The sequence below is a fragment of the Rhinatrema bivittatum genome, chromosome 9 (assembly GCF_901001135.1).
Source record: "Rhinatrema bivittatum chromosome 9, aRhiBiv1.1, whole genome shotgun sequence".
In the NCBI taxonomy this organism is placed as follows: Eukaryota; Metazoa; Chordata; class Amphibia; order Gymnophiona; family Rhinatrematidae; genus Rhinatrema; species Rhinatrema bivittatum.
In genome coordinates this window covers 168623570-169156677 of record NC_042623.1, presented here as the reverse complement: position 1 = coordinate 169156677, position 533108 = coordinate 168623570, and the positions used below count along the sequence as shown (strand labels likewise).

Sequence of the window (533108 nt, the reverse complement as noted above, 5' to 3'; positions counted from 1 at the left end):
AAGGAGAGGGAAGTTGAAGGAAATGATGCACAGTAAACGGATCCATGGAAATTTAAATTGGGACAACAACCCTACTGTTGCTTTCAGTGTCTCTCATCTCGCTGGCAGTATTGAGGAATCTTTAGTAGCCCAGCCAGTCTGAATTGAGTCAGTCTCTGTCTTGTGAGGAGAAAGATAGCACTCAAAGGCTGCAGAGCAAAGGCTACAATTCCTGTGATGTTTGCTGGTGTCAGCGGGTTCAGTGGTGTGTGGATGCTGTCTCCTTTTTTTCACCTCTTTTAAAGGTCTCAATTTATATTTCTCAGTTCATTAATGCAAATTAATGAGCTGCAAGATAAGCAGCATTACTGGTCCAGTCCATGCAGTTTTTTCACTCACTGTTGGGTCAGCACCTGGGCAAGTGGACAATAACCACAAAGCTGTAAGAGACATCTTCATGGTAAGTCTCTTGGTTTTCATAGGCTGGTTTGTTTGTGAAAGTCACAAAACTGAGACCTGTTGGCACCAAGCTAGTTTGGTGTGTGGCAAAACTAGTCTTTCTTTGTTCTTAAAATGATCAAGTATCCTTTGCTGCTTTCTGAGATGACTCCATCTTGTCAGTATACAAACTGTTTTCTGAGGTAGGCCATACCTTACACCGTAACTTCTAGTTCACTGATCCTTTGTGTTTCAGAACTCAGCACTTCTGTTATGACCATCTGTGAGTCAATGACTTCACTATCCTATTCATTTTTCTTTAATTCACTCGGGATTTCTGGTTCCATTATAGCTTGGTTTACATATTTTCTTTTGCATCATATTCAACAGGTTAAGGCATTCTATTCCCATAGGTGTACTCCAAGGTTCAGCCTTATTCATGATCCTTTTTAATATTTATTTAACTCCATTGTGCTGCCTTTTAGCTAACCCTGTGGTCCACTACAAATTATATGAGGATGAGATCCAGTTTTTCTTCCCTTTAAAATCCTCTTGGACCTCAACCACCCAATTTGCATCTTTACGCCGACCCGAGCCCCCCGGCCTCAACCCGGCCCGACCTCCACGGCAGGACCAGGAACAAACAGGCCAACAAACCCTGCAGCCCACACCCGGACCGAACCCCGGACACCACTCAGGCTGCCGACGACTGACCCACCTCCAAGGTGAGCCTCCTGCTACCACGGCACATCACCGGCGCATCGGATCTAAGCCCTCTCCAACTATGACCCCGCCCACCGACGCTCCCCAGGCGGCAACGTGGGACCTGATTGGGGCATTTTTTAAATCCCCCAAAAGCGTGCCTCTGGGGCATTTAAAACCCCCTAAAGTGCGCCCCTCAACCCTTTTGAGTGGCTCCCTCCATCGGCGCTGACCCCCGTCCAGACTCCCAACCCCTGGACCCACGGTACAGTGAAATGCTGACCCGAGCCCCCCCGGCCTCGACTTGGCAGGACCACAGCAGGACCAGGAACAAACAGGCCGACAAACCCTGTAGCCCACACCTGGACCCGAACCCCGGACACCACTCAGGCTGCCGACGACTGACCCACCTCCAAGGGGAGCCTCCTGCTACCGCGGCACATCACCGGCGCATCAGATCTAGGCCCTCTCCAACTATGACCCGACTAGACCCTGCCCACCGACGCTCCCCAGGCGGCAACGTGGGACCTGATTGGGGCATTTTTTAAATCCCCAAAAGTGCGCCTCTGGTGCCGCACACCAAAGGAGCGCGACAAAGGGGCCTGCCCCTTGTCGTGCCCTTTAGCGTGCACCACATCCCCGACAAAGAACCGTGAATCTTGAAACTCACAAACCCACCATCCCCCAACGACCAATCTTAGTAACTCTACCGACTATCAACATCACGGTCAGACCAAGAGAACCTCACAGCCCGGAAACCAGATAACAGCACAGCCCTGAAATCAACCACCAGCCTCCTGATCACATCACCGCTCTCACCAACAATCCGAGAACTCACCGTCACACAGAACATCACGCAAACCAAAATTCTTCCAAACCCCAATAACAACTTTTATCACCCCCTCACTATTCGCATTCAGCAGCCCAAGATGCAGACCACATCCACAAATATCCCAAAACAAAGGCAACGACATCTAATAAAGATTCCACTCACTGAGCCTATAAAAAGCTTCTTCTACCTAACCTTCCTCCTCATAAATGCACAAGCCCTCACAAAGAAATTCATACTTATCTCAGACATCCTTCATGACCAAAACCCAGACTTCATTGCAGTGACCGAAACATGGTTCAAAAATACCAATCACGTAATAACGAACCAAATAACTAACAACTCATATGATCTATTCTCAATTCCGAGGAAAACCCGAAGAGGAGGTGGTTTACTACTAATCATCAAAAAACACTTCCACATGAAACTAATCCCTCACCCTCTCCCCCAACAATTTGAACTAGCCCTCTTCGACTCAGACATCCTCCAGATATGCCTAGTCTTCTGCCCCCCCAAACATCTCGACAAAGACATATCACCTCTCATTGAATTCTTCATATCGAAGATCAACAACAAAAAACCTACAATCATCCTAGGAGACTTCAACCTCCACACCAACGTCACCCCTCACCTCCAAGCGTGCCAAGCCCTGTTGGACGAACTAACCACCCTCCAATTTACTCAACTCGTCAACAACCCAACTCATAAAGCAGGGCACACCCTGGACCTGATCTTCACAAATGACAACTTCTTTTCAAATTCAACCATAACCTACTCACAAGTCCCATGGTCGGACCACTTTCTCCTACAATACAAGACCAACACCAACTCTACCACAAGATCGATGCCAAAAAAAACCACACTCCTTTAAATACAGACCACCTTTCACTCCCGACATACTTCAACATGAACTTGGAAAACAACTGTCAAACATAGATCTCTCCAATATAACCAATGCTACCCAATCCTGGCACCAAATAACAACTACAACGGCCAACAACATAAATCCGGAAAGAACAAAACTAATCAAAACAAAAAGGCAAAACTGCAACCCCTGGTTCAATCCACAACTAAAGGAAACCAAAACCTCCCTAAGATGAAAAGAAAAAGACTGGAGGAAAAACAAATATCAACTAACACTTGAAAGATATCGTACTCACCTTGCCCACTATAAAAACTTGATAAACAAATCAAAGAAGGAATACTACAGTAAAAAAATCCTAAATTCCTCAAATAACCCGAAATCCCTCTTCAACATAGTAAACAACCTAATTGCAGTGAACAACAACAATATCATACTCCAAAATAAAAATCTTAGCCAAGATCTCGCAATCTTCTTCAAAAACAAAATCAGCAAAATATCAGACAAAATAACCAAGACTACAAGCAATAACTCAACTGAATCGCAAAGACATCACACCTTGGGCCAACTTTGAACCTATATCAACTACTGAAACGGAGAAGCTAATCAAATCACTGAACCCAGCCCGCCACGAACTTGACACCATACCAACACACTCACTAAAAGAAATCTCCCAAACCATCACACCAACCATCACAGCAATTATAAACAAATCGCTAGAGGAAGGAGAACTACCGGACAAACTAAAAATCGCCACCATAAAACCCATCTTAAAAAAAAAGAACCTCGACCCCCAACGACCTAAGCAACTATCGACCTATTTCAAACCTTTCATTCCTCGCCAAGTTTACCGAAAAGGCCACGCTTAAACAACTGAACGATCATCTAGACGCAAACAACATCTTACACCCCACCCAACATGGCTTCAGAAAAAATCGCAGCATCGAAACACTACTCATCAATCTATCAAATACTATCCTAAGAGGATTTGACAACGGACAACGATACATCCTCATCCTACTCGATCTATCGGCGGCATTTGACACAGTCGAACACAATAGCCTAATCTCCAGACTATCTGAAATAGGTCTAACAGGAAAAACCCTAGACTGGTTCACATCTTTCCTCCAACACAGATCCTACAAGGTAAATTTAAACAACCACACCTCTGAAGCCATCCCACTCAAAACCAGAGTCCCCCAAGGCTCCTCTCTATCGGCCATCCTATTCAACATCTACCTATTACCACTCTGCCAACTTCTTTCAAGTCTCTGCATCACCTACTTCCTGTACGCCGACGACATACAGCTAATCATCCCAGTAACAAGCTCCATAGAGGACACACTAAAAATCGCAGCCACGACCAACAACAAAATCAAACTCCTATTAAACCAACTGAAACTATGCATCCACACTGACAAAACTGAATGTATGCTGATAGAAAGAAACAACTCCGGTGATCAACTGAACCACTACCTAGTCATTGACAACAACCCCATCAAACTAAAAGAATACGTCAAAGATCTGGGAATCTGGATCGACCCATAGCTTAACCTTAAAAAACACGTCACCATGAAAATAAAAGAAGGTTTCCACAAACTAACAATTCTCAAACACTTCAAACCTTTACTAAACCAGACTTCAGAACTATCCTCCAAGCATTGATCTTCTCAATCATCGACTACTGCAACTCTCTCATGATAGGACTTCCCAAATTCACCCTACACCCTCTACAAATACTACAAAACGCCACTGCACGAATTCTCACTAGACACAAAAAAACAGACCATATCTCACCTGTCTTAAAAGATCTACACTGGCTCCCTGTAGAAAAAAGAATAGAGTACAAAACACTTTCAATCATCCACAACTCAATTCACCACAATAACTACGACTGCCTCAACAACCTAATTCAACTTCATCACACTCAACGCAACACCATAGCAACCAACAAAGCTCGACTAGAGATCCCTTCAGTCGCTACAGCCAAACTGACCACTACCAGAAAAAGAGCATTCTCAATAGCCGGTCCGCATCTCTGGAACACCCTACCTTCCAGTCTAAGACTTCAAAACAATACCAAAATGTTCAAAAAACCGCTCAAAACCTGGCTCTTTAAACAAGCCTCCAAGGATGGGATAGGCTAAACCAACAAAAAGGACAGCACCCCGCAGTCTCACACCACCCCTCCACCCCCTCCACCTATCACCATAACCCCCGCCTCATTCTTTAGCTCCCTCCCCACCCCCATTGATCAACATTAAAATCTGTTTAAGCACCATCAATATCACCCGTCGAATATCCTACAATCTATGATTCTAAAGATACTTCTAGCACTCTATTACCTGTTATATTATTAATATATTATACTATATCTTGTTATCATCCCAAAGTTCCTCTGTTAATCCCTGTTACAGTTGATCCTCTGAGTTTACTGTACATCCTCTGAGTTTACTGTATATCGTTGTTATAAATGTAAACCGGAGTGAAGGCCAACACCAATACTTTGGTATATAAAAACATAAAAATAAATAAATAAAATAAATAAATTTGTTGTTGGTGTTGCCACAAACAGATTCACTTTGAATGTTGATAAATCAGAAATTATCTTTTCTTGTTTTCCCACTGAAAACATTCCACCCACATTAGTATTTGATGGTCATCATATCCCAATTCTCAGTGAGGTACGCAACTAGGGTGTAGTCCTAGATTCTTCCCTTACGATGAAATCTCATATCAAATCAGTGATCAGTACATCATTTGTCAAACTACGACTACTGTGACATTTAAAACAGTTTCTCAATGGAACTGATTTTCACAATGTCCTCCAGTCACTCATATTATCCAGATTAGATTAAAGTAATTCTCTTTTTATTGGCCTCCTTATGTACACTTTGAGATCCACTGCACAACTGTTAACAGATTCAAGAATACATGATTACATAACTTCTGTTCTGCAATCATTACATTGGCTTTCAGTTTATTGATATATCAAATATAAAATGGTCGTCATCATCCATATTTTCCTGAATAATGTATCTTCTCCTTGTATTGCCACCACCTTGAAAATCTATATTCTATCACGTAACCTTCGATCATCTACTCAACACTTTTTGGAAGTCCTGTCTATCAAAGTAGCGCATTTAAAAGAAACAAGAGAAAGGCATTTAGAAGAAACAAGAGAAAGGGCACTCTTGACAGAGGGTCCTGAATTATGGAACTCTCTGCCTCCAACCTTACGTAATATCAGAGAGCCTAAAGCTTTTAAGAAAGCTCTCAAAACCTACATTTTTAAGGAGGTATTTGAATCTCCCACCTAGAGTCCATCTCTAATTCTTTTTTAGGTGATTTGTGTGTTATTCAGAGCGCTTCCCAGCAGCTGCTTCTGTTTGCCTGTTTTTATCTTCTTTTGGCTTGTCATTGAATGCACTTTATATATGTAATATTGGAACATGCCCTAAACTTTGGACATGCAGGTGAAAAATATTAAAATAAATAAATAAAATGGTTTGTTGAGCGTGCTTAGTTGGGCCTTCCACCTACCATTCCTAGAGGAATGGAGAAGAAAGATGTGGTGGTATTGATGGCAGAAGTGGAAGGGCATGTATACCAACTGTTCCTTCCTCGCCCCCAACTCCATCCTGCCCCTTGCCCTGCCCACTTTTTTGGTTCCTAAATTTAGATACCTAATGAAAATGGGCACCTTAATTTAGGCACTCAGCTCCATTCAGTTTTCTAAAGATGCCAAATTAGGTGCCTGACTTCCACAGTTAGGCATCTAAACTGTTTGAAAATTGACCCCATAGTAACATAGTGTAAGCTTACAATAGTAAATGACAGCAGAAAGACCAAATTGGCCCATTCAGTCTGCCTAGTCACAATTTTTTATCTTTCGATAAAAACATAAGATCATGCCATACTGGGTCAGACCAAGGGTCCATCAAGCCCAGTATCCTGTCTCCAACAGCGGCCGATTCAAGTCACAAGTACCTCGGCATACAAAGTTCATACTCAACCCAACACCAGATCCTCACTCCCATGTCTTTTACCTCAACTTTCAACCTCTTTTTTACCAGTGCCCTCTATATTGGTCCCAAGTGTGCACAGAATTTGTTAAAGCACTGGTAGGCCATGTCATCTTCCTTTATGACTCTCAGAAGACCAATACTAAATCCAACAGGGGTTATCTTCCATGTCTTATTACAAAGTTTTCTAATAATTCACCAGCTTCCCCCCCCCCAAAAAAAAACAAAAACAGAGAAAGCTTTGTCCAACACATCTGCCCCTTCAATCTCATTGAAGTTTGAGTTTTAACCATAGTCACTCAATATAGGTTATCCCAGCACCTTCTTGGAAACCTGATACTGTCTTACCACTGCTGTTTGGGTTATAACCATGACTCTGTTCAGGTTACCCCGATGCCTTCTTGGAAACCAGATAGTCATACCACTATTGTTAGGGTCATAATCACAGTTCTGTGCTGGCTACTCCTATGGTGTGTGGTGCCATAATGTCATGCTCTCACTACCCCCTCATTTTTGCATTAAGGATTTAGGTCAAGTCTCACCAATGACCTGCACAATGAGATAATTACTTGTTTTTTTCTCAACTAGTTACACCTCTCCCTATGCCTCTAGCATCCTTCTGGCTCTGGCACCATCTTATTGCACTTTTTGCTACTTTGAAATCTTTATTTAATCACCCTGAGGTCTCTCTCCTGTTTTGTGGCCATAAGTATCTCACCTCCTATTGTGTATCACTTTTTTTTTTTATTTCTGGACCTCAAATGCATAATTCTGCATTTTTTTAATGTTGAAATTTAGCTGCCAAGCAGCCAACCATTCCAAGCTTTCATAGATTTCTTCTCATACTGTCTGCTTCCTCAGGCATGTTCATTCTGTTTCAGATCTTATTGTCATCTGCATAAAGATAAACTTCTCCTACTATCACCTCTGCAATATTGCTTATGAAGATATTGACTAGAACTGGCCCCAGGGCTGATCCGTAAGGAACTCTGCTCATCTAGTGACAGATTTCTGCTTTTGCACTGCCTCTGCCCGACTTCACATCCAATCCTGTAATCCCCTCCAGCCTATCTCCAGTTCTATTCTCTTCCGGTCCCTTAACCTGTCCCCTCAGAACTCAGATTTCTTCTTCCCCTTCCATTCTCTTTTGCTGACCCCCTGGATCTTTGATCCAATACCTTGACTCTGCCCTCCACAGACCTGCAATTCAATTCTCCCCCAATTCCATTCTATCCCACCCTCTCCAGAGTTCTGATCCAATCCCTTACTTCCCCCACATCACCTCAGATTTCATGTTGTCCTCTCTTCATGTTCTCTTCCCATACTCCCTGTATACTTTTGGTCCAGCATAGCAGGAGCCACAAGGGAAAGGAACAGTATTTGAGATGAAATTCTTCTAAGCACAAAGGAAGAGCAGGGTCTGGGGGGTAATTGTATCTGATGATCTTAAGGTGGCCAAACAGATGGATAAAGCGACGGTGAAAGCCAGAAGGATACTTGGCTGCATAGGGAGATGAATGGTCAGCAGAAAAAGGGAGGTGATATTGCCCTTGTACAGGTCCCTGGTAAGGGCGAACAAAGAGATCTGAATCTGTGTCAGGATAAACAAAGTATTTATTAGGAGTATCAGACTGTGCCCGACTCAGGCCAAGTTTCGCCCATCAACATGGGCTGCTTCAGGGGCTAGATTGTTCCAATGGTCTTTAGAGTCACCTAGCAATAAAAGCCAATGATAAACTCCCAATGGTGTGTCTGGCACAGCTTCAGTTCAGTTTTAACACATGTAGGAGTTTGTTGGTATTTGTATACTAGGTATACCACCGAGGCAGGGCTCTGTTTCAAAATGCTAGTCTGACACTTGGCTTAGACCTGCAAATGTTTTTACACACAATGAATAATATCGAAATCAGTAGCGACAGAGTGTTTGCTGTCACTGCCATAAACCTGACACTCTCTTTGTTTGCACTTCTGCTATATTGGATCGGCTTCTGTGCTGTTTTTTAGGTCCCTGGTAAGACCTTACGTGGAATATTGTGTACAATTCTAGAGTCTGTACCTTCAAAAGGAAATAAACAGGATGGAGTCAGTCCCGATGGGTGGCTACTAAAATGGGTCAGTAGTCTTTTTTCTAAAGCATATGGGGATAGACTTAAAGATCTAAACATGTATACCCTCGAGGAAAAGCAAGATAGGGGAGATATGATAGAGACATTCAAATATCTCAAAGGTTTCCATGCATAGGAGGGGAGCCTTTTTCAATTGAAAGGAGACTCTAGAATGAGGGGTAACAAGATGAGGTTGAAAAGGGGTAGACTCAGGAGTAATCTTAGGAAATATTTATTTACAGTGAGGGTGGTGGATGTGTGGAACACCATCCCAGTGGAAGCGGTGGAGAAAAAAAGGATCTGAATTCAAGAAAGCATAGGATAATTACAGGAGATCTCTAAGGAAGTGATGAGAATTATAATGTTAAATTAATTGGATGGATGGGCAGACTGGATGGACCATCATGTTTCTAAGGGGCAGCAGATGTAGGAGCAGGAGCCTTTTAGCCCCGTGGGATGCATGGAGAGATGCTGATCGTGGCTCTTCAGGCCCACATCACAGGCACAGCAGCAGCAGCGTTTCCTTCTTTGGCTCCCATGGGGGTGCTGGCTTTCTTCAGCCCTATGGACCATATCAGAGGGAGGGTATGGTGGCTATCCTATGATCTCAGGGGAGCCACGTGGCAGGGATAATTCCACAGCCTGGGAAAGGGGGGCTGCAATGGCAGCACCCGGAGGGAGCCATTTTTCCCTGTGTGGTCCCTGGGCTGCCAAGAGCAGGGTGAGGGGACTGAAGGTGGCGAAATCTTTTGCTCTGCATGCCATCCCCAGATCTTTTGCCACCCTAGACTCGGGCCTAACTTGCCTATGCATAAATCTAGGCCTGCATAAGAGCACTGGAGAGGCTGACTGCTGAATCTTGTGAGTAACAGAGACATGCGCTTTGCTATTTGAGCCACTGAGGCAGAAGAGGTGTTCATCGGTGAAGGACATGGATAAAGGGTAAAGAGTGAGTGAAGACATGGATAACGTAGGTTTCCTTGTTTGTTTGTTTTTTAATTGAAGTTGCCCATCCATGAAAAAGATTTTAATGCTTTGTACCTTCGTAAGGCATTACAGATTTGGTTTTTCATGCTAAGAGCTTTTCTAATGTATTGCTTCCACTTTTATCTCCGTTGTTTCATATGGAACAGAAGTGCATAAGCATTTGAGAGCACATTTAAAGAGATAAGACTGAAATATGGGCAAGTGTTTTTGACTTCTTCTTCTTAGATCTTGCTGATATCATGCCACAAGAATGCTTTGTGTTCTTCTGCTGCTCTGTTCCAGAGGCTAACATCTGCTGAGGGACTCTTCACATCCAGAAATCAGTAATGAGGGTCATGCATATTGCAATGAAACAGATTACTGATGATGATGATGATGATCTATGATGACAATGGGAGAAAAAAAATGCTAGTCTATCCAGTCTGCCCAGTGATTCCTGTCCCCACTGCAAGGATATTTCCCACTTATCAGTTGTAGCGTGTGACCGTTGGAACTACCTCTCTCCTAAATCCGGGACAGTTTTTTGTTGTCTTCCTCATTTTTACGCTAGCATCTTAGACAGAGGGGGCATACAAGATCCCCCGCTGAGCACTCAGCACCTCTCCCTTCCCATGTCTATCCACAAAGCTTTGTAATAACCTACATGGCTACCAATAGCAATCGGGCCTGGATTCCTCAGTAGGCACACTGGGCCTGGGCCTAGGGCAGCGGAAACTTTGGGGGGCAGCAGGGTGGCTGAAGATTTGCTGCCTTTCACTGGTGCAGAGAACAGCCCCCTCCTTCTTGATTCAACGCCTCGCTTCCAGGCAGCAGGCAGGGAACAGGAGAGCCTGCAGCAGACAGAGCAAAGGGGGATCGTTTTGGGGAGACTAGGAGTGGCTGAATATAGATCATTGGAGGGTGGGAAAAGAGGCTAGGGGGGGCGTAGGTCTGTGCATGAGGGAGAAGAGATTGTATGTGTGCGTGTGTGTGTGTGTGTGTGTGTGTGTGTGTGTCATATTGGGAAGGGGGGATGTTAGAGAGGGAGATTCAAGGAGGAACAGGATTGGTAGGGAAACTTCCTTCCACTCCTCCCCACCCACTACAATTCAAATCCTCCTTCCCTTGATCTTGGATTCTATCCCCCAGATCCTGGAGCCTCCCTTCCTACCTCTCCCTTCCCTCCAGATCTTAAAATCCACTCCCCAACCCTTCCTAATCCTTTCTCCCCTTCCTCAATCCAAGATCCTTCCTCTCTCTCTCTCTTTCTCCTCTCACCCCTCACAGCTTCCTATTCTTCCACATCCCTGCTCCTTGTTCCTTCTCACCCTCCCCTCCCCTTTCTCCTCACCTCATTCCTGATCCCCTCCCTTCCCTTCCCCTCCCTGTACTGATGCTTGAGATCACTTTTCCTCACCCAGACAAATGAGATAAAATCAAGCTAATCATGGCGTAAAATGACTTTATTGTTATAATATAATATAAAAGATGGAAATGTTTGCCAATTTGCTTCTGAATGTTTACATTTTTTTGCCACAACAGACTCTCCCCCTGAGCTGCCACAGGAAACTGGGGGACCATGCCTTAGACCTTCTGCTCCCTATCGTCCAACCTCGAGAAGGAGGAGTGATGGGGGGGGGGGGGGGGGCGACAGCATCAACAGTGCCTGGGGGGAAGGGGGGGGGGGGCGCAAAAATCCTAAATCTGTTACGGATCAGTGGTGACTGAGGGTCCCAGACTATGCAAGTTTACTACCAACCTCGCCCCGACTTTGTATATCCTGAATCTGTTTCCACTCTCAAGTGTTTTTTTTCTTTTTTCTTTTTTGTGATTCTTGCTTTCTGAAGAGGGGGGGACTGGACAGAGCATTGTTTTGTACTACAGGAAATAAAGGTTAATAAATAAAAAAATGAAAAAAAAAAATATATAAGGTGATACCTTTTTATTAGACTATGGGGCGGATTTTAAGAGCCCTGCTCGCGTAAATCCGCCCGGATTTACGCGAGCAGGGCCCTGCGCGCCGGTGCGCCTATGTTCAATAGGCCTACCGGCACGCGCAGAGCCCCGGGACTCGCGTAAGTCCCGGGGTTTTCCGAGGGGGGGCGTGTCGGGGGCGGGGCCGAGCGGCGCGCCGTTTTCGGGGCGGGATGTGGCATTCTGGGGGCGGGCCCGGGGGCGTGGTTTCGGCCTGGGGTGGTCCGGGGGCATGGCCGCGCCCTCCGGAACCGCCCCCGGGTTGCGTCTAGGCGCGCCAGCGGCCCTCTGGCGCGGGGGGATTTACTTCTCCCTCTGGGTGGGGGGGGGGTTTAGACAGGGCCGAGGGGGTGGGTTAGGTAGAGGAAGGGAGGGGAAGGTGAGGGGAGGGCGTTAGCGAATTCCCTCCGAGGCCGCTCCGATTTCGGAGCGGCCTTGGAGGGAATGGAGGTAGGCTGCGCGGCTCGGCGAGCACCGGCTACACGAAATCGGTAGCCTTGCGCGCGCCGATCCAGGATCCTGATGCGCCTACAAAAGTACGCGAGGGCGCCCTTTTTGTAAATCTACCCCTATTTTTGTTGTTGGTTTTTTTTATTGGTTGATCTTTATTTCCGTGCATTCAAATGGGACAAACACGGGCAACCAACCTACTTTATCCTTTCGTACTGGAATGATACCAAAGTATTGGTGTATTCGGGTCAGCTGCTATCTTCACTGGGTTTCTCTGTTACCCTCCAATTCGTCTGCCGGAATTATAATGCCTTGTGTGGCGCATATCAGATGTACACAGCACTGTACGGCAGGACTGACCTCAGGAGGGTGTGGGGCTCAGGGGGTCCTGGGAAGCTATGGGGAGTGGAGCCACCAAGGCAATGTGGGCGCCCCCCCTCACAGACCCACACATCATGGAGATCCGGCAAAGCTGGAATGACTGACCCCTCCCTCCCCTCCAGCCTTCAGAGCTGAGCTTTGCAGCACTCGCTACAAAGTGGAGTCCCTGAGCATCGTGGGCCTGCCCACAGTAGTTTAGCTTTACCATTTAATTATTTTTCCTCTTAAACATTCATGCCAGTGGCCTGGATAATGAAGATACGCCTGTGTAATCATGTCCTTTCGACATTAGTCAGATTGCTCCTCGCGCCAGGAAATTTCCTTCACATTACCTAATCCAAGGAGCAGTCTCTTCATCCGCTCACAGATTGGAATTCATACGTAACCTAATTACCACAGCAAACGAGGGGCGTGTAGGAAGGCAAATTCAAAAAGAGACCACACCTGTTTATTTTCGTCTGCTTTTCTTCCTGTCATCCTTCCATCTATCTATTGAGTAGAACCACCTTTAGTTTCAGTAAAGTGTTTCTACTCTTGGCTGAGTTGCACAACAACTCCCTTCAGGCCCAATGTAATAAGACAGGAGTAAGAAAAGGGACCTGAAGTTCAGTACACAGTTTCTTAATGTGCTCACTAAAAAAAAAAAAAAAAAAAAAAGTAAAAGTAAAAAGTTAACTCCTGATGCAGTAATCTAAAAATAAATGAATGCACGGGGAAATTAAAAAAAAGAAAAAACAACCAACATAAAAATGGGTGCCCAAAAAACAAACAAAATAGAATCATGTTTAATGCGCATAAACCATGGTTTACGCTTAGAAAATGTGATGTGCACAGACTAGGATTTAGTGGCACAACTTGATTTTTGTGCGCAAACCATGATTGGCGTGCATAAATCATGGGTTGTGCATATAGGGACGGTAACTTTAAATCAAGCGCACATGTGGACCCATGTGTCTATGGGCGCACGAGTGGACAAATGCTGGAATTTTAAATTATGCGCACACTTGTGCATACTACTCTGCATAAGTGTGCTCCTAATTTTAAGCCTTTACTCAAGCAAACGTTCTTCGTGTGTCTTCCTTAGAGCTTTGTTGGGTTGTAACGCGCGCAGGTAAGTGGATTTTAAAGCATGCTCCTGCGAAGATCATTCCCATCTTCACCAAGTAGTCCACCAGTTTAGCCAGTCTATCTCGAGGTTCTTCAGCCTGCACTCCCTCCAGTTGACCCAGACCCCTCTCCCTGTCATGTTAGGCCTGAAACGCAATTTCTGCACACTTGCGCCTCATCAGTAAATATATGCAGCTAATAAGCTGCTGTGTGCTGCAGCCGCCGGTTTTAAAATACGGGTTTAGGCATGTAACTGTTGTCCCCCGCCCCAGTCTGTGAAAGTGGATATGGGAGGTATTGAAAGAGGCTGAGAGGCTGGGGGAGCAGGAGTTGTGAAATTCCAGGGAATAAGGTGTGCGTGACAGAGGGGATGGGGTGCGAAATGGGGGGAGGGTTTAAGGGGAAGTGGGTGGGCATATATTTGCCCTTGGGATGTACGGGATGAGAGATGGTATCTGGGATGGGGAGAGAAAGGACCCTAGTGGGGATGTAAGAGGGGAGCAGAGCTGGAGCAGATTTGCTTGCCGTAAACAGATAGGATGAATTAGCCATGATACGTGGGTAATGTTATCTAAGGACTCCTAACAGAGCCTTCTCTCCTAGCTCATAGAGCTTTTGCTCTGAGCTTGCACTGCCTCATGAGCCCTAGCTGATTCGAGAGCTTAGTTTTAGCTCAGTAGTCGACTCTCCAGGGAAGTGGGCAGGTATTAGATTTTTAAGATTTATTGGCCAACCTGTACTTTGAGGTCTGCATTCCAAAGTTTATTGGAGATACCTTCTATCTTGCAGATTCATTTGATTGAGTCTAGAGATAGACTGTTTGGTGTAGCTGGGCCAATCTTATGGAACATCTTGCCACTGGAATTAAATGCTGAGTTATGGCTGTTTTGATTTAGAGAACTGCTAAAGACATTTATTTGAATAAGCTTTTGATGTCCTCAGGTAGTTAAGCTGCTAGCATCTAATATAATGGATTTTTTAAATTTAGTTATATTTTTATATTCCACTTTTCACAGCACTTCAAAGTGGATTACATGCAGGTACTTCCCTATACCCAGAGGGCTTAAATCTAACGGGCTGATACAGTACAGAGTGCTCTGACAGAGCGCACTGTTAACCCGCCATTGGACGCACGTTTTCGATGCGCTAGCGTTACCCCTTATTCAGTAAGGGGCCGAAAATGCGTGTCCAACCCCCACGAACCTAATAGAGCCAGCAAAATGCAAATGCGAAGCCGCACATTTTGCTTTCAGAAATTAGCGCCTACCCAAAGGAAGGCGCTAATTTCTTCGGGCACCAGGAAAGTGCACAGAAAAGCAATAAAAACTGCTTTTCTGTGCACCCTCCAACTTAACATCATGGCGATATTAAGTTGGAGGTCCCGAAAATTTCGAAAAGTAGAAAAAAATAAAATTTTGAAGTCAGCAGCAGCTGTCAGCGGGCTCGAGAACCGACGCCGGCAAAATTGAGCATCGGCTATCAAACCCGCTGACAGCCGCGCTCCAGTCCAAAAAGGCGCCAGGGACGCGCTAGTGTCCCTAGCTAAATGCTAAACTGTCATGAGCCTAGTAGAGCTGTAAAGGACAGTGGCAAACACAAAAATTAGATGCCTAAGAATGTCCGTTGAAAAGCTTTATTAAGGAGACTTCTAGGTCCAATTCATTAGATGCCCGACTCAGGCCGAGTTTCGCCCCCCTCATGGGGGCTGCCTCAGGGGCTGTGTGAAATGAACTGCTATGCGTGTATTAAAGGTCTTATTACCATGGGGTTTCTTTCTTGAACATTAGGATTGAGGTGTAGAAATAATTAATATAAAGTTGACTTCTACACCGAGTGTAATGTCACCCGAGAATATCCCTTCGCTTGTTGTGAGCTTCCAAGCTGACAAGCACTTTTGCACGTAATGTCTGGCAGCGCGTCAGTGGCAAATACAGAGATTGAGCGGTCCCCTGGTTGCAAGGGTGACCCAGTGGCATATCTGGAGCCAGAGCGGTTCCCCTTGAGCAAGGGGACCCCAGCAGAAGATCCGGAGACAGAGTCAGGTCCCCCAGGAGGGTGCGGACCCCAGTGGCAGTCTGGGAGGCAGAGTTGGGTCCCCCAGGAGGGCATGGACCCCAGCAGGAGTCCGAGAGGCTGAGTTGGGTCTCCCAGGAGGGCATGGACCCCAGTGACAGACCGGGAGGCGGAGTCAGGTCCCCCAGGAGGGCAGGGACCCCAGCATTGGCACAGACCTTTCAGCAGAGCAATGTACATAGTTGTGTAGAAATGGATATGCTTATATAGTCTAATAAATCTGTATATATTTGTACATACTACCAGCCTTGTTCACTGTCCCATTTGTTTCCTGGAGTGAGGGGAGGGAAATCCCACCCCCAAATCCTTCTTCCCCAGGTGGAGGCACCTGGCGCCAAGAACGTGAGGACCGTCGGAGTCTGCCCTAGGGGGGTTCCCGCCAGTTCGGTCCTAGATTCAGGAAAGACCCCGCGAGGTTAGCGGTCAAGGGGACATTACATTAGAATGTCTGATTCCTCAATTCAGTGGATTACATCTTTCCTTGTCTTTATTGGCTAATTCCTGCTTTCTTAATTTCTTTGATTACCTTTTTGGCTGATTCTTTGAATCCATTGATTGATTCAGTCCTTGATTCCTGTTATGGACTCCTTGACTCTAATCATCACTGTTTTCTTGGGTTCTCAATAGATTTAAACTATCATTATACCCTGCACATAGTAGGTAGCAGCCCTCCCTTTAATTGCTACTGTGCCTCTCATTCCCTTTTTGGGCTTTTTTTTTTTTTGCCTTTTCCCATCTTGTTGCTTCAAGGTTTCTTTATTTCTTATCTCAAAAAGGTGTATTAGTATGATTCAGCTTATTGCAGAGAGCTGGAGAGGAAAAGAGAAGAGATAACTACTTATCTCCCCAGGCTAACAGTATGAAAGCACATGATATCGCAGGGTGCAGCTTTCTCTCTCTCTGTGCCAGTGTTGTGTTAGGACAGGCCCTTCCTCAATCTGTGCTAATAGCAATTTCATTGTACTGTCTCTGTATAGAAAGTATCCGAGCTTCTGGGTGCTTCCAGCGTGTTATCTGACATTTCCCTAATACCATGCTAAGTGCGTGACCCCAGTGGTCGGCGTCCAATTTCTTAAGAGGTACAAGTGGTGTTCAGCCACATAAGATCGAGCAATAGCAGGTCTGTTTTGCCCTTAGATGTCTAGGGTTGTACACACGCTATACCCTTCAGCAGGTATGGGTAACCTGCTGAACTATGTTCATGCTAGGGATTGGGAATTGCAATTATTTATTTCCCATGAGTGAGGAATTCCCAGTAAGTGCGTGTCATAAGCTCACCTTGATTAAGTCCCTGCCCTTTGTACCTACTGCCCGTCACTACCTGTTTTTTTTAATTCCTCTTCCAAGGAGAAGTTGTTGTCTACATAGTGACTTCTGGTCAGTTTTTATTTACGTCCACTGCTGTGCTTTAATGCTCTGAGATAAAGATCTTCTGATTTATTTGACTGCCAGATATCATTCTTCCTATAAAATACTTGGGCCTGAGATCTGTGAAAACTCAGGACAATTTTTCACCTCCATGTGATGATGTCCTCTCTTCACTGTGGGGCAGATTTTAAAAAAGTACGCCCGCACATGCTTTTGTTTGCACGACTGGCGCAAGCAACAGTACGCCGGATTTTAATAGATACGCGCGTATCCGGGGTCGGCGCGTGCAAGGCTGCGCAAAATCGGCAGCCTGCGCGCGCCGAGCTGCGCAGCCTGCCTCGGAGGGAACTTTCCTTCCACCGCACCTTCCCCTCCCTTCCCCTACCTAACCCCCCCCCAGCCCTATCTAAACCCCCCCCTACCTTTGAAAAGTTACGCCTGCCCGGCTGCCGGCGTGCGATTCCCCAGTCCGAGAGCAGTTTCGGAGACCTCGGCCACGCCCCCAAAACGCCCCCGGGCCGGAACCATACCCGCGACCCCGCCCCCGGATGATGTGCCGCCCCGACACGCCCCCCCCAGGAAAGCCCCGGGACTTACGCTCCTACCCCTTTGAAAATCTGCCCCTGTATGTTTTGCAGTCTGGGGTACCACAGGGATCTGTTTTATCCCCAACATTAATTAATATTTATATGCATCCTCTTTGTGCCATGTGAAGATGATATATAGCTATGATCCCTGTTTCTACAAATTTAGTGAATCAATCAACTAAGGTGGGCCACTGTTTCTGTGTGCATAGGTAGAAACAGATTGATTTTCTATCCAATAAAGACAGAAGCGTTTTGGTTTTCCAGAAAATCCCATACAAGTACATTTTGCCCATTATTGAATGAAGTTTGTGTTTTATTCAAAGTTTCAGTAAAGAATTTAGGAATTTTATTTGGATGAATCCCTATCTTTTAAAACGCAAATAGGTAATGTTCATAGAGTTAGGTTTTTTAAGTTACGATTATTGAGGCATGTTAAATATATTTTGCAAAGAGATGATTTTCACACCCGCAGTACAAGTATGTTTAACAACAACTCTGGTTTACTGTAATTGTTTATATGGTAGGGTACCTAAGACATTTATAAAGGCGCTCCAAGTGTTTCAAAATTTGGTAACTAAGCTGATTTTTGGAAAACCACATTGGGAACAAGCTACTATATTATTGAAAGAGCTGCACTGGTTACCACTTGAACAAAGATTTACTGTAAATTCAAATTTAAATAATTTGGCCCCTTCTTACATGGTTAATTTATTAACTAATTATGAGTTGTTAGCTTTGTTACGTTCTGTAAATAAGGGGCTGCTAAAAATCCCATCTCTGAAAGAAGAACAATTAAAGGTAGCCAGGTGTAGAGCTCTCTCTATAATAGGGACAACATTATGGAATTCTTTGCCATTAAAGCTAAGGTTGATTACTAATCTGATAATTTTTCGATAGCAGTTAAAGGCTTATCTCTTTTGTGAAGCATTTAATTCATATTTTAAGTGCACAGTGTTTATAGCAGCAGGATAATCGAAATCTGAATAGTTAAACATTTTATGTCATGTTTGTTTTTAAACTGTATGATTTATGTTCCTTATTATGAATGTTTTAATTGTAATCGGCCCAGCATGGATGGATTCTGTTATGGGCGGAAGAAAGGATTGCCAAAGATATAAAGAGAGGTGAAAATGTTGTGGGAGTCTCAGTTTAGTGGACCCTTGGGCCGACCTGCTGGAGACTAGGAAGAGATGGACAATGTCTCTGATGAACAGCGGGCCGGGAGGCAGATGTTCAGGCGGGACATAGATACTCTTCACCCTGGAAGCTGGTGCTCCCCCGGGAGGAGCCCGTAGGAGCCCAACCGCTGGGACTTAGGTGGCTTCACCCTTGGAAGCCGAAGCCCCCTCTGGGAGGAGCCCGTAGGGGCCCGGCCGCTGGGACTTAGGCGGGTTGTGGTTCAGGACAGGTAACTGGAACCAGACTAGGACAGTAGTGATACTGTAACTGGGTACGGGTTCTGGAACCAGGCAGAAACTGTAGCAGGACTCGGGTACTGGAACCAGGCAGGAACTGTAGCAGGACTCAGGTACAGGAACCAGGTAGGAACTGTAGCAAGAGGGCAGGAACCAAGCAGGTACTGTAGCAAGCAGGCAGGAACCAAGCAAGTACTGTAGCAGGAACAGAGCGATGTAGCCAAGCGGGTCACTTCGGGGCGCAACGCAACAGGAAACCAGGAAGCTAACCCGTTGCAAGGCAAAGGCTGGATGGCCGCGGCCGGCTTATCAAGGCCATGGCGTCTGACGTCAGGTATTGGGTGGAGTCAGCACTGGCGGGAAACGGCGCGTGCGTGCGCCTAGAAGCAGGGCGTCCACTGGCACCTTCACGACGGGCGCTGCCCCAGTGGGGACGCCACCAAACAGGCCGCAAGCCAGAACTCCGGAGGCGGGAGCAGGTCCGGGAATCAAGAGGTAAGGGCCTGGCTGCGGTACTCGCAGCCAGGACCGCAACAGAAATAACATTTTTCAGATATATAATAGAAAGAAGGAAAGCCCGAAGTGGTATAGTGAAATTAAAAGGTGACGAGCAATGTGTTGAGACAGACAAAGAAATGGCAGAAATATTAAACAAATACTTCAGTTCTGTGTTCATTAAAGAAGACCCTGAAGAACATAAGAACATAAGAACATGCCATACTGGGTCAGACCAAGGGTCCATCAAGCCCAGCATCCTGTTTCTAACAGTGGCCAATCCAGGCCATAAGAACCTGGCAAGTACCCAAAAACTAAGTCTATTCCATGCTAGTAATAGCATTGCTGGTTGACAAGACCATAGAAGGGAATGGGCTAGACACAACTCCTTTTACAGAAAAGTATGTATGGGTGGGAAAACTGAATGTGGACAAGTCCATGGGGCCGGATGAGGTACATCCCAGGATACTACGAGAACTCAGAGATGTCCTGGCGGGTCCACTAAATGACTCCTGGAAACAGGAGTGGTGCTGCGAGATTGGAGAAGAGTGGTTGTGGTCTCGCTTCACAAGAGTGGGAGCAGAGAGGAGGCTGGAAACTACAGGATGGTTAGCCTCACCTCGGTGGTGGGAAAATTAATGGAGTCTCTGCTGAAAGAAAAAATAGTGAACTATCTACAATACAGTAAGTTGCTGGACTTGAGACAGCATGAATTCACCAGAGTAAGGTCTTGTCAGACAAATTTGATTGATTTTTTTGATTGGGTGACTAGAGAATTGAATTGAGGAAGAGCACTTGATATCATCTACTTGGGAAGCCTTTCTTATCCATGCCGCAGAGGGTAAGAGTTTTCTCTGGCCTGATACTGAGAGACCCTTGCACAGATGGCAAAAAAAGATTGGAGACCTGTGATTTCCCTCTGTTGTTTCAAGATCTGATGTGGAAAGTGCCAGGTTTGCCTCTTACAAACTTATTCAGTAAAGATTTTACTCTGGACACTCTACCCGAGCCTCCAGTGTACTTGATTGGCCCTCACATCCATTAGTGGTGAAAGTGCCCTGCTGCCTCCCCAGGGCAACGAATTGAAGGTCTCGCCTGCCATGTTGGGCCTTGGAGGATCTATTCCTCCCCGTCATGGGAAAAGAATCCTGTCCCAGGGCCCCTGGACTGTAGAAGAGAAGTTGAGGCCCAGTCCTGGGACTCTTGTATGCCCCTAAACCACAACAGGGGTTGCATAAACAAAAGCTCTGAGTCCTTGTGGCTGTGAAACTCAAAGTGCAATAGTTTTGTGCTCAGCCGGTGCTCCCCTAAGCCAGACCCAAGCTCCTGGAATCCGGACTTCAAAGACTCCTAATGGGATGAAAGGATTACATAAACCACCACCGCAGATCCACCCCACAGCTAAGGCTCATTCAGGTGCAATTAGAAGGGTGGAGTAAGGGCGCCAGCAGTTTTAAAAAGATAAGGCAGGGCTTCCTTGTACCAGTTCAGGGATTCCAGCAAAACCGTGTACACAGACTGCTCCTGCGACATTACACCAGCTCAGGGACAGCAAAGCGCTTGCAGCTTAAGGAATCCAAATAATGCCAAATGTCAAGCTGAACCCAGATGGGAGATAGCTAACTTTCGATCCATATTTATGTACTTATTTACTTATTTAAAGTGGCTTCTATTCTGTTGCTGTATAAATCGTAGCGGTTTACAAATATCAAATACACATAATAAAATATCACATACATACATAATAAAATAAGCTTATGTATTTACAGGGGTCAATTAAATAAAACATAAATAAGAAAAAGAAAACAATACAAAGCTGCTGGTGTTAGCTCTGCGCCATAATTCTTTATCCAGCTGCACTGTCGGTTGCAAATTCCTCTTTTATACAGCCGATGCCATGTTTGCCTCTTTGCCAGCAGGTCACAGCTGAAGAAGAGACCCATGTGTTCTTGAAAGCTCCTGTAATCACGCTGGTCCAATGAAAGATGCTTTGGAGAAGCTTTTGGAGAGCTGCCGCTCGTGCTGTACCCGGCCCGTGACGCAGCCGCGTATTTGCGCAATGGGGACACTTGAATCGCTGCTCCTGCTGTCTCTGCTCAGTGGAGGGACAACACGTGCGAGAGAAAATGTCGTACCTGCTGCTGGTTGTGCTGTACCTTATTCCGCGGCGGCGCTGCCCCACTGGGGACGCCGCCAAACAGGCCGCCGCTCCTGTCAAAAAGGAGGCGCTAGGGACCGCTCTCCCGCAGACTTTACTGAATCGGCCTGTAATAGGCTGTGGGGGAAAAAGGAGGATGCACCTGCAAAACTGGGCATTTAGTGTCCGGTCGGTACCGGTACCTCTGACTGGACACTGTACATAATGCCTGAAAACCTGGCTGTCCGGTCCAAAACTGGACAGTTGGCAACCTTAGACCACGGACATAGCTGTAAAGCTAGGCAGAACTTCAGCCGTTTTGCCTAGCGAAGAATCAGCGAGGCCAGTGCTTTCTGAAAGAAAATCATAGACTCTGTACAGAAAACCTCTGCCCCAAGCTGGAAGATAGAGAGGTAAGCCAATCAGGACTGGCTCTTTACACTCTTTGGATTCTCTTTAAAACCGTTTCTTGGTGCCAGAATTCAGTAACAGTTACAGGGGAAGTAGAAGCAGGCAGAGCTGGAGCTGGTGGGCAATTGCATCACTGCATCACGAGGAGACAGAGTGGAACAGGGGAACCACAAATGATTGGAGAAAGAGGCATGCTGGACATCAGAGCCAGGGGCGGCTTAAGAGAATCTGCTGCCTGAGGCGACTTCACTCCGCCATGGAACGGCACAGGTCAAATCATCAAGAGGGGAGTCTCTATGCAGTCTGGCCCTTTTAGTGATTTGAAATGTTGCAGAAGGGGAAAGAAGGGGTTAGATTTCCCAGAGGAGTGGCAGAGTGATAATGTTTCTAAGCAGCTGGAAAACCCACCATACTCCCAGGAACCCTAAGATCTGCCTCTCACCTTTCTTATTTATTTATTTGTTTGTTTGTTTGTTTGTTTTATATACTGTCAATCTGAAACAATCTTATCGGTGTACACAATTATATAAAAACCTATATAATATTACAATAAAACACCTGGAGAAGTGGGAGATGAGTGAATGGTGGTGGTCTGTGTGTGGCGTACTCTCTCTCAGCTGTTGCAAAGGCTTAAAGCAGACTAGGCTCTGTACAGCCTTGTGCCCACACCCCCTTGCCCTCACCACCCACAATTACAAATTCTGCATTTATAATAACTAATTTTACATGAAAAAGGACATTCAAAATACAGTCTTCTGAGGTAAGGATATCACAACATATATATTATTTTTACACCCGTTGCTGTGTGCCAATCAGAAAACCCTGCAAAAAATCAAACACACGCTTGGAATACATATGCATGTTGGGTGTGGCTTTGTCCTCAGAAAGCCATGAGTAAACTGAATTATAGTTACAATATAGTAAGCCTTCCATACTAAAAAACAGCATTATTTCAGAAAGTAAAAACCTTATCTATGAAAAGGCAACACTGCAAATATTACAGCAGGTCCTAAACACCATACACTTCCCATTAGGAAAACAGAACAATCCAGGCTACTATAGATCCCTACACACTAGTAGTCACACATTTATTTGTTTATTTATTTATTTATTTATTTTGAATTCTTATATACCAACATTCTTGTACGATTTACAAATCATATTGGTTTACAATACAACAGAACAATCGCATCTAAGGCGTTACATTAAAACATAGCGTCAAAAGAATAAGATAAAATAACAGAGCAATCGTGGCTAGGGTGTAACATTAGAACATAATGTCTAGTAGAATATATAAATATGAATACATAAGAATAAATAAATTTAAATAAATAAATAAATAAATTTATTTATTTACTTAGAAACTTTGCAGTCCGCTACTCTGAAAATCTTAGTAGATAAACGCACATAACAAAATCAGCAAAATGCAAAACAATCAACAAAATATCTAAAAGTACAGAACACCAATTAAATGTTACTGTTGAGAACGGTGTTTTTCGTGTGCCCATGGGCCTCAGCCCGACCCAGACCTTCAGGGCCGAGCCAAGGGTTGATGATGGCTCCGCGTGGCCGGACAATCGTGCCCTCGGCCAGGCCGGCAAGCTCCCATGGCCAACATCCGAGGATGATGGAAGTTGAATGGTCCAACCATTCCGGGCCCTTTCAGACCTGCTGTGAGCAGCATGGAGCAGCAGGCCTGGCCTGAGGTTGAGGGCAGACGGACCTTGAGATGTAGACATAAAGATTGATGCGACTGCATCACATGGCACGAAGACTCGGGTTGATGCAACGGCATCACATGGCACGAAGACTCGGGTTGATGCAACGGCATCCATGGCGGAGACACATGGCTGATGCAACGGCATCCATGGCGAAGACTTGGGTTGATGCGACGGCATCACATGGCACGAAGACTCTTGACATCCACAAAGGCAACGCAAGGCATGGACATTGGCACTGTCTCTCAGGGCGCCCTACTCAGGCCACCCGCAGGACTGAGTCGCGGATCACCCTGTCCCCGTACGCACCCTACACAGCCCCAGGAGGCTGGTCACGGACCACGACGGGAGTGGGACAGCACAGGAACACACAACCGGGACTTGACAGCTCAGGAGCACAGGACAACCATCCACCAGCAGGCTAGTCCACTCAGGAGTACTGCATCTGAGGGACCCCCCGGCCTACCGGACCAGAAGGCTCGAGAGCATTGAAGGCGAGACGAAGGAAGGAACATCACGGAAGGCAGGAACACCAGGACGTAGAGGATCAAGACACCTGGACGAGGACCTCAGGCATGAAGACATAACATGGCGTGACGAGAAGACAGCACGATGAGGAGCTCCACGAGACAAGAAGACCTTACACAGGCTCTGGCAGGCAGGAGCCTCCAGAGCGAAGACTCCACGACGATGCAAGGCCAGGAACAACTGACGGGGCAGCCCTAAATAGGGCTGAGGCAGGAAACAGTCAGCAAGGTGGGGCCAAGACACTTCCTGTGTCTGGCCCTTTAAATCCTGAAGAATGGTGCACGCCGGCGCCTAAGGAGAGTGCAGGAGCTGTGCAGGACCGCAGACAGCGGCCTGCACCGACAAAGTGCGTCAGGATGTAGGGCAGGGCCTGAGGAGCAGGCCCCGACGTCAGCAGTGGCTCCAGCCGCCGGCCAGCCCGGGGATGCGGCCTAAAAGCAGCGAAGACAAAAGACAGCGTCGGGGGCACTCCCAACCCTGAAGAGAGAAGCAGGAGGGCCGCGGCTCCGACCGCGGAGCAGAAGAGGATCCAGGGCGGCCTCCAGGCCACGTGGGCAGGCAGACCGCGGCTCCAGCCGCGCGAAGCCCGACGGCGGCATCCTGCCGCGTCAGGAGAAAAACAGCACAGCGTGGTAAGCGAGCAGAGCCTGCTCGCGAGGGAAACCCGCGGGCAGAGTTCATAACAGTTACCAAAAATTACAAAGGCAGATTCCATATAATCTGCAATGAATTTACCAAACACACACATGCAGGCCATAAGAACTTGCCAGGTTCTTATGGCCTGGATTGGCCACTGTTTGAAACAGGATGCTGGGCTTGATGGACCCTTGATCTGACCCAGTATGGCATGTTCTTATGTAACACAGACAGATCCTCGCCTAATACAGAATAAAGAGATCATAAAGCATAAACAAACATATAGACAAAAACTGAACTAGAAAGCACAAGCCAGACTAAATGCAGTGCAACAATGGAAAAATAGAAAAACCATTCCTCACTAAACAAACAAAAATAAAAAAATATAAAACAATCATAATAGTAAAACCATATTAATAAAAAGAATAAATGTTTCAAAACAGCTGACTAGAATATCCAGTAATTAAATATCATAAAAATTATAAAAAAATAATTCCCAAATACCAATAAAATATTTAAAACTAGGAAATACATTGCATAGTACCCCATAATTAAAACTAGTAAGAATAGAAAAATTCCTGCTTTCCTTACCTGGACACTTTTGATTTCCGGTCACCCTGAGATTTCTGTGGATTAGTGTGGAGGGAACAGGGGAGAGCAAGGGAACCTTTGCCTTCCTCTCTCTCACACAAGTTATTTCATGCTCATATATGTTTCATCAGATTAGGAGCCTAAGTACATTTGGTGAACGACATCCTTTGGAGTCATATGGAAGGTAACCCCGTGGGCTTCCTTGATGTTTACCAGTCTCTAAAACCAAGACACTGTTCCTCTCATTTGTGAGTTAATGAGTCCCACCAATGTTTGGGTATCTAGACAAGTACAAGACTTCACTCTTACAGGTCAATTTGAAAAGGAACGCGCATGCGCACATAAACGCACATTTCAGCGTGCGAGCAAAAAGGTGCTGCAATGTTAAAGTGCACTCGCAAGTACACGCATACCATTTAAAAAGTACCCCTCCCGTGCGTATTTTGGCTAGGACTTTAGCAGCTTTTATGCACATATGCAGGTGGATTTTAAAACATGCTTATGTGAGGGGAAAAAACAGTTTTTTCCAGGTAGTCCACCTGTTTGCCCAGTTCATATCGAGGTCTTCAACACCCCTCTGCTTCTTCATCCTGCAAGCCCTCCATTTGACTCCAAACCCTCACACTGTGCTAAATGCCCTATAACGCGAGATCTCCAGACTTTTTCCTTATCAGGACCAGAAGTAAATTTACGCGGATAACAAGCCGACACATGCCATGGTCACCTTTTTTTAAAATGCGGATTTATGCGCATAAATCTTGGCCCTGCATCGGAATGCCCATGCCCCCACCCCCATGGCCTGCCCTCTTTTCTGTCCCCTTCTTCTCGGCACGCACACGAGTATGTACACACTTACTTCGTGGCTTCTTAAAATGTGCGTTGCTTGCACGAAGCTCGCTTAAATGCGTTTGTGGCTGTTTTTGCATAAGTAATGCTTTTAAAATTGACTCGTTAGAATTCAAAGGGCAAAAATGTTGGACCCATTGGCTTTCTTTACCCCTAACTCTCAGTTTGATGAGTTAGGTTTGTCTGTGTATGTCACACCCTATGTGGCGGAAACTGGCACCGCTTTGCACCTGTTACTCACAAATACACAACCACAGGAAGCAACTATAACCAGAGATGAATCTATTGGGTTTTTGTTTGGAGAAACATTCCCTGACCTGGAGTTGAATAAACCAGTCATTTTTATTTATTTATTTAACTTCTTTTACTATACTATACCGACACTCAAGACCAGGTCTTATCGTACCGGTTTACATTAGAACAAGGGGAAAAATCAATTAACGTATAAGTGGAAAAGAGAAGTTACATTAAAACAGGGAGAGTAAAAACATGGATGTCGGAAGATAGGACAGAATTAAGTAATTGAACAATAAGTTAACAAAATTACAAACTATAAATTAACATAAAACAATAAATTAATAATACAAAAAACATGGATTATAATCAGCGGAAATATACATGGAAATATATATATATGGAATATATACAGCTGGAATATACATGTTATGTCAGATGGGAGGAGTGGCGGGGGTGAGGGAAAAGGGTGGGTTGAGGTTGCGAGTGGAAAAGGGAAAAAAGAGAAAAAAGTTTGGGAGTGCGGGGAGGGAGAAGGGTGGGTTGGAGGGTGAGAGAGAGTTGGTTAATATGGAATCCTTCAACGATAGGCTTGTGTGAACAGCCAGGTTTTAAGTTTTTTTCTGAAGGTTAAATGGCATTGTTCCTGGCGTAAGTCTTGAGGAAGCGAATTCCAATGTAGGGGACCTGCTGTTGAAAAAGCTCGCTTGTGGATGGAGTTGTGAACTGATGATTTGTTGGGAGGGGCCTTGAGCTTACTTTTGTAGGCAGTTCTTATTGGTCTTGAAGATGTAAGTAGTTCCAGAGGGAAGGTGAGTTGGAGAGAGGATTGTTGGTAGACCGATTTGTGGATGATAGTGAGAGCTTTGAACAGTATTCTATGTTGAATAGGAAGCCAATGTAAGATTTTTAGGATAGGTGTGATGTGGTCCTTGCGCCGTGTGTTTGTAAGGATCCTGGCTGCTGCGTTTTGCAGCATCTGTAGAGGTTTGGTCGAAGAGGCGGGGAGACCGAGTAGAAGAGCGTTGCAATAGTCAATCTTTGAAAACAGTATTGCTTGAAGCACAGAACGGAAATCCTGGAAGTGTAAGAGCGGTCTTAGATGCTTCAGGACCTGTAGCTTGAAGAAACATTCTTTAGTTGTAGCGTTAATGAATTTTTTGAAATTCATTCTGGAGTCAAGGGTGGCCCCAAGGTCTCTGACATGGCTTGCTAGTGGGGTTATTGTGTTATTAGTGAAGGGGTGGTTATCGCTAGGGGAGATAACCAGGAGTTCCGTTTTGGACGTATTTAGGACCAGGTTGAGATTCGTGAGAAGCTGGTTGATGGCATGTAGGCAGTCGTTCCAGAAATTTAGAGTTGAGGAGATGGGGTCCGAGATGGGGATTATGATTTGCACATCGTCTGCGTATATAAAATGGATGAGGTTGAGGCTATTGAGCAGCTGGCATAAAGGAAGTAGGTATATGTTAAACAGGGTAGGGGACAGAGAAGAGCCCTGTGGTACTCCTTGTTTTGATGGGACGGGGTGGGATTCTTTGTCGTTTATTTTAACTTTGTAGTGCCTGTTGTTCAGAAAGGATTTAAACCAGAGCAGTGCAGAGCCAGAGATGCCTATTTCCATTAGACGGCTGATGAGGATGTCGTGATTTACCGTGTCAAACGCCGCAGAAATATCGAGTAGGGCTAGGAGGTAAGATTGTCCCTTGTCAAGGCCCATCAGGATGGTGTCCGTTAAAGAAAGAAGGAGGGATTCTGTGTTTAGGCGTTTCCTGAAACCGAATTGAGAAGGGTATAAGATATTGTGGGAGTCCAAGTAGTCGGTGAGACGGAAGTTGACAAGTTTTTCCATTATTTTTGCTATAAAAGGTAGGTTTGCGATGGGGCGGAAATTTGCTGGGTTGGCTGGGTCCAGATTGGGTTTTTTTAGTAAGGGTTTCAGCGAAGCAATTTTTAAGGAGTCAGGGACAGATCCTTGATTGAGGGAACAATTTATGATGTCTGCCAGAGATCTGGCAATGGTGTTGGGAATGGTGAGGAGAAGTTTGGTTGGTATTTGGTCTAGAGGGTGAGATGAGGGTTTCATTTTCTTGATAATCGATTCTATTTCCAGGGATGATGTAGGTTCAAGAGATACTAGCGTCTGTTTAAGAATAGTAGAGGATGGATTTTGGCTAGGAGTTTGGCTGGGGGGTTGTAAGGCTATTGAAGATTTGTTGGATGTTGCCAGTGGGCCAAGTAGGTTTTTGACTTTGTTGTCAAAGAAAATCGCCAACTCTGTAGATTTGTTTTGGGCTTCTTCTTCTGAGAAGGTAGGGGAAGTGGGAGTGGTGAGGGCTGCCACATATGAGAAGAGCGTTTTCGGGTCGTATAGGAAACCGTGTATTTTTTTGGCATAAAAATCTCGTTTGGTGCGGGTGATCGATGTTCTGTAGAAGCTCATTGCTGTTTTGTAAGTAGCCAATGATGTGGGGGAGGGGTCTTTCCGCCAGCGTAGTTCCTTGTGTTGTAGGTCTTGTTTGAGTTTTCTTAATTCCGTAGAGAACCAGGGTTTTTTGTTCGAGCGTGCTGGGTTGATAATTTTTGAGGATAATGGGCAAATTGAGTTTGCTACTGCGTGTGTGATTGTTTGCCAGGAATTAATTGCGGTATCAGCATCTGTGAAGTCCAGTTTGGATAGGTCTTTGGCAAGGCTGTTGTTGAGTGCGTCCATTGAACAAGGTTTCCTGAATTGGATGGAGGATTTGGAAGCAACAGGGGTCTGTTTTTGATTAATGGCTAGTTTTGTAACTATCAACGAGTGGTCTGACCAGGGGATGGGGGAGCAGGAAGGTGGGGAGATGGGCGAGATGGTTTCATTAGTGAATATAAGGTCAAGCGTGTGGCCTGCCTTGTGGGTGGGATTATTTATGATTTGATTGAATCCCATAGCCTGGAAGGAGGAAAGTAGGGCTTCGCAATTGGAAGATGGGGAGGGAGAATCAACATGGATGTTGAAATCTCCTAAAATGATAGCGGGTAAGATGGAGTCGATATGTTTGGCTATAATTTCGATGAGTAGAGAGGGGTCGGCTTCTAGGAGCCCTGGGGGGGCGTAAATAAGGCAGATTTGGAGTTGGGAGGATTTGAATAATCCGATTTCTAATTTAGTCGTAGTCATAAGCTTGTGTCCTGTCAACGCAAACTCATTCAGATGAGGAGATGCCTGAATGGGTCAGAACTTCTCCTACAGGCCATGTCATACCACAGTTCATCTGGCTTTATGAGGACAAATCTTCCAAGGTCCAAGTAGAAAAGGACTATCTGGAGTCAAAACCCTAGCAGAAGTTGTTGAAGCCCTTAACAAGGCAGGCCATCTGCCTAACATCACGGCACCAAAGAAACCCTCCAGGAATACACGGATGGATGACCACCCAAAATGGCGCAGGGTAGGAAAAGGTGGGAGCCGGCTGCGCCGCCACTCTGAGGACTCTTGGTCGGCGCTATCTGATCAAGGCTGACCTTTTTCATCTTGGGACTTTGTTGACTTGGCTATTGACTATACCAGCAGGACATTTTATTGAAGCAAGTTTCTGCTTCTCTCTGTTTATCTACGTAGATCATCTCCCGTGACAGTATCCATGCTGGATGGACTGCAGCCCACATTCATTCATGTAGTGAGCCAGCTTTTTGTTACAAGTTCAACGATTTACCAATTGGGTTCTCTCAAGTTATTATTTCAGTGATCCGGGAGAGGGGGGAGAGGGGGGGTGATTCATGCCGATAAAGGGTGACTCCCGAGAGAGGAGTTCCATCACCCACATGTGTTGGAGGGGTGATACAAGTTTATGGGGTATTATGGGGTTATCCTTTCCAGAGAACGCAGGTTATTTTTACTGTATTCTTTGTTATAGTAGATGTCATTTTGCTATGAAAATCACAATATGACTAGATTGACTGCATTTACCCAGAGACCGAACCCAGGGGAGTGTATTCTATCACTTAATGTAAAAGGCTTCAACCATTACCGTAAACGGTTTCTCCTCAATCAAGAGCTTCAAACAAATCATGTTTCTATTGCAATGATACAAAAGACACATTTACGGAAGCACCATGAAAGGGTTCTTTCATTTAAACAATACCCACATACATATCTTGCTGCTAGTACAAAGAACTCCAAATATGCAGGTATGGGTATCTTGATAAATAAGGACTTCATTCATGAGATTTGGAGATTATGCGTGACCCCTTAGGGTGATATATTTTATTAAAGCTTAGGGTGGGGAAGCAAGTAGTTACTCTGGTCAGCATTTATGCCCCTAATACTAGTCAAGATGTTTTCTTTGCTAAATTAGATGAGATATTACTTAAACACGCTGAAGGTGCAATTATTATGGGTGGGGACTTTAATGTGACGCACAGCCCCACTATGGATAATTCCGCTCAGACTTCTACCATCCCCAGGGTTGTTCGGAAGTGATTAGCGACTTTGGTCTCAAACTGTCAATTAGGGGATGTGTGGCGACAGAGAAACATGCACTCTCGCAGTTATATTTACTTTTCTCATGCCCACCAATCCTATTCTAGATAGAGATGTGCTTCGTGTTTAGGTATCGGGTCTGGCTTCGGTCGACCGATTCGTTTAAAAATTTAGTTTTTCGCGTGTGTTTTGTTTTTTTTATACGAACGGAGTTAGTGCGCACTAACGGGGTTAGTGCGCTCACTGTTACCGTTAGTGCGCACTACCTAAAGTTAGTGCGCACAGCCAAAAAATTGCAACTTTTAAGTAAAACGTATCAATTTTTAAGGAGTCCGTTAGCTAAATGTACGGTTCCCAGCTCCCACTGGTTCGCACCACCTGGAAAACAGGCAATGGGAATGTAGAACCAGTATTTTAAATCATCCGTAGTTAGTGCGCACTAACGGGGTTAGTGCGCTCACTGTTACCGTTAGTGCGCACTACCTAAAGTTAGTGCGCACAGCCAAAAAATTGCAACTTTTAAGTAAAACGTATCAATTTTTAAGGAGTCCGTTAGCTAAATGTACGGTTCCCAGCTCCCACTGGTTCGCACCACCTGGAAAACAGGCAATGGGAATGTAGAACCAGTATTTTAAATCATCCGTAGTTAGTGCGCACTAACGGGGTTAGTGCGCTCACTGTTACCGTTAGTGCGCACTACCTAAAGTTAGTGCGCACAGCCAAAAAATTGCAACTTTTAAGTAAAACGTATCAATTTTTAAGGAGTCCGTTAGCTAAATGTACGGTTCCCAGCTCCCACTGGTTCGCACCACCTGGAAAACAGGCAATGGGAATGTAGAACCAGTATTTTAAATCATCCGTAGGTAGTGCGCACTATCGCTGGCTAGTGCGCACTATCGCGGATTAGTGCGCACTACCTTGAGCATGCTCTGTGAGGTCCCCGGAGGCCATTTTGCTTAAAATACACGCACTAATAATTATTTTCTTACTACGTGCAGTCTCTGAGACAGAGCAGTGAGCTGAGCAGCACGCGCAGTGAGCTGACTCTGAGTCTCTGAGCACTGTGAGCAGCAGTACAGACACCAGTCCAGTAATAAAATCATCAATTCAACAGACGTTGATTCACACATTATCATCAACTCTACCACTGTAAGTGTATAATATAATAAATTAAATATATAAGATTTTGTTTTAGTTTTTATACAACAGTATTACTTTACTAGTAGTTACTTAGTTGGTTAAGAAATAGTTAATGCACTTTTTTTCGGTGAAGTAGCATAAAATAATATAAAAATAATATTAAATGAAGTTACTTACATTAGGGGAAATTAAAAGTTTAACACACAAAAGTACTTCATTTAATTTTATGCTAATTTAGTGAAAAAAAAAGTTTAACAGAAATTGTCAGTGTCAGACAGCTCCCTCTCTGCATGAGAGGCTGGCTGGCTTCACAGACAGGGGGGGGGGAGCTCAGCTGCCTGACCCTCACTCCTCCCCTCCCCCCATGTCCCTGCCACTGAACTGAATAGTGTACTGTCACTGTGAGGGTGAGGGCTGAGACAGCTCCCTCCCTCCCTGTCTCAGCCCTCACCCTCACAGTGACAGTACACTATTCAGTTCAGTGGCAGGGACATGGGGGGAGGGGAGGAGTGAGGGTCAGGCAGCTGAGCTCCCCCCCCCCCCCTGTCTGTGAAGCCAGCAAGCCTCTCACTACGTAATGCAGGCAGGGAGGGAGCTGTCTCAGCCCTCACCCTCACAGTGAGGGCTGAGACAGCTCCCTCCCTGCCTGCATTACGTAGGGGGGGGGGGGGAGCTCAGCTGCCTGACCCTCACTCCTCCCCTCCCCCCATGTCCCTGCCACTGAACTGAATAGTGTACTGTCACTGTGAGGGTGAGGGCTGAGACAGCTCCTGTCTCAGCCCTCACCCTCACAGTGACAGTACACTATTCAGGTGAGGGCTGAGACAGGGCTGAGACAGCTCCTGTCTCAGCCCTCACCCTCACAGTGACAGTACACTATTCAGTTCAGTGGCAGGGACATGGGGGGAGGGGAGGAGTGAGGGTCAGGCAGCTGAGCTCCCCCCCCCCCCCTACGTAATGCAGGCAGGGAGGGAGCTGTCTCAGCCCTCACTGTGAGGGTGAGGGCTGAGACAGCTCCCTCCCTGCCTGCATTACGTAGTGAGAGGCTTGCTGGCTTCACAGACAGGGGGGGGGGGGGCTCAGCTGCCTGACCCTCACTCCTCCCCCCCCCCCATGTCCCTGCCACTGAACTGAATAGTGTACTGTCACTGTGAGGGTGAGGGCTGAGACAGGAGCTGTCTCAGCCCTGTCTCAGCCCTCACCTGAATAGTGTACTGTCACTGTGAGGGTGAGGGCTGAGACAGGAGCTGTCTCAGCCCTCACCCTCACAGTGACAGTACACTATTCAGTTCAGTGGCAGGGACATGGGGGGAGGGGAGGAGTGAGGGTCAGGCAGCTGAGCTCCCCCCCCCCCCTACGTAATGCAGGCAGGGAGGGAGCTGTCTCAGCCCTCACTGTGAGGGTGAGGGCTGAGACAGCTCCCTCCCTGCCTGCATTACGTAGTGAGAGGCTTGCTGGCTTCACAGACAGGGGGGGGGGGGGGGGGGAGCTCAGCTGCCTGACCCTCACTCCTCCCCTCCCCCCATGTCCCTGCCACTGAACTGAATAGTGTACTGTCACTGTGAGGGTGAGGGCTGAGGGCTGGCTTCACAGACAGGGGGGAGCTGCCTAGCCCCTCCCTGCATTAGTGTGTGAGCTTCTGAACAAACAGCTGTCCTATAGCACATACTTTTTTTCATCTTCTTTTTTATTTTCTCATGGTAGGATGGAACGTGAAAGGGAGTCAGATGACAGGGGGAGGGAGTCAGACTCCTCCCCACCGTCCTCCTCCAAGGTGGCAGCAAGGTCCAGGAAGCCCCGCTTTACCCAGGCCGACGTGGACCTCCTGGCCCGGCTGATGCTCCTGGATGAGGGGAACCTTTACACCCCCCCAGGCAGCAGGCCTAACCTGCAAAGGGAGACTGCTGCCTGGGCCTCTCTCCAGGAGGAGTTTTGCCGGCGGGCCTCCTACCCTCGTGAGGTGGAAGACCTGAAAAAGAAAGGTGAAAATAATAATGTTGATCATAATATTCAATTATAAATTATGTATATTATTTTGTCATTGAAAATTAAATAGAGTATGATAGTAATACTAGCTACAGTAGCTACTAGTAGCATACATTGAGTTATATAATTATAATGTAATAATTAACTACTATAAGTAATAAAAGTTATAATGTTAAGTAAATATATTTTAAAAAAAACAGAAATACTAGTAGCTAGCTACTAGCTAGCTAGCTACTAGTGTACCACCCTTACCCTATACTATACTAGTATTAATACTTAATAACTAGACTACACAGGAAATAAAATTATCTGTGGTATATTATTGATATTTATATATTAATCGTTTTGAAATGGTGGTATTTGGGATTTTTTTGAAAGCCACATTGAAATATAAATAAAATAGTATTTATGTATAACTAACTTTTGTATGTTGCATAAAAAATAATCTAGTAGGTCAAGGCAAAACATGGGCATGTTGTAAAAATTAATGAATGTTATTCTTTTTCCTGTATATCCCTCTAATTTTCAGGTCGCCATCTGCGATTGCACGAGGGTAGGTGGCTCGAGGAGGTCCGCCAAACCGTGGCCCGTTCCGTGCCTGGTAAGTTGTTTTCAGAATACTACACAAGAACAACACACATTACACAAGTATTCAATTAATTGTAATGGAATTTGTGTTTAAAAATGTTTCTTTACTATAACAGTGAATGAATCATTGTGTCTGATCTCATTCTTGTTTTTAAAATTCTAACTGTTCTCTGAATTTTGATTTGTCTTGTACAGAACAACACCCAGGCAGGGACGAGGCGGGGCTTCCTGGGCCTAGTGGGAGGCAGAGCTGTCACCAGAGGAGGACGGAGGCAGCAACCAGTAGTGGTCTAGGTAGGAAATAATATATCTCTTGGCACGGCCAGTAAAGTAGTATATATTATCTGAGGCTGAAAAACAAAATCTTTTTTTTTTTTATATCAATCAGTTTTAGTGGCTGGGGATTGGGAATGGGGGGAAGTGTGTATTTATTTATTTGTATATATTAAATGACACTGAGTGGCTATGATAGTAAACTAAAGAATTGAAGGTGAAAAAAAAGAAGAGGTTTGTAGTGTATCTCCTACCATCATATTCTGTGTAACCTGAGATTGACTATTATTTCTCCTTCCAATCCTTCAAATTATGTATTCTCTCTAATCTATGTTGATAGATTTGATATCCCTCCACTCTCCCCCTCACTCCTTCTCCCCTGCAATGGACTCCTCATTTTTCTATAATCCTCAAGGTCAATAAACTAAATAAGGGGTAGATTATTTTATAAACTTGCTCGCACGCATCCAGTATTTGCTTTTTTATTTGTCATATCTGACTATGTGTAATGTATGTATAATGTATAGTTCTGTGTCTCATGTTGAATTATTATTTTTTTTTAATTTCTTTACAGGCCAAGATAAAGCTGCCACCAGCCAGCGGCCCACCACTTCCACCAGCACCACCACCAGCGCCAGCGCCAGTGCCAGCACCAGCACCAGCACTGCCGTACTTCCTCCAGGATCTCCTCCAACCTGTAAGTGCTGCTGTGCACAATATTCAAAGTTGGAGGAGATCCTGCAGGAAGTACGGCAGTTCAAGGCGAAATATGATGCCGACTTCATGATGTTGCAGCAGAGGGTCGGAGAGGTGCAGGCCAGTGTCAGCAATGTGGAGAGGAGGTTGTTAGCCCTGGAGGAGGCCCCTCAGGAGCAGAGGGAAATGGCTTCTCCTCCTCATGAGATGCCTCATGAGGAGGAGGTGCCAGTTCCCTCTGCTTCAGAGCAGGTTTCTCCAGTGGCGGCACCCTCCTCTCCACATGAGCCTGACCCTGCTGCAACATCATGAAGTCAAGGCATCATATTTCGCCTTGACCTGGGCTGCTGGGCTGGTTTTTTTTTATTTTAATTTATTTTTTTTGACAAAAATGTTTGTCTATTGTAATTTGTTAATGTCTTCTAATAGTTAAATATTTGTAAAAAAAAATAAATGTTAACATTGTTAAAAATGTTTGTTTGTTCTTTTTTATATATTATTTTATTAGTCATTTAACTAATAATAATTATTCATAAATAATATAGTATGGTACTACTAAATTACAAAGAGCAGACATGTACGGATGTATGTCTATTATAATCCAACATATTTCATTGTTTTAGTAGTAACTAAGTTAGTCATACACTTCCATACAACATTCAGTCTGGCTGAATTAGCACAAGTTGTATACTTGTGAGCAGTAGCGCCAACGTCAAGGCTTCAACCGTGGCTACTGACCATTCACACATCTTTCAACCTGGCCAATACAATATTGTGCACTGTGTGCAGTGTGTGCAGCACTCAAGCTACTGCAATGACTCACACGTCAATGCCAAAAATTGCTCCATGACCAAGACAGCCATTTGAAGCAAAAACTTTAATGCTTGTGATACTAAAGTAGGAGTAAGGACTAGGAGAAAGCAGACTCATGAACAAAAAATCCTTCAGAAATGTACAACTTCTGGGTGCTCAGTTTTCTCTTTTTATTACACTCAAGGGTGTTTGTATATATTTGGTTAATCAATATATTGTTACAGTAGTGGATATAACAGTAACAGTTTATATCCAACTAGTAGCTAGTAGTAGTAGCTACTAGTTGGATATAAACTGGATATCCAAGTAGTAGCTAGTAGTAGTAGCTAGCTAGTAGCTAGCTACTACTAGTACAACCACTAGCTACTTTGTTAGAGTATCAACCTCTCTGTGCACTGTAAGTGCAATTTTATATTGTATTGGCCTGAAATTCTTTCATACTTCATTCACACAATCATGCTGTCGGAGATGGACGCTGAGGCAGAAGAACCCAGCGAGGACTTGCCTGCCTCAGAGGTGGACACTGGGGGAAAGGAGCCTGGGAGTGAGAAGCCTGTGTTGGAGACGCAGCAGGACAGAGTGTTCATGTCTTGTGACTCCCAGACTGGCTTCTCCTGTGGGCCACAAGAGGCAGCAGCGGCAGTGTTGTGGCCGCTGCTGCCTCTTGTGGCCGGGCACCCCAGCAAGCGATGCGGGGAGCACAGCTGCATAGAGCCAAGCCTCTCTTCCACCCCTTGACCTTGGATCTCGGCCCTCGACAAGAGGCTCACTCCTCCCAGTCACAGGGAAAGTTCGGATACCCAAGCTGTGGAAAGTTCGTTTTGATAAAAACCAATTGCTCGACTAAGTCTGGAGACAAACGTGCACGGTGTGGACTCACTATGTTCCCTGTCATTGAAAATACTCTTTCACTTTGCACACTTGTTGGCGGGCAGGAAAGAAAGTGCTGTGCTAGTATTGCAAGATCAGGCCACATTGAAGCTTTCTGTGCCCAATATCTCAAGGGATCTGAGTCCATGCTCTGAATTGGCTCAGACAGAAAACTCTTAACATGCAGTTCTGAAACATTCTCCTGCAGGTAGGACTCAGTAGTAGTAACTCTTCTGCCAACAGCTGATGCGATTGCTTGTGACATGGCAGGCAGTTCATTAAATGTGGAATGACTCATATTTTGATGTGTTATGGAAGGGGTAGGGGAGCAGCTGATCATACTAGTACTTGAGCAGGATGGAGTTGGAGACTGAGAGGATAATACTAATTCTTTTTCATCGTTACCAGTGGAACAGACCCTGTTAGACATTATGTTTTCAACCATTGTAATCAACTTTTTTTTCCAATGTGTAAGAGCATTGTTCTTGAGAGCAATACTGCCTTTCACACGTGGGTCACACATCGTGGCTAACATATAGCAATCCCTTTGCATGAGAGGTTTCAATCTTTTTTCAACTTGCTCTTTTAAGCATTTAACAAGCATTAACACTTCCTTAGAGAAATCTGGATGATGCAGAAATTCCTGTAATACCTCCTCCAGATAGTTTACTACAGGGATGACACCACCCAAAGTGGCATTAGCTGAACTCAATGCATCAGTATATACTTTGAAAGGCTTGAGGACATGCACCATGTGTGCAATGTTTGTCCAGTCCTGACATCCAAGAGGATTTTCCAATCCAATTTCAGTTGCCATTGCCAAATCATGAAGAGGTGTCTGCTGTTCAGACAACCTCTCCAACATAAGATAGGTGGAATTCCATCTGGTAGGCACATCCTGAAGAAGGTTGTGCAAAGGTGCGCCAACTGCTATTTGCCTCTTTCTGAGTTGCTTCCCACTTTTTACACTACGATTGAAATGCCCAGCTATTTTGCGACACTTTTCAATCAACCGCTTCAGGAGTTGACTACTACAACTAGTAGTAGTACCACCTTCCTTGCCACTAAGCCCCAAAGCATCCCTCACTATCAGATGCAGGGTATGTGCAAAGCATCGGATGCCGCTGAATCTGCCATCAGCCAGAGCCTTAATAATATTGGAACCATTGTCAGTAATGAAAAATCCATTTAAGCATTCCATATCACTGCTTCTAAGGAGCCCATTCCATTTTTCCATCATCCCCTGAATTGCGTGTAAGATATTTTCTGAAGTATGTCTCTTGTCTAGCACTTGAGCATGCAGTAAAGCCCAATGGTATCCTGGCGAAACCTTTTTGGAGCTGCTGCCACTGCCACTGCCAATGCTGCTAGTGCTTACAGGTATTAATGCCTCATCCAGCTGCCACCAATGTGCTGTTAGAGACAAATATGCATGCATTGCATTCATACTAGTCCAAACATCAGTGGTGAGATGGATGCTCCTCCCCTTTGCCCTTGCCATCATAATCTGCATTTCAGCACGACATTTTCTGTATAGGGAAGGAAGCACCTGACGGCTAAATGTACTTCTTGAAGGAAGTTTGTAGTAAGGGGCGAAATAATGGAGCATCCGCTTAAATCCCTCATTTTCTACAATCTGCAGTGGCTGATCATCCAAAGCAATCATTAGAGCAATATGTCGTGTACCCACTTTAGACATTGCCTGCTTCCTGCTCTGTGACATTGCAGAAGAACACCACCCCATCTGCTCCATGGTAGCTTGCCGCTGCTGCTGGGGATGAGGAAGAGGAGACTGCTGCTTCTGCAGATGCACACAATCTGTATCTTCTTTAGTACTACTACTTTCCTTCTGTGGCTGCTTCCCTGTTGCTTTACTTGAAGCCTGGGCAAGCACGGTGGGACCAGCTTCTTCTGCAAGCAACAGTGCTCTATGTTCTCTTTCAAGGTGATATTTCATGTTGCTGTTAGTAAGATGTCCAATAATTCTTCCACGGCTCACCATCTTTTTACAATGGATACATTGTCCAAATCTCTGGTCAGCCACAACATGATAATGATTCCAAATCTTTGATGTCCTTGTACTGTTCCTTACTCTAGGCTGGATACTTGTCATTTTCATACTAGTAGTAGAAATAGTAGTAGTAGTAGTAGTAGTCACACGTGGATGTTCAAATGGTGTAGGGGACAGGGTACCAGCAATACTGCTGGCACTGGCAGTAGTTGTTTGTTTTGCAATCTGACTAACATTGTCATTGCTTCTGTTCTCCTCCTCCTCCTTCTCCTCTGAATGTTTACTAGCCAAAAACTCCTGATCATCATCCTCCTCCTCCTCCTCCTCCTCCTCCTCAATATCTGATTCTTCATCATCATCAAATATTTTCTGTAGCACCATTCTTTCATCTAATCTTTTCACCTTTCCCTCAAATTCTGCTCGTTCCTTCCCTTGCAACAAGTTTCCTTGCACTTCTACATCCTCTTTCTTCTCAAAAAATCGCAGTTTTTTCCTAGGGACTGGCAGACAGCTCTTTCCAGTAGCACTATCACTAGCAACACGTTTTTTTCCAGAGGGTACTGGTAGGGGCATTATGATCCTGTGGTCAAAGAAATATATAATAAATATAGTACATTAAACAAGTTAATAAATTAGTTTGGTATTCATTTTTAAAACTTTATTGAGCTAATAGCATTAGCTAGCTAGCTAGCTATTGCTAAGGCTACCCCCAGACCACAGGACAAAGAAGGATATAGTGATTATTTTTTATTAGTCAGTGAGTGACACTGACAATTGATAATTTGATATAGTATACTTACTAATATATTATATTGCAATTTATACCATGCATTGGCCAGAACATCAAACTGCAGCAGACTGAGACTGAAACTAGGCTGCAATACTTCAGTTCACTCATTACATTAGCCTCCTGGCAGGACTGGCTAGGCTTTTCTGTTAATACTACATGCAAGCCAAGCATTGAGGTTAGAGAAGTCCTATTCTTATTTTTTCATATCCTTTTCAGGCCTATTCTGTTCTTTGGACTAAAATAACTTCTCCCTCCCACTTCAAGTCTTACCCACAAATCTCACACACAGGAGCAGAAGCCTTAAGCCAAGCACAAGAAACATAATATAGGATATTGGACAGACTATTGGCCAATTATAGGTTTAGTAGTAGAATTGATTTGATAGTAGTGACTCACTGGCTTTAATAGCTAGTAGCCAGTGACACTAGGCTAATAGCCAAGCTAGCTATTAGCCTAGTGTCACTGGCTATGGCTAGCTAGCTATAAACACTATTAGTGATAAATCTAGTAGATTACACATACATCTATATAATATTGATAAATATAATATTATATAATTTTATATATTTATAAATCTATTAAAACTCTACTGCTACAATGTTCAGAAAGCAGTCAAAGCACCTACCTTGTCCTTTATAAGCAAGCACTGCTGCTGGACTGGAGTGCTGGTGCCTGCCTATGCCTAGGCTAGGAATGCTGCGAACGAAGAGCTCACTCAAGAAACAGAAAAAAAGAGTAGAGCTCAGCTCAGCTCACTGGTTGTGGCTATTGGCTATTTTGGCTAGTGGTACTTGGCTGCTAGCAGTAGCTATATGCTACTGTGGCTAGTGGCAATGGCTACTGGCTGGCTGGCTAGTATCATAGGCTGATACTAGTATCAGCTAGCTAAGCCAGCTAGCAGCTACCCCTTATTAATAACAATAAAGGCTGTATAATATTAGCTATCAATCAACAGCTGCAGCTAGCTATAATGACTGATTGACTGATGTTTTCTCCTCAAACCCACAAAACAAAAGCAACACATAAGCAGAGCACCCCTTATTATATAGCTATTATAGCTACCTATTGACTAAAAGTAGGAGGGAAAATAAACCTATTAATTTAAGTGGCCAATTCAAAAATGATGCAAATGAATATTATGCATAATATATCAAACAAATTCTAGTCACATGATTGATGACTTAATCACAATATCCACAGACACACTACTACAGTAGGATTAGAACTTCAAGCTAAAAGCTAATAGCTCTATCCCCCATTCCCATTCCCCATCCCCCATATAAAACAATCTGTAAAAAACAGCACCTTGGCTGTTGGTAACCTTGGTAATGAATAAAAAACAAGAAGACACCCAATAGGAATACATATTCAACCTTCAATTTAAAAAAAAGTGTCAATTTAGTATCAATTTACGTTAGTGCGCACTAACATATATCAACGCGCACTGCCATGTACTGAGCGCGCACTAATAATCCGTTAGTGCGCAGTATGGTGAGGCGCCATGTACTGCGCACTACGTCCAGCGACTGCGCGCTAACGGATAGTCCATGCGCACTAACATCCGTTAGTGCGCAGTAATAAAAAACCGACTTTAACCCGAAAATTCGTGGAATTTTGATTCTTTTTCCCAACTTCCCCAACAATGACGATTTAGACAATGTCGTTGGCATTGACTAAATCGTGAAAAACGATTGCACATCTCTAATTCTAGACTGGATTACTTTCTGGTTGATAAGCAAACACAAAATTGGGTAACTGACACTGGAATTGAACCCATTGTATGGTCGGATCACTCTCTGGTCTGGATAAAGGTAAACTTCCATAATCAGGATGGGGGACAAAAGTTCTGGCGAATGAATGAAGGGCTTCTTAAAGAAACCTCATTTGTCCAGTCCTTGGGTGCTAAATTATCAGAGTACTTCCATAATCATGTTAATGATCCGACTCCTAAGCCCACTATCTGGGAATGTTCCAAGGCAGTCGCCCGGGTTAATCTTATCTCTCATGCCTCTTTTCGCAAATACGAGAAAGAGAAATGGCGAAAATCACTTACGAAGAAACTTGCCCAGCTATCCCAGCAACATATGCAATCACAGGGCCCTATCCTACTTCAGAAAATGAATAGGATTAGGGATGCTCTCAAGACGCTTGATGCGGAGATACTTGCTTTTCAAATGGATATAATTAAACAGCAATATTTTGAGGGGGGAAATAAAGCGGGTCGTTTACTAGCTAGATGCTTAAAAGCGGTTCTCGCGCAGAATAATATTACTAAGATAAAGGATGGGGGGAGGGGGGCGGAAATCGTGTAACTTCCTCAGAGGGGATCAGGTAATGTTTTACTGATTTCTATGCACGGTTATATAGGTGAGATTCTGACATTGTGGATATAGACATTGAACACTATTTAAAGGATTTGCCATTGAACACAATTATGAATGACCAACAGCAGTATCTAGATGCCCCAATTTTACTCGATGAGGTACAAAGGGCGATTAAAGCTTTGAAACCAGGAAAATCCCCAGACTAGATGGCCTTACCGGAAGTTATTACAAAAAACTAATACATATTATAGCTGAACCTTTAACTGAGATGCTGAACTCCTTAAGGGGCACAGACACCTTAGCAACACACGCGAATATAGTGGGAATTACAATTCTCGCAAAACCAGGCCGAGACCCAATCCACTGTGGGTCGTATCGACAGATATCGCTTATCAATTTAGATCTAAAGTTCCTGGCTCAGATTTTGGCAGAACGTCTAAAAGGCATTATCCCCTCCTTAGTGCACAATGATCAAGTGGGCTTTATCCCTTCTCGAATGGCTAGTGATAATATTAGGAAAGTCGTAGACCTGATTGATTGGGTCCACCAGCATAAGACTCCGGCTGCACTCTTAGCTATAGATGCTGAAAAGGCTTTCGACCTTGTACATTGGTCTTTCTTGTTCTAAGTTCTTAATAAGATGAATTTTGGTGAACCCTTCCAAAAATGGATTAAAAAGTTATATGAATTACCTCAAGTTACAGTAAAAGTTAATGGAGGATATGGCCCACTACTGGACATTTAAAGGGGAACCAGACAAGGTTGCCCCCTGTCACCTATGCTTTTTGCCCTCTTTCTAGAACCCTTTGCTGAGACGATAAGACAGATGGAGAATATTTCTGGGGTCCAGCTTGATCATTTACACTTTAAATTATCCCTATTTGTGGATGACATCCTTTTTATGCTCACTGACCCCGAGGTATCCCTTCAGGGAGTTACGGCTGCCTTGGAACAATTCCATAGGGTGTCTGGTTTTACAGTGAATTTGGAAAAGCCGGAGCTTTTGAACCTTAATTTGCCCAATCAGGTGGTTTTGAACATCACTAAAACATTTCCATTTAGTTGGGCACGTACATCTATCAAATATTTAGGGGTGCAAATTGGTGGGCATAATTCTCAATTGTTCTCACTTAACTATAACCCATTATGGAAAAAATAGATAAAGATTTGTTGAAATGGTATAGGGAATATCACTCTTGGTTGGGGAGACTGGCAATTATTAAAATGGTAATTCTACCCCGATTATTATATTTTTTTCTACTATTTCCATTTTCATCTCAACCGCTCTCCTAAAGCAATGGCGGACTAAAATATATGGTTTCATCTGGCGAAAGCGGCCACCTAGGGTAGCCAGAACGACCTTGTTTTTACCAAAACAGGCAGGGGGTTTAGGGGTGCCAGATATCATTTGGTACTATGTAGCTGCCCAATTACGGTATCTAGTGGATTTATACAACAGAGCCGACCCTAAACAATGGGTTCAATTGGAGCAAGCCCAGGTGGGGGCTATGCCTAATCAGGCTTTACCGTGGCAACCTAAATCTACAAGGATGTTACGACTGTTGCTGCCCGACGTCTCCATTCCGCCCTCCTTACCTCTTTGGTGACTCCTCCCGCGGTTGATGGACGTCTGGCTGCCGTGGTGTCTGCCTGCCGCCCTCTCCGGCGTCCCAGGTCCGACTTGGGCGCTGCATCCCGCCATGTTGTTCAGCTACCATAGGGTGCGCGCGCCGCGCAGCCCTGTTTCTTATTCCTTCTTTGGCGTGAACCTCAGGGGCGTCCCCCTGTGATGACGTCATGCATCCCGGATACAAAAGCCTACTCTGCTAGCTTATCGAGTTAGCAAGGGACTCTTTACAGATGAGATTCACTTTCCGTACCTAGCTACTCTGCCTCTCCTTATTGGACTTACTCTATCGGGGTACCCGCTCCTCGGGGGCCTCTCTCTTTTCTTTCAGGTCGCTGTCTGGAACCGGTACTCGCTCCTCGAAGGCCCAAGTTCCCGGGCTCGCCGCCTGAACTCACTTCTGCTTGGAAGAACCCGCTGCCTACAACATCAGTGAGTTACCATCTATATTCTCTCAGAGCTGTTCCCTGGAACCAGGTACTCGTTCCTCGAGGGCCTGCCTCTATTCCAGCTTCTGTGTTACCCTCCGGGAGAAACCGCTGTGTGAGTAATCAACCAACGAGGCGCTATAACAGAACCCTGTGTATGCTCCACTGTACTCACTATCTCAGTTTCTCTCTACTACAGCACAGCTATTGAGGGATCGCTGTTCCAGTGTCCTGAGGGACTATAAGCCCAGCCGGGCTTCATCTCTACTCGCTACTGCCACCTCTGGTGGCTTCTCAACTCTGTTTAATAAAAGATAATTCTGTGTTGTGTGTCCTAAGCTGAGCCCCGTGGGCGTGGTCATCTGCCACAGTGTCAAAGGGTCCACCCAAAACCTTATAAACAATAACAATGGAGACCATTGTTTCATGTACCACCTGCTTTGGGTACCAGTCTCCGTATCTGGAAGTCATGGAAAGCTAAATTGGTGGGGCCCTCTGATTATCATCAGCTATCTCATTTGTTTCACAACACTCTTTTTTCAAGGAGGGTTGGGAGAATTCCCGCTTTAGGGAATGGGAAAGAACAGGGATCGTATCTTTTGGACATCTTCTTACAGGTACCAGCATACAGCCCTATGACACCTTGCCAATGCTGGACCCACCTGGCCTCTCTCAGGTGTTTGAATTTGCACAGATACGACACTTTTTAATGTCACTGACACACGCTAATAAGGTGCACCGACCAAAACCCTTTTTGAAACCTACTGTGAGCATTCAGGCCGAATAGCCACTGCTATTAATTGCATCAGTAGCATGGGTTTTTCTTAGTGTTTGGGTAATTGCCAGGTTCTTGTGGCCTGGTTTTTGGCCTCTGTTGGAAACAGGATGCTGGGCTTGATGGACCCTTGGTCTGTCCCAGCATGGCAATTTCTTATGTTCTTATGTTCTTAAGGGATATTCTCTCCAAAACCTATAATCACTCAACATACTCTGCAGCTCACATCCAGGCCTGGCACAGGGACTTGGAGGAAGATATTGAACAGGAAGTTTGGGATATAGTGTTTTCTCAGTTATCTAAAGTATCGGTTGCTGCCACTGTACAAGAGCAATGCTATAAAGTTCTTTATCGATGGCACTTGACCCCGGAGAAACTACATAGAATGATGCCTGCAATTTCTAATGTTTGTTGGAGAGGGTGTGGCCAAGTGGCTACTTATATTCATATATGGTGGCAATGTCCAAAAGTGATGTTATTTTGGAAAAAGGTCCTTGAGTGGCTAATTGGTGTAATTCCAGGCATCGCGGATTTAAATCCTAAGGGGTAGATTTTAAAACCCCTGCGCGCCGGCGCGCCTATTTTGCATAGGCCACCGGCGCGCGCAAAGCCCCGGGACACGCGTAAGTCCCGGGGCTTCTTAAAGGGGTGGGAGGGGGCGTGTCTGGGGGCATGTCCCGGGGCAGGGGGCGGTCTGGGGCGGGTCCGGGGGTGTGGCGACGGTTCGGGGGCGGGCCGGGAGGGCGGTCCCGAGTCCCCCGGCACTGCGGCCTGTGCCAGGGGATGCCGGGGCGGCGCGCGCAAGTTTCGCCTGCTTCAAGCAGGCGTAACTTGCCCAACAAAGGTAGGGAGGAGATTTAGGTAGGGCTGGGGGGTGGGGTAGATAGGGGAAGGGAGGGGAAGGGAGGGGAAGGTGGGGGGACGCGGAAGGAAAGTTCCCTCCAAGGCTGCTCCGATTTCGGAGCGGCCTCGGAGGAAACGGAGGCAGGCTGCGTGGCTCGGCGTGCGCAGGCTGCCGATTTTATGCAGCCGCGCGCGCGCCGACCCCGGATTTTATAAGATACGCGCAGCTACGCACGTATCTTATAAAATCTGGTGTACTTTTGTTCGCGCCAGTGGCGCGAACAAAAGTACACGTGCACGTATGTTTTGAAGATCTACCTCAACATGTGCTTTATGTAATATCCTTCTGGAAGGTCTTCCGTCCCAGACCAATAAATTTTGTAATCAAGTCTTTATAGCAGCTAGAGCTGAATTGGCTAAGGCTTGGAAATAGTAGTTCTGCATAGATTACATGATCAACACCATATGTCCCATCTCACTGCTGTGAAAAACGATACTATGAAGTCTTTTAAAGCCATCTGGCACCCTATGATCACCTGGCTACATACCCAGGGAACACCCACCTTGGAGATCGGTAGTTAGACAATAGAGGCATAGTAAGTACTGCATACCATAATGACTTGCTATTCTTCCATCACTAGTAGACAAAGAATACAGAGCCAGACAAAAGTAATTTTCAGCTTTTATTTTCACAACATTTTACATAAGAACATAAGATTATTAATCTTTACTCTGGCATCTCCATTACACATGTTATATAACTTAAGCGGACAACTGGAAAGGTAGGGAGGGGGGAATGGGGAGTTGCGCATTATATAGAAAATAAATACTTATGATGGTTTCGAACCAATTTCTGACATAGCATTATACATTAGCAATGTAGTATTTTCTACTGAGGAGCACTTATGTATTAGCTTTGTATTTCATTTACCTGTTATTATCGCCTTGTTTGTACTCAGCTGTGAAAGCTCCCTTATTTTGCATTGTTATTCTTGTTTTACCTTATTTGAATGGTATGATTTGTTAAATAAAGTTTGTGTATTACAAATAAAAAAAAAAAAGAAAAGGACTATCTGATGCTATCAAGGGAGCATGACAAAATAGAGATTCCACTTGTTGAAACAGGTGAATCCCACAAAGTTATCAAAGCTATAGGCATGACAGATATCTCAGAGAAGATAGAAAATGCCGTTGAGAGTCCTCAGAACCATCCCTTTCCTGGGTTTGAGGAAATGGCAAATGACAAGCTTGCATAACCTTATGCTTGTGTAAACGAGTCCAAGAAGGCTCAGCTAAAAGAATTGTTATGTTAGTACCAAGACTGAACCTGGTCCTTCCTGAGGAACTGTGATGCAGGACACCCCTGGGTTCCTAATTACCCAATCACAGATAGTTATACAGAGTATCCCTGTACGATCTGGAACCTGATCCTGTCCCCTCCGAAATAGAAATCCTGGATGTGTTTCAGGGACATGCTCTCAACTTTAGTGAAGAGTTAGGTTATTTGTTAGACTTTAAAGACTTTCATACCATTGAACTGTCTGTGGCCCAAGATGCCATGCAGATCACAGATTATCGTGATTCTTGTGATACAGGCATTTTGCAGACTGATTATGCTTTGACATGTGTCCTTCCTGTCTTTTGCATTCTTTTGTTTAGACAGTACATTCTTTTGTTCTTTCTGGAGAAAGATTAGGGCTATTGCTCTCTCTGGGGCTAAACTGTTTTGCTTCTGTCCCACAACATTTGCAGGATTTAGTGAAAACCAAGCTCACTGAGTTGTATTTTTACATGATGCCTTAAGTTCTCATAGATTTAAGTTACCTGAAGCAAGTGAGCTTGCTCATATGATATAACACACTCTTGCTAAACATTTTTTTTTTTATTTTTCACACAGTCACATGTTAAATGAAATACATCTACTCACGTTTTCATTCATGCACGATGATTTTATGATATGATATTTTTGAGTATGTTCATGGATTTCAGTAAGGCCTCTGACACAGTTCCACACAGGAGACTTATAAATAAATCAGGTACCTTTGGAATGGATCCTAGAGTGACTGACTGACTGGATTAGAAACTGACCGAGTGGGAGGCAACAAAGGGTAGTGATAAAAGGAGTTTACTCTGAGGAGGGGGGATGGCACTAGCGGGCCTCAGGAATCATTCCTTGGACCAGTTCTTTTCAACATTTTCATGAGTGACATAGCAGAAGGATTGTTGGGCATGATTTGTCTTTTTGTCAATGATACCAAAATCTGCAACAGGGTGGACAGCCAGGAAGGTATGGAAAACATAGGAAGGGATCTAGTGAAGTTCAAGGAATGGTCTAGGGTCAAGCAACTAAGATTTAATTCTAATAAATGCAGAGTAATGCACATAAGATGCAAAAACCCAAGGGAGAGGTACAGTATTGGAGGTGAAATTTTCTAAGCATGAAAGAAGGGCGGGATACGGGGGTGATTGTACCTGATGATCTTAAGCTTTCCAAACAGGTGGATAAAGCAATGGCAAAATCCAGAAAGGGAGAGAAATGGTCAGCACAAAAAGAGAGGTGATATTGCCCCTGTGTAGGTTCCTGGTGAGACCTCACTTAGAATACTGTGTACAATTTTAAAAATCACACCTTCAAAAGGATATAAACAGGATGGAGTCGGTCCAGAGGGTGACTACTAAAATGGTCAGTAATCTTCATTCTAAAGTATATGGGGATAGAATAAAAGATCTAAACATGTATACCTTAAGAGGAATGACGAGAAAGGGGAGATATGATAGACCAATGGTTCTCAACCTTTTTCCCATCGTGACACACCTGACAGACCACGCTCACATGTGTGACACACTGCTCATTACAATTTATGGTCTGGATTGGCCACTGTTGGAAACAGGATGCTGGGCTTGATGGACCCTTGGTCTGACCCAGTATGGCATGTTCTTATGTTCTTAGTATTATTTTTATTGTTAAGAATAACACAAAGGAAAGATACATATACTGTCTGAACAGAAATTGCATAAATAGTAAACATCCCACACCAAAACAGCACCAATTTCCAGTACTCAAACAGTAAACATCTTCCTTAAGAAAAGGCAACACTGAAAATATTATACCAGGCCTTAAGACATCAACCTCCCCCACTTCCAACCCTAAAGGCAGCAGCAACCTCCTTCACTTTCAGCCCTTGCGGAGAAGGAGTCCCATCGGCCGCGGGGGTTGACGTTGTTCTTCATTTTTCTCCGAGCCGTGCTGCTCATTCCTCAGGCCACGGCTCTCTTCTCTTCTTTGGGCCGACGCTGCCCGCACTAGCATGGTCTCTTCTTCTCACACACGCACCCGCTGCTCACCGGTACCTCTTCCAGGCCACGGGGGAGGGAGGGGCAGGAAGAAGAGAGCATGCCGGTACTGCTGACTCCAGCTCTCCTGTTGCGTTCCACCCGGGCGGAGAACCTATTTTGCGCAGGTAGGGGGAGCAGCTGGGTCAGTGGGGGACCGGGAAGTGTGGCGTCACACCTGCGTGTGCTTGGCGACAGACCAGTTGAGAACCACTGTGATAGACAATTAAATATCTCAAAAGTTTCCATGCACAGGAGGCTGACTTCTTTCAACAGAAAGGAAGTTCTAGAACAAGGGGGTCATAGGATGAGAGTGAAAGGGGATAGGAGTAATAGGAAACATTTATTTACAGAGAGGGTGATGGATGCATGGAATAACCTCCCAGAGGAAGTGATGGAGACAGAAGTGTATCCGAATTCAGGAAAGCATGGTATAAATACAGGGAGCCTATGGGGATTACAACATAAAGGTGAATCGGTTGAGTGGATGGGCAGACTGGATGGGCTATACAGTCTTTTTCCGCCATCATGTTTCAAGGAGGGAAAGAGTGGCATGGCAGAAGATTTGGATTGAAGTTTATGCACCTAGAAGGATTTGGCACCGGAGGCAGCTGCCTAGGTCGCCTATGTCTAAATCAGGGCCTGAACAAGGCAGAAGACAAAGTGTGACTAGCCAAAGAGCAAGAAAAGGGGAAGTACAGGAATAGAGTGCCACTCTCCTTCTTCCTACCCCATCCTAACCCCAGCTGCAGAGCAGCCACAGTGCAGCTGTTTATGAGCCACTGCAGCAGGGATCGAGCTGAGTTCAGTGGAAAAACTCACGCACGGAGGCGTAATGAAAAACCTAAGACATAAAGTGGGATAAAGGCAAGGGAGAAGGCATGGAAAGAAAGGCAGCAGAGTTTGCAAGTAAGTGTGACCTTTGTGGGGAAACAATCATTACATAAAATGACTGTTTTGTAGACTTCTTTCTGCCTACAGCTAAGCCGAACAGGAATTTGCTGGAGGAAGGCAGCTGGAATGGAGAATAGTTGCATCATGCCAGGATACAGCTACTGAAACTATGCTACCACCTGCTGGTCAGAAACCTCATCTGAATCCAGCCAACTTTAATGCAAAACAACAAGGGGATCGTACCTAATGTACTACACTGTAGACTCGACATAATGCAGGTGATGAGATCCAAAACGTTGGTCTGCATTACAAGTGAGCCAGCATTATATCAAGTTTATATTCAGTGCCACTTAGCCAGATAGGTCTGGAGTTATCCAGCTAAATGGCGCTGAAGATCTCTCATATTTGAAAGATGTGAAATTGAGATCCAACCTTTGACGCATGCATCGGTTGATCATGCATTGTGTCTAGCTGCGTTACATCAGGTCTACAGTGTATATATTATTCAATACGAAATAAACATGAAGGGGTATCTACATTGATAAAACAGGCCAGGAATTAAGAAAACAATTTAACTTAACTTACACAGATATACGACCAGACACCTAAGAAAAGAGCAAGGCAATACCTTCAGAGGTAAAGAGGTCAGGACCAGAAACTGCATCAATAGCCTTGTAATCAGTATACTAAAAAGGAAATGCAAAACAACCAAGGAATGTAAGACTATTACAGTTAAAATGATCAGACACTTCAGAATTGGCAAAAAAAAGGACTAAATACAGATTTGGGCTTTTTAACACACTATGAACCTCATTTACTAAGCATTTTTCCCATAGACACAAAATGGGAGAAAAGCCTTAGTAAGAATATAAGACTTGACATATTGGGTCAGACCAAAGATCCATCAAGCCCAGTATCCTGCTTCCAACAGTGGCCAATCCAGGTCATAAGTACCTGGCAGGATCCCAAGGGGTAGATAGATTCCATACTGCTTATCCCAAGAATAAGCAGTGGATTTCTGCAACTCTAATAATGGTTAATGGATTTTTCCTCCAGGAACCTTTCCAAACCTGTTTTAAACACAGCTATACTAATAGTTTTCACCACATCCACTGGCAACGAATTCCAGAGCTTAATTATTTGTTGAGTAAAAAAACATTTTCTCTTATTAGTTTTAAATGTATTACCTAATAACTTCATTGTGTGTCTCCTGGACTTTGTACTTTTCGAAAGATTAACGTTTACTTGTTCCATTGCACACATTATTTTATAGACCTCTATCATATCTCTCCTGAAGTACCTCTTCTCCATGCTGAAGAGTTCTAACCTATTTAACCTTTCTTCATAAGGGAATTGTTCCATCGCCTTTATCATTTTGGTCGCCTTTCTCTGAGCCTTTTCTAATGCTGCTTTGTCCTTTCTGAGATGTGGTGACCAGAACTGCACACAATATTCAAGGTGAGGTCGCACCATGGACAGATACAGAAGCATTAAGATATTCTCTGTTTTATTCTGCATTCCTTTCCTAATAATCACAAGCATTCTATTTGCTTTCTTGGCTTGTTGCCATGAGAGCAGAGCCCAGGTGCTGGCCTGGATCTGAGCATCAGGCAGTGGTGACTTTTCCTTGGCACACTGGAGGTGGGCAAACACTGCACTACACTGAGAGCCTGAAAGAGCAAGATGACTGGGAATTGGCAGCATGCGGAAGGACCTGGAGCAATACAACTACAGCACAAAATCTGCCTCTTGCATCATGCCAAAATTCCACTGCCTAGTCCCAGTGATCCGGGAGGGGCATGACAGTGTTTCAGAAGATTTGGATCTTTTTGTGGTGCCTCCACCCAGGATACTAAGTACTTAGTACAACTAGCATATTGTTGTACTACCAGCTATGTACAATGTTAACACTGACACAATGCGCCCATGAAATAAAATATAGCACGCCCAAGCACAGTCAGGCCAAGATAAACAGAGACTTGATTACCGAGGGCTGTAAACAACTTCAGATTAAACAGCAGTGAGCAATGTCACCAAGCAAGTGGCGCACTCAATTGTCACACCCTCCCTGTGTGAGCCCTTACGACCACAGCTTTATTAAAGTGCTGAGAAGGTTTCTGGCAGCTGAGTCCCACTATGGAGGCAGAAAGGTTAGTGCGATGATCCATTCCAGGACAACTGCTACTACCTGACACAGGGAGAGCTGCAGAAACCAATTTATAATAGATTAGAAATTCTGCTAGTTGTGGGTCATATGATATCATAGGTATGAATGACCATCATATATGTCTTGTTGTGTCAATGGCTATGTAAATAGAGCCTATTTTGGCACAGAGACCTGGTATTTATGGTGCAACAGGCTGAAATGATATAGCCTTAGAGCACAATATACAGATTAATCATCGGTCATTCCATACCGCTGTCCTTATAGTGGCTATCAATGACTGTAATTATAAATAACATAAGATAGTGCACATTTGAACGACGTATAATGTGCACTTATCTTGATTGTTGTAGTCCTGAAGTTGATCCTCCGACTCTCCAGGGTTTCGGAGTAGAATACACTCCTTCTTCAGGGAGCTTCAGGATGACTCAAGTGGATTGTATCAGCTTCAAATAGCCTATAACTCTTTTAAGAAAGATAAAAATGAGCCTGTAAATGCTTCCAAACGATAGCGATGAAAAGACTGGCTGAGAAATAGAATGACACTTACTAGCTCTTTGAGAGATGGTCAGCATGACGTGCTGCAAATGCGGGTTATTTGATAATGACTGTAACAACAACAGTAGAAATATGTTTTTAATCTAAAACGTCCGTCTTCCAAAGCTATGTACATAAGAACATAAGAAAATGCCATACTGGGTCAGACCAAGGGTCCATCAAGCCCAGTATCCTGTTTCCAACAGTGGCCAATCCAGGCCATAAGAACCTGGCAAGTACCCAAAAACTAAGTCTATTCCATGTTACCATTGCTAATGGCAGTGGCTATTCTCTAAGTGAACTTAATAGCAGGTAATGGACTTCTCCTCCAAGAACTTATCCAGTCCTTTTTTAAACACAGCTATACTAACTGCACTAACCACATCCTCTGGCAACAAATTCCAGAGTTTAATTGTGCGTGGAGTAAAAAAGAACTTTCTTCGATTAGTTTTAAATGTGCCCCATGCTAACTTCATGGAGTGCCCCCTAGTCTTTCTACTATCCGAAAGAGTAAATAATCGATTCACATCTACCCGTTCTAGACCTCTCATGATTTTAAACATCTCTATCATATCCCCCCTCAGTCGTCTCTTCTCCAAGCTGAAAAGCCCTAACCTCTTTAGTCTTTCCTCATAGGGGAGATGTTCCATTCCCCTTATCATTTTGGTAGCTCTTCTCTGTACCTTCTCCATCGCAATTATATCTTTTTTGAGATGCGGCGACCAGAATTGTACACAGTATTCAAGGTGCGGTCTCACCATGGAGCTATACAGAAGCATTATGACATTTTCCGTTTTATTCACCATTCCCTTTCTAATAATTCCCAACATTTTGTTTGCTTTTTTGAATGCCGCAGCACACTGAACCGACGATTTTAATGTGTTATCCACTATGACCCCTAGATCTCTTTCTTGGGTTGTAGCACCTAATATATAATAGCACCTAATGTATATATCTCCGAGGGAAGGACATCAACCTGATGCCTAAGGTCAGATTTTTTTGAAGTAACTTACGTGCTCCTAGCAGTCTGTGACCTGCTATGGCTTCCTTTACCGCGTCTTTGACAGTCTGACCGCTGCCAGAACGCTGTTTTTAAAGGAAATCCATCGATTGAACAATGCCTTAAGGAAGTGACGTATTGTTTCCAAAAATGGTGAAAACCAAAAATGGGCAGTGACGTCGATGCTTGGTGGCCACCTTGTTGTAAGTCCTTATTAGGGCATTGATGTCACTGGGGATATCCGTCGGCCATTTTTCATCATTAGTTGAAAAATTTATATATGCTTTGAAAATGCATAGACCTCGGAATTCGCATCTTTGACAGCCTGACCACTGCCAGAACGCTGTTTTTAAAGGAATTCCATCGACTGAACGATGCCTTGAGGAAGTGACGTATTGTTTCCAAAGATGGTGAGAACCAAAAATGGGCAGTGATGTCGATGCTAGGCGGCCATCTTGATATGTATCCTTATTAGAGCATTGACGTCACTGGGAATGTCAGTCGGCCATTTTTCATCATGAATTGAAAAATTTGTATATGCTTTGGAACTGCATAGACCTCGGAGTTTCTGCCACAATCTTGGATCCTTCATATTTTGAATGGGAAGGATTCCAAAGAGATAGAAAACAGATGTAGAAAAATGCATACAGATTTAGGGAAGAAAATAAGCATGCAGGATATTATGAAAAAAGTCTTATATCAGGGAGAACCATTCAACTCTCTCATTTAGCCCGACTGGTTCTGATGATTTTAAATGAAAAATCCATTGATTCTCTTTGTGATTAAGGAGTGAGATTCTATCTCCTCCTCTCCCATGGGCTGGTACATGTTCCAAAATCGCCCATATGAACTCATCGAAGATATGTCCTGACGCTATGCAGTGGGCTACTGTGGGTGCTTTGATGTCCTGTTTATTAATTCTACTGCGGTGTTCAGTGAGACGAGTGCGTATTTTCCGTTTGGTGCGACCAACTGTTTCCATCACTCTCTGAAAACATCTTCATTCTGTCCTCTTCCCCCAGCTCACCATGCGGAACAGCTGTACATCAGAGGCTCAGAACTTGTGCAGCTAAGGACCTATCAGTTGCACAAACAGAGCAATACGTCAGAGACAGATAGGGGTGGCAGGGCTGGGTGGCAGTGTTGTTTTTTCCAGTGTTTATCCAATAAATATCTAATCTAAAAAAAAAAAAAGGAGGGAATGCAGAGGTCCTGATCCCGTCTGTCGTGCTTTTGCTGTCTGCTCATATGCAATGTCTCTGTCGTTGCATTGGCTAATAAGAAACCGATCTGGTTCTCAACGGAGGTGGTTGACATAATAAAAGCAGAAAAAGCAGCATTCGGAAATTATAAAGGATCCCAAAAAGAGGAACACAGGGAAGAATATCTGGTAAAACTGAGGGAGATGAAGAAAGTAATCAAGAAAGCAAAAAGTCTGGCAGAAGAAAGGATTGCCAAAGAGGTAAAGCGAGGTGACAAAACATTTTTCAGATACATCAGAGAAAGGAGAAAAGTCCAAAGAGGTATAGTGAAATTGAAAGGTGACAAGGATCAATGTGTGGAGAGAAACAAAGAAATGGTGGAAATATTAAACAAATACTTCAGTTTGGTGTTCATTAAAGAAGACCCTGGAGAAAGACCATCGGTAGTTAACAAGACTGTGGATTCGGGGTGGAGTAGACGAAAACTCTACTTACAGAAAATATGGGAAGAGCTAAGAAATTAAAAGTGGACAAAGCCTTGGGACCTGATGTGTTTCATCCCAGGATACTGAGGGAGCTCAGAGATGTACTGGCAGGTCTGCTGTGTGACCTGTTCAATAGATCCCTGGAAACAGGAGTGGTGCTGCGAGACTGGAGAAGAGCGGTTGTGGTCTTGCTTCACAAGAGTGGGAGCAGAGAGGAGGCTGGTATCTACAGGCAGGTTAGCTTTACCTCGGTGGTGGGAAAAATAATGTAGTCACTGCTGAAGGAAAGGATAGTGAACTATCTACAATCTGATGGGTTGCTCGATCTGAGGCATCATGGATTCAGCAGGGGAAGGTCCTGTCAGACATAAGAACATAAGAACATAAGAAATTACCATGCTGGGTCAGACCAATCTGATTGATTTTTTTGATTGGGTGACTAGAGAATTGGATCAGGAAAGAGCGCTCGATATGATTGTCTTGGATTTTAGTAAAGCTTTTGATACAGTACCACATAGAAGACTCGTGAATAAAATGAGAAGCTTGGGAGTGAGCGCCAAGGTGGTGGTGTGGATTACAAACTGGTTGACAGATAGAAGACAGCATGTAATGATAAATGGAACCTGCTCTGAAGAGAAAAAGGTGTTAAGTGGCGTGCCACAGGGATCGGTGTTGGAACTGGTTCTGTTCAATATCTTTGTGAGCGACATTGTGGAAGGGATAGAAGGTAAAGTTTGTCTATTTGCGGATGATACTAAGATCTGCAACAGAGTGGATATGCCGGAAGGACTAGAGAGAATGAGATGTGATTTAAGGAAGCTTGAACAATGGGCAAAGATATGGTAGGTGGGATTCAATGCCAAGAAGTGCAGAGTCATGCATTTAGGGTGGGGTAATCCATAAGAGCTGTCTGTGATGGGGGATGAAGGGCTGTTGTGCACGGAACAAGAGAGAGAGACCTTGGGGTGATAGAGAAGCAATGTGACAAGGCAATAGCAAAAGCCAGAAGAATGCTGGGCTGCATTGAGAGAGGAATAACCAGTAAGAAAAAGGATGTGATAATTCCCTTGTACAGTTCCTTGGTGAGGCCTCACCTGGAGTACTGTGCTCAGTTCTGAAGACCGTATCTCAAAAGGGACAGAGACAGAATGGAGGCGGTCCAGAGAAGGGCGACCAAAATGGTGGTGGGTCTCCATCAAATGACTTATGAGGAGAGGTTGAAGGTCTTAAATATGTATACCCTGGAGGTGCAGGAGAGATATGATACAAACTTTATTATTTACATAGTACCTTCGGTACCAACAAGGGCCCTGACTTTGACGGTTTGGGAAACTAAGTAAGGGGTGACTTGTATGGCACAGCAGATGCTATCATAAGCTTGCTGGGCAGACTGGATGGACTGTTTGGTCCTTTTCTGCCGTCATTTTTTATGTTTCCAGTAGGGCTTAGGGGCTACCTTGGTGGTGCTGAGGCCATGTTGTGACCCCTTGCTCCCAGGTTCTTTCCTAATGGTAAGAATAACACACTATCACACAGTCTGGTGTTCAAAATAAATCCTTTAGTGGCATATTGTTGCAGATGAATAACAATCAGTGGCATGCACTCTGGACAATGGTGCAATTCATACAGCAAAACAACACAGTCCAAATAGTTACAATCATTGCAAATCTTCATAGGTCATTTCTTCACCAACCACTCCCTAGCAAGTAGGTACTCTGGAGATGGGATCCTTCTCGGGTTCTTGCCTCTTCTTTGGCACCTGCTTTCAGGTGTGCAGATCCCTGCAATGCAGAAACAAGAACTGGAACCCTCTCCTGAAGGGATGAGTTTCTACTGACTCCTTCCAAGTACGAATTCTGAAAAATAGATCTCCCAGTCCTTATTCAGACTCCAGCCACTCTGCAAACCTTATGTCAAATCTTCAGTTAAATTCCAGGCATATGGGATTAACTTCCCTTTCACAATTCTTCACCTCATTTGGTTCTCTAAAAATCTCAGGATCTTCCTTGGACCTAGGGCTGGTGCTTCCATTAGGAAACTAGGCAATCACATAGAGTGCCAAAATTTTTTGGGGGCAGCAAAATCCTACCAGCATGAGGCCCAGAAGAGTGCTGTACTAGAGCGAATACCGTCAAAGATGAGAGCACTATTCAGGAGCCACTGCTGTTGATAGGAGGGAGCGCTGTTCTAGAGTTAAGTTAGGGGAGGGAGGTACATAACCAAAGGTTCACCTAGGGCACCAAATGCTATTGCACTGGCCCTGTATTCCTCCAGCTGGGCTTCGACTTTGAGACTCAGACACCTATCCAGGATAGAAAGCTGGATAAATGAACATAAGCCAAAGGAGGCTTGTGAGTTTTGTGAAATCCACTAGCATCTGTGAAGGCTCCGATGCGTATGGTAAGGGGCACTTTAGTGACACTTTTGTGACACTTTTACACATACAGACATAGGAAGAGAGCTAAGATGTGGCTTCCCACTGTATTCGGAAAGCAACAGGATGCTATTGGCATTACAGGGGAGAGAGGTGGCTGACTCCAGAGGGAAAGGTAATGGAGCTTCCCACTCCCCAGTGATTCTATAAGTAAAATCCCCAGCAGCAAGTCACACATTCTCAATCTGAGCACCACCAAAAGGAAGCCTTCTCTTTGGGGTTCTCCCTCACACCCTCAAAGCAATATACCAAATCCCCTTAATAAACATCTGCCACAATGACTCATTACAATAATTCACAAGTCAAGGTTAAGTGACATCCCTGAACATTACTTCCAGGAACAAAGCTCTAGTCACCAGGACTATTTTAGGGTTCTCCTGCCATATTTATCAAAAACAGAAATCCTGTCTACAACCAATTAAGCTCATTGGTGGCCCTAAAACAGAAGAAGCATTACTTGCATACTGCGGAAAGAGTGGGAGAGGAGCCCGACTGATGACGAGAATCTGCTAGGAAGTATTAGGCCACAGAGATGGGCTTCAGTGTTGTAGAAACAGATTAGGCAGAGATTTGCAGTGGTTTACTAAAGAACGTTTGATGTGTGAGAAGGTGCAGAAGAGTTTTCACAGTTATTACTGTGTAATGTTATATAGGTTGCACAATGCGGTGAAATGTCCATGTGGGTGTGAGCTGTTGCTAATGTGGAGAGAGAGAGAGAGAACAAGTCCCTGATTACGGTATAGAAGAAGATGCAGCCAGCATGGCATTAGATTAGTGGGACAGTAAAATAATGCCATTTTTTTTTTAAATTTATATTCCACTTTTAATGACACTTCAAAGTGGACTACATTCAGGTATTGTAGGGATTTCCCTGCTGTGGGTAGTTGTTTACAAGTTATGGATCCAATTACGATATTGTTTGTTATGATGGAGTCTCTCTCACATTGTGCCCGTGTCACAAGGCAAGCGGCAGAATTTACAGGAATTTAGCAAGCTGCACTGGCTCCTGGAACTGGACTGAGGTTAATGTTTAAAGGTATTTTGAGCTTAGCTAAGGAATGGTTGTAAAGCACCCCTAGGGGATACTGAATTAGTAGAGTCTTTGAGGGAGGAGGGACTCTGAAAAGTTTCTGGAGTTGGCATTTGGAGTTGGAAGATGGAGAAAGGTTGGGTTGGAGAGTCCGGGCCTGCTGAGCTGGAGACCTAAAGGAAAGTACTTTCCAGGTGTGCTGAAGATTAGAGAAGAGATAAGTTGAAGTTGCTTGAAAGAGTAGAGTTAGCACAAAATCTGAACTTGTAAATAGTATACTCTGTTCACATGTGGATCAAATTGAATATAGAAAGCTAAGTAACCAGAACTACTTTACCATCATCTTTGTTTATTGTTTATTGTTTGTTTATTGTTTATTGGAGAATAAAGTACCAGTCAGTGTAGATGATGACAAAAAATAAGCCACGGACCCATCCCAGTTATTCTGTCCATACTGCCAAGGCAAGCAATGAAGAACTCTGGATGAAGGAGAGTTTTAGCGTAGTTGTACAAAGCAAGAGTCAGGGCACGAAGAAGGCAGGTATAGTCAGTCCAAGCAATAGTCACGATATGGAGCAGGCAAATGTGGTCAGGCAAGGCAGTGGTCAGGGCGCAGAGAAGGCAGGCGTGGTTAGGCAATGCAGAGGTCCGGGGCTTGAGAAGCAGAAGAGTAGTCAGGCGTAGCAGAGGTCCGGGGCTGGAGAGAAATGGAAGAGTAGTGTTATGGTAACGTGTGTTTTATGGATCCTTGGGTGCTGTGGAAATGAGCACTCCCACGGGGAGGAGCCCCGTGAGGAGCCACAGCACTGGGCTAGACTCGTACTACACAAAACACAAGACAGTAACAAGATAATAACAAGACTCTATCTAGGACGTACTACCGTCACTGTTTCAGGTTTAATCTCCTAGTAAGAATTTAATAAAGTGTAAAGTTACAATGTTAAATAAAAGTTAATTACAATGTTAAATAAGAATTATTTACAATGTTAAATAAGAATATATTGATGTTATAATGTAAAACAGGAAGTCCCTACTTCTTGAACACAGTTACAATGTAAACCGATGTGATATTCCAAATTGAACACTGGTATATAAAAACTAATAAATAAATATTAGACAGCTTGAAGTGAACCACCAGAGGTGGCAGTAGTGAGGCAGTCTGTAGTTGCAGTCTCAGGGACCACGGCAGAGGGAGCCCTTCTCTCTTTGATGACGTCAGGAGGTTCCGCAGCAGGTGTCCCAGAGAGGAGATACTGTGGATGAGATAGACTGAGAGAGTACTCACTAGATGTTGGCTGTTGATATGCAATTTCACCAGGTATGTTGTAGAAGGTACAAGCACCGAGGCACGGAGAGCAGGCCCTCGAGGAGTGAGTACCTGTTCCCTATAAGGCACCTGAAATAAAGCAGAGGGCCCCCGAGGAGCGGGTACCCAGGTTAGCAGTTACCCCAAAGGGCAGAGAGAGAGCTTCCTGCGGCAGTACGGAAGCGGCAGAGTAGCGTAGACAGGAACGGATTTGAGTCCTTGCTAACTCAACGAGCTAGCAAATCTGTGAAGGTAATATACCTGGATGGCATGATGTCAGCATGAGGGAACGCCCTCGAGGTTCGCGCCAAGGGTGGTACAAAAACGTGGGCTGCATGCCCACACCCTAGTAGGTACCTGGGAGGAGCAATGGTGGGGGGCTGCACCATAGCCGTTCCGGGGACGCCAGAGAGGTCGGCTTGTAGACGCGGCGGTAGCCATCTTTCCCAGGTAAGTGGAAGGAGCCGTGAATAAGGTGAGGCAAATGGGGCGAAGCCATCTAGGACCGACGGACGCAACAGTACCCCCCTTCAAAGGGCATCCACGCTGTTTCCTACCAGGTCTTGGTTTTTGAGGATGCAAGTGATGGAAGTCATGTAGCATCTCTTTATCTAGGATATTGGACATTGGTGTCCAAGAGTTTTCTTCAGGGCCATATCCTTCCCATGACAGGAGGTATTCCCATACTCTGACTCGTCTTCTCACATCGAGAACTGCGTCTACTTTGTATTCAATGTCTTCTTCTGCATCTATAGGTGTAGCTTCTGGTATCTTGTTGGAGAACTCACTAAGGATCAATGGCTTCAATAGTGAGATGCGGAATGCATTGTGGATCTTTAAAGTAGATGGTAGCTTCAGACTGTAAGTGAGATTGCCCAGTCGTCGGAGAATGGGAAATGGCCAACAAAGCAAGGAGCGAAGCGAGCTGAAGGAAGTTTAATTCTTAAATGCTTCGTGGAAAGCCAGACTTTATCACCAGGCTTGAAGCCTGGAGCCTTGCAGTGCTGAGCATCGTATCCTTTCTTTGCTCGAAGTCCTGCTTTAATAAGCATCTCTTTTGTCTGAGTCCAAAGTTGTTGGATATCTTTGGCAGTAGATTGAGCTGCCAGGGACGACACTGATAACGGAAGTGGCAGTGGTAGTTGTTCGTAGACCACTTCGAATGGTGTTGATCCAGTAGATGTTGCTGGATGAGAATTAATGGCAAATTCTGTCCAGGACAACAGTTCACTCCAATCATTCTGGTGAGTGTTCATGTAGGCATGAATGAACTGCTTGAGCGTCCTGTTCATCCTCTCTGTTTCTCCGTTGGATTGTGGATAGTATGCGGAGGTGAAGTCGAGAGAAATATCTAACTTCTTACATAGTGCCTTCCAGAAGTTAGCTGTGAATTGGGCTCCTCGATCGGAGACTATGTGCTTAGGCATGCCATGCAGGTGGAAGATGTGCATAATGAATAGCTTGTCGAGCTCCATGGCGGTGGGTAAGCCTGGGAGAGCCACAAAATGAGCCATCTTTGAGAACCAATCTACGGTTACCCAAATGGTATTGTTTCCTCCTGAAGATGGTAAATCTACCACGAAGTCTGTGGTAATATGTGTCCATGGTTCTTCTGGCACTGGTAAACCCCTTGGACGACCTGGCGGTGTCTTCTGTTTAGCGCAGTTTGCGCAGGAAACGATGTAGGAGAATGTGTCTTCCTTCATGGTAGGCCACCAGTAATAGGTTTGAAGTTTAGACAGGGTTCTACGTTGACCAGGATGTCCTGAAAGTTTATAGTCGTGGGTCCAAGCCAATAACTTCTTTCTAAGGTTCTTGGGTATGATAGTCTTTCCTGCAGGTACAGAGTGGGTAGCTGCCAATATGACTTTCTCAGGGTCAATGATGTGTTGCAGTTCTTCAGGTATGTCCTCGGAGAGGAATGAGCGAGATAGAGCATCAGCTCTGATATTCTTATCTCCAGGGCAGTACTTGAGCACAAAGTTGAATCTATTGAAAAACAGAGACCATCTTGCTTGTCTATGGTTCAGGCGCTGTGCGTGGTGGAGGTACTCCAGATTCTTATGGTCTGTGAAGACCGTTACTTGATGTTGCGCTCCTTCGAGCCAAGGCCGCCATTCTTCGAATGCCATCTTTATAGCCAGAAGCTCCTTATCACCTATTCCATAATTTTTCTCTGCAGGAGAGAAGCGACGGGAGAAGAATGAGCATGGTTGTGGAACTTTTGAATCACCAGCCTGGCTTAATACGGCCCCCATGCCAACATCTGAGGCATCGACTTCCATGATGAAAAGCTTGGAGGGGTCTGGGTGTCAAAGACATGGTTTGCTGGAAAAGGCATCATTTAGTTTCTGGAATGCAGCTATAGCCTCTGGAGACCAATTAGCAACTTTGGCACCTTTCTTCGTCATAGCTGTAAGCAGCACTGTAAGTGAAGAGTAATTCTTGATGAAGGTCCTGTAATAGTTGGTGAAACCTAAGAAGCGTCTGAGAGCTTTTAACCCAGTGGTGTTGGCTGAAGCCAGCCGGAATGTGGACTCTATACAGAGGTGAGATGGGCTATCAGATGATGCCCCACGAACCCTCACCGATGGAAGGCAGAATCAGTAGTGAAAAGGAAACCCCCTCACCTGACTGGGTGGAATCCGGGTGTGGACTGGAGTCAGCAACTGGCAGAAGGAAGACAGAGTCCCATGTAGTCCAGCTCAGGGCAGGAAGCTGGCCAATAGGCAAAGTCCAAAAGGTAATCCGGATCAGGGCAGGCAGCAGAAAAGCAGGCAAAGTCCAAAAGGTAATCCGGATCAGGGCAGGCAGCAGACAAGCAGGCAAAGTCCAAAGGGTAATCCGAATCAGGGCAGGCAGCAGACAAGCAGGCAAAGTCCAAAGGGTAATCTGAATCAGGGCAGGCAGCAGACAAACAGGCAAAGTCCAAAAGGTAATCCAAATCAGGGCAGGCAGCAGACAAGTAGGCAGGCAGAGTCAGGCAGTCCAAATCACAACCAAGGCGGAGACACAGCTAGGCAGGAAGACCTGTTGCAAGGCAAAGACCAGCAGGCAGGTCCCAGGCTTTAAAGGGAGCTGATACTGATGTCACTTCCTGGTCCCTGACCCTTTAAGAGGCAGGGTGAGTGTCTGGTGGGTTGTTCATGTCTGCATTCAGTGAAGTCGGAGATCGTGCTGGAGGGGATGTCCCGGATACTTCGTTGCTCGACCGCAGATCCGCCCACGCTGGTAAGCTGAGCTGGTCATGCGGCTGCACGGCCGCGCAGTGCAACAAGTGGGTTGTGCCCATTTCTTGATACTCTCCAGCTTCTGTGGGTCCATTTGGAAGCCTTGATTGGAAACGATGTAGCCTAAGAAAGGCACTGACTCCTTGTGAAATTCACATTTGGATAGCTTGGCGTAGAGATGGTTTTCTCAGAGTGTAGTAACATCCTCCTGATGAGTGGTCATGTCTTGCGAGAATATCAATATGTCGTCCAAGTAAATAACAACACACTTATAGAGGAGATCCCAAAAAATGTCATTCATTAAATTTTGAAAGACAGCCGGGGCATTGCACAGGCCAAAGGGCATCACTAGATATTCAAAGTGGACGTCCCAAGTGTTGAAGGTCGTCTTCCACTCATCGCCAGCTCGAATGTGAAGTAAATTGTAGGCTCCTTTCAGATCTAGTTTGGAAAAGATTTGAGCTCCTTGTAGCCTGTCAAATAGCTCTGAAATCAGAGGCAGGGGGTAACGATCTTTTATTATTATTTCGTTGAGGCCCCTGTAATCTATACATGGACGTAATGTACCATCCTTTTTGCCCACAAAGAAAAAACCTGCGCCAACAGGGGCCTTGGATGGTCTTATGAAGCCTTTTTGGAGATTTTCCTGAATATATTCGGACATGGCTTTATTTTCTGCCACAGACAGGGGGTACACCTTACTCTTGGGTGGCTCTGTATTAGGCTTCAGATTAATAGCGCAGTCATAAGGTCTGTGAGGCGGAAATACATCTGCAGCTTCTTTTGAAAAGACATCTTGGAAAGATGCAAATTGAGGCGGCAACCCCGGCATCACTGGGGTAGTAGGCATATAGGGTAACGGAGCTACCTCCATCAAGCATTTATCATGGCAGTCTGGACCCCATCTTGACAGTTCCAGTGTAGCCCAATTGAATTGAGGCATATGCTGCTGCAGCCAAGGTAATCCCAGTACTATAGGGTGCATGGCCTTCTCTAAAACAAAGAAGGGGATGGTCTCTGAATGGAGGGCACCGGTCTGTAGACACACTGGTTCAGTGCATAGTGTTACTTCACCCGGTAAGGGCTCTCCATGGATGGATGAAAGAAGTAGTGGAGACTTCATAGTGGAAGTGGGGATCCGTAGGTGCTCCACTAATAGTTGTAGAATGAAACTGCCTCCTGTCCCGGAGTCCACTAGGGCAAGAGTCTGGTACTCTAAAGGTCTGCAGATCAAGGATACAGGAAGTGAGAGCAGAGGAGAAGGAGTGGTGAGACCTAAGAAGTGTCCTCCCGCAGGACTTAGGTCTGCCAGTTTCCCGGACATATAGGGCAAGTTTGGACAGCATGATCGGCTTATCCACAGTACATACACAGCCCCAATTTCTTCTGCATTCTTCTCTCTTTTGAAGTCAGATGGCTGCGGCCTAACTGCATAGGTTCTTCTTCGCTGGCTGCTGGGACCGGAGGAACAGGCCTGGGAGTGGACTTGACTCGAACCTCACTCAGAAAGGGTCTCCTGGGAGTCTTGGTCTCTTGAACCTTGTCGTGAAGTCAGCAATCGATCCTTGTTGCCAATTTCACTAGTTCAGCCAAGGTCTCAGGCATCTCAAGAGCGGCGAGTTCGTCTTTCAGACGGGAGTTCAGTCCTTCAAAGAAGAGGGTCTTCATGCATCTCGGGTCCCAGGATAATTCAGACGCCAGTGTCTTGAATTTGATAGCGAAGTCAGCTAGTGGTTTGTTCCCTTGCTTCAGGTGAACCAAAGAAGATCCTGCAATGGTATCATCGAAAACTGACAAACAGTTCGAGAAATCCTTCAAGGTCATGAAGAATCTGATCTTCACGCTCCCACAGCGAAGTGGCCCAAGACAATGCTCGTCCATCTAGATTATCTGTCTTGGCATAGGCTGTGGGAAAGTGGCCAGGTTGTAATGCAAAGTGCATTCAGTACTGGTTAATGAAGTCTCTGCATCTCCAGGCTTCTCCCGAGAAGTGGGTGGGAGCTGCTAGAGGCACAGTAGTCTTGACTGTCACCTCAGATGGTTTAGCTTCTTTACCTGAGGTGGAAGGCGAGTTCATCTGTGTGTGCAGTAGATTAAATGCAGCGGTCAGTCCCTCCAGCAAGGTCTGCTGTTCAGAGATCCGCTGGGCCAGGCCTGGAATGGCCTGCAATGCAGTGAGCTGAGCCGGATCCATGAAGTTAGCAATTTGTTATCTTAACGTGTGTTTTATGGATCCTTGGGTGCTGTGGAGATGACCACGCTCACGGGGAGAAACCCCGTGAGGAGCCACAGCACTGGGCTAAATTCGTACTACACAAAACACAAGATAGTTCTTTATTAGACAGCTTGAAGAGAACCACCAGAGGTGGCAGTAGTGAGGTAGTCTGTAGTTGCAGTCTCAGGGACCTCGGCAGAGGGAGCCCTTCTCTCCTTGATGACGTCAGGAGGTTCCGCAGCAGGTCTCCCAGCGAGGAGATACTGTGGATGAGATAGACTGAGAGAGTACTCACTAGGTGTTGGCTGTTGATATGCGATCCCACCAGGTATGTTGTAGAAGGTACTGGCACTGAGGCAGAGAGAGCAGGCCCTCGAGGAGCGAGTACCTGTTCCCTGTAAGGCACCTGAAATAAAGCAGAAGGCCCTCGAGGAGCGAGTACCCAGGTTAGCAGTTACCCCGAAGGGCAGAGAGAGAGTTTCCTGTGGCAGCACGGAACAGCAGAGTAGCGTAGACAGGAACGGATTTGAGTCCTTGCTAACTCAACGAGCTAGCAAATCTGTGATGGTAATATACCCAGGATGGCGTGACGTCAGCATGAGGGAACGCCCTCAAGGTTCGCGCCAAGGGTGGTACAAAAACGTGGGCTGCGTGCGCGCACCCTAGTAGGTACCTGGGAGGAGCAATGGCAGGGGGCTGCACCATAGCCGTTCCGGGGACGCCAGAGAGGTCGGCTTGTAGATGCGGCGGTAGCCATCTTTTCCAGGTAAGCAGGAGGAGCCGTGAATAAGGTGAGGCAAACAGGGCATAGCGGAGGTCCAGGGCTGGAGAGAAGCAGAAGAGTAGTCAGGGGTAGCAGAGGTCCGGGGCTGGAGAGAAGCTGAAGAGTAGTCAGGTGTAGCAAAGGTCAAGTCCAGGGAGTCAATCCAAACAGGAACTAGGAGAACAGGAACCGGGAACCACAGGAAGACTGGAACACACAATGAGACAATCCAAGGGATAGCAACGGGTACTCGGAGTATGAGGAGACTTGTTGCAAAGGCAACGCTATGGAGCGAGGCCTGAGCTTTTATACGCTGAAGAGTCTGACGTCAGCATCTGAGTCCACGGCCAGGTTCCTGCCGCAGGCCCTTTAAAAGAATCACTGATGCGAGCTTCTAGGAAGGGGCACTGTGCTGGTGGCGGCGTCTCTCCACGGGCCACATGGAGAGGCCCGATGAGCAGGGACATCCTTGTCGGCAACACTGGGCAACGTGGCAGGGCCGGAGGTACTGGAGGGAACCCGAGGTCGGAGCTGGCAGCCCATCGCCGCCAGCGAAGAGGAGCCAGCAGCTTGAGTCCGTTTGAAGAAGTGAGAGAGCTGTGCTGCGGGTTGCCGCGGGTGGCACGCGTAACAGTTTCATTGGCCATCCTCAAAACTTCAGGTACCGTAGTTGATGTTAATGTTAGTTTACAGATTACTAACAGTAGGTCTCCAATTTCATTTTTCAGTTCTTTCAGCACACTAGAATGTATACCAGCCATCCAAGTAATTTGCTACTCTTTAGTTTGTCAATTTGCCCTATTACATCCTCCAAGTTCACTGAAATTTGTATCAGTTCCTCTGAATCATTACCTTTAAATATCATTTCTGGCATGGGTATCTACCTTATATCTTCCTCAATAAAGACCTAAGCAAAGAATTCATTTAATCACTCTGCCTTGTCCTCCCTTAGTGCCCTTTTATCCCTTGCTCATCTAATGATCCAACTGACTCCCTCACAGGGCTTTTGCTTTGAATACATCTGAAAATGTTATTATGAGTTTTTGCTTCTATGGCAAACTTATTTTCAAATTTTGTTTTTGCCTTTCTTATCAATTCTTTGCAACCAACTTGCCAGTGCTTATCCTATTTTCTTCATTCAGATCCCTTTTTCATTTTTTGAAAGATGTTCTTTTAGCTAGAATAGCCTCTTTCACCTCAGCTTTTAACCATAAGGGCAGTCATTTGGCCTTCCTTCCCCAGTTTTTAATGCATAGAATACACCTGGTCTGGGCTTCTAAAATGGTATTTTTAAACAATGTCCATGCCTGATGTGAACTCAACCTTTGCAGTTGCTCCTTTCAGTTCCTAACCATTGACATGGTATCTATTCCCCTTTACCTTTAAAAAATGAAAATCAATAAACACTGGTCTATTCAGAATTATTTTAAATTGTTTTGAATCATTTTTTATCTAAAAATGACCAGTGCACAAGTTGTCTCTAAATGTGAAGCAGGCTCTAGTTTAAAAGACAACATTTTTTTTTCTTCAGTTGTCAAGTCTGGGAAACCAGCCAGTGCTTTAGGAGTGATTTATGTCCCAGGCATGGCAGAGCTCCCAGAATCTGTAGCACAGATTTACCAGAGTCTGTGTCTTTAATTAACAGTGGACTCTGGATAAAAAAATTATGATGTCTTTTAACCATTTATATTTATGATAAACATACCAAGCTAGTCAGATTAGTGTTAAACGCACAAAATGCTTTTTCACAAACACCATTGCTTTTACATAAAAATGTATCAACAGAAAAACAAAAAAAATATTCAATAAAATTTGCAAATGAGAGTGGGAGGGAGGTAGGTTTATGATTACAATCGAACAACTGCTGTAGCAAGGCTGTGGAGGCATGCAACAGATAAAGTATGAAACCTACCTCATCCCATATTAAAAATGTATTATATTAATAGTGGGTGGAGTATTGTGGAGTAATTTATTGGAAACATATACCTATTGCATGCATTTATTACAATATATTTAAACAGAAGTATTAGAATCTTCACACATATAAATATCTATATATTAACAATTAGAGAAATAAAATCACATGTTTCTTTTGTTAATTAGATGGAATTTCTATACTAGATCAAAGCACACAGATGTCTTGACGCAGTGTATTTGATTTTATAAGCAACAAGCTGTTAAGCCCATCACAACGGGCTACATTACATTTTTGTTTTCGGTCCATTTTCGCAGCACCCTCCTACACTTTTTCTCCCTCATTCCCCCTTCCCCTCAGTCACTCACCCCCTTCCCACCCCTCAGTCTTACTCACTCTCTGTCTCCCACTGCCTCCTTTCCCTTCCCTCAGTCACTCCCACCTCTCTTCCCTTCCCTCAGTCACTCCCCACCCTCTCTCAATCCTATCCCCTCTCCCTCAGCCCTCCTCCACTCCCTTTTTCTCTGCTCCAAAACTTCTTGCCCTTCCACTTACTCACATCCCTCTCACCTCTCCCTCATTCTCCCTCTCCCCTCACTCTTCCCCACCCCCACCCCCTCCCCCTCCCTCACTCAGTCCCTCCCTCCCTCCCACTCAGTCCCTCCCCCTCACTCAATCCCTCCCTCCCACTCAGTCCTTCCCTCCCACTCAGTCCCTCCCTTTCACTCCCTCCCTCCCTCTCACTCAATCCCTCCCTCCCTCCCTCTCTCTCTCCTCCCTCCCTCGCTACTGGCCGCCGCTGCCGCCGCTCCTCGTCATTCGCTGCCGCCGCCGCACGCCGCCGCTGCCACCTGACACTGCCACCCGACGACGCCGCCGCCACCCGCCGCCGCCACCTGCCGCTGCCGCCCGACGCCGCCATGTTTTTTTTTTTTTTTGACGCTGGCTAAGACCGACGTCCTTGCCCGCACATGCGCAGTAGAGCTGTGCTCTACTGTGCATTTGCGGGCCGTCGGTCATGGCCCATTTATAAGGTAGATATTTTCCTGCACATTTAGAAGTTTAGTAACTCATGAGGATAAAGGATTGCTATGTTAGCCAATTACATGCTAATTGTAAATTGTTATAAGTATACAGCAAAGAAGGTATATTTACCGTACATTCAAGATACTCGGGGCTGCTGCTGCCTATTCTGATCATGGCACCCCCGAGGCTTTCGCAAAGAATTTAAACTCTTGGTAACCAATTACTTTGTCATTTTTTTTTTGTATCAAATGACTTGATCTGAATTAATTTGATTTAAACAGACTTAGTCTGAATTGATCTGAATTGATCTGACCTAATCAATTAAATTTATCAATTGAATTTAATTGTATTATTGCTTCATGTAAAATAAAAATATATTCTTCTTTTGAGAATATGTCTTTGACTGAGTTCTGATTTTATAATCAGAACGTTTATAACGTTATATATTTTATAAACGTTATATATTTTATAATCAGAACGTTTATATACCGACGAACGTTGGGAACGAGATGTTCCCAACGTTCGTCGGTATATAAAAGTTACTAAATAAATAATAATTAACTGAGCTCAATAAATGCATTAACGCTTAGGAGCTGTAATGTGTTAACTTATATGACCTGATGTTTCTAATGCCAGGAGAGTAACTTTCAACGGGTAATCTGTTAATAACGATTCTCCCCTTAGAAATATCTATTGGAACAAGGACCGAGACTCCATTTTACTCATTTTATCATAGTCTCCCTTTTGAAAGTTAAATGCTATCACACTTGATTTCCTTAGTGTCCTCCCTCCAGTTATCAAGTCACATTTGATCATGTTATGATCACTATTGTCAAGGGGCCTCAATGCCATTACCTCTTGCACCAAAATCATGTGTTCCACTAAGAATTACGTCCAAAATAGCTACACTTCTTGTTGGTTCTTGTACCAGCTGCTCCATGAAACAAGTCGTTTATTTAATCTAGAAACTTTATCTCCTTAGCATGTCCGGATGGGACATTTACTCAGTCAATATTGGAGTAATTGAAATCCAACTTAATCAAAAAAGAGAGTCGTTGGTGTACCACACAGATATAATCAGCAAAAAATTAGTGGAAACCAAAATTAGTTTATGTTATAGCCTAAAAGGTATCAGCAAGCCTGTCGTTGTGACACTTGAAAAGTGACCAACCGGTCTATACATCACCCACCTTCAAAAGTCCTTTTTAATGAATTAGATTTTTTTAATTTTTTGATTTTTATAAAATATCTTCAAATATGTATTAGTGAAAGACTCTTCGCATTCTATTTGACCAGACACCTTTTAGGCTATAACATAAACTTATTTTGGTTTCCACATATTTTTTGCTGGTAATTGAAATCCCCCATTATCAGTGCGCTGCTAATTTTGTTAGCTTCCCTAATTTCTGTTGGCATTGTATCATCTGTCTGCTTATTCTGGCCAGGTGGATAGAAATAGTACCCCACTACTACTCTATTCCCCATGGAATTTCTCTCCATAAAAATTCTACAGTATATTGTTTCCTGCAAAACTTTTATCCTGTTTGGCTCTATGCCCTCTTTAACATAGAGCACCACCCTCCACCAATTTGATCCATCCTATCATTACGATATATACTGGCATCACAGTGTCTCATTGGCTATTCTCCTTTCACCAATTATATCCCCCTCTTCATTAAGTGCTTTACATTCTAACTCTCCTATCTTATTTTTTAAACTTCTATCATTTGCATAAAGACTTCTGAAAGTATGTTTTTTATTTGTATTAACAAGCTGCTTATCATTTGACAGGGATAATTTGGAATCTTTCTGCTCTGTCTCTTTATTTAAAGGCACACGGGCTGCTTTAGCATTTATTGCAACCTCTGTATCGGGATGCCCTAACTTTCCTGTTGTGTTAATATCCTTCAAAAATACATCATTCCGAACCATGTACTCCGGAGTGACACTCTGCTCTCCTTCATCATCTATTTTAAAAACTGCTTTCTCTCCTTTCTAAAGGTTAGTGCCAGCAACCTGGTTCAAACAACCAAAAAATGTTAATAGAAAATGTTTTCCAGATTTTTCATAGTCCCAGTCCAAGAATGCAAGGGGATGACCTTTGAAAGAGGTGTTTAATAGAGAAAATGTATGAAGGAGAATTTTGCACACACTTTGGGAATGCCCATAGATCAAACCATTTTGGGAAAGAAGCATTAAAGACATTAGCAGAATACTAAACAAAATAATAGTGTTGGATCCTTATATTACTCTGAATTGATAAAGGATGAAAATTTTATGGAACCTGTTACAAATTTTAGTCCTTATGGCTAAGAAACACAATCTCATGATGGGTACAGCATGAGGTCACTATTCTAACTCAATGTGAGAAAAGAAAGTAAGAGGTAAGAAAATCACTTAGACCTTAAAAGAAATCAAACACATGCTTACAATAGTAGATGACAGGCACACAGTCTCCATGGAGGTAGAAATATGGGATAAAAAATGCCAATATGTTAATGGATGGATATCTAGGTCTGTTTGTGACTTAGGAAAGCCACTAATTATCCCTGGGAAATATACTTTTTGGGATCTCCTGGGTACTTGTGACCCGGACTGGCCACTGTCAGACAGGATGCTGGGCTTGACTGACTTTAGTCTTTCTTATGTTGCTAATTGAAGTGGTTAAGACAGTTGGCTGGGTTTAAAAAAGGTTTGGACAAGTTCCTGGAGGAGAAGGCCATAAACTTCTATCAGTCAAGCTGACTTAAGGAATAACTACTGCTTATTACTGGTATTAGTAGCATGGGATCTATTTAATGCTTGGGATCCTGACAGGCACTTGTCACCTGGACTGGTCACTATTGGAAACAGGATGTTGGGCTTGAAGGTTCTCAGTTTGACCCAGTATGGCAAGTTCTTATGTTTTAAGTGTTTAATACATTTGAAGTACATGCATGTTACATGGTGAGCTCACAAACTGAACATATAGATGTCATGAAGATCAAAATGTACAAAGTTGATCCAAATGCTGTACCTGTAAAAATGAGGATGCACATCTGGAAAAAAAAAGTAAAAAAAATAAAGAGTAACCACAAAGGCTGTTTTGTGAAATGACCCCATTTTACAAAATATATGGTTCTACTTTTGTTAGGAACTGAGCAAATGTCTGTAGGATCTCAGATCTCCCTCCTCGTCTGTCTCTCTCCATTTTATAATTCTCCTGATCTCCAATGAAGTCCCACTTCAAAGGCACGCAGCTGGGAGCCGTGCTGTTGCCACATGACTCAAGGCAGCCCAAGGAGGCTTGTCCAGTCCTGGCTTTACTTTCTTTGCATGCATGGATTTGTACTTCCGACTACATTTCCATGCAGAGCTGGCTCATTCTTTGGGTTGACCAGGATCAGATGGTAATCTGCCATGAACACAGTGAGATGGGAGGAAGGAGGAGCCAGAAATGCTGTTTTCTCAGTTGCCAGTTAATTTTATAGTTTCATATTCATAGTGCGTTAATTTGAAAGAAGACCTAAGCTCTATCAAATACAGCCTTCTTGTTGCCTAATAATTCTCTACCTGATAATCCAGGGAAAGGTGAAAAATCCATAGTGCATCTATAGTTAAACCATGAACATTTACCTAAAGCAAGAGCTTTATAAAAGGCTTCTCTTCCCATGTATAGCACAGCAGAGTTCTGTAGGGAGCAGTCAGTGATTTCACAAGTAAAGCAAAAACACAGCACTCTTTTCTTTAAGGAAAGTTAAGCATCACTTTGTTTAGCTTATAATTAAAACAGTGCAACTATATGGTTCTGACTTGTGGAAACAGTTCCACCCCAAAGTGATTTTACATGTACAGCACGGTGTCCCCTGAGGAACATGCTATGTTCCGGGTTTATAGCAGGTAGAACAAAAGAGCTGCATGCAAGTCCACCAGAAATCAGAAAGAAGCAGGCCATCTCAGTAATGTCCCTAGGCTGATTACCCACAAAAGATGTCCCTATCAAGCTTATGAAGACAGAGTGTAACAGTGCAATTTATAGTATGAAACTATTTTGCACCATGAGTATATGACTGATAGATCTGTATAAGAAATACGTAAGGAGCCAGATCTTCCACTTCCCAGACTGGCTTTCCCTTCCACTTACCACCTAATTGCCCATCTATCCTTAAGCTTTCTAGTAGAAAAAAAAAAGTGAAATAGAAAGGAAAAAACCAATAAAGCTCGTTTGATTTTACCTAGAAATCTTTGTTTCTTTAAACTAGGAGACTGTTTCAAGATCATGTAGTAGGCGGCACCAGCAACATACATGAAAAAAGGGCAATGCTAACCCTTCCCTAGCTTTTTTTTTTTTTTCACAATACACAATTCCAAACACTAAGCACACTAGGGATGTACACTGAGAAATTACTACTTACCTGATAACTTCCTTTTCTTTAGGACAGTCAGATGAATCCAGAACAAGTGGATTATGCACTTCTACCAGCAAATGGAGACAGAGCAAGCTGACATCACAGTACAAATACCCCTGCAGTGACATCAGCCCACCAGTATTCTCTTCAAAAGCAACTGTGGACAGACTAGCAAAAAACTTGATTAAAAACAGATAACCATGTCAATACTCAGCCAACAGGCAACACTAAGCTCAGATAAGGAGTAATAACACTAGGCTAAGGACTATTGTAACTGTCGTGCCCAGTCGCAGATGGCTGCGACCTTTGTTACTTACCTCCTTTCTTCCTTCAGCACAGAGTCTAGGGAGGATGGCCGCCTCCGCTTCCACATGCCGACCTCCATGGTGTGCCCGGGACGGTGTGGGCGCTCCCGGCATCCATCTTACATCCGGGGTAACCTAGAGTACGCGCACCTGCCCCCTTCTTGTACGCAGGAACCTCGGGGGCGTCCCCACCGCATGATGTCATCCGCCTACAATACTTAAGCTCAGCTGACTATCCAAGCTATGAGTTAGCAAGGATTCCTGTCCTGCTTAATTCCGCCATTCGGGGACTTCGCTTTGCTGTTCCTGTCTGGGTGATCTTGGTACCCGCTCCTCAGGGGCCTTGTCGCACCTAGGGCTATCTGCTCCTCTGAGAGCCATCTCTACCTGTCTCACCTTCCTTCCAGTGAGCTTCATCACCGTTCCTCGGACAACTCTCCAGTGCTTCTGTTCTGAGTCTCCTCGGTGCATACTCTACAACTGGCTTCCTCTGACTCTTGAGTGAGTACTAGACCTACTCTTCCTTCATCGTGTGGATTCTCGGGTTATCCTGCTCTGCGGACCACTACTGGATCCATTCTGTCTTGTTCAACCATTACCATCGGCGTCCGGCCTACCCCGCGTTGCAGACCACTACCGGAGATCACCTGCACAAAGCTTCAAGAGAAGGTATTCCCTGGGTTACCCCACGCTGTGGGCCACTACCGGATCTGTAGTGCCTTGTGCAACTTCCAGCTTCAGCCTTTGGCCTATCCCGCACTGCGGGCCACTACCGGAGATCATCAGCACAAGTCTCATCTAACGGACGTATTTCCCGGGTTACCCTGCTCTGCAGACCACTACCAGAAAAGCCTGCTTGCAGGCTATATACTTGGACTGAGTCTATTAACCCGCTCCTTGGGTTATTCTTGCTGCATAATAAAGCTATTGCCTCTGTTGTCTATCACTGCTGAGATCCTGCCTGTCATGGCTCCTCCCTGTGGGTGGAGTCATCTCTTTCCATGACCCAAGGGCCCACTGCCTAGTTTAACACACAGAATGTAACAGTAACACTTACCAGTAAGTCCTGTAAAAGTCAGCACACAGGAGGATTGATAGGCAACCATCCGGCAGCCGAGGGAGGGAAGCTGGATTCATTTAACTGTCCTAAAGAAAAGGAAATTATCAGGTAAGCAGTAATTTCTCATTTCTGGCATCCAGTCAGAGGAATCCAGAACAAGTGGGATGTGCCCAAGCTACTCCCAAATAGGGTGGGAAGCTGCCAGCAGTTCAGTCAAAACCGCAAGTGCAAAGGCTGCATCCTCCTGGACCCGCACATTCAGACAATAATACCTGGAAAAGGTGTGCAAGGAGGACCACGAACCAGTTTGGCAAATGTCGACGGGAGACAACAATCTAACTTCTGCCCATGACACTGCCTGAGCCCAAGTGGAATGAGCCCTAACCTGACTAGATAACGGCTTCCCAGCATCCATGGATGTAGCCATGACTACCTCCTTAATCCAGCAAGCTATGGAGGCCCGCAAGGCTGGCTCGCCCTGTCTAGTACTGCTGGGAAGGACAAACAAGTGATGCAACTTCTGCAGAGGCTCAGTAACCTCCAGATACCGGACAATATGTCTCTTGACATCCAAGGGTTGCAACAGACGATACTTCTCTGCATCTCTTTCTCTGACCAGAGATGGCAGGGACATGGACTGGTTCAAGTGAAACTCAGTGACCACCTTCACAGCTATGCCGCCCCTGGAGTCACTTGGAGAAATGGCTCCCGGCGAGACAAGATCTGCAGTTCGGAAACCCTATGTGCAGAACAAATTGTCACAAGGAAAACCGTTTTCAATGTCAGCAACTGCAAGGACAGAGTATGAAGCAGTATAAACTTAGGGCCTGCCAAAAACTCCAAAAACAAATTAAGACTCCATAGGGGCATTGGAAACCGCAAAGGAGGTTGAAGATGTTTCAAGACTCCTGAAACAGGTGATAGCCACTACTTGTACCTTTAAGGAATTAAGAGCCAAGCCTTTATTCAAGCCATTCTGCAAAAATTCCAAATTGAGCAGAATCTTGACCAAGGAAGGGAGACTACATCGATCCTCACATCAGGCCTCAAACATTCTCCAAACTTACACATAGGCCAAAGTGGAAAACTTTATAGTTCTTAGCAAGGTGGAAATCACTGCCGTAGAGTATCCACATTTCAGTAAGTGAGCCCTTTCAAGGGCCATAATCATAAGACAAAATCAAGTCGGATCTTCGTGAAGAACAGGTCTCTGCTGCAACAGGTCCCTGTGTGCTGGAAGTCGAAGAAGCAAATCCACCAGGAGCCTCTGCAGATCTGCATACCATGGTCTCCTGGGCTAATCTGGAGCGACCAAGAGCACTAACTCTTTGTGGCATTTGATCCTTCGAATCAATCTGCCCAACATGGGTCATGGAGGAAAGGCATACAGCAATTTGTTTTCCTGCCACTCCTGCACTAGGTAATCGATCCCTAATGATTTCGGATCTCTTCTACGGGTGAAGAATCGCTGAACATTCGCATTGCACAAGGTTGCCAACAGGTCTAGGAACGGGAGACCCCAGCGATCCTGATCAGCTAAAACGCCTCATCTGACAACGCCCACTCTCCTGGGTCTAGACTCTCCCTGCTGAGAAAGTCTGCTCTTACGTTGTCTTTGCCTGCAATATGCGAGGCTGAGATCATCTGGAGATGCACCTCTGCCCATTCCGTAAGTTAATCTATTTTGCGACACTTGCTGGCTCTTGGTACCTCCCAGGCGATTGATGTAGGCCACAGTTGTTGCATTGTCTGACATTGCTCAGATCGGTTGACCCTGCAGCCTGTCACTGAATTGTAAACATGCTGTTACGTTCTGTGTGTGTTAGAACTAGTTAGTGGGCCCTTGGGCCGTGGCAAGAGCTGACTCCACCCACAGGGAGGAGCCCTGTGGGGACTCACCATGACAGGCGGGGTCTCAGCAGAGATGGACTTCAGAGGGAGTAGTTTATTATACAGCAAGATAACCCGAAGAGCGGGTTAATAGACTCAGTCCAAAGCAGATGACCTGAAAGCTGGTCTCTCCGGTAGTGGCCTGCAGCGCGGGGTAGCCAGGGAATACTTCCTCTAGATGAAGCTCGTGTAGGTTGTCCCGCTAGTGGTCCGCAGCGCGGGGTAAACCGGGAATACCTTCTCTCGTAGAGACTTGTGCAGGTTGCCTCCGGTAGTGATCCGCAGAGTGGGGTAGGCTGGAGGCTGGTAGTAGACTTTTGCTCAAGACAGTGTGGATCCGGCAGTGATCTGCAGAGCGGGGAAACCTGAGAATCCACAGAAAGGAGGAGGAAATTGTAGAGCAGATCCAGTACTCACTTTGAACAGAGTAGCCAGCTGTAGAGGTAGTGTTATTGTTTCTAAGGTTTTGGGTGGACCCTTGGACTCTGAGGCTGCTGACCACGCCCATGGGGGGAAGTCCCGTGAGGGGCCACAGGTCAGGTTCAGCTTTAGGACACACAACACAGATAGATCTTTTATTAACAGTATTGAGGAACCACCAGAGGTGGCAGTAGTGAGTAGAGATGAAGCCCAGCTGGACTTGTAGTCCCTCAGGGCTCTGGAACAGTGATCCCACAATGGCTGTGCTGTAGTGAAGAGAAACTGAGATAGTGAATACAAAGAAGTATATGCAGGGTTCTGGAATAGAGCCTCGTTGGTTGAGTACTCATACAGCAGTTTCTCTCGGTAGGAATCACATGAGCTGGAGTAGAGGCAGGCCCTCGAGGAGCGAGTACCTGGTTCCAGGGAACAGCTCTGAGAGAGAAGTAGATAGTAACTCACTGATGGTGTAGGCAGCGGTATCTTCCAGGCAGAAGTGAAGTCCAGGCAGCGAGTCCAGGAACATGGGCCCTCGAGGAGCGAGTACTGGTTCCAGACAGCGACCTGAAGGAGAAGAGAGAGGCCCCCGAGGAGCGGGTACCCCAAATAGAGTAAGTCCAATAATGGAGAGGCAGAGTAGCTAGGTACGGAGAGCGAATCCCATCCATAAAGAGTTCACCAGTATGAATACCTGTTGCTAACTCGATTAGCTAGCAGTAGTGTAGGCTTTTTGTATCCGGGATGTGTGACATCATCACAGGGGGACACCCCTGAGGTTCGCGCCAAAGAAAGTATTTGAAGCAGGGCCGCGCGGCACGTGCACCCTAAGGCAGCTGGATAGCATGGCGGGAGGCAGCGCCCAAGCCGGACCGGGGACGCCGGAGAGGACGGCGGGCAGACGCCGCGGCAGCCAAACATCCATCAACCACGGGAGGAGTCGCCAAAGAGGTAAGGAGGGCGGAGTGGAGACTTCAGGCAGTGACAGTCGTAACAGTACCCCCCTTCAAAGGGTGGTCTCCTCTGCGGGTACCAGGTTTAGGTTTTGAAGGATGCGCGAGATGAAATTGACGGAGCATCTCTTTATCAAGGATGTTAGCCTGAGGCTCCCAAGAGTTTTCTTCGGGGCCGAAACCCTCCCAAGAAAGGAGGTATTCAAGTGTCTTGCCTCATCTTTGGACATCAAGAATCTCTTCGACCTTGAATTCTAGGTCATCTTCTGCGTTGATGGCAGGTGGTTCCTGAGTTTTGAAAGAGAATTCACCGAGTATGTGAGGTTTCAAGAGTGAAACGTGAAAAGCGTTGTGGATGTTTAGTCCGGGGTGGTAACTTCAGACTGTAGGTGATGTTGCCAAGACGTCAGAGGATTGGAAATGGTCCAACGTAGCGAGGAGCGAATTGAGTGGAGGGTAATTTCAGTCTGAGATGTTTGGTAGATAATCAGACTGTCACCAGGCTTGAAGACAGGCACTTGAGAATGGTGAGTGTCATAGAACTTCTTAGCGCGGTCACTCACTTTAACTAGCATATCTTTTGTCTGAGTCCACAGGTTATGGATTTCATCAGCAGTAGATTGAGCTGCTGCGGACGTCACTGAGAGCTTCAGTGGAAGTGGCGGTGTTGGAGAACATCCATATACCACTTCAAAAGGTGTTGATTTGGTTGATGTTGCTGGAAGAGAGTTGATGGTGAATTCAGCCCAAGGTAACAGTTCGGCCCAGTTATTCTGACGGCAACTCACGTAGGCTCGAATGAACTGTTTTAAGGTTCTATTCATCCGTTCTGTTTGGCCATTTGATTGCGGATGATAGGCTGAAGTGTAGTCTAGAGAGATGTCAAATAACTTGCACAAGGCCCTCCAGAATCTTGCCGTGAACTGAGATCCTCGGTCTGAGACAATGTGTCTTGGTAAGCCGTGAAGGTGAAAAATGTGCGATATGAAGAGCTTCGCAAGCTCCAAGGCTTAAGGTAAGCCAGGCAGCACCACGAAATGGGCCATCTTACTGAAGCCATCGACTGTTACCCAGATGGTATTCATTCTTCCAGAAGGGGGTAAATTGACTACAAAATCAGTAGCGATGTGTGACCAGGGCTGTTCCGGAACTGGCAGTGGTTGCAGCAATCCCCACAGTTGGCCAGAAGCAGGTTTGTAATTGGCACAGTTGGTACAGGATGCCACATAGGATAGGGCAGGGGTCGGGAACCTATGGCTCACAAGCCAGATGTGGCTCTTTTGATGGCTGCATCTGGCTCACAGACAAATCTTTAATAAAAAAGTAAAAATCTTAACAAAACCCCCCACCCTCCTGACGCCCCCCAAGACCTCCAAAATTAATTTACTACAACCCCCCACCCTCCTGACACCCCCCCACCCAAAACCTGCCAAAAGTCCCTGGAGGTCCAGGAGCGATCTCCTGGACTTGGGCTGTCGGCTGCCAGTAGTCAAAATGGCGCCGATGGCCCTTTGCCCTCACTATGTCACTAGGGTCGACCAATGGCGGCGGTAGCCCCTGTGACATAGTGAGGGCAAAGGGCCGTCGGCTGCCAGTAATCAAAATGGCGTCGACGGCCCTTTGCACTCACTATGTCATAGGGGCTACCGCCGCCATTGGTCGACCCCAGTGACATAGTGAGGGCAAAGGGCCGTCGGCGCCATTTTGACTACTGGCAGCCGACAGCCCAAGTCCAGGAGATCGTTCCCGGACCACTCCTGGACCCCCGCTGGACCACCAGGGACTTTTGGCAGGTCTTGGGGGGGGGGGGGTTAGGAGGGTGGGTGGTTGTAGTAAATTATTTTTGGAGGTCTTGGGGGGCATCAGGAGGGTGGGGGGTATTGTTAGATTTTTACTTTTTTATTAAAGATTTGTCTGCGAGCCCTGGACCCCCACTGGACCACCAGGGACTTTTGGCAGGTCTTGGGGGGGTCAGGAGGGTGGGGGATTGTAGTAAATTAATTTTGGAGGTCTTGGGGGGTGTTAGGAGGGTGGGGGTTTTTGTTAGATTTTTACTTTTTTATTAAAGATTTGTCTGCGAGCCCTGGACCCCCGCTGGACCACCAGGGACTTTTGGCAGGTCTTGGAGGGCGTCAGGAGAGTAGGGGGTTGTAGTAAATTAATTTGGTAGGTCTTGTATGGCTCTCACGGAATTACATTTTAAAATATGTGGTGTTCATGGTTCTCTCAGCCAAAAAGGTTCCCGAACCCTGGGATAGGGTATCCTTCTTGATAGTAGGCCACCAATAAAACTTCTGGATCTTGAGCAGGGTACGGCGTTGACCAGGATGGCCAGCCAGCTTGGAATCGTGCGCCCAAAAGAGCACTTTCTTCCTGAGGTGTTTAGGCACGATGGTGTTACCAGCGGGCACAGAATGTGTAGTCGCCAAGATGACTTTCTTCAGGTCAATTATGCGTTGAGGTTCTTCAGGCACATCCTCCGAGAGAAAAGAGCGTGACAAGGCATCAGCTCTGGTATTTCTGTCTCCGGGGCGATATTTAAGCACAAAGTCGAAACGATTGAAAAATAAGGACCATCTAGCTTGTCTGTGGTTAAGACATTGCACATGGCGGAAATACTCAAGATTTTTGTGGTCCGTGAATACAGTTATTTGATGTTGAGCGCCTTCGAGCCAAGGCTCCATTCCTCGAATGCAAGCTTTATTGCCAAGAGCTCTTTATCGCTGATCCCATAGTTCTTCTCTGCCAGGGAGAAGCGTCGTGAGAAGAAAGAGCAGGGGCATAAGGCTTTAGAGTCTCCAGTCTGGCTCAATACAGCTCCCTCGCCGACATCTGAAGCGTCAACTTCTACGATAAAAGGCTTGTTGGGGTCAGAATGCCGCAAGCATGGTTCCGTGGAAAAGGCAGTCTTTCGTTTTTCAAACGCGGAAATGGCCTCCGCAAAACATTTTGAAGCATTGGCACCCTTGCGGGTCATTGCGGTTGTTAAAGAAGAGTAGTTCTTTATAAAGCTTCTATAATAGTTGGTGAACCACAGGAATTGTCTCGGGGCCTTCAGGCTGGTAGGTTGGGACTAATTTTGATACTCTCAAGCTTTTGAGGGTCCATCTGGAAGCCATCTTTAGACACGATATAGCCAAGAAAAGGCACTGAGTCTTTATGAAATTTGCACTTGGAGAGTTTGGCATAGAGCCCATGTTCACGGAGTCGGCATAGAACTTGCTTGACATCCTCTAGATGAGTGGGCAAATCCTGGGAAAATAATCAGGATATCATGAATACCTGTTGCTAACTCGATTAGCTAGCAGTAGTGTAGGCTTTTTGTATCCGGGATGCGTGATGTCATCATAGGGGGACGCCCCTGAGGTTCGCGCCAAAGAAAGTATTTGAAGCAAGGCTGCGCGGCGCACACGCCCTAAGGCAACTGGACAGCATGGCAGGAGGCAGCGCCCAAGCCGGACAGGGGACGCCGGAGAGGACAGCAGGCAGACGCCGCTGCAGCCAAACGTCCGTCAACCGCGGAGGAGTCGCCAAAGAGGTAAGGAGGACAGAGCGGAGACGTCGGGCAGCGACAGTCTTAATATGTAGGCACCGAGGAGACCCGAGGTAGAGGAGCACTGAAGGGTCGTCTGTGGAAATAGGAAGAGACTCACTGGGTTAGAGAAGTGAGGCAAGTAGAGATGGCCCTCTGAGGAGCATATAGCCCTGAGTGTGGCTAGGCCCCCGAGGAGCGGGTACCTAGATCACTCAGACAGGAGTGCAGGAACAGTGAAGCGAAGTCCCAGAATGGCAGAATAGAGCAGGACAGGAATCTTTGCTAACTCAATGGTATGCTGGCCCGATGAGATTATATATATGTAGGCAGTGACATCATGCGGTGGGGACGCCCCCGAGATTCTCGCCATGACGTGGTTAAGACGGGGGCAGGCGAGCATGCGCATGCCCTAGGTCACCCCAGAATTAAGATGGCTGCCGGGAGCGCCAGCGCTGTCCTGAGAACGCCATGGAGGGCGGTGTGCAGAAGCCGAGGTGGCCTTCCTCCGTAGACTTGTAGCTGCAGGTTAAAAAGAGGTGAGCAGCAAAGGTCGCAGTCGTCTGCGACCGACGGCCACAACACATGCCAGCCAGACTGCCCTGGTTTCCAGTCGATTGATGTTCCAGAGAGGCTCTTCCGCAATCCAGTGCCCTGGCGTTGTCAGTTCCTGACAGTGAGTTCCCCATCCCAGGAGACTCCCATCCGTTGTCAGTACTAACCAGTCCGGTAGGGACAGGGAAATTCCCTTTTGTAGATGTTCTGCCTGCAGCCACCACTGCAGGTGGGAGGAGACCTCCATCGGCAAGTGGAGCCGAACTGAATAATCCTGGGACTGCGGATTCCACTGAGACAGCAAGGAGTGCTGAAGCAGACGCATATGTGCCCACGCCCATGGGATTACTTCCAGGGTCACTGCCATTAAGCCAAGGACCTGCAGGAAAGACCACATTGTTGGGTGCAGCGTGTTCAACAACAGATGGAGATGAACTAACTTCCGGCAGGCACACTTGCTCTGCTTCGTGTTGAACTGAGCCCCCAGGTATTCCAGCGACGGAGTAGGCTGGACTGCTCTTGGCAAGGTTCACCACCCAGCCAAGCTCCCGCAATAGGGAAATCACCATGAAAGTCACCAGGTGGCTCTCTTCCAGCAACTTGGCGCAAATCAGCAAATCATCAAAATACAGATGTACTAATACTCCATCCTATCATCACCATAACCTTGGAAATGGTTCTGGGAGTGATGGCCAGACCAAAGGGCAGTGCCTGAAACTGAAAGTGGCGTCCCAGAACGTCGAACTGAAAGAAGCGTTGATGTTCTAGTCAAATAGGAATGTAAAGATATGCCTTAGAGAGATCCAGAGAGGTCAGAAATTCCCCTGACTGTACAACCATTATCACAGAGTGCAAGATTTTCATTCAGAAATGCTTCACTCACAGATGACAGTTAACGCCTTAGAGGTCCAGGATGGGACAAAAAGAGCCCTCCTTCTTTGGCACAATCAAATAAACAGGAATATCACCCCCATATTTTCTTGAGACGTGGGCACTGGGACCACAGCCTTCAGACTGAGGAGCCTTGCCAACGTACCCTCCACTGCCTGCTTCTTCTGCGGGAAATGGCAGGGAGACTTCACGAACATATCACGAGAAAAACTACAAAACTCTATTGCATATCTTTCTTGTATCACCTCCAGGACCCACTGATCCGATGTGATTTTGACCCACCTCCGATGAGAGAGAGGCGTTGCTATGCCCATCGGTCGCAGATGGCTGCGATCTCTCATGCTCACCTCTTTTTCTTGCTACTTCACTGATTCTTGGAAGAGTGGCGGCCTCTGCCAGCGAACGCCGACCTCCCTGGCATCCCTGGGACGGCATGGGAGATGCTGACCGCCATCTTGTTCCTGGAGTCACCTAGCACGCGCGCACTGGCCGTCTTTAGTACACGTCATGGCGGGAACCTGGGGGGCGTCCCCTCCGCATGACATCACCGCCTTGCTGTATTTAAGCTGACTGGCCCTACACTCAGACGAGTTAGCAAGGAGTTCTCCTCGTTGCTGAATCCACTTCTCCTTGAAGTTCCGGTTCCTACTTCCTGTCTTGCTGGGTGAACGCTCCGAGTACCCACTCCTTCGGGGCTCTTCTGCATTCATAGGCTATCCGCTCCTCGGAGGGCCATCCTGCTTGAACTCTTGGAACCAACCCTTGTGAGTACTACTTCATCTCTCTTCAAGCTTGCTGGGATTCCCTGCGGCATACCCCGGGACCTCAGGCCACTAACGCATCTTCACCAGCAGGATTCGCTACACCCTACCCTGCAGAATACTGCTTCATCGTTCTCAAACACCATCTGAGCTCCAGAACCTCAGACTACCTCAGCATCATCATCACCGTGCAAGTCATCTCCGGCATACCCTGCTCTATGGGCCACTACTGGATCGTCACATCTGAAGTACTACTCTGGGTATACCCTTAGTTCAAGAACTGTACCTTGACAGCATTTCCTGCTCCACAGGTTCTGCTCAGAACTGCACCTTTACTGCATTACCCGCTCCTCAGGTTATGCTTCCTTTCTCTCTCACTCATAATAAAGTCTGACTTACAGCTGTGTCCTGATACTGAGACCACACCTACCAATGGTGAGACCCACAGGGTTCCTCTCTGTGGGTGGAGTCATCTCTCACCTCGGCCCAGGGTTCACATCCATACCAAAAACATAACAGGCGTCCCCCTATCTCCTGTACCTGGGGGAGGGGTTGCAAAGCTTCGTAGGGAGGTTCCACCACCCGAGCCAGCACCTCTTCTGGGTTGTCAGGGACGAAAGGACTGAGACCTACTGAAGGGTCGAGTCCTTTTAACGGATGCTCTTCCTTAAAGCCGAAAACGCCTGGCTCCTTTAGCACGACCTCTCATGTACAGAGAGCACTGTGCCTGCTTCTTATCTTCTGGCAAATGAGGAACCAGAGATTTGCCCCACTTACTGGCCAGTTTCCTCAACTCGCTGCCAAACAAAAGCGAGCCATGAAAGTGCAACTTGGTGAGATGAGCCTTGGAGGTCACATCGGCCGACCAGTTTCTCAACCATAATTGATGTCTGTCCACTACTGTTGAAGCCATCCCTCTGGCTGAAGTGCGAACCAAATCACAGCCCACATCTACCAAGAAGGCAGCAGCTGGTTCCATAACTGCCCTGGAATTTACCCCGGAATCATTGACCTCCTGGGAGAGAAGCAAACAAGAGTGAACCACCAAGGAACAACAAGAAGCGATCTGCAGGGTCACTGCCACAGCTTCAAATGCTTGCTTAAGGATAGATTCAATCTTTTTATCATGTGCATCCTTCAAGGCCTCTCCTCCTTCCATAGTAATAGTGGTCCACCTGGAAACTGCACACAAAAGTGCATCTACCTTAGAAAAACGTAAGTGCTCTCTTACCACTGGATCTAGAGGGTATAGGCCTTCCAAAATCCGACCCGCTTTGAAATCATCCTCTGGGGTGCCCCACTCAAGATCAATCAATTCTGGAATGGCCTCCATCATGAAGTAAAATCAAGAGGGTTTATGCAAGGAAACCAAAATGGGATTTCTCTTTGGCTCAAACACTGAATCTGCCCCAGAGACTCCAAGCACTATCAAGGTCTGGGAGATCAGAGCTGGCAGTTCATCTCTAGGAAAGAACCGTGACATAGATCTATATGGTTCTAACCCGGGGGGGGGGGGGGGGGGATTTCACCATCCTCAAGAAAGGCAGGATTGGTGTCATCTGTGCAAGCTGGATTTCTATCCAGAGGTTCCGCTGCCACTATAGTTGTGCTCTGGCACTTAACCAAAGGTCCAGGCAAGGTTCCTACCTGCGCCTCTCTGCCCAAGGAGCACTGGACTGTGCCTGAAGAAAGGACTGCAACACCTGGAAAATTCTACCCATGAAAAGGTAGAGGAATCCAGACCAGGAGGAGCCTGAGGAGTAGTCACTGAGCTACCTTCTCCTGCTGAGGAACAAGTTAGGGGAGTTCCAACTTCAGGTGCCCCCACCTGAGTTGTCTTTACCCAGATCCATTTACGGCTGGGAAGAACCAGGCTTAGTGAAATCAGAGGAAGACAAGTCTCCCTGAGCCTCCAAACAATGCTGGCACAAATCAGCGGGCACTCCTGGCTGAGATGCCTAAACATAATAAGCAGTGCAAAGAGAAAGACGCTTAAGCTTCTTAGGTACAGGTGCCATTACGGCCAACAATGCGCTGAGCAGCGGCCGGAGGTGTGTCCAGCTGTTTTCTTTTTTTGGTTTTACGCGCTCAACTAGGCGTGCAAAAATTATGTGTCCAACACTTAAGTGCATACACCTAGGCGGCCAAAAAATTAAGCACACAAAAAACTTAAGCGCACAATAACACTTGAGCGCAGAGCGAAACGACAGTTAATATGGACACACAGACTACAAGGCCCGACTGTGCGCCCAAAAACGGAGCGCACAACTGGATGCACAGCTAGACGCACATGCTGGACCAACCAATCTATAGAGGGCAGCCTTAGTAAGCACACGAAAAGCCGCTGCAGCCTACCACGCGGCACGTAGAGAAAAGTCTCGGAGCGGGGCCTAGCCTCAGGCAGCTGCTCAACCTGCCAGGCTGTCCACATCCCTAGACCTCCCACAGAGCGGGATGTCAGACTGGCGCGCCAAGCACAGACACCGGGGTAGGAAGAAACCCTTCCTTCTAAGTCCCTGGAAGTTTCTGCATAATTAATTTTTTTTTAAACTTACCAGAGCTCAGCCTTATCTGGCTGAGTACAGAGACTGTTTCCAGCTGCAGGAGGCGAGGGCATCTGCCGTCACTGTCGTGCTCGGCTTCCTACACCCACCGCCTTTCAGCTGCTCCAGCAGCTAAATCCACACCTGCTGAAAAATCAGCTAACGGACTAAGGCACCCATCTGAGGGACCACGGAAATCACCTCAGGAATTCTCAACTATGGGAGGGTCCATTTGTTATCATTGAAGGAGAGTGGGGCGAATTTATTTCTTGAATTCCCCTTTTCTTTAAAATGAAGCAATCCCCAGTAGGGAGATTCACGTTCACCATCTGCTGGAGATGGAGAATACTGGCTGGCTATCACTGCAGGGGTGTATGTACTGTGACGTCAGCTTGCTCCGACTCCATCTACTGGTAGAGATACATAACCCACTTGTTCTGGACTCATCTGACTGGACGCTAAGAAATCATTGTTTCATTTTAGTGCATACTAAATCAAAATGAAATGAATAAAAAACATTTTTTTTGACTGCACAAACCCTAAAGTACACTGCTCCCATTTTCTGTATTCCCTACTGCTTATTTGTCTTGTCTGTATATCTTGACTCCATAGTGCTTGCTCCACACACTATCTTTTATGCGTATTTGTACAGTGATGTGTAGAAACATAGAAATGACGGCAGAAGAAGACCAAACGGCCCATCCAGTCTGCCCAGCAAGCTTCACATTTTTTTCTCATACTTATCTGTTTCTCTTAGCTCTTTGGTTCTATTTCCCTTCCACCCCCACCATTAATGTAGAGAGCAGTGATGGAGCTGCAAGCAAGTGAAATATCAAGCTTGATTAGTTAGGGGTAGTAGGGGTAGTAACCGCCGCAATAAGCAAGCTACACCCATGTTTATTTGTTTTACCCAGACTGTGTTATTCAGCCCTTATTGGTTGTTTTTCTTCTCCCCTGCCGTTGAAGCAGGGAGCTATGCTGGATATGCGTGTAGTATCAGTTTTTCTTCTCCCCTGCCGTTGAAGTATAGAGCTATGCTGGATATGCGTGAAGTATTAGTTTTTCTTCTCCCCTGCGGTTGAAGCAGGATATGCATTGAAAGTGAAGTATCAGGCTTATTTGGTTTGGGGTAGTAACCGCCGTAACAAGCCAGCTACTCCCCGCTTTGTGAGTGCGAATCCTTTTTTCTTCTCCCCTGCCGTTGAAGCAGAGAGCTATGCTGGATATGCGTGAAGTATCAGTTTTTCTTCTCCCCTGCCGTTGAAGCAGAGAGCTATGCGTGAAGTATCAGTTTTTCTTCTCCCCTGCCGTTGAAGCAGAGAGCTATGCTGGATATGTATTGAAAGTGAAGTATCAGGCTTATTTGGTTTGGGGTAGTAACCGCCGTAACAAGCCAGCTACTCCCCGCTTTGTGAGTGCGAATCCTTTTTTCTTCTCCCCTGCCGTTGAAGCAGAGAGCTATGCTGGATATGCGTGAAGTATCAGTTTTTCTTCTCCCCTGCCGTTGAAGCAGAGAGCTATGCGTGAAGTATCAGTTTTTCTTCTCCCCTGCCGTTGAAGCAGAGAGCTATGCTGGATATGTATTGAAAGTGAAGTATCAGGCTTATTTGGTTTGGGGTAGTAACCGCCGTAACAAGCCAGCTACTCCCCACTTTGTGAGTGCGAATCCTTTTTTCCACATTTCCTCTTGCTGTTGTAGCTTAGAGTGATGTTGGAGTCACAGTAACCATGTGTATGTTTATTGAATAAGGGTATTATCTCCAGGCAGTAGCCGTCATTCTGGCGAGCCACCCACTCTTTATTGACGGCCTCTTGATTTTATGGATCCACAGTGTTTATCCCACGCCCCTTTGAAGTCCTTCACAGTTCTGGTCTTCACCACTTCCTTCGGAAGGGCATTCCAGGCATCCACCACCCTCTCCGTGAAGAAATACTTCCTGACATTGGTTCTGAATCTTCCTCCCTGGAGCTTCAAATCGTGACCCCTGGTTCTGCTGATTTTTTTCCTATGGAAAAGGTTTGTCGTTGTCATTGGATCATTAAAACCTTTCAAGTATCTGAAAGTCTGTATCATATCACCTCTGCTCCTCCTTTCCTCCAGGGTGTACATATTTAGATTCTTCAATCTCTCCTCATAAGTCATTTGATGAAGACCTTCCACCTTTTTGGTCACCCTTCTCTGGACCGCCTCCATCTTGTCTCTGTCTCTTCGGAGATACGGTCTCCAGAACTGAACACAATACTCCAGGTGAGGTCTCACCAAGGACCTGTACAAGGGGATAATCACTTCCCTTTTCTTACTCGATATTCCTCTCTCTATGCAGCCCAGCATTCTTCTGGCTTTAGCTATCGCCTTGTCACATTGTTTCGCCGACTTCAGATCATTAGACACCATCACCCCAAGGTCTCTCTCCTGCTCCGTGCACATCAGCCTTTCTCCCCCCATCGAATACAGTTCATTCGGATTTCCACTCCCCATATGCATGACTTTGCACTTCTTGGCATTGAATGTCAGCTGCCATGTCTTCGACCACTCTTCCATCTTCCTTAAATCCCGTCTCATTCTCTCCACTCCTTCCGACGTGTCCACTCTGTTGCAGATCTTAGTGTCATCCGCAAAAAGACATACCTTACCTTCTATCCCTTCCGCAATGTCGCTCACAAAGATATTGAAAAGGACCGGTCCCAACACCGATCCCTGCGGTACACCGCTTAAAACCGCTCTCTCTTCAGAGAGAGTTCCATTTACCATCACACATTGTCTTCTGTCCGTCAACCAGTTTGCAATCCAGGCCACCACCTCGGCACTCACTCCTAAGCTTCTCATTTTATTCACCAGTCTCCTGGTGAATAAAATGAGTGCTACAGAAATGATTGGTAATAGCACACACTTTAACACATATTTTTCATAAATTGTCATATTTATAGTAGATTCCCGGGATTAGAATAAAAATATATCCTATTATAACGCCCATGATATTCCATGCAATCGAGGGAAATCGCAGCACAGATGAAACATTCATGCATCAAAAAGTCATCCTGCGCTTTGCACTCACTGATGCATGGGCATGAGCCTACCAAAACAAGTACAGCCCGCAATCTGCGTCAGAAGTACGCGAACAGCATCCTGGGACTTGCAGTTAAACAATTTGTTTCCTCATGACGCCTGCTCTGAACTTCAGAGCCAACACTGGCTCAAGCCCTCCTAAGGGTCTTGCCCTGATGTCTGCTCTCTATAGCTGGCAGCCTTCAGCAACCGCTCTCATTGGTTCCAGAGGGAGCGATAATTTGCCTTTAGCAATTCCTGAGTGGAAACTGAAGTCTGGCTCCCCTGGTTCAGGGCCCATTGCTCTGACCACTTGACTTTTACCTCTCCAAAAGGTTATTCACTGCAGGCTTCAGCGACTGTCACGTATTTATAAAAAAAAAAACCAAAAACAAAAACCAAACACCTATAATCCCCAGAAGTCAGCGCTCTGCTTATAGCGTTCCCCAGAGTCTGCTGGGTATTGTAGTGCAGGGAAGTCTATCGGTGATTTTTTTTCTTTAAAAAGAAACATTGGCTTTAAATCAAGGATTCAGAACTATTCGCCCCAGCACGGACTGCGGCTGCGCCTTGAGCAATGACGTCACTCCGCCCCCCCCCTTTTACGCTGGTTACTGCTCTCTGCCTCCTTGCGCTATTAGCACGATTCATCCTACAAGAAACAAAAAAGCTGCAGAAATAGGCGATACATATTTTTCTTATAGATCCACTTTAACAATCTGCTGCAGCAGTACAGAAAAGCTTAAGTATAAAGTAGCTTAGCTGCCTTCTAGTTTAACTTCCTGGTTGCCTGCAGCCAATCTGCTGAGCCTGAATCTTTCACCCGGTTTCCTGCAATCGTGCTAGTAGAGAACTGGGCGGGAGTGAAGCCGAGGCGGAGTTTATACCCCTCCCCCCTCCTCCTTCTTCTAGTTCCTGCTCCTTCTTGCAGCCAATCAGCTGAGTCCTGCCTTGAGATACATGGGGATGGGGTGGGGTGGGGTGGAGCTTAGTCTCCTTCTGCCCAGTGCCCAAGTTAGCTTGCAGTTCCTTCCTGCTTTGTAGCCAATCAGCTGAGTCCTCTCTCTGCTGCGAGCCCCCTACCTACCTGGAGGTACTACTGGGGAGTGAAGCTTGCTGCTTGAATTTGATCTTAGTGCTTCTCACTAGAGCTGCTACTGCCTCCAGGTATTGGGGAGGGAGGAACTGCGTGGTGGCGTGCGTGTTAACGGTTGGGCTTTGATTTTATAACTTCTGAGATCAAACATGCTTTCAGATTTGTTGTTTACAAAACATTTTTGATGTATTTTTCCATCTTGTATGATCGTGATGCAAATGTTTCCATTTTAATAGCATATGATTTTTTTTGTAAATATAATTTTGTGTTTCAGATCGGGTAACTGGCTTTTGGCTATAGTGTCGCAGAGGTGATTTTCAGTCGTGAATGACCTGAACTCGCCCAGTGCTGACCTGGACTTCAGGAATTGTCTTACCGCTGACCTACTCCTAATTAAAAGGCAATGAAGAAGCCTCTAGATAGATGGGATCTGCAGGTGTGTTTTAGGGCTTGGGATGGCTGGCTGAAGCCAGTGCAGTAAGGGGCACTTTTGGATCTTGAGGGGGAGCTAGTGACGTGAGGGACGCTGCTGGGTCCCTTGGAGGAGTTAGTACAGTGAGAGACACTGCTGAGTCCTCAGCGGGAGTCAGCGCAGTAAGGAATCACTGCTAGGTCCTGAGGGGGATCCAGTGCAGTGAGAGAAACTACCCATTCCTGGAGGTTGGAGGGAAACACTGTAGTGAGGAGGACTCTGGGATCAACAAGTGGCAACAGTAGAGGCGCCTTTGCTGTGCCAGTTACACATGGCACAGCAGTCTGCATGAAAAGCTAAATGGATATGGGAAGGCATACTGGGAACTGGAGAGAGTGAGTATTTTGACTGGTGTAGTAATGACTTGGGGAAGGTAGGAGAAAGATTATCAGAGAGGGTTAGCTTCATTGCTTTTGGGCAAGATCTGGCAGGGTAGGAGTGAACTGTTAAAACTGATGCTGAGGAGGTAACCCTAGTAGTCCAGTCTTGGGGCTTGCCTTTTCAGACTAGTGTGGTTCCTTTAAGAGACGTGAAATAATCAGAAGTTAATGGACTCCCTTGGCTAAAGGGCATATTTTGCTAGTGTAGAAGATCCCTAGAGGTGGTACCACCATCAGCTCAGCTAAATCTGATCAGCTCCTGAGGAGGGCAGTGGCTGTGGACTAGCTTGTTAAAATCCTGATTTCTGCTGATCTGTGGAATTGGAGAAAGACTTTTGCCTTGCACACCTGACAACTTGGGATATAGATTGCACAAATAAACCAAAGTGACTTGACGTTGGATAGATGTTGTCGCTGCGGGACATGGCACATCTCAGAGACTTCCCTGTCCAGGTAAGCCAAGGCACACACCACTTACCTTTTAAAAGAGAAACTATACATCTGATGTGATGCCAAGTAATACAGGTTTTGTACAGAGAGTTTTTGAAGTAGAATGGTTCAGTTTTACTGAGACTAACCTCACAGTTGGCAGTGGGCAGACTGTTCTATCTTCTAAGGTGAGCTAAAATAAGAAACATGCTTCAGGAATGTTTACAACGGGGCGGATACATACAGTATTGTTTGTACAACCACATAGAAATGGTTTGTTCAGGAACAGTGTACGCTGTTGAGCTATGTGATTGTACGAACTGTAGGACTTGGCCCCACTGGTTCTGTAGTGAGACTTGGGAAGCATTCCATGATTTTTGTCAAAGTTGGTTTAGGAGGAGTAGACCAGCATTAAAGTAGAGTAGTTCTGGGCAACACAAAGCCAAGTTGCTATTCTGCCGTACATCAAACTTTTATTAGATGAAAAATCAGTAGCTTCTAAAGCAAATGATCATAATAAAAACACTATTAAAAACAAACTGTAATCATGTAAGACAGAGTTCTGAAGAAAACAGGAGCTTTGCAGGCTGTATTACCTCTTTATTGGGCCTATAGAAGATTTATCTACCAATGATGAATATACATGAGCTTTTCAGGCCACATACTGTAGGTCCTTTCTTCAGATGTCATCTGTCTACAGAGGTGAGGAGATCATGGTTTAATAACGTTGCCAAGTTTAGTGCTGTACCAGCTTAACCTGAGTAGTGCCTTTTCCTGAGCCATCAAACCCCCATCTTTTAATACCCAGTGTTTCTTGAAAGTTTCCCATTCGATTATTAGCCAGGCTAGTTAATCACACTCTGGGGTCAGAACTCTTCCTTATGGAACCTCTGGGAATGTTCTTAAACATTTTAAGGCAACAGCTGTATAGGGTAAAGTGAAACATCTATGAATGGAGAGGACTAATCCAAACTCTCAGTACTTGTAAAAGCTGGTGATATACTGTAATGTCACAGCAGCTCAGTTGGCTTCGTTGTAGTGGATGCACCTTTTTAAAACTTAGTTTTCTTTTGCGTTGCTTGTTTTATGGAGCTTGACAGGGTTAAAGTTTCAGCAAAAACAGAGAGGGCTCAGCTAGGGTTGTGCTAGATTGTGCAGGTGCTCTGACCTTTGGAATACTAAGGCAGTCTATTTATCCTCCCCTGAAGGGCCCTCTGAACTTGTCACTTCTGACATGGATATCAAACCAAATGGGTAGGGCCAGGCAGGTAGTTCAGATTTAAAGAAAGTGAGACTCAGGTGAACCTCCAGCTTATGATGCCAGATGTATTCACCTAGCCCTTCCCAACAGGTGCTGTGAATGTGCTTCTTATAGTGTAAGTCACTTTTTACTAGGGGGGGCGCTGAACAGTGCTGCTTGCTCTTCTTAGCATAAGATACCTCCTTTACCATAAGTACCTTGTGGTTTTGCCTGTGCACAAGAGATGTGAAACATAGAATATGGTTAAGGCCCATCTAGTATGCCTTAGATTCCAGTGGATTTCTGACTTATCTTTCACCTCTTCACAACTAGAAATCCTCTTGCTTATTGCAAGCTTTCTTAAAACCTGCCCCTGCTTTTGCTTTCTCAGCCAGAAGGCCATTCCATACATTCAGCGTTTTTGATGTTACCCTGAGCCTATTCCCTAGAAGCCTCGACCTGTGACCTCTTCGTTTAGAACCTCGTTTCCGCTCCAGGATGACCATGGTTGCAATGCTTGCTAGTGCTCCTGTTCTATGTTCCCTTTTGGGTGCTTTTTGTGGCTTTTTTTTTTTTGGCATGGGTAAACCTCCATATTTATCTTTCCTTGGATGTGACACTTTCCGGGAAGTATAGAACGTTTCCTGGTTCGTGGCACTGCAGTTGGGAACTTGCCGGAGGTTTCGGTGCTGGGTAGCGCAGTGAAAGTGGTTGGGCTCGGTGAGCTCCCTTAATCCAGACTTGCTGCAGCTGAGCAAACGTTCACGCTTGATCCCAGCCTCCTGCAGTCCCACAGTAACCGACCTGATTGGGGCCTCTTGGCGTTTCTTCCCAGGACCTGGTGACACTGGAGTGCTTGCTATGTTGGAGCAGAAGGTGGTGATGGCCTGTGGGAGAGGACTCAAGGGCTCTTATCATGGCGGTGAGCTGCTTGGGCTTTGGTACCTTTAAATTAATGAATGCACAGGAGGAATCCATGATTAAGAAGGGAGAGTGTCTGGTTCTCTTCTGCAGAAAATCTGCAAACTCTGTCAAGGTTAAAAAAAAAAAAAAAAATTTCATGCTCAACTCCCCCCCCCCCTTTTCTTTTTTTTTTTTTAACCTTGGTGCTTTTTAAAGAATCCTTTTTGGGTCAAAAGGATTTGGAAAGTCTTGTCCCACCAAGAGAGATTATTCTTGAAACTTTATGGCTAGATATTTTACATTGGGAATCTGTGGTTACTTGGGGGTTGGGCCCGATATAGCAAGAAGTGGCTATGTTTGAAAATAAAATTAGTCCGCAAGAAAATGTAGTAAAACATTCCACCTTTCATGACACTTGAAAGTGGATTACATTCAGGTACTGTAGGTATTTCTTCATCCCAGAGGGTTCACATGCCTATTTACTAAACATTTGTCCTGTAGACATAAAATGGGAGAAAACCTTTAGTAAGTGAGCCCTTAAGTTTGTACCTGAGAGAGTGAAGGATGAATTGATTTGCCCAAGGTCACAAGGCGTGGCAGCGGGATTTGAATCTTGGCTTACCTGGTTCACAGCCTGCTGCGCTAACCGCTAGGCCAAGGATTCTCAACCCTGTCCTTAGGACATGCATAGCCATCAAGTTTTCAAGATACCCAGAATGAATTTGCATGCATTGCCTCCGTTGTATGCAGATCTATCTTATGCATATGAATTCTGGATATCTGAACACCTGACGGGCTAGGTGTGTCCTGAGGAATGGGTTAGAACCCGGCCCCAGGCTACTACTCCACTTCCATTATTCCTGCTATGGTAAGGGTTGTTGAGATGGAGAATTAATTGATAAATTGCCACTCTTTAATGAAGGATAATAGGATTATGAGGGCACTGAGGGTTTGGAAAACAGATTTAAGATTACAAATCTAGATTGATTAACTTTGTTAGAGACCATTAGTGCAGGGCTGCCTGAACCTGTCCTGGGGACCCTACAGCCAGTCAGGATATCCACCGTGAATATGCATGAGATAAATTTGTATACCATGGAGACTCAGTATATGCAGATTTATCTTCTGCATATTCACGGTGGACATCCTGAAAACCCGACTGGCTGTGGGGTCCCCAGGACAGGTTTGGGAAGCCCTGCATTAGTGGGGCGAATTTATTGAGATTATATATGCTGTAAATTCTGATGGCTCTCTTTCCCCTGTTGCAAGGGCCAATTTATATTCCACTGTGGAATGCTAAAATGCTGGTGAAAGCCAGCTCGGATGGAGCAGGGCCTTTACCCAATGGATCCCTGGCAGATCTTGATCTGAATCTTTCTAACATTTCAAATAAATCTTTCAAAAGCCTCTTGATTGGTTGGGTTTGTTTTCCAATCTGATAAAGACTGGATTATGAAAACTTCTTTGGTTTTTTTTTTTGGTTATAAAGAAAAATCTTGTTTAGGTTTAAAGTGTGCAGATGTTTCTGATATATGCACATTCACATTAGTTCACATGAAGGAATTTCTTTATTCTGTCCCAGTAGGTTGCTGATTATAGGGGCATCGATGCTGCCTCAATCTGATTTTTGTCAGAGCTTCTGCAAGGACGTGTGACCTTCTCTCTCTTATTTATTTTTATAGACTGACATTCGAACTAGTATATCACATTGATTTACAAAAGATAAACAGTTACTTACAATGAAATTGACATTTTTACAGCGTTTGTTAAGAAAGGGCTTAAGATACATTAGTTGAAGATTAAGGTGAACTCAGTTGGTGTTACAGACATTCTTATGTGGAGTAATCTTAAGGAGGAGACAGTTAACATGTTAACTTCATAAATATGGTCGCGTGTTATTCAAAACGGATTATATCACATAATATAAACTTCGTTAGTGTAGGTAAGCGTCGTGTAAAGAGAGACGTAGAATGTTTTTAACATGCATGGAGTTTGTGGATAGGGCAGTTGTTGTATGGGAGATGGTGCTTGTTGCAAAGAGAGTAAGATTCAAACGAATGCTTTTTGGAATAGCCATGTCTTTAGGTTTTTCTTAGGTTTGTATTTGGGGTTTCATTCTTAGCTCGGTTGGTAGGTTTGGGTCCTGCCAAAGAAAAGGCGTGTTCCCTGACTGCGTTAAGGTGTGTTGATTCTGGAGAGGGGGTTGGAAGAAGTCCAGTGTTTGAAGAACGTAAGCTCCTTTTAGGTGTCTGAAAATGCAATGCAGCATTGAACCAGTCTATATTCTGGTTATAAAGTGTTTTGTGGATGAGAGTCAATGCTTTGTATTGGATTCTGTATGGGATGGGTAGCCAGTGTAATTCTTTAAGGATTGGGGTAATATGATCTGTTCTTTGGCAGTTTGTGAGCACTCTGGCTGCTGCCTTCTGAAGCAGTTGCATTGGTTTTATGGTGGATGCCGGAAGGCCCAATAGGACTGCTTGGCAGTAATCTAGTTTTGGGAAGAGCATTGATTGGAGTACAGTACGATAATCCTGATTGTAGAGGAGTGGTTTTAGCTTTTTTAGTACTTGAAGTTTGTAGTAGCCGTCCTTTAATATGGTGTTTATGTAGTTCTTGTTTTTGTCTTTCATATTTTTGCTGTCTTGTTGCAGTTAGAAATATTTTGTGCTCATGTTGTAATTCGCTTGATGCACCCTTGATGTAGCAGGGAAAAATAAGTATAATGATAAATAAATGAGGTCACCCTCCCAACATGTGTGGTACTGTAATTTAACAATAGCGTTTTATACTTTCGGATTCAAGCCACCTACACTCAGCTGGATTCCTTTTTATAGTAAAACAAAAAGCGAGCCCTGGTCCGGTGAAGGTGTTTGACTTACTCGCAGACCTCGGACAACACGTTCACCTCCAGTAGAAACCGAGCACTGGTTAACCAGAGCTGGGGAAAACGCCTTCCAGTTAACCAGAATCGCAGCCCGAGTGGCACTCGACAGTTTTTTGAGTAACAAAGATATATCCCCAGAAGGGAGACCAAACATATTTGGCCCGACAACCCTCGGTTGTATAATCTTCATTTCTCAGTTTGCCTTTACTGCAGAAAGTCTGTCTAACTGGAAGCTAGAAAATAATGGGGTAGATTTTAAAACCCCTGCGCGCGTAAATCCTCCTGGATTTACGCGCGCAGGGCACTCGCACGCTGGTGCGCCTATTTTGCATAGGCCGCCGGCACGCGCAAAGCCCCGGGACGCGTGTAAGTCCCGGGGCTTCCTAAAAGGGGCGGGAGGGGGCGTGTCCAGGGGCATGGCAGGGGGCGGGTCCGGGGGGGCATGGCAATGGTTCGGGGGCGGGCCGGAGGGCGGTCCCGAGTCCCCCGGCACTGCGGCCTGTGCTGGGGCGGCGCGCGCAAGTTACGCCTGCTTCAAGCAGGCGTAACTTGCCCAACAAAGGTAGGGGGGGGGATTTAGGTAGGGCTGGGGGGTGGGGTAGATAAGGGAAGGTGGGGGGACGAGGAAGGAAAGTTCCCTTCGAGGCCGCTGCCGATTTTGCGCAGCCTTGCGCGCGCCGACCCCGGATTTTATAATATACGCGCGGCTATGCGCGTATCTTATAAAATCTGGTGTTCTTTTGTTAGTGCGCGGGTATTTTTTGAAGATCTACCTCAGCGTGAGCCGGAGCTCCTTTAGCTGACAGAACATTTGGAATAGAGAGCTTGCACCCTCCTGGGAATTGTTAATTGGATATTGCTGCAGAGATGGAGCAATACTTATTAAAGTGCTGTCCCACTCTTTTTGGATCCATCTTAGATCTTGTTTTGTACATTGGAGACTTTTTTTTTTTTTTTTCATGGGAGATAAAGGATTGATTTCTTAATATTTGTCAGAAAGCTGTGTGAGCTGAAAGTTTGGGCTCAGCGGGCGTTTTTGAGTGTCCCCCCCCCTCCCCCCCCGACTGCTGTTAAATCCAAAAGGAGCAGCCTGCGTATGTGGTAGTGCGGAATCGATTACATCTCTTAAAGATCCTCTCTCGGCGGCTTTACTCGGCAAAACGGGAGGATACAAATCCATGCAAAGCCTGCTTTTATTAAGCCCAGATGAGGGCGTGAGCTCCGTAAAAGCTGCCACTTCTCCAGAGAGTCCAGGCTGCCAGAGTGCAGCTGTCAAGGGAGCCCGCCAATCTGCAGCCAGAGGAGCTGACCAAAGATGACGCTGCCACGATTGCGCGGGGATGACGGGTCCTGCCGCACTGTGGCAGGCGGTGCGTCGAAAGGTACTGGCGGAGGAGCTGTGCCACCAGAGGGCAAGCGCGGCCGAGGAGCTCATGATTCTGCTGCACAGGACGCTGAAGAGTGGCCCGGCCTGCGCGGAAAGGGATGGAGCACCCTGGGAATGCCTGGGGAGCCCGCCCCCCATAGGGATAAGAGAACATCTCCTGCAGTGACCGGGATCTGATGCAGCTGCAGTACACGATCTGTTACATGCCTCTTCCTCTGAACAGATGTCGGCATGTGAAACCTTTTTTTGTTTTTGTTTTTTTCTCTACACTTCTGGGGAATGAAATTTGAAGAGTAGAATCCTGTACAAGTCAGCTGGACTTTTGTGTTCCCAAACTGTCCAGATGTGCTTTGTAAGGTATTTCATGTCTTGCCATCCGATGCGCTAACTCTGAACAAGTTGCTGCAGTGCCATGGAAGTGACTTTCCTTAGCAGGGAGCGAGGAGCTGGGCTTTAAGAACGTTGGCAGACAGCAGCAGGCTCTGGTTGGCTGAGGGAGAAAGAGGCAATGCAAAACCCTGCCCTGTTCTTTCTCTTCCTCTTAAAAAAAAAAAAAAAATGTTCTTCTCATCTTGATGCCATGCAGGACTTCCTTTGATGCACCTAGGCGAGTTGGGACCGCAGGCGGTACTTATTTGTATGTAGCAGGGTTTTAAGAGGCTATATTCAGTATGTTAGTGGAAGAATATATGTTTTGTTACTTAATGCAGCCTAATCGTCTTTTTCAGTTGGGGGAGTTGGTGGGGCAGAGCCGCTGGATGCTTGCAGCTGTGTAAGTGGGGGCGAAGAGTTTGTGTGAGCGTTGGGGCATGTGATGGAGAGCAGAGAGAGAGAGTATGTTGTCAGGTACGTAGGCAATGTGGGTCGAACCTTGGATGTGTGCTGTGAGAAGAGAGATGTCTTCTCGCTCCCTGGGTGGCATTCATGGAGTGCCTTTGCAGGATAGGCATTTTGATTGTTGCCCACTCTTCCCTAGACCCTGGATGGAATCTGGGGGTTCTGTATACCTTTCTTGCATCATATGATATTTATAGAGCAAGTTTTTTGTTCTTGGAATGTTAAATGATTGAATAATTCTGTTAAGAGGAAAAAAAAATACCCTTAGTCTTTAAATGAATAAATAATATGGAAGTTCTGTCGTATGCGAAACATTGCAAGCATAGGACAAGATGGGGTGGGAGAATCTTTCTTGGTGTCTTTTGAGAGGAACAAAGAAGAGAGAGGCGGCCATTATAATATCTGAATGGATTAACTTCCTGTGACAGAAAAAGATGGATTCTGAAGGCAGCGTCAGAGTGGTTCAGAGCCTCTTAAATTTGTATGGGCCAAATGCTATTGCTGAGCTCTGTCATATTAGAATCGACTCTTCTGGAAGAAAGGATGTTAATAGAAGGGGATTATAATATAATTGCAGACCATCAGTTGGCTAGAGTGGGTCAAAATCCAGAACATATTTGGGGCAAGGGACTAGGTTCCTGATGAAGAGCATGGTGGAACCTGAGTTGGTGGTTGTGTGGAGGTAACTTATCTTTCTTCTTAACCTTCACACAATTCATATTTCCAGCTTGACATGGTTGAAAGATGCCCGATAGAGAGGTGTGACGTAGTCGGCGTTAGGTTTGACCGTGGCCTGGATTTTCTCAATATATCTTTGTCAGAGTCTGTGTCACTGTAACTGTTTGAGACTTAAATGTATCCATACAGAGTGAGCCCTGGTGGGTCAGAGATTGACTGCCGATTGGCAGGAATTCCTCCTCTTCAATGACCAAAAAGGGATGAACATACGGCAATGGGATGTTGGAAGGCAATCATGAGGAGGTCCTTCAATAGCGTTCACTGCCAAGGAAGAAAGCGTTAGGGAATATACAGTTTCTCAGCTGGAAAAAGTAAACAGCTCGAACATTATTCATTTATAAGTAAAGGGGAGCAAGCAGGGGTGGAAAAATATATTTTGAAAACAAATGCCAGCCAGAATTTTTAGGTGCCAAGGTAAAAATATTTTCTCTTGTCATTCTTTTTTGCTTTTTATTTTGTTCATTTTATTTGGAGGGGGATTGTTTGCTTTTTTACTTATTTTCTTGTGGGTTTTTTTTTTTTTGTTTTGCAAATTTTTCATTTTTTGCTCCTTTTTCTGCCTGTTTTCTGTTAGTGCCCTGGGGTAGAAACCAGGTAGCCCTAATTTTCCATGGAAGGAGAACATTTTATACTTTGCTCCTAGGCTTGCTGCCATAATTTACCATATAGACCATATTACCACTGAAAACAATGCAGCTCTTTACCTCCTGTGGATAGAAATGAGTTATAGAGTTAAGTGGCGAAAATATGGAAAAGAATTAGGAGCTGGGCCACATTCATTTTCTTTTTTTCTGTTTTTGCTTTTTTTTTTGTTTGACAGTGTGCGGCTTTTTCTTCTGCTGAAATTTTTAGCCGAGGGGATTCCTCCTTCCTGATTACATTGGGTTGGCTATTTATGATGGGAGGCAGGATCACGGGGCCGTGGTCGTCGTCATCTGTACCCGGGCCCAGATGAAGTTGCAGGGCTTTCCATGGTTTGCTCTCCTCTGGCTGCACGCTTTCTCTTTTGCATGGCATTCGACTGCAGCCGTCCAGGCCTCAACAGTGGTCCAGGTGGTGGTTTTTAAGCTCTCCAGATCCCAAGGAGTAGTTGGGGCTGTGCACAGTATATGTCTGACAATTAAGGTATTTAGGGAGGAGGCTAAACCCAGGAGACGTTTGATAGCTGGGATATAGAACCGGCACAAAGACACCAGAAGAAGAGTGGAGGTTTTATCTCCTGCTTTGTTTGGTGGGGCAGTTTTCTTCTCTGGGTCTTTGCTCTTCGAAGCCTTCCTGCCTTCTTTAGTTTCTCCTGATGCTTTTTGGAATACCAACCTTCTTGCTCTTATCATTTCTGCTTCCTCCTTAGGGTTACCATCTTTTTCCTTTTCCCTTTGTTAACTGGCTAAACACAGAGGTTTGTTGCTTTCTTAATGTTCCCTTTTCTTGGTGATCCAACTTCTCCATAGCTTTCAGCACTCAGATTCCAGATAGGAACTGTCCTCTTGCAGTCCCGATTCCTGCTCTTACTGGAAGTCATTTTCAGAGCATTACGCAGTGGATACAGATGGAAGTAGCATGTACCCATCATTTGGCTATTTTGGAAACCTCATGAGTAAGGGTGTCCTCGAGGTATTGCGTGTAGATGTTAACATGGAGGAAAAGGGGACTATTCCAGGGTGGATTTTGGAAGTAAGCGTACAAGTTACTATTTCGTAAGCAGTTTATGCCCATGTATTGCTAAACTTGTCTGTATATAAGAACATGCCATACTGGGTCAGACCAAGGGTCTATCAAGCCCAGCATCCTGTTTCCAACAGTGGCCAACCCAGGCCATAAGAACCTGGCAAGAACCCAAAAACTAAGTCTATTCCATGTTACTGTTGCACCTGCTAATTAAGTCACGGAAGTGAAATTGCCCTGGTCTCTTGTCTGCAGTTTTTAGGTGGGAGGTCGGGGTGATGTGCTGAAAGGTGAATTGGTGATTGAAAGTACAAGCACAGCTAAGTATTTTCAGAAGCAGAGTACACGCAGTCTTTATAAAATACATGCCTCTGCATGTAACAGGGTGGTTATGCATATATATTACAGTTGTTATGTGCATAAAATATATGTACGCAATTTTGTCTGAATAGGTCTAGATTCAGTCGCTGTCTGGATAGCAAAGTTAGCCGGATAAACTTATCTGGCTAATTTTAGGAGAGCTCTTTGACCCAACCAGAATTAGCCAGCTAATTTAACTCTTCTCAGTTACACCCCCGGAACGCCCCTAACTTAATTGTCTAAATTCTAGCTGGCTAACTTATTATCCGGCTAAGTGCCCAAGTCTGTATTTAGCCAGATAACGTCTGCACTATCCAGCTAAATACTTTTGACTATGGACTTCTGTGTTTCCTGCATTGCAAATATTAATGCATATTTTTGGGCTAGAATACACATTTATTAAACTGAGCAGCTTCTGCATAGTTTGTAAAATACGAACATAAATCTCCTCAGACCCATGTATGCTGCATTTGGTGACTTCCACAGATTGGGCTCACTGTGGTTTAGTTCAGGTAAGAGTTGAATATTGGACCACACAGTGCAATGATCACTAGACCCTACATTTTTCCTTGTCCTGAGGTGAGTGATGGTGGCTCCAGTTGTCAGAAGCAGATCTTTGAAGAGGCTCTTCCACTAATTGTGCCATTTTGAATTCTATTACCATTCTTGCCTTCACCTCTTCCCACGCTTCCACCACCTTTTCCTTGAAGAAATATTTCCTGACATTGTGCCAGAGTCTTTTCCCTTGGAGGTTCATATCGTGACCCCCTAGTTTTACAGCTTCCTTTCCATCCATTTTTGTGCAGTATTAATTCCTTTCAGGTATGTGAAGGTCTGTATTCCAGGTCCTTCACTCTCCTCTCATATGGCTTTCCACACCAGTTTGGACCACTTCCATTCTGTCCTTATCTTTTTTGAGATGTGGTCTCCAGAACTGAACCCAGTATTCCAGGTGAGGCCTCCTCATGAATCTGTACAGGGGCATTGTCACTTCTTTTTTCCTGCTGGTTTTGCCTCTTTTTGATGCATCTCTCTAGCCTTAGCCACTGCCTTGACACATAGCTTCGCCACCTTCAGATCATCAGACTCTCCTAGTTTGTGCCACCAACACATACAATTCTTTGGATTGCTGTACCCCCAAATGCATGACTCTGCAGTTCTTGGCATTGACTCCCACCTGCCAAACCTTTGACTACTTCTTGAGTTTTGCTAGGCCACTTCTCATTCTCTCTGCTCCTGCAGGGGTATCCACTCTGTTGCAGGTCTTATCTTCTAATCCCTCTGCAATATAACTCACAATGATATTGAACAGAACTGGTCCCAGACCTGAGAACTTCATTTATCGCTCTTCTTTCTTCAGAATAGGTTTCATTTACCACTACTCGCTGACGTCTTATCAGTCAGCCAATTTGTAATCCATTCCACCACCTTAGGAACTGCTCCCAGGCTTTTCATTTTATTTACGAGCCTCCTATGTGGGACCGTATCAAAAGCCTTAATGAAATCCAAGTAAATCACATCAGGCTCTCTTCCTTGATCCAATTCTCTAGACATCCAATCAAAAAAAATCAAACAGATTTGTTTGACAGTTTTACCAGAGGAAGGTCCTATGTTATCTCGGATCCTGTAACTCATTGACTTGAAGATAATTCATTATCCTTTCTTTAAGCAGTCTCTTCATTAATTTTCCCACCACCGAAATAAGGCTAACCAGCCTTTAGTTTCCAGCCTCTTCCCTGTGCCACTATTGTGAAGCCTTTTAAGGTAGTAAATGGTCTTTTTCTGCCCTCAGTTGGCCCATCCAGACTGCCCAGTTATTCTCTCCACAGTGTTGAGGATTCAAGCCAGCTGCCAGTCAGAGTGTGACCACTGCAAGATATTTCTCCTTATCTCAGATGGTTTTTTTTAAAATTTATTTTTTGCCTTTTGCCTTGGTACCTCTCCATCTTGGACAGACGAGTACACAAGATCCCCAGCTGACTCTTCTCATGTCCAGCCACAAAGCTCAGTAATAAACTAAACAGCCAGCAGTACTAACATGGGCAATGCCCAACATTTGGCCTGCTAGGTACCTTGTGTAGCCTGCCAGATAGTCCCACCTACATAACTGCCTGTATTTCCAGGAGTTTCGGCTTTTCCAGAACTCGGCTGCCTTCTTATTCTTAGGTTGTGACTGGGGAATTATATTTCCCCTCTGCTAAAAGAGCTCCATAGGCTGCCTGTTGCATCTAGACTGAATCTTAAGGCTTTGACAATGGCCTTTAAGGGTCGGCAAGGCAGAGCTCCTGTACATTTATCTAGCTGTCTGAAAGAGTATACCAGGCAGATTCTTTGGTTCTTGGAACAAACACATTTTATGTAGCCCCTCACAGAGATCTATAGGTTTAGCGTCAGCTCAAAATCAGTCTCTCACTAGCAGTTTCATTGCAATGGACTAAGCTTCCTAGAGAACTCCATCAATCAGGAACTCTGCCATTATTTAGGTGGCTCTTTAAAAATGTGGAGCATATCTTGGTGATTGCAGCTATGTCCAAGATCTGCTGGTACAGTGGTGGTCAGCTGATGGAGTAACATTGCAAACTATCAACCATAGTTAATGTCTGATCTTGGAAACCCTTGCTGCTGTTTCATACCTGACTCTGAGGTTTTCAATTTAAAATATAGTTTCAAAAATCCTTATTCCAAATCAGAAGGCAACATGCTGATAGTATTATTTTTGTAGTTCATAATCCTTATTCTTACTATGCTTAGATCAATAAATGTGAAGGCTGTACTGAGACTGTGTGCATAATACAATATGCGTATATTACTGGGCACTTGACGGCAGCTGGAACCCGAGTAGTTTGAGTGCGTCTGAGTACCTGGTGCCAAACTGAGGGAGAGGCCTTGCCCCAGTCCTTTAGTAAGTGGTAGGTGTAGGGGAAAAGAAAGTTTGTTCCTTCTTGGACACGTCCTTTGATTCTGGAGAAGGAAACCCAGCTGTAGGACCCATGGATTGCTTCATGGCCAGCATTAAAGCCCATCCTGAGAAGAACGCAGGACTGTCTGAAGAGGCTTCACAAAGCGTCGAGAGCTGGAAGATGAATTTCAGTTTGAGCCTCCTCCATTTTCTTCTCCTATTGTTACTTTTGTACGTTTCTGTCTCCGGCAGTCGATCTCTGCAGCAGACAGGTATCGCAGGGAGAGTGAGTGTCTGGGATTCCCAGTCCTTGCAGGGTTGCTTCCTCCATCTAGCTCTTATTTCCATGCTAATCCCTAAGCCATGTCGTCATGAGATGAATCTGGGTCTGATTTTCAGGCTTCCAGCTCTGTGGATTCTGCAGGATAACAAGCACCAGACCGCAGGGGTGGGAGTTAGAAATGATTGGGGGATAGAGGGGAAAAATTAGGCACAGGTCTTGCATTGTATGCCACTTTTTGAGCACTAGCACATACAAAATGTAGCCATCTTGTAAAATCGTTGGCATGCGAATATTGGCTAAACAGCGCAAGAGAGCAAGTCGCACCGGGGTTAGTGGTGAGATTTCCAGCAGCAGTCGTAAGACAGAGCTGGAACATTGCTGCTGTGTTCTGCCGCACGTGATTGGCAGGTAGAGGCTATGGAAAAACTTGGGCAAATGATACAGGTTCTGCAGAGATATTATAGGGTCTGCTTTGTTTGGGGGTTTTCTTTCATACTGCCACCAGCTCTCTCTTTTTTTGTGTGTGTGTTTTTATGTATAAAGTTGGTTTCACAGTATCTGGTGAATGCTATAGAAAGTAGCTGCCCTCTCTTTGTATCCTTTTACTGGGCAGCACTCTGGAACAGAGCCTCCCGGAGCAGGTATAGGGCTGTGGGCCCCGTTATGCAGGCAGCTCTCTCTCACCAGGGTGGGGGTATTTCCCAGGCACTACTAATCAGTTACAGAACGCAGAACCCTCTTATCCTGCAAGTCTCAGCTGCACTTGATAAAGCCGCAGACGGACGGCTCTCTGTTTACTCCCTTGCGACTTGCTCCACTTCTTCCCAAAAGGGCAGGGAATAACAAAAGGAAAGATGGCTTGGGTCCTAATGTCTGTGAACCGAGGGGGGAGTAGGTTTATAGGTTTCCAGACACTGAGCTGGGCCGGATTGCGATGAGTTACTCTAGCAAAAGGAGAAGCCTAGAAAGTTTCCCACAACTCCAGCAAAGGCTTTCATAAAAGTTCCGGTGCAGATCCCCTCTCTGTTTACCGTCCTCTCGGGAAGGAATCGTGCACGGCCTTTCCCATCTTCTCTACTTTCTTCCATGTGGTGGAGTCGCCTGCAGGCCTGAGCACCTTTTCTAGTTGCGGCCTAGAAAGTGCCATTGCCATATTCTCTTTTGGTAGATAATCCACTTGGCAGTTGAAACAAACAAACGGCAAGTTTCTGCTGACTTCTGTTTCTGCTCGGAAGTGGCTAGTGTTAAGTTTCTGAAATCTCCTCAAACTTTCAGCACTATAAATGTCAGTAAATCGTGATGTTCACTGGCTGTGCCCATGCAGCTGTCATGCTGATACATGGAAAGCATGAATATAGCACAGACAGCTGAAAAGAAGTCTCAAGGAAGGAGATTTCCAACAAGTTTGGCAAGGTTTACTCCCTTTTTTTGGAAGTACTATGGACGGCCAAACGTGTTATTCCTCTCCAGTCTGGATCCTGGATCCACGCGTGAGGCACCCTGTCCAGGTATGTCAGTTGGCAGAGCATAGTTTTGGAGAAATCGGGATTCTCTGCAGGCTGTGTTACCTGTGGACCAGCATAAGAATTATCCAGAGGTGCTGTTTGTATATGAACGCTCAAGGCCATGGCTCCAAAAGTATAGTCACTAGGTCACCAATGCTGGGAAAAAAAACCTCTTGAGCTGGCAAGCATGGGTAGCAGAATGCAGGACATCAGCACGCACCTTAAGGATGTTGACAAAGCCCAAGCCTGCACACTTGCCATCCCACAGCAGATCTGATGCTTGCAGTACCGGCATCTAAAACAAGTTCATTGTAGGCTAATAATGTTACCACAGTTTCATTACCAGTGTGATTTAGGGACGTTTTCCCCTTTAGCTGAAAACATTCTCCAGCATACCTTTGTCACCATGGGCAATGTTACTATACAAGTCATGCACACTAAATCCACTTTTATTCATAACTTATAACACAGAATGATAGGGCGTACAGTATTTAGATGTGAGAGACCCCTGGTTTGATCTGTCTGTTTCCCATGTAGATACTAGGACAAGCATCTGGAACATGGTTAAATTCTTTGTGTGTTACCCAACCACGAGAGAATTACCAGATCCCCCAATTATTTCAGTAACACACCAATAATGGGAATCAAATCAGCTAATCCATATGGCCCCTATACCAATTAATTCATCAGTTAGTGTACAATATATATATTTTTTAATTTTTATACACACAATACAAATGTTTTAAAAAATATCATTTAATTTATTGCATTTCATCCTTTTATAAATAACACAATATTTTTTACAAAAACATCTTCAAAAGTATACAGTACATACCACTTTCAACATGAGTAGACATATCAATATAATAAACCCATTACACATCTCACAAACATGAAAACGCAGACATGTCATAACCCATCACCCCTATAATAACACATACATCCCACAACCATACTGCATTCAATCCTCATAAAAAACTTTTACCCCATAAAATCTACACATACATATCAAATGCTCGCACTGTGTATTAAACCTACCATATAATAAACTATTCTAACTAAATATTTCCACTACTTCATTGGGTATCATCCACCCCCTTATTTTCTTCATTCAACGATGTTATTCCCCTTCCTTCAACGATGTTCACCCCAACAAGGTGCCTTGTTTCACCCGACCAGAGCTTCCTCAGGGGAAATCTGTAACAAACTCTTAAATTCCACGAATAATGATGCCACTCACAAGTGAGTTCCTAAACAATACATATGTAACGTTCACACCCACCAATTGGATATCACATTATTTACATTACCATTAAAACCACTTACTTAATTTGAAGATATCCAATGCATGTCTGAGATCTCCCCCCCCCCCCCCAATAAACTCCCAGTGTCCACTATAAAGAGATAAAAGATATATATTAACACATCCACTCACTCTATAAGAGATATACAAAGATCCTCATTATACCACTAACTCTTACTAACAAACACAGAATATAGATGGATAATGAACTACACACCTCACATAAAACGGCACCAGTCACCCCAAGCGCCACATACAAGCCCCTGGAATGCAAACCAACCATTACACAAAATATTTGCCCAACACCATAATGAAAAAATGATTCACAACTTTAAGGTGCTAAATCAATGTTTCCACAAATGGCGAACACCGGACAAAATCTGCCTTTCCACCGTCTCACTCCACGAATCAGTTTTCTCACCGACCACAAATTTCTCCAAAACCTGTAAACCCCCGGGGCTGATCCACTGAATGACTCCCCCCCCCCCCTCAACATCGACTGGTTTCTTAAGGGATCTCAGAACCAATCATCATACTCCACCTTCATTAAATCACACACATCTCACCTGATATATACCATGACCACACACACTAATCACCGCTCACCTGCGTCTCCTCCGTTACCAAAGACTTCTCCCACCAAACATACTGAAAAAGTCATCATGCTCACAGACACACAAAACAACCAATCGCCATCCAACAAAAACCCACATCACAACGCCACCATCTCACGCCCCTCCCACTATGCCAGTTAACCATGCCACAAAACACCCATCTGACTCATCATGATCATTATACAAACAAACACTCCAAACCACCACGGACCATACAACTACACTACAGACCCATTTCACACCAGTCCTACCAGACCAATCAACCATAAAACATAAAAAATCCGACCAGACACCCGTTTCTTATATCACTCAATTCTTAAAATAATGAGCCATAATTCTCTCCTTATATCATTACCATACACACCATAACAACCATACAATTCAACAGACAATTAAACCCAACCTCATCCAATCTTCCATCACCTCACACTTGTAAATCCAAATACCAACATTTATATCAGTCCACATGATCCCTTAATCAAACCTTCACATCACAACAAATAATAAGCTTGATATAACTACAACAGGGATCAATAAAATACCTCCTATTCAATCCCAATGTTCAGTCCCCACGGTTGACAGGTACGCCACCAAAAAATAAATTTCTGTTCCAATCACCAAAGTGCCCACGTCACATCCAAACATTCCAAGTTTTTTACTCCTTGTTAAATGTAACTTTGCCTTATTCACCTCTATTGTTAATTACTTTTATTTATTGCTTCAGTTATACCCTTGTTCTATGTAAACCGATCCGATATGGTTATTACTATGAAGGTCTGTATAAAAAAGTGTTAAATAAAATAAATAAAATCCCCTCAAACAAGTGATAACAAAAAATCTCACATCAACCTAATGGTTGGCTTCTCTCCAGTGTCCAACCAAAGGAGCTCCCTCCTTACCAATGCGCAGGTTGCTCTTGTGTTCGATTAATCCTTTTCTGTATTCTACGTTTGGTATGTCCAATGTAGATAAATTTACATGGACATATCACAGCGTAAATGACTTTGTCCGATATACAAGAAAAGGTACCCCTAATCTCCAACGGAGTCTTCACCTCTGAGTTATTGAAATTGCCGAATATCCAACCTATTATCATATACAGAGCACCCCTGACAACTACATACCCCATCAGCATATTGAAGAGAGTAATGACGCCCTGACACTAACGACCGTAAATTCTTTCCTTTTTTATATGCGAACACATAGCCTGGGACCTTACTCAACATGGGCCATACAAAGAGGGTGTCCTAGGTGGGAGTATGGAAGTATGTACACATTTTCCATGTTTTTTATAAATGGAGTACATGTATACATCCTCAAACGTGTGCATGATTTTACACCTGCTATCAAGTCACACATTAAATCTGGCTTCTTTTGCCTGCGGTTTTTGGGTGGTAGGGGTTGTAAGGCTTGGATAAATTGTTGAAGGTCTCGGCGAGTTGGTACTTAGCACATACACATCAGTATTTTCATAAGCAAGGTACACACGTTCGTCAGGCTGCTTTATAAAATGCCTGCCTCTGCGCATAATGGGCCTGATTTTCAAAAGCATTTACATGCTTAAAATTGGGTTTTACATACGTAAATGCACTTTTATGCGAGTAAGCAAGCTTTTGAAAATTGCTAAAATGTGTGCCATTGAATTGTCCATAGGACTTACTCATGCAGGTGCACGTTACACGCATAAATGGCTTTGAAAATTGCAACAACAGTATGTTACATTTAAACATGTAACTTCTTTTAAAATTATCTTCAAAGGAGTTACATGCTAAATACGTAACATACTATATTGTACCAATTTAAAAAAGCTATTTACCTGCATAAAGTACACTTACACACGCGTAACCTTAAACTATGCAGCTCCCTGCATTAAAACTGTGCATGTACTAAACGTGCACAGGGTACTTTTGGGGTGGCGATACATGGTATCTTCTAAACCATGCGGTTCCCGCTTTAGGTGTACCTCTGCATGCATGCGTGTGCTGAGCTGTACACACTATTGAAAATAAATTTCTTGATGTCTGGTGGTAGTTAGAATATGTAACACTTTGTACTATTAGACTCTCTAGGATTTTTAATTGTTTGAAATTATGAGGGCAAGTTTCAGAAGGATCTAACTGGGTAATTTAAATTAGCTGGTTAGTTCAGTGAGGCTGAAAAGTATTCTCCACTAACCCACTAAATGCAGCCTCCTGGCTTTACTGTGTTTAGCTGCTCAAAAAATGAGAGGCCTGGCAGGTGAGGTTAGGTTGAGGAAGACCCTGTGTGCTTACGTTTTGATCTTTAAAATATTTGTGCATGGTGCATCTTTTGAGCTGGTGCACAACTATGCTTGTGCTTTCGCCACCTCGAGCCCTGATCACCTCTCTGATGCACTGATCCTCCCGATCAACTCTTAGCCCCCCCCCCACCCCGATCCCCTATCTTCCAGTCCGTTGGCATCCCTGCTTCCCTGCAGCAAGGAGGTGGTACACTTACTGTCTCCTGCTTCTATGGGGGATGGCAGTGGATGGGTTGGGGAGATGTCAGATGGATGGTTGGGGCTCTGGGGTTGAAGGGGTGGTGTGTCGGAGAAGTCATTGGGGTTTGGGGGTTGGAAGGCTGTGGTGGCTAGCTGATTAGAAACTTAGTGGCCCATGTTCTAGCCGGCTAGACTTGAGCTAAATTTCAGCCATAATCTAGCTGACTAGGACATGTGCGGATAAGTCGGGGGCCCTCTACACATATAATAACTATTGTAGCTGGCAATTAGAAAACCTTGCTGGCTACTAATTTCTTGAAAGTTTTGGAGTCCTGTTCCCAGGTAGCTGCAGTAAACAGATGAGACATCCTATTTTTGACGATTCTTATGTTGGGCCAATGAAAGGTCAAAACATGCAACGTGTCCCTAGCCGAAGGCTTCCCTGTTGATAGCTTAGAAATCTTTCAGATACGAGCCGGGTTAAAATCCATAAAGTTAGCCTGCTGAAATCAAAAGGAAAGGACGGGACAGAGGGGAGCGGTAAGGATCAGTAGGAGACTGCCTTCTCCAGCCGGTCATGCTGCACCTTAGTTTTATTTGCATTTTAGACATGTAACTGACCTAAAATGTGTTCATTAGCGAAGTTGTGTTGCTTGCGTAAACGGAAATAGCGAGTTTGCTAACTTATCTTAAGTTCACACAAGAAATGTTATCGGAGCCTGTAAGTTTTTACCATCCCAAGGTCAAATGACGTATTAAAGTAGCAACACAGTTTGTCTGCACACTTGTAATCTGAGGCAGACTGGTCGGAGTATGGTGAAATTTGTACTTTGCTCACATCTGACTAATTAAAAAAACAAGGAAAAGAAGAAAGTTATACATGCCAGCTGAAAAAACACCAAAGTAAAATCACCTTCCCCCTTCTTCACAATGCTTCAGTTTCAGGAAGGGATCTTTTTTTATTCCTCCCCTTTCTCCTTACCGTACTTTTACCACCAGCGAAGTGAGGTAATCCTCGGCACTGATGATTAAAAATTGGAACCCTACAATGACTGTTCCGTGGCTTCTAGGAGACAAATTGGTGCTCTCGGGTCAGTTCCCAGGGGACCAGTGTCCACATAACTCTAAAAATTCATGTTTTGTTTGCCACTTTGCTGGTAGAGAGGCCTGGAGAACCATGAAATAATTCCTCGTACCCAGGAGGTGATCTGGAGGGCTTCTGATTTTAGGTCTGGCTCGCTGCCTGATTAGGCCAAACATTATGGTAACAAACCCATCCTGTTGGACTTGGTTGAGGAAAGAATGGCAAAGAGAGAGGGAGACGGGACGGTGGCAGAAAGTTTGTACTCCAGGCAGAGATTAGATGCTGCAGATTCTCGAGAGAGGTAAAACTGTGCTTAAATAGTAGTCATTTTTCCAAGGTGAAAATAAATCCATTCAGCTAACTGTTGCATACTTTTAGCACTATCATAGCTCAAGTCCTCCACCCAACCTTTCCCCCTTTTTAAAGTTGATCCTTCTGACGCTGAGATCTTTGGATATCAGTGAACCAGTGGAAAGATGGCTGTGATGCCTGATCTCTCGGAGACTGCGCAGATCCTTTCTTGAGATGGGGCTAAAAAACTCATGCATTACAGCAGAGGTGCACGACCAGATAGCAAACGGGCCTCCTTTTCTGAGTTACCAAGCTGGGCAGATTAACCTGGTGTGTGTAAAAGTGCCAGACGAATATTCCTCTGCATATCCTGGGAAAACCAGGCCTGTTTGTGGCTCTAGAATAGGACCAGGCATCGCCTCCTACAAAGATTCCCGCTGTCTCCAGGGTCAGCACAGTTACAACAGCTCTGCACTACTTTCTAAAACAGGGTTCCAGTTTCCATTTTACTTAACGCGAGGTTGAGTTGAGTGTTTAGAGTAAGAAGTGACTAGCTCTGGTTTTCAAGGGTCACATTCTGGCCTGGTTAACAGTGAATATTTATCAGATTGATTTGCATACATTTGGTTTACTCACCTAACTGATTAGCACCGTGAAAACTAGGGATGTTACATATCAAACGGTAAGTGGAGTTTTATCGTTTAGTCTCCATTTAACCACTTAATAAAATCTGACCCTATCAGCTGTGGGAACAGGCGGGGAATGAGTTGAGCCTGGATGGACATGGCGTTTCCTGTTTGTGGGTTCCAAGTCTCGGGCCAGGTCTGTGTGTCGTCATACCTGTCGTCACACCACCTTTCTGTGTGGGGCTCCCTGCCATCATAAAGTGCCACTGCCCCTTGCCTCCCTGTGAACTTTTACATTTTAATCCTCTAAGCAGTTACATTTTTTATCACAATATTTACATCCTTATTGAAAACATACCCTGCGTGCTGCATTGGCAGAGTGGAAGTTGGCAGGCTGGCTGTTTCGGTGGCCGTGCCCTGCTCTTGCTCTTCCTCTCTGGCAGAAGTGGTCTCTGCTGGTGGCTCTCCACTTACTGGGGCCCCACCAAAACTCCTTGAGGTCCATATTCAAAAGCCATTTAGATGGATAACTCGGAAGTTATCTGTCTAAATGGCAAAACCGGCATATTAAGACTTATGCTCCTAAATTCTAGCCGGATAACGAGTTATGCGGCTAGAGTTTAGGTGCATAAGTTGGGGGCATTCTGGTGGCAGGCAGGAGGCATTTCAGGGAGGAGTGGAGTTATTGGCATAAGTTAAGCGGCTAACTCTGATATTTGGAGTTAGCTGCTTAACTTATGCAGCTAATTCTGGTCATGCAGCTGACCTGTCCTAAAGTTAGTCACATAAACATATGTGGCTAATTTTAAGATAGCTGGATTTATTCAGTGGTGAGACTGCAGTGCTGAATATACCGGGCTAGTTATTTGGATATGTTTATCTGGCTAACCAGCCAAGCCACTCAGCGGCTGAATATTGCCCCTTGTATTTTTAGCCAAGAGAAGCAGATTCCACCAAAAAACCCTTATAATGCAGAAGTAGTGGTATCAGCCACCATTGAGAAAGTGTTTGCTTTTTAGGAGAGAAGCACAAACATGGTAAAAAAAAAAAATAAAAAAATTAGGAAATTGTGCAAAAATGAAAATTGCCTCTCTTGAAGCGTGCTATATTTCAATATGCTTTGTTCTTTATAAAAAAAATACTAGCAGTGCCTTTGCACAATATGCGGGTACAACCAGCCGAAGTAGGTACCAGGGTCCCAGCTATAAATCTGAAAATGAAATGGATGAAGAAAGGAGTCTAATGTTTGCATTGCAGCAGGTCCCGGTGTGAAATTTCATATTGCAATAAACAAACTTGACTCCAGTATTCATCTTGGAATGCCTCCCTATTTCTTTTATCAAAAAGGAAATAGATGTTTCTTTGTTTGTAATAAATGCAATACATTCTAGCACCGTATTCAGCTGCATAAGAACTGCTTGGCAATCTAACTTGCAGAAAAATGTTAAAAAGGTGCCTGTGTGGATTTTGTGCCCTTCCCATGTCACCTGCTGCATTCCCTTCATTTCCTTGTTCCTTCTATCCACTGCTTTCGTGCCTGCATGTCTCTCTCTTCATTCAAATGTTTTAAGCAGTAGCATTGATTGCAAAATTAGTAACCGGCCTGCTTGTGTCTACTGGCCTTATTCCTACCTTCCCTTTCATTTATGCCCTAATCGATTCTATTTATTGCATGTTATATTTTGTTTTCAAGGGATCTCTGAGGGAGTGGTATGGAGGGATTGTAGAGCTGATGGCACACAAGATAGGCCATGTGGTCTTTTTCTACCATCAAGTTTCTATGTTTTAATAAAAGAATTGAGCCTTTTACCTTAAACAACCATGGCCCCCATTAGTTTTCAATAGCACCCCTTTCCTGAGTTCTCACTTCATCTGTCTGCTCCTCGTCTCTCTCTTGGCCAGCAGTCTTCCCCTAATCACTAGTCTCCCTGGCTCTCCTCTCAATTGGGGTTCTCTCTTACTCTTTCCTGATTACGGATCTTCCTTGCTCCCCTCTCGCTTGCTTTGGAATCTCCCTCACTCTCCTCTCTCCCAGTCCATGTGCTTCCTTTATCCCCTCTTTCCTGCTCGGGGATCTCCCTTGCACCTCTCCTCTCTGGTGAAATGTTTGTATACTAATGCCAGAAGTCTAAGAAGTAAGATGGGAGAATTAGAGTGTATAGCAGTGAATGATGACATAGACTTAATTGGCATCTCAGAAACATGGTGGAAGGAGGATAACCAATGGATAGTGCTATACTGGGGTACAACTTATATCATAATGACAGAGCGGAGCATCTTGGTGGCGGGGTTGGCATAGAGTCCAACAGGATAAAGATCCTGCATGAGACTAAATGTTCAATCTGTTATACTTGAACTTGGTTAGTGGGCCCTTGGGTCGTGGAGAGAGCTGACTCCACCCACAGGGAGGAGCCCTGAGGGGACTCTCCATGGCAGGCGGGGTTTCAGCAATGATGGACACAGGAGTCAGAGAGATATATATTGTACAGCAAAGAGAAACTCAAGGAGCGGGTTTGCAAACTCAGTCCTGGAGTAGGTAGTGGTCCGCAGAGTGGGATAACCCAGGAAATACTTGCTTCTTGGTAGTTCTTGTGCAAGGTAGCTCCGGTAGTGGTCCGCAGTGTGGGTTAGGCCGGAGATAAATGGCAGCAGACACAAGGCAGCGTGGATCCGGTAGTGGTCTGCAGAATGGGGTAACCCGAGGATCCGCACAGCAAGAGTGAAGCAGAGTTGTAGATCAGGTCTAGTACTCACTCCATAGTGTTGCGGTAGATGTATAGTGGTAGCAGCAGTGGTGACACAGAGCAGAAACACTGAAGGGTCATCTGTGGAAGTAGCGAGAGGTACTCACTGAGCTGGTGAAGGTGAGACTTGCAGAGAAGGCTCTCCGAGGAGCGGATAGCCCTGAGTGCAGCAAGGCCCCTAAGGAGTGGGTACCTGAGTTTACTCAATCTGGAACGCAGGAACAGCGAGGCGAAATGTCTCAGCAAAAGGAATTGAGCAAGATGGAATCTTTGCTAACTCATTGGTAGTAAGGTCCAGTAGGCTTAAGTACGCATAGGCAGTGACGTCATGCGGAGGGAACGCCCCCGAGGTTCCCGCCATGACGTGGATAAGACGAAGGCAGGCGCGTGCCCTAATTTACACCAGATTCAAGATGGCGACCGAGTTCGTCCACGCCGTTCCGGGAACGCCAGGAAGGTTGGCGTGTAGAGGCAGAGGTGGCCATCTTAGCCAGAATCGAAGCTATAGGGTAAAATGAGGTGAGCAGCAGAGGTTGCAGCCGTCTGCGACCAGGTGCAACACAATCGAATCTGTATGGGTAGAACTCCCTTGTGTGTTGGAGAAGAGTATAGTGATAGGAGTATACTACCCTCCAACTGGCCAAAATGGTGAAACGGACAGTGAAATCTAAGAGAAATTAGGGAAGTTAACCAAACTGGTAGTGCTGTATTTATGGGATATTTCAATTACCCCAATATTGACTGGGTAAGTGAAACATCAGGGCATGCTAGAGAGATAAATGGAATGGAATAAAAGACAATGTTATGGAGCAATTGGTTCAGGAACTAATGAGAGAGGGAGCAATTTTAGATCTAATTCTCAGTGGAATACAGGTTTGAGGCAGAAGAGCAGGGGGTTGGTGACCCTTCTGATAGCGGTCTGGCTCTTTTTTGATCTGCCATGCAGCCTGTGTTCCTGTAACCGGAGCCTCTGCACCAAAAGAAAGTATTAGTTTCTATGTATATTTATTTGTACTCAGAGAGTAAAAAAAAAAAAAAAGAACTAGGAACTAGTTAGAGGAATCTGTGCAGCATTGGGGTTCCAGCAGGGTAGGTACCTTTGCAACTCTGGGAGCTCAGTGATGGGGTTTTTCAGCAGCATCTCTGCCTGTAGAGGAGACTGGGTGTTGGCACTGTGGAGCTGCAGGACTGTTCCCCTGCTTGCCATTCAGGTGCTGGGAAGAATGGGAGGAACAGCATGCGCGTGTGGCAAAAGCGGCATGGCGATGGGGGTAGTTTGCATCGAGCATGGCTGCACCGGTAGAATGAGCCTCTCAGGTGACTGGATCTAGCGCTGAGGCTTTCCCCATCAGCAAGGAAATGGCGGCCATTTTGCTTCCTTAGCAGTGTCGGCAGGAGAGACAGGGGAATCCCCTCTAACTATCGCTGGTGGTTCCCTGTCCTGTGGAGGTGCTCCAAGGAGGAGCCTCTAGTTCTTGTAGAGGTCTTCTGCCGGGTTTAATTTGATTATGCGCAAAGCTTGTTTAGCGGCACAAGTAGTAGGGGATGCTGGCTCTTGGCCCTAGTCTTCATGGATTTTTGGCCAGTCAAAAGCCTGAGCTCTGGAGAAGCTCTTTAGGCCTTTGATGATTTTCGTTACCGGTTATTGAAAGGATCTGGGCATAAACACGCTGAGAGTGCAAGCAGGCTTTGCTTAGCTGCATGGTACACCGCGGTAGCCTTCTTTTCTTGCATGTGTAGGCATGTGCACGCATTCTTGCTGCATGGCAGTTGCATGTGCAGGGACCTGTGTGCATACGGCTATGGCTTAGATTTGAGGGTGTACATCTGTGACCTAGACTTGAGCGCGTATTTGCATAGGTACTTGTGCGTGTAAGGCCGCGACCTAAACTTGAGTGCGTATTTGCGTGTGTGCGTCCTGAAGGAGTGTATATGTACGCCCGGGTGGCATTGGTGTACATGGAGAAGGCCACCTAGAACCGACGTTCAGGAGAGCTAAGCACCAGGGACGAATAGGTCCAAGCACCTTGCTATCTGTGAGGCTTGCCATTTGATAGCAATTCAGTCTTCGCTCTCTCTGTTTGTGACAGTGCTATTTAGATGCTCAAAGTAATTTGACTACTACAGCTTTTGTCCAGGTTGGGACATCCCCTCTGCCTATGGTGTCTCTGGAGGGGAGTGGAGTGGGAGGCGAGGCAATGGTAGTTTGCCTTCTCCCTTGTTCCCTTGTTCCCAAGGTTAGAAGCTTCCCTGAGAGAGTAAGGTTGGGCCTATGGGCTCCGGTATATTTCCATCCTCTTCTTCCTGGGTGGAATGTTTCCAGGGCCTGCAGAACTTTCTGTAGGGGTGCCCAGTGAAGGTGAAGCAATTTACTATGTAGGGATCGCATGCCTAGGCCTCCCATTTGTCACTCACAGCAGGCAAATGCTGCAGGCAAGGGGATGTGATCATGAGTTATTGGAGGGAGAAATCGCATATGATTGAGAGCCGCTTCAGATTCTGTTAAGTTTTGGTTTTTTTTTTTCTTTTTTCACAGAGATGTCTTGCTGAGTTTGTTGGCTCAGACCCTGAACACTCTCAGTGTGGCTGGAGATCAATTTAAAGTTAGGTGTCCTGTTTCTCGCACCCCCCCCACCCCCCCGGTATCCAATTCAAGAGGTGTTGAATTTAAAGAAGGTAAATGTGGCTCTCAAGGTTCCCTGTTTTCCGCATGGAAACTCTGAGGTACAACTCTAAGGTCAGTCAGAGCAGCAGTATGCAAGGGGGAGAGTTCTTGGCATCTCTTGCCTTGACAGAGGTGTATCTGAACATAGTCATCAGGCCGGAACATCAGAAATTCCTGAAGTTCATGGTCCTAAGGAAACACTTCCATTTTCGAGCCCTTCCCTTTGGCTGGCGACGGCTGCACATGCCTTCACCAAGGTGATGGTGGTGGGGGCGGCTGCATTGCAGAAGGAGGGTGTGTTGGTGCATCTGTGTCTGGATGACTGGTTCATTCATGTGAAATCAGAGGACCTCTGTCAACAATCGGTACAAAAGGTACCAATGTGCTTGAAGTCTCTAGGATGGGTGGTGAATCTAGCACCTAGCCATTTAGTCCTCTTTCAGACTCCAGGAGCTCAGTTCAGCACACGGCGAGAGTGTTTCTCACAGAGAGAGATTGCAGAGTCGGATTAGGCTTCTGCTAGAGCTTTTGGGGCCAGGGTCTGGGACTATTTACAGATCCTGGGTTCTATGGCATTGAAATTGGAATTAATGCATTGGGCATTCACGCATATGCGGCCTTTGCAGGGGCTCTTCTCTCCCGCTGGAATCCATTATTGGAAGAGTTTCATCTTCCTCTTCTGTTAGAGGGGGAAGCCAGGGATAGTCTTTCTTTGTGGCGTACTCGCACCAGTCTCGTGTGGTGCAGAATTGGAGGTTCTGAATTGGATAATAGTCACCACCAATGCAAGCCTTTCCGGATGGGAGGGTAGTGTGGCAAGATCAGTTGGCGCAGGCCGTGGTCAAAACAGGAGGCTTCATGGTCTACCAATCTGTTAGAGATGCGCGCAGTGCATTTTGCATTGCTTGCCTGTCTGCCGAGGATATGCGGCCATCCAGTGTGGATCCTATCAGACAGTGCAACAACAGTGGCCTCCAAGGCAGAACCAAGAATCAGGCAGTGACTCAAGAGGCCCGGGAGTTGATTCTCTTGGCAGAGCAGCACTTGGAGCAACTGGCAGTGTCTCACATCACCAGAATGAGCAACATTCAGGCTGACTTTCTCAGTCAGAGAAAGTTAGACCCTGGGGAATGGGAGCTGTTGGAGGCAATGATGTGTCTCATTCATGGAAGATGGGAGTATTCTGACCAAAGAGAACACAAGGCATCGCAGTTTTACAGCTGCTGAACAGAACATAGTATGGAAGGAATCAGCTCTGGTGCTGCCATGGACTTGAGGGATTCTTCTTTGTCTTCCCTCTGTGACCTCTGGTGGCCAAGGAATTATGGCGAATAGAGAAACATCCAGGCAACATGATCCTGGTAGTTCCAGAGTGGCCACATTGACCATGCTTCCCAGATCTGTTCAACATGGCCATAGACTGGCCCCTGAGGTTTGGACTTCGGTCAACTCTTTTCCACCAGGGCCCAATTTTTTGGGTCAGGCGGCTCACTTATGTCTCACGGCTTCACTTCTGAGAGGAGACAACTGCGATGGAGGGGTTATTCTGAAGTGGTTATTTCCAACTTATTGCAGGCTAAGCGACTTTCTACATCCGTGATGTATGTGTGAATTTGGAGGATCTTCAATTCCTGGTCTGCTGTTGATGGAGTAGAATACAGCCTCAGCCTGTTTTGGCTATGGTGTCACATATTTTGGCTTTTCTACAGAAAAGATCTGGTCAAGGGACTGGCCTTTAACTCTCTGAGAGTTCAAGTAGTGACATTGTGTTGTCTCCTGGGTAAAGTACAAAAGTATCCTCTGTCAGCATATCTGGATGTTAATCGGTTCCTTTGGGGAGCTAAGAACTTGCGTCCTCAGGTGCGGAAATTTGTCCGTCTTGGAATCTGAATCTAGTCCTTAGAGGATTGTCTGAGGCTCGGGTTGAACCGCTAAAGAGAGCTATGATTAATGACTTGTCTCTTAAATGGTTTTCTTAGTGGCTATTTGTTCAGCCAGGAGAATTTTGGAGCTCCAGGCACTGTCACGTTGAGATCCCTTTCTACAGATGTTGGATTCGGGGGTATCGTTATGCATGGTGCCTTTCTTTCTGCCTTTGGTAGTCTCTGCATTCCATCTTAGACTGTGAAGCTTCTAGCTTTTCCAAATTTAGATTCCTCTACGTCTCAAGCAGGGAAGCTTAGGCTCTTAGATGGGAGGTGTGCATTATTTAGGTATATAAAAGTCATTTATGATTTCCATAGATTGGATCACCTCTTTTTACTGTGGAGTGGCCCAAAGAAGGGAAGTAAGGCGTCTAAGGCTATAATTGTGTGGTGGCTAAAGGAAGCGATAGAGTCGACTTACATTTCTAAAGGATGCCTGCTGCTGGGGGGTTTAGGGGCACACTTGATGCGTTCTCAGGTGACTTCCTGGTCTGAAATTATCCTTACTCAGAAAAGTGCTACACGGGCTGAACTACACTGCGACACTTGTAGAATATTGCCAAGTTAGAGGCATCCCTCGTGGCCTTCGCATCTGGAAGGAACCTTGTCTCCACGCAGAAGATTCCGAATTTGTGAAGAGGTGGAACCAGATCCTGAACAAGTGCTCTTTCGACCTGATGATGCTCATTGTAGAGACTTCTAAATGCTCAGCCTTTTCTTGTCAGGATAAACTTCAAATTTCAGCAGGCTGTCTGGGCTCCCCCTGGAACTGCAGCCGCAGCCCCCAACAACCGAAGGCGTTCAGGTTTCTGCCTTGCGTTCCCTTAGAGGCAAATTGCCGGGGAGGTCTGTGGCCTCTCATACTGATGTGGCTCGATTCCTGAAGAGGGTCAAGCATTTGTGACCGCCAGTTCAGAAGTTGTGCCTGGATTGGAAACTCAATTTGGTTCTGTGAGTGCTCTGTGGTGCCCCCTTTGAGACAGTTGACCCTGAAAGACCTCACATTGAAGACAGTGTTTCTGGTGGCCATATGTTCCGCCCAGCGGATTTTAGAATTGCAGGCTCTGTCGTGTAGGGAACCTTTTTTGCACATTTCTAATGGTGGGGTCACATTGCGAACGGTCCCCTCCTTTTTTTGCTGAAGGTGGTGTCTTCTTTCCATGTTAATCAGACGGTGGATCTTCCGGCTTTTCTGGAATGGTCTAAAGATTCTCCATAGGAGAGGGAACTGCATCTTTTGGATGTGTGTTGGATTTTGTTGCGCTACCTGGATGTCACTGATTTCCTTTTGGCGGTCTGATCACTTTTTTGTGCTGTTTGGGGGTGCAAAGAAAGCTGATAACGCTTCAAAGGCCACAATTTCACAATGGCTAAAGGAGGCCATTTGCTCTGCGTATATTTTGTAAGGGTTGCAAGATTCCAGTGGGGCACAGGCGGCTTCTTGGGCAGAATGTCAGTTACTATCTCCCCAGGAGATTTGTAGAGCAGCGGTGTGGTCTTCGCTTCACACTTTCACCAGACATTACCGTTTAGATGTGCAGGCACAGGAGCACGCGTCCTTTGGTGAGAGTGTCCTGCATGTGGGTCTTTCGGGTTCCCGCCCAGTTTAGGGGTACTTGGGTACATCCACTTGTCTGGACTGATCTGGGTATGAACAGGAAAGGAAAATTTTGGTTCTTACCTGCTAATTTTCATTTTTGTAATACCACAGATCAGGCCAGAGACCCTCCCTGTCTCTGCCGAAAGACTGTGTTTTCCTGTTAGTCGATCTCAATTTTCAGAGAGTTCTGTTCAGTTGTACATATGTCTGGAGGTGACATAGGCTCCAGCGCAGGGGGTTCCAGCCCTTCCTTTACCTGGTCAATACTGAGGGACTGCAAGTGGCAATCTTGGTTATGTAGCAGTGCCTCAAAAGTTTTGTTCTCTGCCTCCATCTACTGGTAGGGATGCATAAACCCACTTGTCTGGACAGATCTGTGGTATTACAGGAACGAAAATTAGCAGGTAAGAACCAATTTTCCTATTTCATTCAATATACCGAGCAGATCAGACCCATATGTACAACAGTTTTTGCTAATTTAGTTTTAAATGAATGGTACCATTCTCGGAGGAACAGTAATAAAGGAGACAGATCAGCTCTGGGGAAGAGGGGTGGTGGTGGGGGAAGAAACAGTGAGATTTGTCGCTTTATTGGACATATCAGCTTCTGTACGATAATCGTGACAAGTCCTCTCTTACGCTCCCCAAGGCTGAATGACTTCTTTCTCTCTCCCCTCCTCTTCGGCGATCCTGCTGCAGACATCACAGATGGACCCCGAGCTGCTGTTCACCAAGCAGGAGCGGATTGGCAAGGGCTCGTTCGGTGAAGTGTACAAGGGCCTCGATAACCGCACCAAGGAGGTGGTGGCCATCAAAATCATTGATCTGGAGGAGGCAGAAGATGAGATTGAGGACATCCAGCAGGAGATCACGGTGCTCAGCCAGTGCGACAGCCCCTATATTACCCGCTATTTTGGTTCTTATCTAAAGGTAACTCCTTCCTATCCCTGTAACAGTGCCTGCATATCCCACTGTTTTGCATCCTATCTAAAGGTAGCTCTGGCTGATGCCCCCCACTGTAACATCCCCTATATAACCCACTATTTCAGCTTCTGCAACTCTATAGGTATTCACTCAGAATCTTCCAGTGCAATTTTTTCTGTCTTTTATTTAAATTTTATTAATCACCTAAAAAAAAACCTAGGCGATATAAAGCATAAAACATACATAAAATAATAATTATAAATTACATGTATGTATCAGCAAATATACTTGAACATGGACAGACAGTGGCCAAATCAGGAGATGCTTGCAATAGTGCCATAGCTTAATAAAAAGCCTGCTTAAACAGCCATGTTTTTAATTTGGATTTGAAATTTTTTAAACTGTCTGCGAAGCGCAGTTCCACTGGAAATGTGTTCCACAAAATAGGTGCCGCAACAGAAAAAGCACTGTCCCTGGTTGTACACAGCCTGGCGTGGGAGGGTGAAGGCACATCAAGAAGGCCTCTTTATGAAGAGCGAAGTTGTAGGCTGGGGCAGTATAAATGTAGTAAAGCATTGCCCCATGAAGAAACCAAGTCAGAAATCAATTTATAAGTATTGATTGCAATTTTGTACTTAATATGTTCACTGATGGGTAACCAATGTAAATCCATCAGGACAGGAGTGATATGATCTCGGCTTTTGGTTCCCGAAATGAGACGTGCGGTGCATTGAGCAATAGTTGTAAGAGTTTTAGGAGTTATTGCAGGTAGACCTATTAGAACAGAGTTACAATAATCTACTATAGGGAGAATCGAAGCTTGAACTATAGTTTGAAAATCAGCTTTTTCCAAAAGATGTTTGACCACACAAGATCCTTAGTTTGAAGAAACCAGACTTTATTATATTCAATATAAGCTACAACTTCAACTCCATTCTAAAGTTGTTCCCCCATCCTCTGCTTACATAAACTATTATGTTGACTTCCATCTAAAGAAATTTCCCCATCTCAACACCCCCTCCCCCCTCCCTCCCTCCCAGCAGCAGCCCACTCCTCAGTTGCCTTTACATTGGCCCATGCCTAAGGCTATTTTCTTTTGCTCCTGGTTGCACAGCTGCTTTGTCAGCTGCTGTTCTCCATCCTGCCTTCTAGAATGATGCAGATGTGCCCTGCTGTGGGGGGCTTTCCTCTCAGCAGCTGCTAAAAGCGGAGGAGCACGTGTACCCTGGATCCTATGAGCTACCGTTAGAGCAGGCAGCACGGCTTGTAGCATGGCTCCATTTTATTGGTTTTAAATTAATACTCTCGCTCTTGCTTTTTTTCTCCCTTTCGTTTGCAGGGCACCAAGCTATGGATTATAATGGAGTACCTGGGCGGGGGCTCTGCACTGGACCTAGTAAGTTATTTGACCAATCGCAGCTTTCCACAGCGGCCAGTCGGAGCCTTCCGTTCAGAAAATAAGTTTTGAAACAAATCTGTTAAGTGATTTACATGGAACTGTGGTTTAGTTACAAGGCATTCATTATAGCATGTGGTGCAGATATAGTACAGTTCTCATTTAAATTTGACCTGCGTTCAAGCTGGCTTTCATTTAGTGCTGCACTGAAACAGGAGTCCACAGCACAAGGCCCTAAGTGAGAGAAAATTCAATCATGACAGCTTCATCCCAAGGACAAACCTGTATTCTGTTATTTATTAAGGTAGGAGTTTTGGTTGCAGTTGTCTTAGCCCAGAGAGGGTGCAAATGGACAGTGCTGTTCTCAAGTTTTCTGTACATTTTTTTCAGATGAGGTAGTGGTAAAAACTCTTCCAAGTTTTGCTCTCAAGGTTAATTCTTCTATTTTACATTACAAAGAAATTCTTACTCATTTAGTATCCAAAGCCCAAGAATCCTCAAGAGGCAAAACTTCACTGACTGATGGCAGTAAAGTAATTTGAAAAAGATGAAGTTTGCAGAAGATCAGAACAATTATTCAATTTGGATGATGTTGTGAAGACAAGATTACTCGTTCTTAAGATTGCTTTGATTTATGATGTAAAGGTGGTCTGTTAAGACAATAAACCAATACTATGCGTTTCATCTCAAAATGGATTGGATCTTGAACTGCTGACTCATACACGATGGTCCATAAGACTCCCCTGAGTTTCCTCCCTGAGTACAAATACTAAAGCAGTGTCTGCCTCGTACATGGAGAAGACTGATGCAAAGCAGCTTTACCAGCTCTGCTTGGCCCTTCACCAAACACTACAGCTTGGAGAAGTGGGCAGCAGCAGCCTTGACAGTGGGAGATGAGTTCACCAGGCCGCTGGAAATCCCATCCTGTTCTCTACATCTACAGGTCCTGACTGCTGGGGACTGTGACAGAATGCAAATTTGATTTATTTAGTTAGTTATACTTGATTTTTCCCCCTTTCCTTGGAGATCAAGGCAGATTACAATTCGGATCAATTAAAACACAGATGATATACATTTCCAATCCCTAAGTCTTCCACTCTATCCTTTACCCACCCATCCATTTCTTGATGTCAGTTTCTGCTGTTTTGATTCTTATTGCCAGTAGGACCTGCCCTCCTGCTCTTGGAGTGCGCTGCTTGCCCATGCAGGATCTGTAGGTCCGGTTGTAGATAGACTAATATATGGTACTAAAGGTCACTTTAAATCCGCGTTTCAGATCCCGACTTACTGGAGATGTGAGCAGGCTGGGCAGGAAGGACCACTGCAGGAGGAGGAGCCAGTGCAGGAAGTAATTTGATGTAACTTCTGGTGTAACTACAGTTTCCGAGCAGTAGTAACCCAGAGGTCCTGCCTGCTGTACAAGCTCATACAACAGGAATTAACGATTAAAAAAAAAAAAAAAAATACTCCTCATGGCCCAACAATCCCCCAGAGCTTTCTAGGAGCTGAAGAGACAGAACATTGCATGAAGGACAAAAGTACAATCCAATCTAATGAGCAAATGGTACACGTTCCAGTAATTTAACAGGAGATGTCCATGGATTTTGTAGGTTTTTCTTTTTTTAATATTTCTTTTATTGAAACCAGAGAGAACACTGAACATTAAACAAGAGCAAGTAATAAACATAAGTACAGGAATCACCATTAAAGTCATGGCAGGGTATACAAATGACATTTGTATACCCTGCCATGGGTTTCATTTTCAAATGGTTTTCACCCCTCCCCCCATGCACATCATTCACACACTCCTTCCCTCTGAGCTGAGATAGTATAACATCCTACGATAAGGTGGCGACTTTCTTCCACAAAAGAAAATAGTTTTTCAGTCATAGCAGGTGCTTCAGGTGCGGTATTGACTTTTTTTTTCTTAACAATTCCAGCTGGGTTTGTTGTTGCATTAACACTCGCCAGTCACCTGGAGATAATACCAATGACGGCTATTACCTGGAGATAATACCCTTATTCAATAAACATACACACAGTTAATGCAACTCCAATTGCTCTATGCTTCAACGGCAAGAGATAATGTGGGAAAACAAAAATTAGTACTTTAACCAGCTGTATTCTGAATATAGCCGGTTAAGTATATTTAACAAAAAAAATCTCCAGGTCTTCCAGGCCTGATTCCCCAGTCCTCCCAAAATGCCTAAAGGCAACGTGGGCTAGCGCCCAGTCCCTCTCTCAATCCTTCTAACCACCAAAAGATTTTTTAAAAGGTGTTGGTTAAAGTGGTCTGGGGCCAGCTCCCCTGCCTCCACGATCTTGCGTTCAAATTCACCGCTCCACACCCCCTGCAATCTACATTCCACGCTCTCCACCCTCCTGGACCCCAAACCTAACATTCCCGGCTGCTTCCAGCATTGCTCCGTTAGCAGCATTGGATGCTGCCAGCATTGCTTTCAGAGTAATGCTAGAAAGAGCTGGGAACAGGTCAGACTGTAAATCACCTGGACCAGATGGTATAATTACCAGCGTTCTGAAGGAACTAAAAAATGAAATTTCAGACCTATTAGCAAAAATTTGTAACCTATCATTAAAATCATCCATTGTACCTGAAGACTGGAGGATAGCAAATGTAACCCCAATATTTAAAAAGGGCTCCAGGGGCGATCCGGGAAACTACAGACCGGTTAGCCTGACTTCAGTGCCAGGAAAAATAGTGGAAAGTGTTCTAAACATCAAAATCACAGAACATATAGAAAGACATGGTTTAATGGAACAAAGTCAGCATGGCTTTACCCAAGGGAAGTCTTGCCTCACAAATCTGCTTCACTTTTTTGAGGGAGTTAATAAACATGTGGATAAAGGTGAACCGGTAGATGTAGTATACTTGGATTTTCAAAAGGCATTTGATAAAGTTACTCATGAGAGGCTTCTAGGAAAAGTAAAAAGTCATGGGATAGGTGGCGATGTCCTTTCGTGGATTGCAAACTGGCTAAAAGACAGGAAACAGAGTAGGATTAAATGGACAATTTTCTCAGTGGAAGGGAGTGGACAGTGGAGTGCCTCAGGGATCTGTATTGGGACCCTTACTTTTCAATGTATTTATAAATGATCTGGAAAGAAATCGATGAGTGAGATAATCAAATTTGCAGATGATACAAAATTGTTCAGAGTAGTTAAATCACAAGCAGATTGTGGTAAATTGCAGGAAGACCTTGTGAGACTGGAAAATTGGGCATCAAAATGGCAGATGAAATTTAATGTGGATAAGTGCAAAGTGATGCATATAGGGAAAAATAACCCATGCTATAGTTACACAATGTTAGGTTCCATATTAGGTGCTACTACCCAAGAAAGAGATCTAGGTGTCATAGTGGATAACACATTGAAATCGTCGGTTCAGTGTGCTGCGGCAGTCAAAAAAGCAAACAGAATGTTGGGAATTATTAGAAAGGGAATGGTGAATAAAACAGAAAATGTCATAATGCCTCTGTATCGCTCCATGGTGAGACCGCACCTTGAATACTGTGTACAGTTCTGGTCGCCGCATCTCAAAAAAGATATAATTGCGATGGAGAAGGTACAGAGAAGGGCTACCAAAATGATAAGGGGAATGGAACAGCTCCCCTATGAGGAAAGACTAAAGAGGTTAGGACTTTTCAGCTTGGTAAAGAGACGGCTGAGGGGGGATATGATAGAGGTGTTTAAAATCATGAGAGGTCTAGAATGGGTAGATGTGAATCGGTTATTTAGTCTTTTGGATAATAGAAGGACTAGGGGGCACTCCATGAAATTAGCATGTGGCACACTTAAAACTAATCGGAGAAAGTTCTTTTTTACTCAACGCACAATTAAACTCTGGAATTTGTTGCCAGGGGATGTGGTTAGTGCAGTTAGTATAGCTGGGTTTAAAAAAGGATTGGAATAGACTTAGTTTTTGGGTACTTGCCAGGTTCTTATGGCCTGGTTTGGCCTCTGTTGGAAACAGGATGCTGGGGTTGATGGACCCTTGGTCTGACCCAGTATGGCATGTTCTTATGTTCTTACCTCTCTCTCTGTGGGAGGGAGAGAGTGGAGTTGAGGCTGCAGTTAGGTGGAGGCAGGAGGGGGCTTGGTGAATTTTCATGCAGCATCATGGAGGTGGAGGAGAGCGGTGTTGGCCTGGGGTCGCTATGACCCCCCATTCCTTTTTTTTTTTTGGTGGTTAGTGGGGATAGGGATTGGGTGCTATCCCAACGTATCTTCAAGTATTTTGGACAGCTGGGGGATTGGGTCTGAAGATCTAGAAGGGTTTTTTTGTGTTTAGATATCTGGTTATGTTGTAAATGTAGCTGGGTAGGATTAAACTTATTTGTGTAAACTTAGCAGGCTCTCTCTTTAGGTTTAAAGTTAATTGGATACATCTAGGAGTGTATCTGCAGTGGGAGCCTGGCACTTCTGCGTATCTGTGACCAGGTTTGGCTGCAGACGTTGTCCGCTCGCTGGCTTACTGAATGTGAACCTGATTAACAAGTGCACGATTTACGAATGCACACACATCCAGCTGTTTTTGCCTGTGTTAATGATAGCGCGCCATAGTTGATCAGTCCCTAACTGTGTGCCAAACAGCACAGCCACGCTTTGACATAAAACCATCAGTTTCCAGGGCTTGTCTTTTCAAAGCATAGGACTGTAAAAGCAAATTGAAAATTCCCCCTAAAGTAGTTTTGGGGCCTGACAGCGTCCTGTCACATGGCAGGTGCAGACCTTCCTCAGAGGTTCCTCTGGAAGTTAGAATATTCCATGTATCCAAATCTAAAAGTCGTCTTCTGTTTTATTTTCATGTCTAAACACAGATAACATGAGATCATTAAAAAAATATATATATATTTATTGCAAGTTAGTTACATTCACCCTTTTGTTGTGGCAAGTAAATCTGCCTCCAGACTTGAGTTAAAAGAAAGTCCCGCTTCAAATGAGTGTGCTTTTTTAACTCTCGCTTCGTCATCTTCTCTGTTCCTTGTGTAGCTGAGGCCTGGACCATTGGAGGAGACTTACATTGCCACAATCCTGCGGGAGATCCTGAAGGGTTTAGATTATCTGCACTGTGAGAGGAAGATCCACCGCGACATCAAAGGTGAGACCGCGCAGTTTGACTTGTCTGTACAGCATCTCCCGCAGGGCCCAGCACCCACGGGGAGGCTGCTCTAGTTTAACCTGTCTGCGGTGTACACTCGCTCAGCCATGTGTGGTTGTACAGTAGCCCCCCTGTGATGGGAGTAGCCATGGCCAGCTGGTGTCCTGTGTATCGGCTGCCTGAAAATGAGGATGTCGAGACCGGCATTGAAGTCCATGACCTTTTTCTGCTCTGAGCACAGAGCTTAGCTGATCCTCCCCTTATCTCATGTAAGGTTGCTGGTATTGAGTGGTCCCTAGTCTGCCTCTCTAGCCTCACTTTCCATCTCTAGCCAGATGAATCTGCAGAGAGACTCCTAACAGTAGGAGTTGGGGTGAGAACCCAGTTTACTGTAACCCTGAAAGTGTTGTGTTTGGGTCAACTGGGGCTGAAAATGTTAGAGCAGAGGGTCTGTGTGCTCACTATTATTTATTAACGTGATGAAATGCAATGTCTGACAAAAGTAAATCAATGCGATGAACCAAGAATAAAACATATTTGGATGCTTGGGTTGTATCCCTCTCTGTCTGCTTTCAGCCCCATGGATTAGCCTGGGAAAGGCTTACTAAGGACAGGCAGGAGCAGATTCAGGGGCTTGATTGCTGATTTGGATCTTTGTTTGTTTTCTTTACCTTGAGTAGCTGCAAATGTGCTACTGTCAGAACAAGGAGAAGTGAAACTGGCTGATTTTGGAGTGGCAGGGCAACTGACAGACACCCAGATCAAGAGGAACACATTCGTGGGGACACCGTTTTGGATGGCACCAGAGGTCATTAAACAGTCTGCATACGACTTTAAGGTGTGTTTGTTCGCTCACGTAAAATATAAATTATAAATAAAATACATACATACATTCTGAGAGACCTTGTTAGAGCTGCAGACCCTAAATCTGTTCTGCCTTTAAGAGCTCTCCTAGACTTGTTCTTCTAGAACATCTGCAAGATCTCTCCCCAGATTCACTCTTCACCTGTCCGTGCTGTATTCCTTCTTCACACACATCAGTGTGACACTAGCATGGTCTTCTGATGAAGATCTACTCTTTGGCCATTTGTGCAGAATTCATGCTTTACATAGATCAGTGTGATACTTGTGTGGGACTTGGAAGGGGATAAGCACAACCGTTCTGCACTGTTTTTCCAATATTTTCTCAGAGCAGTTTACAAACAGACAAAAGATAAAATACAATAAACTCAAGTTACAAATAATACCAGAGAAAACCCAAACCAAATCTATATTATTTTTAGCAAACAGAGCTTACAGAAACATAGCAGTATCAGCGTTGAAAGAGAAGTCAATGACTACAGCTTTAAAAGCCCAAAACCCTTCTAGAAAATTAGAACTTTGACTCTTCAGGAATGAACAAAGTGTAATTTAATGGTTTTGTTTTTTTAAATTAAGAGTCAACTGAATTTTGAAAAATAAATTAAAGTGGTCTCTCTCACTGCCAGGAATCCTGAGCTGCTGTTGCGACGCTGCTGCCCTTGAGGAGAGCAGCAGCCTGACCTGGTGTGGTCTGAAGGGGGCATCATTTAGGCCTGGTCAAACGAAGCAGCTCTGCTCATCTCGTGTTCCAGTACATGGGATAGAGCAAGGGATTATTTGTTCTGCCCCCAGCATCACTTCAACCCCTTCTCAAAATCTCCTCCTCCCATCCCACATGGCTATGGGAATCGTCACTGGCCTCAAGGGCTAGATGGACGTCTCTGAGAAAATCTTTAGGTGTTGTGCTTTGTGGCTGATGGGGGCCATCACAGTAGCAACATCTGCCTTCTCTGTTGTCGTACATGGTACCTCTGTGGCATACCAGACCCCATCTGGACAGCAGTGTCAAACCGATGTGGCCAGCTAGCCTCTTCCTGCTTGTAAAAATCATTGTGCTGACTAATATGTGAAATTTGTTATATTTAAGAACATAAGAAATTGCCATGCTGGGTTAGACCAAGGGTCCATCAAGCCCAGCATCCTGTTTCCAATCCAGGCCACAAGAACCTGGCAATTACCCAAACACCAAGAAGATTCCATGCTACTGATGCAATTAATAGCAGTGGCTATTCCCTAAGTGAACTTGATTAATAGCCGTTAATGGACTTCTCCTCCAAGAACTTATCCAAACCTTTTTTGAACCCAACTACACTAACCACATCCTCTGGCAACAAATTCCAGAGATTTATTGTGCATTGAGTGAAAAAGAATTTTCTCCGATTAGTCTTGAATGTACTACTTGCTAACTTCATGGAATGCCCCTTAGTCCTTCTATTATTCGAAAGTGTAAATAACTGATTCACATCTTCCTACTTCAGGCCATATGTCCTAGACCTTTAGTGCAATAACATGCATTAGACCATCTCACTTGATAGTCATAAGCAGGCATTCACAACTTTTACATTTGTAACCCTACGTTACGTTCTAATTTGATTTATGAATGTTATTTTTGTAAACTGTTGTGATCGTTACATGGAATGGCGGTATATAACATGTCTAGAAAGGGAATGGTGAATAAAATGGAAAATGTCATAATGCCTCTGTATCGCTCCATGGTGAGACCGCACCTTGAATACTGTGTACAATTCTGGTCGCCGCATCTCAAAAAAGATATAATTGCGATGGAGAAGGTACAGAGAAGGGCTACCAAAATGATAAAGAGAATGGAACAGCTCCCCTATGAGGAAAGACTAAAGAGGTTAGGACTTTTCAGCTTGGAGAAGAGACGACTGAGGGGGGGGATATGATAGAGATGTTTAAAATTATGAGAGGTCTAGAACGGGATAATGTGAATCGGTTATTTACTCTTTCGGATAATAGAAAGACTAGGGGGCACTCCATGAAGTTAGCATGGGGCACATTTAAAACTAATCGGAGAAAGTTCTTTTTTACTCAACGCACAATTAAACTCTGGAATTTGTTGCCAGAGGATGTGGTTAGTGCAGTTGGTATAGCTGTGTTTAAAAAAGGATTGGATAAGTTTTTGGAGGAGAAGTCCATTACCTGCTATTAAGTTCACTTAGAGAATAGCCACTGCCATTAGCAATGGTAACATGGAATTAGCTTTTGGGTACTTGCCAGGTTCTTATGGCCTGGATTGGCCACTGTTGGAAACAGGATGCTGGGCTTGATGGACCCTTGGTCTGACCCAGTATGGCATTTTCTTATGTTCTTAATAAATACATTTGAAACACTGGCCTAGCCGCCCAAATGCCCCTGCGTGTATCTGAAGCTATGCGCTGTTGGAGCAGCTACACAGGAGGCTCAGCCAGATGTAGCAGGCAGCTGACAGTGTCTGAAGCTCTGGTGGTGAGAACAAGTCATGGCTTTTGTCATCTTGCAGGCATATGCCCAGAGCGAGAACTGCATGCTATTTGAGTTGAGTAGTTTGAAATGCCTGTCTAAGGAGCTGCAGCTACAAAGCACTTATTTAATTTTTATTCAGAGGGAACATTTAGATACCAAATCTAAGGTCACATAACAGGTGAACTGAGCATTTCTTTAATGATGACATTTAAAATGTTTGTGGGATGCCATCAATGTACACAGGTCTGTCCAAGATTAGGGAGATCAGAGAATACAAGGCATAGACACACATGAACAACAAACACTACAGGGGCGGAGGCTACTCCCTACTCTCGTGCTTACAATCCAGGTGATCTAATAATGGGGAAATGTTTTCTTGAGTGTGTGTTTGCTCATTGATTTTATAATAGTGGCTTTCTAGGAGCATAGCACGCTGGTGTAACAACACACACCAGCGTGGTCAGAGCTCACTTTTTAACCACCTACCATAGGGCTTAGGAGTAAATCTCTTCTGCGCTCATACAAAGTATTTCTTTTAGGGGTAGCCAGGTTTAATTGGGAGGGTATAACTAACATTACACATATTAGAAAAGCTGTTTAGCTTCCAAGCAGAGCAGAGTTCTGTAGTGACTATGAGAGAGTGTGTCTTCTGCGTCACAGCTGGTCAGTGAAGACCTTCATCCAGCCTGAGGCCAAGGATTAGCATGTGTACTATGACAGGCATCTTCCAAAGCTCATAACAAGCTCCTACTAATTCTGGAGCATCCTGCTCTCTGTTTCTGATTTGGTTGAGAGGCTCCACTTTGCACGTTCTGTCTTGCATTATGTCTTTGGCTCTCTTTTAGGCGGATATCTGGTCCTTGGGGATAACAGCCATTGAGCTAGCCAAAGGGGAACCTCCAAACTCTGACCTCCATCCCATGAGAGTTCTTTTCCTTATTCCCAAAAACAACCCACCCACCCTGGAGGGACACAACAGCAAACCCTTTAAAGAGTTTGTGGATGCCTGCCTCAACAAGGACCCACGATTTGTAAGTAGAACACAGCCTTCCTCTAGCAGGTAGAAAAATCATTCCCAGAACAAAATCTGTAACATTCTGAGAGCCATAAGCAATGGACAAGTTTCAAGTTAACAGTCTTTCTACTAACATTCTTATCCCTCTTCCCTTTCTTCTCCCTCTCCTAGTGGTTTGTTTTTTTTTTACTTCATTTGTCCATGTTCTACTTTCCCTTCTTTCATTATTTATTATAATTTCTCCCTTGACAAGCAGGGCTGAGTTAGCCATGACATCATCAGACAGCGCTGAACAGACCCTTCTCTCTAAGCTCACAGAGCTTTTGCTCTACTGAGCATGTGTGGGAATTCCCATGTGGGCATTGCCTTGTGAGATCCCTCAGTCATTTTTTTCTAAGCCTCAGCACAGATGTGTACACTCTGTCCAAGAAATGTTTTCTCCTATTTTTATTTTCATACCTTTTTTTCAATTATTTTGTTGGCTTGCTGCTTTAGCAGCCCTTCAAACTCTCCTTTTCTTAGCATCCAGTCAGATGAATCCAGAACCAGTGGGTTATGCACCTCTACCAGCAGGTGGAGTCGGAGCAAACGGACATCATAGTATATATATACCCCTCCACTGACATTAGCCTGCCAGTATTCTCTGTCTCCAGCAGATGGTGGATGTGCATCTCCTTACTGGGGATTGCTTCAAGCTTTAGGAGGAGAAATAAAAGGAAATTTAATTAGCCCTGGTCTCCTGCGGTGATAAATGGTCCCTCCCCCAGCTGGGAATTCCTGAGGTGATTTCCGTGGTCCCTTGGTCTGGTAGCTGGCTTTCGCAGCTGGCATGGACTTAGCTGTTAAAACAGCTGAAAGGCAGCGGGTGCAGGAAGCTGAGTGTGGCGGTGATGGTATATGCCCTCTCCCCCCCACATCCAGAGACCATCTCTGTACTCAGCTGCAAAGAGCTGAGCTCAGGTAAGGCTTAAAAAAAAAAAAAAAAAAAAAAAAAAAAAAGGCAGAGTAGAAGGGTTGTTTGTAAGGCCTTTGTGCTCGCACTGTTCTGATGTTCATTCCCGCCCCTGAGGGAGGTTAAAGGATGTTGGCAGCCTGGCGAGTTGAGCAGCCTGTATGGACTAGGTCCCGCTGTTAGGCTTTTCTGTTTGTGGCATTTTCGCGCGCCGTTTCCTGTGCATTAGGCTGCCCTCTTCAAGACTGTTGGGTACGTACAAGCACGTCTGGCTGTGAGTCCAGGCGTGCGCCCAGTTTTTGCATGCTTAGTCAGATGCCTACTTGGGCATCCAGGTGATAGTGGCTTCCAAGTCCTTGCCTGTGTGCACAATTTGGGCACATTATTGTGCACTTGGGATGTCTTGCTTTGCAACCCCTAAATTTCTGGCACCTAAATTTCAGATGCCTCAAGTTTGGACGCATATATTTTACAGTGTGAATTCAGCTGGACACACATCTTCAGTCGCCTGTTAAGCGTACTGACAAGACTGATGGTGCCTGTCGGTAAGAAACCTAAGAGCGTTTCCCCCTGTACCACCTGTCACATTCAAGCACCTTAGCCTGGCGTGCCCTCTAACTTGTGCCAGCAGTGCTTGGAGGCAGGGTTAAAAAGTGAGGTGAAAGAAGCTATTTTAGCCAAAAGATCTTGATTCAAAAATTAGAAGAAGGATCCATCAGAAGAAAATAAGATAGCATAAGCTTTGGCAAGTTAAATGCAAGACATTGATAAGACAGGCTAAGAGAGAATTTGAAAAGAAGTTGGCTGTAGAGGTAAAAACTCAAAATAAAAACCTTTTAAAATATATCCGAAGCAGAAAGCCTGTGAGGGAGTTGGTTGCACTGATAGATGCTAGAGGGGTTAAAGGGGCACTCTAGGAAGATAAGGCCATTATGGAAAGACTAAGCAAATTCTTTGCTTCTGTGTTTACTGAAGAGGATGTTGGGGAGATACCTACTCCGGAGACAGTTTTAAAGGGTGATGTTTTCAGATGAACTGAACCAAATCACAGTAAGCCTGGAAGATGTAGTAGGCCAGATTGATAAACTGAAGGGTAGTATATTACCTGGACCAGATGGTATACATCCCAGGGTTCTGAAAGAACTAAAACATGAAATTTCAGACCTATTACAATTAATTTGTAACCTATTATTTAAAATCATCCATTGTACCTGAAGACAAGACGGTGGCCAATGTAACTCTGATATTTAAAAAAGTTCCAGCAGCGATCCAGGAAAATATGGACCAGTGTGCCTGAATTCTGTACCAGGAAAAATTGTGGAAACTGTTATAAAAAATAAAAATCACAGAACAGTTCGATAGACATGGTTTAATGGGACACAGCCAGCATAGATTTACCCAAGGGCCCAATTTCAGTCCTTGATATCAGTAGACATCTTGCAAGGCATGACCTTCATCCTCTAACAGGGGGTGCCACTTTGACTTCTTCATTACCAAGTTATATTGGTAATGAATGCTTCCCATGAAAGGAATGGGGCACATACAGGCCTGTACTAAACTCAAGGGACTTGGTCATTAATAGAAAGACAATTTCAGATCAACCTCCTAGAACTGAGAACAATCAGATATACTTTGACAATCTTCCTCCAGAGGAAGAGCATTCTCATTCAAACTGTCAGGTAGCCATGTTGTATGTATGTGAACAAACAGGGTGGCATGTAGCCCTTCTGCCAAGAGGCGATAAAGATATGGACATGGAAATATCAACCGTCCTTCAAGCAGCCTACCTTCCAAGAATTTCCAACATGTTAGTCGATTGCCTCAGCAGAGTGTTTCACCCACACAAGTGGACCCTGCAACAATCAACTGCCAACAGATGGTTCAGTTTATGGGGACTTCCAGCAATCAACCTCTTCATGTTAGAGGAAAACAAACGTAGTAAGGTTTTGTTCCAGTCTGCCCAGTGAACTCAGATCGACTTAGAATGCTTTTCAGCTCAATTGACATGCAGATCTTATGTACAATTTCCTTCTGATTCCACTGATTGCCAGGACATTGCAAAAATGTATCATGCACTAGGCCCAACTGATTTTTATTTCCCCAATATAGTACAGATAGGTATGATTTGCATATCAGCTACTGTTGTGCATCACCCCTCTGATCCATATCTGGGCAGATCCATTCTTAGTAACTCAAGAGGAATGATGTCTATAATCATCTGAACCTTCTCTCCCTCAACCTGACAGTATGGATGTTGAATGCTTGCTGGTTGCACTTTTCCTTGCCCAAGGAGGTTGAAGATAGAGTAGTGTTTGGGTCTACTAGAAGAGCTTACAAATTCAAATGGAAACAGTTCTCATCTTGGTGTCCATAGACTTCCTTAGACCCATTCATATGTGACCCAGAAGCCCTACTTAAGTACTTTCTCTCTGTCTTCCTCAGTTCTCAGTACTTCATTAGTGAGAGTTAATCTCGGAGCCATAGTGGCTTACCACTTTCAAATTGAGGGTAGAATAATCTGAACTCATGTGCTGCTGTCCAAGATCATGAAAGCTCCAGTTGTCAAACTTTGTTTCATAGGACCTAAATGTGGTTCTGGCACAATAAAGCTTCTCTTTGACCCATTTCCTTTGAAAAATTTTGTGAAGCATGTGTGCTAAAGGTGCCCATATAATTTGCAACCACATGGGCTATATGGAAATTCACCCTACAAATGCCATAAAGATCATGGCGAGGGAGGCGACCTTGACTTTTATTTTATCTTATTTAATTAAGTTTTATCCTAATTTGATTTATCTTTTTCATAATGTTTTTACCTTTGATTTCTTGTTTTATATTGATGTTATTTATTTGTATTTCCTAATTTTATATACCTGCCATTGTGTTTTATTTATTTTATATTGTAAACCATTGTGATTGATTACAGAACAGTGGTATAAAACACAACAAATAAAATTGAAGACTGCTCCTATCAAATTTCTCATATGGAAAGTAGTATTCCTTGTCATAATTGTCAGCCAGAAGAGTCTGTGAACTCCAGCCTTTAGTTCATTACTCCTTATATGCGATTCTTTCATGATACAGTGCACGCACCCAGAGTTTCTACCAAAGGTGGTATCAGCTTTTCATATAGATCAAGCCATTGTCCTACCTACTTTCTTTCGAAGGCCTCATGCACATAAAGGTGAAAAAGCCCTTCATTCCTTAGACTGTGAAAGAGCCTTGGCTTATTACAGAAAAATAACCCAACCACATTGTCAGTCCTTACAGCTATTTGTCTCTTGTGATGCTGACTGATTGGGCATAGCAGTAGCCAAACAAACATTGTCCAACTGGCTAGCAGACTGTATTGCACATTGTTATGCTGTAGCAGGCATCCAAATCAGTCTCTATCAAGGCTCATCAAGTGAGAGCCATGGCTCCATCAGTGACTCATCTGAGTGCAGTTCCTAGTGAACTTATCTGCAAAGCTGCAACTTAGTCATTAGCGCACACCTTCACGTTCCATTCCTGTCTGTACAATTTATCAAAAAGTGACAGTAAATCTGAACAAGCAGTTTTGCATAATCTATTTACGCAGTAGTCCACACTCCATGGTGTGGTCCAGATTGTTTTTTCGATAAACACTCTGTTGCAACATTCAGCTTGTGACTCCACACGTGTCATGGCTAATTCAGTCCTGCTTGTCGATGGAGAAAGCAAGTTTGCTTACTGTAAACTATTTTCTGTAGACAGCAGGATGAATTAGCCATGCTGGACCTCCCTGGAGAGTCGACTACTTTCCTAGACTTAGTTCTGATATGAACTGAGGGATCTCAAGAGGTAACGCCCATGCAGGAATTCTCGCACATGCTCAGTAGAGCAAAAGCTCAATGAGCGTAGAAAGAAGGTTTGTTCAGCACTGTCAGATGATGTCATCATGTGTCATGTTGTCTATGGGGGGGGGGGGGGGGGGTAACAGCAAGCTTGCTTTATATATTTGCTAACTCGCCCTTTTTACATTCTGTTCTCAGAGCAACATATATAAAAATAATAAATATATAAAAAATAACATACAAAATATATAAACAATACTATGACCATCAGGTTAAATAACATCCATAAAGAATCCTAATAATAATAACATCCACTCTTACTCTCCCCTCTTTTCTTTCTCTTATTTTTCTGCACTCTTTGACTTTCTATATGTCCCATTTTTCACGTCACCCCTACTTTCTCTCTGCCCCAGAGACCAACAGCGAAGGAACTGCTGAAGCACAAATTTATCAGCCGGTACACCAAGAAAACCTCCTTCCTGATGGAGCTGGTAGACCGGTACAAGCGCTGGAAATCTGAGGGACACGGCCAGGACTCGAGCTCGGATGATTCTGAAATGTATGTATGCTTTCTGTGCCTTTCTTTGGGCTGCCTGTGTACTGTTCTCTCGTGTCGGTAATAGTTCCCTTACTGCCGGCCCCAGTTCTGATTCCTCATGCAAGACCCTCGCTGGCTAATGCTACTTGTCTTTCAGTCATAGAGAAGAACACGAGATCTGCCTTCGTTCCTTATGTGATTCATTGCGTATATCCTTAGGAAGGCGTCACGTTCTTTAGGAGCTGAAGCTTGCATAAGAGTGAACAAGTATTCTTACTGCTCACAACTGGTCCTTATGTTCTGTATCTCAGAAGGCTGGAAGATGGCGTCAGCCATGCGTGAATGTTAATTATAGGATTATCCAGATGTTACAGATTTATTGGCTCTGCTGGCAGAGCCCTTTCCACAGCCTGTTATGGTATGAGTGTCTCTTCACAGGTTCTTTCATTCCCAAGAAAGCTCTTACTTCTATATCTTTTTTGTTTTTCCTATCTCCTCAGCCAGCATGCCCTCCCTAGTTGAGGAGTGGAGGGGGACGTCTCCTCCAAGTCGTCATCTTTGAGTGCTGCTCTTCCGCCAATAAGTGTTGCCACAGTAGAGGCAACTGCTTTGCCTTGCTCCTCAGAGCTTGAATGCATCCCTTCCATGAGCCAAACCAGACCTGTCAGGCTTGATCGCAGTTCTCCTGTGATACAGCGCTGTGGCCCAGCTATGGAGCCAGCGCCATCAGTTTTTCAAATGACATTATCATAAGTTTGTTTTTTTTTTTTTTTGGCATGGTTTTCTTTCCTTTCTCTGGATCATCACAGATAATTACTGAGACATGGGTAATTTAAAAACAGAACTGTTTAGATGAATGTCTTTTTCTCAGCTAGCATATGCCGTTTAATAAACAGTTTGCATGACACCCACTGCGACTGTCAGCTGACCTAAAACTAGACACGGGGGAGGAGAGATGAGACCTAGCATAAACTTCCGACTGGTGGTAGGCAGTGTTGGTAGTATGGGGATGGTCTGCCAGAGAGGTAAACTACTTTTGGATTTTGTGCTGCTAGTATGATGATGATGATGGTGCAATGAACCATCAGAAAATGCAGTAAAGCTTAGAATGATGCCTGCAAATTATTATGGCTGTGGGTTTCTGGCCTTCTTGAAGCTCTGCCGGAAACTCTTGCAGACATGCCATGCAATGGTGAAAATCTCTTTGGAGATAACAGTTCGAGAAGTGGTGGATCTTATGAAAGATCCCTACACAATGCATCATCAGACCCTGGCTACTCTTACCTCTGAAACCACATTCAACATCTGAAAGATTTCACAATAGACAACATCGAAAGTGTGTTTTTCCTCAAAAGAAATGCTTTCCAGGGTCTACTTATCTCAGGCAGGAGAGCTTGAAGGTCATGCCAGTGTAATCATAGACACTTCAGTGCCACCCACTGAAAACCAGAATCAAGATTTTGACTGAATCCAGGGGAGTTTGCCAGAATCCCAGTCTCCTTTTCTGGAAGACCTTCCTGCTTCCTGTAGGGGAGAGGTTGTGGTGTGAAAAGTAGCAGATAGGTCAAGGAGGATAAGGACTGAGCAAAGGCCTTTGGTTTTAGCCATAAATAGGTCATTAGAGGATTTGGAAAGGGCTGTTTCAGTTGAATGTAGAGGGTGAAAACCAGACTGGGATGGATCAAGAATGCTTGAGATGCAAGAAAGTGATGAAAGTGGTGCTGAACAGCACATTCAAGTAGTTTGGAAGCAAAATGGAGGAGGATGCTGGGATGAAAAAATTGCAGGACAAGTAGGGTCCTGTGAGGGTTTTTTTTGAGGAGTGGTTTAATCATAGCATGTTTTGAAGGCAGCAGGAGCAGTAGCAGTGGAGAGTGATAGATGGAAAAGATGACTGCAGTGGAGATGGAGCTGAGGAACTGAGTGGGGACAGGGTCAGAGGAACAAGTAGTGAGTTTGGAAGAAGAGAGAAGATGGACAGTTTCTTCCTCTATGACTTCAAGAAAGGAGGTGATAGTGGAGGAGGCTAGGGGAAGGGTAGAGGAAAGAAGGGAGGGAGAGGGAGGTAAATGTAATCTGGTTGAGAACTGAAGACTAATTTTGTGAACCTTAACATGGAAGTAGTCCGTCATAGTCGGGGCAGAGAGCGAAGGGGAGGAGGAGGTAACAGCGTGTAGAAAAGAGATGGCAAGGGTTGGATGCGAGAGATGGACATAGTAGTCTTGTTTGGAAAGTGCAACAGCAAACTGGAAGGAGGTCAGCACAAATGAAAAATGTATGAAATCTGCATAGGCCCGGGATTTTAGCCACACAAATGCTGCAGCGTGGACGCAGGAATGTAGGTAGCGAATTCTAGGAGTGAGCCAAGGCTGGGGCTTGGTGCACCTTATGGGATGGGTAAAGAAAGGGGCAAGAGTATCTAGGGCCTCTATTAATCCCATCAAATCCTGAGCTCATGCTTTCCCACTAAATCTCTGAGGCCGAGTCCCCACCCAATCTCTGAGTTCTCTCTTTCCCTTCCCCCACCCCCAACTTTTGTCTTTCCTCCTGACTCCCAGGGCCTCTCCCTGCTGTAGCCCATTTGACAGGAAAGTGATGCCAGTGGCTCAGAATTTCTAACTCTCTCCTCCTGCTGCTAGCACCACCCTCTCCTGTTCATTTCAAACTATCGGCAGTAGAGTGAACGGTGTGGGGCTCCAAGGAACTCTACCTTACACTGCATATTCCCCTCCCTCACGCCTTAAAAAAAACAAAACCCCTTTCAGCAGTGCACTGAGAAAACGTTATCAGACATGGACCACTTTGTGGCAAAGCTTAATATGAGGATTGCTTTGAGCAGTACCACAAGAAGGAGTACAACTGTGATGACCAAAAAGTGCACATCTTCTAAGCTTGAATGCCATAAGGAATTTGCAGACCGGCAATACGTTTTCCCCCTCTTTTCCCATACACTGCTCAGAGAAAAAAAATGTAAATGGTGACCCCTGATTTTCCTTGCTCAGTATCCTAAATCCAGCAGGGATAGATGCTTACAGGCTCCTTTTTTTTTGCCAAAAGTTATATGTTTGAGCCTTGAGCCTCTTGTGGGCTTTCATACCAGAAAGGCTGCATAAGAAAAGAGGCCTGAGTGGCAGGGGAGCCTGGGGAAGATGGGGCTGTATTGTTTACCATGGTGCGTGTTTGGTAGTGGGGATTTAGCAAATGCTTACTTCTGCTGCTGTTTGGTCAGGGGTATTGGGAGTAGTGACAGCAAACTTCAGTCAGTCTTTTCAATAGTTGAGCAATATGTTTGTTTGCTTTTTGACTCTGCAGCTTCCTCGTGCTCCTGTGGGCCTTCAACTCAGGCAAGAGTCATGGCTGTGATCCTGGTGCTATGAGCCTTCATTCACAACTAGCTGGGAATGTTTCCCCCATTTTATTTTTTGTACTACTCTTATTATTAACACAATCACAACAAGGTTACAAAATAATTTTGGACCTACCATTTGCAAAATCCCAAACTTATAAGTACTAGCAGCAGTCAGTCACTCAAGGAAGCAAACGCCATGTCAAACCGCTGCTGGACACATTCTGCATCCTGGCACTGCTCATGCTGGACATACAACAAAACATGCACCGCTCATCTGTATAACACATCTAAGGTACCTAAAATTTCACTCATTTTTGGGCATGCACTGGAAGGGATCCCCAAATGAGTCACCCTTTTCCAGGTTTCATAGGTTGATGTCTTAAATTCCATGTGCAGCAGATCTAACATCCCTGCTTTCCATATTAATAAGTCAGGGCCCACTTTCTCAAGCCATTTCGTCACACTGCAGCATTTTGCTATCAAAAATTCTTCGAGTAAAAATAATTTGTAACATCTTTCAATAAACTGATCCTCCAGTGTATGCCCAAGAAGACAAGACATTGTTCTGCAAAACAACTCCCCAACACTTCTGTATACATGACCATTTCCAGAGACAATGAACGACCATGGCATTATCCATCCCGCATTTTAGACATCCAGCAGATTTTGCAATAGTAGACTTAAAGGCTCTTAAGGGGAAAAAATATCACCCTATGTGTAATCCTCAAGTGGAGCGCATGCAAAGCTATATTCTCATGAGTTTATACACAGGGATGGTAACTTTATTAAACCTGTTCGTGGGCATCTGTGCACGTGGTTCCCAGCGCGTGCACATGGATGCGCCAATTTTACAACATGCGTGTGTAAATGCGCACATTACAAAATCCGCTGCCCTCACACATGAGTAGATGCGTGCGGCGACAGACTAGGCCTTTTCCCCAGTTCCCTAAAAACCCTACCTAACCTGCCTCCCTTTTCCCCTACTAACCCCACTAGCTACCCTACTTTTTTTTTTTTGTTGTTTTTCTACTTACCTGCTCTCCACAGCAGCAGCCACTGGCGCGGGCCGGTCAGCTCCCGGCACGCACTTCAGCGGGATGGTGCCTAACGGCGGCATCCCGACCTGTCTATGGCCCGCCCCTTTTCTCAAAACTACTACCACTTCACATACCGGGAGCTGCACACATGGCTGTGAGCCTATTAGGATCCACGCATGGCCCAGCCACACGCGTATCTTCTGGTTTTCACATGCGCAGGGCTTTTAAAGTTAGCCCTATAATTAAGCATTAACACTATACATCTCTTCTTGAATAATCTCTTCACCCCCCCCCTTCCCCCCCCACTATATCAGCTAATGCAAAGAACATATTATACTATACATTTGTAAAGCCTGGACAGCAAACCTTTACCAGCTTCATATCATTTTATCAGCCTTTGAAATGGTGGTGAGGTACAGTTACAGGTGATTTCAATTTTATAGCAATGTAACTCTTTAGTTGAAGATAAACAAAAAAAAAAATCTTTCCGGAAGCCCAATGTAAACAAGATGCAGATGATTGTGCGTGCATTTTGAATTGTCCTAAGACCTGCCCGATACATATCCCCAGCTGGAAAGAGGCTCAGCAGCCCCCTCAAACTTCCAAGCAGATTAGGAGTCACCTCCACCGCATCCCCACACCCAGTCGACCTAGGAAGCGGAAGGTGCGACATGGAGCTAGAAGCAGGGACCTTCCGCCTGGCAGCGCATCGCAATGCCGCCAGGGCCACCAGGCTGGCTGCTTCTTTATATACTTGAAAGGCTGTTTATTTGTCAAAACTGGAAATGTATGGAGTGATAGTTAAGAACATGCCATACTGGGTCAGACCAAGGGTCCATCAAGCCCAGCATCCTGTTTCCAACCTGGCAAGTACCCAAAAACTAAGTCTATCCCATGCTACTGATGCTAGTAATAGCAGTGGCTATTTTCTAATTCAACTTAATTAATAGCAGATATGGACTTCTCTTCCAAGTTTGGAATTTATGGTTTTTCTCTATGTCCCCCTTTTTCAGTTCTGTCGGAGCAAATGAAAATCTAGAACCCGTGCTCATCTTTTTTGCTCCCTGCCTTTTGGCCGTGTATGACATCAGGGGACTGACCTTCCTTGGGATCATTTTACCTGGTTTGAAAGATGTGGTAACTTGGGACATTCATGAGGCATGATCACTCAGTAATAATAATAATTATTACTACTATTACCCTGTGGGACGGAACACAAATAAGAGGTTATACAGTCCAACCCCGTGTCCTTGGTTATGCACACAGCAGTGGTAATGGCGGGATAAACTATTTACTTTTCTATAGCATTTCCTTTAATTGCTTCTGGTTTTCATAGTAGCATTGTTGTACTATTTGACAAAAGTGGAATAGGCCATTTCAGAGTGTTCATTTTTATATATCTGAGAGAAAGGGCTGTGCTCGCTGTGTTAGGTCCCCTTCAGGGCACAACCTGAAAGGTCACGACACAATCAATGGATGAGCGATGCCTTTTACGGGAGTAACAGAATACATTTCTCACCAGCTGTACTCCCTTCCTCCACAGATTATGTCTGGAAAGCCTGACGTTGGCCCTATAAATATCTACATAAGATTTGGATGTTAGCTTTGGGGCTTACTTTTTCAGTTTTTATTTTATTTTTTCCCAGGGCCCTCTCCGTTTTTATTATAACCTACAAAAATGGGAGGAAGTCAGTGGGGGAAAGAGGCAGCTTTTTTTTTTTTTTTCCCCCTCCATTGCTTTTCTCCCAATTTTGTTCGTTGTCATAAACATTGAGAAATTGCCAGGAAAACTGAAATAAAAACTGAAAACAAAAAGGTCCCCCGCTCTCTAACCCATTTGCCATACAGTTCTCCAAAAATACTTTAGCTGCTTTTCTCATGACTGTTCGGGTAATTACAAGGGCCAAAATATTTAAGGGTAGATATTAAAGGGCCAGCGCGCGTAAAATCCAGGGGTGTACGCGCGTGGCGTGGCGTGGCGTGTGCTGAGTGAATTTTCAAAGAGGCCCGGCCACGCGCGTAAACCCCGGTACGGGCCCAAGGGCTGGGGTCTGGGCAGGGAGGGGTGGAGCGGGGGTGGGGCAGGACAGCGCCATTGAACGCCGTCCCGAAGACTCGCGCGCCAGCCAGCTGGGGGTCTGAAGTAAGTTCTAAAACCAAAAAAAAAAAAAAAAGAAAGACAGGTAGGGTTCAGGGGATGGGGAGGAGAGAGGGAGTTTAGGTGGGGTGAAGGGAATTTCCTCCCACTCCGCTCCTTAATTGGAGCGGACTGGGATGGAACTGGGAAGAAGGCCCAAATGCCTCTCTGCGCGGAGTTTGCATGCGCCACCTGCACATGCGCGTGCACATTTATTATAAAATCGGCTCATCCATGCGTGCGTGCGCCGGGAACCGCGTGCACCTTTTAAAATCTACCCCTTAATTTCTCACTGGATACTTTAAGGTGAATTTTAAAAGTGATACAGGCGGCAAAAGTGGGAGTTAACGCGTTTGGGTATTGGTTAAGCATGCCCGGTGGATTATATAAAGCTGCCACATACACGCACAAGTACCGATGCACGAATATCTCGCATTGGGGGGGGAAAAAAGGAGGGAATGCGGACGGGGAATGGGTGTTTTCGGGTGGGGCCAAGAGATATCTGTGCTTATGTAGCTATGCGCATGGGTGAGTGGCTGGTTCATTTCAGCACAAACATTTACGTCTGCTGTTGATCAGGTGTAAGTCTGAATAAAATATTCTAGCCATATATGAATTGCTTGAGGGGTCTGGGTTAACTGGCGGGGAGTGCAGGTTAAAGAGCCAGGGGGGGTCTAGAGAACATAGCTACAGACTGGGCAGACTGGTTATAAAATTCCCTCACTTGAACAGCTAATTGCTGACGTTTCTCTGCAGAGCACATATACATGCATCAGGCCTGTTTTATAATGTGTACGTGCGCGCAGGATATAAAATTTCAGCGCATCTCGTCGTGTCCATATACGCATATATATGGCTGTTTTAATATGCATCTTATTGCATCGGCCTGTTAGGGCCTGATTTTAAAAAGCATTTACTTGAGTGAAACTGGGTTTTACACGTGTAAATGCACTTTTCTCGAGTACGTGGGCTTTTGAAAATTGCTACAGCATATGCCATTGAATTGTCCATAGGATTTACCTGCGTTAGTACACTTTACTCAAGTAATTGGCTTTTGAAAATTGCTATGATAGCATGTTGCATTTACATGCGTAACTCATTTGAAAATGACCTCTGATGCTCTCAGGCTTTTCTTTCATTCTGTATCTAGTAAATCAGGCCCTATGTGTAGAGCATCTCTGTAGATAAATTCAACACAGAGCTTTCTATCCTGCTGTGGAAAATCAGGGGTTTTTTTATGGAACAAAACTGGAATTTTTCTTTTTTTAAAATTCCACTTCTGTCTATACTTAATGTGCAATAGAGAGTTCAGTTTGTGCTAAAAATAGTTTAAGGGAAACCCGGGAGAGATCTTACAAAATGTGGCTCTTATCGCCCAATTTCTCTTATAAATGTGGATCTCAAGCTCTTAGCTAAAATAATGGCGACGCGTTTAAACACGATAATAGCTAGGCTAATTCACACTGACCAAACTGGATTTATCCCAGGGAGGATGGTGGCGGATAATATCCGCAAAATCATAGATCTGATTGAGCGAGCAGTAACAGTGGGTAGTGACAGAACAATGTTTAATTGGGAGAATGCCTATACTGTCCTTAGTGGGGCAACCTCGTTCATCCTGGCTTCCCATTAACTGTTTACCACAGTCTACTTTGAAGGTATGGGGGCAATGGAGAAAGATTTGGGTGGGTAATCAACGCTATTTCTACAGTTCCCATGCTTATGCCAATTCGTGCTTTCCAGCGGGGAGATATACTAAAGCGTTTCATACATGGGAGGAGCTAGGCTTAACACGTATGTCCCAGTTTGGGGCGGGAGGTGGGCTCTCCTCATTCTCCGTTTTACAGGAGACCTATCACTTATCGGCAGGTGATGTTTTTCCATATTTACAACTTAGGCACTTTTTAGTGGCGGAACAAGTGAGATGTGATCTTGCCCTGAGGAAGACAACTTGAACATTGGTGCGACCAAGCTGCCAACTTCAAAAGGGCGATCTCCCATTTGTACAACTATATAAATAAAGACCCCCAAGAAAAGCCGGCATATATGAAAGCATGGGAGCGGGATTTAAATAGCGAGCTATCTGAGCTTCTGTTTAGGTGGTATTATACACCAGCACGTTTACATAAATTCCAGCAGACGCACGATCCACATTGTTGGAAAGGTTGTGGTCAGCTTGGAACTTATTTCCACATGTGGTGGGCCTGCCCACGAGTAACGAGTATTCAGTCTATCATTGGAGAAGGAGTGTTGCTCACGCCGGAAACGGCATTATTGAAGTTACCCTTAGAGGTCTCCTCAATAAAGGGCAGGACCGCACATTATATTATAATGGCAGCATGTTGTCAACTAGCACTTCTATGGAGGTCTTGTACCATGCCCACAGAGCTGAATGTAAGAGCGAGGCTGTCCAGGCTATGCTATTTTCACGAACGTGTTGCAGTACCTAAACATATGAGTCTCCGCCATAAGCAGATTTGGCACCCTATACGCACCTGGCTGAATCAGGAGACAGGAACTGGATATCGCTTAGTAACATCACCACATGACTGGGCAGCAGACCTGCGTACGTAGTATTATACACTGGGGATATGAGCATTTCTCTTTGGGAAAGGTTTGGCTATTGTTCTTACCTGCGGCTGCCAGCTCTACCCTGGGGGGAGGGAGGGAGGGGAGGTTGGGGAGTAATTAAGACACAAAATTCATGTGAAAGTATATGCCTTTATTGTACTTTTTGTTTGTGTTTCACAATGACAAACATTGTTGTCCATAGATGTTGTTTACTGTTTACACTTTCAATAAAAATTTTAAATTAAAAAAAAAAGTAGTTTAAGATTGTCTGGAAAAAAAATACAAGAAAGGTATATAAATCATGCTTTGGAACTTATACTGCAAAAAGACTCAGGAAATTATAAACACTTTGGCAGTGAAAGGCTTATATATTACTTTGTCACTGCTGAGTGGGAAAAGATTGGAAAGCTCAGACTGTGTTCTCCCTGTACAGTACTTTCTTTGCCTTTAACAGGCTCTTCCTTTTCTAGAGAAGGAGACTCTGATGAACGAGACCAGGTCCCCACGTGGACATTTCCACCAACCATCCGTTCAAATTCTGTGAACAAGCCACACAGAGGAAACAGTGTTCACAACAAGGTGAGCCCGAGCCAGAGCCCCCTCCGCCCTATGATCTGCAGGGAGGAGAGGGCTGCCAGACTGTGAAGTCAGACTTCACATCTCTCTTACTGCTTAACTCTGTTTCCATGTTTTGTTTCTCTGAACCACAGCTTCCCTTTTAATCCTCTGCTAATGTCTTCTTAGTTCATGTACCACACACGTTATTTGCAAACCTTTGGCGCCAGCCAAAATTATTTTACCCCTACATTGTGCATGGCACACTTCTTATTTTACTGTCTTTTTCCCTGCGTTCTCATATTACTCCAGCTTTTTCCTCCCCATAGCTCCAACTATTTTTGTCCCTCCTTTCAGCCAGCCTCTTTCACTTTCCCTCCCTTCCCCCAGCCTGCCTCTTCCTTTCCCCCCATGCATTCTGGCTAGTGTCTTCTCTGCACCCCAGGCCATAGTGCCAGCAGTTCTTGCACCTCCTCTTAGCAGTCCAGAGGCAGCCATTAGGAGCCACATTGTAGGCAGCTCCTGTTACTTGATCTTTTGCTCAAGAGGGTGAAATTTGCAGTGTTGTCCCAAGTAGCCCATATGACACTGCTGGCATGGGTTGCTAGGTGGTTGTGTTTTCGCTTCAAACCTCTGCCTCACGCATGTAACAGCATAAAGATCCTGCAGGAGACCAAATGCACTTTGGAATCTTTGTGGCTAGAAATTCCACATGGGATGGGAAGAGTATAGCAGTGGGGGTATAGAGCCATCTGCCCTGACCAAATTGAACAGATGATGAAATGCTAACAGAAATTAGAGAAGCTAACACATTTTGGCAAGAATTATAATGGGAAATTTCAATTACCCCACTATTGCCTGTGTACATGACACATCTGGACATGCTAGGGCGGTAAAGTTTCTAGATAAAATAAATGACTGCTTCATGGAGTAGCTGGTCCAGGAAGCGATGAGAGAGGGAGTTATTTTAGACCTAATCCTTAGTGAAATGCAGGATCTGGTGCAAGAAGTATCAGTAGTGGGGTCACTTGGCAATAGTGATCATAATGTTATCAAACTTGACTCAACAACGGGAGGGAGAGCAATAAGGAAAAACTATTGTTCTAGCATTTATCTTTTTAAAAGGGAGACTATGATAAATTGAGGAGATTGGTTAGAAAAAGCTAAAAGATGCAGTTGCAAAGGCTAGGGGATAATTTTCAAAAGGAATTTCATGCTTAAAACTGGGTTTTATGTATGTAAATGCACTTTAAGTGCATAAGTGGGCTTTTGAAAATTGCTATAATATGCTATTAAATTGGCAATAGGTTTTATGTGCATAAGTGCACATAAAGCATGTAAATGTTTTTTTGAAAACTGCTGCGATAAACCATTTTTACACACGTAAATCCTTTTGAGAGTTTACAACAGGCAACGACATTGTTTAAAAACACCATCTTGGAAGCACAGACCTGATGTATTCCTGGCATTATAAAAAGCAGAAGGAAGGCCAAATGACTGCTAGCATTGTTAAAAGGTGAGGTGAAAGTGTCTATTATAACTAAAAGAACATCTTTCAAAAATGTAGAAGTTCCAAATGAAGAAAATAGGAAAAAGCATAAACACTGGTAACTGAGATGCAAAACATTAATAAAGCAGGCAAAAAGAGAATTTGAAAAGAAGCTGGCAGGAGAAGCAAAAACTCATAATAAAAACCTTTTTCAAATACATCTGAAGCAGGAGGCCTGTGAGGGAGTTGGTTGGGCCATTAGATGATCGAGGGGTAAAAGGAGCACTTACAGAAGACAAGGCCATGGCGGAAAGACTAAAGGAATTTTTTGCTTCATAGTTTAGCGGGGAGATCCCATGCCAGAAGTGGTATTTAATAGCAATTATTTTGAGGGGCTGAAACAAATCACAGGTGAAACTGAAGATGTAATAGGGTAAATTGGCAAACTAAATAGGATCCTAGACCAGTCAGTATACACCCCAGAGTTCTAAAAATCCACAATGAAATTGCAGACATAATAATAACTTGTAAGCTATCATTAAAATAGACTGCTATACCTGAAGACTGGAGGGTTGCCAATGTAATGCCATGATGATGATGACCCCAGCCCTCTTCTCACACAAGGCCAACGGCAACTGGTTGGGATTTGCTACTATACAAATCCATATTAATGTTAAATTAGAACCGCTTAGCAATTTCCAATCAAAACAGGCTTAAATTAAACGCATAGTTTATTATATTCAAATGTTATCGAACCATGATGGCACATGTTTAATTTGTAATCTATACCAATCATATCTTTCTCTATCGTGCCTCTCTGTAAACCGTTGTGATGGTTACCTAACGTAACGACGGTATAGAAAAGGTTTTAAGTAAATAAATAAAACCGGTTAATAGGTACACTGTTGCCATAGTTTTTGTGACACCAGAATTATACCACGGGTGATCTGGAAACCCATGGATCATTGAGCCTGACGTCAGTGCTGGGGAAGATCATATAAACTGTTCCATTCTAAAGAACAAAATTACTGAACATATACACAGATATGGTTTCATGTGGATTTTCCCAAGGGAAGTGTTGCCGCACCAGTGTGTGATATTTTTTTGAAGTGGTTAATAAACAGTTGGATAATGGTGAGCTGATGGAAATAGTGTATCTGGATTTTCAGACTGCATTTGACAAAATCCCTCATGAGAGACTCTTAAGAAAATTAAAAAGACATGGGATAGGAGGAAATGTCCTATTGTGGATTACAAACTGGTTAAAGATATAAAACAGAGTAAGACTGAATGGTCAGTTTTCTCAATGGAGGAAGTAAATAGCGGCGTGCCCAGGTATCTATACTGGGGCCAGTGCTTTTAATATATTTTTAAATGATCTGAAACAAGAGAACAATGAGTGAGGTGATCACATTTCCATATGTCACAATTATTCCAAGTTGTAAAATCATCAGTGGCTTATGAGAAATTGCAGGAGGACCTTGCGAGCTTAGGCATCCAAATGTCAGATAAAATTCAATGTAGACAATTGCAAAGTAATGCAAACAGGGAAAAATAATCTAAACTGTAGTTCCACTATGTTAGGTTCCATATTAGGAGTCACCAACCGAGGAAAAAAGATCCAGGCATTATCCTAGCTCAATATGCAGCAGCAGTCAAAAAAGCAAACAATGTTAAGAATTACTAGGAAGGGAATGGAGAATAAAATGATGATTATTATAATACCGCTTCCCTGTACGTACACGGATCAGTCCAGACTGCTGGGTTTTGCTACTGTGTGCAATTCTGGTCACCGCATCTCAAAAAAAAAAAGATTGAGTCGAACTAGAAAAGGTACAGAGAAGGGTGAAGAAAATGATAAAGGGATGGACTAGCAATCCTATGAGGAGGACAGAACTCTTCAGCTTGGAGAGGACACAGCTGAGGGCTTATAAAATCACGAGTGAAGTAGAACAGATAAATGTGAGTTGATGATTTACTGTTTCAAAAAAATACGACGACTAGGGGACGCGCCATGAAATGACTAAGTAGCACATGTTAAACAAATTGGAAAAAATATTTTTTCACACAACGCACAATTAAGTTCTGGAATTTATGGCCAGAGGAATGTGGTAAAGGCAACACTGGGCTTAAGAGGTTTGGGCAAGCTCGGGAGGAAAACCCCATAAATAATTATTAATAGGGTAGATTTAGGGAAAGCTGCTGGGATCTGTCTGCTATTTGGGATCCTGACCAGTCCGTGTAAACTGGATTGGCCAGAATTGGAAACAGGATATTGGGCTTGCTGGACCCTCTCTGTCTGACCCAGTATTTTATATTCATTTCTATGTTTTTTTTATGTTCGTGCCAGAATGATGAGGGTGCAGTGGCTTTATAGAAGAGCCCTTCAGGCTATTGGGATATGGGAATTGCATGGAATCATCATGCTGACTGGGGGTGGGACAGAAGCAGGAATCACTTAAGAGCGGACCTGCTAGCCTTTTTAGGTAGTTTGAACCAGGGGTGTAGAGAGACCCCCAAGGTAGGAGGGGGAATTTAAAAGGAAAACACCAAGCCATGGAGGATGCTGGAGCCCTAGGTTTCTGTGTTATTGTCTGAGACACAATGCATTCTGTGGCTCTGCTTCATGCCAGATGGTATAATTCTGGTGTCACAAAAACTCTGGCAACAGTTACCTATTAACCAGTTTCGACTATAGCAGCAAAACCCAACCAGTTGCCATTGGCCTTGTGTGAGAAGAGAGCTGGGGTCATCATCAAAGCATAGGCTACCAACATGTGGCAGACGCCACCACCATCCGCCCTGATATTTCTTTGTTTCAATGCCCAGCAGGCCGAGCCAATCAAACGCCAGCCCAAGTCTCAGTGTCTTTCCACGCTGGTCAGCCCAGTCTTTAGAGAGGTAAGACTCATGCACACCGTGGCTGGAGCCCCAGCCTCTGAAGGTAAGTGAAAGCACACTCGCTCCAGCAGAGGCTGTCATGGAACTGCAGTGGCAGAATCTTCTTCACAGGGAGCTTAAAAAAATACAACTTTTAGAAAGTAGGAAAGTACGTTGCCTTTTTCCTACTTTGATGTCAGTTGACATATTAATAATCTGCACATTGAAACCTTTGTTTAAAAAAAAAAAGAAGAATTTGACGTTCAAGGGGATGAAGGCACCTTTCTCGCCAGCGTAAAGCTTGGTGGCCAGGAGTGCAGAACATTATGGCAGAGCTGTGTGTTAGAGGGAGGAGACATTTCAAAGCAGGAAAATGAAAGGCCAGGTGGAAATGGCAGCAGAGGCAGCCATGGAGATGAGATGGGTAAGAGATATTTTAGAAAGAGATTTTGCTGGAGCTCTGCGGAGCTTAATGGGGAATTTGATAAATTATGGACTTTACAGGGCTGAAAACATCAAACTCTAGCAAAATACAGGAGAGTTGGAAAATGTGATAGAAAAGGTAAGGAAAAAGCCATTTAAACAGACAGAGCACATGAAATTGTCTAGACATTACCTTAAAGTTTGTAAGATATTCTGTTGTGAATAGCAAGTGCTATAAAAGAATATACAAATGTATGCCAGCTATGCTGAGAATAAAAAAATTTGCAGCAATTTTCTGAACTTGGTTGTGCACTATGATCTTGGGTTTGTCTGGCTATTCACTGCTTCTTGTGACAGGAATCTTAAGAGTTTTTTCTCTGCTGTTCCCTCTAGGGGTGTGCATGAAAAAATATTCTGAAAAGTATATGGTGAACTTACTACTTACCTGATAAATTTCCTTTCCTTGAGTCCTGACAAATGGGGGTTATACATGCCAACCAGCAGATGGAGATAGAGAACAGGCTCGCTGCTGTCACTCCTGCTATACCTCTGTGCTGACAGCAGTATTCCTGTATCAAGCCAATGTCAACGTTAATAAAACTATAATAGTTATTAGAATTACATTTTCCCGTCGATAGCAGGGCTGAATTAGCCATGCTGTCATGGGATCTGTCAATCAGGCCCGGGAGGCGGAGCTTGTCAAAGCAGAGAACAGAGCTTTGCTCTCTGCGGCTGCGCGTGTGTTCCCGCGCAGGAAAGTAACAGAATCTCCTCAGTCTGTTTTTTCCGCGAGCGGGATCGCACGCGGAGCTGATTTCTCCTCAGTTTTAAAAACAGAATTTAAATATCAAAATCGGGTTCAAACCCTGTCACTAGGACCGCTATAATAAATGTCTCGGACTGACTCATAATCGAGACAAAGGTAAGTTCGCTCTAAGATATCATCTAGAGCATTAATCAAGCGGCCACCGGCTTCAGGACCTAGTCCGCTAACTGCATCGGCTCCAACGGAAGAAAGAAGCTTTGCCGTCAAATCCTAAGTCCTCCACTCTAGGAGGTAAGGGAAAGGCAAAAAACAAAGGCCAGTGGGTTCTTGAAAATCCCCAGTGCCTATAGAGCCGCAACATACCTCATCGGAGGTGGAAACCTCGGCGCCGATGATTTATGCGCCTACGGCACCGTCCGCGCACAGACGAACATACCGGCGCCGAGGATGGAGTCTGTGCGTAGCTCATAGCTCCAGGCGCGCATGGCGCAGAGAAAACCACCGCGCCGAACAAATACGCGCATGGCGCAGAGAAAACCACCGCGCCAAACAAATACGCGCATGGCGCAGAGGAAACCACCGCGCCGAACAAATACGCGCATGGCGCAGAGAAAACACCGCGCCGAACAGATGCGCATACGGCGCCGGAAGACCCAGCGCGTACGGCGCCGGAAGATCCAGCGCGTACGGCGCCGGAAGTACCTGTGCGTACGGCGCCGGAAGACCTTGCGCGTACGGCGCCGAATACAAACCGGATTATGCGCAAGGCGCCGCCCTCAAAAGGCTTATGTGCATAAAGAGGCTTATGCGCACGGCGCCGAACACATCGGCGCCGATAACCCATGTGCGCGCCACATAAAAAAGATATGCGCATACAACTAAAACTGCGCAGAAATTTAATTCCGCGCACAGATTACAAGTACGCATAAGTTCACCGTCGCGCATACGCGCATACCGCGCATAACTCTACATCCGCGCATAAACATATCTACGCGCATATATCTAACTCAGCGCATAGATCAACATCTGCGCGTGGAATCCATAATTATTCACCTTAAAAAAAAAAAAAAATTAAAGATGAGCTGAAAGCGGAATCAATACCCTTCACACAGCTAAATTTCCAGAGACTGAAGTCACAGATACTGATACATCATCTGATGACTAATATAAGTAATTAAGTCACTCCCACCGTAATAAATTACCAAAGAGGAGTGCATCATGGGAGATAAGTCCCTCGACTTCTATATTATCTCGTAAAGCAAAAAAAAAAAAAAGACAAGGAAGAAATGAAAATTTCTTCCTCGAACACTTCTTCAGATTCGAAAACTTTTAAGTATTACTTCTGATAATAGACTACAAAGAGCCCGTGAAGTTTCCACAACTTCACCTCAAACAGGTATCGCACAAAAACAAGACAGTAGTATGGTTATGCCCTCTCATATAAGAGAAGCATTTTTCCAACTGTCTCAATCTTAACAGTTTTTTACGTGATACTTCCATCATCATTTAAATACCTAATATTGCTACTAAACAGCAGTTGGCACCGACATCTCCCATGTTAAACCAACCAGCCTCACCAACTCATGTCCAGGAGACATCTTTGGATTCTCCTTCAATACAAACATCCCCATCACCATAAGTGGGATGTCTCTCAAATCTGCAAGACCACATTCGGGAGTCGTATTCCCCTCCTGAAGACCTTACATACCCAAAATTGGTCTTCTATAAAATTGATACTCAGGTGGAACCAACATTCTTCCACCACAAGATATCCTGCATTCAATCTTGCAAAATCCTGGAGGCTACCTTATACAATAACAGCCATTTCCAGGAAAACTGACGTAAATTTCCTATGAAGAAAACGTCACTATATACTCTATCACAATTGCATCATACATCACTTGTAGTAGAGTTGGCGATGCAAAGGTACAAGGAAATAAGTTGCATACCACTTCCCCACCGGGGAAAGACAACAAAGATTTAGATGAGTTTGAAAGGAAAATATTCCATAACTCGATATAACCGCAAGAATTATGCAACATCAGTTCAACATGGTGCAATATCCATATGAGTGCATGCAAGCTATAAAAACTACTTATTCCTCTATGACGGAACAGATACCTCAGCTTCTTCATGGCATAGTAGAATGCTCTCGACACCTCTTGAGGTCAATCTAAGAAGCACTTGAAACATCATCCAGGGCATCTGCAACAGTCATTGCAGCCCGCACACTAACATGGTTACGTTCAAGTTCGATATGTGAAGACTTACACGAGACACTATCAAACCTCCCATGTACAGGAAATATCCTGTTCGGAGAGAAATTCCAGGACGCAGTAAGTAAATTAAAGACAAAGATCTAGCAGTACAATCGCTAGCATCGCATCCTATTTATTCGACTACACGTCGTTATGTCGGGTCTATCCGTAGGCAACCATTTGCCAGAAGACCCTATACATTTAAAGTTTTCGTACGCAGCCATGCCTTGCCTACCAACGTCCTGCTCCACATACAATACCTCAAATCAACAAAGGGGTAAACCACGTAACCAAAGACAGCAGCCACTACATACGGCTACTGCAGCAAAACGACTTCGCCTTTTAGTTACTCAGCCGCCACCACAACAACAAGCTCCTCCAGGCAGAAGTCGTGCTTACCTGAGAGTCTGGAAAGAATAACATCAGACCAATGGGTTCTGCAGATAGTACGTCAAGGTTACCAACTCCAATTTGTTACAAAACCAATCTTGCCTCATCTTTCCGCACTCAAGACTCACAGTTCTCATACACAACTGGGGTGGGGGAAATTGCTTTACTTTGCAAACAACATGCAATTCGATAATCCACCCACACCCCAAACTAGCAGCATTTATTTCCCGTACTTTCTCATACCAAAGGAGTCTGGGGGCCTTCGCCCATACTAGATCAAAGGAAATTGAACAAATTTCTCACCAAGGAGAAATTCAAATGGTATCGTTGAAGTCAATTCTTCCTCTCATTCAACCAACGATTCGATGTGCTCCATCGATCTGAAGGATGCATACACACACATTCCAATCCATCCATCCTTGTGGTTTTACATGTGTTTTCGATACAGACATCAACACTACCAGTACAAGTTCTTCCCTTTGGACTAACGGCTGTACCCAGAAATTTCACCAAATACATGATAGTGGTGGTAGTTTATCTCAGGAAACAAGGTATAACCATCTTTCCGTATATGTACGACTGGCTCATAATAGCCTCAACTCCGAACATCTTATAGTATCACCTCACACGGGTGATACATTGCTTACAGCAACTAAGGTTGGTGATAAAATTTCAAAATCACATTACAACCAACACAGCAATGACAGTTCATAGGCGCATGCTTGGACACTATGTGCAACAGAGCATATCTTCCAGACGACATAATATCACATTTCCGTCAACTCCTGCACACCTTGAAACATATTCAGAGGCCGTCAGTAGACAGTCCTGGTAAGTCTGGACCACGTGACAGTGACAAATTTCACGATTCCCAACACCAGGCACACATTAGACTCCTTCAATGGGGTCTAAAGCGCCAATGAAAACAGCACTCACAACCAGTGACGCAGAAGGTTTCACTGACCGCAGAAATGAAAAAAGATATAGCATGGTGACTCCTAGATTCCACCCTATCCAAGGAGCATCCTCACAATGCAGTTCTAACCACACATGCATCTCGCAGGACATAGGGTGCACACCTCGAGATTTACGAAACCCAAGGGTTATGTACGATCTCAGAACTGAATCTACAAATAAATCTATTGGAACTCAGAGCGATTCGCAACGCCTTGTGAGTCTTCCAAGACCACCTGAAAGGACGCAGGGTCATGATCTACACACACAACCAAGTAGCGATGTTTACATCAACAAACAAAGAGAATTCGGTTCATGGCCCCTCTGCAAGGAGACCCTGACAATCTTCGAACACGTTCACAAGAATTGCATACATCTACAAGCAACTTACCTACCGGGAGTTGCGAACACAAGAGCGGACAACATAAGCCGCATCTTGCATCCCTGCGAATGGTCACTCAATACAGAAATAGTCCAGGACATATTTCTGCAGTGCGGGACACCTTCCATAGATCTCTTTACAACAGAGATCAATTCTCAAGTTTCCAACTTCTGCTTGATAAGACCGAGCCATTTCAGGATCGCTCATGAAACCTTCCTCATTCCATGGGAGACAAGCATTCTGTATGCCTTTCCTCCCATACCTCTCATAACAAGAACCATTCAGAAGTGAATAGAGGACAAAACTCAACTGATACTCATAGCCCCGGCATGACCGAGGCAACCATGGTACAGTTTCCTACTTCGACTATCCATCAAGGATCCAATTCTATTACCGAATCGTCAAGATCTTCTAAACCAAGATCAAGGAACACTCCTACACCCGCTACACTCATCTCTGCACTTGACAGCTTGGAGATTGAAAGGCTCCTTCTAATTGAACAAGAAGTTTTCCACTTCAGCACAATTCATCTTGTTACAATTAAGAAAACTCTCAACCAGGAAAACTCATAGTTACACATGGAAACACTACTCTACTTGGGGCACTTCCAACGGTGTACCTCCATTGGACTGCTACCCCGAATTGCTCATTGATTATCTTCATACACTATATGTAGATGGACTAACAACATCATCCATCAGAGTTCACCTCAGCGCCATAGGCGCCTATCATAGACCAATCAATGACATTCCTATATCCAATCACCCATTACTGACTCATTTCATGAAGGGTTTAACTCACATTCGTCCTCCAATATCCAAACCTCCAGTTCCATGGAACCTCAACATAGTTCTGGAACAGCTCATACTTTCTCCATTTGAACCTATGGACTCAGCACATTAAATACCTCACCTGGAAGGTGGTATTCCTGGTTGCAGTAACATCAGCACGAAGACTTAGTGAGTTACAAGCTTTGATCCATTATCCTACGTACTTACAATTTCATCAACAAAGGTAGTTCTACGAACTCACCCATCCTTCCTACCGAAGATAGTTACTCCATTCCATCTCAATCAGACAATGGAATTACCAATATTTTCCCTAAACCTCATGCAAACGAGAGGGAAAAGCTACTGCACACACTGGATTGTAAAGAGCTTAACACATTACAAAGAGAGGACAAACTCGGACACCCGTGTTTCTCAACTCTTTGTTTCCTACGAACCGAAAGCTCCTGGACTGCCAGTAGCTAAACACACCATCTCCAATTGTATAACACAATGCATCAAATTCTGCAACAACAACCAGAATTTAAATTTACAGTCTACTCCTAAAGCTCACCAAATCAGAGCAGTAGCCACATCCTTAGCACACCTGAAGAATGTGCAAACCAGAGACATTTCCAAGGCAGCTAAATGGTCATCACTGAATACCTTCCCATCTCATTACTGTCTTGACCAGCAAGCAACCACGGATGCGAAGATAGGGCAAGCAATACTGCAATCTCTATCCTCCTGTCCACGGTGACTGCCACACTGTCAAAGATCACGTCCACCCATATATGTCATATATGACGTGATCGGGAGCTTTGGACTCCCATGACAGCATGGCTAATTCAGCCCTGCTATCGACGGGAAAAAGCAAGTTTGCTTACCGTAAACGATGTTTCCGTAGATAGCAGGATGAATTAGCCATGCTGACCCACCCTCCTCCCTGGCAGTCACCTAGTCTTCGACTACACTACAGCTTAATCACAGACTGAGGAGATTCTGTTACTTTCCTGCGCGGGAACACACGCGCAGCCGCAGAGAGCAAAGCTCTGTTCTCTGCTTTGACAAGCTCCACCTCCCGGGCCTGATTGACAGATCCCATGACAGCATGGCTAATTCATCCTGCTATCTACGGAAACATCGTTTACGGTAAGCAAACTTGCTTTTATCATTACCTTTAAACTAGTGCACTTCCAGAAAAAACTAAGGAAGAAGCAATGAATGAAGAGTGCCCAGTAGTAGCATAAGTAACCACTTGCTCGTGGCAATGCAAAGGAAGCCATAATGTTTCCAACCCTGCTTATTTACCTGTGAAAAACATTTGCTGCAAAGTATAGAGTGAAGACACTGAAGATAGCAATAGCTGTCTGGACTGGTCTGACTGTATTTAAGGAAAGGAAATTATCAGGCAAGTAGTAATTTCACCTTCCTTTTCATAAAGTCAGACCAGTCCAGACAAGTGGGATGTACCCAAGCTACTCCCTAATAGGGTGGGATACTGTCCAAGGTCATCGCAAAATTGCAGAGGCAACAGATGCTACCTCTGCAACCCTGACAGCCAAATTGCAACATCCAGAAAGGGATGCAGTATAGACCAAAATGCTGCGAGCAGATCTCCAAGAAGAGATCAATTGCAACTACAACCATAAAAAAAAACACCTGAGCCCTTGTGAAATGCCCCTGAATCTAGTTCATCAATGGAGTACCAGACTCCACACAAACCTCTGTAAGCACCTCTTTAAACTAGCCGCCATAAATCTTGTGAGCGCCCTACTTCTAGATAGAAAAAAATTAGATCAGATCTCCTGATAAAAAATCTCAGCATCTCTTTTTTTTTTTTTAAAAGATGTCTCCTTACGTTCAAGGATCGAAGAAGCACATTCCTCCGCATTCTTCGACCTGCTATAAACAAACCTCAGGAACTTGACTGGTTAAAATGGATTCTGAAATTGCTTTTGGGAGAAAGGAAGGAATCATACAAAGTTGGACCCAATCCAATAGAAATTTTATAAACAAACAAATCCTTGAAAACCATAAGAAAGTGTGTATTAGTAGGAAGAGTATCTTCAGAGTAAGATGAGCACCTTACAAAACTCGAGAGACATTCAGATGCAAAAACAGAAGTCTATCTTGCATTTGCTCTTTTTATAGCAATAGAAGGCCAAACATCTCTGTACCAGGGGCACCTTCAGAGCCAATCCCTCAGAAAGGCCTTCTCACAAATATCCCGAATCAAGGGACTAATTTGTCTCCGGGAACACGATGCCCAGAACACCAATCCTCAAAAAAAAAAAAAAAAACACACTTCTCACTATATAAAGAGGCCAAGGAAGCGGAAAATTTTCTGGTTTAGCCACCATGGCCTGAGAATAGCCATTCCTCATTAAATGTGCCCTTTAAGGGACCAAACCGTAAGACAAATCGATCCGGATATTAGCAGACCATCGGACCCTGGAACACCTAGTGATGCGGAAGCCCAGAAGACTGGAAAACCAGCGTGTAAGAGGACTGAAAATTGGTTTTGGAAAGATGGCGGCAATCCATTCCAAAACTAGCAAAAACTGGACTGCACTCTGAAAAGCATAAAGCTCTCCTGAAAAGACTTTGCACTAATCAGTCAATCGTCCAAAGAGGAGTACAGCAAAAAAACCCAAACAACCTTCTTTGTGCAGTATTGCAACCACTACCACAATGACCTTGGAGAAGGTTCTCGGTTGTCACTAACCCAAAGGGTAGCGCCTGAAACTGAAAATGGCAACCTGACTTTACAAATCTGAGGACCCACCGCTGCTGCTATCAGACTGGAAAATGAAAATAAACACCAATTAGATCCAACGTAGTCAGAAACTCCCCGAGTACTGGTCTTAAGGTTTCCATTCCTAAATGGGCTACTTTCAGGAAGTCAGGGACCACATCAGGTCCTGGGTGGGATAAAATGACCCTAGCCCCCTTTAGAACCACCATGGAAATAAAGTAAATGGAGTAGCATCCTCACCCTTCCTCACCTCCTGGAAAGGGAAGCATAGCCTACCCTTCAATTGCAACTCTGACCATAAAGAAACCTGAGCCTTTCAAAGAGCTGCTGCAGAATAGCTTGGTCAAACAACAAGGGAAACCATAAAGGTGGCGGAATTAGAATGGGCAAAATGTGCAAAAAAACCAACCATTTCTCATTAACTCCTGGACCTTCTGAAAGAACAGAGACAAACGGCCACCTCTGTCCGTAATCTGAGATAGGATCCCCAAGCACTCATTGCCTTGCCCTGGAGGAGCCAGGGCCTGCCCTACTATCCTTATCTCCTTTCATAGATGGAAAGGAAAAGGACTCAGGACAGAACCTTAGTTCAATCCTCCGGGAGACCCGGGACCATAGAGTTGCCCCATGGCTTTGCCAACCCCTCCAGTTCTTCACCAAACAAGAGCTGTCCTTGTAAGGGTCTTCATTGTTTAAGGAAGTCTGGAATATATTGTTCATGGGGCAGTTGTGGGATGGGATGGGATGTGTGGATACATGGACCATACAGATTATAAGGCAACAAAGTGAATATTTCAGCAGGGGGTACAGACTTTCTATAGCCCCTCTACTTGCTTTCCAGATGTTCTTTACAGTGTATATACACTCTGTGGCACACCTTATACTCTGCCTGTGTCTGTAGTGAGGGTGTGACAGGCGAGTGATTCTCTCTTCCTCCAGGTCTCTCACTCCTGGCTTTCATTCTCTCCTCATGTGTCACCCTCTCCCCATTTCCCTCTCCCTCCTGCTCTGCCTCTCTTGCACTTTTTCCCTTCCTTGCACCTTCTCCACACCGCTGGCTTTAGTCTTCAGTCTTTGGCAGGCCACCTCGATGGTGATCTGCAGACTTTGGCCTGGAGGCACGGGCTTTGCCTTTCCAATCTTGTTTATCCTATAGCTGAAAAACACAACTGAAGAAGTGCTTTTAAAGTGTTTGTTTATAGTAATATTCTTGATTTAAAATAAAATGCATGGTGCCTCCCTGTAAGGGAAGGGAAGTGTGTGCAAGGCAGGTCTCTCTAACAGGTGGATACATTTCATCTAAACTTTATGCCTGTGCTACCTCTTACAGGGGCAGGCGCATTCACCCCTTTTAAAGGACCAGCAAAAACAGTGATCCCTTTTTCAGATAGCCAAGATCTGGCAAACTCATACCCTACAAGATCTTTAACCCCAACCTACAAACATTTCACTTTTTTTTTTCCAGGACCTACCCAGCTGCTGGAATAGTGCAGTACTCGTAGGAAATGTGACAAAACCAACAATAACACTAATCTTAAGGGAAGGTGGAATTTAAAGCTGAGCTGTGGGGGGTAGACTACAGGGGAGAGAACAAAAGGTCATAGGGGTTTGTTTTTTTTTTCCCCCCTCACATGAATGGCAAAGGAATTAACAAGTTTATTGCAGGGCTGCTGCTCCAGTAGAGGGATATGGTTATATGAGGGATCTGCAATTACACACCTTAGGGAGAGGGAGGAGAATAAACTTCATTTAATGCCTGCAGGAGAGCCTTCGCCCAAGATGGCGGAAGGATTGTTCTTTCCTGGCGAGGATGGTCTGCTGTCCCCCTTCTGGGTTTGCTCCCCTCGAGCGGCAGGTAATGAAGACTTTGCTCTTTTGCAGTTAAAGGATAAGCGCAGACAGAGCGGCGGCAACGTGGGTGCCATGGAGGAACTGGAGAATGCTTTCAGCCTGGCCGAAGAGTCCTGTCCAGGCATTTCTGACAAACTCATAGCACAGATGGTGGAGCGGGTACAGCGGTAAGGCCTAGCTTCACCTAATCATGGAGCACAGTAGACCGGTTACATCTTTAAAACAGGAATTAGGTGTTTAATCCACGGAGACTGGGGAAGAGGTGGCCAGAGAGAGGCAGGGGTAGTGCATGCATTCTTATGGCCCGGTGTGGAAAATTGCTGTGCTGCCCCGCACTTATTTTTTTTTAAACATAAATATTGTGTTGGTTATTTGAGAAAACAACACATATTAGAAACTCTGTCTCACAATCTGTCCCAGGCTCCCTTTTACTGTAAAAAAAACCAAACAAAAAAACCCCCCCCTGCTCCCTCTGGCCTTCCAAACTGTCAAAATTGACAGCTCCCCCTCCCCCCAAAATGATTTTACCCCATCCATGGATCCAAAATTTCTAAATTGTGTAGGAACAATCCGCAGGGGATCCTTCCCCACCTGTTGGTACATAAAGTGGGTGCCAGCTGGGCCCTCTAGCTAACACCAGGTTGTGGCACAGAAAAACAGGCATTGCTATGGTGCCACCCAGAAAACAAACAAACAAAAAAAGCCCCAGTTGGAACCCATGTAGCATTAGGTCTGTTGTAACAGGTGCTAGGTGTGAGCTTAGGATGGAGGAAACTGAATTGACAGCAATATAGTAAAATCCCCACCCCACAACAGTATTAACTGTAAGCACTCAAACAGGAAGAAACCTGTTTATGAAAAGGCAAATATTACACCAGGCCCGAACACCTCCTATTAGGAAAGCCTGCTTTAAATTCCTACCTAGAAACCATCCATGCGAGCAGCTTGCTTACACAGACAGACCCTCACCAAATACAGAATAAAGAGACCATACATTATAAATAAAAATGTGTAGATAGAAACTGAACTGGAAACTTCAACAAGCTAAATGCTATCTGCAATCAAGCAATGGAGAAACAGCAGCAGTCCATAAATCAAACAAAATCAAGAAATATAAATTGATCATAATAAACCACTCATAAAAAGAATATTGTCTAACAAGACAAATAGAATAACCCCCCATAATGAAAAATGTGTATAAAAAGTTTAAACATTTCTTAACAGCAATAAAATATTTCAAAATAGCAGCCACTTCAAACACCCAATAATTAAGGGAAAAATCACCTGCTTCCCATACCTGAAAACTTTTGCTTTCCAGTCACTCTGAGCTGGTCGTGGATTAGGGGGCTGGCATACATTTTTAACACCCCAGGCAGCCACCAACCCACATACACCCCCATATATCCCCCCCAGGTAGGTTCCCATTCTCACACACCCATCCACCCCTAGGCATGCTCCTAGTCACACACATACCCCCCCTTCCCGCAAGGCAGGCTCACATTCACGCATATCTATCCCCCCCCCTGCCAAGCAGGCTCCAATTCACACACACACACACACACACACCCCTATCCACCCCCATGCCCACCCAGCTTCTCATTCACAACAGACACTCACTCAAGGCAGGGAGGGTCTCGTTCTCCTCTTCTACTGCTGCAAGCTGAAGAACAGCATGTGCTGCAGACTGTAAGCATCCTTTCTGTAGCTCCTCCTCGGGCCGCCCGCCCGACCCTGCAGTATTTTAATACTCTTAGTGTTAGCACTTCCTCTATGCTTATTTTGCAATGCATGAGATGAGCCTATAGGAACCGCTAACAGCCGCAGACAGACTCTCTTCTTCAGGCAGAGAGGGCTGTGTGGATCTTTCCATTCTTCTGCTGCAAGTGGGATGGGGTCCACTGGCTGCCCCATGGGCCTCTGCCTGCTCCAAGTGGTGGGTCCTCTCCACCATCGCTGCCACCCTCCCAGATGTAGCACGCCAGGCAATTGCATGGTTTGCACATCTGCTAAGGCCAGGCCTGGAGCAAGGAAGAATCTGGCTTTGCAGTCTGTGTCCCAGCCATTGGCGAATTAGTGCTGCAGTGCCTAAGACGACTCAGGGCAAAACGCCTGAGCTTCAGGTTCCCCCTTCTGCTCTTTTGAATTGAATGAGTGGCTTTTTGTCAGCAAGCAGCACACAGTGGTTCTGCTTGTGCCCAGGCTGACACCTTGGTTTCTTATCTGGGGGCACTGCCACCCCTTCAATTCAATAAACATTGGTGTGTTAGTAAACAGCCTCTCTCTCTCTCTCCTTTTTCTGTGGCAGGTTTTCTTCCAGCAGGAACAGTCTGGCTTCTAGCCGCTGAAGAGGACATGGCCCTCATGGGGTTTTTTTTGTGGGGTAGGGGAAGGGATATTTCTCAGCCTCACAGCAATTCCATACCGATATAGAATGGAAATCACCTTCTTGTGCTGCTAACATGGACTCCTGGAAGTGTCTGCGTTGTAGACTATACATGGATAGTAAAGGGGGTGGGGAGAGTTTTAATTGGTACTGCATGTCTTGTTTTCATGACAAGAGGGAGGTACATGCAAAGAAATAGAAAAGGACATTGTTCATATGTCAACAAAATTCACTGTAGGTTTTTTTTTAAAGTGCCTAGATTTTAAAAAAAAGTGTATATGAACATGTAGTGTGCACAAAACTGCCTCCGTAATGCTCATGGCCCAAAAGGCAGATGATCTTGAAGGACGGGAGATCCTTCTTGCACATCCCCTCCCATGGCGTCAGAGGCAACAAGTCCTGTGCTGAAGTTGTGGCATGTGCATGATGGCTGCCCAGCAAACCGCATGGCGAACGCTCATGAAACACAGATGACAGCGCCAGAACAAAGGCATAGGAGGAAGCAGAAAGTTACAATTCAACATTTCCACTGATTTAACTGTACATGTAAAACAACTGTCAACTAATACAGCTAGAGCTGACATTTTAGAAAACAAATAAATGGCTCTTGCTTTTTACTGACACTTCATCTTGTTACTGCCCCTAGCATAAGCTCATCTGAGGCCTTAGCGGGTACAGGAGCTTGGATTACACTGCAGCAGCTATGCGAGTACACACAAACTTGTCTGGTCAAGGATCCCACGCGACTGGAGCAGAGGTGGCCCTTTTCACCAAGTGCTGAGCCTTGTAAAAAAGCAGCAGCCAACACTTAACCCAAACAATGTTCAGCTTTTCTCTGTGCATGAATCAAATGTTTCCTGCTGCAGAAAGATTTATTGTCACAGTGTCAAATTGGAAAAGCAAAAAGGGTGAGGGGAGGGAAGGGGATCCAGTGTTTTGTTAGGGACTGTATGGCAAAACCAGAACTTGCTGTTTGTGTGAAGAAAGCACTTTGTTATGTATGCCTGATGTGCGATACTGTGACACTTCTGCAGCCCTGTCATTCATAGGATATAACAAAACTCTGAAAGCATTGAATGCCTGTAATTTACTTTGATGTGCTGCAACTGAGGCCGTACACAGGCACTAGCGCAATAATGCCAGCTTCTGAAAGCCCGTTGAAGAAGGGTTGTGGTTTCTTCCAAACTGACTTATGGGCCAGGCCATAATCCCCACTTTAATTCCCACCTTAGCTTTCAGAGTGACCAGGTAAGCAGGGGGCTACTGCAAAAGCAGTATTGCTAGCCCTTGGTGAGGAAGAAGCTTCTGGTCATTGCTTAAGGGTGACACCTAATGGCTGGATTCAGGGCCCACGAAGGTTGGAGGCTAGTTCAAGCCTTGGGGCATGGGCCCTGGCGCAGGACCACTGCTGGGGATGAGTTATAAATGAAAGCTCATTGAGTCTGGTTCTACTTTGACTGGAAATACAAAGAAACAGTACAAAGTGGCCAGGTTAAAAAAAAACAAAAACCCTAAAAGTAACTTATGCTAATGGTTGTACATGCTAGTTCTTTAGCCCTCTAGAGGTCCATTTTCAGCTGCTGAATATACATGACTATCTTAAAGTTATGGCAGCTAACTCCGAATACGGGAGTTAGCTGCGTAACGTATGCAGCCAATTCTGGGTTGCCCAAAATGCCTCCCACCCATCCCTAGACCACCCCCTTATCCAGCTAATTCCTAGTCAGGTAAGGGCTAAATATAGCCAGGTAAGCCATTTGAATGGCTACCTGTTATGTTGTCCTTCCAAATAGCTTTTGAATAGTTATTGTTGCCCCAACTGCTTTGTTTAAGAAAACAAAGATATAGGCGATCTATAATGGCCGTCAGGTAAACAAAAAGGAATAGATGCCTTGATCTTTTTCAATATACTTTATTGGAGCAGAGACGTATTCATAAAAATGCCCGACTCAGTAGTACCCGTAGTAGAGACTGTGTCCTGAATGTCAACTTGCAAGTTGTTTTTTCATTGCTAATGTACAAAAACTGTTCACGGGATGATACTGCACCACTGTATTTTACCCTTGACTTTGGAGTGGTTGAGCCCGAGGCAGCAGCTGTTGAGCTGCGAAACTCGGCCTGAGTCGGGCATTTTTATGAATACGTCTCTGCTCCAATAAAGTATATTGAAAAAGATCAAGGCATCTACCGGTATTCCTTTTTGTTTACCCACTGCTTTCAGTCCATCACTTTTGAATAGTTAGTGCAGTTAGTGTAGCTGTGTTTAAAAAAGGATTGGATAAGTTCTTGGAGGAGAAGTCCATTACCTGCTATTAAGTTCACTGGGCCCAGAAGAGCAGGCATTGATGATGCCTCTGTCCTGGGTGTAGAAGGAGGGAACATCCTCCCACTAGGGGGCTGATGCAATCAATTTTGTGGAAAGCGGGCGCTGAATTTTCAGCGCCCGCTTTCTTAGTGCATGCATGGCGCCCACAAGGGGGAGCGCCATGCAATATGCAAATTTGGAGTCGCGCTAGCAAGGAGGCGCTAGAGTGGCTTGTGCGACCTTAGCACCTCCTTGCTAACACGATCCCACGGCAGCTGCCGGTTATGAAGACCGGCGCCGGTAAACTTGGCATCAGTTTTCATAACCGGCCGTCTGCCAGTAATGAAAACTGACGCCGAATTTACTGGTATTGATCTTCATAACTCGGCAGGCTGCCAAGGTTGGGTTTTTTGGGGGTTTTTTTATTGAAGAACTAGCCACTGCCATTAGCAATGGTTACATGGAATAGACTTAGTTTTTGGGTACTTGCCAGGTTCTTATGGCCTGGATTGGCCACTGTTGGAAACAGGATGCTGGGCTTGATGGACCCTTGGTCTGACCCAGCATGGCATGTTCTTATGACCTCAATAACTACAACCTGGCCTACTTTCAAAGTGCCTTTTTAAGAGGCTAATTGTACAAGCTTAAGTTCTAAAATACCTTCAGAATCAGACTGGGGAAACAAAGACAATGGGCATCTTATATTGTGCTGCAACTAGGCCACAGGTCAACCGATTTGATTAATCCAGCAACCAAGCAGAAAGCTGTGCATGTTTATATGAAACAAACATGATGGGCAAAACCAGGCATTTTTTTCAAATTGCACTAAGCAACGTGGCCCATGAGCTTATGAAGCACAGGAAAAGTTTTGAAATGCAAGATATATTTTATGCTAACAAATCAGAGCATTGGGGATGTGACGGGGGAGGCAGGGGCAGGACTGCTACTAAATACAGAGGGAGACTGGTGCCATTTACTCTTACCTGAGAGAGGAGAGCAACGCTCACAGACAAACTATGGGGCTTATGTTTTAGCCATTTCTAAACAACTTTGTATTTTGTATGATTGCCAGTAACCTGATCATGTTGTGGAAAAGCTCTTTCACCTATTGGATCCATACTGAGAATTTAGGCTTGTAGGGTAGCCCGGTGGTCTTCCTGCTGCTGTTTCAGGGGTTGGGAACTTGCCTGGGCACAGTCCAGAAGAAAGCACAATCTGGGAAAACCAGAGTTCTCCAGTGGCCACATTTAAGGGAAGCCCTTCCAAATTATTAGCCAGTAGTATTTCTTTTTAACAAATCAAGGGGTGAATACATGGGTTGGGTGCTGAGGCAGACGGATGACTAGCACAGTAAGGCTGACGCACATTTAGCTCAGTTTTGCGCACACCTCTGGCACTACTGCTTCCAGGAGCCTTGCACACGAGACTGCAGAACAGTGACACAATCTTAGCCTTGGTTTTCGTTGCATTATTTTATTTTTTAACAGGAAGGGTCTCCTCTCCCATACCGCTGCCCAGAAATGCCTTTCTCCTCTGCTTCCCCTCTTGCAGCCTGCAACTCAAGCCTGGTTGCCCTTCCAGGACCATATTTTTGATAAAGTTAGTAAGGCCAGAAAGTAGCATGAATTCCATGGGCTCCATCCGTTATATTTAGCAGGGTTGCATTGCACAGCGTTATTACATCTAGAATATAAAGCTTTGTCAAGGCAGGCCAGATAATAACTCCTCCCCCAGTAAAGATGACCCCTGAGCACACTGCCCCTTCACAGATTAGACAGACAAAAGGTGACTACATCCAAGGTTGCGATTCAATGAATTCTAGCACAGAGCCGATCTAGCTATCACTAAAGATGCAATCCTTGGGTTTTTCCCCACAGTGAATCAGTACTGCTTTTCCATCCCTTCCTTTCACAAGTATTACAGCAACAACCCACTCCACCCTTAATGAGCACAGTAATTAGCGCTGTATGGCAAGGAGGAGCAGAAGCTCCTTCCACCTTGCTTTTCACCAAGAATAGCAGGCTAATATGTCTCAAAGCATTCGTGTAGCTATTTAACCCCCTCCCTTCCACAAAACACACAAGTCAAGACAAAACGATTGGTGCCGGTGAGCGCCTCCAAGAGGAGCACGAGGGGGGTGCCAGCTTGCCAGCAGCTGAAGAAGAAAACGAGGGTGACGGGCCTGGCCCATCAGGAGAGCAGGAGCCCCAGTCAGCAGGTGCTGCCGTTTCCGCGCAGCTGGAAGCCGCTTCGTCGATTGGTGCCGATGAGCGCCTCCAAGAGGAGCACGAGGGGGGTGCCAGCTTGCCAGCAGCTGAAGAAGAAAACGAGGGTGACGGGCCTGGCCCATCAGGAGAGCAGGAGCCCCAGTCAGCAGGTGCTGCCGTTTCCGCGCAGCTGGAAGCCGCTTCGTCGATTGGTGCCGGTGAGCGCCTCCAAGAGGAGCACGAGGGGGGTGCCAGCTTGGCAGCAGCTGAAGAAGAAAATGAGGGTGACGGGCCTGGCCCATCAGGAGAGCAGGAGCCCCAGTCAGCAGGAGTGGCGTGTGAGCACTTGAAGCAGTTCTTGCCTGTCCTCCGGCAGCCTCAGCGCATGATCCCCCTGAGCGCCGACATCTTGGAGCCGCTGCAGCAGATGTGGGAGGAGACTGAGGCACAGCTGGAGTCCCTGTGCACGGAGATGGGGGGAGAAACGGTGGCCCCTTGCCCCGCTGTACCTGTAGATGCCCCCATCCCGGCTGCTCCTCCTCCCCCTCCTCCCATGGACGCTCCCCAGCAGGAGGTCCCCCTAAGTGCCACGGTGGCGAGGTCGAGCCCAGGACCCATCCGAGCACGGCGCAGCGAGAATTGCACCTCCGCGTCTGCGGGCGTGCATCTCGTGCCCAGGCGCAGCTCCAGGCAGCGACGGCCCTCCCTGCGCTACCCCTACCACTGAGGCGTCACGGCTCTCCCAACTGGGGGGGGGGGGGAGGGGGCAGCTGTGCGGGGCCATTTGTGTGAGCAGCTGGGGCTGTGAGACCTGTGAGAACTTAGAAAACTAAAACAAAGCTTATGAAAGAAGCGATATGGCGTAAAACCCCTTGTGCCAACACCATCTCTTCATACAAATCCACACTACACCAGTACAAGTCTCTCACCTCTAAAGCAAAAAAGGATTACTACGCATCTAAGATCCACAACCTGGTCTCAGACGCAAAAGCCCTCTTCACTTATGTCTCCAGCCTCACTCAAACCATACCCCAAGAAATCCCTAATAACCTAGCACAACCCAAAACTGAAGAACTCGCACTGTTTTTTCAAAACAAAATCACCAACCTTCTAACCCAACTGCCTTCCAATTCCGCCGCCCTCCCGACATATCAGTAACCTCACTACAAAAATATCAGCCTAAACACCTTTGATCCCGTCTCCTCCACTGAGATACAAGCCATCCTGAGAAGAATGAAACCTACTTCTCATCCTGCGGACCACATCCCCACCAAACTGCTTCTATCTATCCCAGATACCATAGCCACATCATTGACAGACATCATCAACTGCTCTCTAACCCAAGGGACCTTCCCAGACAATCTTAAAGTGGCCTCAATCACACCTCTCCTAAAGAAACCTAACCTTGACCCGAAGGACCCCAACAACTTCCGTCCCATAGCTAACCTCCCGTTCATCGCCAAGATCATGGAAAAACTAGTGAACTCTCAACTGTCAGACTTCATTGAAGACAACAATCTTCTCTGCGCTCCACAACACGGTTTCCGTAAAAACCGAGGTACAGAATCCCTCCTTACCTCTTTGACAGACTACATCTTATTGGGTCTCGACAAAGGTAACTCATTCCTTCTGATCCTGTTAGACCTATCCGCAGCGTTCGACACGGTCAACCACGCCATAGCTGTCGTCCATAGGAATCAGCGGCACCGTCCTATCATGGTTCAAAACATTTCTCAACAACAGAGGTTATAAAGTTAAACCACAAAACAAGGAATCTTCAAGATATGACTCTACCATAGGAGTCCCACAAGGTTCATCATTATCCCCAACTCTTTTCAATATTTACCTTCTTCCTCTTTGCCAACTTCTCACCAACCTCAACCTAAAGTATTTTCTATACGCAGATGATATTCAAATTATCATCCCCATCAAGGACACATACTCTAAAACTCTCGAATTCTGGGAATCGTGCCATCAAAAAATCAAACACCTACTCAACAACCTAAACCTCGTCTTAAATTCCTCCAAGACAGAAATCCTACTCATCTCTCCTGAGAACAGCATTCCTAACAATACTCTGCCTACCAACCTACCCACCACACAAGTTAGAGACTTAGGAGTGATCATAGACAATCGGCTTAACTTCAAGGCTCACATCAACAAAACAACCAAAGACTGTTTCTACAAACTCCAAGTACTAAAAAGAATAAGACCCCTTTTCCATGCTCAAGATTTCAGAACGATCATCCAAGCAATCATTTTCTCGAAATTAGACTATTGCAATTCTCTATTGCTAGGTCTTCCTTCATCCTATTCTAAACCGCTCCAGATGGTACAAAATTCAGCAGCCCGACTACTGACAGGCACCAGGAAAAGAGATCATATATCTCCCATACTGAAAGAGCTTCACTGGCTACCTGTACACTTCCGAATCTTGTACAAAGCCATATCCGTCATCTATAAAACAATACATCAACTCACCACCCTTGATCTGCAAATCCCTCTCCAAATTTACAATTCGTCAAGACCAACAAGAGATGCTTATAAAGGCTCACTCCAAGTACCTCCTGCGAAAACTACCAGACACGCCACCCTAAGAGATCGTGCCACCTCAACAGCTGGTCCTCTCATTTGGAACTCCATTCCTACAGATCTCAGACAGGAGCCCTGCCTCCTAACTTTTAGAAATAAACTTAAGACTTGGCTGTTCAAGCAAGCGTTCCCGGACACAACCTAATGACTCCACTATCTCTTTCTCAAAACATTCAGCCCTCAACCATGCTTTTGTATATAGCACTTAATTTGTATATTGTTTGACCGTTACTATTCTATCCTTTCTCTTCCTCCTTCTCCCAGTTCTGCTACCCCTGTTAAATGTAACTGCACCTTCTGTCACCACAGTTCCAGTTTGATGTATATATTGCACTCCTGTTTTATGTAAACCAGCAAGATATGTTTTCATGATTGCCGGTATATAAAAACCTTAAATAAATAAAAAAATAAAAAACTATAGCACTGTTCGTTGGAGCGGCCGGTGCCTCGTTCCAGCGCTCTGTGGCTTGGTTCTAACGTAGGAGAAAGCCATGGGCTGGCAGGTTAGGTTACCCAGTATACACGCCAGAGCAGTACTTACAATTGCTACGGTTACAATAAAGGGGGAAACAGACCTATATTATTACAAAGCACCATTTTCACCTCCCCCTCCTACCCATGAGATTATTATTTCCCCCCCCCCCCAGGGGCGGAGGCAAGTTAGGGGAGAGGAGCAACACTTTTCACAGAAATGCAGTCATACATATTTGTAGTAATAGCTTATCACAAAAATATTTTAGCAGATGCAGTATACACACAGATTTCTACATTAACACAGTAACAAAAGAAAAGAAAAGCCACTAATAAATTAAATATACTTTCTTGAACCTAAGCCGACCTGTCCTCACTAGCCTTAGCAGCTATTGCTCTGCACCCTTGCACCTCTCTCTGGGTGTCTCTACCAACGCTACGACTATGGCACTACATCTTGATACGCTTCACTCCCACCATGGCACGCAGAAGAGCCATCTTCTCACGTCCAAAGGAGGAGGAGGTGGCCTAAGGGAAGTTACCAATAGCTGATGGACATAATACAGATCAGCACATAGTCACTCAATCAAGGGAGAACTCAAGCTCTTCAGTTTAATCCGTACAGTTTGGGCAGAGATTTTTTTTTTTTTAGAAATGAGCTGTGCCTATTTCTAGCAACTAAGAGGACCCAGGTAGTTGCATCAGTGGGTGCCACACTCAGCAGAATGGACATAAGGCTATTTTCAGTTTAATGTTAGGAATTTAGTACATACCGTGGTTTTAGCTCATTTATTGGGCATTAACACGAGCCTCATGCTTTTTATTAAGGATCGAATAGAGCACAGCCTTGCCTCTGTAGTAATGCTTTAGCCAAGCCTCCTCCTGCTAGTGTATGGGTTTTTTTTTTGGGTTTTTTTTTTTAATACAACTGCTTTTTCTACTCTCTATTGTCTGCACTGACTGTTTTTCCTTTAGCACACAAATCTGTAACCATCAACGAGGTCGTCTCATCACAGTGCCATTTCCCTCATGCCACCAACTACTACTTTCCTAGCATTTTTTACCTTCCTGTCTCTTCAGATTACCAACATACCACTATGCCACCTTACTACCTACCATTACAATTCAGACTTCCCCCTCCCATCTCACATTCCCCTCCCACTACCTTCTTTTATTAGTGCTCAGACATTTCAGATAATAGAAGGCCTAGGGGGCACTCCATGAAGTTAACAAGTAGCACATTTAAAGTTAACCAGAGAAAATTCTTTTTCACTCAACACACAATTAAGATCTGGAATTTGTTGCCAGAGGATGTGGTTAGTGCAGTTAGTGTAGCTGGGTTTAAAAAAAAAGTTTGGATAAGTTCTTGGAGGAGAAGTTCATTAACTGTTACTAGTCAAGTTGATTTAGGGAACAGCCAGTGCTATTACGGGCATCAGTAACATTGGATCTACTTAGTGTTTGGGTACTTGCAGACTGGTTTGGCCTCTGTTGGAAACAGGATGCTGGGCTTGATGGACCCTTGGTCTGACCCAGTATGGCATGTTCTTATGTTCTTATTAAAAAACATGTCCCTATGGGATAATGGAAGGACATAAAAAGGTGCAATACCTTCTCAGGGTGACTAATGCAAAGAATGAAGATAAAATACAAAAAAATAACTTTCCAATCTCCCAAAAGGTAACAAAAAGCAGCTGTAGACATACTGAGAGGGTGTTAAGTGTCTGAACTCTTGTTCCTTTGCAGTCTATACCCTGAGCAGGAATAAAATCTGTTCTCCATGTATCCCAGCAGCTGGTGAATATCTCGGTATAAATATGAAACGCTTAGTTGCAGGTTTGCTCACGCTATAGGCTCCTTAGTAAGAGTTTCAAGACAGCAATTCCAGTTGCGTTTTTGCACACTCGTTACTGCTTACTGAGCTTAGCCTACACTCTTCCCTGCTCAGGACATCAGACCATCTGCTGGCAAATGCTTAATGAGCAGTAACGAAGTGTTACCGAGGATTTTTAATTGTTAAACAAACTGAGCTGGACAGCACAGAGCAGGTAAGAGTTCAAAAGTGACCTTATTTTAAGAGAATTTTAGCAAGTTAGAAGTAATGCAAAGCTGCAGCAGCTTTTGTTCTGCGGCAAAGCTAGGGGAGAGGAGACTGAGCTGTGATGCCAGTGACGGGACACACTCGCATGTCCTTTGCACTCGATCATCCCTCAGAGGGTCAGGTCAACATAAGCCCCAAGCTCTTGGCCAGGCACACGGCGCCGTTATAGAGAAGGGATTCTTCGTTTTCAATGATCCTTTAAAACAGTGCCAGCCTGTTTCTTTGCTGTGGTTCCTGCAGACAGCACTAGCTGGTTTCTTTTTCCTCCTGTCCCCCCCCCCCCCCCCCCCATGGCCCTTGAGATGATTCCAGCCCAGAAGCGGAGCTCTGCCCCCCCCCTCTCAGTTTTTGTGCTTCTCCTCATCTTGAATCAGCACGCTGCTCCTTCCTGGAGAACTTGTTGCCCTTTTTATAACCTCCATCCACCTGCAGAGAGAGAGAAAAAAATCCTCAGATTCTAGAGAACCAACTCTTCTGCCTCTCAAAATGTATCTGAAGCACCAACACTAGCCCTGTCACCTCTGCAAAGTGAACTGAATCTGTCTCGGCCTCACTGGAAAGGCCGGCTGATCAGATCACACAATGACAAACTCTCCTTGGAAAACGTAAAACATGGGGGGGGTGGAGTTGCAGTCCAGGGTTGAAGTGCTTAGCACCTCCACAGGTCAGGACTCGGGTGCGCTGGCAGAGCTCTGTGAAGGGAGGAGTCCGTTCTGGCACAGTCAAGCTTGAGCTGCGTGTCAGGGTCTCCGTACTGAAATAGCAGGGGGTATTTTAGGTTAGGAAGGAAATGCACTGGCAGAGCTGGGCGTGGTAATCTCTGCGCGGGAATAGCACGAGGTGCTGCAAAGTCAGAACCGAGGGACGGGTGCGGGGAGGATTATTATGAAATAATCTTTCAATGTCGTCAAAAACAGCTGAGCTCTACCTGACGCACACCTACCCTCTTCTAGCCCAAGGATCAGCCAGCTGGCGCTTCAGCAATGGGAAGATGTTGGCTTCTGCACGAAAAAAAACCAAAAAAAACTTACCGCTCAAAAGTGTACTCGCTCTCAGCCCTAAAGAAATAGACATGAGATTTGAACTGCAGCTTGAAGACATAATCCTTGTGGATCCCATCTGCCTCCACCGGTGTGCTGACAGTGTAACCCAGCAGCGGGAGACTGGCCAGCGGGTAATCATCCTGCAAGACAGCCAAACGGGCAAGCGTCACTGAAAGTAGGGAGAGTGCCTTCCCTTCCTATAGCATGATACAGGCTTCTTCTGAATACTATACCTACCCCCAGCTGAAGGGGGAGCCCTGGCACAAAGCCTCTCCCTTACATTAACATAAGAAATGGCATATTGGGTCAGACTGAGCCTAGCATCTTGCTTCCAAAAGCAACACATCTAGACTGCTTGCAAGAAGTATCAACAGATCCTAATGGGGAGATCCATTCCCTCTCAGTAACATAGTAATAAAGGCAGAAAAAGACCAAATGGTCCATCCAGTCTGCCCAGCCTCCTTAATTTTAATTGTTAAAGTATGTTTTGTGGTGTTAGAGTTTGGGTAAAACCTGGGCATTAGCTCATGGCATGTAGGTGTTCAGCATGGCACCTCGGTGCTTGGAGCAGTTATTCTTACATACATGATGCCAATATGGATCCCGGGATGCTTGTTCTGAACACTTGGGCTCTTGGCCTAGGTCATTTACTTGCAACCGGACACAGCACCATGCTAGAACCCCAAACCCACAGAAACAAAATCCAAATTTTCCAGGTTTTACCCAATCTATGTATCATGATATGTTTCAATAGAAAATATGCAACTATTTAAACTTTTTATTTTTGTAGATGATGAAAAGAGATACATAAAAAAGCACATCACCCTGGGTCACTAACTTGATACACAGAGCCCCCGAAGAAACACGAAATAGAAAAAGTGCTCTGGTCTTGACTGTCCACAATGCCAAAGTCACCAGTAATTCAATTCTAGATACAACAGAGATGCAGGAGGCATGCCACCCATCCAGCCACACACACACAAAATATTTTTTTGGGGTTAATTTTTAAGCAGATGCACCATGAATATAACCAACTATCTTAAAAGATGGATAAGTTTATCCGGCTAACTTTAAGTCTACTCTCACTTTCATCTCCTGGCAGTAAGAGGTGGCATCCCCAGGGCTATCAGTCCGTAACCTTGGAATATTTCTTTAATGCCCCTCTTCTTCTCTATGTGGTTAGTGCAGTTGGTGTAGCTGGGTTCAAAAAAGGTTTGGATAAGTTCTTGGAGGAGAAGTCCATTACCTGCTATTAATTAAGTTGACTTAGGAAATAGCCACTGCTATTACTAGCAACAGTAACATGGAACAGACTTAGTTTTTGGGTACTTGCCAGGTTCTTATGGCCTGAATTGGCCACTGTTGGAAACAGGATGCTGGGCTTGATGGACCCTTGGTCTGACCCAGCATGGCAATTTCTTATGTTCTTAACACATTGCTCAAGTTTGTCATTTCTTCCTCTATAACATCACTAAAATCGAATCCTTCTTTTCTGAGCCTGCTACCGAGACTATCATCCACACTTATCACCTTCCACTTTGACTGACTCGCCACAGCAATCTATTCAAAATTTGACTATATGACTTATCTTTGTTTTTAAGTTACTATGACCAGGTAAATCTTCTCAAGTCACCATATTGGCTCCCTGTCCACGTCTGCATACAATTCAAGCTTCTCTGACTCACCTATAAATACATTCACTCTGCAGCTCCTCCATTACCTATCTTTTCTTCTCTCTCCCTACAAAGTTCTTCGTGTCCTCTATCAATTAAGTTGCTGTTATCTGTATCCTCCTCCTCCACTGCAACTTCCAAGTCCACACTTTCCACCTTGCTGTGCTGTGTATTTGGAAGAGAGTTCCTGAGTTGGTACATCATGTCCCCTCTCTGGCTGTACTCAAATCCGTTTTAAAAACCTTTTCAAAGCTGCTTTTAAATCCTAAGCACTTCTCTACAATAAACACACTTCCCATAGACTCTTATTTGTCGTGTATGTGTGTCTTGACTAGATTGTAAGATCCAAGGAGCAGGGAATGTCTCTCATATTTATCTGTGCAGCACTGCGTATGTCTAGTAGCGCTTTATAAATAAAGTAATAGTACAATGAAGTGACTTAAGACTGAAGACAGACATAATGTAGTAAGTGATATCACTTAAAATGGTTTCCTGCAAATTTTATGTAATTTTAATATATAATTACATTTTTGGAGAACAAGCATAATTATGTTGACATAATTAATTCTGTTTTAGTTTTTCATTTATTTCCATCTGTTTTATTAGACTACGTCTTTTTAGTTCTTGTGATTTTATTCTTTTATTATGAATGTCCTTTATGTCATCTGCTTAGGGAATTATTAAGTGGATTATAAAGAAAGATACCATATGCATTAAAAATATTCTCCTTGAACAAGTACTATAAAATGCCTTTGCCCAAATGAGAAATGTTGGGATCTATTTCCTAAATCAACTACTGGACTTCATCTTTTGTTGCCTTCAGATGACACCAAGGAATCCATGTACATACCATCAAAACACAAACACACACACAAACACAGAAACACAAACACACACACAGAAACACAAACACACACACAGAAACACAAACACACACACAGAAACACAAACACACACACCTCTCCCCCAATACCTGGTGGGTCTTGTAGAAAAAGAGGCAGAAGTTGGTGAAGACCACCCAGAGTTTCTGCCAGCCATTACTATTCTTGAACTTCCGCAGCAGGTATCCTGAAAGTTGGTTCTATTGGATAAAAGAATACAGAAAGAAAGCAGTGTCAGTGGGACGCCTTCCTGTCTCATCACAATCTGCTAGGACTGAGGCACCAACAGCCAGCATTCTTACATATTACTTCCCCTGCCCTTTCTATTGTCACGGCAGTGATCCTCTACCCGAGAGACATGGACCTAACACTTTGAGCCTTGAAGCGTTGCTGTAGAGAGAGATTGAAGGCTCTACAGTACTCTCAGTTTCAGTCAGCCTGAGGAGCAGGAGTGGGGCATGGAAAGGAAACGGTCTAGCTGCATTCAGCACCACACTGGGTGATCAGGGAGACCCACATTTTTTTTTTTAAACATTTCTATCCTCCAAGGACAAGAGACAACTTTCTCACTCTGCGTGACAAAGCTAAGGAGATGAGAGATGTTAAAAAAGATACAAGTAATGTGAAAAATGATGCAGGCACCTCCCAGTTAAGGAAACAAGAGAAGAGCAAGAAATACTCATTACATCACCACAGAACACAAACCCAAGGCTATTAGTTTAGCAATGGAAATGAAGGAGGACTGGCTAAGGAGAAGAGCAGACAGACAGTTGGAGATAATATTTTTGGATGCGCTACAACAAAAGAAATCTCCGGGTAATGGTAACTAACCCTATGGTTTGGAGGCAGCCCGTTACTTTTCATTATTTTACTGAAGGACGGCCGCACAGAAAACTATTAAAATAGTGATTCTTTCTGTTATAAACTATCCAGCTATGGACAAACACACATTTTCTATATTTATTTAAAGATGGATGTTCCGGATATCCTTTCAAAGGGAGGCTCAAGCTGATGAAACAGGACACAAGGACTCTGAGAACAGTGCAGAGGTTTACCTGAATCATGCATAGGTAATCTGACAGGGAGAGGCTCTGGTTCCGATACCAGCACACATGGCTGATGGTATTGGGCCGCTGGCCCTCACCCTGGCTCAGCAGATAGTGAGGGGGAAGCTCTGGAGAGACAGCAAGAGAGCACAAAAAACTGAACTTGGATAAAGAGTGAGAAGGAATGAGAGAACTGGAGATGCAGTTGTAGAAAAAGCATCCACGGCAGAGAAAACAAATAAGCAACATGTTACATTATTAGTATAGGCCCAAGCACAGTGTTTCAGGAGGGGGAGAGAGGGCCTGCAGCTTAAGACTTATGGCTCCACAGATCTGCTAGAATAATTCATGGATGTCGGGGTAGAAATAATTTAATCTACTGGGAGAGAAGGCGGTAGCCCTATTGGCCTGAAGTATCAGGAAAAGCTTCAGCCCCATCCATCGTTCCCAACTCTCCTAGGGTAACAATGGCATTCTCTCACCCAGTTCTGGTCAAAGTCAGGCAAGGTATTCCTGCCCCATGAATAACGTAACACAGCCAATTCATTTACTCCCAGGTTTCTCCTAACAAGTGAGATTTTTAATGTATGGCCACTACTGCATGCATCAGACTTCTAATTTCTCACTCTAATTTTAATATACATTAAAAATAAACAATTTAGAGGAAAATTAGGTTTCATACATGAACATTTTCTTTCCTTCAGTCCAATATCCATGGGTTTAGCACCCCTGCCAACAGATAGAGACAGAAGAATCTGATTTGCTGACGTTACCCCTTCTAGGATACTGCAAAGCCAGCTCCCCCCCCCCCCCCCCCCACCTACAAGCAGGAAAGATTCAACAAGGCTCCTTAAAACTTGGTCCTAAAAGTAACACTTAACAACCGAACAGACATATATAGATACAGCAGGTTGTCAGCTAATAAGGGTGAGACCCTGAACTGGTGTGGTGGGATTAAAGGGAAAAAAAATTCAGGTAAGAAATCAAATCTTCTCTTCTTTACCCACCCAGACCAGTCCAGCGCGCATGAGATGTACCCAAGCCACCCTTAAACAGAGAGGCACCCCTGCCCTGAAGGAGGAAAACTCCCTCTCATAAAGATCCAACCTGTAGTGCTTAGAGATGGATGCAAGGAAGACTCCATGGCTGCCTGCAAATTTCCTCCTCAGGTGACTCAGACCTACGCTCCACCCTTGACGTCACGTGATTTCTTGTGGCGTGAGGTTTAACCTCCTCAGGGTACAACAAACCCTTAGATGTAAGATGAACCAATATCTCTGCTAATCCAACTATCAACAGTCACTTTAGAGGCAGTGGCCCCTTTCTTACGATCACCAAAAATGACAAACAAATGATCCAATCTGAAAGAGCTGGTCACCTTCAGGTATCTGAGCAAAGACCTTTTAATATTCAACACATGCAAATCTTTAAACCCTCCTGTCGACTCGCTCTTCTTGAAAGCAGGGAGATCCACGGATTGTTTTAAGTGAAATGAAGACATCATCTTCGGTAAAAAGGAAGGGAAGGTCTGAATGGACACCCCTGTTTCTGAGAACTTTAAAAATGGGTCTCAGCTAGATAGAGCTTGTAATCTGGAAATGCAGCGAACAGTCAGTAAAAAAAAAAAATAAAAAATCTTAAGTGTTAAATCTTTAATAGACACTCTCTTAATGGGTAAAAAAGGAGCTGAATACAAGGCCCAAACAGCCAAATTAAGATCCCAGAGAGGTATCTTTTTGTGGTGGGCAAAGATGTTTCACTCCTCTAAGAATATGGGAATCATCAGGATGGGCTGCTAAGGACGTGCCTTGGACCTGTCCCCTATAACAGGTAATCGCAGCAATTCAATGCCAAGGAATTCAATGCCAAAAACATTATGGCAAACCATTCTGTAAGAATGACAAAACTATGGGAATTGAAACCTTAAAGAGAGAAACCCCAGTATCCAAATGCCTATGCTCAAAAACTTTCGAGACTGATATAAGCTAATGAAGTGGACTTTTTTCTTCTCTGTAAAAGAGTGGTTACTACTTCATCCATATAACCCTTATTCTCTAACCTTCTCTTCTCAATATCCAGGTCACAAGACAAAAGGGAGTCGAATCCTGCATGACAAACAGCCCTTGATGTAACAGATCCTGAACATGCTCTAACCTCAGAGGCCCCTTCACCCTTAAGCCTGATGAGATATGCACATCCAGGCCCTCTTGGCTGATGTGGAGCTACTAAGAATTATCAGGCTTTGATACTTCTCTATCCTGTGTATAACCTGACCTATCATGGGCCATGGAGGAAAAATATACAGAAGGCTTTAGAAGACCATTTTTGGAGTGAGAGCATCTACTCCTGCAGATACTGCTTTCCTCCTTCAACTGAAGGACACTGTTTGGCATTCTGGCTAGTGGCCTTGAGATTACAACTTAGCTTGCCCCATGTGCCAATTGTTGTGAATGCTGTCGGCTGTTTCCCATTTTCCAGAATGTAGAGTATGACTATTGAGAAAATCTACTTGAATGCTTTCCACTCCTGCAAGGTGTAAGGTTGAGTGCTTAAAGGTGTATCGTCACCCACTTGAACAGGAATTCTGTTTCCATAGCTAGCAGGCAACTCTTTGTGCCTCCTTGGTGATTCACATGAGCAACTGCTGATGCATTGTCTGAGAATACCTTTTCTGATTTGCCCCAAATTAGCTGGACAGAACACCTGTAGAGGCTTCCTTATAGCTGTTTCCAGACAATTTACTGACCATGACACCTCTACCGGATTCCAGAGACCCTGAGCCAATTTGCCCTGACAATGAGATCCCCAACCACTTGGACTGGCATCGCCATCCAGTCTTGGAGCTCCAAAGGCATACCCTTTGGCTAGATTCTGAGCTGTGAGCCACCACCTCAAGATGGCTCTGGCTTCTGATGTTAAGTTCAACCTCACTTTGAAATCTTGAGATTGAACACTCCATGATAAGAGAGATCTCTGCAATGGATGCATATGAGCTCTCACCCAAAGAACTAGATCCACAGCCACTGCCACGGAACCCAGCATTTGCAAATAATCCCATATTCTGGTAGACCTCATCTTTAATAGGCTCTGAACCTGCCCCATAAGCTTGGTCTTCCAGTCTGATGTCAGTAACACTGACTTGTTGAGTGTCAAAGACAGCCTCCAAATGTTCTAGTATCTGAAAGGATTCTAAATTGCTCTTGGCAAAATTTACCACTCATTCCAAATCTTATAAAAACTTAACCACTCTGGAAGTTGAACTTCTGGTCTCATTTTCTAATTTCACTCTTATGAACCATCACTCTCTTCCTTGCGCAAGGCTGCTGCTACCACAACCATTATTTTGGAAAAGGTCCTTGGAGCCATTGCCAATCCAAAGGCAAGCACTTGAAACTGAAAATGACCTCCCAGGATTGCAAATCTTAGATATTGCTGGTGCCAAGAATGAATTGGAATGTGAAGATACACTTTTGTGAAATAAAAAAAAAAAATTAGAAATTCTCCTTTCCTAACTACTACCATCACAAAAAAAAAGTCTCCATTCAAAAATGCAGAACCTTCACGTCGTCAATATATCATTTACTCTTTTGAAATCTAGAATGGGCTTGAATGTACCTTTCTTCTTTGGAACTACAAAATAAATGGAATTAATATGCCCCATCCCATTCTTCCCACAGCTGCCAAGTGGAGAACATATTTTGTCGCTGACCTTACTGCAGTTCTGTTTTCCAGAGTGGAACAAGGAAACTCTATGAAAGCTTCTTTTAAATGATGCTCAAATTCTAAGGTGTAGCCATCTCTCATCACGGAAAGGAACTACCAATTCATTGTTATACACCCACTCCCTGAAAAACTGGGACAAACATCCCTCTATTTGTGGAAGAGAGGAGTGAGCCCCTTAATTATCACTGGTAAATTTGGAGCTCCTAATGTTGGAAGAGCAGTTGTCCCCAGAGACATATTTTAGAATGAAAGGATTGTGATTTGCTGCTAGATTGTCCTTTCTGAAAGGATGACGACCTCCCTGGTTTGTTCTGCCTCAACTCTTTAAATTTGGGTTTATTAGAGCCTCTATTCTGAGACCCCTTAAGTCTATCCTCAGATAATTTAAGTGACTTCTTATTCCCATAATGCTTAGCCAACTTTTCGAGATCACCAAAAAGTAACTTCCCTTTAAAGGGCAATTTACTCAACATCATTAGAAGAGGTATCCGCCGATCAGTTTCATAACCACAGTAAACTGATGAGTTGCTTCTGAAGAAGTTATGCCTCTAGTCGAAGTCTGAGATCATAAAGTGCATCAGCCACATAGGTGACACCAGCCTCTCGTCTTTCTACTTCTCTCAATGAAAAGCCATCAGATTGTTTATCCACTGGAATTTGCTGTACCCAGTGTAAACAAGCCTGAGACATGAAACTACTGCAACTTGCCTGAATAGGAAATGCAGCCACCTCAAAGTGGATGAACTCAATTTTTCTATCCAAGGCATCTTCTAACACAGCACTGCCTTCCACCGGAATAGTTTTCTTCTTGACTGCAGATACCAAAGCATCCATCTTAGGCTATCTTAAAAGATCCAACGCCTCAAAGCAACAAATAAAGATTTGCCATGGTTCTGTCGACACACAAGTCAGCTTCTAGTGACTCCCATTCAGCCATAGTTAAAGCTTTCACGGTCCTGTGGAATAGAAATGTTCTAACTGGTCTGTGAAAACCCTCCAAAATTGGGTCTTTTCCCTCCACAGCTGGCTCCACTGGTATATTTTTAATAATACTGATCGCAATAATTATTTGCGATATTCAAGTTTCACCCTATCAGATTGAAAAATAGGTTACCAATATCCCAATTTTTACGACTACACAGGATATGTTCGACTACGGAAGAGTTTCGGACGCAAGCATCGGGTTTATTTATGAGATTTGCCCAGAAGGGATATCCAAGATCTATATTGAAGAGAGCTTTTAAGAGGGCCCTCTTTGCAAACAATATCAACAACGTCCATTTTCACAACACCTTACATGCACTCTAAAATACTCTGCCCAGATTAATGCAGTAATAAATGTGGTGCGTACCCATTGGCACATTTTGGCGCTTCATGATGTTTTTCAAACTGGACCAAGATTTGCATTTTTTAGGGGGCAAAATTTACGAGATCTGGTGGTCAGAACTACATTTATTTCCACGTTGGGACAATCTGTGAGTGGTGGACATCGTACTTGTGGACACTGTGATATGTGTGCTTTATCTTCAACTGGGGACCGTTGGCAGGCTCCTCATTCGGACATTGTAGTGCATTTACGGACCTTGACCACATGAGACTCAGAAGGCGTGATTTACGTCATACAATGTCCCTGTAGATTGATCTATGTTGGTAGAACGAAGAGACAGATTAGAACGAGATTGATAGAGCATAGGAGTTGTATAAAGACATCTAAGGTGACTGCCCCATTAGTCCAGCATTGCATACAACATCAACATATGTTCACTGACCTATGTTGGTTGATTGTGGAAAAGGTACAATTGAGTCATAGGGGTGGAGATATACAATATCGCCTCAACAGACGGGAACATCATTGGATTTATATGTTGAATTCTATGGATCCTTTTGGGCTGAATGAAAAGATCAATTGGTACTCTCTGATCTGAAAGGTCCGCTTTGGGGTTTTAGTTAATATCAATGCCTGTGAGTCGATTTGTTTGGATATTTGAGACCACCTGTTTGGAAACTGAAGAGATGGGCCGTCGTTTCCGGGATTTTTGTAGTGGTTTGTATTGTTGGGCTGATGTAGTTTATGACTGAGTGCCAGTGTTTTTGAGTACAGTTTCATATAATAAGATATCTACACTTGTCGGATCTTGAAAATAGTTTTTGTGCAAATTAAACAACGTTCGGAGGACGATTTGTCTACAAACCTGGGATGATCGGGTTGGATATTTGAAGGACGTGCCATCATTTCCGGGATTTTAATGATGCTCGACCTGGTAGAAGATTAGTGTATCGAGGGAGTAATGACAATGCACGACCTGGTTGAAAACCAATACGACCTTGTTGGAAACTTAGGTCGCTGTCGTAACTTCCGGTTTTTGGAGTTTAAAGGGTCCAAGTTGGTTGCCGTGTTTCTTTAAGCAGTGCGAGTCTAAGTGTAGACCACGAGAACAGCCTTGGATTAAGGAATAGCTGTTGGTTCTTTCTGAACTGAACATTGATGGATTCTTTGCTGGATGTCACGGATGAATAATCGTGAAGGAGTTACTCCCCTGAGGCAGCACCCCTGTTTTGGTGGTCCGAAACGCGATCGTGTCGGGACTGAGTTTGGATGAGTATCACCATTATAATTTTGTGATTGCAATTGAATGTGTGACATCATTATTACTTGCTCTGTGACTGTGTTTACCAGTTCAGCTGGACAAAAAAAACTTTGGAGTTTCCATCATTTTTTAAGTTTTGGGACTTTATATAAAAAAGTAAAAATAGAAAATTGATAATGATATAAACAAAGTAAAGGGACCCGATACCACAAGAAGAGTCTGGTTTATTCTATTGACTCTGAGTAAGGGTCCTACAAAATCTGTATATTTTCCTTTGAAGTCTGACGGCTTGAATATAATTGTATGAATGAGATACCAGTTTTAACCATACATTGTGATTTAGAATATACCAAGGCCAGTGTTGACACTTCAACCTAGCTGTAAACTCATAGCTAGCATTTGCACACTGAGCGAAAGCGAATTTACATACAACCTCTTGGATTAATTGTTTAAATTAAATAGCCAGTCATAGAAATATTTTGACAATTGTGCAACCAGGTCATTGGTTCAGGCTTGGAGATGTGAAGAAGTGAAAATCCTTTATAATGCATTATCAACAGTAACATCATTTGAGAGAGCGCTCCACACTGGTGTCTTACATGGCACTGTCACTCTCTCTCTCCATAAGGAATACTTTATTATATGTATAGGATTTAATAAAAAAGGATTTTTTCACCTCAGCTGCTGGTTCTAAGCACATATTCAACTTTTACACTCCCTAACTAGGGAGAAGGGACCCTCCTTTTCTCAAGTCTATAAAGTTGCACTACTTTTATTTTTTTCTTTAATAACTTTATAGAAGACAGAAACAGATATACGTTCCTGAAGAGAGGAAGCCTGAAGCAACAACCAAGACTGAAGCATTCTTCATCGACTCAGGTCATCAGATAAGGGGAGGGAAAAACCAGGCATTCAGCCAAGGAAGGAAGGAAATCAGGCAATGAAATCCTACTTAATCCAAAGGATCAAAGCAGTAAGGGAGTCACCAACCCCTCCCTGCTCATTCCTACTCCACCAGAAAGAACTAAAGGACAAAATCTCCCGGGAGCAATTTGTCACCAAATTTCTAGGCTGCAGGATTTAGCACCTTATTATCTGCTGGAGATAGAGAAATACTGAAGAGCTGCAGGCTTCACAGTACCATAGGACGTCAGCAAATCAGATTCATTTGCTGGCAGGGATGCTAAACTCATGCTTACTGGATTGGTCTGGATGGGCAATATGGAAATTTTATATTACATTATACATACACACACACACACACATTATAGGTGAAGGGAAAACATTTTAACTTCCTGGATAGGTCTCTAGAACATACATAGCAATAAAAGATCCTGTTCATGATCGAGATAGACTAGTTTTACCTTTTAATTAATATTTTTATTATTTGGCCTCCTGCCTCTTAGTTACTCAGATAGGATTACCAATCCAGAATAAATGTGGAAGGCGTCAAACATAGCAGGGCCATTCCAACTTTCCCTCCAGATTTATAGGTTAGTTACTTGATAGGATGTAGATATTCATAGAAAGAGGCTGCTTACTGCCTCAACACAATCTTCTTTACACATTTTTTTTCTCTTCATACCGAAGTAATTTCTCCAAGGACCATGTGAATGCCGATTATACTTAAGCCCCAATCAGACTTTGAGACTTCAAAATCACTCCTTTTAAGTAAGTTACAGAAGTGAAGAGAAACAGCAGAATGTGTAGGCAAACTGTGGTATTACTGAGAGAGTGACCAGTGTGACAGAGATGGAGAGACCTGGTAGAAACAAGAGCCAACCCAGACCTTAGTGTGACAAAGAGACACCATGATCAGATAAGAGCAGAGAAAGGCTTGTGTGTGACAGCAATGAAGAGATCCCTATAGAGCTCAGAGAAGCCTCAGTTAAAGAGTAATGGAGAACCCATTGTAGAGATGGAAGCTGGGACACGTGCCCATGTAGCAGAAATGCAGAGATTATATTAGAGATGAAGGAGGAGACAGGTCTACGTGCAATAAAGATGGAGAGCCTCTGGCAGAAAAAAAAAAAAAAGGAATTGAAATGGGCTCCAATGTGACAGAGCTTGGGAGACCATCACAGAAAATCGAGCCAAGACAAACTAGTATGACAGACAGATATGGGTGCAGATTGTGCCTAGCTGGGTACCTCTACTGCCACGTTGTGATCGGTCATGGACACGCTGGTATTGCGGTACCAGCACACATGCATGGTGGTGTTGGCACGATGGTGGCTCTGTCTGTCCAAGGAGCTGCGGGATGAATGGATGTCATCTTCAGATTCCTGCTCCACAGAGACCTCATCAGAGGATCCTGGCAGAAGTGGAGAATTCAGCAACAGTTTACATGTCGCAGTGCAACTGGGATTCCCTGAAGGGAACAGATTTATGTTCTCTCCCACACTTCATGGCCAAAAAGGTCAACACTGACAAAAGTTTCATTCAGTAGAAAAACAACTGAAAGATTTTATATCTACTGTGAAATGTTTTTATTCTAAGACTGTCTAATGCAGTTACTTTTCTACCATTTGTTTAAGACCATGCATTCCAGTGTGCAAAAATGTACAAAAGGCGATTAAGAGCAGGTAACCCTTAAAGGGTAACATAATTCATGCAAACTTAACTACAGTACTTTTTGTCCTATTTGCACAGCACCAGTTTTAAAAATGGCTAATAAAGTTAGAGCAATGTGCAGTAGTGCCTCTGTATATCAAATCTTGGTGATAACATACTGCACTCATCTCCTCAGAAAACATTTGCAGTTTGCTACTGCAATCAAGATTTGTGTAATGCATGCTCTATATAAGATGTTAATTTCCTCCAAGTATGTTTGTTATAGTACTTGGCTATGTATGTGTTCATCTCGCTTTGAGCTCCTGGAGTCCATGTGGCAGCCTGGCTGTGACCGTATGCAGTGCTCTGAAGTACTGAGCGGTAAAGCATGCTGGGATTCTCACGGGATGAAGGCCAATACAGAAATACAAGCTACTAGCACTAGGGGTCACCGTATTATCAAGAATACTTTGTGTTGGATCTCTCTGGAAATACCAATAGAACCCTATGGATATAGCAAATGATTGCTTAGGGAATCCCAAAACTTTAAATCCTGATAAAAAGAGTGCAAAGACTACTGTCCATATAATCACTGCTGTTGAATCATATTCTAAGCTGTTAAGAGCCACTGCACTTTACCAATCCCATTCCGCGACAATCACTCCAGGCTTGGGTTACTCAGGTGTCTGGGGAAGAGACAACCTTAAAACAGTCACCACCAGTGTTACACTGCATAATGATACTGCACAGTCCATAAAAAGATAAACATGTTTGGAGGATGAAGGGACATTACTCTGCAAAGAGCTTATAAACAGTCTTACTATATACATTGCCCTAAGAGATTGCAGAAGTGTTTGCGTGATAGAAATTTGAATGAACATATTGTAATTTGACACCAACAAAGGTCTCACACAAGGGCTTGGGTGTAAGAAGAGGATAGGGGTGACATCACGCTATACAACATCTAACTTACTGTTTGAGCAGTTGTACACTGAGTTCTGCAGGAACAGGTCAATCTTTTCACTGGATTTCTTGGCAATGGTGATTGCCATATTCAGGTCCTCCATCCACTTCCCCATCTCCAGACGGGAGCTGTAGGATAAGACAAACAGACTGAATGCCACCACTTTAGTGGCTAGCTAATGTATTAAGTTAATTCAATAAAACAGAGCTGGAGACGTGCAGGTGACTCTGCAGGCATGGGACCGGCTCTGGCCTGGAATCTGCGAGTGCCAGGTGAAGCGCTGTGGGGGCTGGGGAGGCAGAGACAGTGCCAGAAAAGAAGGAAGAGCAGGGAAGAGATCCAAGCATGCGGAGGAATCAAAGTTTAAGAGGTGAGCTGAGCCTGCCCAATGAAGGGAAGGGGGTGAAGGTATTAGTGAACCACGTCTGCAGATGAGGGTAGGTGGATAAGAAAAGGTGAGGAGGAACATGGCTGGGGAGTGAGGGGATAGGAAGAGCGACCAAGAGAAGAACAGGTCAAGGGGCTAATGGGATGTGGAAAATGGAGTAGGTGGAATGGTATTAAACCCCCTTGCCCCCAAATATAAAAGTCACATTATGCCTAGGTTGGAGGGGAACACAAAGTGCAGAAGCAGTAAAGAGGGGAGGGGAGGAAAAAGTGATTAGAAAATGTGAGAGAAAAAAGGGGTTGAGGGTAGTGGGGACAGGTAAGAGTGGGGGGGGGGGGGGGGAGGGGAGTGACTGTGGTGTGGATGGGCTGCAGGGCAGGGGAGAGGGGAAGAGACTGGCAGGGATGAGCTGGGGTTGAAGAATAACTGGCGGGACTTTGAGTGCTTCCCTGGCTTTTCTTTTGGCCACGCAACTTCCCCATGTCTTCATTACCTGCTTCTCTCTGGACGTTTAAATACAGATTGGTTGGTCACATTCATGAACTACTGTATTATTTTTCTCTTTTGCTGGAAGCCTTGAGATTGATATTCAAAAGCCATTTAGACGGATAAAATAATAGTTATCTGTGTAAATGGCTTACCCGGCTAGAAATTAGCTGGATAGCATGGGGGCGTTCCCTGGGCGGGCAGTAGGCATTTTGGGGAGGAGCGCAGTCAGCTGGTTATATTAACTGGATAACTACGATTTTTGGAGTTAGCTGGCTAAGTCTGATCGGGCTGTGGGGCAGTCCGAAAAATTAGCCTGACAGACATAACCGTCTAACTTTAAAATAACCGGGTAGATTCAGCAGCACCGCAAAGCGGCTGAAAATGGATGGCGCGGGCCATCCATTGCTCCTACCATGTGACAGGGGCTGACCAATGGCACTGGTAGCCCCTGTCACATGGTAAGGGCAAAGAGCCACCTGTGCCATTTTGATTAGTGGTAGCCGACAGCCCGAGAGGGGGAGATCGCTCCCGGAACCCCTGCTGGACCACCAGGTATTTTCAGCAAGTTTTGGGGGGGGGGGGGGGGCTTGTAGGTAATTTTTGAAGGGTTGGGGTGGGTTTGTTTGGGGTTTTTTTGGGGCAGCCAAAAAAAAATTTGGCCTGAACTGCAGGAAAACGAAATTTTCCCGTGGCAGGCTGATAACGAAGGCCGAACCAAAAGGTTCGGCCGAAGCACATCTCTACCATTTAGAATGTTGTTAAGGGGCTTTATGATTGCATTAGGTTGCAAGGTTATTATTATTGGCTATACACATTTTAGCTATGTCTTTAATATGGGTAGCCAGGACTAACTTCTCCCAGCTCCCACCCTTTCACAATAAATACACCAATGAAACAGATCAGGGATTGGGGATCAAACAAGCCGCAGCTTTATTGCATAACAAAACAGGTGCCTGAGCTCAAGTAATAATTTACATAGGCCGCACAGTGCACCTGCCACCACCAGCAATATGAACAGATCCAGGCTAGCCAACCTTGTGTCATTAACATGCTCTATATCCACACCCACAACCCCGCCACCACCCAAGCAAGGAGTTGTGTAAAAAAGCCCCCACCACCACCCAGCAAAGAGCCTCATGCATGACAACTGCACCCAGTTGTCCTGCCCGTAATCCCGACCTGACACCTGTTGGGTCATCGCACCGTTCAACACCACGATGAATCTCGATCAGCTCGGGCAACCCGCCCTCCCCACTGCGACAACACAGCCCCCCCCCCCCCAAACGACCAATCAACATACATGACAGTAATATGAGGGTGGGTGGGAGGGAAGTGGCTTACACCAGTGACTGCAGGCAAGCGGTGCCTGCCGTTGCCCAAGCAACAACCCCCTGCCTGACTCCTCCCACAACCGTCAACCTAGGGCCATGGGAACCAATAGGTTTCCAGCTTCCCCTGAGGTTTGAAATTCAAACCTCGCAAGCTCCTCTGCCAGCCAATGGGCTGGCGCGCTGGGCTCAAGCTCCCTCTTTGAACCTGGCGGCCTGCCAATGGGATCCTGAGCTGACGGTTAAGATTCAGAGGAATCTCAGCATCTCAAGGACTAGCAGGTGGCACCATTACACTAGGATTCAGAATAATTGGGAAAATACTACTGCTAAAGAATGAACTTTGTCCTCTGAGTAGGGCTGACCTTAGGAGGATGCGGGGCCCAGGGTGAATCAACAGACGTGGGGCTCCAGAACAGGGAATTTACAGTGTTGGGGATGCAGTTTCCATGAAAGAGCAGAGCCTAGGGTGGTCACTCCTGTTCTACACCTCCTAAGGACAGCCCTGTTTGTGGGATCCCTCAGGTCAATACTACCCTAAGTTTTATTTAACATTTTTATGACTCCCCCTTGCAGAAATGTTATACTACTATGGGATTAAACTTTACTTCTAGGAGAATGATATGCAGCTCTCGATCAGTTTGTCTCAAATAGCTTATAATGTTGTCCCGCCGTAATACCTGTTTGCTGGAGGTAGCCAAATGGTTAAGGTAACTTGCAGCTTAATTCAAAAAAATCTGAAATGATGTGTTTGAGCCAAATTCATAGAGAGTGGAATAGCCATTTGATGATGTTGAGCTTCTAGTACCAAAAAAAAGGTGGCGCGGAATCCGGGATGGCCAGATTTCTATGGATGCTCACTTTACAGCTGTGGTGAAAACTTCCTTCTTTAATCTTCATGAGATTATGTAACTTCACCACCATTTGTCCAAATCTGATCTGGCATCCATTATACATGCATTAGTAACCAGCAGAATTGATTATTGCAACTATAAAAAGGAGTTCCTTTGCGATTTCTACAGCATTAACAGCTTTACTGAAAATATAACTGCAAGGATTTTAACTGGAATTCATATTAGAGAACACACAAATGTCCTTTTTTAAATTTTTTTTTTTAAAGAATTGTATTAGTTGCCAGTTATTTGGAGAATTAAGATTGCACAGCTTGTCTACAAATGTTTAGACACTGGCTCCACTATCTCCAGCAGTTGCTTTCATCATATGCTCCCAGTTGGTTCTTGCATTCTTCACAGCAGGGTTTCCTCCATTTCATTTATAAAAAAAATTTCATTTATAAAATTTATTAATCGCTTAACACTGTTAGGTCTAAGCGATATACAAAAATTTACATACATAATAAAAAACAACACAAATAAAGACAACTACATATAAATAAATTCATAAGGACTAGCTCATGAAAAATTGTCTAATATTCATTGCAATATACACTGACTTATTTAAATACATTGTTGGCAGTTATAAACACGATTCAGCAAATAATCTTTGAACACAGCTTTGAATTTTTTGACATCCTCGATAGATCGTACATCAAAAGGAATCATGTTCCAGCAGTTAGGAGCCGCTATGGAGAAAGAAGTTTCTCTTGTATAGTATAACGGGCTAATTTTACTGATGGAACTTCAAGTAAATCAAGTTGTGAGGACCTTAGTGCTCTGGCTGGCTTATGAATTCGAAGCAGTGCGTTAAACCAAAAATCAGAGGAGGCCGCACGTAATTTAAAGATGGTCATACCTATCTTAAAAATTATACGTTCTGCCATAGGGAGCCATTGAAGTCGGCTTAATACTGGTGTGATATGATCACGCCGTTTAGAAGATGACACTAACCTGGCTGCTGAATTCATCAAAAGTTGAAGCGAACGAATTGAATTTTTAGGTAAACCAATATAGAGACTATTACAATAGTCGAGATGGGGAAAAATTATGGCCCGTACGACCATCAAAAAATCAGTTTCATACAGAAGATGTCGTAATCCTGCTAACAGTCTCAATTTGAAGAAACCCAATTTCACAACGGATCTAATCTGTGCTCTGAATGAAAGAGTTGAATCGATCAAGATGCCTAAGCTCTTGATTGGTTTAGAAAGAGAAAAAGAGAAGTTCTCAAAAGAGATAGTATCAAAGGCAGGTTGAGAATGAGGACGATGAATCAACAACATAGATGTTTTACTGGTGTTCAATAAAAGTTTATTGTGTTTCAACCACCGAGTAATGGTTTTCATACAAAAAGTTCTTTCCCCTTCACAAATAAAGTTGCAGTGACCAGAATCCAGCATTTAGCTATACAGCTCCTTTCCTGTGGAACTCTTTACTTCAAGAACTACATTTTCAACCATTTTATATGAGTTTTAGGAAGGTCAAAGCTTGGCTATATGTAGGCACATTTATAGCCTGAGGTATTTAATTTGTTTGAATTTCCACTGAAGTACTTTTATTTGATAGGTTTTCTCACTTAGAATTATTGACATATTCATTTAAACATTTTTTTTGTTTAGATTTTGATTGTGTATTTGTTTTTTTGGGTTTTTTTTTACTATTCATTATGATGCAATGGTAATGGGCCGGATTTTAAAAGGTTTACGTGCATAAGGTACGCACGTAACCCTTTTAAAACCCCCCTGCACGCGCCGAGCCTATTTTGCATAGGCTCGACAGCGTGTGCAAGCCCCGGGACGCGCGTAAGTCCCGGGGCTTGCAAAAAGGGTCGGTCGGGGGCGTGGTTTCGGATCGGGGGCATGTGTGCGGTCCAGGGGCGTGGCCTGTGTCGGGGCCTGCTGCGCCGGCGAGCGTAAGTTACTATTGCCCGGAGGCAGTAGTAACTTTTCAGATAAAGGTAAAGGGGGGGGGGGTGTGGAAGTAAAGTTCCCTCCGAGGCCGCTCCAATTTCGGAGCGGCCTCGGAGGGAACAGGCAACGCGCGCAGGGCTCGGCGCTCACAAGTTGCACAAATGTGCACCCCCTTGCGCGCGCCGACCCCGGATTTTATAAGATACGCGTAGCTACGCGCGTATCTTATAAAATCCAGCGTGCTTTTGTTCGCGCCTGATGCGCGAACAAAAGTGCGCACGCTGTCTTTTAAAATTTACCCCAATGTGTATAGCTGTACCCATTTAGAGTATGGCTATGAAGTGGCAATCAATAAATAAATGGAGACCTATAGAAAAGGAATTGGCAAGATAAGAAATATTTCTTTTCTGGATTGTTCATATTGCCTTGCTTTTAAGCATTTTTGCAAATTTTTTTTTTTATCTGCTTTACTTCTGCTCTTATCTTTGACAGGCGCTCTTATTGTCTATCGGATCAAAATCTCTATGTCCAACTTCCCCCTCTCCCCCAAAAGTAGCTGGGATGGAATGATTCCAGCCCTATAACTACAGAATGCCTGGGAAATTCTTCTATTACAAAAAAAAATAAAAAAATTTAAATATATTCAGTTTTTCCCATAATTTGTAGGATACTTTTCTGCAATTTACTATTGAGCTTGAGCCCTCAATCAGCAGCAACTCTGTTGTTGGTTCTCCTGCTGCAGCTGATCAGTTATTTCAGCTTGGCTGATTCACACATGCAAGTACAGCAGAAGTAGTAACAAACCAAATGCAAAGAAATACAGCACTACCAGCAAGCTCTCTGCTAGGATCCTGCTCTAGCTCTGATCACTGGTCCTCAACAACAAAATCTCCTATTAGTGCAACTGTGCCACCAACAACTGTAAAACCCATAGCCTAAAAGAATGCTGAATACTGAATGTAGTCATGATATGGAGATCAGAGTAATCCTGGAGAGCAGTCTTACCTGGCTGCAACTACAATAGTTTTCTGGGCTGAGTAGATGGTAAAACAGTGTGGAACAGACCATTCATTCTCGCTTTCCTCCACCTGCACGGAAGAGACAGCTTTTATCAATGTCTTGGTAAGAGTATTCCTGTAAGGGCTGGACACAATGTTCTATTTAATACAAGTCGATGGCATAAGGTCAAAGAGGTCACTGCATGGAATTGAAAAGCAGTTACATACAATGCTGTACACACCTCCTTCAACTCAGGTGAGATGCAGGATAAACAAATCACAAGGATGACATTTTTTGTGTGGCAGGACAAGAGCTATTGGGCTACTTGTGCGTGTGTGTGTGTGGAGGGGGAGGAGGGAGCATCTGCCATCCAATGTGTTACTCACCGGAGGATCCAGCACTATTAACTGTAAAGGAAAGGCAGAAAGAAGAGAAGGAAAGAATTTTTGTTAGACAGAAACACCAGGAAGGACCGTTGTGCCTGGGATGAAGGAATCAGTGGAGCACACAGGTCAACCCTACAGAATGCCACTTATATTTTTGATTCCAGGTACAAAATGTTCAAGGTTACTGAACATGTGACTGTTCTACATAGCAGTGTTTTTAGAACATGAGTGGGCAAACTAAGGCCCATGTGCCAGAAGTGGATCCTCACCACATTTTTTATGGCCTGCCTACCTGTGTTCTCAGCAACCTCCATCTATGGCCCACTGTGTCAGGCAGATCAAGGAAGGTGTTGGGAACTGGAACCGGAGTGGAAGAAGAGGAACTTTGTATTTGTGCCAGGTAATATAACGAACTCCTCACACCCTCCTAACACCTAATGGCCATGGAGCCTCACTCCTCTTTCCTGGCAGTCAATAGTTGGGGAGCCCCATCACCCTATGGTAACCAATGGCAGAGGAGGCCAAGAATTTACCTCTTCCTCTCCACAGGGCTCCATAGGGATTGCAGTCTGCTTCTCCCCAGCCTTCCACTTGAATCCAGATGCCGTGGCTCCTGCCCGAAATACAATTCCCAATTCCATCCCTTCCCTGCTTTCGTCATCCTCCCACTTCATCATCCTAGATACAGCTCTTGCAGAATCTTGAGCTGTCATGGCATGGAGCAGAAGTGCTACTACAGGAAACCAAGGACAGTACTGAGGCAGCATGAAACTAACTATGACCTGAGCTTCAACTCCATGAGCTGTAGCAGGCACGTGGCAGGTCAGCAGTATGAGGTGAAAGGGAGTGGGGAGAGCTGGGGGAGGAAAGAGTGAGTGGGAGAGAGTGTAGGGGTGCTTTGAAAAGGTAGCTTTTTATGAAGCCAGACTAGTTAAATAAAAGATCATTTATGCACTGTGAAATTGCACTGATCAGACTTGTAAAAATTAAGGTTGCTGAAATGCCAGACTATGCTGAAATGCTAGAATGTATGCCAAAAGTCAAAAAGTACGTCAAGGGTCAGCCTTAAATTTTGTTCCTGCCTTCTGAGCTCAGTTTACAAGAATTCACATGACTTACAGGAATTCAATCCTATGAATATATATGGGATAAAATGCCAACCAATTAGGAAAATGTTATGTAAACAAATGAACTCATTGTTGTGTAAATTAGAGGTGGTAACCTATTTAATCTATTGTATCAACAATGTTCTCTCAATTGCCTTGCTGGTAATCTCACACTTTCCTGGGATATTCCTTTTCCAATAAAGGGGATTATTTTCCAACTCGTGTTATGCACCATAACTCATGGTGTGATGCTAATTTGGAAAAGGGGGAGGTGTTTGGGGTGGGATTTCTGTCCAAGTGGGCTGGCTTCGGGGGGGGAGAGAGAGAGACAGAGACAGAGACAGACAGATAGACTAGCTATAAAGCCCTTCTAGTAGTTAGGTATTTATATCTCTATAGGAGGCCCACCTAGTAACTAGAGGTGAGGTTTAGGTAGTAGTGTAAGGGTTAGGGGCCACTTTGACATGCAGAGTGAGACGTACGAATAGAACAGTACACTCTTGTGAAGATCTGATGTCCTTCGGAGTGAGGTAACTCACACAAAGATTAGATTTGTACAATGTTCTCTCAACCTAGCTTGATGTTACCCAGGTTGATCTCCTGGGCCATTTCCTGCAGGGGCACACAGCCGAAACCTCCTGGGGCCACTCCTGCAGAGGTGGAGAAGGATGTTCATCTGTGATCTCCTTTCCTCCACTTCAGACAGGCTGATTTTCTGCCCCAAAATTTATTCAGAATGTGGCAAATTGCTTCCTTTTCCCCATTGCAGCTGGGATAGAAGGTGGATGCTTCTTTTGGCCCACATATTATTTTAAAAATTTTTAGAAAATTATTACTGTCTATAGGGGTGCACAGCGATCATCTCCTGAGTCTGTTCTACAGGAGTATATAGCAGTCATTCCCTGGTCTCTTTAACAGGGGGTAATCCAAGGTGATTTTTTTGTCTTAATTCTGCAGGAAGGCAAAGGGTGCTCACATGTTATCTCCTGTGTCGCCTCTATAGAGGTGCAAAGGGTGCTCTGAGAGGGATCTCCTTTGTCTCCCTGCAGGATGGGGGTCTTCTTGGGTAGGGATGCAGTGAGGCAGCACTGATCTACAGTCCTGTTTTAGTTTTGAATACCATTTTAAATATTAATGCGGGAATGAGTCACCACGTGATGTGATGGAAGAGTGAGGACATGTTCCTTACTTGCTCTGGGACCCCACTCCCTAAGGTGACTTACAAGTGACCTGCACAGTTTACAATTTTGTCTCCTAAACTATATTTACTTAAGAAAATGACTGTGGACTGCTCTGGCCAAGTTTTTTTTTTTTTTTTTTTTAAACTAATACGCTGTGATTTATGGCAACAAAAGTATAATATATTCCAATTTCTTCCTATTTGTGGTAACAGGGATTTTGCTCTGAGTTTTCAATCTCGAACTTTCCAGAATTGATAGTCTAAAGTGTTATGCATATTAGCCCAGTTATTTGATGAACATGGTGACAAGCTCTTGTTTCAGGATCTCCTGCAGAAATGTGAATTAGATTGTAAGCACTTGTTTGCATATTTGCAGCTTGGCCATTATGTGCAATCTCTTGTTACAGTGGAATTTAAACATAGCAATAGGGAGATAATTGGAGATCTTTTTGATTTAGAGGACCTGGCACACCATACCGTATCTTTTTGGTATAAGTTATTGGTTCAGAGGGATCCACTTCCTAATTATGTCAGAGTGTTGCAGGGCTTGAAGAGAGAATTGGATTTAGCTTTTATCCCAGTACAATACTTAAAGCTTGCTCCCTGTCTAAAAATGGTGAGGTGAGAGAAAACCATTTTAAGTTCCTAATGATATTTTATTTCTCTCAACCACAAGCATGTCACTGGAAATTATGTCAGTCGACCGGTTGTCCTAGATGTCACTATGAGGAGGGCATTTTGGGTCATTTGTTATGGTCTTGTTCTTTTATTCAATTATATTTGGATAAAGTGAAAGGATACATTAATGATTTAATGGGGACCCGCATTCCATTGGAGGTCCAAATTTTTCTTTTTGATGGGCTGCAGTCTATTAACTTTAAGGACAAGTTTACTAAGCTGTGGGGTAGGAAGATGCTGCTTTTAGCAAATAAGGCCATTTTGCAGAAGTGGCTGGTCCAGAAGCACCCAGCTTATTGCAGTTGGGCCTTGCACTACACCACCAATTTGTGATGGATCAGCAAGTTGAGTGATAGATGTGACTCAAACAAAAGTTGTTTTTTTTTTTAAGTCTGGGATCCATATTTACATTCACTATCCCATAGGGCACAAAGTTTAATTATGAACAAGATACACTAATTAATAATAACATTGTAATCATGTCAAGGTTGGCTATTCACTTCCAAATACTACTCATTAGCCGCCAACCGGCTCTTGAAAAGGCAGTCTCGAGGGATCATGCTGCCTTTAGCCTTTAGGGATCATTAGCCTGGGAAAGAATGCTGCAAGAAGGGTGAGTAGCTATCAGCCTGATGTCCTGCATGACTCTTCTTGTCTGCTTGTTTTCTGCCTCTCCAATGCTGCTGGGACCAGGGATGGGGAAACTCTGCCCCACTGATCTCATCTGCTGCCTACTAGCCCTTTAAAGAGCTGCACTAAAGGCATCTACCTAACAAATGGGCCTGCACCAAAGGGCCATGCTCAAGGCTGTGCCCCACCACAGCTTGTATTCACCTAGACTACCTCAGAACATTTACTGCTCCTGAAGGAGCGACAGTGGCTGTTACCAGTGCAAGTATGAATCCAATTCGCAACCCATCCAATTTTAAAGCTAAGACAGCTTTGCCTTCTAACACTATCAAGATGTACCAAACACCTAGGGACCTTCATTTTCATTTTGTTTGGGGGGGGGGGGGGGGATTCATTATAACAAAAATCAGTGAAGAAAGGAGTAGGAGAGCTGCTGGAGAGGGTAAGAAAAGGTGGCTTTAAGTTCATTTTTCTTGATTGACTGCCATTTTAATTACTGGATATTATGTCGTTTGTCTGCTGTTTTGAAATATTTTTTTGCTGTTTTGCAGAATTTTTAATACAGTGGACCCTCTAGTTACAACCGGCTTGACATACAAAAAACTTGGGTTACAACCAAAATTGTAGTTTTGAGTTACAACCAAAGTCTTGAGTTACAACCTGAATGCCAGCCAAGGCCATGTGTATCCGCTCGTGCATGCGGTTGCTTCTAATTGGGCATTTTCTCCTGTCAATCGCGTTTTTTTGGCCTTGGTGGATGGGACTTCTGCTCTGCTGTTGCAGTGATTGGCTGCTGCTACGGCTGATGAGGCCTGTCCATCTCAGGCGCACTCAGAGCTGCAAATGTTCACAGGAGCACATAGGCAGACCCGGCACGGCATTGCAGCAAGCAACAGCATCACTGGTGACCAAGGAAGCTTCTGTCCAGCAGCAGAAAAGGAGTGTAGGACTCAGCTGGCTACAGCAAGGAATCAGGAGGGGAGGAATGAGTATGCTGGGAGGGGGAAATAAGTGTTTGGGGGTCAGAGATGTGCTCTGAGGGGGTGGGGAGGGGGGGAATCCTCCCCCACTTCTCTTCCTGCAAGCCAAAGATATCAACTTAAATGGTGAGTACAGTATGAAATTGTTGTTTCTGGTAAGCTAGGCACATTTTATAACTTTTTGGTGAGTACACTAGGAAAATTATTGGTGTTTCTGGTAATTATGTACATTATACAACCCTTTTTTTTTAATTATGAAAATGTTAGGTAAGGGGTGCTTTGGGAGGTTCAGAACGCATTATGGGTATTTCCATTATTTCTTATGGAAAAAATAGTCATGTCTTACAACCAACCCTCTGGAACGAATTGAGTTCGTAAGTCAAGGGTCCACTGTAATTTCTAAGAGTTTTTGTTAGATGTTCTGTTCATCAGCTTTTTTGAAACATTTATTCATATAGTTTTACAATATGGAACTCTCTTCCTGAAAGTCTCTGACTTATATCAAACCGTAAAGAATTTAAGAAAACGCTAAAAACATATTTATTTAATGACGCGTACAATATAACATAACTTCAATAACTATGCTATAACTGATAGACTTCTACTTTGTTTAAACCTATATTGTGTCAGTTTGTTTTAACCTTATGTATGTATATTTGTAAACTGCCTAGACGGACATGTAAATGTCTTATTGTTTGCAGTATATAAAAACTTTTAAATAAATAAATAAATAATTTCTGTGTGGGAATCTGTAGCGGCTTGGCTTTTTCTGTTTTCCTAATTGGAGGTGTATTTATGTTTAGGACCTGTTTAATATTTGTAGTGTTGCCTTTTTATAGGTAGGGTTGTTCCATTTGAATGCATGCCATAATGCAAATTGCCTAATTTGTCGTGGTTCGGGGGATGCGAACCACGAAACGGATTTTCCCCAAACTTCGGGGAAAATTTGTTTTTCGGGTTTGTGCGAGGGGGGAGGGGCACATTTATTAAAAAAAAAAAAAAAACCAAAACAAAAACCAAACCACCCCAACCCTTCACATTTACTGTATTACAACCCCCCCACCATCCCGATCCCTCCCCAAGACTTGCTAAAAGCCCTGGTGGTCCAGCGGGGTCCCGCGAGCGATCTCTCCCTCTGGGCCGTCGGGCCTGCTACGAATCAAAATGGCGCCGCTGGCCCTTTGCCCTTACGATGTCACAGGGGCTACTGGTGCCATTGGTCGGCCCCCGTCACATGGTAGGAGCAATGGACGGCCGGCGCCATCTTGTGCTCCTACCATGCGACAGGGGCCGACCAATGGCACTGGTAGCCCCTGTGACATAGTAAGGGCAAAGGCTATTGGCACCATTTTGAATACTGGCAGCTGACGGCCCGAGTGCAGGAAATCACTCCAGGACCCCCGCTGGACCACCAGGGACTTTTGGCAAGTCTTGGGGAGGGATCAGGATGGTGGGAGGGTTGTAATACAGTAAATGTGAAGGGTTGGGGTGGTTTTTTTTTCCGATTCGGATTTTTTTTTTTTATTTAATTCGTTTTTCTGGTTCCAGCTTCGTTTTTGCCAAAAAACAATCCGTGGGAAAATGAGTTTTCCCATGAAGCGCCCAAACTGAAACCCGACCCAGAAAAACAAAGTTCATCTCTATAGTTTGTGTGCCTTATTGCAGATCCGGGTACTATGTTAGGTGCTATTTCTGTTTCCATTTCTCCAGTTTTGTACTGCAAACAGAGTGGCTTTTTGGGGTTTCCATTCCAGTTCTGTCTCCATATTTGTAATTTGTGGTCTTTCTGTACTTGGTGAAGGTCGATCTTGTGTGTGTGACCGAGGTGAGATATTTAACTAGCATGTAGGCACATAATATACTTCATGTTATTTGTTGTGTTTTCTCAATTGGACATGCATTGGTGGTGAACTGCTGCCTTTTTATAAGTAGGGCTATTGTGCCTGGTAGTAGAGGGAGTTTGTGGTGCTGTTATTGACATAACACCAGAATATATCTTTTTTGTATGGTGAGTTGTACAGGCAATGTTCTAGTTCTGCTTTATATCCATTACTGAGAGTCGGGGGTGGGTTGGGGTTAGCCTTGTGACTGTTATGTATTTAGTGTGTCACGCATGTGGGAACTATCAGGTGTGCCCCGACAGAAAAAAAGATTGAGAACCACTGGTCTAGAGTACTGTGTTCAGTTGTGGAGAACATATCTCTAAAGGGATAGAAATAGGATGGAAGTGGTCCAGAGAAAGACAACCAAAATGGTGTGAGGTCTGCAACAAACACCATGAGATGAGGGAGACTGAAGGAACTAAACATGTATACCACGAGGGAAAGAAAAATTTGAGGTGATACGATGCAGACTTTTAAATACCTGAAAGATATTAATGATGCACAAGAAGCAAACCTTTTCTGATGGAAAGTAAGCTCTAGACCTAGGGGTCATGCTATGAAGTTCCAAGAGGGTCGACTCGAGAACAATGTTAGGAAATATTTCTTCATGGAAAGGGTGGTGGATCCATAGAATGTCCTCTCATAAAAAGTGGTCAAGACATGTATGGTAATTGAATTCAAAAGGGCACAGGAGCATCCCCAGTGGCTAGAAATGAAGAAATGGGGTAAGCTGTGGTAACTTTTAGTGTAACATTTCTGCGTGGGGATAACCTGTACAGAGTGGCAGTTCTTACCCTTAACAGAAGGCAAGGGGGCAACTCGCACATAGCGGCAGTTACCAACAACTTACTAGGCAGACTGGATGGACTATTTGAAGCTTCATCTGCTCTCAACAGAAAATTTTGTACAACTCCTATGAGTTTGCCACTTGTACATACTTTGCATGCCATCAGCAGAGGCCGATGTGTGTGTTATAGTTATGGCATGCTGCTTGTGACATACAGAATCTCTCAGTATCATGCACTTCCACCCAAAGCACACAATATTATTCTCATTAAACACCAGACAGCTGACGCAGCAGCAGCAGAACAAAACACTGGCAGTTACCACTTACATATTCCAGAGCACAGCAGGAACACAAATGCAACTACCTTGAGGCTGGATGAACACAAAGATGAACACACTGCATTACACCACCCAAAAGGGCAAGGAGAGAAGGAATAAGGTGATTATATTTTTATTTTTATATCCTGCTTTGCTACAAAAGCTTGGATTGCATTCCTGGAGTTTCTGGCTCTATGCCATAACATCTGGACCCCCCCTCCCCCTTTTCTTAATGTTTGCATCTCATACACACTTCCTGAAAGAAAGCGAGTTACCATGTACAAGTACCTGGACGTAAATCTCGGTAGTTGAAGCTTTAGATCCTGATATATCAAAGAGGGCTCAGCACCTAATTTAAGGTGCCTTAATTAGGAGCCTTATTCAGCCTGAATATTTGAACAAAGGCTGAATATAAGCTTCTAAATTTAGGTGAGATATTGACTTACTCAAATTAAGGCACCTAACTAATGCATCCAGTGCTGGAAACATGCACTGAGTGCCTATGCTAATTCCCCCAACCTGGACTCTCTCCTGGTCCCAGCCCCTTTTAAGGAATCTCCATTTTGGCTAACAGAGTAGGCAAATTAAAAATTTAAATTCAAATGTCTCGGTACCTATTCTTAAGGTAGGATCCTAAGTCTTTCAACATTGGGCCCTTAGCATATAAACAGAATTACCTCTCAGGATCTCTAGAAAAATATGCAGGTCTTAAATTCAGCCAGAATTGCCCAGAGCTCATCTCTGGAAAATAATTTTAAATAATGCCAGAACCACAAAGAAGCCTTTGCAGGCCAGTTGTGCTAATCTCTTGATGCACAAGATATGATTCCATTCAAAGGGAGGTGGAAGGCTCCTGGAAATCATTTAGGAAAACACAAGCCCTGGAAATATGGCTACATGTCACGTTAAGCAAATTACTTCTCAGTGACTGGGTTAACTCAGAGACCAAGCACAGCTTCAGAAGCCACCTTGATGTGCAGTTCTGACACGTGGGTAACTGTGGGCACAAGAGTCCCATGGGAGAATCATACTCACCAGCATGCCATGCAGGGGGAGGTGTCCATGGATTTTGAACTGGTTGGTACCTGTCACACCTTTGCTTGTGTACAGCAGCATGTCTGAAAACTGAGAGAGGAAAAGGACATTTTAGCCAGCTTAACTCACGGGCACTGCTTACAGCTCAGGCTCCTGATACCCAGGTAGAGGAGGGGCACAGGGAAGCGCAGCACACAGATTTCAGAGAGCGGTGACAGCCAAATGCGAGTGTGGCAAACATTCAGCACGCGACATGGTGATACGTATATCCTCATTCTTTAAACCCTGAAAATAATGGGGGCAGTCATCCGTACCATGGTTTCCCAGATAGATTCTTTGCATCAGCTGCGATCAGTAGCCTGTACACCTCACATAAAAAAATGGGCAGTACTTATAGTTGGGAAATCAAAATGTAAACTTTGGACTCATCTGTACCAATTAGCAAAGACTTCTGGAAAGACACTATCTCAACTAAAAGTAGTTGGCTGCTGGGGTGAGGGCACTGGAGAGAACAGAGGACAGTTCTGAATAGAAATTAGTTTTGCTTTTTAGAGGCTTTACTGCCCATCTTATTCTGACTCAAAAATGCTTTCTCTGGAATTTTTAGAACAAAAGCTTATATTGTGTGTCATTGTCTTGTCCACAGCCAAGACAAGTAATGATACACAAACTACAGTACCAAAAAAACTCCAAAAAGTGTAAGAAGCTTCAAAACAACACAGTATACACAATCTCATAGTAGGTAGTGATATAGCATGGACTCACGTTATACATTTATGTTGGTGGCCATCATACAGCACAGGGCAGACACAGCTGAGTTCATGTTTCAAAAACCCTTAAACGTGCTTAAAGTTATAATCATAGGTGAAGGAGGAACCTACAAAGTCAAAATTAACAACAAAGAATCTTCCAGTATTAAATCTTCAGTAGGAGTTCCTCAAGGATCCTCCTTATCCCCCACCCTCCTCCCCCTCTGTCAACTGCTTACCAATCTAAGATTAACACATTATCTCTACGCAGATGACATTCAGATATTAATCCCCATAAAAGAGTCACTCTCAAAGACTCTCCTATACTGGGAAAATTGCCTTCAATCCATTAACCAACTCCTCAACAATCTGAATCTAGTCCTAAATACATCCAAGACCGAACTGCTCATCATTTCAACCGAACATTCCGACTCCTTGATTCAGCCCCTTCATTCAACCCAAATCTCTCATGCTAGAGACCTCGGAGTAATCATTGACAATCGCTTAAATTTAAAGAAATCCATTAACCATATGATAAAGGACGGTTTCTACAAACTGCAAGTCCTAAAAAGGCTCAAACCCCTCCTGTTTTTCCATGACTTCAGAACAGTCCTCCAAGCCACGCTCTTTGCCAAGATTGACTACTGCAACTCTCTCCTCCTGGGGCTTCCACTCTCCTCCACAAAACCATTACAGATGCTCCAGAATGCAGCAGCTAGAATCTTGTCTAATACAAACCGCAGAGATCACATCTCCCCCATCTTAAAAAACCTACATTGGCTGCCAATAAACTATAGAATCTTACATAAATCCCTCACCATAATCCACAAAACGATCCACAAACAACACCCGTTGGACCTCCAGTTCCCCCTCAAACTCCATTCCTCATCCAGACCTATCAGAGAATCATACAAAGGATCTCTCCATGTGCCTCCTAACAAAACCTCACGCCACACTGCAACCAAAGAACGAGCATTCTCGATAGCAGGACCCACTATTTGGAATAACTTACCGCCGGACCTAAGACAGGAACCCTGCCTACAAACATTTCGGAAAAAACTAAAAACCTGGCTATTTAGCCAAGCTTTCCCTTAATCTTTTCTCTTTCGGAACTCTACTTCTCAAGCCTTCCGGACAACTTACATAGCAAATCTCTTTAATCACAAGGGTTATCCCTCTGTCCTTCTCTTTCTTCTATTCCCAAGTTTGATCTCCTTGTTATATGTAACTTTTTTACCTCCACTAATTATTTTACTGTTAAACAGTTGATAAGAATGTTTACCCCTTTGTTCCATGTAAACCGATTTGATATGACTCCTGTCATGAAGGTCGGTATATAAAATGAATTAAATAAATAAAATAAAATAAATATTTCAAAACTGTCCACAATAAAAAAAATCTTGAAAAGAATGTCCTGCTGCAATACAGTAGGCAACATTGGGAACCCGCTCATCCCTGGTAGTGATCATACCTCAATCGGCATAAAAACTTCTGGATTTTCAAACTTAACACTGTGGGAATACACAGGATCAAATTGTACTCCCTGTGATATGTTGCTATTTTATATATTTTGTAATTAATAGCTCCGATCGACAGCTGACATTTCACGTGCTTTTTTTCCATTTTAAAATGACGGCAGTTGAGCGCAGATCTGCAACAGTTCGGTTTCATGAGACAGCAGACAGCAACAGCGGTGGTCTAAGCATAATATAACACATCGTGGAAGTAATTGAGGTTGCCCTATTTTTTGATAGAAGTGGTGGCTTTGTTGTGCTTGAAAATGATGGCTTTGGGGATTGTTTCATGAGCTTTATAATTAGGCACTTTTTATGTATTCTTTAGAACCCAGAAATGCATTAATGGGGATGGTGTGATTTGTTATGACCCATGAAGAAGGAAGTCTTTTCCGAAACATTGCAATGTCAGGTAGAAGAAGGTCTTTATAGAAGAAACCTCAGATCATCCACACTTGTGCTCTCGGAAACTGTTTCATTTTCCCAGAAGGTTATTCATGCGGATTTTATTACAACACAATTTGATGCTGCAAAGACTAAGATTTATGTGCAAAAGAAAAAATGCTTTAAAAATGATTTGGAAGGGGCAGAACCAAGATGGCTGCTGCATAGCAGACACATTTCAGCACAGCTCTTGCGAATTCTCGGTATATTTTTACTATTTTCACAGATATTTCTTTTCCTCAATGGGGAAACGGAAAGGAGCTGTTCGGCAGGGTAAGATGGGAAGTTCACTGGTTCCCCTCTGGCAAACATCATTGCTGAAGCGCGATTCACCTGGAGTTCGGTGATCGAAGCCGGCTTGGCCGGACCTGGGGATGCCAGCCAGTCAGCGGCAGATATATCTCTTAGCCCTGATCACCATTCCACTCCGTGCCCTCCCGCTGGACATGCTGCCTCAGTTGAGGCCTCGTTAGGAGCATCCGGGGAGCTAGAAGGCTCCATTTTTTCACCTGGCCCGACTTCTGCCATCTTGCTGGTGCAATTCCAGCATTTGGACGCCGAAGAAGGACCTCAAGGGGCACGGCTTACTGAGGAAAGTTCGGTCTTATTATCTCCCTTGACTAAGGATGCGAAAAAAGCAGGTTTGGCAGATATTGCTATATCTACTGGGACTCCTATAGTTTTTCCTAATCTCCCTGAATGTGCTAAGCCTGATGTTATCACTATGGACAATCTTTGGACTGTCTTAATGTCAGTCAATAAATCTCTCACCCCTTTAGTCTCCCTAACTACAGACCTATATAATAAATCTCAAACCTTTGAAATGCGGCTTGTATCTTTGGAACAGAAGGTGAATGAGGTGAAAACTACTATAGTAGAAATTCAAGATGTACAAGTTAATGTCAAAGTCTTGTCTTCTACCTCTCGTAAAATTGAGAATATTGAAAATTCTCTTAGATCTTCAAATTTGAGGATACTTAATTTGACTCAAATTCCTTTGAATGCACCCTCTGATCTTTTTTCTATGTATTTAAAAGAAGTTCTAAAAATTCCAGAGAAAGCACTTCCTCCTATAGAGAAGATCTTTTGTCTTCCAGCCAATAGAAGATCATTGGATAATAATGCTGTGGATGTTTCTTCTAATCTAACTGATTTTCTTGAAAATTCTGGAGACGAAACTGATTGATTGAGCTACATTACTAGTGTCATTTGTCTTTATGCAAGATCGCAATAATATTCTGTGTTTATATTTTCGTAATAAAGACTGTCTATTTGGAGGCCAGAAGATTTGGATTTTTCCAGATATAACTAAGGCAACACAAGAATGGAGAAAAGTTCTTAGCAATGAATGACTTAGGGCCTTATTTTCTAAATGTATCGCACGCGGTAAGGGACGTTTCGCACGTGAAATGTCCCTTTTCGCGTGCGATACCAAAATGTGGGCGGAGTCGGCCCCGGAAGAGGAGGAGTCGGGGCATCACCGGGGCCGACTCTGCGAAGCTGCCGCGGATGACGAAAAGGTAAGGCCCTTTTCGCGTCCTATTTTGCTCCCAATAGCTACACCTCCTAAGGTGGCGCTATTGGGTGTGAAACCGGCAGCGATCGCACCGCGACGGTGCGATCGCTGCCGGCTAGCGCAGGCCCGCCCCCCGTTTCGGCTCCCCGCCCCTCATTCCCTAAAGTATCGCAGGCCTGCGATACTTTAGAAAATGAGGCCCTTAGTTCTTTCCTTGGGAGCAACCTGTATTATTCGTTATCCCTGTAAATGTGTGATAACTCTTGATTCTACCAAATGTGTTTTCTTTGATCCTATCCAGTTACAATCTTTTTTGAAAGCTCGTTGGGGAATTCAGACCCTTCCTAATACGGATAGAGTAGATATTGTATAAATTGGTTTGTTTTTTCTGCTAAGCAGCTACCTTCCTGTTATTGAGTAAATTGCATATTGTCTTAAAGCCATTCCCCATGGCCCTTTCCTATATGTTCTTCTTCCCACAGATTGTGTCCTAAAGTGGCAATTGAATATTTTTCCTTTGGTTTGATTACTGTATAACATTTTTGTTTTCAATGTGCCAATATTTCCATATTGAATATCTTATGTATATTTGATTTGAAAATTATAAATAAAGAATTAAAAAATAAAAACTATTTGGAATCACATTTGAGAAATATGGCAACTCATTAATTGTTAGATGACCTATGATTTATTTATTTATAGATCACATACTCTAAAGTTTGGGACGGTTTACAAAGATACATCCATAAATGTCAGCATAATAAAAGAATAGTATACAGAAAATATAAAATACATAAATATAAAGTTACAAAGATAATATAAATATAAAATAAAAGACAAAGTAAAAATTACAACAGAAGTAAAATACATAAAAGTCTAAGACTGGAATTTGCATAATTATCTGAAGGCTTTCCTAAAAAAATATTTCAAAGCTTTCTTAAATTCTTTAGGCTTGGAAAGAAGTCTTAGTGAGTGTGGAATATTATTCCAGGTGATAGGGCCTGCAATCGAGAATGCACATTTTTGAGTAATTGCTAGTCTGGTGGATCTCGGAGATGGAACTTGAAGAGGTAATTGATTTTGTGACCTAAGATTGCGTGAAGGAATATATAAATGTAATGTAGAGGAAAGCCAACAATTTTTATTGTTATACATGAGGTTATGTATAATAGTCAGAATTTTATATTGAATGTGCCATTTTATTGGCAACCAATGCAAACTAAAAAGAACTGGAGAGATGTGTTCATGGAGCTTGGTGCTAGAAAGTAAATGGGCAGCTGAATTTTGTACCAGTTGAAGCTGCCAGAGTGTGGATTGCGACAAATCAGAATAAAGAGAACTGCAGTAGTCTAAACCTGCTAATATTAAAGATTGAAGAACTGTACGGAAGGCGGTATGGCCTAAGAGTGACTTGACATGTTTTAAAAGACAGTTTGTAGAATGATATATTAACTACAGATTGAATGTGAGAGTGCATGTTTAGTTTAGATCACAGTAGACTCCTAGATTGCATACATTGTTAGAGATGTTTATGTTATCTAATGAGATATGATTTGGAATATTATCAAAAGGAGGGTTGCCCAAAAACAATTTCAGTTTTAGTTAAATTTATGCAATAAACAAGTTTTAACTGAGGATAAACATAGCGTAATGAATTTGGTGTGGAGTTCCAATCCTGCCATGTGGGAAAGAAAAACTGAATATCGCCTGCGTATATTCGGTAAGAAACTCCTAACGTGGAAAGTAATTGACATATCAGGGAGAGATATATATTGAACAATGCTGCAGACAGAGACGACCCTTGGGGTACACCAGTGTTCAATGGAAACCGGGAGGAGGTAGCAGAATTTATATGAATTTGCTGAGTTCGATTTACCAAGTAGGATTTCAACCAAAGATAAACTGTACCAGATAGACCAATGCTAGAAAGTTGGGATAGAAAAATTTCATGATTAATAGTGTCAAAAGCAGCAGAAAGATCGAGAAAAATAGAAATGTAAGAGGCACCAGAATCAAAACCGCAGTATATGATATCAGTATTGGATAGAAGATGTGTTTTAGTACTGTGGTTAGGTCTGAACCCAAACTGATACTGATCGAGGATGGAATGTTGGTCAAGATAATCAGTAAGTTGTTTTAAGACTACGGGTTCAATGATTTTTGATAAAAATGGTAAGGCGGGGATAGGACGAAAGTTGTTATAGCCAGGATTAGTGTTAGCAGAATTCTTTGGTACTGGAGTGATTATGGCAGTTTTTAAGGAATCAGGAAAAGTCCCTGAGGATAAAGAGGAGTTAACAATAGGAGCAATAGGTAGGGCGATATCATCCTTAATGAGTTTAAGCAAAACAGTGGAACAGGGAGATAGCGGATAGTAGATGACTTCATTTTTTATATAATTTGAATAATTTCTGTGCTAGCTATGCTTTCAAAAGTTTCCCAGATATGAACTGGAGAAACATTGGGTATGTTTGATATAGTAGCAGAAAAAAGTACTAACTATTTTGAATCTTTAATTGAAAATGATTTTTAAAGGAATCACATAGTTCTTGAGAAGTACTAGCTTTGAGGTAATTGCATTTTGGATTGTATTGTCTAGTCATCAATTTAACGGTATTGAAGAGGACTTTGGGATTATTGTTGGTTTGTAAAATACAGTTTGAATAGTAGGATTTCTTTGTGTATTAACAAGTGTGCAATATTTCAACAGTTCGTGATGAAAGATTTAAGTTATTATTGGTTCTTTGCTTTTTCCAAGCATATTCTCGTTTACAGAGTTTTCTTTTTTGCAAAGCCAAGGTGTGGGTATACCAGAGAGCATATGAGGTTCTGATACGAGCAGGGCTGGTGCAAGGGTACTGGGCGCCCTCTGACTGGGTAAGCGCAACTAGGTATTTTGTGGATATGACAGTGGAAAACGTGTTGTTTCCCGAGTTGGATTTGAAGTTCATTCTGCATTCTGATAAGGCTCAGTTACCTTTCAATGTGGCATCTTATGTTTTGGTTAGGGCCAAGAGTGTGGCCTGGAGATTTTTAAGGCTTATTACTGGTGTTTCAGTGTCTGCATCTCCCTTGATTCCAATTTTGGGGAATCCTGCATTTCCGGCGGCATCATTATAACATGGCTATAAAAAAACTGATCAGTAGAGGCATGTTAACTTTGGGAGATTTACTGCTTCCAAACTCAGTAGTCATGGATTCCCTTGAGAACTGTATAAGCACAAAAGGGTTTGATAAGGATTTATTTTAATGTATCTCCTGAACTTAACATTAACCCCTCACACCATCCCAAACTTCTTAGTAAACCTGCAGTTATAAAACTAACATTCAAATAGCTGTTACAAAAGTAATGATCACAAATCAATAAAACAGCAGCCTTCTCTTTTATTTATTTATATTTCGTTTTTCAGCACTTCAAAGCAGATTACATTCAGGTATTTCCCTATCCCCACAGGGCTCACAATCTAAGTTTGTGCCTGAGGTCACAAGGAGCAGCAGTGGGATTTGAACCCCAGTTTCCCTGGTTCGTAGCCCTCTGCTCTATCTACCAGACGACTCCTCCAGATGTTTGGTGAGTCAGAAAAAGCGATCATTTTGTCAAGTTTCGGGGGAACTCACACACAGCAAGTTCAACCCATGACCAGCCAGGTACAGTGCATCATTGGAAGTCCTCAAAATAGTTTGTTAATTTTGATAGCCGCAAACTTCACAGGACTTATCTTATTAAATCACAGAGGTACCATTTCCCCAAAACTTCATAACAGTTTCAAAAGAGCTAGTGGCTTTCCCTTAACTCCACTGTGATCTAGACACACATTCCTTTTTCAATTCCTACTGCTTAACAAGGTAGAGATTACTAATCAGTTGGGTAGGGCAGCTTTCCCCAACCCTTTACAGAGTTGAGAAACATACCTAACTAGTCAGGTTTTGGGGATATCTGTAATGAATATGCATGAGACAGATCTGATTACATCGGAGACCCAGTGTTTGCAAATCTCTCTCATGCATATTCATTGTGGCAATTCTGAGAACCTGATTGGTTAGGTGTGCCTCCAGGAGAGGGTGGGAAACACTGGGGTAGGGTTATGGATCACATCCTTACAGACCTAAGGGTCACACTTCTGTCTGCTTATAGATTATAAATAGTGTTTTTAAATTTTAAAAAAGGTCTCCCAGCTTATGTGCGCTTTTTCACTTTGCCATAGGTGCTGAATTGCCTGGCTATGGCTCTACCTTGTCTTCAGGGGATCTAGAATATATTAAATCTATTACATTTGCTGCACTTTTTCTTTAGTGGCGTTTCCAAAGCTTTGTCTACTACTATCAAACATTTCTATAGCGCTACTTGCCCTATGCAGTACTGTACAAACAAGCCTACAATCTAACCAAGACAAAACACGTAGGTCAAGAGACTTGGGGGAGTTTCATACGGTTAAAAATTAGTTAAAGAGGCTGAAGGCAGACAATCAGTCTTAAGATTTAATAGCAGCCCCCCCAAAAAGCTGGGTTTTTAGATGAGATTTAAGCAAGCTGAGAGCGGGAGCATGACACACTAGCTTAGGAAGTCTATTCCAAGCACCTGGCACAGCCAGGTGGGAAGCACGGAGTCAGGCCTTGGTGGTAGAGGAGAAGGGCAGAGACAGACGTGACTTGTCTGATGAGCGGTGTGCACCTGGAGAAGCGTAGAGAGAGATAAGACAGGGGAGGTAGCGAGGAGCTGCAGAGTGAAGGCACTTGTAAGTTAAATTAACAGGTCTGTAGTTGCCCGGCTTCCTCCTTAGTCCCACTTTTGTGAAACTGGGCTACATCTGCTATCCTCCAGTTCCTCAGAACCCCTCCAGTTTTGAAAGATAAAACTAAACAGATTTGTAGGCAGTGCAGTCAGCACTATGAACTCTTTCAGCATCCCAACCTAGCGGGTATCCCATTGGGTCCCATGGTTACTCTCATTTGTGTAGTACTTTCACCACTGTAAATTGGATTGTGAACTTTTCAAATTCATTTATGCCTCTGTATTTTGTCCCAGCCATGTCATCTTCTCCTTCTTTTGTACAAACTAAGCAAAAGAACTTAATTACAATTTTTTGCCGGTCTCCCCTACTCACTAACCCCATGTTCTCGCTCTGTACCGAAGTGCATATGTCTCATAGCTTTATAGAAATGTAATAGTAGATCTTAACGCTTTGGTTTTTCAGCTCTCGTTTATAAGTCCCCAGAAGACTCTCTCTCCTTTTACTGATTTAGCAGTGTTCTCTTCCATGTCTGTCTTTGTCTAACCATCCTCCCTGCCTCTTTTTATCTTCCTATCCTCCTCTGCTTGTTCTTTATAAATGCTAGGAGAATGAGAAGAGTGGGGAAAAGGATAAACACAGGTGAGAGATGCTATGACAGTAAAAGGAGGAAAGCACTTACCAGAAAAAACATACGCTGCTGGAGGCCCTTCTTCGTCAGTTTGTAGAGACAGCCCTGCCGGATGAATTCCTACGGGACAGAGCAAGGGGCTTTAAACGTCTGGGTACAACGTGAAATGACTCTATTCTTGGAATGGGTGTTCATGTACTTGCCCCTTTACCCATACCACCATGCCATGCCAGGAACATCCCTAATGTACCTGGGCAGCAAAGACATGCATCAAGGTTAACCAAAGCCAAAAGACTGCCAGTTTCACCAGGACCTCAAGAGGTTAAATGGCACCTTTGGGTATTTTATTTATTTATTTATTTTAAAAGATTATTTAAAAAAAGAGTATTACATAGAACAGACCCAGATGGCAACTAAAAAGCATCAAGTGTCTGTGGATTGATCAGCGCCATTTTCGTCCTGCGACTGAATTAAGGGAAGTCCTACTCATCAAAATAATTTTCTTCTAAATAGTTCCAAAATACTAAAGCATATGGCAGGGAATGAATTATACAGCGAGATTACATTTCACTGCTTTCTTCTGCCCTCTCCCCCCTCCCCCCCCCTCCAGCCGAGGTCTCCCCAATAGCAAGAATAATGAGGTGGTTCACGGCAACAGAGGCCTTTATCTAGCATCCTTTTGGCTGATGGGGCATATTCTGCCTTGATCAAAGCAGTTTCTCTTAAAAGGGGCCTACATAACCCACCCGATGAGGAATAGTCAGGTTCTCAATCCCAATCAAGTCTCGCTGGAGCTCTGTCAGCTTCTGGAAGTTCTCCAGGAGGACCAAGCCACCCTGCAGCCGGGAGGCCATCTCTGTCACCTCATTAAGTGCACCTGTTGGGAGGAAACACAAAGCAGACAAGAAGAAGGATAAATGTAGCACTCAGCTACACTTCAGGGATCTGATTAATTAGCACTGGGTGATCATATTTGGCTGCAGAATTTTGACTATTATTTGTATTAGCATAATTAATATTTCAGTATCAGTCTCACTAATTATAACTGTTATAGGCCCTAAAACATCATTCAGAGGCAAATGTCAATTTCACCATCAAATCAGTACCAGTTTGTGCAAAACTCAACATTTCTGGGGACTTGTGAGACAGTCTAAAGCCATGATTGAATTCATTTATAGTTTAGTTGAAGAATTTCTACAATGAAAACTCAGAGCTATGAGAGTTTCAAGGTTACTTAATGGAGAAGCAAGGAGCTGCATGTGCTGGTGTGCACCATAGACAGCCAGATAACATGTGATGGGCAGTCACAAGCTCAACTCCCATGGCAGCAGCTACTCATGCCTTCATATGCCCGCTGCATTTAATCATCAACCATTGCATTTATAACATAGAAAGTAATGAATGTCAGTCTGTAAGGGGCAACTTTACAGAGGTAACACATACTCAACGTGATTTAAAAAATTCTTTATATTGCACTGGATTGTAACTTATTCTTCATCATCTCAGGCATCAGAAACATACTGTACCAGCAGTAAGGATATATGTGGCCATGCATTACTGCAATGGAGTCAATTTGACTTATAGGCTACAATGATTATAATTCTATGTTGCTTAGACAATAAAATCTATGTTTCAAAGAAAAAATCCAAACAGAATTTAAAGCAAACCAAGATCATCAAAATCCACTCTCTCTTTCCAATTCATTCCCAAAGTGAATGAGCATTTCAAGCCATAGGTTCATCCACTTAGAAGAAAAGTGATGACTGCTTCAGCCAAAGCGGTCATAGGTTAGGATTCCCTAAAATATGAGCAAATTATGCCTACAAGGCCCCTCAACCACCAGCCACAATTACAGAAACTCAGATAATCAAATCGCCCTTAGTGTCTTCTACATAATCAAATCCCTCCTGTCTAAAATTTATTAAAGACAAAAACTCTCCACTAGAAGGCATGACTTCAAACAAAATGATAGAAAAAAAAAGAAAAAAAAAAGAACCTCTGAAAACATTCCAAAAAATGGACCAAAATATTAAATAGAAAGGGTTGGTAGGCTGATCACCCCCCCCCCCAGGTCATCAAAACTGGTGTCTCCATATAATAATCTGCCAACCTCCTTCCAAAAATGTACTATTTAAAAAAAAAAATAAAATTTTTTTAAAGAAGTTAAAAACAGTCTATACTGCCTACCACAAAATGTGAGATAAAGCTTTTTTTAGAATGATCTCTTAACAATACTGCCTGTAACTATTATTTTTTATAAATCCACGACATTGAACACCACTTATAAAATTGCCTTACGGCCCTCCCAACGAGGCCACGTTTCAGATCTGGTCTTTCATCAGGGGAAATCTCTCCAGTAGAAAAGTATAGACACATTGTGAATCTCAACCATTTCAACCGGCATTACTCGCTCAGCAGCTCATTAAAAGCAGTTATGTTGCCAGCCTCATTAAGACACTACTAAGCATTCAGAAAGGTGTTCTTATATGAAAAATATGATCACAACATGAATAGCTGGACTGATCTTGGGAGGAGACTTAACTGTAACAGGGAGGCTCCAAAACTAACCCTCCTCACAGCTTTTCCCCCACAGTGGAGGTGCTCATGCTGCTGGCATTGTTCATTATCACTATCTGCCTCACCCACAACCTCTCTCTAACACTGGTATAATCAAGATGGCATCTGTTGAAGACAGTCCTGTCTCAAGTTCTATTTCAATTCTGCATCTGTGCCAATGCCATAACCCACTGCACCCTACTCCAATTCTTCCCACTGCTCCCTCCTACATCATCCCACCACTCCGCAGATATCATACCCCCCACCCTTTGCTGGCTTTTCTTTTTCCCCTACCACTACAAAACCTCTCCTGACCATCCCCTTCAGGTCTTCCCTATTCCTGGCTTAGTTTTGCTCCTGCAACCTCCTGACTCTCTTTCCAGCCTTCCACTCACTCTGGCAGTCACTGAAGTCATGGTGCTCTGGAGTATAGTGTCGGCAAAGTCTGGTCAGGATCAGCTTGTAATGCATCAGCCTCTGGATGGGTTTCAGTAGAAAGGTATTGAGGGGCAGGTAGCAAACCTTCTGCAACTCAAACTCCTTGTAGACTGCCTCCAGCCTCTTTAGCCGTCTTGTAGCTTTTTCCAGCTCCGTCAGCACCTCATTATGTTTCTTCAGGTAACCAGCAAAGTCCTGGGGACAGGAAGTCAGAAGACAGAAAAAAGACTTCAATGCACCAAATCTCATCTGAATGTAACAAAACTAGAGATTCCCATCAAAAAGATCACACTAGGATGGGAATTCAAGATAGTGTTGAGTAGAGAAGAGTGAAGGGGAGGATCTCCTCCCTGAATAATATTTTTCTTCTAAGTTACCAGTGTTATGGGCAAGCGTTAGGGGAGGGTTTACACTTATTTTCCGGCCCAAAACCTGCCTCTTCTATTCAGACAATATTGGATGTATTCCTTCGCCACACTGCAGAGGCATATGCCTCAGGATCTAAGGTTGATAGGGGAGGTGGAAGCCTCATTGAATCTTGAGGCATACAGCAATCTGGCGATCCCTGGAGATATTGCGCTTGTGCAGCAGCTAGTCACTGTAGCAGCTGCTGGTGTCTTTCAGGATGAGCAGAGCAAGCAGGCCTCTTGCAGCACAGAATCATTGTGAGAGGAAGGAATTCCTGTGAAACCCCAGCAACTGCAGTGGAAGTTGAGGCGATGTGGCCACAGCATGGTGGAGAGGAAGTCAGCCCTAATGTAGGAACTGGATCTGAGGTGAGATTCACCCTGACAGAATCACTGGAGAAAATAAGATGACAAACAAATATCCCAGTAGCAGCACCACAGGTTGTAATTCTGGAGACCCTATGGGTGGCCAGATAGTCTATGGTATAGTCATTATCGAAGCGGATGGACAAGGTACTTGAGGTTACCATGGAAATGAAAGAGCAAATCCAATGGCATGAACAGATGCAGACTGACCAGAGAGGCACCAGATCATGGGGATCCAAAACTGCAATGCTGCCCTTATTAAAGGTCAGTCGATGATCCATGATCATAAGTTGGAAGCCCTAGATAACCACGGAAGATGTTTCAATTGATGCTTTAACTTCCCAACGACCCTTTTGACTATCCCTGTAAATATGCTTAGGAGGTATTTTACTGAGGTCCTGAAAATCCCTGCAGAGACCATGCCCCCTTTCACCAGGGCTTTTTATTTAGATAAAGAAGGGTCAACTGAAAGGGGAAGGAGAGAAAGAAAAGGAGCATTTCTCCTTAGACAGTTTAAAATTGAACTGGAAGAAGCTCAGTCCAGTTAGGGCTGTTCAGTTTGGAGAAGAGATGACAGAGAGGATATGACAGAGGTCTACAAAGTCATGAAAGGACTTGACCACGTTAATGTAAATCAGTTATATAATCTCTCAGAAACTAGAAGGACTAGGGAACACTCCATGAAGTTAGCAAGTAGCTCATTTAAAACAAATCAAAGAAAATTCTTTTTCACTCAGCGTATAGTTAAGCTCTGGAATTCATTGCCAGAAGATTTGGTTACAGCAGTAAGTGTAACCGGGTTTAAAAAAGCTTTGAATATGTTCCTAGAGGAAAAATCCATAAACATATTAATTAATAAGCAATATTAGCTTGTGATTTACTTAATGTTTGAGTACTTGCCAGGTACTTTTGCCTGGATTGGCCACTGTTGGAAACTTGATGGACCCTTGGTCTGACCCAGTATGGCATATCTTATGTTCTTATCAAACCCCAAAGGAGTACAAGGAATTTATAGGTCCAGATACATAGTTTCAATTCAAGCAAAAATTTATTTTGAATAATCTCAATGCGGCAACTCCATTGCTCACAAGTCAAGCTGAATAAGTTCTCATTCAGGGTCCCCCGACACGGACCCCGTGTTTCGCCCGAAGGCTGCGTCGGGAGGGACAAGGCAATTTTTAAGAAACTTTAAATGCACAGAGGAATTCTTACAGCTGACACAGCAAGGAGAGCTGAACTGGACTTTGAAGTTCTTCTTTAGATATAAAGAGACTCCCTTTCTTGAGCATAAGATATGGGTTTCCCTGATTTGTGTAAAATGTTGCAGTAGAGACATAAGGAGTTTCTGCCTGTGCAGCAGAGAGCTACTTCTTTGAGAGTTCACTTTCTGCTTTTTGTCTTCCAAGTAAATGGAAATGGATATATATATCTGTCAAATTTACTAGCAAAAACTGCCTGGCATTGCTCGGATTGTCGTTTCCGTAACAGTTTAAATTTTAAAATAAAACAAAGTGAAAATGATAAACAGCAAGCATATATAAACTTAAGAAACTCTCCAAAAACTACTTTGACAATATATTACACCTTTCTTGTTGCTCAGCTCTAGGGAGCGCTAACTAGCAATTGTTATAAAAGATTAAAAAGCATCAGTTCCAATAGAGATCCCTGGGGCACTGCACTATTTATTGTCCTCCTGTGAGAGAACTGACCAATTAGTCTTGCTCTCTCGGCCCACCCATTTAGGAGTGAGGTTCACTCAGTCAGGCCTATGCAAAATTGGCACGTGTTAAACAAGCGCTCATGATTGAGAGCCTGTTCCCTTAACGCGCCCCTATCCACCTCTTCTGGGTGCCTGATTTAATATTTAAAATCGGGTGCTGCGGTAAAAAGGAGGCGCTAGGAGAAATTATGTACCCTTAGTGCCTCCTCGGCAGCGGGCGCCCAGGAGAAGTGGCAGTCAGGGTTAGGAAAAGGGACGCTCAGTTTCATTTACCTAACCTGTCCACACACACCGGTTAGGAAAATGGATGCTCGTTAATTGAGCATTTCCTTTCCTAACCTGACCGCTGGCACACTTTTTTTTTTTTAATTCTCCTATTTCGGTTCCTCTGACTTAATAATGTAATAACATTAAGTCAGAGGAACCAAAAAAAGGAAGAGGAAAGCAGTATTTTCTGCTTTTCTGTAATGTTTTTGGGCTTCTCAAAAATTAATGCCTGCTCCAGGCAAGCGTTAATTTTGCGGGTTAAAATGTGCGTGTCGGGCACACTTTTTTTTTTGGTTTTTTTTTTTTTTTTTTTTTTTAAATCGGGGGGAAATAGGTAACAGCCTTATCAAAATGAATTTACATGTCCATCAAGCCCAGCATCCTGTTTTCAACAGTAGCCAATCCAAGTCACAAGTACCTGGCATGTACCCAAACATTAAATAAACCTAAAGTTCTAGTGCTTATTAATTAATAGCAATTTATGGATTTTTCCTCTAGGAACTTATTCAAACCTTTTTTAAACCCAGTTCCACTAATTTTATTGACAAAAGGTACTTTATCTGGCGATACCTGAAGATGATGCTTTGTGTATATGTGTGTTAGTGGGAGTCTGTATGCATGCAGGCGTATCTGGGAGCCTGTGTGTGACTGGGTGCCTGCATGCCTCCATGTGTATCTGACCAAGCTTTGCAGACAGAGCATAGTCTTTGCACAGTGCTCCTTCCACTGTTCCAGGCGCCACCTGATGGCTAGAGGCACCTCATTGTGACTGACCGACTGACACAAGCCTTTTATATATAGGGATGAACCAAGTCAATTAAAGGGCTTTTTTCTAGAAGCTAAGTTAAAACCAGTGAGTCTGGTGGTAGAAATAGGGCCTGGACAAACACCTGGCTAGTACTCCTCTTGAATTAATTGATTTACTTGTGTGGTGTGAATTGCTTTTGCCTCTTAACTGTGCTCAGCATTTCTTTTCTTTTTAATTCCTATTTTCTTTTATGTTTAATATCAGCTTTCTATCCTTGCTTGGATTCTCTCATGTCAAATGTGGATGTGACAATGTATATACTGTACATATATTTTTCCTTTCCCTTTGCATTTAGATAATTGGTATTTTCTTATTTGATGGATTATCATAATGTTTTTCTTTATTTAAGCTTATTTTCTTGAATGTATATTAATGAAAATGAATGGATACATTTTAAAAAAGGGTTATTTTAAAGTAACATACAGGCTGATACAGAGTACAGAGAGCTCCGGTGGAGCGCACTGTTAACCCGCATTTGGATACGCGTTTGACACGCTAGCTTTACCCCTTATTCAGTAAGGGGTAATAGCGCGCCGAAAACGCACGTCCAACCCCCCTGAAACTAATAGCGCCCGCAACATGAAGGCAGAAAAAGACCAAATGGTCCATCCAGTCTGCCCAGCCTCCTTAATTTTAATTGTTAAAGTGTGTTTTGTGGTGTTAGAGTTTGGGTAAAACCTGGGCATTAGCTCATGGCATGTAGGTGTTCAGCATGGCACCTCGGTGCTTGGAGCAGTTATTCTTACATACATGATGCCAATATGGATCCCGGGATGCTTGTTCTGAACACTTGGGCTCTTGGCCTAGGTCACTTACTTGCAACCAGAACCCCAAACCCACAGAAACAAAATCCAAATTTTCTGCTTCAGGTTTTACCCAATCTATGTATTGTGATATGTTTCAATAGAAAATATGCAACTATTTAAAGTTTTTATGTTTGTAGATGATGAAAAGAGATACATAAAAAAAGCACATCACCCTGGATCACTAATTTGATACACAGAGCCCCCGAAGAAACACAAAATAGAAAATGTGCTCTGGTTTTGACTGTCCACAATGCCAAAGTCACCAGTAATTCAATTCTAGATACAACTGAAATGCAGGCAGCGCAGCATGCTCCTATAAATGAACATGTACCCCCCTTTCATACCACCCCTCCAGCCACACACACACAAAATATTTTAGGGGTTAAATATTTTGTAGGTTTTAAGCAGAAACACCATGAATATAACCAACTATCTTAAAGATAGATGGATAAGTTTATCCGGCTAACATTAAGACTACTCTACAACACGATGCAATTTAGATATAGTTGCAATAGAAAAGGTACAGAGAAGGGCGACCAAAATGATAAAGGGGATAGAACAGTTCTCCTTTGAGGAAAGGCTGAAGAGGTTAGGGCTGCTCAGCTTGAAGAAGAGATGGCTGAGAGGGGATATGATAGAGGTCTTTAAAATCATGAGAGGTCTTGAATGAGTAGATGTGAATAGGAAAATTAGTTCATACCTGTTAATTTTCGTTCCTGTAGTACCACGGATCAGTCCAAACCGTGGGTTGAGCCTCCTGTCCAGCAGATGGAGACAGACCAAAACTGAAAGGATATCCTATATCAGGACAGAGCCTACCCTGCAGCCCTTCAGTATAAACATTGTCAAAGCAGAAAAAAAACACCAATAACAGGATCAAGCAAGTAACTATAAAACTCAATTGAGCAACTCAACAACTTTTTAAGGAACTCTTGCATATATTTGGTCACCAAAACTAAAGCTTCCGGTGTACTGAAGAGAAGAATACAATACTGACTTCTGAAAATCTGCAAGAAAAGAAGCTTCAATGGACGACATGAAAGAATAAACAGGGAAGGGCGTCTGGACTGATCTGTGGTACTACAGGAACGAAAATTAACAGGAAAGAACTAATTTTCCTTTCCCTGTACGTACCCGGATCAGTCCAGACCATGGGATGTACCAAAGCTTCCCTAAACCGGGTGGGACTGAGACAGTCCCACTCGAAGCACTTGCCTACCAAAAGAACCAAAGACTGGTGCTTGCACATCCAGGCGGTAGTGTCAAGCAAACGTATGCAGGGACGTCCAGGTAGCGGCCCTGCAGATTTCTTGCGGAGAAACAGATTGATTCTCCTCCCAGGAAGTAGCTTGAGAATGCAGCGAATGAGCCTTTAGGCCCTCAGGAACCGCCTGAGGGCCTAAAGGACAAAGATAGGCCAAGGAAACTGCCTCCTTTAACCACCGAGCAATGGTAGCCTTAGAGGCCGGTTTGCCCTGATTTGGACCACTCCAGAGGACAAAGAGATGATCCGATACCTGAAGGTCGTTGGTAATCTGGAGGTACCGGAGTAAAACGCGTTTAACCAAGTCGGCGAAGGTCGCCCCCAGCGGTCCCCGCAACCTCCTCTGGAGAGAATGCTGGGAGCTCTACCGACTGGTCGACATAGAAGACGGCAAGAAAGAAAGCACAGTTTTGAGAGAGACTCCGGAATCGGAAAACAGCAAAAAGGGTTCCCGACAAGACAACGTTTGGATCTCCAAAACTTGCCGAGCAGAACAGATAGAGACGAGAAAAACCGCCTTGAGCGTGAGATCTTTCACCGTAGCCCGACGGAGGGGCTCGAACGGAGCAGTACAGAGAGCCCAAAGGACGAGATTAAGACTCCACAACGGACAAGTGGAGCAAATGAATGGCCTCAGGTGCTTGACGCCTTTCAAGAACCGAATCACATCCGGGTGAGCCGCCAAGGGATGACCGTCGACTATGGAGAAGGACTCCGAGAGCGGATACTTGTATGCGCAAAGAACCAAAGGAGAGACCCTTAGAGAGACCCTTCTGGAGGAAAGAAAGTACCAACGAAATCGGAGCGTGCCGGAACACCCGATTCCGCACAGATGGTCTCAAAAACTTTCCAAATGCGTACACATAAGCCAGCGAAGTGGACTGCTTGCGAGCCCGCATAAGAGTGGAGATAACGGAGACGTCTGATCCTCAGACGTCTCCGTTCAAAAGCCAGGCTGCTAGACAAAAGCGATCAGCCTGGTCGAAAAATACAGACCCCTGCTAAAGCAGGCGAGGAAGACGGCCGAGCCGAAGAGGCCTGTCCATTGCCAGGTTGACTTGGTCCGTGAGCCACGGTCTGGGAGGCCATTTGGGTGCTACCAGAACCACTGGCCCTTGGTGGAGTTCTATTCTTCGGAAAACTTTTCCCACCAGAGGCCACGGAGGGAACACGTAGAGAAGGACATCTGTGGGCCAGGGGAGATCTAGAGCATCCACGCCCTCCGAACAGTGTTCCCTCCAGCAGCGGAAGAACCTGTTGGCCTTGGCATTGCGCAAGGTCGCCATGAGGTCCAGGTGAGGGGGACCCCACCTGACGATGATCAAATCCATGGCTTCGTCCGAGAGTTCCCACTCTCCCAGATCGAGAGACTGGTGACTAAGGAAATCGGCCTGTACATTCTCTTTGCCCACTATATGGGAGGCCGCCAGGCAATCCAGATGATGCTCCGCCCAGGCAAAGAGAAAGCTGCCTTCTAGAGCCAACAGGTGACTGCGAGTGCCCCCCTGGCGGTTGATATAAGCAACCGTGGTGGAGTTGTCAGATAGGACCCTCACCGCCTTGTCGCAGATTAAGGGTAGAAACTCCTGTAGCGCCAGATGCACCGCTCGGGCCTCCAGCCGATTGATGTGTCACCAAGCCTGAACCGGAGACCAAATCCCCTGCATGTAACGGGACTGGTAGGTACTGCTCCCCAGCCAGACTGGCATCCGTGGTCACTACTATCCACTGTGGAGTCTGAAGAAGCATTCCCCGGAGAAGATGAGAAAGCGAAAGCCACCCCCTGCAAGGCGGTGATGGTAGAGACCTAAAGCGGGAGAACCATGTGAAACTGCTCAGACACCAGCTGCCAATGGGATAGCAAAGCTCTCTGTAATGGACGCATATGCACAAATGCCCAGGGGACTAGGTCGATGGTGGAGGCCATTGAGCCCAGAACTTGGAGGTAGTCCCACGCTGTTGGGAGAGGGAGCGAGAGAAGGTTCCGCACCTGATCGATAAGTTTGAGAGCTTGAGCGCGAGGCAGGGATACCTTGCTGATCCGAGTATTGAAGCAGGCCCCCAAAAATTCCAACACCTGGGAAGGCTGGAGATTGCTTTTGGGAAAATTGGCTATCCACTCCAGGGAAGAGAGGAGAGCTAGAACCTGATCTACCGCCTGTCGGCAGTGTCTCTCCAACTTGGCTCGCACGAGCCAGTCGTCCAGGTAGAGGTGGACTAGGACTCCTCGGCGGAGGGCAGCCATCACCACCACCATGACCTTGGTGAAGGTGCGTGGTGTGGTGGCGAGGCCAAAGGGCAATGCCCGAAACTGAAAATCCCGGTTGAGGATGTGAAAGCGAAGATACGTCTGGTAATCGTGGCGAATCGGAACGTGGAAGTAGGCCTCCGTCAAATCGAGAGAGGCGAGGAACTCGCCGGGGTGGACCACCGTGATGACCGCCCTCAAGGTCTCCATGCGAAAATGTGGGATCTTGAGGGCCTGGTTGACCATGTCGAGGTCCAAGATCGGACGAAAGGCACCGTCCTTCTTGGGCAACACGAAGTAAATGGAATAATGGCTGGCGCAGAGTTCCTGCTGCAGAACTGGACAATGGCGTCCAGACTCTGGAGCCTGGAAAGTGTTTGGTCCACCACCTCCCGCTTGAGATGGCTGCAAGGAGAGACAACGAAGAGGTCCTGCAGGTCTCAAGCAAATTCTAAAGCGTAACCGTCTCGGACAATCTCGAGAACCCACTGGTCAGACGTGATTTTGACCCACTCCTCTAAGAACAGGGAGAGACGACCACCCAGATAGGGGACCGAGGAATGGGTCAACCGAATTTCATTGTGAAGCGGGCTTTGGGGTGGTGCGCTGAAAGGCCCCCCTCGCAGAAGGGCCTGCGCCCACGAAAAGGCCGGGACCAATAAGACTGGGAAGAATAACCTCTAGAGGAGCCACCGTGCCCACTAGGCGTATATCTCCGTTGACCCCGGAATAGAGGACAGGAGGGCGTAAACGACCTAGATTGTTTCGGACGGTCCTCAGACAGCTTATGAACCTTGTTTTCCCCCAAGGAATTAATAAGCTGCTCAAGGTCCTCTCCAAAAAGCAACTTGCCCTTGAAAGGCAACGTGCCCAAGCGCCTTGGATGACGGGTCCGCTGACCAATTGCGCAACCAGAGGAGCCTTCTGGCGGAAACCGCTGAGACCATCGCTTTCGCCTGGATACGGAGGAGGTCATACAGCACATCTGCCCCATACGCGATGATGCCTTCCAACCATTCAGCCTGCTCCGCCTCTGCAGACGGGAGGTCCTGGGTGTCGAGCAGTTGTTGAACCCACCTAAGACCTGCCCGCTGCATGAGGCTGCTGCAAATCGTCGCACAGACCCCCAAAACCAGAACCTCGAAGATGCGTTTTAAATAGGCTTCAAGCTTACGATCTTGTACGTCCTTCAGGGCCATGGTCTCCACTACTGGAATAGTAGTGTGTTTGGTGACCGCAGAGACAGAAGAATCTACTGTGGGAATTCGCAGCATGTCCAAGCAATCCTCCAGGAGGGGGTAGAGCTTGTCCATAGCCCTCCCAACATGTAGCCCCGCTTCAGGAGCTTCCCATTCCCGAGGAGCAACAATTTGTGCAAAGGATAGAAGGGAAAGGCACTTGCAGGAGCCCTGAGTCCAGCCAGGACCGGGTCCATATCTTTGGGCAGCGAAGCCGTCAGCGTATCCGCAGGGAGCCCCTCAATTCCCAGCTCCTGGAGTACAAAGGGAATGAGGGGTTCCAATTCCTCCCTCTGAAACATGCAGAGGACCCGAGGGTCATCCCCCTCCAGGGGGGGGGGGGGGGGGAGCACCCCTGCTAAATCCATGGTGGGATCCGGATTTGGAGTAACAGAGGCGCCAGAGGGTCAGGGATGGGAGGTATCCCCGGGACCACCCACACCCTAACGGGCCCCTGTGGCTCCGGGGTCGGGAGAATGGGCGGCGGAGTCAGTTGTGGGATTTTCGCTGGAAGGGGACCTGGGGAAGGGTCCTCCTCCTACTGCAAGCTGGCCAAATAAGATTTGTGCAGGAGGAGCACAAATTCCAAAGAAAAACAGGACCTAGCCTTGCTGGAGGGGGGAGGGGGGTCAGGGACCTCATCCCGAGGCAGCATGGGGCTCAAAACGGGGGGAAACTGAAAAATTTGGGTCCTCAGCCCCTGGCAGCCCCAAATCGGGAGCTGCCAAAATTCCCAAGATGGCCACCGTTCCCGCGGTTTGCCGACCCGGGAACGGCCGTGCCATGCAGAGGGAAGTGCGACCGCGGACTAAATTTGGCAGCGCTGCCGAGGAGGGACCCTCCTCACCCGGCAGACATGCTGAACAGAGCCCCTCGCGCGATAGGCATGACGAGGGCTCACCACAAGCAGTGCAGGAGCTAAGACGCGGCATCCCCACTGAAGAGGAGCTGCGATCTGCAAACACAAACAGCTGAGAGAAAAAAAAGCTTTTCGGCTGCCGGTACAAGCGGAGGCAGAAGAGTGAACCCTGCACGCTCCTCTGGGTCTGGCTGCCGGCTTGTGGATTTAAGGTCGCTAAAACTTTTCCCCTTTTAGTAATTCTGTTTTATTTTATTTTTTTTTTTTTAAACTGAGAGGAAGTGAAAACTTCCCAGGACAGAGGGGAAAAAAAGAGAAGCACTGAGCCCTCAAGGCAGCCAGAGGGGGGGGTGGGAGTGGTGAGTGACTGGACCACCAGTATCAATCCCCCACACCGAGGAAGCAAACTCAGACCTAGGCTATGCCATGCACAAGGGGCCAAGCCCCCCTAAGTCCGGCAAGAGCCAGGAGACTGAAGCGTCTCCTGTGAAAAAGGAAGAGTCCGACACAAACAAAATTAAAAGATATATATATATATATATATATATATATATTTTTTTTTTTTTTTTTAAGACTGAAACAATATTAGAAATAAGTTACTACTTGCTTGATCCGAAAGGGAAAGAAAATAACAGGAAAACAAGGGCTGACTAGCCAAGATCAGGAGACCGCAGGGTGAGCTGATCCATCTGCTGGAGACAGACAAATACTGAAGGGCTGCAGGGTAGGCTCTGTCCTGATATAGGATATCCTTTCAGTTTTGGTCTGTCTCCATCTGCTGGACAGGAGGCTCAACCCACAGTCTGGACTGATCTGGGTACGTACAGGGAACGGTTATTTACAGTTTCAGATAATAGAAGGACTAGGGGGCACTCCATGAAGTTACCAAGTAGCACATTTAAGACTAATTGGAGAAAATTATTTCACTCAACGCACAATTAAGCTCTGGAATTTGTTGCCAGAGGAAAGTGGTTAGTGCAGTTAGTGTAGCTGGGTTTAAAAAAGGTTTGGATAAGTTCTTGGAGGAGAAGTCTATTAACTGCTTTTAATCAAGTTGACTTAGGGAATGGTCTCTGCTATTACTGGCATTAGTAGCATGGGATCTTCTAAGTGTTTGGGTACTTGCCAGGCTCTTGTGGCCTAGTTTGGCCTCTGTTGGGCGCAATGGACCCTTGGTCTGACCCAGCATGACAATTTCTTTCGTTCTTATGTTATCCGGCTAACTCTGAATACTGGAGTTAGACAAATAACTTATCTGGCTAACTTTACTCTACCTAGAAATGCCCCCAGAACACCCCTACATTATCTGGCTAAATTTTAGTTGGATAATGATATATCTGGCTATAATGTAGCTGGACAAGTACCCAAAATATTTACAAGTCGGCATTTAGCCAGACAATTCACAAGTTATCCAACTAAATGCCGCTGAATATAGACCCCAGTATATTCTCTGCCAGTTTTCAGAAAGGAAGAGAGAGAATGGAGACTGTATTATTGCCTTTAAATCCAGTTGATCTCTCTTCTGTGTGATATCAGGCAGTTGAGCAAGATGTTACTGCAGCATGCACAGGGCCAGTTTCTGCCCTGTGCATGCTGGAGTAACACTGCCACTGGAACACTGATGTGAGACATTGAATAAGATTCGCCATTCCTCTTAGGCACCAGACCATGTGAGCTAATGAACAATACAGCAACAATACAGCTAATGAACAATACACAATTAAAACCTTGTGTACAAGGTTTTCTACATGCTGTAATGCCATGCAATTAGTACCATGTACTTTGTAAGGCACTTGTTAAATAAAAATGCTAAAAGTTACGACATGCTCAAATAAAGGTGGTACTGACCTGCACTTACAGAATTTCATTTGTTGAGGGTAAAGGTGTTGGCACGGCCTTTTCTAGCCAGAGATAAGCCTCCTCCAGGGACTTCCAAGGGAGTGAAGTCTGACAAGAGGGCTTGGCCTCTCTTATGGAGGTCATAAAGAAGGTGGGCTGGCTAAAAAAAAAACTGCTTTGAGGCAACTCAATCTATGGCACTCCCGAGGCCACATTTGTTCTGCTCATGGACTCACCACATTCCTTCCAGAACATATTTGGAGAGGAACCAAAACACACTGTGCGAAGCTGGCACCCAAAATATTCCTTTTATTATTACAATAGTGTGCAGCTTAAAATTACATGCAAGGAGTATCATTTGACTGGTACATCCCAAAGAAGGTATAGATGGTGAGAATCCCAGAGTTTATAAATTGGATCTCCTACCTTCAGTGTATGCATGTTGTGGAGCATAATATCACCAATCCGCTGGCAATCTCCTTTTATATGGGCGTTGGAGCGTCCTTCCCTGAAACAGACACACAAAGGCACATCTGCAAAAGGCGACAGGAACACTTTTGGTCCTTCAACCATAGCTGCAGCTTTGTACTTCCAAAGGTAACAACTGAGGAAAGAGTCCTGAAGCCTCAAATTATTACCTGGATAGCTACATGTTATAATGTAACACACTAACTCAGTGGTACCCAAACCACTCCTCGAGACCCACTTAGCTACTCTGAGGTCAATATTCAAAGGCATACAGCTGGATAACACAGTGGCGTACAGAGTGTCTCTGGGGCCTGGGAGCCCAATGCATTTGTGTGCCTCTCCAGCACCCCCCCCCCAACCCCCATCCTTCTTGTACTAATGCTTAAGGTCACAGAAAATCAGTGTGTGGGGGCGGGGGCACAAGCCAAAATGATATTTCTTTATATCACACCCACCTCCATAGCTTGGCCCCCCCTGCTTTAAAACTGGCTATAAAAAAGTCTTAATAAGAAAGTCCACAGAGTCTTCTCTCTCACCCTTCTTGACCAGATTTTTCAACTGGTTTGAGTGGCCCCATTTTTCAGGGATGGGCTTCAGAGGGGATTCGTAATCTGGCTCATTTGGTGGATTCTGACTCTTCCTGCCTACATTCCTTTGAGCAGTTGTGGGAGGATCAGGATATACCGAAACACTTTTTTGCCTACCTACAAGCCCATCATTTCTGCCTTAGCCTCTCTAAGAGCAATATCTCCCTTATTGTTCCCACAGATGAGGAAAGCTTTCTGGAGACTCCGCCCAAGTTTAATAAAATTTCTATTTAGTCAAGGCAGCTGATTTCTGCATTACCTACTCCTCACATGACTCGCTTAGCTGAAAAAATGGAGTGTGGACCTTAGCACAGAGGTCTCCTCGGACTTGCTATCACGTACCTTCCTGGTGATTTCTAGGCATTATCTAGCTGCCATCATGAGGGAAATCCAGTTTAAGAACCTACTCAGAGTATTCATTACCAGGGTACGGGGTGTCTAGATGAAACTACGGGATTCTGACACGTGTTTGAAGTGTAAAACAGCCCCAGGAGACTTCTGTCACATGTCTACAGGATATTATAAGCTTCAGCCTTTCTGGAACCAGATTATGGCTTACCTGTTGGGGTTGTCCCGTTTCTTGGTCAAGGATCTCTGTATACGTCTATTTCTGGGATAAAGGGTGCCCAATACCTCAAGAGGGGAAGAAAGTTTCTTGCTGTGGCCACTCTCATGGCTAAAAAGGCTATTTTAATTTGGAAAATGGAGGAGGCACCTTCATATGCTCAGTGGAAAGAACCGATGCACCATACTGCGCAGTTAGAACTACTCCGGAAAAGGAACATAGCTACTCAGAAATTGTCTAGCTTCTTGAAGGTTATTTCTCCCTTTGGGATAAAGTACTTCTGGTTCAGTGATATTTACATCTGGGCCTGGGCATTTTCGTGCTCTGTGTGTTCTAAGAAGTTGTGGGCTGTCCTCAGTGGGTGTGTGATTGTATGTTTTGGGTTTTTTTTGGAACGTGTGCGTTTGTGAGTCTGAATGATAGTTCATATGTAGGGGGTGTCCGCTTTTAGTGGACAGGGGAAAATGTTGAAAAGATAGGTCATTCTATTTGTATTGTTAGTCAAAAGGATTTGTCATGGTTGCTTCTGCTACTGCATTTTGTTTTTTAAATAAATGCCCAATAAAGACGAATTAAAAAAAAAAAGAAGAAAAGCTCCTCTCTCCTCCGATGCTTCCTCAGATGCTTAATCAAAATTACCACACTACTTCTAACCCCCCACCCCCAAGGGGACTTCAGGGATACCATTCAGAGCCAGCCTCAAGAGGAGGTGGTGCTGCCTAGAAATGGTCTCTCCCACTAAGTTGGAAAACTTATGGCAGGGATCTAAGGCCATTAGTGGGCGACCAGAGGATGCCTTCAAGCCCCCCCTCTCCTTTTTTTTTTTTTTTTTTTAACATATTGGCTGGGTGTATGGGAATCGGGCCATAGGCCCACGCGTCATGCTTTTTCTTTAATTGTATACTGTCAGAACTTAACCGGCTATATTCTTTTTAATATAGCCAGTTAAGTCTAAAGTTATCTGGCCACCTTTAGATGTGTAACTTTAAACCTAGTCAGAAGATAGCTTTACTCAGTGGACAGTTTATCTTGCTGAATATCCAGGATAACTTATTCTGCTACATTTTTTAATACTGGCTTCTCTGTTTTCAGGATATCATTAATGACTATGCACGAGATACTTTTGTAGACATCAAACAAAGCATGGAAATACCTCATGCACATTCAAGATGTCCTGAAATTCAGAAAGGGCTCACAGATTCTTGTTCATGACACTTTTGCACCTTGCTCAACCTGAGAACTGGCACCACAGTTCACAGAGGGAGGCCAAGAAGATCCTGATCTGAGAAAATGAACAACTCCAGCTCTTCATCAACCTGCGAAGTTCTTCCATCTTCAAGGCTCTGTTCCTCTGGGACCTCTGTGACATCCAACCACAGTCACAGTTAGGAAAAATAATCCTAAGGATACACTTTGCTAGGTTTCATATTAGAAGTCACCACCCAGGAAAAGGATCTTGGTGTCACTGTGGACAATACATTGAAATCCTCAGCTCTGGGTGCAGTGGTCAAGAAAGTAGAACGTCAGGAATCATTTGTAAAGGAACGGAAAATAAAACTGAGAATATCATTGTCTCTATATCAATCCATGCTGCGACTGCACCTTGAATACCATGTGAAGTTCTGGTTGCCACATCAAAGTGGAACTAGAACATATGCAGAGAAAGGCAACAAAAGTGATAAAGAATGGAATGGCTCCCTTATAAAGAAAAGCTAAATAACTTGAGATTCTTCAGCGTGGAGGTTTATAAAATCATGAGTGGGGTGAAAGTGGTTAATAGAGTATTGGTTCTTTATTCTTTGACAGTCTCAGGGACACTCCATAAAACTAGTAACTAAAAAACTTGAAACAAATTAAAGAAAGCATTTTTGTCACTCCATGCACAATCACGATGTGGAATTTGTTTCCAGAAGACGTGATCAAGGCATCCAGCATAGCTGGGTTTAAAAAGGGTTTGCTTAAGTTTCTTGAGGAAAAGTCCATAAATTATTATTCAGCCAGGTAGATTTGAGAAAACCACCACTTATCCCAGGGAAGTGAGCAACTAGGAATGGATCTAATCTTTGGGATCTGCTGAGTACTTCCTAGTGACCTGGACAAGCCACTGTTGGAAACAGGACATGGGGAAATCAATGGACTCTTGGTCTGACCCAACACAGCACATCCTATGTTCTTAAATTTAGCTCTAGCATGACAAGAGAGTTTTCAAGAGAGTCAGAGCAAAAGACACAGAACTGTAATACCAATAAATAAAATAAATAATTACAGCTGCATAAACTAAGATAGAAGGAGATGGAGTGGACTTGCCATCACCACAGAATCACTGGCACAGCAGGGATTTGAACTCAAGACCTAAGTCTTCTTCATGGCTGGTAACTCAGAGACCTAATCACTCGACTCCTATTCCTCAAGTGCAGGGAAGGACAAAAAGGAAAAGTGTGTTAAATCTATGTCCTTGAACAAGGGGAAGCAGAGATGCCACCACCACAACCTGCCTTCTCATCCAAAATGGTGCAATTTTTCTATGGTCTCTTTTACTCTGTTATGTTAATGCATTTTCAATTTGATAAATATGAGAAATGCTCCCTCTCACCAAATTCCTTGCTTGGGAGCTGGAGCCTGTGTCATCAGGGTCTGATAACATTAACTCTGGAGTATTTAGCAATTGGAATCCTTACCAGAGTGCCAGTCTCTGTTCAATCTGCTTCAGGAAGCCGCGGTGGAATTCATAAATAGGATCAATGTTAGAGAAGAGTAGCGTCTTTAGCCCCTCGGGCATGGCGTTCTCCTTAATCACAGCACTGCGGAACCACTACAACAGAAATTAAAGAAGAATGTAGAGAATCATCCAGGCTGGATCAGTCGTCAAAGAAAGCGCAAAACACTGAAGACTAATTGGGGTAGCAATGCCTGTGACAGACAGAAATGTTAGTAAAGGAGTGGACAGAGACAGGCTCAAGGAAAAACACAGACGAGAAGAAATCCAACTGCACCTAAGAGGACACCTTCCTATTTTGGTACAATACGTGCCTCTCTGAGGTATTCATTTCCTCCTCCTCTTCGGCTTTCCAATCCATAGCGCACTCTTCATAGCAATGCAAACTTCTCTGCAGACCCAATCACCAGTCTCACTGAGACTCTACAGGGTGAGCATTAGATGAAACCCTGACCCAGGCATTTATTATGCCAAAACTGTGGCCTGTGTTAGGAGATATCCTTTTCATTAACCCTCACATTTTATATGGAATGAAACATGGAGGTGTCAGGTTAGGTGCAATTGGCTGTTTGCCGTTTGTATGGTCTGCTGGGGTATAATTTGATTGGGTTGTTAAAGTTTTTCTATGAATTAGTTCAGATTCCAGATTAGTACACATTCCAGATTAATTTCTAAGCATATTTTTAAATCAATTAAATTGTCTTCATCTTTAAAAGATGTGTGTGAAAAATAGGTTTAAGTCAATTTTTGTATCAAGAACATTTTTCCTTAAAGGGTAGGGGATTACAGGATTTTCCTAATGTTTAACCAGTTTTGATAAATGAATCAAGGGGGGTTGTGTTTTGTACAATACCTTATTTTTTAAATATAAATTGTTTTTTAATTCTTCTGAATATTCTGTGGTTGGAGAATGATTTCAATTCTAACAATATTTTTGTTGTGTTTTGATAATTTAATATTTTGGCAAGTGTAAGTCCTGTGCTGCCTTACGCAAATTATACAGCTAAAACCTTTCTTTAAACAAATATGTCCCCTTGTTTATCTTTGCATATGATAACATAGGGGACATTACAGCTTCTCTCGTGCACGCGACATTAGACAAAGAGCAGCTCATGTTAAGGTGATGTCATTAGTAGCAGACACAGCATGCATTTCAAAAACAAACATCAATAAACTGAGTGAATCTGAAGAGGACATGCACACATTTCAGAAGGTGTCTTGGAACACCAACAGTTCAGAGATGCTTTGAGTGCTCTAGAGTAGGGCCTAAGAAAACAAGAGCAGCTCATGGGAGAACTGGCTCTCCTGTTGGAGATCGGAGGGCAGTGAGTGATGGGTAAACAGAAGAATGGAATATGTCCAATATCCTCTCAAAATATTTTCACTTCAATGTAAAACATTTTTCATGGTAAAACATTCAAATCAAACAGAAAATTACTCGAATGAAGGACAAGGAGAGGGGAATTTTCCATTACTCACCACTGTAATAACCTCAAGGTCCTTTACATATGTACGTTCTGTGGTCAGAATCTCCTTTGCTATAAAATAGGCTTTGTCGGTGGGGTAGCGCTGAAAGTGAGAGAACCAATCAGAACCAGGGAATGGACTGCATCATTGCTCCATCTCTTGGTATACAGAACCTATTAAGAGAGTCTAGTGGCTTGATCTTTGTTCTCATGCTGGGCAGACTAGATGAGCCATACAGTCTTTCTGCTGTTATGTTTCTAATCACAAAAACTATCCTACTACCTTACTAACTCAAATGAGAGGATATCCACAAAATTAATCACTGTATAATGCCCCTCACTCTATCGGTATTTTAATACATATTAGGAAACATTTAAATGGAGACCTTCATACTAGGCATCATCAGATGTGCTTTCACACTGCAGATCCATCTGCCTTATATATAATCATTGGTCTTATACTTAGTATGTTCCTCCTTGTTATTTTTTAAAATTTTATATGCAATTTAAAAACAGATTATCTAAATGTTGTCCCTTTCAAAATAATGTTCTCAGTTCTTATATTTTCACAAATTTATTCCTATTAATCAGATGACATCCAGCAAGTGACTATGACTCTACGAATAACATTCCATTATTTGATGTTAAGACAAAGAAAAAATGATCTTTAAGGACAATAGAAATAATTTCCCTATATTTTATTAGTTATGTTCTTTATTGTTTGTACTTTTTTCAGACTATAACAGGTTGACTGTCCATGTTAGAAATAAAGTTAAAAAAAAAAAAAAAAGAATGGCATAAAGCTTATAGTAAAGTCTCAGCCAGCTGGTGCATAAGGAGTGAAAGGATAATTGTTCTGTTTGTGGTGCCGTTGGATCCTCCTTAAAAGCCCGGGACCAGGCATTTAGCCTGGTCCATCTTAAGCCACAGACAGGGATGGAATTGCGCTCTGAGGTGTTCTTCTTAGGAGAAGATAAGTAGCTAGGCTCAGGGAGAAACTGGGGGCCCCAAGGAAGAAAAGGAAACCTAGGGAAGGCCAGTATTGCTGAACTGTGAATTATATTGCTGCCTTTGTTCTGAGAACTGCTAAAGTAAGCAAAGCTACTTCTGTTTGATTTCTTATCATTAATGAAAAGTTTGAGAAAACAGCCAGCATCCAGTCTAAATCTGTTCTCTGGCCAGCCCAAGACTGCTCACGGTGTCACACATGTCACCAGTTTGGGAATTTTTGTGCTAAGCTATGCACAAGTAAAGAACCATGCCAAAAAGAGAAGGAAAAGAAGAGAACAATTTTTCTCTGTCCTGGAGCCTGGCTGCATGTGGCCAGAAATGATTTTACAATAGGCTCTGTTTCATATACCCCTCTCTGCCTGGAGAGAAGGGTATGAGACAGTCAAATAGGCAGTGCTTTCTTACTTTTTGTTTGTTTGTTTTGGTTCCTCCTTGAGGGGAAGTTTTGTTATATCTACTTCTGAACGGGGATGAGCCCTTCGAGAAAGCCTTTTGCGACTGCAGCCAGTTAACTAACATGGAGTGAATTCTACAGATCCTCACAGAAGGGCAGCAGCAGCTCCAGAAGTGGGTTCAAACTCTTTATGAACAGCATGGTCAAGCAGCTGGGGGTGCTGACACAGATGGCCCAAGCAGTACAAACTGCCACAACACAAACAACCCCAGTGCCTTCAGTGTTTAAAATTAAGTCAGGAGAAGACCCAGACATTTTCTTAAGAAATTATGAAAGAACTGCCTGCATGGCTGGCAGAAGCTAGCTGGACCACCTAACTGACAAATGCACTTACTGGCAACAGCCAAGCCATTTTTCAGGCTGCCAATTCAGATGAAAGAGCCAGTTATTTGCATGTTAAAACCACCATCCTGGAAAGAGTAAGCTACATGACGGAAACATACTAGCAATGGTTCTGGAGGAGCAACCTACAGCCTGGGAAAACTCCAAGAATCCTGATCCATTGGCTAAGATGCCAGATGGAAGTGGCTAAGGCTAGAGACAAAGACAGGTCTCGAGGTAGCCAAACAGGTTGTCCTGGAGAAGTGAGAAATTGGGTGTATCAGCACCTGGGTTCATCCTGGAGAAGGCCTTTGAAGTGGCAGATACCTTCTGTTAAACTCATTTGATACCAGAATCGGTGCAGAAGCTAGAAAGACAACCTGATCCCTGTCACAGCAGTGAGAATGCAGGGTCCCAGCAAAAGTCCTCAGAGCAGGACAGCTCAGGTTTCATACTCAGGTCACAGCCCCCAAGCTCCCCAACTTGTTTCAATTGTGGAAGGAGAGGTCATTTGACCAGAGAATGTAGATACCAAGGAAGCAAAGTCATGGATGCCAACCCGGTAACACAGCCAACACTAGAGGCTAAAACATACACTAACAAGGGAGGACTTTCATAGCAAGGACAACCATGGAATTGAAGGAGGAAAGAAATCCGAGGTACGTGCCCCCCCGAGAAACAATGGTCCAGACACTTTTTCCTTTTATTCATTTTGTGCTGGGAATAGACATGAAGAAGAGTATTGCCCCTATGACAAAGAAGAAAATGAAGAACACTTTGCAGGAAGTGTTAAAGTTAAAGTGGAACAAGTCCTGTGGACATACTCCTCCAACTGTGTGGCAGAAGGCCATGCTGTCGAGGATTGCCCATAGTTTTGAGGATCTAGAATAGGAGCGCAAGCTAGTGAAATTCTACATGGAGGAGCGCAGTCAACAAAGGAAGGGAACAAAGAACCCTTTGTAGGAACTGTTGAAATAAAAGTGGCACAAGACCCGCAGGCGTGCTCTCATTGTGGAGCAATAAAAGCATGTTGTCAAGGGCTACCCCCAAATTGAGAATGAAATGTAGGTGCATACTTTTGTGAAGATGTAAAACTAAAATTTGGTGGATGGTCCATGTGGGGGACTTTCAGACTTTATGATCTTAGTTGAGGTAAATGAGGTTCCCACCCAATCCTGATGGATTCAGGATGCAGAGAGACTCATTTGTAAACACCTGGCCCTGAGTGGGTATACTGACTGCGAGGTGGCAACAATGAAGGAGTGGCCCTAAAACCCCTCCTTAACCAGTGCAGGACCAGGCATGATACATAGGTCCACCTTAAATCCTGAAGGAAGAGAGAGTTATGTGGGTGGGGCCGTGCTGGGAGGGGAATAAAGGTTTGAGCCCAGCTGGGATCAGGAGGTCCCACATCTCCAGAAGGCAGCTTCTGTAACATCTCTGATCTAAGCTGACGCTGTGAGTACACTGCTGAAGGTAAGCAGTCTACATACTATGTTGTGAATGCTGTTTAAAGTGCTATAATAAAGCTGGAATCTTGTATGAAAGAGGCTGGAATCAGTGTGGACTATCTCTCCAGCTTGAAGTTGCTCGGTTATCCTACAACACCACTCAGCTCATATATGGTGACCGGTAACAGTACTCAACCAGTCAGGTCTTACTGATGACCTTGGTAGTGCAAGCCTAAGTAGAAGTGGGTATACTTTCTGAGCTTTCATTCCTTGAGATTCTGATGAGATTCTGAGATTCTAATGGGCGAGCTTAGACTGCACAGCAACATCTCCTCTGGAAGCCTGTCCATGGGACGCTGCAAAAGTATACCACATGCAAAGACATCCAGACCTTGAAGGCAGCACCAGAGAAGAAAATCTGAGAGGTTTCAGTGGCTAAAGACTGCCAGGGACTTTACTATTTTAACTTTGCCTGGTGACATGCATCAGAGGGAACCAGGGGTATTCCAAGAACCCTTAGCTGATTCACCATAAAGGGTGAGGGAGAGCAAACTTAGAAAACTTAAGCAAATCCCACTTAAAAGTAATTCCCTTGAGTTGGCTGGAGGCATATACAGATGCAGGAAGGGAAAGCACCCTCTGGCCTAGAGGGCTTCATACCGAGCCTACCCTTGGTATGATCAGTCCCAGTTTAAGATGGGAAAAGAATATAGGAAGGATGAATTATTTTTCTTGGAGTTAACCTGGGTAGTGACAGACACACAACCTGACCAGGTCAAGCTAATGGGGAAAGAAGATGAACAAGTTTGTTAGACTCTTCTTAAAAGCCTGGGACCTGGTCCACCTTAAGACACAGACAGGAAGGGAGTTGCGTTCTGAGGACATTCTCTTTAGAAGGAGATAAGAAGCTAGGCCCAAGGAGATGTTTGATTCCCAATTAAAATAAGGATTCCTCAAGTCCCATTTACTCCTGTAATTAGACTGAAAAAGTGAATGATGCAGCCAGTTTTACTGCAATTTGGAACTTCTTCTTTTAATTGGTAGTGCATACACAAGAGAAGTGGCTTATAAAAATAGGGAAGCAAATTTGACTCAGTATAATTTGGCTCCATTTGGTTCACACCAACCTTGCCATAACTTCAGTCAAATTGGCCATTAGAAGTGAAAGTGCCTTTTGCTTACAAGGGCAACTCCCCGGCCTGCTCTCATTTTCAGCTCTGACCCTCTATGTTGCAAATACCCCTAGAGATTATTACCTTGAGAAAAGTAGGTATCCATGAATTTGGAGGTCAGCTGTGAACTCCATATCCTATATTTATAATAAGCCCCTGTACACAAGATTAGCACACAGACACAAAAACAAAAATCTTTTCTGCACTTTTCCTGTTAATGGGTTCAGAGAGACACCAAGGGGCCATCATCAGAACTCTGAGAAACCAGTGAGGGCTTGCCCCTAGTGGTTTCACAAGACTGGCTCCTTGATAAGCAGGATCATCCAGAATATCCTCGAAGGAGGATCTGGACCTGGAGGGTTCTGTACCATCTCCAAAAATGTTACCGGATATAACGGAGTAGGAGAATACTCAAGTGGGGCAGTGGAAAAGATATCAGAGCTATGACCACACCCAAATTTGGCTTAGGGCTTAAATGTCTGTATGCACAGTTCATTTAATTCTGTTTTGGCATCTATTTTTAGTCTTTTCTAGTATAAAAATTCCATTTCTTAAGGTATTTTACAGAGAAATTGTGATTGTCCGATTTGAGATGGGCCGAGGTATTTGGCGGAGGCACCGTTATAGAACCGCCTCCCACCTTGTAAAAAATCTACTAATCAATTGTGTCTTTTAGCATATCCTTAACAATGAAAAAACCAAACACAAAGCACAAGATGTGTGTGTGTGTGTGAGGAGAGAGGGAGCCTATAACAAAGGTGTGTGTGTGTGAGGCGAGAGGGTGCCTATAACAAAGATGTGTGTGTGTGAGGAGAGAGAGGGTGCCTATAACAAAGATGTGTGTGTGTGAGGCGAGAGGGAGCCTATAACAAAGATGTGTGTGTGTGAGGCGAGAGGGAGCCTATAACAAAGATGTGTGTGTGTGAGGCGAGAGGGAGCCTCTAACAAAGATGTGTGTGTGTGTGTGTGTGTGTGTGTGTGTGTGTGTGTGAGTGAGGAGAGAGGGCGCCTATAACAAAGATGTGTGGGTGTGGAGAGAGGGAGCCTATAAAGAAGGTATGTGTGTGTGTGTGGAGAGAGGGAGCCTATAACAAAGATGTGTGTGTGAGGAAAGAGGGAGCCAGAGGGAGCCTATAACAAAGGTGGGTGTGGGTGTGTGTGTGTGTGAGTGTGTGTGAGAGAGAGAGAGAGAGAGAGAGGAGAGAAAACCTGTAAAAAGGACCAGGGAGCATTCCATGAAGTTAGCAAGTAGCACATTTAAGACTAATCTGAGAAAATTCTTTTTCACTCAATGCACAATTAAGCTCTGGAATTTGTTGCCAGAGGATGTGGTTAGTGTAGCTGGGTTCAAAAAAGGTTTGGATAAGTTCTTGGAGGAGAAATCCATTAACTGCTATTAATCAAGTTTACTTAGGTAATAGCCACTGCTAATAATTGCATCAGTAGCATGGGATCTTCTTGGTGTTTGGGTACTTGCCAGGTTCTTGTGTCCTGGTTTGGCCTCTGTTGAAAACAGGATGCTGGGCTTGATGAACCCTTTGTCTGACCCAGCACAGCAATTTCTTATTTTCGTGTGTGTGTGTGTGTGTGTGAGAGAGAGAGAGAGAGAGAGAGAGAGGAGAGAGAACCTGTAACAAAGATATATGTGTGTGTGTGTGTGAGAGAGAGAGAAAGCGTGCCTGTATGAGGGTGTGTGTGCACGAGAGAGAGAGGGGGAGTCTGTATGAGGGGAGGGGTGTGTGTGTGTGTGTGTGTGTATATGAGAGAGGGAGCCTGTATGAGAGGGTATGTATGTGCACTAAAGACAGGGAGTATGTGTGTGTGTGTGTGAGAGAGAGTCTGTGTGGGGGGCAGTAATGAGAGAGGGGTCAACTCTGGGAGTGGAGCTAAAGTGGAAGGGATTGAGCCTAGAGGGGGAGGGTGGAGAGAGAGTGGCAGGTGGAGGAGTTGGAGCCTGAGACGGCAAAGTGAAAGGAGACTGGCCAGGGGAGCAGGGAGAGAGGGTGAAACATTCTTACTGTGAACTTCTAGGGAAATTCTGCTTGTAATATTTAAAGCACTGTATCTTTAAGTAATAACTTTTTTCTATATTACATTTTAAATTAATGACTTAAAGATGGTCATGTATATTGTGTTATTTTGACCAATATAAAGTATGCAGAACTTTACAGAATTTAAAATTTTTTTTGCGCACAATTTCTCCAGGAGTAATACAAGGCAATTCACAGAAATTAGTAAATAAAATAAGATTCATACCATTATGATTATTCAGTAGGCTAATGAATATTAATAATTACTTGCTAAAGCCTTAATTTATGCAATATAATGGTCTTTTAGGAGAAAGCAGTTTTATTTGGTTTTATCTAGTTTGTTTACAGACCTTATATGCTTTGCCCCTTAGCCCACTTTATCTCTTGTTCCACCTTAACCTATTATTGGAGTCTATAAGGGGATACTAAGTTCTTCTGTATAGCCTCAGTATTGCCAGGCATAATGCATCACCACACTAGGGAATCTAGTAATTCCCATTGGTTTTGACAGAGAACATGGGGGCCTCAGGGAAGAGTAGGAAGCTCAGATAAGGCCAAAACTGCTGAATTGTGAATTATATTGCTGTCTTTGTTTTGAGAACTGCTAAGGTAAGCAGAGCTGCTTCTGTTTTGTTTTCTGCTCATTAATAAAAAGTTTGAGAGAACGGCCGAGTGCAGTCTGAGTCTGTTTTCTGGCCAGATTAAGACCACTTATGTGTCACAGGTGCATGTTAACCACCAAACTCCTTCATTTATTTGTTCAGTACGAAGTGCATGTCTTGTGTATGCACATGTTGGTCATCTTGAAAAGTAACATGCCTACAAGATCTTCATAGAATCCAGAGACATTTATTTTATCTTGCACTTTGCAGTCTATCATAACAGAGCAGGTCTGGAAAGGAGTTCATATGTTTAGCAGTAAAATGAATGGCTGCATACCGTGAATCCTTATCAGATCTTATGTGGCAAGTTATTTTAGATAAATATTGGTCCACTAAAAGATATCACTCTGCAAAGATTCTGATTTACTTCAGACCCAACATGGCTCCTAAAACTCTGCTCTACACAATACAATAAAATGAATACAATTAGTGCCGAGTTGATGCCTCATGAGTATTACTCACACACATCATGTAGCCCTCAGAGCACACAATTTTTCTATTTGAGTTTTCTAGTATATAGTCGGGCACTATGAATATTGAACGTATTCTGTGTGCATAGTTTATACATATTATATACAACAGAAACAAAGTATACTGATAACATAGTAAACACTTAGGGCACAGAAAATTTGTACACAGCCACTCAAGTTATGGTGTACCCCAGGACTGTTTCCTAACCACTAGTGCCTTCAGACCTGATCAGGTGTGCCAAGGAAATGTCACCATTGCCTTATGCTCAGATCCAGACCAGCACCTGGGTTCTGCTCTCAGTATCTCACTAGCGGTGGCTCAAACATGTAGGAGTGCTTTTCTGAGAATATGCATTACCATGCATGCCTCTTCTTCCTAGCTACAGTACGAGTCCCAGAGTGTGGTAATTAATGGGCAGCATGCAGTGCATGGTTATCCGGGCCCCTCTTTGTATAGCATACACAGTGCACGTAGAATCCTCCTCATTTTCCCCCTTCTGAGCTGCCTACTTTGAATCCTTTCAGCCTCTGTCTTAACCCCAAGCCTGAATGAGATGGGAAGGGTGTGCACCGAGCACTGGATGTGACTCACTTGGAGTGTTGGGAGCAGCAGTGGAGCTCTGGCAGCCACGTGTGGCAGGCAAGGTTAACTAATTAAGCCAGCTGCCCGCACCACACTGACGTCTCCTTCTCCTGCACTTATATGCAGAGGGTAGGAACTGGTCCACTGTGATGGGTTCATGTGTGCTCCATCCCCTCTCCCTTTGTTTTAAAATTTGGCAGAGACAGTGGGTTTTCATTGCTTCCCTAGCTCTTCTTTTGACATATGAGCTCTCGTCATGTTTGTCTTGCCTGCTCTACGGAGGATGGTGTGCCTTGGACATGGAAGGTTTGGGAACCACTGCCCTGGCAAACGCACGCACACACTTGGATAATTTGCCCTAGCAAAGTGTAGGCCGCCTTCTTGAGAGGCTGGAGACGAGTATAAACCTACCTTTCGTCTTGCTTCCTCCTCCTCTTCCACCCTGGCAGTACCAATGTCGCTCAGGAGGGGGCTGAGGAGCGGGGATGTCGCTGGGCCAGCTGGGCTCCCACTCATAGGAGCCAACTTCACCCCACTCTTCAAAGTCAAGGGAGAGAGTGAAGGATTGTCCACTATTAGGCCTAAAATTGGAGCAGAGTGGGGTGGGGGACTTAGAAATGAGAATAAAAGCTGATATGATTAGAGTTTTAACACTGCCAAGCACATGAAGCCAGGAACATTAGAGCAGGAACGCTGCATTTTGACCAGCTGGAGAAGCACTGAACAATTTCTCTTCAATAGCAGTTTTCATAGCAATCTGTTTGCTTGGGTACTCAAAACAAGAACAAAAGCTCAACTTCCAGACCCGTCTTGACAACTTATGGCTATTATTTAAATGCACTAACAGTTTAAACAGTAATGACTCACAAAGTTAAATGCCCCTACCCTAAGGCCAGCTTTTGGGGTGTGCGACCCGTGCAGTCGCACAGGGTGCCATGTTCAAGGGGGCACCACTGGCTCTCTCCCAATGCAGCTGTAGAGCTGCTGTCCCCCTCCCAATACAGCTCACAGGGGTGAAGAGCTGCTGCTCCTGCTGACCCTAATCACCTCCCAACATAACCTGCAGGGCCAGGAGTGTCTCCTGCTCGGTCTCCTGACACGGGCTGGAGAGTATAAGAACAGCTACTCCCTGCAGCCTGATTGGCAGGACAGCAGAGCCAGGGGCTCAGTGCATCTTACCTCTTCCTATAGCTGTCTGCTCCACTCTCTCATGCATGGTTTAAAAAGGCTGATCTGTAAACTGAACCACCCAGAAGAGAGAGAGGAGTTGGCAGTAGGTTAGAAGCGACTGTTGCTCGCTCTACTGTATCATTGGGCCACTGAGAAGGGTAGTGGTGGTAGAAAGGCAAGGGGAGGAAAGGGTTGGTTTTAGGGATGTGCAACCTCTACACCCCTCCCAGTCAATGCCATCGTGTCTTCTAGAGCACTAATCTCAAAGCATACAAGTCAGATACTGTCATCAGAATAATGAGAAACACTGAAAATAAAAGATCCAAAATGATATTAAAAAACAATTAGAAAGAGACAGTTCAAGCAATGCCCAAATTAAGTCCAGCAGGAGAAACAGTCTGTAAATTAAAGATTACTTTTTTGTGATCTCTTTAGTTAGTCTGGAGATAGAGTTATTAAATAATATCACTGAGATTAGTGCTCCAGAAGACATGATGGCTTTCATGAAATATGACTCCTGAAGCAGAGAAAATCTGAAAAAAATGGTGCCTTGTTAAGCTCTGTACTGGGCTGAGCACTAAGACTCTAGATAAGAAAAGCACTGGAGAGTGCAATTTTATATGCAAATATTTAAAATAAATAAAAAAAATATATATATATAAAGATGATAATTCAGAACCTACCATAGCTTAAGAATGAGGTTTATTCCTGTCAAAGTATATGCAAAACAAATCAGTTTGGAAATAAAGCCCTTTCATGCCTCTGATATCTACCACCAAGGGGAATGGAAGTCTCCGTTGCGATTATTGGTGAGAGAGCATCTCGATTGCCTAGGGAGGAGGTGCTGGAGCCCTCTAGACATGATCCCTTCCAGTTTGCCTTACTCGGTTGCCCATAGATAACTTCTCTGAGACTTCGGAGGTGGAAGGGGGACAGCTGCAGCAGTAGCCTCTTTTGAAACATCGGCATTGGGAGATCCTAGAGACCTTGGAAGATCTGTTCAGGGACGTTTTTCTTCTTTGCAGCAGATGGACGAGATTGCTTCGGTGGCTGGTGTTGGGGTTGGGGTTGCCACTGCATCTATATCCTTTGATAACTTAGCTGCGAGTGATGAGTCTTTATTTTTGTAAAATAAACCATCAGCAATCAGCTTAGACTCTATTTGGGAACTGATGACTAAATTTGGTAATTTCATTAATAACTGACTCTCTAGCTGCTTCTTTGGAGCCTTTGGACCATCAACATAGGGGCCAGTTGCAGGAGCAAAAGGTGAAGATTAAAACTTTAGAAAAAGATATATCAAGGACCTCAATCCCTCTCTAGTATTGTTTACTTTTGAATTTGTATGTTTTTATTGTATATCGCTTAATCACTAAACACTAAAGGGCCTAACAAATTTTAATAATTGTAAAAAAAATACAATGTAGTCAAGGAGCTTTTTTGTCTTTAATCAGTGGTTGGAATCTCTGGAAAATTATTCCATACATTTAAATATACATATTCTTAATTTTCCCAAAGACATTGGAGAATTGCCATTGGTGACTTTAAGAAAATATTTCTTAAATATCTTAAAATGTGAGCCAGATGCTGTCCCCTTTGGTAAATAAGATTTTTTTTTTTTTTAATCTTTTCACAGTGCTTCTTCAAGTCAGGCACCACACTCCTTTCCTGAATCATTTAATTTGGCAAATTACCTTGAGAACTCTGGTCCTGAGATATTAGAAAGGGGGATAGTGTTGGTAACTTTTCCCTACTGAAACGGATTTAAGTAATGCATCTGTACTTTAGGAATATAAATTCCCTTTTTTGGCAATCTGTTGGAATATTTCCTGACTTAAAAAAGATATACTCAAGAGAGGAGGGGAGCTTTCCTAAGAACATAAGAACATGCCATACTGGGTCAGACCAAGGGTCCATCAAGCCCAGCATCCTGTCTCCAACAGTGGCCAATCCAGGCAATAAGAACCTGGCAAGTACCCAAAAACTAAGTCTATTCCATGCTACTGTTGCTAGTAATAGCAGTGGCTATTTTCTAAGTCAACTTAATTAATAGCAGGTAATGCACTTCTCCAAGAACTTATTCAAACCTTTTTTGAACCCAGCTACACTAACTGCACTAACCACATCCTCTGACAACAAATTCCACAGCTTTATTGTGCGTGGAGTGAAAAATAATTTTCTCCGATTAGTCTTAAATGTGCTACTTGCTAACTTCGTGGAATGCCCCCTAGTCCTTCTATTATTTGAAAGTGTAAATAACTGATTCACATCTACTCGTTCAAGACCTCTCAAGATCTTAAAGACCTCTATCATATCCCCCCTCAGCTGTCTCTTCTCCAAGCTGAACAGCCCTAACCTCTTCAGCCTTTCCTCATAGGGGAGCTGTTCCATCCCCTTTATCATTCTGGTTGCCCTTCTCTGTACCTTATCCATTGCACTATATCTTTTTTGAGATGCGGCGACCAGAATTGTACACAGAATTCAAGGTGCGGTCTCACCATGGAGCGATATAGAGGCATTATGACATTTTCCGTTTTATTAACCATTCCCTTCCTAATAATTCCTAACATTCTGTTTGCTTTTTTTTTTTTTTTTGACTGCTGCAGCACACTGAGCCGACGATTTTAAAGTATTATGAACTATGATGCCTAGATCTTTTTCCTGGGTGGTAGCTCCTAATATGGAACCTAACAGCAAGGGTTATTTTTCCCTATAATGCAACACCTTGCACTTGTCCACATTAAATTTCTTCTGCCATTTGGATGCCCAATCTTCAAGTCTTGCAAGGTCCTCCTGTAATTTATCACAATCTGCTTGTGATTTAACTACTCTGAAAAATTTTGTATCATCTGCAAATTTGATAACCTCACTTGTCGTATTCCTTTCCAGAAAAGCACCTGTCCAAGTACAGATCCCTGAGGCACGCCACTGAGAAAATTGACCATTTAATCCTACTCTGTTTCCTATCTTTTAACCAGTTTGTAATCCACGAAAGGACATCACCTCCTATCCCATGACTTTTTAGTTTTCTTAGAAGCCTCTTATGAGGGACTTTGTCAAACACCTTCTGAAAATCCAAATATACTACATCTATGGGTTCACCTTTATCCACGTTTATTACCTCCTTCAAAAAAATGAAGCAGATTTGTTAGGCAAGACTTCCCTTGGGTAAATCCATGTTGACTCTGTTCCATTAAACCACGTTTTTCTATATACTCTACGATTTTGATCTTGAGAATAGTTTCCACTATTTTTCCCGGCACTGAAGTCAGGCTCACTGGTCTATAGTTACCCGGATTGCCACCCTCCAGGTCTTTAGGTACAATGGATGATTTTAATGATAGTTTACAAATTTTAACTAATAGATCAGAAATTTCATTTTTTAGTTCCTTCAGTACCCTAGGATGCATACCATCCAGTCCAGGTGATTTGCTACTCTTTAGTTTGTCAATCTGGCCTACTACATCTTCCAGGTTCACAGTGATTTTGTTCAGTTCGTCTGACTCATCACCCCTGAAAACCATCTCCTCTCGTTGAGATAAGTTACTCTTATCTATAGAGGTTACATTCACATTAAGGTATCCCTGTAGGGGCATTATAAAGCTTAACAATGATTGTTTCATATTTTTTGTTCCTCAATATCTACAATCTTTGTTAGATTCCAAATTAACATCTTCCCAGGTTTCCACTGAAGGTCTATAATGGGCGAGTTGTGTGTGTTTAGTGGGTACATCATGTTATTTTCTTAAATTGTTTAAACTCTTATTTTCTGTTCTCCTTCTGGTTATTGATATTTTTGGAAAGGAGATAAAATTTCTTATTACTACTTAATTTTTTGTTTAAGGAATTTATTTCCATACCTTGTTGTATACAAAGAGTGTTTTGCTTTGTATTGTAACTGAAATTTGATAAATAAGTTTAAAAAAATTAACATATTTGGGTGAAAAATATTCACCTAAACCAGAGGAAATCTGAAGAAGGGACTTATGTGGTTTCAAAGGCTCATGCACATCATACTTGAATCATACTTATTTTGGTGTAATAAAAGATATAATAACCTGCAAAGAAGTCTGCTAAACCTGTGATTATTCACTTATATGTTAGGGGTCCAGTTATCAGCAATGTGCTACCTGTATACACAGCCATATTCACTTTGGAGAGGAAAAAAAAATCTAATTTTGGTAAGGCCACAGAAATCCATTCTTTCATTCTGGACTTTAAAACACTATTGTACTAATGTAATAAACTTTCATGCAAATGATGTATCATTGCAATGCCAGATATGGTGATATCCTAAAATTCATCTGTGCTGGTCTGAGCTGAGGTTGGCAGGTAGATGAGTAGCTGGGTTTTTTTTTTAATCATATCATTAGGGAGGTGCAGTTGGATGTCTAATTGTTAGATTCATTTCGCTGCCAAGCATGTATCTAATGAATGGATACTAGGCGCACAAAACGTGTGTGCTTATGTCTCTGGGTGCCGACACACGCGCACACCATTCGTTTTGTGTGTCCATTCATTAGATATGCACTTAGCTGCGAAACGCAGCAAAATGAATCTAAAGAATGGATGCATGAATGCACATCCTTAATTATCATTAGGCCAGAACTGAAATAAACATTAAGCTAAGCTCTCAGCATACTTGCTAACTCTATACTGGTCACGGGGTTTGTTGAGGAAGGGGGAATATCAAAGGAGTAACTAGAATCCAGACAGATACTGTAACCTAGAATAGAAAGGCTTCCAAACCTGTCCTGAAGACTAGACAACCAGTCAGATTTTCAGTATATCCATAATGAATTTGCATGAGATAAGTTTGCATATACAGAGTCTTCATTGAATGCAAATTTATCTCATGCATATTCATTGTGGATATCCTGAAAATCCAACTGGCTGGGGATTGCCAAGACAGGTTTAGGAAGCCCTGCTCTTGGGTATACATGTTTATTAGATTTATATTCTCCTTTTTGGTGCTTCAAAGCAGATTATATTCAAGTATTCTAAGTATTTCCCTTTCTTCAGAGGACTTACAATCTGTTTGTACCTGAGGCAATGGAGAGTGAAATGTCTTGCCCAAGGTTACAAGGAGCAACAGCGTGATTTGATCCCTCGTTCATAACCTGTTGCTCTAACCACTAGGCTACTTTAAAGGCTATTCTCATACTGTTGCGACCGTTGCTGCCCGACATCTCCACTCCGCCTACCTTACCTCTTTTGCGACTCCCTCTTTGGTTGATGGAAGTTTGGCTGCCTTCCATTAATCCTGCTACACAAGTCCAGTCCTTACAGTGGAAAGGATCAAAGCCCAACTAATTAGCGAGGAAGTAAGGGCAGACTAAAAAATCTCAGCCCCATAGGCTGTATCCTCTTTAGTCAATACATATAGGGCCGGATTTTAAAAGTTTACATGCATGGCCAGTCGATGTTCAAAGGGGCCGGAGCAGGAGCAAAAGGTAAGATAAGAAATTTGGGGGTATTTAGGATAGGGATAGGGGGAGGGCAGGCTAGGGGAAGGGGAAGAGAGGTTAGGCTAGGGGGTTAGGAAGTTCCTTCCCAGTCTGCTCCTTAGAGAGGACTGGGAGAGGCCCGGGAGAGGCCCCGATGTGTTGCTGCACATAATTGCAATAGTCTACCCACCCTTGCGTGAACTGGCCCGAAATTTTATAAAATCGCACGTCCATTTATGTGTGTCGGGTTGCATGTGCACATGGACGCGTGCATGTAATGTTTGAAAATCTACCCCTAAGCCTCGGTTTCACCAAAGAATGTAAAGATGACCACGCAGCCATCTTACAGATGTCCACTGGTGCAATAGTGATGCTTCCACTCAAGAGAAGACTGCACTCTTCTAGAGTGAGCACGAATAATCTCCAGGGGGCTTTCTACCCTTGAACAAATAGGCCAATCGTATCTTTTATCCAGTGAACTAGCATAGCTTTGGAGGCCACCTCTTCCTTATGTGGCCCTCCAAATAATACAAATAGTCTGTCTGACTTACATAAGTTATTAGCCACCTCCAAATATCAAAGGATAACTACGGACATCCAAATACCTCAAAGACTCATTTTTACCATGACACTCCTCTCTCAAAAAGGCTGGGAGAGAAAGACGTTTATAAGGAATGCCGATACAACCTCCATGAGGAAAGGCAGCACCAGACGAAAGGAAACTGCATTCGAAGAAATGAGCAGAAAGGGTCCCTAAAAAACAAAGCCTGAATCTCAAATACAGCAAGCTGAGCAGATTGTTACCAGAAAGACCACCTTCAGAGAAAGATTCTTAAGAATAACTTGCTTCAAAGACTCAAAGAAAGGTGACACCAAGGCCCTGAGCACAAGATTAAAGTCCTATTGAGGAATTAAAGGCCTCATTTAACTCCCCAAAGAAACCATGATACATTCGGATGGACCGCCACAGAAGCTCCACAATTTGGCCTTTGTAACACGAAGTGGCTGCCACTTGAACTTTCAGGGAATTCAAGGCCAAGCCTTTACCTAACCCTTTATTTTATTTATTTATTTTTAACTAACAATTTTCAGGCATAAAATAAAACTAGTATACGTTTATACATCAAACCCTGGCAAAATGTATAAAACAGTTCCAATTATCAGCACTATAGAATGCTAGTGGTTGTGCGTTAACAAAATGTACAATAGCCATATATTCACTGAACATGCCCCACTTAGTCTGACTCTCCAATATAGTTAAGGTATCTCCCTCAAATCCGATGGTACATGAAATCCTTTATTGCTAAACTGTACCACAATTTTTCAGTATCAGCTATGTTTCTAATTTGTGCCAACCAGTTCTCCATAAACAGATGCGATTCCCAGTGCTTAGCTATTATGAATCTGACAGCAAGAATTAATTGACCTGCCAGCAGCAAAAGTGCCACTAGGATAAATGACTCCTGCCAGACTCCCAACAGGCCTAGGGGCAGGGCAAAAACTGATTAGGATGCTTAAAATATTGGACATCTCCTGTGTGACTTCATGCCAGAACCAACGAATTCCCAGGCACTGCCACCACACATGAATATGAGCCCTGCTCACCACAACCCTTCCAACAGCTCATATCATAAGTGGGGAAACATCTTTGCATAGCATTTAGGGAGTCTGTATGTGCGATTAAGAAGCCTAATAACCAGTTCAATCCATCTACAGCATATAGATATCCTGTGAGCCCCCTTCAATTTCTTTGCATCCAGTTTCCAAACCTAGATCTACGTTCCATTTGTCAATGATGTTAGCAGAGGTTCCTTCCCCAAATTTATGTTGCAGGATATCCTGTTATCCCTTTGGACTTAGCATTCAGAGAACACAGGTACCTTTCTATTTTATTGAGTGAGCGCAGGGGGAATGCAGATCCAGTTTGGCACCTAAAGCTCTTATCTGCAGATAAGCCAGTGAATCATCCTCCAGTTCAAAATCCTAGTGAGTTAAGAATTCATCCTCATCTCACAGCTGCTCCACAAAATACCAATCCCTTCTTCCTCCAGCCTCTAAAGATGGGAGAAAAAGTACACCATAAAACACTGAGGTTTCTGTATATGGGATTTATGGGCAGACACTGTTCAACTTCACTACATGTACTTTGCCACCTTACACTGTATCTGAAAAGTGTGGGCAATAATGGGGCTTCTCCTACAAATTCATCGACTAAGGAGGGAAGATGCTGGCAAGAATGGAAGCACAGCTAGACTAACCTCTTTTGCTTGCTTTTGCTCCAAGGCTAACCATCCCGGATATTTGGTTGTGAGCCACTGTTTAAGACCCACCAATCGAGCTGCCCAGTAACATACTCTGAAATTGGGCAAAGCCATTCTCCCCTGCCTTTTAGGTAGCCAGAGTGTACTCAACTTTATTCTTGCTGGTTTGAAATTCCATATGAATCTACTTACCTGGCTGTGCAAGTCTTGGAACACCTGTGCCAGAAACGTACATGGAATATGTTGGAATAGGAATAATAGTTTTGGAGGTATAGTCATTTTGACCAAATTAATTCAGCCTGCCCAGGACACCAGAATATCCTCCCAGACTTTAAAATGTTGCTGAATATTTGCCAACACTTTATCTAACCCTTCCCGATGAAAGGCAAAATGCAACATTGGAATGCCAGAGAGACACCGAACAATCTTTACAGGACCTCTCAAATATGCACCTAACCTGAATGTAAGCCACAGAGATTGATGTCTTATGAGCCTTCAATAAGATTGAAATCTTATTAGCCTCTTTCTTTACAAGCATGTCCTCTCAAGAGCCAAGATGTAAGATAAAACGGAACTGGATCTTCCATGACAACGGGAACCTATGCTAACAGCTCTGGAACAGCTGACAGACAATCTGGAGTCTCATCAGATCCGCATACTATGGTCTTCAGGGCCAATCTGGAGTCACTAGTATGATAGGATTGCTAATTCAACTCTGTGGAGAACTCTGCCTGTCATGATTAAGACCTAAGAGGAGGTTGTACGACTGATAACCCCACACCTCGTAAAAGGTGCTGCGGTAGTGACCACTACTGAAGTTCATTCTTCATTGAAGCTGGCAGAGGAAGACAAATCTCATAATCCTGAGACTGAGGGTCCATCGTAACAGCAGGGAGAATTGAAGAGGCTAGATATGATCCCTGGCCCATAGCATCAGATCTAAAGCAGTTGCTGTAGTACTGAGTAGCTACAGATAATGCCAAGCTTTTGAAATTTTCAGAGAGATCAACCTCTAACTGCCAGATCAGCTTGTACAATCTGTCTACTATAAGAAACACCAGGTCTAGCTTTGTGTTGAAATATGCCCTGATGTATTCCAGAGATTGAGCAGGTTGAAGCGTGCTCTTTGAAAAATTGATCATCCAGCCCAAGGTTTCCAAAACTCTGACCACTCTGTTGGACACTTGAACTGCCTCTTGAGATGACTTAGTTATGATCAACCACTCATCCAGACAAGGATGTACCATAATACCTTCACGCCTCAAAAATGCCACCACTACTACCAAGATCTTGGAAAAGGTCAGAGGAGCAATTGCCAGATCAAAAGGGAGTGCCCTGAATTGAAACATTCTTGTAGAATACAAAAACAAATATACATCTGATCATCCTGTTTGATGGGAATATGAAAGCAAGCCTCTGACAGATCTAGGGAGCAAAGACATTCCCACTTTTGTACTACCATAAGAATAGAGCAAAGAGTCTCCATCTGGAAATGAGCAGACTGTGGTTCACTCCTTTCAGGTTTAGAATGGGCTTGAAGGATCCATCTTTTTTGGGTACCACAAAGTAAACAAGAGTACTGGCTGAGATCTTGCACCGAGATGGGAACTAGGACTATAGCCTTTAGAAGCCGAAGTTTGACCAGGGTTTTGTGGACTGCCTTTTGTTTGGCTGGTGAAGAACAGGGAAAAACCATAAAGGCTTGAGAAATGGGAGTGACATATTCCAGGGCATAACCGAAACAAACCACAACTAATACCCACTGACTTTATTCGAGCTCACTCCTGGAGAAACTGCTGTAAGCGACTGTATACTGGAGCCACCAGCGTGTGAACCCACTGCAAATCACTGTGAGGACCAATTTGAGCCCAAGGAGGCAGCAGAGTCAGATCTTGATTTTTGAAAGGTTCAAAAAAGGACAGATTCCTGCTCCTTGAATTCTGCGAACCCCAGAAGGATTCCTTACCAGACCAAGAGTCCCGGAATTCACCTTGACCTCTGCTGGGCCTATAAAAGGACAGCACTTTGTCTTCTAGAAGCCTTTGCAGCTTTGACTCCCCCAGATTCCTCAGCAGTTGCTTTTAAACTTCCCCAAAGAGAAGCTTCCCCTTAAACAGTAGCTTCCTTAAGCAGGACATGGACCAAGAGCAAAACCAGTTACAAAGCCAGAGCAGACTCCTGGTGGTCACAGCCAAAGTCACCGATCTGGAAGTATTCCAGAGAAGATTAAAGAGAGCATCAGCCAAAAAAGCCACAGCTGATTCCATTTGAGCTTCATCCTTGCTTTCTAGTAGCTCCTGAATCCATTGCAAAAGCACCCGAACCACTAAAAACACCACAAACAGGAATTTGGACCAATACAGAAGAGGATGAAAACAAATGCTTTAGAGGGAGCTCAATTTTCCTATCTTGAGGATCTTTCAGACAGGTACTCCCTTCAATTGGAATACTGGTAACGCCTAATAATTGCTGTTACCAATGCATCCACTTTAGGAATATGGAAAAGACATTGAACAATTACCAATGGAAGAGGAAATAGCTTCAACTAATTTTTTACTCCCTTGAGACCAGTGCCCAGGGATTTCCACTCAGCTAGGACTATTTCCTCCACCTCAAAAAGGAACAGAAAAGCCTTAGTAGATTTGCAAAACTCTTTAATAAATCGGATCCCAAACAGGAGTACTCTCAACCTTAGAATCCTCTAGCCTAAGGCATGAAACCAATGCCAGTATCTTATCTGAAGGAATCACTCCTTCCTTTAAGGAAGCACAACTGGCAGAGTCCAGATAATTTTCAAGATCATCCCAATTTTCCTCCCAAATAGGGATGGGAGCCTCATCTATTTCCTTGGGATGCTTACAAGGAACCTGAACAGACAGCTAAGACAGACTTGTATCCACAGGGTATATACTCTTATCTCCATGCTTCTGTATTGCATAGAAGGCCTGGCAAAGAAAATGGAAATCTCTAGAGAAAATTCCCAAAACTCTTTGAATGGACCTGAAAGAGTTCGATTCTCAAGGCTCTCCACAGGAACCAAAACAGGAAGGGCTTCAAACCCCCCCCCCCCCCCCCGAGCAAGCTTCAGGCTGCTGCGGGAACTTGAGACAAGATGGCCACAATTCCTGATGATCCCATACTATAGCAATGACAGCAGATAAAGACTAAATGGTCCATCCAGTACGCCCAGCAAGTGGTTTATAATAGTAAATTCCAAGCCATACAAGTTTCCCTCATGCATTCTGTCACGGGTAGTAACTGCCATTCTGTGCAGGTTACTCCCATGCAGAAGTCTTATACCACCTCTTTCAGGACAGCATTCCAAGCATCCACCCCTCTCTCTCTGTGAGCGTGTGAGAACAAGAAAAGTAAATTAATTTAAAAGAGCAAGCAGTGCTGGCAGAATGGTATGCAGCTGATCTAGGTGGTGACATCATCGCCACATCACATGTCTCCCTCAACTTGCGCAGAACATACCTTCACTGCTCCATCTGCAGACGTTATTTCAGCCACGCCCCTGATCCCGCCTCTCCAGCCGCCTCCTGTTTTAAAAATGCCGCCCTCGCATTGAATTGCAGATACCCCTCCCACTTCCAGCACCCTAGGCAACCGCCTAGTTCATCTAATGGTCTCGCCAGCTCTGAGGGCATGGGATAAACATTGCGGAGCCCTAAAGGTTTGGAGGTTGATAATGAAGGAGTAACCTATGTTAAACGTTAGGTATAACATTTCTGCATGGGAGTAATCCCAATGCGGCATGCACGCCTGAACTCTCCTGAACTGAAAGACTTGTCTGTGAAGCAGCTCCCAGGCCCAAGACAGGAGCCACAGCCCAAAAAAGGCAGTGTAGTTTGCTGGGAATTTCCCCTGCATGAGTACAGGTTGAGCCTAGTGGCTCTGCTCTAGTAGAAGCACGTTTGCTACCACATGCACCACAGCAGCCCCTTTTCAGCTTTCTCCATGCAGGAATTGCCGAGGGATGCTGATCGCCCAGAATACTTCCCTTCCCTGCAGGTTCTGCCTCAGGCCTTAAGCTGCAGGCTCTCACTACTTCTCCAGAAACTCCAGTTTTTTTTTGTTTGTTTTTTTTTAAGGTCCCCAAACAGGATCCAAAGGAGAGAGGATAGTGGGGCTGGCAAGAGGATTCTCTCTTCAAAGACAGCTGCTCCATAGAAAAGTTACAAAATTTCACCTTTTTTTTTTAAATGAGTTGATTTCCCTCCTCTACCCCTCTTCCTTCCAGGGCTCTACCTATTCCCCTCTGGGACTGGGAGTGCCTAAACAGCAGGCTCACACTGCTAGCAAATACCAGTGGCCTGGCCCTAAATCTATTCAGTAATAATCCTGTTGCACCATCTGCTAGTAGCAGAGAATAATGGATTTCCTCTGAGCTGCTCCACCTCTAAGTAATGGTGACAATGTCAAGAAGAAAACTGTGTGTGCTCTGCCTCCATCTGCTGGAAGGGGGACAAAACTCACCTGTTTGGACTGGACTGGTGTAGCAAGATGAAATGGAAAACTGATTTTAGCCAGGCAGACTTGGGAAAGCCAGCGTTTTTACCTAGGAGATAAGAAATAGATCAAGTATTGGAGATCTGATGGGTACTTGTGACCTGGACTGTACTGGCCACTGCCGGAGATAGAATGCTGGACAAAATGGACCTTGGTCTGACGCAGCATTGCACTTATGTTCTTAACGTTCTTATCTAGAGACAGCTGGGCAGGTAAAAGCACAGGGAGATGTAATGGCTTGACCAGCATCCCTGAATTAAGTACCAAAGCAGGAATTTGGGCTCACACATTGGGTATGCTCATTAGTACTATATTCTAAGCACCAAAAATCTCCCTCCTCAGGGGCCACCTTATGCTTGGGCAGGGCCTTCCCTATTTTTAAATGCAGTGTCCTGCAGACTTAGGATATGGAAAGCTTGTCAGTGTCTCTGAATGGGCCTGTCCCCAAGCACAGGACAGCTGCCCTGGGCGCTGTGCTCTTCCCATCTGTAAGCTCTAAAAGCAGTACTGTCCTCCTTTCTTTGGAATGGCTGTGTATACTCATGACACTCAACCTATTCAATTATTTTCAAAAATATATATATAAATACTTCGATCAAAACTAGACAGGAAACAGAGTAGGATTAAATGGGCAATTTTCTCAGTGGAAGGGAGTGGGCAGTGGAGTGCCTCAGGGATCTGTATTGGGACCCTTACTTTTCAATATATTTATAAATGATCTGGAAAAAAATACGACGCGTTAGGTAATCAAATTTGCAGATACAAAATTGTTCAGAGTAGTTAAATCACAAGCAGATTGTGATAAATTGCAGGAACACCTTGTGAAACTGGAAAATTGGGCATCAAAATGGCAGATGAAATTTAATGTGGATAAGTGCAAGGTGATGCATATAGTGAAAAATAACCAATGCTATAGCTACACAATGATAGGTTCCATATTAGGTGCTACAACCCAAGAAAGATCTAGGCGTCATAGTGGATAATACATTGAAATCATTGATTCAATGTGCTGCAGCTGTCTAAAAAGCAAACAATGCTGGGAATTATTAGAAAGGGGATGGTGAATAAAACGGAAAATGTCATAATGCCTCTGTATCGCTCCATGGTGAGACCGCACCTTGAATACTGTGTACAATTCTGGTCGCCGCATCTCAAAAAAGATATAATTACAATGGAGAAGGTACAGAGAAGGGCGACCAAAATGATAAAGGGAATGGAACAGCTCCACCTATGAGGAAAGACTAAAGAGGTTAGGACTTTTCAGCTTGGAGAAGAGATGGCTGAGGGGGGATATGATAGAGGTGTTTAAAATCATGAGAGGTCTAGAACAGGTAGATGTGAATCGGTTATTTACTCTTTTAGATAATAGAAAGACTAGGGGGCACTCCATGAAGTTAGCATGTTGCACATTTAAAACTAATCGGAGAAAGTTCTTTTTCACTTAACGCACAATAAAGCTCTGGAATTTGTTGCGAGAGGATGTGGTTAGTTCAGTTAGTATAGCTGTGTTTAAAAAAGGATTGGATAAGTTTTTGGAGGAGAAGTCCATTACCTGCTATTAAGTTGACTTGGAAAATAGCCACTGCTATTACTAGCATCAGTAGCATGGGATAGACTTAGTTTTTGGGTACTTGACAGGTTCTTATGGCCTTGATTGGCCACTGTTGGAAACAGGATGCTGGGTTTGTTGGACCCTTGGTCTGACCCAGTATGGCATGTTCTTATGTTCTTATTTGCTAATCAGTGATAAGGTTTGAGGTGTAGCTTGCTTTTTCCACCATAGTTAAAAAAAAAAAAAAAAAAAGTCAGCTCACCTTCTGCTTCAAAACTAACAGCTCATCTTTCTGTTCTGCCTTGTACTTTCTCCTAGTAGTCCCTGCTTTCAGGAAAGACATGCATCAAGAGTCAATATCAACATTCATACACTGCTCTGACACTTACTCCCATCCCAGGTACACGTCACACTTTGCAGCAGGAACTGAGGTGCTGCATTCTAAGTAAATGGTGACAGGCGGAAGAAGGCTCCAGAACTTTTATTTTCACATTGACAAACTCCAAAAGTGAAGCACAGTCACAGCTAGAAGGAATTCTGCTTATCAGGGCTTCAGGTGAACCAGGAGTGTTTTGTAGTGGCTGTGTCTGGGAAATAAACATTTCCAGCTGCGACTCTAGTTTTTTTTAGACTTGCTCCTTGCCTTTGTATGTGTTAATAGGGGTAAATGCGTCTGTTTAAAGCAGCAATACTACATAGTTTTCGCAATCCAGAAAGAAGCTCATTTCTTGCCTCTCTGGCTCTTGCTGGCCTCATTTATGGTTTTATTATTTGAAATGTTTTTTGTTGTTTTTTTTTTTTTTAATAAAACCATGTGCTTTTACTCCCACAACTTATGTAAATACAAGGTTACACTTTATTTACTTATGATGTACTGATAGTTCAGAATGCTTCCTTGTTTCTGATTAACAGCTCAGCGTCAGCCCAATTTACTTCAGTGATAATGGAGCAACAGTATACACACTTAAAATGCTGGTTTAAGAAGGATGATCGAATATTCCAAATAAGGTATAATGGAAGCTGTTGTAATGTTTTGAGAACAATGCTATCTACCATCTGAGGAACAGACTGTCTGGCTCCTCACGGGTCTAAGCAGAGGCTTTTTAATATGTTTATGTAGCTTGCTGCAGCAAAGATGTTAGAGAAAAGGCAGTTTTTTTGTTTGTGGCCCTGCACTGCTGTTTTTAAGAGTTATACAATAGCACAGAAAGGGACCACAGGAGAAAACTCAGTGAAGCACTTTTTAAAATCACTTTATTAGAATTTGTCATTTACATAAGAAATACTTTTCAGATGATTTAAAAAATACAAAATAAAAATCGTTGCACACAAACCAAAACAATGTGTTTCAAGACCAGCAAAGGTTTCTCAGTCCCCCCTGGGGCTGACACTTCCAGCAGTTGCTGCACTTGCTCCAAAATGTTGTCACATGGGCTAGTACTCTGGGATGGAAGTAGCTCTGGATTGTAAGAATAAAACACTGCAGTGAGACATTCTAAACAGGTTTGTTGGAGGGGCAAGTCATGCTGGGAAAAGAGGAAACCAGACATCTTGATAGACCCCAAGCTCTGCTGCATCAGAAATATAGCGAAAGGGAGCTTTTATTCAATGGGAAGGTCTTGTGTTTTTACTAAATATTAGACTTTCTAGATACATGCAATGATACAACCCCCCCGATTTTGGAAGGCTGGCTGCGAGGGAAAGATTAAGATAAAGGCTTATGTTCTGATCCGGTGATTATACATCTGTGTCACACCAGATGCAGATTCAGGACAAGATCCCAGAATGGGTTTTGTAGTTCTGTTCCAAAACGTGCATCAGAATGACACCAAGGGGTAAGTAAGCATCATCTTCCACTTCCTTCCATTTCCCTTTCGGCAGGTTACTTTCTAGTCTATAAAAGTAGGTGTAGTAACCTCCTTATTTCCTCAATAATGGCCTGCCCTACCCCATGTGTGTCTGTAAACTAATCACTCCCCTATCACCACTGCTGCACAAGCAAGGAACATTCCCTGCAAGGTTAGGGAGCATAGAAAAGGGGCTGTGTGTACAGCCCGTGCTTTCCTTACACAGTCCACCTTAAATATTGAAACCTATCTTTGCATCATCTTACCTGGGACTTCAGATAATGCTGTTTGGGCATTATGAAAGTCCTTTGCAGTTCAGCAGAGAAGGAAAGCTCCATAATTCGCTAGAACTACATCTGCAGCAAGGGGTACTGTGTGACCTTCAGCAATTCACTTCACTCTCCATTACCTCATATGACAGATAAGCTCTCTGGGGCAGGGACCTACCTACTGATCCCGAATCATACCTTGCTTTGAGCACAGGCTTGGAAATCCAAGTAATTAAAATGAAATCCATATAGTGGGAGGTGATGTGGCTCAAGGCACCAGGGTCAAGTATGCTTCTCCTACCCTGAGAACAGAATAATGGCCCTTCTGACTGCCAGTGGACTTTGGGTCCACATTCAAATGTGGAGGCTCCTGCAATGGAGGAGAGAGTATAAGTGAATCCAGAGACTGATGTATACCAGGGAAACACAGATTCCAGGTCTAAAGGTATTCTAGCATTCAGGGGAATGCCCTGGCTGTGTTTTCCCCCCCAAACATTTCTGGTTAAAAAAATTGTAAAGATTTATTATTTTATTTTAATTTTTTTGCAGTTCTAAGTAACCACAAATGCAAGAAGTTTTAAAGTATAATTTGGATTTAAACCACTAACTCCAAAATATATTAAATGGGCACATTTTAGCATATTCTTTGTCTAGGTATTGCTAAACATGCACTCTTGCTATGAAGACTGGAATCAAACTGCTTAACAGTTAACAGGGATTCAGGTGTCGTACAGATGCTGGCAAAGAGAAGTCTAGACATATCCAGTAGATAGATGGGGAAGCAGCATATTATAATGGTTGAAGCAGAGAGCTCAAATCCTGCTCTGTCAAGGACCGTACTGCTTCCCAAAGGATCCCTTTCAGTTTAGAAACTGTCATGCAGATTGGCAGACCTTTCTCTCCACAGACTCTTAATTGTGCAGAGCTCTGGATTGGATAAAGGCTCTATATGAACCTGAACCCAAAGAATTATACATCATAAACTGCCAACAAACAGCAACAACTGAGGGATTGCAATAAAACTTAAGTGACACTAGAGGTTGAGCTGGTTGCACAAAATCAGCAGAACCGATGAGGTACCAGTTCTTAAATTTTCTATTACTCTGTTTACATGTTTTAATATCAGGCTCTAGATGGCAGGGTAATAGTAAAACTAAGCTTTCTTGCTGACCCTGAACAGCCTAACAGCAGTGAAAAATGCATAGATGAACCTTATTAGCCACTTTCACATGAAAGTCTTATTTCTCCAAAAGGCAGCTTTCAGCACAGCCTCATGACCACAGGTATCCAAGATCAAATAGAAAAGGGGCATTTACTTTTTTTTCATCTGTCTTTTAAGTCTTGAAACAACTGGCCTTAGCTTAAAATGATTTTAAGATGATAGTGCAATTTAAATATTAGCCACCAATAAGGGAACAAAAGCTTGCTGCAGTCAGTCAAAAACAAAAAAGGTGAATCTCCGTTTTTAAAGGACCAATAAATTGATGATGCAGTCCATGAGCTGTCAGACCCTCACCAGGCCTGGAAAGTTCATGGACTGCATCATTTCATGCTGGTTCTTTAAAAAGGTATCACAGCTTACATAGACTCCCCTTTCCTCTAGCAACAATAGGGCTGCTCAAACTCTTTTCTATTACAGCACACCTTAAAATGTTCATCGGCTGAACACCTTCCAATTAGCAATGAGCTCACAGTAGGTTAAGTGAGGCGGCTTTGTGTTGCTAGCGGCACAAGATCCCCCAGCTCTTGACGGGCTGAAACTCTCCAGTCACATCAGGTAACTTCCAGCATATGAAGAGGGTTTTGTCTGAAATTTGTTTGTTTGAACAGAGAGATTAATCTTCCTGCTTTAGCAATGGTCGCAACAATATGTCCCCAATGGGGATAGGCAACAAGGCATTGATCTTTACATAAGCCCGAACTTTCAAAGCCCCGTGCACGGTAAAATCGGGGGTTACATGCATGGCAGGCCTTGGGCATGCCAAGCACATTTTAGAACGGGCCTGGCCACGTGCATAACCCCCTGATCCGCACAGAAGTGCCGGGCCAGGACAGCACCATTAGACTCTGTCCCGGGGAAGCGGGCACCGGCAGCTGGCCGGTGCAAGGAGTTCACTTCCGCTCTGGAGGAGCAATATTAAAAAAAAAAAAAAATTGGGGGATAGGTTTAGTTTAGGGGTCAGGGAAGAGAGGGGAAAAGGGAGGAAGGATAGGGTTAGGGGAACTGGGAAAAAGGCCGATCATGTTGCCGCACATAATTGAAAAATCCGCCCCCCCCCCCCCCCCCCGTGCATGCAAACGGGGCACCGCCTTATAATAAAATCGGGCACACATGTATGCACGGATATCCTATTTTATAACATGCACATGGCGACACACGCATGTTATAAAATCGGCGCATCCAGTTGCATACGTGAGAACTGCGCACACATGGACAAGTGTGTGTGGGTCTTAAAATCGACCCCCTATTGTAGATTCTGAATGTCAGCCAAAAACACAAGAATGAGCCATCCTCCACTCACAGCTCACACCCTGATCTTGGACCTTAGCCAAAAAGTAACTGAGAAGGGATCATACCATAAAGTAGGATTTATGTCTTGTTATTTTTACTTTTTTTATTTTTTTAACAGAAGGTTTAATTCTCCTATTTTAGCATAAGGAGGTGAATATTCAAAGCTGGCCGTTTAAGTTACTTAGCTAGATAAGTTGCAAGGTATATTCAGTATATATCCGTGCTTAGCCGTATAAGTTAAAACTTCTTAAGTTTAGATCTGCTCTATGGCGTGTCTAACTCAACTGCATAACTTATGCAGCTAATTTGCTCTGCTCCAATCCGCCCACTACACGCCTTCAAATTATGCAGCTAACTTTTTAGCCATATAAGTGACTTATATGACTAAGCAGCAGCTGTTACTTAGCCACATAAGTTACACTTACCCAGCTAAATAGTGCTGAACACACTTTGAATACTGACCTCAAGATTGCCACACCACTATGTCCCCAACAGGGTCAGGTAGAAGAGAGCGTTAACCCCACCATATTAGACAGGTTCCTAATCTCAGCCAAAATGACCACTCAAGTTTATAGTTCAGATCTTGCAAAACAGAGGCCAAAAATGATATTCCAGTTCTTTGACCTGAAGAGAAACCAAAGTACTAAGACTGCATCACTAATCTTACTCCTTTGATCTGACTCTGCAGAATTCTGGGCAAGAGGAGAAAAGCAAGGAAATTAATATCCCATCTGCTGGATATGCATTCCCATGATTTAAGTCACCAAGCATGGGCCTTACCCTTTCTGCCAATATTACCCAAGTGACAGGAAGGTGCTGCTGTGAGGTAAGAATAGCACCCACCCATTCAGTTACTCCCATGGGAACATGCCAAGAAGCAGACTAGCACAATACAACAAATGCAAGAGAGTGGTGAGCAGGGGAAGGAGAAGATGCTGGCTAAAGAAACGCTGCTAGTACAGCTCGCTAGAGACCTTTGATGGTAACTCCTGCCAATTGCTAGGTTGTCTACAGGAAAAGGCATGGTTTGGCAGCTGCAGGCAGCCCTGCGGATCTGTATACATCTCCCCTCTCTCAGTCACTCACAGATTTCCTGATTTTTCCTTTCCTCCACCCTTCTCCTCTATGGAAATGGGGACACAGCAAGTGCACAGAAATATGTTATTTAACCTAAGATATTTATAGCCCTCACTAATTCCATGGCTCAAGGCAGATTACAGAATCAAACAGAAAATTTTCATAAAGAAAGATTACATAAAGTAATATTCTGAGCTTTCCCATAAGCCATAAAAAACAAAAACAAAACAACCCATACCTGCTACCCTGAATATAAACCATAAAAATATCAACAATCATGCCTGAGTTGCATTAAAAATGTTTACTTGACAAGGCCTTGTTGGAAAAGAAAAGTTTTTAATTGCATCTGGAAAGTATGAATACCAGTAACTTTACATAATTGTTCCAGAAAAGAGTTTTAAAAAACTGGGCTTTTTCCTGCATCTGTGAGATGAGCTTGCTGCAAGGAGGGAACAGGCGGCAGACTAGACTGGGAAGATCTTAATGTATGTAGAGGACTGATTGTATGGAGAACAAAATATTCATTCAAGCAGTACTGCTCAAACCGAGAGGGAAAAGGCAGTACAGCGTTAAAGGCTCTGAGCCTGTTGAATGAGACCAGTAGCTAGCCATGCTCCAGAGAAGGCAGGGCCATGCTGCTCAGTTATCAGTTTTTAAAAACAGGCATTGATTTAAATCATGTGCTTACGATGTCAATTTCGTTTCTTCAGGATAACTGAATTCTGAAGACAACACGGTATAACTTGTGCATGTTTCATATATAAAAAGGAGGGTGAAAGGGTAGGAATTCTTTGAATGGCTTTATTAAAAAAAAAAAAATGTAAAAAGTTACGAGGCAGCTTCAAAGAACATATTCATGATCGTCGTTCACTGAAAAGGAAGCCCCTATCAGAACGCTACTGCCGAAGTCAACAAGCTTCATTCCCCCACCCCGCACTAACACAAAACAGGTATAGGCCCTTCTCTGGAAAAGGCTACAAGGGGAAGTGAGAGAAAATCCCACAGCATGGGTGTCATGGCGATTTTTGCAAATGCAAAATATGTGGGGAAACCACCACACAAGAATTTGAAAATGAAATCCACACACACATTTCTGTCTGCTAGTCAGCCCTAACCCTCGTCCCCACCCTTTACCCCACACAAAAATGGGGGAGAGGCCATTTTCAAAAGGGCCCTCTGGGCGGGTAACTTTGAATATATGCTCCTCTATCCAAAGTGGCACAGAACCACAGAGGAAGGCAACTGGGCAGACTGGATGGACCCAACTGATCTGTCATTTACCATATTACTATGAATGAACGAGGAAGTGTTTCTCTAAAACTTAAAGCCCTAGACTTTTCAACATATACAAATTTGTTTTGTTTCTATTGCTTCTTGAGAAGGTTATATTCCTCACATATCTAGCTATACCTTTGTATTTTGTGTTGTAAGCAATTGTAATTATGGACGCACCAGCTCTTTTTTTAAATTGTATTCCTCAGAATCTGCTGCTCAGCTCAAACAGTGTTTACAATTTTACATGGCATTTTGATGCCGGCATTCCCATCAGGAACAGACCATCACCAATCTGACGACGCTGAAAATCGTGGGCATTGTTAAAAAGGCTTCTCAAACAGTTTGCACGTGAACACCTGCTCAGGAATGAAGAGAGTCAGAACAAATCAAGGGGAATCATAACTCTTTCAACTTCTAACTAAATGAGTTAATAGTTAGTTGTGCTAGTACTGCTGGTTTAATACATTACAGGTTCCCTGAATTCTAATTTTAAAGACTCCCAGCAATGTAATCAGTCACATGGGCAATATTTACTCACTCTTCATCATCCCTCCAAAATCTCAGGCAGGGTAAGCAAACATGGGGTGGCCCGGTACATCTGCAAATTAAACCCACTCTCATTGGATTTCAACCCTCAGTATGCACATTTCTTACAATTTTCCTTGGGCATTCTAAAGGACATACACTGTTCACAGCACCTGAGGTCCTTGATACTTACCTGCAGAACTGATTCCCCAAAGGCTGGTCTCCTATATACATCCTCTCCATGTGCACAAGTCCCGGCAATGGGGAAATTACATAGGAGAGCAGAAACCTGAGATCGAGATTATATCCAGCGTACCCCTAGATTTAAGGGTGAGGTTTATTCCTGGCATGCTAATGTACCCAAGAGACCTACTGGGAGACATTAATCCAAGACTGAAGGAGGCCTGAGGGGATCTACCCATTGGAACCAATCTGTATGAGCCGACCCACAGCCCAAGAACCCATGTATTCTTCTTTTTTGCACACAGACAGCATAAGAAAAAAGAAAAGCTATTGCTCCGTCAGATGTGTTACTTTCCTCAGTTTATTGCATAATAAAGAAAACACTCTCAATTAGTTCAAATTAAGACATAAATCAGCAATTTCAAGAGATACAAAAAAAATGTAAAAAAAAACAAACCAACCCCTATCCATTTACTGATAAAAATATCTACCATAGGAAAAATAAATCAATTTTAACATGAATCAAAATAAAAAAACAAAAAACTCCTGTCCACTACTTTCTACAGTCTCTCTTAAGGCAATGCACTCCTCTGAGATGTGCTTACCTATTCAAGGCAGAGGGTATGGGAGACACTCCTGAAACAAAATCTCATTATTTTTACCCTAATCTCTATGGAATTTATGCAATTTAATTTTTAATGAAAAAATGTCAAATAATCATCATGGGGCCAATTTTCCAGGAGTTTAGGCTCCTAACATTTGGGGTAAGCACCAGTAAATTTTTAAAAGGGCTAATTTAGGTGCCTTAATGCTTAAATTTAGGCTCCTAAAAAGTAGGTGATTACAGGGGAGGAAATAGGGCAGGGAAACAAAGTTAAGAGCTTTGCATTGGGTTTTCAGAACTAGGCCCCTAATTTAGGAGTCCAAATCTAGGAAAATAAATAGCAGGCCTGAATTTAGGGCCTAACTTTTAAGCCATAGATTTATGTGGATTTTCAGATGAAAACCTAGGTACCTAATTTAGAGGCTCAGCTTTTTTAGAATATCTGTCCCCATGAGACTTGGGGATAAAGGTACATTTCATGTGGAAAATTACAGAGAAAAAACACTCAGAAACCATAGACAGCAGCTCATTTGTATTTAACAGTAAAAATGTCTTTAAAAGAAACTTTGAGATTTAGCTCACGCCTTTTCATTGGTAGCTCAAGGCGAGTTACATTCAGGTACTGGAGGTATTTCCCTATCCACAGAGGACTTACAATCTAAGTCTGTACCTGAGGCAATGGAGAATGAAGTAACTTGCTACAGGTCACAAGGAGCATCAGTGGAATTTGAACCCTGGCTTCACTCGTTCTTAGACAAAAACAATCAAGAGCAGAGCTCTGTCGCTATCCAATTAAATAAACTTTTAGAGTGAATAATGTGTACTCTAGTATTTTTGAAATAAAGTCAATACCTACGCTACCAGTGGTAAAAAGTTTTAAATGATATACATGAATTTGAAAATGTTTAGCGGAGTCAGAGAAAGGTTTCATACATAGCGTAGGTGCCCTGCACCTGTGTAAGGTGAACTTATAATCATCAACCTTCCTCCTCCTCCTCAATGATTTTTAAACAATTATTTTTTTTAAGAATTTTATATGTAAACTTGTGTTGTCCCCAACACCTGAAGGACTCTTCCGTGGCGATGTAATATTTGAATGCGTGACCGCAAAGGACTCTTCCGTGGCAATGTGATATTTAAATGCGTGACCGCAAAACTCTATTCCATAGTACTCAATGAGAATGTCAATAAAGGGTATAAAAACAGACTTCCCCGATAGTGGTTGGTGTGTCCATCTTCTTATAAATTATCCCAACATGTTTCAGACCAGGATGCCTTTCCTCAGGGGGTTCGATGTATACCAGAACCAGCTTCACGGAGTCTGCAACCCTCTCCTCGACAATTTCTCAGAGCTCAAAATGTTGTGCCACAAGGCGATCTTCCTCCGTCGATCGCCAGGAAGAAATCGCTAGCGACAGAGCTCTGCTCTTGATTGTTTTTGTCTAATATAGTAGGTCGCTGTACAGGTGTATCTTTTGATATTGATTAGGTCCTTCACTCGTTCTTAGCCTGCTCCTCCAATTACTAGGCTACTCCTCCATCCTACCATGAGTCTCAATAAAATGACTCCCTAAAACAGCTGAAGCTACTTTTTCTTTTTGTGTTGACTGAAAAGGCTCAGAATTTATAGGGCAGATATCAGTAAAAAGATTTTTTTGATCCGCAGCTTCCCTAATAAGATGATCCTATGAAGGTTTAATGTGACAAGTCCTTCCCCTATCCAGAAAAATGTAGTAAACAGTCAAAACAGGCTGCTTTCCATGGGGACGCCCACCCACTGCCTGTCATTTCCAGTAATGTGGCTGCCCTGGGATTGCCTCTTTCAAATATTACTGTTCCTCTTTGTGAACGTATTTGACGACGTACCAAATTATGGGTCTCTGTGGATTTCTACCCCGAGCCTTCACAGGCCGAGAGTATATCTGCAACTTGCAGGTACAATCAGAGCCTACACACTTAACTACATTCACTGGGGGGGGGGGGGGGGGGGAGTTTTTCTTCTTGGTCTTAATTTAAACAAACAACTATTGGCTCTACTTCTAGAAGTGATAGCAGTCATGTGTCTTAATGCCTATACCAGATTATGTAAACACCTGGCAAGAAGGCAAAGTTGTTTATCTTATATAAATGCTGCAATAGATTATTTTGACAGCATTTCCATGTCACATATATTCTTCTCTGTTGGAACAGAAGATGGCAAACAGTGAGGAACACTGAGCGGCAAGTTAAAAATGATCCTACAAAAACTGAGTCTTCAGGCACACATCTTATTTAGACAAAGAAGAGCAATGCTCATCTGTTTAAAGTCATCACATTTACATGGCCTATTCAACTGATAACAGCCAGGATATCCAGCAGTGCAGCCATGCCACTACATATACCCGGATAACAATTAGACAGATACGTTTATCCGGCTAACTTTAGACCTTCTCAATAGCAGAGTTAATTTAGCTGGATAAGTGTGAATATCGCCACTTATCTGGCTAAGTTAGCCAGATAAATAATCACACGCTGGAATGCCATGTCCTGCCCACCACTTAGCTGGATAAATAGTTATACGACTAAATAGTGGCCACTCAATGCGGCCAAATAGTTGGATAAGTGCAAACTTATTTGGCTATGTGACACTGAATATCAGGTGCTATCACTATACCTGAATTATAGGACTTTCATATGACATCTGTGTATAGATGTATTTGCTCAGCTCAGTTTTCGAATCCTATTCTCAGTTCCTCATTAGACACTTTCCAATTCAGTTATAGGTGAATCCAACAATAAGAGGATTAAACTATCACCAGTCTGCCTCCATATTGCTTCTTTCCAACAAGTGTGTGTGCTGATATTCATCTTAAAAATTGTTGCAGTTTTCTTTGCTAGGAACCTTCCCCAGGATGATGATGACAAAATCCACAGTTATTTTGCCCATATACAGGAAACATACCTATAATCAGTACACTGTTTTGTATTAAAAGAGAATGTTTGTGTAGAAAAACTTATCAAAACACCTATTTTTAGCTGGAAAAGAGCCAGCAATATAGGTAACATTTGAAAGAATGGTTTTATAAGGTACCCATTACTCTCTCCCTATTGCATTGCTATCACTTCTAGTCCTTGAGGGCCGCAAAGAGGTTGGATTTTCAGGATATCCCTAATGAATATTCACGAGAGATTTGCACACTGCCTCAACTGCATGTAAATCTCTTTCATGCATACTCTTTAGGGATGTTAGATTTATCCTGAAAACCTATCTTGTGCATATTCATTAGGTATATCCTGAAAATCCTACCAGTTTGTGGCCCTCAAGGGTAAGTGAATACAAGTGCCATGGGGAAAAAGGTGCCTTATGAAACATTACTCTTAGAGCTCACCAAGGACTATAGATCTGGGGGACCTGAAAGATAAAGCCTTAACTCAATTTAAAAACAGGTAAGTAAGCCAGTCAGATGTTTGCACAAGACTAATCCAGTATCCCAGAGATCTGGACTCCAGGTTCACTCATGATTTTAGTGTATTGAGAAGCTACTGATTGTGGAACAGCTTTAGTGTGCACACCTTCCTGAGCAGTATTTAAGTGTATACATGTCTACTCCTACCACCAACTCAAACTGTACTATTAAAGCCACAACAGTGTATATCAATTTATGATAGTGTTATACAGAAAGAATGCACAAGGTTGACCTCAGCCCTCTGTAAAAATGACAATAATGAGAACGTGTTACCAGCAGGTTAGCACCAGTATAAGAATACATTCAGGCGTTCCAATTCATATTTCACTTCTGGACTTGGGTTACAGAACATACGAATACCCTAAAAGAATCAGAGGAGCCAGATGTGGTGGTCCAGCCTGCAAAAACTGAGCTTACTAAAGAATGCAGTGTTCAAGAGGGTTGTCATACTTTAATACCGCTGTCAAATGATCAAGTACAATAAAGAAAGAACAATCTAAAAAAATGACAAAACGTTATATTAATAACTAATGATTAGAATTCAAATAAAAAATATACACTATATACCACAATCAATAACACAAGTGCAGTAAACTGGAAGAGGCTTGGGAGCAGCATGTCAGCACAGCCACTGAAGTATGCTATGATGAAACACCTAGCTATGGGTTCACACTGATATTATCCATCACAGCGCTATGGTACCCAAGTTTCAGGAGATCACATCATGCACTTCAAGGACTACAGTGTGGCTTTTTCACATCAGGATCTTCAATGCAACCCAGGGTAAGACCAAATCAGCCCTCAAAATGTACAGTGCTAGGGAAAACAGGCTTTGATTTTTTGGGGGGGATTGTGGAGGTGTGGGTTGAAGGGGCCGGGGGGGGGGGGGGGGGGGGCGGTGTCAGGGGGTGGAGATAGAGAGAGGTGCAGATCATTCTTTTTCCAATAAAAAGTAAAATCAATGTGATCTACACTTTTCTGTCTAATTATTTCATTCCTGAGGAAACAGTGTTTAAAGTTTCTGAGAACTCTTCCTCCTTTATCTCCCACCATCTATGAACTTAAATGAATTAGGGGAGCAACTGTGCCGATTCTTATCAGAGCCTCATGCGGACGTCATGTTGGCAACATGTAAAGAAGGAATACACTATGAAGAGCTAATCTTCATCAAAACCTTACGCAGGCGTCATACCAATACATGTAAAGCAGGAATATAGCACAAACAGCTAAAGAGTGGACGAAGGCAAGAAGTGTTTTCAAAATCCAGTGTTACAGCCATAATAAAATATAGCTTTTATTCAAAAATGTGCAGCCAAGGTTGATGCCTTGCAGATAGGTTCTACTGCTGAGCAGCATCAGTCCGTGTGGAAGAAAAGGGGAAGAAGGGGAGAAGCCTTGGCCTGTGCAGCTGAAAGTAGGAGAGCACCAAGTGGCAGAGCAACTTTATCAGGAGCAGGAGCAACTGCAACCCACAACCTGAAGAAAGTTGTCTTGCGGGCTGTGGGAGCTGAAGGAGGCTGCTGCTGCCACTTGTGTTATGGTGGGTGGTGGTGAGGGGTCAGGAAGAAGAGAGAGAGCGAGAGAGAGACAGAAGAAAGTTTGTGCGCAACAGGCCCCTATCTTTCCCCTAGCTAATCCACAGCTAACCCTTATTAAATTTCATTTTCGGATATTATTTGATTTGTCTGCTGTTTTGAAATATTTCATGGGTGTTTGGAAAATGTTTAATAATTATGAATTTTTAATTGCTGGATGTTATTATACTCATCAGCTGTATTGAAATATGCATTCTTTATTAGTATGGATGACACAAGTCAGAGGCATCTTATAGACTAACCACTTTATTAAAGATGAGCTTTCGAGGACAGAGTTCACTTTGTCAGATACATGAAGTGATGTACAAGAGATGGTTAAAATATATACAGAACATAGTGAAAGCATTGGATTAGGCAGGACATGGTGTGGAGAGAGAGTGTTAATAGCATTATAAGAACATAAGAACATGTCATGCTGGGTCAGACCAAGGGTCCATCAAGCCCAGCATCCTGTGTCCAACAGAGGCCAATCCAGGCCACAAGAACCCGGCAAGTACCCAAACTGACAACTGAGGTAAGTATGAAAAAACAGAATGATCTGCTAACAGTCAAATTCATAGATAGTTGTAGTGACTTATGAAGCCATTGTCTCTGTTCAGACCTAGGGTGCCAGTGTTAAGTTTTTTTTAATGAGTTCCAATTCAGCAGTTTCATGCTGGAGTGCTCCTTTGAAGTTTCTCTGTAAGAATATGGCAACTAAGGTCAGATAGAGAATGTCCGGGAAGGTTGAAATGTTCTCCTACTTATTTCTGAATGATGCCATGTCTAATGTCAGATTTATGTCCATTTATTCTTTTCCTTATAGATAGACCTGTTTGTCCTATGTAGACAGCAGAGGGACATTGCTAGCATGTGATTGCATATATTACATTGGAAGAAGAGCAGATGAATGAGCCCCGGATGCTGTAGTTGATGTTGGGTCCTGTGATGGTGTTGCCTGGGTTAATGTGTGGAAAGAGTTGGCATTTGGGTTTCTGGCAGAGTCTGGTTCCTGAGTTGGTGTCATTGTTGTACAATTTGTGGTTGCTGGTGAGAATCCATTTGAGGTTCGGGGTACTATTGATAAACCAGGATATAGGCTTGCTACCCACGGCCTGTGAGAGGGTTGTGGTTTCGTCCAGGATGAGTTGCAAATCCTTAATATGTTTTAGTGATTTCAACTGGGAGCTATGAGTAACAACCAGAGGTGTTCTGTTATTTTCTTTTTTGGGATGATCCTTTAGCATGGTATTTGCCCGGGTATTTTTCTGGCTCTATTGATTTTTCTTACCTCATTGGGTAAACACGCTAAATCTAAAAATGTCTATTGCAATTTCTCCAGATAGGAGTCCCTCTCTGAAGGGTCAGAACAGATGCGATTGTACCATAGGGCTTGACTGATTGTAGACAATAGACCTGGTGATGGGGGATGGGTGAATGCTGGAGACAGATATCTATGGTAAGATGTGGTTCTTATGTGTTTTTCGTGTATTTGATCAGTGATGTCCAGAAAGTGGACTTGCTGAGTGGATTGTTCTAGGCTCAGGTTGATGGTGGGGTGGAGTTTTTGAATTCTTGGTGGAATTCCCTAGTCAGTGTCCAGATGAAGGTGCCACTCGACTCCTGTCATTTTTGCTATACCAGACTAACATGGCCAACTCGCCGAAAATTTTTATTAGTATGGTTTTACTACTGATGTTTTATATTTTTTGATTTTAGTGTTTGATGTTTTATTGTATTATGGTTTGTTGCAATTTCCAGTTCAGTTTTTGTTTGCATGTATTTTTTAACCTTTATGGTCTCTCTATTGTGTATTAGGTAAGGGTTGGTCTGTGCGCTAGGTGTGACAGAGGTGAGGTATTCTGTTAGCATGTAGTTTCTGTGGAGGAATCTATAAAAGGTCTATTCTGTTTTCATAATAGAAGGTGTATTGGTTTTTGAGACTTGGTGTAATATTGGCAGTGTTGCTTTAGGAAAGGTAGGGTTGTTACTGTGAGTGCTGGTAGGCAGTTCCGTTCTGATACAGGAGGTTTAATATATTCTATTTGTAATTCACTTTATTCATGGCTTTCCTTTGAGGACATTCGATTTTCAAGCAGATTTTTTTAGTTCAGCTTTGAAATTATCAATTTAGAAAGCTGCCCCTCTTAAACAGTATTTGTTCAGAATTCAGAAGAGTCAGCAGTAGCTCCATTTTGGTTTAATGGTCTTGCAAAGGCATGTAAGACATTTTGAGAGGAAGTGGTACAAAAATCAATCCAATCTAAATAAAGAATGCTGTTGTGAGCAGTTAAATTATAATTTGGAGATTAAAAAGAAAAAAATGTGGCTAAAAGGCTCAGAATAACTGAAAGTTATCCTAAACAACTGTTTAAAATAATTATTCTTGCAGCAAAACAATGTTAGGGAAGATTTCATTTTTACCCTAGCAGAATAATTTGCAGCGCTTTTTGAGAATAAAATCAAACGAATCAGAGTGAAATTTTCTTCCTTCCTGTAATAGAATCACAGGAAAGGGTGTCTAATGTAATAACATGTTTAGGTAAAAGTAAATTCTTGGCTTTTAACCCACTAATGGAATTAAGGGTCCAAAATAGTTTGTTAACTTTCAGGCCGATTCAGTACGGTGCGCTCGGCTAAGCGCACCATTTAGCCGCATGTTTTGACGTGAGTCTATAACCCCTTATACTGTAAGGAGTAATAGCGCCTTGAAAACACGCAGCCAAACTCGCGAAAACTAATAGCGCTCATCACATGCAAATGCATGTTGATGAGCCTATTAGTTAGTCGCCCAGGATACTGAAAGTAAAATGTGCGGCCAAACCGCACATTGTACTCTCAGACATTAACGCCTGCCCAAAGAAGAGGAGCAATTGTACTTATGGCAATTGATATGAGCGCTGCCTTTGATAGGTACATCATACTCTGCTGGTTCATAGACTTTTGGATATTGGAACTGATGGGGCAGTTTAAATCTTTTCTGGGAGATCAATCCTTAAAGGTGACATGGGACGACGAAGTATCAGAACCCAGAATTTTTAAGTGTGGTGTCCCTCAGGGATCAGTTTTGTCACTAACTTTATTTAATGTTTATTTAGCTCCCCTGGCTATTCAGGATTTGGACTACAATAGATTTATTTACGCAGATGATGCCCAAGTATTAGAATATTTTAACTCTTATTCAGAAGAGGTGGAGAAATGTAATCTTCGCCTTAACCATACTTTGGAATAGCTAAAGAAATTTAAAGTAAAGTCCAACCCTGAAAAATCAGAAGCAATATAGTTGGCAAAAAAAAAAAGTTTCCTGAATTTGCACCAAAAAATGGATGGAATCTGTATTTCTTTGAAAACAGTGGTAAGGGTATTGGGAATTAATTTGGATTATAATTTGACAATGGCTAGTCAAGTGGCTGCAGAAACTAAATCCACTTTTTTCTTTGCATTTAATTTGTCAAACCATTTTTAGAAAAAACAGGATTTACAGTGTCCGATTCAAGCTCATCTCATCAACAATAAACTTCCATAATTCATTGTATGTCTGCATTTTGGGAATATCTATGAAACCGTTATAACTGCCTGAGAATCCTGCAGTCAGACTTCTCTGGCACTTCACCTTCTGACCACGTATTTTCTGCGCTGAAGGAGTTTCATTAGCTCCCCATGGCAGTTCATGTTAACTTTAAAATTCTATGCATAGATGCCTTCTATTATACCTGTCTGGTTTGTTGGCTCCATATAGGCCTGCATGCAAGTTAACGTTCCTTGCAACAAGAATTGCTCAAGCTATCTTCCCCTAGCTTCTCATTCCAAGGCCCACTTGCTGCGGAACTCAGCCCTCTCTTTTTATTCGGGTAGAACGTAATCATGAGAAGAAGTTCAGGAAACTTATCAAAGCTCGGATTTTAATCAAGTATTTCATTCTAGAGATTTAACAGTATTTAAATTTGAAGTGACTGTTTTGACAGGGAGGAAGGAACTTAAGGAGTTTTGAAGGAAGGGGAAAAAGGAGGATGGGGGAAGGAACCAAAGGGTAGGGGAAAGAAGGGAAAATAATTTTCTCTTTTACTGGGGGGGGTTAGTTTTGTTGGGGAGGGTAGTGGGGTTGTGGTGTTTTACGACTTACGATTTTATGTGATTTATATTAACTGATTGTATGATTTTATTGTTAATTGCTTAGATGCTATGGTGATATGGCTTTATACCAAATATTAAACATTTGAGGATCAAATCCATATCCAACATGCGTTGCAACAGGCCTAATACCATTTGGATCCAAGTGCCCTATTTTGCTCTTTTGCAGGATTTTCCAGTTAGCACCAGAGTATTACATGCAAATTAACAAGTTGTAAGATTGCACTTAAATGTCCTATATCATTTAAAATCTATTATAAAGGCATAATTTTTGAACCGTGTGGGAAGGTAAAACATGGGTTTACAAGGCTATAATTTACCTACAGCACCTAATACCCTTCTATTTCCTGAAGCTATGCACATAGCTTTGGTCGGAAAAAGTATTTGCAGAAAAATCAGGTACAAATCTCTGCGGGCACTTTTTCCTTAAGCAATTTTTCAAAGTAAAAGTATGAACACACTTTTACTTTGAAAATTGGTATGATGTCTGCAAGTAGTAAGTACCCATGGACATTGCAGAAGTGTGGACAGTTTGAAAATTGCCCCAAAAAACGTGAAAATTATACAGAGTGGTTAGAGCAGCGGGCTACGAACCAGGAGACCAGGGTTAGAGTCCCACTGTCGCTCCTTGTGACTTTGGGCAAGTCACTTTACCCTCCTCAGGTACAAACTTATAGGGTCATTCTCCAACTCACATTATGGCGTTTGATGTTATCCAGGTAGAGAGTCCATCAAGCTAAGTTGAGAGAACATTGTACAAATCTCATCGCTATGTTTTTCCTCACTCCGAAAGACATCAAATCTTCACAAGAGTGCACTGTTCTGTTTGTTCGTCTCACTCTGCATGTCAAAGTGGCCCCTAACCCCTACACTACTACCTAAACCTCACCTCGAGTTACTAGGTGGACTTCCTATAGTAGCATAAATAGCTGACTACTGCAGGGGCCCTATAGATCGTCTCTGTCTCTCTCTCTGTGGTTGCAGGTAGGAAATGCAATAATTGTGGTATTACCACAAAGTGCGAAAAGTTAACACACTTTGCAGTAATACCTATGTGAAGCGCTAATAACACACATTGCGATAAATAGGCTATTACCATAAAACATGCCCCTCTTCCTATTGCATGCAATATTTTGATGAATCTAGCCCTTAGATTGTAAGCCCTCTGGGGGTAGGAAAATACCTACAGGACCTGAATGTAATCCGCTTTGAAGTGCTGAAAAAAGTGCGAAAAGCGGAATATTAAAAAAAAATTATATATAATATAGAGAGATATAGATAGATATAAGGAGAGCTAGAAAGGCCAGTGACGAAAAGCAGTTTGGTTCTGGCAAGTTTGAACATAATACTGGTGTAGTTTTGAAATGAAGGTTATGTGCAATTGATATAGCACTGTATACCCTCTAGTAGAAGAGTATTAACATTTTATTGACAAATTTCCCCTCAAAATTTTAACTTTCCCAGAGTGTGCTTGGGGTTTAAATACAGCACTACCTTCAAACTGAGAAGGCAAGTTTGCTTACTTATAAACAGGACTCTCTGTAGACAGCCAGATGAATTAGTTGTAAGGAATAATAGGTTTCTTACCAAAAGGAGTGCACTAACTTGCTGGGGAGGTTGAGAAAGATTAGTGAGTAGAGGTTCGGGCTTTGGCTTCCCTCAGGTGGGAGGCCAGCAGATGGGGTGCTCTAGCCACCATCTTGGAGTGTGAATTTTTCACTGGACTTTCAGGAAGACAGAATAACTGGTGCTTTTTATTTTTTAACTTTGTAGATTTCTAGTTTAATTTGTTCCTTAAGTTATCTTCTGGGTGTAAAAGCTGTTTGACCACTTTGGATAATTTTTCTATTTAATCCTCTTTTTTGGACTGGTTGTGAGAGAGCCCTGGTACCCCTAGGTTCAGTGAAACTCAGGGAGTCCCTGTTCTAAGTTAGACTAGGAGGTAGGGAAGATTCCATTGCTCCTCTACTTACCTTAAGTGGATGGATCAAGTTGGTGACTGAACACAGAAGAGTTTGTGTTTCTGTGAAGATCTTTACTTGTGTTTAGAGGGGGGAGTTTTCCCATTTTTCCTGCCTGTCCTCTGTTTTCCCCTTGAGTAAGATTTTTATATAATTTACACCTTATCTGGGACTGATTTCCCTTGGTACCAGGGAATCCGTTCTGAAATATCTAGAAGCAGAATGTCTTTCACCTAGAGAGATCCTGAGGAGGATTAGATTCAGTTAGGATAAACAGATTCCCATTCATTGCCAAAGAGGAGGCCCAAAGAAGGTATTTTTCAAGGATATTGTTTCTACTACTGACCCAAGTGTCTGCACTTGAGAGGACAGTGCCTCATCTGTATTGTCAGAAAGATCTAGGAGAATAGTGAGGACTACTGGAGAGATATAATATTTATATTATCTGTAATTACTTTCAACTTATAACTCGTTCTCTGTATGAAGTTGTTTCACTGTAAACCGGGGTGAAGGCACCCAGCTATACTTCGGTATATAAAAGAATATAAATAAATAAATAAATAAATAAATATGAAAAATTGGACTACATGGTTTGAGAAACTTAAGTAATTGGGACTAAATTCTGACATCCCACCAAGGGGAAGCAGTGAGTATTATTTGGGACTGGGGAGGAAGTTCACACTTTCTTAAATCTGATTACCTATAAAGAAGAGAAATTGATTTAAAAAAATATTGGCTTTCATTATATTCTAAGAAGAGCAAGTTTGCTTACCGTAAACTGTGTTTTCCGTAGATAGCAGATGAATTAGCCATGCCGTCTGGGTACGTCTTCCCTGCCACTAGGTGGTGGAGCTCTCTAAGTCTAGCAAAGTCTTTCAGCTAGGTGCTCCCTCATATCTTCTCTGATCCATCTCAGGCTCCTCAGTCAGTAATAAAGCAAGTGCAGTGTATGCTGGAACTGTTCGGGGAGGCGGGTGGGTCAGCATGGCTAATTCATCTGCCATCTACTGAAAACACCGTTTACGGTAAGCAAACTTGCTCTTTTCACGTAGATAAGCAGCTGAATTAGCCATGCTGTCTGGGAGTCCCCAGCTGATGTATTGAGCATGAGAGAGTTAAAGTGTAGCTCAATACCAAAGTTCATGGCGGATAGGTCCTAAGAAGACAGTATGTGAGAGGAACGTGTGCTCTTCTGTAAGATAGTCCAGCCCATTAATACGTCATCCTTTGCCTGTCTATCCAAGCAGTAATGAGATGTGAAAGTGTGTAGCGATGACCATGTTGCCGCTTTACAAATGTCTATGATCGGAACATCATGTAGATGAGCCATCGAGGCTGCTAGTGCACGTACTTGGTGCGCTTTCGGAGTTGTAGGTAGAGTCTGCGAGCGTTGCTGGTAGCAGAATAGAATGCAATTGAAAATCCAGATGGATAAAGTTCTTTTCGTTACTGGATGTCCTTGTGCATTCGGACTGAAGGAAAGAAAAAGTTGAGATGGTCTGGTAGGTGAATGGGTGTGCTGCTTATAGTAGGCAAGCGTACGCTTGCAGTCCAAAGTGTGGAGCTTTTTCTCATTATCATTCGCATTTATTTATTTATTTATTTTTAATTTTTATATACCGGAATTCCTGTATGCAATACAAATCAATCCGGTTTACATGTAACAAAAAGGTTGCCCTGGTTTGGGAGGTTAGACCGGGGTTTTTTACATAGAACATTGAACAATAACAATCAACCAATGAACATTAACATTAACATTATTACAAGGAACAATGAGAGTATCAATAATATTTAACAAATAATAAATAACCTTGTTCGTGTTTTGAATGGTATGTGTGTGTTCCCCTTTTTACAATGGACTTTAGTAGCGTATATCGACTGCAGTAAACGGTTATATAATATGTCCTCTATTAAATGACTGAGGGTTTGGTTGACTGAGGGTTTGGTTGAAAAAATAGGTAAGGTTATGGTTTGGTTGACTGAGGGTTTGGTTGAAAAAATAGGTAAGGTTATGGTTTGGTTGATGTGGAAACTAGAAATCACCTTTGGTAGGAATTTGGGGTGAATTCACAAAGTCACCTTGTCATGGTAAAATTGAAGATAAGGGGGGTAGTGGACTAAGGCTTGTAAATCACTAACCCGTTATGCAGAAATTAAAGCTACTAGAAAAAGTACTTTCCATGATAAGTATCGGAGACGACGGTTCAAAGGGTGGAAGCATTGGTTGTTCAATGACAATATTAACGTCCCACGGTACCGGTGGTTTCTGTAAAGGTGGACGTAGGCATAAGACACCCTTCATGAATCTAGATACTAGCTCATGACATGAGATGGGGTTTCCATTGAGAGGTTTATGGTAAGCTGCTATAGTGCTTAAATGGACTTGAAGGGATGATGTCGCAAGACCTCTCGTGTAGAGCAAATAGGTAGGGTAGAAGTTGTTCAGGTAGGGGGACAAGCGAAGGAGAGAGGAGTTGGCCGTTCGCTTGCTGAGGCCTCCCAGGTATCGCGAACCCGGAATCGACATCTTTCCCCGAGAGAACAGCTGAGTCGCGGCGAGTGACGTCAGCTGGGCGGGCCTACCTCCTATAAGACCGGGGGCAGAGCAGAGCCTCGTTGGGGACAAGCGAAGGAGAGAGGAGTTGGCCGTTCGCTTGCTGAGGCCTCCCAGGTATCGCGAACCCGGAATCGACATCTTTCCCCGAGAGAACAGCTGAGTCGCGGCGAGTGACGTCAGCTGGGCGGGCCTACCTCCTATAAGACCGGGGGCAGAGCAGAGCCTCGTTGGGGACAAGCGAAGGAGAGAGGAGTTGGCCGTTCGCTTGCTGAGGCCTCCCAGGTATCGCGAACCCGGAATCGACATCTTTCCCCGAGAGAACAGCTGAGTCGCGGCGAGTGACGTCAGCTGGGCGGGCCTACCTCCTATAAGACCGGGGGCAGAGCAGAGCCTCGTTGGGGACAAGCGAAGGAGAGAGGAGTTGGCCGTTCGCTTGCTGAGGCCTCCCAGGTATCGCGAACCCGGAATCGACATCTTTCCCCGAGAGAACAGCTGAGTCGCGGCGAGTGACGTCAGCTGGGCGGGCCTACCTCCTATAAGATCCGGGGTAGGGCGGCGCCCCCGCTGCCGAAGGCGCGCGCGGCTTGGTCCGGCTTAGTCCGGGTGAGTCCGGTGACCGGGACATATTTCTTTTATTTGTTACCCCAATGGGCAGGAAAAGGAAAGCGAAAGTTGCAACTTCGTCTCCGCTGCCATATCATCGCACAGGCCCGATGGACCATCACGTGACGAGACGGATGGAAACGCCGAGTAAGGACAATATGGAAGCTTCATCTTTGGCTTCCTTAAGTCCTGGCGAAGGACAGAGATCTCCACCGCAACCAAATCCAGAACTGGTAGGAGCGGTTCATGCAGATTTAAGCTTGGTAACACAAGCAGTAATCGCACGAACTGGAAATAATGATTATGCTATTACTCAGAATGCAGAAATTAAGCTCCCAGTTGAATTTGAAAGTAATATTAGTCTTAATGAAATATCTGACAATATTACACTGTTAGATCTAGGGCGGATGATATCGAGGTTGGATAGTAATGTATTGAAAATGAATAAGTCATTGTCAACGGTAATTAATAGAAATGTTGTAGTAATTGAGGAACAAGGGAGGAAAATATCTAAGTGTGAGAAAGAAGTAGATACCTTGACAACAAATATGCAGTTAATACAGGATTCTGGAAATGTATTTATTAAAGATAGTTTAGTAATGCATAAAGAGATTGAGCATCTTGAAAATTTATATAGATTGAAAAACCTTAGGATATTGAACTTTCCCCAGACCCGTTTGTTATCGCCTTTTGAAATGCTTAAAAAGTATTTGAAAGAAATTTTACTATATGGGGAAGAGGAAATTCCAAAGGTGTCTAAAATTTATTACTTTCCAAGGAAAGTTGTAAGAAATATGGAAGAACAAAGGAATGAAGAACCTACTTCCCACAGCATAGGTATATCAACTTTCCTAGAAGAATCACTAGATGTGATTACTAATAGGGCAACTCTTTTTGTTTCATTATTGGCCGAACAAGACAAAGACACATTATTCAGAAAATTCTTTAGAAATAAAGACATTTTATTTTGTGGTCAAAAAATCCAAATATTCCCTGATGTGGCTCGCGCCACTCAGGCCAGGAGAAAGTATTTCCTTACTTTGAAAAGTCGGGTGCTCGCACTTGGGGCTACCTTCTTTTTAAAGTTTCCATGTATATGCTACGTGACCTATCAAGGGAAGAAATTTGGATTCACTGACCCTACTCATTTGGAAACTTTTTTGATTGATAAAAATCCAACCCAGATATCAGAAGAAAATGTTCAAGAAAAATGAAATAAACTCCCTCTCCCTAAAATGGATTTATCCCAAGAATACCCAGTAATGGGCATAGCTTTGGAAAGTTGATATATGTATTGATTTATTCATACATTGTATTCTTGTTGTCCTTCATTTTATGGGAATGTGATATAAATAATGGAGATATGGTTTGTAATTACTTAATGAGGTGGTGATGATTTGTACCACATTTTTCTTGTATTTTCATGGTTAACTACTGTAGAAAATAATAAAGTTTAAATAAAAAAAAAAAAAAAGAAGTTGTTCAGGTAACAAGATAAAGGGTCAAGATCTCTGGTGGAACACCAGGTAGCATAGCGGTTCCATTTCCTATTGTAATTAAATCTTGTGGACTATTTCCTACAAGTTAGTAAGATATCCTGAAGATCAGGTGAAATGTCTAGGTGTTGGTATGCGATCAGTTCAATCTCCACGCTGTTAAGTGTAGGGACAAGCGAAGTGGGTGAACAAGAGATCCCTTGTCCTCGGTGAGTAGTTGAGGGCTGCAGCCCAGGGGTATGGGGTCGCAAATTGATAGGTGCAATAGGTAGCTGTACCAGGGTTGTCTTGGCCACACTGGTGCTATTAGAATTAAACCCGCTCGGTCTTCTATGCATCTCTGGATCGTGCGGGATATGAGCAGAATCGGAAAGAACGCATAAAGGAGGTTGTGCGACCAACTCATTAGAAAAGTTTCCGGGGCGAGTCGATGAGGGCTCGGGTAGACTGCACAAAAGGCATCCAGTTTCCTGCTATTCTCTATTGCAAAGAGGTCTATAGTAGGGAGACCCCAAACGGAGAAGATTTGTTGAACTATTGCCTGGTCTAGTTCCCATTCATGGGATGAAATATTCTGCTGAGCTTGTCCACTCTGGAGTTTTGGATGCTGGGCAGTTAAGTTACTTGAAGAGAAATGCATCTCTGATGAGCCCATTCCAGGATCAGGACAGTTTCTTTGTAAAGGTTCCATGAACCGGACCCTCCTTCCTTGTTTATGTAGAACATTGTTATCTGGTTGTCTGTGTGAATCATTACAATCTTCCCTCGTAAAGATTCTTCGAAGGCTCAAAGGGCATTCTTCACTGCTTTGAGTTCTAGGAGATTTATGTGTTGTGTCCTTTCATACGCAGTCCATAGACCTTGAGTCGTTAAGTGAGCCAGATGAGCTCCCCAACCTTTGGGGGACGCATCTGTGGTGAGTATTATCTGATGACGAAGGGGGACGAAGAGGTCATAGGGGCGAGCCTGTCCGTAGCATTGACGGAGAAAGCCACTACAGGAGGTCTCTTTTCATACTGTCTGTCAAGGTAATTGGAGTAGAGAGTGGATGAAGGAATTGGATCCATTGTGACTTTAGGCCCCATTGCATAGACGCATGTGAGGGCATGTGTGAGGGACAACATATATGGCTGCTGCCATGAGTCCCAGAACAGTTAGTATCTGGTGAGCTGTCGCGTATGTGCTGTACAGTAGATCTGTAGCCAGAGAGGAGAGGGCTAGAGCTCTCGGATGAGGGAGGAAAGCTTTGTCCTGAATTGTGTCTATGAAGGCGCCTATGAATTATAGAGTCTGAGTGGGCTCCAGGTTCTACTTTTCGTAATTTATGAGAAGACCTAGGTTGTCGAGGCAAGAGATCGTGAGGAGAAGATTGGATCTCAGTAGGTCTCGATTGGGTGCTACTAGAAGCCAATCATCCAAATAAGGGAATATTTGCACCCCCTGACGACGAAGGTGCGCCACCGCCACTGCAAGACATTTGGTAAAAACTCTGGGGGCAGAAGAAAGGCTGAAAGGAAGGACCTTGTATTGAAAGTGCTGGTTGTCCACTTGGAAGCATAGATACTGCCAGGAACTGGGGTGCATTGGAATATGTGCATACGCATCCTTCAGATCTAGCGAACACATCCAATCCCCTGATTGAAGATAGGGAAGGATGGATTTCAGCAAAGTCATTTTGAATTTCTCCCTGTAGAGATGTTTGTTGAGGGATCGCAGATCCAAGATTGGACGCAGACCTCCCGATTTCTTGGGAATTAGGAAATATTGGGAATAGAATCCCTGACAGAATCCTTCGGAAGGTAATTTCTGAATGCAATTGTTGTGCAGAAGCATTTGAAGTTCTTTCAACAGAGGTTCTTTGTGAGATGTTAATTGCTTCTTTGGAATCCAATGAGGAAGGGTTGGGAGGGAGAAAAAGTGAAGGGTATAACCCTGGCATATGATAGTAAGGACCCATTGATCCGTGGTTATTTGATTCTAGGCTGGTAGATACTTGGTTAATCTGCCTCCCACAGGAGAGGGTTGACACAGTGGCGAAGGTAGGTTCAAAAGCTGGATTGAGGCTTTGCGGGTGGAGGATCCGCCTGCTGTCGTGGTAGATGGGCAGCCCTTTCACGTTGACGTGGTGCTTGAGAATGATAGGGAGATTGGTAAGTCTGCTGGTAGGTTTGAGGTTTATAGTATGAAAAGGGCTTAAAAGATTTAAATGGGGCCCTTCTGTAGGTTGTCGAGGACGTAAAGGGCGCCTCAAGGTCGATGGCATGTGAGGAGTTGTCAAGGAAAGGACAGCCGTCTTTTGTTCCTTGAGCTTAGCTACGTTTCGGTAAATTTGTCTCCAAACAAATTTTCGGGGTGACAGGGTAGATTGGCCAATTTTTCATGGACATCGTCCCGTATGGCGCTGGATCGCAACCATGCGAAGCGCCTCGCTGCAACTGCGTTTGCTGAAGATTTTGAGGAAATATCAAATCCCTCAAATTGATCATAATAAGTGACCAAGACCTTCTTCGATATTATGATATTAAGGAGGAAGAGCGACATCCGGTGAAGCTTGTTGCATGGACATTTTCAATGCCTGGAGATTCTCAAACAGGTATTGGGTTATGTAGAATTGATTGTTCTGGATGCGTGCATTCAACATCGCGGACTGAAGTTTTTCTTTGCAAAATCGTCCAGCGACTTTTGGTCCTGGTGTGGTGGGGTATTAGCATGAATTCTTGATTTTCTGGCTTTTTGCATTGCGGATTCAACTACCTGTTATTTAGGAGAGTTGTGGGTGGATCCTTGGGCCGGTGGCAGATGACCATGCCCCCAGGGGAAGATCCCGAGAGGGACCACCGGTCAGGCTCAGAGTTAGGAGACAGACACACACTAGTTCTTTTATTAGACAGTATACTGAACCACCAGAGGTGGCAGTAGTGAGCTGGAATGCCCGGCTCGGCTGTAGTCCCTCAGATACTGGAACAGTGGATCCCTGGAGGCTGAGCTTTAGAGAAAGCTCAGCCTCCAGGGAGTAGGCAGGGTATGCAGATTTCATGGCCAGAACCTGATGGTAACACTCACACAATGTCTCATAGAAGCCCAGGAGCTGGAATGAAGTAGGCCCTCGAGAAGCGAGTACCTGGTTCCAGGGAAAGCTCTGAGAGTGCGATGGTAACTCATAGATGTAGTAGGCAGCGATGACTTCCAAGCAGAAGTGAATTCCGAAGAAGTCCGGAACGAGGGCCCTCGAGGAGCGAGTACCGGTTCCAGACTGCAATCTACAAAGTAAGAGAGAATGAGGCCCCCGAGGAGCGGGTATCCCTGGTTAGTCTGAGGAGGCAGAGTAGTGTAGATAGAACGAATCCTTATCCATATCCTTGCCAACTCGAGTAGCTAGCAATTCAGAGACCTTTAAATATCTGAAGCGGATGTTGTCATCTCAGGGGGGATGCCCCTGAGGCTCGCGCCACTTCTGGTACTTGAGGCAGGGCCACGCTGCGTGCGCGCCCCTAGGCATCAGGTCAACATGGCGGATTGCAGCGGTCGGGCCGGTCCGGGGATGCCGGACGAGGTCGAAAGGGAGACACCGCGGCAGCCAGCCTTCCATCAACCCCAGAGGGAGTCACCAATGCGGTAAGGTGGGCGGAGTGGAGACGTTGGGTAGCGACGGTTGCAACAGTAACACAGAATTATGAGGTAGTTGAACTGACGAATGAAAGGAGGAATCTTTCATCTGGTATTTTTAGTCAATTTTCCTTGATGTAGGAGGACTAGTCTGTGGCGTGTCCCAGGATTTTTCCATCAGAGATGTTAATACCAGGTGCTGTGGGAGGGCCACAGGTTCTGTAGGAGCGTCAAAAATCTTTAAAATGCCAAGCATTTCCTGGCGGAGATCAGGAAGTCGACACGTTTCTATGTTCAAGAGTTGTCCAACTTTTTCAAGTCGTGTGTCGGAGATGGTGGTTCAGTGAAAGGAACCTTTGGTGCTGGTCCTAGAATGACTGGCTCCACTGCAGGTTGTGGTGCATCTGCAGGTAATGAAGGTAGAAGTTGAAATTGTTCTACTGACTATAAAAATTGAGACAGTATGGTTGTGATTTGATTCATGGCCTGTGTAGCCAAGCCTGAAGTGGAAGGTGTTGGCTCAGGTTGATGTGGAGTGGGACGAACCCCCTCTTGTGGTGGCCGCCGTATCTGTGGAGGCGATTTCAGTGGTAGAAGTTGTGGAATATCTAAAGGTTGTTCTGGAGCCAGAGGCACTTCCGATGGAAGGGAAGTAGAAGACATCTTTTCCGGTGAAGAAGGAGAAGTGAAAGGTGAATGAAATGGTGAAATATCCCTGTCCAGGTCTCCCATTGAAGATAGCGATGCTTCCCGAGGCCTCTTATGACTGGAATGGTGCTTTTCATGTTGACCGAGAGGTGTCTGCGTCGGTTGTGCACAACACGCATAGTCTGCATTGGTGGTGCGTCGGTGAGTCGAGGGTGCGACGCAGTGGCGCTCCTGCGTTGAATGCTTCGACGATGCTCCGGCATGATAAAGCTTTGGCGCAGAATTCTCTTTGCGCCAGTGCGCCAACCGCTTGGCCTTGCTTCGATGAGTCGACGCTTCGAAGCAGTTTCAACACATCTGTCCTCCGAGAGTGGATGCGTCTGTGAGACATGTGGCTGCGATGCCGCTGCCGCATCACCCGCTCTGAGCTCCGATCCCAGCTGGGGGGAGCAACTGTGGGAGTCCTGATGAAGGAGGGTCGACAGAAGAAGCCCTCCTAGATGAGGGGGTGGCTCTCTTTGGGCCTGGGGAGGATCGCACTCAGGCCTCAGAAGGGGCATAAGAACCTGAAACAGTTAGTTGTAGGTCCTTCATTTTTGCAGCTCGCTGACGCTGGGCTTGTGGGGACATGCATCCGCAGTCTGCACAATTGAACTGGTCATGGGATGGTCCCAGACAGATATAGCAGTCTGTGGCCATCCATGGCAGACAATTTTGCCACAGGGGCAAAATTTAAAGCCAGGATGTGGCATTCTTTGTTTGCTGAAGATTTTCTGACCAAACCTTTAAGTTTAAGTAGATTTTCTTTTCTTCACAATGGTTCTCACAGGAGAGCAGAGCTCCGCATGCCAACTGCCACGTGGAAAAAAACTGAGGAGCCTGAGGTGGATCAGAGAAGATATAAGAGGGAGCACCTAACTGAAAGACTTTGCTAGACTTAGAGAGCTCCTCCACCTAGTGGCACGGAAGACGTACCCAGACAGCATGGCTAATTCAGCTGCTTATCTACGTGAAAATTACTTCTAAGAGTAAGATCATAAATTTATTGACATTTTTACCAAGTGCACTAATTTAATTTGCCGACATGTGTTTCGCCACGGGAAGCTGCATCAGGAGGGAGAGGGGAGACCAGAAAAGATTTTTACATTTTTATCTGAAAAGACTAGGTAAAAACAAACAAGTTAGATAACAGACCACAAAAAAGCTATCTACAGCAACCGAGAACAAACAAGTGAACATACCTTCTTGGACTGACCACAGGACGTTTTTACATGACTGCAAGGGGGACTCATCCTGGACTTTAACTGGATTGTAACTTCCTTTTGAAAAACATGACAGTCATTTTGAATATTTAAACTACTTTAATTAAGCCTTGGACTATGTTAAATTCACTTGCAGAACCTAAGTTTTAGTGCAACACACTCCTGTTGCTTTGGACATTTATCTATGTATGTTTTGCCCTTTCTCCACCCTCTTACTGGTCATTAATTGAATTTAACACCAAAGAGCTGAGAATAACTATTTTCATTCATTTAATCAATTATCAGTAAAAAGAAGTTGGAAACCATTCAGCCTCCAGGGTGTTTATTGCTATCCTAGACTTTAGAGGTCATCAGTGCTGAGTATTTGTGACCCATGCAAAAGTTCCCCCCCAGGGAACCCTGGGCCTCTCAGAAGTATAAACTATTCTGGAGAGCTGTTGTAAGTAGTGTTTAATCCTTGATTGTGTACCTTTGGGTCTAATATCCAGGTTTTATCCCACCCAGAGGGGTTGCATGGTCACAAAGAGTGGATGATGTCATCCAATGGTGCCAACATGGAACTAGCTCTCAGAGTTCAGTAAAGACTTTGCTGAGTATATGTGGGAGTTCCTGTGTGCACTGCCTTGAGAGCCCCTCAGTGTTTTTTTTTTCAGAGCTTAAACTTAAGCAAAGTAATTAACTCTCCAGGTAGGCTGGTAGGTGTTAAGTATGGCTAATTTATCCTGCTATCTATGAGAAATCCTGTTTAATCTGTAAATAAACTTGCTTTTTCTGTTGACAAGAAGACATGAATTAGCCATAACAAATGGAGAGTCCCAAGCTAATGATTGCATTGAGGAGCAATCACTGAAGTCAATCCAGCCTCATCTGATGGAAAGCAGACCATTGAGTGAATAGGCTGCACAGAACTGTTTATCCAAAGTTAAATAAGCTGTCTATACAGTAGTGGGACTGTAATGGCGTGCACCAACAACTCCCTCATTCTACCTTAAGGAGCTCTTCATTTGTGCCTGCTTTAAGAGCCAGTAGGGCGGCGTGCTAAGCAAGATGGATGGATAATGGCTGCTGCAGGAGTGAGATCACAAAGGTGGTCATCATCCTCTGAGGTGACTTGAAAGGAACTCATATTACCTGGGCTATTGTCCAGGAAAAGCAGAGTGGAAAAAAATTGGTGACAAAATCCTCTCTTACTCCCAATATTTTTTCTCTCTGACTTGAAGAGCCTTATCCTAGGTACCATGCACATTAGTTGCCTTTTAAACTCCAGGGAACCCATTCAGAATATGCTGCCAAAACACTTAGGGCCAGATTTTCTAACCTACACGCGGGCGTAGATTTGTGCATGCAACCCGGCGCGCCCAAATCTACACCCAATTTTATAACATGTGCGCGCAGCCACGCGCATGTTATAAAATCTAGGGTCGGTGCGCGCACAAGGGGATGCACACTTGTGCACCTTGCGCGCACCGAGCCCTAGGGGGGCCCCGATGGCTTTCCCCGTTCCCCCCCCCTGCACCTTCCCTTATCTAACCCTCCGCAACCCTACCTAAATCCCCCCCCCCCCCACACACCTTTATTATTTAAGTTGCACCTGCCTCAGGGCTTAGCAGGCCTTCAGAGGCCTCTGGCCACGCCCCGCTCCTTTTTTCAAGCCCCAGATCATAAGCGCGTCCTGGGGCTTAGGCTCGGCACACGCAGGAGCAGGTTTTCGGGGTTACTCTTTAAAAATCCGCCCCTTAAGGCTTTGCAATGGCTGAGAGGGGGATAATGGAGGAGCTGTCTCAAATCATGGAGAATACAAGTTTGAAAAGATAGTAACTGAGAATGCAGAGCACTACTGATTTGTGCTTTATGCCCTCAAGACAGTATTTTATTTTTGCAAGTGTTTTCAGCTGGGGAATCTCACTGCCTCTGTATACTGTATGTATCCTTGCTTGCTCTAGGGTCATTCCAATCTCATACAGCTCCCTGACCATGCTGATTCTATCAGAGATAGTACTCTGATTCTCATTCTTACAAATACCAACCCTTGAAAGCTAATAAGAGGATTGCTGTATGGGTAAAAGACACACAGACCTTAACTTCCCATAATTTATTTTTCATAACCAAAGTATCTTTCCACATTAGGGTCAACTGAAAGCTGTCTAATGTATGTGAGAAGTCAGAAAAATTAGAAACCATTCGAAAACAGAAAAATAGGAAATCCTGCTAGAAAAAATACTGAATATAAAGTGTTAAAACCTTTCAGATGAATTTTCAATGCAGTTACAAATGTAACTAACATACTATTATAGCAATTTTCAAAAGCCATTTACCTACCTTAAGTGTACTTGGCTCATGTAAAACTTATTGACATTTCAGTGGCATATATTGTAGCATTTTTCAAAAGCCCTACAAGGTAAAACCCAGTTTTACACATTTAAATAGAAAATCAGGCCCTTTGGTTTTATGACAACATTATGTAAATGGGCATTCACTCAGCTCAATGAAAGACAACCAAAATGGTGAATATAAACAGCAATCAATGAGTCACAAATAGGGTATCAGCAAGACAGGATTAATGTTAGACCACTTGTACAAATACAGAGGTAACCCGGACCTCTCAACCATCCATAATCTAATTTTACTTGAAAAGAAAATCTTTTTTTGGAAATTTTGATAATACAGATAAAATTAGTTTTCAAATCAAAGCATATAGCGTATTGCAAAATAAGTCCCCACAAAAACATCAACCATGATGAAATACACAACCAAAAAATCCTGACAACAGCTGTTTTGGGAATCTCTCTGCCTCAGGGGGTACTTATCTTAATGAAGAACCACTCAGCATTGGGACATCACCACTAATATGAAAGATCTTCACTGACATGTGGGGTTTACTTGACTGCAGTAATATAAACTCAGGAACTTGAGTAACAAAACAGCAAAGTACCCACAGGAAGGGTCTGTGATCATGTTAGAAACCACTGTTTTTCATTCCACCTCTTTTCCAAAGCTCCAAACTTCTACAGAAAGTTAGGATGCTCTCTAGTTTAATGATTCCAAAATCCAATCCTCAAGAATGCCTACAAAAATGCTTCTTAACTTTGTCATTAGAAGTTCTTCAGAGAGGAATTTGGGAAGTACCGTTGTAGTCAGGGGCGGATTGCCCTATCGGGGGATCGGGCATCCCCCAGTGGGCCAGTCGCTCTAGTGGTATCTCCTGGGTGGTGAATCCCCAGGCCGGTCGTCATTGGGAATCCGCCCCTGGCTGTAGTCTAAGCTGTGTAACATGCATGTTTGTAAGTGGAGTATGAACTCTATGGGCAGGTTATTTGCTGCTTTACTGCAAATTACTAGGATGCAGTAGGACTTAAAATGAGCCTCACGTGTTGACACCATCACCTCATCTGAGAAAATCCACCTAAAAACTTTACATCCTGTGGCAACTATTTTTCCATCAAGGCAGTGCTTCCCAAATATTTATCCAATACGACTCCATTCTAACATGCAAATTCACAAAAACTCCAGACAATCACCAAAACAAATTGCATGCCTTCTCTCTTCTCCTGCTACCTGACCAATTTACTCAAAGCTGGACAGCAGCAATGGCTATATGAAAGGTGGTGCTGGTGGCCAGAACTGGCGCAGCAATAGCAACAAGAACCAGCACATGCTCACAGGCCCCAACCCTTGTTTCTGGTCTGGACGACCATGCAGAATGAGGAGGCAGAGTTCAGGCACTGACTCAAGCCCCAAGCTGTCTGTTGCAGCTGGGGCACAGGTCTGGAGGGAGTGAAGCAACAGATGTCTTAAAAGGGAAAAAGTGCAGGGGGAGGCTCTGTTTCTCATGACCCCATTTACCGATTGTGATCCCATTTGGAGCTGTGACTCAGTTTGGATAATGCTGCACCAGTGGGCCCCTTATTTCCAGATACACCTCACTGATAAAGTCCTCAACACCTTGCCACAAGATGTATATCAACGAATACATCTCAGCTTTAATGTCTAACCAAAGAGACAAAATTGTAAGAGACAAATACCCTGCCTTCCTAGTACCATAAGTTGATGCCAACTGGTATAAAATATCCAAGTAATTTGTATCTGTTTCTTTTCTGAACCGTGAATGTTTTTTAGATTATGTTTTGTGAGAAATTGGTGTTTACATGAAAGTTATATTTATGATATGCTAGTGATGTGCTGACAGCACGGTATGAGTTTTGATGGGTGGTGGGGGTGGAAAAGCAGGGACAAAGTGGCCAAGCTTGCGCGTTTTTTGATGGGTGGGATTAGGTTGGTAGGCAGGACGTAGATGGTGGTATTCATTTTAGCAACTACAGGCCATGCTGCTCTTTTAAGGATGGAAGAAAGTCAAAGTAGCAGGATTACTCCTGGAGGAATTGTGTTGTGTAAAATTCCACATTTGCCCTATAGTGTAAGGCACAGGAAGCAGCAGCAGCAGCAATAGCAGTGGAGGCCTGCGTGGGTCCGAAGGCAGGAAGGAATAGCGTCTGTCAGCTGGAAAGGAGCAGCGGCAGGCTGACATAAGTGGACTGGAAAAAAAAAGGAGTTGGGAGAGTCAGCAGCAGATCATGCAAGCCGGAAGAGATGAGCTTGCAGCAGCTTTGGCCTGCGTGGTCTGAACAAAGGAGGGAGCAGTGGGGAACTAGTGGACCCTGAGAACAAGTGAGGTTTACAGCAAGGTTGGGGAAGGAAGGAGAGAACTGGGGGTCTTGCTAAAGAGGAGGTAGCAGACAGAGAAAAAACTAGGGGGATCTTGCTGGGATGAAGGGAAAGAACTGGGGAATGGGGCACTTTCTCTCTGCCCCATCCCAAGTGTCAGGCTTGGAAGGGGGCAGACAGAGAGAAAGCTGGGGGTCTTGCTAAAGGGAAAGCAGATAAAGAGAAATCTAGGGGGGGCTTGCTGGGTAAGAACTGGAGGGGGGGAGCAGAGACAAAGAGAGCTGGGGAGGGATTACAGCCTCATGGGGTGCTTGAGCCAGGTAGGTCAAAGATATATCTGGTGGGAGAATGGTATGGGAGAGGGGTCAAACTTAGGGGGAAGTAGAGTTAGTGAGCCTGGGTAATTGACCCAAAGGAGAGAAGAGATCAAGCATGAGGAAGGGGGTTCAAGCTATGAGAGCAATCTGGAGGAGTCAGGCCTTATGATGGGACAAATCTGCACAAAAAACATATTTTGCATCTTTAAGTAATTTATAATTCAATAAAGTTAACTATTACTCAAAGATAATTGTGTTATCTGAACAAATAAAGTCTGCAGAATTTTAAAAGTGTACAAAATTCATAAATTTTTTGCACAGAAATTTTTAATATTTTTCCACAAAATTCTCCCAGGAGTACATGTTGCATGAGATATCAAATCTCCACCATAATCATTCTAACACACATGTTCTCAGTTTTAGTAAAAATCACCAGTCCCTGATAACGTATATAAAAATTACAGCAAGATAGAAGCAAAAAATATTGTAAGAGATCCTGACCATATCAGACCTCTTACTACACTACTGAAAATGTCTAAAAAGTAGAATTGAACAATCCAAATTTAAACACAAGTACCATAAAAACAATACAACATGAACTTGACAATTCATATTACATCTGACCAGCAACACACAAGTGGCTCTGCTATACCTTGCTGAGTATATACTTTACGAGAAATTGCTGAAAATAGCACAAATAAACACCAGTCTGATATCTCAGACACACGCATGCAATCAAAACAAAGTACAAGTTCATCCTGCTACCAAGTCAGTTTCCTTCCTCATGTTCTCCTTCAGTTACTATGGCTACATTTTCACACGGTAGTAAATTCTAATGTTTGCACTTTGGCTCTGTGCATTCTTGACAAATCTGAACATTTCACTCTAGAATAAAGAGCCATGTATCTGGATAAAATAAGAGGTACTTCTGTTTTTTCATTCTTTTTCAAAATTAAGAGTCTTTAAAAAGGTCCTTTCCTGAGATGTCTCAGAATCAAGACATTTTCCTCTAATCAGGCAGTCACTGTATGGTACCATAATCATCTCCTAATGATAGTGAACATATTAAGCAAGTTTGCTTACCGTAAGTGGTGTTTTCCATAGACAGCAGGAAAAATTAGCTATTATGGGTAGGTGCGAAGAACCACTCTGTTGTGATAAACTGTACATATAGTTGACGAGAGCCTGGAGTTTGCTAACTTCTTGCCAAAGTAACTGCAATGAGGAAATGCACCTTCCAAAATCAAGAACTTCAAAGAAGGAGAGTCTAATGGCTCAAAAGTAGGCTTCATGAGTTTAGCGAGTACCACATTGAGATCTCATGGAACAGGTGGTTTCTGTATCAGGGGCTTAACCTGCCAGAGACCTTTCAAAAAGCAAGATAAGAGCAGGTAAGTGGAGACTCGTTTGCCATCCAGCAAAAGGTGATAGGCTGATATGCGCTCAGATGGACTTTTACTGAGGAAGTGGCAAAGCCAGAGTTAAAGGGGTGAAGCAGGTATTGTAAGAGTTGCTGAGGCTTGCATGAAAAAGGGATCTAAATCATGTTGCTGGCACCAAATGAAAAATCTTTTCCATTTCAAGGCACTGTTTTCTTCTGGTGGAAGGAATCCTAGATGAGGTTAATATGTTCTATTTCCGATGATAAATGGAGATACGCAATCACTGTGCACTCAACATCTAAGCTGTGAGGTTGAGGGCTGAGAAATTAGGATGAAAGAGCATACTTTCATCCTGAGTTAGAAGGGAAGGATCTGACCCTAGAGGTACAAGAGGACTGCTGGAAAGCCTGATGAGATATGCATACTAAATTTGTCTGGGCCACACTTGTGCTATAAGGATTAGGTGGGTCAGTCCTGAAGGACTTTCTGCACTCTTTTGGCTGTTAGGGCTATCAGTGGAAAAATGTACACGAGGCTTTGACCCCACTCAATTAGAAAAGTGTCCTGTGCTAGTCTGTGATTGCTTGGTAGAATGGAGTAGAATTTACTTAGTTTTACGTTGTGCTGCGATGCAAACAGGACTACTGCCGGTAGACCCCAAAAGTTGAACACTACATAAGTTCCCTGAAGAACTGCTTTAAGTCATTCTGCCCAGTTCCAGACCTTCAGTGCTTCCTGACAGATAGACCACAGTCCCATTCTCCCCCTCCCCTTGGCTTGTTGACACAGTGCATGGCGACCTGATTGTCTGTTTGAATTAGAATGCTCCTCCCTCAGAGGAGATGCGTGAATGTGGTGAGAGCATGCTATATTGCTCTTAATTCCAAGAAATTGATTTGAAAAAAAGACTTTCACGAGGACACCAGATTCCCTGGGTGTGGAAGGATCCCCACATAGGCTCCCCAACCTCTAGCAGAAGCATTCGTGGTGAGGATGAGATAACATCATGATACAGCAGGTTGCTCTGGTGCCATCAAGAGAAACTGCACTGCCATATTCCATTCTTTATTCTGAGAGATCGTTCCTTAAAGCTTCTCTCCAAAAAGGTGGTCTTCCAAGCAATGTGCAGGCTGCTCACTTCTTGCAGATGTCCTCCTGGCTTGAACTTGCTCATAACCACACCATATGGCCTGCTCCAATGGAAGCTGTCGAGGTACACAAAGCAGAATCGAAAGATTCATATACAGAACAGAGGGAGCGTTGAATGCCTTCTTCTGCACTTAAAGGTTGAGGACAGGTGTTCTGGTTGGAGGAAGGTAAGTATAGCTTCAGCTTCTGAAGACAATCATGGAGAACCATATAGAACTGAAGGATAACAATATGAGCAGAAAGCACTTAAATATTCCTTTGCCAAAGTTGTCCAGAGGTTTGGCGGGAGGGGGGGGGGGGGCGGACTGGAATGAAAGCACAATTTCTTTGCTTTTTTCCTTGCAGATTCCACTACAATTGATTGATGAGGTAGATGAAAACCCCTCAAACCTGGTAACTACTGGGCTCTATACTTGAGATCTAATTTTTGAGCCATAGGGGTACATGAAATTGGCATCTCCCACAATTTCATGAGCAGGAATTTAAAGAATGTTGTGATCTGGTAAGACAGCATGTAGCTAAAACTGAGTTCATAGTTATTCAATGTTCTAATGGCTTTAATGTCCCTTCATAGTACTGGATAACCTCAAATTTCCACTTTTGCCACATACTAAAAAAGTCTTGGTTTATGGATTGATTACAATCCGTCTTTTAGTCATCATATAAAGACCATGGTCAAAAGTAGTTCTTTCAAGCTCAGAGTTCTTTATGGTTTAAAGAATTTACTAGAACCGGATGATTTCAGATTAGTGGTTCAAGCATCAGTGTTGCCTACTTTGGGCTACTGCAATGCCATCTATCTTGGGCTTCTCGACTCTGCACTAAAGCCTCTTCAATTAATTCTCAATTCAACAATTCCACTCTTCAATTAATTCTCAATTCAACAGTTAGGTTGATTACTGGCAAAAAGCACACTGACCACATTACATCAATCCTGTCATCTTCAATGGTTACCTGTCTGCTTTAGAGTACAGTCAAAGATACTGTTGCTAACTCTCAAACTTCTCAGCATTTCTTCTCTGCCTTGGATAAACTTCCTGTTATGGATATATATTAACCTACTAGGTTTAAGATCTCCAGAAAGGGGAATTCTCAAGGTGCCAACAGGACGAGCAGCCAGACTGTCAGCAACAAGAGACTGTGCTTTTTCAGTAGCTGCGCCTGCTATGTGGAACACTATGCCCCCAGCGTTGAGACTAATGGAGTGAACTAAAACATTTAAAACAGCATTAAAATCATGTCTGATGAGTCTAGTGTTTGCATAAAGTCATGCTTTGAGCTTTAAGATTTCAGTTTCCAAGATCATTTCTGGTTATTGATCGTTTTATATTTTGTCTTGAGGTAATTTTGTGCCATATGCAACTGCAATTATGTATGTTTTATTTTGTAAATTCCTCAGGGCTTGTGCGTGAGCGATTAATACATTTTAATAAAATACAAATACAAAATAAATACAGCCAGTGTGTTCAGAATTTTAAAGATCCCAAGCAATTCTGCTCATAGGCCACTGGCTTTACAAATATGAACTCCTAGTGCTGTTCCTAATTTTTCAATAAATTTTGAATAGATGAGATTCTCTGGAAGGGAATAGTTATTTGGAGGGTATGGCAGGGGATTAGACTATTCCAATAGAGTCCTCATCTGAGCCAAGTGGTGTAGGCTCACTTGTCCAGGACTCCTATGAAGAAGGGGGAACCTCCGGTTTAAGTCTTCGAGGAGCAGCCTGGTCTATACACCTCTGACCAACTAGATTCTGCTGCAATCAACTATGTCAATAAAGAGCCCCTAATCTAGGGTTCTTATGATTTCACACCTATTGGTGAGATTGGGACTCCAGTCTGTGGAATTGCTGAGGCGAGATTTGAAAGGAGATGCTGGAATGTTCCATCCGCCTCGTTCAAGACAGACATGATGAAACTCCTTATTAACCCTGCAATCTGGTCAAGCAACTGTCATGTCCTCTGGTCTAGGACAGGTGGAGGTACATCCTCTTCAGATGCCAAGATAGATTCTTGCATTAAAACAGGTGGTCTATTTGGAGGATAGGAGGACTCTAGAACACATAGGATTCACAGTTTCCAAAAAAAGAGCTTCTGCCACCAATCTAGGTGGCATCAGTGCTCTGGTTATTTGAGGGGATAAAGAGTAATCACACGCCTTCCTCTGCAGATTTTGGATGGCTGGTATATCACAGTGTCAAAAACACTAAATGGTCGAAGGAAGTCGAATGGCATAAGTTAGTCAAATAGTTGGACGTTCTAGAGGACCATGAACTCTTAAAAGAATGTTTCTCATTTGTTGCCAGAGCAGAGTGAAGTAAATGTGTCTTAGGGTAAAAGGAATGCATAGGCACTTTGTGTAGAAAAATATGCATCAAGTGCACTGCTGCATTGTGCCAGGAATGCATCACTGTGTCATCGATGGCTTGATGCATCATAGCAATGTGTTTGGGTCTCAGGCTCCTGGATTCATTATGCAGTAGTGTGCCATGCATTTGTACACTGTACGTCGGGTGAGTCTATGAATCATGCATCAGAGAGACTCCATGTGCTGCCAGCGTTGAAGAGCGATGCTCCAATTGCACCAGTGCCAATGCACTGTGCTTAGATTGTTTATGCTTCTTCAATGCATGCTGGGCTGCATCCAAGAAATAATGCTGTTTATTCTTCAACACAGAGTGCCCAACAGATCTTGACCCCGCAATCTTTGCTTGAATGGGCGGTGGAGTTTTAGATATTCTGTTCAAATTTTTTCTGAGGAGATCTACTGCGATTCCCAAGAGACTTACGCAGTTCTACCATGCACAAGGCCCAAGAGCATTGAAAGCGAAGGGACATCCATCCACAGGCCTCACAGTTTTTCTGGTCATGGTCCAGCCCAAGGCAGCAGTAACAATTCTTGACTGTTGGTGAGGGACATGATTTTGCTGCAGGGGCAGCTTTTAAATCAACTCACCATAGAAGATTTTTTCTTCTGGCCAGACATTCCCGTATTTCTCACTCTTATTTTTTTTTGGGGGGGGGGGGGGGGGGAGGTTTTGTAGCATTTAAAATTGCTGTTGTGGAGCTGTAGAAGCTGTGAGACAAGTAGGAAAACGTTTTTTGTATGAAAAATAATATGGTGAGAAAATTATTTGAGGTAGAAACAAAGTACACGTTAATGCTTCAGCTTGGACAAAAAAAATGTCTGAGACGGCTCACGAGGCAACACTCATGTGGGAACTCCCACACATGCTCAGTAGAACTCAAAGCTCTACAAGCTTGCAGACACAAGTCCATTTGGTGCTGCCAGATGACATCACTCACATGTGTTAATTTAGCCTGTTTCATAGAAAAACAATGGAAGACACGACTGGTAATAAATGAGGTACAGAATGTTTTGATCACAAATACAAAATACATGAAAATTCAAACCGTGCTTTATCCATGGTGCCAGCCTGAGTTTCTATATAAAAACATAAAACATAAGTAGGAACTCTACAAGAACATACGAATTGGTACCGTTTATTTAAATTTGTCTCCTTCAGCCTTCTTACAAAAGCTAACCTTAAATGAGACAAGCTGTTTTGGTAGCTGTTATTTTCTCTATGCATGTGAACTACGACTAAGAGTAACAGAGAAACCAGACAAATTCAGGAACTCAGCAAGGAAAAATTTATAAAATGTACTTATTAATGCATTTTGATCTCATAATGAGACTTTCATCAAGTCTAGAAGATATATAAAACTGTGTGCTTATCCCAACCACCACCAAAACGCCTTTTCATAAAAAATGAAAAAATTCCACTATTTTCTAGCATGGAAGAAATTACTTCACATCTGACCTGGCTCTCATTTATCTATTATTTATTATGCAATTTTTATTAAACACACATTAACAAACGTAAGAATTGCCAGGCTGGATCTGATCAAGGTTTATTGAGCCCAGCATCCTTTCTGATAGTGGCCAGTCCGAATCACACGTGAAAATCACTTCTAGAAATAGCAATGGTTTTCCCCGAGTCTATCTGGCTAATAATGTTTTATGGACTTTTCCTCTAGAAAATTTGTCCAAACCTCTTAAAATCCGCTGTGCTAGTCCTCTTGGTACATTTTCTAAATCACAGCTTAGTGATCAGGGTAACAATATGCAGCATAAAAAGAAAAACAAAAAAACCTCCCACAAATCACAATGGGCAATGGGGCTCCATGGGCAGAAGCACAGCTACTAATTTGTGGTGGCTGTTATTCACAAATGCAATACATTACTGCACACAATTAAGAATAAAATGTATAGTAATAGGCAAATCGATTGACAATACATCTCAAAGAAATGACAACTGAAAAACCCTAGTCAAAGAAGGGATTGAAAAATAAAAGTAAAAATTAATGAACCATGTACGAGTGGGCTATGACATGCTATAAAGCTACTACTACAAGCTGTAAGTAAGGAAAGTAAAACTTAGTCAATGAATAACTAAAATGGAAAATGACTAACTGGAAAAGGTATTAAACTATGAAGCAGAAATAAGACCAATACAAATAAGTCCAGACTCATAAGGCTCACACACAGCTGGAGAGAATTATAAACGCAAGTACACATCGGTAATATGTAAATTTGTTTAAGGATTTCTGACTTCACACCTTCTTCTGTTGCTACGGTAACTGTTGTATAAACTTCTTGGAGTGGACATACATCTGACTGAAGACACAATCTATAAATCCAGAACAGTACTGCATGTATCACTTAAGAGAAGGTGGTGTGTGGATGAGAACAACAAATGACGACAGACTATTGCTTAACTTTGATGAAAGTCTCACTGAGAGACCAAAGTACATCAGTGTGTATAGTGATTATATTTTCCTCACTCACTTCCTGAATTTGTGCGCCTGGTCATTCCATTATGTTAGATGAAGTAGAACGGTGCCATGTTAGTCAACTTAGACATAACGTTTGGCTGGTTGCAGGATAGCCCCGCGACCGGCCGCACTCACCCTGACGTCACAAGACACCAACAGCTCCCGGCATGCCATCCTCGCTGCTCCTCAAGCATGCGCACGACCACGCTGATTATCAAGACCCCGGGCAGGAAAGTCTCTGGAGGTACACTGACGACATCAGCTAGGCTGGGTATTTAAACCCCAGCTGCTCTCCTACCGTTGCCATAGCAACAAACCCTCCCTGTCTTGCAGTGCGTGTTGCTTCTCCCTTTCCTCACCCTTGCTGTTCCTGTGCCTCGCTTTTTGTTCCAGTACCTGCCTGTGTTCCTGCTGTTCTGCCTTGCCTAGTTGTGCCCTTGTCCTGCTCTCCGTGCCTTTCCGTTCCTTCCTAGTCTTCCCGGTTCTCATTGCGTTTTGTCAGTCCTGCCTGTCTTATTTCTCGGTGTCTCATCTTTGTCTGTCGTGGCCTGATTTCCCGGTTCTGACCCCTGCTTTGGATTAACACTTCGCTCTGGTTTGCTGTTTGCCTGACCCTTGGTCTGGACCTGGACACAGTCTCACTGCCTGCCTCGACTCTTGGACTAGACCTGGATATTCTCTGTTTGCTGCTTGCCCTGAGCACTATCCATACCAGATTTCTCTCTGACTGCATTTTTTAGGGACTCTCACGTAAACCCTGCTGGCCCCTGGAATGCAAAGGCTCAACTCACAGGGAACAGGGCTGGCACAGGTGAAGCTCCAGCTCCTGTTCCAGCAAGGGCGTGTCTGCCAGCTGTTGGCGTGGGCCTAGGTGGGTTCACCAACTAGGCTGCATCAACCACACCACAGCCAAAGGGCTCACATCCATGACATTAAATATATAGACAAAAGTCAACAATTAAGTTGCAAGGACACTTTTTCGTGTTCTAACTCAATACATTTTGTAACTAGCTTTTAATGCTTTGCAGTTACCCGATAAAGGAAGAATAGCTCTCAAAAACTAGTCATAATTAAGTTAGTCCAACAAAAACATATCACCTAAAACTTGATTATTGACCTTTATTTCTATTATGTTACAATTTAGCTTTTGGGTTTTTTTCTCTTTTGCTACCTTCACATTGCCTATATCTGACGTTAATAGAACACACTGGTGTGCTAGCTGCTCTGTATTATTAATCCAACAAAACTGGCAGACATTGGCCCTCAGAAGCCAACCAAAGGTATAACATTCTAGAGCCCAAAGATGGGAAATCCAAGATTACATTCAATCTTGTAGTAAAGTCAGTTTGCACAATTACAATGCATGAAAGAGTTCTCACAGTTTAAAAGGATCAGGAGCCCAGCCACAAGCTTATTAACATACAAAGTACCCTAGGCAACAACCTCAATATTACATTGAGATGCAAGAACAAAAGGGCTACAGCTTCATTCACCAGGAAAAATACGACACATTACACTTGAATAACCTTCACCTTGCTTGGGAATGCAACAAAGTATAAATCAACCTCTGGAACCAATGCCACGTTCAATTACAGGTAGCAATCCCACCTGCTGAATTAAAATGGAAATTTAACCTAGTTTTTGGCAGCAAAGTTTAAAAAAAACAAAAAAATCTAAAAAGCTAGTTTTATGTTTACATGCTCAAGCTCCCCAAGGTTTAAAGCTCTGTCACAAGAGCCACAGAAAAGGTAATTAATTACTTAGACTATACTGCACAGATGCATGGGGACCAGGTCCCAGGGGCGGACTGCGTGTGCTGGTACTTTCTTTACAATACATATTATGAAGGACTGTCTCCACCTTGGTACACTATCACTTGCTGAAATAGCAGAAGATGCAAGGATGGGTGAAGGCAATCCTTTGAAATAATCAGCAGGTTTTGTTGGGGTAATTCCGGTCATAAGGGCCAATATAGAAGGGAGAAGTCCAAATCTGAACCTATTCATTTTAAATGCAGCTCAACTTTTCAATCCATGATCTTGTCCACCTATTATAAGGTATCAACACTGATTAAATTCAGATGCCAAAATAAAGTATGATGTTTCATGTGCACAAACAAAGATTTGGACTATTTTTTTTTTTTGTTTGGGCATTCCAGCTAAGGAGACAATGATACACATCGCAGGTCCCAGGAACTCCCACAATACTGCCCAATTTTCTTGCAAAGCCATTTTCCTACACTTCTGCTAAACTGCCAGTAATATGAGGTATGCCTTCCAAGCATCTGCACTGCACACATCTGACTAAAAATATCCTTCATAGTATAGACAGCATAGTTCATTAAAAAAAAAAAAGATTTTAAAAAAGCATCAAGGATAAAATGAACATATGCTAGCTGATAGTTAACTGATTGCTGAAAATATACATACATTACACCTCTGGCATAAAAAAAAGGAGCACAAATTCTAAGCTGCAGTTTTGAATCTCATCTACACTTAATGTGGTGTGCAGAAAGTAATATGGCAAATTCACCGAGATAAAAATTAACTCATCGACCCTGCCAAACTTTAGCACTGCATATACTGAGGATTATTAAAAATTCTCCATTTCTGCACAGTTTGTAGCACCACAGTACAAAATCTGGGAGTCCAATATTAATGCCTCTCTGTACTCTACTCTAACTGCATTACCTGCAGAGCTGTTTCCATGTGCCTAGTGAAGAAAGCAACACCTCTGCATTAACACACAATTCTGAAGAGAGACCAATAACTTGGATCAAATTAAAGAATGAGTGAAAAGAAATTATCAAAGATCCATAGGAACCTTCTCATTCCGGTCTTCTTGGGTGAAATTTCTCAAATTATTCTGAAAATCTAAAGTGAAATTCTCCCCAGACACAAAAGGGTTGCTGAAGAAGAGGTTGACATCCAGGGGTGTCCCAGTTTCCGAATCCCAGGAGTCTGTGTCCGTGCTGCTGGAATCTTCTGTCATGGTGGTTGGGTAGCTGAGTTGTTCCAACTGGTCAATGATGTCGCTGAACTGGAAGGCAGAACTGGACTCTGAGCGCACCGAGCATGCTGGAAAGTTCACCATCGAACTGGTTCCAGAGTGGTTGGCAGAGGCTGACAGGTTTAAGGCTGCAACTCCATTGAGGGGCAGGTTATTGAGAGAGCTGCTTTCCGATCGGTTATTGATCAGTGAGCTAGTCTCTGAAGGACTTAAGAGACATTGCATTCGACTGGCTTGTGCTTTCACCTCAAAAAGCTCAGAAGTGTCAGATGGTCGTGTATTCCCATTATAGTCGCTACCTTCTTCAAATCCAAAACCACCACCTACATTCATATACATTGGCTCTGGATAGTACGGGCCAGGGCCTGACAAGAGAGGCCCCAGGCTCTGCTGCAGTACATTGTGGTTGGATAATATAGGCGAGTCTGGAAGACGCCTACACAAACCGGACTCTGTCATGCTTATGTCACCATACTTGTAAGAAAAGGCCTCAGATCCTCCTGCAAAGAATGAGATCTCTGCTGGGTCATCATCAATAAATTCTTCCATCAGCTGCAGCTGGGAGTTTGTCAATGTGAAAACAGGAGCAGCAGCCCTACCACCCTGTGGCTGCCCTGTAATGTGCTCATTACTGGCAACACACACACCTGTGGTAAGGTCATCCTCATCATTGTCATTTTTACAAGAAATCTTGCTCTCCTTGTTACCTCTTTCTATAACTAGCTCTACACCCTGCACACCATGAGAAGCGGGGCTACAGTTCCCCGTAACACTACAAGACTCAACACCTTGGCATGACTGAAGAATGACCGATCCAGGCTGCTCTGTCTGTTTCTGCTCAGCCTCTTCTGCTGCTGCTGTCAGCGATGGCGTGCTGCTGTCACCAGTCTGGTTTCTTGCCACAGACGCTCCCTTCTTGGGAGAATTGCTGTCTGCAAAAACAGACAGGCTGGTAGTGGTCATGGAAGAGGTGTGGACTGACGGGAAGGAGACAGCCGAAGAGAGGGACCCAGGAACTCTTAAGCCCTCAGTGAACGAGACACTCTGAGGAAGGGGAAGAAAAAAAAAACACAGAAGGATAAGCGCATTTCATAATGGGTTGAATTCTGTGCACTCGTGTGGCTTTCTGCAGCACACCCCTTAAACAATGCAATCACAAGAGGGCAGAAAGCAACACTTGGCTGCTCAGCATCTCCTTTAAAACTTTTTATCTATAAATCCTCCAAACCATACATATTACCATTTATAAGGTTGCAAAGTCTGCTGATTTTGTGAAGCGGAGTAGCAGGAAATATGATGAGAAAAAAATACAAATTTTTAAGTCTCTAATTCTACAGGAAAAATGTATTGCAGGATATCATGGCTGTGGTTTTAAATATGACAGCACAAAGGAGATGCTGTGTAACTTGTGTACAGGGAACAGTAAGGGGACCAGGCCTTTTGTCAATATAAAAGTGTCCTTAGTAAAGAGAAAATGATTCATGCTGGGACCTGTAATTGCTGTTTTCATGTAGACAAGTCCCACAGGGCACTGAATGTGGATGAGACAAGCTGCACCGACACACATTTGACCAGCTTGCAAAGAACATCAGATGGAAACATTAAAGGGACTCCTTTGCTAGCCAGAATTTTGTATACAAAGGGATAGGCAGTAGAAGAGAAAACGATTGATTAGTAAGATAAGGAAAATATGAACACACAAGCAAAATTATTAGAGAGACCCCCCCGATTGAGGAATAAGAATGCAGGTGAATTAACAGAATGACAGGATCACCTTTGCCCCCAGGAGAAGAAGACAAGCTGCAATCAGTTTACTGACCGTGATGCTTAAAGTGCCGCAGGACTAACCTGTGTTGGCACGTCTGTGTTCAAAGTGCGAGTAGAGACTCGAGCTTTGCTGTGCCTCCTGCGGAACAGAAAGCATGCTGTGAGGAGTCAAGAACACAACCCAGAGCACCTGGTAATCAAAACCCACACAATAAAGGGGGGAAGGTGCCAAGTCCCCTGCCAGCTAATACAGTACAGCATCTCTATACTACCGTCAGCAGACAGGAAGAGGAACAGGAAGGCAAAAGGTTAGTACTACAACAGGACTGAAAAGCGAAAGGCAACCTTTTTACATGTAAGAGACGCACAGAACAGCAGACGAAGAAATGTGATTTTACAGTGCATATCTGCTAATGCAGTGCTCAGGGATGATTCAATAACCAGACACTCATTTTGTTTCTCGAGTATCCCTTTTAAAAAAGAAAAAAAAAAAAATTATATCCCTCTCAAAACCTAGTCCCTCACCACATGCCTACGTCGTCTCCACTGCAGCTACTGATCTTGCTATATCTTGAAGTTATACTGTTGCAGTTTTGCCCTGTCATGGGCTGTACCGCCCTCCACACAGAGGTTTGGCTACAAGTGTTCTACAGATACCTGAATGATGACAGGAATTAAAGCAAAAGCACCAGTCCAATTCTCTTTAGTCCACTTGTCCATTTTTCAGCTTTGTTGCTCTGTCTTTGGCTCCTGCTCCTTTCGCTTCTTTTTTTTTTTTTTTTAATATGGAGGTGGAAGGGCAATTTTCCAAAAAACATATACCTGTTAAATTGGCTATTTACCTGGGTAAATAGGATACCTGAAAACTGCCCACCTTATATGCAGGTGAAAGCATATCTGCTTACCTGTAAGGAGTGCTCTCTGTGGACAGCAGAACAAATCGGCCACACAAGTGGGTAATGTCAGCCGACAGGGCAAAGGCAGAAAAAAGCTCTGCTTAGCTCTGAAAGACAGAAGTCTTTCTGAATATGCATGGGTTTTCCATGCTGCTACTGATGCTCGAACTTAGGGAATCAGGCGGGATTGTGTGGCCGATGTATTCTGCTGTCCATGGAGAGCACTCTTTCACAGCTAAACAAATATACTATCTCGATGGAGAAGCAGAAATAATTAGCCACACAAGTGGGGATTCCCAAGCCTAAGGGCTGTGTAAAAAAAACTTGCATCAAAGAAAGCAGCCTGCTAGAGAAAAACAGGACGTTGATGCTATTATTGAATCAAAGTTTTGAACAACTTTCTGCCCAAATACAGTATCAAAGAGTTTTGGTCCAAACCGTATTGTTTTGTGAAAGTGTGAATGGATGTTCATGTAGCAGCCTTACAAGTATCTTGAGAGGAGGCTTGTTGCATCTGAGCTGCAGAAGCTGCTGTGACTCTTACTTGGTGAGCTTTCACCTTGTGTGGTAGGGGAATCTCTACTTTTGAAAAAAAGAAAATGGAAATACACTGAAATAGCCATAATGAAAGGGTTTAGGGTTGGGTTTTTTTTTGTTTTGTTTTTTTTACTAGATCTCCTCACTTTATTATATCATAGAAAATAAACAAATGACATGACCTTCTGAAAGGTTCTATTCTTTCCAAATAAAATAGCAATACACTTCTGCAATCCAATGTATTAAGTGCATGTTCTGCCGAAGAAGAATGAGGTTTCAGAAAGAAAGTTGGTAGGTTAATCAACGGGTGTAAATGGAATTGAGAGACCAACTTTTTTTTTAAGAATTAAAGGTGTATCCTCAACATGGTTATTGGGAAAAATGTGTGTATATGGAGCACATACTACTAAAACCTGAAACTCACATATTCTGTATGCTTTTATAGCTATAAGGAACAGAAGCTTCCAAGTTAGCCAATTTAATTCTGCAGAAGCTAAATCACTGAAGAGGTGGTTTAATCAACTGAGAAAGCACTACACCAAGGACCCATTGAGAAAGGGACTACTGACCCAAGGCTTTAGTTTTTATAACCCTTTAATAAATTTAGAAACTATGGGTGTTGTGATCATAGACAGACCTTGTGAATGTTGAGAGGCTGCAACTGCACTCAGATGAACCCTGATTGAATTTGCTTTCAATCCTGAGTTGAGAGGTGTAGGAGATATTGAAATACTGTTGATTCTATACATGTAAAGAGGTCTTCATTGAGAGAAGACCACCACACAGAAAATCTTTTCCATTTTAAATTGTATAAGCATTTGCTGCAAGTATAAAATTTCTCGTTCAGGTATGGCATAGTCATTACCACTCTGCTTTCAATAACCAGGATATGAGGACTAGAGATCGAAGTTTGGGATGGAGAAGATACCCATTGCATTGAGTTAGAGGATTCAGAAAAATAGGAAGGTGGATTGGGTGGAGCTACCACTAATTTTTGATGTCATGGAAACCAAATGTGACAAGGACAGAAAAGAACTACGAAAATCATTTTTTCCTTTCATAACTTTAGAAAATTTTGGGGTATGAGAAGAATCTGTGGAAACACATACATGAAATGCTCTGTTCCATTGAAGAAATGAATCTGATACTATTGCCTCCATTTCTGCTTTTTTGGAACCTTTCGATCCCAAAGAAACGTGAAAAAGTCTGTTAGAGGAGTTCCGTACAGTTGAAACAGTCTCTTTATTAAAGACAGATAAAGGGACCATTCATGAGTTTGAAGGTAACAACTGAGAACACATTGTCCCTGCCTGGAAGACAGACTGCTAAAAGGGTGATATTTCTTGGAACTGCCCAGTTCCAAATTTTGAGGGTTTCCTTGTATAATTTTCCAATCCTGTACCTCCCTGCTTCTTTATTTAAATCAGTGAAATAATCAAATAGTTTCAAAATGGATAGCAATCTGAAGGAACTCTCCAAATATCAAAGCTATGCCAAAGCAAACTTTTTATTTGTATACATTACTTATTTATTAAATCATAAAGAAAATATTTTCACAATATCAATAATCAAAACTATGTAAATTTCAAAGCCACCCAAGTACAAATCACATTGAGACACAAAAAAGATTTTACAAACACACACACACAATTTTAGAACAGAATTATTTTGTAAACTGTTGTGATCTTGATGTGAAACGATGGTAAATAAAATGTCTAAACAAATCGTACAAATCACACTGAGACAAAAAAGATTTTACACACACACACACACACACAATTTTAGAACAGAATTATTTTGTAAATTGTTGTGATCTTGATGTGGAACGATGGTATATAAAATGTCTAAACAAAATATTTGTTTTGTTTAGACATTTTATATACCATCGTTCCACATCAAGATCACAACAGTTTACAAAATAATTCTGTTCTAAAATTATGAACGTTAAGACATACAGAGTGAAATGCTCCAATACAAATTTATTCTGCTAGCTAATACATAAAACTAAACATATAACAGCTAATCCATCATAGCAATCAGTACATTGTAATTCATGTTTCATTGCATCTGTCCTACTTGCTTCCAGTCCAAAGAGCTCTCATTATTCTTAGTATTGAAATTACCTCGCTCACTTCTCACAATTTATTCATGTTTCAAATTAAACCCTCATCCTTCTTGAAATAGTCGTTCTTACACTGTTGATTTTAAGTAAGATTATATGCATTTTTAAGCAGCTATGTTTTCAGCTCACATTTAAATAAATGTCTATCTGGTATCAGACGTAACATCTCGGGCAGTGAATTCCAAAGCGTTGGACCCGCTATAGAAAACACACGGTCTCTTACTTGGGGCAGGTGTGAGTTCTCTATTGTTGGACAAGAAGTCCTCTATTTTGGGATCTTAGTGCTCGCTGAGGTGTGTGTAGTTGTAATTTCACACCTATCAGACCAGAATCACTGGAATGAATTAATTATTTTGAATATTAGCATTAATACTTTGTAATATATTCAAGATTGTATTGATAGCCAGTACAGTGAAATCTGAGTGGGTGTAATGTAATCAAATTTCTTAGCTCCTAATAAGAGTCTAGCTGAGGCGTTTGTAATAATTGTAGGGGTTTTAAAAGACATGCAGGAAGACTCAGTAACAGAGTTTCAGTAGTCTAGGTTTGAAAAAAATAAGAGTTTGCAATACTATATGAAAATCCTCGAAAGTTAATAAAGGTTTCAGTTATAATATATAAAACTTGGCATAACCTATATTGACTAATTTATTGATGTGCTTTTTCATTTTAAGATTTTCATCTAACTGGGTCCCTAAATCACATACTTGATTTGAGGGGGTATTTTGAAAAGCCCCCAATTCCAGAACTGGTGGTTTAACCATAGATGAATTTCTCCTTAGCCAAATTACTTCAGTCTTATTCAGGTTTAATGTTATTTTAAGCTGAGACAGGACTTGCTGAATAGCTTTCATATAGTCTGATAGTGTCGACACTGTATGTTCAAATAATTTGGAAAATGAAATGTAAAACTGTATGTCATCAGCATACAAGAAGAAAGAAATCCCTAGAACCGCCAGTAATTTACACAGGGGAAGTATATATATATATATATATATATATATATATATATATAGACTATGGTTGCTGATAGGAATGAACCTTGAGGGACTCCTGTATCTATATGGAAAGTTTAGATATGGGATTGCCCAGTTTAACTTGAAATGACCTATTAGATAGGAAGGAAGAGAATTTGAGTACACTTCCATCAATCCCAATGTTGATCAACTGATGATATAACAGAGTATGGCCCACAGTATCAAAGGCTGCCGTTAAATCAATTAGGACAAGCAAATAAGATTCACCAGAATCAAATCTTCATAAAATATTGTCCATTAAGGAGAGGAGTAGAGTCTTAGTTGAATGATGTTTCCTAAATCCAAATTGATTTGGAAAAAGAATATCTTGGTCTTTCAAGTAGTTCACTAGTTGGGTTAACATAACTTTTTCAAGTAACTGAGAGAAAAGACAAGTTGGAAATGGGTTGATAGTTATTCCAAACGTCAATTGTACCAAGTTTGCTTTTTTTTGGTATTGGCTTTATCCTGTTTTAATTCAGATGGAATAAGTCCTTCAGAAAGCGAAAGACTAATTAAGGTAGTGATTTTAGGAGCAATAACCCAGTGTACTTCTTTCAGTGAACTAGCTGGGATTGGGTCACGTGGATGAATAGCCGGTTTAATTTTGGCGATAATTTGACTTACTTTACAAGATCGGTTACTCTGTCACATGTAGTCCATTTAACCAGGCCATGGGAGTCATCAGGAGCTCATGTAAGAGAACTGACAGGGAAATGATTTTTCAACTTATTAATTTTATCTAAAATGGATGTGGCATATTCATTACTTGCGGCCTTCAAAAAGTTATAGTTTCTCAAAAAGGATGATGATGGGTCTTTAATTAGATTTTTAATATCAAAGAGTAATTTGGAGTTAAATATTACTCCATGGATCCGTTTAGAGTAGTCATCTTTTTTTGCTTTGTTGGTTAATGTCCGGGTATTAAGTTAGGAGAGACCTATATTTTCTAAGGGATTCTGAAGTAGGCCATTTCCGCCATTGTTTTTCCAATTTTCTAAGGGTCTGTTTAGCATGTTTTAAATTATCATTGTACTATGGATTCTTCAGATTGGATGCATTCTTTTCTTTGCTAATATATATATATATACACAAAATACACACACATATATTCTGATAAGGCCCATTGTTTACCCAGGAAGGAAAACCTGGCCTGGATTACTCAAGGGAGAGCCAGGGACAGATCCAGGCAGCAAAGGCCACAGAGAGACCGGGGGAAGACTATATTTCCCAGGCTCTTTGAGCTAAGGCCAGACCAATAGGAAGAGAGAGGGCTGGTCATACACAGGGAGGCGTGACCCTGGGGGAGGGAACGCACACACCTGAACCCATGACGGAGGGAGGAGGAGATGCAGGAAGAAGCCGAGGAGCTTAAATCAGAAGTCAGCTCTATGATGGGAGGAGAAGACATGGAGGTGGATTATCCAGAGGCTGAAACCGAAAAATAGATAGAAGTAGAGTAAGTGAGGCTATTCTGATTATTTTGTTGCTTCCTTGTTTGTTTGGAGGACTGGGAAGGCTGTTGCCTGCAGCACAATAGTGGGGAGAAGGTGCACGTTGTGCTACTGCCTAACAAGCCTGCACAAGGAGTGCTTGAACAAAGGCTTATTTTGTTTGTTTCTCCTTACTAACTGATGGAACTTATAATTTAGTTTTTGTTGGAGTTATGAGGGGAAAAAGCGCAATATGACCTGGGCAAGTCAGTAAGGAGAACTGCCACTTGGCAGTCCTAGGAATTGTCCTTGAGGAGCCCTAGCAGCTATACCTGAGAAGAAAGAGAGACTCAGGGTATAAATGCAAGAAGAGACATGGTCCCTCAACCAGTAATGGCAAGGAGGTATAACCATTAACACAGTACTTTCCTAATGTAATTATTGTTTGTGGACTTTCTATCCCTCGGAGCTGAGCCCACGCGGAACTGCTACACGGTACACTAAAGCAAGCAGGACTATTTATTTGGTCACACACCTAGCTGCTGCACCTGAGCAAGGAACACATGGTTGGTATAGAGAGTCCTGCAGGGTGGAACTACCTTTGAAAGCGCGCAGTCTGTTGATAGCTAAAAGCCTTGGAATCTTCTCTGGCTAACTACCTCGGGACAATATATAAATACACGAACATACACACACATTTATCTATCTATATCTCTATATCTATTTATCTCTCTATATCCATCTATATACATATATACACACACACTCAAACATTCAGGATAACAATAAAAAACTACCAAAAAAGTGAAATAGTTACTAAAATTCCGGGGCAAAGGAATTTCCTGGGAGGCTTGTTAATAAGGTAGTGAAAATAAACATTCTATAAGTCTAATGTAGTTAGCCATTTTCCTTTCCAAGTGAGGGAGAATCATACTCAAAGAATTAATCTTGAACTTCTTTTTGAGATATGTATTTAAATCCCTGAGGTCTAATATTGGATGTACACCTCCTAACATTTTGGGGATGATAAAGTATGTGGAGTAAACTCCTTTGATTTTGTTGAACCTTTTCTATCGCATAAGCTTGTAGCAGAGATTTTATTTCCCTTTGAAGAACTGGTAACAGTTCTTTTGAATGATGAAGTGGAGGTGGAATTGAAATCAGAGGATGAGACCAAAAAATGAAAAAACAATTCTCAATAATAAATAGAACCCAGTGGTCTGATGTTATGCAGGACCTTTAGGGGTAAAAAATAATGAATCCTTCCCACCAATGGAAGTAATGCTAACCGCTAGTCAAAAACCTTGAGTTTGTTTTTGAGACAGATGGAGTTTGCTTTTGTTGGGATCATTCTCTGTTTTTATATGTAATTGTGGCTGAGATTGAAATTGCTACCAAGGATATTGCTGCTGTTTATAGTAATTATAAGGGGAGTTTCTCCTTCTGGTAGATATAAAAGTCTGAGCATGACAATGCAGGTGGCTGTAGAGAAGCAGCAGCTATCTTAGGGAAATGGGACCATAGCCATTTTCTGCAAAGCCCACATCATGAAGGTAATGGCCATCTTGGGGAAGTCTGTGGCACTTAGGTGGTGGCCAATCTTAAAGAGATCTGCATCACTTATGGGTCGGCTATCTAAGGGAGGTCGGTGTCCCTTATTGATTGGCCATTTTCAGAAGATTTATATAAATTATGGGTTGGTCAATTTCAGATGGTGATGACCTTGCACAGCAGTCCAATTTGGGAATGTGGTTATGCGGGGACTCGGTGAGGCCAAATTTTACCTTTTATTAGTGTGCATGTCAATATTACATGCCAATATTAATGCAGGTGTACCTAATAGCTATATGCAAGCGATAAAAAAAACCCCAAACTTGCTGAGTGTGTTGTGCAATCCCCACCCCTTTTAATCAGGTAAGATAATACAGTACCAAACCCTTTAAAAAATAATTTTTGGTCAACTAAAGGGGTACGGTAATTTGAAAGTATGCTTTAAAGCAAAGATTATTTACGTTGTTTTGTTCCTTTTATGTTTAGTGCTACTTTTCCTAGGGCTGAAATCATGCCTCCCAAGACAGTTGCCAACAAGAAGTAAAGAACCAGGTTACAATGAAGGCAAAGGAGACATCCAAAAAGAATATGAAAAAAAAAGGTATCCTGTAGCCAATGCAGCTGAAAAGGCTTGGCCTGCTGAGCAGCACTCTATATCGCCAGGAGCAGCAGAACAAGAAGAGCTGAACGAGCTTATCACAGAGTTTGAGGATCAAGCCAAATAGCAGGACAGTACCAGCTGGGAGTATTAGCGCCTCTGAGCCAAGGTGGAGGCAGTGCGGTCCGTTCAACATAAAAATTCATGGCAGAGCAAGTGCTTGACAAGAGGTATTCCTCAAAGAAGGTTGGAAAGGTCTCCCTGCTCCTCACCTGAATCTGGTAGGACCAACTCCTCCAAGCTCACCTGTCACCATGCACGCTCTGTTTTGGACTCCTCTACAAACTCACGTGATTATGAATTAGCTCTACCCACGCTAATGAGAAATGCACTTAGAATTCAGTTAGAAAAAAAATCTGCTAAAAAAAAGGCAACGGCCTTAGAAAAGTGTGGGAATTTTGTATTTTGGTTTATCTAAATATAAACTAAAGGCCCTCTAAATGTTGCAGGATACAGCTGCTAGACTGATCTCTGCTCACTCTGACAGATCATATCTCCCCTGTACTAAAAGAGCTACAATGGCTTCTAGTTCATTCCAGAATGTCTTATAAGATTCTAATGCTGGTCCATAAATTGACTGCCTTTGATTAATTTCCATGGGCTAATGCATTGCGTCATCTTCAGAACCCAACAAGGTCACGCACCGTTAGTTAGGCATGCTCAGCTTGCTGAGCCTAGGGACAGGGCTTTCTCAATTGCAGCTCCTACTTTTGGAACACTATTCCGCAGGAATTATATCTAACAAATGCTACTAAAACTTTTAAATCACTATTAAAGACGTATCGGCTTAGGCTGGCTTTTGACTAAGACATTCTGTGGTTTGAACTGTTTATAACTTCTTTTTTTTTGCAGGAGAACTTGCCATGATTTAGACTGGCAGGAGCAATTTGTACTGTTTTTGTTTTAATTTGCATTTATTAGCATTTGCTTTGCATATTGCCTATAGCCTATATATTTGCAGTATGTAAGTGAATGATAAATTATAAACAGAGCGATCAAGGCGGTACAATTCAGGCCAATGCACCTGTAATCTGTGCACATTCCGGCATGCTTGTTCTGTCTGCAGGGTCCCAATCTTACTCGCAGTGAAGGAGTCCAAGAGTCAGGAGGGTACAGGATTGCTCATCCCACTGACCCTCTGAAGTCACTGATGCCATCCCCCAATTAAAGTGGGCATTGGTTCCTGGGCTGGAAAAATACCCAGCGAGAGAAATGGCAAAGTTTATTTATGATGGTTTGCCTTAGGCTTTTTAATCTCTTCTAGAGGCCATTCTACCCTGCCATCAGTGTGCTGCCAAAACTGTATCCCTCTGGCAGGACGAGGCAGTGGCAAGGCAAAAAAAAAAAAAAAAAAATCAATAAAGTCGCCACCTTAGGGAGAGTCCCAGGCCTTTCCCAGATATTTCCTTGTCACATTTGATTTTATCCCCCTCTGGAGACAGCACCAAAAAAGGAAGTGGGCATATGCAGGCTTATCCATCATTTCTCCTATCCCTAAGGTTCATTTGTAAATGATTACATTGATCCTCAGCTATGTTCAAGTCCAGTATGCTTGTTTAGATCAGGCTGTCAATGTCATAAGAAAATGCAATACTGATGCCAGACTGGTGAAAGTAGACACTGAATTAGTCTTTCATTTGCTACGAGTGCATCCAAACTCATTCCACCTGCTTGGCTTTGCATTTGGAAGCAGTTACTGTTTCAACAAGTGAATGCCCATAGGTTGGCTCCACATCTTGTGCATATTTCGAGTGATTCAGTACCTTATTGCACTGGGTTGTGGAGCAAACTTGAGGCAGTCAGAACATTACACACTACCCTAGATGGTTTCTTATTTATCAGTAAGGACTTCTCTGATTATTACTGACTTTCCAGAGCATAGCCGCTTAATTTGGTATGCCGCTAGCGCAAGAAAAATGTTGGTCCTGCTTCTTCCCCGATATTCTTGGGCATTGGATTAAACATTTAGGATAGGTCAGTGATGGCTAACCTTTTAGGCTCAGCATGACAAAAATTCAGAAAATTCTTAACTTGACTGCTGGTTTGTCACCCCCACCTCCCAAACAAGACAGAAAATTCTTTACAAATTTGTTTATTTACAAAAAAATACAGTCCCATCATGTCTGGTGCTATGCATTATATTTAAAAAAAATCAAATTACAGAAATGAAAAACAAGTGAAAAACAAAAAAATAGATTAAAAAAGTTTCATACAGCAATTACCGTATGTAGACACACACATGCTCTCTTGCGCCCACTGACAAATACACACACATGCACACATTCCCCCTTGCACACTCCCACTCTCTCCCCTCTTATGCAGCCTCTAAACATAAAAAAACAACAAAAAAAACCCCAAAAACGTACTTACATTGATGATCAGCAGCGATCAAGCCAGGGCTACCAGCTGGTGTGGGACGAAGTGGGCAGAAAGGCCTGATGCAGGATGAATGGGAGAGAGTTATTTTTTGCCACGGCCCCAACATAAGGGGGTGGGGGGGGGGCCATCCATAGAAATCAGTTAGGAGTCTTCAGCTGTAGTGAGGTAGCAGCAGAGAGGGAGGGAGACGGGGGTGGTGTGAGGGAAGGCCGCCACGGGACTGTTTCCCACCACTGCAGTGGTATGGGGAGGACGGAGCTGTCCCACAACTATCAGTGATGCTGCGGGGAAAAGAAAAAAACCCCAAAAAACAAAAATGCAGATGTGATCACAGCCGTAGGTGGGGCTGAAGAGAAGCAGAAGCCTAAGAAGCTATGGAAAAAGTGAGAGAAATGAGTAGAGAGCCTCGAGGGAGACACCTTTCTACCACAGCTGCTGCAGGGCCTAGTGTTGATCGCAACGGCTTACAGGGGTCCTATAATTTTGTCAGTTGTTGGTGGACGCTGGAGTCACCCAAAACATTGTGGCATGTTACCTTCGACACATGTCATAGGTTTGCCATCACTAGGCTAGGCTGTTTAGGCTCCCTCAAAGAAGCGTCAGGATCTCTCTGCTGGAGCTAAATTGCCTGAGGAGCAGTACAGGACTGTGAGACTGGATGCTGAGCAGGACTAGAGCCAGTCTTCTGCCTAGCCAGCCCCCTCCGCTGCAGGTTGAGCCCTTGGGTTCTGGGGGCCAGGTGGTCTCTGTGGCGGCAGTACATAGTAAGTCTATGCAGGTGGCAGCAAGGCTGCTCAGATGGGAACAAGGCTCGAACAGGCTGGATAGGCTGCAGCAAGGCTTGGACACAAAGTATAGGCACGGCTTGGTACTGGCTGGAATAGGTAAGGCTTGGTACAGGAGTCAGACCCAGAATAAGGATTGAGGCTGCAATGGACAGAGACAAGGCAAGGTAGTGAGCACAGCCAATGAACAATACAAGCAAGGCAAAAATCTGGGCAAGAATAGGGCAGGAGCATGTACTGGATTCTGGAACAGGCAAGACTGGACAGAGTGCGACAAGACCAGACAAGGACAAGACAAGATAGACTAGGGCATGACTTAAACAAGGCAGACAAGGGTAACACAGAACAGAGACATATAAGCCCGAAGGCAACAAGGATAAAGGCCAGAAGACCACTAGGCTATAGGCCTGAAGGGTCCTAGGTACAAAGAGGAATGGAGGCCACAAGGCAAGGTAAGGCCTAGTGTAGAGCAAAGAGCAAGATACTAGGAGTAGGAAGGCTGTAGGCTGCAAAACAAGGCAAGGAGCAGCAGCCAGGTCAAAGAGTCAAGGGTGACTCCATGAGAAGGCAAGGGTAGAATGGCAGAGCTGGGTTACATAGGGCTGCAGTTTGGGTGTGGTGCAAGACGTGAGGAGGAGCTTGGCAAGGCTGGAGGCTAAGTTCACTGAGGACTCCTGGCGGGGCAGAGTTTGCAAGACAGGCTGAGTTAGGCGGCCTTTGAGGAGATAGTTCAGATAGCTCTGAACAGAGCTCATTGAAGGCCTCCTTAGGTGGGGATGGAGGCATAGTAGTCAGAATCAGGGTATAATAAGGCTACACAGCAGACGAAATTGTAACAAAAATTAAAATTACAGGAGGAATTGCTGGGCATGGAGCAAGCCAAAAAGGCAATCCTACGGTAGTTTCAGTCACTTTTGGGGCTCTTAAGTTTTGCTTGAAGAGGCATTACAATGGGCAGTGTGCTCATACGACATCTGGCAGCCACGGGAGTAAGTAAAACATAATTTCATAAACCTGACAAGGGCTCTCAAGGATTTGGAAGTTTGGGCATCATTTTTTAAAGTCATTCAATGGCCTAGCTTTATAGCCTGCACCACCCATGTATAATAGTGAGATCAAACTATTTACCTACTCTTCTGGTAGGGGGTGGGGTTTGGAATTTATTTTCCAAGGTGCATGATGTGCAGAGGCATAGCACCCATGCGGGTTTACCAGGGATATATTTCTGGAGCTCTTTCTGATCGTCATGGCAATGCACATTTGGGTGAGAGACTGCATACAAAAATCGTGGTTTTTAGATCTGATAATATTGGCAGTCATTGAAGTCATTAATAGGTATTGGCCAGGACTCCTGGAATAATTGTTTTGCTTAGAGAACTGATGCTGCAGTGTCTCCTTCACAATATTATTTTAGAGCGTCATGTACTCAGGGAAAGGAATATGATTGCTCACACTCTTTCCAGTTTTAAGTGGTCCCAATTAAGGACCCTGGCACCCTTCACCAATGCAGAAAGAACTCCACCACCTCAAATAATATGGACCCTTGGCCATACAACATATGGCAGATGGTGAGCTCCCTATCCCAAAATGCCAGTAAACCTATGTCAGAACGCTTGTGGACCTTCATGCATTTGCAAAATAGAAGAGCTAAAAGTTCCCAATACTTCTAAGGACTAAATTGATAGTTCAGTTTATCCTATGTAAGACGGAGGAGATGTCTAGATCTGCAGTGGAATCCAAATTAGCTGGGATTGATTTTTTCACAAGGGCATGTAGCAATTACATTCCCACCAATAGCTTTGTGGTACAGAAGATGATGCACGGTTAGGCTAATGAAAGCTATTCCAGATGCGACAAGTGCAAGCCAATTACACGAGTGCCTGAGTAGATTGTTGGGTGCAGGTTCTCTCATACTATAATGCATCACTTTTTAGATGTGCCTTTTCTCTAGGGCTTTCAGAATCAAAGAGTCAGTCAGCTGACTGACTCTTTGATTCTGGTCTGAAAAGAGGATGTCTTTCTAGAGTAGGATAGAGTTGTGATTTTCATTTGCAGGTCTAAAACTGACAGAATAAGGCAGCACCAGAAGATAGTGCTAAGGCACCTCATGAGCCATCACATTTGACCCATACAGCAGTTGCAGGACTACATAGTGCTGAGGTCACAAGGGAGTACTTTTCTTCTGGCGCATGAGAAAGGTCACCCATTGTCTAGGTTCTAATTCACTAGAGTATTGAAGAGATGTTTGGGCAAGCATTAATTTAGATGAGAATTTACAGTACTCATTTCTTCCAAATTGGGGTGGCAGCAGCAACTGATGGCCTGGGTTTGCTCCCTGATCATATCTTGACCATTGGCAAGTAGCACTTGAGGCACTACAGATTATATATTAGACCTTAATGTAATGGGGGACGACATGAAACCATACATCACATGTGGGTTAGAGTTAATAGTGGGCCCCCAATTTTAATGCTTCCCTTTGCTCTACTACAAGTATTGCTCAAGGCCCCTACTGGATTTGCAGGCACTCCTTCAACCACTGGACATACAGCAAAACATCAGCCAAAATGTTAGGTGAATGCTTGGACATGGTGGCCAGTGGAATATCGTTAACTTCAATGGATTGGAGCGAGATGTGCAAGGACCAGTTAATGCTGCTTATGCTCCAAATGAATAAGTTTCCCCCTAGGCTATTATCCCCATTTAGGAGAAAATTACATTATGTCAAATCCAGTGTGGAGCTTTTACAAAAAAATTCAGAGGGACTGCATCTCCATTGCTTGATTATTCCTGGGGACTCACATTGTCTGGTCCATCATCCCAGGGAGGATGTAGTGTGAAGAGAAAAAAAAAAAGTCATACCATGCTGTAGAGCAAACTCACAAAAAGTTGAATAAATGGATGCAAAGGTTCATGATTTCTATTAGGAGTTCTAGTATTAAACTTACCCTACAAGTCCCATCCCTTAAGAGTTATTTATTTATTTATTTCGGATTTTTATATACCGACATTTATATACCGACACGGTCTCTTGTTGAAGTTAGTCTGGCACAAGAGTGCCAGACTAACTTCAACAAGAGACCGTGCCCTCTCAATTGCAGGCCCAACCCAATGGAATGCACTGCCATCAAACCTCCGCCTGGAGTCATGCCCAAATAAATTCCGTAAAATGCTAAAAACCTGGCTTTTCCACCAAGCCTTTCCGGACTAACTTTGTTACAAACCACCCTCACCCTCCGTCCCTGTAAATATTTGCCCCCTCTCCTTCCACCCCATCCTTGTATTTTAGCCCCCCTAATTTTACACCCATCCAACTCCATCTGTGTAAATAGCTCCCCCTTCCTCCCCCCTCCCCCTTTTCTATTTTAACTATTGCCTCGGGCTCCCTGTTAGAGCCCCTCTAACTCTTGTTCCTGCTGGTTCTCCACCCCCATCTCCCCGTTCGATGTACTTTCTACCTGCTGTTATAATGTAAACTGATATGATGTGTATTTTAATGTCGGTATAAAAAAAACTGTTAAATAAATAAATAAATAAAATATGACTTCATCAATGAGAACTCTTCCAGGAATATATCAGCCCGATGGGATTCCTCTATATGATGAAGGTCTCTATCTTTATAAACATACAGAAGGGAAAAAGCTTGAGGTTTTGTTATGGTCTTAGCAACAGCAGCGGGGAGCCCCCAAGCAAGCAAGGTGTTGCTGCCAAGGGCTGTGGTGGTGACAGCATCCGAGACACATCTAAGCAAAGCATTGAAAAATCTGTATTAGCAGAGAAACAAGAGACTGATTTTCCTGTCCCCTTTACTACACTGCATTGGAGAAATTTGAGTCTCCGAATAAGTTTGGCTTTGATAGCCAGGTAAGCATATTCTACATGCAATCACATGCCGCTGGCTTGGCTCTTCTATGGACCGGGGTCAAATCATAGAGCTGCTATAGGGGCAAAGCTTTGATGGCTAAGCATGGCATGATGCATGGTATGGGCTTTAATGGTCAATCCTATGGCAGGTAAAGTTGTTCCTGAATGAGCACAGATGTAAACTTCAGTCAGCATGTGTCCAGGAAAGGGCAAGGCCACTGCCACCTCCAGGGAATAATCATGTGGATAGGTGCAGGTTATAATACTTGTTGAAATGTAGTGATATTTAATTATTGCTGAAATTGGATCTTATTAAAAGTTAATTTGCTGCAGCCTTGTATATCCAGTAAAGTAATCCTATCTCTTGAAATGACCAAGTAAAATAGCATTTTTGAATCGGGGGAAGTGAAGGCCCGGGTGGGGAGGAGTGGTGGGGATGGCTGAGAAGGGAAGGGGGGGGGGGGGAGTGTGGGGGTATTCCTACTTGCTCAAGCTGTGCAAATTCTCACATGGTCCTGAAATCTTTAACTAGACTATCCTTCTAGTAGAAATTGCTAAGGTAGATGCTCTGGAGGAGGTATCAAAAGCATTATATATGGATCTAGCCATATGTTTGGAACACATCTGCTTCATTTAAGAAAAGGTGTTAACTTCTGTATATCTTTTGGAAGAGGAGTCGACATTTCTCTTATCTTTTGTAATGTGTTATATCAATATTGTACCATCTGAAACTAGTGAGATTCTACCCTAGATTGAAGCATAGCTATTTGAAATGTTCTTCCCATAGTATCTATAAATCTGGATTCTTTGGTAGGTGGAACTGCTGAAAAAAACTTTAGGCTTTTTTGCTTTCTTCAGAGCTGACTCAACTACTAGGAAGTCATGTGGAAGTTGAATTTTTTCATGGCCTGGACATTTTTTATCTCTATTTTCTAATAATATTTTTATTCAGAGGAAGAACTGATGGTGAGTTTCAGATTTTGGCTTGAAACTCTTGTAGGGTTTGATGAATGGAATTTTTTATCCACTTAGGAGCTCAGATGAACCTTAGAATACCTTGCAAATCTTCAGAAGGTGGAATATCAATTTCCAGATTAAAGAGAATATTTTCAGTCTTTATTTGCAAGAAGATAGTATAAGCCATATCCCTAGTAGGAATGGAGCTCTTCTGAGGTTCTGAAGTATCCAGTGTTATATGTATAGTGTCTTCCAAGGAATGAAGCGAATCTGACTGACCAGAATAATCCAAATGTTCGTAATCTAAATTATGAAGGGAGAATCTTTTTGTCAGGATTCTTTAGGTGAAGGAGGGTACATGGTCTTGATAGGGTTTGATAGCAGATAATGAAATTAGAAAGGGAATGGTGAATAAAATGGAAAATGTAATAATGCCTCTGTATCGCTCCATGGTGAGACCGCACCTTGAATACTGTGTACAATTCTGGTCGCCACATCTCAAAAAAGATATAGTTGCGATGGAAAAGGTACAGAGAATGGCGACCAAAATGATAAAGGGGATGGAACAGTTCCCCTATGAGGAAAGACTAAAGAGATTAGGACTTTTCAGCTTGGAGAAGAGACTGCTGAGGGGGGATACGATAGAGGTGTTTAAAATCATGAGAGGTCTAGAATGGGTAAATGTGAATCGGTTATTTACTCTTTCGGATAATAGAAAGACTAGGGGGCACTCCATGAAGTTAGCATGTAGCACATTTAAAACTAATCGGAGAAAGTTCTTTTTCACTCAACAAAAATTAAACTCTGGAATTTGTTGCCAGAGGATGTGGTTAGTGCTGTTAGTGTAGCTGTGTTTAAAAAAGGATTGGATAAGTTCTTGGAGAAGTCCATCATCTGCTATTAAGTTGACTTAGAAAATAGCTACTGCTATTACTAGCAGCAGTAACATGGAATAGACTTAGTTTTTGAGTACTTACCAGGTTCTTATGGCCTGGATTGGCCACTGTTGAAAACAGGATGCTGGGCTTGATGGACCCTTGGCCTGACCCAGTATGGCATGTTCTTATGTTCTAAGCAAATATCTCCAAAATGGGTAATGAGTCATTACTCTTTAGATGTAGATTTATTTTCCATGCAGTTTTTATGTAGCCATTCCACATCTTGTGGATAAATGCTTCCAGAAAGGAGGCACTGGAGGAGCTTGAAAAATCTTCATGGAGGTGTCAGATTCAGGTACTAATATTAGAAGGGAGTACTTTTTAGAAGGAAATTTTACGTGTGAATCTTTTGGTACCAATGAGTATGATATCAAGTATTTTTGCAACATCAACACAGATGAGAATGAGCTTGAGGGTTTCTTCACCAATGCCAATGTCAAGGATTTCTGCACCAAAGTTGGGGATATCCACCTCAATGAGGATGGCGAAGACTCATCTCAATTCCTGTTTTGGAAGATGATGTCAAAACCTTCCGCTGCCAATTTGGTGTGGGGCTTATGCATCTGCAGCTCTGATGCCTCATGTTTCTTTTTCTTAGAGTAATGAGATGAGTCAGAATCCCCACTCCTCTGTGACTGATCTGTGAGGTACTAGTCTTTTAGAGGCGGAGACTTCTGTCAGAAGGTGAAGACAATTCATACTTTGTCATGTTCCTGTATTTTATGTTTTGGGTGATATTTTCCCACAAAGCCTAGCAAGGAGAGACATGAGTGGGGCCCAAATATCTGAGGCAGAAATCATGAAGATGACTGCCAGTTTTAGGTCTGCATTTTGAACATAATTTGAATGGTGTTTTTCCCATCTTGGGGAATCTTACCTGAAGTGAAATCAGACATCGGGCAAATTAAAAAAATCTAATTTTTTAGCCTTGAAAAAAATGAAAAACTTAGAAAATAAAGGAATTGTTGCAGCAACAGTGCTTAAGAGAAAGCAGAAAAGTTTCTTTTGGCAGCATGCTTCAGCAAATGAAAGATTGGGATGGCTCAAGTGGTAGTAGCAGTGCAGGAACTCCTGCACATGCTGAGAAACACTTTTCAGTCTTTTGGAGCTAAAGAGCTTTTTTCTGTGTCACCATCATCAGATGACATAACCCACTTGTGTGGCTATTTGTTCTTGCTTTTCAATGGGGAAAGTACTTTTATTTTTGTGGAGGCATCTCAGATGTAGGATTAGGTCAGAGGAGGCAACACAGCTTTATATTTTAAAGTGTGCGCGTATTGTTTTGGCTGGAAAAAGTATCCACAGAAAAACAAGTGCAAATCTCTGCAGGTACTTTTCCTTTGGGCAGTTTTCAAATGGAAAGTACATGTATACTTGCTTTGAAAATTGATGCAAAGTCCCATGGACTTCTTACCTGCTTGTACAGTTTTGAAAATTGCCCTCTACGTTGTCTTAAGCCATTACCTAGTCACTACAGCCAGATCCCTGTTAAATTCTCTTCCCTGGTGGTTCAGTGACAAAGCTATAAACGGCCATCCAGAAAACCCGGATTCTGCTTCTTAGGCTGGACCGACTGAGGATATCATAGAGGCAGGGGAGGGAGTCCCAGTCATTGCTTGGTGGAGACATCTACTAACAAATTAGGGTGCACATGTACCTGGTTCTGGAAGAACAATGGTCTGTGGCTTCCAGTTAAGGACTACCATTACAATGGCTAGGCTAGGAAAGATTACAAAAACAGGAGAAAAATCCCTGGGTAATTGCAAATAAAGGCTCATGGCACCACTGCCCAACAGAGGTCTGTTCCAACCGAGCTGAAAGCCCAAGAAGCAGGAGCAAACTGCAAGGCCAAAGATGCAACAGTATGAATTTTATACTAGTAGTAGTCTGTCTCAGATACCCAAAACAGTGCCTAGCCCCAAGCAGTTCCAGCACTAAAGGCTATTTAGGCTTCCAGACTTAACACACAGATGGGTTTATGGAAATACAAAGTGGAGTGAATGGAATGGTTCTGGGCAATTTTCATCTTTGAATTTCAAAACAACTTCTTGACTCTACAACATGGATGGCCAACTTGGTCCTCAAGATCCACAAACAGGCAAGATTTGCAGGATATTCACAATGAATATACAGGAGATAGATTTGCATACAGTGTAGGCAGTGCATGCAAATCTCTCATGCATACTCGATGTGGGTATATTGAAAACCAGGCCTGTTTGTGGCTCAAGGACTGGAGTTGGCGCTACACTCTATCTGGTCATACAATTGCCTCGCCTTCCCTTTTTTATTCAGAGTTATATTTTAATATTCTTTGAGCTAAAAGAAGAGGGAGAGCTTTTATGGAATGATATCCCATTTAATGCAGGCTGTAAAGATGTGATGACAAAAAGCACAGCAAAACCTTTCATTCAAATACAAATGTAACTGATGAAGTAGTTTCATGAATACAGGGTATGATTTTGTTTGTTTATTTTGGTCATATAAATTGCTTAAAAACTAAGCACAATTGCTTTTAATTTAATTTATAAAGTGAATTTTAGTGCTCATGAAAGGTGCTGAATTTACAGCTCTAGAACAGAAAAAAACTCTTTTTATCCAGAGTGCAGCAGTGCCATCTCTGCTCTGAAGGGGTGAGAGGTTAATAGAGACAGATTGCATATTTGTGCAATTTTTGTCTTCTGTTTAGTAAGGATGTTAATTTTATGTCAGAAGTGGCAGCATGAGCCAGTCCTGGTTTTATCCTATGGCACATGTGGAGATAGAGATCTGATTTCTTTCAGCTCTCCTGCTCCTTTTGGTTTCCAGTGGGCTACATCACCTTGAGCCTTCATTCACAACTACCCCGATTCCCCCACCCCCACCCTGTTTTAAACCCCTCTCAAATCATTCAGTCCAATCATTGCAATAGTCTTCTATCAAGGCCCACACACTGGGTCCCCTCCCCCTGAAATCATGGGCCTTAAATATGGACAATAGGCGACACAGTTATACAAAGGCTGGGATTCACTTCCCTCCTCCACTAGGGGCAATGAACCCTGTCTCCATAACATTCGCAGCTAAGCCTGGGAACAGGAGACCTGAATCAAGCACAGGTCTTCCACCTGGAAGTGTGCAAACACTGCCTCAGACTCAAATTTGGTTTTCTTTAGGAAACGAACCTGAAAGTCTAGGCATGCGGAGAAGTAAAACCAGTATTAGACTGGCCTGTCCCCTTTAATATGGAATCAACAGCAACCCTACTACTGATACTGCCAAGAGATAAATTACAATAGTGGATTTAGGAATGGAGGACATATAACCACCAGGAACTGGACAGACCACCAACTTGTTTTACATGGGGCAAACTGCATTCAGGTAAGTAACCACTTTTAGACACTCCTGACCTGTGCTTGATCTGAAACAGTGACCTAGAGGTTAAAGGCTCTATATCCCTGCTAATTCTCTTGAGCTATCCAAGATCACTAAGAACTACTTATTTTTCTAAAAAAGAATTTTATTTTAATTTGCAATTTTCAAAATACATATAAAAAAACTGAATATATTCTGAGGTATTTAGATTATTATATACCCACAGAAAGCAAAGAACTAATATCTTATGCAAAATTTTAAAGAAAAGTAACAGTGTGTCCGATCATCAGGAAAGGCAATCATTTTGGACTGGGGGTTCCTTTATCTCTGCAATGGAAAATTAAAAACCATCTCTTTACCTTTCATAGGGAGCTTTTCTCATTCCACTGTCCCGAACATAATCCACCAGTTGTTTCTGGGTTCGGCCACTGTAAACACACACAGGAGCAGAAAACATCACATAAGGGAATCCAAACGTTGGTGGGGAGAGGGAGGGAAAATATTAAGGGGTCAGGAAAAGAGCAATGGAATCTGCATAAGGAGAACAAGGACCAGATTCTGGCGTTTATAGGCATCAGTCGTCAGGTGCTTACTAAAAGGCTACAGAGAGACAAAGAGAGAGGTTATGCACAGGCTAAAAAAGACACCACTGCAAGGGCCACAAGCATCTTATGACACTTTGGGGATGTTTAGTAGTTCTCTTCTACACAGTAAAGCCTGATTTCAAGAATACATCTCACTTAGTTTTGCAATATGAGTGCAGCTTCCTCTTTACTCCTTTCAACCGTTTCCAAATCCTGGCAAGTTAACTTCCTCTATGCCCAGTGCAAGTTAAAGAGCATGGAAGCACATAATCTACCCCTTAATCTCACTATGGAGCCCTCACAACTACCTTCCCCAACTACATCCCTTCACTTACCGCATGACTACTCTTAAATGTATTAAATATCATAAAGTCATACAATCCGAACCAGTTAGTGGCTGAACCAGCTGGGAGCTATGAAAATGGGAAATGACGACTGGTAGATAACCTAATCAATATCCAGAAGCTCTGGATCAAACAGTATCTTGATTTGCAAAATGCCAAATTTGCATCAAAATTAAACAATCAACATAAGATTTTGTCAAACTGGCATAATCCCTGGGCACTTTGCACAAAAATGATAAAAGATTCCCTAATGACCTCACAAACAAATGAATAGGAGGAATCGCTGGAAGTAGTGGCAGCAATCAGAAGGCCTCCAGCCATATAACATATTATAAAATGTAAAGAAAAAGAAAAAAAACAAAAAAAATCAAAAACAGACCTTACTACACCAAACAGATCAGATAAACCAAGCTGGAAAGGCAGGCTGCAGCCCCCTACTCCTGTAAGTAGCTCATCTACATTCGGTGTGAGCTGGTGCTGTGCTCACTCCATCAGGTTATGCTGCCGGCAATATTGAAAGCATCCCTTTGCTTCCATATTTTAGAAAAATTATTTCCTGCTGTTTCTTCACAGCAGTTAACTATTAATGGCAATGCTATCCTATTTGCTACTCATTTTTTCAAGCAGCAAAGCACATATCTAAATTTTATTATTTATTTATTAAAGGCTTTTTTATACCGAATTTCTTGATACAAATCAAATCAGCTCGGTTTACATCAAACAATTATGCCAAAAAATTTACATCAAAAAATTTACATCAAAAAAGCTCGGTTTACATCAAAAAATGCCAAAAGGAAAAGAAAACTGTAGTTTTCCAGTTTAAGAGACCCGTGTAATAAAGCATGCTGACCTCAGTGCATTTTTAACACATTTTTTAGTCATTTTCTGCATAAAATTAACTGTGGTATTTAACAGTGTGTTTCTGCACAGAAAAACATATGCTAAAACCCATGCTAGGATTAGCACATGCAAATGCATGCTACAGAGTAATGAGCTTATTAGCTATTATCCTGCAATGCAAGGAATGTGCCAATTTTGCCTGCATATTTTTACTCCTGGAAATTTAACTTCTGGACCACAGCAGGAGATAAACTTCCTGTAGTACTTCCACAGTACCAAAGAGTATAGCTAGAAGAAAACGGAACTTCAAAAACGGAACTTCTACTCATCACACCAGAAAACAGCTCCCTCACACTCACCCATCCTACCGTACCAAATACTACACAAGTAAGAGACCTAGGAGTTCTAATTGACAATCACCTAAACCTGAAAGCCAACATCAACAAAACCACCAGAGACTGCTTTTATAAGTCCAAGTGCTGAAAAGAATACGACCTCTCTTCCACACACATGACTTTAGAACGATTCTACAATCAATCATTTTCGCAAAGCTGGACTATTGTAACACCATCATGCTAGGTCTCCCCTCATCACACACCAAACCATTGCAAATGGTCCAAAATGCCTCCGCCCATATACTCACTAACACCAGGAGAAGAGAACACATAACCCCTATCCTGATGGACCTTCATTGGCTGCCCATACACTTCAGAATAATCTACAAGGCCATTCTCACCATTTTCAAAAACATCCATCAATTAGCTCCAATCGATCTCCATATCCCCCTCCGATTACACCACTCTACAAGACCGACAAGAGATGCTTACAAAGGTTCACTTCAAGTACCTCCAGCCAAAACTACCAGACACATCACGCTTAGAGATCGGGCATTCTCCACAGCCGGTCCAACTTTATGGAACTCCATTCCCCCGGATCTTAGAATGGAACCCAGCATCTCAACATTCAAGAAAAAACTCAAGACGTGGCTGTTCACGCAGGCATTTCCTAACTCCAACATTATTTAATCTCCCATCAATCAACACGCTTCGCTAGTAATAACGTTAATAAATGTTATTTATTCAATGCTATCTATACTTATATATAATTATCTGATCTTCATTTTCCTTCTCACTCCAAGTTAATATGTAACTGCTTTTTCTGCACTATTGTTCAAATTGTAAAGTTTTATTATTATTGCACCCCTGTTTCTTGTGAACCAGCATGATGGGACTATCGTCCTGAATGTTGGTATATAAAAAAACTTAAATAAATAAAATAAATAAATAAAAGATTAAAGAGGTCTGCACAACTCAGAGGAAAGAAAAGGAAAAACCCAAACTGCATGCAGAAAAACAAAGATGTTGGATTAGTAATTTATGGGATTCCAGGCTAGATTTCAGCCTGGATTATTTACCATCACCAGGGCCAGTCTGTGTACCACTGGCTGACAAGCTGAGTCCTGGGTGTGCTGCTTCATAAGAACATTCTTCAGTGCACACCTTTTTTAGGCAGAAAATACATTTTTGGAACTAATTTCTTCAAAATGTTTTTAAGCTACAGACTGTACGGAACCTCAGCCAGAGGAGGAGATGACCTTAACTCCTCTCACAGGGAGGAGCATACAGTATTGTATTGTTAATGATAGTAGCCCTGTGGGAGGAAGTAAGGTCTTCTCCTGCTGGGGCTCACCTGAGGAGTATTGAGTCCTGCCTGCCTCTTTTTTTTTTTTTTTTTTTTTAAACTCATAGGGAATTTGCATGCTATTAGCTTACTGCATCCCATGGGATCGCAAGTTTTTACATGAATAAATAAAACCTACACTAAAATGTTACTCCGATTTTAGTGCAGGTTATATGGAGAAATTACTACTTACCTGATAATTTCCTTTTCTTTAGTATAGACAGGTGAATCCAGAACCAGTGGGTTATGCACCTCTACCAGCAGATGGAGACAGAGCAAAACTGACATGGTATATATACCCCTGTAGTGACATCAGCCTGCCAGTATTCTCTCCAAAAGCCAACTGTGGACAAACTAACAAAACTTGACTATTAACAGATATCATTTCAGCACTCAGCTAACATGAAAACATTGAGCTCAGACAAAGAGTGTAATAACACTAGTCTAGGGACTGGATTGAAACTTATCAGTACTCTCTGGAACATGCAGCACAATCATTGGGCAGCCAAGAGAGGGAAAGGTGGATTCATCTGTCTGTACTAAAGAAAAGGAAATTAACAGGTAAGTAGTAATTTCTCCTCTCTTAGCATTCAGACAGGTGAATCCAGAACCAGTAAGATATACTAAAGCTACTCCCGAACAGGGCGGGAGGCTGCCCAAGGTCCAATCAACACGGCACACGCAAAGGCCGTGTACTCCCAGGCCTGCACATCTAGGTGGTAATGCCTGAAAAAGACGTGTAAAGTGGACCATGTCACAGCTTGGCAAATGTCGACGGGTGACAACAATCTAACCTCCGCCCAAGACACTGCCAGAGCCCTAATGGAATGGAATGTGGATGCTGAGCAATGGCTGCTCAGCATCCACATAAGCGGCCATGACTACCTCCTTAATCCACTGGGCTATTGTGGCCCGCAAAGCCGGCTTGCTCTGCTTACTTCCACCATGGAGAACAGTCTTCCTGAAAGGTGTAGAAACCTCCAAATGCTCTTGAAATCCAAGGGCCATAACAGGCAATATTCCTCCTCATCTCTTTCCCTGTCTAGAGACAGCAAAGAAATTGACAGATTCAAGTGAAAGTCAAGACCACTTTTGTCAAAAAGAAAAACAAAAGTATGCAGCTGTATCATCCTCAGAGTCACCCGTAGAAAGGACTCACGGCAAGTCAAGGCCTGCAGTTCGGAAACCCTATTTGCCGAAAAAATTGCTACAAGAAACACTGTTTTCAAAGTTAGCAATCTCAAAGGCTACACATCAGTTGAAAAGTAGGTTCCGCCAAAAAATCCAAAACTAGATTACGATTCCACAAAGGCACCAGCAACTGCAAGAGGGGACGAAGATGCTTCACTTCTTTTAAGAAACGGGCTACATCTGGATGAGCCGACAAGGGTACACCAATCAATAGACCGTGAAAACAGGCGAGAGCCACCACCTATACCTTAAACAAATTAAGAGCCAACCCTTTACTCAATCCATCCTGCAAAAATTCCAAAATGAGCGGGATCTTAACCAAACAAGGCAGAACCTCTCGATCTTCATACCAAGTCTCAAATACTCACCAAACCCATACATAGGCTAAAGAAGTGGAAAACTCTCTCGCTCGGAGCAAGGTGGCAATCACCGTAGCAGAATATCAACGCTTCAGCAACCAAGCCCTCTCAAGGGCCATACCGTAAAACAAAATAGAGTTGGATCTTCATGAAGAACCAACCCCTGCCAAAGCAAATTTCTGTGAGTTGAAACTGGAGAGGACAGTCCACTAGGAGTCCTCACAAATCTGCATACCTCGGTTTCCTGGGCCAATCTGCTGCACCAGAAGCATCATCCCCTTGTGACTCTCAATCCTCCAAATCATTCTGCCCAACATAGGCCAAGGGGAAAAGGCATATAGTAGCTTGCCCTCCGGCTTCTCCTGCACGAGGGCATCAATGCCCAAGGACTTTTGGTCTCTCCTGTGACTGAAGAAGCGAGAAACCTTTGCATTGTGAGAAGTCACCAGCAGGTCCAGAAACAAAAGGCCCCAGTGATCCACTGCGAGCTGGAATGCCTCATTTGACAACTCCCATTCTCCTGGATCCAGACTGTCAGCTAAGAAAATCGGCTCTTACATTGTCTTTTCCCAATGTGCGAAGCTGAGATCTCCTGAAAATGCACTTCCGCCCATTCCATAAGTTGGGCTATATCCTGTGACATTTGCTGGCTCTTGGTTCCTCCCAGCCAATTGATGTAAGCCACTGTTGCTGCATTGTCCAACATTATCCAGACTGCTCGACCCTGCAATCAGTCACCAAATCGCAAGCATGCCAATTGGACGGCACAGGCTTCTAGCCATCTGATGCTCAAGAGAGACTCTTCTGTACTCCAGTGCCCTTGTGTTGTCAGCTCCTGACAGTCGGCTCTCCAACCCTGGAGGCTTGCATCTGTTGTGAATACTAGCCAGTCAGTGATCTTAGGGAAATCCCCTTCCTTAGATCCACTTGCAACCATCACTGCAGGCGTATGCAGATCTCCATCGGGAGATGGAGCCGAATGAATAGTCCTGAGACTGTGGGCTCCAACAATACAGCAGAGTGCACTGAAGAGGATATATATGCACCCTCGCTCACAGCACCACCTCAGGGTTGCAGCCACCTGTAGTTAAGACCACACTGTCGAATGTATCGTGTTCATCAATAGACGCACCTGCGCCATCAGCTTCTGATTACAGTCCTCCAGCAGAACACCCTGCTTCATGATGAGCTGAACACAAAGATACTCCAGTGACTGTGATGACTAAAGATTGCTCTTGACTATGTTCACCCACCCAACCTTGTTCCTGCAACAAGGAAATCACCTTGCGCAAGATCCAAAGGCTCTTTTCCAGACTTCTGGCCCAAATCAGCCAATCATCTATGTATCTGTGTTCCAGAATCCTATCCTCTTTCAGCTCTGAAAAGTTCTGGGCACAGTGGCCAAACCAAAAAGTAGACTCAAGACTGATAATGATGCCCCAAAACAGCAAAACGCAGAAATCGTTGGTGCTCTAGCCAGATGGGAATATGAAAGTATGCTTCTGACAAGTCTAGAGACATCAGAAACTCCCCCAACTGTACTGACATTATCACCAAATGCAAGGTTTCCATGCGAAAACGAGTCACCTGCAAATGACGGTTGACCCCCTTTGAGATCTAGGATGGGGCAAAAGGAGTCGTCCTTCTTGGGCACAATGAAATAAATGGAATATCGGCCCATATTTTCTTGAGACGTGGGCACTGGAACCACAGCTGCAGGCGGAGGAGGCTTGACAATGTACACTCCACTGCCTGTATCTTCTGCGGAGAGTTGCAGGGAGACTGCCATGAAATCATCTCGAGGAACACTGAATCTCCAGCGCATTGCCATCTCTTATCACCTCCAGTACTTACTGGAGTAACATGATCTCGACTCACCTCCAATTAAAAAAAAAAAAAAAAGAGGTGACCTCATCTCCTGATCCTGGGGGTGGGTTGGCACACCTTCACTGGGAGGCTTGGGGTACTCCACTACCTGAACTTGCACCCCTTCTGGGCTGCCTAGGACGGAAGGACTGAGACCTACCCAAAGGTCGAGTCCTATGAAAGGTCAAGTCCTCTGTAGGGTTAAAAATGACTGAACCCCCCTATTGCAACTTCTCATGCTGGAAGAGCATGGCGCCTGTTTCTTATCCTTTGGTAACCGAGGAACCTGGGACTCACCCAACTTATTGGCCATTTTCTCCAGCTCAAACAAAAGCAAGCATTTAAAGAGCAACTTTGTAAGGATAGACTTAGAGGTTGTATAGGCCGACCAATTTCTCAGCCATAGCGGATGCCTAGCCGTTATTACCGATGCCACCCTTTTGGCCAAAGTGTGGACCAAATCGCAGCACATCTGCCAAAAGGCGGCTGCTGGTTCCATCACTGCCCTGGAATTCACACCAGATTCATCGACCTCCTGAGAGAAAAGTAACCAAGAGAGAGCCACCAGGGAACAACAGGAAGCTATCTGCAAATTCAAAAGCCTGCTTAAGGATAAACTCAGTTCTCCTATCCTGTGCATCCTTCAAGGCCACTCTCTCTTCCATGGAAGAAGACCGCTCCTTCTTCCACAGGAAGTCGTCCACTTGCAATGGCACACACAAGAACATCCACCTTTAGAAAGCGCAATTGCTCTCTCGCAGCTGGATCCAGGGCTACAATAGTAGAATAATGGGTACAATGTCACTCAAAATTGATATCAGCCAATCAGCGTTCATGTCCAGTCTAAGTCCCACCCACTTTCAACCCAAACTCCACCCATGCTCCTCCCACCCCAATGTGAACGGATGTAGCCCCGCCCAAGCCCCACCTACATTCTGCCTATGCCCCTCACACCCCATAGAAGTGCATGGAGTAGCCCTTCCCATGCTCCACCCTAAGCCACATTCTCCCTATGTCACCAGAAATGACCCTTTACCACCTTATGACGACATCACAGGAAGTCCAACCCACCCCCACAATATACACCTCCTAGAACTTCATCAGAAATGGCCCTGTCACTTTTAATGACGACAAAATTAATGGACCCTGTCTGCTTTTTGATGATCTCACCGCGGGTGGTGACACAGCCGGAAACAGGACTTTTTGACTCCGGATTTAAAAGTTCCTAACTGCAATATGTGAAGACATATTTTATAATATAAGACATGTTATATAAAACATAAGCATCTTATTGAAATGAGAATTTTTTTCCTAGAAAAATATTAAGGAATCTTTATGTAGAAATGTTCATGTTGGTCTGAAATATTAACAAAATATACATGTTTAAAGTATTGTTATGAAAAGTTTCCCTATATAAAAACATACAAGTCTGCCTAAACTCCTTTTTATGATAAAGGCACTTCGGATGGAGCAAAAGATCTGATATAAAACTCACCCCTTTGCATTATCATTGTTCTCACCTCTAACTCTTTTCTAACTAAGGCCTGGATTTTCTAAGTTCGCAGAACTTAGAAAATCCGGCGGTAACGGGGGGCAGGCAGGCCTGCGAAAGCTGGCAGTGATCTCACCTCCGTGGTGCTATCACTGCCGACTTTCACACCCAATAGCACCACCGTGAAAGGTGGTGCTATTGGGCGCAATACTGGCGGCGATAAGGAGTCTTACCTTTCGCTGTCAGCGAAGTCATTGCGAAGTCCGCCCAGACTCCTCCCCTTCCGCCCCGATTTAGATATCGCATGGGAAAAGGGACTTTTCGCGTGCGATACTTTTGGAAAATGACCCAAGACACTAAAACTAACTCTCCTCTTTATATTGATTGTTATATCAAACAATATAAATAGTTGCAACTACTATTCCTTTTTTTCCCCTTCTTTTTTGCTATCTGTTAAATGTAAACCGATGTGATGTACAAACATCGGTATATAAAAGCTTTAAATAATAATTATTATTTTGAGAATTCACTTAAATAAAAGTGTTATTCACTCACCCCTTCTGGAAAAAAAAACCCAAAACACAAAAACAATCCTTTTAATCCTATACCCCAATAGGGGCATCTATCACAGTTCTACAAACTCAACCCCCTTTTGCCTTGAATCTAACTGTGGCTATGTTCATTGTTAATGTTGCAACATTCCACCTTATTCTGCAAATGCCAAAATCTCCTCTCCCCCAGCTTCTTCCTATGGTACTGCGAGAACGAGGAGATTAAGATGCTCACAGAGAAAAAATGGGTTTCAAGATAAAGAATAAAACATTTTAAAATTCTCTAGAAAGAAAACTTTGTGCACTGCCATATGGGATACCCAGGTTAGATTCCAGAGTCTGGCTTTGGCTTCCTGCTTCTTTTAGGAGTCCCAGCCAATGTGTAAAGGCAACATTTAAAGGGATTGGTTTAAGTTACATGTGTGCCAGATTCCAGAGAGCCACAGTCTGAGTTCCCCTCAGCCAGAAGGACTGTCATAGATAGCCAAGCAAGATGGGAAGACTTTAAATACAGGAAAGGAAAAACCCTCCAGTAGTTTTACATGAAGACTCATATGATACACACCCACGAATGGGTTTTTTCAAACTTCTTCACAAAGCACCGAACAGTTCCCAAAAACGCCGACACACAATTTTCTCATATACAGTCTTACTACAGGGAACTACCGACCTCCTGCAACCCGTGAATACTTTTTTAACGTGATTAAATTTTTTAAGTGAATAGTGACTTAAACTCTTTCTTAAGATTGTGTCTACCCACGAATGGGTTTTTTCAAACTTCTTCACAAAGCACCGAACAGTTCCCAAAAACGCCGACACACAATTTTCTCATATACAGTCTTACTACAGGGAACTTCCCTGTAAGACTGTATATGAGAAAATTGTTTGTCGGCGTTTTTGGGAACTGTTCGGTGCTTTGTGAAGAAGTTTGAAAAAACCCATTCGTGGGTAGACACAATCTTAAGAAAGAGTTTAAGTCACTATTCACTTAAAAAATTTAATCACGTTAAAAAAGTATTCACGGGTTGCAGGAGGTCTGTTTATGATTAAAAATTGCCATACACGGCTGGATGCGATGATATGAAATTGTATGAAACCTTCCTCTTCTTCCTTTAAAAATTTCTTTTTTGGATGAAAATTTGGATTTTGCAGATTGTTTTTCAATGTTGAGGGATTTTTTCCTTTTGAAAAGTGTTTAGAAAAATCAATAGAGGATTTATTAGAGGTGATATCGTGTTTATATTCTCATGGCATTTATATCCCTCGTAAAGACAGTTGTGCATTGTGTTTGTGGTCTCAATCAATGAGCTATGGCACTGGCAAGACTGCTGGCTCTGAAAGGGAGGAACCAACCAGAGCCCACTGTTACAATGTACAGCTGCATGTAAAGGGCAACGAAGCCTGCATTCTTGCACCATTGGAACATAATATACAAAACAGTTCGTTTAAAAGGCTATTTACCAGAAACATCTTGGTGTCCTTTTTATACATTATTACAGCTCGCTGTACTTTTTCCCCTCGACTTTCAGACCTTCTGGTGAAGTGCAGTTAGTATTTAATAAGAAAGTAAGGCCAGGTTCAAACTAGCCCTTCATTACAAGGTTTCGCCACTACATTTCATTATAAGCAGATCCTAGTTCTACTAGATACTGCCTTAAACACTCAGCCAGCAATATTACCCTTAGCCAAAAATAGGCAAATGGAAAGTAATAGTTTCTCAATATTAAAACACATTTTTATGTTGCATTAAGCTAAATTATGCTATGTGAGCAACAACCATCTATGGGAGACAAAACCCTAAATAAATAATTCGCTTTTCAAAATTTGTCTGTTCCTGGCTGCTGACTAACAAAGCAGGGCACTATATGCAAGCTTCCTGGGGATCCAAATTAGCAGGGAGAAGGATGAAAAGGAAGCTGCCCCAAGACAGATTTATTCTCTGAAGGTTTTAAGATTGAAAATGTGCTCACTAATTAAGTAAATTGTACCAATTAGTAGCAATACGGAATTGAGGCAGCAACTATTATCAGAGACAAACAATGACTGACTCACATTGACCAACCACCTGAAGTTGTGTATTAGTATAGGTAAGCCCTTCGTGTACTGCACCTGTATCTGAAGGAAGATCCCCGGCTGAAGAACACTGGCTTAGTCTTTGGTTTGGGCTGATCTAACAGCCTGAAGAAAGTGTGATACTCCACAGAGATCTTCCAGAAGTTCTTGCACTGATCCCTGCTGCCCAGGAGAAACTCCAGGGTGTCCTGGTATGGACCCTAGGCACAAAGCACAGACTTGGTCAGGAGGCTGCTCGGATATGACATCAATGCACAAAGACCTTCCCCATCACAATCCAGTCTATCGAACATCAATAGGCAAAGAAGGATCCTATTTCTGAATCAAATCAGAGTGCCAAGTCCATGAACGATTTATTTATGCATTAATACAGAGTTTTTAACAGAAGTACGTTTATAAACAATCGCAGAGCAGCCCAATATAAAGGGTAAGCCAAGAGCAAAGACAAGTAATTCAAAAGATAAACTGAGAAAATCCCTCACAATATCTTTGGAACAGTCTACATAAACAGAAAATGAACTGTTAAGAGTTCTCATTTACAGTATTTCTGACTCTGCTCCACTGTGCTAGAAACCAGAAAAGGGAGTAAAGTTTAAACTAAGTAGGAAGCCCTCACAGAAGTATATAATCCACTATTACTTCATAAACTACTCTGCTACAAAAAATGTGTGTGCTTTATGCATGCTAGTTGCATGCTATACAATTTTAAAGGATTTTAACTTTATAATGCAATAAAACGCCTCAATGAGTAGTTTGGCAAGTTTGCGCACTATAAATGGCGTTCTCCATAGACAGATTGAATTAGCCATGACATGTGAAGATCATCATCTATCAGCGCCGAACAGACTTCTCTCTAAGCTCAGAATATTTGCTCTATCGATCATGTGTGGGAATTTCCATGTGGGCGTTGCCTCATGAGCCCCTCCAGTTAATGTTAGAGCTAAATCTAGTTAAATAATTCTCCAGGGATGCGGGGGGGTATTGAGCATGGCTAATTCATCCTGCTTCTACAGAGAACACTGTTTACAGAAAGCAAACTTGCCTTCTCCATTGACATGCAGGCCTGAATTAGCCATGACATGTGGAGAGTCCCAAGAAGAAGGTTGCATGGCAGGGTGAACAGGCTATGTAAAATAGCTTGCCCAAGTTTACTTTTACTTTTTGTTAGATTGTTCAGAAAGGATTGGGCCGTGGAGGAGTGCACCAATGACCAAGCTGCAGCTTTGCAGATATCTTCAATCGGTACTGCTCCCAGATAAGTCATCATTCTACTTGATTAACCTTGAAAGAGTAATCTAGATTCCTAATAAGGGTTAACAATATACAATACAGTCTGCTAGCCAATTTGACAATATGTTCGTTTGGCAACTGCTCTGCCCAGGTGGTTAAAATTGTACGAGATGAATGGCTGTAGGGCCCAACAATGTGGCTAAGTTATTTTCCTATAGTAAGTCAAGGTTCTTTTATAGTTTAAGGCATGAAGGGCCTTTTCACCTTCATATGCATGTGGTCTCAAAGAATGTAGGTAAAATGATGGCTTAATATGAAAAGCAGATACCACCTTTAGCAGAAACTTTGGGTGCATGCAGTGCACTACTCTTTTGTGGAAGAATTGCATAGAAGGAGAGTAATGATCTAACACCTGGAGCTCCCTAACTTCTGGTTGACGTGACTGAGACTAAAACACTTTCCATGTAAGAAATCTGAGAGAAGTTGACTCCAATTATTCAACCGATGACTTCATTAACTATGGCAGAACATGCCAAAACCACATTCAGGTCCCATGGAACAGGATATTTGAGGTTTAAGTATGCTATAAGCCTTTCCTTGAGCTTAGATACCAACAAATTGACCTACCCTTAATTTGAGAGTGGTAGGCCACTATTGCAGTGTTTCCCACTCTTTTAAATCCCAAGGTGTACTTAAAATAAAAATGTTGTGTGGCATGCCAACCTCCACAAGGCAGGCAAGGCAAACATGGAGGAGACTTCTATGGTCCAAAGCAGAGCTAAGGAAGCACTGAAAGCTCCACTAGCGTCTTCCAAATTTTAAAACAAAGGGAGAGATGGGAAATAGATACAAATGAACTCATCATAAAGGGCTAGTTCCCTCTACACAAGTAAGGAGACGAGGAGAAGCCACTATGATGCAGGCAGCCAACTTGGTTAGTTACCTTATCTATCCTATGTAGCTCACGATAGTGGCAGAGTAAGCAGCACACACATATGAAGCAAATGCAACATAGCTGATGCGTGGCAGACGTGCCTGCTTGTTTTCAAACCACAAAAGCAGCTTCCTTTGACTAATGTACACTGTTGATGTGACTGTATTTACAATAAAAGTTTTGCTTATTGAGATGTATTGACCAGTGATTTAAGTCTGCCACGCAGCAGCTTCGTACCATATGTAGCTGCCAGAATTTCTCCCAACACTCAGAATGAGTCACATGCACTGCTCAGTGCACACGCTCCCTGTGTCACTTAGCCTAGAAATAAGGCAGGAAGCTCATGAGGGAGAAGATGGAGTGTTGTATGCACAGTGTGAGCCAAATAAAGCAGGATCTGGCTAGCAATGCTCTACATTCTGCCCATTCCATTACCACACACTGGGACTCATGCTATAGTTAGAAAGAAGAGACAAGCATGATTAAATATGTTCTCAGATAAGTGATTTTACATGTTTAAAAGCCAACATTGTTAACTGGTTGTGAAATGCTGAGAGCAGAGTCCAGTTGCTGGTCTGTATCTGAGCATCATGCTTTGGTGACTTTCCCATGGAACATTCGATCTGGTCTGAAGGCACACTGGTTGTGAAACACTATACTATTGCACCAATATGTGCACTCACTGATGAAGAACTGAAATCGGAGGAAGCCAAGGAGCAAGTACTTATGCTGGTCTTTTGGTTCGTATATGAATGGGTCCAAGAAAGTCTGTAGCAATCAAGAGATAGGCATTCAAAATAGACATCTATTTAAGTTAGGCAGATAAGACTTATACAGCTAACTTACATGGGATATTCAGAAGCACATTTATGCTGCTGAATATCCCTGTGTTTGGCGCTACTTAGCCAGATAAGTTAAAAATTGGCTAAGAAACCTGATCTATGGCAGATCTAATTTATCAAATTAACTTAACTGGGTAAGTCTGAACATCAGCAATTATCCAGCTAAGTTAGCCAGATAAGTAGTGCTGCCTCAGTCTGGCCACTGCCCACTCACTAGATATTCAGCTATTTAGCTGGATAAGTGGCTTATCCAGCTAAGTGGTGATTGCTGAACACAGCCAGATATTCAGCAGTCACAACTTAGCCAGCTAAGTAACACTGAATATTGAGCTAAAATATGAGAACAGTTTCCATTTAAATTCATAAACTTTTCCAGTAGATGACTTCCCAACAGACATACTATATCCTCAACCTCTTTGGATAAGGAAAAGTGGGTGATCAGCAAGAGTTCAACATCCATGCTGAGGAAAGGAAGTCTCGGATGATATAGATGTCCTTCCTCTTAAGTTAGTAAGGATGGATCTGCCCCTGCAATGGATTGGAGTTATGCTGGACAGCTGTACCTGGTATGCAAACCAAACTTGTCTGGGATAGACTTGAACAATAAGAATCAGATGGGCCTGATCCTTTAATACTTTCTGCACTGTCCTGGCAATCAATGAAATTTGTGGAGAAGCATACATGAGAACTGCATTTCAGCTGAGCAGATCAGAGTTCACTACAAAGAATGATACAAAAGCTTTCCATTTTCCTCTTACACAAAAAAGTTCCCCATAGACTGAAGAGTCTATGGGCAGCTGATTGCTGAGAAGACCATTTGTGTGGGTGAAATACTCTGCTGAGGCGATCTGCTAATATGTTGGAAATCCCTGGAAGGTAGGATGCTTTCAGGGCAGCTTGTTTGTTCATGTAGATCTAAGTCTAGCTAAGTAGTCAATTCTCCAAGGAGGCAGGCAGGCAGGCAGGTATTTAGCATGGTTAATTCATCTTGCTGTCTATGGTGAACACCATTTATGGTAGGCAAGCTTGCTTTCTCCATTGATAAGCTGGGCTGAATTAGCCATGACATGTGGGGAGTCTCAAGTTGAGGGTTGCAGCATGCATTTACTGATTACATTAACCCAAACCATTATGAAGAGTAGACTACTGGGTGAACAAAGTATGAAAATATACTGTTACTCTTTGAAAGATTGTTGAGATAGTAATGGGAAGTAAATGTGTGCACTGAGAACCAAGTTGCAACTTTGCAGATGTCTTTGAGAGGTACAGTTCACAGATGAGTCACCAATGTAGTTATGACTCTAACCAGATGAGCTTTGACAGAGTCTGTAACCTGTAGGCTTTGTCATCAAGGGTCGAGTTAATTCATCCGACTGGGCACAGAAGCACTACTGCAGGAGCCATATGTGAAGGTGAGTTAGTGAAACTATATAAATTGCTGTCATGTGGCCAAGAATGACCAGCACTTCCCTGGCCATTGACTGATCTGTGTTCAACAGTCTGTTTACAACATATCTGAGAATGTTTGCCTGTTCCTTCAGAGAATCTATTCATGCTCCAATGAATTTGATTTTCTGGGAGGGAATTAGAATTCATGATTCAAAATTCACTTGGATTCCTAAAGGCTGCAGGAGCTGAATCGTCTTACGTGTGAGTTCAAAACTCTTTCCTGGGAAGATGCCATCACAAGACAGATGTCCAGGTGAAGGAAAACTTGGATGCCCTGTCAAAGATGCGTTATTACAGCCAGACATTTGGTGAAGACTCTCGGTGACACTGATAGGCCAAAGGGAAGTACTTTGTACAGACAGTGAGAGGAGTCTACCACAAAGTGCAGATAATGCCAATGGGAGTGACAGTTGATTATTTGAGCATAAGTGTCCTTTAGATCCAGAGCATACATTCACTTTCTCCTTTGCATAAAGGACAGAATAGTGTGAAGGCAATTCATTTTACATTTCTCCTGTAGTATAAGATTGTTCAGGCTTCTTAAATCCAAGATGGTTTTCTTGTGGATAAAGTAGTTGCAGGATTAGAACCCTCAGCCACAGGAGGAAATGACATCAGCCAAGATGGCAGCCTGATCCATGAGCTCCTTACATCGCTCAGCTAATGTGCCTAAATTGAAGCAATTTATAAACTTGTTCTTATAATTCTGAACTGGGTTTGGGGTTGAGATTACTAAAATGGCCACTAAATGAAAAACTCAATTTTTGCCGCTTCTCTTATCAAAAAGATGAGACCACAGCAGGGGGATGCGGCAACAGCGCGAGAGACAACAAAGATTGCGCTGAAATGCCAAGCCTGGAGGAGGACCCGCCCATCGCAGACATCTCCACTAATCCAGACTCTGAGCTCCCCACCAGAGCTGATTTTCACAAGTGGTTTACTAGCTTGCATAAAGATATTAAAACTTACCGGCAAGAAATATTGGATCGCATGGAAGAAATAGCAACCCTCGGACATCGGGTAGATGACCTAGACATCCAAGCTGAAATATCTAAAAATGTTAAAGATACTTGCGCAGAACTTCAAGAGGATAACCAGCTTCTCAAAGAAAAATTAGCAGATCTAGAAAATCGGGTTCGAAGGAGCAACCTACGCTTTCGGGGTTTCAAAGAGTCCCCTGAAAATGAGGACTGCACTGATTATATGTTTTTTGTACGCCCTTACTTGCTTCCTCTCAATCCGATGCAGGATCTGACATTATATTATACAGAACACAGAGTTCTACGTGCACCTATGGCAAATCACAACAGAGACATTGTAGTATGTTTTCATAATTTTACAGTTAAAGAAATGGTGGCCCTTGCTGCCAAAAAAAACAAAACACCTGGCAATGGGAAGATCAAGAAATTTGCATCTTTGTTGACCTCTCACAAGCCACGCTCCAAAATAGATAGGAATTAAAGGAAATTACAGTGTTTCTGAGAAAAGATATTAGATACAGATGGCTACACCCGTTTGGGCTCTGCTTTTCTTTAGATGGTTCAACACACAAAATGCGCTCCCCGGACGATGCAATTCCCATTTTAACAGCACAGTTTTGCTGGCTCATCGATACCCGCTAAACCTTCTAAACAGCCCAACCCAAGAGCTGCACTTCCAACCTGGCAACACATAGGAAAAATGCAACAGCAGACTTCGCTGCCATTCTGGGGGATCCGTGCCTAATAAAGGCACAACCTGATTCTCTCTTAATTATGTTGAGCAATACCTTTAAGTACTGATAGTCCTCAAGTGTTGTGGAGCGCTAGGAGAGCGATCCCACTCCTGGGTGATGTGTGTCCTTGGGCCACGGCTCGACCCCAGAGAGCTCTGAAGAGGTGCCGCGGGAGGCGTGGCATGCCCGAGCATGGGCTGGATGGGAGCAGGGCTGGAGTGACATGGAAGACAGGCCCTCCTCCGGACCTGCACGCTTCGGAAGACCCAACAACGCAATGTTGGTCTTGTGAACAGTCCTCCGACCGTTCCCAGCCCTTTCGGACCTGCCGCAGAGTACGGCACGAAGCGGCAGGCCAGATGGAGGCCAGGGCAGTGAAGACTGGAACATGGATTCAGACGAGACTCAGGCATAGACGTGGACTCGGGAACGAGATGCAGGATCCATAGACGTGGACTCAGGCATAGATGCAGGATCCTTAGACGTGGACTCAGGCAAAGACGTGGACTCAGGACTGGATGCACAGAGGTGGAATCAGGAACGAGGGCTGAAGGAAGACATGGGCACCGTCCCTCAGGGCGCCCTACTCAGACCACCCGCGGGACTGAGTCGCGGACCACCCTGCCTCATGCGCGCCCTACTCAGCCCTGGAAGGCTGGTCGCGGACCACGCAGAGAGCGGGAGAGCACAGGAAAGAGGAAGCAGGTTCGCTGCACTCCTGGCAGCACAAGGCAAGGATACGCTGCACTCCTGGCAGCACAAGGCAGGTTAAAGCATCAGGATCAGGAACAAGGATAAAGACAGACCTCAGGGCTGGAACAGGGACATCAGGAACAGCAGGAACATCAGGACTGGAACACAGATACTGGAACAGGAGACACACCTCAGGGCTGGAACAGGGACATCTGGAATAGCAGGAACATCAGGACTGGAACACAAGTACTGGATCGAGAGACAGACCTCGGGACTGGAACAGCAGGCAGGCAGACATCAGGACTGGACGAGGAGCTCCGACAGGTAACAAGAAACACAGGACCTTGCAGAAGTGCTGGAACACGGACGACTTCCTGGAGCGAAGGATCTCAGGAGTGACCAACTCCTTGCGAAGGCAAAGACAGACTGAACGTTGAATCCTTTTGTAGAGCTGAGGTGGACAACGCCCAGGGAGGGGTCAGCAGGGGACCACACCTGGCTGGCCCTAGAAGAGAAGCAGAGAGGCGCGCGCTCGCGCCCTAGGAGGCTGGAGCGAAGAACTGGAAGCTGGTGGCGTCCTCAGCCACGTGGAAGGCCCAGAGAAGCAGGGGAGCAGCGCTGGGCTGGAGCTGGGTGAAGGCAGGTCAGTGGAGCAGCTCCCAGCCGCATGGACAGAAGCAGAGAGAGGTAAGGCTGGCTGCAGACACCGGCAGAGAGAACAGAGAGCAGCAAGGATTGAAGCAGGAGAAGGGCTGACTGCAGGAACGGCTCCATGCCGTGAAGACAGCCCCAGGAAGAGAGGTAAGACTGCAGGCAGAGTAGAGAGCTGTAGCCGGCTGCAGGCACTGGCAGGGACGGCTTCCCAGCCAGGCAAGGACCCGGGCTGTAGCAGGCACCAGCAGAGACGGCCTGCTGACTCAAGGGCCCGGGATTGCAGCAGCACGTCGGGAGAAGGCAGGAACAGCTGCGGGGACAGCCCCAGCTGATTCAGGGAGAAAGCAAGCAGCGTCAGCAGCCCGACTGGCTGTGGCTGTGAGAAGGTAAGAGCCTGCTCACGCTCTTTGCGGGCAGGAGCGTAACATCAAGTTGAAATTTATATTGCAAGCACGGTCTGGACTGATCCGGGTACATACAGGGAATTCTTCTTTATATATTGATTTTGATTTACCATTTCCTGGGCAGTGATGGGGCTCCACTCTGCTGATGATGGTAATTCCTCCACTGAAGAAAGTAGTAAAGGCCTGCAAGGAGGTTAGTGCATGCCAGTTTAATATTTTTGGGGGGGGAGGGGGGGGTTGCTGTACTGGGTTGGGCTGCTGCCCTTCATTTGTATTTTCAGATGGAATTTCTTTTTCTTAAACATGAATGTGGTGTCATTGAGTGGACCTATATGAAAATTTGCTTGTACAATCTGGCCCCCAACATGGTTTTGATGTTTTCTGGGTTTTTTTACATGCTCTCTGCAATATTTAGTCACTTTAGGGGAGTGATTGGCTTGGTAATCTGTCAGGGTATTTTCTAGAATGCTATTGTTTCCCTAGATAAATGCCACCCTTCTGCCTAACTTCCATCAATGCCAAAGGACTCAATTCCTCTTATAAAAGAAGTCTTTTGCTCCAAGAGCTGGAACTAACTCAGTCAGATATTATATTTGTCCAAGAAACACACTTAACATGAAGATATGAATATCTACTTCGCTTCCCTAGAGTCTCACAATTACATTTTGCTCCCAGCTGCAAATTTGCGAAATATGCTGGGGTTTGAATACTGTTTTCTAAGAGCTTTATATGTGAATGCACCCTTAGTATTGAAGACTCTCAGGGCAGGTACCTACTTCTACATATAGTAATGAATGGCTTAACTTACACCCTAGTTAATATATATGTCCCTAATAGAGAACAAAGTGCTTTCTTACGGATACTACACCAAATCTTAACATCTCATGCCTGGGTCCTAGAACTAGAGGGTGATTTTATCGTAGCCATCTCCCTCAGCCTAGACACAATGGGTACTTCTTTAGCTAATTCGCATGTTGCCTCCTTGAGAGTCCTTATGGAGGATTTCCATTTGGTGGATGTCTGGCAGTTCTGCTTTCACACTTCTCGTGCATACACTTTCTATTCTGCGGCCTATGACTCTTATTCTAGAATAGACGAACTCCTAGCAGATAAGTCATTGCTCCACAACATCACGGGTGTAGACATGGGAATTATCACATGGTCTGATCATGCCCCCATATCGTTGGACATTATCTTTGACCAATATGACACAGGGAAAAGATTTTAGCGTCTCAATGAATCCCTATTACAGGATTTAGCTTATAACAATTCTACCACCAATGCCATTAAATTATTTTTTTGTAATATTGAAAAATCTGTCTCCTCACCTGTTTTAGTATGGGATTGCAAATAAATTGAAAGATCTCCCTCCAAAATATTATTTTAAAAATTAAAGATGAGGCAGGCTGGATGTTATCCACCAATATAAATATCAGGCAGCGATTTCTTAATTTGTAGAGAGACCTCTATAGTCCTGAATCTTTAATCCCTCAGACTCTACTGAGTCTTACTTACAAAGTGTAACTCTACCCCACCTGACAGAAGAAATGAGGGAGGATTTAGATAGCGAAATCACTAGCCCTGAAATCCTACTAGCTATTAAGAATCTTAAAGCGGGTAAGACACCAGGTCCCGATGGGTTATCTGCCAAATTTTATAAGCAATTTGTCCCTTATTTGGTGGTGCATGTACCAAAAGTTTTTAACTTTCTGAACTCTGGAGGTTCCTTGCTTCCGGACTCCAATTTGGCTAAAATTACTATCATTGCCAAACCCAGCAGTGACCCTGCAATCTGTGGCTCTTATAGGCCTATCTCCTTAATAAACTTAGATTTAAAGCTGTTAGCCAAGATATTGGCCCATTGCCTCAATTGCATCATTGCATGGTTTATTCATCAGGACCAGACACGATTCATCCTGGATGAATGATATGCCCCTACAAGTCACTCTCTGGCAACCACATCACTCTTGGCGGCATTGCCCTGACATGGCTCCAACCACCCGACATACCTTAAATAACTGGGATGTCTGGAAACATCACTTGGTGGGGTCAGCATCCTACTTTCAGTCCTCCTTTCTTTTTCACAATCTTTTGTTCTCTCCCTGTTTGCCTATCCAGTCATTTAAATCATCGAAAGATAAAGGAAGTCTTCCTTATTGAGCTCATATGGAAAGATATTACCTTTTGATACTCTGCAATCTAAAAATCAGCTTCCCCAATCTGAATTTTTTCCTTATCTGCAGGTTAAACATTTTGTGACTGGGATCTCTACTATCCCTTGAGAAATCCTTATTTGAAGGTTATTGTGCCCGTGCACATCTAATGAAGGGGGTGATTTAAAAAATGTATGTGCTGTTAAATGTTAAATTGAAGGAGAAATCTGCCTACATAAGAGCTTGGGAATACGATTTGGGATTTGTTTTTTCTGATAAAGATTGGTCCCTTATTTTTCAAGCGACCAAGAAATCCTTCATTTCTTCCTTGCTACTTGAGAATAGTTATAAAAAGTTATATAGGTGGTATTTTACCCCTGTCAAGCTCCATAGATTTTGCCTTCAAGCAAGTGATTTGTGTTGGTGGGGTTGTTCTTCTCAGGGAACTTTCATTCATATGTGGTGGGATTGTCCACGCATACAGCCACTATGGCAGCAGATGTTTGCCATCCTATCCAAGATCCTCAAGAAATGAATCCAGCTGACAAAGGAGGTGGCGCTCTTAAACTTCCCAGCTCATTATGATGACCTAGCCTCCCAGGCATTGACCAAGCAATTTTGCATTGCCACAAGAATTGAGATTGCATATCTTTGGAAACAAGATTGCACCCCAACACCATGGAGAATGATATCATGCTTGGACACAGTCTGCACTATGAGCAAAATAACTGCACTGAAGCATCACAGACTCAGTAAGTTTAATTCCATTTGGGACCCTTATTTGTGCTGGCGACAACTTGACTCATTTTGAATTTCGTTATGGAGTGTGTACTTCTGGACAGCATCTTTGGGCTTCTAGAATTTCTGGGTCCACTTTGATGACTCCTGTTCTTTCGTTATGTTTTAATTATAGGTTCATGCTTGGTAGTGGCAGCAAGGGAGGGGGACTTTTCCTTTTGATACATAAGAAAAATTTTTATTGTCCTGACGCATGTATGTACTAATTTGCATTCTCTTTGATTTTATTGGTCTTTGACAACAATAAAAATTGCTAATTACAAAAAAAAAAAAACCCAACCCCCAGCCATGATGATGATAATGGGGTGGAATGGGTTCTATTGTCTGCTGATTTAGGAGCAACTCCACTTCTAGGCAGAGTTGCGGCAAGTGAAACAGATCCTGATTGAAGGCTGAGAACTGAGGTAGCATAGGAAGCCACGAGAAATGCAAGCAGTATCCAGACTCCACAATCTTGAGAACACAGCGATCTTTGGTGATCTTACACCATTCATTCCTCCAGGTAGTACTGGATTCTCCTTCCTACTGGAAAAGATGGTTGCTGGGTTTGAATGGATGTCAAAAATATAGACCAGGTTTGGACTAGACCTGTGCCAGTTTTGGTTGTTGGCAGCGCTCACATTGCTGAGTTCGAACTGAAAGCTGTTAAAGAAGTAAAGGCAGGATCCGGTACTGTACTAATTGCCAGAAGGAGCATCTCAGGAAAGAAACTCTTAAAAGCATAGTAAGGCCTCTTCAAAGTACTGTTGCTCCAATCTTGTGGCGAAGGACTGGACTGCTACATGTTCTTTTATCTGAGCTACTGTTTCTCTGAGCTTGTCTCTGAAGAGGTGATCCCCCAGGCAGAGGACATCTGTTAACTTGTTATGGACATCATGCAAGCTATTGGCCCTCAACCAATCCATCCAGCATGCTCTAAAAGAGGCTGATGAGGCAGTCGTATCAAACGCTTTGTAAATGGATTGAATAAGATGGCATATATACTCTTCAGTATCCAAGAGTGACTAAGGGCATGCAGAATCACTTTCACTGGGTGGAAGAAAAAGCTTTAGTTTTTACAAGCAATCAAGTATTAAACCACATAAAACTATTGAGATAGAGCTCTGGAATACCTTTTTACCATAATTGTCCAGTAACCTGTAATCCTTCCCTGGGAAATATTCAAGACTACTGTTTTCTTTGCTCTTTTTACTACAATCGATGACGCAGTTGTATTATCCCATACATTGGGGATTTTTGCACTTTGTATTTGATATCACATTTCCTTGCAACTGGGGCACAGGAAATCAGTTCTCGCGAATTCCTGTTTGTAATTCTTACAGGATATCATGGTGTGGGATGGTTGTTGGTTCTGCTTGTCTCTCCAAAGTCTGCAGAAAACTGAAGACTAAGCACGAGAATCCATGCGCTTATGCACATTGACTCTAAGCACTTTGCCCAACTTGTCCAGAAACCTGGAATAAGAAGTCTTCTGCAGTTTCTGGTAGGCGGTTGGATGGTATTCCCATCAAACCTTCCTCAGAGTTTAGTGGTGAGAGAACACTAATCCAGGACCCCAGTGATGAAGGTGGTGACTGAGATGGAATCCTTGATCACCTCAGAGGGATATACTCCTGGTGCACATCCTCTGACTGGACTCCTCTACAAGTGCCTTGGGCTTCAACAGCCTTCACAGAGGTTCTGTTAGAGTATCTGTGCATATTATGGATACTGGAACTCCTCATGGGAGTAAATCTGATATTTTAGAAAGGAGATGCTGAAAGATACCATCTATATCCTTAACCACTAGAGAGGTAAAGAAATCCTTCAACTCTACCACTTCTGATGTGCTCTTTGGCCTGGTATGCCTGCTGGATCATCATCTTCAGATACTAGGATGGACTCTTGCATATCTTCTGGACTCTGCAAATTTTGTACAGGGGGCCAATTAGAAGGAAGATGTACCAGAGAACAAAAAGAGGTCTGGAATCTCTAGTTGTAGGCCTTGCTCTAGTAATTTCATTGGTGAATGTGTTCTAGAATTTCATGGGGCAAGTAAACCATATTTCCTTGTGCCCCTGAGAAAGTTCCCATGTGCATGGATAGTGAACAGCTGCATCAGAAGCACTGCAGCTTGTTGCATTGATGGAACAGTGCATTCAGATACACTAAACATTAATGGTGTTAAGGATTGATGCAGTTCATGCGCCGATGGCACTGGCACCAATGCACCGTATGCCAATAGCACCATTGCACCATGCGGTCAATGTGCTGGAGAACTGTGCATCAGCTGCATCAACAGCACAGAGACACACTGCTTTTTTGGTGCCAGCAGCACCAGCAGCTCACAAGAGTGGTGCTTCTTTGACATAATTCGTGACAATTTCTGATTACTTGACCCCCAAGGACTGACTGCTCTGCTGAAGTGGGAGATATTTTTGAGGAGGTCCTGTTCAGCTCAACACCCAGAGAGGCAGACGAGGCCACACTCCAGGAAGAGGATAAACTATGGTTTCTCAGGTCCTCCATTTTCTAGGCCCTTGACTTTTGGGAATGCAGGGACATCTTGCCATAGTGGTAACACTTTTACTGGTTGTGGTTTGGTCCAAGGCAGCGGTAATAGATGTCATGGACATTTACCTATTTCAAAGTCTTTAAAGCTGTTGACTGGGGCTTTTTAGGGTTGGACATCTTGTAAAGAAATGTTTGGGTTTTTTAAAAATATATATAGCACTGAAAAGTGCTGTTTGGGGGCTGCTGAGGCAGCAAAGCACCTTTGAGAAAAAAATTAAGAAAGTGCAAAAAATGAAGAAAAAGTGACAGAGACAGGGTACATGTCCATGCTGATACTCAAACAAAAAAAGTCTGAGGGGGCTCACAAGGCAACGCCTGCATGGGAATTCCTACACATACTCAATAGAGAAAAAGCTGTATGAGCTTCATTCAAGTGCCATCAGATGTCACCCACATGTCATGGCTAATTCAACCCTGCTAGTCGATGGAGAAATAAAAATTCTTCTAGCACAGAAAAAACCCTACCTTAACACCCCCACCCCACCTCACCCAATCCCAAAGAAACAGCTCAAAACAAACCTACTTAACATACCCTTCAATTCTCATTCACAATTTGGAGGTGGGGGAAGGGGGTCATTCACAATGATTGAAGAAAATTAAACAAGGGAAAAAATGCATAAACTTACAATATGATCTGATTTAATATAGTGCTCTCTATCAAACAGCATTTTAAGTGAGAGTCCCATTAACGATTAAACCAGAGGTTAAGATGCAAATTCAGGAAGTCTATAGGAGGACAACCTAGTTACTTCACTGTTCTTCACTTAATCAGTAATTTTGTACCTCACCCCAACTACTCCACTCTTCTTTAGCATCCGTTTCGGTATGTCACGTGTCTAAGCTAAGTTCATATATATTATGTATGCATATTATGTACTATGGATGTAAATTATTCGCTAATCCTGAACCCCACTCCGAATACTCCAGTATGAGTCTAACAAGTCAATGTAAAAAAAATTAGAACATATGGTGAAATTTTTGAAAGCTCAAAGTATATTTATACCTTCCCTGTTAAACTATAGTTCTATTGTTATTGGCTAATTTTCTTGCCCATCCAACTCTGATAATTACATCAGGCATGCCAAGCCCTCCACAGATGATTCTGTCACACTGCTAGCTGAGCTATGAGCTGTTGGGCCCCACATGACGCCCTTACATGCACTTCCGGGTGTAGCTTGATCAGGAATCTTCTTCTCTTGAAACTCAGTTTTCTAATCTTTGACCAGTTGAAGGTATTGATTTTTGTATTACCCTATAAAAAGGAAAAACATAAGTGTTACATATGTTGCTAGGAGTTTTGATAGTTCTCTTATGGAATAGTGTCTGTATAGAACTATACTGTAAGAAACCTTACTGCCATACGAACGAGAGGCTCAAAAGCAGAGATGTCGTCCATCTCATTTTTTGGAATCACGTGCTGCAGTATAAACCTTTGGACAGGGCCCAAGCTTAGGACTTCCTTAAGAGCCTTTTGGTCTTGCATACTGTACACAGATTACCATTTCAGAAGCGATACTGATCATATGATATCAATTAAAAATTATCACCAAAATCATTTTCCAGATCCTCTAAACTGTTTCCCCCCAACACTGGCAAACTTTAGGACCATAGCACAACACGGCCGTGTCGGAGCTCTGTCGCTTGTTCACCACTGTTAAATTTATATTAAAATATCTTGCACAAGGTTTTGTGCAAATGTAAAATAAATAACTGGTTGTTGGTTATACTATTATTGTCCAGTTTACTTTATATGCCGCGCAATTGTTTGTTGTGAAACTTTAGGACCAGCCAGGTTAACAAAGAGATACATATGAACTCACTCATACTGGATCTGATTGTTACAATTCCATTACACACCAATTAGGGAAGGGTGTACAGGAAGTTCTTGTGAACATAAGCTCTTTCCAGGTGCAGTTCAGGGAATAGCAAAGAATTTCACCAATAAATTGACAGTTAACACTTAAATGTAACTCAAATGAGTTTTACTTGTTGCCACTTTTGAGTTTACAAGACAGCAAGCAATTCCCAGAATAAATAAACACCCACCCAAGATTCCCTCCCTCATATCCCCACCTTCAATCAAAGACAGCTCCAAGGATTAGGAAAAGCACCCAGGTTATCAACCTGGCAAGCACACTGCTTACTACAAGATCATCAAGCCAAATTTGGGTATGACCTTTTATCAAAACAGATACCATTCGTGCCTACTATTAACACTGCTATAAGCCTGGTTGAAATTCAGGCTCCAAGGCTTATTCAGAATATGAAATGCACGTAAGAAGGAATCTGAAGTGGTAATATGGATGTCAATTTTTATATTATTACAACAAGCAATTGCAACATATTTAGGACATTACTAGTGTGGCAATATAAGAAAACTCAAGTTGTTGTTTATTTGACATTGGCATTGAATTAATTCTAGTCAATATCTCAGAAAACTTTGGGCCTGATTTTAAAAAGCATTTACTCGAGTAAAAACCAGGTTTACTGGAGTAAATTCACTTTACTTGAGTAAGTGGGTTTTTGAAAATTGCTACAATATATGCCATTGACTTGTCTATAGGATTTACTCACATAAGTGCACTTTACTTGAGTAAATGGCTTTTGAAAATTGCTACAATAGTAGCTACATTTACGCATGTAACTCCTTTTGAAAATTACCCCCTTTGTGTTTCACATATGAAAGCTACTGAAAGGCACTCTACAATTCTTGATTTCCCAATGGTGTGTGTATCATCCATTTGGAAAGCAAACGTCTATAGAAAACAACTTTCATGAAAGTGACAGATCATGACTTAACTTACTGAGCCTTGGGGCTTTTTTTTTTTTTGTAAAGAGTGAACTAGGTCTGACTACATTTAACATTACACCAAGCTTGCCAAAGTGGGCTTACCCAGTGGCTTGGCGTCACCACCGCACATTACCATGTAGAGAAACCTAAATTCCCCATTCAGGTCTTCCATTCTCTGGGATGGCTGAAGCCAGAGGAGTCCTATTCATCATGTAATGGCAACTCTCTGATTTAGAGCCCATGATTGCAAGGCTCCCGAAGGAATCCTGGTGCTGCAATAATTGGACTAAAGTAAATTGGAAGGGAACACAAAATTGGTTAAGAAGTTCCTGGTTAGTTGTGAATGAAGGTTCACTGCACCAGATTCAAACCCTGGTTCTGAATGAATTGCAGGCCCAAAGGAGCAAGAGGAAGCTGGTGGGCCAAATAAAAACAAAACAAAACAAAAAAAAAACCCCACTCACCACACTTTCCAAAGACAAGGTGTAACCACCACTTCTACTTTACTCAGAGATGCCCTGGCAGGTCCGCTAAATGACATGTTCAAAAGATCCCTGGAAACGGGAGGGGTGCCACGAGACTGAAGGAGAGCGGTTGTGGTCCCGCTTCACAAGAGTGGTAGCAGAGAGGAGGCTGGAAACAGGCCAGTTAGCCTCACCTCAGTGGTGGGAAAATTAATGGAGATGCTGCTGAAAGAAAGGTTACTGAACTATCTACAATCCAGTAAGCTGCTGAACCAAGGCAGCATGGATTCACCAGAGGAAGTTCCTGTCAGACAAATCTAATTGATTTTTTTTTTATTGGGTGACTAGAGAATTGGATCAAGAAAGAGCACCCAACGTCATCTACTTGGATTTCAGCAAAGCTTTTGATACTGTCCCACACAGGAGGCTTGTGAACAAAATGAGAAGCTTCGGAGTGAGGGCCAAGGTAGTGGTATGGATTACAAACTGGTTGACTGACAGGAGACAGCGTGTAATGGCAAATGGAATCTACTCTGAAGAGAGAGCGGTGTTAAGAGGAGTGCCGCATGGATCAGTATTGGGACCGGTTCCGTTCAATATCTTTGTGAGTGACATTGCGGAAGGGATAGAAGGTAAAGTTTGTCTATTTGCAGATGATACCAAGATCTGCATCAGAGTGGACATGCTTGAAGGAGTAGAGAGAATGAAAAACGATTTACGAAAGTTTGAAGAGTGGTTGAAGAACTGGCAGCTGGGAATCAATGCCAAGAAGTTCAGTCATGCACCTGGGATGTGGTAATCCGAAAGAGCTGTATGTGATTTGGTGGGGGGGGGGGGGGGGGGGGGGGGGGGCAGAGGCTGATGTGCATGGACCAAGAGCAGGATATTGGGGTGATAGTCTCTGGCTATCTGAAGATGGCGAAGTAATGTGACAAGGCGATAGCTAAAGCCAGAAGAATGCTGGGCTGCATAGAAGATTAACCAGTAAGAAAATGGAGGTGGTGATGCCCTTGTGCCCCTTGGTGACACCTCACCTGAAGTACTGTGTTCAGTTCTGGAGCCTATTTCTCAAAAGGGATAGAGACAGGATGGAGGTAGTCCAGAAAAGGGCTACCAAAATGCATTTATTTAAAAAAAAAAAAACTTTTAAATACAGTCATTCTGTATTTTTAATCATGACTGTTTACAGTGAAGGTTAAAATGAAAACAATAAATATAAAATAACTAAAAATATTCAGAGAAGGCCATATAAAATAAGTCTAATCTATAACAATAAAATAGTTAAATCAAAAACTTAAAATTATAAAATCTAAAATTGAGCTTAAAATAAAACACAAAAGTAATTGAAAAAAAAATATAAAAACAGAAGACAATAAAATCAACAAATCAAAAGAAATTAGAAATCCTGACCAGTCATTCAAAAGCCTTTGCAAATAGCCATGTTTTTAGGTTCTGTCTGAAAATCATATAATCTGACTGCGTTCTTAAATCCAATGGTAATGAATTGCATAATTTCGGTCCTGCTATTGAGATGGCTCTCTAACTTCACTGAGATGTGCTGTGCATATAGAGGGTCAGTATCAGAATACCTATGGAGAGAGACTGAAAAATATGAATATGTATACCCTGGAAGAGAGGAGGCACAGGGGTGATATGATACAGACCTTCAGATAACTCAAAAGTTTTTAAATTATGTACAAACGTCAACCTTTTCCATTGGAAAGAAATCAGTAGAACTAGGGTTCATGAAATGAAACTCCAGGGAAAATGTCTCAGAACCAATGTCAGAAAATATTTCTTCATGGAGAGGGTGGTGGATGTCTGGAATGCCTTCTGGAAGAGGTGGGGAAAACCAAAACAGTGAAAGAATTCAAAAGAGCATGGAATAAATATTATGGATCCCTAAAGGATGGAAATGAAGAAAAGAGTGCATGGAGTAACTTGCTGGTGCAGCAGTTACTACCCTTTAACCAAGAAGTCCCGATACAGTTGATGTAACTCTATCATTGCTCTCTGCTTCAATGGCAGGGGGAAAAGGGGAATTGGATTCATACAGTGACCGAGAGCCCAGATTTTTATGGTCTGAGGAAACAAGTATGGGGGTAACCTGCTGATGCGGTGGTTACTTCCCTTAACCAAGAAGCCTTGATACTGTTGATGCAACTCAAACATTACTTTCTGCTTCAACAGCAAGGCATATCAGGGAATTGGATTTAAACAGCAATCAACGAGGGCCCTGACTTTTATAGTGTGGAAAACTGATAAGCATGGGGTAACCTATAAGGCACAGCAGATATTACCATAAGCTTACTGAGCAGACTGGATGGACCATTTGGTTCTTTTCTACCATCATTTCTACGTTTCTATGTTACAATGAACTTTAGGGATGTGCAGAAATTTTTCATTCATTTTATTTATTTTGTTTATTTTTTGTTTCTATTTAGTGCACAGTAAAAAAAAAAAAATTAAAGCTGAATTTTCAAGAGGTGCACACATAAAAATTAGCATATACGTGTGTAACTTGCATATATGTTAATTTTAGAACCCTACAACGTACACAAATAAGTAAGGGTATGCGAGTAAATTTATGCATGTAAAAAACAATCTGTCCAGGGACACTCCCAGGTGTGGCCAATATTTATATGTGTAGGTTGTTGTTTTATAAGAAATTTCCATGAGTAGATCTGGCAGCTTCCTCGCGTGTATTTACACCTGCTCTATATCTGGAATAACTGATCGTATCTTTAAAAGTGAAATAACAACTAGGTGGGGAGTCTGGGTGAAATTGGGGGAGTTGAGGCTGAAGAGCCAGAAAGGAGGCTGCAGAGTCAGAAAGACCTGCAGATGGAGGCTAATTGGCAATACTGGTAATTTCATTGCCACACGCATGCTAGAAAATCTGACTTGCATGCGTAAAACCTGACTTTGGGGGGGGGATAGACACTTGTAAATTATATAGGTAAAATCTCCACACACATTTTTAAAGTTAGAAGTAAAGATTCACAGATATAGTAACTGGGCACCATTTATCTGAACAAGTTCCAACTTATTCAGCTAAGCAGTGGCAAGTCTTACAAGTGATACTTATCCAGCTAAGGGGATCATTTATGAAAGGCTTATCGCACGCTACGGCCATATCGTGTGCGATAAGCCTCTATCGCATGTGAATGCAAATTAGGGGGAGGGGAGGAGTCTGGGCAGGGAGAGGCGGAGTCAGCGGTGTCTTCGCTGCCAGAGATGTTACTAACATTATCGTCGGCAGTAGCACACCAAATAGCACCACCTTTCACGGTGGCACTATTCAGTGCGACAGCTGGCGCACTGCCGTGGTGCGAAGGCTGCAGGCTTTCGCAGGCCCGCCCCCCATTTTCGCAGGATTCATCATTCTGCGAGGAATGATGAATCCAGGCCAAAGTTAGATAGCTAGATAAGTCTCAGACAGAGCTACTTAGTTGACTTAGCCAGATAAGTGGCACTATTTAAGTCTTATCTGGTTTTGCCGGATAAGTAACACTTTTCAGACTTACCCAGCTACTTTAAGTAGCTGCAAAGCCACTACTTAAGTGGAACTTATCCGGTTAAGTGCAATATTTATTTGTGTGTTTGTTTTTACATAAGCGCATAGGTTGCTGGGCATATTTATAACCCACACATATCATAAATGTGCAAGCTGTAAAATACAGGAGTAGATTTCCTCTTTCCCATGAACATGCGTATATGGGCACAAATGTGCATCCCAACTGAATTTTGATTTGACCTACCTGGAAGACCAGTATTCCCATGTGTGACACAGCCAGGTTTATTTTGGTTCCTTCTCGATCTGAGGCCTGATGAAATCGGATCCCATACATCTCCAATTTGCGAGCAATTTCAAGCACCTGAAAATCCGACTCGGCAGGAGTTTGGCTTCTGCGATACATGAAAGAAGTGTTACATAGACACAGTATCCACACAGGAACACAGAAAACAGTACAATAGCAGTACTACTCATCTAGACTTACTTTTATCTCAGTGTTTCCAATTGTAAAGTCAATTACATGGTGCGGACTTAATACCTCATTTACAGGTAACAAAATGGTTTTACGAAAACCTCTCAATTTCATTTGAACAAAGTTTCTACCCTCAATCTATGTAGTTGGTAATTAAGCAATATTAAAGAAAAAAAATTATGATCTTTATTTGTAATAAAGAATATAGAAATATTTTCTAAAAACTTCACAGAAAGCAAACCACAATACTATGTCATTATCAAGATAAGCCTTAATTCTCATTGTAAGCTGACATTACCACCAGGTCATATTATTTATTTATTTAATACTTTTCTATACCGATGTTCATGAAAAGACATATCACATTGGTTTACATCGAACAAGATTAAACTACATCAAACAAGGGTTACATCAAACAGAGGATTGCCACGAACATGAGGTAGTAATGGTCAAGATGGGTAATGACCAGGATGAGATTCCTAGAACAAGTAATAACAAGTGTATAACTGTGATAAAACAAAAGCGAGATACATGAATTCAAGGGCTAAAAACACGTTAACTTAAACCTTAAACAGGGAAGAGAGCAGGGAGAGGGAGCACAGGGTTGGGGGTACCCGGAATGGGGTGCTGGGTGAGGAGTAAGGAAGAGGAACGTGGGGTGGATGGAGAGGGGGGTAGGCAAGGAAAGGTGCCGGGGAGGGGGGTATTAAAGATTAACATGATGCTAAAGACCATTATAACATGGTGCTAAGGAATCTTACAACATTCTGGAAAGGACCAGGCAGTAACGAGATTCAGTGAGTGTCCTGCGGCTCTTTAAGGAAACGCTTGTTTGAAAAGCCAAGTCTTAAGTTTTTTCTTGAAAGTCAGCAGGCAGTGTTCTTGGCGTAAATTTGGGGGTAATGCATTCCATTGGGAGGGTTCAGCTGTAGAGAAGGCGCGTTTCCTTATGGAGGCATGGAAAGAGGACTTGGTGGGAGGAGCATAAAGGGTACCTTTGTACGCTGCTCTAACTGGTCTGATGGATGTGTGAAGACGAAGTGGGATATTTAGCTCAAGTGAGGACTGATTGTGGATGGTCTTGTGTATCATGGTGAGGACTTTGTGAAGGATTCTGAAATTAATGGGAAGCCAATGTAAATTCCTAAGAATGGGCGTAACATGGTCTCCTCGGTTAGAGTTGGTTAGGATCCTTGCGGCGGCATTCTGGAGCATCTGTAGAGGTCTAGTGGTAGTTGCAGGGAGGCCAAGGAGGAGGGAATTGCAATAGTCGATTTTTGAGAATACAGTGGCTTGCAGCACCATGCAGAAATTGTGTAGGTGGAGGAGGGGTCTAAGTTTTTTTTTTTTGTTTTTTGTTTTTTTTTTTAGAGTTTGTAATTTATAGAAACATTCTTTTGTAGTGTTGACAAATTTTTTTAGGTTCAGTTGGTTGTCCAATATAACACCAAGGTCTCTCACATGAGTCATTGAGGTCGTTAGGGTCATGGGGAGGTTGTTGAACGCAAGGTCATTGTCATCCTGCGAGATGAGAAAGAGCTCAGTTTTGGCCATGTTGAGGACTAGATTGAGACTGGAGAGGAGGAGGTTGATAGAGTGCAGGCAGTTGTTCCAGAAGGTGAGGGTTTTGGAGATAGATTCTGTGACCGGAATGAGAATCTGCACGTCATCAGCGTAAATGAAATGAGTTACCTTTAGATTAGCGAGGAGTTGGCAGAGGGGAAGGAGATAAATGTTAAAGAGAGTAGGGGAAAAGGATGATCCTTGAGGTACTCCAAGTGTTGAGCTGACGGGATGGGATTCTTTGTTACTTATTCTAACCTTGTAATTTCTATTACTGAGGAACGACTTGAACCAGCTGAGGGCAGTTCCTGAGATGCCAATGTCCGATAGACGGTTGATGATTCATGGTGTCAAAAGCAGCTGAAATATCAAGCAGTGCCAGAAGAAATGGTTGTCCTTTGTCTAGGCCCATGAGGATGCTGTCCATGAGAGAGATTAGGAGGGATTCAGTGTTTAGCGATTTACGGAATCCAAACTGAACGGAGGCGGGAATCCAAACTGAGTGGGGGCGAGTATCTTGTTATCATCTAGGTGGTCTGAGAGTTGGGTGTTGACAATTTCCTCCATGAGTTTAGCGATAAATGGGAGGTTAGCGATGGGACGGAAGTTGGAGGAGTCAGCTGGATTCAGGTTGGGTTTCTTTAATAAAGGTTTGAGGGTGGCGAGTTTCAGAGAGTCCGGTACTGATCCTTGGGATAGGGAGTAGTTTATAATTTCAGCTAGCGGCTTGGAGATTGTTTTTGGGGTGGTAAGAGGTAGTTTTGTGGGGATAGGGTCCGGCAGGTGAGAAGAGATTCATGTTCTTGAGGATGGCTTCGATTTCGAGGGATGAAGTGGGTTCGAATGACTCAAGGTTTGCTTTCTGGCAATTGGCAGAGGGGGGTGGGGGCTGGATATTTGAGGAGATGAGCGGGGCTATGAGGTTGGAGATTTTTTTCTCAAAGAATGTTGCAAGTTCGGTGGACTTGATTTGGGCTTGGTTGTCAGGGATGAAGGGGGAGGGTTTCGTAAGATCTGTAACGTATGAGAACAAGGCCTTCGCATCAAAGAAGAAGTTGTGGATTTTGTGGGCGTAGAAATCTCTCTTTGTACAGAGGATGATAGTCCTGTAGCTGTGCATGGAAGTTTTGTAAGCTGACAACTAGGCTGTGGTGGGCTCCTTGCGCCATATGTGTTCTTTGTGTCTAAGCTCTTGTTTGAGCTTCTTCAGTTCTGGTGTGAACCAGTGTTTTTTATTCTTAAGGGCGGGGTTTAACTCTTTCGCTGTCCAGGGGCATATTTTGTCTGCTACAGAGATGATAATGTTGAACCAGGAGGCAAGGGCAAAGTCTGCGTCAGAAAGGTCAAGGTTATGAATTCCGTAGACAGGTGGGAGCTGAGGTCGTCCATGGAGCAGGGTTTCCTGAAGTGAATTGTTGTTTTGGGGAGAGGGGGAGCCAGGTTCTCCTTTATCGAGAGGTCTGTGGTGATCATCCAGTGGTCGGACCATGGGACTGGGGAGCAGGAGGGCGGGGAAGTAAGTGTAAGGCCTGAGTTTATGAAGATGAGATCCAGGGTTTGGCCTGCTTTGTGGGTGGGACTATTGATAATTTGTATGAAACCCATGGCCTTGAAGGAAGAAAGCAGAGCTTCGCAATTGGAGGAATGAGGAGTCGACGTGGAGTCGACGTGGAGGTTGAAGTCTCCCATGATGATGGCTGGGGCATCATCATGGGAGAGTAGATTAGACAAATTTGTAGTTGTTTTGATTTGAAGAGTGCGATTTCAAGTCTGGAGGCTGGTTTTATATTCTGAGGGATTAATCTTAACTTTTTTTGCAGCTAAAAGAAGGCCGCCGCCTCTCTTTTTATGTCTAGGCATTGAGAATAGATCATAGAGCTGTAGAGGCAGTTGATTGGTTAAAGCTATGTCTGTGGGTTTCAGCCAGGTTTCCGTAATTGCACAGCTGTCCGGTTTCGAGTCCAGTAGATAGTCATTGAGAATGTGAGTTTTTTTTGTAAGGGATTGGGCATTGAAAAGTGTTAGAGAGAAAAGTGAGAGACCAAGGAATTGTGTGTGTGTGGGGGGGGGGGGGGGGGGGGGGGGGGGAGTCATTATGGGAATCAAGGTCCTCTTTTGCTGAAAGTGTGTGGGGGTAGTTGGTTTTTATTCGGTAATGGTAAAGATGTCTAATGATAGGGATGGGGAATGTTAGCATCTTCGACTGGTTGTAGTTTGAGCGGAGTGAGGAATAGGAAGGGGATGGGGAGGCTGCTGAGCGGGGTATAGGCGGCCAAGTACTAGGGGGCAAAGGGGTGGAGGGCGGAGAGAGATAGAAACTGTCACACTCGGTGGCTGCACGAAGAGTCACACAAAGGGGCCTTGCCCTATGAGGAGCCAGCTGTAGTCATGCAACATGTTAACACACCAAAAAGCAAACAAAAAAATAAAGCACACAAGGCAATTAACAACCTAATTCCACATTAATTAATTGCAAGGAAAGAACAAGAACATCCATGAGACGGCATTTTTGTTGAGATCAGGACTTAAAATTGAATCCTCAATGCTGTGTTACAGCAACACTAGTCACATCGCAGGCTAAATTATAACTGTACAACATGTTCTTTACATCTGATTTGTTGGCTGTAAGATAGCTGGTTTAGGAGAGGGACAAAAATTTTATGGGCAAAATTTTTCAAACCTAGCATTTTGATGCAAAGCCCGTGGGTACTTTTATCTGTGGGCTTTACACCAATTCTCAAAGGAAAAGTATTTATGTACTTTCCCTTAGACCAGTGTTTCCCAGCCCTCTCCTGGAGGCATACCTATCCAGACAGGTTTTCAGCATAACCACAATCAATATGCATGAGACAGAATTGCATACATTGGACATCTAGTATATGCAAATCTATCTTATGCATATTTATTATAAATACCCTGAAAACCCAACTAGCTAGAAGGTTGGGAAATGAGACCTTGGTAAAAGTATCCACAGAAATTTGCGCCTCCTTTTTCTGTGGCTTTTTTTTTTCCAATCAAAATAATACAGTTTTGAAAATGCAAAACTATGCACTTTGTTACCTCCCCCAGCCTAACCCCAGCCAGAGAGACAGACTCAAAAATGCAAATAGAAGTACTGGCATTGTGACAATGTCATACTTTTACCTACATCTAGGATGGGCAATTGTCTAAAAGCCCTTTTGCCTGGGTAGATGGCTTTTGAAAATTGCCTTCCCCATCACCCATGGTAAAGAGGATAGGAAGGAATCTTCCATCTCTTAGCTTAAGTATAAAACACTTGTGCAGAGAGAAAAATGCAGATCAAAGCACCTCACTCCCTTCCAAAACAAAGACATGGAGGAGGTGCTTTCCTTAACTCTTGTGAGTTAAGGAAACAAAACAAAACAAACAAAACAAACAAAAAAAAAACCCACACAATTATGAATGGTAGTTTTATAGGTGTTGTATAATAAGTTAATAGATGTCACTTGTCCGATATAAAGATCATGTCATTCAGGTTAACTGAGAGGAAAAAAAACTTCAGAATAACTCCGGTCCTCAATGGCAGCAAAACAGATCTGGTTTTCAGGATGTCCGAACTGAGTATTCAGATATATCTGCGCACATTTAATCTAAAAACCAGGATAATTTGCATAAGTTTGGCTTTTCTAAAAACCAGATCTGTTAGCAGCCCTCAAGAACAGATTAGAGAATCCCTGGTTTAATTGCCCAGAACACATACAAGAGGGCATTTCTTACATCTTAAGAGGCATCATACAGAGAACCACAAGCGCCAGCATAAATCAAATCTCTGCCTTTGACCCAAGTAAAGTTGCTTACCTATAACTGGTGTTCTCTGAAGACATAAGGACAATCTGCCACACAAGAGGGTAATGTCATCCAATGGGTACATAGATGGAAAAGCTCTCTAAGAGCTCAGGAAAAAAAATCTGATAAGGTTTTACTGAACTTGCATGAACCTTTCCATGCATCCACTGCAGCACAAGTCTCCTCAGTCTTTATAGCAAACTGACCTTCAACTCTAAGGAAGAAGAAGATGGGACTGTGAGACTGATTTGCCCTGATGTCTACAGAGATCACTTACTACAGGTAGGCAAACTTTGCTTTCTCTCTAGACAAACAGGACATGAATCAGCCACACAAATGGGGACTCCCAAGCTGAGTGTTGCATGTGAGCATTTTTCATATTTCTATATTCATAGTGGAACATGCAACCTGTACTGCATTAGGGGATGGAGGTAGAGTTGAAGGAATTAAGCAATATCTTGAGAACTACTTGGCTAAAACTGTCTCGACGGGAAGCATTTCCTAGGCAGTAATGAGCAGCAAAGGTATGGTCAGAAGAACAGGTGGCAACCTTGCACATACAATACCTGCTTTGAAAGTGGAGAAAAAAGATGCAGCAGCCCTGTCTTGATGGGCTTTTACCTGTCTGATCATAACAATAAGAGATGCACATGAAGAGTCCTTTTTGTAACTGAAAAATCCTGATTGACTGGGTTGAATAGCTGTCCAACTTTATTCTCGCCATACAGAGCCATAAAGCTCTTCTGCAATCCAATGTATGAATCACCATTTTGGATGTGTAGTCTTGGAAAAAATGTCAGCAACACAATGGATTGATTTAAGTGGAACAGAGAGACCTCTCTTAGTAGAAATGTATGATGGATTTTCAAAACTACTCTGTTGTGGAAAATTAGGGTATAAGGAGCATGTAAGACCAAAGCTTGCAATTTGCTTATTCTTTGGGCAGAAGTTAACTATAAGTAAGGAATTTTAGTTATGTTGTCACCAAAGGTTTAAACGGTGCTTTCATGAGTTGAGCCATGACCACAAAGATTCCAAGGAGCAGGAGGATCTTTAATTGGATGTTAAGATGGGGTATATCTTTCAATAACTTGATAACTGTAAGTTGATGGGAACTAGAAACTCATCCTGAATTTTCACTATTAGAGTTTGGTTTCCAGAGTTTTGAGAACTAGCTCATTTCAAATACAGCAGATCACCTAAAAGGCTGAAAAAAGCAATTTTACCTTGTTAGTTGATACAGAACATAGCTACCAGTACTTGCTTGTCTGTTTTGATCAACACCACCGTTCTTCAACCAGGGATTGAATAACTTTAGAGCATTGAAGATTGCTCTCTGATCTACATAATTTATGCTGAATAACTTCTCTTACGGAGACCAAGTATCTTGAGAACAAACAGTTCCTCATCCTTAGCTGGAGCATTCATGGTTACCATAATTTAAAATTGAGTTTGGTGAAAACACTGACCTTTCAAATAGATCTGAAGGATTCAGACACCATACCAGAGCACATACATATGTATCTTTACTTAATGGCTTTAGGTGCTGGTTCCATTGAAAGTTCAGATGCCACTGTCATGCTGAGACTGCTGCTACCAAATAACCCAATATTTAATTAAAAAATAATGGGCAGAAACCATCCAGAAGAGACCACCCTAGTCTCCCTGCACCTGGTCTGAAAAGCAACTTGCAGAAACAAAGGGCACAGCAGAGCTGGACCCACACACTAGAGAGCTGAACAACCCGTTGCTTCTGTAACAAAGGTTGTTCTCTCTAGCTCTGAGATAAAGAAATGAGAAGGGCAAGGACTGCCAGAGCAAGGACCCAGAGAGCATGCGTCACTGCAAGTCTTGTGTTGGTGTGAAACTGTGGGCTCCGATCCCGGTTTAATGAGTTATGAAGTTAAAACTATTTAGCTCTTTACATATGCAAGTTCAGTCTAGAGGGATGTGATGCTAGCATTAATTCTGTAATCTGATAAGCACTGGATGTCAAGCATGCTTTTGTAACTTTTCTTATATTTTGTTTCCCTATTAAGTACTGTCCCTGTAATAGTGTCTTTATGGTAGCCCCTGAATAAATTTTACTCAAATGCTCAGGATGTGTATCTCATAGGGACTGCTGAAAAAAGGAAGCAGTGTACAGGCGGGGTAAGATCCAGAAATCCCCCTACAGGGATGAGTATAGTAATAGGAGTATACTACTGTCCACTTGGCCAAAATGATAAGACAGCCAATTAAATGTTAAGAGAAATTAAGGACGCTAACCAATTTGGCAGTGTGGTAATAATGGGAGATTTCAATTACCACAATATTGACTGGGTAAATGTAACATCAGGACATGCTAGAGAGGTAAAGTTCCTGGAAGAAATAAATGACTGATTCATGGAGCAATTGGTTCAGGAACCATTGAGAGGGGGAACTATTTTAGATCTAATTCTTAGTGGAATGCAGGATTTGATGAGTGATGAAGTGGTAAGGCCCTTGGCAATAGTGATCATAATTAAATTTGAATTAATGACTGGAAGGGGGGGACAATAAGTAAATCTACATCTCTAGCACTAAACTTTCAAAAGGGAGACTGACAAAATAAGGAAAATTATTTAGAAAAAAAACCTGAAAGGTGCAGCTACAAAGGGTCATGAGAGTACAACAAGCGGGAACATTGTTTAAAAATACTATCTTAGAAGCACAGACCAGATGTATTCCATGGATTAAGAAAGGTGGAAGGAAGGCCAAACGATTGCCAGCATGGTTAAAAGGCAAGATGAAAGAAGCTATATTAGCCAAAAGAACTTCCTTCAAAAACTGGAAGAATCCATATGAAGAAAATAAGAAAAAGAACATAAGAACATAAGAAAATGCCATACTGGGTCAGACCAAGGGTCCATCAAGCCCAGCATCCTGTTTCCAACAGTGGCCAATCCAGGCCATAAGAACCTGGCAAGTACCCAAAAACTAAGTCTATTCCATGTTACCATTGCTAATGGCATAAGCATTGGCAAGTTAAATGTAAAACACTGATAAGACATGCTAAGAGAATTTGAAAAGAAGTTGGCCGTAGAGACAAACTCCTATTAAAAACATATCCGAAGCAGGAAGCCTGCACATGAGTTGGTTAGACCATTAGATGATCGATGGGTTAAAGGAACACTTAGGGATGATAAGGCCATCACATAAAGACTAAATTAATTCTTTGCTTTGATGTTTACTAATGAGGATGTTGGGAAGATACCCATTCCGAGACGGTTTTCAAGGGTGAAAATTCAGATGAACTGAACCAAATCACAGTGAACCTGGAAGATGTAGAAGGCCAGATTAAACTGAAGAGTAGAAAAATCACCTGGACCAGATGGTATAGACCCCAGGGTTCTGAAAGAACTAAAAAATGAAATTTCAGACCAATTACTAGTCATTTGTAATGTATCATTAAAATCATTCATTGTACTTAAAGACTTGAGGATAGCCAATATAATGCTGATATTTAAAAAGGGCTCCAGGTGTGATCTAGGAAACTACAGACCAGTGAGCCTGACTTCAGTGCCAGGAAAAATTGTGGAAACTATTCTAAAGAATAAAATCACAGAACATATAGATAGACATGATTTAACAGGACACAGCCAGCATGGATTTACCCAAGGGAGGTTTCGCCTCACAAATCTGCTAATTTGAAGGGATTAATAAACATGTGGATAAAAGGTGAACCGGTAGATGTAGTGTATTTGAATATTCAGAAGGCATTTGACAAATTCCCGCATGAGAGGCTTCTAAGAAAATCAGAGAGTCATAGGATAGTGGCAATGCCCTTTTGTGAATTGCAAACTGGTTAAAAGCCAAGAAACAGAGTAGGATTTAAATGGTCAGTTTTCTCAGTGGAAAAAGATAAACAGCGGCATGCCTCCGGGATCTATACTTAGACTAGTGCTTTGTAATTTACTGATAAATGATCTGGAAATGGATGCAACAAGTGAGCTGATCAAATTTGCAGACGACAAAATTATTCAGAGTAGTTAAATTGCAAGCAAATTGTGATAAACTGCAGAATGAACTTGTGAGACTGGAAGATTGGGCATAAAAATGGCAGATGAAATTTAACATGGACAAGTGCAAAGTGATGCCTATAGGGAAAAATAACCCATGTTGTATTACATGTTAGATTTCATATTAGGAGTTACCACCCAGGAAAAAGACGTAGGCGTCTCAGTGGATAATACATTGAAATCATTGGCCAAGAGTGCTGCAGTGGTTAAAAGAGAAAAAAAACAAGCAAACAATGTTGTGAATTATTAGGAAGGAAATGGTGAATAAAAAGTAGAATGTTATGATTTTCATTCTATGATAACACCGTACTGTGAGTACTCTGTGCAATTCTGTGCGCTGCATCCCAAAAAAGATATAGTTGCACTGGAGAATATACTGAGAAGGGCAACCAAAATGATAAAGGGGATGGAATGGCTCCCCTATGAGAAAAGGCTAAAGAGGTTAGGGCTGTTCAGCTTGGAGCAGATACAGCTGAGGGAAGATATGTTATTGGTTTTTAAAATCGTGAAAGGACTTGAACGGGTAAATGTGAATCTGTTATTTACTTTTTCAGATAATACAAGGTCTAGGGGACACTCCATGAAGTTTCAAGTTCCACATTTAAAACAAATCAGAGAAAATTCTGTCTCTCAACACACAATTAAGCTCTGGAATTCATTGCCAGAGGATGTGATTAAGGCAGTTAGTGAAGCTGGATTAAAAAAAAAAAGGTTTGGATAAGTTCCTGGAGAAGAAGTTCATAAACTGCTATTAATCAGGTTGACTTAGGGAATATCCATGGCTTATTACTGGCATTAGTAGCATGACAACTATTTAATGTTTGAGTACTTGCCAGGTGCTTGCATCCTGGATTGGCCACTGTTGGAAACAGGATGCTGGGCTTGATGGACCCTTGGTCTGACCCAGTACAACAATGTCTATTGTTTTGTTTTACTTTCTTTCCAAAGAGATTATCCCCGTTCAAGGAAATTCATCAGGTTTTTTGTGAACATCTTCACAAACATCTGAAGCCCAAAGCCACACTAACCTTCTGGCTCCAATAGATACTGCAGACATCCTGGAAAAAGTATAGTGACCATCATAAACTGATTGAATTAGATGCTTCCTACATTCATCTGCTTCTCGTAGTATATGATTAAAATACATAGAGTCTGAAGGAAGGTGTTGCAACATATCTTGCAATTTCTGTAAGGAGTTATGAACATTTTGTACCATATAAAGTTGATGAACAGCAACCCTAGACGTTGACCTAGTTGACTGAAAAATCTTTCTTGCCACATTATCCAATAACTTGACATCTTTCCCAGAGGGATGTTAGAATGTGTCTTAGAACACTTTGCTTTTTTCAAACTCAATTGTACTACTATGGTTTCATGAGGCAGCTGCACCTTTTGATATCCAGGCCAAGTTTGAACTCTGCATTTGAGATCCAACTTCCTTGCTACTAGACATGGGTATTTGCCACATTCTTGTTTGGAGTTCCTGCGTACTCTATGAAATGAAACTGCGGCTTGTTTTGGGTCTGAATATATAGCACACCTCTCAGATTCCGCTTCTTCCTGTAAAATGAATGGAATTGCTTTCACCAATTTGGGGACAAAGGCAGGATGTGACATATCATCAAGCAGGGATGTACTTTTGGGAGACTGTAGTGAGGTGAGAGTGAGGTGTAGCGTCTAGATTTCTTGGGCCTGGAGGGACATATGGGTACAAGAAGTACAGTTAAGTATGTCATGGGATGATCTAATGCACTGAATGTAGCAGTCACGTTGGTCAAATGAAATTATTTTATAGGACCAACAGGAGCATCTTTTAAACGCCATCTTGTTATCTACCACTGTGAACAGAGTTGAGGCAAGGTAGAAAGCAGTTTTTGAGAGGAAGTAATTACTTTTTTTTTTTTTTGGGAGACTTGTTAAAAGAAAAAACAGAGAAAAAAAGTGAACAAATCTGAAAGCAAAAAATCTGATGATCAGCTGCTGATGGAGACAGACTAAAGGTGCACTTTTGCACCAGCCGAAGAAAAAAAGATTGACAAGATTTGTGCTGTGGCAGATGCACAGTAAGATCCATGCATGCTCTGAAAATCCTTATTATTATTATTTTGAGCACAGAGATTTTTTTCCATCTCGCAGTCCTTGGATGTTGTTACCCGCTTGTGTGGCTAATTCATGTCCTGCTTGTCATGGAGAAAACAATGTACATGCTTGATTTTAATGTCACGAACTGCATTTTTCAGTGCTAAAAACAAATCTGAACATTTATTTGTGAGTGACATTACATAATTTTATACTGGGGGGCAGGGGGGGGGGGGAACCCACACAGGCAAAACCTACACAGTTCCTGCCAATTTCTGAGGCTTTTACATTTCAGAGCTCTCATTCAGCAGCTCCAGAGGGCTTCAAGGAAGCTGCTCATACCGAAAGATCAAAAGATGACGTGGGCCAGCAGAGAAAAAAAAAAAACTATCCAAAAGCCAGAGAAACCGCAAGGGATTGAAAGAAACAAAGCAGGCCACTGGGGAGAAAGAAGATAAGAGGATACAGGATGCCACCACCAGAGCAAATTCTTTACAAAAGGAAGCCAGAGAGCATACCCTGCAGAATGTGAATGGAAAAGGAAAACCCTGACAGATTGAAGCCTGAGGGGCACATCAATTTAAAAGCTAGCTATCTGGGAGAGATAGCAAACTTCATGTCCTTGAAAGAGAATTTATGGGGCCCGATATTCAAAGAGCGTTCAGCCCTGAATAGCTGGATAAGTAGGACTTATTCAACTATTTTGCGGGCCGTTGAATATAACTGGATAAGTCACTTATCTGGTTAATTCTTAGCCAGTCAATTTGTGGGCAGGCAATGGGTGGATTGGGGCAGCGCTACTTAGCCAGATAAGTTAATCCAGCTAACTGGCGATATTCAGCCTTAGCCAGATAGCAGGTCTGACTTAGCCGAATAAGTTAGCGAGCAGGTTTAACTCAGCCGGATATAACTTATCCAGCTAAGCATCAGCTTATACACGGATATTCAGCGGCATAGCCATGCCGCTGAATATCCCTTGTAATTTAGCCGGATAAGTCATACCCAGCTAAGTTACATATCCAAGCAGATTTGAATATCGGGCCCATAGTGTTTCACTAAATAAAATTTAACACAGAAAATGTTAACGTTCTACAAAAGAGGTGCACTATTTCACAGCCTGAAGAACTGACAGCTAATCAGCTGGCTTCAACAGGATTTAAGCTGCAAAAATTTCACCCAACAAAATTGCACCACACTTAAAAATCAGCTTTTGCACAGAGCTAAACCCATTTGGCATTTTGGGATTTTATTTAATAACACACGTTAAGACAAATGTAGGCTGTAAGCACCACAACAATCCGAGTGAACTGCAGTAGTAAAACTGTCTTCAAAGTGATGAACAGCAGAGGTTATGCCACAGGATGTGTACACCAATAAGAAGCATTTACAGATAAGTAATTGCCATTCTCATAAGTTTTCTGTATGCTAATCTGTACAGACTGGTCAGAGAACAAGCTGCTCTAATTTTACTAATCCATTAAGTAGCAAAATCTACTTAGCAGCAGACAGCTAGATAATGAGCAAACTAGCACAGACAGATGGCTACCAACGGATTCTCTCAGTGCTACTTTTCATATCCCTCCACAGAGCAAATGCTGCCGCATTCGGAGAACCTAGATTGGTTTAAAAAAAAAAAAAAAAAAAGCCCACTGACACATAGCAATGAAATCCAAATGTAAACCTAGAAATGTCCATTTCCACATTTAAAACTATAACAGGATTTTAAGCTAACTGCGTTACTTGCTTGGCTGAACATTTTAAATCTAGTTTCACCAATGCCTTGTTCAGTGCTGCGGGTCTTGTTACAGAAGCCCTACATGAAAATGTCCCTGCTCTAGACTCTGTTCTCTCTATGTACACACTTTTACAAAGCCTAAAAATGGGAGCTGGTAAAAAGCAATACTCTCTCTTCTATGGAGGGCTTACAGTGCTGCAAACCTCTCATGTGACCAAGGATTTTAATTTTGGTGAACTGATCTACCACTGGTGGGTGGGATGCAGTCACGCCTCTGGCACTAACTCGGCTTGCCTAAAATAACACAACAGACCATAATGCTGAATATGCTGAAATGTTCAGACATGATGTTATTAATCTTTCAGGATCAAAACTCCTCTAAACTTTTGACAAGGGAAGGGGGAGGGGGTCCTATACTCAATGATACATTGCGTATTCATGTATTAATGTATGTTGGTGAATGACCTGGTGGATGTTTATATGCTATTGTTAGCAAACAAAAGGTTTTTCATTGAAAAAAAAAAAGAGAGATATGAATGAAATACAAAAAAGGTAATGCAGTACAAAATGTCTAAAAAAAAAAAATTATAATAAAATAAACCACTCCTCTGAAATATTATCACTTGTGTAATTTTCTGTATAACCCACTTCAAGACATCCAAGTTTTTTTACATGCTGCTCCTTGACATGACACTACATAAAGGAAAAAGCCCATTTGTAACTTAAAATCCATAAATTTCTCAAACTACAGAGGAACTGCCTTTTTTACTTCCAAAATATTACTACTACATCGCAGCTATACGCCTAGGCCTTTTTGGGGCACAGTTTACTGCATGTCATGTAGTTATCCGAGTCTAACACAAAAGATACCTCTATACAGCTGACAAACAAGTAAAAAAATGCAACAGCCCCCCCGAAACAACTCCCGTCTGCGCTCCTATCCCGATACAGAAGGCATTGCCTGAAGAGCGGTCGAGGCTGAGAACTTACAAGTGCTGCCTATGGAAATTCAGGATCTTCTCCTGCACTCTCTCCTGGTGCGGCAAGTAGCGATTCGTTTTCAGATGCTCCAGATCCGCCGTTTCATCATAATCACCAATTTCGGCTGTTACCAAAAAGATGCAGGAAATAAGTGGGGTAGTCCCAGGGAAACCACAAGTGCGCACGCACACACACGCACACGCGCACACACGCACGCACACACACACACGCACGCACACACGCACGCACACACGCACACCATTAGGGAATTTTAAGAACTTTATCTTGCAATTACCAATAAATTTTAGTAAAATGGAAAGTTTATGATCTATTGGCTGTTTTGGTTTTAAGAAACAGCAAAAACAGGGCTAAAAAAATGTGTTTGTCCAATGTCTTGTCTTTAATAGTTGTCAGTGTTTATGTGGCCACTCAGAAGTATCATCAGATATTTAAATCTTAACAAAGGTTACACAGATCTTGTTTCACACGAAACTGTCTGGTTTAAAGCAGATCATCCATTTAAAACCAGTTTTGTGCACTTGAATTTAAAGAAATTTAGAAAAAAAAAAAAACGTATACTTCCTCACTGACCTTTGATGTCTGGTCCCTCCCGACGCAGTATCCCACAAAACACAGTCCATTTTGGGGGACTGTGTAACCTTTGTTAAGATTTAAATATCTGATGATACATCTGAGTGGCCACATAAACACTGACAACTATTAAAGACAAGAAACTGGACAACAAGAAAGCTTTTTGGCTCTTGCTGTTTCTTACAACCATTGTAAGTCAGGCTTTCACCTTCTTTGTTGTTGTTTTGGTTTTAAGACATTTTAGTATCGTTATAGACTAAGGATGTGAATCGTGTGCCCGATCGTCTTAACGATCGGGTTCGGCTAGAGGGGGAAAAAAATCTGATTGGTGGTGATGTGAATCGGAATAGGTTCCGATTCACATCGTTATTTTTTTTTTAGTAAGGCCCCGACCCTTTAAAATTGACCCCTTACCTTCCCCCACCCTTCCGAACCCCCCCAAAACGTTTTACGAGTACCTGGTGGTCCAGTGGGGGCGCGGGGACCGATCTCTTGCTCTCGGTCCATCGGCGCCATTTTGGCTGCCACTCAAAAATGGCGCCGATGGCCCGATAAAAAAAAACCCACCGACCCTTTAAAAACGACCCCTTAGCTTCCCCACCCTCCCGATCCCCCCAAAACATTTTAAAATTACCTGGTGGTCTAGTGGTGGTCCCGGGAGCGATCTCCCGTTCTCGGGTCGTCGGCTGCCACTCACAAAGATGGCGCTGATGGCCCTTTGCCCTTACCATGTGACAGGGTATCCGTGCCATTGGCCGGCCCCTGTCACATGGTAGGAGCACTGGATGGCTGGGAAGCTAAGGGGTCGTTTTTAAAGGGTCGGGTGGGCTGTATCGCAACTCTTAACGATTTTTGACGATTTAAAAAATATCTGACGATTTTTTTAAATCGTCAAAAAACGATTCACATCCCTATTATAGACTGACCACTCAGATTTAAAGTTTATGATTCTTATTAGTGTTACATATTTGCATTGTGTATGTTGGCTTTTATTGTACATTAAATTGTGATTTATCTTTATGTTTTCATTACACTATGTTAATTGTTCCATGCCCTTGAGCACCTGGAGAGAAAGTGTGACATAAATAGAGATCTGATTGATTTCGATAACCATTTAAAAAACAGAAATAAAGTGCTTGAGATGGGATCACTTATGAGGCAAGCTTTTCCGGCTACAAATTTACAGGGGGGGAAAAAAAAATCTTTAGAAAAAAATTGCCAGGCTGTAATGTAACACACAACAGGACTGCAGAAGTCCCTACAACTTTACTCTGCCATTTTTAAAATACTTTTTTCTCCCTCAGCTACTGTGCAAATGACCAGTTCACTTGCTTTGTGGAATTTAGAAAAAATGCCATGTGCTGAAATGAAAAATAATTTTTTTTTAAAACGGTATTTAACAGCAGTAGTTGTAGGTTCCAGCGGGGGTGGGGGGGGTTTAGGGGGGAGGAGATGAGGTTCTGAAAATCAGAGGGAGGCAATACTCACACTGCATAAGGTGAGAGATAAGGAGTGCTGCCGTATTGTCACCACATGTCAGTCTCTCCTCTGCTAGGTCTCGCTTGATTTGTAAAGCAAACAGATACCTAAAGAAGGGGATAAATGAGCGCAACAAGTTATTTGCACTCCGGCTGCTTAAAGCTCTCATTCTTATAATACTCCAGACATAAGTCTTACAGACTTTCTAGCTTCCTAAAAGGTCAATATAATAAAACCCATGCTAAAATCAGTTATATTTTAGCATAACTTAACATAGTAACGAACGATTGATCCAACAAACAGTTACCCAGCAAGGTGCTCATGGTAGTAACTGCCTCTCCGTGCTGTTTACCCCCCATTCCTTCTGTTAAGGGTAGTAATTGCTGCTCCGTGCATTTACTCCCAAGCACCCCTTTTCTTCATTTCCAACCTCTAGCTGTCAGGGACCCACAATGTTTATTCCATGCCCTTTTGAATTCATTTACTGTTTTCATCCTCACCACCTCTTCTGGGAGGGCATTCCAGGCATCCGCCACCCTCTCTATGAAGACATATTTCCTGATGTTGGTTCTGAGTCATCCCCCTAGAAATTCATTTTATGACCCTTAGTTTTTGTTAAAATGCGTGGTAAAACAACAAGGGCCCACAGAATGCAGTAAGCTGGCATGCAAATATTCTGTGAGTTTTAAAAAAATGCTAAATGGAAATAGCTTTATTTTTTTATTTATTTTTTTTAACTCATGGGCCATTTGCATGCCAGTAAATTGGAAATCTGCGGTTAAGGTGCCTCCACCAAGCAGTGGCCAGGGCACTTGTATTCCCTCCGGACCCCACCCCATCCCCTAAATTTCTTCACAACTCTCCCCACAACCACAGGCTGGCTGAGCAGCAAAACCCCCCCCCCCCCCCCCCCCCCCACCACCTCCTTTCCATCCACCCATTCAAAAAATAAGTGTTGAAGTTTGGAACACGAATTTCCTCTTCCACCAACCCATGAAAGCAGCAGCTGTGGCCAGGAGGGCACCAAAGTTCCCCCTGCAACCCCCAACCCCAGCCAGAGGAGAACAGCTTACCTCCTCCCACCAGCAGCCCACTGCAGTCTCAGCAATACCTGAATTAATATTTATCTGCCTCAGATCGTGGATAAGGAGAAATTACTACTTACCTGATAATTTCTTTTTCTTTAACAAGGACAGGTGGATCCAGAACAAGTGCGTTATACACCTCTAACAGCAGATGGAGACAGAGCAAAACTGACATCAAGGTGTATATATACCCTACAGTGACATCAGCCTGCCACTGTTCTCTGCAAAAGCCAACTGTGGACAAACAAACTTTATTAACAGATAACCATTCCAGCACTCAGCCAATAGGAAAACATTAGCCTAGGGACTGGAATATGTTACCAGTAACCCCTGGAACATGCAGCCACCCAGGGCGACAATAGCACGACCATCTGGCAGCCAAGGGCGGGAAGGTGGATCCACCTGTCCTTATTAAAGAAAAGGAAGTTATCAGATAAGTAGTAGTTTCTCATTTTTTACCATATGGACAGGTGGATCCAGAACAAGTGGGATGTACCAAAGTTACTCCTGAACAGGGGTGGGGAGGCTGCCTGCAGTCTGAACACCGCACGTGAAAAGGTTGTGTCCTTCCAGGCCTTCACATCCAGGCAGTAGTGCCTGGAAAAGGGTGTATAAAGAGGACTACGTTGCAGCTCAGCAAATGTCAACAGGAGACAATCTAATCTCCACCCATGACACTGCTTGAGCCCTAGTGGAATGAGCCCTAACCTGACTAGGCAACGGCTGCTCAGCATCCACATATGCGACCATGACTACCTCCTTAATCCAACGGGTTATTGTAGCCTGCGATGCCAGTTCACCCCCATGAAGTACAAACAGGCAATCTGTCTTCAAAAGGGGTTCAGAAACTTCCAAATACCTCACGATATGCTTCTTGACATCCATGGGCCGTAACAGGCGATATTCCTCTGCATCTCTTTCTCTGTCCAAGATGGCAGGGAAATTGACCTAATCAAGTGAAAATCGAGATCCCGGAATCACCCATAGAAACTGCTCCTGGCAAGGCAAGGCCTGCAATTCGGATAATCCACGTGCCAAACAAATTTCCACAAGAAACACACAGTTTTCAAGGTCAGTAACCAAGCAGAGGCAACACAATGGTTGAAAAGTGGGGACCGCTAAAAATTCCAAAACTAGATTAAGACTGCACAAAGGCACCAGAAACCGCACAGGAGAAAGAAGATGCTTCATTCCTTTTAAGAATCAGGCCACATCTGGATGAGCCAACAAGGGTCCACCATTCACTTGACCTCAGAAACAGGCAAGAGCCGCCACCTGTACCTTTAATGAATTAAGGGCTAACCCTTTAACTCAATTCATCCTACAAAAATTTCAAAATGAGTGGGATCTTAACTGAATGAGGAAGAACCCCTGAATCTTGACACCAAGCCTCAAATACTCGCCAAACCTGCACATAGGCTAAGGAAATGGAGAACTTTCTTGTTCGTAGCAAGGTAGTAATCACCGCAGTAGAATATCCACACTTCAGCAACTGAGCCCTCTCAAGGGCCATACCATACGACAAAATAGAGTCAGATCTTTGTGAAGAACAGGCCCCTGCCATAGAAGACCCCTGTGAGCAGGAAACTAGAGGGTAAGTCCACCAGGAGCCTTCACAAATCTGCATACCACAATCTCCTGGGCCAATCTGGTGCCACCAGAAGCACCACTCTCATATGACTCTTGATCCTTCGAATCATTCTGCCCAACATTGGCCATTCCTGTACAAGAGCAGCCCAAGGACTTTTGATCTCTCATGTAACTGAAGAAGCAAGTAACCTTTGCATTGTGAAAAGTCGCCAGGAGATCTAGAAATGGAAGGCCCCAACAAACCACTACAAGCTGGAACACTCTTCTGGATCCAGACTCTGTCTGCTGAGAAAGTCGGCTTTTACACTGTCTTTTCCCCGCTATGTGTGAGGCTGAGATTTCCTGAAGATGCATTTCCGCCCATTCCATAAGTTGGGTTATTTCCTGTGACACTTGCAGGTTCTTGGTTCCTCCCTGCCGATTGCTGTAAGCCACTGTTGCATTGTCTGACATTATCCAGACCGCTCAACCCTGCATTCGGTTGCCGAATCACAAGCATACCAACCAGGTGGCACGGGCTTCTAGCCAATTGATGCTCCACAGAGATTCTTCTGTACTCCAGCACCCTTGCACAGGTAACTTCTGACAGTGAGCTCCCCAACCTTGGAGGCTCACTCTGTGGTGAGTATAAGCAGGTCCAGTGATCTTAGGGAAACCCCCTTTCTTAGATAAACTGCTAGCAACCACCACTGCAGACGCATGCATATTTCCATCAGGAGATGAAGCCGAATTGAATAATCCAGAGAGACTGTGGGCTCCAAAGAGACAGCAGAGTGTGCTGAAGGGGCTCATATGTGCCCTTGCCTAAGGTACCACATCCAGGGTTGCTGCCATCAATCAGAATATCTGTAGATAAGACAACACTGTCAGGTGTACTGTATTTGTCAATAGACATCCTGTGCCATTAACTTCTGAATAAGACCCTCTGGCAGAAATACCCTGCCCTGCTTTTTGTCGAACCAAACACCGAGATACTCTAGTGAGTGAGATGGCTGAAGATTGATTTTGGTCAGGTTCGCCACCCAGCCTAGCTCCTGAAACAGGGAGATCACCTTGCACGAAAGTAAAAGGCTCTCTACCAGACTCTTGGCCCAAATTAGCCAATTGTGTAAATACAAGTTACCAAAATCCCATCCTCTCTCAACTCTGCCGCCGCCACCACCACCATAACCTTGGAAAAAGTTGTGGGTGTGGTGACCAAGCCAAACAGGCAGCGCCCCAAAACTGATAATGCAACCCCAAAACTGCGAAAAACAGAATTCAGAGCAGATGGGATGTGAAGGTACACCTTCAGAAACTCCTCCGACTGCACTGCCATTATCACTGAGTGCAAGGTTTCCATGCAAAAACGAGTCACCTTCAAATGACCCCCTTGAGATTTAGGATGGGGCAAAAAGATCTCTCCTTTACACAATGAAATAAATGGAATATCGAACCACAGCCCACAGGCTGAGAAGTCTTGACAATGTAAACTCCACTGCCAATCTCTTCTGCGGAGACTTGCAGGGAGACACCATGAAAAACATCCCAAGGAACACTGTGAAACTCCAGTGCATAGCCATTTCCTATCACCTCCAGAACCCACTGGTCTGATGTGATCAAAACAATCTCCAATTAAAAAAAAAGAGAGGAGACACCCTTCCTCTCCTGTTCCCAGGGGTGGGTCGACATCTTCACTGGGGGGGCTCAGGGGGTCCACCACCCGAGCCTGCGCCCCAATGGGATGCCTGGGACGAAAGGACTGAGACCTACCCAAAAATAGAGTCCTCTGAAAGGCCGCTCCTCTGTAGCGTCAAAAATGTTTGAAACCTAGCATGACCTCTCATGCTGCAGGAGCGCAGTGTGTTTCTTATCCTCTGGTAACCGAGGGACTTGAAACTCACCCCACTTATTGGCCATTTTCTCCAGCTCGCTCCCAAACAAGAGCAAGCCCTTAAAGGGCAATTTCATAAGGTTAGACTTTGAGATTGTACTGGCCGACAAATTTCTCTGCCAGAGCTGATGCCTGGCCTAGCCACTTCTCTGGCCGGTGTGGACCAAATCACAGCCCGCACCTGTCAAAAAAGGCAGCTCCTGTAATTCCACTGCCCTGGAATTCACACCAGACTCATCGACCTCTTGAGAGGGAGAAAACAAGAGCGAGCCACCAGGGAACAGGAAGCTATCTGCAAATTCATTGCCATTGCCTCAAAAACCTGCTTAAGGATAGCCTCAATTCTCGTATCTTGTGCATCCTTCAAGGCCACTCCCCCTTCTACGGGGAAAGTCATCCGTTTGGTACGGCACACACAAGCGCATCCACTTTCGGAAAACACAAAAGCTCTCTTGCCGCTGGATCCAGGGGGTACAGCCCTTCCAAGGCCCATCCCCCTTTAAAATTAGCTTCTAGGGCACACCATTTAAGATCAATCAATTCTTGAATGATCTCCATAATAGGAAAGAAACATGAAGCTTTACACAAGGAAATCAAAATGGGATCTTTCTTTGGCTCAGACATGGATTCAACCTCCCGGTACGCCCAGCATCTTTAACGTCCGGGAAATCAGCGCCAGCAACTCATCTCTGCGAAAGAAACCTAGTTCTATACAGCTCCAATCCCAAAGGAATTTCTTCATCTTCCAGGGAGAAAGGATTGGCTTCATCATCCGTGCCATCTGGGTCCCTATCTGGGAACCCTGAAGCAGATCCAGGCATATTCAGACGCTTACCCACAGCACCAGGCGTGCAGGGATCCACTGCCTGAGAATCTGACTTATGAAGATTGGCCAGGGCAGAGGACTGCGCCTGAAGGAAAGACTGCAGTCCTTGAAAAAATTCTACCCAAGAAAAGGCAGTGTGATCCATGCCAAAACCAGGGGGCATCAGTCCTGCGCCCACTGAACTACTTTCCCTCGCTTAAACACCAGTTAGGGGAGCCCCAAAATCAGGCGAGACCTCTGGCAACTCTTTGTCCCATTCCCGAATCAAGCTGGGAAGAACCAGGCTTAGTAAAATCAGATGGAGACAATTCTCCCTCTGTTAGAGGGAGCATTGTCAAGTTAGAGGGAACACCAGGCTGAGATGCCTGACTATGACAAGCAGCATAAAAAGTAAGGCGCTTAGGATTCTTTGATACCAGCTCCATCAGGTTGTCTCTACGCCCTGAAAGATGTCTGATAACAGTGCGCCCAGATGGGTCTGTGCTGCAAAAAGTTAGGAGCCCAAAATTTAGGCGTCCAAAACCTGTGCCTTGATAAGCACACAAAACTGAGCTCATGGCAAGACGCTTCAGATAGCTCGCCCAACAACTGCATATATGCGCACACAACTGGGTGCCCAGGTAGACACCCCTATGCGCCCAACTAGGCGCACAAACTGGATGCACAAGCACGAACTGATGAAACTGAAGAGGGCAGTTTTACGCGCAAGAAAAAACATGCGAAAATGCTGTCACAGCCTACCACGTAGCTCACAAGATAAGCCTGAGAGCGGGGCCTAGCCAAAAAGGCTGCTCAACCTGCCAAGCTGCCCACGTCCCCTAAGCTCCTCCAGATGTGGGAACGAACATCAGATCAGCCCACCAAGCACTGAGATCGGAGGGGAGAGGAATCTCTAATTAATTCTCCTTTTTTTTTTTTTTTTTTTTTTTTACAGCTATGTCCATGCCGGCTGAAAAAGCAGCTACCAGACCAAGGCACTCATCTGAGGGAGGGATCAAAGATATCACCTCAGGAATTCTCAAAGGAGGGAGGGACCATAAGGATTCACCACAAGACAGCGAGGCGAATAAATCTCCTTTTCTCCTTTCAAATATTTAAGCAATCCTCAGTAGGGAGATGCATGTCCACCATCTGCTGGAGAATACTGGCAGGCTGATGTCAGTACAGGGATATATATATAGATAGGTATAGATATAGATATAGTGACATCAGCTTTGCTCCTTCTCCATCTGCTGGTAGAGGTGCATAATCCACTTGTTCTGGTTCCACTTGTCCGTATGGTAAGAAAATAAATATAAGTGTGGTTGCCTTCTGGGCTAAACAGGATGTGCTCCAAGCAATGCAAACTGCTCCCTTCTCTCCAAAGCTGAGCGTGTTCCCTATGTTACTTAAGGTGGCACACCCTAGCAGTTTCCAACCTTCGGCCCCCATGAGTTTAACACATTTCTAAATTACCTTCCTGGTCAAAGTTTGATGTAGGTGGTGTTAAACATATATAAAACAAAACTATTCAGTAAAATCACACTTTGAGCCACAAATTTATAACTAATACATAAAACTCATAGTACTGAAGTCACTGAATAGGCCTTTACCTCTCTCTGAAGTATTCATTTATTCTCTGAAAAGTCAAGTTATTTATTTATTTTTTTTAAATGAAGTCAAATTGAGCTCCAGCCAGAGATCCACAGGTAAACTACTCCACATAGGGGCCACCACCACAGTGAAACTATTTCTGTATCTGGTCTGATGGGCTATATGCACACATAATAGCCCTTGTTGATTTAGATTCAAATTTCTTGGACGTATGCACCACTTCAGACAATTTTTCAAATGAGGACCACCCTTATTTCACAACACTTAAAAAGCTAGTACAAAAAAAAAAACTTACTCCCAAACAAGATAGGTAGCCAATGTAAATTTACTCAATTTAAACTAAGCATTTTGTGCCTCTGCAGCCACTTCAGATTAAAAATCTAGTAATGAGTTCAATCTAAAACCCAGTGTTTTCATTTCAAATACAGGTATAACAGAGAACTTATCAATGGCAATTTTCCAACATGTAGATCCAGTCTTACTACAGTTTAACACCAACCTACTGTCAAACAAGTCATCTCACAATTTCCAAACCTCATTCTACCATACAATGGTTCCATCAGGATCATTCCCTAATGGTACCACAAACTGAATATCATCAACATATAAATGGGTAATCCATATGATGAAATTGATTTACTAAAAGGATGTAAGATGATATTAAAAAGAAGTGGAGATGGGAAAGATTCCTGAAGAACCCCACACCAAATCTTTGGCAACAGAAGTATCACTATCAAATTAAACCGATTGGTTATCTTACCTCTCTAGTTGAGTGCAATCACTCACATCCTCCTTCAGCTTAAGCATCCAACATCAACATCAGGGTCACACAGTTCACTTTTGCATCATGGAGGAAGCTCAGAGGTGCTACACTAAGTCTTTGCATCAACATCAGTGATGTTTCAGTATATAGGAAAGGGGACGAGAAGCCAACACTGCTCACAACAAGGGAGTCTCAAGTTTGAGAACAGCCTACAGCAGGCAACTCCTCTACTTGATAGAACAAATATCAAGAACAGATATCAAAATCTGGGTGAAGGTGTGAGGAAGAGTATTGTTGATCAGTTGGTATTTTTAAAAAATTTTTTTATTTATAATCAAGCATAAAAACAAATAGCAAAGCCACTTATCTTAAAATAATCAACTTTTTGGTTTGCATGTTAACTCTTAAGTGAATATAAACTAGTTTCTAGCATACTGTAGTACTGTCTACTAATATATTTACTTTGAAAAGATTTTACCTTGTATACTCCTCTTGCAGCTGACCAGGATCTGGTGGGAAAAACTTCACGGCTAGCCTCAGTAAAGCATTTTTTGGTTCTGTTGAAGCGGGGTGGAGGGAAAAGAACAGCAATACAATGTCAACACGCAAAACCAAACAGCACATATACAAGAGAAAGAATACACTAATTTGTGTCACAGCCACATGTCAAAAATGGAACGAGTGCCCCCTATGAACACTGCTTCAATTCAAAGGTCACTGCCGTTCACATCAAGGAAGGGGATGGAGAAGGGAGGGAAACTGCACAAAGGCACTCTGCACTTGATGGCTTTTCCTACCTTAAAAGACAGACCCCAGCTAGACAGCCTTATTAGAATCCCACATAGCATATTCACTGTCTGCTGGAAATCCACTCAAGCAGAAAAGCATTGAATATAAGTAACTGGGCTTGTCTGGTGAGCCTTTATATTAGAAAGTGCTTAGTTTTGGTCTAGGAAGATCTTACTGTTACCATCAAGATACACACTTGTTGTTTGGCTGCCATGTTAATCCACTTGAATGAACAGAAATAAAGGTTAACAAGTACAAACAAAACAAATATATAAGAAGATAACTAAGTTAATCCAATAAAAAGGTATCTTAAATATTTTTTTCTGTTTTTACTTGTTAACCTTTATTTCTCAGATACAAATTCTATGAGAGCACTTAGAAAAGTTTTTCTGCCACATTTTATATTTGAAAGCCCCAAGGTTTCTTCAATCTAGAGATCTTGTGCCTTCCCTTTAATCCTTTTGTTTGGCATGCCCTTATTCAGCGCACTATGTGCCTTCTCGCCATATTACTGGGACTCTTTCAACACAGCCTGTTCACATCCTAGAACAGTAGAGCGCCGCAAACAGCTCTAGTTTATCCACAATGAATATAATTGACATATTTGAATACAATGGAGGTAATGCATGCAAAGCAGGTTGCTTTCCTGTAAACAGGGTTCTCCATAGATAGCAGCATGAATTAGCCATAATGCATCAGTAATGTCATCCAACAGCACAGACAGACCAGGCTTTCAGAGCTCAAGACCTTACTGAGCATGCAAGCGAGTGCCTACAAGTGCACATCACCTCACCTGGGTACTTGCCAGGTTCTTATGGCCTGGATTGGCCACTGTTGGAAACAGGATGCTGGGCTTGATGGACCCTTGGTCTGACCCAGTATGGCATTTTCTTATGTTCTTATGTTCATGTTCCCTCCCTTTTACAGCTTAAGCTTTAGCAAGGTAGTCGACTCTCCAAGGAGGCTGGCAAGTATTAAGAATGGCTAATTCATTCTGCTGTCTAAGAACACTGTTTACAGGTAAGCAAACCTATTTTCTGCATCGACAGGCAGGCATGAATTAGCAATTATACGTGCAGAATCCCAAGCTGTGAGTTGCAGAGCAATTACTTAACGACAACCCAGTCCCATCAAATGGAGAGTAGACTACTGGATGAACAGGCTGAGCAGAACTGCTTGCCAAAGTTACTATCTCCTTGGGGCATATCCAGACAGTAGTGGGATGTGAAGGTATGAACAGATGACCAAGTAGCAGCTTTGTAAATGTCTTTAACAGATATGGCCCTGAGATAAGCCACTGAAGTCACCATGGCTCTCACTTGACAGAGTCTGTAATTAGTAAGCAAGCCAGTGTGTAAACAGTGTGCTACTGTGTCCTCCTACCAATTACACAGAGATCATTTGGTAACTGCCTTTCCCAATCTATTGGGAACAAAAAGGACATGAACAGTTGAGATGTTGACTGTGAGGTTGAGTCTTTAGGTAATACGCCAGTCAAAGGAGTGAAGAGCCCATTCTCCTTTGTGGATATGTGGTTTTCAAAAGAATGTAGGTAGTACAATGGCTTTATTAATGTGAAATGCAGAAGTAACCTTTGGAAGGAACTTGGGATGAGTTTTTAGAACCACCCTATTATGAAAAAACTGAAGGTATGGTGAATATGAAACCAGAGCCTGTAGTTCACATACTCTTTGAACTGAAGTGACAGTCTAAAGAAAAAAACTTTCCAGGTGATAAACTTCAAGTCCATTGACTTTAGAGGTCTGAAAGGGTGTTTGAGTTGAGCAACACTGAGGTGCCATGGAACTGGAGGTTTACTGACTGTAGATTTAGAATGCCACAATCCTTTCATGCACTTTAATATTAAAAAGAAGAGAGAGACGAGAGACCAGAGCCACTTCAACCCGAGGGCAATTTACTACAATGGCATCGAGATGAACTTTGACTGAAGAGATGTTAAGGCCAGAGGCAAGTCCCTCAGGCACAGGATATGCAGATGGCTAGTCCTCTTCAGTTTGAAAGCATAGGATCTTCTAGTTGAAGGTTTCCTGGAGAAAATCATAACAACCTTCCCTTCTTTGGGAAGGAGAATATTGTGCATTCAACATTCATGCCATTAGGGCCAGCGATGACAGTTTCAGATGGCAGAGCCCGCCATCCTCCTGTGTGATGAGATTTTGAGTTGTTCCCCATGGAACCAGAGAATGAAATGATAAACAAGATATGGATACCATACTTAATGTGCTAGGGCCGGTGATATAAGGATTATCCTTGCTTTTTCTGGACAGTCTTGGTGATTAGAGGAATCAGTAGGTACACCTACAGTAGATTGACGGCCAAGTCTAGCACAAAAGCGTCAGGAGCTGATCTGCAGCTGCTCAGACGCATGGAGCAGAACTTCAACTTTCTGTTGTCTTCCAAAATGAACAGGTCAATCATTAGCCTTACTCGGCAACTGAAGTCATCTGCAATTTCTTGATTCAAAGACCACTCACACAGTTGTAAAACTCTGTCGAGGTGATCTGCCAACATATTCTGTATTCCCAGAAGATAATGTCCATCTCCTCATGGCCTATGTCATTATGCCGATGACCAGATTTGGAGGGGCTCCTGGCAGAAAGCATAAGAACACGTAGAACATGGCTACTTTGCTTTTTGTCTGCATCAAGATTCTTTTTCTTGAAAGAAGGTGAGAGGAAGCCCATAAAGCACAGCAGATATCTTGCAGTTCCAGGTGCTTGATTTCTAGATGACTTGCCACTGGGGACCACAATTTCCAAGTCCATGCTCCACTGGTATGAGCCTCCCACCCTTGGCGGAGGTGTCAGCAGACTGGAGTCACTTGATACAGTGGCATGTGCAGCGAGAAGTCCACTTTTAGAACTTCTGGATTTATCCACCACTAAAATCATGCTCTCATCCCAAGGGTCAAGGAGATTTGATGGGACAATGATTGATACAGCTAATCCTGCTAGCTTCAGAGGCCCCAGTGAAGGGGCTCTTTTTTTATTCCTTTCAGATCAAGTATAAAGGAGGAAGGCTGAGTTTGGTTGTTATTTGGTACAATCATGTGTGACAGAATGTAATAAATCCACTTCTTTGTTTAAAATAGAGTACAAGTGCTCATGCCAGTACTCTGTGTGTGTGTGTGTGTGTGTGTGTGTGTGTGTGTGTGTGTGTGTGTGTGTGTGTGTGTGTATATATATATATATATATATATATATATATATATATATATATATATATATATATATATATATATATATATATATATATATATATATATATATATATATATATATATATATATATATATATATAAATATATAACTCTGGGGAGAAAAAAAATGACTAATTAGAGGAAAAGGATTTTCTATATTTATTCTCTACAGCTAGACATGCTGTGCAAGTTTTGAATGATTACAGATCTAGTACAATTAAGGGCTCTATAAGAAGTGAGCCATTGAAGGACTTTTCATCAGCAATTTGTATTTTGCTATTTTTGTATCTTTCTATTTTTTGAGATATGCTATCTTATTTGTGTTTAAGATTGATCTTATAATTGCATTTTTGTAATTGTATTTTACTAAGTTAAGGTGTGTGTTACATATTTAAATAAAATTGTTTTTATATTTAAATTGGTGCATTAGTGCTTCACCTGTATATTTGCTTGAGATTATACATATATACATAAAGCTTTTTGTATTTCACTCTGTGTTGTGTCCTGATCATTTCTGGCACTGCAATCTGGCTGTTACAGTACTCTACACTAGTGTCAGCAAATCCTGTTGAACGAGATCTTGATCCATGGATGGCACTGGCAGAGCCTCCTTCCCATGCCATTGTAACCAGAGTGGGACTTTTGGGTTTATGTGCTGAAGTGCTCTGCTCCAACACAATCAATGTCATCTTGGTTTGTAATACAAAGTGTGTTGACTACACCTTAGAATGTGAGCTCTGTACAGATGACATATGGAGCCCTAGTCATTCCTAGGTCTAGAATCAGTGCCATAGGGATCTTCCGAATCATGAAGGATGGGACCTGGTATCGATGAAGGACCCACTCCAGCAGGTCCTTGCATTGATGGCACGAATCTTCAGTTCCAAGAAGGAAGACCCTGAATGGGTTCTTCTTGGTGCCTCATCCAATGCCATGCAGACTGGAGAACTGTGACTGTGGTCCCAGTTCACAAAAGTGGTAACAGGAAAGAGACTGGACACTATAAGCCGGTTAGCCTTATGTTGGTGGTGGGAAAATTAATGGAGATTCTGCTGAAGGAAAGGATAATCAACCATCTACAATCCAATGGGCTGCTGGATCCAAGGCAACATGGTTTTACCAAAGGAAGGTCCTGTCAAACAAATCTTTTTTTTTTTGATTGGATGACTAGAGAATTAGATCTCTGATAAGCACTTGACATGATTTACCTGGATTTCAGTAAAGTTTTTGATACGGTCCCAAGTAGGAGACTCATGAACACAATGAAAAGCCTGGGAATGGATCCCAAGGTAGAGGAATGGATTACAAATTTGTTGACAGATGGCAGAGTAGTGGTAAATGGAACCTGCTCTGAGGAGAGAAGAGTCACAAGTAAAGTGCCTCAAGGCACTTTACTTGTGACTCTTCTCTCCTCTGAGCAGGTTCTGAGGCAGTTGTGTTCAATATTTTTTTGAGTGATATTGCGGAAGGGTTAAAATGAAAAAAATGTTTGCCTTTTTGCAAATGACACGAAGATCTGCAACAAAGTAGATACACCTGAAGGGGTAGAAAGAATGAACATAAGAACATGAGAAATTGCCATGCTGGGTCAGACCAAGGGTCCATCAAGCCCAGCATCCTGTTTCCAACAGAGACCAAACCAGGCCACAAGAACCTAGCAATTACCCAAACACCAAGAAGATCCCATGCTACTGATGCAATCAATAGCAGTGGCTATTCCCTAAGTAAACTTGATTAACAGCAGTTAATGGACTTCTCCAAGAACCGATCCAAACCTTATTTTGAATCCAGCTACACTAACTGCACTAACCACATCCTCTGGCAACAAATTCCTGAGCTTTATTGTGTGTTGAGTGAAAAAAAAAGCAGAACTGCTTGCCTGTAACAGATGTTCTCACAGGACAGCAGGATGTTAGCCCTCACATATGGGCGACATCATCAGGATGGAGCCCAATCATGGAACACTTTTGTCAAAGTTTCCAGAACTTTGACTGGCACCTACTGGGCATGCCCAGCTTAGCACTAATCCTGAAGCCAGCAGGGGTCCCCCTTCAGTCTCATCTTATAGTAAAAAATACAAGCAAAAAATAAAATAATAAATTGTAAGCGAACCCAACTCTGCGGGGTGGCGGGCGGGTTAAGAAAAAAAAGAAAATGCCATACTGGGTCAGACCAAGGGTCCATCAAGCCCAGCATCCTGTTTCCAACAGTGGCCAATCCAGGCCATAAGAACCTGGCAAGTACCCAAAAGCTAAGTCTATTCCATGTTACCAATGCTAATGGCAGTGGCTATTCTCTATGTGAACTTAATAGCAGGTAATGGACTTCTCCTCCAAGAACTTATCCAATCATTTTTTAAACACAGCTATACTAACTGCACTAACCACATCCTCTGGCAACAAATTCCAGAGTTTAATTTTGCGTTGAGTAAAAAAGAACTTTCTCCGATTAGTTTTAAATGTGCCCCATGCTAACTTCATGGAGTGCCCCCTAGTCTATTATCCGAAAGAGTAAATAACCGATTCACATCTATCCGTTCTAGACCTCTCATAATTTTAAACATCTCTATCATATCCCCCCTCCGCCATCTCTTCTCCAAGCTGAAAAGTCCTAACCTCTTTAGTCTTTCCTCATAGGGGAGCTGTTCCATTCCCCTTATCATTTTGGTAGCCCTTCTCTGTACCTTCTCCATCACAATTATATCTTTTTTGAGATGCGGCGACCAGAATTGTACACAGTATTCAAGGTGCGGTCTCACCATGGAGCGATACAGAGGCATTATGACATTTTCCGTTTTATTCACCATTCCCTTTCTAATAATTCCCAACATTCTGTTTGCTTTTTTGACTGCCGCAGCACACTGAATCGACGATTTCAATGTATTATCCACTATGACGCCTAGATCTCTTTCTTGGGTTGTAGCACCTAATATGGAACCCAACATTGTGTAATTATAGCATGGGTTATTTTTCCCTATATGCATCACCTTGCACTTATCCACATTAAATTTCATCTGCCATTTGGATGCCCAATTTTCCAGTCTCACAAGGTCTTCCTGCAATTTATCACAAGCTGCTTGTGATTTAACTACTCTGAACAATTTTGTGTCATCTGCAAATTTGATTATCTCACTCGTATTTCTTTCCAGATCATTTATAAATATATTGAAAAGTTTCGTGAGGACTAACATCTTGCTGGCCTGTGAGAACATTTGTTACATGTAAGCAACTCTGCTTTCTCACAAGACAAGCAGGATGGTAGTCCTCACATATGGGTAAGTACCGAGCTGAGGATGCCCGAGCAATGCACCAAATATATCCAAAGACGTGCAACAGGCACAAGAACTGGGGTGGAATGTGGTAAAGTGCATCCTGAACCCTACCGCGTTGGCAGAAGGATGTTGGTACCTCAGTTCACAAATAAGTTGCGTAGCACAGACTGGCCGAAGATGGAATCTTTCTTGATGTTAATCCTAAGTCTAATCCCTTGGAGCTTCATATTATGTCCCATATTTCTACAGCTTTCTTTCCATTAGAAAAGATTTGATTCCTATGCATCATTAATTCTTTACATGAGTTTATACGGCTGTATCATATCTCCCATTCTCTTCTCTCCTCCAAGGTATACATATTCAGGTCCCTCAGTCATGGTCCAGTGATAATGGATTGAGTGAGCATCTCTGAAGGATATCCGGTGCCCACAGAAACAGGTCTTAAGGCCTGTGGATTTCCTGGCTTTGTCCATACTCAACTACATTTTTAAGAATCTACGTTCCGTTTCAAGGGTTACCAACAACAAAGCAGCAAGACAGAATAAAAGCATAAAGGCAAAAACAGAAAATATCTGCAAGAAAAAGAGACCAGAAATATCCATGCGGAAGCTCAAAGACAGGGGGTTCGCAAATAAGTGTGCATGTGCAGGAACTCTCATGCATGCTCAGAATTTTTACAGTACTCAGAGCTGGGTCTGTTCAGCATTGCTAGATGACATCACCTACATGTTATGGCTAATTCATGCCTACTTGTTGATGAAGAATTCTCTCACACATATTCATTGTGGACATCCTGAAACCAAACCAGTTTGTGGCACTTGAAGACCACAGGTGCCTACCCTGTTCTAGAACATATGAGGTGCCATGTTAGTTCAGATCAAGAGTTCATCGAGCCCATCATCCTGTTTCAGACAGTGGTCAATGCAGATCTCCAGCAAGTACCTGGAAGACTGCACACAGTAGATCCATTTTTTGTTGCCCACTCCCTGGAATAAACCAGCTAATAATTATTTGTGGACTTTTCTTCCAGAACAGTATCCAAACATTTTTAAAAACTTACGCTGACCACATTATTTGGCAACAAATTCCATAGCTTAATTGTACATAGGATAAAATATTTTTTCACTCTATGTGCTTTATATATGCTATCCATTAATTTTATGAAGATTTCCCTTGTCTTTAAACTATCTGAAAAAGTACATAACTGTTCCATTCCACTCCTGATTGTATAAACCTCTATTATATCCCTTCAGTCATCTCTTCTCCAAGCTGAAAAGCCCTAACCTGTTTAGTCTATCATAAAGAAGCCAATCCATCGCCTCTGCTAGATCCATATTTCATGAGCTGATAACTATATGATTTAAACAGATCTATTATAAAATTACTTTTTAAAGTCCCATTTCCATAAGAGCAATACAAAGGTGCTAAAACATCAGTGTTCCATAGTCTTGATTCCAAGGGCCATGCCTACAGGAGAATTAATTTGGACAAAAGATCCAGGCCTCACAATTTGATTCTCTCCCCCTTACCTTTGGCAGGAGGAGAGCAGTGCTTAACTCCATCTGTTTCTCCTTGTCTACCAGCTTCAATCTCTAGACTGAATTTAGGGGGGCAGTAGAGAGACACTAAAGCCCTTAGATATTATGAAAAATCTCCATATAATATCCAATGGACCACGATCAAGAACCTTTAAACTTAATCCTCTGTTTGGTAGCCAGTGTAGATTGTGCAAAATGGGAGCAACATGGGCATGAAAGGGACATCCAGTTACCAACTGGCAGCAGAATGAACAACACATTTCAGTAAACCATTGTAGAGAGTTCAGCAGTGGCATAGAGAGAGATTGCCAGTCTATAAGAACTCTTTTGCAGGTCTGAATACTGTATTTCCTACTATAGGCACTGAAGCCTGCATGGGCTTTGCAGAGGACATGGGGGGAGCCCTGCTGTACTGGTGGAAACCACCCACAGGTCCAAAAAACTGTATTTATGACACCAGGGGCTGCAGGCTGGGACCCACTGAAGATTGCAGTGACAGCCCTTCATCCTGGAAGCAAGGCAGGGGAGGGAAGACTTGCTAGCTGGAGTCCACTCCACGCATAGCCAGGGAAAAGAAACTGCTGCTTTCTGCCAGAACTGCTTTGGAAGCATTACACTTCAGAGAGCATTGCTGGATATTGACTGCATTTACAGTTGTACACTCTTTTGTGCAGGATTGTGCAAAGGGACTTTTATTGTAGTACATAATTTATTTTCCCCTACAGACTAACAACCACAAATGCATACACATGCAAAAAAAAATATATATATATTACAATCAGCCAAGTTTCTACAGCTGGCACATATCCTTAGCAGCATGGACCGGAATAACTGGACAGACTGGATGGGCCAACTATTAAGAGAGTTTGCCCAGCTCAGACCACACCGCCAAGTCCATACGGCAAAACAGGAAACACTGTGCATGCTTCCTTACTCTGTGACAAGTCTTTACAGTCCTATAGCCAGAGCCTCTGTTCCCCGAGACAGATTTTTCAAGATTCTTTGGCAAGAGTTACAAATTCTGCAGCAATTATGTGGCAAATTTACATAATTTTGTATATATGCAATTTAAAACATGTTTGCTTTTTTACTTAATAAAAATAAAGTTTTCTTCTGACATTTCTATGTCCAGTTAATCTGGTTCTTTATTAGAGGAAAAGGGATCTTAGTGATTAGGGTTTGCGAGAAAGAGGGGATGGGATCTGGAATGGGGAGAAAGGAAATCTCAGAAGAGGGAAATGAATAAATCTTAGGCAGGAGGAGGAGAGGGATGAGGGATAAGAGATGGAGGAGAATAGAGGCACAGAGGGAGGAGAGGTCAGAGAAATCAAGGATAAGGAAAGGGAATGAGGGAAGAGGAATCACAAATGGGGAAAAAAGGAAGTATTGTAGATGGGGTGGGAGAAGAAAGCAGAGTTGCTTACTTGTAACAGATGTTCCCCTAAGACAGCAGGATGTTAGTCCTCACACATGGGTGACATCAACAGATGGAGTCCAGCACGAAAAACTTATGTCAAAGTTTCCAGAACTTTAACTAGGCATACTGAGCATGCCCTATACCACACATCCACGCGGGGTCCCTCTTCGGTCTCATAACATAGAATTACGATAAAAATAAAATAATAAAAAATTAGGAGAAACCCAGCTCCGCAGGGTGGTGGGCAGGTTTCATAAGGACTAACATCCTGATATCCTAGAACACCTGTTACAGGTAAGCAACTCCTTCTCCTAGGACAAACAAAATAGTAGTCCTCACACATGGGTGAATCCCTAGCTACAGGCTGCTCCCCAACACAAAAGGGGGAACAATAGACACCAACCAGGTGCCAACGAGCACAACAACCATGCTATTGGTAACAGAGGGGGAGACAGCCTGAACCCAAACAATGGGCCCTAGGTAGGGAGAGTTGGGTTCTACACTTCAAACAGATTCTGGAGGACAGCTGGCCAAACCTACTGTCATGTTGGTCATCCCTATCCAGACAGTAGTGAGATGTGAATGTATGGAGAGAACTCCATGTTGCAGCTTTGCAGATCTCCTCCACGGAGCTGCTCACAAGGGGTCATGTCACAAGGGGTCATGTCAAGGCTCTGACAGAATGAGCCTTGACATGACCCCAACATGCAATCCTGCCTGGGCACAACAGAAGGAGATGCAATCTCCTAGCCAACGGCAACTCCCAGTCTATTATAGAAACATAGAAATGAGGGCAGAAGAAGACCAAACAGCCCATCCAGTCTACCCAGCAAGCTTCACACTTTTTTTCTCATACTTGTCTGTTACTCTTGGCTCTTAGTAACCCTTTGGTTCTATTTCCCTTCCACCCCCACCATTAATGCAAAGAGCAGTGTTGGAGCTGCATCTAATTGAAATATCTAGCTTAATTAGTTAGGGGTGGTAACTGCCGCAAAAGCAAGCTACACCCATGCTTGTTTACCCAGACCATGTGATTCAGTCCTTGTTGGTTGTCTGAATATAGATCCACTTTTCTTCATTCCCCCTGCCGTTGAAGCAGAGAGCTATGCTGGATATGCATGAGTATCAGATTTTCTCCCCTGCCGTTGAAGCAGAGAGCTATGCTGGTTATGCATTGAAAGTGAAGTATCAGACTTATCTGCTTTGGGGTAGTAACCGCCATAACAAGCAAGCTACTCCCCGCTTTTTGTGAATGCAAATCTTTTTCCACATTTCCTCTTGCCGTTGAAGCTTAGAGCAACGTTGGAGTCGCATTAACCGTGTGAATGTTTATTGAATAAGGGTATTATCTCCAGGTAGTAGCCGTCATTCCCGCGAGCCACCCACTCTTCATTCACGTCCTCTAGACTTTATGGATCCACAGTGTTTATCCCATGCCCCTTTGAAGTCCTTCACAGTTCTGGTCTTCACCACTTCCTCCAGAAGGGCATTCCAGGCATCCACCACCCTCTCCGTGAAGAAATACTTCCTGACATTAGTTCTGAGTCTTCCTCCCTGGAGCTTCAAATCGTGACCCTTGGTCCTGCTGATTTTTTCCCGACAGAAAAGGTTTGTCGTTGTGTTTGGATCATTAAAACCTTTCAAGTATCTGAAAGTCTGTATCATATCACCTCTGCTCCTCCTTTCCTCCAGGGTGTACATATTTAGATTCTTCAATCTCTCCTCATAAGTCATTCGATGAAGACCTTCCACCTTTTTGGTCGCCCTTCTCTGGACTGCCTCCATTTTGTCTCTGTCTCTTTGGAGATACAGTCTCCAGAACTGAACACAGTACTCCAGGTGAGGCCTTACCAAGGACCTGTACAAGGGGATAATCACTTCCCTTTTCTTACTCGATATTCCTCTCTATGCAGCCCAGCATTCTTCTGGCTTTAGCTATCGCTTTGTCACATTGTTTCGCTGACTTCAGATCGTTAGACACTATCACCCCAAGGTCTCTCTCTTGCCCCGTGCACATCAGCCCTTCTCCCCCCATCAAATACAGTTCATTCGGTTTTCCATACCCCATATGGATGACTCTGCACTTCTTGGCATTGAATCTCTGCTGCCATATCTTTGACCACTCTTCCAGCTTCCTTAGATCCAGTCTCATTCTCTCCACTCCTTCCGGCATGTCCACTCTATTGCAGATCTTAGTGTCATCTGCAAAAAGACAAACCTTACCTTTTATCCCTTCCGCAATGTCGCTCACAAAGATGTTGAACAGGACCGGTCCCAACACCGACCCCCTGCGGCACTCCGCTCAACACCGCTCTCTCTTCAGAGTAAGTGCCATTTACCATCACACATTATCTTCTGTCAGTCAACCAGTTTGCAATCCAGGTCACCACCTTGGCACTCACTCTCAAGCTTCTTATTTTATTCACCAGTCTCCTGTGCGGGACCATGTCAAAAGCCTTGCTGAAGTCCAAGTAGATGACATCGAGTGATCTTCCTTGATCCAATTCCTTGTTTACCCCAGTCAAAAAAGTCAGATTTGTCTGACAGGATTCTTCCCCTGGTGAATCCATGCTGCCTCTGGTCCAGCAATTCTTCTGACTGTTCACTATTCCTTCTTTTAACAGCGACTCCATTACTTTTCCCACCTCCGAGGTGAGGCTAACTGGTCTGTAGTTTTCAGCCTCCTCTCTGTTTCCACTCTTGTGAAGCGGGATCACCACCGCTCTTCTCCAATCACTCGGCACCATTCCCATTTCTAGGGATCTATTGAACAGGTCACACAGTGGACCTGCCAGCACATCTCTGAGCTCCCTCAGTATCCTGGGATGAACCTCATCAGGCCCCCATGGCTTTGTCCGCTTTCAGTTTCCCCAGCTCTTGCCATACATTCTCTACTGTAAATGGAGTTACATCTACTCCATTCCCCTCTATTTTCTTGTTAACTAGCGACTGTCCTTCTCCAGGGTCTTCTTTAGTGAACACAGAACTGAAGTATTCGTTTAATAATTCTGCCATTTCTTCATCTGTCTCCACCCATTGATCCTTTTCACCTTTCAATTTCAGTATACCACTTTGGACTTTTCTCCTTTCACTGATGTATCTGAAAAATGTTGTGTCACCTTGCTTTACCTCTTTGGCGATCCTTTCTTCCACTTGAATTTTCGCTTTCTTGATTGCTTTCTTTGTCTCCCTCAGTTCCACTAGATATTCTTCCTTGTGTTCTTCTCTTTGGGATTCTTTATATTTCTTGAACGCTGTTCTTTTAGCTTTTATTTTGTCAGCCACCTCCTTTGAGAACCAGATAGGTCTCATTTTTCTCTTGCTTTTCTTTACTTTTCTAACATATAGATTAGTTGCCTTAGTAATTGCTCCTTTTAGTTTGGTCCACTGTTCCACAAATCTCTCATTCTCCCAGCCTTCTAGTTCTTCCTCCAGGTACTTCCCCATTTCATCAAAGTCCGTGTTTTTGAACTGCAAAACTTGAGTCTTCGTGCTACTTCTCCGTATCCTATTTGTGATATGAAACCATACTGTATGATGATCACTGGTGCTGAGGTGGACACCCACCTGGACATTAGAGACGTTATCTCCATTAGTGAGAACTAAGTCGAGTATAGCTCCCTCCCTTGTGGGTTCCATTACCTGTCAAAAGAAATGAAAAGTTGGGTGGACTGTCTATGGGCTTCTGTCCACTCCAGGTAGAAGGCTAAGGCTCTCTTGCAGTCTAAACTGTTCAGTGCTCATTCACCTTCATGTGAATAGGGCCTGGGAAAGAATGTTGGCAGGATGATTGACTGGTTAAGATGGAAGTCCATCACCACATTAGGCAGGAACATAGGGGTGGTCTTGCGTACGCACCCTATCATGATAAAATTTGGTATAAGGTAAATAAGTCACTAAGGCCTGGCGCTCGCTAACCCTGCTCACTGAAGTGACTGCCACCAAAAAATATTACTTTCCAGGTCAGGTACTTTAGGTCACAGGTATGCAGTGCTCAAAAGGAGCTTTCATCAGTTGGGCTAGTACCATGTTGAGGTCCCAAGACACAGTGAGAGGCCTTAGGGGCCTAGCCAAAAAGGCATACAACTATAGGCTGTACAAAGATAGGCTTCCCATCTACACCTTAGTGGTATGCGCCAACTGCACTCAGATGAACTCTAACGGAGTTGGTTTTTAGGCCACCCTCTGATAAGTGCAGAAGATAATCAAGCAGTTTTTGTGGGAGGCAGGAGAAAGGATCTAGGGCCTTTAGCTCACACTAAACGGAAAAACATCCTCCACTTCAGTCAATAGGAAGGCTTTCTAGAAGCTACCAGGACCCAAGACATATATTCGGAAAGATCAAGCGGCTGCAAAATTAACCTCTCAACACCTAGGCTGTGAGCAACAGGGCTTAGAGATTGGGATGCCGCAGCCTGCCTTGATCTTGCATCATGAGGTCTGGGGAAGCCCCCAGACTGATCAGTTTCTGGAAGGACAACTCCCAAAGGAGTGGAAACCAGACCTGTCTCGGCCAATGAGGGGCTATGAGAATCATAGTCCCTCAGTCCTGTCAAAGCTTCGGGAGAGTCTTTGTTACAAGAAGAAATCAAAGGATACGCATACAGAAAGCCCTTGCCCCAATGGCGAACAAAGGCATACGAGGCTGGCTTGCAAAACTGAGTCACCTTCCTGTTGCAGGGGGACATGAACAAATCCACGTCTGGCCATCCCCAGAGATTGAAGATCCGATTCACCAACCCCTGTTCCAGAAACCACTTGTGGGGCTTGAAGGCTCCACCATCCCTTGTGATCTGGACCGCTTCCTGACCCAGGAGGAATGACCCTGTGCTTCCCTGCTTGTTGACATACCACATTATTATTTGGTTGCTTGTCTGAATCAGGACGATTTTGTTGGACATCCAATCTCTGAAAGCCCACAGAGCATACCTGATCACCCGGAGCTCCAGGAAGTTGATTTGATATTGTGCTTCCTGGGCGGACCCACAGACCCTGGATGCGAAGCCAGTCTACTTGAGCACCCCACCCCAGGCTGGACGAATCCATGGCAAGGACAATTTAGGTGGGGAGAATTTGAAAAGGTATTCTCTGCTCCAAATTTGAGAGAACCCGCCACCAGGACAAGGAATCCCGAGAGACAGAGTGATGCAGGTGCAAGCCTGGAGATCCTGTGTTTCCTGGCACCATGGTGCCCTCAAGGTCCATTGGGCTTTGCGCATGTGTAAACATGCCAAGGAAGTAACATAGATGGTGGCGGCCATGAGGCCCAACATCTTAACATGTGCCGAGCTGATACCTGCTGATTCTGTTGAATCACCTCTGCTACAGACACCAAGTTGAACGCCCTGGAGCACGGCAGAAAGGCTTTTGCCTGAGCCGTGTCTAGCAGGGATCCTATGACTACCAATTGAGGTGACGGGCTGAGATGGTCAAATGTATGGACCGTTTTGCCCCTGCCTGAGAGGCGCTCTTGATCAGCCAATTGTCCAGACAGGGGAAACATGCATTCCCAGCCTGCAGAGGTGCGCCCCTGCCATGGCCAGGCACTTTGTAAAGACACGTAAGGCCGACGCTAGCCCGAACAGCAACATTTCATATTGGAAGTGGTGTTTTCCCCACCACAAATCTGAGAAACTTCCTGTGACCTGGGAAGATCACTATGTAGGTGACGTGTCCTTTAAATCTAGGGATGGACCCAAAAAACAAACTGGAAGCCGATCCAATATAGCTGTGTAGTGACCAAGAACAGCAAGATTGGTATATGGAAAAGACCTTTATTCTGACAGTATTCAAAGCCCTTGAACTTTTTCTTTTTGAGAAACCTGTTCAAGGCCCTCAGGTCTAGGATGGGATGGAGTTCCCCTGTTCTCTTTGGAATCAGGAAGTACCTGGAGTAGAATCCCCACCCTTTTCGCCCTGGTAATACAGGCTCAACTGCTCCGTCCATTAAGAGGGAGGAGAGCTCCATTCATAGTACCTCCTGATACACTACTGGCCCCCTGAACAGGCAGGGTGGGGGGGGGGGAATTTGGCGGGACACCTAATAGATTCAGTCGGTACCCTTGACGGACGATGGATATAACCCACTGGTCCGAGGTTATACTGGGCCACTGATTCGCAAAGAACTGTAACCTGCCCCTCCTGCATCTCGGGTAAGAGCAGCTGGCTTATGCTCCCTACAATCCAGTCAAAATCCCATTCCAGGATTTGGCTGAGGCATTTGTTAGGGTTTGGGAACTCGCTGCTGCCTGGGATGGCTGCAAGAGCTCATCCTCTGCGATTGGGAGCAAGGGATCAGAGGATAGTACTTCCTCTGGCGATAGAAAGACCTCCTCTGACCCAGCTTCGCAGACCTCCTGGCTGAGGAGGGCGGATCCGAAGTGCTGGCAGAGAGATGCTGGAGGGTCTCATGGTGATCCCGCAGCTGGGCCATCAGGTCCCTCACTTTGTCTCCAAAGAGATTCTCCCCAGTGCACTGCAGGTCAGTGAGTCTTTCCTGTACCACTGGGTGGAGATCCAAGGTCCGCAGCCATGCCATTCTATGAGCACCGATTCCCACCGTAGATACTCTCGCTGCCATTTTGAAATCACCTTGTGTTTTTCGTACTCCAGGCCCTGATGCACCAGCGACAGAAAAGTGGCTTGCTGCTCGGCCGCCTCCTGCACTTGCTTCCAGAAGTTGCGAGAATATTGGCTCATATATAGAGCTAGTAGGAGGCAATGCGGGCAAAGAGTATAGCTCCCTGAAAGATCTTCCTCCCAAGCAGGGCCGGTGCAAGGGGATTTGGCGCCCTAGGCGAGCCTTCTCCCTTGCGCCCCCCCGGTCTTGGCCCCGACCCTTACCTCATTCTCGATCACGCCCGCTGACTGGGGTTTTCTGGGTCGCAAGCAGGTTGGGCACTGCTTGCGGCCTGCCAAACTCCACTCCTCTTTGCCACCACTTGCGGCTCCATATGGCTCGCACCCAGTGGCGTACCAAGGGTCTCCGGTGCCCGGGGGCCAATGCATGTGTGTGCCTCTCCAGCATCCCCCCTTAATCCTTCTTGTACTAATGCTTAAGGTCACAGAAAATCAGTGGTGTCTCCAGACAGAAGAATTGGGGGGGGGTGCCAAAATGACATTTCTTCATCTCACCCACCTCTATAGCATGGATCCTGCTTTAAAATTGGTTATTAAAAAAAAGTGTTAATAAAAAAGTCCAAAGGGTCCTCTGCGTTATTTTAAAAAGCTGGCCAGTTTCACACTATAAAATTATGTTGATAGCCTCAGTCAACTGATTCTATGTGGCTATGAGAGTGAAGTCAGGAATATATAGGAAGGAACAGAATGTCAATATAAATCCTGTACCTCCAGTTCTGTAACTCTGTGCATCCACTGAAATTCCCCCAAACAATGGAGCTTGGATGTTTCCCTTACAGCTCATCATACTGAAAGATATTTTCAAATTCTGGTGTCACTTCACAGTAACAGCAGCACAAACAGCTTCCACTGCCAGGCACATTGTGAACTAACACAAAACACCACAAAAAAGACACTCAAAATCTATACTGCAATCCCATCATAACATAACAGTAATAACACCAAGGACTCAAACAACAATAACCCTACCTGTGAATAAGCAAGGGTAAATATTACACTGGGTCCTAGAATACCAATACTCCACCTACTGAGGAAACAAAACAAACCCGATTGCTATAGATCCCTATGCTAGCAGAATCTCTCATCATGGTCACACACACAGAGCAGAGACAGACCCTCACCAAATACAGAATACAAAATAAAGGAGCACAAATTAGAAAAAACTGAAATGGAAACCCCAAGAAGCCAGACTCTGTGTATTAACAATGGAAAAACAGAACCACCATTCTTCATAAAACAAATAAAATCAAGAAACATAAAGCATCAGTTATAATAGTAAAACCATACTAATAAAATAATATTTTAAAACTACTGATAAATAGAATTTCTATTAATTAAAATCATATACATTTTTTACAATTTCCTAAAACCAATAAAATATTTCAAAACAGCACATATATCAAATAACACACAATAATTAAAACTAATAAGGATTTTAAAAAGCCCCTGCTGTCCATACATGGGAGCTCTTGATTGAGGTTATCCTCTCTCTCTCACACATACTCACATGTCCATTCTCTCTCACACATACACTGTCACATACATACACATTCATGCTCTTATACCCAACCATAACCTCTCGCTCTCACAGACACTGACACACTCAGGCTCTAAGGCACTCTCTCCCCCTCCACACTCTTACTCCCCTGGATTTTCTCATACACACTCATGCTCTCACTGGCTCCCTCACATACACACAAACACACACTCCCAGGCAAGCTTCCAATCGTTCTCACACAAACACACACACAGGCAAGCTCCCAGTCATTCTCACACTGACCCCCAGGCGGGCTCCCATTCATTTTCACACCACTCCCTCCCCATCCCCCAGGCATGCACACATTCATTCTCACACCCAGACCCCCAGGCAGGCACCAATTTATTCTCACACACACACACACATACAGCACAAACAGGCAGGCATCTATTCTCACACATACAAACCCCAGGAAGACACCCATTCATTCTCATACACAGACACACCCTCAGGCAGGCACCCATGCATTCACACACATACACCGCCAGGCAAACTCCCATTCATACACATGCACACACTAAAGGCAAAGACCCCCCCTCTCTTTCTTTTGCCAGCAACCTCAGAGCCTCTCTCATTCCTCTGCTGCCACTGTCACTGTTGCTGTATGGCTATTGCGGAGGTGCTGATTGCTACTATTGGCACTGAAGCCCATTCTGCTGCCTCCTCTGTGCAGGCCTCATGGTACATTGTGAGATCCGCATAGAGAAAGTGCTACTCTTGCACATTCCCAAAGATTACATGTTCCAATCAGTAAAAAATAATTTATTTTTTTCTACATTTGCTGTCTGATCTTAGTTTTCTAATCAGTTGGTCACAGGCTTTTTTTTTTTTCCACCTTCCCTTTCTTATTTTTTTGCCAATTCCTTTTATAACATATTTCTTTTCTCTCCATCTGTCTTCTTCCCTCAAACACACAGTCAGGTTCTCATTCTCACATGCTTTCTCTCTCTCTCACACACACACACATACACAGGCACTCACTCTCACATGCTCTCTCTCATACAATCATGTATACACCGTCTCTCTCTTGCACATGCTGTCTGACTCTGGCACACAGGCTCTCTCTCACTCCCACATGCTGTCTTGCTCAAGCACAGGCTCTCATTGTCACATGCTCTCTCTCATACAATCATTCATACACACAGTCTCTCACTGGCACATGCTGTCTGACTCTGGCACACAGGCTCTCTCTCACTCCCACATGCTGTCTTGCTCAAGCACAGGCTCTCACTGTCACATGCTGTCTCTCTCACACACACACAGAGGCTCTCACATGCTGTCTCTGCAAACATTCAGGTCCTCACTCCCACACACAGTCTCTCAACTCATCTCATACACGCACACATACACACTGTACAAACCCTCAGTCTCTCTCTCACCTCTGGGCCTCCTCTTCACTGCCGCTGCAGGATGGGCTCTGCAGCGGCCCCGGACTTCTCGAGCTGCGCTGCTCCTCTTCTGTACGCGGCTGATGCTCCTCCTCTTTCCTGCCCGCGCGGCTCCGGCAACATTTTTCTTCCGGGGCCGCGCGGGCAGGAAGGAGGAGAAGCTCCTGCATTGGCTGATGCACCTCCTCCTTCCTGCCCGCGCGGCTCCGGCAACATTTTTCTTCCGGGGCCGCGCGGGCAGGAAGGAGCTGGAGCACCAGCATGTTTAGACGCGATTGTTTTCTTCCGGCCGTGGTGACTTGAGCTCCACCACGGCCCTGCCGATCTTCTTGCTGTGTGTATTCGGCACACAGCACAGCAGTAGTTCACCGCTCAGCCGCTATTGGGATGACGTCCACCGGCGGCCATTGGCCATCAGCGGCTCGGCGCCCCCTAATGCTCAGCACCCTAGGCGATCGCCTAGTTCGCCTAGTGCTTCCGCCGGCCCTGCTCCCAAGAGCGTCCAGGACTCTGATCCTTCCCCGGAGATGCCAAGGCATGGATCCGAGAGCAATTGGCCCTCTTGAGAGAGAATTCGACCACCACTGATAAGAACATTGAGATGTTCCAGTAGCAGTTCTAGCAGGACAGCGTGGGACCGATACCGCCTTTGCCGCTGGCTCGATGCCCTGCAGTGCCCGATCGACCACCAGCTGGGCTCTACGCTCCAACTACTCCTCAAAAGTTACTGATGCCAAAATGGACTGGGAGGCAGGAGGGATGAACAGATCTTCCTCGAATCCCCGGTGGATCGACGATTGACACCAGGACCGGTGGAGACAGTCATGGACCCCTGGCATCGATGGAGGACAGGCACTCCTTGCCATGGAGTCGCTTTGGCAGCATCACAGCAAGTGCTGGCACTAACCCGAGCCCAGCACAGTGCATCGAAGGTGACAGGTGCCGACGCTTCCTCAGCTTCCCTCAGTGCTCAGCCTGGTCTTTCCCTGGTGCTGAGGTCGAAGACGAACCCATTATCCTCCAGCTGGAAGAGATTGACAGGGACCGTCCCCAGCACCCCATCTGCAGACAGCATCAATGCAGTGGACAGCTCCCACTGATGTCGATGGCTCGGTGAGACTCCATGGTCCTTTGCCATCGATGCCACCAATGCTGATGGCTCAGACTCTCACCCCGAACAGCTTCTCCATCTAGTCAAGGCGAGCGCTATGTCCCTTCAGGGTCATTTGGTCACACAGGCAACACCCCCCGAATGACATGTGATGCCCCCAGGCAGAGGATACACATCGTGTGGATCCGTGATGGACATTGTCTTCGGGCACTGAACGATATGAACTGAACAGGGCAAAAATGAAAGCAGAGACAGCTGGGTGATAGACTCTACCAGGCACTAAGGCACCGCCACCATGGTGGGGGGGACAGGAGTGAAAGTCAACTTACCCAACCGCCAAAAAACCTCACAGACAGAGGGAACTGAAGAGGGACCCGCACCCAAAAAAAAAAAAAAAGTGAATAAAAACAAAAACTATTGGTAGAAAAGTTTTCCAAGCAAGTTTTTAGAAAAAAAGCCATGAGCTCAAGTATTCGCTAGATGAAAGCTCTGCAGGGGGGTGGGGGGGAAAGAGACTGAAGAGTAACTCCACGTGGATGCATAGTATAGGGCATGCCTAATCAAAGTTCTGGAAACTTTGACAAGTTTTCCATGCTGGGCTTCATCTGATTATGTCATCCATGTGTGAGGACTACCATCCTGCCTGTTCTAGGAGAAGGGAAGATCAGGATGAAAAGGAAAACTGAGTAAGGGAGTGGAGAAGGAGCAAAGATAGGAAAGAAGTTACAGACCCACAATCACATTTCATCCCATTTTTTGCTTACCCTCCCCTCCAAAGCCCCTTTGATTCTCTCACATCCCAATAGCCCCTAGAATCCTATTACTCATATTTAAAATCACTACCCCACCCCCCTCAAGTTCAGCACAGGTTACAACAATAATATACACATTAGATTAAACATACATGAATCAACATGAAATAAATGCTGCTAAAACGTAATAGGATCTGGCTGTCGAACTAATTCACTATTACACTTGTGAGTGAAAAGCCTGAGTGAATAAATATGTTTTTAATGTTCTCAAATTCCTTAGGATCTGCAATAGAGCATAATTCTACTAAAAGAATTCAAATAGTTGGTCCTGCAATAGAGAAGGCTCTTTGAGTAAATGAGAGACTAGTGTATTTAGCAACTGGTATGTCAAGATGACATCGCCTCGTTCCACTTGCACTCATGCTGATCCTCTCATTCACTATCCACACCCACTCCAATCTCCTCACATTGTCTTCCATTTCCTCTTTCACAATAGCACTTTCTCCCATGCCCCACAATGCTTCTGTCACTTTCTTCTCTCTCTTGCTCTTCCCCCCCCCCTCCTCCATGATCCCTCAGTCACTCTTCCAAGGAACAAGGTCTCTTCACTCACCTTGCCTCATTTATTTGCTCCTACCTCCTCCCTTTCTCCCCTTCCACCATGATCCTTTCACTCTTCCATTTACTGCATCCCTTCAATCTCTCCTTCACTGCTCCCCATCCCCTTGCTCTTCATTTACTGTCCTTTTCCACCATTACCTTACTCTTGTTCACTTCCCTTCCACAACTCCTCACTGTCTGAACAATTTGATTCCCCCCACCAGATCACCTCATCCTCCCTGGCTTTCTTCTCTCCCCCCCCCCCCCCCCCCCAAATCTCCTTATTCTCCCTTGTTCATACTACCTCCCCCATAATCCCTTCACTCACTCCATGTTGCTTTTTCTCACACTCCTTCCCCCTTCTCACTCATTGATTTCCAACCCCCTACTCACCTTTCCTTCATTCCCACTCCCTCACCATCCCCATGATGCAATCATCCTCCTTCCCTCACCCCAACTCACTCATTGACTCCCATTATGAATCCATCTTCCCCCCCCCCCCTCACTCACTCCCCTGATCTCTCAATCACCTTCTATGAATGGCAAAAGGAAAGCTATATCCTCTCTCTCTGCTGCTGGGCCCCAAGTTGTGCTCTGAATCACGTAGCTCAAAGTGCGACATTCAGGCACCAGCAGTAGAGGAGGATGCGGCCTTCCTCCTTCTTCCAGCTATGGAGAGTGAGTGAAGGGATCGAGGTGGTAGCAGCAGGCAATCAAGTGGGTGGGTGGGTAGGTGGGTGCTGGAAGCAATGTGTCATCTCACTGCTACCAATGATGCTCCTCTTCTGGGGTCAAGAAGGCCGGAGAAAGAGGAATGCACAGTGTCATGTCCCACAGCTGCCAATGCTAAGTCTCAGTTGGGTACAACCCAGCCCTGAGCTTCCCACAAACATTTGGACAAAACTGTCCAATTCCACAAGAAGTACTGAATTTTGTAGTCCTAACCATGGCCACACAAATTGCAGGAGACCAAGGACCCTGAAAATAGCACATGCCATGCACAAGTAGGGCTCCCTGGGTACCATGATGTAAAATCCTATTGTGAATGGCAGTGTGAAGAAAAGGACAAATCCAGGAGAGGCTGGCAGAACTCAGACACAATGAAAACAACCTCGGGCACAAGAAAGCTGCAGAAACCTCTATAAAATAAAAAATTGTACTTACTTCGCATTTGTTTATCAACAGACTTCATGGGGTCAAGCCAAGTCTAAAGAGGAAAACAAATGGTAAAAAGATTTTTTTTTTTTTTTTTACAGAAGGGAAAACTTGCATGCTTAAAAACAAAACAAAACAAAAAAAACACACATGATGTGAGTCTTTCCAAAAGTGGCAAACACAAGACACCAGTCTCAAGACATGCACAGCAATGAAAGGTGTAAAAAAATAATGTCCCCTTAAAAATGCTGAGATACCCACGGAAGTTCAAAACACAAGACCTGGGTTGTGCTAAGGTGGTCCACCTAGATTTCTAGCATTATATAAAACTCTACGCCAGGGCTTCCCAAACCTTTGACCAATGAGACCCCATTTTAGCAGTTGAAAATTCAAATAACCCCAAAGGACGACCATGGGTGCAATCCCCCTCAATAACCATTCCTTCTTACAATCCAGCTGATCCCTCTTTCAACCTCCAACCTTTCCAAATCCCCTCCAGCAGATCCCCTCTTTCAACCCTCAACTGATCCCCTGTCATCCTGTCCCTCTCACCCCATCCCCTGACAATGCTGCCAAGTGAGGCGCCAGTGACCCCAGCTGAAGGTTTTGTTACCCCCATCTGGGGTCCCGACGCACAGTTTGGGAAGATGCCCTGCTCTAAGCTGATGCTGAGGCTTGTTTAAGAGCCTATGGCAAGGCACAGTAAGAGTCACTTTCACTGCATCTACCCTTCAATTCATATTCACTAAAAAACGAGATATTTAAATACTTAAAACAGACAGATTGAAACACAACTTACTAACACTGATCAAACGAATTTGGTTTTGTTGCAATAGGAGAGAAATCAGTTTTACATTTCTTTAGCTTTAGAGAGCTATCACTGCGACATTACAAAATTAAGCAGCAGCATACAGAGATCTAAAATGCAGCTTTCCAGCCACCTAATATCTTATAAACATTAAACGATATACCTCAGAAGAAAGTTAGTTCATGAATCAGATACTTTGGCAAACAACCTTTCCAAGCCTGTAAGGTTCACCTTAAAGGTTCAGGCTCCCTATAAGCCCTTTGGAAGAGATAAATGTTGAAATCCTCAATATAAAAGAAATTGAAGTATGATAGAAGCACAAAACAAAGGTGCATTTTCCCTCCTCAGAGCAAGTGAAAAGTTGGCACAGGAAGTTGATAGCAAAGCTGTCAAGCAACTGTAATTCTGCACCAATTCAAACAAAAAAAAAAACCACTATTCGCTCACAACCTTTACTCTTTATCCTCATACGAATTTTCAAGTAGATCCATGTTGAGTTGCAACATGCGAACAGACAGATGCACCATTGACAAATTCTCATCCACTAGTGAAACATGCCTAAAACCATGAGGACTGTCGGCAACAACTTCAATTGTCAGTAGCCTAGTGGTTAGAGCAGTGGGATACGAACCAGGAGACCAGGGTTTGAGTCCCACTGTTGTTCCTTGTGACCTTGGGCAAGTCACTTTCCCCTCCATTGCCTCAGGTACAAGCTTAGATTGTAAGCCCCCTGGGGATAGGGAAATACCTACAGTACCTGAATGTAATCCGCTTTGAAGTGCTGAAAAAAAAAAAAAGTGTAAAAATCTAAATAAACGTACCCAGTGCAACTGGTTGTTCTGGAATTCAACCCCAAAGTAATCCGTCTCGATCAAGTTTAAATGCTTGTACACCTCATTCAGCAACACGTGACCGTAACATTTTGTCTAGAAGAGAAAAACAAAACATTTCAAATTTTAAGATGTCAACCTAAAGTTGCTTAAGTTACAAAGGGGCAACAGGCATCAGCAGTAGAATAAAGACAGTACTTCAACTTGCTGAGCACAACATTACTGAAAAAGTAGAGGAGTTTCTCTTTTACAGAAACCTTGGTGATCGCTGAACCCATGTGCTGCAGGATCAACATTACAATAATTGTACAGCATTAGTGCAGATATTGACTTCCAACCTTTCCCCAAAAAGGAACCAATGTATCTCTGGAATTCTTCTCTCTCTCTGCTTACCTCCTCACCCACAGTAGGGTCCAATTTCTCACCATCACAAAACTGACAAGGGTCTCAGATTAGCAAGAATTGGATCACAGATAAGACAGACCATCATTTTATACTTTTTTACACTTCTTTGAGGATCAGAGAATTAGTTCAAGGGCACGTGTTGGACGTGGTTTATTTTATGGTCTGGGGAACTGATAAGCATGGGGTTTACCCTGCACGGAGCAGCAGTTACTATGCTTAACAGAAAGCATGGGGATTACACCCCTACTAAGAAGCCTTGATGCTTTTCACACAACTGCAACGCTGCCCTCCACTTTGAATGGGGGGGAGGAGGGGGGGGGGAAGTGGAATTGAATTCAGAGGTGCAGAAGGAGATACTTAACTAGTAGAAAAAAGTGTTCATAATGCCTCTGTACACATTATTGTTGAGACATCACCTAACATAATATGCATTTCTGGAGGTCGTATTTCTAAAAGCATATAGAAAATGGGCAGATGGTCTATTCTAGAGCAGCGGTTGCCAAACTGGAGTCTACCAGATCATAACAGGGAGTCCCATGAGCTGTGGAAGGAGATGAGAAAGCCCACGCCAAGAAGAGACCTGACAGGCCACTGCCAGACCTCATCCTGCGGGATCAGAGCTCATCTAGCAAGGATCAGCTCTAACTGGGGTATAGAATGCAAGGAGACGAGAGAGATACTCCAGGGCCTATTTGTTTAAACATTTGAAGACAAAGCAAAGGGACTTTTTTTTTTTTTTTTTAGAAAGTATAAGAGGTTTGACTTTAAACTTTATTTCAATCGATAGTCAATGTAGTTTGTAGAAAATGGGTATTATGTAGTCCTATAGTTTGGTCCCTACCAGGATTCTAGCCACAGTGATTTGCACGAGTTGTAGTTTGAAGCAGGACTAGGAGATACCGTTCACAAAAGAATTACAGTAATATAACCAACTACTGATTAGTACATGAATAACCAATGCCTTGTATGTTTTGCACTAACTCTGGGACAGGATGCACTAAAGAATTCTTCACATTTTGTGTATATGGGAAAAATGCTTAGCACATCTGGCTCTTTGTTAGGGAACAGTTTGAATTAATCAATCAGCTTTTGACCACCACCACCACCTCTCCCACTTTTGAAAAAAATTTTTTTTTTTTTTTTAAAGTAATCATTTTGAAAGATAAGTAAATGGATAATAGCAAGAGTTAAAGCCTTGACTGATGATTGGCTGTTTGCTATTTGTGATGTATTATTTGATTAATTGCTTCACCTGTAAGGCTCAAGGCAATGTATCAAAATACATTGCCTTGAGCCTTACAGATGAAAAGTGTTTTAAAGAAATAAAACTAGGGGAAAGAATGATGTGGAAGGGTGAGTGAAAGCTGAGATGTGGAAAAAGCTACAGAAGACTGAAAAGAGAAAGCTGAAGAGAGAAAGATGGAAAGATTGAGGGAGAAAAAAAAAACAAAAACCTGAGCTCAGGTCCCCAGTGGCGGCGGCGGCAAATGGTGGCACTGTGAACAGAAACCCCGCAAAAGGGAGGTGTTCAAACAGCAGAAGATTTTTTTTTGAGGGGGGGGGGGGGAAGGAATGTACACACTCCCATTCACTTGCAAAACTTACGTACACAAGTGTGCACAAATCCCAGAAAAAAAGTAGAGGAATCATAGTCTTCCTGCACACTAGAATATTTGGTATGTTACAGAAGACCATTTGGTAAGTTTCATAAAGATTTGTAAATCATTCCCAAGGCAAAGCCTACTTGGGAAAAATCAAACATACGAATCAGGCAGACCACAGGTAATTCAGAGATTCTACAGCCAGAAATGACATTATGATCTATTTACTCCCAATCCAGCCTTTGGAAATCTGGCTAGCAGGCGCACAGACAGTTAAATATGGACCAACTCATTTATCAAAATACAAGTGTGGAAAAACAAAACAAGTTCAAACTTTTATGTAAAGTGTGGAAAATAGATGGAAAAAACAAAACACCATGAAAAAAAAAATTATTTAAGAGTCAGGAAATGACAATTTCCATCAAAGCTGCATGAACTCTAAAGTGGTTTTCCTCCTGCTCGTTTCCACTGCTATTTCAGTGCCATAGTTATCAATGTCCTCCGATGCATATCAGCTTGTGTCAGCAGCAAGAGCGCTGGGGGCAGGAGGGGCGTCACAGCCCGGCGTACCCCTCAGCAAGCCCTACGCATCATGGTTTAACTGCAAACGTTTTCCAGCCCAATACCCCGGAGATATTTTTTTACCACTGCAAGGGATGGTGTTTACTGAAACAAGTCAGAATAGGTAATGCTCGCACAGTGCCTTGTTCCCATCTCACGTAAAGAGTGCCGGTAGTACTGCTGGCTTCGACGAGAACCAACACAGGGAGAGGAGGGTGGGGAGATCACACGCAGTTTTCTTCCTGTTACTCACCTATAATCACGCAACAGAAAAACCGTGACACGCTGAAATCAGACAGCATAAAGGTCAGGTACATTTAATATGCATTTTAACACCTCTTCCCCATCCAGATAAAGCCGTCTTAAGTCAAGAGGAATGCCTGCTCTGTGATATTTGAGCATGATATTTGCTTTAGACCTTTGTTCACAATTATAAAAGGAGTACGTGACAGCATAAGAATTACCACCCAGAGCTCGTTAATAAAGATCACAACTGGACTCAGAAGTTTATGGTACCTGTTAATAAATATTCACATTTAAACAGGAAAAAAAAAACCCCTCTGAATACTCGACACCATACGGCGATGGTAACTGTGCCTTGTGGACTGTATGCAAAATTAGGAAAATCTGCTTGCAGGGAACAATTCTTCCATTCTGACTGAAACCATCTACGCCCAACAAATTCTCTGCAGCCCATCCCCCACAGCTTCGGTGATTACTTTTAGTTTGGGGATGGGAGTGAAGAGGTCTTGACGTCATCAGACGGCGCTGATACAGACCCAGATCTCAGAGCTCGGTAAGGGAGTTCCCACGCCCGCACGCTGCCTCACGAGCCCCTCGGTCTCTCCCAGAGCTTCAGCTTCAGCAAGGTGCTCAAGTTCTCCAAAAAGGCAGGCAGGTACTGAGAATGGTTAATTCATCCTGCCTATGCAGTGCCCCACTAACAACCCGCTCATGCATCCTGTCTACAAGAGAACCCTGTTTACAGGTAAGCAAAACTTGTTAATGGAGAAAGCAAGCAGGCATGAATTAGCCATTAAGCATGGAAAGTTGAAAGTTGAGGACTGCACCGTGGATGAACTTAAAGACAACTGAGCCAACAAGTGGAGCGTGGCCAACTGGTGAACACTGAGCAGATCTACTTCTCCAAAGTTACTGGCTCCTCAGGACGTGTGTCCAAGCAATATAATGGGATGTCAAGGTGTGCACGGACGACCAAGTAGCAGCTTTGCATGCATCTTCCATAGAAGTTCTCTCATCCACACAACCTCCCCTGCCCCATACATACAGTTTCCCTCTCACTTTTACCCAGCAATTTTCATGGCTGTCACCCAAAAACACTCTCCTGGATATAGGTGCCAGGAGTCAGAATTTAGGTGTTGGGTTGACCTGGTACCCAGGATTTCTCCAGCCGTGCCCCAGCCCCTCTCCCACATCCCTCCCCAGCTGATCACGTTTCATCCCCCACACTGGAGTTTCCTTTCTGTCATTTATTCACCCGATCCCCTCCACCAGCTGATCTCCCTTCTCCTCAACCCAAACCCCCATCCAACCACACAGTAGTTGAAAATAATAACAGTTATGTAATTCAAAAGGGCATAGGGTAAACACAGAGGATCCTTACTGGATAGAGGATGGAAAATTATAAAATTGGGAGACCTGTGGTTAACTTTTAAGTGTAACATTTCTGAATGAGGGTAACCTGCACAGAGTGGCAGTTACAATCTTAAACAACCTGATGGGTAGACCGGATGGGCCATTAAGTCAACCATTCCTCTCTCTATCCTCTCCCTCTGCACCCAAGCATTTTTCTTTCACCATCATCCTTTCCACTTGTTTGGACTCCTTGAGATCAACAATATGATCACCCCTGGATCTCACTCTTATTTCACGCTTGGAAAATGTACCCTGTACACTAGAAGGTAAAATTGTGTTGCTGCAGCCATGACATTGGTTAGTAGCTCTCGAGGATGGGAGTTGAATATCCCTGTTCTAGGCCATTCCTCAAGCTTTACTACATCTTCTGTGCTTGCCCCATGCTTTCTTGAATTCAGACAGAATGGAGGCTATGCATGCAAATCTATCTCATGCATATTCGTTGTAGATATCCTAAAAAAAAAAACAGGCCTATTTATGGCTCCTGAGGACCGGAATTGGTCACCCCTGCTCTAAGGTATACATATTTAAATCTGTCTGTCTCCATATGGTTTACAACAAAGACTACTGACCATTTTAGCAGTCACCCTCTAACAGATTCCAAAATAGGGAAGCAGCAGCAATAGACCAGAGTCAATGCACATTTACAAGCTTCCAGCTCTCACACTGGAGCAGAGGTGGGGCCTTGTCAATACACTACCAGCTGTAAATCAGAGTGGGTCCATGCAGTGAGGGGCTTTATTCCTGTGACAACCCCCTCTTCACCCTGTCCACTAATTTTACAACACCATTTAGAGTCATGATCCAGTTTGGGAATCATCGTGTTATATACAGAGAAGCCACCATATATGTACTGCAGTCTACCCAAATATCCCTACAACCAGCAGTATTTTCTCGATAACCACAGGAAAAATGGGTACTAATGCACAAACTATAACAGCCAGAATATGCTAAGTAAACAAACAGTGACACTCAGCATGACAGGGAGCCTACCTAATCTCTATATGTGGGCTGAAATAAATAAAACTGCCTCTGCAGTCATTTATTTTTTACAAGTCTAAACTGCTCTATGTTTGCCTAGAGCTTTACATGATACAGGCTGGTCCTACAAGTTCTTCTCTTCCTCATGCCCATAAAAGCAGATCAAAACAGAGTATGTTCTCCCAGCTTCATGCCATTAAAAAAACATTTACAACTCGTTATTAAAATTCACGTGTCTCACTCACACCCACTCAAAGCTCTCTTTGCAGCCAGTCTTTGATCTGTAGATTCCTGGACTCTTCAGCCCATGAGCAGTTTCCCTAAATCAACTCCATATCCTCCCACACAACCACTCACATCATCATCTAATCAGATAAAAAGCACCTCAAATTATTTCAATAGTGCAGACAACCTAGAACGCAGTGAACCATCAGCAATTACAGTGAAAAACACTTAGGGGTAGATTTGAAAAACGTGTGTGCATCATCCAGCGCGCGCTCATAAACTCGTGATTTTATAACACGCGTGCGCCAGCACGCACATGTTATAAAATACAGGCGGCGCACACAAGGGGGGTAGAATTTTGCAAGTTTCGCGTGGCAGTGCATCGCAGCCTTCCCCAGTTCCCTCCCAGTCCGCTCCATTAAGGAGCGGACTGGGAGGGAAGGGACACTATTACAGTGAATTTCTAGGGAGATCCTGCTCAAAATATTTAAAATCCTGCATCTTTAAGTAATAACTTTTTTCTGTATTAATTTAAAATGTAATTACTTAAAGACTGTCATGTAAATTGTGTTATTTTGACCAATGTAAAGTTTGCAGAATTTTAAGTTTTTGTGTGCGGAATTCCCCTAGGAGTAAATGTATTCTGTGACATATGCTCCCTCTCTGGCATCCACACTCAAGCACCCCCCATGAACACACACACCCTCTTCCCCCCCCCCCCCCCCCCACCACCACACACACACACACACACACACCTCTCTACAAATACTCACTCTCACCGGGGCCTTCATCTTTGATGCGAGCAGACCGGTTCCCAATTGTGGCACGCTGGGGCCTTCATCTTCGCCGCAAGCAGGACATACTACCCTCGCAGCATGCCGGGGTCCACTCTGCCATTTTCTATATAGAATTTGGCAATTCTGAGCGGGGGGACGGGGGACGGGACTTCTGCGCAAATTCTGAGCTCCGCAGTAGTGCAGAATTCCCCCAGGACTAAATACATTAGAACACCCACACTGCAGTCAATATCTACACTTTCCAAACTGGGTAAGATCCCAACTTTCAGGCAAAGCAGCCCTCAATGCTTCTTTAGAATTGGGAGTAGATCCAGAGGACTAAAGTAGGGCGAATGTGATTCCTATTTATAGTCAAATCACTGCTAAAACAGAGGATAGTGCAATTTTTGGAATCCAATGGATTGCAAAATCAAAAGTAACACGGTTTTATCAGAGGTAAACCTTGTCAGACAAATCTGATCAATTTCTTGGATTAAGGGAGAGTGCTAGATGCAGTGTACTTGGATTTCAGTAAGGCTTCTGACACAGTTCCATATAGGAGACTTATAAATAAACTGACCAACCTTGGTATGGGACCTAGAGTGACTAACTGGGTTAGAAACTGGTTGAATGGGAGGCACAGGGTAGTGGTAAATGGAGTTTTCACCGAGGAGGGTGGTGTGCCTCAAGGATTGGTCCTTCGACTGGTTATTTTAAACATTTTTGTGAGCAACATAATGGAAGAATTGTCAGGAAAGGTTTGTTTTTTTACCAATGATACCAAAATCTGTAACAGTGCAGACAGTCAGGAAAGTGTGGAAAACATGAGGAGGGATTTAGCAAAGCTCAAGAAATGGTCTAGGATATGGCAGCTAAGATTAAATGATTAAAAAATGTAGAGTAATAGATTTAAGATACAAAATCCCAAGGGAGAGGTACAATATGGGAGGTGAAATTCTTTTAAGCACAAAGGAGGAATGGGATCTGGGAGTGATTATATCTGATCATCTGAAGGTGGCCAAACAGGTAAATAAAGTGACTGCAAAAGCCAGAAAGATGCTTGGCTGCATAGGAAGAGGAATGGTAGCAGAAAAAAAGGATATTGCCCCTGTATAAATCCTTGGCGAGACCTCATTTGGAATACTATGTATAATTCTGGAGACCAAACCTTCAAAAGGATATAAACAGGATGGAGTCAGTCCATAGGGTGACTACTAAAATGGTCAGTGGTGTTCGTTCTAAAACATATTGAGATAGACTTAAAGATGTAAACATGTACACCCTAGAGAAAAGGTAAGATAGGGGAAACACAATAGACATTTAAATATCTCAAAAGGTTTTCATGCACAGGAGGCGAGCCTCTTTCAATGGATAGGAAGACTAGATGTTTATCTGTAGAGAGAGAGATATAGTCTATGCTGATGTACAGATGCTCTGCATCTTACAAACCAGGTCCTCTAGATCTTCCTATCCAGCTCCTCCTCATAACCTTCCAATGTCAACATGGCCTGGAAAGCAGAAAGGGAGGCCACATTTTCCTAGGACACCAGAGGAATGCCTGTGACTGATACCTGGACCCTCAGATTGTTGAATTCCCAGCAATGCATGCAGGATAAGCCCTCTTCCTCAAGGAGATGCTTTGGGGGATTCAAAGCTCCCTGAATATGCAATGCTGGAAGTGGGGACTCCACTAGAGATTGATGCAGATGCTTCTTGGCCTTTACACGATGCACGTCATTGGGGCCCTCCAATGCTAGTACCAAAGAGGTGGAGCCAGTCGATCTCTTCAGGTGAAAGGATCCAATCATGGCCTGTCTCCTTGATCCTGTTGGTTTTCATGTTGAGGGGGACTGATGTCTTCCTGATGTTGAAGCCTCTATCATCAATGGGCTGTACTTACAATAGCAGCGGAGCATTTCCATGATGTCGTGATTAGTCCACAGGCATAGGACACGTCTATTATGTGATAGACATGAGTCTTTCACACAGGGGGCACTGTAAGCTCCTTCTAGGACATCAACTGAAAAGTTAATGAAGCAAAATCAAACTCCTTAATATGGGGGAAAATGCATCAACACCATCTTGATGCACCACAGAGCTTCCAAAAAAATTTAAGGAAACTTAATGCTCGAAAAACCTACTTAAAAGGTGACTAAGGGGGGGGGCGTGGTTAACGCAGCCGATGAAAGCAGACGCATAGCTCTTGAGCTCTGCTCCCCCACGAGCCCGCTATCCGCCCCAAAGGCAGCGAACCGGGTAGATTTTTTGCGAAATTGCCTGGAAGACTTGCACTCAGGGTCCGCGCACCTTTTTTTGATGGCTACCAAGCAAAAACCAGCCGATCTTCGGCAATTTTCTTACAACAAATTACCGCCGGATCCGGAGCAAGATGGCGCCTCGGACGGCGACTTCAGCGCGGGGGAAGGTGAGGAGGCCGAGGAAACGCGCGCGCTGGCGCCCGGCGGGGCTGCTCCCTCGACAGCTGATTATCTCACAAGAACGGAGGTACGGCAATGGTTTATGGACCTTAGAAAAGATATGAAGCAGCATAAACAGGACATTATGGCATCTGTAGCAGATCTAAAAGAAGATTTGGCGGCTATGGGGCACAGGGTCGATGACGTAGAAACCCGGGTGGAATCTCATGGCGAGGCCCTCAACACGCTACAAACTCAGGGCACCCAATATCAGTCTGATATTCTGGAGCTTCAGGAGAAAATAGAGGACCTGGAAAATAGAAACAGGAGGGCTAATCTCCGTATAAGGGGCGTCCCTGAGACTCCTGAATTTTCCGATGCGGCGCTTGTGGCTACCCAAATCTGCCAGCATTTGCTCCTTGGTGGCCCGGATAGTAACGGTGCCTCACCGGCCGACCCCCCAGAGGTGCGCTTGGAGCGGGCACACCGTGCGCTGGGTCAGCGCCGGGATCAGCAGCCCCGTGACTTAGTCATCTGCTTTCATAGCTTTCTGATAAAGGAAAGGGTGTATGCTGCTTCTCGCTCACAGAAGGACATACATTGGCGCAATCTGACCATCTCAGTCTTTCAAGACCTTGCACCCGTCACCCTTCAGAAACGGTATGCCTTGCGAGAGGCCACAGCTGCGTTACGCTCCAAGGATATCAAGTATCGTTGGACTTTCCCTTTTGGCCTGCTTTTTCAGGCTCAAGGAGTTACCTATAGGATTAAAACTTTGGCTGATGCCGCGGAAGCCTTTCAAAAAGCACAAATTCCAGCCACGTTCCAGGTCCCTAAGTTGGCGGTTCCCCTGGGAAAACTGGACGCCACCCCTCGTTGGCAACGAGCAGACAAGGGGGGAAAGAGGCTGAGGAGGCAATCTGATGTTCGCCGCTCCCCACAAAAGGACCTAGGGTGAAATCTTATTTTGAACAGTTTTTTTTCTACACTTGTGGGTTTCACTTCTGTTTTGCTGCTTTATAACAGAGGTGCGGACTTGCTGTTGTTTTTGGACTGACTTTTTCCCAGAGACCCTTTCTTATTACCATACCAGGCTGAATGTGTGGTTTCTTCTGGTACATTACATTTTTAAGCAGCAAGTGGGTTTCTTGTTCAGGTTTTTGTTTTGTGCTTACTTTAGGCTGCGGGCTCGGGGGAGGGAGGGTTTTGGGGGTTTGTAACTGCTGTATATCGGGAGACCACGGCTCCCATTATCTGTGTATCCCTGGGGCGGATGCTGGGATACGGTGTAATTATGGGAACACACACGGGGGCATTTGTTTTTTCTCTGTTATTTTGGATGGAGGGGGTTTGGATGGGGGTATCTCTTTTCTCTTTGGTTGTGCAATGGGTTGGGGAAATCTCACTATCTTTCTTGGTTAGCTGTTTTCCTATGACCAATGGCTACTAAGATTCTCTCACTTAATGTGAAAGGGCTGAACACCCCTCGCAAGCGTTCGTTACTTGCTAGGGAGCTCCAGCGTCAGAAGGTGGGAGTAGCCTTCCTGCAGGAGACTCACGTGCGTAGGCACCATGAGCGGCTGCTGACATTTCCAAATTTTTCTACTGCATGTTGGGCGGCTAGCTCCAAGGCTCACAAGTATGTGGGAGTGGGGATACTGATTTCTAATACCTGTGTGCATGAAGTCCTGCTTACCATTACTGACCCTCAGGGCAGGTATATTTTTCTACAGATTAGGGTGGGTACCAGTGTTATTTCCCTCCTTAACGTTTATTTTCCAAATACGGGTCAGGTGGCGTTTCTTAGTTCACTTGACCATCTTTTACAACAACATTTAGAGGGGGACCTGGTCCTGGGAGGCGATTTTAACGCCACCTTGTCTCCTAAAATGGATCACAGTACTGGCGCGGGGCTAGCCACTAGATTTTGTACTAGATGGTGTCGCTTCCTGACCAAATGGTGCGTTGTTGATATTTGGCGGCAACGCTACCCGCATTCTAGATCCTACACCTTCTACTCTACTCCTCATGGCAGCTATACCAGAATCGACTATTTATTTGTTTCAGTGCAGATTCAGGCCCGAGTACTCCAGACAGGGATAGAACCCATTACCTGGTCTGATCATGCTCCCATTTGGATTGAGGTTGCCCTCCATGATTCAGATCCAGGGTACCGACCATGGCGTCTTAACGAGGGTCTCCTTAAAGATCAGGGCTTTCTCACTAAAATGGAATCCCATATACAACATTACTTCCAGGAGAATACTACTGAGGGCACTAGTCCTTTGCTTATATGGGAGTGTTCTAAGGCTGTCATGAGGGGACACTTTCTATCGCAGGCTGCTTATTGTAACAAAACTAGGGCCCAGTCTAGGCTTACATTACTGTCCGACCTGGAAGCCTTAACTAAACAACACATTGCCACCTCCTCTCAATCAGTCTACCGACGCATATTACAAATTAAGAGTCAACTTAGCTCACTGGACGATGAAGCTATCAGTCATCGTCTCCTTTTATTAAAACAACAGTTTTTTGAAGGGGGTAACAAGGCGGGGCGTTATCTTGCGCATAGACTGCGTGCAGCCAGGGCCATAACAACTATTGAAAAATTGGATTTAGGGACTGGATCTCACATTACCACCTCTGATGGTATCCGGCAAGCTTTCACTAAATTTTATGCCCAGTTGTATGCCCCTGATGGCGTGGTAACTGACACTGCTATCGATGACTATCTCCGTTCGGTCCAGTTACCTAAGCTCACGGATTCGCAGAGGGCATATTTAGACAAACCCATTGACCAGGATGAGGTCCACCAGGCTATCAAACGCTTAAAGCCAGGCAAGGCCCCGGGCCTCGATGGATTCACGGGCTCCTACTACCGCAAATTTGCACATATATTAGTGGGTCCCCTAACGGACGCCTTTAACTCTCTCTTACAGGGTGCCTCTCTCGGTAGTGATTCCAATACCGCAGGGATAACAGTGCTTCCCAAGCCGGGTAGAGATCCCACTAAATGCAGCTCATATAGACCCATTTCGCTAATTAACATAGACCTTAAATTGTTGGCCAGAGTTTTAGCAGTACGGCTTAATGGGGTCTTGCCCACCTTAGTGCACAATGACCAAGTGGGTTTTGTACCAGGTCGTCTGGCGGCGGACAACGTTAGGAGGATAGTGGACATTATTGATTTGGTACACACTCAGCGGCAGCCAGCGGTCCTCCTCTCCTTAGATGCCGAGAAGGCTTTTGATTTGGTTCACTGGCCCTTTTTATTTAAAACCTTGCAGTCCATGGCCTTTGGCTCCTCCTTTATGTCTTGGTTGGCGAAACTATACGACCATCCTTTGGCTCGGGTGAAGGCGAATGGGGGTTATGGTATATCCTTTCCCATTAATCGGGGCACAAGGCAGGGGTGCCCATTGTCCCCTCTCTTGTTCGCTCTGTTCCTAAAACCCTTCACCACGACCGTCCGGGAATCCAAGGATATAGTGGGAGTACAGAAGGGCGGTCGTCATTTTAAAATTTCCCTTTTTGCGGATGACGTGATGCTCCCACTTACCGATCCGGAAACGTCCCTTAGGGGTGTTATGACAGAGCTGGGTCGGTTCACTGCCGTCTCCGGCATGAAAGTGAACTATGATAAATCAGAACTTCTCAATTTAACTCTATTGCCTTCAGAGGCACAACTGATAGAACAAGCCTTTCCGTTTAAATGGGCCCAGCCTGCCCTGAAATATCTGGGGGTTCGCTTGGGATCTTCCAACAGTCAATTATTCTCCCTGAATTATGACCCTCTTATAAAAAAAATACTGCAGGATTTACGTAGTTGGCAGAATCAAATGCATTCCTGGTTGGGCCGCTTGGCTGTCATTAAGATGAATGTCCTCCCCAGATTTTTATATTTTTTTACCACTATTCCCATTTATTTACCCACCAGTGTTCTCAAACAATGGCAACGAATTTTGTGCAGCTATATTTGGCGCAAGCGACCTCCGAGGGTGGCACGGAACACGTTGTATCGTCCAAAACTCAGGGGGGGTGTCAACTTACCAAATTTGTTATGGTATTATTCCGCTGCGCAACTGCGAGCTCTGGTTGCCATCCATCGCTCTCATGACATTCCACAGTGGGTGCATTTAGAACAGTCACTTCTAGGGGATTTCCCCATATCTGCGCTACCCTGGCAACCCAAAGTTACGTGGGGACCACTCCTCTATCTTCCGTTTGCGCTCCGCACGACTCTTCGTGTTTGGCGCACTTGGAAGCTTGCCCTTGTTGGTCCTGAGAAATACTCTACCATGACCCATATGCGGTCTAACACAGTATATTCTACCCAGGATAACTCGGCGACCCTGAGTCAGTGGGCGTCTAGGGGCCTTATTTGTTTGTTCCACGTCCAACAGTTAGGGTCTCTTTTGACTCGCGATCAGCTTTGCTTAATGTACTCCTTGCCTGCGATAGATTTCTTGCATTATGCAAAGCTGTACTATTTTGTTCAGCGGGGCCTTCGTGGACGTGACTTGACATTAAAGGGTACCCTTTTTGAAAACTACTGTAAGAATGCATCCACCATACGAGGCGTTATCTCTAAAGTGTATGGCATTCTTAATGGACTGGCAAGGGATCCCCCCCGTCATCGTGGTCTGTGGGACCGGGACTTTCAGTGTCAGCTGGACGATCAGGATTGGGATGCTATATATATTAATGCTCATAAATGCTCAGTGTCGGTGGGTCTCCAGGAAAACTGTTATAAACTTATCTATAGATGGCACTATACTCCGGTCCAATTACATAAGTATCGCCCATCCCTATCGGATTGCTGTTGGAGGGGGTGCGGGATCACCGGCACCTACTACCATTTATGGTGGGAATGCCAGCAGATTGCTCTTGTTTGGCGGGAGGTGTTCGATTGGTTGTCCACGTTTATCCCGGACCCGATAGCAGCTGAGCCTTGGCATGTGCTCTTAGGCCTTCCAGTTCCCGGACACAATAAACACACTCAGAGGTTCTTGACACATGTTTTTATTGCTGTTCGCTCGGAAATTGCATTACACTGGAAAGGGGCCACAGTGCCGAACATGGCTAAAATACAACATAGGTTACACACCTTTTATCAACTCAGTAGACTTACTGCTGTTCTTAGGGATCGTTTGGGTATTTTTGAGAAAATATGGGTTCATTATGTTCACTGGCTTGGGTCTCAGGCACTCTCAGTTCCCCATGCTCCTTCCTCTTGAGCGTTTATGAGGCTCCCTGGAGCTTACTGATGTTTTTCGGCCTTTGGTTTTTCCCTAGTATGTCTCATGTGCCTCCATGATCCTTCAGTTTGGGGTGCCTCACTCTGGACATATTGGGCGATTTTTCCTCAAGCTGTTGTCCTCCTTACTTTTCCCCTTCTCTAGTCCTTCTACTCTTACTCTTATCTTACCCTCATTTTATCTTTTTTTTGTTTTGCACACCTGTATTTCGATGTCCCGTTGTGTGTGTGTGGGTGGGTGGGGGGTGGGTTTTGGGGATAGGATATACTTATACACTGTATGAAAATTGGTCAATTGAGGTTTTCTCTTTTCGTGCATGGACCTCTACGACTTCATTTGTATGTGAGTTCTGATTCATGTTTTCGGTTCTTGTTCTGTTTTTTTGCTATGTTGTAGCTTTGATTGCCAATAAAAACTTTTATACAAAAAAAAAAAAAAAAAAAAAAAGGTGACTAAGGGGATGAAACAAGAACCCTCCTGGGAAGCAAAATTCCCTGGCAAGGAAAGACAGGTCTGCAACTTGTGGGTTCTGTAGAAAAGAGGAGACTGAAAAAGCTCTTCATGACGGTATAGCACGCTGCATCTGTATGTTTGCATATCTTGAAAAACATACCTGTTTGGGGGCCACAAAGACTAGCTGGTTTCATTTCGTAAGCTAGAAGATACAAACTCCTGTTTTTCTGATCTCATACTATAGCTGCCTTTATGTTTCCACTCCTCTTGTAGCATCCTGTTCTGGTTAGTAAAAGTATCCTCACCATGCTCCACAATTCACTGCCATGAAATTTCACAAGATGTGCATTCTGTTTTTCTGTACTTTTCCAGGGAACTTGTTCATAATATGCTATTCTTTCTGGAAAAGTGGATATGTTTAGAAAACCACTCCTTAAGACAATCCAAGAAATACAATGCATAACCATAGCTTGAATCTTAAAACTATGTTAACAAAACAGAATATTAACAAAAACAATATTAACAAATCAAGTCTTAAATACTCCACGCAAGCATGGAAGGCTTATAGAAAGACTATAGATAGGAGAAAGTAACCCCAACACAGCATCAGATCTGCCTTTTGTTTTTCTTTTTGACCTTTCCCCTACCTACCAAGGACAAACACCTGCATGAAACAGTTTTCCTGTTGCTGGCCAGGAACTAAAGTAGGTTGTCTCTCATGAGATAGAATCTTTCAGCACCACTGCAGGTCTGCAAAAGCACAGCACTGTAGCAGCTGTTCTCCTCTCCTTCCAAGTCACACTCCCAAACCCTGCCAGCCACAATGGACAGAAGTTCAAACTTCAGTGCAATGCGCTGAGCTCCAGACCCAGTTTCATGGAAAACCTGAAAGAAGAGAGTCTCACTTTACTGCCAAAGGCCAGCCAAGGCTTTATATTCCATATTTATTCTCGAAGAGCCAGAGTATTAGCTTTGCTAAGAGCCATAACCTTAATACACCTTGACATTCTTTGCATGTTCCATCAGCTAGCCAACAGAGCTTTGCTTTGTCTTTGAAGTGATAAAGAGGAATGCAAAACAAAAAAAAAACACATCTGAAAGGTTAAATTCTTTTGCCCAAGATTTCTCTCTACAATGGGCAATAAGACCTGAATCTTATAACTGGCACGGAACACCTCCAGACTCAAGCCTTACACAGAAACTTTAAGAACTGAAAATATATTCCCCAGAAGAAACAAGAAAGGGTAAATAAGGTGAAACGAAGGTATCTATAGGCACCTTAGTTTTCAGTTTTCATTTTAATTTTTCTCAGGAATTTATCAGTGTTTGTTACAACAAAAACAGGAGAAATCAGTGAAATAAAAAAATCACTTTTCTGGGTAAATATTTTTCTTGTAAATACTGATAAATTCCCAGGAAAATTTTAAAAAACTGAAAACAAAGGCCACTAGATAACTAGCAAGCTTCAATAAGGAGGAAGAATGTGCTTTTTCAATACAGAAAAAGTTCAAGGACAAAAAGGTCATAATATAAAGCTGAGGACATACTGCTACTGACCTACATTTCCAAGCATAGTGTGAAGCCTCTTCACTTTCTTTAGGACCAATTCTACCACCACAGATTGGTGAGGGAGCTGCCAACTTTCAAAACTGGTGGTAGGCTGGACCAGAGACTGCATCCGTCTTGCGATGAGGCATTCCCAGAGTCGGGCTACCAGCTCCTTAAAGATGTCATGGACTGGGAGAGCCACCACCTCCTTAGCAACATCCATAAATTGCAGGACCTCCAACATCTTGTGCCAAGAATCCTGCTCTGTTAAAAGCTGGAAAGGCACCAACTCCACCATGGCCTTAATGAACCCCGCGAAGGAAAGATCCAGGGAGCGGGGGGGACGGGGACGGGGGGAACTTCTGCCTTTCCTCAGGTGGAGAGGGCTCGAAGGCAAATTCTCTGATTCCTCTGTGGAAGAAAATGATACCTCCCCTTCCCAGGGATCATAGAGGGCCTTCCCTTCGCTTTGAACATCCAGAGACTCAGTGCGCCTTAAGTGTTGAGCCAAGGGGCCGCACAGACCCCGTGGAATTGAAGGCAGAACCGAGGGCACTGGAAGGATGTGGGGCCGCATGGGCGCTGATGGATCTACTGCCTTCAGGAGCACCAGGGCATCAATGATACTGAAGGTATCCCAAGGGCTCCAGGAGAGTTGGAGGTTGTCAGGGTGTCGTGCGCAAGCGAGGTACCATAGACTCCGACGGCCCTTCCTTGTCCAAGGAACCGCTCACTGGAATGGGAACCAGTGGCGGCGGCAGCAACGATACTCTCCTCGATTATGAAGGGCTTGGGGCATCGGAGCTGGCTGCGTCTGCAATACACTGAGCAGCATATCCAGCCACTGGAGTCAGCTATTGTGGCGGTGGCAATCCCGGTGTAACCAGAGGCTCAATGCCCTGCAGGGCCTGGCCAACCGCCAACCGCACGCGCTTCTCTTAACTCCTCCCTCAAAAGCTGCAGAGAATAGAATGGCCTGAGGAGGTGGCGGCGGCAGCAGAATTGGAGTGACCCCCAAGTCACGGGGTGATACCAAACCCTCCACCGGCACCGGTGGAGACCACAGAGTCCTTGAAAGGACCGGTGGGAATTGCTTCCTCTGCACGAGACTACTTCAGGGGAGGAACCATTGCAGTCGATGCTTTCCCATGGTCTGACTTGGAGGAAGATGAGCCTCGAGTTCTCCTGGTGCTCACATCGGTCTTTACCCAAAACAGACAGCAAAGGAGATGAACCTGACCCAGACCAGGAAGACACCAAATGTGTTTGGTCCCCTGCTCCTACCTCAGGATCGAGGAATGGCAGCAGAGACAACACTGAGGGGGTTGATGCTGGGACTTCCCTCCCCTGCAGAGTAGCAGTCCCAATCGCTGACGATGGATCTGATTTCTTAGAGCCGAACAGCATTTCCATCTTGTCTAACTATGCCCGATGACCCTTGGGGGTCATCTAGGCACAAAGATTGCAACCCATGGACATCGTGCGATGCCCCCAGGCAAAGAACACATACCTTGTGGAATCTGTGATGGACAGTCCAAGGGCACTGGGAGTATCGGTGAAAGCTGGTCGGTGCCATGACAAAGAACACTACACGCAGTCGAGGGCTGGTGAGCACTGGGAGGTGACACCATCGGTGATAGACTGTGAGTACCCAAAAAAAACGTACTGAGAAGAGAAAAATTGCAAAAACGCAGAGGGACCTGATGCAAACTGGAAGATGAAAACCTTGAAAATTTCAAGAAACGAGCATGAGCTCCATGACTACGAGGCTTAAGCTTCGTGGAAAGAGAGAGACTGAAGTGGGACCCCGTGGTTAGTGGAATGCTCAGTTTTCCATGCTGGGCTCCATCTGATTAAGTCACCCATGTGGGAAGACTACCATCCTGCTTGTCCTTGGAGAAAGTCAAGATTTATCAGGTCAGAGGATAAATGCTATACTTATTAGCTTAAAAGATACTATGCTTCATGCCAGCTTCATTCTAATCCTATACATAGTGGATGGAAGGAAATGTGGTAAAGCTCCTTTCCACTCAACGAATATGTCAAATTAAGAATATAACGATTCTTCTTTTTACATCAGTTATGTCTAGGTCGATTACTAAGTGATTCTTCAGGGACAATTTCATGGGGTGGTTGGGAGGAAGGGAATTCGGAGATACCATAGAAACATAGAAATGACGGCAGAAGAAGACCAAACGGCCCATCCAGTCTGCCCAGCAAGCAGAGGGGAGTTCCTTCTGGTCTGGTGTTTCCAAACTGTATGATGTCAATTGTATAAGTATACGTTGTTTGTTGAAAAATGAAAATAAAGGTTGAAAAAAAAATTGGAAAAAATTATCCATTTGAAGAAAATAGGAAAAAGCATAAGAACTGGCAAGTTAGATATAAAACACCGATAAGGGCGGCTAAAAGAGTTTGAAAAGAAACTGGTCAGAGGCAAAAACTCCAAAAAGTTTTAAAATATATCCAGAAGAGGAAGCCTATGAGGAAATCTGTTGGACTGTTAGATGATAGAGAGCACTTAGGGAAGATTTGGCCAGTGTGGAAAGAATAAATTAATTTTGTTTTGGTGTTTACTGAAGAGGATTGTTCAGGAGATAACTGTGCCAGAAACTGTATTCAATGGTGTTGATTCAGAAGAACTGTAACAAATCATAATGAAGCTGGAAGATATAAGGCAGATTAACAAATTAAAGAGTAATAAATCGCCCAGACTAGATAGTATACACCCTAGAGTTACGAAAGAAGTGAAAAATGAAAATGCAGCTCTATTACTAGTAATCTGTAACCTATCATTAACATCGTCCATTGTACCCAAAGACTGGAGGCCAATATAACCCCAATCTTTAAAAAGGGCTCTGGGGTGATCAGAAAAACAGACCAATGAGTGACTTCAGTGTGGAGAAAAATTGTAGAAACTATTCTAAAGAACAAAATCACAGCACATATAGACAGATGTGGTTTAATGGGACACAGACAGCACAGATTTACATAAGGGAAATCTGAAACATTTTTTTTGAAGGGGTTAATAAACACGTAGATAATGGTGAGCCGGTGGATATAATGTATATGGATTTTCAGAAGGCATTTGACAAAGCGCCCCATGAGAGACCCCTGAGAAAATTAAAAAGTCATGGGATAAAATGCAATGTCCTATTGAGGATTGCAAACTGGTAAAAAGGTAAAAACAGAATAGGACTAAGTGGTCAGTTTTCTCAGTGGAGAAGGGTCAACAGTGGATTGCCTCAGGGATCTATACTGGGACCGATGCTTTTTCATTTATTTAACTGGAAAGGTAACATTCAGCCATTCTCCAAATCTTCCAGCTTCATTATGATGATCTTAAGATGTCACAACCACGCCAACCTTTATCCCGGACGTGAGCGTCTCCAAAGTGCTTTGATAGGAACGGGACAGAACAAACCTGAAATACCTGCCCTTTAAAAAAGCCCACGCTTTGTATGCGTGATGACGTATAGCGTCCCTCCGTGCTGACGACAGGTTACTATAGTAAGCTATCAACAAATGTAAGGTTTAAACCAAGCACTTGTACTATAATACTGACCAATTTGTGAAACTGTATCTGCGATGTTTTTACAAAAATACTTGTAATTCCAATGCAGAATTTAATCCCATAGGTTCTACAGTGCCGAGTCGATGGATCCAACGCTGTTCTGCGCGTAGTAACTGGGTGTTAAAATCCCCACCTCTCCAATTGGGGGATAATTGTTCCAATATGCAGACTTTTAAGTCATCAAAAGTATGTTGAAAACGGATGCAATGAGATGTTAAAGGAGCTGTCAGATATGGCAGTCAACTTTGATATTGCATTTAAAAGTTCAATTGGTTCTAAATTTCAGGAGCCTCAATTCAAACTTACACATCGCTGATTATATTGACACTGTCAAAACATTCAGGATTGCTAAGGTGAATTCTGAATTGTGTATTAAATGTAATTTCGTAAGGTGTACTTTTGTACATAGGTTTGTTCTAGAACTTCTATGAATCAAACTGTTTAACGTTTGTGAAGTAATTTTGAATACAACTGAAAAAATTATTGCTATTAAAACTCTTTTGTAGCGCTTTTTTTCTTTTAGGATTTATGTAGCAGTCTTATGCATTGTCTAAAGGGTATACTAAATCTGTCTGGATAGCTCTATTAGCCAAATTTTGTATTTTAAAATTTTGGATACATTATATCCCAGCCCCCATTGCTCTGATTTTAGCAAATGGCTGATTGAATGCAATGGAGTTAAGATTACAAAGAGACAGCAAAGCCTTTATAAAAAAATTTAAAAAACTGGCTCTTTAAACAAGCTTTTCAAAAAGAGAAGGGAGAATAGCAGCCAGGGGAGTGCAAGGTACGAACAATTGAACACCCCCACACACTACAGCAATCACTGAGTGTGTAGTTTTTAATTGATAGCTCATCACTAAAGGAAAAGTTACAATTATAAAACTAGTGTTATACTCAAAACTGATATAGAAAGACCTGGACATGAATTACCACATTTATCAATTAACATTGATTACAAACTATGTTACCGAACCTTATGGCACCTATGTAAACGGACAGATTTTAGTATCATTACTTTTATGTGCCTTACATTGTGACAGTACCCACCTTAACGACGGTATAGAAAAGAGTTAAAATAAAATAAATAAAATAAATAAATTAGAATGTTTGGACATCAAGTAATAGCAGCAAACAGCTAAAGAGTATCTGAGAGCATGGAAAGGTTTGTGTTATGTATTACTACATTCTGTCAGTAGCAGGTTGAAAGTGGATGGCTACTCAGTAGATTGGATTTAATGTACTCAGTTACCCAGCAACTGTTCTGGATTATATGGTATGAATGTTGTAAGAAAGGGTTGTCTTGTGTTTAAACTGCCACGGCAGCATTCATATTTTAGTAGGAAACAATTAATCTGATACAGAAGAAATGCAAAGACACTCTGCTTTTGTTAATGTAATATCTCAAAGATCCTTCATTCTTGATGCGATGTTATCCCGGTTTTGCTGAGAATGTACTACAATATCTATAAATAAAATTTAAAAATAAAAAGGTGGTGGTGGTGGGTAGATGCATGGAATAACCTTCTGGGGGCAGATGGTGGAGGCTTAGACCGTAACAGATTAAGAAGGCACGGGATAAACACAGAGGATCTTAAGTTGCAAAAAAAAAAAAAAAAAGAGTGAAGAGACAGCAGAAGTATCTTAGCGGCACGTGTCTAAAGTGTCAGACTAGAACAATTCTCAGCAATGAATGTTGAGGCTAACAGTTGTTGCGGAATTACAAGTAAGCATGCAGCTGAATCTGTCTGGCAGGTAGTAAGTACAATAAAAACTAAAATATCCTAGTGGAAAAACAACGTAGCCAGGACCGTCTGGTTTGCTATGCAGGAGTGAATATTCAGGGCACAGTTATGCTGGAATTGGTAGCTATTTGAATTAAACAGCTTTGTGTTTAAATATAGGAAAGGAAGGGTGCTGGGGTGAACTAAAAAAAAAAAAAAAAGCATTCTTGTATGCTCATCTCCTAAGGTAAGATAGTAAAAACTGTCCTGGATAAAATATTGAATATCTTAGAAGCAATCAAGCTCTACAGCTGGGATATATCCTTGCAGTATGCACAGGAATAACTGGGCAGACTGGCTGGGCTGGTTTTCCTTTTACTGCCATCATCTACTGTGTTATATTCCTATAGGATAAATCAATGAGAATCAAATGCTTGTTAAGAATGTCTTGCCCTTGCATAAAACTGAGGGAGCAATATTCAAAAGGAATTTCCATGGATATACGGATGTTTACCCATAGGGGGGAGAGGGGAAACCTTTGAAACATTGCATACCCCCCTCCCCCCAGCATGGGTAAAAGTACAAATGCTGTTCAAAACATGCATAATTTTATGAATGGGAATAAAAAAGGATCAGGAACAAGCTGAAGTGCGGGTTATTTTGAAATCTCCGTACATACTTTGCACCTGTCTCATGCAAATGCAAAAATACATGGACACCTCTGTATCCACATTGAAAGTCGACCCAGCATGCACAAAGGAAATTCCACGAGGCGTTTCCCTTTGAAACAGAGCTTGCAATTCCACAAGTACAAAATACATGCCAGACTGCGAGTCAAAACTGCCATCTGAAAAAGCAAAGTGGTTTTTGGTGGGGTTTATTTTACCTATTTAGGTACAGTCAGTCAATCTATTCAGAATGTATTTTCTCTACTCTGACTAAAAGATTACCAAGTAGTGATTACTATTCAAAGTCCAGACTGCAGTTTGTACAACTTGCGAGACAGGCACAAATAGGAATTTAATTTTGGACAATTACTTCGAGTGTGTTGCCCTTCCTCAGAACATGCTCCACACACAGCATGTACCTAAAGATCTCTCAATGGCAAACACGGTCCTTTTACCATACACATCTCCATTTTTATGTTTTCTCTCTAAACTTTCCTCATTTTCTCTCCCCCACCCCCCAAATCTCTTCTCCGAATTTTCTGTCTTTTCCCCAATTCTGTTCCAGCCTCTCTCTCTCTCTCATTTCACCCTAATAACTGCTTCTCTTCATGTTTCCCTAAGAGGCCTCCTCGCTTCCCTCCACCACCTTCACAATATTGCATCCTTCTCTCCATGTTCCCTTATTGACTCATTCTACCCTGTTTAAATGCATTTCCCTCCCTTGTTTCTCTTCCTCCCACACCCTTTGTGCCGGCCCTCTCTCTCTCTCCATGCCTATCACGTCTCTTGCGCCACTCGTCTGCATCTCCCCACCCTTCTACATGTTTCACTGCCAATGTGTCTCCCCCCTCCCACCCCAATCTATTCATCTCTCAACCTTTCCTCCCACAGGTTGTCTTAGTTTCCCCAACGCTCCAAAATGCTCCTAGCATAGAAGCTGTTTTTGCAGTGCTAAAACCAATTAACACTGAAAGTACAGCAGGAATGCGTGAAGACAAGGGAAGCTGAAAGCAAGGAAGAATGGCGACTAAGCTGCTCATCACCACTTTGCTGCCTTTGGTTCTGGACCAGCCTAAGGAGCAGAGGACCAGCTATCTCTCCTGCAGCCCTGAAAAATCAAGCCCTGTCACCGCCACCCGCCCCAACAGCTCATCTCCACCTTTAGCAAATGCAGGTAAAAGCTGGAGCAAGTTCAGTGCTCAACATCTGGAGGTGCCCCACCATGCAGCTATGGATTTGGCATGCCTGCTACTGGAGCAGGAAGAAAAATACCCATTCAAAATGGAAAACACAGCAAGTCTAAAGATGCACTCCCACTGGGGCTAAATATGTGGGCATGGAATTTGTTTCTCAAAGTCATTTTGCATCCCACAGACGCCTGCTCTTCCACTTTAGTGCTAATTAGCTTTCTCGTTTAGAGCGACATGTCCAATGGGCGTAAAACCTATTAGTGAACGTAACGGTGGCTTTAGCGCATTCTGTTATCTTTGAAGATGCTATAAATGTATCAGAAGCAAAACAAAACTAAATGCCCCCTCGTCTCTCCCCAAACATTATAAGCCTTCACGTTCAGCTATACTCGGTCCCCAACTGCAAAATCCAGAATTGCACCCAAATATGTTCTGTGGACTGTCTACTAAAATGAAGTCAGACAGGAGTGATCTACTCATTTTACTTTGTAATCGAATGCTTAATAAATTGAGGACTCTAAAGATACTTGGCCTGGCCAACTGTGATCCAAACATTATATGACTTGTTTTAAAATGGCAGTGTTTCCTACACCATAGAAAATTAAAACCCCATGGTGAGCAAGAGACCACCATTAATGCAAGGCAGCAGCAGAACTACTGAGATGACTAAGTAGGCGCCATTTTCATAATACCTGCAGTTTCCTCCAAGTGAATTAGTGCCAATTACACTGTTAAAGTATTAACTTGTTCATTTCTTGGCTCTCTTGCTTCCTGTTTTGATTTTATTTTCAGATTCTTGTTTAGTTTTGTCTCTTGTTACATTTTTTGTGTACACTTCCAAGCTTTCTTTAATACAAGATGTGCAACTCATTATCACATCAGTATGGGTTTGGTGATTATAAATAAAAAAAAAAAATCAGTAGAGTGAAATCATGAAACTTTTCTTTTCAATCTTTTCTAGGCACCTAACTGCTATTAACACCCACTGAAAAGAGAACCTAAAAAGCAAAGTTGATTTTGAAGAGATATGTTTTTTTGCATATTATACAGATAAAGTTAAGCTTCTAGTCCCCCACAACAGATTACTAAAATGACAAAAGTTCTGAACAAACTAAGAAAGAAATAAGGATAGCATTTGAAATCTATACCTTAATACGATACTATAACCACAAAATAAACTTTTAAATGTTTGACTTATCTAACCAATTCTTTTGATCATTATACATTTTTTAAAAAATGCACAATACAAAAAACAAACCAAATCTCTATTATATATACGTGTGGGGGGGGGGGTTCATGAGGGGAACAGCACTATGGCAAAAACCATATCCCAGTTCAGAGCTCCTGTCTGCTGGAGAGAGTTGAGCCTGGGGCAGGAGGGAATACAGCAGCTGTCACTGAGGCAGCACCTGCTCTATGTACCTTGCCAGTGCCACTCCTCTAGCCCTCAGGCCAGTGATGGTCCCCCGAGATGTCCATGTCCGGGCATGCCCAACTTGGGTGAGAGGGAAGGGGAATGGCAGACACAGCTTCAGAAGAAAGGGGAAAGACCAGAAAAGGAAAAAAAAAAGTCACAGAACTTTTCGTTTTCACACTGCAATTAACCTGAAAAACTGCCTGAGAAAAAAACATTATAAATTGCTATGCACTTTCATAAAAATCACACTTCCTGTGATTTTTAAAAACTGTTTTCCTATTTTTTGACAGGTTTGGGGCACTGGGTGGGGAAGGGCGTGCCAGAAGCCACTGGGCTCCTGCCAAGTGATTTCACCCTATTTCAAACACTGTTGGGTTACGAAAGCTCAGGAGTAGTGTCACACAAGCAGGCAACCAATATCACTGCAAGGCTTGCAGCAATCATGTCTATACGATAACAGCCCAGAGAAACATAAAATTGTCCTTAAATGATAATTTTCTTTCCTTGAGTCCTGCCAGACCAATCCATTATACCTGGGATTACTCTGCTCCTCAGCAGCTGAAGGCAAAGGCCACACTCCCTTTTTCCATGACCTCACTTTGACCATTGAAGGGAAGTGGTCCTCGGCCCTTGCCAAAAGAAACCAGACAAGGACCCCTTTCTTTCACTATATATATCCTCAAGGTCATTCCCTTTCTCAGGAGAAGGGAACACAAAGAGGAAGAGAGAGAGCAAGAGAAACCAGTACCTCCGATCTCTTAATTATGGCCCCTGTACTCCTGGGTGGGACCTGGACTGATCTAGCAAGATTCAAGGAAAGAAAATGATCATATCAGGACAATTTTACCTTCCGTTTCACATGCTAGACCAGTCCAATATGCTTGGGAGATACAAAACATAACCTCTAGGCCAGGAAGGAGGAAGACAGGATTGCCTTAAGAACACCAGGCCTGAAGGCTGTTTTCTTCCTTCACCTATATGTTCAGCCTTTAGTGTTTAGAATATGAGTACAGGGATGACCAGGTAGCAGCCCTGCAGATTACTCCTAGAGAGGCCAATTATGTTTCTCCCAGGAAGATGCCTATGCTTTCATAGAATATGCATAGAGCACCCTTGGCACTTGCCTACTGTTAAGAATATATGATGAAGAGATGGTTTCCTTGATCCATCTCACTATTGTGGCTTTGGAACTGCATCTCCTTTTCATGGATCTCCAAACAGTACAAAAACCTGCCCAATATCCTAAAAAGGTTTATCACCTTAAAGTATCATTATCATATGGCACGCATCCAGTAGATGAAGGCTGTCAGACTTCTCCTTATATTCCTTCCTCCTCAATCTGGTAGGGACACCATCGGATTCAGGTGGAATGGAGATTCCACTATCAGAAAAAATAAGGGCACAGGTCTGAAGGTAACTGGGTGAGACAAGATCACCAATTAGAGTTCCCTGCATAAGACAGTCTGCAACTCTAAGATGCACCTATTGAGCAGATCAATTCCAGGAAGGTAGTTTTTAATGTGAGATCCTTGATGCATGCTTGGCTTGAAGGGTGCTCCCATTAAGACTTTGAGGAGCAGGTTAAGGTCGCACTGAGGTAAGATTGGTCTGAAGAGTGGCCAGATTCACTTTCTGCAAGGGGTGAAATCTATCACATCTGGATGTGCTGCTACCTATACCCCTTAATGTGGCCCCTGTAGCAGGATATGGCTTCCACCTGCACCTTCTATGAATTAACTGATAATCTTTTGTCTACTCCTTTCTACAAGAAGCCTAGTACCCGCAAGATGCCTGCCTTCCATGGGGAAATTCTATTCTCCCAAGCATAAGTCTCAAATAATCTCTAGACTCTGATGTAGGTTAATGAGGTTGACTTTTTCTGGACTTTCAGCATAGCTACCACTACTGCCTAAGAATACCCCCCTACTTCGTAGGCATGCCCTTTCAAGAGCCAAGCCATAAGACAGAATGGAGCTGGTTCTTCTATGTGAATTGGGACCTGCCATAGTAGGCCTAGGCTTCTGCAGTGGGGATCCCACCAGGTGCCTTAGCAGGTCTGCATATCACGGCCTTCTTTGCTAATCTGGTGCCACCAATATCACCTCAGAAGGTGAGTTTCTATTCTCTTTATAACCTTGTCTATCAGTGGCCAAGATGAAAGTACGCATAGGAGCTTGTCCTTTGGCCAAAGCTGTATTAGAGCATCTATCACCCTGAAGACTGCCTCTTTTCGCTGCATGAAAAACCTGTCCACCTTGGCAACGACCCTGGTCGCCATCAAGTCTGTTGCAGGTGACCCTCCCCCCACTTTGGTCCACTATATTCTGGAATGCTTCCAGTCTGAGCTTCCATTCTCCTGGGTCCAGCTTGTTCCTGTTGAGACAGTCTGTTTGTGTATTCTCTCTTCCCGCAATATGTGATGCTGACAACTGGAGTGCTTTCTCTTCTGCCCAGCTGAGTATCCTCTTGCTTCTTCTGCAAGCCTGGGGCTGCAGGTACCCTCTTGCTTGTTTACGTATGCCACTGCCATGGCACTGTCTAAAAGGATTCTTACTAACTCCCCCCTAGATAGGAAAACCTAGAGAGCCCATGTGATGGCTCTTAGCTCTAGTCTGTTTATTGGCCAGAGAGTGTTTCCTCCCTGAATCAATTCCCTTAGGCCACCTGGCCCTGATAGGGCACTCCCCAGCCAGCTTTGCTGGCATTTATGAATAGCACTATCCTGTCAGGAAACTCCAGGAAAACTCCTTTGTGAGGTTGACTGGATCAAGTCACCTGTCCAGACTCTTTCTTCTGCGGCCCATGAGACCCATAAGCGCCGGTTGTAATTCTGACAGTGACTGTTGTAGCGGGCACATATGTGCCTCGGCCCAGGGGACTACATCTATGGCTGCCATCATGAGCCCCAGCAACTGGAAGCAGGCCCATTCCCTGGGTGTATCCAGAATCCAAAATACCTTCACCTGTTCTCTGATTTTGGAGACTCTTTTGGGTAACAGAACACATTCCCTTCTCTCATTCGAAGGGAGTGCTTTGGAACCCTCAACAGAGCGTTCAAAGTTGCTTTTTGTGTAATTCATTACTCAGCCTAGTCTTTCCAGAAACCAGATCACCACCACTGAAGCCTGCTTGCTCTCCTGGGAAATTTTGGCTCTGATGAGCTACTAGTTCAAGTAAGGGTGAACCAGTATTCCCTGCTTGCACAGGACTGGGATTTGCTGCAAGTCCAAAGGGTAGCGCCTGAAACGGAAAGTGATGACCTCAAATGCAAAAACTAAGCAGCTTCTGAAAAAAAGGCTTCATGGGAGTGTACAGATAAGCCGCTGCCTGGTCCAATGATGCCAGGAACTCCCCTTTCCTTACCACTGCCATAACCAAGCGATGGGTCTCCATTCTGAAATGCGGTACAGTTTGGTATTTATTTAATCCCCTTTAAATCTGGGACAAGCCTGAAGGTACAGTCTTTTTTGTAAGAAGACAAATGAAACAGACCCCTTGGCCAGTTTTCTGTGCTGGATCTGAAATCTTTGAAGGGTCGTCTTTACAGCCTCTTTTTTGGCATGTGACGCACAGATTAAATGAAACACACTTGGTACTGGGGCAACACACTCTGAAGTGTACCCCCATGAAATTTTGTCCAGGACCCATTGGGTCCTGGTATCTGGGCCCACTGTGCATAATACCTTGTTAACCATCCCCCTATTGGTATTAGGTATGGAGGGATCCACCTGATATTGAGTGGGGCATCCACTGCCTGCAGCTGCCAGAGGCTTTGGCCTTAGCTTCTTGGCCCACAAAATGACTGAAGAATATGTGGCTGCTACAGTTAGTGCCTTAACTTTACACTGGTACATAAATTGCTGCGGCTTAAACCCGCACATGCCCAGTCAGTCAATCTCTAGCCTCTGGAAGCCTTTGGTGATTGATGAAGGACTTGGGGCAGTCCAATTTCTCCAAGTCTTCTCCAAAAAGGAGTCTCCATTTAAAAAGGAGCCTACACAAGCGAGCCTTGGACACCGAGTCCACAGCCCAATTACAAAGACATGGTTGCCATGGATGCACACAAAAAAAAAAAGTCCCACTAGATGCCGCTGCTGTAAGGTCAGCCAAGGTTCTTGCTAAATGTCAATTATTCAGATAAACGCAGCTTTGCTCATCACCATGATCTTTTGCCTGCCTCTGCAAACTTCTCAGGCCATATGCCCAGGCTTGTATTTTTTTGTTTGTTTTTTTTCAGTGGAGCTTTATTGCCCCACAGAAAGAATAGCAATGCTGGAGCCTTTGAGGGGACGGAGGGACCTCGAGTCACTAACCTTAGCCAGGTGATAGTTCCAGGTCCACCGGGAATCTTCTACTCCCCTGGGGTCCTCAGTCAATCGGAAGCAGGAAGCCCACATAACTAGGTGCCTCTGATTTGGGGGGGGGGGGGGGCACCTGGATGGCAGCTAGCCTGGACATATCAATCCCTCAGGATTGCTGATCCAAGGGCTTTGAAGGCTCTATCAGGCTAGGGACGTACCCCGACTCTGGGAGTTGAGTGATCAGTCCCATCACACTTGTCCACAGCTTGCAGAAGACAGACAACTGGCAAAAGCTTACGACACCTCCCTTTTTATGGCCTAAGTGAGATCATGGAAAAAAGGGAACAAAGTGACTCCAGCAGCTGAGGAGCAGAGTAAGCCCAAGTGTAATGTACTGTCTAGCAGATGAAAAAAAATTTAATCGCTTAAATCATGAGCTCTCAAACCAGTGCTTGGGACCAGGGGCGGGTTGGCCTATCGGGGCTTTGGGCATGCCCCGGTGGGCCGGTCCAGTGAATCACGTGGTTAGTGTTGGTCGCAGCAGCCCCCATGCCTGAAAGGCTGCTGTGACTAACAATGGGTCCCCAGTCGCGTTTCTTTTACAAGAGTTTCCCTCAGGGGCATAGTTAGCCCCATCGGTGCCCCGTGTCTCAGCATTAGCTCTCGCGAAGGAGGCGGCGCAATGCTGCTGTGTCGGCGGGGGCTTTCATGGCACAAGGAGAAGAGGCCATAGCTGCATCGGCGGGGTTGTGCAGCCCAGCGTCGAGGAAGAAGCTGCAAGGTCTGAGGAGGCAGGGCTGCAGCTGTGTCAGCTAGGCCCACCCCCCAGCTTCACCATGGAGGCCTGAAACTGTGAAGGCACTCCCCTCGTCAGCTCGGGTTGTCTCTCTCCCCCTTCGGGAGGCAAGCAGTAGGCCTCCCACTGTCGGCTGACAGCTGGCTCCATGCTGCAAGAACTTCTGATCCGCTGCTGCGGGTCCCCCTACTCCTTGGGCCACGACAAAAAAAAAAAAACAAAACACAGTATGGAGGCTTACAGCCTGCCTCCTCCCGCAGCAACAGGCAGTCAGCTCACCAGGAACCTGTTAATCCAGGGCTTTGTTTGTTTGTATCAATAAAGCTCTGGAATTTGTTGCCACAGAAGGTAGTTAGTGCAGTTAGTGTAGCTGGGTTCAAAAAAGGTTTGGATAAGTTCTTAGAGGAGAAGTCCATTAATGGCTATTAATCAATTATACTTAGGGAATAGCCACTGCTATTAATTGCATCAGTAGCATGGGTTCTTCTTAGTGTTTGGGTAATTGCCAGGTTCTTGTGGCCTGGTTTTTGGCCTCTGTTGGAAACAGGATGCTGGGCTTGATGGACCCTTGGTCTGACCCAGCATGGCAATTTCTTATGTTCTTATGTTCTTATCCCCCTAACCACCAATGTGAGTAAAAAAAACCCCAGTTTTTAAAGTTAATAGGCTCCTGCTATTGCTTCGGCATTTTTGGGGGGATGAAGGAGAGACAGTATGTGAGTGTATGAGTAAGCATGTATGACACTGAGAAAATGTGGGAGAGACTGAATATTTGTGTGTCAGCATGTGAGAAAGTGTGTGTGAGACAGGGCATTTGTGTCTGTGAGCATCTGACAAAATGTTTGAGACTGAGTATTTGTATAGGTGAGTATCTGAGAAAGCGTGTGAGACTGAGGATTTGAGTGTGTCAGTATGTGAGAAAGTGTCAGTCAGTGAGTGTATGTGACTGCCTGTGCGTATTAATCAATGAGTGTGTGTCTGAACATGTGTGTGTCAGTGAGTTCCGGAGAGAGTGTGGATGTGTTAAATGTGTGTATATGAGAAAAAGAGGAGAAAGTCTGTGCACATCCCTCACTCCTAACCATCTCTGAGCTTTTGGAATCAGAAGAAAATGTTCTGAAACATGTTATTTATTTAAGAATAGGGGATTTTTAAATCTTTATTAGTTTTAATTGTTGGGTATTGTCTGCTGTTTTGAAATATTTTATTGGTGTTTGGGAAATTTTTTACACATTTTAAATGAAATATTAATTATCTGATAATCTATTTTTTAACTGTTTGAAATGTGTCGTAGGTCCCCCATTCTCTGTGCTTCAGCCTTACCTAGGAGTGCTAGAGGTCCGGGTGGAGTCCAGATGGGGAGGAAGAATAAATCAATAGCTCTTAGATGCATAAGTGCACTGAAAGTACATAAATGAACTTTTGAAAATTGCTAAATTAGTATGTTACATATACACATGTAACTCCTTTGAAAATTACCTCTTAAGTGAGCACATAAGCAGCAGCACAACAGGTTTCTTATTGAATGAAAGTACTTACTGAAATATTTTATAACGGGCCGAGTCAGTAAAGTCTGCGGGAGAGCAGACGAACGCCTGCTCTCCCGGCGCACGCACAGGCCACTCGCCTGTGCGCGCGATTCTGTATTTAAATTAGGTGGTGCGGTAGAAACGGGCAAAAGGAGGTGCTAGGGACACTAGCGTGTCCCTAGCACCTCCTTTTGACCCGGAGCGGAGGCTGTCAGCGGGTTTGACAGCCGACACTCAATTTTGCCGGCATTGGTTCTGGAGCCCGCTGACAGCCATGGGCTTGGAAACCGGACGCTGGCAAAATTGAGCGTCGAGTTTTCAGCCTGACAGCCGCCGGCCCATTTTAAATTTTTTTTTTTTTTAAACTTTTTTTTACCCTTCGGGACCTCCGACTTAATATCGCCATGATATTAAGTCGGAGGGTGCACAGAAAAGCAGTTTTTACTGCTTTTCTGTGCACTTTCCCGGTGCCAGCAGAAACTACCTTTGGGTAGGCACTAATTTCTTAAAGTAAAATGTGCGGCTTGGCTGCACATTTTACTTTCTTTATCGCGCGGGCATACCTATTAGGGCCCTCAACATGCATTTGCATGTTGAGAGCTCTATTAGGTGCCGCGGGTTGGACGCGCGTTTTCCGTCCCTTACTGAATAAGGAGTAAGGGAAAACGTGCGTCCAAGGGCAGGTTAACAGTGCACTCCGTCGGAGCGCACTGTACTGTATCGGCCTGTAAATGATATACGTGGGCACGGCCCATGGATTTTATAACATGTGCATGCTGGGTAGCTTTTTTTTTTTTATGTTTTAAGGGGTGTGTGCATATATATGTAAATTATATATGTAAATCATCTTGTATGTGTAATTGGGTACCCGTGGGCCAGTATGGAGAAAAATCCCCTGGGACACTATTTCCCCACAATCCGCCCCTGCTTGGAACACACTTAGCAAGTCAGGTTTTCATGATATCCACAATGATCGTGCATGAGATAGATCTGCATACAGTGGAGAGACCATGCATGCAGATCTCTCTCATGCACATTCATTATGGATATCATGACAACCTGATTGGTGAGGTTTGTCCTCAGGACAGAGTTAGGAATCACTGACTTGACTGACAGGATCAAACTGCTGATGGTCCTTTTATCCCTATCTAATCCCAGTCCCTAAAACAGCTGTTGGTGGTCATGTAAAGGGAACCTTTCTGGTTTAAATATGAAAGAAAATCTCCTGTGGTAACTGGCTGGCTTTTTTTGATATGGTGCTTTCTTCTCTCTCCTTTGGTCTTCCAGCTCAATAAGAATCAGTCTCTATTGAATTACAGCACTATCTGTCTTTTAAAAATGACTCAGGGTTCCCCCCCCGCCATTTGATAATCCCCTCCCAACTCCATTAACCCAGCCATTATATCAATGGACCTAGGCTGGGGCCAGAAACTGCAGCACCTTCTTGAACACAATAATGCTGATCCTGAATCTCACTCCTAGGCATTCACTGTTGAAGAAAAGCTCCTTTCCCCTTCCTCTGGGGACTGCGAAAGTTGCTTGCCACAGCATCCCCTGCCTTGACAGGCCCAAGGAGCAGAAGCCAAGCCTTCTACACAGCAATGTGCACCATTGCCACTGAGAAACTGAACTAGTCCTGTGGAGGCAGTTCTATCAATACCGATGACATGAATTTTTGTATACACAATAGAATCAGAGTCCATGTTCAAGAAGCTTTTTCCATTTAGGTTTACAGGGGGAATTACACGATCAAGATTCAAAAGGACTTATTCCCATAGAAAGTCAGTGTCCCAAGACTGAACAATAAATTTTAGATTTTAGATGCAAGTAAACTTATATGAGTTTATATTCAGATAAACGTGAGCTTCAGAAGAATTGTTAACTTTATATCAATCAATTTTACTGAGTACAGTATATACAATCCTGTTTTTACCATTTCATTTGGTTTGGATTCATCCTGTTAACATTGTGCTAGGATATCAGTACAGGAAAGAACCTGAGTGACGAGACACTGACCAGAGATTTTTCCTACCTTTTTATAACACAAAATAACACCCTGCCAGTATCAACTTCAAACTTTTATTTAAAAAGAGAAAAAAACCACACAACTACATCTCCAAGAAGTTTGATCTTTCTACATAATGCTCACACTGACAGCACTTTGCTTAAATATTGCAACAGCTGAATTAGTTTCAACAGGTTTACAGTAAGGTAATTTTAAATATTCTTTCACTGTCCTGTTGCTAAGTTCTGCTTTAAACACAACAGTAGTTGCAGCTGAAGTGCCACGGAGGCAAACTGAAATTACTATGCTTCATGTGAACTATACAATTATAGACATATTAAGAAAAATGCTTAGACAAAGGGACTATATCCCAGGACACGCCCTTAACCACAATGGAGTTCCAGCCAAAAGCAAAATGTACTCTTTAGGATTGCTGCCACCACCGCAGAGAATGCTGCTACCACAGCAGCTCTCCTTACACACAAGTTTTGAGGAAAATGATGGGATACTCCCCAAGCCACATCAACAGCTTAGCAAAAATCTGTCCAAGGTTTTTTGCTCAGAACCGGGAAGCTTTTTTTAGTAACCTGATAGCATTACTGCTTCCACAAAAATCACAGAGCAACGTAGCAGTGGTGCACTACTGTTGGAACATTTAATTTTGAGTTCGGCCACTAAAGACAGGAAACTCCCTGGTCCAGATGGCCAGCATGCTACAGAGAGTGAATCAAAGACTGCACCATGGACTACAGAGAAAGCAAAATACTGTGTAGATCCTGAGAGATACACAGGGGCAGCTAGACAGAGCAACAGGCATCCCAAGGCTTCCAGCCTGAGTGAGAACTAGCAAGATGCAGCAGCAAGGGCAACATGAAACCTTTTACATTTGATAAGCAGACCACCCATTTTTCCTGTGGACCAGCAAGTTCAATAGTCTTGCTAGTTCCACAGATCATGAAAAAAATTTGACCAATCCAAATCCTAAAAATAGGTGTGTTTAATGTTACATAGAGCCCAGTGGAAAGAACAGAATTCAAGATGTTCATTAAAGTTTGTTTCTCCCTCACAAAGGGCAGGGTGCACTCAGAGCTCCTGAGGAAGGGAACAATGACAAACTTCCTTCATAAGGCTCCAGCCATAGCATTCTGGGCCATGATCCTGTGAGGACTCTGAAATTAAGTAGAGATGGGTTGTTTGGTATGTATGTAGGAGACTCCCACAGACAGATACTGATGCAGAAAGTGGTGCTAGTGGCTCAGGAGATGACACTTCCCTCTGTCTAAACTAATACTGAATCACACTCTCACTGCTATGTTAGAGGGCACAGTGCTAATGGTGAGGGCATCATCTTTTGGATCAGATATTAACCAGGTCCTGTTTACTATTACTTCATGTGATACAATGCTACTCTTTAAAAAATCTCAATACAATTTTTACATGTTTCTAAAGCAAATACAAAAGAGCAACACCTCACAAAACATGACTCAACTATAACAAACTAAGGGCCTGATTCATCAAGGTATTTTCCCAATAGACACAGAATGGAAGAAATGCCTTAGTGAATCAAGCCCAAACAGCTATAGGGACTCAAAGTCAGCAAACAACTTAAACCATATAATATTAGCCTCTTTCTTGGCTCAGGAGATGACACTTCCCTCTGTCTAAACTAATACTGAATCACACTCTCACTGCTATGTTAGAGGGCACAGTGCTAATGGTGAGGGCATCATCTTTTGGATCAGATATTAACCAGGTCCTGTTTACTATTACTTCATGTGATACAATGCTACTCTTTAAAAAATCTCAATACAATTTTTACATGTTTCTAAAGCAAATACAAAAGAGCAACACCTCACAAAACATGACTCAACTATAACAAACTAAGGGCCTGATTCATCAAGGTATTTTCCCAATAGACACAGAATGGAAGAAATGCCTTAGTGAATCAAGCCCAAACAGCTATAGGGACTCAAAGTCAGCAAACAACTTAAACCATATAATATTAGCCTCTTTCTTTTTTCATTTTTATTTTTTTTATATTTTATCCTATTTTTAAAGGGAGACATGGTACTGGAGAAATAAGTGCAGAGACTTTAATCCACTCTCTTGCCCGCAATGGGCTTCAGGCAGTATCAGTATTAAAGCACCCAAAGTTCACATCATGTACCCAACTATCCATATTACTATATTTTAAAAAACCCTTTCTTATCCAAGTATTAAAAAAAAAAAAAAAATACCCCAAGATTTCTATTAAAGCAAAAAATTGAGAAAAATCTCAAAACCTGCCAATACATTTCTCTCTCTAAAAAAAGCACCACCAAGAAATATTTGACTTGGTTAAATACAATTGACCCAAAATGGCTGCAAAGCAATGCTTAGCTTAGTTAAATGCCAGCTGACCAAAATTCATTTGACTCAACATGGCCCATGTTTCACTGATAAATATCATTACTATAAAAGTAATGATATTTTATCAATAAACTCCTGAGGAAAGCATTTCCATGCCAAAACGGCGATACATCAAACCATATTCCAGTTGATAAAGTTCAGTCATTGAAGCTTTCCACCATTTCTCCCGTAGGGGGGGGCCAGTTCTATCCAACATAACAAAATACATTTTTTGGCAATTAGGCACACTTTAGATAGAAACCAGATGTTATCGGAATTTACACTCCTCCCCAATGTCATTGTTCAAAATACAGAAAGAACAAGACCAAAATATTTCGAAACCAAAGAGAACTGAGAGCTGACTGAACATTTTCCCCAAAACCTTGGATTGCCCCACAATTCCATAAACAATGTATAAATGAAGCTTGTAAGCTTCCACACTTTAAACAAACATCGGACGGGACTATACCCATTTTACAGACCCTTGCTGGAGAGTATATAATTCTATGAAAAACTCTGAGCTGCAACTCTGAGGTTTACATTGTTCGTAATCTTTGGTTTTGAAATATAACAGTCCTTGAGCATGAGAGCATCAATATCTTCGTTATAGTCATGTTGCCATTTTGTGAGCAAGTTGGTATAGATGGGGTATGATTTAGCAATATTGTAAAAAGTATACAAACACGATTACTGTGCCTAGTTTAGACAAGAAGCAATTAAATAATCCAGAGTAAAGTGAGTTATTAATCATACCATCCACTCCCTTTATAAGGGATTGATAGGAAGCCCTCAAATGCCCATAAATTAAGACATGATTAGGCTGAAAACCCAACTTGTCCTGACATTGGGCAAAAGAGTAAAACCTCCCCGTTGAAGGGTCTAGGAAGTCTTAACAGCCATTTAGCCGAAACAGAGAGACTATGCTATTTAGGGAGGATCGGTAAGGAATACTGTGATGTACCCCTGAAAAGAAAATGCAGGGAAACATGTGTAGGTAATTTTAACAATTTACGGGTCAGCACCCAAAAGTGCTGGAGAACTACTACCAGCCCATATTGTAATTGGTGGCTTTGGAGTTCATGGGGGGCCGCATGTAGAACAAAATTAGGGTCCAAGGCAGCATAGATGGCAGCCACCAAGCTACCATCTGTATAATCAGAGGTATTGTGGAACCAGTCGCCAAGAAAACGTAGGTTGCTGCCCAAGAGTACAATTTAAAATTAGGTATGCTGAATCCCCCTTGGGATTTTGGAGTACATAGTGTTGCATAGGAAAGATGGGCTTTTTTACCCTTCCATAAAAAGACCCTTATTGGCTTTCTGCAAGCGATTTTGATCTTTTACGTGAAAAAGAAAAGGAAGCATAAGAAATAAATATATTAGTTTTGGGGCAATCACCATTTTTGGTACTGCTATTCGACCTTGTAGTGACAAGGGAAGCAACTGCCAGCTAATTTCTGCTTTATCTTCTCAATAGTAGGAGAGATATTAAGTATATACCACTGTTGTGGATTCTTATGAATAATACCTAAATATTTTATGGTGTTTCCCACCCACTTTACAGGAAAATCGGGCCATGAATCTTTGAGGGTACCTGTAAGGTCAAGTGCCTCTGTCTTGTCCAAGTTTAACTTAAACCCGGATATTATTTGATAAACCAAAAATATTTTCAATGCTGATGGGAAGGCACTATGGGTGTTGGACCAGAAGTAAAAGAATATCATCAGCAAAGAGAAGGGTTTTATAGAGCAGGCTCCCCACATGTAGTCCCATGACTTCTGGAATACATCTCAGTCTACTAATGAGGGGTTCCACTGACAAAACAAACAATGGAGAGAGAGGACACCCCTCTCTCGTTCCTCTGCCCAACTGAAATTCATCTGAGAGTAGACCATTGACAAAAACTCTTCCTGAAGGGTTAGAATATAATAGAGTGATATATTCATAGATTTTCCCTGTAAAACCAATCTTCCGGAGCACCCCATGTGGGAAAGGCCATGCCACCCTGTCAAAGACCTTCTCCGCGTCACATGTCACTAACAAGGGTTCCCTAACTGCTTTAATATGGCAACTTTCCAGTGCCACCTGAAATTTGTGAATATTAACAGTGGACCTTGTCCCATGGACAAAATCCACTTGATCAGGGGAAATTACCAAGAGCATATCATTTTTAGACGGTTGGCCAATATTTTTGCATAAATCTTAATATCTAGATTGAGGGAAATAGGCCTATATGACGAGGGTTGTAAAGGATCCCTCCCTGGTTTAGGTAAAACAACTATGGTGGCAGCCCTCCTAGTAGGAAGCATAGTTCCTTCATGGCTCATGGTTTCAAACAGACTGCAGAGTGGAAGCAATCTCAAGCAATAATGACTTGTAAAATATGGCAGTCAAGCCATCAGGGCCAGGTGCCTCCATATCTGGAAGGGATTTAATAGCTTCTGAAACCTCTTCTACCTTTATCTCTTGGTTTAGTATAAACCTTAGTTCTTCAGACAGCTCTGGCAGAGAGACTTACTTTAAAAATCTATCTATGGCCCCTTTATCTACAGATTCAGCAGAGTACAAATTATGATAATATTCTGAAAAAATGTGTACTATGTCTGTTGAGGCAGATTTTATCAAACCTTGGGGATTCTTAAGGTTGGCAATGAATTTAGAAGGCAATAAAGCTGGGCGCCAAAAGATGCCCAGCTTTATTGCCAAAATGAAACAACTGAAATTTCATAAAGAGTAGGGAACCAGATGCCCTGTTATGTAAGAGGGTATTGAGAGCCACTTGCACAGCTTTAAACTAATTGACAGACTGTCACCTTTAGCATTTATTTTAAACTTCAATATCCTCATTTGCTTCTCTAAGCAAATAATCTGAGTCCATTTTTTTCCTTTTGTAACTAGCATAGTTTATTATATCACCCCTGAGGACTGTCTTTGCCGTTTCCCCTCAACAGAATGGGCTGATTGCAGTGTTGTGCATTGAATTCTATGTACTCTCGCCATTTCTTTTTTTTTTCTTTTTTTTTAATTCTTTATCATTTTCAAAGTTTAACACAAGAATAAGATAAAGATAGAATCATTACAGTGGATATTTGAAAATAAAATCAATACATTCCTTTTAACCAAGAAAAAATGTTTTTACATTTATCCAAACTGTATATCACATCTATCAAAGAAGGAATAATAAAAAGGAGAAAAAAAAGGAGGTATAATTGTTCTACCTTTATCCAATCTAAATATGACTTGCATACTAATAAGTGAAAATAAAAGAAAAGCAAAAAGATGGGCAAGAGAAAACAATGTGAGAATTATTAGGAAACTTAAATCTCTCACCATTTCTTTTGTAAAAAGGAGGGAAACTCTGGATCTGTAGATAAATTACTTGGTAATCTCCACTGACCCCTCTTCTAAGTATCACTAAAAGACATTAATCCCATAACTGGACAGTGGTTCGAAATAGCCAAAACTTCAATAGTGGCCTTTTGAAAACGCGAGAGCAAGACTTCTGAAACTAGAATAAACCGTATTTTTCGCTCCATAAGACGCACTTTTTTTCCCCCAAAAGTGGGGGGAAAATGTATGTGCGTCTTATGGAGCGAATATAAAAAACAAAAACAAAAAAAACCCAAAAAACTAAAAATCTAACAAACCCCCCCCCCCCCCCCACCCTCCTGACCCCCTCAAGACCTGCCAAAAGTCCCTGTTGGTCCAGCAGGGGTCCGGGAGCGATCTCCTGGGCTTGGGCCGTCGGCTGCCAGTAATCAAAATGGCGCCGATGGCCCTTTGCCCTTACTATGTCACTGGGGCCGACCAATGGCAGCAGTAGTCCCTGTGACATAGTAAGGGCAAAGGGCTGTCGGCTGCCAGTAATCAAAATGGCGCTGACAGCCCTTTGCCCTTACTATGTCACTGGGGCCGACCAATGGCAGCAGTAGTCCCTGTGACATAGTAAGGGCAAAGGGCCATCGGCGCCATTTTGATTACTGGCAGCCGACGGCCCAAGCCCAGGAGATCGCTCCCGGACCCCCGCTGGACCACCAGGGACTTTTGGCAGGTCTTGAAGGGGGGTCAGGAGGGTGGGGGGTTGTTAAAGGGTTGGGATGGGGTTCCCAGAGAAAGAAAAAGTTTTCTGATCTGGGGAGTGGACTGAAATGGCCCTCCCCAGACCCGAAAACAAAATGGGGAGAAAAAACAAAAACGTTATGCACTCTCCTAATTTGCTCCATAAGACGCACAGATGCCCGGGGACAGAGCTGGTTTAGCACAAAAACATTTTTTTTTAAATTTTCCCCCTCTGAATCCTAGGTGCGTCTTATGGCCAGGTGCGTCTTATGGAGCGAAAAATACAGTAATCAATCCAGGAGCAGGTAGAATGAGCTCTCGACAAACGGGTAAAATCCCTCTCCCCCGGGTGTAATGTTCTCCACAGGTCTAGTAGTTTAAGGTGGTTGCAGAGAAAATGGGGACCTTTGTTTTCGCTGATTTGATGTCCTCCACGAGAAAGTTGCCTATCAAGTGTGGGGTCAACAATGCAATTTAGGTCCCCTCCCAATATAAATCGGATAATCTCAGAGTTGTGAAATTTTCAAAAGTAAATTAGCAAAAAAGGAGTGATCATAAGAATTCGGAGCGTATACTGAAGCTAAAATTACTACTGATCCCATCAATTTCCCGAGAAGAATAAAATATCTCCCCTGGGAATCCACCACAGTCTTCTGCACACAGAAAGTAGCAGATCTGTGGATAAGGATTGCAACACTACGTCTCTGAGGAACCTGTGGCAGAAAATATTTGTGTTACCCATTTTTTCTTTAATTTGAGCACCTCCTCTTTAGTTAAGTGGGTTTCCTGAAGGAAAACAATTCTGGCAACGAGTTTGTTTAATCTGGATAGGACTTTTTCCATCTTCACAGGGGTCCCCAAGCCTGCCACATTCCATGTTACGATTTCTAGGGCCATGGCTTACTGTTGTGAGATTCGTGGAGTAAAATATGTAAGGAACACCAAAGGGTACTTGTGAAAATAGGAGATTTCCATACATACAATATAGGTTTTGATCCCATATATAGCTTCTGAACAGTACTAAGCCTAGAGATTATCCCACATAGCCTTTTACATATACAATTTCCAACTTTGGATTTACCCTCCCCTCCCCCTCCCTGCCCCATTACCCCTCCCCTGCAGTTGTCCAAAAAACGTACAGTTTCAACCAACTGTTAGTGTCTACAGGGAGTATAACCCACTTCCCGTCTAAACACTTAGAACTTCCCTAAAAAAGGGATATAGATCATGCTGGTGGTCGATGTGCTCGGCCACCACCCTTTACCTGAAGATTTACCCCCAAGATATAAAATCGACAAATCTTGAGATTTGTAGAGCTGGTATGAATACTTAAAAACATGAACTAATGTCACTAGCCAATAATTTGACAGAGGTCCGCTCTCTCATACCATCAACTGTAAAGTTCGCTCCGGATCCAACCAAATTACAAAACTCGTTCTTTGTATTTCTTTAATAACTCAAATTAAGGAGTTAAAAGCTGTTTATGGTTTCTTTTAGATAGAGAGAAGAACAGAAACACATAGATCACGTGGAGTTAATCTGATCACCAGTTGGTAGCTCCTTAACATAGTCCCGTGCAGCAGCAGCAGAGTCCAAAATCCTTGTTGACCCTTGATGCGAAATCCTCAATTTTGCAGGGTACATCAAAGCAAAACAAATCTTTTTTGATACCAAATCAGAGCACAGTGTAGTAAATTTCTTACATTGCACAGAAACACGGGACGAAAAGTGTTGAAATACTAGAACTTTTTTATTGTTATATTGAAATTCTCATCTTCCGATAGCGTTGCAGGATTAGGGTTTTATGTAAAAAATTAAGGAAGCGAGCAATAACTAGGCAAGGTTTGCGCTCCGCATCTCCTTCCAGTTTGTGGCCCATCCTGTGCGCCCGCCCAATAAGACCTGCTGGGGGAATCGTTAATGAAGGAACAACCACCAGAAGCCAACTTTCAGGAATGCGCAATAGTTTCGATTCGGCAATGTTTTCAGAAAATCCAACGAACCTTAAATTGTTTCACCATGAGTGATTTTCTAGGTAGTCAATTTTTTCTTCCCTTGTTTGAGCAGTTTTTTCAAGTCCAGCTACACGCCATTCCAAGGCCCCCATGTCATCCTCAACCAGTGCCATGCAGCCCTCTACCGTACAATTCTAGAATCAAATTCGCCAAGGGATGCCTTCACCTCCACAATTTGCTCGGAGGTTTGATGCAATCGTATGTCCAGGGCATTCACCACTGCATGAGATTTTCTCTTCCAGCATTTCCTCTGAATGGTTCTGTAGCAGATCGAGGAGTGCAGTGGCCATTTTAGTTTCCGGGGCCTTGACCTTCTCCTTATCTTTTCTCATGATTCGGGAAGCCATATGAACCGATGTTCCACTAATTCGCGCTCGACTGATTCCCAAGAGGTTCCAATTTGACAAGGTTTGGTGGATAGATCGATGGAAGGACGAAAATCAGAAAGGGTGGTGGCCGGAGCTCGGTCAGCGTGCTGCTCACCGGGCCAACCACATCATGTGATCCACTTTTGGTACTTTAATACTGGTACTGCCTGAAGCTCATTGTGATCAAGAGAGTGGATTAATCTCTATGCACCTTTTTCTCAGATACCATACCGCCCTTTAAAAATAGGATGAAATATAAAAAACACACAAAATTAAAATAAAAAAAGAAAGAGGTTAATATCATATGATTTAAGTTGTTTGCTGACTTTGAGCCGCGTTATCACCGTTTGTTATATTTGAGTTACATGAAGTAATGCCACTTGCAGGCCTTACCTAGTCCAGTTCTCATGACAGCTACAATATCCATATTCCTGGACAATGAAACAGTCCCCACTCAGCCTTACTCTTGTTGGGGACACACTCATGAGAAGAGCAAAACCCCCAAATTTCAAAGCAGTATCAGAATATGATTTATCTTTAAACACTTTTTGAAATTTTGTCATTTTTATACCAAGAACATTAAACTACAAATTTTATATAATACCAGAGACATACCAGAGACAGAATTAGCAATCTACTTAAAGTTTAGAAATCAAACTGTAGCCTGAACATCTTCATTTTCTAATGCTAGTTCACATGACATAGTAACATGGCACTGGGTATCTCTGCAGCCAGGGGCATTGCTGCATAATGGCATGGGGCCCAGGCCCCAATTCTATGACTGTGCACTGAATCCCAGGCCATGCATAGGGAAGGTCGAATCAGGGTGATCATCCCCAGACTCTGCACTTATGTTGGCAAGTGTACTCTGCCACTACCCTAATGCTTAACTCCCTTCTCCCCCACAATCCTCTCCTTCAAGACAGCAGCACTTAACCTGCATCTTCTGCTTCCTCTACTGGCTTCAAGCTGAGGTCTGAATCATATAGAGCCTCAGTCTTGCAGGACCCACAAGCATTGTAAATTCAGACTTCATTTTGAACCAGCAGAAGTGGCAGAGAAAAATGAAAGCACTGCTCTCCTCCTGCCAGCAGAAGAGGGTAGAGAGAGTACGAGAGAATTGCCCCAATAGGCAAAGGAGATGGGAGGAAGAAGGGAGAAGAGCCCTGAATTTTTCAGTACCTAGAAATGCCTCTGCCTTGCAGCACATGGCAACATGAAAAAAATTAGTCACAACAATTTTTTTATATACACAATTTTAAAATCACAAAATAAAGAAAATATAGGCCAACAGAAACTTTAAGGAGGTTGTCAGTCTGCCCTTCTAATAGAAATAAATTCAGCTCTTGCATTGGGCCTTAACATCTGCCCCTAAGAAGCATGATTCAGAAAAAGCACGAAAAATTAAATACAGGCCTAAACCTCCATGGAACAAAGTCAAATATCCCATCTGATGACCATATCATCTTTTATGCAACACAAGAAAAAGATGGTGTGTGTATGTATATGTTTACATTTAAAAAAAAAAAAAAAAAGATATACTCTTGTAAAAGGGAGTGGTCAAATTTATGTTAATACCAGACCTAAAGCATCTTTTTCTTGTGTTGCATAAAAGCTGATATGGTCATCGGATGGGATATTTGACTTTGTTCCATGGAAGTTTAGGCCTGTATTTCATTTTTTGCTTAATTTTACACACGTGTAAACAATGGCATACTCTTATAAAAGGGAGTCTAATATTCGTGTTGTATCAGATACAGACATAGCAGTTGGAACTCCTGGCTTTGATGATTGTTTCACCAATGCCAATCTATATGTCAGAGAGCAAGTTGACGTCATAATAACAGTCGCTGCCAGCAGCGCACAAGCAGTTTGGTATCACTCCTGCAGGCTGTGGTGTGGGAAGAGGGCAGAAGAGAATTACAATGCTATGTTGGAGCTGAACTATGGAAACACAGACCTGGGGTGAGGTGGGGAGGGGGAGAACTGAGAGAAATCATTCTCTCGCATCATGTATGATGGGCTTTCATACTAATTATTGTACAAACAAAATATCAAGCCTTATTCTAAAAAGGATTTTTCCCAATCTGTAACTACGAATAAAACCCACAGTATCCAAAAACTTGTGAGTACCAGCACTACAGCAAAATTAGAGATTATCCACCCAAAACTGGTTGCAGTCCTTTGTTCAGCAAAAATGGAAGCTTGTTTCAATCGCTTATAAATTATATTTTACTCACACACACACGCCCCTCAACAAAATGGGTATTTAATATTTTAAACCAAACACAAAGATTCTCTTAATGGAAAATCCCACGATTGAAATGAACTTATATATAAAGACGTGGTATTTGATAATTTTGAACAATCACAACGCTATGTAAATCTTTTTATCAATTTTTACAATGTATATTTAAGGACCATCATACCACCCCCAGTGCTCACAAGTTATACTTGCACTTTCTGCACTTTCACAGGGTCATGTTTAATCAATTGGTCCAAATGACATCAATGTTCAATTTTTTTCATTTTTTACTGTATAATAAAAAGGCAACTTTCCTTATTTCCAGGTTATCGGGGTTGCTTATCCCGGGGCTGTCGGAGGCACTTGTCCGATGCGCACGTTTCGCCAAGGCTGCTTCAGAGACATCCGATTCAAGCTCTCCAGATCCAGCACTTCCCCTTGCTTAGCGGGGTATCTAAACAGCATTTATTTCACGCAGAATGCTGCGGGTCCATAAATTTTTCGGACACCGACGCCGTCTCCCTGCTCAGAAAAATTCAGTAGTCTGACTGCTGGATCTGGAGAGCTTGAATCGGATGTCTCTGAAGCAGCCTTGGCGAAACGCGCGCGTCGGACAAGTGCCTCCGACAGCCCCGGGATAAGCAACCCCGATAACCTGGAAATAAGGAAAGTTGCCTTTTTATTATACAGTAAAAAATGAAAAAAATTGAACATTGATGTCATTTGGACCAATTGATTAAACATGACCCTGTGAAAGTGCAGAAAGTGCAAGTATAACTTGTGAGCACTGGGGGTGGTATGATGGTCCTTAAATATACATTGTAAAAATTGATAAAAAGATTTACATAGCGTTGTGATTGTTCAAAATTATCAAATACCACGTCTTTATATATAAGTATTTAATATTTTACCCATGTCAGAGAAAAAGTTGTACATGATACCAAAAATATTTCATCCAATTTTAAGAAATACTTTTTTTTTTTTTTTTTTAAAGTACTTAAGGAAGAAATAGTAGAGATGTACTTCTCCTGTATGTCATCTATCCTCAGATTCCAAGCACTCAACAAAGAATCCAATTACAGAGTCTTGTTCATCAGGAATGAAGCCCATTCACCTCTCCAAAGACCAAAATTCTAGATGTCAGACAGGCAGCACAACAGCCAAAACATTCATCATAAACCACCAGCCCTCCAACGCATCCAGCAAAGAATTCTTCTATAATGATCTACAGTGGCAGTGGTCAGTGAACATATTTTTTTCACCCATGACATTAAAAGGAATATTTTTTTGTTATATTTCAGCAGTGAAGCTAATATTTTCCTTAATCAGTATAGCATGCTAAATAATAGGCTTTGAGAAGCCTGATGTGTGCCTATCACTTAGTGATTTTCCAAGTGGTGACTGAAAGGATTTTTTTTCCACTCAGATTTTGCACTTTTCAAAAACATATTTGAGATCTTCTTGGAAAGGATGATAAGTTGTCCTTTAGCGAAATGTACCTCTGGATTTTACAATTAACACCTAGCTACGTACTCTTACATAGTCATGTAAGCACAGTGCACTGCCATCTCAGGGGTCAAGGAAAATCACAAAAAAGGCACTGGAGATTAAACGAAAACATTATCCGCTATAAGTTTATACAGAAACCTTTGGAGAGTTATGGCTGAAACAGTGGCATACCATGACAGAGAATTTTGGAAAAAAAAAAACAAAAAACAACTCAGCAGTGCATGATTTGGAGGGAGGGTATCTTCAAAGGATACTGAAACAACAGAGGAGTTAGAGCATCTTGATACATAAATTTCAAATAAAAGCAAACAGCCCATGAGTTTCTAAGTAAAGAACCACCCGAGTTAAATGATTCCAAATTACCCGTCAACTGCTATCCTGGTTAATACAAACAAAACCATAACTTTGAAATGTCTGTATACTAATGCCAGAAGGTTAGAAAGTAAAGTGGAAGAGCTGGAATGTATAGTATTGAATGAAAAAGTAGATTAACTAGCATTTAAGAGACTTAGTGGAAGGAGGATAACCAATGGGGCAGTGCTATACCAGGGTATAGCAGAGTTGCTTGCCTGTAACAGGTGTTCTCACAGGACAGCAGGATGTTAGTCCTCACATATGGGTGACATCATCAGGATGGAGCCCAATCACAGAAAACTTTTGTCAAAGTTTCTAGAACTTTGACTGGCACCTACTGGGCATGCCCAGCATAGCACCAACCCTGCATCCAGCAGGGGTCCCCCTTCAGTCTCGTCTTATAGTAAAAGTACTTGCGAAAAATAAGAAAACGTAATGAACCCAACACCGCGAGGTGGCAGGTGGGTTTCGTGAGGACTAACATCCTGCTGTCCTGTGAGAACACCTGTAACAGGTAAGCAACTCTGCTTTCTCACACGACAAGCAGCAAGGTAGTCCTCACATATGGGTGAGTACTGAGCTAAGGATGCCCGAGCAATGCACCAAATGCCCCCTAAGATGTGCAACAGGCACAACTGGGGTGAAGATTTGGTTAAAAGGGCATCCTGAACCCTGATGGGTCGGTGGAAGGCTGTTGATACATTAATTGACAAATAAGTTGTGTACGACAGATTGGCCGAAGATAGAATCTTGTCTGCCAGCCTTGTCTAAACAATAATGGGCTGCAATGGTATGGGTGAGAGAGAGCTCCAGGTAGCAGCTTTACAAATGTCAGTAAGTGGCACCGAGCGGAGGTGCACTACTGAGGGTCGCCATGGCCCTGATAGAGTGTGCTTTGAAACTGTCTTGGAGCGGAATGCCTGCCTGCTGATAGCAAAAGGAAATACAGTCCGCTAACCAGGAGGAGAGTTTGCTTTCCCACAGGTTTACCCAATTTGATGATATCAAAAGAGACAAACAATTGAGTGGACTTTCTGTGGGCGGCTGTATGGTCTAGGTAGAAGGCTAGAGCATGTTTACAGTCAAGAGTATGCATAGCCCTTTCTCCTGGGTTTGAATGGGGCCTAGGAAAGAAGGTGGGTAGTACAATGAATTGATTAATATGAAACTCCGATACTACCTTAGGCAAAAACTTAGGGTGAGTGCGGAGTACTACCCTGTCATGCAGAAGTTTAGTGTAAAGCGGGTAGGTGACTAATGCCTGTAACTCACTAACTCTGCGAGCAGATCTGATCGCCAGAAGAAAAATCACCTTCCAGGTGAGATAGCGGAGATCACAGGATTGGAGAGGCTCAAACAGCAGTTTCATGAGCCACCCCAAAACCACGTTGAGGTCCCAAGAAGGGGCCGGAGGGCACAATGGAGGTTTTAGGTGCAACAAGCCCCTCAAAAAGCGTGTTACCAGGGGTTGTACCGATATGGAGACATCCCCGACACCTTTATGGAAGGCAGCCACCACACTGACATGCACCCTGATACAGGAAGTTTTGAGGCCTGACTGACAGGTGCTAGAGATAGTCAAGAAACTTTGCTGTGGAACAAGTGAAGGGGGTCGATGGACATGGAAGTACACCATACCGTAAACCTGTTCCATTTATAGCGATAAGACTTTCTTGTGGAAGGCTTTCGAGAAGTTACCAGGACACGGGAAACCGGTTCTGAAAGGTTAAGAGGTTGAAGAATTAACCTTTCAACATCCAGGCAGTCAGAGATAGGGCCTGGAGGTTAGGGTGAACGTAGGCATCCGTCGTTCTGAGTGATCAGAAGAGGATCCTTCCCCAGAGGAATGTGCCGGCGAATTGATAGATCCTGAAGTATTGGAAACCACACCTGGCATGGCCAGTGAGGGGCTATCAGAATCATCGATCCCCTGTCCTTTCGCAACTTCGAGAGTCTTCGAAATGAGTGGAATTGGAGGGTATGCATAAAGGAGACCGCTGGTCCATGAGAGGGAGAAAGCGTCTCTTGGCTGCAAGTGTTGGCTGCAAGTGAGAGAGCAGAAGTTTTCTACTTTGTGGTTGTAGATTGATGCAAAGAGATCTATATGAGGGTAACCCCAGCATTGGAATATGGTGTCCGATATTGTGGGGTTGAGGCACCACTCATGTGGTTGAAAAGTGCGACTCAGCTTGTCTGCCAACACATTGTCCACTCCCGGCAAGTAGGTGGCCCTGAGGCACATCGAGTGGGAAAGGGCCTCCACCCATATCTGTGCAGCTTCCTGACACAGGAGGTAAGAGCCCGTACCCCTTGCTTGTTGATGTACCACATTGCCACCTGGTTGTTGGTTTGAATCAGGGTGACCTTGTTGGTGAGGTAATCCTGAAAGACCCTGAGAGCATATCTGATTGCCCGAAGCTCTAGGAAATTTATCTGGTGTTTGGCTTCCTCTGGAGACCAGATGCCCTGAGTTTGCAACATGTGCACCCCAGCAGAGGTTGGAGGCATCTGTTGCCAAGGTTATTTGAGGTTCTGCAACCTGAAATGGAAGGCCGTGAAGAAGATTGGACTGGTTTATCCACCAAGCCAGCGAAGAGCGGAGCTGGTTGGTGATGTGGACAATGATGGACATTGGCTGAGAAGACTGAATCCACTGCAATTTTAGAGTCCACTGCATTACTCTCATTGCAAAGTGGACCATCGGAGTGACATGCACCGAGGAGACCATATGACCCAGTAAAATCAGAAAGTGACGTGCAGTTGAGTGTTGTCGAGACTTCAGTTGTTTGGCCAGAGAAGCAAGAGTGAGAGCCCAATCCCAGGGTAGGAAGGCTTTTGCTTTTAAAGTGTACAAGTCGGCCCCTATGAATGATAGGGTTTGAGATGGAACTAGCCTGGATTTCGGATAGTTTATGAGGAATGCTAGGGAGATCAGGGTATGCAAAGTGAGACGTAGGGACGTCAGCACAATTTGATGAGTGGGAGCCCTGATCAACCAATCGTCGAGATAGGGGTAGACGTGGACACATTGAGTCCTGAGACAGGCTACCATGACAAGACACTTGGTGAAGACTCGTGGGGCAGATGCTAGGTCGAATGGCAACACTCGATACTGGAAGTGCTTTGGGCCTACTAGGAACCGCAGGAATCTGCGATGTGATGGAGTGATTGAGATGTGCGTGTAAGCGTCCTGGAGGTCTAGAGAGCAGAGCCAGTCTTCCCTTTGCAGAAGAGGAAGCAGAGAACCCAAGGTCACCAACTTGAACTTCTCTCTTTGTAGGTATTTGTTTAAGGGGCGAAGGTCCAGTATTGGGCAAACGCCACCTGACTTTTTTGGGATTAGAAAATACCAGGAATAGAATCCCTGGCCCTCCTGGGAGAAGGGTACTGGTTCTATTGCCCGGAACTAGAGGAGGATGGAAACTTCCTGATCGAGAAGGTGACAATGGTCAGATATTTCCCACATCAGCCGAGGTGGGGAATCCGGTGGAACTGTGAGGAAGCTGACATGGTAACCTTGAGTCACTACAGCTAGTACCCACTGATCTGTCGTGACCTTGTGCCACATGCTGGTGAAGTGGGACAATCGACCTCCTACTGGTACGGAAGAGGCGGCTGGGCACTGCTCTCCAGGAAGGAGTCAAAATCCGGACACTGGGCCCGGCTGAGGGGCTGACAGTCTTTTGGGTCCGAGGTTGTCTGGAATGGCCTTTTTGGTAAAGCCTGGAGGGACGACCTCTAGAAGCCGGAGGGTAATATCTCCTTGGTTTATACGCAGGCCTCTTGAAGTCTCTTCTGAAAGACCTCTTGGAAGAAGAAGAGAAATCAGAAGGTACTAAGGAGAGTTGGCGGAGAGTCATGGTAATCCTTGAGCTCTGCCACTGTTTCTTGAATCTTTTCTCTAAAAAGATTATCCCCAGCACAGGGTAAGTCAGCTAACCTATCCTGTACTTCTGGTCTGAGGTCTTAAGACTTGAACCAGGCCCATCTTCTTGCACTTATTCCTGCTGCAGAGACTATAGAGGCAGTGTCGAAGATGTCCTATGCAGCACAGACCTCATGCTTGCCAGCGTCTAGACCTTTTTGAGCAAGGGTATGGAGCTGGTCTTGAAAGTATTCTGGTAGAGATTCAGAAAAGTCTTGGATCTTTTTGAACAGGTCCCTATTGTACTGTGTCATGTACCAGTGGTAGGAAGCAATGCGAGAAATTAGCATTGAACCATGAAAAACACATCTGCCCAATGCATCCAGAGACTTTTGTTCTTTTCCTGGAGGTATAGAAGAATGAGGTTTGGACAGTCTTGCTCTTTTCTGGGCTGACTCCACAACCACTGAGTGATGATCTAGCTGGGATCGTTGAAAACCAGGAGCAGACTGTACTAAGTAAGTAGCATCTGCCTTGCGATTGACAGGAGGTAAAGAACCTGGATGTTCTCAATTTCTTTTCAATAGATCAATAAGGATCTCATGTACTGGAATAGACATGCTCTACTTAGGAGCATCAATGAACTGGAGTACTTCCAGCATCTTGTGCTTGGAGTCCTCTTCTGACTGAAGCTGAAATGGAATTGTTTCAGACATCTCCTTTATAAAATTAATGAAAGACAAGTCCTCTGAAGGAGAACGTCTTCTTTCATCAGGAAGAGAGGGCTGTGAAGGTAGATCATCGGTGTCCTAGAACGTGTCATCGGTCCAGGGATCATAAGGCTCGTCACCAGCTCCCATAGGATCATCAGATGGAAGAAATGGTGCTAATCCTAAAGGTCCAGGCCTAAGCACCGATGGAATTGACGGAATCTGTGACATCAATGGACGCATCGGTGGCAGCACTCCAGAAGGCGGAATGGAGATCGGTGTTTCTTCATCTGATGAAAAGGGTATCGGTGTGGAAGGAATCGGGGCCACCGGTTCCCTTGGATCCACCAGTGGAAAGGCACAGATTAAAGCGTCCATTCTGGCCAATAGTGGTGCAAGAACCTTAGGTATTGGGTTGGTGACCAGCTCAGGAACCAGCACTAGTATCGATGGAGGTTTGAATACCTGGAGTGCTTTTCCGATGGCCTCTTGGATCATCCGATCCAATTCCTCGCAGAAACCTGGAGTGTGGAGCCCCGGTTCCGGAGTAGGAGGCAGCACTGGCGTAGCCGGAGAGTCCACCAGTGACAGTGGAGTCGCGGCTCCCGGCACCTGTCCAGGTGGGGAACACCTCGGTGACCCAGACACAGAAGAGGATGGGGCCTTTTCTGGACAGGATTTCTTTGTCGGTGGCTCAGACTACGTCTATGCCAAGGGCTTGCCTGTATCGGTGGCCTGAGCTTTTCGATGGCGGTATCAACATTTTTCTTGGTGCTCTACCCGGTCCTTTTCCCATGGAGAGACAGAAGGAGTCGACAACCAAGGAGTCGAAGCCAGTTGGGCAGCAGCAATTTCACGGTGCTGGCGCAAAGTAGACGGCACTGGTTCGGACAACGTCAAAGCTATCGATGGGGTCGGGGTTTTAGACCGAAAGAAGTTCCATCTTCTCCAGCCGAGACTTGCGACCTTTTGGTGTCATTTGGGCACATTTGGTGCAAGTTAGGACATCATGGTTGGACCCCAAAAACATCATGCAGACCGTATGAGGGTCAGTGATGGACATTGTTCGAATGCAGTCGGGGCACCAACGGAAACCAGACGCCATGGTCTCAACAAAATTTAGCCGCGGTGCGGTCGATGGCCAGTAGGACGCAAGGGAAAAACTCAATGGGAATCGACTGCAAGCAGGTAAAAAATTTACTGTTCGACCACGGAGTAAAGTTATCGATATGGGGACCCCTGTGGGGTAAAAACTTTGAAATTTTCTTTAAGACGTTTCGTGAGGAAAATTCCTGTCAGGAATATCTGAAGAGCTCCTTAACCCGCAAGGCTACTGCTGCGCGGAAAAAAAGAAGACTGAAGGGGGACCCCTGCTGGATGTAGGGTTGGTGCTATGCTGGGCACACCTAGTAGGTGCCAGTCAAAGTTCTAGAAACTTTGACAAAAGGTTTTCCGTGATTGGGCTCCATCCTGATGATGTCACCCATATGTGAGGACTACCATCCTGCTTGTCCTGTGAGAACCAGGGGTGATCCGGGAAACTATAGACTGGTGAGCCTGACTTCAGTGCCAGGAAAAATCCTGGAAACTGTTATAAAGAATAAAATCACAAAACATTTAGATAGACATGGTTTGATGGGACACAGCCAAAATGGATTTATCCAAGGCAAGTCTTATCTCACAGATCTCCTACATTTTTTTTGGAAGGGGTGAACAAACATGTGGACAAAGGTGAACTGGTAGATGTGGTGTATTTGGCTTTTCAGAAGACGTTCCACAAAGTCCTGCATGAGAGGCTTCTAAGAAAACTAAAAAGTCATGGGGATAGGTAACAATGTCCTTTTGTGGATTGCAAGTTGGTTAAAAGACAGGAAACAGTAGGATTAAATGGTCTATTTTCACAGTGGAAAAAGGTCAACAGTGGAATTCCTCAGAGATCTGAACTTGTTGGACTAATGCTTTTTAATATATTTATAAATGATCTGGAAAGGGGTCTGATAACCGAGGTGATCACTTTTTGCAGATGACACAAAATTATGCAGAGTGGTTAAATCTCAAGTGGATTGTGATGAATTGCAAGAAGACTTTGCAAGACTGGAAGACTGGGCTTCCAAACAGAAGATGAAATTTAACATGGACAAGTGCAAAGTGATGAATACCTACAGTACCTGAATGTAATCCACTTTGAAGTGCTGAAAAAAGTGCAAAAAGCGGAATTTAAATCTAAATAAAATAAATGTATATAGGGAAAAATAATCCTTGCTGTATTTAAACAATGTTTGGTTCTATCTTAGGAGTTATAACCCAGGAAAGAGATCTAGGCGACATAGTGGATAATACATTGAAATCATCGGCTCAGTGTGCTGTGGCAATCAAAAAAGCAAACAGAATGTTAGGAATTATTAGGACGGGAATGGCAAATAAAAGGATGGATGGATGTCATAATGCCTCTGAATTGGTCCATGGTGAGACTGTACTTTGAGTATTGTGTGCAATTCTGGTCATCACATCTCAAAAAAGATATAGTTGCAATGGAGAAAGTGCAGAGAAGGGCAACCAAAATGATAAGGGGCATGGATCGGCTGCCCTAGGAGGAAAGGCTAAAGAAGTTAGGGTTGTTCAGTCTGGAGAAGAAACGACTGAGGGGGGATATGATAGAGGTCTACAAAATCAGAAAGGACTTGCATAAATTAATGTAAATCGGTTATTTACTCTCAGATAATAGAAGGACCAGGGAGCACTCCATGAAGTTAGAAAGTAGTTAATTTAAAACAAATCAAAGAAAATTCTTTTTTACTCAGTGCATAGTTAAGCTCTGGAATTCATTGCTAGAGGATGTGGTTATAGCAGTTAATGTATCTGGGTTTTAAAAAGATTTGGATAAGCTTCTAGAGGAAAAATCCATAAACTGCTATTAATTAATAAGCAATAGTAGTTTGTGATTTAATGTTTGGGTACTTGCCAGGTACTTGTGATTTGGATTGGCCACTGTTGGAAACAGGATACTGGGCTTGATGGACTCCTGTTCTAACCTAGTATGGCATATCTTATGTTCTTATAATGCCTCTGTATCACTCCATGGTAAGACTGTACTTTGAGTATTGTATGCAATTCTGGTCACAGTATCTTAAAAAAAAAAAAATGTATACGTGCATTGGAGAAGATAAAGAGAAGGGCGAACAACATGATAAAAGGATGGAATGTATCCCCTATGAGGAAAGGCTAGAGGTTAGGGCTGTTCAGCTTGGAGAAGAGATGGAGGTCTACAAAATCATGAGAGGACTAGAATCAGGGGGCATTCTATGAAGTTAGCAAGTAGTACATTTAAAACAAGTAGTTGGAAATTCTTTCATTCAATACACAATTAAGCTCCGGAATTCACTGCCAGAGGATGTGGTTAAGGCAGTTAGCTTAGCTGGGTTTAAAAAAAGGTTTGGACAGGTTCCTGGAGGAGAAGTCCATAAATTGCTACTAGTCAAGTTATCTTAAAGAATAACCACTGCTTATTACCAGCATTAGTAGCATGGGATCTATTTAATGTTTGGGTACTTGATAGGTACTTGTATCCTGGATTGGCCACTGTTGGAAACTGGATGCTGGGCTTGATGGACCCTTGGTCTGACCCAGTCTGGCAACTTATGTTCTTAAAATTAACAGATGAATTATGAAATGCTAAAAGATTAGGAAAGTTAACAAAATTTGGTAGTATAGTAATAATGGGAGATATCAATTACCCCAATATTGACTGGGTAAATATAACATGTGATAACCCTATTAACACTTAAAAACTGATGTTGAAAAGAGCTCTCTCAGATTTAGAACTAAACCAACATTTTTTTTTTTGGTCCTAATTATCAAGGGAGAAATATCTCCAGAAGTAATCACAAGATCCAAGGTGATAGGTATTCCAGTATTCACTTTTTTTGCTTGTCCTGACCATGGTTTGCTTACTTTTTCAGTATCTTGCATGCTAAAGGACTAAATTATAGCTGTTGATTGGGGAATGTAAGCATAACCTCTGAGCGATCAACAAGTCTGTCCTAGCTTATTTTATTTATTTATTGAAATTGATATACATTCTACCATCAGCCATTTCAAAGCAGACTACATTCAGGTACAGGAGGTGTTTCACAGTCCCCAGAGGGCACACAATCTATGTTTGTACCTAAGGCAATGGAGAGTAAAGTGACTTGCCCAAGGTCACAAGGAGCGGCAGTGGGATTTGAACCGTGGTTTCCCTGGTTCACAGCTCACTACTCTAAACATTAGGCTCCTCTTCCACTCATTTTCTGTGAGCCTTGTTGATTAGGATATTCCGATTTGGTGCCCAACTTTTCTTCTGAGTTTTCAGAATTATCCCTAGCCTCACAAGTTGAGGAACGGAACTCTGTTCTGAAAAATAATTTGGAATAGGTTGCACCCCTGAAACAGTTTAAAACTAAAAGACAATCTAATGCTTGCTTTCATGCAGGATTAGTTTTATTTAAGTGTCCGGTTCATTGTTCGGAGAGGAAATGACGAAAAAATAAAACTGAAGTCAATTTTATGGCCTGTAAGACTATCATTGGTTTCTATAAGTCTGAAATTAAGAAGGCTAAGAGGGAGTATTTCAACAAGCAATTGAGAGCAGCAGAAAAAAAAAGACCTAAAGCTGTTTGATACTGTTTGTAAATTGGCTGTCAGTAATATATCAATCTACCATTTCTGCTGAAAAACTAGCAATCTATTTTCAACAGAAGATAATTGACGTCCACCAATTTTTTTTAAACAGAAATTTAAATGATTCAGGTAAACAATTGTCCATTCATGAGAGTAAATTTGGAACAATTAATTTTGCAGATCTCCAAGTAATAGTACTGGTTTACTCCTGAATACTAGTGATAGAGGGTTTGCCAGGGCAGAGTATGTGGAAAGCTTTTAACCCTATCGTGAGCTACTATCAATAGAGTGCACAGTTGACAAATTGTTTTAAAATAATGGATATGGACTTCTATGAATAACTCAACCTTATAGCTTGATCCACCACCATCTACTTTAGTTAAAGATTTAAAAAAATTGGATCTTGCTAAACCTTTAATCATGATAGTCAATGCATTGCTTTCAGAGTGCTCTATTCCTTCATTTGTGAAATTATCTTCAGTACAACCAATCCTTAAGAAAAAGACACGAGAACCATCTGACCCTAATTTGTAACTTGCCTTTTGTTTCAAAGGAGACTGGAAAGGTATTTTTTGCTCAGTTAAGTAACTATGCCGAAAAGGATAATGCATTTCTCACCAACAATCAGGTTTCCGCAAAGATTATAATACAGACTGCTTTATTAGGAGGAGATCTGCCAGCAGCTGAATAAACGGAGACGGTGATCCTTTGCTAACAAGCTCCTGCCTGTGCTGTTTGCTACAGTAGGGAGAAGGGGCATGTAAAGGCAACTTGCTGGTATCAGATCCCCACCGATGGCTATGGAGTTAAACTACAGCTCCTTCAAGCTACTTTTCGAGATAGCTGCTGAGCCAGACTGGAGGGTTAAAGTCCGGATAGCTTCCAGACATTTTAGCCCTCCATCTGGCTTCTGGACACTACCTTCAAATTACATAGTAACATATAGTAACACAATAATGATGGCAAAAGAAAATCAAATTGTCCATCCAGTCTGCCCAGCAAGCTTCTTATAGTACCATATCCCATGCCGAGCAGGTTACCCTCATATTTCTCTTAAGAGTAGCAACTACCACTCTGTACAATTATTCCCAAATCTTATGATAACCCTTAAAAAAAAAAAACCCCACCAGCTAGCAACATTTTTACTGGGTAATGAGCCTTCTTGATAATTCAGACAGTTCTGATGTGTTTTGCATACGAACTTGGCCTTGGAAGCAGTCCTATGTTTTTCCCCCACTTATGACTGCATATCAGTACCCCAGATCGTAACGGTCAGGGCCAGTGTTGGTCGTCGTCTGAAATCAAAACATCTTCCCACCCAAGCGAAGAGTGATGTTTTAGTTGCATCAAAAGCATTAAGGCTTATTGGTTAAGGTTAGTAATCCCTTGCCATCTGTTGCTCCGTGCAGGTTACCCCCATTCTTATCAGTTCCCAGACCGTAAAAGTTGTGGCCCTCATTGGTTGTAGTCTGATTCCAACTCCCCTATTCCCTCCTGCCTTTGAAGCGGAGAGCAATGTTGCAGTTACATCAAAAGTATCCGGGCTTATTGGTTAAGAGTAATAAATGCCGCACCAGCAAGTTATCCCCATGCACTCTTCTTCATTTCCATCCTCTAGCTTTTAGGGATCCAAAGTGTTTATCCCATGTCCTTTTGAATTCTTTGACTGATTTAGTCTTCACCACCTCCCTCTGGAAGGGCATTTCAGGCATCCACCACCCTCTCCATGAATAAATATTTTCTGGTGTTGTTTGAGTCACCCCCTCCCCCTGGAGTTTCATTTCAGCTGTACATTCCACGCTAAGCAAAGGAACAGAAAAGGTGACTATGAAGAAAAGCTGGAAAGTTAGGACCACAAATGCTCATAGCCTGGGCAACAAAATCCCAGATCTGCAGGCCCAAATAGTGGAGGCAGACTTGGGCTTTGTTGCCATTACAGAGACATGGTTCACAGAGTCTCGTGACTGGAATACGTCCCAAAATTCCATAATGCCAGAGAAAATCTGAACAATTGGCAACCCTATCCTCAGGGCACTATTTTATCTCTTTATTTAACTTGTTTTTAGTTCCTACGCACATGCAGATGTTATCCTAGTATTAGCAGCTCTTAATTCAGACTGTACAAGACATGGAAAAATTGAATTAATGCTTAGACAAGACTGCCAGATGACTGATCACAAATTGAAAGTAAATCCCCCAAAATCTGAAGCCATCCAGTTCGGAAAGTGTAATTCCAATGTAAAGCTAGCTCCCTGTATGCAAAATGTGGTTTGTTTGTTTGTTTTTTTTTGGGGGGGGGGGGGGGGGGGGGGGGATGTTACCCTAAAATTTGGGTATGAACTTCGACAGTGCATTGGCAATGTCAAAGCAAGTATCTTTACTACCTAGATCTGTTTTTCATTCAGATTTGAAAATGCTGTCTAGTGCATTAATGTCCAAAATTGACTATTGCAACTGATTGTGATTTGGTATCATAAAGACAAATCTGAGATAATACAATTGGCTTGAAAATTCTACTGCCAGAATTATATTTGGTGCTTCTTTTATATGGAATACAATGGCTCCCAGTTCACTGCAGGATCATTTTCAAAATTCTTTGCCTTACATATAAGGCTTTATCCAAAGGCAAATCTGATTACTTGGCTAATCTCATTTCCCCACAGCTCAAGAATATTAAGACCTTCACAAAAAACTTCTGAGGATCCCCTCAACTTGAGAAATAATGTTTGAGGAGACCAGACAGCAACTTTTCAATTTCAAGCACCAGTAATTTGGAATTCATTACCCCTGGACTTGTATACAGAGAGCAACTCTTTAAAATTTAGAAAGCTAATTCAGGCTTGGATATTTTCACAGATCTGACTGATGAACATTCAATGTTTACTCTTGCTGACTTACTACTGGTTTTATAGTTTTTGTGTTTCGTGAGGTTTTGTTATGTTTAAAGTATTTTTATTAAACATATGTACCATGATAAACATACAGAAAGCCTGGAGCTGGTGTACACTTCCCAGCCCAGGTGACATAGAAAATATTTTTGGTTTGTAATTAAAGTAACTGGACCAAATCTTCTCACCCCATCCCAACCACTACACCCACACCTCCATAAAACCCCAAGTGGATCTGTAGAATTGCTCAATGAAATTACTCTGACAGCTATAGCCAACAAATCAAGAACTCAATGAGTGAAGTCATTTACAATCAAACTTCTACCCCTAGCCGGTAAAAATTGTAAAAACAGGTCCCAAGTTTTTAAAAAGGTCTGATGTCTTATTCATATCCATTATTTGTCAATAATAATACTTTTCTGTACAATAACCATGTATATCCAAAAGGAAAGTTGAAAGTCCTCAAATAGCAATACTCTTGCATCACGAGCCAAAGTCACCCCAATACGTCCCAAATATATTTTTGCACAGATTACTAATACTTTTGTACCAGAGAACAATTCCAAAAATTGTGCCCCAAAGTGCCTGACTCCTGCCCACATTTCGTGCACAAACTCATTGCCAATTTACTCTTAAAAGTTTAAAGCTGAGAGCAAAATGCTCTCAGAAAAAATTTATATTTAGTTTCCTTCAAAGAAGCACTGGGTGTGAGAGATTTGGCGCCCAGAGCCCTGAAAATGAGTTGCTCTGACAATCCTATACTCCATTCTGAACTTCAACCTCTAGCTACTGTCTCAAAGCTCAGTCCCACTTGCAATTTCTGTAAGATTTTATACCAAAAAGAAATAGAATGACAACTAGGATCCTCCAGATTGAAGATCTCTAGTAGTAACTCTCTCTCTGTTCTCCTTCCAAAGCCTTAAGGTTTAGTGAATGCAAATAATGTCGCAGCCGCAGGTAGGGAATGCTATCTCTCAGATAGATATCAGATTGCTGACATATTTCTGGATAGGATAAAAAACAGACCCCCCTCCTTAGACAACACATGATGTAAAAGAAAAACAGCCCCTTTTGCCTCCAATCCCTAAAAAATCAAGATTGTGAACCAGATGAGAAATCCTCATTCCCCACTATGGGCAAAAAATGAGAAATTTGCGTATCCAACCCTGCCCTCCAACAATACCAGTGCCAAACTTTAATTGTCAGAGTTAAAAAAAATATTTTGCTGAAGAGACTTTGGTAAAGCTAAGAGTGAACGATGGAGAATAAACTATAGGTCCTTAGCCCTCACCTCCATATCCAGGGGAGTGTAAAAATTCATCCCCATAATCCAGTCTGACATGATGTAAAATACATGCCCTATTATAGTATTTTATATTGGCTAATACCAGGCCCCCTTGTTTCCATTTCTTAGTTAACATCCCAAGCTGTATGCGAGGCTTAGCCTTCCGCCATATGAACTGTCTGATCTGTTACTCTACACCTCTAATTTCCCCTGGACTCAACCAAATAGGCACTGTCTGGAGCAAATACCACCACTTCAGGAGTATCATCATCTGGTATAAATTAATCCACCCCATTAACAAAAAAAGAGGCAAGTCCATCCAGGTACTTAAAAGGTTCGTGGTTTGAAGTAATGTTAGTTTATAATTCTCCCTTTGTACTTTGGACAAGTCTCTACACAACAAAACCCCTAAGTACTTAAAAGAATCCATAGTCCAACTAAAAGGAAATTGATTCACACAAGGTCCAGACATCCTGATGCACAGGCAGGACTAGTGCTTTATCTAAATTAATCTTAAATCCCACCAAATTCCCATATTCTGTGAACTCATCCATCAGTGCTGGCAGAGAAGTCATCAAAATGTTGTCAGCAAACTCTGAAAGCTTAAATATTGGGGCATTACCACTCCCTATCCATATCCCCTTAATGACCAAGTTATCCCTAATCATGGTTAAAAAGTTCCAGGGTAAGAATGACTAAAGAGGAAAGCGGGCAACCCGGACGAGGTGCCTTTCTTCAATTCAAAACTGTCAGATTGATCCCCGTTTGCCAACACCGAAGCAACTGGATTACTACAGAACAACCTTACCACTTACCTTGACCACTGTAAAACTTCCAAGCCCCTCAAGCAAAGGCTTTTTCAGCATCAAAACTCAAAAGTAGCAATGGAAGTTGTTTCCCAGCACTATTCTCCACGGATGCTAATTCTTTCCGAACATTACAAACCAAACATCTCCCTTTAACAAATCCAACTTGTTGATCTTTGATCAATGAAGGTAAATGCCTAGCCAATCTGTCAGCCATTACTTTTGCTAATAATTTAGTTTAAAAAAAGTTTAATGACATAGGCCTATAGGACCCTGGCAACAAAGGATCTCGATCTCGCTTATATATTACAGTTATAAACGCACAGTTTGATGACCAAAGAAAATAACCTAATTCAATAAGTTCATTAAATATAGCCCCCAATGGCAATATTTTTCTCCCCAGAGTAACCATCAGGGTCCAGAGCCTTTAGAAGATAAGCCTGGCGAATGCTCTGTTGAATTTCATCTAAATGAATAGGGGCATTCAGTGCTTCTCTGAGAAACTGTTAGTGTAGGTAAGTGAGCCCTCTGCAAATAATTATCAATTTGTCCATCTATTGGTGTATCCCTGTATAAATCCTCATAGAAAGAATGAAGGATTCCACAGATATCCCCAGCAGATTTTTTAATTCTCCCCCTATCTCTCTCAAAGCTTTAATATAGCACAATCCCCCCCCAATTTTTGGTCACATTTTCCAGCATCCTCCCAGATTTATTACCAAACTGATAGAGCCTTGCTTTATAATAAAGGAGACTTCTGTGCCCGCTTATGCAATAATGAGTTTAGGGAAGTCTGAATTTCCAAAAACTCAAACTTTAGACCCTGCTGTCTGATGCCGTTCATAGGTTCTCTTTGCAGCTTGCAATTCTTTTTTTTCCCCCCCAAGGAGAACCACCTCTCTGGAAAGCCTTTTTCTTTGGGCCGCAACATAAGACGATCTCCTCATGTAAGACTGTTTTTGCTATTTCCCCAAAAGATGCTCGGTTTGTCTTTATGAGCCGCATTAAAAACTATATAAATCTTCCCACTTCTGAAGCAGAAATGCTCTAAACCCTGAATCCCTATAGAGATCTCAGAAATCTCCTTTTCAATCTCACCTCTAAAGGGTGAGACCCTTCCATACCGGGAAATGATCAGATATCTCTAAAGGCCCTCTCTCTTTACGAGTTACCCTCGAGAAAGCCTGATTTCCCAAAGCAAGTAGTCTATGCATGAATACAATCCATGAGCCCTAGAAATGTGTGTATATTCTTTCTCCAAAGAGTGTAGCATGTGCAGCGTGTACCAAGCATCCTCCAGGACCAAGGTGTTACATACATATGAAACACCTTTCAATGGATGGTCTCCCACCATGTGGATACCAGAAGACCGGTCCATATTTGGTTCACAGACAATTAAAATCCCCACCTAGTACAAGAAACCCTTGAGTTTCACTAGCCAATAAATTTACCAGTTTAGAGAAAAAGGAGTGTTGGTAAACATTCAGAGCATAAACATTATATATAATTACAGTCTGATCAAACAGATACCCAACTACCAATAAGTATCTCCCCTCTGGGTCAGAAATAGTCTTAAGGACTTGAAAAGAAAGTTGTTTCCTTATCAAAATAGTCACCCCCATGTTTTTATTAAGAGATAGAGAACAACACACCTCCCCAACTCAATCTTGCCGAAGTTTTCAATGTTCCTTTTCATTTAAACAAGTTTCACTCAACATACAATTAAGCTTTGGAATTCATTGCCAGAGGATGTGGTTAAGGCAGTTAGTGTAGCTAGGTTTAAAAAAGGTTTGGATAAGTTCCTGGAGAAGTCCATACACTGCTATTAATCAATAAGGAAATAGTCACTAATTATTGCCTGCATTAGGGCCTATTTAATGTTTGGGTACTTGCCAGGTACTTGTGGCTTGGATTGATGACTGTTGGAGACAGGAAATTGGGCTTGATGGACCCTTGGTCTGACCCAGTATGCCATGTTCTTATGTGGATCTATTCATTTCACTTCTGTAAACATAAATTATTAAATATATATATATACACATACATATACACACACACACACACACCAAGGCTGATGGGAGGCCTGCATGAATACACTGAAAAACTCTTGCATTCTCAGGGTTTGCTGTTGACCTGATCTTCTCACTACTATATAGTATCTCAAACTGTCAATACCACACTCTAAATTAATAGTTGATATCTGTTGCCATTTGTTTATAAATAAATTGCAAGCCAAACTAGGTTATTTCTACTTTTGAATCATCTGGCATTTTTCCACTTCTTCTTATGACTGGAAGGACCAGCTCTCCCGTCTCCTGTTTATTTGAGGCATATAGCAGATATCTATAGGGACAGTCATTTTGATTTAAGAATGAACTGCAGGTGCTCCTTCACCAGGTTCAATCTTGTATTTGCTCCCTGAAAAGAGCACAGACATCAGAATAAAAGCAGCTTCTTTATACTTGGGATTTGAAGCCTTCAAAACTAGCAGAATGAATATTTTCAAGCTGTTAAGTGACAAATGTAGGACTGAAGACTAAGTATCTGATAATGGATTTGGAAGAAATTTTGCAGGTGTTTTGTTAAGAAAAAGGTCAGGCAATGCTGTGAGGGTATCTGTCTTTGTGGTGCTGAACAAGCAAGCAGATTCCTATAGCCAGTTATTACTTTAACTCCCAATGAAAATAATAAACAGGATAAACTGGTGCAGCAAAATTCAGATCAGAAACTAAACAAGATTCAATTTTACCCAGCTATGTGCGAAGTCACAGGTCAGAATTACAACCTTTTATAAATCAGGTCATGAATTCTCACCTATCAGGCACAAGTGTAAGAGATCATGAAATTGGTAGGGTCCACAGCCTCACGTGGATTGGGTGGTACAGGGCTATACTCTGCACCAGTGCATATCATTCCTCAACCACAGCAACTCTTTGCTCCCTACCAAAAAAAAAACAAAAAAACTGGTCTCTCAGATAGTTGAGGTAAAAGCAAACTAGAAAAAGACACATGACAGCAGAAAAAGACCATTTGGCCCATCCAGTCTGCCCATTTGCCCAATTCATTTAGTATCACTTTCTTAGAGATCCCCTGTATTTATCCCATGCTTTCTTGAATTCAGATATTGTTTTTGTCTCCACCACCTCCACTGGGAGGCCGTTCCATGTATCCACTACTCTCTGTAAAGAAATATTTCCTAAGATTACTCCTGAATTTATCCCCTTTCATCCTCATCTCATGACTCCTTGTTCTAAAGCCTCCTTTTCCATTGAAAGAGGCTCGCCTCCTGTGCATGGAAACCTTTGAGATATTTGAAGATCTCTATCATATCTCCCCTATCTTGCCTTTCCTGCAGGCTACACATGTTTAGATATTTAAGTCTATCCCCATATACTTTAGAACAGAGACCACTGACCATTTTTGTAGCCACCCTGGACCGATTCCATCCTTTTGAAGGTACGATCTCCATAACTGTACACAGTATTCCAAGTGAGGTCTCACCAGGAACCTATGCAGAACAATATCACCTGCCTTTTTCTGCTGACCATTCCTCTTCCTATGCAGCCAAGCATCTTTCTGGCTTTTACCATTGCTTTATCCACCTGTCTTGCCACCTTAAGATTATCAGATACAATCACCCCCCAGATGCCACTCTTCCTTTGTGGGTGCACCAAATCCCTATATGCATGTACCAAAGAATCTGTTACTTCCCCCACAGTGTTTTCTAAAAAAAAAAAAAAAGTCAGCCATAAATAAAATTTTAGCTAAGAATATTTGCCATACTTAGGATTATCAAGAAGCAGCAAAAACATGCACATCTGGCCATGATTCTTTCTGGAATTCTGACTATTTTGCTTCCCTGACATAGATTTTCACTGCTCTTGACGCTGTGTACAAAGGCTTTGAGGCTGGCTTTCCTCCCACTGATTTCACACACATTTAGAACTGTTAAAACTTTTGTTTTGGGTTTTGTGGTTTTTTTTAAACACAAAAAATCCCTTCTGAACAGAGAGAGTCTTGAACACATGACCAGAAATGCAGCATAAAGGAGCTTGGTGTCTCTGTGCCAGGAAAGGGCAGAAGCCAGGATACTGAAATAAGAGGAGGAGATCCTTGCTCAGAAAGGCTGTCTGCTGGCCCCAGGTCATGGTACTCTGCATTTGGAGTGTTTTTTGTTTTTTTTAAATCAGCTTTCCGGTACGAGTAAGGGTTGGGAAGAACAGCGATGGCCGGAACCAAACAGCTTGAAATTCTTCCCTACTCTTCAATATACCTGGCCTTCGAGCTTAAACTGGATCACTACGGTTATTTCAGTCCTGGGCTCTGCAAGTGCATATGCAGACAGACAACACACAAAAATAAAAAAACACTTTTAAAAATCCCAATAGAGGACAAAGGCAAATCACAATTGTACTTTGTGAGGACTTTTAGGGCAGCCACGCACGTATTTCTCCTGGAGTCTTGCACAAGCTTCCTTGGCAAAACATTGTTTTGGTACAAAAACCCTCCATGCCCGGAGCAAAGGATCTCTATAGCAAGGAGGGCCAAGCATTTCATGATCATCATCAACTCTTAAATATATCTGTTAGTCACATTTTTAATTAACAGTCTGAAAACACACAAAATAGGAAAGACATGGTATAGAGTCTGCCTATTTCTGATGCAATCCCAGAGCCTACCTGATCTCAGGCTTTACCCTTAGAAGTTTGCATTTAGAGATCCTCTGTGCTTATCCCAATACTGATCGTGCTAGCTTTGTAGTATTGCATCATAAGCAGGCAGCTTAGGTGAGCTTTGTAGCCCCTACCTGCTGTCAATCTCTGTCTCTAGGACTACTCAGAGAATTTCACCAACGTTTGGTGTACATCAGTAATTCATTACCCATCATGCACTGTTCTTGGACTCTTGTATCTCAAATGCATGCCTATACTTTGTTGCATTGAATCTTAGCTTTCAAACTCTCGACCATCTATGCTCTTAGCTTATCCCTCAAGTTTTTTACACCAGCAGATGTGTTTAGCCTGTCGTAAATTGTACCATCCATAAAGACTCAAAAGCTTTCCTATCAGCCCATCTGCAGTATCAAGTATTTATTAAATTTGTAATTCACTTAATTGCAAGACACCCTAAGCGAGGCACAACAGTTTACAAGAAGAATACAATAAAAATTATCACATAACATTATGCTATTTTGCAAGACAATCTATATATTCACATTCTAGTGACCACAGCTAATAAGAGGCATTACTAAAGCTACTATTTCCACTCTCAAGGGGCAAGAATAAACTAATAAATTAAAACAGTAGTCAAAAAATCCTGGCCTTAGCAGACAAAGTTCCATTAACTTAAAAAAACAGGGTTCCCCTAAAAAAAAAAAAAATACTAAATACAATGAACAGAACTGGCCTTAAGACTGATCCCTGATGCCCTCCAATAAAAGCCACGTTTTCTTGGTCCGAATGCCATTTATCACAACTTTTTTTTTTTTTTTTTTGTAATTTACCACAGCTAGGTTCTAACTCAGTTTACCATCTCAGGGCCTTCTTTCAAGGTGCTCAACTTAAATCTAAAACCTTTTCCTGCAAAAATCAAGAAGTATCTCATGAAGCAGACTAAATGATCTCTAAAGCTCATGTACAATATTTACTACTGGGAGAATTCTGCACACACAATTTAAAAGTCCTGATACCATATTTATCAAGAGAATCACTATCTTAGCAGTAATGCAGGTTTGCTTTACCATAAACTGTGTTCATCATAGACAGCAGGATGAATTAGCCATGACACATGGTGACTTCATCTGACAGCACCAAACAGACCCTTCTCTCTTAGCTCACAGAGCTTTTGCTCTACTGGGCACGGGTGGGAGTTCCTACACTGGCATTGCCTCATGAGCCCCTCAGTTGATTTTAGACCTATGTTTAGCTAGGTAGTCTACTCTCTAGGGAGGCGGGCAGGTATTTAGCATGGCTAATTCATTCTGCTATTTACGGAGTACACAATTTACGGTAAGTAAACTTGCTTTTCCATTGACAAGCAGAGCTAAATTAGACAGGACTCATGGGGAAAATCACAAGATAAGGGTTGCAGCGAAGCATTTTCTAAACAACCGAGACCCCACCATGGAGATTAGAGTATATAGGCTACAAACTGCTTGTCCAAATTTACTGTCACTCTTTGAAAGATGTCGAGACAATGAGACATACAGGTGTGCATGGAGGACCAAGTTACAGCTTTGCAGATATCTTCATTAGGTAATGCTCTTAGATGAGAAACAAATGCAGCCATGGCTTTCACTTGATAAGCCTTTGACAGAATCTTTCATCTGGATGCCGGCTAGGGCACAAGAATGTGCAGTACAATCTGCTAACCAAATGGACAATGTTCATTTGGCTGCTGCTATGCCTAGTCAGACTCATAAGAGATGAATAGCCTCAAGGTCTGGTGATGTGGTAAGAGTTCTTTTTCTGTAAAAAGCCAATACTCTTTTATAGTTTAAGGAATAAAAGGGAGTTTTCACCTTATCGTATAATTCTCCTAGTTCCCTCAGTCCATAACCTTAGAGTCATCTTCAACTCTTCTCTCTACTCTATATATATCCAAAACACTGCTACAATGTGCTTTTTCTTTCTCTATAATCTCCATCAAAATCCATCCCTTCCTTTCTGAACACTACCAGAACCCTTATCCACTTTCTTATCTCCTCCCACTTAAGACTATTGCAACTTGCTCCTCACAGATCTCAGTGAGCCATCTCTCTTCACTACAATCTATCTAAAGTCGTGCAGCTGAGTTTATCTTTCACCAAGTCGTTACACCCATATCTCCCCTCTTAGGTTACTACACTGGCTCCCTATCCGTTTCTACATACAGTGGAAGCTCCTCACTACCTCTCCTCTCTCTATGATCCCCTCCTCATGCATTCTGCTCATCAGGCAAGTCACTTCTATCTATGCCCTTTTCTTTTATCACCAATTCTCGACTCCGTGCTTTTCACCTGGCTGCACTATATACTTGAAAAAGGTTTACTAAGCTGATGTATCATGCTCCCCTCTCTTGCATTATTTAAATCCAATCTAAAAAAAAAAGTTTTTGAGGCTGCTTTAAAATCTTAATCCCCAATTGTCCTATTTAAGCTCAGTTTTTTTAACCACTGTCTTAAATTAAATTCCCCAAGACTCTTTTGCCCTATATGTTTAACTTGATTAGATTGTAAGCTCTACTGAACAGGAATAGTCTTACATTTTTTTTGTACAATGCTGCATACGTTGAGTAGCGCCAAAGAAGTGATTAGTAGCAGCAGCAGCAGCAGCAGCAGCAACATGTGGCCTCAGAAAGAACATAGGTAATACAGTGGCTTGATTAATATGGAAAGCCAACACACTTTTAATAGAAACATCAGGTGGGTGCAAAGCACCACTCTTTGTGGAAGAATTATATGTAAGGTGAGTAATGAAACAAAGTCTGAAGTTCACGGACTCTTTTGGTTGATGCAATTCAACAAGGAATAATACTTTCCATGAGAAAAGTCCAATGATTCAAAAGGCAGCTTCATAAATTACACCAGAACCACATTAAAGTCCCATGGTAGTTTGATGCACTTGCTACCTAGCTCCTATGTCAAGGGTACAATGTACATATCTCATCTTTGTGTACCTTTCCTCACTCCAAATCATATCAAATCTTCACGGATGTGTACTGTGCTGATCGTACCACTGTGTAGGTAAAACTTCCCCGCAAACCCTAGACCACCTTCAAAACCTCACCACGAGATACTAGTTGATCCCTCCTACAGTGATATAAATAGTTTGTTTATTTATTTATTTATAGGGTTTATATACCGGAGGTTCCTGTATAATATACATATCACCCCGGTTTACAAGAAACAAGAACTATCGCTTCATTTAGCGGTTTACATTGAACAGATTAATCAAATTAACGAATTAGTATATATTTACTTATTGGTGAGCCTTATAAAATAGTCTCTTGCCAGGAGTAGCCAGAAATGCTTGTCTGGGCACATCGCAGCTTACGAAGTAAAAATATCATGGGTGCAATAAAAAAAAATTAATTTTCTCTCTTTAAATACATGGTTTATGTTTTTCATTGTAAAAGTTTACCTAGTTCTTTGACTCCCCACAAAGTGGACTGTATAATTTTGGAGATGCATAATTTATGTATTTGCCTATTCATTTTCTTTTATGGAGAAGTGTGTATTGTGATCCAAAAATTTTCTTTTCTTTTTTCATTGTAAAATGTTAAATAAGAATTTAATAAACTATAAATTAAAAAAAAAAAAAAAAAAGTGTTCCAAAAAGAGCTAATTATTTTCCATTCAATTCAATCACCAAACAAACAAGGAAAAAGAAAAAAACAAGTATCACAAGGCTGTGCTCTAAAGGTTATATTCAAAAAAGATTTTGTTCAGAGAAAAAATTTTTGAAATTTTTTGAAATAAGACTGACCGTATCGGCAAGCCTGGCGACAAGTCCCTGGAATCATTCAACAGGGGTTGTCCGGACTTCTCATCATTTACAGTCAACCTTAAATACACTATTTTTTGGTTATTTTTTGAATTTTTCAAGGTATTTTCAATAAAATTTGTAAATCCAGAGCAATTTATTTATATTTTTAACTCAGTCCAAGAAATTATTTCCTATGTCAAAGGACAAGAAAATAAAATAGTCTCGACACCCGGCCGATGTTTCGCTGCTGCTTCATCAGGAGCGCTAATTTTCTTCAAGTATCTCCAGTCAATCGGAGAAAGCTTTTTCACTCAACGCACAATTAAACTATGGAATTTGTTGCCAAAGGATATGGTTAATACAGTTAGTGTAGCTGTGTTTAAAAAAGGATTGGATAAGTTCTTGGAGGAGAAGTCCATTACCTACTATTAATTAAGTTGACTTAGAAAATAGCCACTGCTATTACTAGCAACAGTAGCATGGAATAGACTTAGTTTTTGGGTACTTGCCAGGTTCTTATGGCCTGGATTGGCCAATGTTGGAAACAGAATATTGGGCTTGTTGGACCCTTGTTCTGACCCAGTATGGCATGTTCTTATGGTAAGGGAAGTGTAAAAACCTCACGCTCACCAGGTTTTCCATTGTTTGTTTTTATTCGATAAAAATGTCTTCAAATATAAACCTGCTATATTGCTTTTGATTGATGCTGCCAACAGAAATGGAAGAAGAGGCAAAACCCAGTATCACTAGAATTGCCAGAAAAGGTGTCTCTGGAAGTATGACCACTTAAAAGCATAGTAGGGCTGCTGTGAAGTGGACTGCTACTGTTCTGAGCCGAAAGCAACTAGGCTACCATATGGTGCTGCACTATTTGAGCAACCATTTCTCTGAGTTTGTCTTCAAAGAGATTATCTCCTAGGCAGGGGACATCATTTCACAATCTGTTGGCTCTCAACTAAGCTATTCAGCTTACTCCAATGGAGGCTAAGGAGAAGCAGGTTGTGATATCAACCGTCTTGTAAATGGAGAGAATAAAATGGCATATACACTCCTTCCACATCTAGGTGCAGCTGTGGGTAGACAGAACCATTATCCCCTGGAGGAAGAAAGGGCTTTAATTTTTTAATGCAACCATGTAAAACCCGTGAGCAGAAATACAAGTATTAAGCACGGAGGTCTGGAACACTTTTACCAAAATTGTCCAGAGCCTGGAATCTTTCCCTGTTGGAGCGTTTAAAATTATTTTCTTTGCTCTTTTTAGAGCTAACGCCAGTATAACTGATTGATGATGCAGCTGCATTACTCCCAAATCTGGAGTCTTCTGGACTCTATACTTGGTCTAAATTCCCTAACTACAGGGGCACAGAAAATCAGAATCTCCCACATTCTTATTGGTAACTCTTGGAGATAGCATGGATTAGAATGGCTGCCAACTCCACCAGGATATCTGGGACCTGGAGAAGGCCAAAGATTTCTGTGTGAGGATCCTTGTCCTTATGGACATGAACTCTAAGCACCTTACCAAACTTGTCCATAAATCTGGAGTAAGAGGTCTTCAAGTGGAGACAAGTGGTCTGGCGATGGGCCAGCAGCAGGAGAGGCTGGGGGGATGCCAGCAGCCAAAGAAGGAGATAAGCTGCAGGCCGCTGGCCCGCAACCTGCTGGGGGCTGAAAATGAGAGGCCTGTCTTCCATTTGCATATGTGCATGCCCACGCACAGCTTCCGCTCCTCCGCCCCCACCCACCCAAGCAGGAAGTTCAGTAGGCCATAATGGAGCTCATCCCACCACGGCCCGAAGACAACAGGAGGCCTGCAGGGCTATGGTGATGCTCATCCCACCATGACCCAAAGAAACAGGAGACCATGTGTGTATGTGTGTGACAGAGCCTGCATGTGTCAGAGCCTATATGCATGTTTGTGTGCCCATGGGAGCCCATGTGTCACATATAGGCTCTCAAAGACACACACACACACACACACAAACACACACACACAGTATCTGTGAGGGAGAGGGAGCCTGTGTGAGAATTAAATGTGTATTTGTGCATGTGTGGGAGAGGAGATAAAATTGTGCGGCCCTACCTCCCTCAATCCTAGACAATCTCAGGTTGAATGGGAATCAGAAAATCACGAGTATGGAGAGCAGGAGATTTTTTTTTTTTTTTTTTTTTTTTTTTAAATACTTAAGTTTTAATTATTGGGTGTAATTTGTTGATTCTGCTCTTTTGAAATATTTAATTTTTTGGGAGGGAGAAATAGAACATTTTTTAGTTATTGGATTTTTTATTCATCAGTTTTGAAATATTTTATTCGTGTTTGGGAAACTTGAAATATTCTATTCATTAATGAGTTTGGAATTATTTTATGAATACGATTACTATTAAGATTGATGTTTTATATTTCTTGATTTTTTTTTTAATTAAATATTTTATGAAGAATGGTAATGTTTCTGTTTTTCCATTGTTATTCCATAGAGGCTGACTTGTTGCATGTTCCAATTCAATCTTCTCAGCACGTTTCTGTTTATACTTTCTGGTGTCTTTACTCTGTATTTGGCGAGGGTCTGTCTGTGTTCTGCATATGGAACAGAGGAGAGGTATTTTGCTGGCATGTAATTTCTGTGAAGGGATCTATAGCAGCCTGGTTTCCTAATAAGAATTTTATTGGTGTTCTAGGGCCTGGTGTAATAAGTGCAGTGTTGCCTTTTCATTGATTAGATTGCTAGGGTTGTTTTGGTATGGGATGTTTACTAAATTGTAATAATTTTGTTTATTCATGGCTTTCTGAGGGCTCTCACACCCAACATGTATTACAAAAAGTCTAATTCCATAGGAGTTCCAAGTGTCATTTTTGCAGTTTTCTAGTTGGCATCACAAGAGTGCATGTAAATATAATATGCATGCTGTGTTTTTGCCTCAGAAGACCATACTTTTGAATGTTCTTTTTCATGTAAAATTTGTTATAAATGCATTATTTAACTGTGTGTGTTTGTAAAGGGTGTTGGAGTGTTTGTGTGTGGAGGGGGTTGGCATGTGTGCAAGGCAGTAAGGTTTGCCTAGGGTACCTATTACCCTTCTCTATCCATGGGTTCTGAGGTGGGCGGGCTGGTCAGTTTTTAAAAATTATAGATTGCAGGACAGAGCTGGGCTTTATTTGATGGGCCTGGGTCAGACACTGAATGAATTGGAGGTGAGGACAGTACAGTAATTTTTTTTGCACAAGGCAGCAAAAAAAGCTAATACCAGCCCTGTCCCTTCCCCCGAGCCCTTCTCGCCCAACATTCTCCCCCTCATCCTCCCCCAATGTTTTCTCTTCCTTGTCCCCCAGCTTATCCTTCTAATACTCTCTTCCCATTAACCCCCAACTAATCTCCTCCTACACTTCTGTTCCCCCAAACAGGTTCCTTCCCAGCTTCTCTCTTTCAACATGCTCCTTCTCCCCAAACTTCACCCAGTCCCTCTCTCTCACCCCCATCTGCCTCCACCAGTACTTCATCTTCCCGTCTTTCCTGCTCACTAACTCCATTGTAGCCAATTCCCCGGAGCAGCTGGTCATCCTCCTGTATTGCGTGGTTCTCAGAGCAATGTAGGAAGGAATTTGCCAGAGTTGACTAACGTGAGTGCGACAGTGTAAAAGCCGGCTCTGCCAGCCAGCAGGTGATGTAGGTGCGTGAAGCACTGCAAGCCTGCAGGAAGAGGAGCCACCTCCTGCGCACGGCTCTCAGACATTTTGTGAGCCACGCAGTTCTCAAACTTTCTTGCTGTGCTTGGAGACAATAGTGCAGGACTTTGGGCCGCACAGGGCTCACATTGACCAAGAGCTGTGGTGCATGAAATGACAACACTGGCTCCTCCTCTTGCAGGTATGCAGTATCTGCCTCACCAGCTCCTCCCTCCTGCTGGCTAGTAAAGCCAGCTCTTTTCATTGTCACACTTGCACTGGTTAGTTCTGCACAGAAAATGTAAATTCTATGCAAATTTTGCATTGCACAGGATTCTCCCAGATCACGTCTATCTTGTCTATATTCTTTCAGAGATACAATTTCCAGAATGGGAAAGACTATTCCAGACAAGGCATTTTCTACCATTAGCAGAAGATTATTACCCTTAACCAATAAGCCTTGATGATTTGAATGCAGCTGCAACATTGCTCCCTGCTTAGATGGGGGGGGGGGGGGGCGGGAGGAGTTGGATTCAAACAACTTCCAAGAGGGCCCAGACTTTTATGGTCTGCAGTATTGATACGCAGACAAAGGAAAAGGTCTGGTTCTACGGCCAAGTCCAAAAGCAAAGCACTTCAAGCAGCACTGTCTGAATTTTCAAGAAAGCTCATAACCCAGTAAAAAATGTTGCTAGTTGCAATTTTTATGGGTTATCATAAGGCTTGGGGATAACCAGCACAGAGTGGCAGTTACTACTTATGAAATTTGCTGGGCAGACTGGATGGCCTATTTGGTCCTTTTCTGCCGTTATTACTATGTCAGTACTTTGCTACCTTGATGAAAAATAGTTTATCCAGGTTTTTCTGCTTTATATGCATCAGTATATCACCACCCTCCCCACCACTGTGCGCTGCTCCCTTGGATTTCTGCACCCCAAATGCCTGACACTTTTTTTTTTTGCATTTTAGTTGCCAAGTAATCAACCATTCCTCATTCTATTTACTCCCTCAGTGGTGTTCGCTGTTTCAGATCCTGGGGTCATCTGCAAATAAAAAGACAAACACAAACATTCTTCTGTTATCCCCTGTGCCAGAGCTTTCCAAAGTGTGTGTCGCGACACTTTAGTGTGTCGCCTGCAGTGTGCCGCGCAAGCCTGGTGCACGTGACACACCGGCAAGCGGGAGCCAATGCGGCCGCCGGTGGACCTCATCCCACTGGCGGCTGAGCAGTGAAGTATCACTGTGCTGTGTGCCGGAGACACACAGCAGGAAGATCGGCAGGGCCGTGGTGGAGCTCACGTCACCATGGCCCGAAGAAAAAAAGGTCACGTCTAAACGTGCAGGTGCTCCTCCTCCTTCCTGCCCACGCGGCCCCGGAAGAAAAATGTTGCTGGAGCGCGCGGGCAGGAAGGAGGAGGAGCATCAGCCGCGTGCAGAAGAGGAGCAGCGTTGTTCTAGCCGGCTGAGAAGAGGAGGCGGCCCGGTAGCAGGGTCCCCACCGCGGATTGGCCCGAGAAGATCAGGGCCACTGCAGAGCCCATCCTGCAGCGACCCGTGAAGAGGAGGCCCAGAGGTAAGAGAGAGGCTGGGGGCCCATAGAGTGTGTATATGAGATGAGTTGAGAGATTGTGTGTGGGCGTGAGGACCTGAATGTTTGCAGAGACAGCATGTGAGAGCGTGTGTGTGTGTGTGTGCGCGAGAGAGAGACAGCATGTGACAGTGAGAGCCTGTGTGTATGAATGATTGTATGAGAGAGAGCATGTGACAGTGAGAGCCTGTGCTTGAGCAAGACAGCATGTGGGAGTGAGAGAGAAAGCATGTGAGAACGAGAACCTGACTGTATGTTTGAGGGAAGAAGATAGATGGAGAGAAAAGAAATAGAAAAAAAAAAGACAATATGAAAGGAATTGGCAAAAAAATAAGAAAGGGAAGGTGGAACAAAAGAGCCTGTGACCAACCGATTAGAAAACTAAGATCAGACAGCAAAGGTAAAAAAAAAAAAAAAAATTACTTTTTAGTGATTGGCACATGTAATCTTAGGTAATGTGCAAGAGTAGCACTTTCTCTATGCAGATTTCACAATGTACGAGATCAACATGGAGGAAGTGGAAACCCACGTGGCCTGCACAGAGGAGGCAGCAGAATGGGTTTCAGTGCCAATAGCAGCAATCAGCGCCTCCCCAATAGCCATGCGGCAGCAGTGACAGTGGCAGCAGAGGAATGAGAGAGGTTCCGAGGTTACTGGCAAAAGAAAGAGAGGGGGTCTGCCTTTAGTGTGTGCATGTGTATGAATGGGAGTCTGCCTGGGGGTGTATGTGTGTGAATGCATGGGTGCCTGCCTGAGGGTGTATCTGTGTATGAGAATGTATAGGTGTCTTCCTGGGGTTTGTATGTGTGAGAATAGGTGCCTGCCTGTGTATGGTGTATGTGAGAATGAATTGGTGCCTGCCTGGGGGTCTGTGTGCGTGAGAATGAATGTGTGCATGCCTGGGGGATGGGGAGGGAGTGGTGTGAAAATGAATGAGAGCCTGCCTGGGGGTCAGTTTCATTGTGTGAGAATGACTGGGAGCTTGCCTGGGTGTGTGTGTTTGTGTTTATGTGTATGTGAGGGAGCCAGAGAGAGTGAGAGCATGAGTGTGTATGAGAAAATCTAGGGGAGTAAGAGTTTGTGTGGGGGGTGTGTGTGGAGGGAGAGAGAGTGTCTTAGAGCCTGAGTGTGTGTCAGTGTCAGTGAGAGCGAGAGGTTATGGTGGGTATAAGAGCATGAATGTGTATGTATGTGACAGTGTATGTGTGAGAGAGAATGGACATATGAGTATGTGTGAGAGAGAGAGAGAGGATAACCTCCTAATCCTCGACAATATCAGGGTGACTGAAAATCAAGAGCTCCCATGTATGGACAGCAGGGGCTTTTTAAAATCCTTATTAGTTTTAATTATTGGGTGTTATTTGATATATGTGCTGTTTTGAAATATGTGGTGTTTGGGAAATTGTAAAAAATGTAAATGATTTTAATTAATAGAAATTCTATTTATTAGTAGTTTTAAAATATTCTTTTATTAGTATGGTTTTTACTATTATATCTGATGCTTTTTGTTTCTTGATTTTTATTTGCTTTATGAGGAATGGTGGTTCTGTTTTTCCATTGTTAATACACAGAGTCTGGCTTCTTGGGGTTTCCATTTCAGTTTTGTGTAATTTGTGCTCCTTTATTTTGAACTCTGGTGAGAGTCTGTCTCTGCTCTGTGTGTGTGACCGTGATGAGAGAGTCTGCTAGCATGTAGTGTCTGTATAGGGATCTATAGCAATCGGGTTTGTTTTGTTTCTTCAGTAGGTGGTGTATTGGTATTCTAGGACCCAGTGTAATATTTACCCTTGCTTTTTCACAGGTAGAGTTATTGTTGTTTGAGTCCTTGGTGTTATTACTGTTATGTTACGATGGGATTGCAGTATAGATTTTGAGTGTCTTTTTTGCGGGGTTTTGTGTTAGTTCCAATGTGCCTGGAAGTGGAAGGTGTTTGTGCTGCTGTTACTGTGAGGTGACACCAGAATTTGAAAATATCTTTTACTATGATGAGCTGTAAGGGAAACATCCAAGCTCCATTGTTTGGGGGAATTTCAGTGGATGCACAGAGTTACAGAACTGGAGGTGCAGGATTTGTATTGACATTCTGTCCCTTCCTATAAATTCCAGACTTCCCTCTCATAGCCCTATAGAATTAGTTGAATGAGGCTATCAAATAATTATATAGTGTGAAACTGCTTTTTAAAATTACGCAAAGACCCTTTGGACTTTTTTATTAACACCAAATATTCAAAAGCTGTGTTCATCCCATCAAGCTCATACAGCTCATTAAAGAGGTAAATTGAATAATACAATAACTTTGTTTTATTATTGTTACTCATAAATTATAACAATAACATTAATCTTGGAATATTATATATTTTTAATATAAATGAAAGGTTTTCACAAGATAGGTTGTGTCGTGTAACTTTTATTATGTATATATTTAAGGAAACATACATAAATTGTCGAAATACATTTCATTCGTTTAACCTTTAACCTCTGGTTTGCTAGTTGACTGAATTACTGTGTCCCGAAATTATGTTTGTCTAAAAAGTGTGTCACCAACATGAAAAGTTTGGAAAGCTCTGCCCTATGCGATATTGCTCATGAAAATATTGAGCAGAACCAGCCCCAAATCTAACCTCTTGGGCACTCCGGTGATCATGCGTCTTTCCTCAGAGTAAAGATCCTACTCAACAAGCTCTCAGTAGGTTCTCTCTGTACAGAGGCAGGAGCCAGCTGCAAACTGGAAAGGTTTCTTTTTGCTTTAAAGCTACAGGAAGTCAAAGACGAATGTACAGGCTTTCAAATTGCTTCCTCTATGCATCTGAAAAAAAAAAAAGCCCCCTAGCCCTGAGTTAGTGTTTTGATTTTGACACTAGTCTACTAAAGAGATCAAATTCTAGCAAGTTTAACCAGCTGATCACTGACCCAAGGTAGCACCAATGCCACTTGAAACCACACTGCACAAATTTAAAAAAATGGTACCCGAGGGGGAAGAGGGCACCCTTTACATAAAAAAGGTTTCATTTTACATGAAACCTACTGCTATTATTACAGGGGGGGCGGGGGGGGGAGAGAAGTACTCCAAAAGAAAAGTAACTGCTGCATGTTTCCAGCTGAAAGATTTTTTGGCAATGCAGCAATTATACAAGACTTACAAATGACAAGCCAAGGAAGCCGAACAGGCTTGGGTGTGCCGCATTCTCCGCGACAGTACAAAGCATCTCAATTATGTGAAAAGCCAGAGAATAACTACAACGTTTTATTCACCAGGGAGCTTTGCTGCAGGCACAGAATGGGAAAATCCATTTGCTTAATAGATCTACCAATACACTACTAGTCAGAGGTCAAGGCAACAAAGAAATCTGCAAACTGAAGAGGGGCAGTCAACATCCCAACTCTGCAGAAACCACCACATGAAATGAGCCTTCCACAAATAATCCATGTACTACCTCCAGACAGTTTTACTACACTTATGCTCGCCAGAAGATAAAAAGCTTCTGCACAATTATCAGTTTCACAACCATGTTCTATTTTCCTAATGGAAGACAAAAAAAAAAAACAAACCCCACATAATTTGTTCAGACTCGCATTTCACTGCCAAAATCCAAGCATGCATTAGTTTTCAGGGGGAATCCTGCAGGGCTAAATGTTCACATGATATATACATTACCTCCAGAAACTGGTGGTGACAAAGGAACTCTGCCATTGGGCTGTGAGTGGATAGTCATAAGCCAACCACAAACAAACAATAATAAAATGTACATACCATCCCAAGATGCAATAAGCTGTACATATACAAGAAAAATTCCAGCAACTTGTCCTCTACTGCCCTGAGGAAGACCTGGTTTGATTCCAGAGCACAACAGAGAAAGGAGTGTGCCCCCCAGTCACTACTCAACAGTGAAACTTACTGCCTGGCCTAATGACAAACCTCTGCCAGGTTCTGAAGCAAACAGTGCCTGTCAGAGGATTGCTGTTTCAGTGGCTGCACAAGATGGGGAGGGGAATGGGGGAAATAAGTGCTGGATGGTTGTGAATGAAGGCTTATTGCCAGTAGGAGGCTGGCTCCAATTGGGCCAGAAGCCACCAGATCATTAAAAAAAAAGCATGAAAACAAAAATTACATAGTAATATGGTCAATCAATGGCAGACAAAAACCACAATAGTCCATTCAGTCTGCCCAGTGCTGTTTAGGATTGCAACTGCTGATTTGTGTGGATTACTCCAATGCATTTTCTGAAAGCAAAAAGGTAGCCACACTGCTGCTGTTATGGGCTGAATTGCCACTCTGTGCAGTTATCCAGTACTTCATTATAATCCTGTGTGTTTATTGCTGGGGTTTTGTTTTTTTTTTAATTCCATTATCAGTTTTGTCTCCATCACCTGCATTTGCAAGCACATTCTTAACTGGTATTAAACATAAAAACACAGAAATGACAGGAGAAAAGGACCAAATGATCCACCCAGTCTGCCCAGCACTGCAAGTATCTGCTGCACTGTGCAGGTTACCCCCATGCTTATCAGTTTCCCAGACCGTAAATGTCAGGGCCCTCGGATGTAGTTTGTATCCAATTTCCCTTAATTGTTGCCGTGAAAGCAGAGAGCAATGTTGGAGTTGCATCAAAAGTATCAGGCATAGTGATTAAGGGTAGTAAGCACATCAGCCAGTTATCCCCATGTTTGTTTGTTCCCCAAACCATATAGTCGGGGCCCTTGTTAGTTGCTGTCTGAATCCAATTCCCCTTTTCTCACTGCCATTGAAGCAGAGAGCAATGATGGAGTTGCATTAACAGTAATCAAGGCTTATTTGTTAAGGGAAGCAAATTACCTCCCGTTACCCCCATGCACGCTTGTCTTTATTTCCAACCTCTAGCCCAGCGGTTCTCAACCGGTGCGTCGCGACACACCAGTGTGTCGCCAAGCACCGGCAGGTGTGTCGCGTGGCTCCCGGTCCCTCCCGCTGCTCTTTCTTCCCTGCTGCCGTTGCCGCCGGGCTATCAGCACGTTCAAGCCCAGCGGGAACGGCAGCGGTGCAAAAAACAACTGTGGCATCCGCAGCTGGCATTTTCTTCTTCCCGCGCCTGCATTCCACCCCCCGACCCGGAACAGGAAGTGATACGCGGTGCGCGGGAAGAAGAAAGGCCGTGCCGCGGGAATTCTTCCTTCTTGGCCGCCGGCGGCCGAAGAGTGAAGAGGACTGTGCGCCGCCGCCGGCGACCGAAGAGTGGAGAGGCCCGTGCGCTGCCGCCGAAGAATGGAGAGACCCGTGCGCTGCCGCCGAAGAATGGAGAGACCCGTGCACCGCCGGCGGGACTGAAGTCAAGAACGAAGAGACCTGTGCGCCGCTGCTGGAGGCTAAGCCGGAGGGACTGAAGAGCGGAGATTCCCTGCGCACCCCCGGAAGTCAGGTCAGCGGCAGCTGATAAGCGGAGGCCAGGCTTATTGGGGAAAACAATGAGAAGAAACTCCGTGTGTGGTAGAATGTGTGCCTGGGTGCAACTTTGTGTGTGTGTGGTAGAATGGGGGTGTGTGTGTGTGGTAGAATGGGGGTGTGAGTGCAGCTTTGTGTGTGTGTGTGGTAGAATGGGGGTGTGAGTGCAGCTTTGTGTGTGTGTGTGTGTGGTAGAATGGGTGCCTGAGTGGCAGCTTTGTGTGTGTGTATGGTAGAATGGGTGCCTGGGTGCATGAGTGAGAGCTTGTGTGTGTGTGGTACAATGGGTGCATGAGTGGCAGCTTTGTGGGTTGTGGTAGAATGGGTGCCAGGGTGCGTGAGTGGCAGTGCTTTGTGGGTTGTGGTAGAATGGGTGCCAGGGTGCATGAGTGGCAGCTTTTTGTGTGTGTGGTAGAATGGGTGCCTGGGTGCGTGAGTGGCAGTTTTTTGTGTGTGAGGTAGAATTGGTGCCTGGGTGCGTGAGTGGCAGCTTTGTGGGTTGTGGTAGAATGGGAGCAAGAACATTTGTATGTGATTGAGAGAGAGACTGGTCAGAGGTGATCTGTTTCTATGAGAGAGAGACAGACTGGTCAGGAAGATGACTGGTGTGTGTGTGTGTGTGTGAGAGAGAGAGAGACAGACTGGTCAGTGAGGTGACTGGTGTGAGTGTGAGGAAGAGATACTAGTTAGGGAGATACTGGTCTGTGTGAGACAGAGACTGGTTGTGACTGGTTGTGGGCCCTAAGGAAGAGGACTGTGAGGACAGAGCTTCAGCAGCCACTGCTGCTTCTGGTGAGTGCTATTGGTCTGCAAGGGAAAGGAGTAGGAGAGTTGCTGGAGAGGGTAAGTAAAGGCAGCTTTTTAAGTTTATTTTTCTTGATTGACTGCCATTTTAATTATTGGGTATTATGTGATGTGTCTGCTGTTTTGAAATATTTTATTGATATTTGGACAATTTTTAATAATTTTTATGAGTTTTTAATTGTTGGATGTTATTCTGTTCATCAGTTGTTTTGTAACATTTATTAGTATAGTTTTACAATTATTTCTAAGTAGGTATCTATCTATAGCAGCTTGGCTTACTCTGTTTTCCTAATAGGAGGTGTATTAGTGTTTAGGGCCTGGTTAAATATTTGTAGTGGTAAATTACTGTCTTTTCATAAGGAGGGGTATTGTGCCTGCCAGTAAAGAGAGTTTGTTTTGCTTTTACTGAGATGTCATCAGAACCAGAATATATTTTTTTGTATGGCGAGTTGTACAGGGTAATGCCCTAGATCTGCTTTGCACCCATTTTTGGGGGTGGAGGGGATTCCTGAGGATGCAGAATGTATATTTACATTTTGCCCCTTGACGGTCACATGTTCAGTGTGTCACGCATATGAGAACCATCTGTCAGGTGTGTCCCAGCCGAAAAAAGGTTGAGAACCACTGCTCTAGCCTATAGGGATCCACAGTGTTTATCCCATGCCCCTTTTAAATTCCTTTACTGTTTTTGTCTTCACCACCTCTTCCAGAAGGGCATTCCAGGCATCTGATATTGGTTCCGAGTCGTCCTCTCTGGAGTTTTATTTCATGACCTCTGGTTCTATTGATTTCTTTCCGAAAGAAAAAGGTTTGATTGTGCATCATTAAAAATGTTCAGATATATGAAGGACTGTATCATATCTCCCCTGCACCACCTTTCTTCTAGGATTCAGATCCTTCAGCCTCTCCTAATAAAGTCTTTCAATGCCAACTCCTCCCCTTTTTGATCGCTCTTCTTTAGGACTGCCTCTATATTGTCTTTATCCTTTTTGAGATACGGGTGCCAGTACTGAACGCAGTACTCCAGGTAAGGCCTCACCAAGGACCTGTACAAGGGCATTATCACCTCTTATTTCTTACTGATTATTCTTCTGGCTTTAGCTATTGCCGTGTCACATTGCTTCGTCACCTTCAGATCATTAGACACTATCACACCAAGGTCCCTCTCCCAGTCCGTGTGCATTAGTCTTTCACTCTCCATCATATATAGCTCTTTTGGATTGCTGCACCCCAGATGCATGACTGCACTTTTTGGCATTGAATCCCAGCTGCTAAATCTTTGACCACTCTTCAAGCTTTCTTGAATAAATTTTCTCTCTCGCTACTCCTTCAGATGTGTCCACTCTGTTGTAGATCTTAGTATCATCCGCAGACAAACTTTAAGAACATAAGAAATTGCCATGCTGGGTCAGACCAAGGGTCCATCAAGCCCAGCACCCCGTTTCCAACAGAGGCCAAACCAGGCCACAAGAACCTGGCAATTACCCAAACACTAAGAAGATCCCATGCTACTGATGCAATTAATAGCAGTGGCTATTCCCCAAGTAAGCTTGATTAATTTGCATTATTGCTTCAGTGAATTTTGTAATAAGATTTTTGTACACTGAATAATGCAAATGTGATGTTGATACTCCTGTATGTATATATATATATATATATATATATATATATATATATATATCTATTATGATTTGAGCACCCAGATATTTCAATATCTAAAGCCAGAATTCATATTAATTACTGCACAGTGGGGAAACTACGGCAAGGCCCTCTGTGCAGTACTGGCAGGAAGGAAGGCTCAGGTTTATGCAAGCTATGGAACATAACAGAATATGTATAAGCATTGTTTTTGAAGACACGCTGCAGACTCCGTTTTAATATTGCAGCGTCTGTGGAATGGTCCTTGGCATATTCTTTTGCTCAGCCTCCTCAAGAAGCCTGAACAAGGCAAAACTAAGGTCCTTTTGTCAAGGGAAGACCTAGAGGGGAGAATCATTACATGCTGCTAATTTTGTAATCGAGGAGAAAGACTAGTGATGGCAGGAGCTATTGTTCAAGTCTTTAGATAAGAAGCTCAAGTAATTTGTGGATCAGACCATCAAGAAAATAGTGCCTAACTGCAGTACCATGACATATTCTGACACAGACTAGTTTTATATTACATGGGACATTTGGAGTTCATATTCAATTATTTACTATTGTTCTAATGTGGTTTTTAAATGATTGTCTACGTTTCTAATACAATTATTTGCATATTTACCTTACATTTATAAATCTCTTGACTAATCGTTTGTTGATGTTAAATTGTTACTATCATTAGTGTTCTATTTCTCTCTCATATATATGAGAGAGAAAAGAGAGAGAGATGGATATCTAGAGAGATATATGTGTAAAAGCAGGCTTATGAGGGAGCCCAATCAATTTGCATGGATGGTACAAAGGCTACAGCTTTGTCTGCTCACCACTAGTCTAGAGTGTGCTCTATTTATTTATGAAAAATATGAAATTTATTTTGGAGCTATTCAGGCTCATTTCTGCCTGGCCCCAGGGTTAACTTGACCTGCTCTCATGTGCTACAGAGAAAGTGCACAAGGGCGTCAGTGGACCAGTTTTGAAAAAATCCCCAGGCTGACATTTTCTTGCAATACATCCCTAGAGAGAGGACAGGAACATGGTTGGGACATCACAGGTGAGTTGGAACACTGACGCAGCAGCGAGGCAAGGCTTGAACACCTCCGAACAGAACCAGGAAACACAATGGAACAGGATCTATTGTCAGGCACTCACCAAGAGAACAGTCTCCCTTTATTACAGAATTGTAGTGATGTCATCAATCTGTGCCACAGGAAGACCTAGAGGCTGGGTCTATAATGCAGCGAATGCTGCATTCCCTTAGTCTAGACCACAGGATGTAGCCCCAAAGTGGGATCTCACCACAGAGAACATGACACCACACCAAGCACAGGGCCGTAAGGTACAGGATGCTAACCAGGGTGTAGCAGCCCAGGGTTGGCAACATGTTACAATAAAAGTAATAAAAAAAAATAAAAGTTTACAAAAAAAAAAGCTAACACTTAGCATAACACTTCCAAGTGGAATATACATTTTGTAATAAATAAAATGATTCCTTATTCCAAGTGACATTTTTTTTCCTTTTAGAACTATTGCTAATATTTTTCAGTTTTGTTGAAGATAATTATACTTGCTTACTCACTGCTAACATTTTTGCTAATTTTCTGTTTAAATAGTTTAGCTTACGTATCTTAATTGAATTAGCATACAAACCAGTCATGATTGCCACTTAAGAGTCTAATGTACTCCAATTCCTATTTTTATTATATAATTTAAGATTAATTTATATATTGCAACCTCCAAATTTTGAGCTGGGTTACAATTAAAACATAAAAATAGATACAGCAAAAATTGATATAAAAGAGACAAATCAAAAGAGCAAGCAGAGCTATCCAAAAATAAAGCATAAAAAAAGGCTAATCCACCAGTTCAAAAGCATTTTTAAAGAGAAAGGTTTTTAAGGACATTTAAGAATTAATTATTGTATGGAGATGTCAGAGAGTTTCAGAGCAAAGGACTAGTGATCAAAAATGCTCTGTCAAGTGAGCCGACGAGGCGTGCAAGAGGCACAGTAGCTATCTCTAACTTACCCTGATGAGCAGATCTTAAAGCCCTAGGATAGGTATAGATCATTAGAATGGAATTAATCCAGAGGGCATCAATGTTATTGAGAAGTTTGTGAATAAGTATCAAGATTTTAAATTTCACTCGCCACTGAATCAGAAGCCAGTGGAGTGAACGGAGAACTGGAGTGATGTGCTCCCTCATACTCAACCCAGTAAAAATACAGGCCACAGAATTTTGTACAACGGCAAATTTCAGATCTATCTGAAGCCTTGCAAAATCAAATTAAGGGTTAATGTAGCAGATTTGGAGGATTCTCTACCAAAAAAAAAAAAATTCCACATAGAAACCAAGTTTTGACACAAAGAATTATTCAGTGAAATAATGTGGGGCCCTAGTTCTTGGACAGAATCTAGAGCTTTAGAGATTGTGCCATCTGTCTGCATCTACCTGCAAAGGAAGGAGAACTCGATTTAAGGAGAAGCTGGCTAAAAATTAGATATACCTCCTTCCATTTACAGCATTTAAAAAAAAAAAAATAAATAAAAAAAAAAATCTGCCTCTACTCCCAGAAAGAATCCAAAAGGACCAGGAGTAGGTTCTGATAGGATACAACTTGTGATGCAAAGAATCTCCCTCCCTTCCCCCAAAAAACACTAGGTATACAAAATCCCTTCTGGATGATAATCCAAAGAGACATCCTAAAATGGTAACCGAGTTGAAGACAGACCATAAAGCACTAAACAAAAACCCTGTCAAAAGATCCCATAAAAGCAGAAAATGTATTCTTCATTATTAAAAAGCATTAAAATATGGAGGTGCATTTGGACAAACAGGACAAATGCCTACCAGATTCCTCAGCTAGCAAGAACACAAACCAGATTCTTAGTATTACAGAATCAGCATGTTCTTAAATCGATTCTCTTGGGGAGCAGTAACCTGGCTAGAACTGGAGTCTCTATAGTTTGGAGGGAGTTCAAGAATTTAGAAGAAAGGCTTAGGTAGCTGGCAAAGACCATGGCATTTTCTGATGTATTATCTGTTCACTGTAAGGGAGAGGAAAATCTCATGTCATATCAGCAAATTCAGTCCATGGCTAAAAGCCTAGAGGCCAATATTCAAAAGGCACTGATCTGAACAACTTGCTAAATGTTGACACTTCAATATTTCTGGTATTTATCTGGCAAAATTCTATTCAGATAAAATAGGGTATTTCAAGGATGGGATGAGTTAGCCCAGAAATGTATCCAGCTAACATGGATATTACGAGTTAACTGAAAAAGTTTCTCATCTAACTCTAGCCAGACCAAGGAGCAAGTCTAAAGTTATCCAAGACCATTTTCTTGGCTAACTCTAGGCTTAGAAATTGGTTATATTCAAAAGAATACAGCTGGTTAATTGATAAATCTCATTTAAAAAAAAAAAAGGCAGCCCAAATCCCTGACCCCAACCAATATCAATGTCTGAAAAATGGGCAATGACAGCCCAAGCATCCCCAACCCACTCCAAGCAAGCTTTAAGCATGAAATAAGTCTACGTCTGCTTGGCAGCACTCCCACCTTCCACCCCTGGTTTGCCAAAATCTTATACTGGCCCCCTTTTATTCCCACCAACCCTCCCACTCACCCAGCTGGCACCTTATTAACAGGCCGATACAGTACAGTGCACTCCGGTGGAGCTCCTGTTATCGCACATTTGACGCGCTAGCTTTACCCCTTATACAGTAAGGGGTAATAGTGCGAAAATGCACGTCCAACCCCCCCGCAACTAATAGCACCCACAATATGCAAATGCATGTTGATGGCCCTATTAGTTATTCCCGCGCGATACAGAAAGTAAAATGTGCAGCCAAGCCGCACATTTTGCTTTCAGAAATTAGCGCCTGCCCAAAGACTGGCGTTAATTTCTGCCAGCGCCAGGAAAGTGTACAGAAAAGCAGAAAAAAAACCTGCTTTTCTGTACACCCTCTGACTTAATATCATGGCGATATTAAGTTGGAGGCCCCAAAAATTAAAATAAATAAATAGGCCCGCGGGTGATAGACGGACACTCAATTATGCCGGCATCCATTTTCCGAACCCGTGGCTGTCAGCGGGTTTGAGAACCGACGCTGGCAAAATATAGCGTCAGCTGTCAAACCCCCTGACAGACGCCGCTCCTGTCAAAAAGGAGGTGCTAGGGACCAGCTAGTGTCCCTAGTGCCTCCTTTTACCGCGGGCCCTAATTTGCATAGGCCACCCTCCTGAATCGCGCGCCCAGGAGAGTGGCCTGTGCGCTTCCCCACTCGTTTTTCTGTATCGGCCCGATAACCCTTTTCTGCCACTGGGATCTTAGCAGGCTTATACTGCTCTCGGAGCTTCCGGCATTATTCTGACAACACTGGAAGCATAAGCCACCAGCGCTGCTGTCAGAGCCACATCGGAAGCTGCCAGGAGCAGTACACACTCCCAGGATCTTGATGGCCAAGAGGGGTTTGGTGAAGTGCCAGGTGAGTGGGAAGGGGCCATTGCAAGCATATTTTGGCAAAGCAGGAAGGGGAGGGCCACTGAGGAGATTCAGAATTATTCCATGTTTAAAGTTTGCTTGGAGCAGTTTGGGGGATTTCAGCCACCAGGGCCCAGTTTTCAGACATTGGTGTGGAAACTGGGGAATCAGATTGCCAGGCCTGCAAGTTTCTTTTTTTAGGTGATGAGACTGTCACTTAACCAGCTATATTCTTTTGAAAATAGCTTAAGCCTAAAGTCATCCAGCTACCTTTAGCCAGACAGATTTAAACCTAACTGGGGATATTCAAAAGCTATCCATTTATAGATTTAATGTTATCCAGCTAAAAGAAATCCTCTTTATTCAGAGACATTGAGCAGGACAGTTATACCATAATAAATTTTCTGTATTGAATTTTAAAAATAATTACTCAAAGACAGGGATTATATTGTGTTATTTGGATAAAAGTATGAAGGTATGAAGAATTGTGCAGAGTTTTAAGATGCTGAATGCAGATTTTTTTTTTTATTGACAATTTTTAAGTAAAACATAGCAAACAAACAAACATTGTCAACAAATGGTATTATAAACATTGAGAATTACAAATTCCAGATACCACATAATAACTCTATACAGACAGTTGGTGCTATACATCTGAAATTCTCTTCCCCAAAATCTCAAATCTCCCCCCCCCCCCCCCCCCAAGCAACCCATCCCACCCCCACCCACCCCCTACTCTCCCAGTCTGGAGCTATATCTCAACAAGTCCTATCCAAGGAGAAATAACTGCCCAGCTCCAGGTTATTCCTGAAGGTGCGGCTTTAGCCTAGACCAGATCCTGTGGAATTTAGGAAGTGTGTCTCTCCTAACCGCCGTCAATTTAGTGAGAAGCTGTGGGCGAGTCGGTATGGTGGAGGGCTTCCATTGAGCCGCTATCAAACGGGCGGCAGTGATCACATACCTGAACAAGGCCTGTTGCTCCTCCGTATACGTCTCATGCTGGACCCCCAGTAACCAGAGTTCTGCTAGGAGCGGGACTCAGATCCCTATAACCCTCTCCATCAAGCCCTGGCAGTCCCGCCAAAATGTTTGTATCCGCGGGCAGTGCCACATGTGTATAAGAGATCCTACTTGAGAGCACTGCCTCCAACAGAGGAGAGTGGCCCGGCAGCCACCCTGGCAGGAGAATAATGCCAGCGATACAGAAGTTTGTACCTGTTTTCCATCATGGCTGCAGACATTGAAGGCTGTCCTAAATGGCAAAAACAATCCTCCCATTTGTTCCGATCCCAGGTGACCCCCCCAGTCCATCTCCCAAGCCACCGAATGTGTTGCCACGTGGCCAAATGCGGATTTAAGCACATATATATTCCCCATGTATATATGCTATCCTATTTCTTTACTGACTGGTATAGCGTAAGCCGGCTCAGATTGAGTGCTCCTCACTGGTTCATTAATGATTTCTGCTCTGGAACTTCTGCCCCATCCTCTGGTATTACAAAGAATTCAGGAAGCTTGCCTGCCCTCAACCAGATGCCAGACCTTGCTTTTGCCTGAGAACCACCCCTAAACTGTGATCCTGTTCTTGACAGCTGGCTCTGAGCCAGCAGGGATCCCTAACAGTAAGATTCGGATTATACACCAACAGAATTCTAAACTAAAAATGGTGGGTGGCAGAAGAGAGTCTGCCGATTCACTCTGTCATCACCAAAGCCTCAAGACTGTGCAGAAAAATAATAGTGAGGTTCTCACAAGGCTATCCATGAGCAGAAGAGTAGAAAAGGGGTGCAGGAATGAGGCTAAAAAGAGTGTAGACAAAGCAAGGAGAACTAGCTGGAAGGTTTTCAGCACAAATGCTCATGATGAAGCAATAAAATTCCAGATCTACAAAGGTAGACGCAGAGGAAATGGCCATCATGGGGTGGTTCAATGAGTCATTTGGATTTGTGTATTTAATTACTTGCTTTCCCAAATCCGAGCTCAAGGCGAGTTACAAATCAGATACGGTAGGTATTTTCCTGTCCTTGAGGACTTACACTCTAACAGACTGATACAGTACAATGCGCTCCGACGGAGTGCACTGTTAACATGCTCTTGGACGCGCGTTTTCCCTTACCCCTTATTCAGTAAGGGGAGGAAAACGCGCGTCCAACCCGCGGCACCTAATAGCGCCCTCAACATGTAAATGCATGTTGATGGCCCTATTAGGTATGCGCGCGACATACAGAAAGTTAAATGTGCAGCCAAGCAGCACATTTTACTTTCAGAAATTAGCGCCGACCCAAAGGTCGGCACTAATTTCTTCCGGCGTCGGGAAAGTGCACAGAAAAGCAGTAAAAACTGCTTTTCTGTGCACCCTCCGACTCAACATCATAGCGATATTAAGTCGGAGGTCCCGAAGGGTAAAAAAAGTAAAAAAGAAAAAAATTTGAATTCGGCCCGCAGCTGTCAGGCCGAAAACCGGACGCTCAATTTTGCTGGCGTCTGGTTTCCGAGCCTGTGGCTGTCAGCGGGCTCGAGAACCGACGCCGGCAAAATTGAGCGTCGGATGTCAAACCTGCTGACAGCCGCCGCTCGGGATGTGCTAGTGTCCCTAGCGCCTCCTTTTACCCGGATCTACCGCGTCACCTAATTTAAATAGAGAATCGTGCGCTTCGGTGAGGGGCCGGTGCGTGCGCCGGGAGAGCGGGCATTCGTCCACTCTCCCGCGGACTTTACTGTATCGGCCCGTAAATATGTATCTGAGGCAATGGAGGGTGAAGTGACTAGCCCAAAATTCACAAGGAGCATCAGTAGGAGAAATGGGATTTGAATACTAGCTTCGCAGTTTCTCAGCCAGCTACTCTAATCACTAAGTTGCTCCTCCACTCCCAAGAATGGAAATAAATATCAAAACAAGTAACAAGCAAGATGCATGGACAAAGGAGGTGGCACTGTTAATTATCTTGGTAAGGGAAGTTGTTACTTCTACACTGCTGGATGAATTTTCAAAGGAGTTATGGACTATCAAAGCAATTTTCAAACACCATTTATATATTTATTTTTTTTGTATACCGTCATTCGGTGGGTTCCATCATAACGGTTTACAACATTTGCATAAAACTTCTAATACATTTTCAATTCCTAAAATCATACATAAAATACATAAAGCACATAAAGAAGTAAAATATATAAAAAAACTAATAGCACAAATGAAATATAAACAAGAGTAAATAGAGATAAAAAATAAAAAGGTCAAATAAAATTTCTGTATAAAACTAATAAAATAGTGCAGTTTCTGAATTTAAATTAAAAAGACAATTCAATGATAAAGGGAGTCCATAATCTTTTTGCTGATAAAAGAATTAACTAAACAGTATATTGCTTGAGAGTGAATGTCAGTGAGCCATTTACCCACATTAATTGCACTTAACACAGGTAAAAACCTATTGACAAGTCAATTTTCAAAAGCCCACTTTCATAGAAAGTGCATTTATGCATGTAAAAAATAGTTTTAAGCATGTAAATGCATTTTGGAAATCACTGTGTTTGCAGAGTCCTTTTGAAACCCAAACTCTGAAGCTGGAGTTTTATGTCAAGTATTGGAATGGAAAAAAAGGTAAGGTTTTTTTGCAGCTTGTCTTTTTGGACATCTGCAAGAATGCTATACGAGGGTTAACATTTGCTGCTTTAGTTTCCTTTAAGACAGCGGTGGAGGGCAAGACTTTCTGGTATTTCCTTTTCAGACTGACAAAGCTTCTGGCTTGAATTTAAAGAACTAGAAGGTTCTGTGCATTTGAACTGTTTTCCCGACATTAAAAAGGGAGAGTAGTAGTTTGTTCAAGTCTCTAGAATCTCAGTCTGCTTTCACAGCATTTCAAAAACATAACACTGTCATTTCTCTGCCTTTAAGAAATGGGAATTTTCCTTACTGTCAATTCCAGAAGGTTCTTTACAAGAGTCTGGCCCGGTGAGCACTACTGCCAGGAGTGCACCTGAATTTAGCAGCTGCAAACTAAATGGCATTATCCTATCACGAAAATCAATGCAATATGACAGCATAGTGGCAATCACATCAAGGTGGCAGAGCAAAAACAGAACATCTATTCAGTAAGACAAGACAGAATTGCACATGACACCAAGCATAAACAATCAAAGCAGACAAAACTGTGCCAAAATATACAGGGAACAGATTTACTGCCCTAACTTTTGATCTATATGTTTTTTCCTCCTTACTGATGCAATAGGTTCCTCTGTTGAATTTGGATTTAATGCCTCATTTTTCCAAATCTGAGCTCAACTCAGGCACAAACAAGTGGTCATACGTTTATCACAGTACTAACTGCATGAAAAAGTACTCTGCTTGTCCAAAGAGACTGCATTTTTACTCTTAAGTATTGTCAGATCAGATACCCATTTTCTCCTGTGCTTTCTACTACAGATTTCAAAAAGGCAGGTGCTGCTAATACAGGGTTTGTGTGACAGAAGTCTAGCTATTTCTCACTACTTCTTTCAGGGTAACTATTACATTTCTGTTGTACCATATTACTGCTTTACATGCAACACATGTTAGCATCAGTGAATGTTATTGCTCCCTCCCCACACTAAGGAACATCTTATTCACAACACTCCTCACTTTGGAACACGGCATAGCCAAAGGCAGAGGCGGAGGCTGCTCCCAAACCCGTTCCAGCCACCATGAAAGAAAACATGGCATTAAGGTGATGGATGCGATGCTGTGCTTTCAGAACACTTTATTTTATTTTTTTTTTAAAGGCAGCTTAAAAATGTAGCTTTGCATGCTGCAACAAGCACAGAAGTCAAAGTAACTTTATTTTTATTTTATTTTTTTCTTAACTTGAACCTTAGCACTGTTGTCAACACCTCTAACAAATCTATGCCAGAAGTGAAACGTGCATGGTATGGCGGCCAAACATTCTCGATGACTGCTCTAACCCAAGGGTGGCCAACTGCAGACCTTGAGACACACAAACAGGCCTGATTTTCAGGATATCCACAATGAATATGCATGAGATAATTCTGCATACAATGAAGGCAGTGCATGGAAATCTATTTCATGCATATTCATTGTGGATAGCTTGAAAACCAGGCCAGTTTGTGGCTCTTGAGGACAGGGGTTGGCCACCTCTGCTCTAACACTACAAGCAAAGGAAACTTGGCTAAAGAAATGAAAGGCTATTTTTCAAACCCCTTTGACATATTTCATATCTGAATAATTTTAACTATTTAAAGTGCAGTCACTTGCTTTTTCTGTTCAAAGGAATCACCAACGGTACGCAGAAACTGAGTCAAAATGTCTCCAATTCATCCTTCACTGAATGCCAGCATTGGTGGAGATGGGTCCATAGCATGAGCTTACACATCCCAAGCAGGAAGACCTTGAAATCAATGCATCCCCATTATAGTCCTGCATGTTTTTTGCCTGCTCATGGATCAGACCGAGGGTCCATCAAACACGGAATTCTGTTTCCATCAGTGGCCAATCCAGTTTACAAATACCTGGCAAGTACCCAAACAATAAATAGATCCCATGCTACTAATAAGCAGTGGCTATTCCCCAAGTCAACTTGAATAGCAACAGTTTATGGACGTCTCCTCCAGGAAACTGTCCAAACTTTTTTTTTTAATGAACCCTAAAATTATATTGCCTGACACCTTCTGATCACCCAAACCTCTCACACCATCATTGTAATAACTTCCATGAAATAAAAACAAGTTTGCTTACCGTAAACGTTGTTTCCGTAGATAGCAGGATGAATTAGCCATGCTGTCCTGGGATCTGTCAATCAGGTCCGGGAGGCGGAGCTTGATAAAGCAGAGGATAGATTTTTGTTCCCTCTGCGGCTGCGCGTGGGTTCCCGCGCAGGAAGTACAGATTCTCCTCAGTCTGTGATTAAGCAGTGGTAGATCGAAATATAGCTGATTGCCAGGGAGGAGGGTGGGTCAGCATGGCTAATTCATCCTGCTATCTACGGAAACAACGTTTACGGTAAGCAAACTTGTTTTTTCCCGTCGATAGCAGGGATGAATTAGCCATGCTGTCCTGGGAGTCCCAAGCTCCCAATCACGTTCAGTGTATTCTTTTTTTTTTTTTTTTTTTTTTAACGTGAAATGGTTGTGGCAATCACTTTGTCTGAGCTGTTGCGGATTGTAGGATTATCTGACCTAGCATCGTATCCGCCGAAGCTTGTTGATCCAAGCAGTAATGTGCTGTGAAAGTGTGAAGCGATGTCCAAGTCGCCGCCTTGCATATATCTATGGGCTGAATGTTCCTGAGGTGAGCCCACGTGGTTGATAGGGCCCGCACCTGGTGAGCCTTAGGTTTTGGAAGTAATGGTAAGTTCTGTTTGTCATAGCAGAACTGGATGCATTGGATAATCCAGCTCGAAATGGTCCGTTTTGTGACCGGAAGACCAGGTCCTTTAGGGTCAAAGGACAAAAATAGTTGAGATGGTCGTGAAGCAGCAGCTGTTCTATTTCTGTAATAAGCTAATGCTCTTTTACAATCTAGTGTATGCAGTAATGACTCGCGTTCATTGGCATGCGGCTTTGGAAAAAAGGTTGGTAAGTCAATAGTTTGATTAATATGAAATTGTGACACGACCTTTGGCAGGAAGGAGGGATGCGTCCTTAGTACTACCTTCTGATGGAAAAACTGTAGGTATGGTTCATAATGAACCAATGCCTGTAGTTCGCTTACACGTCTCGTTGAAGTGACTGCGACAAGAAATACTACTTTCCAGGTTAGGTATTTTAAATGTGCGGATTCCATGGGTTCGAATGGAGAACGCATAAGTTGTTCCAATACTATGTTGATGTTCCATGGAACTGCCGGTTTCTTGTACGGTGGTCTAATGTGGAGCATGCCTTTGAGAAATCGAGCCAGAAGAGGATGAGCCGCTATTGTTACATTATTAACTGGCCTATGGTAGGCTGCAATAGCGCTCAGATGGACTCGAATGGATGCTGTTGCTAAGCCCGCTTCGTATAGGGTGTGCAGATAATCCAGTAATTGTTGAGGCGTGCAATCCATGGGAGAAACCTGGTTCAAAAGACACCATGAGGTATATCTCTTCCACTTGTAACTATAGTTCAATCTAGTGGAGGGTTTCCTGGATTCGAGAAGTATGAGCTGAGCCCTCTGAGAAACTTCTTGTTGTGTTAGCAACCACCTGTCAGCCTCCAGGCTGTCAAATGGAGGGAGGAGTGTAGCGGATGGAGCAGCGTTCCTTGCTCCTGAAGTAGAAGGTCTGGACGATTCGGAAGTCTGATCGGATCGTCCACGGAAAGGCGAAGGAGGTAACTGTACCATGGTTGGCGTGGCCAAGCTGGGGCGATGAGTATCATTTGTGCCCTGTCTGCTATGCACTTTTGTATGGTCCTGGTGATCAGAGGGATCGGTGGAAAGGCATATAGAAGGCCGGAAGACCACGGGATCAGAAAGGCGTCCTGTGCTATCCTGAGCCTGCTGGAATGGATGGAACAGAACCTGGGAAGCTGCGTGTTGTGTTCCGTAGCAAACAGGTCTATTGCCGGAGTTCCCCACTTGTTGAATATGTGGAGAATTACTTCCCCATTGAGGGACCATTCGTGGGGATGAAATATACGACTTAACTTGTCCGCCCTTGTGTTTGCTATTCCTGGCAGATACGTAGCCTGAAGATGGATGCTCTGTTTCTGAGCTAGGTGGAAAATCTGTAGTGTTTCTCTGCACAGGATCCAGGAGCCTGAGCCCCCCTGTTTGTTTATATAGAACATTGCCACTTGATTGTCCGTATATACCATGAGTCTGCGGCCACGCAAGAATGTCTGGAATGCTCGCAACGCCAGTCGAATTGCTCGCAGCTCCAGTAAGTTGATCTGTAGGGATTGTTCCGGTAACATCCATAATCCCTGCGTCTCGTATACGTCTAGATGTGCTCCCCAGCCCTTTCGGGAAGCATCCGTCGTGAGGACTGTGTTGTGTATGGGCTGTCGAAAGAGAGCTCCTTTCACTAAGGTGGATGGAAGGAGCCACCAAGCTATGTCCTTGAGCATTTCCCTTGTTAAGAGGATTGACTGAGTGAGGCGCTGCGAATGCTGCTTCCACTGTCGTTTGAGTCCCCACTGTAATCTTCTCATGTGTAATTTGGTATTCGGAACAAGGAAATTGGCTGCTGCCATGTGGCCGAGGACTACTAGTACCTGACGTGCTGATGTTCTTTGCTTTGTGTGTAACTTCAGTAAGAGCTGTCGTAACTGAAGTTGTCTGTCCTGCGGTAGATATGCTCTGGTTCGCGTAGTGTCCAGATATGCTCCTATAAATTGGAGTTGTTGCGTCGGTTGTAAGTGAGACTTCTGGAAGTTGACTACCAACCCCAATTGTTGCAAGCATTGCAGGATGAGATGTAGGTGAGAGTTGAGGAGTTCTCGGGTCGGAGCTACTACTAGCCAATCGTCCAAATAAGGGAAGATTGTCATTCCCTGTAGTCTGAGATGAGCCACCACCACTACCATGCACTTGGTGAACACTCTGGGTGCAGCTGATAACCCAAAGGGGAGTACTCTGTACTGGTAATGATTGTGCTGGTAACGAAAGCATAGGTAACGCCAAGAAGAGGGGTGCATTGGAATGTGGGTGTATGCATCCTTCAGGTCGATTGAACACATCCAGTCGTTGGTCTGCAAGAGTGGAAGGATTGACTTCAGGGATACCATTTTGAATTTTTCCTTTACCAGAAATTTGTTGAGTTCGCGTAGATCCAAGATCGGACGTAGGCCTCCTGATTTCTTTGGGATGAGGAAGTATGGGGAATAGAAACCTTGGTTGTGAAAGTTTTTGGGAAGAAGTGATATGGCCTTTGCTTGACAAAGGAGGGATATCTCCTGTTGAAGCTGTGGGTGAGACCGCAGCTGGTTTGGAGAGGTGAATTGTGGCAGGTGAGGCTTTGACTGAAAATGGAGATGATACCCCTGACGTACAATGTCGAGAACCCATTGGTCTGATGTTATATGTTCCCACACTTGTAGACGAGCTTGGATTCGTCCCGGCGGTAGTGATGGATGTGGTGGTGGCATTAGATTCAAAAAGATTGAACCGGCTTAGCTGCCGCCGGTTGTGTCTGGGTTTGTTGACGGGGTGCCCGTTGTTTACCCCTTCGTGGGATTTGAGCTGTGTGTTGGCTAGATTGTGGTCTCTGGTATGTAGAATACGGTTGAGCACGATATCCTTGATAAGAGCGATATGGACGACGTCCATATGACGATCTGCGAGGGTATGGGTAGCCCCGTCTGGAAGACTGGTAAGGTTGGTGCGATTGCAGCGACTGTACCGCTAATGCTTCTTCTTTTAGTTTTCCCACCGTCTCCTGTAGTTTGGTGCCGAAAAGGTGTTCCCCTGTGCATGGAAGGTTAGCGAGTTTTTCATGCACATCCTCTCTAATAGAACTGGAACGTAGCCACGCGGTTCTCCGCGCCGCTATGGCTGTGGCCGACGCTCTTGCTGAAGTCTCCATTCCCTCGTACATGGAACGGAGGAGATGCCGTGAGCATTCCTCCATATCATGAAGTGTTTGTGGTAATTTCTCCGCTGTTGTGGAGAGGAATCCTTTAGTGGCCTGTATGCACTCGTACATGTATTGAATCATGTAAAACTGGTGGTGGATGATACGAGTAGTGAGCATTGAATTTTGATAGATTTTCCTCCCAATTTCGTCTAGGTACTTAAGGTCCTTATTGGGGGGATATGTGGCATGAAGCTTTTGTTTTCTAAAGCGCTGCATTGCCGATTCCACCACTACGGACTCGTGAGGCAGTTGAGGGAGCGCGTACGGAGCTTCCTTCTTTATACGGAACTTAATATCTGATTTTCTAGATACGGCCTGTAGAGAGAAGGGAGTTTCCCATGACTTTAACATGAGTTTGTGCAGGAGATCATGAGGCGGAAGGGTGGTGGGTTCCCCCGGTACATCAAAATTTTTTAACAGTCCTAGGGTCTCTGCTCTAGGGGCAGGTTCCTTTAGAAATTGTAACTGGAGGATGTTCGCCATCTTTTCTAAAAAGCGAGGATATGACAAGTCCTCCGGGGGAGAGTATGGTTCCGGTTGAGTGTCTGGAACATCCGAGGGATACCCCGTGGATGAAGTGGGGGATTCAGTCGGTGATTGGAAGTGTTCCGGTGAGGTCCAATGATGTGGAGAGGGTTGAGGAGTATCCCGATCAGGCGAGGTTGGTGTATCATCTCTGTCAGGCAATGGGGGTGTGTCCTCCGCTTCCGGTTGTGTATTCCTGGAATCCTTCCCCAACTTGAATGAGGATTCCAATGTGCTATAAAATCCCGCCAAGGATTGGGATAGTTGCCAGAACGCATCTTTGGTGGCTTTTGTCATCTCTGGTCTATGGTGGCTTGTACTAGGTCTAGTCGCACCGTCTGGTGTGCTGGAGGTCTTGGATGGAGAAGATGCCTGAGAGGAAGTCACATAAATAGGGGAATGTGATCTCCGTGACCTGGATCGTTTGGATGATCTGGAGGTGGACGGGCTGACCGCCCTGTCCTGTCTGCGTCGATGGTGCGCTTCTCGTCCCTGCGTAGCATGTCTCGTTTTTGAGGTATTTGAGTCATGTGAAGACTGTCTCTTGTAGGCCCTAGATTCTCTGGAAGGCGATTTCTTACTACGCTTGTGGGAATGCTCCCTATGAATTTTTGAGAGGGAGTACCTTTCCGGACGTTTGTCCGTATGTTCTGTGACAAACCGTCCCTCTAGGCCTGTTCCGTTCTTCCCTGATGCTCTATCACTTTTGTAGGAAGAGTCAGGTGAGGCAGGGAGTGGTCGCTTCTTTGGACGTGGTTGTGGCCCCAACTCGGAGGTTCTTTTCTTATGTACTCCTGTCTTGTGTGAGGCCGATGGCATTGGTACCTTCTGTGGAGCTGATGTTCCTGGTGAAGCAGCCCTGGAGCCTGGTTCCCGTGCCGTTGTCGGCGCCGACCTCTCTTGTGCTGGTATGGTTGCCAGTGATTCCTGCACCGTTGACGGCTCCGATATCTCCTGCGCCCTTGTCGGCGCTGGCGTCTTAGACGGCGCCGAAAGAGATGGCGCGTGGTCGGATTTCCTCCGCGCCGAGTAAGTAGATGTCTTCGGCGCCGTCTGCTTCGGAGCTCTATGGTGGGCCGATTTCATCTTGGCCTGGTGGCCTGATCTCGGCGCCGTATGGTGTTTGGAGGTTGGCGCCGTTGCACTCGGCGCCGCCTCATGACATATTTTCGGCGCCGTGAGTGTCCGCGCCCTCGGACTCGGCGCCATCTTCTGCAACTCACTCCGTGGAGTTTCCGGCGCCGTCTTATGTCCTTCTTTGTGCGCCATGTCTGCGCGCTTGTTTGGCGATAGGCCACACTTCGAGTCTCTGCTCGAAATACTGGGCGCTCCGTGTTTTTTGGGGAAAACAGAGCCCTGTTTTCCTACCTTCTTGTCACTGGGGCGTGTGGTGTCCGACGACGCCGTCCTTGGAGCGGAATACTTCAACTTTTTCACCGGGCCCGGTGAAGAGTGTACCTCAGAGGGGTCTGAGGTACTTAGAAGTTCCTGTAAGCGATACGCTCGCTGTCGTTTGGCTCTGGGAGACATTTTGGAGCAGAATTCGCAGTTCGGGACATCATGGCTACCACCGAGGCATCGGTAACACCGGTCATGGCCATCCGTGACCGACATCACCTTACCACAGCGGCAGCGCTTGAAGCCCGATTTTGACATTCTGAGGAGAGTGTTGGCTCCGCGTGCGATCCCGCGCGCGGAAAGAACAGACTGAGGAGAATCTGTACTTCCTGCGCGGGAACCCACGCGCAGCCGCAGAGGGAACAAAAATCTATCCTCTGCTTTATCAAGCTCCGCCTCCCGGACCTGATTGACAGATCCCAGGACAGCATGGCTAATTCATCCCTGCTATCGACGGGAAACTTCCATGATTCACTTATTGCAGCTACACTACTTTAGGTTTCTTGGCAACATCTTTTGCTCATTTGAATTCTGACCTGAAGAAGAGAGAATATTAGCTTTCGAAAGCTAGTCAAAAATATATTAAATTAGTCTAATAAAAAAAGGTATCAACTTCTATACATATATTTTTTTATTACCTTTTATTTCTTGACAGTGGTACATTAACCAGCAATAGCACTGCTATTGTATACCAAGCCCAATAGGGACAGTTTGGCAGTAGTGCTTGAACCTTGATTTTTTTCTTATTTTCCGTAAGATATTAAAAATCAACAGAACAGGAGGAAAGATATTCTAGTAAGAATACCTAGGGAATGGACAAAGCATCTGTTGCCTGGAAAAATCACAACTAGTCCAATTTGTGTTTATTGAAATCGCTTAATGCTTTGAACACAACTTGTTTCTAGCTGAATTTGCACCGCATTCCCCTCCTATACAGAATTGTCATGTTTTGCGCAGGTCTATAGAGAAAGTTAGTTGATACAGTTAAAAAAAAAAAAAAAAAAAGTTTCACAGCTCAATTTCAAAACCGCAGGATTCAACCATTGTGAATTGTTTCAGCTATTATGCTTTGAACTATTCAACCAGGGCCTCTGCCTCAGACCCGGTTGTGTCTGAAATTTCTCTCTTGGTCTTCCTGAACTTGGCTTGGTATTAAGAGAACCTATAAGTTTTCCACTTCTTGATCAGAATTTGAACAATACTGATTGGCATTTTCAAGTCTTTGGATAGCTTTTTATATCCTTTTCCTGATTTATAAAGTTGCTTGCAGATCCTCTCACAGTTTTTGCTTTCCCCCATGCTTCAGTAATAACCAAAGTTAGTGCAGCCCTGGATGACATGCACAAGGATTTCTCAAGATCTAAGAAACTCATTGACTATCTACACACAGACACTAATTACCATCAAACAAGGCACAAGTATGGATTCCTATCCTTCATGGTCATCTCAACCTGGATGAGTCAACTTGAGTGTATGTTATCAGCCCAAACATTCAAGGGGATGCAAACATTTGAACAGGATCATTTTATTATTTCCTTTATTGATATGGTTTAATGTTGTTCTATTCTGTGATGCGTAATAGTTTAATTTGAAACATTAAAAATAGATGTCACATGTAGTAACAATCTCATGTTCTTGATTTATGTCAGAAAAAATGTTCACATAAAGAGTTAAAAAAAATAAAATAAACACGCGTTTTGTCCGATTACTCATTTCTTAAACTGCTACCCATCTTACAAATTCTGACAGGGGTATTTAAACTTATGAGCAAACTATACATAATGAATAACAAACAAACAAGAGACAAGATTTCTTCCAAATAAACCATAATACAGAAATTGCATGCCTGCATCTAACTTTGTCATGACTACAGGAACGCTTGCCTAAACAAATGAGTTTATTTATTTTAATCTGCTGTAAGGCTCAGTTCGAGTCTTAAATTCCATGTTACTGGTCCTACCCCTGAAAATGCATGCTCTCTAGTCTCAGTCAAATGGGAATGGCGAAGAGACAGCACATCCAACAAGCCACACTGCAATGACATAAGAGCTCTGGCTAGATTACAGATCTGCAGCAAAGAGTTAGCCCATGGAAAGGAATCCAGAGTAAGCAATTTATGAACCTTCATATTTGGTTTTTAGATTATATGCCATTGCACTGGCAACCAACGGAGCTCAAAGGGTGCTGGGGTGATGTGCTCCCTCATGTTATAGCTAGTTATAAAAGGTGGGCAGCCACATTTTGCAGAATTTGAAGTGAGCATATTAGGAGTCAAAGGAAAACAAATATAGACAACAATACAATAGTCAGAGGTGTTATGTAAGACAGCCTTAACTACTGCTCTGAAATCAGCATTATGTAGAGTCGTTTCAAACCACGCAGGATGTGCAGTTTGGAAAAAACAAAACAAAACAAAACCACACCACTACCACCATTCCTAATAACTCATCTGATGTGATCCTTGAATCAGAATTCAGAGTCTATATAAACCTCAAGACTATGAATCTTGGAGGAGGAGACATGAACTATAATATTCCACATTTAACTGAAAAAGGAAGCTCAATCAGGGCACCTTGCTGGATGATCAGAAGCTCAGTCTTGGAAAGGATGAGAGCCAACCTATTGTGGGAGAGCCACTGATAAGTGGCAGACACACAGCAAGAAACTACTGCAGACGTCTCAGCCCAAGAGGAACTGAGCAGCAAATAGAATTGAATGCCATCTGGATATAAGTGGTAACCAGCAGAGAGAACAGCAAGTATGTGGCAAATAGGGGTGCCGTAGATGTTATCAAGTCTTGACCTCTTTAGAAACAAGTTTGAGAGTAGACCATTTTGTTTTGGCTTTACCTGCTGTTCGGCTATAAGAACATAAGAACATAAGAGCATGCCATACTGGGTCAGACCAAGGGTCCATCAAGCCCAGCATCCTGTTTCCAACAGTGGTCAATCCAGGCCATAAGAACCTGGCAAGTACCCAAAAACTAAGTCTATTCCATGTTACCGTTGCTAGTAATAGCAGTGGCTAATTTCTAAGTCAACTTACTTAATAGCTGGTAATGGGCTTCTCCTTCAAGAACTTATCCAATCCTTTTTAAAACACAGCTATACTAACTGCACTAACCACATCCTCTGGCAACAAATTCCAGAGTTTAATTGTGCGTTGAGTAAAAAAGAACTCTGATTAGTTTTAAATGTGCCACATGCTAACTTCATGGAGTGCCCCCTAGTCTATTATCTGAAAGAGTAAATAACCGATTCACATCTACCCATTCTAGACCTCTCATGTTTTTAAACACCTCTATCATATCCCCCCTCAGCCATCTCTTCTCCAAGCTGAAAAGTCCTAACTTCTTTAGTCTTTCCTCATAGGAGGAGCTGTTCAATTCCCCTTATTATTTTGGTAGCCCTTCTCTGTACCTTCTCCATCGCAATTATATCTTTTTTGAGATGCAGCGACCAGAATTGTACACCGTATTCAAGGTGCGGTCTCACCATGGAGTGATACAGAGGCATTATGACATTTTCCGTTTTATTCACCATTCCCTTTCTAATAATTCCCAACATTCTGTTTGCTTTTTTGACTGCCGCAGCACACTGAACCGACGATTTCAATGTGTTATCCACTATGATGCCTAGATCTCTTTCTTGGGTTGTAACATCTAATATGGAACCTAACATTGTGTAACTATAGCATGGGTTATTTTTCCCTATATGCATCACCTTGCACTTATCCACATTAAATTTCATCTGCCATTTTGATGCCCAATTTTCCAGTCTCACAAGGTCTTCCAGCAATTTATCACAATCTGCTTGTGATTTAACTACTCTGAACAATTTTGTATCATCTGCAAATTTGATTATCTCACTCGTGGTATTTCTTTCCAGATCATTTATAAATATATTGAAGAGTAAGGGTCCCAATACAGATCCCTGAGGCACTCCACTGTCCACTCCCTTCCACTGAGAAAATTGTCCATTTAATCCTACTCTGTTTCCTGTCTTTTAGCTAGTTTGCAATCCACGAAAGGACATCGCCACCTATCCCATGACTTTTTACTTTTCCAAGTTCAATACCCTTAATCACTGAATCATGTTATATACCATTTGATGGAACATGACATATCCAGTGTGGTTGGACTTGAGTCCTACCCTTCACAGAGAAGGTACTAAATAGACAGTGGCCTCAACTGCTCAGTCCGGTACACCCCAATTACTGGTGTTCCAAAGGGTTCAGCTTTATCTGCCTCTCTCTTCAATATTTATATAGCATCTATTTGTAGGCTTCTGGCTGGGCTCTGCACCAGTTGCAGAATTTACACTGATGTACAGCTTTTTTGCTCCTGTCTTTTCAGAAGTAAAACAATACATGTCCCAAAACAGGTTAAATGTTGAACTTAAAGAACACTTAAACAGCTGTGTTGCAATCCCCCATCTTTCTTTCACTTTCAGAATCTGGAGACCTCAGCGATTACACAGGTGAAAAGCTTTGGTGTGATGTTTGATACAAAATTATAATTACCCAAAACGTATTAAGTCAATTGTAAGAGCAGATTTCTTTAAAATTATGCTTAGTGAGTCCTTTAAATTCTTTATTGGGCCACTATGAATTTCAATCAGTGGTCTAAGTTTAGTATTATTTATTTATTTAATGAGTTTTATATACCGTCATTTGGTAAAGCCATCACAACGGTTTGCAAAAGCTCAAAATGCAGGATTTTTAACAATTGAGCAAAAAGGGATAACAGGAAGTATATTAAACAAAGGAGAGATATTCAATTGCAAAGATTTTAGCTGGCATTTGCACTACAGGTTGCACTAAGGGGTGCACTACAGGTTGCACTAAGGGGTGCACAAGGGAGAGGGCCCCTTGTCACGCCCCTTCTGCGCGCGCCCTGCCACCAGGCACGCAGTCGGAGCTGCCCCTGGTGATGTCGGGGGGGGGGGGGGGGGGGGGGGGGGGAGCTTCCAATCAGGTCTCTCCCTCACATTGCAGTTCTGGTTTTTTTTTTCCTTTTTCAGTTTCAGGTGATATTTCTTTCTCTTCTGTTCCCATGGCGATGGAGAAGTGCCGCAGGGCACTTATGAGGTCCATATTTCAGCTATCATGCGACTCGGATAGTTATCTTGATAAAAACTTATCCAACTAACTTAGCCCATGTATTCAGTGGTTGCGCCACTGAATATATCCAGCTATCTTACATTTAGCTGGATAAGTTTATCTGGCTAACTTCAGGATAGCACTATGGGCTGACCAGACTTAGCCAGATAAGTTATTTGGATAATATATCCAGCTAAGTCAGCTCCTCCACAGAACAGATTTACCCCCTCACCACCACTTAGCCAGATAACTAGTTATCCGGCTAAATTGTGGCTATTCAGCTGCCACTACTTAACTGGATAAGTCCTAACTTTTCTGGCTAAGTAGCACTGAATATCACCACCCACCCGTTTTGGAGCATTATAATTCTTTCCTTATTAGTTTGCCTGCCTGTTCCTTAAGAGTTCACTTAAAGAATACCCACTGCCATTAGCAATGGTAACATGGAATAGACTTAGTTTTGGGTACTTCCAGGTTCTTATGGCCTGGATTGGCCACTGTTGGAAACAGGATACTGGGCTTGATGGACCCTTGGTCTGACCCAGTATGGCATTTTCTTATGTTCTTATAGTTCTCCAAATTCTGCTGTGCGACCAATATACAATCGCACATTACTTAGGGGCTGAAGAACTTACACTGGCTCCCTGTTGAATCAAGGGTCAAATAGTAGATCATTTGTCTGATTCATAAGATGCTCAATGACAATCCCCTTCCTTGGATGAATTTGATGTTGCACACTACATTGACCTTAAGGTTGTCCTTTAGTTCATCGAGCTCGACTGGCTGGGACTAGGGAGAGGACCTTTTCAGTGGCAGGTCCTGTTCTTTGGAATTTGTTTCCTGAGGGCTTGTACTGTATTACTTGCACTAAAACGTGAGTTATTTTTCTTTGAGCAAGCTTTTATGGATTAAGGAAGAATTTTCTCTTTGATTTTATTGCATTGTATTTTGATCTTAAATTTACTAACTTTATATTTTTTATGTATTATTTTTACTTTTTATGAATGTTATTTGTTAGCTTCCTACAACACTGTGGTTAGGTGGCATATGTTTATTTCAAAAACATATTTCAAAAACCACAAAAAAAGATTGTATTACATGAACTTTCAAGAGCGCAGAGGTCCCTTCAGAGGTGGACATCTGAAGAGAGCACTTAAGTGATTCCAAAAGATCATATATTGCAGCATATTTGTTGATTCTTAACATTTATCACAACCTACTAAGACTCCATAACATTCTCAGCAAAACTGCAAAGTATAAAAATTAATGCAAGACCACACGACGACACAAGCAAGGGGAACAATTTCAGGAATCCTGCCCTAGCTGAAACCAATTCTATCTATCAAGAACACGCCAACATTTTGTACCCTATAAAGGGTAGCCCATGGTGTTTCTTTGATGAAAGGGAAGAGAAATAGTCTCCTTCACAGCATTCAGGAAGACAACCCTTCAAGTTCCCATGGACAGAATTAGTTAAAAAAAAACCCACACATTTTTAAAAGAGAATCCCAAGACCCTTGTACTTACTCAAATGGAAGCCAGTTCCATCCTACCAATATTTAACAGAAACCAAAAAACAGAGTATGCTTTGGAAAAAGCACTTAATCTAATAGCTATTCTCAATTTTAACTGGCACAGCTAGGACTCTCACCTGCTAGGGCTTCTCAGTGAGTCAGGTGTGACTAAATCACAACATAAGAAAAGCGGAAATAAGAGTCCAAAAATATTCTCTCCCTAGTTTAGAGAAAAGATCTTACTTTTGCTCCATCAAACATATAAGCTCAAATTTTCAATTTCTTTAAGAAAAGCAGAGCTGCCATGAGTTGCCATGAGGCCTTAGAAATTAGAGATGCTACTATACAGCCACATGCAGGCTGTCAACAAATATGAAATTAAGAAAGCAGATTAGTGCGATGTAGAGAGGAAGTTCTGACTTTTAATTTTATGTGCTGCTGACCTGGCTGTGAATAAACAGTCAACACTGATCCTTTGTGGAATTCCAAAACAAAGAAAACTAAATTAGGCAAAACTAAACCAAAAATCCATAGGGCCCCTCACTGGGAGATCAAACCCAAAGTGAAAGCTAAATGGCTACATATTACAGTACACAAAAAGGATCTTAACTGTATTATCTTATTGATGCAAACCGCTTTGTGCATATATTGAATATAGAACAGAGTTTTGTGACCCCTGACCTAACGGACCCACTGACGTGGGACTGAAAGGAAGGGCAGTAGCGTCTGACAGAAAGAACTTCCACTGGCCCGATATAGGGTTTTGGCATTCCTTGCCTCTGGTATCTGTGTATTTTTAGCATTTTTCTCTCCTCAGTCATTAGTTTGTTGGCCCAAGGCTACAAAGCGCGTCTCCATGTCAGCTCAACAAGCAGCAAATAGAGCCTCCCTCTCTCTCTCTCTTCTTCCCCAGCAGAGATTTATCCCTCTGTGACAGAGGGCATGGTTACAGACCATCAGAACTGGTACATCCCCCAAAATGCATTTTCAAATTACGCTTAGAGATTAAATACAAGTACAACAGGAATAAGAGTAGCAGGTAAAATCTCTCAGAAGGGAGAAAGCAGGGGGGAAGATGCAGGAGCAGCGGGGAGAAGAAGATCAGAAACCTCATTGCAATTTGTCTCATTTAAAGCAAAGCAGCGACAGAACAGAGTTCCTGTGGGATAGTTTTAAAAATTCACACACACGAGATTTCACCAGACATTGGCAATAAAGGCATTATTCTAACACTTATATATTTTAAAGACATGAAGAAAAAAAAAGTTTAGCAAATCAACTGCTCATATTCCAGTCCCCTTGTGATTTATAGTAAGGGTGGGCTGTGAGAGATGCCTCAGCTTTTCCCTGAATGCTCATCACATACGGGGAGAGGTTTTATTGCACTTTTTTTTTTTTAACATCTGGGTCGTCTTAATGTACCGTAGCTTGTTGTTTCACAAGTTAGCCAATAAACTTGCAAGCTGGTATTTGGCAAATAGCTTTCTTACCTCCAGGTCCAGCACCGCCATGGTGTCGTCCAGCAGCTTCACCGTCAGTTTCAGGTCCCGCGATTGCATTCTGGCAGGTGCCGACGAGAGGGGCGCAAAAAGGTTCTGCCCCGTTTCTAAGGTGCTGATTCCATCGTGCTTCTGGTCTCCCAACCGAGAGCCTGGAGTTGGCAGCGCTCTATACGTCCCTTCGAGCTCCCCCATCGTTTTACTTGCAAGAAACTACAGCGAGAAAAAAAAAAAAATTCCACAAAATAAGCACTAGATCCCAATATTGCTAAATAAACCTAAATGAAAAATGTAAGTAAAGCTGAGCAACAGAAAAGCTATTTCATACTAGGTATGTGGGTGCAGGGAGAAGCTTGCTTACTATCTGGGCAAGTTACTCAGAAAACCAACTAGCCTGAATTTATCCACCTACCCTTCCCTTCAACAGCAAGCAAAACAGTGCAAGTGGAGATAAGTAACATAAGAATGATGCCCAAATGAACTCCAATCAGACTATTTCACATGCACAGCTGCCTTCCCCCAAGTTTATGGGGCCAGAGGACACAAACTGGACACAAGGCAGGATGCAAAGCAACAATCTGCTAAGTGTCTCTTTGCCCATTTCTTAAGCTTAACATTATAGCTGTGAATAAAAAAAAAAAATAAAGTATTTTTTTTGTTGTTTAAAGTCTCTGGATTTCCAAAGAACAAGACACGCTCTATAAACAGCGCCAGCCTGCAGCCACAATAAACACTTACCATTTGTTTACACGTTGTGGGGAAGCCTTCCTGTAACTTTAGATAGTTTAGATTTTAAAATGTTAAAAAAAATAAAAAAAGATATCTGCAAACTAGAAGGGCTGCACAGGGTGCTCAGCATCAGTCACATCACATACTGTATTAACTTAGCATTAAAAGACAGAGGAGCAAAGAGGGCAGAAATACAATGCTCCATAGTACTGTCATTCTCACTGGGAGAGTACATCAGTGCTTGTGGATGAAGTTGCTGAAAGACAGTTCAACACAGCTTATGAAGCTTAACTAACCAAGGGAAACCAGTTCTGGCATATGGTATCTGAACCTCTCTTCATACGCACTACTGGGTAGCTGGAGTTAGACATGTAAATTTATACTCACCCTCTCATAAGTAACAGTCAGGATTTTTATCACCTACTCAGTTATCTCATAGCTAAGATAGATAGATATATACACACACACAAAAACCCAGTTTCAACATTAAAATGAAAAATTCTCACTCACATATGAAGGGAGTGTTTAAACAAAATGTGAAAGTGTTAAGACATTTATATTTTTACTTTTTTCAAGTCGGTCATTACCGCCACTTCATACCATAACAGCCCCCACTACCAGGCTGGTGTCAAGCAAGGCTGAGAATCCACTTGGCTATGACAGAGCCCTCCTCTCATCCCTCCCCAACCTGTGACGAGGGGCAAGCAGGGCACGCTGCATCTGTGCACCCCACTGAATCCTCCTCCAGTCTCAAGCAGCAGCTTGCTTCATGACACCTTGACGCCATTTTCTTTTCTATGGAATATGTCACCCTTCCACACTTTTGGAAGCCTTTCAAACACCTGAACGCTTCTACCAGTCTCCCTCTCCCCCATCCAGTGAGTACATCTGGAGCACCTTTAGCCTTTTTCTTTTCTAGGATTTGTGCTGTAGGCCATATATAATTTTAGTAGCCTATTTCTGAACCATTACCATCCTCTCAATGTCCTCACAAAAAAAAAAAAGGAGGTACAGCCTCCACAATGAACACCCTACTCAAACACCAGACTATCACCAGTGACCTATACAGAAGGAATTACCCACTCCTTTCTCAAGCTGTTTCCTACTTACAGAACAGACCATACTGTCAACGTTCCTGGCTGTTTTCTTCCATTAACGGGTTACCTTGATGTCATCTGCGATGGTTACTCCTAGATCTTTCTTGTTTAACAGTTTCCAGTTCTCGCACTTCAACCTGATTGCATCTCAAATAAATCTTTTCACTGTTTTGGGGTTAGGTTTTTTTTTTTTGCACCGAAGCTCATCTTTCCAACCCTTGACCATTAGGCCAGTTTTTCCAAGTCACCTTGCATTTGTACTACTGCTTCCAGCTTCTCTACTGTTGCAAATTTTGGTATCTGCAAACAAACATTTTCCCCTCTAGTTCCTCAGTAATGTCAGCAGTAGAGATACTAAAAAAAAGTAGCAATCCCAGTACCAAGTCCTGGGTTATACCCCAGTGATAGCTCTGTCTTCAGCAGAATGGACATCACCCCCAATCTGTGCCCTACCACTCAACCAGCAAATTCCTCAATCAATTTTAGGTTAGGTGCGGTCACTGCAAACAAGACAAAAAATTTCCACAAAAAAGTTTGTTTTGTTTCCTTTCATTAATAAAATTAAAAAAACAAAACAAAACAAAAAAAACCCCAAAGTTTGTTTTGTTTTCAAGATTCAGGCCATACCCCTACCTCGTTAAAAAACAAACACACACACACACACACACACCAAAAAGCCCAGCTGTAGTGGGGTATATGTGCCATTAAGAGAAAAACAAATGGCCACAGTGCAGGGCTACAAATCCCAGCAAGGGCAGAAGAGAGAGGTGACTGAAGGCAAGAAGAAAGGGGGGGGGTCCTGAGGGTGAAGTCTGAGGAGCAGGCGGGAAGAGATTGCCAACAGGGACAGGAGGACACATGCGCTGAATCCGGGAGGAGGAAGAGCGAATGCGAATCGCCAGCAGGAAGCTGCAGTTCAGAAAGCGCTACAAACTGTTCGTTCTCGGACCGTGTGTATACTGAATTGCTAGCCAGGACTGCAATATAGAAGGATCGACGAACAGTCTCGACTGCATGAGAAATGCTGAACTGCATTACAGAAGGGACTTTCTAAGTGGCGGTGTAGGAGGAAATATAGACTAATTGAAGCTGCAGTGGAGGAAGTAATGCAAGCTATCAAGTGAATTCTCAAAGGAGTTCTGCATGTAAATGTAACATCCCATCGTAGCAATTTTCAAAGTCCATTTATTCATGTTAAGTGCACTTACCGAGGGTAAAACCTATTTGACAATTCAATGGCAAATATTGTAGCAACTTTCAAAAGCTCACTTACATGGGTAAAATGTAATTATGCATGTAAATCCCAATTTTAAGCATGTAAAATCAGGCCCTGTGTCTAACAGAAAAGAAAATTATTCCTTACCTGCTAATTTTCGTTCCTGTAGTACCATGGATCAGTCCAGACGGTGGGTTATGTCCCCCGTCCAGCAGATGGAGTCAGATCAGAGCTCGAGAGTGTCACCTCATCTACCAGCGCACCCTCTGCTGGAGCTCAGTATCATGAATAACAAAGCTCAAAAACGAGCAAGAAACATAAAACAATTTGGATCAAACAAACTGGCGTAAGTAAACACCAAGAACAAGAACAGGGACGACCCATAACTAGGTCGCAACAGTCAAACTTGTGAGGAGCTGTACCAACCCCCATAGCAAGAATATAGAAAGAGACAGCTACAGACACAAAGCCGAGCAGAGGCTCCCAGTCCCAAAGCGGTGGGCGTCTGGACTGATCCATGGTACTACAGGAACGAAAATTAGCAGGTAAGGAATAATTTTCTTTTCCCTGTACGTACCAGGATCAGTCCAGACGGTGGGATGTACCAAAGCTTCCCTAAACCGGGTGGGCCCCTGAGAGCCCTGCTCGGATAACCTGCTCGCCAAAGTGCTCAGAAGCCGAAGGCGGCAGGTGTAGCCGATAATGCCTAGCGAAGGTATGCAGTGACTTCCACGTCGCCGCCCGGCAGATCTCCTGTGGAGAGACCGCACGAGACTCCGCCCAGGACGCAGCTTGAGAGCGTGTAGAATGAGCTCCGACGCCCCTAGGTGGATCCCGACCGGACCCAATGTAAGACGCGGAAATGGCATCCTTGATCCAGCGGGCGATGGTCGTCTTTGATGCGGCGGAGCCCTTTTAGGCCCCGACCAGAGCACAAACAGGTGATCGGAAACCCGGAAGTCATTGGTAACCTCCAGGTAGTGTAGGAGCACCCGCTTGACGTCCAAATGACGCAGAGACTTTGCATCCGCGGGAGAGAACGCTGGAAGCTCCACCGTCTGATTCATGTGGAAGGAGGAAACCACCTTCGGAAGGAAAGATGGTACCGTACGAAGCGAGATCCCCGCTTCTGAAATGCGTAGGTACGGTTCCCTGCAGGAGAGCGCTTGCAGTTCCGAGATGCGGCGGGCAGAGCAGATCGCTACCAGAAAAACGGTCTTCATAGTGAGGTCCTTCAGCGAGGTGCCATGTAGAGGCTCGAAAGGCGCGCCCGCCAGTACTCGAAGAACCAGGTTGAGGCTCCACGACGGACAGGGATCCCGGACCGGGGGCCGTAAATGTCGAACTCCCTTCAGGAAACGTGCGATATCCGGTTGGAGGGGCAGGGAGACTGTTGTCTGTACCAGGACATTCAGAGCCGCGACTTGCACTCGGAGAGAATTATATGCCAGTCCCTTATCCAGCCCGTCCTGCAAGAACTGAAGGATCAGTGGGACCGTCGCCTCCGTGGGACGGGCTCCATGGTCGACACACCAAGACTCGAAAACCTTCCAGACGCGAACGTAGGCTACGGAAGTGGAAGGCTTGCGCGCCCGGAGCATCGTGGAGATTACCGCCTCTGGATAGCCTCTGCGGCGGAGGCGGCGCCGTTCAAAAGCCAGGCCGCAAGACAAAAGAGTGCCGCCTGTTCGAAAAATACCGGTCCCTGTTGCAGGAGCCGGGGAAGATGAGTCAGACGGATCGGCCCGTCCACCGACATGTGCAGCAGGTCTGCAAACCACGGCCGACGCGGCCACTCCGGCGCCACGAGAATCACGGGGCCGCTGTGATTCTCTATTCTGCGAAGTATTTTCCCCACCAAGGGCCAGGGAGGAAAAACATAGAGCAGCTGACCTTCTGGCCATGGCAGAGCGAGAGCGTCCACCCCCTCTGCCCCCCGCTCCCTTCTGCGACTGAAGAAGCGCGGGGCCTTGGCGTTGAGCGCGGTCGCCATCAAGTCCAGGCGGGGGGTTCCCCAGCGACGAACCAGTAGAGCCATCGCCTCGTCGGAGAGAGACCACTCGCCGGGATCCAGCCTTTGTCGACTCAGGTAATCTGCCTGAATGTTGTCCACGCCGGCAATGTGAGAGGCCGCAAGCCGAGCCAGGTGAAGTTCCGCCCATGCCATCAGAGGCGTGGTTTCGGCTGAAACCTGAGCGCTCCTCGTTCCTCCTTGACGATTGATGTAAGCCACCGTAGTCGCGTTGTCCGAGAGAATCCGTACTTCCCTGTTCCGAAGCAGGGGAAGGAAACGTTGGAGCGCGAGGCGCACTGCCCTGGTCTCCAGACGATTGATCGGCCACGTCGCCTCCACCGGAGACCATGTCCCCTGTGTGGCGCTGCGCTCGCAGACGGCGCCCCACCCCACGAGGCTGGCGTCGGTGGTCACCACCACCCAAGATGGAACTTCCAGAGAGACGCCGCGAGCCAGGTGAGCCGGGACCAGCCACCACTCTAGACTGTCGCGAGCCGACTGAAGAAGAGGCAGAATCACTTGATACTCCTGTGACAACGGCTTCCAACGAGAGAGCAGGGACGCCTGCAGCGGGCGTAGGTGTGCAAATGCCCAGGGAACCATGTCTATGGTGGATGCCATCACTCCCAGAAGCTGTAGATAATTCCAAGCGGTGGGTTCCGGCAAAGACGCGAAGTGTCTGATGTGCTCCCGCAAGGAGAGGGCCTTGTCCGCTCGTAGGAAGACCATGCCCTGTTGAGTGTCGAAGGTCGCCCCCAGAAAATCCAAGCGCTGGGAGGGAACTAGGGCACTTTTGGCCAGATTCACCACCCAGCCGAGAGAGCGAAGCATCTCCAACACTCTGGACACCGAAGCCTGTCCATGCGAGAAGGACTTTGCCCGCACCAGCCAGTCGTCCAGGTAGGGATGTACTAATATCCCCTCCCGCCGAAGGGCCGCCGCCACCACCACCATGATCTTGGTGAAAGTTCGAGGCGCCGTCGCGAGACCGAAAGGTAGAGCCTGGAATTGAAAATGCTGATCCAGAACTTTGAAGCGGAGATATCGTCTGTGGTCCGGACGTATAGGGATGTGTAGGTACGCCTCTGTCAGATCCAGAGAAGCCAGGAACTCCCCCTGGTGGACTGCTGCAATTACCGACCGCAACGTCTCCATGCGGAACCGACTGACCCGTAGTGAGCGGTTTACTTCCTTTAAGTCCAATATGGGTCTGAACGAATCGTCCTTTTTGGGAACTACGAAGTAGATGGAATAATGGCCCGAGCCCACCTCGGCGGAGGGAACGGGAACAATAGCCTCGATGTCCTGGAGCCGGTCCAACGTCTGTTGAACCGCCATCCGCTTGAGATCGGAGCCGCAAGGAGAGAAGACGAACCTGTCTCTTGGCGGACGGACAAACTCCAAGGCGTAACCGTGTTGTATGGTGTCCAGCACCCACTGGTCTGAGGTTATCTTTACCCACTCCTCGAAGAATGCCGTGAGCCTGCCCCCAATGGGCGGGCTGGAGGAGTGGGTCGCTCTGGCATCATTGGGAAGGCTTGGTGGAGGTATTCCCCTGTCCCGAGGCCTCTCTCGCGGGACGCCGCCCGCGAAAGGAACGGGACCAAGGCTGCGATCTACTGGGAGCTGCGCGAGAACCAGGCTGTCGGTACGACCTGTAACGCCGCTGTGCTCTAGCCCTGGTTCTAGTGGAAGCAAACGCTTGGTAAGGACGCTGTCTGTCTTCCGGCAGGCGATGTACCGAGTTCTCCCCCAGCGACTTGATGATTTCGTCGAGATCATTGCCAAATAGAAACTTCCCCCTAAAGGGAAGGGATCCCAGGCTCGATTTGGACGAGGCGTCCGCAGACCAATTACGCAGCCAGAGGAGTCTCCGAGCCGCCACCACCGAAACCATGGATCGAGCCAGCACCCGGAACAGATCATACAGGGCATCCGCCCCATAAGCAACAGCGGACTCCAGGCTGTCGGCCTGGGCGGCTTCCTCCGGAGGCAACTGCTGGGACGTCAAGAGCCGCTGAACCCAGAGAAGGCTGGCCCTCTGAGTCAAAGAAGTACACATGACGGCCCGCATTCCCAAGGCCGAAACTTCAAACACCCTCTTGAGAAACGTCTCCAGCTTGCGGTCTTGCGTGTCCCGTAGGGCCGTTCCGCCCGTGACGGGAATTGTCGTCCTTTTCGTCACCGCTGAGACCGCAGAGTCCACTTTCGGAAAGCGAATGAAATCCAAGAAATCCTCCGGCAAGGGATATAATTTTTCCATGGCCCGGGAAACCTTCAACGACGCCTCAGGGACGTCCCATTCCCCTGTGAGGAGCTGCAGGAAAGACTCATGTACTGGGAAAGCCTTTGCCCGAGGTCTGAGAGCGGCCAACACTGGGTCCCCCTTCTTTGATGATGTTGCGATCGCCGGAGCCACCGGTGCCGGAGGGTCCGGTGGGGGATCCAGATCCAGCTCCTGCAGGGTCTGCCGAAGGAGATCCTCCAGCTCTTCCTTATGAAAAATTCGCAAGGCACGAGGATCGTCGCCCTCCGCCTGTCCCTCCTGGGGCGAAGGGTCCGAAGGATCCAAGGGGTCAAACCTCGACGGGGAAGCCGCTCCTACCAGCCGTGGCTGAGATGGCAAGGCCGAGGTCCCGGGAACTGCCCCAGCCGGAGGCAGGGACCCTGGAGGGGCGAGCGCAAGTTTAGGAACCTTAGGCGCCGTGGGACCGGCTGAAGCACCTCCCGGATCTGCCAAGCCCTGCAAATAGGCAGTATGCAGCTTTAAAATAAAATCCGGAGAAAAAAATGGCAGCCCGGGAGGCACAGCAGCCGCAGCCGGGTCCCCCTGATGCAGATGAGCAGGCCGACCTTCTTCGGGGCATCGGTGTAGGCGAGGGGGCCCCTTAACTGAGTCCTCATCCTCCGGCGAAATGGCAGCGCACGGATCCTCATCTAAAATGGCCGCCCTTCCCGCCCTCGGCGAAGAGGTGGCCGGCCCACGCTTCCCGGGCTGTGGCGAGGATGGCGTCGGAAACGCCCCCGAAGTGTGCGCCTCACCTTCCCCATCGGGAAGGCACCGGGGGCAGAGTCCCTCCCGCGAAAAGCGAGACCCCGGGTCTCCACAGGACTCACACCGGGAGAATCGCGGCATAGCCGTGCCGGCGAAAGCAAAGCCTCGGGGGGGGGGCCGAAAAACAAGATCGCACCACGGGGGGGCCGAAAGGCCTCTCCCTACCCGACAACGAGTCCCCCTGCACCGGCGGGAATCCCCCTGCCGGCGCGCCCAGGCCCGCGAGAAAGTTTGCCGGGCCGCGGGACCGAAGTGCTCAGTGGCCGGTAAGCTGACCAAAACAACAAAGCAAACAGCTGAAAAGAAAAAACCCACACTTACCCCGAAGTATAGAGAGGAAAGCGCAGGAGGAGGCAGAGCAGAGGAAAGCACGCCTCCTCAGAAATTAAACTACTTTTCAACTTTTTTTTTTTTTTTTTTTTTTTTTAAACTTGATCCAAATTGTTAAAGACACAACAAAATGACAGGAAGAACTGTTAATAGAACGAAAATAAACCAAAAACCTGTCACACTGGGGAAGCACTGAATTCCCCAACTCGCATCTGCTGGAGTCAGAAAGATACTGAGCTCCAGCAGAGGGTGCGCTGGTAGATGAGGTGACACTCTCGAGCTCTGATCTGACTCCATCTGCTGGACGGGGGACATAACCCACCGTCTGGACTGATCCTGGTACGTACAGGGAAGCTACAATACAAGGGAGTCTATAAACTGAGTCTCTAGCAAAGAGGTTCTTCCAGGTATCACAGAGGGACTTACAACATATAGTGGGAAAAGCGGACATCAGATGCCATTCAGAACGCTGTGATACAAAGGAGAGCTGTCCTGGACAAGAAAGTGGTGGACATAAAAACAGTGGCACACACGCCCCTGGTAAGGTGTTATACTAGAAAGGTGGAGGTAAGAGTACCCAAATTTTCTGCAAAGCTAGGAGCTGTGGAGTCTGGTAGTGGTATCGTTTTTTTGTTTGTTTTTTTAACAACATTTGGGGGGGGGGGGGTTGTTTGGGGGTTTTTTGCCATTTTATAGAAATGTTCATTATTATGGGAAGCTTAATACCTTTGGATTTGGGTGTCAGGAATCCCTATACCCCTCTTTCCTATGCGATCTGGTGGTATGTGCTGTTTTTCTCTATAGCGAGGGAGGGGATACAGAGAACCTCAAAAAAATCTTGGATTGTATGTGTATGCTTATGGATTGCGACTGATTTCCAGTCTTTACGAATGTTACCTTACTTATTTGGGAAATGTGTGGGGTATCACTTCCTGTTTCTTTTCACAGGTAACCCCAACGTTTGAACGGTCTCATCTCTCTCACTACCAACTCTCATGGTGCTGGATGTAGTAACTTGGAACGTAGCGGGGTTGGGCACCCCAATAAAGCGGGAAGAAGTCTTGGCCAGATTAAATAAGCTTCATGCCAAGGTAGCCTTCTTACAAGAGACATTTATCTCCAGAGGAAGTGGAAAAACTAAAAAAGAAATGGGTTGCCCAAGTCTTTTATGCTTCTGGAACCACGAAAAGTAGGGGATTTGCTATACTTCACCACAAATCACTATCTTTCCAGGTTCAAGACACTGTCACGGATCCTCAGGGGAGGTATGTCATTATCAAAGGCATCCTTATGGGTTCCCCTATAGTGCTAGCGTCTGTTATGCTCCAAATTCTTATGATCACTCCTTTTTTACTACTCTTGTTGCCCACATTTCTAAATTGGGGAACTATTCTATTATTCGGGGGGGGGGGGGGTATCATAAGATCAGCGACAATAAGGGCCCGAGCTTTCTCTGTAAAAAATATCCAGTTATTAGATATTTGGAGAACTCTCCACCCAGGGGAATTTTACTTCACACACATAGCAAGGGCACATGCGACTAAAACCCGCTTAGATTACCGTCTAGTCTCTGAAGTATTATTTTCACGCTTTCAGAAGTCTTTTATTGGCCCTTTAGTAATCTCAGATCACTGACCAGTGGTGGGGGAATTTGGCTCCCGAAATTCCCAAATAACGGGTCAATGGCGCCTCCCCTCTCAATTATCCACAGATCTGGAATTCCCAGCCTTTCTCCGGCAGAAATGGCAGGACTTCATGCAATTTAACAGCCAACATGCCTCCCAACCTGTGCTGTTGTGGGAAATGGTGAAATCTGTTCTGAGGGGAGATATTATTAGCTATGCTAGCCAAAAAAAAAGAGAGAGCAGATGCAGCAATTCTCTCTCTAGAGGATCAAATGAGAAAACTCAAACAGAGAATTACTCTTAAGGGGGAGGAGGGCCTTCTCTCTCAATATAAGGTGGTGTAAGTGGCCCTTAATGATCTGTTGCAAGAAAGGACGGCTAGATTTTTAAGGTTTAAACAATTCCAATTTTTTCATTTTGGTAACAAGGTGGGTCGATTACTGGCACGTCTCTTAAGGACTCAAGACCCCTCGAAATTCATAGCCAATCTTCAGACTCCGAATGGGGAAATTAAAACTACCTCTCAGGAGATGTGCTAATTTTTTCTGATTACTACCACGCCTTATACTCTGCAGAGGAAGTAATGAAAAAGGTATAGATGCATTTTTACAGACTATCACCCTACCTCAATTAATGACAGAACAGCAGAATCGCCTCAGTCGCCCTATCGAAATTACAGAGGTTCTAGACGCCATTGGGTTGCTAAAAAGAGAACAAGGCCCCAGGGCTGGATGACATGACAGCCATTTTGTACAAATCACTGGCAGACTAAATGGCCCCTGTCCTCACAAGTATGTTTGAAACGATAGCCAGTGCAGGTGAGATGCCCCCTACACTTCATGTTCTGCCACAATTGTTGTTCTTCCCAAACCTGGGAGAGATCCTCTCCAACCATCTTCATATCGCCCAATTTCTTTGTTAAATTTAGATATTAAGTTATATGCAAAGATCATAGCCAATAGACAAATCTATCATGCCCCTGATCACATCTCCGGATCAAGTGGGCTTGGTCTCTGGGAGACGGTCGGCGGTAAATTTACATAAAGTCCAGGCTGCCTTGGAAAATAGTGTCACTCTCTCTCCCTCTCTCAAGGATCCTTTGATTGTGACATGTGACGCGGAGAAGGCCTTTGCCAGGGTAGCGTGGCCCTTTCTTAAGGCGGCACTCCTTAAAATGGGATTTACTGGGAGAATCTATGAGTACATTACCCTTCTTTATTCCAATCCTATGGCGAGAGTGCCAGTAAATGGATTACTGTCTGCGGAATTTCATCTAGGGAGGGGTACCAGGCAGGGTTTCCCTTTATGCCCGTTACTATTCATTATGACGGTGGAACCTTTAGTGAGTAAATTGCATGCCTCATCTACAGTAAGGGGCTTTGCGGTGGGTCTGCAGATATATAAAATCACTTCTTTTTACGGATGATATCCTGCTTCTTCTCACTCACACCCGCACCACCCTTCCGGAGGCCCTACAAATTTTTTCCTCATACCAATCTCCTGCTGGGCTTTAAATTAAATTTAGACAAAACAGAGGCACTGGATTTAACAGGGTTATTGAAAAATGACTGGCCAGCCTTCTCGGTGAAATGGGCTACCTCGACCATTAAATACCTGGGCATTCAGATTCACCTGAACCCGGGCAAATGGTATTCTTTAAATATCCCTCCGGCTATTCATAAGCTGGTTCGCCAGCTACAAAGCTGGCAAACTTTGCCATTATCTCTTCAGGGGCCTTTTGCTGTGATAAAAATGGTTATTGCACCAAAACTGATTTACCTCCTTTTGATGATCCCTCACCTTCTGCTAGCTAAAGATAATCGTATACTCCAAAAGGCGATTTGAGCGTTTATTTGGAGGGGGAAGAAAGCTCAGCTTTCCTACGCTACACTCGCTATCCCAAGGGCACAAGGGGGGTTCAGCCTTCCAGACTTCATGACATATTCCCGTGCGGCCAATCTCTGTTTCTTGGGAGACTGGGTACTTAACACATCCAATCATACAGATTCTCTCCTGGTACAGGCGATATGTGAACCTATGGACCCATGTCTGGTTCTCCATTCCAAAACTCCTGCTTTACAAGGTTCTCAGTTGAGATTTGGCCTGGTGAGGATGATTTGGAAAATATGAGAATATACCGTAAAATGTTAAATTTACCTATTCACATCTCACCCCACTACCCCTTAAGGGGTTCTTCTCGGGAATCCAGGTCTTATTTACCTTCAGTACATAATTTCAAGGTCTTCCCTAACTGGCTGCTAACGGAATTGATAGACCCAGACAAGGGCTACTTGCTCAATGCCAGGATCGGTTGGGGAAGCAACCCTGCACTTTCTCCTATACGGACACATCAGAGCGTCGCATGCCACGTTGCTGAAGGGGGTGGAAGGAGGTATTGATAATTTGCATTACTCATCTCTGTTCAAAAGTTTTAAAGCGCAAACTTGTAACCTCTCATGTTTGTATACTTTTTACAATTCCACTCGAGAGTTTCAGGTGTTCTCTACTCTGCTCCCCAAATGGTCGACAGACTGTGGCGAACCTTTAGTTGAACGCATGCTGCATCACTCTTACTCTTCCATCTTTAAGGTGACTAACAATGCTAGCTTACGTGAATTGCAACAACAAATTTTCCACAGGACTGTTTTTTCACCAGACAGGGCGAAAAAGGCAGGTCTGATCGCTGATGCTTCAAGTCTCAAATGCGCGTGGCCGCAGGCCTCGTTGATTCACTGTCTGTGGGAGTGCCCAGCTATTCAGTCCTTTTGGGAAAGTATTTGACAATGTCTTTCCGCACTTTTGGGAACTGATCTTCAGTGATCCTGCTCTTGTATCTCCTGAACAATAACGTAGGAGATACCTGTATCAATGTTGACAACGTGATGCTAATGATGAAAGGTTTCCTAAATGTGAAAAATGCATATTGTCACGTTGGATTGAATCCACCCCTCCCACCAGGGGTCAATGGTCTGCTTTAATGACTGAGCTTTTCCAATTGGAATATGGTTCTATGTTTTTCCCCAAACAAGAAACGGTTATTTTATGACATTTGGTCAGTTTATTACAACTCCTTGCCGTCAGCTATTCAGGCTTTAGCCCCTTTGGTGGGTCCCACATGACTTTGTTTAACTAGGTGGTACATTTTATACACATATTCCTGGGCTCCTTCGTCATTTGCTCTTTACTGCTCGGGAATGTTTCAACGATTGACAGTCATGCTCAGATCCTTATTTATCACTGTCCTCTTTATCTGCGATTCATACCTGAATTGTTCTTGAGGTTCTCTGTATTGGGGGGGGGGGGGGGGAAGGTCTATTGGGAGTTAATTTACAAAAAAAAAGTGTTGAGATGTTGTTCTAAGTTGAACCTTATGCCTGTAACTTTGTGAACTTCAATAAAAGATTTCTAAAAAAAAAAAATATATATATATATATATATATACATATACACACACACACACACATATGTCTCAATAAGGTTTCAATAAAGTTTGTACAGGTATGTCTGTTATTTTGTTTATAGGTCAACTGTTTTTTCCTAAATGAGCAGGCAGACCTGAAATTCCCAAATCACAACATAAGAAGTAAAAACAGAGAGTGCTGGAAAGACACTATATTTACAAAGCTTTAGCTGCAAACTCTGCATAGCTAGGAAAAAAATGAAAGCTGAATGAGTATTGCTCAGCCTGTTAATGATTTATAAGTGTGACCCTGACTCTATTGATTCATTAAGATGAAATGTGTTAGTAGTAAAAAGAAAGCAAGCAAGGAATGCACTGCTCACTAAAGGTTAGAGGAGATGCTTATCCGGTCAATGTGCTCATTTCACCTTCACGTTTTCCATGATTATTTCTAGATTTCTTTTCAAAATTTATCAGAATTAGGTTAAATTGTTTTCTTTGTAAGTTCAAAATAAACAAACTGTATCTTTAGCAGAATCAACCACAGATGTTCAAATGTAAACAATCCTGTGACCAGCCACCAAAATATTAAACATAAACATTTAAAGAAATGTTTCCTTTCAGACTTTACAACGCATACAATTTTTTTTAACTTGTTATTACTAAGTACCAATTAAAAATCCTTATCTTCTCTTCACCCTTAGTCAGACCCTCCCCCCTCAGCCACCTTTGAAAGCCCTTTTACTTTCATTTCCCTCTCCCAACCTCTCACTTTTCCTGCATTCCTTTCCCATTACCCTTGGCTCCTTTTATTCTTGCCTAAACTGAACTTTGCCACAAAATCACCTGCCACTACTAGACAGTTAAGAAAAAGGAAAAAAAAAAGTGAACGCGGTCTTCAGGGTTACAATAACTCAACTGAACTGCATTCTTCTCTCCAAACGTTACATGATTTATTATAGGTTGTTACCAGCAAATGGTATGGATTTGTAAGCAAGGCCCACTGTGGTGTTCTGATAGTTGCAACAACGTTTGCCTTGTGAATAATACGCATTCCCACTGCATGTCTGCATTAGAAAACGAAGCAACACGATTGCTAAGAGATCGCCTGACTTGCCACTGGGTTGGATCGGTATCAGGGAAACTAGCCCTGAAGGTTCGAGCTCGAACCGCACCAGGGTGCATAGTCCAACCAGTATTGGGAAATAGTGGTTATCATCTAGTACTAAGGGCATTGGCTTACGAGTCAGAAATCTTGGGATACATTAGGTACAAAGGCGAGGCACAAGGAGATAAAGTGATTGCCCAGGATTACGTAGAAAAATCACGTTTTACTCGCTTTTTCGGAGCAGAGAAACAGGATTCTTTGTAAATATTTGATTATGGTATGGAAACAGGAAGGAACAAATAATTTATATTTAATCAACATGCCAATGAAGTGTAGAAGACCGATAAAGAAAAATAGCAACTGAAAAGTTGGGGTAACTAGTTCTCAAGCGTCACAAAATGCATCGCAAAAAAAGTAGAAGTTCAAAACTATGCTTTTAGACAAAGCAGATCATATAAAGACAAGCCGTAAAGCCCGTTAAAACGGGCTACATCCCTCTGTCTCTCACCTCCCCCTCATTCTCTCTCCCCTCACTCTTCACCACCCCCCTCCCCCACCCACTCCTCTCCACCCTCCCTCTCCTCTCACTCAGTCCCCCCTCTCCCTCACTCCCTCCTCTCCCTCACTCCCTCCCACTCAGTCCCCCCTCTCCCTCCCTCCCACTCAGTCCCTCCCTTCACCCACCTCCATTTCCTCCCGGCGCCGTAAGCGCGACTTCCCGCAACCCTCACCCGGCTCCATTGACTCCTCCCGCTCCTGCCGGCAGATCTCAGGGGGGGGTGTCACTCCCGCGCGCGCGGCAGTGACCCCCGCGAGATCTGCCGGCAGATCTGGGGAGGAGAAGTAGCGGCACCGCGCGCGCGCGGCGCCGCTGCTTCTCCTCCCGCTCCTGCCGGCAGATCTCGGGGGGCGCGGGAGTGACACCCTCCCCCCCCGAGATCTGCCGGCAGATCTGGGGAGGAGAAGCAGCGGCACCGCGCGCGCGCGGCGCCGCTGCTTCTCCTCCCGCTCCTGCGGCCCCACCGCCATTTTTTTTTCTGATCGACGTCCTTGCCCGCACATGCGCAGTAGAGCTGCGCTCTACTGCGCATTTGCTGGCCGTCGGTCACAGGCCATTTATAAGGTAGATGAGGCTGTACACCCAGTCCTGCCGGACACAGACACAACTGAAAGACGAGAACGGGACATCTGGAATTTCTTAAACAGGGTTAGCCGAGGACACGTCGATCTCACACAGAACTATCTCGGATCAAAAGGGAATTTTGTAAGATAAACATAAAAGCGATCCAGCTATTTTATCCTGAGTGGAGCACCGCTCGGAAGTTCGTAACTAGAGAAACAAAGCTCTGCGCCGCCAGCAAGCACCGTCCGCCTTTCCCTGGCCGGGACCGGGAGAGCTCGACCCGAACGCATGACACACCTGCAAAGGGAAGCGGAGAACTTACTCTGGCGGTCCAGTTCCGACTCCTGCAACACACCTGCCCGGGACTGCGCGCGCTGCTCCCCTTGCCCACAACTTGCTCTCATGGGAGTGGGCGGGCGGGCGCGCGCAGCTCTTACCGAGCTTCTGCCTTTGAGCTCGCGCGCTCCTACTGCTCTCGCGCCGCCACAACGTCCTCGGTCCACCCCACCCAACTGCCAAAGCCACTGCCTGACATACAGTACTTAAGCTCCGTCGGCCATCTCGAGCCCTCGTTCGGCGGATCTTGTTGGGATTGGCTAAACAGCAGAAAGTGGGAGGGGCCGCTCCGCCCAAGTTTAAGTCAAGTACTTGCCGATTGGACGTTGCTGGGCAGCGCTGGGGCGGGGAAGAACGAACGCTTACGTACTAATTGGTGAAGACTGAACGACTCTTGTTTCGGTTTGTGACCGCGGTATAGCCAGTAATCGTTCCTGGGAGGATAGATGAGGGGTGGGGGAGGCCTTCCAGGGGAAAGCAAATATATGTACATGTGTGGATTAAAGGGCTGCCTGCAGCGAATTCAGTTACAGAAGCCTAATATTTACCATCAGTGGGATTCCTCCAACAGCAAACTTGCCTGGTTCCTAACGCTCCTACTAATACTTTGAGTCGAATTGCTGCATCTCCTTTTGTACACAATGGATGTGGTGGGGTTAGGGGACTGGGGATGGAGGATCACTGAGAGAAGGAGGGGCCTTTTCATTCTACCTTCTTTCTCTCTGCCCTGGTGATCCTGCGCCTCCATCCCAAGCCTTGTCCCCTCCAATGATTCCCCAAGTGGTCCTAGAAATTCATAGTCTCACTCCTAATTTCTGGTGCTTTGTGAGCTGCTGTACACTCTCCCTCTCCCCCATGGTAACTAATTCCCCATCCCTGGAAAATTACCCTCTCTCCTTCATTGGACAGTAAGGCTTAAATGCGCACAGTCTCAGCAACAAAGTTCCAAATTTGCAGGCCCTAATGGTGAAGGGAGAACAGGGTATTATAACTATCACAGAGATGTGGTTCAGTGAATAGCTCACAGAAGAAATGGATAGAGATTTAATGGAGGAAATGTACAAAATTGCTATGATATGATGTTGCTAATGGCTTTCAATCTACTGGATTTTGATTGTGACATCCTGGTTACAGTGTCTTCTAGATCTCCAAGCAGGGAGATCCTTGATTCTCTGTAGTAAGAACTGTTCTGTCAACTGGTAACAGAATCCATTTGGGAGGGGGCAATACTGGATCTGGTGCTCACCAACAGGGACAGTATCTCTAATGTAGTGAATGATAATCTGAGATCTAGCGGTCAACAGATGGTATGGTTCAGTGTTAGAGCACAAGAGGTGAAAGTTAATTCCAAGATGAGGGTCATATGACTTCAGAACTGCTAACTTGGATAAAATGGAGGAGTACCTCAAGGAGTCAATAGCTGGATGGGAAATTCAAAGGGAAGTAAAAGAGCAGTGGGCAAAATTAAAAGGAGATATTATAAATGCAACTAACATTTTAATTGCAGGAAGACTTTGTGAGACTGGAAAATTGGCCATTCAAATGGCAGATGAAATTTAACTTGGATAAGTGCAAGGTGATGCATATAGGGAAAAATAACCCTTGCTGTAGTCACACAATGTTGGGTTCCATATTAGGAGCTACCACCCAAGAAAGAGATCTAGGCGTCATAGTGGATAACACATTGAAATCGTCGGTTCAGTGTGCTGCAGCAGTCAAAAAAGCAAACAGAATGTTGGAAATTATTAGAAAGGGAATGGTGAATAAAACGGAAAATGTCATAATGCCTCTGAATCCCTCCATGGGGAGACTGCACCTTGAATACTGTGTACAATTCTGGTCACCGCATCTCAAAAAAGATACAGTTGCAATGGAGAAGGTACAGAGAAGGGCGGCCAAAATGATAAAGGGAATGGAACAGCTCCCCTATGAGGAAAGACTAAAGAGGTTAGGACTTTTCAGCTTGGAGAAGAGACGGCTGAGGGGGGATATGATAGAGATGTTTAAAATCATGAGAGGTCTAGAACGGGTAAACGTGAATCGGTTATTTACTCTTTCAGATAATAGAAGAACTAGGGGGCACTCCATGAAGTTAGCATGTGGCACATTTAAAACTAATCAGAGAAAGTTATTTTTCGCTCAACGCACAAAGTCTGGAATTTGTTGCCAGGAGATGTGTTTAGTGCAGTTAGTGTAGCTGGGTTTAAAAAAGGATTGGATAAGTTCTTGGAAGAGAAGTCCATTACCTGCTATTAATTAAGTTGACTTAGAAAATAGCCACTGCTATTACTAGCAACAATAACATGGAATAGGCTTAATTTTTGGGCACTTGCCAGGTTCTTATGGTCTGGATTGGCCACTGTTGGAAACAGGATGCTGGGCTTGTTGGACCCTTGGTCTGACCCAGTATAGCATATTCTTATGTTCTTATTTTTGTTAGGAAGGTAAATACAAGGGGGGAAAAATTCTGCTATGGTTTTCTAAGGAACTAGCTGAAAAGGTAAGGGAGAAAAGGTTAGTGTTCATAATGTACAAAAGATTGCAGAGAAGGACAGTTGACAATATCTGTAAAAGCTAAGAGAAGATGGGAAAGTAGACAGGCATGCAAAAATTCAAATAGAAAAAAACAATAGCAAATAGGGTAAAATGAGGGGCAAGACTGTTTTGGTTTTTTTTTAGATATGTTAGTGATAGAAGGAAATATAAAAGTAGCATTGTGAGACTCAGAGATGAAGGAAAGGAATATGTAGAGGCTGACAAGGAAAAATCAAAATTGCTTAATAAATATTTCTGTTCAGTGTTCACTGTGGAAGGCCCAGAAGGAGGACGACATAAAATGAACACAAATAAGATTGGAAGTGAGGTAAACCTCAATCGATTCTTAGAAAACTGCGTTCATGACGGACTAACTTAAAGTAGCTAAGGCAGTGGGGCCAGATGGGATACATTGAGGGTATTAAGGGAACTTAGAGGATTTCTGGCAGCTCTGCTGGCTGACCTTATCAATGCTTCTTTAGAGTTAGAAGTAGTTCCGGAGCGCTGGAGATGGGTGGATGTGGTTCCTATTCATAAAAGAGGAAGTAAGGAGACTGGAAACTACAAACTATTTAGTTTGAATTCTGTGGTGAACAAATTAATGGAATCACTGGTAAAATAGAGGATAATGCAATTTCTGGAATCTAATGGATTGCAAGATCTGAGGCAGCATGGTTTTACCTGAGGTAGAAAAATCTGAGCATTTTTTTTTAATTTGATGACCAGAGAGTTGGATCAAGGGAGAGCACTAGATGTAATGTACTTGGATTTCAGTAAGGCCTCCGACACAGTTCTGCATAGGCGACTTATACTTGAGACCTAGATTAGCCTCTGTTCAAAACAGGATACTGGGCACGATGGACATTTCATTTGACCCAGTATGGCAAATCTTATGTTCTTAAGATTTACTGCTAAAAATGGAGAGTTATGTAATTAGGATGCAAAATGCCAAGGCAGAGGTACAATATTACATAAGAACATAAGATATGCCATACTGAGTCAGACCAAGAGTCCATCAAGCCCAGTATCCTGTTTCCAACAGTGGCCAATCCAAATCAAAAGTACCTGGCAACTACCCAAGCATTAAATAAATCTCAAGCTACTATTGCTTATTAATTAATAGCAGTTTATTAATTTTTCCTCTAGGAACTTATCCAAACCTTTTTTAAACCCAGTTACACTAACTGCTGTAACCACATCCTCTGACAATGAATTCCAGAGCTTAACTATTTGCTGAGTGAAAAATAATTTTCTTCAATTTGTTTTAAATGAGCTACTTTCTAACTTCATAGTGTGCCCCTTGGTCCTTTTATTATCTGAGAGAGTAAATAACCAATTTACATTAACTTGTTCAAGTCCTTTCATGATTTTGTAGACCTCTATCATATCTCCTCTCAGTCATCTCTTCTCCAAACTGAATACCCTAACTGCCTTAGTATTGGGAGGTGAAATTCTTCTAAAATTGACAGAGAGCAAGATCTGGGGGTGATTATATCTTTTTTTTTATAATTGAAAGTTTTATTGTTTTAAATGGCAATTATACATAAACGTAATGTG

The 533108-nt window shown here is 43.6% G+C and overlaps 2 protein-coding genes across 9 annotated transcripts; one reads left to right on the top strand and one right to left on the bottom strand.

Annotated features, from left to right (window-relative positions):
* The first annotated feature begins 50622 nt into the window (after nucleotides 1-50622).
* On the top strand, nucleotides 50623-167407 carry STK25 (serine/threonine kinase 25). Of its 6 annotated transcripts, none has more exons than XM_029615261.1 (12): nucleotides 50623-50722; nucleotides 91726-92756; nucleotides 123448-123678; nucleotides 125012-125068; nucleotides 130079-130187; nucleotides 130868-131025; nucleotides 134360-134545; nucleotides 139710-139855; nucleotides 149399-149507; nucleotides 153802-153873; nucleotides 164432-164568; nucleotides 166707-167407. In XM_029615261.1, the coding sequence occupies exons 2-12, from the start codon at nucleotides 92709-92711 to the stop codon at nucleotides 166744-166746; spliced, it is 1293 nt and encodes a 430-aa protein (XP_029471121.1). In that variant the 5' UTR covers nucleotides 50623-50722; nucleotides 91726-92708; the 3' UTR covers nucleotides 166747-167407. The 6 variants fall into 6 exon arrangements, with proteins under 6 accessions (XP_029471121.1, XP_029471122.1, XP_029471119.1 ...); XM_029615262.1 differs by lacking the exon at nucleotides 50623-50722 and adding an exon at nucleotides 91362-91522 and having other exon boundaries at nucleotides 153805-153873; XM_029615259.1 differs by lacking the exon at nucleotides 50623-50722 and adding an exon at nucleotides 91362-91522.
* A 7804-nt stretch (nucleotides 167408-175211) lies between these two features.
* Nucleotides 175212-529240, bottom strand: FARP2 (FERM, ARH/RhoGEF and pleckstrin domain protein 2). 3 transcript variants are annotated; one of them, XM_029614957.1, is made up of 27 exons: nucleotides 529003-529240; nucleotides 512975-513196; nucleotides 407105-407209; nucleotides 405485-405527; nucleotides 382537-382615; nucleotides 374338-374435; nucleotides 372268-372382; nucleotides 357826-357973; nucleotides 351966-352061; nucleotides 337422-337585; nucleotides 326765-326833; nucleotides 306003-306060; nucleotides 304943-305198; nucleotides 244691-244860; nucleotides 236139-236228; nucleotides 234622-234755; nucleotides 230750-230831; nucleotides 218459-218696; nucleotides 216254-216384; nucleotides 215559-215627; nucleotides 205924-206013; nucleotides 196948-197030; nucleotides 190941-191059; nucleotides 189565-189728; nucleotides 180150-180257; nucleotides 177492-177643; nucleotides 175212-176886 (listed from the first exon to the last, which is right to left on the bottom strand). In XM_029614957.1, the coding sequence occupies exons 2-27, from the start codon at nucleotides 513176-513178 to the stop codon at nucleotides 176802-176804; spliced, it is 3150 nt and encodes a 1049-aa protein (XP_029470817.1). In that variant the 5' UTR covers nucleotides 513179-513196; nucleotides 529003-529240; the 3' UTR covers nucleotides 175212-176801. The 3 variants fall into 3 exon arrangements, 1 of the variants encoding a protein (XP_029470817.1); XR_003858525.1 differs by lacking the exons at nucleotides 175212-176886; nucleotides 177492-177643 and adding an exon at nucleotides 181113-181231 and having other exon boundaries at nucleotides 180198-180257; XR_003858526.1 differs by lacking the exons at nucleotides 175212-176886; nucleotides 189565-189728 and having other exon boundaries at nucleotides 177520-177643.
* Between the last annotated feature and the right edge of the window lie 3868 nt (nucleotides 529241-533108).

Excerpts from the sequence above, each read along its gene's own strand:
- STK25 (XM_029615261.1), top strand. The coding sequence starts at position 92,709 with ATGTTGTCGCTGCGGGACATGGCACATCTCAGAGACTTCCCTGTCCAG. Across the intron at positions 130,188-130,867 it reads GATCCACCGCGACATCAAAG|CTGCAAATGTGCTACTGTCA; the intron begins GTGAGACCGCGC and ends TACCTTGAGTAG. Across the intron at positions 134,546-139,709 it reads TCAACAAGGACCCACGATTT|AGACCAACAGCGAAGGAACT; the intron begins GTAAGTAGAACA and ends TCTCTGCCCCAG.
- FARP2 (XM_029614957.1), bottom strand. The coding sequence starts at position 513,178 with ATGGGGGAGCTCGAAGGGACGTATAGAGCGCTGCCAACTCCAGGCTCT. Across the intron at positions 337,586-351,965 it reads AGCTACACCCGGAAGTGCAT|GGTCCATACCAGGACACCCT; the intron begins GTAAGGGCGTCA and ends CTTTGTGCCTAG. Across the intron at positions 191,060-196,947 it reads ACTATTGTAGTTGCAGCCAG|CTCCCGTCTGGAGATGGGGA; the intron begins GTAAGACTGCTC and ends CTTATCCTACAG.